Here is a 421490-nt window from a genome sequence, read left to right on the forward strand (position 1 = left end):
CTTTATTTTAAAGGCTGCTGCTGCTTCTTTTTTTTTTCTCCCCCATTTACTGGCCTGTATGTGCCACCTGTGTTAAAAGAAAAAGACTGGGCTTGGATCTTCCCAGCAAACTGACTTCATTTGAGAGATGCAGGCCACAACAGAGAGATGCATTTACTTAGAACCTGATCATTACAGCTATTACAGCAAGAGGATTTTCCTTCCTCATTTTCTTTCTAAGAGGGTGGGGAGATGCTGGTCTTTTCTCTTGTCTTTACTTAAAGAGGATGCATGATGTGATATAGCATACATGGACAATCTGAGCAAAATAAAGCCACAAGAAGGTCTGTCTCCTACTAGTGTAAGGGTAACATTAGGGGTTTTGACAAAATAACAGAGCAGCTTCCTTTTTACACTACCTAGTTTCCATACTGTGTCTTGTGATGTAATTTATGATGCCTTTTCCAGGACATGGTGTGGCAAGACTAAGGCTGATGCTGTCAGGGGGCACTGAGGCAATACAGTGACCTATGCTTAGTTTGTACTTCCTGCCCTCCTTCACAAGATCAGAAGGTTATGACTATGAGGTTAACAAATATACATATATATATATATTTACAATGTATGCACATCTAGTCTTATCATTTGATTCTCAGATTTATAGTAAATTTCAGTTATTCCATCGACTAATGATTGAGACTATTTCTATGAAAGCAGTTACAACTTAACCAGATTAATTAACAAGAATGATTAAAATCAAATAATTTTAATTTTTGTTTACACAAGAAGGGGACTAAATGATCGCCAAGACTCCTCTCAATTGTGATATTCTGTGATCTCTTAACGAAGCAAGTCAATTTCATCATGTATGAAATATTCTCCTCGGTACTTCCTACCATAAAATCTCAAGAGGCCTGTTCTCTGAAGGTTATACTTGGCTCCCATAGAGAGAGTATGTGTTTTCCTTTTATTTGTTTAGCAAAGATCGACCTTGATATTGTCACCATAGAGCTTGAGTGGAAAAAAAATAAACAGCCTAAAATAGAGCAGATGTACTGTGCATTGTATTGATTCCGGCACATTCAGGTGGTGGAAAAGGAGAAGGAAAGAAGGCAGGTAACCAACTTGTGGTACAGTGGCTTAGAATGCTTAGTGCTAAATTAAAAAGAAAGTCATAAAACAAATAAAACATATATAGTACAGCTACATCATTACAGGAGCAAAGGGTAATAATAATAAGTGATATATTGGACTGTATTTTTTGCACTTAATTACTCAGCTTTTTTTTTCCAAAACTGGAATCTTTATTTAATAAAAGGAGAAATCAAAATTTTGGAGACATGAAATTGCTAAGAGACAGACCCTGACGGCTGGTGATATAGTTTTCAACAGAAAACAAATGGTTGAGTTCTAATCCTAGCTGTGAAATACTGTAATAATCAGCATATAAATATGCTCCATAACAGGAGTATTCTTGTCTCATAGCCATCATATCTTCATGTTGGAATGGAAAGAAGAGCAATATTAAAAACAATTTATTTCAAATCCTAATTCTGACACTGCATATGTATGACTTTGAGCGAGTTATTTAACTTCTCTGGACCTCAGTTTCCTCATTTCTAAAAAATGAGGAATTGGGGTAGATTACCTATAAGTTCCTTCTCAACTCTAATTCTATGATTCATTTCAGAGAGAAAGAAAAATTATTAACATTCAAACTAAGAAGGAATTTTTATTGAAGTTTTAAACAGAACAAAAGCTAGATTCTTTTCTACCATTGTTAAATTGGGGGAATTGTCAATTATATGAGTATAGGTATATTTCATGACACATAACTACAGCCTTGGAGAATAGAGGATGAAATTAGATATTTACAATATATGGAGCAAGTACCTTGCTATAATTAGAGAATATGGTGATTCTGTTCAAAGTCAACTTTAGAGCACAAGCTTTCAAAAAAATTAATCAGGGAAACACTTTTTAACAATGAAGAAAAATGATCAATTAATGAGGAACCTTATTCTTAGATTAAGGGTTAATTCTTTCTTAAAGCTTTGTCAATATTACATTATTTGCTCTGGAGAAAAGCATAAGGATCTGATGTTAATCTGAGGTATTTGGGGTTCAGCTTACATTGAAGAGTTATAACTCTCCCTTTGTGTCCTAATATAATAAAAGGTCAGTTGTGATTTCAGCCCTCTGATTATATTTTCTTGCTAATGACCTCTCTTTGGAAAATAAGGGAGTCTTTCAAGTGTTGAACCAAATGGATCTGTTACTGAAATCATTTGGCTGTATTACTAACATTGTTCAAGTGAATTTTAAATTGCGAGTGTGAAAACAAATGAGCAATATGAGTTAATGAATGACTAATGAATACGCAGTCTTTAATTAACAGGTCACAGAACCAAACCTATGACTTCAAAACCTGGGAATTAAATAGGTAGGCATGAATATGACTGAACTTGCAACAGGACAGAAATATAATTTTCAACATTGCTCAAAATTAATTTCATGTCTCAGAGAGCTGAAAACAGAAGAAAAGAATGAAAACATTTATTAAGTTCTGACTACGTGACAGGCATTGTGCTCATATCTGGAAAAAAAAAAAAAGTAGTTTCAAGTCACTTAATCCAGACCCACAGTTTTGAACAGATGGAAAAAATGAGTTCCACAGAGGTTAGGTAACTTTCTTAAGGTCACACAGCTTGTAAGCAACAACACTGGGATTCAAAGACAGGTCCTGTGACAGAAAATTAATCATTCTTTCCTCTCCACCATACTATACTTAATTTTATATTTAATTTTTATGATATTCTATATGTTATGTCCTATCTACAAAGACATGACCATTCAGTTCTTCAAAAACATGTGTTGTGTTTACTATGTCAATTTACTAGGCTGTATGTTTATTATAATACAAAGAAGAATGATATATGGCCACTACTTGTTAGGATTTCATACTCCAAAATTAGTACTGGGTCATGTATTCCAATAATAATAAAATAAAGTCAAATATGAAACAAAATAAGAAATATAAAATGCTATGTTGAAAAAGGTAGAGGAATCAAAAGGCCTCAGCAAAGAAAGATTGACAATTGATTGACTATTTCAAATTTGGAGCAGGAGGTAGCCTGAACCACCTGAACAATGATTTTTTTTTTGAGTCTTTTCCCAGACATTAATCAATCAATATGAAGAACTAAACAAACCAACATTAAGCAATGTACCAGGCACTTTAAAACACTGGGGATATGAAAAGAGGCAAAACATTGTCTCTGCAACTTGCAATCTTATAAGGAAGACAATATGCAAATAAGTATATACAAAGCAAACTATATGCAAAATGAACAGGAAATAACAGCAGAAAGGCACTAGAAGATGGTTGAGAAGGGATTTCTGTAGAAGATGGATTTAGTTTGGACTTAAAGTAATCCTAAGAAATCAGTAAACGAAGTTAAAAAAAAAAGAGAGCATTCCAGAAATGGGGAATAAACAGAGAAAATGCCCAAATCTGAGAAGGGGAGTGTTTGTTTTTTCAAGGAACTGCCAGGAAGCCAGTCACATTGGATCAAAGAGGAGGAGGGGGACACAGGAGGAAATGTACTAGTTCATGAAAATCTGAATGCCAACCAGACCATTTTTTGTTTTTGATCATGGAGACAACAGGGAGCCATTGGTGTTTATTGAATAGTGTAATATTTTTTTGGGAACGATGGATGTATATGAAGAAAAGCAGATACGGAAGGTTTGTAGCAGAGAATGGAGAAGTTGAAGGGAGAGAGGGAATATGGCTGCTGGTGAGGCAAAGGAGAGAGATGCCCCCTGGCGAGAGGCGATTTTTGAACAAAATTGGATGTCCAAGAAATGAGCCACTTGTGATAGCCTGTGGGGATGTCTTCTCTATGGATTGATGCCAAAGATGCCCCAGAGTAGGTAAACATGGACCCTCCTGAGGGACAAGCCTTTTCCCAGACTTTGGTCACCCAGGAGGAGTCCGATAAGGACCATTTGTAGTTGGATGACTGAACTGAGGTTCATCTCCCTCTATGCCCCAGAAAAGGTAGTCCACTTATCTGACTGCGATATTCAAATAAGATAAAATTTAATAACCAGTTTGGATTGGAGAGGTATCAGGAAAAAGGGAAGAGGGATTTCTCTAGATAAGGTTTGAGTCTTTCTCAGCATTGGAGCTGAGGCCAGGCCTCACAGGCTGATGGAGGGTTTTCTATTATTCCTGTCTACGCTATATCTGTGCTAGTTTTCTTAATTTCAAAATCTTAGCAGTAGACAACAAGCAACAAGAAAAGTTCTGATTTTCAAAGCTGGTTGGGTCTGTCTCTTTGGGCTGAAGAAAATAGAGGCACTTCAAACCAGAGACTGGGAAGCCAAAGCACCTCCCACTTCCAACACCAGGAAGGAAGTGCTAGTCACAAGACCAACTGCCACTCCCAGTTGCCCCTTCCCCCACCAACTCTCAGTCTTGTCAATTTCTCCTCTCAATACTATTCCCACTGTTACTTGTCCCAACACAGTGGCAAAAAGTCCAGAACTTGTTTTTGTTTCCTTTTCACAGTAGTGGAATGTCATGGTCCAACCTGCCCTTTAGGAAAATCACTTTGGTGGCTAAATGGAAGATGGAATGGAGTAGGAAGAGGCTTGAAGCTGGCAGACCCACTAGCAAAGTATTGTAATAGTGAAGTGATGAGAGTCTGCGCTAGCCTGGTGACAGTATCAGAAGAGAAGGGGTGTATTATAGAGGTGATGAAAAGGTGAGATCTTTCCTTGATAGGCATTAAGCTAACTGGCAACATTCCAGGTAGTTTCCTTCCAGTATTTATATCCCATTAGAATCAGACTAATGCATAGAATTTTATATTTTGAATCAGGAAGTCTTGGATTAAAATCTTCCATTATCCTCCTCTCACCTATTATATGGCCTTGGGCAAATTATTAAATTTTTATATGCTTCAGGCAACTCTCAAAGAATTATCTATTTATTTTTATTGTTAATAAGATATTTTATTTTACCAATTTCATGTAATAAATTTCTATACAAGTTTTCCAATTATATGACTGAAATTATCTTCCTTCCTCTCTTTCCTGCCCCTTCATGAAGCTGGCAAATGATTTTATATGTATTATACATCTATTATCCTACAAAACATTTCCATATCTTCATTTTTGTAAGATTATAATCACATAAAACTAAAGCCCCAAAATAAAAAACCTGCATAAATTAAATTGAAAAATTATATATTTTGATCTGTATGACAACTCCAGCAGTTCTTACTAGAGAGCATTTTTCAACATAAGTCCCTCAGAATTGTCCTGGATCATTGTATTGCTGAGAGTAGCTAAGTCTATCACAGCGGATCAATCATAAGGAATTATCTATTTAGGCAAAATTGCAAAATTGCAGTCTGTGTAGGTTGAGACAGTTATACCAAGGAGTTCTCCACTCCACTTCTCTGCTTACATAAATTCTTCCCTTTGTCAAGATCTGCTCAAATCCCACCTTACCTATAAAACCTTTCCTGAACAATTTTAGCTTTATGTGATTTCTCCTGTCTAAGATTCTATAGTAAAGTAGGTTGGCGTGATTCATAAAACCACAGAATTTCTGATATCAGGAATGGACAGGATTTCAACTCTTATCTAGTACAGATCTAGAACACTTTGCAAAACACATTCCTAAAGGAATCATCCAGTCTTCTCTTGAAGACTTCCAGTCATGAGGAACTCACTTCATCCTAAGGCAGTCAATAATACTTTGGAACAGCAAAATAACATAATTGTCAGAAATTATTTTGCTTAGATTAATTCCCAAATCATTCTCTCAGTTCTTCCACTTTCACTACCACTGCCTTTCACTGGGGACAAGTAAAAACTACCTAATTCCTTTTCTATATAATATCTTCTTGAATAATTAAGATTACTGCCATTTCCCTGCCTAAGTCTTATCTTCTCTAATCTAAACAGTAATAGGTGATTCAGCAATTCTGCTCAGACATTCCCAGACAAGCAATAAATTTGTTTCTAACATGGGAGGTAGATAAATTTACATAAGTGGAGATACAATTTTCAATGCAAAAGTTGAGGTACTATTTATGAGATAAGAATTGTGGGACAAGTGAATTGAGCTTGCCTTAGTAAAGCTTGCCATGAAGGAGAATATTAAATATTAACATCAAATCTGGCTTCATTAAGACTTAACAAAGCAGAATTAAAAATTAATTTTCAATTTTATTTCATTTTGATTCTTGGTAGACCATGCTTCCTATGAAGTTATAAAACAAGGTTTAAACTGGAATTAACAAAATTGAATGTAAGAAAACCATTGAATTAATAAATAAAACTGAGAATTGGCTTTATAAAAAAACAATGAAATAGATAAAATATTATTAATACAATTTTTAGAAAAAAAAACAAATCACTGACATAAAAATGAAAAAAGGTGAATTTACCACTAATGAAGATGAAATAAAAACAAACACTAGGAGTTATTTTGCCCAATTATATGCCAAAAAATTAATAATTTAAGTGAAATGGATGAAAACTTATAAAAACCTAAATTGCCTAGAATAATAGAGTAAGAATTAGAATATTTACATTAAATTTTATTTTAGAAAAAGAAATTGAATAGGATATCTTAAAAAAAGCTTTCCAGCAAAAAAGCATCAAGACCAGATGAATTTACAAGTGAATTTTACCATATATTTAAAGATAATCTAATTTCATATTAGATAAATTATTTATAATAACTGGTAAAGAATGAATCTTACTAAATTCCTTTTATAAAACAAATATGGTGCTGATATCTAAACTAGGAAGAGCAAAAACAATGAAATAAATTTATAGACCAATGTCATGAATTAATTTGGATGCAAAAATTCTAAATAAAATATTAACTAGGTATCTACAATAATATATCCCAAAAATTATACATCATCATCAAACAGAATTTACACCCAATATTCAGGGGTGGTTTAGTGGAAGTAAAACTATTAACATGAACAGTTACATTAACACAAAGTTAACAAAAATCATATGATTATATCAACAGATGTAGAAAAAGCTTTTGACAAAATACAACACTTCATCCCATTAAAATACTTTAAAGCATAAGTATGAATGGATTTTTCCTTAGATTGAGAAGTATATATTTTAAACCATCAGCAAATATTTTCTGTAGTGGAGATAAGTTAGAGGGCTTCCTTATAATATTAAGAATCAAAATCAGAATTTCCTTTATCACAAATATTATTGAATAATGCACTAGAAATGCTAGCAATATCAATAAGAGAAGAAAAATAAATCAAAAGAATCAAAATAGGAAAACTGGTAGTAGAACACTCTCTTTTCCCAGAGGACAAGCAAAATGATCACACAAACACATAGAAACAAGGAAACTATACTGGAAATACTTAGGAATCTATCTGCCAAGACAAATACAGGAACTATGTGAACACAACTACAAAACACTATCCACACATACTCATCAAAACACTCTCCACACATACTCATCATAGAACTAGAAACTGAAGGAATGTGAATTGATAGGGTGATGACTGCACAAGTTGTGGTATATGAGATGGAATACTATGGTGCCATAAGAAATGACAAGCAAAATGATCACACAAACAAGCAAACAAAACTGGAAAAGGCCCATCTATTCTTATACTTTCTAGTGTTTTCAAGAGGAATGAGTGTTGCATTTTGTCAAAGAATTTTTCTGCATCTATTGAGATAATGATGTGATTTTTTTTGGTTTGCTTATTGATATGGTAAATGATATGGTTTTCCTAATAGTGAACCATCCTCACATTTCTGGTAATAATGAATAACCCTTGTGATCACTTGCAGGAGTCTTTTTGCTAGTATTCTATTTAAGATTTTTGCATCTATGTTCATTAAGAAGATTGGTCTATAGTTTTCTTTCTCTGTTTTTTATCTACCTGGCTTTGAAATCAGTACCATATTTGTGTCAGAAAAGGAATTTGGTAGAACTCCTTCTTGGCTTATTCTGTCAAATAGTTTGTATAATATTCTGATTAGTTGTTCTTAGAATATTTGACAGAATTCACTTGTGACTCCATCAGGCCCAGGGGATTTTTTTCTTAGGGAATTCTTTGATGGCTTATTCAATTTCTTTTTCCAATGTGAGGTTATTTAAGTATTCTATTTCTTCTTCTGTTAATCTAGGTAATTTATATTTTTGTAAATATTCATCCATATCACCTAGGTTGCCATATTTATTGCCATATAATTGGGAAAATTGTTTTTAATTATTGCTGTTATTTCCTCTTCATTAGAGGTGAGGTCTACCTTTTCGTCTTGGATGCTGTCAATTTGGTTTTCTTCTTTCCTTTTTTAAAATTAGGCTGATCAGTACTTTGTCTGTTTTATTGGTTTTTTCAAAGTACTACCTTTTAGTTTTATTTATTAATTCAATAGTTCTTTTATTTTCAATTTTATTAATTTCTCCTTTCATTTCTAGGATCTCTGATTTAGTTGTCATCTGGGGATTTTTAATTTGTTCACTTTCTAGTTTTTTAATTTGCATGCCCAATTCTTTGACTTCTGCTCTCTCTAATTTGTTAATATATGAACTTAAGGATATGAATTTCCCTCTTAGTACTGCTTTGGTTGCATCCCATAGATTTTGAAAGGATGTTTCATCATTGTCATTTTCTTCAATGAAATTATTCATTGTTTCTATAATTTGTTCTTTAACTGACTTTGGAGAATCATATTATTTAATTTCCAATAAATTTTTATTTGGTTCTCCATGTATCCTTACTAATTATGATTTTTATTGTATAATGATCTGAAAAGGGTGCATTTATTATTTCTGCTCTTTTGCACTTGTTTCCCATGTTTTTATTCCCTAGTACATGGTCAATCTTTGTGAATGTACCATGTATTGCTGAAAAGAAGGTGTATTCCTTTTTGCCCCTATTTATTTTTCTCCATATATCTATTAATTCTAACCTTTCTAAGATTTCATTTACATCTTTTACCTCTTTCTTATTTATTTTTTGGTTTGATTATTTTTTGGTTTGATTTATCTAGATCTAATAGAGGAAGGTTCAGGTCTCCTACTAGTATAGTTTTACTATCTATTTCACCTTCAACTCCTCTAATTTCTCCTTCAAAAATTTAGATGCTATACCATTTGGTGCAACATGTTGATTAGTGATATTTCCTCATTGTCTATACCGCATTTTATCAGAATATAATTACCTTCCCTATTCCTTCAATCAGATGTATTTTTACTTTGACTTTGTCAGATATCATGATTGCAACTCCTACCTTCTTTTTCTCCTTTGAAGTCCAATATATTTTGGTAGATTTTGCTCCAGCCTTTCACCCTTAAACTATGTGTGTCTCCCTGCCCCATGTGTGTTTCTTGTAAACAACATATGGTAGGATTTTGCTTTCTAATACACTCTATTTGCTTCCATTTTATGGGTGAATTCATCCCATTCACATTCAAATTTATGATTACTACCTGTGCATTCCCTAACATTTGATTTTCTCTTCTTATCCTGACCTTTCCTCTTTCACTATTTCCTTCTACACCAGTCTATTTTTAATCAGTCCCCCTAATACCCATCCTTATTATACTTTCTCTGCCCTCCCTTCTTATTCTTCCCTTATTTTTCTTTTGGGGTCTTCTTAAGCTACCACACACACTCTCCCTCCTTAGTATTGCTTCCCTCCCCACTCTCCCTTTCCTCCCCCTCCTTTTTTTCCCCTTTTATTTCTTTAGCATCTATCAAATTCCCTTCTCCCTCTCTTTCCCTCTGCCTTTTTTTAACTTCCTTCACTCTCCCCCTCTCAACTTCCCTAAAGGGTAAGTTAGAGTTCAAAACCCTAATGGATCTAGATGCTCTTCCCTCTCAGATCTGATTTCACTGAGAGTAAGGCTTGATTATTACCTTTTAGCACTCTCTTCCTCTCCTGCTTATAGTTGTATTCCCCCCCAAGTGCCTTATTATGTAGTATAGATTATGCTAATTTTATTATTCCTTCAAGTTTTCTTGGTGCCATCTTCTATCCTTTCTTTCTTCTTCTTAGTACCCCAATCTCTACCTATGGATAATGTTTCTGTCTACTATAATAGGGAATACAATTTTTGACAGTTACAAATAACATTTTTCCATATAGGAATATAAACAATTTGACCTTACTGAGGCCCTTAAAGAAAAAAAAAAAGACTTCATTCTTTCTCATTTACCTTTTCATGTTTCACTTGGTTTTTGGATTTTGATGTCAAATTTTCTGTTTAGTTCTGGTCTTTTCTTTACAAATATTTAGAAATCTTCTATTTTGTTGAATGCCCATACTTTCCCCTGGATGTATATAGTCAATTTTGATGGGTAGGTGATCCTTGGTTGTAGACCCATTTCTCTTGCCTTTCTGAATATCATATTCCAAGCCCTGTGGTCTTTTAGTGTGGAGGTTGCCAGATCCTGATTGGTGCTCCTTGATATCTGAATTGTCTCTTTATGGCTTCTTGTAATATTTTCTCCTTAGCTTGGAAGCTCTTGAATTTGACCATTACATTCCTGGGAGATGTCTTTTGAGGATTTAGTGTAGTGGATGATCTATGGATTCTTTCAATGTGTTTTGCCCTTTTGTTGCAGAACCTCAAGGCAGTTTTTTTCTTGGATAATTTCTCATATTGTGATGTCAAGGTTTCTGTTTGTTTCCAGGTTTCCAGGTAGGCCTATGATTCTCAAATTGTCTCTCTCAGATCGATTTTCAAGGTCAATGACCCTCTCAATGAGTTATTTTGTGTTGCCTTCTAATCTGTCATTCTTTTGACTTTACTTTATTAATTCTTGCTGTCTTGTGAGATCATTGGCTTGTACTTGCCCAATTTTAGTTTTTAATCACTGCTTTTCATCTAAGATCTTTTGATTTTCCTTTTTGCTTTGATCTATCCTGCTTTTCTTGACTTCCAGCAGGTCATTTCTGGTCTTCAGTTTGCTCATTATTTAATTTGATTTCTGGGATTCAATTTCCATGTTATTTTCTTTTTGAACCATTTCCCACTTTACTTGCCACATCTCTTCCATTTTTCTCACAATCTCAGATTTAAAGTCTTCAAGAACTTGTGACCAATTTCCATTTTTTGATGGTTTGGGTGTGTTTAATTGTTTGTCATCTTTTGCTGTCTCTTCTTTTGAATGGGTTTTTTCTACATAAAAATTATGAAGGGTTAAAGTTTTCTTCTTGGTTCTTTTTTTTTTTTTTTTGGTGTTTGTGGATTTTAGTTCCTGGGAGTTGGTGGGCATTTTCTTGTTCCTTCCTGGTCAGATGTCTAAGTGAGAAATGTGGGTGATCGATGTATTGTACTCTGGAGAGGTTTTTTCCCCTGAGGATATTTTCCCCAGTCCTCAGCAGTGTCCAGCTGCTCTTAGTGGCAGGTCCAGCCCCTAAGAACTCAAAGATTGCCTCACAGAGGTCTGGGTGTAGAGTGTAGGCAAATCTCTGTATTGAACTCTGAAGAGGTTTTTTTTTTACCCACAGGCTATTTTTCAGGTCTCTGTGGCATTTTGCTTTGAGCCACTTCTCTCTGCCCAAACTCTGCACCCTATCTCCATAATTCTTAAGCCTCCTGGGGTCCCTAATCTTGCTGTTCTTATGGGCCGGTCTAGCCCCTAAAAACTTAAAGATTGCCTGGAAGAAGTCTGGGTGTGGAGTGTCGCTGGAGAGGTCCTTGCCTGAGTGCTTTTTTTGGTTCTCTGTGGTGTTTTAGTGTGGGCTGCCCCCTTTCCCCAAGCTCTGCAACCTATCTCAATGTTTCCTCAGTCTCCCTGTGTTCCAAGTCTAGTTTCTCTTAGGAGTAAGTCTGTGTTGACCTCAGCCAGCCTCCCTCCTAGAATTTAGAAGTTTGTCCCATGCTCGCTGGGACTCTGGAAAGGTAGTTAAAGTGGGGTAGAGCTGATGAGCTCACCCCTTCGTGGGGGAAATTTTGCCCCCTTTTAGCGTGGAAATTCATTGTGTAGAGTAAGGCATTCATCCACAAAATCCCAAGATATAGCCAAAACTCCAAGATACAGAATTAGATATATATATTTTTTTAAAATCCATGATACAGTGAAGCCACAATAAGTCAACCATGATATAGTGAGGGACAACTGTATAAGCTAAGGAGCAACTATCTAAAGCAAGTGTTTGGAAGGAATATTAGTTAAATGCCTAATAGGTTCTACCTAGTAATAGAAATCCTCAGGAGGATTAGAACTCCCTACAGGAGTTCTGAGATAAGGGACATTATAGACAAGGGAAATGGAATTATAGGAATTTCCAAGGACAAAGAATGATCAAGGAATTATGAAATTGCAATAAAATTATACAAGATTTTGGTAGAAAAGAGTGATTTACTGACAGAGGATCAAAAGAGACCCTGGCAGTATATGGCAAGCAGAAAAACTTACAATACTCAGATGTTCTGATTTTAAGCAATATATTAACAAATTTAGCACTGGTACAAATAGGATCCATGGGTCACCTGCCTTGACTATAGAAACTTGCTCTGAAAAGAAAAAGGAGGAATATAGTTATGACAATATCAAGATTTCCCCCTTAAGGATACAAATTAATTGACATAAGCTATAACAGTGAAAAAATAGTGTTAGGTCTGTTCAATTCCTAGGCATGAGACATAATTTAACAGCTAATCATTTAGCAAAGTTCAACTTTCATTTACAGGGAATTATAGACAGACTCAGAATTAACCAGGGAATGTGGGGGGCGGGGGAGGGGGGAAGAGATATTTCCTGTTTAGAAAGGAAGTAGCATGATTAGGAAATTGAGTCAAGAGGGTCCTCTCCTTGCCCATGCCAAGGTCATTGGCTCAACTTTCTCCAGGGATGAATATCCACCTGTAGCAGTTCACAGAGTGCACTTCCTTTGAGCAGAATGCAAAATTCCCTTGAAATTGATTTCATGACAGTTCAGACAATCATACTTGAAATCAAAACTTCAAACAATATTGAATTAAAGTCTCATGAGATATAGCCTTAAATAGCAAAATTTCATAATGACAGCACAGCACTAGGATGGTTGCCTTTTTTAAAATCATAAATCATCATAAAGTTGCTTTTATATGTTAGGAAACACATGTGACTTCTCACCTAGCTTCTTGTAAAACCAATATAACATTTTAGAGCTAGGCTAGGGTGCAATTAATCTGAAGTTTCTTATAAACAAAATCTAATTAAGGCTAAAATGTACTCCTTAAAAGTGAACTGTAAATAGGAAGACAGCTTTCTTTATGTTCTTCTATCAGAATTTCTCCCATTTTTACTGAGGAATTAATAGGTTTAAATGCTAAATGTTATAAACAGCTACTTCTACAAATTAGCCAAGTTTATCTTATAATTTTAAATCTTAGCCAGTTACCTCTTATACAAAGAAATTAAAGTTTCATGACTCTTAGGGTGGTGTGGTATAAAGGGAAGAGATGTGAACTGAATCTCTCCTCTTTGCAATTTCTAGATAGACCTATGATTTTATGGGTTTGAAGAGCCTGAAAATGTATTAATACTTTTCATAAAAAAATTATCACACTAGCCTGGACATACAAGTAGTTCTTAAAATCTTAAGAAAATGAAGTTTTGCCCAGTTGCCAGTATTTTGCAAGATTCCAACTCCATTTTTGAAATTTATCATTTTAAATTGCTAGCAGAATTGTAAGATCTTAGTACTTTTCATTTAATAAATAAAGACATGTTAAGAGATCTTCATTATGTCAACTTTACAGATAATTATTACCATTAATTAAAATATTTCTAAATAACAGTTTTCAAATATGTTTACATCTTTCTTTTAATAATTTTGAATCTATAACCTAGGAGAATACAAATTAAAAGAGAATTTTACTTTTCTAAAAATATTTCTCATTCAATAATTTGCTAAATTTATGTTAGAAACTATGTCTGACACTTCACAATCATTATATTATTTGATACTTCCAATAAACCTGGGGATAGGGGAGGAGCTGCTATTTTTATCTACTCTATTGACTAATAAATTGAGATAATCAGAGATGAAATAACTTGCCTACAGTCACACAATCAATAATTATTTTTTATTCCAATGGCAATTGCCATTTACATTAAGTTCTTATCTACCAAAATTACCATAATAGGGGGAAACATCTCATCTTAAATTAGTTTTAAGATAAACTTTAATCAAGTAAAATCACTTCTAGTTTTACAATCACAAATGATATCCTTCAAAATTTCAATTTACACAGAGACATTAGATACCAGCAATTTAAAAATCTATTGTTAACCATTTGACTTATTTTCCCAGAATTCTGGTGGCATTTTTCATATTCCTACACACATTTTCTTAATTCTATTTTAAATTGCTCAAAGATATGGGCATATTTCTTCATATCTTTAAGGTAAACTTTCTGTTGAATACTTTTAGAGAATGGCTCCCCTCATTCAGAAGCATTTGCCATTCTGCAGTATTAACCTGGAGAAGGGAGGTTTTTTGAAGAACAGAGCTGTTCATCTAAATTTGCAAACAGGAAATTTTTTCTCAATTTTCTCTCACCTAATTTCCCAATCATATCCTAGGTTATCAATAAAATTAATTTTGTTGAACTTTTCCTTTGCATTTTAGTACATATGATAAATTACTTTAAAAAATTAGCATCTTATTCTAATATTCAAAATCAATTGTCTCATACAGTTAATAAAATAACATTATGCTTCAAATCTAAGTTACACAATTTTGTCCTAGTTAAATCAGTTGATCAAAAAAGTTCTGATCTAAATTGGTATACTGGCTTTTGTGAGTTTGAGGAAAATCAGAAGATGAACAGTAAGTGTAAAGTGCTATTGCAACAAATAGTGCTAGAGTGGCTAACACAGCATAACTTTGAAAACAGATTAACCCCTTGCCACCTATTCAATTCCTTCCAAATCCAGTAAAATATTTTATTCAAATAGATACCGCCTTTTGTTTTTATTCTTTAGTCATGTCTGATTCTTCATGACCCCATGGTCCATAGTATGCCAGACCTATCTGTCCTCCACCATCTCCCAAAGTCTGTCTGAGGCCATATTTATTGCTACCACGGCACTAACTATCCATCTCATCCTCTGCTATCCCCTTCTCCTTTGCATTCAGTCTTTCCCAACATCAAGACATTTTCCTGAGTCCTGTCTTCTCATTATGTGACTAAGGTATATAAGCTTCAGCTTTATTATTCAACATTCCAATGAATCGTACAAATTAATTTCTTCAAGTATTTACTTATTTGACCCCCTTGCTGTTTAAAGGACCAAAGTTTGGAGCATCAATTCTGCAGTGCCCAGCTTTCCTTAAGGACCAACTCTCACAGCCATACATTGCTTGTGGAAAAATCATAACTCTATGGACATTTGTTGGCAAGGTGATATCTCTTCTTTTTAATATGCTGTCCATATTTGACAAAACTTTCCATCCAAGGAGAAAGCATCTTCTAATTTCAAGACAACAGCCAACACTGGCAGTGGTTTTTGTGTTCAAGAATAAAAACTCTGACATTGTTTCCATTTCTTCTTCCTCTATTTGTCAGGAAATGATGGGACAAGTTGCTATGATCTTAGTTGTTTTATTTTTCAACATTAAGTTTCAAAACAGTTCTTACATTCACTTCTTTCAGTATCATCAAATGGCTTCCTAACTCTTCACTCTCTTCCATAAGATTGGTACTGTCTACATATCCAAGTTTGTTGCTATTCCTCCTAGCAAAATTAGTTATAACTTCTGATTTATCCAGTCTGGCATTTTGCATGGTGTACTATGAATATAAGTTAAATAAATAAGATGATAATATAAAGCCTTATTGCACTCATTTTCCAATCTTAAAACCAAGCAGTTATTTCACATTTGGTTCTTATGAATGCTTCTTGATTAACTTATAGGCTCCTCAGGAGACAAGTAAGATGATCTGGTACTTCCATCTCTAAGGACTAGCCACATTTTTTTGTGATCCACCCAACCAAAGTTTTTAGTGTAGACAATGAAACAGAAGTAGATTTTTATTTTCTGGAATTCCCTTGCTTTCTCCATAATCCAACCAATTCTGGCAATTTGGCTTCTAATTCCTCTGCCTCTTCAAAAACTAGCATGTTCAGATAATTTTCAGAGCATATGTTGCTGAAGCCTAGTTTGCAGAATCTTAAACATCTTTCTGGTATGTGAAATGAATACAATTGTTTGTGGTTATTTAAAAAATCATATCCTGAGTGAAAATAGATTAAAAAAAACAAGGGAAAGAGAAAAATTATAATCAACTGTTGGGGACTAAGGCAGAGAATAGATAAATATGTTTCTCATCTAGATTATATAAACAGTTCAGTGAGGTATTGGATTTCTTAAGAGTCACCCCTGTTCCTAGTCCTGACTGCTCATAGAGGATTACCTGGACACTATTTACAATGGTACCCCTGGTACACTTATTATAGGAGTAAACTATCTGATGACTCCACGACCCTCTGAATTCTTTTGAAAAAAAAAATCATACCTATTCATTATACTATTTCAGGCATGAGTTATATACTATCAAGTCTCAGTGATATTTATGAATTAAAATTTACCTCCTTGAGTTACGATATCTAGTTCATTTTATGTTTTACCAAATTCTTTCCATTAGTATTGTGTGAGAAAAACAACTCTACCCTCTCATGATACCCACAATGGCCTAGTGTCCCCAACATCCCTTGGCATGAGCCTGACCATCAGTATGCACCCTTGACCCCTTGACGATGGAGGGAGAAATGATTGGAACTTAAAATAGGAATGAAGGAAGGAAATTAGACTCCCTCTACTTCTGTGTTGGGATTGACTGAGGACTGCCGGCACTACTGATGTAGAATATAGGCCAGTGATTGCGAACCTATGGCATGGTGTGCCAAAGGTGGAATGTAGAGTACTCTCTGTGGGCACACAAGCCACCTTCCCCCCACCATCCCCAGTCCCTGAGTTCAATACTAGAAGGGCAAAGGGATTTGGGCAGAGCTGTTCCCCTCCCTGTCTCCACCATGCCTGACGAAATTTTTTCACATTAACAACCTCTGCCCAGCAGCCCAATGGGTACATACAAGGAGTAAGATGGACAGTTCACAGGAAACATAGCTGGAGGGGAGCTGAGCACTCAAGCCAGTTCCCTCCCCCTCTTCACCTGCACTCAGAACATTTCTAACTTCACCCGTCTAGCCTCCCAGCAGCCCAGTAAGAGTGCTTCCTCCCTCCTCTGTGTGGGATAAGAGGTAGATGGAGGTCTTTAAAAGGTTAGCCATCACTGGTATAGGCTGAAAGCCAGCTAAATGGAAGCTATATATTAACCTTTTCTTTCAGAATGATCTATTTCCTAGCTCTTCTCTTATCCTCTCCTTTTTATTAGTGATAAACCAATAACATCTATGGCCAGACACCCCATTTTTAATCCTAAGAGTATTATTATGGTTTCCTTTCTTTGTATATACTGTCTGTGAAGAATTAATGAGTTTTTTCCATTGTTTTTCTGCCTCCTGTTGTACCTGTTTGATACTCCCTAATGTATCAGGCTTACCAGATGCATATGACAAGCATTCCATCTCCCCCTCTATTTTCAAATTAAAACAGTTTTGAAAAGAATGGCAAGTCTCTATTCTTCCAGACCTTCATTAGAGGCACCATCCTTTGCCAAGAATATATTACCAAAGCCATGTCTGGAAATCCAAATCCTGTTTTCCAGCACCATCTAATTTACCATATGTTCCATGAATTAGTACAGAGAAGCAGGGAATTATGGAGAAGCTAAGATTTGAGGGCAAAAAGGTCTGAAGAATGACTGTTTCATGGGTTTTCTAAAGACTTATTGAGAAGTTGAAGGAATCAATAAGAAGTTATGTAGGACCACTGTTTTTTATCTCAAATTTAAAATTTTTTTTCTTTTAATCTCAATTTTTTAAATTTCTATTTCTTTTAGAAGTTGAACTTTTAGAAGTAGGTAGATTGTTGGCTATTAAGCAGGGGCAGTGTTTAGTCTTAGAGAGAAATGGAGGTGGGAGTATAAGTTTGGTACTGGTAAACTTGTTTTTATTTTTCTAAACCCTTACCTTCTGTTTTAGAATCAATACTAAGCATTGGTTCCAAGGCAGAAGAGAGTAAGGGCTAGTTAATTGGAATTAAGTGCCTTGCCCAGGGTCACATAGCTAGGAAAAGTCTGCCCCTAGAGCTTGCTCTTACAAACTGTTTTTAAGTGTATTTTTCCTATGGAGAGAAAAAGGATGCTTTTACAAGGATTTACTGGAGAATGGGAGGAGGTGGGGGGTGGAGGGTGGGCAGGGGAGGAATTGGAGTTGGAGGACCCCCATGGGCTAGAGGAATGTGGAGGCATCAAAGAAAAGGCTCAAAAATTTCAGAGGAAACACCTCCAATGTGCAGTGATCTTAATTACACAGGAAATGTGCTTGATAGCTCTGTACGTTCATGGTACAAACAAACAAATTAATTTGTTTAAAAATATATGAAATTCTTAAGAAGATTTAAAGGTTTCTGAGCTACTCTGAAGATTTAAAAATGCTTCTGGGCAAACTTAGAATTTCATTTAAATCAGATTCCTGGATGATTTGGGACTTACCCTAATAAAATCCTGTATTTACAAGTATGGGCCAGAATTGTACTTCTGGAAAATGTAACGTGAATTAAAATTCAGCAATTTTTTTCATTGTGTGGATATGGGACAGGAATGGGAACAAAGGGAGTATATATGTGATATAAAAACAGAAGCTGTGAATAAAACATTAAAAAAACAAAAAGAGCAACATCTCTGATGACCATGCTAACAATTGTGTAGTCCACCCTTACTTTTTCATGGTGTAATAAGAGAATTATAAGTATGCTTGCATTCACATCTATAGACTTGCCCAGATTCAATTATCTCTCTGCATGCTGTTTCATGCAAGAGTTGTACTAGATGGTCCCTCCCGCCCTGATTTTCCTATCTTGGAAATCAGATTTCTGCTATTAACCTGTCCCAGCCCATCCATCTATTACTTATAACCTGCTCAGAAAAGAACATCAACAAACTGAAAAGTTAACTGGAAGATAAGAACTTCATTTTAGAGCTCTGAGTGTCCATGAGGAACTTTAAATATTTGCATTGTTGATAATATGCAAGAGGAACATACATTTTCAGTGTTTGTGCTTGAACTCTGTGCTGATGCTTAACCCTCTCATTTCTGTCTCATAATGAAAAATTGAGGGAACAATACTAGTCTCAATTTATTTAGCACGAGGGTTTTGGCTTTTAATTAGAAAAAAATATGGATTTTTGCCTAATTCATAAAATTACTGTGAGATAGATTAAATAATAATTATTCAGAAATAGGAATCTTTCAAAACCTCTCATAACCCTGCCCTTCTTCAGTTTTCTTATACCTCACACCTTCTTATATCCCTTAATACAGTGACACCAGCCTCTTTTCTGTTCCTTAAACAAAACATTCCATTTCCTGACTCTAGGAATTTTCACAGGTTTCCTTCATCATCCTCATGCTTGGAATGGCCTCTTTCCTCATCTCTACCTCTAGGATTGCTTGACATACTTCAAATTTCAGGGGAAATCTTACTTTTTACAGGAAGCTTTATCTAACTCTTTTTAATTCAACTGCCTCACCTTTGTGGATTTTTTCTAATTTATCCACAAATTCAGTGATTTTATGACACTCTTTTTTACCCCTGAAATCTATATTTGGAACGTTACAGTAAAGCTAATCAACCTTTAGTTGTCAGTCACCTTCCAACTGACTTCTTAAAATTTACAGAAACTAGTTCCATGTTAAAAGTTCCAGAAGTATTTTAGTACACTGAGAAAAAAATTATTTAGAATCACTAAGTATTCTTACCTTCTTTTTTCCTATTTCTATTGTTCTGTGCACATTTGTCCTTTACTTTCTATAGTATTCATTATTCTTAAATAAAGTTGATGCAAAAAAATAGAAGTTTAGTAGACTTTTTTGGTTATCTCTTACTATTACATTACATGTTTTTTTAAAGTAGTGGGCTAAATATTGAATGAATTTTGAACGTACAAAACAGTAGGACAGTCCTTTCCTCAGTCATCATCTTCTATTTTCATCCTGTTGTTAACTCAGTTTTCATTTAATTCTAATCTTGGTTTATCATCCCATCAAATAAGATAGCATTTGGAAAGGGCTTAACACAATGCTTGCCAAATAGTAATTACTTAAGAAATGCTTACTCACTTCCCTTTCCCTTCTTGAAAAAAAAGTAATAAATTCTTAATTATTTCATTTAGCTTTTTTTTTTGCACCCATCAGCTCATTTTTGCTTTCTTGTTCTGAAAACTTTGCTTATAAATTCCTCTTAGTATTTTCTTATTTGTCTTTGGTTATATGTTCTTCCTTCCACCATTTGTACCTATCTCTTAGAATATGAGAATATCTAAGAATATGACAATGTCAGAGAACATCCTGCAGGACGCTTTTTTAAAATGCTTCCTGATTTTCTTTCTCATTGAGGCAACTCTGCCTTGCCCCAAAGACAGTATGTAAATACTTTCTCAGAACTAGATGCTTAATGATGTTAACCAATATTTGCAAAGAACACACAAAAAGTAAATCAAACAGACATTAAAGTTGATGCAAAAAAGCAAAAATACACAATAGACTTCCTAGTGACACAAGCAAATGAAAGACAAAGAAGTTGGGAATTGGTTGCCTTTAATATAGTATTTCATGCAGGTGTTGGTACTCAGAGAATTGTTATTATTACTTATTATTAGCCAATATTCTAATATACACAAGCCTTGTATGTAAAAAATTTTGGAAAGCAATTTAGTAGTGCATAAACAAGCAAATATGTGCGTGCATGTGTATTTAACATTGTGACTGCTTCTTAACAGTGTTTATTTAACACGTTAACTTTCTTAAGTTTTATGAAATGTTTTCCTAAAACATTTATTTCCAGCAAAACATTGATACCCATTTATATATATATAGATATAGATATATATATAGATATATATATGTTATGGTGGAGTATATGAGTAGAGATTTTCTGAATGAGTGGTGAGGAAGATATTCTAAACTAAAACCTACTTATTCAACAGAATGAGAGAAGAAAAGAAAGTTTTGAACCTGAATGAATTTTTTTTAATTTTTTATTCAGAACTCAAATTTATTTTTAAAATTTTATCTTTATTTTATTCCAATAACAAACTTATAATGTTTCCCAAGGTTGCATGATTCATGTTGTCTCCCTTCTCTCTTCCCTCCTCCCTCCCAGAGTAGACAAGGAATTGTGTTATCACTCAAAACACATTTCCATATTATTAATGTTTGTAAGAGAATAAGATCACAAAACCAAAACCTCACATCATATACGCAAACAAGCAAGTGATAAATCATATGTCAAAACTCAAATTTAAATAAAAAGATAATCTGTGTAAAAAAACCAAATCAGTGGCTTTATAGAAGTCAGTGAAGATTGTTTTTATTGTGCAAAGATAGGCAGTAAATGACTTAATGCACCTGTTAAAGGGGGATTTGGTGTCTGCTCTGAAAGGCCAGCAATTGAAATAAGGGTTTCCTGGGTTCGGGGAATATTTTGAAGAGTGGAGCAGATGTAAGAATAGCTTATCCTACTCATTTGAATATCTGTATTTGGCTTCACATGCTTCTTCAAGTGATATCAATATGATGACCCAAGCAAGAGTCTCCTCTGGCAGGCAAAAAAAGCCCAAGCACAAGATTCTCTTGACCAAAAGAAATTATTAAAGGATATTCTTCTTTTCCATTTTGAATTGTCATGCAGAACACACTTCCATTGACTGGTCACTGTTGTAAGAGCACACTCATACATCACCAAAAGCCCAATATAAAAACAAAAATATACTGATGGGAAAGTGACTCCAGCAGAGCTTTCTCTGGAGCTGGACAGAGTTTCCTGTCAAAAGTTAAAGGATATTCTTTACAGCAGCTAGGAGCAACAGTAGGATACAAAGATACGAGAGGTATCCACATTCTCATGCAGACTATGGCTATGCCTATGCATAGAAATATATATTATATATTCCTTTACATTCCTTGGAGCAAGGAAAGGCAGAGCTAACAATTACAAAATTCTAAGAAGTAAACATATACATATATATATATATATAGCTTATTTTAGATAAATGAAAACGAAATAGTGAGAAGTCTAAACTTTAAATCACACGGTGATTTAAAGTTTAGACTTCTCACTATTTCGTTTTCATTTATCTAAAATAAGCTACTCACAATGATGTCATCACTAAAAGCAATTTCCTAACTATAAGGCAAAATCAACAATAATAATACACCATAAGCCCTTATTTTATAGCAAACACAGGCATAGTCAGTGTTTCGTGTCAGCACCTAACCTGGGGGCACATTCCCCCACCCATGCATACAGCGTCTGTGGGGGGAGAGTGAACACATATTTAACAGAAAATTCCTAGCAATGAAGTGTCTGAGTGAGAAAACCTATGAGTTCAGAGTAATTTATACCTCTAAATTTTAGATGTCATTGGTCCATTTGTAAAGAGCAGCACCATAAGGAGCTGCTTCACCACCACATGAAGCAGTTAAATGATACAATGCCAGGAGTCAGAAAGACCTGAGTTCAAATCCAACCTCAGATATGTGGACTTTGAAATTAATATTCAATAACTAAGTATTATATTTAAAATTTTTATTAATAATAACTAAAACAAAAAAGCTACCTGAACTCAGCCAGGTCACAAGTTAAAAAAGAGGAAGAGGGAGGAGTTACAGTCACTTTTATAACAATAATGTTATCATGCATTAAAGAGATTAAAGAGAGATTAAAGGGAATTTTGGGAGATACTAAGGGACTTCTGGGGATGAAGTCCAAAGGTTCAAAATCTCCATTTATACAGATACCTACTAGATTTGTGACTCTACATTAGTCATTAACCTCAGTCAGTGTCAGTTTCATTTACTGTAAAATAAGGAAAATAATAGTCCCTCTTAAGGTGATTTTGAGGACCAAATGAGATAATAAGAGTAAAAGTTCTTAGTCCAGTATTTGCCACATAATGAATATTTATATCCTCCTTGCTCTCCAGGTCCATGGCCCTAATTTTCTGGGTGAATTCTATTCTTTTTTACTCTCTAATGAAGTATTGTCAAGCTCTTTAAACTCATAATCACCCTTAAAGGAGCTTTGAGAAAGTATACTACCATATTGACTAACAATTCCATTTTAAATTAAAGATTTGCAAAACTCTCTCTGGGCTATGAGGAGAACCTTTAGCCAGATCTCCAAGTACCAGAATTAGGCAGCATCTACTCACCACTAATTATCCATCAACAAATGAGTGACAAATTCAGTATTTCTCCTTTTGAACTAGAGAGTTCTGTGGAAAGCAACGCACCTCCAGGAGACTTTTTTTCTCTCACACACTGTAGGTGGCATTAGAGAGTAATCCATTTATCTTCCAATGAGCTTCATCCTTTATCCAGGTGAACAGAAACGATCTGCTGAAGAAGTCTTCTAAGTTGTATCTATTCTCCTGCTGGGTTCTTCACACAGCTGTCTATCAGAGATTGCTTGCCTGCCCCTAGTGAGTTCTCCTCTCGCCTGCTAAGTTCTTGGTTCTTTGCCAAGTCCTTAACCACCAGCTTGGTTCTTCAAACTTTGAAGGGCTCCTAATCCTTATCTGGCTGTATTCAGTGATACTTTTCCTCTATGAGGTAAAAACTCATTAACTCCTCATTTCTATTAAGTATTTAAAACCAGCAGGCTTTAATTCATTACTCTTGTATTTTAGTTTATATGACTTAATTGTATAAGTTTTAACCCTTATGCATAAAAAACATACAGAAAAAATGATCAAATGAGGAATCAAGATGGCTGTAACCAGCAATTTTCTGTTGGAAAACTGAAAAAACCTTATTTACATTTTATAAAGGTTTTTAATATAGAAAGAGTATTTTTCTGGCCCCTTCAACCACCAAACTCTTCCCAATTACAAGCAAAAAGATATAACCTTGCATCCCTTATAAGATAGTTAATCCTTTATTTAAATAGAAGTTAATTTTATGCACTTTTAGGCAAGCTAACTGTTCACTTCCTATCCCAAAACTATTTCTTTTCACATTAATTTTAGCAGTTTTTATTAGACAATATTTTTGAGAGAGAAACAAAAATGGTAGACTAGGAAGAAGTCAATAACCCACATAGCTACTTAAAAAAAAAAAAAGATTGAACAACACCGGACTGATCAGTTATCTGGAAATGTTAAGAAAAAACCTACCAGGTCTTTTTTTTTCTATTCTAAGAATGTAGATTCATTATAAAGTCAAATAACTACTTGATCTACAGAATAAGGGTAGACCTGTACTCCATGCTGAGTGAGTTTACAGATTCAGAGCCCACTCCCAAATCAGCAAAAGCTGTTCTAAATCTATTTTTTTAACTAATTGTTTTAAACCTACTGAACCTTCCAGCTCATTGACAGGGTTTGGGGTTAAGTCTACCTGAGGACCTCTGAATTTGTGTTGACTGGATGCAAACCAGTTTGTTCCCTAAGTCAGACTGTGTAGGGCCCACCAACTTTATAGCTCCCTGGTTCATGCTATCTTTGTGTTCCATAAAGGCCACAGAACTCAATATCTGAAGAAAATGGTAGCAGAACACCAACGAATATAAATTAGTACCCAAAAGAAAAATCTGACATTCTCTCCAGATGAGCACATAATTTCCCTTTAATACAAAGTCCCAAACTAAGAGAGAATGCTAGAAAAATGAATAAATTTTAAGAGATTCCCATGATAAAGAACTCTTATTGTACCAAGGATTCCTAATAACTAAACTCAGAATAAGATAAAAACTCCAAAATACCTACAAGCAAAGCATAAAAATTTTCAGATTGCTCACAAATCAATTAGAATTCTTAAAAGAAATTTTAAAATGAAATTGGAATGCTAAAATCCATGTGTAATGAATCTGAAAAGAAATACATTAAGGAAGAAAGGCTTAGAAGGAATATTAACATCTTAACACAAGAAACTTTATACAAGTAAAAATGTTCTTTAAAAATTAGAATGGACTAAACACACAAGAAATCTTCAAATAAAGGCAAAAAAAAATTTGTTCATATTTGTGTGTGTGTATGTAAGAAAAATTTAAGGCACATTTTACCAAAAAAAAAATGATCTGAAAAACCAATTGAAGAAAATGAACTTGAGAATCATAGAACTAGAGGTGTCTCAGAGGATAGAAAATCAGGTCTGGAATCAGAAGGTTCTGTGTTCAAATTTGACCTCAGATACTTCCTAGTTTATGTGACCCTGGTCAAGTCACTTAACCCCAGATGCTTAGCCCTGTCTGTTCTTATGCCTTGGAATAGATACTTAGAATCACCTCTAAAGCAGAAGGTAAGGCTTAAAAAAAAGAATAATGGAACTATGACAAGTGAAAATAGAAAGAAGGTGCCTCACAAAAAGAAACCCCAAAATAAGCATTTCCAGGAGTGTCATCCAGACACAATCCAGAGCTTTCTAAGTTAAAGTACTAAGGAACCACAATCAGGAATTATATAAGATTTTGAGGCTCCCACGGAAGGAATGGAGAACCTGGAATACAATATTGCAAAAAAAAAAAAAGCAAAGGATACAAGTTTCCAATGAGGAATAACTTAGCCAGAAAAACTAAGTGTAATCCTTGGGGTGAGAGTAGAATTGAAAAAGGATCTTGGATGAAGCAGAATACCTCCAAGAATCCATCTTATAAAGACCAGACATGAATAAAAAACTTTGAAATATAAACATAGAAGTGGAGAGAACAATAAAAAGGTAATTAAAGGCAAAAAAAAAATAAACCAGAGGAGATTAAAGAATGATGACATGCGTACATTCTAATAGGAAGAGATGGTGCAAAGGTCTTCTCAGAACCCTAATGCCATCAGAGGTCCATAGAGTAAAATAAGCCAGAAGGCTCAGGAATGATTTGTTGATATTTTGATGATCTCGAAGAAGGAAAGGGGAAGGGAAAAAAAGGATACACTAAGGAAGAAAGGACTCGAAAGGTAGAGGGACTCATCATCTCAAAAATTTTGGGCACATAAATGGACTATATGATTAAGGAAAGAGCAGACATGAAGTAAGTCTTACTATTATCTGAACTAATAAAGACAATTTCTGTTTCTGCTTCTTTTCGATAACAAAGGATTCAGCAATGGAAGAGACATTACCTTGTATTCTTTCCAAGTTGATTCTCTCTTTCTTGATTCAAAAGCACTTTTTGTTCCCCTTTCATCACCAGACAACAGTATTCATATCTTAAAGGGGCAATACTTTAAACATAAATACATAATAAGAAGGGATAAAGAACTACAAAGCCCAAATGTTATGGAAAGAATTTGAAAAATTATAATCTTATGGTCTCTCCTACAGGGTGTTGGGAAACTTCAGCTGGGCCAGATGTGAAAATAGAGGCAAATATAAACCTGCGCTGAGCTAAAAAGTCTCTTAGAAAGCCATGAGATGACTAAATATATTAGCAAAAAATAGAAGGCAAGAAAGAGTAAAAGAGAAGAGCCTGAGAGAGAATTGGACTGAAGAAAGAAAATGATATCCAGAATATTTCTTTCAGTGGGCCAGACAGAAGAATTAGGGAAGGAAATTACCCCTCCAGAAACTAAAAGGGAATATTTCTGTTCCATGTTTCAGGAAAGAAGCTCTTTTTGAATGGCCTGAATTTGGCAAAACAAGAAGTCAGTGCCAATTAGAGGATTCAACAGAAAAGAATGACAACAGCAATTATCTGGAAAAGATCAGTTAGCACTTCCACTTTTACAAAGCTAATACTCGAAATTATGCTTGAGTAATCTTAAATATAAGTGATTCATATTTCCAAGTTCTCTGTGGCCAAGTTTCCTGTGGAACCCAGATTGTGTGCACTGAACTAGACTGCAATGGTCTCAAAGTAGATGTAAAGAATGCTGCCTGTCAAAGGTTTCACAGAGAGGGAAAGAAAATCCACTGTAGCTAGCAAAGAGATTTGGGAATGTAATCACTTAATACATCCTTTTCATTCACTCATTTTATCATAGTTTCACCACCCAGGGATAGGTATTGCAAATTGGATTTGCTGAACTTAGTGGTTTCAGGTTATTGTTATTGTTTTATCAGTTGAATAGAAACACCTGTGGTTTTAATCTCTGTAACTTTATTAACAGGTCTTTTTTTCTTCACATATTTGGTTGTTTCAGAAATTTGGGGCATAGCTTTAAACAATATGACTTAGCTCAGATGAGGAAACAAAGATGACCAGCTAGCACCATACCCTTTCCAAACTGAGGGAAATGACAGGCAGGTCTCCAGAACACACATTTTAGCTATTTCTGAATGTGGCTTTACTGGGGATGAGGTTGGTGATCAAACTAATCACTTTGAATCCTAAGTGATTCAATTATCTTAACCAGCAGCTGAAAATAAGTGGAAGGATAAATAAATGTCTTGAAAGTGGAAGATGTGGGGGCAATTGGGTGGCTCAGAGGATTGAGAGTCAAGCCTAGAAATGAGAAGTTCTAGGTTCAAATTTGACCATAGACACTTCCTACCTGGAAGTGTGATATCCTGGGAAATTCACTTACACCTCCTCCTCCCCCCCCCCCATTGCCTTGCCCTTACCACTCTTCTGCCTTGGAAACAATGCACAGTTTTGATTCTGAGATGGAAGGTAAGGGTTAAAAAAAGAAAAGAAAACAGAAAGTGGAAGATGTGCCTCATGGGGAAGGGGTATTGAACCAGGCTAAAGGAAGGCAGAATTAACTTAGCAAGGTTCCACTGATTCCATCAAAAACAGTTCTAATACTGCAGGTCCTACTGTAGGTCAGGCCAGAAACTGGATCTTCTGTGTATATTCAGTACAAGGAGACTTTTTAACTTTGAGTCTCTATGCATATAAAGGTATCTAGACAGTAAGTCCAGAGCACCAATCTCTAAGACCAAGAATCCTGATGTGGTCCTTTGAGAGTTGTGAGTTCTGTGGGAAGATGTAACCACTGTACAACCCAGAAGGGACATTCTTTGTTTTCCCCTTATACTATCTTAAAGACCCTAGCATGGACAACTATTAGAGGTCAGATATTAGGAGAGAATAATAAACATACTTAAAAGAGACTAAGACCTGAGCATAGTAGCTTCAATGAATGACAAACTGGAACCAGGTAGCAGCCCCCCAAGCTCATTTCCTGAAAATGTTATGGAAGAAGATGTCTAGCGAATGGGAGATGTAAAATAAGCTCATATTTAAAATAGAAGTATCATTTTAATTTTTAAAAGGAATAAAACTTAATCAATAATATCGTGTAAAACTTTAAGTGCTTTACAAATAAATAGTATCAACTGTAATTATTCTTATTTGATCATTCAGGTATTTCAAAGTAAAAGCTGCCAAAAAGCTTATAGAAGAGGATTTGTTCAGGTGTACATTGGAACTGATGACCAACCTTTATAGAGGGTCCTTGCAAAGATGAGATCTTATGATTCTTACAAAAGCTACATAGGTAATACAAATATTATTTTCCAGACTTGGAGATAGGACAACTCAGACTCTGAAAGGTTCAATGTAAAATGAAAAAGTTTTGGTAGGTGATTTCTCAAGCCATTTTTCAGTTTCTTTGACTTTGGGTTTTAATTCCAAGTCTTCAAAATTCATTACTTTTTTCTCTAAAACATTTGTGACATATGTAAAGCACTTTATAAACATTAAAATGTTATTTAAACGTTGTCACCATCATGATCATCGCCCAGCCTTATGGGTCAAAGATTCCCAAGACACCAAAAGCCAGCAAGTTACATAATTTGCTGACTTCTCTCACATTTCTTCACTTTCATCTCCTTTGTTCTCTAATTCCTTTTCCATTAAATTCACCTTACTAATCCCAACAATATTCCTTTCATAGACTTCCCTCTCCTTTTGTGCTTAACTATCTTTCCATCTTTTCTTCTGTCATCTTTCTTTTCCTTTTTGCTCATTGGAAAACTATTCACTTCTACTTCAGAATTCTTGGTACATGCTATCTTCTTTCCCTCTCTGTGATGAGACACCACACCCAAATCCCAAATTAAGTAAAACAAGGATAATATTTTTTAAAAAAGGAAAAAAAAACCTAGAAGCTAGCCTTTTCATTTGTATCATTTGGGCTTTTGGGGGGAAATATTTTCAAATCTTTGAATTATCAAAAATTGGAAAACAAATCTAGTCATAAAGAAGACAAATATTGGAAAATTTTGGGAAAATGAGGCATATTAATTTATATTGTTAGTAGACCTAGGATTGGTCCAGACATTCTAGAAAGCAATTCAAAAATATGTACAAAAAGTTACTCAGTTGTGCATATCTATTGACCTAGTGATATGATACCTCTACCAGGACTCTCTCCTCAGAGATCAAAGAAGGAAAAGTCCCATGCACTTGAGTGTGTGCGTGTGTGTCTATGTGCATGTGTGTGTGTGAGGTAACAGTTCTTTTTGTAGTGACAAGCAATTGGATCCCAAACTGCCTATCATTTGAAGAATAACTTAACAAATTCTGGTACATGAATGTAATGGAACACTATTTTGGCATGAAAATGACAAAAGGAACAAATGAAACCGGAGAAGACTTTGGCCATCCCAGAGAGAAGTGAAAACTATGAGAACAAATGATACAATGGTAACATTTTAAAATCAAACAACTTTGAAAGCAATGACCAACCAGGATTTCAAGGGGTCAATCATATTGCATACTACTGAATTCTTGACAGAGAACATGTTTTTTTCCCTTTTTTTTCATAGAGGAAGGGGAGGATGAGAAAAGAAAGGCTTGTTAATTATTTTCAGAGTATATATATATATTTTTAAAGCAAGTCTAATCACCACAGAAAGCAATAAAGTTTAGTGATGATTGTTACATCAAAGATGAATTCACATGACAAAGATTTATTAAAAAGTAAAAATTCTATGCAAATATTCATAATCAGAATCCTCTAGGGAGAGTCAAACAGCCCAAATTGCAATTGTGTAGTAGACCACTGGATGTGGTAGCTTTCTCTGGCCAGAAGGGAAACTCTGTCTTTATGGTTTCCATAGTTTATATATATATATATATATATATATATATATATATGTATATATATATATATATATATATATATTCTTAAAGAGGAATTTCTCCCTCTTCCCTAATTTAATCACCTTAAAAAAAGAAAGAGGGGGCAGCTGGGTAGCTCCTCAGACACATCCTAGCTGTGTGACCCTGATCAAGTCCCTTCATCCTCATTGCCTAGCCCTTACCCACTCTTCTGCCTTGGAGCCAATACTTAGTATTGATTCTTAGCCAGAAGGTAAAGGAGAAACAAACAAAAAAAAAAAACTAGGAAAATTTGTTGTTATTCAATCATTTTCAGTCATGTCTGGTTCCCTGTGACTCCATTCAGAATTTTTCTTAGCAAAAAAACTGAAGTGTTTTGCTACTTCCTTCTCCAGTTTACTTGACAGACAAGGAAACTGAGGCCAAATAGTTAAGGGATTTGCTTAGAGCACATGGCTAGTAAGTGTTTGGGGCCAGATTTGAACTCAAGAAGATAAGTCTTCCTGACTCCTGGCCCATTATCTATCCATTGTACCATTCTGTCTTTAAGTTCTCTAGAGTTTATATTTATTCTTAGAAAGAAATTTCTCCTCCTCCAATTTTATCAATTAAAAAAAAAGAAGAATCATAGGACCATAGACTCTGAGAATTGTAAAGGATCTCATAGGTTTCCTAGTTGAATTTCCTCATTTTTCATATGATAAAACTGAGACACAGGAAGTTTAAATGACTAGTATAAGGTCAAATAGATGTGCGTAGAATTTAAACCCAGGTCCTCTGACTCCACAGTTAGCAGTCTTTCTACAATATTATATGCTTACCAATGCCTATAAAACACATATATGTATTTTTGCACATATATATATATGTTTATTTTCTAGTCACATGTAAAAGTAAGATGGTTATTTAGGCCAGGAAATAAGTCAAAATACCTGATGATTCTAGCCAAGGCTCTGTTCAATCAATATGTGTTACATAAAATAAGCAACCTGGGGGGAAAAAAAACTCAACTACAGTATGGCGCTGAATAAAGGGAGTGATTTACAAGCAACAGATAATGGCTGATGATTTATTTTTATTAATTTCAATGACAGTATGCTTTTACCCAAGCATTTTCATTTATCAATTCTGATTACCATTATGGATTTTTTATAAATAGCACAAACAAGGAGGCACTGCTATATGTATGTGATGAGTGCATTTCCCAGAATTTAAATTTCAAATTATTTTCTTGGAACAGATATGATAGCCAAAAGCCATTAGACTATACCCCTAGATTACACAGGTAGAAAGTTAAATTTGCTGCTCAATAACTCTATTTATAGGAGCACATGTCAAGAAATTCAGATTAATTGGAGAAAAGTACAGTTAGCAGCCTTCATTTTAGTCAACTTTTTAAAAACTTTCTGCCAAAGTATCATAAATATAGTTAAGTCAATTAACCTAATATTCTCCCAGACTATTGAGTAAAAGTGTATTATTTTTTTTTCTTTTTACTGTCTACACATCTAATAACAACTTTATCACATCAAGAAAAAAATGGCAATAAGTGAATAGGTAAAGATCAAAACCCTGCTGCTGCAATACCAAAGAGCTAAGTAAATTGTTTCCTGTCCTTTGTGCACTAGAGATAACTAAAGGTAGAGTGTTTGATTGAAATATTTGACACACTGGTACATTTTTTTTTTTGTTCAAAACCACAAATTTAGTCCAATACACACTTTTGAGCCTGGTATCTGACTAAATACTGTACTTAACAGTTTTTTGCTTTTTGGTTATTTATTGTTTTGTTTTCTCAGCTTGGATACAATCTCTTCTAAAGTCTAGGATTCAATGGAAGCAAAAAGTGATGAGGTAATCATGATATAATTTATTATATAAGTTGGTGATTGTAATATAATTTAGGGATAAGTATGAAAGAAACATATCAAGTTGAAAGCAATTATTGAAGTCTATTAGACTACTCACTACAAAACATATAACTCAAAAAGATCAAAGAAAGAGGGAAAGGACCCATATGTACAAAATTATCTAGATTAGCCCTGCTTGTCATATTAAAAAACCTTTAGGGTGGTTTACAACCCTAAACTTTAGAAGATATTCTCCCATATAAGAAAGAATATTCTTTTATTTTTTTTTAAGTTTGTTCTTTCTGTTTACACTTATAGACATTGTGTATATTCATTTCTTGGCTCTTCTTACTTTAGTATGTATCAGATCATGTAGATTTTTTTTTTGTTTCCCTGTGTTCATCACATTCATCATTCTTCAAAGAAAGTAGCAGAGTTTGTTTAGCCTTTACCAATTTGATGGACAATTACTTTGTTTCTAGTTTTTGGTTTCCAAAAAAGCGTTGAAATGAAAAGTTTGGAGTATTATGGGGATTTTCTTCTTATCAATGGTATAAACCTAGTAATGAAATCTCTGGATCAAATGGTGTTAATATTTTATTGGCTTTTTTGCATAATTCCAAATTGTTTTCTAGAATGGATATCAGTCAGTCAATAAGCGTTTATTAAGCACCATCTATGACCCAGGTATTGTGCTAAGTGCAGAGGATATAAAGAAAAGCAAAAGGCTGTTTCTGCCCTCAAGGAGCTCATAATTTGATTTACAATTCCACTTACAAGGAACAAGTATGCATATCTTCCCACAGCATCTTCACAACTGACTGTGCCCATCTTTCCTTGTGTTTGCTAATAGAGAATAAAGTGAAAAATCAGAGTTATGTTTGCATTTCTTAGTACTAGTGATTTGGAGTATTCTTAGGTATGGTTGTTAATAGCAATTCTACTTTTGAGAACTGTTTGCTTATATCCTCTGACTAAATATGATATGCCTTTCAGTTAATATGTGTATATGCATATAAATATGTACATGTATACATAAGTATATATTTCTCTTAGATTTCTTTCCAAATTTCTAGCATTACTTATTAAATAGCAAATTCTTTCCTCAATATTTTGGTTTTTTTTTAAATTTATCAAGCACTGGGTTATTGATTCCATTGATTCTGGTTCTTCCATATCTAATCTGTTCCACTAATCTACTTTTCTATTTTTAAGCAATTCTAGATGGTATTGGTGACTACTACATTGTAATATAGTTTGAGTTCTGAAAGTGGCATTCCCCTTTCATCTATACTTTTTATTATTTCTCTTATATTCTATTTTTAAATTTTTTATAGAGTTCTGTAAAAATATCTTTTTGATAATATCATTGGTATGGTATTAAAACTGTAAATTAACTTTGACAGTATTATCATTTGCATTACAATGCCATGACCCAGTCAGCCATAAACACTGAGTATTCCTCTAACTGTTTAATTTGTGTTTTTTATATTTCTTTAAGGAAATTTTTGTCATTTAATCTATACAAGTTTTTCTGACCTTTGGTAGAATGTATCTCCAGATATTTGATATATCTTGTAGATTTGAAATGTCATTTCCTTGTTTTTTTGTTTTTTCTTTTTTTGTTTGTTTAGAATTTATAGATTTTAGAATACAGATTTAGATAAAGAAATATTTCTGATTTTTGTGTGCTTGTTTTGAAGCTTTCAACTTTGCAGAATCCGGTATTTGTCTCAATATCTTTGCTGATTCCTAGGATTTTTTAAGTAAACAATCATGCTATCAGCAAAGGACAATTTTATCTCCTATTGACATATCTTTACAACTTGAATTTCTTTTTGTCTTATTTCTATTGATAAAATTTCAAGAATTATTTCAAATAAGGATATAAGGTACCTTGGTTCAGTGCTGTATATAGATATAGATATGAAATTAGAAAAAAGTTCTATGTATTACCATTGCATATGATGCTTTTGGTTTTATATGGATGATTTTTTAATATTAAAAAGGATCCTCTATGCCTATACTTTATAGAATGTTTTCCACAAATTAGTTGTATTTTGTCGAAGTTCTTTTTCCTATATTTGTCAATAGAATCATTACATATTAAATGTATATATTTGGTAGTTTGTTTTTAATATGATTATTAATGTTATTTTTGTAATGTTGAACCACTCATGCTTCCCTGATATAAACCTAATTTGGTCATGATGAATGATTTTTAGGATGAAATGTAATTTATTTTATTTTAAAATTTGAGTCATATTCTTTAATGATATTGGCCTACACACATCCTTCTGTCCTTTATCCTTCCCTGATTTGAATATTAGGAACCTATTTGTCTTATAAAAGCAATCTGATTGAATGCTTTATTTCTTAATTTTTGAAAATAATTTCTATAATATTGGCATTAATTATTCTTTAAACACTTGATTGAATTGCCTTGTAAATCTATCAGGATCAGGAATTTGTTTTCCACTCCTCCCTTGGAAGTTCCTTTATTACTAGTTCTATTTCCTTTTCTGAAATCAGATTATTTAATACTTTTATTTTGGTCTTCTATTGATTTGAGCATTTTATATTTTGAAAGTTTAATATTCATCTTTTTCTGTTTTACTTTTCATTATCATAGAACTATGCTTAAATTCTAAAAATTCTTTTTTATTTCTTCAGGTTTTATAGTGTATTTCATGTTGTTTACTTGCTAGTTGCTTTATTTGATTTTCTTCCTTCTATTAAAAATTAGCCTGACTAAAGGCAAAAATAATAGGGGATAAATATGGACAACCTGGGTTCTATATTAGGATGTGCCCATGAAATAATTAAAGAATATGGTAATGTCTTTTGAATAATGGCTAAAGCCTCTCTGGAAATAGACATTAAAAGACAAGAATCACCCTGGATGAGAAAGTATAAAGGGATTTCAAAGTATACTGGTGGAGGAAGTACCTATATCAACAAGATTACAGTCTTAAAATGATCAAAATAAATATCCTTTGTCTCATATTTCTCCAAAGAAACATTTCTTTTTAAATTAGAATAAGTTCATCATGTATTTAAAAAATTCTTGAGGAATAAAAATATTAGACATCCATCTTTTGATTCATGTTTCTAATCAATTCTGGTCTAGAGACGAGGAGACATATTATGACATAAAAAGAAAGAGGCAGGAAAAAAACTCTTGTCTCTTGCTATCTGCTACGAAAGAAATCCCACAGTTTCATTTGTACTCTTCAGAGATCAGCAATTCTGTTCAATTTACTTCGGTTTATCAATGTGATTCTTCCAAAGATTAATGTCTCTCCACATATCTTATTGGCCGATAGCAATAGGAGATATCTCTGAAAATTTAAGTTAGTTAATATGGTTCCTTTCATCAAGGAAATGTCCCTTAAAACCCTGAATAAGTATGGATGTGAGCATACATGCCAAGTGTTTGTGTATGTCTGTGCATATTGTTTATACACCTGCATAATGTATATAACACACTTGTGTACATATTTGTTATATATCTGTGAAAATGTTCATGTGTATGTATAAGGAGATCCAGAAGTCTTTGTTCAGTTTTGTGCTAGTACAATTTTAGCAGACTTGGTATATATAGACAGACAGATAGACAGAAGGAGACAGAGACAGAGGAAGATATATAAATAGACAGAGAGACGGAGATAGACAAATAGAGTGCGATTATATATCAGAGCTGTCATACCTGCCTCACAGGGATATTGGGAAGAATAAATGTGGTATCCATATAGAATACCTTGCAATCCTTGCCCATAGGTCTCTGGAAAATTCTATTCACTTTTAATTACTATATAAAATTCATAATTATTTGTTTGTATATACCAACATAGATATGAATATATGAAAATATTCCATTAGTCATGAGGAAGGTTTTTAATATCTAAATGGAAACTTATTCAGTGTCTGTATATCATAAATCTATCCAGTAAATATGAATAGTATCAGCAAAAGATTAATTCATGCACATTTTACTTTTCTACTTTTACAGCCACTCCCGTTCACTAGGTATGTGTAGTTACTTCCTCTTTGTTCTATAGGTATTCTTCACATTGTTTGTCATAGATCCCTTTATGTGAAAAAACAATGCAGAGGATTAAAAAGTAAGCCAAGTATAGTTATAAAAATACATCTAAAAAAGTTCATAGCTCTGGTTGTGGGATGAAGGATGTGCGATATCTGTGCCTCCACCGCCACCTAGTGGGAAATTTTAGTAAGATCACACAAATGACAAATCCCAAATTTGGACATGGGATGTTCCACTGGACAATCTTTCAGCCATACTGTTCTCAATCAATAGATGGAGAAGGGATATTTTGAATTGGGCTTTATTTTCCTCATTTGTATAAGTTCAGCCTCAGGGATACAGAACTTTGCAAAGAAAGGTTTAATTCTGACACTCTGCAGGAGCCGGTAGACTGTGGCATAAAAATATAATTGGGGAAAAATAAAAACAGGGCAGCTATGTGACTCAGTAGGTAGTGAACCAGGTGTGAGGATCAAAAAATTCTGGTTTCAAGTCTTGCCTTATGCATTTTCTAGTTGCGTGGCCCTCAAAAAGTCATATAACTCCAGTTGCCTATCCCTTACCATTCTTCTGCCTTGGATACAATACTTAAAATCAATTCTAAAACAAAAGATAAAGGGTTAAAAACAACATTTAAAAACTTCAATTTTAACCAAAAAAATTTATATGAATAGTTATCTGTGTTCAGATAAATAAGAAATTATGATATCTCAGTCTCAGAGTTGGGATGAATTTTAGCCATCATTTAGTTCAACCCATTCCTGACCAAGAATTCCCTCTGCAATATACTAAGAAGTCATCCTTCAAGCTTTCCTTGAAACGCTGAGTCTAGCATCTAGGGATGGGTGACTGTTAATAAACACTTTGTGAACTCTGGAACAATGTATTTGTGTGTATATATATATAGACAATGGATATTGCCTATATTAACTATTTTTATCTTTCTTTCAATGTGACTTCTCCATAGATTTTCACAGTAGTATAAACTATTTGTATTTTAGAAACAAAAAATGTCATTTTGTACATCAGTTTAATAATAATTTATAAAGTACTTTAAGCTTTATAATGTGCTTTACAGATGTTATTATAATTGATCCTCACAGTAGCTCTATAAGGCAAGTACTATGTAGTTCTAGTGGAAAAAAACCTATAAATAAGGAACAAATAATAAAAAATAATAGTTTAAACAGATTTTAAGTCAATGGATGAAACATGGATCTGGGCTTGGAGTCAAGGATTATCTGAGTTAAAATCCAACCTCAAAAATTTACGAGTTATATAATCCTGAGCAAATCACTTAATCTTTGTCAGGCTCACTTTCCTCAGCTAAATAATGAGGATAAGAAAAGCACCTACCTCTCAAGGTTGTTGAGAGGAACAAATGAGATAATATTTTTAAAGAGCTTAAGACAGTGTCTGGCAATCCACTAAGCTACCCAGTTGCCCCCATGAGCAACGCATTATTAACCACCTCTTTCATTCAGTCAAAATGTCTTTTGGAAAACAATTGATGTGATGAGTTGTATGCTTTGCTTCTCTATGTAGAGAAGTGATAAACTATATATGTTCAGAAGGATAGCTAGACTATCAGATATGATGACTGTATCAAGTTCTTTGACTTTATTGTGAATTTTTGTTGAAAAAGAGATGATTCAATTGAGTTTGCAATTCAAATGAATGGTAATGGTTCTGGGAAATAATAGGAATCTTTTTATGTAATCTATGGAACATTCAATGAATTGGAGAAAAAATGTTTTCAACCGTAAAAATTGTATATGTGTTAGAAAAACGTGTTCAAAGTTACCCATGAGTCAGTGGACTGTATTTCTTGTTTTTTTTAAGACAAGAATAACATATTCAGAAATAGATGTCTAATAAAGTTCAATTACAATCTGTTTCTCTTGACAGTTACAAAATGTCCTTCTCACACTCAAAAATCCCTTTTAGTAGAGAGTACACACAAATCAGTAGCTAGTTCAAATTCAGTGATATGGTAGTGCACTCTTAAAATTTAGATGGAGACAATTCACCAAATATTTATTAGGTACTTAACTGTACATTGATTTCTCTGCTAGGCACTGAAGAGAAAGACACTAAGTTTCAATATGTCTTTGCTCTCAGAAAACATACAATCTAGGAGTTATGACAGAAAAATTCATAAAACCATAAAACACTTCATTTTGTTTCATCATAAGCATATATATATATATGCATGAAACGTAAAACAAAGTGTTAAATAAGATCTGAATAAGGAGGTTATCAGTGGTTAGGGGTATGTGCTTTAGGATGGGTAGAGATTCATTAAAGGCAAAAGAAGGAGGAAATCATTCTAGGCAAGGGGACTAATAAGCAAAGGCAATAATTTTGGATGATTTCAAATAAATTAAACTGAAAAGGTTTGGGGAAGAAAAACACTAATGTAGCCAAGATTAGAAGTAAAGCAATAGGTTTGGAGAGGTGGGCTTATAGATAGTTTCTCAGATAGAGATTTCATATCTAAAATACATAGAGAACTTTGTCAAATATATAAAAATATGAGCTATACCACAATTGATAAATGGTCAAAAGATACAAATTGTTCAGCGATGAAGAAATCTAAGTTGTATATAACTATATTTTTAAATCCTCTAAATTATTATTGTTTAGAAAATCCATTTCAAAGCAACTCTGAGATAACGTCTTGTACCAATCATATTGCCTAAAATAACATAAAAAGGAAAAAATGGCAAATTTTTTAGGGGATATAGAAAAATAGTGACACTAATACATTGTGGGTAGAACTGTGACAGATCTAACCATTTTGGAGAGCAATCTGGAATTATACTCAAAGAGATATAAAAGTGTGTATACCTTCTGGCCTATAGCAATACTACTATTAAGTTTATTTCCTAAGATAATGAAGTAAAAAAGGAAAAAAAACCTCTATGTTCTAAAATATTTAAAGTAGTTCATTTTTTTGGTGGCAAAGAACAGGAAATTGGAGAGATGTTCATCACTTGAGGAATAGCTGAACAAATTGTGGTATAGAATTGTAAGAAAATACTATTGTGCCTTAAGAAATGACACTCACAGACCTTAAAATGAAAAGTAGTATATACTTATAACCTTCAGCAACTATCATCTGCAATAGGGTAAGAAGTTTTCCCATTAAGATCACAGGTGAAGCAAGGATACCCATTGTCACCATTTTTATTTAATATTGTATTAGAAATGCAAGCTTTAGTAATAAGAAAAGAAAAAGGAATTAAAGTGAGCAATGAGGAAACTAAATGATCACTCTTTGCAGATGATATGAAGGTATTAAGGTATACTTACAGAATCCTAGAGAATGAACTAAAAAACAAGTTGAAATAAAGAACTTTAATAAAATTTCAGGATAAAAAATGACTCCACATAAATGATCAGCATTTCTACATAGTACCAACAAAGTCCAGCAGCAAGAGTTAGAAAGAGAAATTTCATTTCAAATCACTTGAAACAATATAAAATACCAAGGAATCTACTTGCCAAGACAAATGCAGGAATTATATGAACACAATTACAAAACACTTTTCACACAAATCAAGTCAGATCTACACAATTGGAAAATATTAATTACTCATGGGTAGATTGAGCTAATAAAAATGACAATTCTACCTAAATTAATTCAGTGCCATACCAATCAAATGACCAAATAAGTATTTTATCGAACTAGAAAAAATAATAACAAAATTCATGTGGAAGAACAAGAGGTCAAAAATATCAATGGAACTAGTGAAAAAAAAATGAGGGAAGGAGGCCTAGCAGTAATGGAATTCAAACTATACTATAAATCAAAAATTATTAAAACAAGCTGGTATTGGCCAAAGAATAGAATAGTAGACGAATGGAGCCAATTAGATACACAATATTCAGGGGTAAATGACTTTAGCAATCTAGAGTTTTATAAACCCAAAGATTCCAGCTTTTGGAATAAGAACTCACTCTTTAACAAAAATGACTGGAAAAATTGGAAAATAGCATAGCAGAGGCTAAGTATAGAACAATATTGCACATCCTATACCAAGATAAGGTCAAAATGGATATATGATTTATAAAAAATATAGTGATACCATAACTAAATTAGGGGAACACAGAATAGTTTACCTGGCAGATCTTTGAAGAAGGGAAGAATTTATTAGATAGAGATAGATATATTTATCAACAAGAGAGAGTATTGTAATATGTAAAATGAATAATTTTGATTATATTAAATTTAAAACCTTTTGAATAAGCAGAATTAACCTAAGCAGAATTAGAAGTAAAACAACAAACTGGGAAAACATTTTTATAACAAACATAAAGGTCTCCAATAAAGGTCTAATTTCTCAAATTTATAAATAAAAAAAAACAACTATAAGAATATAAGCCATTCTCCAATTGACAAATGGTCGAAGGATATGAACAAGAAACTTACAAAAGAAGAAATCAAAGCCATTAATAATCATTTGAAAAAATGTTCTAAATCACTCTTGACTAGAGAAATGCAAATTTTCTCATACCTCATACCTATCAGATTGGCTAATATAACAGTAAAGTGGTAAATGTTGGAGGGACTGTGGCAAAATTGGGACACTAACACATTGTTGGTGGAGTTGTGAACTCATCCCTCCACTCGAGAGAATAATTTGGAACTATGCCCAAAGGACTATAAAACTGTGCATAATCCACTGGTAATGCCACTCCTGGAACTGTATACCAAAGAGATAATAAAAAAGAAGAAAGGACCTACTTGTACAAAAAAATATTTATAGCTTCCCATTTTTGTGGTGGCAAAGAATTAGAAATTGAGGGGATGTCCATCAATTGGGAACTGGTGGAATAAGCCATGGTACACATGGGTAATGGAATACTATTGTGGTATAAGAGATAATAAGCAAGATGATTTCAGAAAAAAGCTGGAAAGATCTGTGGGAACTGATGCAGAATGAAATAAGCAAAACTGGGATGACATTGTGCACAATAACAGCAATATTGGGTGATGATTATCTGTGAAAACTTGGCTACTCTCAGCAATTCAATGATCTGGGACAATACTGAAAGATTTGTGATGGGTGATGCTACTTGCCTCCAGAAAAATAGCTGTTGGAGTCATCTTTCACCTCAGTGTACCTTTGGTTTTATTGTGGTTATGTATGATTTTGTTCTTACAACAATGACTAATATGAAAGTGTGTTTTGCATGACAATAAAAAATTTTAAAAAGAAATGACAAAAAAATATGATAACATAAAAACCTGGAAAGGCTTATATGAAGTCATGCAAACAAATAGAACTGAGCAGAAGCAGGAGAACATTAAATACAGTAATAACAATGATGTATGATGATCAATTGTGAATGACTTAACTGGTCATATATATCATACTGTCTACCTTCTGGGGGAGAGGGAAGAAAAATAATAAGAGATTTTTATGACATTGCTAATTTGAGAATTTATTTCTCTTGGAATATGCATATTTATTATAATTCATTAAGTAGTAGTGGTCTCTCGGTAACCAAGGATGACGATTGTCTTTGTGCGATGAGTGTGCACAAAGACACTTGTGCGTGAAGGAGATTTAAGTGGAAAAGTCAATGCACAGAGACAGTCCCACTCTCTCGGTGTTGGAAGCCTGGGTCCAGTGGCACGAAAAATCGTTACACCTGGAGACTTCCTCAGCTGCATTGGATGGCCGTGTTGTCTTTTGTGCTCCAACACACCCTAAGCACTCCACAGTGCTTTGCTGCGTCGCCATCTCAGCCGTTGAAGCTTCTTATTGGTTTCTTCCGTCTGTACAGGCAAAGCAGTCTTCACATGCTGGGTAAGCAAAGCCTTGGTTCACCAGGGGTCTATGACCTGATGGCTACCCTCACAAGGTTTAGCTGGCTTGTCAAAGCCATTTCCTATTTAATATTCATTAAATATTTATAACAAATATATATTATATTTTGTTCTGTTACATACTATGCCACATATGTAATGAAAATAAAAACAAATTTATTTTTATTATTAAAATATTAATATATTAAAATATATTATTAAAATATATAAAAATAAACAAATAAACAAAGGCATGGAGACCAAAAGGTATGTAAACATTTTGGAAACAGAGACTAGTTTGTTTCATAAACAAAGGGGAGAAATATGAGCTATTACTAAAAATATAATGTGGTCTTAGATAACTTGAAAGTCAGTCAAAAGAGGATTAATTTTATTCAAGAGCAAATGGGAAAATCACTGAATATTTTCTGGTAGAAGCATAACTTGACCAGATACCTGAATATCCCAAAGCTTTTAAGGAAGGATTGGTAAAGGAAAGGTTGCTTTCTTAGATTTACTTTTATTTCTTAATCATGGCTTAGAACATAATTATATAGATTTCTCAACAAGTATGGAGTAAATGTAACTAAGAATTGGAAAGAAAAGAAGATGTAGAAAAAAGACTCAGTATATATACTCAGTTAGATACAATTAAGAGTAGCTTTAATGAGGGAAGAATCATAATTAGAACCCACTCCATACCCACAGAAAATGAAATCCAAGAAAGAAGGCAGTAATAAGTCCTTTGGACTCAGATGTCCATACATAAATGCACTAAATATGAGTAATAGCAAAATGAAAAAAAATCCATACAAAATCCAACAAATTGAACTAGTTGTTCAGTTTACAGAAGTGAAGATGAGCTAAAACTTCCCTTCATGGAATTTATATTCTGTGGATCAGAAAACTGAAGGGAGTGGAGGGAATATTAACAACCTAAGGGGTCTTGAAAGGTTTCCTATAGGAGGTGACATTTAAACTGAACCTCAAAGTTTGGTGAGGATTCCAAGAGACAGAGGAGAGACTGAGAGCATTGCAGGTTCTGAAGGAATCAAAACAGGAGATGGAATGTTCTATACAGGAAACAGAAAATAAGCCAGTTTTTTTTTTCTGATTCTTGTTGAAAACCCATGCTCCTAAGTGCAGAAAAGGACGGTAGAGAAAAAAAGAAGTGTGTATAAAATAGGAGGACCAAGGAAATATAATGCCTCTGATGCCAAAAGAGGATAAAGTATCCAGGGGGAAAAAAGGAAAAGTGATAAATTAAAAGCCTCTGAAAATTCAAGGAGTTTATAATAAAATGAAGGGATGTAGAAAAGGATATGTAATTTCTTGACTATAAAGTCAATTCATTAGTGTCCTTGGAGAGAACTTTATCTCTAAGTGTGTGTTAGAGGCAAGAACCAAATCTCAAAAAGTTAAGGGTTCTCTCAGTATTGCAGAGTAAACCATTATGAAAAATAAAAGACATTTTCTATTTATTCTTCATTGGTTCCTAAGGTAATTTAAGAAGAAATCTTTTTAAATGTTCAGAAATCCTGATATAGTTTCTCCTCTTTCTTTCACTTTTTTTTTCTTAGAGAGTTCCAGCAAGTGTGTTGGGTTCTGTCATTTATTTAATTTTTGGTGGGAGATCCTTATACATTGATCATGCTTCGGAAAAGATTGCCTCACCTTTTAAATTTCTCAGCACACTACATTTCCTTTATTATCTTTAAATTACTTTTTTATGAACCAATTCATTAGACTAAGGGTTTGTAACTGAATGTAGGTCTTTCTAAGACATAATAGATGCTAAAATACATTTAATAAGCATATCTGAAATAAAAAATCTAACCAATGTGAAAAGTACAAATGAGAAGTCCAGGAAAAATATTATGAGAATTTTGAGGATGGTGATATGTATTTCCACTTAATAATTGAAATAATCCTGTGGGGAAAGCATTGGATTTGAAATACCTGGACCTTAGTTTGACTCCAAGATCTGCTACTTACGATATGAATGAATTTGAGACAATCATTTCATATGCTGGATTTGGAGAGCAATCTGGAATGATGCCCAAAGAATTATACAACTGTGTAGACCTTTTTACCCAGCAATGCCAGCATTAAGTTTATTTCTTAAAGTGATCAAGGAAAATGGAATCGAAAATATTTCTAACATTTCTAAAATATTGATAACAATTCTCTGTGGTTTCAAAGATTTAGAAATTGGAAATGTTCATCAGTTGGGGAATGACTAAACAAGTTTTGGCATATTGTTGTGATGGAATTCTACTGTACTATCAGAAATGACAAGCAGGTTAAGTTTTTTTTAACATGTAATTAAAAAATAGGAAAGCCTATATGAAATTATAAAGAATAAAATGAACAGAAACAAGAGAACATATTGTGACAAGGAAATCACTTTAAAAGACTGAAATATATTAATTTAAGGTCGCCAAGGAATTCAGCTATGTAATTCCTAAATGAAAACTCAAGTCAGCAGTCAACCTTTTATAGAGTTTAATTACAAACAGGAGGAAGAAAGGAATTAGAGATAGAGAGAGAGAGGGAGAGAGAAAAGGGAGAGAAGGGAATAGGGCTTAAATACCCCTCCTGTTTAGGCTGGGCCAAAAGGCCCAAGCCCTTAGATAGCTGGGGCAAAGAAAGGAGATCAGTCCCTATTACTCACGTGACCAAAATGGAGAAACAGTCCCAGGGCCCCCACCTCCAGCTTCCTTCAGAGCAAGCTTCTCAGAGCACCTCTCCAACCACTCAGAGCCAAAACTCTCCAACCACCCACCCCTCAGTCCTCAGACCCCGCTATCTTTAAGGAAACCATCCACGTTCCCTCCCCTCAGTTCTCACATCTACCAATCACGGTCCATGTCTTTCCTGTGCCAATGGTGGCTCTAGCTTAACCCAGGACCGCCCAGAGGTCTGTGGCTTTGCACATGTCTGTTGAAGGTCATATTCTCAAATAATTAAATCTTTGATCCTTTGCTACAGCCCTTCCTAAATCCTGTTACCCTGAGTAGGGTAGAGATTGGAATAATTAAATTTTGATCTATGCTGCAGCCCTTCCTAAATCCTGTTAGGACTGAGTGGGGTGGAAATTGTATTTTCCCAGACCTGGTTCTGTCATTCCAAGTATCTCTATTGTATCAATTCTAAAATCAATCATGACTCAAAGAAATTCCTGTTCTGTGCTTAAGCATAGGTCAAAGCCCTTTCCATTGTTCAGCAAAAGGTTTCTGTCCTAAAGTAATCTTAAAAGGGAGGAGGAGGAACCTCCCTTGTCAATTGGGTTCACATTCCAATAGACTATCACTAAGAAATTTTCCAAGTATGAAATTTCCCAATGGTGAAATTTCCAACATTTATAAGTCTAAGAAATTTTGAGGTTTACAATATATAAGTATATATTATATATGTGGGCCACAGTTTCCTCATTTGTAAAAGACCAAGTCTGGACCTAAAGGATCTTGAAGGCCTTCAGTGTTGAATCAAGCAGGAGGGTCTTATTGTTGGATTTGATTTTCTGTTCTCCTTAAAGCACTTTGTTTTTGACTGAGGTGGAAGGGTTTTCACAGAAGAATGGATTTTTGCCACTTCCAAGCCACAATCTTGACTCTGTCCCTCCTAATGACTTCTTAAATGACTCTAATGACTCAAACCAAAATCTCCTGATAGTAACCCATATTTCTCTTTTTTATAATAATTATTATTTTATTTACAACTTTTATTTTCTATCTTAGGATCATTTCTAAGTAGCAGCTCCAAGGCATAAGAGTAGAAAGGGTTAGGCAATTAAGATTGTTATTTGCCTAGTCATACAGCTAAGAAGCGTCTGAGTTCAGATTGCTCTGAAACTCTATTGATTAGAGAAACAAATTGAAACAAATCTGAGGTATCACCTCATACCTATCAGACTAGCTATTATGACAGAAAAGGAAAATGACAAATGTTGAAGGGTGTGTGTGAAAATTGGGATATTAATACAGTGTCGATATAGTTGTAAACTGATCCAACCATTCAGGAAAGCAATTTGGAACTATACCCAAAGGGCAATAAAACTGTTTCCTTTGACACAGCAACACCATTACATCTGTAATCCAAAGAGAAGGGAAAAAAGAAAAACATCTATCAAAAATATTTATAGTCACTTTTTTGTGGTGACAAAAATTGGAAACTGAGGGGATGCTCATCAATTGGGGAATAGCCCAATAAATGATGCTATCTAATTGTGATGGGCTATTATTGTGCTATAAGAAAGGATGAGTAGGATGCTTAAAAAAAAACTGAAAAGTCTTACATGAAGTGATCAAAGTGAAGTGAGTAGGACCAAGAGAACAGTGCATGTAGTAATGGCAATTTTATACAATGATCAATTATGAATGACAGCTATTCTCAGTAATACAAAGATCCAAGTCAATTCCAAAGGACTTATGATGAAAAATGCTATCCATTTCCAGAGAAAGAACTAATGGAATCAATGCAGATGGAAGCAGACTGCTTTTTACTTTATTTTTTAGGAGTTTTTTTAGGTCTGTATTTTCTTTCACAACATGACTAATATGAAAATGTGGTTTGCATGACTGCACATGTATGTAACCTATATCAAATTACCAAAGTCTCAGAGAGGATGGAAGAAAGAGGTGGAGAGATTTGAAATTCAAAGTTTTAAAAAATAAATGTTAAAAGTTGTTTTTATATGTAATTGGAAAAATCCCAAATAATAAATAATAAAAGTTTAAAATAGGAAAAAAAGACTACATATAGAAGAAATATATAAAAGAAGTATTGGTATTTTAGAGATTTCTTTAAATTTTAAGTTATTTTATTGAGCATGTATGTGGCAATTCATATAAAAACTAATTCTCTGAAATGCAATGTAGAAAATTTTTGAGTAAAAAATGGTTTTAAGGAATTGGGAATAGCATATCTATCCAGACATATATAGCACCAAGGGCTATAGTCAGAGGTAGCTGAGGTACTACTCATTAGTTATCAGTAATGACTTCAGTGATTGAATCATATAGTCATGTCCCAACATAATTACGGCTAGGTATTGTGGTAGAGGCATGGGGAGAGAGAGAACTTGTAAACCAAGATGCAAGGCTGGAGACCCAGCTGTCAATCAAGAGAAGGTTCCAACGGAATGTTCCCAGGAGTGGCAGTTGGGGGTTTCTGGCCACACTGAGGGGAAGAAGCAGGATCTAAAAGGCTTTGGACTTTGTCTCTGGTTCTGAGCAGTTTCCCTCCCTTCTTCCCACACACACACCCCCCATAGCCAATGTTCAATTCCACTGGGTTTTACATATGTCATTGACCAAGACCTATTTCCATATTATTGATATTTGCACTAGGGTGATCGTTGAGTCTACATCCCCAATCATATCCCCTTTGACTTATGTGATCAAACAGTTGTTTTTCTTCTTTGTTTCTACTCCCACAGTTCTTTCTCTGGATGTGGATAGCATTCTTTCTCACAAGTTCCTCTGAATTTTTCTGGGTCATTGCATTGCTGCTAGTAGAAGTCTATTACATTCGATTGTGCCACAATGTATCTTTCTCTCTGTATATTATTCTCCTGATTCTGTTCCTTTCACTCTGCATTAATTCCTGGAGGTCATTCCAGTTCACATGGAATTTCTCCATTTCTTTATTCCTTTCAGCACAATAATATTCCATCACCATCAGATACCACAATTTGTTCAGCCATTCCCCAATTGAAGGGCATCCCCTCATTTTCCAATTTTCTGCCAACATAAAGATCACAGATATGAATATTCTTGTTCAAGTCTTTTTCCTTATCATCTCTTCGGGGTAAAAACCCAGCAGTGGTATGACTGGATCAAAGGGCAGACAGTCTTTTATCGCCCTTTGGGCATAGTTCCAAATTGCCCTCCAGAATAGTTGGATCAATTCACAACTCCACAAGCAATGCATTAATGTCCCAATTTTGCCACATCCCCTCTAACATTTATTATCTTCTTTTGCTGTCATATTGGCCAATCTGCTCATAATGAAGTGGTACCTCAGGGATATTTTGATTTGCATTTCTCTAATTATAAGAGATTTAGAACACTTTTTCATGTACTTATTGATAGTTTCGATTTCTTTATATGAAAATTGCCTATTTATGTCTCTTGTCCATTTATCAATTGGGGAATGGCTTGATTTTTTGCACAACTGATTTAGCTCCTTATACATTTGAGTAATTAGACCAAAGGGATTTTTCTTAGGAAACATTTTTAACCATGTCAGTCATAGTCATGTCAGCTCAATAGTCACCAGTGGCTCCCTTTGACCATGTGTCAATCCAGTCAGCAGATCCTTCTGTCCCTCTTTACCAGTCTCAACTTGAAAGCATGAAGAATTCCTTCTGTCTCCACTTCCAAAAATGAAGAACTGTCCTCTCACAGGAGGTTCCACTCCAAGTGTCTCATGTCGAACTCCCAGAAGAACCCTGTTGTCCCCATTTTAGCAGTGAAGAACTGAGGCTCAGAGACATGCAGTGCAATGCCAAGGGCTCCACAGCTAGGAATTATCAGAGACAGCATTGAAGCCCCCAAATCATGATTTCAGTCTATCATTGTCTACTATTTTCTACCATGATTAAAACTGGTCATTTATGTTTTTTTGGGTTTTTTCTTAAATTCTTAATATTTAAAATGTTTATTCTGGAGGTACATATTCTAAGAGACTTAGAAAATATAAATCAGTATCATGATAAGGGGTGCACACAATTTGTTTGTATTCATATAGTATAAAGTATTGGTATTTGTTTTCTGAAAAGGTTTCCAAAATGCGAAAAACTTAATTGGGAGCTTATAAGATCCCCATACCTCTAAAATTGTAAGCTGTAGACCCAGTGATAATCTCCACGAGTAAAGAAAGTTTATACTCCTTGTGCCCCCAAAACTCAAGACCTCTGTTTAACTCACTACTGAAAGGAATTAAATCATTTTGATCAAATCTGGTATCCTACTGAAGAATATATACTTGTTATTCAGGCATGTCCAACTCTTCACATCCCCATGGACCATAGCTATCCATACAGTTTTCTTGACAAGGATACTGGAATGGTTTGCCATTTCCTCCTTCAGTAGATCCTTTTGTAAGGCAATCAGAAGGAAGGAAGGAAAGAAATGAGTTCAAATCTAGCCTCAAAGTAAATTAACCTTTGTCTGCTTCAGTTTCCATAACTGTAAAATGAAGATAGTAATAAATACATGAGTGTTGTGGTGAGAATCAAATAAGATAATATTTATAAAATGTTCTGCCTAGAGCTTGGCACATAACAGATTCTTAATAAATGCTTATTCCTTCTTTTGTCCCCTCACTATTTCTACTCCTTAATTATCTTATATATCTTCTCTTCAAAAGGAAGATACCATCCCCAGCTCAACAAAGAAACTTCTAGTATGGTGGATTTGGAGTCAGTTGATCTGTGTTCAAATCCTATCTCAGCCAAGTATTACCAATGTGATTTTACTTCCCTGCATCTCGGTTTCTCCAATTATAAGATGGCTTGGACCAGCTGATTTCTAAGGTCCCTACTGGTTCTAAATTTATGATTAATTTTATAAAAATCTGAAAGTTGGCTTTGCATCACACAGGTAAATCCCAAACATATCAGAAAGGTAAGTATAAACCATACTTATAATGGATTTTGTTTTTCTTGTCTTTTCAATAGATGGGGGTAGAAAGAGAGAATTTGAAACAAAAAGTTAAATTAAATTTAAAAACTTTTAAGATAATTATAGGATAACCAGAAAATTTCAGTGGTACTACCCTGATATGTCTCTGACATGTCCTTTAGTTTTTCTCTGCTCTGATTCGGATAAAATTCCAGGCAAGCAGGAGTCTTGGGAAAGAATAGGTTTATAAGCATTTAAATAACTAAACCCAAGACCTTGATTAAGCAGAACGTACAGAAAATTGGCTTGTTTAATTAATTGGGATTTCTGATTAACTGAAGGTTATTTAAACTATTGTTTTGCTTTCCATGAGCATTTTAAAACTTTCTAAAATAGACTCACCTATTAAACACTCTAGTAAGAAGAATATACAGGAAAGAATCAATCAATTAACAAGTATTTATTATGTTCTTCCTTGGTATAGTTCATAGTGCTAGATGCTTAGTATAAAAGGACCAAGAAGAAATAATCCTTATTTTCAACAAGCTGACATTTTATCAATGGATGACTCTTTGAAGATGACATATTTGTCTCACAGATTTTTTTTCTATGTGCTCCTTATACAATATGTTATCAGTACAATATATGTCAAACACTTCTCTAATATATTACAGTTTTGTTTCATTGTGAATATTTTTCTTTTTTTCCAGTCCTGTTTCATTGTGAATATTCTTCTTTTTTTCCTAGAGGATGAATAAAGAAACAAAGAATGAAATCCAGTTAACTGAAAGTTCCTATGAATTTCTAGATATTTGACGGTTTACAATTTCATCTTTCTTCCTGGTACTTTGGGTCAGTTAGGCAGAACTTCCAGAGTCATGATTATATAACTATATTTTCTTGTTTAATTTGAAGAACTGAAGAGTCCTAGATAAGGAACTGGGAATAGTCCAGAGTCATCAAGAGGTCATTAACATCTTACTTAGAAGGAACAAGCTAATGAACACTAACAGAATTCAATGAACCTGTGTGCAAAATGGTACTGCTGCTCTGGAAGAATGCCCTGGGACCCAGAGCATACATTGAAAAGTAAGATCCTCCAAACAAAACCATTTGTACACTCAACAGAAGCCAGTTTAGTGGTACAGAGAGGACACATTATTAATATATATTAATATTACATATTAATAAAATACTAATAATAAATATTAATACCATTGTGTTTTAATATGTTATATTAACAAAATGAAAAATGAAGTAAGATGCAAACTTAAAGCACTTTTAAAAAGCTATTATCATCATTATCATTGTATTTTAGAGCCTGGTTATTCTCGGAGGTTTCACATTGGGAATTTTAGAGACCATTAAAATAGACACTGTCCTTGTCCTGCAAGAACTTAAATTTAAAAGATATGAGAATACAATTATGGAAACAATTCTAGACAGAATCTTTTAAAATAAATGTTCTTTTAAAAAATCTCACTATTCTCCCTATTTTTAAAATGTTTTACTTCTTGAGAGGAAGAGAGGGAAGTATTTATGTAAATATACATCTATCACTCCAGTTCTCTTGGTCTCTTGGACCAGGACCAGAGCGCAGGTGTAGACTCAGTTTTCTTCCCTTCTGTGCAAATGCCTACCAGCCTTGGATGTCATCAGGGTAGAAAATGGTACCTGAGAAGAGGTATACTTGAAACTACAGGGTAAACAGTCTGTCCTAGAATCAAATTGCCTTCAAAAAAATTACAGAATATGGAGTTGAAAGGGCCCAAGAAGGCTATCTAGTCCATTTATACAAGAATCCCTTCAACAACATACCAAATAATTGGTGTTGAAGGTTTTGTTTCAAAATCTCCAGAGAGCAAGAACCCTTGACCTCTCATGGACTAGTGTCCTACATTGTGTTAGCTATAATATTTAGGAATTAATTATATCAAGCCCCAATGCTTTTCCTATTGGTAAGAAAGAAAAGCCAAGTAATCAAGTCCAGATGTGTCCAACAGTATGGAAAGGATTAAGAATTATTTGTTGCTAGCACTATATTTAAATAAATCCACAGACAGCTAGGTGGTTCACTGAAGAGCCATGTGTGCAGAGGTAAGATCCTAGATTCAAATCTGACCTCTTACACTTCCTAGATGTGTAGCCCTGGACAAGTCACCTAATCCCAATTAGCTAGCCCTTACAGCTCTTCTGTCTTAGAACCAATACACAGTAATGATTCTAAGGTAGAAGGTAAGGATTTTAAAAAATACTTAACATCAATTCTAAAACAGTAGGTAAGGGTTCAAGAAATAACTAGCTAAATAAATAAATAAATCCCAAGAAGTGCCTTTTAAATAGCTGGTATGGACAAAGCACTGTCATAGACCTAAACTCACAAAGAAAATACATCAGAGTCTTTGCTCTTAAGGTCCAAAAGGTACAAAGTATGTCCATACTAGAAGGGAGTCAACATGTGTAAAAAGAAGAGCAAAGTCCAATTTTCCCACCTGGCTAAATTAGATTCTGGATCTTTACCTGAAGACACCTAGAACCTGATGACTCTTTTCTGGCTGCCACACCTTTAGCTTCCATGCTCTATGAGTAACTCTCTAGCCTTGCCAAATAAACTCCAGACTTTGGGCTTATTTCTTCTGCCCGCTAACACTGCTAAGGCTTTGAGCGTGACTAGCCTCCTTATATTAGATCTGGACACCTGCTTATCTCCTTTCAGGCCTCTGTCATCAACCAGTTCTAGTCTGCTTCTGCTTATACCCTGATGAGAAAGCCTAGAGCAGTAATAAAAAAGGAACCACTAGACCTTGCAGAAGTATGCTGGAGGGCAGCAAATTGACATAGAAAACCACATATTAACATTATGTATCCTTTATTATATTTGTACTTATTTTGTTAAATATTTCCTAATTACATTTTTCTGAATGACCTTTACTTTCTGCCTTAGGATGAATCATTATGTGTTGGTTCCAAAGCAGAAGAGGGGTAAGAGCTAGGCAATGGGGGGTGGGGGTTTTAAAATTAATAATCAATAACTAAATGTTGTATTTTATAAAGTTCCATTAATGATAACTAAAGCAAAAGAGCTGCCTGACTTCAGCCTTCGAAACTAGGAGTCCAGGATCAACTTTTAAAAATCTGCTCGAAAATGAGAAGATGTGGGGTTCTTTTCTCCATGCTTAAAAATGGCAGACTAGAAGCACATACATGGAGTGTGGAAAGGGATTGAGGCGGAAAGATTTTTATACGTCACCCTCTGTGGGAAAAAAATGGCGGCAGAGATTGGCAGGCTCTAGTGGCAGGTATGGTCTCTGGAAAAGGAGGCTCCAAGCTGGGTGGACAGAGGTGAGGAATGCTGGCCAAGCAGATGGACAGGAGAAACAGGTAACAGGGCGGGCACACCCCTCCACCAGAGCCTTGTGGTGGACCTGCAACCAGGCTGAAGTCAGGCAGTTCTTTTGTTTTACTTACTTTAATAAAATATAATATGTTTTATTTATACAATATTTTTCTAAATTTATTTTGATTTATATATTCATAAGATATATAATATATAAATAAAATAAATATTAAATAAAACCAAAATTATAGATATATTTATAAAATATATTTGGTTATTGAATATTAATTTTAAAACTCACAGGGGATTAAGTACCCTTGCCTAAGGTCACACAGCTGGCAAGTGTGAGGCCAGATGTGAACCCAGGATCTCTCATTTCTGGACCTGACTCTCAAACCACTGAACCACCTAACTTCCCCTTCCCAATTATATTTCAAACTTGTTTGGCTCGTACTTGAGACTGTTCTGAGCTATGTGCAGCCCTATAGACCCTTTTTGACACCTCTAATCTAAAAATAAATTTAGAATTCATTATTTTAGGGGGGGTGAATAAGGGAGGGCAGATGGAAAAATCTAATACTTAAATTTTTTTATAATTTTTGTTAGTTATAATTATTATTAAAATCACCTAGGTGGTACAATGGATAAAATGCTGGGCCTGAAATAAGGAAGACTTATTTTCCTGAGTTCAAATCTGGAAGACACTAATCCTGGGCAAATCCCTTAAATCTATTTGCCTCAGTTTTCCATATGTCCAATGAGTTGGAGAAGGAAATGGCTAACCACTCTCATATCTTGGCCAAGCAAAACCCAAAATGGGATCACAAGACACTACTGAGAAAAAGACTAAATGATAACTGAGTTTTTAAAACACAGAGAAAATCCATTGTAACTAGAAATGATATGTAAAAGAAGTGCGGTGATATAATGTTTATAAAACAATCATATATATATTATATCTTATATACTATGCTAGATTAATAACTCAAGCTTTTTAAAAATACTTACTATGAATCAGACACCGCTATGGGCAGAAGATAGAAAGTCAAAAATGAAACTCTCCTTGCCTTCAAAACTTTAGCATGCTATTTAAGGAACAAAAATAAATGCATTATATGCTACTGTCTATAAAAGGGACATGATCAATAATTTATTTACACAGTTTAATAATTGAGTTATTTACTCTATATTATTCATTGTTTTTTCTAAGTTTACTTAGTGTTTTGTTCTGAAATCCTTAACTTCTGTCTTAGAATTGATATTAATTATTGGTTCCATGGCGAAAGAACAATAAGGGTTAAGGGACTTGCCCACCATCACATATCTAGGAAATATCTAAGGTCAGATTTGAACCCCAGGATATCCTTTCTCTAGGTCTGGTTCTCTGGCCACTGAGCCACTTAGCTGCCCTTTGACTTAGTCTTAACTATTTTGTAAAATAACATCTAGATGAAGGAATACCAGAATCAAACCAAGTTGCAAACATTGAAAATGGCACTTCTGGGGGCAGCTGGGTAGCTCAGTGGATTGAGAGTCAGGCCTAGAGATGGGAGGTCCTGGGTTCAAATATGACCTCAGACACTTCCCAGCTGTGTGACCCTGGGCAAGTCACTTGACCCCCATGGCCTAGCCCTTACCACTCTTCTGCCTTGGAGCAATATTGATTCTGAAGTGGAAGGTAAGGGTTTAAAAAGAAAAAGAAAATGGCACTTCTATCTCCAGAATATAAGCACCTTGAGTTGAGATCAAGGACTATATTTGCATGTCATTATGGCTCTGTTACCTAGTAATGTAACTGGGATAAGATAGGCACTAATCGAAAGTTGATTTAATTGACTATATTTTAATATTGTTTTGCTTGTATTCTACTTAGTAATAGCAACAGACATATAAACATGTAAAATGAACTTGGTGTTTTCCCGAGTCTTCTCAGGTCATTTCTATATTCCAATCCTGTTCACCTCCAATATTCCAGAATGTAAAGGTCATTCTGAGCACATTCTGCCATACTTTGCCCAAAGTATTCATCAAATCAATATTTAGGGGAAGTCTAACTTGTCCAAGAACAAGGATGTGGCAGTTATTCATCTCAGCTAATGTGATAGCAAGTAAAGCAGTCAAAGAATGGAAGAGAAAATCCAGAAGAAAAGAAGCATACCCCATTTCAAAGGAAAAGGGGAATGATTCAGATGCAAAAGGATTCTCAAACAAGTCAAAGCAGGTAATATTCTTAATAATTAGTTGAGACATTTTTCTTAAGCCACTCTCCCAAAAAAAGTACGGTACTTAAAAAGGGAGAATCTAAAGATATTCTAGGAAGAAATAGTTGAAAACTATTGTTTGTAAGGTCTCTCTAATTAGACCCAAGCACCAATAACAGAATGAATTCACACAGTAAACCCATGGTTTGGGCACTTATATGGGTTTCATTATTTTTTGAAAGAAGAAAGAGCTTCAGGTGGGGTGGTCAAAAACAAATGAGCTTTTGCTGAATTGAATAATGACATACCTTTGTGCATGATGTAAATATCATATTGAAAATGGTGCTCGAGGCCACTTCAATCCCTTCAAAAATTCTCAAGGTAGGTTTATGGAGAACTTCAGACAACTAATTCCTTCTAATACTTCTAACATGTCTCTTCCTAAACCAAAAAGTTAGGCTTGTCATTATTAACAGGAAGGAGTTAGTACCACAGTTAGAAATTGTGTACATGAGCTGCTTACAAATCCAACAAGCCATCCACTCTACCATCCTGTTTACCATAGGAGGGGAAAAGAGTATATTCAATTAAATAAGTGTTTTATGAGCATCTAATATGTACACGACATTGTGGAGAATTAAAGAAAATTGTTGTGAAAAATACTCTAACAGAATGAAAAATTTAGAAAAGGAGATGGCATCACTTTTTCAAGAACTTAAGCCAATCTAGCCTCATTTTCTTTCTGATAGTCACCAAACAAAGTAAGCTGGGAGTTGGTACGAATGTTGTGTCATTTGACAAATCCTCTCAATATATTTATAGGCAAAGCTGAGATGTGAATCTATAAATGATTGAATACCCTCACAAATGAAGTATTCGGGATGATAGCATTGATGATTAGCATCAGTAATAACTTACATGAAGCCTTTAAAGCTGCATAATTTACCTTATACAAGCCTGTGAGGTAAGTATTAATGGGCCAATATAAACCCAAAGGAAAGTCTCTAATGGAGCACCACTGGTCTCTCTCTGTCTTAGCAATGATTCAAAATTTTTTATCAGTGAATTGTATGAGGGCTTAGAAATTTTTCATATAAATTTCTATTTGACATAAATCTGTAAAGGATAATTAATATAGCTGGCAGCATGATTTTTTTGTTTTTAATGCTGGTGGGAAAGAATTATAGAACTAAGTTAATAAGATGAACTTCAATGCATTTAAGGGGAAGGGTATAAGCATTTTTATAGTACCTACTATGTTTCAGAAACCATGTCAAGAACTTTTTGCAAATATCTCATTTGATCCTCATGACAATCATGCAAGGTATGTGCTATTTATTATCCCCATTTTACAGTTAAGAAAACTGAGGTAAACAGATGTTAAATGACATGCCCAACATCAAGCTAGAAAATGTTTGAGGCTGGATTTGAACTCATATCTTTCTGACTCCAGGTCTAGCTCTCCACCCACTAAGTCAAAAGTTGCCTTATGTTCAAAAACTCATCCTCACAATTATAAAATGTAGGGGAGTTGACATCTTAGTGATTCCTTTAAAAGCTTTAGATTAGGGCATGTCAGCACAGTTACATTCTTTTCTCTAGCAAGACCATATCCCAGTTGTAGGAGCAGAAAGAACAGATGGAGAAAAGAAGAATGAGTTAGGATTTACAAATGAAACCATGGACAGAAGAGAAAGTCAAAGGTTCCAGAGAATCTGGGATCTGAATTTAAGTGATAAATTAGATGAACTGGAAGGGAGGAAGGTAATCATTAAAATGAAACTTACATTAAATAAGAAAGAATAATTGAATAGTTGACTGAACACAAGTGGGGGGAAAATTTCTCAGATTCAAAAAAGGAATCCAGAGGAGACAGCTCAGTTGATTGAGAGGCAAACCTAAAGATGGAAAGTCTTGTAACTGAGGATTAAGTCTTTCAGTATAGAGAGAGAAAAAGAGTAGAGACCTCCCTCCTCAAAGCAGGATTCAGGGAAGACAGCAGATGTAATGGAGAAAAGGTTTGGGGATGGTAAAGGGAACAGGATCTAGGAAAGGACAGATGATGTTTAGGGTTAGCTCAGAGAAAGGAGAGGGGATTTGAAGATTTTCCCCCTTCTACCTTCTCTCCTTAACTATGGCTGCTCTCCCAGATTTGCTCTTGTCCCACTTGTCCCCTCTCCACTACTAGAGACCAAAGGATTTCTTCTTAGGAAGATGTTTCTCCCCTTGATCTGTTCACTCACACTTTATTCAAAGTTTGGGGAAAAGATAACTATTTTAATGTCAATTAACTCAAACAGGGTAATACAAAAGAATAACTGGCAGGGAAAGAATGGGAAAGGAAAGTGGGAAAAAGGGGGTCCCTGTATCTATCTAAAACCCCTTTCCTCCTTCTGTGAGTTTGGGGGATCTCAGTCCTTGGCAGCCTGCGCCCCCTGAGAGAAAGTCAGGTTGACTCACCCTGGGTTTGGCCCCTTCACCACAGTCAGACCCAGGGCAACAGGAGCTGAAGTAAAGTCTGACAAAGATTAAAAATGTCTTTTCTCAGGTTTCTCTTCTCTGAGTCTCTTTAATTGGGAAGTGTTGGGGGGGGGGGATGATTTCCAGTCACAAGCAGGAAAAAGGTGGGTAACCCTCAGGAGAAAGTCTTATTCAAGCTTCTCTCTTCCACTTCTCCAGACTGAGAGACCAACTGCTCTTCAAAAGGAACCTTCAGCTCCTCAAGATTCTAACCTCCTGGGGTCCCTCCCCCATGGAGTAGAAAACTCTTCTTTTAGTGCCAGCTTCTGTCACAGGTTCAAATCTGAACAAAGAGATCTCCTAATTATGTGACCATGGACAAGTCATTAAACTCCATTGCCTAGCCCTTAATGTTCTTCTGTCTTGGAACCAATACACAGAACTGATTCTAAGGCAGAAGGTAAGGGTTAAAAAAAAAAAAGAACTTGAAGTAACTGGTAACAGGATATGTTGGGAGAAGGGACATGGTAGATGAAAGGGGGGGAAAAAACGAAGAAAGTAAGTTTATATCTTCTATCCTTTTGTTCTTAGCTTCCTCTACTCTCACACTATACTTATGAATTCTCTTTTAAAGAAATGACAAACATTTACGAAGGGCAAGACAACAGAAATTTAGAGATGGATGGGAACAGTTTTGCTCATAAGGAAAATACAGATCCACAGAAATTAAGGGAGTTAGGTAATCTGAACAAAGGAAGCAGGTATTCCACTATGCCTCTGCTCCAGCTTTGTTTTGGAGCTAACTTAGACAATAGAGTTGATTGTTGATTTTCAGTGAATGCATTTGTACTTTAAAAAATTGTAAAGGATACAAATTAAAGCTTGATTCAGTGTTTTGCTGACTGTCTAAAAAGTAATGGAGAAGACTTTAATAATGTAGATTAAACTTTAAAATTTAAAAACATAGTTTTGATGGGGGTGAACTGGTGGCTAAACATTAACCAGCACATCCCTGATGGACTGGCCTCCATGGAAAGAAAAAGTTTATTGATAATCAATATTTCAAAACCTCTTTATATATATATATATATATATATATATATATATATAAATGGAACTGTGACTTTATTAGTGTGGGTACTCTCTCCAATGGTGCTAATTATAATCCATCTGTTTCTTCTTATTCTGTTTTATGCTTTTTGATAACCTCCCATTAATCCTCCATAGGGAAGCCACCAAATGTGCTACGTAAGAGCATAAGCATAAGATTCCAATGGATCTCTTCACCTTTTACATATACCAACAAGTCACACAAGTATGGTCATCTCATACCCTTACTAAATTATGTCTACTTTCCTTTTTGAGGCCTCTGTGATGCCCTCCTCTACCAACACTTACTTTGTAATAAGTTGGAGCTCACTCAAACCCACTATCGACCGCATTGCCCTTTGAGTGGCCAGCAACTTCAGACATCCATTTCTCTTCAGAGACTATGGTTTTCCATGACTCATAACCAGAAGGCATCACTGCAAGAAGATTATTCTTTTTTTTAAAAAATGGTCCTTTATTTCAAGAGCAGCTTGTAATCATTAAAAGCACTGTAGAGTTTCCCAAAGGCAATGTTCTTTGCTTCCCTCCTGCTGCTTAATCTGGGCTGAATTCAGTATCCATCAGAGATATATGTGCTGAAGAATGAGCAATATAATTGTCCATCCAACTCTGTGCCACCATGTGAGCATAAGAAATGCTTCCTCCTCTTCTCATTTTCCAACAGGCCTTGAGAATAGAATCTTTTAACATCCTAAGCCAAGGCAGATTCTAAGCCAGTATATGTAGATTTTTAAAAAATGGAGTATTTCTCAAAATATATGGGATACCAACAATTAGAAGGAGGAATGGGAAGGAAGTGATGTCTTCTTTTTCTATCAGTGTAACTGAATGGCTTAGTCAAATTAGCATAAAGAAAAGCAAGGATGATTCTAATTCTATTGATGGTGATTGACAGACAGTCATGAGTGGGAAAGGACTGCTGCTTCCATCTTTCTCCTTCCCATCATCTCAATAAATCTGGCAAGGAAAAAAGTCATTAATAGCCTTTGAGTATTGAAGGAAATGCTCCAGAAATCCTGGAGTAATTATGCATGCTGGCGAATCCTCAGACTAAAGTTAATCTCTCTCTCTTTTTCTCTCTCACTCCTACAGATGGTAGAAAGTAACTCTCAACTATGCAGTAGACACCCAAATGAGCTAGTGTCCATCAAAAGCATGGATGAGGTCTCAGCCCCAATTCTTACCTAATCATATCAGAGTCTTAAGAGTGCCATTTAAAAAAATGAACTTAGTTTGCTAGGTGGAAAAGTTTAAAGGTAATATCTAATTAGCAAAAAAAAAATTGAACAAGGTTGAAAATTATATTTTACAATCTCTTAAACCCTAAACAAATTTTGCAGCTCTTTATAATCACCTGAACAATATAAATATGGCAACATTTCCATTATTTGCTATCATATGCAACAGAAAATTGGATTATGTGGTAGAAAAATTAAAGTCCCCACATTGTTTATGTACCTGGTTTTTGTTGAGTGCCATTTCTATCGATTGGTTCTCATTTGTTAAAACTGGTCTGCAAAGTATTTCCTTTTTTTGCTGTGAAATTAACCCTGCAGAGCAGATGGGAGGTTTCTATTCCAGCAGATAATGACCACTTAGTACTTTTCTTGGTGATGCATAGCTTATGGCTAGCAGTCCTACAGAAAGATCTCTCATTTAAATGAAATGCCTACTGGCCTAATGCCCAAGCTAACATTAGAAAGGAACTAGACTAATCTATATCTTAAAATGGCTCTCATTATTGCTCACTATTTGAAAAATCCATAATGACTCTTTTACTCTTGCCGCATGCTCTCTCATTATTTGACATATTAGTTATTGCTTTTAACAACAACACAATATAATCCATTTTTTAATCTTCATTGGTTCATACTGTTCCTTAAGTTGTCAGTGCTTCTTTCTACATCATCATTATCATCATCATCATTATAGCTAACTTTTATATGTTGCCTATTATGTGCCAGACACTGTGCTAAGAGATTTATAATTATCATTTCATTTGATATTCACAGCAACTTTGGCTTTAGGTACTATTATTATCCCCATTTTACATATGAAGAAACTGATATAGCCAAAGGTTAAGTGACTTGCCAAGGGTGACATAGCTAGTAAATGTCGGAGGCCAGAACTCAGGAAGATGTGTCTTTGTGACTACAAGTCCAGCATTCTATGTATCATGCCATCGAACTGCCCTCTACATATGTTAATTTTTTATTTTTAAACCTTCAGGGTAAAATAGATGGGTTTAGCTTATGTTTTAGTTTATAGTGTCTCAAACCTTCATCACCACATGATGTAACTAGGTGAGTTCTGCCATTGCCCAAGTGACAGGAGAGATTCCTGCCACCAACATTTTCTCTTCTGCTGCCTCTCCTCATATGCTCCTCTCCATACAGTTTGCCACTCCTATTCCTGTATAAATGGAGATTTTGAACCTTTGACTACATTCCCCAGAAGTCCTTAGTATTTCCAAAATCCCCTATGATCTTTCTTGCATCTCCATGTTGGCGAGATCACGTTATTGGTATTTAGCTGGTGCTAATGTCTCCCAGATATTCTCTTTTTTGGCATGATAAAGAATCAGCAGTGATGATGGTAAGTGGAGATTTTTGAAAATGGCTAACCAGCCATAGGCACATGGTTTTTATTTTGTATCTTCTTTATTCCTTGATTTCTAGTAATTATTTAATAAACCTCCTAAACTATAATATTTTTTATTATTAGAGATATAATTTTAGATTTTACATTCCTCAGACCCTACGGTCTGCTTCTCTCTATCACATTCATGCCTTCTGGTTCTCCTATTATAAAGTTTCCCACTCATCCTATGTCTTTTCCATTCCCCCTCTCCTTATCTTATCTATCTTATTAATCATTAAAACTCAGCTTTCTCCTGTAGTCTTTTTTAAATTCTAAAGGTCCTTACCATAATTCCCACCTCTTGCAGATGAATCTTAAATGAATGAATGAATCCTAGATAAGAGTTTATCCATCCTTTATGGTTCTAAGTGATACCATGGAGTGAGGTGTCTTTCTCTACTCTCTTAACTTGAGCCCCTTTCCTTTTCTTCCCAATGTTAACCGCCAGTTACAATTAATATCTCCTTTATATCATTTAACCAATTAAAATACAATAGGCTATTGGAATATTCACTCAGAGGGATAGCAAAAAAAGAAAAGACAACTATTTTCATCAACAACCATGTTCTTCTCTATAGGTGGCTTTAAGGAAGCAAAAATGAAATACCCTATACCAGCAAACCTTTTAGAGGGGCAGGTGATATGAGAAATGTCTTCAGGAGCCTTTGGAAAGGGAGAGGGGAGCATCCCAGCCTCCATACCCCTCTGGCTTTCTAGAAAGGAACTCTGGTGAACTCTGTTGGGGTGGTATGCATGCACAGAGAGGGCTCCTCGTGCTCCCTCTGGCACCTATGCCATAGGTTCACCACCATGGCCCTATACTAAATGTGGTATGAGGAAGCTGAATTACAAAATTATCAAAAGTTGTTGTCATTACACCTTAATGCAGGCCATGATGCATTACATGCATAGCACCTTTGCTGCTATTTTCCAATAATTTCACATTGAGTGTTTCACTTTGGTTTCTTATTTCAAGGTTTTTGTAAAAAGGACATTGTTAGGCACAAAACACCAGAAAAGGGGGTGAGCCTTTTTTGAATGGGGTCAGAACAGGGGATGGTAAGTATAAGAGAAGGTTTGACATCCTGGAGAGAAATGAACAAGGAGAGAGCTGCAGAATTCGGGGGGTGGGGGGGGGGCAGGAAAAAGGAACTCAGAACTTTGGAAAGGGAAGAGAGCTGAGCTGTTCCAGCAGTTGGGGAACTGACTTCAGTCTGGCACCATAGACCAGATAAGTAGCTCCAACTGCTCCTTGATCCAGTGATCTTCTCTCTGTGATTCCTGATCCAGATCCCACCAGAAGACAAGCTAATTGGACAGGCCTTTGGAAAATAAGCTGTCTAGTAAAGGAGATTTTCCATCTACCTCCTTTGAATCTGAACTTGGACACTTATTGTGTAGCCAAGAACAAGAAGTCCTCATTATTCTGACTCCAAGTTGAACAAAACTTGATCTGCTTGACTTTGGAGGAAGGATATTAGCTAGTTAGGAACCCCTTCTCCCTCCTTCCTTCCTGCACACTAAATCATTACCCTCCATCTGCCCTGTACCCTTTTCTGTTTCCCTTCCATAAATTTTAATTAAGAAAGACTAAAGAACTGACTCAGCTATTACTGAAGGGAAACTTGAAAGTAAGGGGGAGAAAGGTGACTTTCCCCAAGAAGAGAACTTACCACCATAAGCCTCTTCAATAAAATCCTTCATAGAACCCAGCAGTCAAAGCTGAAGGCAGCCTTAGAGGAGAGATAGACACCATCCCTTTTATCTCCCTTTTCTCCTTGTCGCTTCAATCGAATTTTGATCTCATCCATCTGGGCAGTTTTTCCCATCAGGACAGATTTCAGTCTAGTGACAATTTTGTATCTTGTGCAATTCTGATCCAAGTCCTCTCATAGATTCTCTATAGACAACCATCCCAAAGTAGCATAGGCCTTCCTCGAAGTCTTTTGCTGACATGTACTAGTGTAACAGTTCAGGTTATTTTTCCATTTTCCCTGTGATCCAAATGGCCCTCATTTACTAATCATACATGGCCCCAACAATATGCCCAACTCTTTTTGTCACATATGTGCCATTACTGAAAATATGTGGTAGTTCACTTTGTCTCTGCCCTGGAGCCCTTACACAGATTAAAAAACCAAACTTGTTCCTTAAAATATTTTAAGTAATGATTGCTTGAATATTAAAAAAAAAAACTTTAAGCTGTTATTCTTTGGGTCACTTACAGCTTTGATTCCTCAAAGATTGTGGTAGTCTTAAGATTTGCAATCATATAGTATTATTGAATAAACATTTTTCATTAGATTAGTTTTTGTATCCAGGAATAACCTAGTTATTGAAAACACTGCACAATTTTCCACATATAATACACATTTCCTTTTTTCTTCTTTTCAATTCTGGACCCAATTCACTGTCCAACTGTGATGTCTTTAATTTTAATTAATTAATTAAATTTAGATTAATAAAATAAAATAAAAATAATATTAGTGTATTATTTAATTTGTATGTGGTTTATTTGCTATGCAGCTTTCCCCCCCCCCCTTCTACCTTGTTCTATGGGAGGGGAAGGATGTGCTAGAAATGATAATATTTAAAAATAAGATATTACTAAACATTTTTTAAAAAATATATGACAGGGAAAGGATTTGGGCCAGTCACATCATCAGGGCAAGGGGCAATTAATAGACAGTTCCATAGGGACTCCCCTATTCATAGGGGAGTCCTATATTCATAGGAAGATCCCCAGAATGTTGAATTGATTCCTTACAGCGAATCTAATGAAAGAGATGTTTGAATGTCAAGGAGGATGACAAAGTATAGATGGATTTTATTTATATAGTTGGAGGAAATATCTACATTGATGAAGATATTCAGTAAAATACATTCCATGATGGGCTTATGTTAAGACTTTCAGCAATTAAAATCTCAAGGTATTTGTCATAACTTTCAAGTTAGGACTCCTTATCTTTTTGGAGAGAGACTCTATGCCTTGTATTTGTGTGATTATTTTTTTTGTACCAAATTCAGAACTTTTTCATTTATACCTACCAAATGTCATCTTACATTTGGCCGAGATTGCTTTGAATCTTTTTTTCTGTAAGGATTACTATCCTTCTGATGAAGGAACTTATAATACTTATAAATGAAAGGTAGGTATGTGGTAGGGTGGGGTTCTTAAATGATTCTGAATTTGTTGTACTCTGTAGTGATTTTAAAGGATAATAGGCCATTTTATGCCTGGAATTTGGTGAGCATTTACTAAACAAAATGCTTGTTTCCTTGATTAATTACCAAGCAATGTAATTATTATGAAACTAATGATGGAAGGTTCATCATATCCATTAAGCATTAGCTAAGAATATAGTAAGTGTGCATGAATATGTGTTTTCTTTTTTGCCAATGCTTTGTCTCATTAAAAGAACTTAGTGGCAGCTTTTGCATTAATGACCCTGGAAATTAGAGGATATAGGAAAAGACTCCCTTTGGAGCCCTTACAGACAGGTTTAAAAAAAAAAGAAAAGAAAACTTGATCCTGAAAATATTTTAAGGAATGATTGCTGGAATATTCAAAAATACTTTAAACATATCCCACAACACTTCATTTCTTTTAAGAAGGAAGGAGAGAAGTAATGAGCTTTAATCTTGTGATTTTCTTTATCCCCAAATAATCTCAGTTGTAACTAAATGAAGTATTTCTTGTGAACTCAAATAGAAATATCTTTCATTTAATAAGATAGAACTCATAGACAGATGACATTCAAAATTACATTTAAAGTCTTTATTTACAGAGTAGGTTGGTTTATGAATAGAACCATTTGCATATTCTTTCTAATGTACATCTTTAAAACTAAAACAAACAATACTGCCAATATTAAAACTATAACAATGGGTTTAGCTATCTGTAAACACCAGGTACATTTCCTTAGGACAATGATCTGGACCAAAAAAAGATTTCTTTGATCATATGATTCATCCACAGAAACATCAAGGAACAAAACCCTGCAATTAAATATTTATTTTCTTTAAAATGTCAAACTACCTACAACTAAACCACTATCAGGTACAGTACAATTGGCTTCTATCAAATTGCCGAGAAAAGCAGCAGAAACTGGAAATTAGGAAATACAGAATAATTGTTTTCCTGCACAGTTATTTATTAGATTAATGCTAGAATGATGTGGAGAAAGATCTAATGCTGTGAACCACAAATATTAAAACTTTAAATTTTAGGAATGATGTAAGTTTATTCATATTTTTTAATATAACTACTATATCCAGGAGGAAGAATTGCATTTTATAATATCATATTTCCAAATAATATAGAAGACAATAATTTCCATTTTCTATTCATAGGTTCTAAAAAACTAGATGAATGGAAATACTTTGTTTGAATTAAATTTTGGGATATACAGATACAAGTCTACACAAATATGCCTGTCTTCATTGCAAATCAGAAATAAAGTTTTTGAATGAAATCTCTAACCAGCTAGGACACTCTTTTACTAAGTTTCTACTGGGTTTCTTAATTAACTATAACCTTATATTCAATAGTTAAACTAAATGCACATTTAGTCAGTGCTTACCAGAAACTAAATTTGTTCTCAATGAAATCAGTGCTTCTTTGGAAATGACCACTTAAGTTATTTTATAGAATTCAAACGAGTATTGACTTTTGATCTATTACTATATGTAAAGCTTATTGTTAACAATTTATAGATAATTTCCATTGATGACCACAGAAGTTAGTAGGTATGGAGAAGGAAGGAACTCAGAGAAGAATCATACACGTAGAGGGATATTGAAATAGCCTATAACTTTTTTTTATCAGCACTTTGCCACTGGCAATATTTCATGGTGATTCAACAGCTGACTATATAAATATTACTTCCCCAGCTAAACTTATTAATGCCATTGCAATGTGCTGTATTTTTATTTTATTTAAAGTCCTACCTATAACATGATTTGTTTTATTCTTTTTTAGGGGGAGAGGAGTAGTCAAAAATTGTATAACTGTCCTGATGTCCCACTTTTATACTTTGGGTTGGATGGACATCTTAAACATTCTATAGAACTGTTGCAAAATGTGACCTTTTTTCCATATTGATTTTTTACTTAAGTGAAAAACTTGGATCATATGAAGGTTGTTATGTGTTGTTGAGGGAGATGATGGGTCCTATCCGAAAAAAGGACTTCAAATCTGCACTTAATAGTGAGAGGCCATGTGGTATAGGAGATGGAGAAGTGGCCTTGAAGAGTCTGGAAAATGGGGGTTCAAGTTCTACCTCTGACACATCCTGGCTGTGTGACCCTTGCAAAGTCACTTCATTTCTTGGTGTTCAAGGCCAACAAACTCTATAAAGTCCATCAATCCACAAGCATTTATTTAGCACCTACTAAGTGCCAGGCACAATGCGCAAGTTACAGGTAAGTTGTACATCTGTATTGGTGGAAAGTTTCCTTAGCTGGGAGAATGCCGCCCCCACCCCCACCCCATGATAGTTTAGGTGTTTTGAACTGCCCAGAGGCCGTGACTATCCCTTTTATTCCAAGGATGTATTACCACAGTGCCTAATAGGATGCTCAACTCCTAATGGATACCCATAGAGTTACTGATTGCTTCCCAGGAGGAAGGAGGATCTACTAGATAACCATTCAAGGCTCCTTCGGTCTTTCTTTCAGACACAGGCACGGTATGTAAATGTGTTTATTGATTAGCTTTTAAAAATTTACTAGTTGTTTAATTTGTTCCGTTTGTAATGATTGTCTCCTTAACAACATTTTCTTGCTTTTGAACTCTTTGGGGAATGTAGGGACTGTTGGCATGATCATCTTTTGTCCACAAGAAAAGAGACTAGAAATCTTGTTGCTAACGCCGATATCCAGCAAAGGAGGATGGGAATTCACATTTAAGGGGGGAAGAAATCCTGGCCGGGTTTGGGAAGTGTGATCCAATGGGAAGGCCCCTGAACCCCGTCTTTCCAGCATCGCGTGATTTCGCCTGCTCAGGGGCCCAGGAGGCCCGTTCTCTGGCAATTCCTTGGACCCCGCCAGCCCTGGTGGCGATGGGGAGAGGATTTTTTTCTTTCCTGCAAACGTTTTTCCATCTTCCGCAGTTGCCGGAGTGAGACTGGTGGTGAGCTGCGAATCAGAACTATAGTGATTTGCCCCCGAGGTTCTCTTTTGGACGATATTTTTCAGGGTAGAAACAAACATAGTCTGGGCTGTTGACTCGGGGTCCTGGTCCACTAGGACGTCATTGCAAGGCTGGCTTCCTTCCGAAAAGAGGGGCTGCGAAAGGATTTCTTCGTAAGACAGCTTCCTGGACCCAACCTGTTCCAAGACCTTTAACAAATGGGCTGCGTCTTTCACGTCAATACTCTGATGGCGTGTGATGTACCGCTTGGATAAGGCTAGGCCATTAGTTTTCAGAGAGAATTCTTCCTCCGGGGTAATATCCTGGAGCTCTTCTTGAAAAGATGCCACTTTACCCAGGTGCAACAGTGAAGGAGAGCTCTTTACCCAAGGATCGGAATGCAGGTGTTGTGCCTGGCCCAGCTTAGGTCCACTGGGAACTGCGGTGGGTCTTCTAGTAGGGGAACCTGGTTCCGAAGCATCGTCACTGCTCCCTGAAAGATCCAGGTCTTTAAAGCCAAAAAGACCTTTCTCCATTTCAGAGGAGTTGGACCGGGGAGAGGAAGCCGTTTTAATCTCGATTTCCGATGGTGTGGTGCAGGAAGTGGGAGAATGAAATCCCTCCATGTCCCCAGGGGGCACATTCAAGTACTGCTTGGTGGTGTGTCTCCCGGAGGGAGACTTGGCGGTGGTGATTATGATGACTTCTTTCCCTTTAGCCTTGCACGCATTGAGAAGAACCTTCAAGGTGTCTCTGTCCTCCGAATTGATGGCATATACTAGAGCGGAGTAACCCGAGTGGTCTTGCAGACTCAAGTCGCCTCCGCTTTTGATCAGTAAGGAGACGATGTCCGGGCCCGCCTTTTCCAAGCAAGCGTGCATCAAGGCGGTTTTCCCAGTCTTGTCTTGGATGTTCGGGTCGGCATTATTTTCCAGCAGATACTTGACCATTTTGACTTTGCTGACACTCTGGTGGTCGATATGCTTGGTTTTACAGGCGATCATTAAAGGGGTTTCCCCGCGATCGTTACTCTCGTTGATGTAGGCTCCCCCTTCCAGCAAGAGCCGGGTCAGGCGCAGCCGGCTTTGATAGACCGCCTTGATCAGGGAGTTTCCATCAGTGGAAACCTCTACGGCTTCATCCATCCTAAAACTCTCCGCGGCAGACAGGGGGCGAGGACCTGCTTAGAGAAGAACGTGAACAATATTAGACAGATTCTACGCTGCCCCGATTTATAGTCACTGCTACTATTTAAAAAACAAGCAATCCTTATCTTCTGCCTTAGTGTCTGTATGTGATTCTAAGGCAGAAGAAAGGTAAAGGCTAGGCAATTGGAGTTGACTTGCTCAGGGTCACACAGTTAGGAAGTGTCCGAGATCAAATTTGAACCTGGGTCCTCCTCATTCCAAACCTGACCCTGCATTGCTAGTCTTTAATTTCGGACCAAAGTGTGGCAGACAGAAGCCATAAAGAGAATGATAAACAATTTTCATGAAAATGAGTTTTGTGCAAAATGCAATACAGAATCACATGCTACACAAATTTCATTATGTATTTCATATCAGTAAATTCCTTTAAGAAATAAAAACCCTATTTCCCCAATTTTATTATTTTATTTAAAAAATATTTTCCATGTTTCCATGATTCATTTTCTTTCCCTACCCTCTCCCAGAGCCCACAAGCAATTCCACTGGCTTTTACAAATGTCATCACTTGATAACTATTTCCATATTAACATTTTTGCAATAGAGCAATCTTTTGAAACCAAAACCCCACATCCTTTACCCATATAAAAAGTGGTAAGTCGTATGTTTTTGTTCTGTGTTTCTGCTCCCACAGTTCTTTCTCTGAATGTGGATGGCATTCTTTCTCATAAGTCCTCCTGGACTGTGCTGGATCAGTGCATTGCTGCTAGTAGAGAAGTCTATTACAATGAATCATTCCACAATGTTTCACTTTCTTTGTACACTGATCTCTTCAAATAACACTATTTTTTTTTCTGGACTACACCTTGAACTTTTATGGTACAACATGGGAGGCAATGTGTCATAATATCCCATATTAATACTAAACAATAATAATCAAGTTGCTGTAATGGAGAAGGCCTGTATCACAAAGATACGAGAGAAAGGGGGAAAGGACCTGTTTGTACAAAAATATTTATAGCTGCTCTTTTTGTAATGGCAACAAATTGGAAATTGAGGGGCTGCTCATTATAGCTAGGAACTCCCTGAACAAGTTATGATATATGATGGTGAAGGAATACTACAGTGCTATAAAATGATGAAGAGGATGTTTCCAGAAAAACTTGGGAAGACATATGAACTGATACAAAAGGAAGTGAACACAACCAGGAGAATACTGTACACAGTTATGGCAATATTGTAAGGATGATCAACTATGAAAGATTTAGCTACTCTGATGAAGACAATGATCAAAGACAATTCCAAAAGACCCTTGATAAAAAAAGAGACATCTCCACTTTTAGAGAGACAGCTGATGAACTCTGATTGCAGATTGAAATGTACTTTTTTTCAATTTTTATGTATTTCTTGCTTGTTGTTTAAAAAGTTTTCAACATGGCTAGTATGGACATATGTTCTGCATGATTTCCTATGTATAACTGATACCATATGGCTTACCATCTCATTGGATGGGGAATGGACAGAATGGAAAAAAGAACATTTAATACTCAAAATTAAAAAAAAATTAAACAAATGAATGAACTAAAAAAATAGATAATTTTTGCATCGAGGTAGAGTAGAGTGATTATTGGACTTCGAGTTAGGAAGACCTGTGTCAGGAAATCCTGCTTATGCTTATAAGCTATATCACCCTGGGTAAGTCACAGATGAGATTGTATCTGTATTTGGAGTATAAACTAGAGGGTTCTTTCTCATATATCTATATAGTAGCTTTGCAAATTTTCAAAGCTACTATATAGATACATGATATAGATATATGGCATTACTATTTGAGCATCAACTTCATGTTTTTATTGGAGATAAAGAAGAGAAGGGAGACCTACTGCATATGGTTAGTTAGATTGAACAAAAATCATTAAAATGTCATTTTTCAAACTAATTTGGAGTTTTAATAAATACTAACCAACATGCTAAAAGGCAACTTCATAGAACCAGAAAAGACATGAAAAATTCATATGTGAAAATAGATTGGCAAAAATAGCAAGTGGATCTATGTAACCGGCAGAGAAATTTGTTCTACTAGGTTCCAAAAAAGCATTCTGAGGCAGGAATTGTAAGAACAGTCTTTGACTGGGGGAAACAGAAGTAAGTCAGTGGATCACAATAGAGAAGCCAGAAGTCAAAACTGATATATGTGGGAAATGCGTGGTATCAATAATGATTAAAAAAAAAAACTGGCCTCTGATGTTTCCTAATTTCATGACCCTGGGCAAGTCACTTAACTCCTATTGCCTAGCCCTGTACTGTTCTTCTGCCTTGGAACCAATACACAAAAGCCCTTGCCCAAATAACAACAAACAAACACTGGGAAGGGTGGAATTCAAAGGTTAAATTAAAGACAGCAGCTAGGTGGCTCAATGGAGAGAGGGCCAAGACTGGGATCAGGAGGACCTGGGTTTAAATGTGACCCCAGATACTTCCTAGCTGTGTGAACCTGGACAAGTCACTTAACCCCAATTGCCTAGCCCTTACTGTTCTTCTGCCTTGGAATCAATTATTGATTCCAAGACAGAAGATAAGGGTTTAAAAATATTAAATTAAATAAAAGCTGTTGGGAAAATTAGATAGCTGCAGAGAGGAAAATGGGTTTAGATTCATGCTTTACATCATGTAAGAAGATTCTAAATCAATGAGCTAAATGTTTTTAAAGTACAGAAGAAACTGAATGATAGATTTGACTCAATTGCGGAGAGAAATAGAAGAAATTATTAGAAAAATTGATGTTTTAATTATACAAAGAAAAAGAATTTTATAAACAAAAGCAATATCTTAAAAAGAAAAAAGGGAAAACAGATGAGGAATATATTCCAAATATATCAGATAAAGATTGGACAAGGAGAATTTATAAGGAATGAATATTTGTCCTTCAAAATGACTTATACTCCTTTAGAGAGGAAGAATTTGAACAATTTTCGAAGAAGGAATTTTTGAAGGAAGGGAGATGGTTCAGACCTGAGATTTCATTAGATTTTATTTCTTCTGATGTGAATACTCCTGTGCTATAAGGAATGATAAACAGGAGGATTTCTATATGAACTGGAAGAACCTCCAGGAACTGACGCAGAGTGAAATGAGCAGAACCAAGAGAACAATATACATAGAAAATGAAACACTGTGGAAAATACAATGTACTGGACTTTGCTAATATAAGACAATCTCAAGGGACTTATGAGAAAGAATGTTATTTATATCAAGAGAAGAACTGTGGGAGTAGAAACAAAAGAAAAACATATGACTCCTCATTTGTTTATATGGGTATATGATTTGGGGTTTTAGGTTTAAAAGATTGCTTTATTCCAAAAATGAATATGGAAGTAGGTATAAATGATAACATTTGAATACCCAGTGGAAAGGCTTATTTCCTCTGTGAGGGAAGAGGGAAGAGGGGAGGGAAGAAAATGAATCATGTAAACATGAAAAAATATAAAAATAAAAATAATTTTTAAAAAATGACCTCAATATATTCAGCCCCTCACGGGAGACTTAGAGTTGCAATAAGCTGCCCGACTCTTAGAGGAGTTGTATTGCTCCTGGTAACATAGTTCACAGGTTTATAGATTCCTCATAGCTGGAAAGGCCCTTCAAATGCCATCAAATTCAAGCCCATCATTTTACAAAAGAGGAAGCTGAAGGATGTGTGATTTGTCTGGGGTTATATAACTATTCAATGACTGAGGCTGGATTCAAACTGGTGCTCTTGAGTTCAAGCCCAGTCCTTTATCTACCACCATTTAGCTAACTTAGTGTGTATCAAAAGGAAGACATGTAAACCTAGGTCTTCCTAATTTTAAAGCTGGTCCTCTAACCACTAAGTCACAATGTAGTTATTACTACAATACTATTGTCACATTGAAAGCTATTCAGCTTCTCTAACTATCAGAATGAAATATAAATCAAGACAACTACATAATAATAATCAAATTAAGGGGCATCTGGGGGCACAGTGGGATAGAGCACCAGGCCTGGAATTGGTAGAATGTGGGTTCAAATCTGGTCTCAGACACTTCCTAGCTATGTGACCCTGGGCAAGTCCCTTAACCTCATTTGCCAGGCCCTTGCCCTTCTCTTTTAAAGTTGTTACTAAGACAGGAAATAAGGATTTAAAAAATATTCAAATTGACATAAAATAACAAAAAAAAGTATTCTGTGTTGGCTATGATGTAAGGAGAGGGACACTATCTTATCGCTGCTGGAACTTTGGGTAAGAGCAAACTTTTTGGAACATAAACAACCATACTTTGGCCCAGCAATTCTATGGTTGGGGTTAGCTGTAAAGGAAGAAGAGAGGATATATCTGTTGAAAATATTAATATATAAATATTAAATATTAACAGCTCTTTTATTTGTAATATTGAAAAACTTAAAACAACAAATGTCCAGCCATGGGGGATGGCTCTCAATCCACTGAGCTACCCAGCTGCCCCCTTGCTTAACTTTTGAAAGGGAGATACTATAGGGATTGTTCATTGGGAAGTGACTGGTGTATATAACCCAAGGGGATCAATAAAGCATATTTTTAAAACCCAAGCTACTCATGGCTAGAGAAATCCTGTCAGGGAGAGTGACCCAGGATTTCTCTGATTGCTCGTCAATGAGACGGGTTTCTGTCGGGGGAGGCTCATGCTCAGGAAGAAGATGAAAATCTGGAAGGTCATTTTGGAGTTTGAAAGGCTTATGTGTCCAGTGAAAAAGTATTTAGCAGGTTATTAAGAACTGAATCATCGTGTGGAGTTTTCAAAGACTTGAATGCTGACTCTTCAACAAGCGAATGCTTGTCAAAGAATTCCCTCATACTGGCTTGGTTCCGGTACTCTTGTTAGAAACCTTCTCTCTTCCTATTGGCTTCATAAATAAATTCATAAATTCAAGTCTTTTCGGATTCAAATGTAACTACTGTTGAAATGTTAGACATATGTTAGAAACGTGCTAGATGTGACTCACTTTATACATGCAACCTGTTTCCAAAGCAGTCAGTCAATCAACAAGCATTTCCTAAACTCTTACAATGTGCCAGGCACTGTGCTAAACCCTGCTGATATAAAAAAGCAAAAACAGACCCTACCCTCAAAAAGCTTATATTCTAATCAGAGAGACCACACACACACACACACATATAGAGATACATAAGACAGCTGTAGGGACATAGGTATTATAAGTACAAGTGTGGTGTCTACATTGTAGATACATACAGTAGACACAAGGTAGCTTTAGAGGGGGGAAATGTTAACAATGGGGATGTCTGGGAAAGACCTCCTATTGGAAATAGTGCTTGACCTGAGTCTCCAAGGAAGCCAGATAACCTCCACAGCAGTTGTTCTTTGGTTTTTATTTTCTATGAACTCTCTGTAGGCAAGCTATTTCCTCTCAGGAGAATGTTAGCCCTTTTCATTTTCCTCTTTGTATCCCTAATGCTTGGCACAATGCCCAACACATAGCAGGTGCTCAATAGATGCTTCTGGCTTACTTATTTGCTGGTTAGACCATATCTGGGTGAAGTTTCCATTTTCAGAAAAGACACTGACAAACAAAAGCATGTGCAAAGAAAGGCAACCACGATAGGGAGAGAATTCAAAACTATCAAAGGATGACCCAGTGAAGGAAGCAGGAATGTTCATTTGGGAGAAGAGAACAGCTAGCCGGGCATGTTGACTATGTTTAAGTATTTGAAGAATTTTTATAAGATGAATTTTCATGTTTTTTTTACTTGGCCTAAGAGGGAAGAAACAGTTTCTGAAAGATGTAGAGAAACATATTTTAGCTCTATAACAAAGGGTAACTTTCTAACAACTAGAACAACACAAAATTGGAATGGGCTGCCTTATGTGGTAGGGCAGCTAGGTGATGCAGTGGAGAGAGTGTTAGGTCTGAAGTCAGGAAGATGATTCTTCCTGAATCCAGATCTAGTCTCAGACACTTACTAGCTATATGATCCTGGGCAAGTCACTTAATCCTGTTTGCCTCAGTTTCCTCATCTGTAAAACAAAATGGAGAGGAAAATGGCAAACCATTACAGTATCTTTACCAAGAAAACTCAAAGGGCGTCACAAAGAGTCTGATATGACTGAAAAGCAACTGAACAAAAACAAGAGCCTTGGGTTGCAATGGGTTTGCCCTCAATGGAAGTCTTTTTCAAGGAGAGTCTAGATGACTACTTGTTAGGGATCTTTTCAAGGGGATGCATGTTCAAGCTGAACTAGATTAACTTGAGAGGCCCTTTCTTTCAACACTAATATTCTAATGCACTGAATAATAAATTTACAAAAACTGCCAATCCCTTAGTATTCCAAATAAATGCCATGTCAAAAGGTTTCTAGTTAGCTAAGAGAGTAGCTAAATATTATGCTTTCCTTTCATTTTTATAGGGAATGGGTAGCTCAAAAGTTTATTTTACAAAGAATAAGGATAGTTCTTTTTTCTCGAGATATCAGAAAGTAGTTTTACTTAGATAGTAAGCATATATATATATATATAATGAGGCCAAATTTTTCTTCCATATTCAGCAGATTTAAAACAAAAGAGAAAATAAACAGTGAAAAAAATCTTTAGTGCTAAAAGGAATCTCAAAAACTATCTAGTCCAATCTCCTATTTTAGCAGAGAAAAATGAGGCCCTGGCTTGCCCACAGCTATTCATTGCCCAAGCTGGGACTAGAACCCAAATTTCCTGATTCTCAGGCCAGTGTTCATTCCAATAGCACAGTGGGATTCCATGGAATATGAAAATGTTTTCTACTACAGCAACACACAAATTCAATTTACTTTAGAAAAGTGTTAAATGATCCAGAAAAAAAAAATCAGTTCACTACCAGATCAGCCTAAGACTGCGATAATAAAACAAGATTAATTCACAATTTTAATAGGAAGCAATATATATGCTATGACATATGCTATTTATTTTCACAATATTTTCCAAAGCACTCATTCCTATTCTTTCTAGATAATAAATTACTCAAAGGCATTAATTGGTGTCATCTGTTTCTTCTATATCCCCCACAACAACAATGCTGCCCTATCTATTCACAAAGAAGCATTCAATAAAATCCCTACAGAATTCAGTCTCAATGGAATAACCAAATCTGTTGTTTTTTTGTGTACTGTGTGTGAGTATGTTCTGAAAAGCCCTTCTCACCTTGACCTACCTGCCACAGAGTAACGTACAAAATGGTGTCCTCTAGGATGTTTGTTGAACTATGTTGATTACCTGTTTGCCAGATGTAGGCTCTGAGAGCAATGCTTCTGAAAAGTGTTCTGTGACTGAAACTATAGGATGACAAAGCAAGAAAAGACCACCAACTTGTGAGCAGGATTGTGTACTGTTCTCGATATTGATGAGTTTACTATCGAGGTAAATGAATTATAGGACCTTACCCACAGATGCCTGGGAGGTCCTCCCTCCCTTGTTTTCTCTGCCTAATAAGAGTAATAAAAACAAAAATGATAACACTGGCATAATCTTTTAAACTCAAGAAGTATTGCACATGTATTGTTGCATTTGGGCCTTTCCATAAACTTGTAAATTAAGTACTTATTGAACCTATCCTTTATCTTTTATAAATCCTTATCTGCCCTTAAACCTATCCTTTAAAATCTGACTCAAAAGCTACTTTATCCATGAAAACTTCCCTTGTATCTCCCAGGTAGAAACTTTCTAATAGTACTTTTCCAGTAGAATAATAGTTTCACAGTGGGAAATAGGAGATGTGTATTAGTAATAATTATAACTAATATTCATATGGTGCTTTACATATATTACTTCATTTAATCCTCACAACAACTCTGTGAATTACATACCATTATTATCTCCACTTTACAGATGAGGACATCAAGTCTGAGGGGAGTTAAATAATTTGCCCTGAATCCTTTAAAATCCAACTCAAAAGACATCGCATCTATTAAGCCTTCCCTTATAAGTAACTTCCCAGTAGTACTTTCTCAATAGAATATGTTAGCAAGTCTCTGAGACAGGATTCAAACTCAGGTCTTCCTAAATCCAAGCCCAACATACTATCCATTAAGTCACCTAGCAGATGAAATCTATTTATTCTATAGCTCAGGGACCACAAGGAAACAAAGGGTTGTTTTCCTCTGCTGTGTGGGACTGATATTGACTGTAGTCTAAGACTGTTTTTGCAATTTTTCACCACACTTTTACCAAATTTGTTAGAGAGCTATTTACTGTTAATTTGAAGCTAAGGTGATTCGTAAACAACACATGGGATTTAACAAAGTGAAAATTTTCTAGAAGATGGGGAAGCATGAATATTTAACAATAGGTTCTCTAGAGGATATACTTTTATGTTTAATATGCATTATTAACTTTTTACCAATGAGTTTTTAAAGTCCAGTCAGTCAACAAAACAATCATCTAAACCCTGATTGTAGCATTTGTTTATTTCTAAGGTATAAATGCTCACACTGAACATTCATCAATTATGAAGAGAAGAGCTGACTCTAACATACTCCCTGCCACATTGCTCCCATTGCCTTAATGAGGACACCATTACACAATATATATCTAAAATGTAGAATAAGGAATTACAAAATGTAAAATAAATAATTTTGATTACATTAAATTAAAAATGACTTGTACAAACAAAACCAATGCAACCAAAATTAGAAGAGAAGCAACAAATTGGGGGAAAAGTTTTTATAACAAAAACCTCTAACAAGGTCTAATTACTCAAATATATAAGGAGCTAAATCAATTGTATAAAAAAATCAAGCCATTCTCCAATTGATAAATGGTCAAGGGACATGAATAGGCAATTTTCAGGTAAAGAAATCAAAACTATCAATAAGCACATGAATAAGTATTCTAAATCTCTTCTAATTAGAGAAATACAAATCAAAACAACTCTGAGATACCACTTCACACCTAGAAGATTAGCTAACATGACAGTAAAGTAATAAATGTTGGAAGGGGTGTGGCAAAATTGGGACATTAATGCATTGCTGGTGGAGTTGTGAATTGATCCAACTATTTTTCCTCAGATTAATCATCACCTAAGTGGGGAGTGATTACTAGTTGTGACAATTCTCTGAAGACTCTCCATTATGTCCTAGAAGCATGTATTCCCCAGGAAGGCTGCAGACCTCTGTCATGATGATATAGATGACCTCAGTATTCTGCAGTAGACAGAAAAAATTCACTACTTGTCTCTCCTTCCTCAGACTATTATTGAGCAATCTCTCATTTCATGGGATCTTTGCATTCACAGCATGATTTTGTGGGGGCACAACAAATTACTTCTTTCTTGGATGGTCTAGTCCCCCTCTTGACAGCAAGTATCTCATAGTCATTAGTTAGTTCCAAATTTTTGGCAGCTCTCTTAACTTTCCTTCTGAGTTATATCCACCTACATTTCAGCTTCTTGACACAGATTAGGATTCCCTTCTTCCTTCTTCACATCCCTTTCCTTTTTATTTCCTCTTTGAAGCATTTGATCCAACATTCTTTTTCTTTTTAAAACCCTTACCTTCTGTTTTAGAATTGATACTGAGTATTGGTTCCAAGGTAGAAGGGTGGTAAAGGCTAGGCATTAGGGTTAAGTAACTTGCCCAGGGTCACATAGTTAGGATGTCTCAGACTAGATTTGAACCCAGAACCTCCTGATTCCAGGACTGGCTCTCTATCCACTGAGTCATCCTTTGTGTGGACATGCCTGGATAGTATGCTGCCAAGGTACATGAACTTATCTAGAGCATTTAGAATTTCTCCAATTGCCATAACCAATGATTCCATGCACAGATGGTATGGCATTGGCTGGTGGAGAACCTCTATCTTCTTGGAAATTATTGTTAGGTCAAAATTAGCACAAGCCAGCAGAGAGTCAGTCCATGTTCTGTTGCATCTCAGTCTCAGAGGCTGCAATTGTATACCAACTGTCCCTCTCAAGTAGAGTTTGTAGCCTTTTCAAATTAAATAATTAGCTGTTCTCAATGCTGCTTTCATCTTTATTGAAAGCATCTGACAAGATCACTGAAAACATCATGCTCAAAAGCCTGGGAGCAAACACACAGCATTGCTTCCTTTTGCTGATGACTGGGAAAGCCCAAGAGCGCTGGCCAGTATTCAGAACCCTTGCAAGCATACCCTTATGGAGATGGCATACAGTGTATATAGAAGCAAACAGAAGCCAACTCACAAGAGAAATCTCATTATTTAATGAAATCTATCTACTTTGCGGCTGATCTCCAGATATCTCAGGGGTTTTCCCTGACTGCTCTCTTTTTGGAATTTTTATCCATTCCAGAGGGACTTCCAAACTGGTAGTTCAAAATTAAATATTCCTATTCACAGGCAAGAAGGTTCTTGGAGGTGATTCAACCACACAGTTATGCAATTTGAATTGATATTAGGACAATCTAATATTTCCTCTCAACTATGCATTTCCTCAAATACAAATCAGTCTAGTGTCCATCAGTGTGGGAACCCTTTCATTCCTTTGTCTTACTTCGCCATCACCCTAACCTCGGTTAGGAGAAATATGTGAATTAATCTTGTATTCAAAGTTATGGAATATTTATTCTAGGAGCACTCATCTCTTTTCCTTGTTCATCTCAACCTGTCAACATGGTTTAGTGACTTTTCAAACCAACTGCACCACTTGCAAAGCCAAGTCACTTTAGAAAATTGTTTGGAGGCATCTAGGTAGCACATAGAAAAGAGAACCAGGGTTCAAATATAGCCTCAGACACTTCCTAGCAGTATAACCCTGGAGAAGTCACTTAATCTTGTTTGCCTTGCCCTTGCCCTTCCATCTTCAGAGTTGTTACTAAGGCAGAAAATACGAGTTTTGAAAATAAAAAAGAAAAGAAAATTGTTTACAATCAGCATCTATTTTGGTAGTGCCCCTGAATTTCATGGGAAAACTTTTCTGTATTTCTCATTTTCAACTGATTTACAAAAGCTTTCCTAATCTTTTGTTTCACAGAAATGTTTTCCTGGAAATTGAACATAAATTAGATGCTTGGGAATCAACTCATTTTCCCATGAATATTATTAGCCTCATTTCTGATTGGTCTCCAAATTGACAACCATTCCTCTTTCAGATTTAAGTTTCTCTGCCTTTCAACTTTTCACCTCCATTAACTACTAGTAACCACTTTTCCTAAATACCTTCCATTTAACTGCCATGTGTTTATTCTTTTTATATTCCCTAGGACAATGCTTTGCACACAGTATATACTTAATAAATATTTATTGAGTTGAACTGGAGAATTTTAATGACCCAGACATTTTTTTAAAAGGGGCAACTAGAGTGAGCAGCTGGGTGGCTCAGTGAATTCAGATGGGGGGGTGGGGGATGGGGGAGTGTCCTAGGTTCAAATCTGACCTCAGACACTTCCTAGATGGGTGAACCTGGGTCCATTGCCTAGCCCTTACTGATCTTCTGCCTTGGAACCATTACATAGTATTGATTCTAAAACAGAAGGTAAGGATTAAAAAAAATTAAAAGAGGCAGCTAGAACAAGCTGTGGTATATGGTTATAATGCAATACTATTGTGACAAATGAAATGACAATCAGGATGAGTTCAGAAAAATTTGGAAAGACTTATATGAACTGATGCAAAGTGAAGTGAGCAGAACCAGGAGAACAGTGTATATATAGTAACAGAAGCATTGCATGATGATCAACTGTGAAGGACTAAACTACTCTCTGCAAAACAAGGTCCCAAGACAATGCAGGGATTTATGATTAAAAGACAAAAACAAAAAACATCCCCCCATCCACAGACAAAGAGGGAATTGTTGGACTCAGTGCAGATCAAAACATGTATGTCCTTCATTTTATTTCCTTTGTGAGTTTCTTATTGTTTATGTCATATGTATCTTCTGTCATTGCTTTGGGATATAGAAATACATATTGCATGAAAGCACTGATATTACCTATATCTGATTATTTACTGTCTCAAGAAGGTTGGGGGGGGGAGAGATGAAAGGAAAGAATTTTAATCACAAAATATCAGAAAACAATTTTCAAAAACTATTTCTATATGTGATTTTTAAAAAGTTTTTAAAAAGGGGACAGCTAGATGGCTCAGTGGATAGAGAGCCAGACCTAAAGATGAGAGGTCCTAGGTTCAAATCTAGCCTCAGACACTTCCTAGCTGTGTGACTCTGGGCGAGTCACTTAACCCTAATTACTTAGCCCTTACCACTCTTCTGTCTCTTAACCCTAATTACTTAGCCCTTACCACTCTTCTGTCTTGGAACCAAAACACTATATTGATTCTAAGATGGAAGGTAAGGGTTTTTTTAAAAAAGGGGAGTGGAGTTAAGGATCAGCTACGTAGTATAGTGGATAGAGTGCTGAAGTCAGGAAGACTCAACTTTGTAATTTCAAATCTAACCTCAGACATTTAATAGCTATATGACCCTGGGCAAGTCACTTAACCCTGTTGGCCTCAGTTTCCTCATCTGGAAAATGAGCTGAAGAAGGAAATGGCAAACCACTCTAGTGTCTCTGCCAAGAAAACCTCATTTGAAGGTCATGGGGAATTGGACATAACTGAAAAAATGACTCACCAACAATAACAAATTAGGATTCATGAAGGGGACAGAAGTAGGAATGATACTTTATCCACTTAGCCACCTAGCCGCCCCCTCACTATTCTTCTTAAAGCCATTTGAAACATCAATAGTCACCTTCTAACAACTATTATGTAATTCTACGTTTTTTCTGCTGGGTTTTCTAAACAGCGGGGCACACACACATTTTTTTTCCCTTTTTTAAACACAAAGTAACTCATCTTCAGGGACTAGTGACCAAGGTATCAAATGGCAAAGGAAACTGTTCCAATGAAAGCAAAATAAGATTAGAAAAGAAATGGAAATTGGGCAGTCAGCTTTGCCTCATCTAGCTTCCTGTTTCCATTGCTTTTCCTTGATATCTCCATCCTTGTCAATTATTTTTAAGATGAACGACTGGATTATTGCTACTTTAAGGGCTCATGTGTCCTCAGCAAGTGAAAGCTTTGGAGAGAAGGAAGCCCATCGTGTCACTGAGTGATCTTAGCTTAAATTTTCTCTGACAAACGTAGGGTTATGAAATGTGGATTTTTGACAGTGTGCCAATCAATGCCTTTCTCAGTTTTGTTTGCAGGTAGAAAAGCAATGCTAGAAACTCCTGAGGCATAGAATCCAATTGCATCCAGACTCAACCTACTACATACCGGTGAGCTGGGGGACAAGTTTTTGGCTTCTTTTTTAAAAATTGGAAGCTTCTGGTAAAACCTAGTGTGATAACGAGTTAAGGAACAAAGAATTTAAACTGGAAGCACCAGATAAAATATTTTAAAGTAATCCAAATAGATGATGGACTATCAGAACCCTGGAAAGGGAGGTGGGCTAGTCACATAGCAAGAGCAAGAGATTATAAATGGGCAGCCTGAGGTATGCACTGGTACTTAAGAAAAGTTTTGGGTTTTTTTTTTTAAGTCTAGAAGGAAGGACTCAAGGATAAAGCAGACAAGAATCACAGAAGATGCAAGAGTATCATGGATCTTGCCTTTCCTAGACTGTGAGCAAGTCATTTAACATTAGTGGACCTCAGTTTGCTTACCTATGAAATGGTGAAGGTTAGGAGAGGAGGAGGGAGAGGTAAAGCAGTGGGCAGAGGAACAGGTCTGGAGTCAGGAGGCCCTGGGTTCAAATATGACCTCAAATACTTCCTGAAAGTGTGACTTAGGGCAAGTCACCTAACTCCCCATTACTTAGTCCTGACAGCTCTTCTGTCTTAGAATTTATATTAAGATAGAAGGTAAGAGTTAAAAGAAAGAATGGGGGGTGTCTAATATGCCTTCCAACTCTAGCTCTATGTTTTATGATTGAGATACTCAGCAAGGGAGGGGATAACTATGTCAATGACAACTGAGATCTAGTATGGGATTTAAGTAGCCAAATGGTAGGGATTTTACTGTTTTCTTATTTCCCAGTTTTATGTCACTGGAAATAAAGAACTATTATGCTTCACCATTGTCTGTGCTTCATACTTCATCTGCAGAAGCTGAGGCACTGAATTGCAATCTCAGACAACCATTTATCCTTCCTTCTCAGCTTTTCTCTATTAGGATTTACAACGGAAGTGGATGATTTATGGGAGTTGAAGAATTGGGTTTGAATTTTGCAGCTTCTATTTCCGAGGTGAATGACAATGGGCAAGTCATCCAATCTCTTCCCTTGTTTTATGGCCAGGCTAAGAACTATAGTACCTACCTCAAAAGTCTGTTATGAGACTCCCAAGAAATAATCTGTGCAAAATACTTTGCAAACTTTAAAGCTCTCCAGGACTTGCAGTTTGTTGTTCTTGTTGCTATTATTGGTTTGAGAGAGGCAGGCAGCAAGCACAGTGGATAGAGAGCTGGCCTCAGAGTCAGAAAGAGCTGTGTTTAAATCCAGTTTCTGACATCCACAGGCACCTCCCAACACCTCTCAGTGCCCCCAGGTATGCTCTGAGGTGGTCAGTTGTCCAAGAATTGCTGATCTTCTTTGGAGGGAGTTTTCTCACTAGCAGTGCTTACACCGGTGAAACTATAGGAGCCAATTGTTCAGTGAATCTCTGTTTACAAATTTACAGAGGAGGGCACTGAAGGTGGTTTAGTGGATTGAGAGTCAGTCCAGAGACTGGAGGAAACTGAGGCAAACAGGTTGTTTGGGGTCACATAGTTAGTAATTGTCTGTCTGTCAGGCTGGATTTCAAGTCTTCCTGACTCCAAGTCCAACACTATCTACTTCAACACCTAGCTGTCCTATGGACTATGAACACATGAAATATAAGAACAGAATAGGCTAATGTAACAAACTGACCTGACACCGACTGGCCTCAGATACTTCCTACCTGTGTGACCTTGGGCAAGTCACTTAACTTTGCCTCAGTTTTCTTATTTGGAAAATGAATTGGAAAAGGAAATGGCAAACTGCTCCATTTTCTTTGCCAAGAAAACCTCAAATGGAGTCATAAAGAGTTAGATGCTGGGGGCAACTGGGTAGCTCAGTGGATTGAGAGCCAGGCCTAGAGATGGGAGGTCCTAGGTTCAAATCTGGCCTCAGACACTTCCCAGCTGTGTGAACCTGGGCAAGTCACTAAACCCCCATTGCCAAGCCCTTAGCACTCTTATTCCTTGGAACCAGTACCCAGTATTGATTCTAAGAAGGTAAGGGTTTAAAAAAAAGAAAGTCAGACACCAATGAAAATGATGAAAACTAATAATAATAGCTTGTATTTTTGTAGTATCTTAAAGTTTAGATAGCACTTTCCACACAACTCTGAGACTCAAAGAAATCATTATGGTAACACAGCTAGTGTCAGAGGTAGAGCTTGAATCTCTAGATTCCCAAGAATTCAATTGGACAAAAAGTTATTAAGAACCTACTAAGGGTATAGCTGTGTGACCCTGGGCAAGTCACTTAACTCATTGCCTAGCTCTTATCTCTCTTCTGCCTTGGAATCTATATACTTAGGACTGATTCTAAAACAGAAAGTAAGGGGTAAAAAAAAAAGACCCACCAAGTGCAAAGCACTGAGGATTCAAATTGTAAGATGAAAAATAGCACCTGTCCTCAAGGGGCTTTAATTCTACTAGAAGATGTATGAACATTCACACGATTATTTCTACTTTCATTTGGCCCTGTTTCAGAGCTACATGTTGTATGGTCATTTCAATTGTGTCCTATCCTTTGTTATTCCATTTGGGATTTTCTTGGTAGAGATTATTGGAATGATTTGGCATTTCCTTCTCCAACTCATCTGACAGAAGAGGAAACTGAGGCAAACATCATTCAGGGTCACACAGCTAGTAAGTGTCTGAGGCTGGATTTGAATTCAAATCTTCCTACCTCCAAGTCCAGCATTCTGTCTGCTTCAACACCTACCTGTCCCATGGGCTATGAACATTTAGGAAATATGAGACTAGAATAGGTTGATGCAACAAACTGATCTAACATTGATTGGTGAGAGCAAGCTCTCTCTTTTCATCACTCTCGGAGATGATTGGCTTATATGAACTTGCTCTCCAGCCCATGGGTGGGAGAACAGGGTTCATCAGTATTTTTCTTAGTATAATATGGACAAATAGGGCTTGAGATTTATTTATTTATTTCTATTCAATTTCACCATTTAGTCAGGAAGATCTAGGTCCAAATCCCACTTTGCCATTCTGTGATCCTGGGTAAGTTACTCTAAGACCAGAAGTTGCCAAGCAGTGGGAGATCTGCATTGGTTGAGAAAGTTCCTTACTAAGAGCTTCCTACATCATTCCAATCATGGAATCCCCACCCCACCCCCCCAAAAAAAGATAGGTTACCTTTAGGGTCATATGCAAGAATGTTGAACTGTTTAGAGCAACTAAGAGCCTTGGAGGATACAGTACTGGGCCTGGAGTCAGGAAGGCTCTTCTTCCTGAGTTCAAATCTCAGACACTTCCTAGCTGTGTGACCCGGGTCAAGTCATTTAACCCTGTTTGCCCCAATTCCTCATCCATAAAATGAGCTGGAGAAGGAAATGGCAAACCATTCCAGTATATTTTTCAACTGAAGAACAATGGCAAAAGGAATAGCTGTGAGAAAGATAAAAATATTGGGGGTGAGTCCTTTGGAGGTGGCAGGTGATTTCTGAAGAGCCACCATGGGGTTATGGTCCTGATTAGATGGACCAGAAACAATAACACACTCTACACCAGACACCAAATTCAAAAGGCAAATGACAAATGAGCCAAAGTAAATGCCACTTGGAGACATTTCTGGGATTTGTTTACCCACTGGAGCTCTAGTAAATCCCTGAACTTTGTGCACAGCTCCCCTAGGCAGCCTGTACCCCATTATGCCAGTTCACTATTCATAAGCTTTCTAGAACAATCAAATACAAGAAATAAAAATTTTCCCTTATTATGGAAATTTAACCTTTATGGAAATTTAGAAAGTAGTGACCATGAAAATGAGAAATGTTTGTCTATTCATTTCCAGCATTGCTACAGCGATTCAAAATTCTAAAACCTTAATATAGCCTTAGGTGGGTAAAGAGGGAAGTTATTTTATCTTGTTATCATCATTGGGGAGCATAGAGCATGGACTGGGTGTGCCAGCACATGCCAATGACCCTTAGAGAACTTCCCTGGTAGCACAGTGGATAGAGAGCCAGACTTTAAGATGGGAGGACACTTCAGAGATTTGTGACCTTTGGTAAATCACTTAATCCCATTGGCCTAACCTTTGCCCATCTGATTTATGAGTTGTTATTAGGATAGAAAGTAAGAGTCAAAAGAAAAAAAGCTCCCCTGCTTCCCTTTCCCCCCAAAATTGTATCTTGCTTATGCCAAAGTGTGTTGGCACTACTGGCACAGTTGGCACTCATTTTATGCTGGCCTATGCAAACAGTGTAGCTCCTACCTGAGTCAGGCTCTTGTAATAAATTTCTTTCCTAGGGAGGCTTGTTAACTCTTTCAGGCCAGGTGGTGATATTTTATGAAACGTTTTCAGCATTATTCTCGACAGTTAACAAGCCTTTCTAAATGTCTTCACCATGGAGGAGTGTAAAGCTCTTCCAAAAGAGAAATAGAGATGATTCTAGGACAAATTATACATGTATTGTATATATATACATATATATATATTCCCAATTATTTGATGCACAAATGTAACACATATAAAATTGATTACAAGAGATGGTGGGCTTGGAGTCTGAAGCCACAGGACCTTGTGCAAGTCACTGCTTAGATTCTCAGATCCCTCATCTGAGGAGGATCAAATGAGAGCAATGAAAATAAAAGCACTCCAGAAAGAAAACCTCTGTACTGCTAATATTCAGCACTATTTTCCCCATCCTCTTGTCTTTGCAGCAATGTCTGCCCCATTGCTGCAAAGTGCCCCAAGTGCACTTCATCTTTACTTCTCCCTTCCAGAATTCCAGCTGAGCTTCAAAGCTCAGCTCAAATATCATCTTCTACTTGAAGCCTTTCTTGACCCTCCTTGGCTGCTACTGCCAAGGCTACTGCCTCCCTTGGCCCCCATCTGCTCTCCCAATCACCTATAGAGTTGGGGGGAGGAAAGGACTCTTCTGGATAGACTGTGTTCATTTTCATCTTTGTATCCCCAGTGGTTAGTAGTGACCTGCTCTGACACAAAGTAGCCATTTAATAAATGCTTGTGGATTCATTGATTTGGGTATTTATATTTATATTTAGTGGTACTGAAAGTGATTAAAAAACAATGCAACTCAACGAAGTGTTTGACTATATAATGAAACCTGTCCCAGGAGAACATCTGTCAGTACAAAAGAGGGCGATAGATATCTTGATGCATAAGTGCCTCTTGGGCTGGATTGACTCGGACAGGTAAAAGGTTCTAGAAAAAAGCTTATTAGGCTCTATGAGACCATTTGCAATCCAAGTTTTAAGTACATATTATATATACATATATGTGATTGATAAAGATCGATACTAGATATAGACGGATGATTGATATAGAGAAATAAATTCAGGGATAGAGTGCATAGATAGGGAGGGAGGGAGATAGCAATATAGATACTTTGGGGGGCACTCACACTTATTAATTCGTTGATACAGATGAGGAAAAGTAATTTTATTGATCTGTATTCGTACTTTCTTTGCAGTTTAAAATAAGAACTATTCAGAGAGCTTGTGATCTATCTCCTTGATTGAACTGATTGATTGATTGATTGGTGGAGATTGGATCTCCCTCTCTCTCCTAGGTTGTAAAGGTAGTGACCACTCACAGAACTAACATCACTGTTTGCTGATTGACTGATATAGAAGTCTGACCTACTTTGTTTCTAATCTGGGTTGGTTTACCACATCTTTGACATTCTGGTGGCTTCCTACTCTCAGGGGGTCACATATTCAGACTAGAATTTGTGAATATCCAGTTGGCGTTACCTCTTCTCTAGCCCACAGCTCCCAGACTCACATCATCCATCAGTCTCAGCCTCACCAGTAGCAGGGAATATGGGTATGAATCCCATTACCCAGCATTGGGACTTTTCCAGGGGTCACACAAGGAGTGTGTGTCAGTGGTAGAAACTGAACTCACATCTTCCTGACACCAGGACTGGCTTCATCAAAGCTGCCATGTGGATTTGAATTTAAATCAGCATTTTATATACCAAAGCAGTAATATCAGAAGTAACATAATGTACTGGTTCTTTCTATACTATATGTCATCCCATATTGTCCTTCCTTTTATCACATATTTGTCCCTCTTTTATCTACTTTGACTTTGTACTTCTTTGCTCTTGTTGGGGGAACAATAATCAAATCAATATTCCTTTTGCTATTATAAGGGGATTAACAACCTTGTTGTTCTTCAGTCATTTTCAGTCACGACCAGCTTTTTGTGACCCCAATTGGGGTTTTCTCAGCAAAGATACTAGAATAGCTTGCCATTTCTTCCTTTAGCTTGTTTTACAGATGAGAAAACTGAGGAAAACAGAGTTAAGTGATTTATCTAGAATCTCAAAACTAGTAAATATCTAAGGCTAGATCTGAAGTTAGGAAGAGGAGATTTTCTGACTTCAGACCTGGTACTCTACCCATTGTACTGCCCTATTGCCCCCTGCCTCCACTCAACATCTCTGTGACTGCTCAGATAAAAAACTCCTTCCCTGGCTACCATTTTTGATATGTGTTGTATTCCTCCTAGGGTAGGAGTTCTTCATTTTTTTTAATCCATGAACCCCTTCAGTAGTCTGGGGAAGCCTATGGATGCCTTCTCATGATCACGCTTTTAAATGTAAAAACCAAGATTCATAAGATTAAAAAGGAAACTAATTATATTGAAGTATAATTATAAAAATTTAAGTCCCCTGCATAAGAACTCTTGCCTTAGGAAAATGAGCCAGGGACCCCCTCGCTTTTATATCCCAATGCTTATTTGAGTGACCAGCACATGTTAGGCACTCAATAAAAGCTTACTTCTTTGTTGTTCTTTTATCCCCAGTGCTTTATAAAGCACTTGGCACATATTTGGCATTTAATCAATGTTTGTTTAATTCAATTGTTGAATTAAAAAATAACGATAACCCACTAGATAGAGACATAAGAATTTGTGTTTGTTTCTTAGCTTGATCTGAGACCATGAACAAGTCTCTCAGCCATCTTGACCTTGGGATCATTGTCTTAGAGCTAGCTAGAAGGGACCTTGGAAGCCATCTCATCCAACACTACCATTAGCATCTTCACTTGTGAGAGGGGAATAGTAATGTTGTAAGGATTGTTATGAGGAAAATGGTTTGTAGATTGATTGCAATGTTCCCCTATTTATAACACTCAATGACACAGGGTAACACTTTCTTCAGGGGTATGCCAGATCCAACTGGAAACAGCCCACAAAACTAGATTGTGAAATTTTCAGTGGGAGCATTTATACTTCAAATCAAGAAACATTACAAATTTGGGCTTTATTTATTGTTTTGATGACTTTTCTAAACTTAAGAAAGTGGTGGGGAAATTTTAATAATGCAGATTAAACAAAGTTTGTCTTGTATATTTTTTTCAGAGCCAGTTGTAAAATACTTACCAGTATCCTCTGCTTTCTATTCACTAATAATAACATTTACCTGGGGGAGGCAGCATGAAGTAGTGGGAAGAGCATTGAATTGGGGTTCAGAGATCTAGAAGACTTTAGATAAGGTTTTTCTGGTCCCTCTTCCTCATTTGCATGAGGAGTGATCTCATTTCTCTCTTTGATTTTAAGTTGCTGTCCATGGTACCATGGACACCTGATAGATGAAAGCTGAGGTCATAGCATTTGTCAAAACTTCTGGTTCATTTGTGCTTGCTCACTCTAAAGTTGTCCTATTGGAGAAATTCAAAATGCCAGTGGTGGCAGGAAATCAGTGGTCATCTACTTAGAGGTAGGTAATGGCACAATGATAGATAGAGTGCTGGACCTGGAGTCAGGAAAACCTGAGTTCAAATCCAACCTCATACACTCATACTGAGTGGCCCTGGGTAAGTCACATCCTATGTTTGCCTCAATTCCCTCAACTATGAAATTGAAATAATAATAGAAATACTCCATAAGATTGTTGTGAGGACTCAATGAGATAATAGTCCCAAAGTGATTAAATCAGTGCCTGGAACATAGTAGGTGCTATATAAATATTTATTCCTTTCATTTCCCTAGTCTGATAGCATCTCAAATCACATAACCTGCCTGAAGAATTTCTGACAAATGAGCATTCAGCCTCCTCTTGAATAATAATTCTAGTGATAGAGAACTTTTCATATTTTGAGATAGACCTTTCAAATTCTGGATTAAGATATTTTCTCTCAGGTTGAGCCAAAAGTCTGTTCCTGTAATGTCTATATACATTCTATCTCTGCCCTAGAGAGCCAAGCAGAACATGCCCCAATTCACTTTCATAACCCTGGTTCCTACTATGTTCCATGTTTCCATTATATCTTTTCATCTGTAAGTCAGACACCCACATTTTATTGAACCTGTCTTTGTGTAGGCTGGTTTTGTTACCTTCCCATCCTTATCACTTCCTGCTTGTCCTCTTTTAAAGTTTAAATTTTTGAAAGTTTTTATTAAGCACCTACAGGCTCTGTGCTAAGGACCCTTATAGACATTATCTTACTTTATATCCTTATAGCAACTCTAAGAGATAAAGTATTTGGTGTACACCTTAAACTTATATGACTATGAGATAGCTAGTCTGAGTATATAGAGAGACAGGCTTAGATACTGGAAGTCCTGGGTTCAAATCTGCCCTCAGACATTTCCTAGTTGTGTGACCCTGGGCCAGTCACTTAATTCCAATTGACTAGCCCTTGCCACTCCTCTTCCTTGGAACCAATATTTAGTATCAGTTCTAATACAGAAGGTAAGGGTTTAAGAAAAACAAACAAACTTATATGAATTTCTAGTATTTAGGTAAAAATGGCCATGGGAAAAAAACAGCTAAAAAATCAGTTTCTATTATTAAAAAATAACAGTGTGATATCATAGTCATAAAAACTAATATAATAGAAATCATGGATTTCTTCCATAGATATGGAAGGGACCTTAGGGGTTATCTAGCCCCAAATCATTTTTTCTGCAAATTAGGAAATTGAGAGAGGTTAACTTTGAGCTACCCAAGATCACAAATATAGTAAATGATGGCCCCAGCATTCAAACTCAGGTCCTGTGAATCAAAGTTCATACTGTCTAGAACAAAGATCATAGGATTTAGAACTGAAAGTGGTCTCAGAGAGCATTTGCTCCATTATTAAATATGGGGAAACTGGAGCACTGGTTTCCAAAGTTCAGTGCCTTTTCCACCATTCAGCCTTCCCCAAATGTAGGGCTACTAAATTCCAACCTGTTATGTTTAGCCACCGTCATACTTTTTTTTTTCTTGGAGAGGGATGAGCCCTGGACCTATGATTTCATTGGTATAAAAACCCCCAAATGAGACAACTACCTCTAACCAACGTTGGTTAATGCCCTCTCTCCGCAAATTAAAGTTTTATGGAATTTATAGAACACTTAGAGGTTAAGTAGATTGTCCAGGATCACGCAGCTATAAATCCTTCTCCAGAGGGAGGACTTGGACTGGTCTTGCCAACTTTTGAGGTCAGCTCTCCATCAAATACACTGACTGCCATACTACCTGAAATTGATACACTGTCTCTACCCATTTTCCCTCTCTGTGTGTCTCTGTCCATCTCTTTTTGTTTCTACTCCATTCTCCCTCTTCTCTCTTCTTCCCTCTTCTCTCCCCCCTCCTCGCCTCAGTTTCTTCCTCCCTTTCTGTTTCTCTCTTCCTTCCTTCCTTCCTCCTTGCCTCCCTTCCTCCTTCCCTCACTTTGTGGGGGTGTCTCTCTCCCTCTCTGTCTCTTTCTTTCTCTCCCTTTCCTCCCCCACCAATTTCTCCTTTGTCCCTGCCTCCCTCTCTCTCTCTGAATCTCTGTCTCTCTGCATCTCCCTTTGTTGAAGCTGGATAAAATGAGTGTAGTGGTATAGTTAGAATTTTCTAGATGAAGCATCCCTAAAGAAGCCCACCCAGTGTCTGATAAAGGGGCAACTTTGGCCTCTGTGTATCTTTGAGCTCACTTGTTTCTGTTTAAGCTTATCAGTTTACATTCCCATTCTCTTAAGAGCATATGACTTACTTTTACTGTAGACAGCAGAGCATAGCACCAGTGCAGGCCTGGAAACCAATTTCTGGTTTGTGGTAGGAATAGGAATCTTTGTGGCAGCCTAGCACAATGCCAGAAGGTTCCCCACTTGGAGGCGGATGGATATTGGATCCCCAGTCAGTGGGGATTCGTGTCCCTAGAGGGAGAGAGTTCAGATCAATGCACTCAGGAATCTCTCAAAGGAGAGAATTAAAAGCAGACACAGACAAAAGTTAATCCTGTAGAGGAAGACCACCTGCCCAAGGAGCCCTTTGGGGCTCTCTTGAAGCTCAGACAACACAAGCAACCAGCATTAAGACAGTTTGCTCCATTGTCCAGGCATGATTTCCAACACCTGTTAAATTGGCCACTTAAAGAAAGGCAGTTTGAGAACGAAGTGCTCCACACATTAAAGATGCATGAGAACAGTTGTCTCTCTTCTTTCTTTGATTGAAGCTGTCTAACACCTGCACTTTGGGAACAAAAATTTGGGCCTCAGAGGTCTCATTGCCTCCTCTCTCCTAAAGCAAATTGTGTTCAAATCTGCACTTTAACGCTGGAATAATCTCCCTGCCTCTAGGACTGAGGCTCTACATCTCAGCCCTTTTCTTTTGTTCAGCTCCCTCCATCTGCCCATTATAAATGCTGGATTTCAGTTTAAGGCTTATTTACTTATCAAAGAAGCAAATTCAGTCCTTGATAAAAGCAGCCTGTAATTTACTTGTTCTGGCTAGAATAAAAAAAAAAAATAGCCTTTCTTATGAGGGCAGCGAAGGCCTGTCCTAAAGCACCATTTTCCAAACCATTTGTGATATGTCATGAATGTCTCCTAGAACAAGTCTGTGTTACAGTATAAGTGAACACATCTGCCTTGTTACAATAACACGCCTCCTGTAATTTGGCAGATTGGACTTGCCCTGAATTGTTAAGCACAAAAGAAATTAAAGTTGAAAAAGCCTCCATTGATTTATGTATGCATGTCTCTCCTTAGAAGAGCATAATAAGCTCCATGAGGGCAGGAAATATCTCACTTTGGGCTTTTTCTCTCCATCATCTGGTACAGAGCCTGATGCATAGTCTATTGGTTTGCCCAAGGCAGAGGTTCCTAATCTTTGGGGTGCCATGGTCTCCTTTTACAGTCTGATGAAACCTATGGACCCCTTCTCAGAATAATCCTTTTAAATACATTAAAAAACTAGATTGGATTATAAATGAAAGTGATCATATTTAAATATAGTAATCAATATGTATATATAAATATATATAGTTTAATAACTTCATAAACCTCATACTTAGAACCCATGTTCTAAGAGCAGAGAAAAAAATTAATTCAGGACTTAAAAGGAACAATAGATAATATGTGCTTTGAGTTTTAAAAATTCAATCACATTCTATTAGTTTCCCTTTTTTAGTAATTCAATGAATTTTTTGGTCATCTGATAAAGAACAGTCCATCAGCTAAATGGATTGCTATGGTGCAAATAGCAGCACCCAGGCCAGTGATGGCAAAACTTTTAGAGACTGTGTGCCAGGCTGCCCCCTCCCCAGTGCTGGGTGTGCCCCCCCCTTGCCCCACACAGGGGAGGGAGGAGGAGCTCCCACTGGGCTGCTGGGCAGAGGGGTGGGGATGTGAAAAATTGTTCTCAGGCATTGTGGAGAAGGGAAGGGAAGCAGCTCTGCCCCAGTCCCTCTGCCTTTCTAGTAAGGACTGGGTGGGGTGGGGGGGTGGGGAGAGGCCATGTGCCCATAGAGAGTGCTCTGTGTGCCATCTTTGGCACCTGTTGCATAGGTTCACCATCACTGATTTAGTTTGTAACACATACTCCTTTCATTGGTAGATAACATCAGAGTCTGGCTGGTTAGCACTTCTTCTTTGTTTCAGGCCCAGCTTCACACTGGCTAGTTCCAGTTTCTGAGATATACCTTGCCCTCATGGGTTCAATTTGCTAATCATCTATTGCTATAAAAAGCAATGAACTGATATTCTTATTTTAATAAAATTTATAGTTATCATGTTTCTCCTACAGAATTGTAATTTTCTCAAGGGCAGAGACCTTGTCTTATTAATCTTTTTATCCCCAGCACCTACAGTAGGGTCATATATATTAGGTTCTTAAATATTTGTTGAATTGAATTAAGTTGAGTCTCCAATTTTGTTGTATTAATTATTCATGAACAGGAAAAAAAAAGCAAAATGAAATTATTCTGAAGAATCATTTTGCCAAACTTGTCCCAAATATACATATATGAGAAAAAATGAGGAGAACATATATGTGTGTGCATGTTATATTTTCAAAATATATAGCCATTTTCAAGGCACCAAATTGTGATCTTCCCTGAAACTCTTTTAAATTATATTGGAACATTTTTTTAGATGAACAATCACTATTTGTATATAGCCCCAAATATATTGCTTGCTTTGTAGAAGTAAAATGGGATTTATAGTTGCTATAATTTTTTTTTTTTGAAAAAGTGATCTTGGGGCAGTTAGGTGACTCAATGGATAGAGTGCTAGGTCTAGAGAAAGAAGATCCTGGGTTCAAATCTGGATTCAAATACTTCCTATCTGGGGGCAGCTGGGTAGCTCAGTGGATTGAAAGCCAGGCCTAGAGATGGGAGATCCTGAGTTCAGATGTGACTTTAGACACTTTCTAGCTGTGTGACCCTGGGCAGGTCACTTAACCCCCATTGCCTAGCCCTTACCACTCTTCTGCCTTGGAACCAATACACAGTATTGATTCCAAGATGGAAGGTAAGGGTTTAAAATAAATACTTCCTAGCTGTGTGACCCTGAGCAAGTCACTGAAACTCAGTTGCCTAGCTCAGTGATGGTGAACATTTTAGAGATAGGCCCAACCCCATCCCACCACCCAGACCAAATGCCATGCCCCACTATCTTGTGCCCCCCTTACCCCAGTCAAGGAAGAGAGGAACTGCTTCCATTGGGCTGCTGAGCAAAGGAGTAAGGGGAGTAAGGAATGTCCTCAAGGGCATGGGAGAGGGGGAGGGAACAGCTCCACCCCAGTCCCTCTGGCTTTCTAGTAACAAACTGTGGCAGATGATTGCAGGCGTGCCCACAGAGAGGTCTCTGAGTGCCCTTTTGGGCACACATGCCATAGGTTTGCTATTATCGGTCTAGTCCTTACCTCTTTTCTGTCTTAGAACGGAGAGGTAAGGATTCTTTTTTAAAAAAAAATGATTGTTAAGTTTCTTTAGAGCAAGGATTACCTTTGTTTTCTTCTTATTTGTATCCCCAGTATTCAGCACATTGTCTGCTGCATAGCAAGTACTTAATAAATATTTATTGAATTGAGTTAAATCTTGCAAAAGTTGGAGAAAATCATGCAACCATTCTGACTGGGTCTTCTATAACAGGACCCTTGATGCTGCTAAGCAAACATACTATACCCCTCTTATCAACTCATTATTCCACTCTCCACTGAGGCTCTTTCAGTTCTCTTTATCCTTCCTCAACCTCCCATGTTTCCCCCTCCTCACATATTGCCTCATATTTTACTAAAAAAAAATTGAAGGCATTCATCACAAACTCTTTCTTCTCCCTTCTTCCCCATTTCCCATTACTCAGGTACAGAATGTCTGCCACCATCTCCTCCTTCACTCCTGTTTCACAGAATGAAGTGACCGTATACCTTATGAAGGCTAACCCTTACTCATTAACATGATGATTCCATCCTAATCTCTTCTACACATTTTCCCTTTTGTCATTCCTATTTTTCAACTTATTTTCAATCTTAATGTGTCTACTGGCTCATTTCCCATTGTTACAAACATGCCCGTGTCTCCCTTATCCTGAAAAAGATTTTTATTTTACTTGTCTATCCCCTGCTAACTCTAGTCCTACATCTCTTCTGCCCTTTATAGCTAAAATCTTCAAAAAGATTGTCTATGGTAAATGCCTCCACTTTCTCTCTTCTTAATCCCTTCCAATCTGGCTTCCAATCTTATTCCATTCTCTTTAATGTTACTAATGACCTCTTAGGGGCCAGTAAAAATGGCTTTTTCACAACTTCATTCTCCTTAACCACCTGGCAGCCTTTGACACTATTAATAACTCTTTGTTACTCTCCTGGCTCTAGATTTTCATGACACTCTCCTGGTTCTTCTCCTAGGCATCTGACCTCTATTTTCTTTGTTGAATTTTCATTTCAGATCACGTCCTTGAACCATAGATGTCGCTTAGGTCAAATTTGGGTCCTCTGCTCTTTTCACTCTATACTACTTCACTTGGTGAGTTCATCATATCCCATGGATTTAATTTATATTTAATTATCATCTCTATGCTGGTGATTCTTAAGAAGAGCAGTAAGGGACAGGCAGTTGGGATTAAGTAACTTGCCCAGGGTCATTCAGATAGACAGTGTCTGAGGCCAGATTTGAAATCAGGACTTCCTATCTGGCTCTCAATCCACTGAGTCACCTAGCTGCCCTCAATTACTATACCTTCTTGGATCATCATGAAATAATAATTACAAGGTGTCCAGATGAACTACCTTTTATTAAAAAATCTGAGAGTTCAATTATATTTATAAAATAAAAATATTCATTTAGGTCAGCAAGTCAGAGAATGAAACAGGATGAAATATCTAATTCCTACAGCAAAAGGAACAAGGTATATCAGAGAATGCCTTTGTGATTGATGGCTAGACAATTGATCATGGTCCAATATCCCAAGATGGGACAGTTGCCAAATTGGCAACCAGCTGTGAAAACCTTTAAGAATACAATTTAAATAACTTGTCTTTATTTTCTTGGCAGGTAAATAAATACTCAGATCTGAAAGTAGGAAGAAAAATATCCTTGAGAGTTAGTCTTCCTCTGTTTATAGTCTTTCTTTCATTGAATGCCCAACTATCAATTCAATAAACAATATTTTTAGCACATTTTATGTCAGGATCCAAAGTAGGTCTACAAAGGCAGACATGAAATGGTCACTGTCCTCAAGGAGTCTACATTCTCCTGGACATGATATTTACAAAAATAAAGCACAAAAAAATGAGAGAGAAAGAGAAAGAGAGAGACAGAGACAGAGACAAAGAGAGACAGAGAAAAGAATGAGGGATGGAAGGAGGAAAGAAGAGAAAGAAGGAGGGAGGAAGGGAAGAAGAGAGGAGAAGGGAGAAGATTAAAATATCAAGTGAAGATCAGGGAAAACTTCACAGAACAAATGTCCCCTGAGTTGAGCCTTGAAGAAAGACAAGACTTCTGATACACAAGGATAAGGAGTACATTTCTGACATAAGGAAATAGCTTATATGAAATCAAAAAAATGGAGAATTCACTCTGAGTAATTGAAGTTTGTTGGAATGTTGAGTTGGCCAAGGGAAATTGTATGAAATGAGGATTGGAAAGCAGTCAGATTAGGAAGGGCCAGCCTAGAGTTTTGTGTTTTATCCTAAAGGCAATGGGGAAGGCTTTTGAATAGGGGAGTGGCAGGGTCAGATTTGTGTCTTGGGACATTATTTTGATGGTAGAGTGGAGGATGGATTGAAGAGGGGACAGAGAGGCAACAGTGGAATCATTAAGAGGGTTATTACAGTAGTCCATGTGAGAAGTTACAAGGACGAGAATGAGGATGTGGGGCAAGAGCGCAGATTGGGGAAATGTTGCTGGGATAGAATCAATATGATTTAGCAATGATTGAATATGGGGTATGAGGGAGAGGAAAGCATCAAGCATGAATCTGAACATGAGTGAATGGAAGGTGATGTTCTTAAGGGAGCTAGGTAAGGCACTGGGCCTGGAGTCAGGAGTACTTGAGTTCAAATCTAGTCTGATATGCTTACTAACTGTGTGACTCTGGGAAGTCACTTGCTAAGTCTGGCAAGCCTGCTGTCTGCCTCGGTTTTCCCATTGGTAAAATGGGATTAGTAGTAGCACTTACCTCAAGCTATTAGGGGGTTCAAATGAGATAATATTTGTAAAGTGCTTAGCACAATGCCTGGCACAGAGAAGGTCCTTAAATGTCTCCTTCCTTCTCCCTCCCTTAACAGTAGGAGTTAGAAATGACCTTAGAAACTATCTCATTCAGGCTGAGCAGGAATTCTCAGATCAGTGGTCATCCAAACACCAACTGAATGCCCTAGTGAGGGGGCATTCTCCTGCCTCGAGGCAGCCTGTTTCCTTTCTCACCATTGACTTCTTTCTAGAACTCACAGAGTTCTAAGGGGACTAGGTAGGTGAAGCAGAAAGAGGTCAGGGAAAACTAGAGGATATTGTAAGTAAAGTATTCAGTATTAACTTGGGAAAAGGTCAGTTTGTGTGAAAAGGTATAGGGGTTGAGAGAACATCAGACCTCTGAAAGGGAAAACTAGTTGGGGAGAAACAGCAAGATAGAAGGCATGGGTTAAAAAATAGACCCAACTCAGATTTCAAAGAGAAAGGGAGGAAGATTAGAAATGGAAGGTTATTATAAATTTCAGGCATATATCAGAGACAGACAAGTGACATACAAGTGATAAGGATTAGAACTGGGAAGAGATATTCTATTTAGCCAGAGAATGACACAGCTGGGTAGGTGGGTAAATAGTTTTGGTTGCTGGGATAAACATTTTTTAAAAATCTATTTCAGGGGGCAGCTGGGTAGCTCAGTGTGTTGAGAGCTAGCCCTAGAGACGGGAGTTCCTAGGTTCAAATCTGGCCTCAGACACTTCCCAGCTGTGTGATCCTGGGCAAGTCACTTGACCCCCATTGCCTAGCCCTTACCACTCTTCTGCCTTGGAGCCAATACACAGTATTGACTCCAAGATGGAAGGTAAGGGTTTAAAAAAAAATCTATTTCAATCAACATTAAGGGAGCAAATTAAACCAAAATATCATCTCTTCTCCAAAACACCCATTTTAAACAGAAATTGAACGTTACCTGAAAGGGTTATTCAAAATTTCATACTTTCCTCATGGTTTTTTTTTTCCTTTTGGTGAATTTTCTCTGCCAAACAATTGTCAGCTCCTATAGAGGAAAATCAAGACTGTTTAGTGTGATAAAGCCCATGAGCTTGAATTTATGATTTCCTTCCCTCTTATTTTCTGTTTGGAGTCTCATTTTTAAATTCCTCTTGAAGACATCTCAAAAAAAAGGCAAATAGCCCCAAATACTGCTGCCAACAGTCTCTTATACAGGACTGCTACATCACGTGGTTTTCAATCATGTGCTTGCCCCTTGCTGGCTCTGCCTTTTCTGCATACATCTCTGAGGGTTGTCTGACTTGGATTAAGGACATGTCCGATTAGTTTGATTTGCAAAGACCCTAGCACCTGTGTTTATAGGGGCTTAATATCTTGGTAATGGTCCGTTGATATACTGTACAACTGGATCAGAGATTTAGAGCTGGAAGGGACTTTAGAGGTCATCTGGGCTAACTCCTTCGTTTTTCTAATGGCTTCCCCTTCCTCCCCAGTTTATTTTTAATTGGGAAGGGAAATGATTATATACTGGCTCCAAATGATATTGGTGCTATGTGGAACAGCAAATCTCACAGATGTTAAAAATGGAAGCAGAAAAGGGGTTTTAGGTTCCAAATCTATCTCTTTGTACCTTGCTCTGACCTTGTCCAATTTTGTCCTACCCGTGTCTGAGCCTTAATCAGTGTGATTAGTGTTTGCTTAGAGCAACACTTCTGAGCCACAGTGCATTGCAAAAAGCTCTGGATTTATAGACAGAAGACATAGGTTTGAATTCTGTCTCTTCTACTACTGTAACCCCTCCAGGTCAGTTTCCTTATTAGTAACATACAAGGGAGAGGTATTGGATTAGATGGCTTCTAAAATCCCTCACAGCTCTCAACTTGTGGTCTGGTAAACAAACCATTTAATGTCTGTGCTGACTTCTATTTTAGAAACGTACTTATTTGGATCCCTATAAACTGGGAAGGCTTTGACTAAGTCAAATGTAACCTGAATGGTTTCCCAGCATATTTGCCCCCTGGCCCAACCTAAGTTGGTTCTTCCCAAAACCTGATTCCAGGGATGTTCTACTATTTTACCACTTTTGGGTCCTGCTATCTCCCAGCACTCTCAATCTTATCACACATGTTCTGCTGCTCATTGCCTAAGCAACAGCACAACTTGCAATCAATACAGCAGTGGAGCAGTGGCATCGATAGTGACTGTGGGGCCAAAATTAAGATTCAACCAACATGGGGCATCTAAGTGGTAGGGTGGATAGAGTAGCAGGCCTGGAGTCTGGAGAACCTGAGTTCAAATCTGGCCTAAAATATGTCCTAGCTGTGTGAGCCTGGACAAGTCACTTAATCCTGTTTGCTTAACCCTTGCCCTTCTGTCTTAAAGTTGTTACTAAGAAAGTAAGGATTTTAAAGGGGAAAAAAAAGATTCAACCAATATGTATTACAGTGTTGGGGAAAGAAGAAAAATTAAATAACTCCCTCTGCCTTCATGTAGTTTACAATTTAGTAAGTTGAGAGAAACAGATAAAGGCACAAATAAATATAATGCAAAACCAAAACATGGTAAATGCATAACAGCATGCCAACAAAAGTACAATTAGTAACTAAGTGACTAAGGGGACCGAGGAAGGTTTCATGGAAGAGGTGAGATCTATACAGAGCCCTAGGTCAGTAAGTGAGGTTTGGATTCAAGGCCCCAAGTCTTCTTCTGCTCTTATAGGACAAGTGAGGCTAAGGAGTCTAGCCTTTGTGAACCTGACTCAAATGGTCAGTATAAATTGGGATTTATGCAGGATATGAAGCACCTAGAGAAGTTTTAATGAATCTGAAATGAGGCAGAAAACCTCATAATTTGTAAATGTAACATATCTGTGCCGCCTCCCCTCAAGGAAGGAAAGAGGATCAGCAAAGAATTCCCTACAGAAATGATTGCAAAATTACTTCCTAGTCTTCTTCCTTAATATTGAGAAATCTTCATATCTCCCTACTCCGCATTTTTCATCTTTGTTAGCAGTTTTCCCTAGCACCCAACTCTAACATCTTCATCCCTTTTACAGTTCTTTGTCATGTGTTGTCTTGCACTATTAGAATATAAGGTCCATGAGGGCAGGGAATGCCATTTTTTTAAAGCTTGCATTTGTGTCCCCAGTGCTTAGCACAGTGTAAGCACTTAATAAATGCTTTATTTATCTATACTTGCCTCTTGCTGCATCCCCTGTGAGAAACTAACCTATGAGGAGGCATAACTTTCATTTTGAGGATAAGGGGAGTGCCTCTGCCTGCCCCTTTCTCCCGATCCCTCCCTCCCCCACTTCTCTGTTAGTGCCTTTCTCTTTTGTCCTGTCTAAGACCTGTCAGGTCTCTTGAGCCAGGCTTCCTTCCTGTCCACCTCTGCACTTCTCTGAAGCTATATTTAGGGACACCACCTCTCTGTCTCTGTCTCTGTCTCTGTCTCTGTCTCTGTCTCTGTCTCTCCCCTTTCCATACCCACATCTCTTAGCTTTTGGGACAAAACGCGAGGCAGGATTCCAAGCTAGGGAGCAGGGGACCCCTAGAAGCGACTTTCCTTTTTCCTGTCTCCGAGTAGAGACTGGTTTCCAAGAAAGGTCAGAAGAGGAAGGTGACTGGGGCAGGGGCTGAGGGGAGAGGAGGCGATGCTAGTCCTGCTTTAAGAGAGGCGTGAAGAACAGGTGCTCAACCCGTTTTGTAGATGAACAGAGAAGAGGATGAGAGAAGGCAGCTCCTAGAACAGAAGTGATCTCTATCTAGGAAATTAGGTTTTGCCAAGCCCAGCGGCCCCCTTAGAACTCGCCGTTTGGAGACGTTCTGTTTGGAGCTCTGCTATGAGACCTTCAACATGCACTCTTCCAACCCCTCCTCCCTCAATCCCCGATTTCTCGGGGATTTATTTTCTAGGGGTGGCGTCCCCCTAATGAGAGAAAGAGCAGACTAGAGGTTCAGCTCTGCGCCTCCCGTCCTCCTGCCCCTCCCCCACCACCATCCCTCTCGGGTGCCAGAAGGGCCCAGAGGTTTTCTCACTCACTAGGGCGAGGCAGGACTTCTCTTAGAGGTGAGACAGCATTCTCAAGACCCCTCTAGTATCAAGAGGCAGAAACCAAGGAAGCAGGGGGTCCTCAAGCACAAGACCTTCAGACACCCCTTTCTCCATCGCTCCCCGCCTCCCAAATGCAAATCAGTGTGCTTTCCCTGGGTAAATCCTCTGCATCCCCACCCCAGCCCAGCTTCGAAAATGCTAATGGAGGAGGTAAGGAGCGAAGAGCGAGAAAGGAGGAAGGGGTCGATGTGACCTCCTAGGCTGGTCAGTACTTTACTGGTCAGATCTTCAAGTCCTACGACTGCCAAGGACTCCTCAGCCTCTCCAGAGACCCTACAAGATGCTCCCCTGACCCTTGCGCCGACCCCTCTGCTCTGCGCTCACGGACCTCAGCTGGCCGGGTTACCTGCAGAGAATTTTAGGAGTCAATAGCTCCAAAATGCCGACTGGCTCGTAGTTCCCCGGTTCCTCCGTAGCGGCTGAAAACCAGCAGTAGATCCAACCAAGCGCAGCTCGAGATCCCCTTCGCTCGTCTTCTCTGCCCCTCTCTCCCCTGCGACCACCCTTTTAGAGCCTGGGATTTCGCGCGGCAGGCGCAACAGCGGGAACCCAGCCACCGAGTCCCCCACCGGGCACGTTCCACTGCAACCTGCCGCGGCGCCGTCAAGATCCAGGCGATATTCAGCACCCGAACCCCGCGCGCCGCCGCAGAGCTAGGGAAAGGGGGGGGCGGTGGAGTGGGCTGTCAGGGGGGAGGCGAGGCAGAAGTGGACCCAAGAAGAGCGCTCTCTCTGGCCTTGAGGGCAAAAAAGAGCTAGAGAGGCCGTTCCCACCTTGCTCCTGGAGGGCTCCGGACTCCCTCCTAACCTCCCCAAAAGGATATCTCCCCTTCACTGGCCCAAAGGGAAGTAAACCCTTTACAAACAGTCATTCACCCTACTACTCCCTTTCTGTTGAAGTTTTTCCGCTTCGGGGAGCAGGACTGCACGGGTTTTATAAGGGGGCCTCAGCTAGATCCTCCCAGAGCACTGCAGTGTTAGAGGGCGCCAGGGCTCGGGGAGGGTCCCCCCCCCTCTTCAGACTGGCGGAGAGAGGAGGCGCAGGGCAGCTGGGCACCGACAGGCGCCTGACCCCTGAGCCTCCCCACATCCTTTTCCCTAAGAGCTTCCCCAAGAAATTCGCGCTGATGGGAGCTGACATTTTAAAAAGAACCGGTTTCCCCAAGTACAAGTCATAGCGAAAGAACCCATAGGTTTACTTGGGACCTGTGACTTTCAGTGCCTCTGCCTCCCGGAACAATGTCCCAGTTGCTGGTGCGGTAGCTTCAGACTGTCTCCCCTAAGTGCTTCCCCCGCCCCCCTACCCCCCCCCCCCCAGCTCTCTCATGCATCTGTCCCACTCTGGCCGGGTGCTAAAACCTGAGTTTGGCAGCTGTGCCTACCTCTGGTGCTACCGTCTCCCGCACCAGCCTCTCTCTCCTCCCCCCACGGCACAAGCTGGGACCCTGGGCTCCTTTTCGGTTCTCCTTCGCCTCCTCGGTTCCGGATTCTTCTCCAGGACCTCCTCCTTGGAGAAGAGAACTCAGATGCAAGACAGAAAGTAGGTGTTGGGGAGAGAAGAATGAGAGAACGATCAGACAGGCAACCGCTAACTAGATGCCGTGGTGAAAGTCTTATGTGGGGATGTGATAGCTAGCTAGCGTCTCTGAACAGCTCTGGTGGAAGATGGTAGGCGGCCCCTTAACCGAAGGTTCTTTCCTAGAGCTTAGTGTCAGGAGTTCTGGAGCTCCGCCTCCTCTTCCCTTGGTCCCTTCGACTTGTATCTTCACAAAAGCACTGTGTGCTAAGCATCCTGGAAACTTGGCTCTCCCCATAGACTTCAGGGCCACCATATTCCAGGCCACTACAGATGACCAGTTCCAGTCGTAATTCCTCTCTCTTCTCTTTCCAAATAAGGATCATATGGCAGAACTGGAAACCAGAGGACCCCCCTGACTCCTGTCTGGACCGATAGAACCAATAGAATATTAGAATTGGAAGAACCTTGAGATACATGATCTGGAAGAGATTGTATAGTTCTGGGGTTCTCTGCTCCAAAAAGGACGTCTAGTCCAAACCCCTGCCTGAATTAAGATGCCCTCTACAACATTCTTGAAAACTAACAAGTCTTCCAGTCTCAACTTGAGGATTTCCATTGATGGGGGAATTCACTACCTCTTAAGCAAGACATTTTCAGGATTGAACAACTCTAATTCGAATATTTTCCCCTTACACTAGGCTTAAGTCTGCTGCTGGAATTCCTGCTGATCTTTGTTCCTACTTTGCCCTCTGGGACTATGGAGAGCAAATAAGATCCCTCTTCCACATGACATTCCTTTAAATGCTGAAAACACTTGTTATGTTTAGTCTGGAGAAGGGGATACCTAGTAAGTCTCAACTGTCTCCCTGTCCTACCCACTCTACTCTAGGCTTGACAGATCAGTTCCCAAAATCTCAGAGGTGAATTGGTCCAAATCCTACATGGCCAAGAGTCCCTTCTACAATGCATTGTCATACACAGATTGAAGACCTCCAATGAGAAGGTCCCCCCAAGATATCCATTATGCTATTAAACAACTCTGTTGTCAACTTTCCTTATATCAAGCTTAAACCTGTCTCTTTGAAGTTCTCAGACCTTTGTCTTAGCAATCAATAGGTCCAATTCTCTGACCCCCCTCTCTATCTTACAGATGAGAGGTAATATGGTAAAGTGGATAATATGTTTATGCTAAAAGGATGAGAATACCTACCCCACCTAGACACTTAGCTATATGTACTGGGGCAAGTTCTGATTCTCACTTTTTCATCAGTAAAATGGGAAGAATAATGATAATTAAGTTAAAAGGTTAGGGCAGCTAGGTGGTACACTGAATAGAATGCCTGGCCTAGACTCATTTTCTGAGTTCAAATCTGGCCTCAGACAGATCTTATCTATGTTAGCCTGGGCAAGACGTTTAACCTTATTTGCCTCAGTTTCTTTATCTGTAAAATGAACTAGAGAAGGAAATGGCAAGCCCCTCTAGTATCTTTGCTAAGAAAACCCCAAATGGAGTCACTAAGCATCAAATGTGACTGAACAACTTACAGCATGGTGAGAATCAAGTGAGACGATGTATATAGAGTGCTTTGTGGAACCTGAAAGCATTCTATATGTCAATTACTACTACTGCTGCTGCTGCTGCTGCTGTTACCCACTACCACCACTACTACTACTACTACTACTAGTGGTAGTCTCTCGGTGACCGAGAATGACTATTGTCTTTGTGCAGTTTCATCTACGGTGTACCCTCATGTGGCTTTGGAGTCCAAAGGCTGAGGCGCACAGTTTGTGGCACATGGGGCACGGGACGCCAGTTGTTACGGGAGGTGCGGGTGTGGCCTGGTGTTGGCGTTCACGTGCAGCGGCAAGAAGTCGACGTCGCTCATCTTCAAAGGTGGCGGCGGCATGGTGAATGTGGGTTCACCAGCTGCTTCTGTCAGAGGCAGCGAGTTCTAGTTGCTTTGGTGTCATGCCAGCCCACTTCAAGTTGGACTTTAGCTGATCCTTGAATCTTTTCTTTGGTTGTTCTTCTTTCCTGAGTCCAGCTGACAGTTCACCATAGAATACCTGTCTTGGTATTCGCTGTGGGTCCATGCAGATGATGTGCCCAAACCATCATAGCTGGGTTTTGAGGACCATGACTTCGATGCTGGTGGAGTTGGCTCTGTCGAGGACTTCCTGGTTGGTGATTCGGTCCTGCCATCGGATCCTCATGATTGACCGGAGGGAGCATTGGTGGAATTGCTCCAGCTGCTTCATGTGCTTCCGGTACAGTGTCCATGTCTCACACCGTACAGGAGCGAGCTGAGGACCACTGCGTTGTACACTTTGAGCTTCGTCACAGTGCTTACTCCGCTGTGTTGGAGGACTTTGCAGCGCAGCCGCCCAAGTGCCTGGCTGGCCTTTTGGATCCTGGCATTAATCTCGTGGTCTAGGGACCCGTCGTTGGTGATGGTGCTGCCCAGATACTTGAAAGTGCTGACGTTAGAAAGCTGCGTGCCATCAATTGTAATGCACGGCTGGTTCGTTGGCCTCCCTGGTGCAGGTTGGAACAGCATCTCTATTTTGCTGAGGCTGATAGTCAGGCCAAACAGTTTTGTTGCGGTAGAGAACCTGTCCACAATGGTTTGGAGATGATTTTCTTGGTGGGCCATGAGAGCACAGTCATCTGCGAAGAGAGCTTCCAGGATGAGTCTCTCTGTTGTCTTTGTTTTTGCAGTCAGGCGTCGAAGGTCAAATAGTGAGCCATCTAGTCAGTATTTGTACTACTGATGATGATAATGAGAAAACAAAAATGTGGAGAGGAAAATGATTTGTTATATGGTTGATTTATTGCAGATCTCCCAGTTCTGAGTCTATTTTTTTCACTATACCACACTACATACTATATTGTTTAGTTTATTGGCTTAATTTTTAGAGGGAGGGAGAACAGATGGTATTCCCATTTGACACATGGAGTGGTTGGACATTTCCTTCTCCAGCTCATTTTCCTCATGAGGAAACTGAGGCTAATATGGTTAAATGATTTGCTCCGTGTCACACAGCTAGGAAATGTCTGAAGCCAGATTTGAACTTAGGAAGATGGATCTTCCTGACTCCAAGTCCAACATGCTAGCCACTGTGCTAAGTAGCTGTCCCTAGTCCCCTTATTTTGGTGAGGAAATGAGTGACAAGGGAGGATAAGTGACCACTTAGTTATGCCAGGAGTAAGTGACCAGAATTGTGACCCAGCTCATCTGATTCCAAATCAAACAATTTGTTTGCCTTGCCTTTGATACATTTTACCATGCTGTACTTCTTCAGGAAGTCATGAATGCCTTGGAGAACCTCACTCTTAAAATCTATAGCTTATTATATGGGAGAAACAACCTTGGGGCAGGTAGGTGGCACAGTGGATAGAGCACTGAATGACTGTGAGTAGTGCATCTCATTAAACAACTTACTATAATATTGATATTTTTAAAAACAAGCATACCATTTGTAGGTGAATAAGAGGGGTAGTATCTCTGGTAGGGAGGGCTTGTCATGCCCTCCTAGGGCAGCTCTCCAGCCTCTGATCCCACCTGACACCCAGCTCTCACTTGTGGCTCCCAGTAGCTGCTAGCATGTGGCAGCGGCCACATACCGGGCAACAGCTTCGACAGGCCGGCTAAACCTTGTGAGGTAGCCATCGGGTCATCAACCCCTGGTGAACCAGGGCTTTGCTCACCCAGCATGTGAAGACTGTTTTGGTGGAACAGGCGGAGGAAACCAATAAGAAGGTTCAACGGCTGAGAGGGCAACGCAGCAAAGCACTGTGGAGTGCTTAGGATGTGTTGGAGCACAAAGGACAACACGGCCATCCAATGCAGCTGAGGAAGTCTCCAGGTGTAACGATTTTTCGTGCCACTGGATCCAGACTTCCAACGCCGAGAGAGTGAGACTGTCTCTGTGCATTGACTTTTCCACTTAAATCTCCTTCACGCACAAGTGTCTTTGTGCACACTCATCTACATCATAGATGAAACCGCACAAAGACAATCGTCATCCTCGGTTACTGAGAGACAACTACTAAATGATCACTTGTGCATAAATGTATTACTATTTCCCCTCATATGTATGTAGATGCAGTAACGGTTTAAAAAATGCATTTGAAGTCATGAAATCACAGCTTTTGTCATTATGTACAATCTAACTTAGTGAATGTTACAGCTACTATCATGTGGGAGTTAGAGGTTGGGTTATCTAATGTCAGTAATCATTATTAGTAGTGGTATAGGAGGGAAATATTTGTGTAAATTTACGTTAACAAATTTAGAGCAATAGATGCTCCCTGTTCCAAATATTGAAGTTAGCTGAATAGTTCTTGATTCCCTGCCCCCCACCCTACCCCAGGTCCTAAATAATGTTGTTGTTTTTTTAATTTAATTAATTTAGAATATTTTTCCATTGTTTTTTTTTTAACCCTTACCTTCCATCTTGGAGTCAATACTGTGTATTGGCTCCAAAGCAGAAGAGTGGTAAGGACTAGTCAATGGGGGTCAAGTGACTTGCCCAGGGTCACACAGCTGGGAAGTGTCTGAGGTCACATTTGAACCTAGGACCTCCCATCTCTAGGCCTGGCTCTCAATCCACTGAGCTACCCAGCTTCCCCCTAATATTCCATTGTTACAAAATTCATGTTCTTTCTCTTCCCCAACCCCCCTCCTGTAGCTGACAGCAATTCCTCTGGGTTTTACATGCTAAATAATGTTAAATGAATAATTTTAAGAGATGATCTGTCATAGAGCTCTAATCTAATCTAATTATCTAATCAGAAAATTTTAAACCCAGAAGAGACCTTAGTGTTCATCTTGTTCTACCCCTTTAGTTTTAGATAAGGAAAGTGAAACCCATAGAGGTGGGACCATTTCCAAGATCTCACAGCTGAAGTTGATCAACAAACATTTAATGAGTGCCTATTATGTGGTCAACCCCATGCTCAGTGCTGTGGATGACACAAGAACTCATGTGGCTTTTATTGCCCACTGAAAAACCTAGATTTTAGGGATTATCAAAGGCATGGTTGTATAGTGAGTGATTAGAGAGCTGTTCTCAGAGTCTGGAAGAATTGTGTTCAAGATCAGTCCCTTAAAAATACGATGGCTGTCATTTAACCTCTCCATGATCCAAACAGCTCCAAGACTCTATGTGACAAAGAAAGTACTGCCCTACACTGGTAGAACTTTTCTCATCCAGGGAGTTCCTTATACCAAACAAATCACAGTCTGGTCCAAATTAGGAATAACAGACAAAATGGAGGAAGGTACAATTATCTACAGTTCATTTAGAAGGCATAACTAAATATCAGCTTGAAATCTGGGAGTTTTACTCAGTAAGTCAACAAATACTTATTAAATGGTAGGCGTTATGCTGGGGATACAAAGAGTCAATAGACAATCCCAGCCCTCAAAGAGTTTACTATCTAGTAGAATGTGATGTGGCAGTAAAAAAAAAAAAATCTTTTCCATTCTTAAGCTTTTTAAAGGTACACAATGTCGAGAAAGGAGCATATGAACCTCCTTAAAACTTTTTAAAAATTACATGTAGAAACAACTTTTAATATTTCTTTTCTGATATTTTTCAATCCAAATTCTCTCCCTCCCTCCCTGTTTCTTCTCTCCCCTTCCTGATACAATATATAATCTGACATAGATTACACAAGTGCTGCCATATAATACATATTTCCATATTCCTCATACCATGAAAGAAGATGCATATTGTACATAGAAGAAAAAACTCATGAGGAAATAAAGTGAAAATGGTATGCTTCCATCTGTGTTCAGGCCCTGACAGTTTCATCTATGGCTGTGGATAACATTTCTCATCATGAGCCCTTTGGGAGTTGCATTATTGATAATAGTGAAGTCCTTTACAGTTGATCATTGTATAATGTTTCTGTTACTGTATATATATTGATCCCTTGGTTCTGCTCAATTCACTTTGCATCAGTTCATATAAATCTTTCTAGGTTTTTCTGAACACATGCTGCTCATCATTTCTTATGGCACAATAATATTCCATTATAACCAGATAGCACAATTTGTTCAGCCATTTTCCAATTGATGAACATCCCCTCAGTTTCCAGTTCTTTGACAATACAAAAAGCTGCTATCAATATTTTTGTACATATATGTCCTTTTCCTTTTTCTCTTTTCTCTTTGGGATACAGATACTTTCAGTATAATTACTGGATCAGAGAGTATGCATGCAAGGTTTTATGGACCTTGGGGCATGGTTCCAGATTTCTCTTCAGAATGGTTGTCAGTTAACAGCTCCACCAACAGTGCACTAGTATCTTAATCTTCTCACATCCCCTCCAACATTTATCATTTTTCTTTTTTGTCATATTAGCCAATCAAGACATCAAATATGAAAAGTAAAATAGATGGTTTTGATTATATTAAATTTAAAAGGGTTTGTATGAACCCCTTTTTAAGGTAATAAATTTAACAAACTCTTACAAAAATACATTAATGACTTCAAAGTGCCATGGATATATTATCTCATTCTATCATGACAAAAACCCTGCAATGATAGTACATATTGCATCCAGTGACTCAACTTTGTTGAGAATGTTAACCCATTTTTTTTATTTTAGAAATTTCAAAAACTCCTTACAGCTGAGTTGTAACCCAGTTAGCATCCAAATTAATTAGTGATTGTTGATTCATTAATTAATGCCCAATAATTAAGAAAAAAGCACTCTTTCTTACAAATAGAGCTACCCCAGAGTGGAATGAAGTACCTTGGTGTGTTCTCTGTCTCAGGAAAACTTCAAGCATAATGACCTCCTTCAAGCAAGTGAATGATCACTTCCTTGTTGGGTCTCTTACAGAAGAGGTTCTTGCAGCTTGGGTCTGGTTTGGATTAAAAGGTCTCAGATGAATTCTGAGATTTGGGGATCCTAGGTGAAAATTTGCACACCAGGGTTGCATTTATTTAACTGGACACAAAACATAAACTTGAAGAATCTATTCTGGAAGAAACAGTAATTCCTGTAAAGAAATCAATAAGGCTGTAGGAAGAAGTCTCTGGTTAAGGTCTTTCTGATAATCAGATGAGAAAATGGGAGTGGAAATGCTATGAAATATGAGCTCCCACTATCATTAAGAGAGGCAGTGAGATGAAATGGAAATTGTTCTAAATTGTTCTTACCAAGGAACCAGTACTGGATCCATGTCCTAGCTCTGAGATTTTAGCTGGGGATTTCAATCAGGTTGCATAATCTCTCTTAATCTTCCTGCAAAACAGGAAAATAATACTCGTTTTTCTGACCTCATAGTAGTTGTAAGACTGATCATTTGGTCTGTCATTGAGCCTTTTTTAGTTACCTACTCTGTGTCAGGTACTGTGCTGAGCACCATGATTACAAAGACAAAATGAAAGTCTCTGTCCTCAAGTTTACATCCTATAGAAAGAATAACATAATTATACTTACCCTATCTTATAGGGTTGTATGTAAAGTAGTTCTATATTTTATAAAAATGTGTGCTATTAGTGAGGAAGATTAGAAACCTCCATAACCTATTTCCTTACTCCTATTCTTCTTCCAAAATAGTCTATGTTTTTACTGAATATTTAACATTTTTAACATGTACATTAAGTGGCACATGTGGATTTGGGCTTTTTAGAGTAAAGATTCTATGGAAAGATTATTAAGGGGAAAGAATTGGGTGGGAGGTGAGGAGGTAGCAAAATTCAATGTTTCTGAGATGGGCATTTAATAATACTGCCTTCTGGAAACCTTGAGTTCTAATTTCAGTCACAGGGAACCATTATGCTGCCTCTTGCTTATGATGGGAGACATCCTGCAGTTTCCTGGTTTTTAATTGGTCTCCTTACATTGAGAACCTTTGGGAAATGTTCTCAATATATATTACCTTCCCACTCTTCAAAGTCAAAGGCTTGTTCAGAGCTATTCTTTGTGAAGGATGCCTTTGTGAAGGATGGGGGTGGTGGTACACGTGTGTGGCTCATTTGGGCAGTGGCTACTTCTTTAGCTGTTTGAAAGCATTGACTTTGTCCTTCACCTCTGCTGCAGTTAGATTTCGTCACAAGGTATTATTTTTGTTGTTGCCTTTCCTTAGCTGTCTGTGGCCCTTGAACTATTTCTCTTTTAGAATGAAACAGAAATAGTTGATTTAGCATTTCATAAGATATTTCAGGGATCTTTTTCTTTCTCTCTTCCTCCCTCTCTTCCTTCCTTCCCCCTCTCTTTTTCTCTCTCTTTTTCTCTGTCTCTCTTTCTTCCTTCCTTCCTTCCTCTTCCTTCCTTCCTTCCTTCCTTTCTCTTCCTTCCTTCCTTCCTTCCTTCCTTCCTTCCTTCCTTCCTTCCTTCCTTCCTTCCTTCCTTCCTTCCTTCCTTCCTTCCTTCCTTCCTTCCTAGATTTTCCATAGACCCTGGTCCATCTCACAAGCAGAGGCCAGAGGGCTCAACTACCCACATGGTTGGACCAGACAAATTAAGGCCAGCCAAGGAATGGGCTTGAGTCAGGGAAGGGACCAGAGTATGAGATTGAGTTCTCAGATTCCCACCTGGCATGGTTCAGGCTGGCTGCTGCTTGCCAGAGATGGCTTACATAGATAAGTACCATGATGACTGAGAGAGCTCCTTTTACAAACTCAAATAATGAGAGAGAGAGAGACAGGCAGATAGACAGACAGACAGAGACAGACAGACAGAGGCAAAGAGAGAGACAAAGAGAGAAATACCCATAGAGTTAGAGAGATAGAGACAGACAGAGAAAGACTGCTTCATGTGCTGGCTTTTCAAGCTCAGTTGAAACCCTTCCTCAAGATCCTCTAACTGGCCAGAATTTTACCTCAGTCCTTGTATGTCACATCCCTTGACTTCCATCAGTTCAGAATTCTGCCTACCACAATGGCAAATCAAGACACATGACTCTGTGATTCCCATGGATTAAGACTTCCAGGATTTAATGGTGTCCTAGATATTTAATTTACACAAACCCACATAAACTAAAGTGAAAAACTGTATATTTTGATCTACATTCTGACTCCAACTGTTCTTTCTCTGGAGGTAGATAGCATTCTTTGTCATACGCAAGATTTTTTTTCTTTTTAAGTTGAATGTAGTATCATCTTCTTTTCAATTCTTTGCCATAAAAAATGGTTCCCATATACTACTTCGTGCTCTTCTTTGTGCTTTATCGATATCTGAATCTAGTTTTAGAAAACTAGATACAACTAGTACAAGACTGAAACTTAGTAACGCCTTCAGCAGTAGAAAAGTTATTAGCTGTGGAGTTGCAAGCTGGGAGCTAAAGTGGTAGAATAAGAGATACTAGGCTCACCCAAATCCTCCAAATATAAAAATTGGAAATAAAACTCATCGACTGTTAAGGGTAAATTTAGGGTTGAGACTGAATATACATTTAGTTGATCGCCAGGGATTTAATTTCTAAATCCCAATGAAACACTCAAGTCAGAATGGAATTTATGGTAGTTTATTTACAATAGAAGGAAGAAATTGAGAGAGAGAGAGAGAGAGAGAGAGAGAGAGAGAGAGAGAGAGAGAGAGAGAGAGAGAAAGAGAGAGAGAGAGAGAGAGAGAAGAGAGAGAGAGAGAGAGAGAGAGAGAGAGAGAGAGAGAGAGAAAGAGAGAAAAAAGAGAGAGAGAGAGAGAGAGAGAGAGAGAGAGAGAGAGAGAGAGAGAGAGAGGAGAGAGAGAGAGAGAGAGAGAGAGAGAGAGAGAGAGAGAGGAAAGAGAATTTAAACTGCTCCAGCCATGGCTGAGTCAGGCAGGAGTTCAGAGGCCTTGGCCAAGGGAAAGGGGAGTCAGTCTTATCACTCACCATGTGACTGTCTAAAGGAAGCAGTCTGAGGAGCTCCTCCAGGCTCAAGTCCTTTTGTATTGGCTTAGGAGTGCATCAATCTTACCTGGATTAGTTTCTTTCTTTTTTGACCTGTGTGCTCTTTTTGGCCCTATTCAGGTTAAGTCTGTGCTCCTTTTTGATCCCATTTCCTAGAATCAGACACAAACATTAATCACAGTCCCATAACAATTATCAATAAATGGCAGATTCCCACAGTCTAAAGCTGCTTGGGTATACATTAATATTATAGCAAATATATATATATATATATACACATATATATATATATTTTTAAACATATTACTACAGAATAAAAATTTATATTGATTGTATATACCTTAAGTACAAGAAATGAGAAAAGAGAAAAAATCAAATATTCTAATCAAAATAAAAGAAAAGCAATAATAAGAATTAGGAAAAAGAGAAAAAAATTCAGGAATTCAATGTGTTCCCAAAAAACAGCATCCACTTGTCAATAGATTATTATCTCCAATGCATGCGATAGGATACAGTCAATCAGTTTCAATAGAAGATGCTCTCTTTACATGTGAGCAATGAATCCAAGAGTCCTTCTCTCCAATTTTTATAGATGTTGGAGTAGTTAATAATATTTGGAATGACCCTTCCCATGAAGGATGAGTTGCTCCAGTATGCTGGAAGTTTTATATACACCTTGTCTCCTGGGTTCAGGTCATGAAGTGAAAAGTCTAGTGGTCTAGCTTGTACTGCAGCTCTGGATTCATGGAGTTCACGTGGTTTGTGCTGTAATTCCTGTATATAGGAAGCAATAGAAGTATCTCCCCCTAATAGTGATGTATATGCAGAGGAGAAAGGCTTAACCTGAATAGGTAGATGTCCAAAAAGCATCTCAAATGGGGAGATGTGTAGGTCTCCCCTGGGCCTACTTCTAAAATAAAATACAGCCAGAGGGGAGAATTTCAGGCCATTTTAAATGTGTCTCAGTGCATAATTTGCTAATCATAGGTTTAAGTTCTCTGTTCATTCTTTCAACTTGGCCTGAGCTCTGGGGATGATATGGAACATGGGATTTTGGAGTTATCCCCAAGCAAGAATATATATGATTTAGAACAGAATCAGTAAAATGAATTCCTCTATCTGAATCAATATGTGCTGGCAGGCCAAAGCAAGGAATAATCTCTTTTAAAAGCACATTAGCAACAAAAGATGCTGTGGCTCAGGCTGTAGGAAATGCTTCCAGCCATCTGGTAAGTTGGTCTACGATGACTAGACAAAATTTATAATGTCCAGCCTTTGGCATTGTTATGAAATCTATCTGTGGGTGCTCAAAAGGTGTGTAAGCCAGAGGACGACCACCAAAGTCTTTGCCTTGAAAGGTGTGTTGGTTATATGCTTGGCAGGTAGAGCAGGCTGTACACACTTTAGAGGCTATAGTAGTTATAGCAAGGGCTATCCATACTCTCTTAACAGAGTCCACGATGCTCTGGGTACCAAAGTGACCATTTTTATGAATAGATTGGCAAATTTGGTGATAGAAACTTCTAGGGGTTTTCCTTCAGATGACACCCATACTCCATTAATCTGTTTTGCTTTGATTTTTTGCTTCCATTTTCCCACTTCCTTTTCATTATAGAAAAGTGATAAATTTAAATCATCAGTGGTTGTTAATGTTAAAATTAATCCAGGCCCTTCTATGGCTACTAGCTTTGCAGCAGTATCTGCCTGGTCATTTCCCCTAGAGACAGGGTCAGTGCCACCTGTATGTGCTGAGCAATAAACTGTAGCTAGGGCTCCAGGCAGCTAGAGAGCAAAAAGAACTTCATTAATAATTTCTGCATTAGCTATGGATTTTCCAGCTGAGGTTAAAAATCCTCTTTGGAGCCATAGTATCCTGATGGACTGAGAAATGCCAAAAGCATATCTAGAATCCATATAAATTGTTGTCTTTTTATCCTTGGCAATTATACAGGCATGTTTCAGAGCTATGAGTTCTGCACCTTGAGCACTAATATTAAAGGGCAGTGAAGCTGACCACTCAGTGCCAAATTCTGTGACTATAGCAGCTCCACTGTAGCATATGCCATCCCTCATAAAAGAAGAACTATCAGTAAATAAGGCCAGATCTGGATTATCTCAAGAGATTATCTCAAGGTTTTTCTGCTGTGTACACAAGTATTTCACAACTGTGTAATGGTTCTCCTGAAGGTGGTAAATCTGGAAGCAAGTTGGCAGGGCCAAGGGTTGTACAGCATTTTAAAGTGATATTTGCATTTTTTAACAAGGTTATTTCATACCTTGTAATTCACTAATCAGAAAATGCCTGTGTTCTATGCCTTAGTAACAATGCTTCTACCTCATGTGGGAACATAATTGTTAATGGGCATCCCAATACGAGGTCAACAGTTTTTGTCACTAGTAAAGCTGTAGTAGCTATGCCTCTAAGACATGGTGGTGCTCCTGAAGCTACTGGGTCCAGCTGGGCTGAATAATAAGCAACTGGGAGCTGATCATTTCCCAAAATTTGAGTTAAAATTAAAAATTAAAGCTATCTATAGTCACATGAGGAAATGTTCCAAATCACTACTGATTATAGTAATGCAAACTAAGACACTTTTGAGATACCACATCACATGTATCAGATTGACTAATATGACCAAAAAGGTCACGTTGGAGAGCATATGGGAAAATTGGGGCATTAATGCGCTATTGGTGCATACAACTATTCTGGCAAGAAATATGGAACCACATTGAAGGGGTCATTAAACTATGCACATCCTTTGACTCAATAATACAACTATTGTATCCCAAAGAGATCAGAGATGGGGTAAAAGAACCTACCTGTAAAAAATATTTATAGCAATTCTTTTTGTAGTGGCAAAATTTGAAACTGAAGAGTTGTCTACCACTTGGGAAACAGATGAACAAGTTGTAATGAAATATTATAGTACTATAAGAAATGAACAGAGAGATGCAAATCAAAACAACTCTGAGATAGCAAAGGAAAGTAATGAATGCTGGAGGGGATGTGGCAAAGTAGGGACATTAATACATTGCTGGTGGAGTTTTGAATTGATCCAACCATTCTGGAGGGCAATTTGGAACTATGCCCAAAGGGCGATAAAAGACTGTCTTCCCTTTGATCCAGCCATAGCACTGCTGGGTTTGTACCCCAAAGAGATAATAAGGAAAAAAGACTTGTGCAAGAATATTCATAGCTGCACTCTTTGTGGTAGCCAAAAATTGGAAAATGAGGGGATGCCCTTCAATTGGAGAATGGCTGAACAAATTGTGGTATATGTTGGTGATGGAATACTATTGTGCTCAAAGGAATAATAAAGTGGAGGAATTCCACGGAGACTGGAACAACCTCCAAGAATTGATGCAGAGTGAGAGGAGCAGAACCAGGACAACATTGTACACAGAGACTGACACATTGTGGTACAAGAGAACGTAATGGACTTCTCCAGTAATGGCTTTACAATGTCCCTGAACAACCTGCAGTGAGTGATCTACGAGAAAAAAAAAAACTATCCTCAAGCAGAGGACAAACTGAGGGAGTAAAAACACTGAGGAAAAGCAACTGCTTGACTACAGAGGTTGAGGGGACATGATTGAGGAGAGACACCAAATGAGTGCCCTAATGCAAATACCAACAATAAGGAAATGGGTTCAGAACAAGGACACATGTGATACCCAGAGGAATCGCTGTCAGCTAGGGAAGGGATGGGGGTGGGGGTTGGGGGGGAGGAAAAGAAAATGATCTGTTTCCAATGAACAATGTATGAAAATGACCAAATAAAATAATGTTTAAAAAAAAAGCCTTTGGTTGTGAAAAATAGTACTGGGGAAATAGTTTTTGGTTCTTGCTTAGCAAATCCTGATGTCAGATTTTCCAGTTATATTTGAATGAGCTTCTTAAACATTCCTGTACAATAGGAATGGTTGCTCTGTAGATCTTATGAGAAATGAAGTAAACATCAGTGGTTTTTAAAAGACTTTAGAAACTATTATTAAGTTAAAAAATTGAAAACATCCATGAGGATATAATGGTTGAAGATAGTAAGAGAGAGTAACTAGCAAAAACTGGTCTAGGATTCTCTTTTTTTCTGCCAAAACCTTTTCTCTATGCTTAAAATTTTCAAATAGAGAGATGTTCCCACTTGCTACCTTACAGTTTTACAAATATTCCATCAGCACCAAAAGAGCTGATTTATACTGAATGTTGCTTTGAGATCTTTAGATTAAATAACCCCTCCTGGTAAGTTAAATACTTTTTAAAAAGTTCTAGTACTCTAGACAATCTGTTCTTAAAAACAAAGATTATACTTCTGTTATGTTACAATTATAATTTGTCTGTGTTCTCATTGATGTGGGCCCTACCTCCAAAAATACACATTATAGTCCATCCACGTCCCTTCATCTTGTGTAATTCTTGTCCAGGTCCTCTTCTGAAGACTCCACCTAGACAGCTGGTAGGGCAGTGGAGAGGGTATTAGGGTTGGAGGAAGGGAGAACCTAAATTCAAATCCAGTCTCAAAAACTTACTAACTGTGGGACCCTGGGCAAGTCATTTAACCTCTGACTGCCTGAGTGCCCTCCAATCTCCCAGAATTATGGAGAATCTTAAATGAGATAATATATGCAAAGGACCTGACATATAGTAGGCAATAAATGCTTATTTCCTTTCTTCCTTCTTTCTTCCCTAGGGAATCTATGAGTCAGCCTTCCTCTAGGTCGTTTTAAAAAATTCAATTTTATTTTGGTTCACTCTGACTGCTGTGACCTTCACTACCTGGAAGACCAAGTAGGTTAGATTCCCAGAGTTCTCTTAAGGAGTGTGGGGTATCTAGGCTCTTTGTAATGACTCCTGCCCCCACCAATGTGATTTCTCATGTGTTTGGGGGTCTCCTATACCTCAGTTCCACTAGACACTACCTATTGTATAAACTTATGTATAGAATTATTTGCTTCAAAAGATAATTGTAAATATGCATATTTACTCCCCAAATACATGGGACACATAATCTGTTCCTCTCCACTTCAGCCTCTGAGGGGGTTTTCAGTTCATAGTTTAACTCTGTTCCTAACCCCCAGGCCAACTCCCCACTGGGCTTTTGTCTCAGGTACCCTGACTTTCGACAGCTTCCCTTATGGGCTGACTGACTGCACCAATCCTGTTTGACTCCATCATGACTTGAACACCTGGTTCCATTTGGCTTCATCATCTGCGCTTGGAACTGGGAAGGATGAACTACACCAAATCAAAACAAATACTGCAAGGATAATTTATCTAGGGTCAGGGTAAAAAGAAGGAACAGTGGAAGGAGGTCCTTCCCTTCTCACTGGTTTTAATAGCCTATCTGCTATGGGTGAACTTTCATCTTTGTCTTCCAAAAACTGCCAATAAGAAAGCAGAAGAAAGAAAGCAAATAGCTCACAGAAGATTAAGGAAGCCACCTGTACCCATCTAGTAGGAGATCAAGAAGCTTCCATGTTAGGCAACCTAGACATGTTTCAAGGACCATTCCATATTAAACTGAGTATGTCCAGACATGACTTTTTGGACTATTTATTAAACAGTTAAAATATTTTTTCCCAATTATTTTCAGTTTCAAATTCTCCTTTTCCCCAATCCCCCACCCTAACCCATTCAGACAGTATGAAAAACAAAACCCAACATAAATCTTTATAATCTGACTATCTTTATAACATGATTGTTACTATGTAGATTATTCTCTTGATTTGACTTTCTTCATTTAGCTTCAGTTCATACAAGTCTTTCTAGGCTTTCTGAAACTCTCCTTGCCAACACTTCTTATAGCACAGTAGTATTTTATCACATCATATGCTATCATTTTTTCAGCCATTCCCCAATCAATAGGCATCCTGTCAGTTTCCAATTCTTTCCCATCCCCCCAAAACAAAACAAAACACCCAACCCTGCTATATTTTTGGACTATAAGTCTTTTTCCTCTTTCTTTAATCTCTTTGAAGTATAGACCTAGTAGGGGTATTGTTGAGTCAAAGGATATGCAGTTTACTGTGCTTTTGGGGTATAGTTTCAAATTGCTTTCTAGAATGATCAGGCTAGTTCACCAACAATGTATTAGGGTATTTGTTTTCCTGCAGTCCTTTCTAGCATTTGTCATTTTCCTTTTGTGTAACCGCATTGTTTTAACTTGCATTTTCTAATTATTAGTGACTTTTAGAATTTTTTCATATGACTTGATAGCTTTGACTTCTTCTTCTGAACACTGTCTATTCATATCATTGACCACTTACCAATCAATGAATGGCTTTTTCTTGTATATTTGGCTCAGTTTCCCAAATATTTGAGAAACAAAACCTTTATCAGAGAAACTTGTTGCAAAGATTTTTTTTCTAGTCTCCTAGTTTTCTTCTCGTTTTAGTTATATTACATTCGTTTGTGCAAAAACTTTTTTATGTAATCAAAATGATCTATTTTACTTTCTGGGAACCTTTCTATCTCTTGTTTGGTCATGAACTTTTCCCCTATCCATTGAGATCAATAATAATTTCCTTAGTGCTAATACTACTTACTCTGTGTTAACTAAAACTAATAGATTATTTACAGAAATTATTTACATATAATACAACAATACGCATTGTTCCACATTATGATGTCAGTCAAATAGAAATATCTATTGATCTTTCTATTTGCCAAAAATCTTATGGAACTAACTATATACATATTTACATTTTGCATAAATACAATTTCAGACACTTGTTTATATAAACAAGTTCTTTCAATATGTCAGTTTGTGATTTTGTGTTTTGTGTCTAGTAGTGTTGTGTTGAATTAATACTTATTAAGTTTCTTCAGATTTCCACTTCTCATGTTGACTGATGGATCTCTTCTTTCTTCCATGTTATGTAGTGATGCATGCTATTTCCCTAATATGTGAAATTACTTTTGTTTTATTATTTCAACACACTCAGTCTTACACATAAGTCTCATTTTCAATCTGTCCTCTTTTTATATAAGCAAATTTACAAAGCTCAAAGTCTTAGCTGTCCATTTTAGCTTTTCCTCTTTGTTTCTTGTCTATAGCACCTTTTCTTGATGCTTTTCCTCTGGGCTGGTTTAAAATCTTTTCCTCTGGGATGCTTTTCCTTTGGGATTCTTTTCCTCTGGGTTGCTTTTCCTCTGGGTTGCTTTTCCTCTGGGTTGTTTTTCCTCTCGGTTGTTTTTCCTCTCGGTTGCTTTTCCTCTCGGTTGCTTTTCCTCTCGGATGCTTTTCCTCTCGGTTGCTTTTCCTCTGGGCTGGAAAGTTGTCTCAAACATTATGTGTCACCATTATTTCTTTGTGGTGTACTTTTTATGTTAATCAGTTCTTGTTTTCATTTCTCAGCCCTATTTGTTGTCTAATTATCTTCAATGTCTGTTACAGTGGTGTTGAACTTTTTCTGGTTTCACGTGGGAACAGTGAAACCATGAGTCTTTCCCTGCAACTTTTATAGCTGTTGGGGTAGTAAGCAATACTTCATGTGGTCCAGTCCATTTTATGTCTGTGGCCAATTTTCTATTGAATTTTTTAAGTATACCATATCTCCTGGTTTGATGTTGTGCAAATTGTTATCCAGGGGTACTGTTTGTTGTATCAAGCCCATTTCATGCAATTCTGCTATTCTTGTCTGTAAAGCTTATATATATTTTGTTAATTGACAATCTCCACCTATCGTGGCAATGTAAGCTTGTTTACAAGTCCTTCCTTGCCAAATTGCATGTCCATATAGCATCTCAAATGGAGAGATGTGCAAATCTCTGCTGGGTCGTGTTCTAAGATGGAACAGAACTAATGGCAGAATGTTTGTCCATTTTTGGTGTGTTTCGGCACAAAATTTTCCTATCAATGTTTTAATGTCTTTATTTAATCTTTCCATTTGCCCTGAACTTTGGGGATGATATGGTGTGTGGTATGTTGCTTGTATTCCTAGATTTTTATAAATTTCATTTAATATTGACTGAGTAAAGTGACTTCCACGGTCTGAGTCCAATTTTGAGGGAATCCCAAATTTGGGTATGATTTCTTTTAATAGGATTTTGATCACAAATGCTGTGTTGTTCTTTTTGGAAGGAAAAACTTCTGGCCATCTAGTCAGTCTGTCTCTGATGACAAGGCAATACTTAAACCCTTTGTCTTTTGGCATATTGATAAAATTTATCTGTATGCATTCAAATGGAGTATATGCTAAGGAACGACCTCCTAAGCCTTTGGTCTTATAAACTCCCTAATTGAATTGCATACAAATTTTACATTTTTGACAAATTCTTATGGCATATGAGGATATTCCTGGTGCAGTCCAAAATCGTCTCACTGAATCTATCACAGCTTGGGTTCCACAGTGTCCTTGTGCATGTATTGCATTGCACACATGATAAAATAAATTTTTAGGCAGGATGGGCTTGCCTTGTTGTGAAAACCATATTCCTCTTATTTGTTTTGCTCCTAAGTTCTTTATCCACGATTGAATTTCCTTCTCATTATAGGCATCAGTTAGATTGTCCTGTTCAACTATTGAGAAATTCAATACATGAAAAGGTCCTTCTCTAGCTCCAAATTTTGCTGTAATGTCAGCTCTATGGTTTCCTAAAGACACATGATAATTAGCTCCTGTGTGTGATCTACAGTAGATTATTGCCACTTCCTTGGGAAGTTGTACAGCCTCAAGAAGTTGCATTATTACTTTGGCATATGTGATCTCTTTACCTGCACTTGTCAAAAATCCTCTATGTTTCCAAATTTCTGCAGTGGCATGAATTACTGAAAATGCATACTGGGAATCGGTGTAAATATTGACCCGTTTATCTTTACCGATTTGCAAAGCATTTAATAAAGCAACTAGCTCTGCCCCTTGAGCGCTCACGTGCTTTGGTAAAGACGCATACCATAATGTCTCTGTTAGTGTTACTACTGCTGCTCCAGTATACCTTTCTCCATTAACTATCCTGCTCGAACCATCGGAATACATTTCAATGTCGGGTTGTTCCAGGGTAGTGTCTTTTAAATCATTTCTTGGCTTTTCTACTACTGATATTGTTTCTTGGCAATTATGTATGGGTTCCCCTTCTAACAGCAGATCTGGAATCAAGGATGCCGGATTCAATGGTTGGCAACGTTTCAAAGTGATGTTTTCGTTGCTTAGCAACACAATTTCATATTGAGAAAGTCTTTGCTGTGTGAAAGCTTGTAAATGACATTTCTTCAATATGGATTCTAGTTGGTGTGCAGAGTAGACATTAAGTTTTGATCCTAATACCAAATCAGATGACTTTTGGATCATGGTTGCTGTAGCTGTGATTGCTCTCAAACAGGGAATCATTCCTTTCTCAATTATATCTAGCTGTGTACTATAATATGTCACTGGCCTAAAATTGGGTCCTAAAGTTTGGACTAACACTCCAGAAGCTATGCCTCTTGCTTCATGTAAAAAGGGATGGAATTCTTTGTTGTAGTCTGGAATACCTAAGGCTGGAGCTGTTATGATTGCTTCTTTGAGCTATGCCAAGGCTTGGAGATACTCTTTCATTAGTTTCAAAGGTTCTGTGACTGTGTTTTTGGTTAAGTCTGTAAGGCATTTTGTTATTTGGCTATAGCCTGGGATTCATTGTCTACAGAAACCTGTCACTCCTAAAAAGGCTCTCAGTTGTTTCTTAGTCTTTGGCACACTGAGCTTCAGTATGTCTTCTTCTCTTTTCTTGGAAATTTTTCTCATCCCCTTTTCCAAGATAAATCCTAGGTATTCCACTTTAGGCATGACCCATTGTAGTTTTGATTTGGAAACTTTGTGACCTTTCTTATATAGCTCTAGGAGGAGATTTTTACTGTCCTGGTAACAAACTTTAGCAGATGGGGATGCAAGAAGAATGTCATCCACATAGTGCACAATTTTGCTTTCCTTGAATCAGATGTTCTGTAAATCTTGTTGCAAGATTTGGCAAAATGCGATTGGACTATCACAGAATCCCATTGGTAATCTTCCCCATGTCAACTGAGTCCCATTCCAAGTGAAAGCAAAGATTTTTTGGCTTTCCTTTGCAATTGGAATGCTAAAATAAGCACTACACAGATCAACAACAGTATAATATCTAGAGTTACTTGGGATTTCTGAAATTATTTTAGATGGGCTTGGAATGACTGCATGGGACTTTTTCACAAAGTTATTTACTGCCCTTAAATCTTGGACCAGTCTCCACTGAACCTTTTCTTCAGAGTCACATTTTGTTTTCTTTATAGGTATTATTGGTGTATTATATTCTGAAATTGTTGGGATTAAATTTTTCTGATCCAACAAGCTTTGGATAATTGGGTTGATTCCCTTGATGGCTTCTTTACTTAGTTTGTATTGTGGTATCCTTGGTGGTGTCCCTTCTTTAACTTCTACTTTTACTGGTGTTGCTGACTTTAGAATCCCTACATCTGAAGAATGTGTAGTCCAAAGTCCTTCGGATATATCACTTGGTATTTCAAATATCGTACCTTCATTCCGAACTTGTTCATCATCCACTTGCCCCATGAACAGCAATGGATAATGTTTTAAAGAGTCTTTGGGAAGATGTAGAAAAAATTTTCCCAATTTATCACATTGAATAGTTGCTCCAATTTTACACAAAAAGTCTCTCCCAAGAAGGTTAATTGGGCATTCTAGGATTAACAAGAATGTGTGTTCTGTTGTTAGGGGTCCTAGTGTTACCATTTTTTATTTTAGTTTTGGTACTCTGTTTTTTCCCTGAAGCCCCCATTATTTGTACGTAACTTGTGATTTGGCTGTCTTCGGGAGATGATTTTAAAACAGATCTTGTTGCTCCTATATCGATAAGAGCTGGGTAGATCTCATTACCCACTTTTATCATGACCCTTGGTTCTGTGTTCTCATTTTGTTGGCACACTTGGACCATAGGTGCCTCTATTTCTATTTTGTTCAAATCCCAGTTTTGTTCTTCATCTACAGACTTTTCTTGTTGCTTTGAACATTCATTTTGCAATTCATCATCAGTTTGCAATAGAATTGCATTATCATGGAGACTTAAGGATGGCATAACAATGTTTGTGTTTGCTTTTTCTTGTGCACTTACTATTGGTTGGAATTCTTCTGCATAAGGATTTAAGGTTAACTTTTCTATTATGTCATTGGTATTTTCTTGTATAATAGCATTCTTGCTTTCAGAGACATTGTCTCCAGGAGGTCTGTTAATTTGAATGTTCTCTGTTATTGCATTTTCCCCCTCATTGGACCCTTCTGTTGTTTGCTCATGTGCTTCAACAAATTCATTTACAGTTTGTGTATTACAGACTCTTGCCAGTTCTGTTTCTTCCTCTTTCTTTGTAGCTTGTTCCACTGTTCCAAAAATGTTCTCTTTAATCTCTGTTACATCATTATCTAATTGGATTTCTTCTTCTATCTGTCCTTTAGTTTTATTTTGTGCTTTTGGCACCCCAGGTTCTATCTGCATGCAGTCTCCTTCCTTTTCATTTTTCCTTTTTCCTTTCCCATTTTTCCCTTTTGATGTTACCCCATGTACCTGGCTTCATAACTGACTTTGTTTTGCAGCACCTGAGACTACTTGCGAATAACGTGGTTTTGCTCCTTGTTGGATGTATCTCTCCATGGTTTCTAAATTTGGTACTTGCAATGATTTCTTGCAATTACAATCACAACATTTTACATTTGTTTGTGTATTATTGCTGCTATACTTTACATTGCTTTTCCAAGATCTCGGTTTGTTATTAGCTTGGAATAATTGTGCCTTTAAATAACAGTCTCGAACTATGTGACCTATTTTTCCACAGAGGAAACATCTGGGTAAATTTCTCCTTTGATTACTTTGTGTGTAATTTCTTGTGGGTTTGTACAATTGCAGAGTGGCTAGATTTTTTATTTCTTCAATTTCTTTACATTTACTTGTGCTATTTGCCTCCTTGAGCTTGGCTTTAAGCTCTTTTATTATTTCATCCTTTTCCTCTAGCATTTCTTTATGACCTGAAAATATGTAAGTTGCAGTTTTTCTTAAATCTTCCAAACTTAGTGTTTCCCAAGCTGGGCACTGAAGTTTAAAATATCATCTAATAGGTGTGTTACTGCCTTTCACAAATTGTCTCCTTGTGTGTTGGAGATTTTGTTCAGTTAAATTTTCAAATCCAAGCACATCCTCTGCTACTTCAATCATTCTATCGAGTAACTTTGATGGATGTTCCCCACTCTCCTGTCTCAATCTCTCAAATTTTCCCCAAGTATCTGGTCTTTTTGGAAAACTTTTCATTGCCTCTACTATATCTTCTCTGGCCTTTCTTAGGTAACATAGATTTTCATTATTAGATAACTCTAAGTCTGTTCCTTCCTCTGGCCATGATGTTAAATTTGGATTTTTTCTTGTTTCATCAATGAATTGTTGTTTTTCCCTTTTTGAAAATAATTCTGAGAGAAGAATTTCAGTGTCCTGGAAATCTGGATCATAAAGCCTAGTTGCTCTTTTAAATTCTTTTAAACATCTCATCGGTTCTGAAAACCAGGAAGGCATCCGTCTTTTCAGACTTTCAAGGTCAGCTGTTGTAAATGGTTTATGTGTTTTAATATGAATTATGCTGCTATCTGGTTGTAGGCTTGTTTGATCTCTTAGTGGCAATATTGGTATTCCACCTTCAGCCCCATCTGTATTTTCTTGCTGAACTACATTGTTATTTTTAAGTATGTCTTGTTGTGTGTTAATACCTTTGCCACATTGTTTCTCTTCAGTCAATTGCTTCATCATTTCCTTTATTTGCATTATCTACTCCTTCATGGCTAAAATTGTCACAGCCATTTCATTATCTTTTGCTTTTCCCCCCAAAATTAGATGCACACCTATTTTTAGGGCATAGTATAATTTGGTTAAGAAGAATAATGCTCCAGCATATATGGGAATGAATGAAATCAAGCGATACATATATTCAGCCATTGCAAAGTTTCATAGATGCTAAGCAGAAAATAAATATAATCCAGAATCGTGACAAACAATAAGTCGTAAAACATATACAAGAAATATGCAATCCAGGCTAGATAACCTATGGCAAGTAATAGTTTCTTTGCCGTCTTGTATCTTGAAAAGCCTTTTGCAACAGAAAAAAAAATTTAAGTCTGGCCCTTTAAGAGTCGCCTCCTCCCTTCTGGAGGAGTGGTTTCTTTTGGGCGTGGTATCACTAGGCAGATTAGTTGCACTCAGCACTACTCTCAAAATGGTTACTTTTCACAGTCACACAGGCTTTTGAAATGTATGCAGGCCCAACTTCTCTGAAACCTCCAGTTGTTTCCTTTTCCCAAATTCTTAACTGTAGCAGTCCACTCCTAACTAGGGGCAAGGGGAAAACAGTATGTGCAGATTGCTCAGTCTTGGGCATGCTCAGTAGTGCTCATGGCTGGGAAGGCCCATGACCCTTGACCCCAGCTTCTCCCAGGTTAGGCGGGAAAACAGGTTTCTTTGTTCTCACCTGGTTAAGAGAAACCACACCTGCGCCTTGTCATTGACCAATGAGAATCATCCCTATGTACTGTGTATATTTGCATATCAAAAACTATATCTAGCCCAGCAGGCTCCGCCTTCGCTCTCTCTGCTCTCTGCTCTCTGCCCTCTGCTCTCTGCTCGCTCCTTCTCTTTCAGGCTACCTGATGGCTGTCCTTGCAGGAGCTTGGCCTCTGGCCGAGCTCCATCTTTAATCTTTCTCTATTCACCTCTCTGACCTGCGTGGTATGGATCTCAGGACTGGAATAGCCTACTGAATTGGTCCTTTGATCAGAGCTTAGCTGTGGCTCATTGATAATTAATAAAGACTCATTCTGAACACCTCATATCTCTACTAGGACTCCGTCACTTCCCTCGTGGTATCAAAACTTCTATCCTGTCTCTATCTTCCTACCTTGTGGCTTCTCTCACCTCTGAGAGAGCTACAGATGGCGCCCAACTTTCTCGTGGCATTCCACTCTTTTATTTCACACAGCGAATGGGAGAACGCGTTCGAGGACACGAGGCTAATAGTAGGCGGGTGCCGGAGTTCCAGGAAGGTTGCCGATCCTCTGGCCAAGGACGGTAAGTCCTCCTCTGCTTGAGGTGGGTCTCCCCTCTGAACCCTGCTCGACTCTTGATGTCGTAGCTTGATGGGGGAGAAATGGAAGTCTCAAGAGCTTAATTGCCTGAGTCTGAATCAGGATGAGGGAAGCACACGATCGGTCAGAGAGGGATTCTTAAACTATCTCTGTCAGGGAGGTGCAGTTTCCCTCCCCCACCTGGGTCTGCTAGTCGGAGGCCTCCTCTCTCGGACCTGGATCTCCGGAGGTTAAGAAACACCTGAGGAGTGGTCTGAGGGGGAGGGGAAGAAAAAGGACATTTGACCCAGGGAAACCCTCACTAGGGGCGATTGAGAACTTGAAAAATCTCAGTCTGAAACAAACAGTTGCTAGAGCCTAGTGAATTTCAAAAGGAGCAACTGGGAAAAGAAAAAGCAGGAGTTAAAATTTCATCAGGAAAGCAAAGTCAAATTTACCTGCTATTCATACGCAAAAGCGGGAAAGGCTAGCGAAGACGCAAGGCAGAAACTGCTGCAGAATGCTAAGGAGTTCTTTTTTAAGCACTTCTTATTTCAAAAGTTCTGCAAGCTAATCTTTACAAGAAACTCCCTGTGCCTTTTCAGGAGAGGTCGGACTCAGATGCATTTGAAAGGCCTATCAGGAAGTGGTTGCTTTCAGGGCATTTAAAGGATCTTGCAATTACTTGGAAAAAGGGATAAGAAACAAAAAATTTTTTTTCTAATAAAATCGTAGGTCTCAGCACAATTAAGGAATCAAGGTAATAATCCTGAATTAGGTTAAATTCGGAACAGCCTAAGTTGTAAAAAGATATTGCCATTCTGTAACCAAAGGCAGAAGATTTTTTTTTAAGGGGGCAAGCCTCCGAACTCATTTAGCATTTGAAAAAAGGTCCTAGGAACTCTTTTGTTTGAGGTCCAGCCAGGTAAAGGCAGGCTTTACCTGGGTGCTGGGAATTTGAATTTTAATTTAGTTTTAATTTAGATTGGATTTAGGCAAAATTATAAAGGAATGTCTGCTTATATTTTTTGATAAAGGAAGTTAAAAAAGGAGAATTAAAAAATCTTTCTCTGACTTTTGTTATATGCCACAGAATATCAGGACTAGAAATGTTTTATCAGTAGAGAAATTTTGGTATGAATCACGAGGTAATTAAAGTGCAAACAGAAAACTTTTAAGGTTTGGGCTTAGATCTGAAGCAGCTTGAAATGTTTTCTCTCTACCGGCCACGTGGCTGGAGCCACATGGAAGATAGCATCAGAGCAACTGAGGTTGCAAGTTGTATCACTAAGGCTGTAATTGGCTAGAAGAAAAAATTTAATACTAAGATATAATAAGCATGAATTGGAATATGATTTAAAGGAATTTCTAAAGCTTTCTAATTTTAACTATGGAGGAATTATTAACACTTTTCTAAACAGGACATAAAGCAACAGGATGAATCTTGAGCAGAGCTTATTCAAACAGCCTGTATGCAGTTCAGAAACTTTTACTGGGCATATTAACATACCTGTATCCAGAAAGCAAATGATTTATAACTAGAATAGCTTTTACTATGGAAAATTAAGACACATGCTCAGCAGAGTAAAAGCATGGTTAGAAGGATTCAATCTGTTTACCAGTGGTTAATTATTAAGGTGATCAGGAACTCTGTTACTCAGTACAGTAATTTATTAAGGATTTGAAAGAGGCAATACTATCATGTATTAAAATTGCAGATATTGAAGCTGATCATGATATTGAAAAGAGACCTATGATAATAATGCAAATTCAAAGGTTACTGGCATGATTTGATTTATTTCTGCAGTGAAGATTTGCAGATTTAGCAGATGAAAGTAATGATTTTATTCACAGTATTAAGATCTTTTCAGTTATGAAGCTAAGGGAAGTAGTTCAGAAATAACAACTTCTATGCAATTGTTTGATAATTCTATGCATATTTGTACAGCATAAGACAATGCTATAATTTTAATAACTGCACAAGGTGGAAATTTTTCAAAAAGCAAAAATTGTGTGCAGGCAGACAAAGACTTAAGATCCCAGCACACATGGGTCAATTCATAAGTGATTTATAGAATGATATTTTTATGATTATGGGTTTGAAAAAGCAAATATTTAAGCATCTATACATGCTGCTTTGCAAAATCTATTGTACATCTATATCCTGAACAAGCAGGTGATATGGCTTATCAATGCAAACTGTTGTGGATTAATTTCACCCCTGATAAATATCCACTGTATATTTTGGAGCAAAGGATGCATTTCAGTTTGCTCCTGGCACAAAGGTTGAACTGTGAAAAATGATGGGAGATATTTACTCTCCTGGTTTATGGGTTCAAGCTCAAATGAAGAAGTGAGCAAAGTGATTGCAGATTTTATGAATAACTGTGCACAACTGTCTATTCCAAACAGCTTGGAATAGCAGGGCTTTTAACAGCAATGCAAAGGCTAAATTACATAGCTCATGGCTCACATGCAAGCTATGGTAAATAGAGCTCAAAGGAATTCATGAGCCCCAAGGTTCAAAAACTGAAGGTATATAATGTTCTGTCACTTTCTAACTTTCTAAGACCCAATGAGGCTTTCATTTGGGGTCGAGGTTTTCTGTTTATTTTCTCAGATACATGAAGTCCATGGAAGAGGATCAAGAGCATCTGGTGGCAAGAAAATCTGCCCGGAAGAAGGACAGAAGGCAGAGGTGTCTGGCACAGGACACCAGAAAAGCAGCACATGGACTGTAAAGACTGCCCTATAGGCAGGTTTAACACACTACGCACACACATGCAATTGTATGAGAAACAATGTACATGCAGAAGAGTATCATTAAGTCGCTAACAGATATTCTGTTCTAGGAATATATGGGTATTTGGTAAAAGATCTAACTTTATTACATGCCTGACAATTTTGAATGGTATTGGTACAATGTGTAACTTGAAATCATATTATTGGAATTGTTCCATGTTAGCCAAATTTGATCAAATATCAAAAGGGCATAATTGGGAATGTTATGACAGTATAAGGAATGCTGTCCACTTGCAGCACAAAAGGGTATTACTATCCAAAATGTAATGATGATTATTGTCTTAAAGGGTACATTATATTTGCAAACAATATGTTTTTGCTAGAATCAGACTTATCTAGAAGTCAATATTGTTAAGCTGTGACTGTTCCACTTTCATAAGGAAAGAGGTGGATATGGTATCGCTAATCATCTATCTTTTCTACACCCCAGAAAGAATATAAGTTAAAGCTTTGTAACAATCAATATTGAATGTAATGATAAAGATCACATTGTGTGAGATACCTGAATTGGGTTAAATATATCAAGATATTAAGACTGTAAGGGACCCAAGGGGATGATAATGTTGGGTCGAGGTCTTGTTTATATGTTCACAGATAATGAAAACATCTGGTCTCCCACGTCATGCTTCATGCCAGCTGATACAGACCAGGAAGAGAAGCAGACGGAAGGTGATGGCATCAGCTATCTACATGCCAGCCACAATCCAGACTCGCTGGAAGGACACTTCTTTGGTGACTAATATCACTCTAGAACAATGACATTACACTATTAGAGACATTGGCTATTAGGCCACTGATGGACACTTGTCATGCTGACATCCATTGAGATGGGGTACCCAGAGCAACATCAAGTATGCTAACTCAGAAGGACTAAATCACACTTGTGTCTGTACAAGACACCAGATATGTCCCACACTCCAAAGACTTTGCGATGGGATTGAGATGAAATAGCTACAAATTGTCTAGCTACTAAAGTATACCTTGTATTTTGTATATGATACTGTCAAAGGGAATTTTGTATGCATTATGAATTGTATGCATTGTAAATCCACCACTTGTATTGTAAGAAATGCTGTTAACAAGGGTATAGACCTTGGTATGACTCTCCAAAGAGCAGGAGATAGAAAACTCTCATTCATAGGATAGATCTGATACCTCTGACATCAAAAATGAGGTGCTAAGCAGAAAATGCTGCACAGCCATGTCTAATGGACAGATGACACTGATGTTACTCTCAAGAAAGAATGAGAGATCAGGAAAAAGACACTAGAAAATCTTTAATCAGGAACTTGAGTTATTGTAAGAGATCATTGACATCCAGGCAAAGATTATGTTCCTGACATTACATTAAGGGCTGACTACCAGAGATGTAGTTAAGTGTTAATACCATTGCTAACCATTACTCCTGATACCCTGTCTTTGTGGGTAATATCTTGATAGGAAAAATGTCTTGCTCTCCCCCAACAGTCCCAGAATTCAGACGGCCGCTGGATTCGGGATCTATTGGCTTCCCTTTCATATACTGGAAGACGTTCTGGTATATGGAAGTAAGACCTCATGAAAAACTGAGGGCTCTAGGTTTGACAATTTCTGTGGACGCGCAGTCATTGTCTCTCCTAGATGGAAAAAATTATTATTGCACAAAAACATGGAGCAAGGGCAAAGTATAATCTAAGTTTTACTGTTTTGGAGTATGGATTAAAAACATGACACAATAGGCACAGATAAGCTTGCAGAAAAAGCACATTGAATATTATTCACTGACGATTAGGAATGAAAAAGCTATGTTCAATGCTGTAGGTACAAGAAACTGTAGAAATTGTTTCTACATGGGAAACAACTTAAGCTTCTATTTACCCAAACATTGGTTTGGTGGAAGGAATTTTGCAAATATTGGTAATGGTATAGGCTTGGTTACCATATTGATGGGTTTATTTATACAAGCAGAGATTTAAAATAAGGAAGACATTAGGAATATGCAGTCAGAACTTGAAATATTACTTCATTATCACCATCATGGTTATTTAAGCTACAATTGAGAATGTAAAATGGATGGGAATATTGGTATTTGTTAAAAATTGCACTGTGATTGATGTATTGATGTTTTTGCAAAGCCTGTAATGGTGCAAAATTATGTTCATATACAAGGCGAATTTTGATCTATTTAGATCAGGAATTAGAAATCATTGGGAAAATAAGTTCTGATATTTTACATTGGCTCAGTTTCAAAGATACCACATAGACTGTGAGCCAAGAGCCAAGAGAATCTTGTATTAATTTTGGGATCAGGTTCCCAGGATCAATTTTCTGAGATCATTTGACATGTGATAACATGATCCTCCAGAAATGTTTAGAGAGGATGTTTTTCTTTGAAGGGATCTCTCCCAACACACAAACAAAAAGAAAAGGGAGAGGAATCTTATAGAGATCAGTATTTATATTTTTAGAGGAAACTTTTTAAAGTCACTCTTGATTGATCAACCTTGATTTTTTTCTTTTACACTATTAAGGCCAGAATTTTTAAGTGCAAGGAAAGTACTGTTAATGCTCTGATCCAGAATTATGAAGGTGCAAAGATTTCTAGAATTACAGTCACCTAACAGTCGGTGAACATGAGAACATGACAGCAATTGTTAATTTTCAGATGACCATACTGGAGAGTGATGTCTGATTGCATGTAAGGGGAATCATAATGAATCTTTCATTATGGACCAGACAGCCTCAGCCACGGTTACATTTTCCATGTGAAATGGATGTTTGAGGTTGGGAAATGCAGAGACATGGCGTACTGACACCCTCAGTCGCTGGATGTCCTGGCGTCGAGCTACCAACCAGTTTCCTATGTGGCAGGCATCTGGCAGTGAGCACGGAAAGATCCCCCAGATGCAGTACCAGGACGAGAGAAAGGAAGGACTTATCCTTCATCTCCAGGGATAGTATTTTGCTAACTGTTGAAAAGGCTGACAACTTCTGATAGTCCAGACTGTGAATGGTGGCATGTTTGGTTATTGCACCTGTCATGTGAACCATGGAGTTCTACCTCATTAGATCAGGATCAGTAGCGTAGAAATTATTTTCTTAACATTTTTATATCTACTAAGACTGTTGCATTGATCTTGAAATGCAGACAGGCAGATAGAAAGATCAGTTTGGGAATTTTTAAGATTGATCACTGAATCAGTTTATGCTGATGTTCATTCTTGGTTGGGATATCTAAGTTATACAATCAGGATAGGTTTTTCATCTCTGTATCAGAATATGATTATGCACCAGAGTGTTTGTATTTGTTAATGCTGTAATGTTGCTACATTTTGATATTACACTATTCATTTGTGTGTAAAACAAAAAGGGGGAGATGTAGCAGTCCACTCCTAACTAGGGGCAAGGGGAAAACAGTATGTGCAGATTGCTCAGTCTTGGGCATGCTCAGTAGTGCTCATGGCTGGGAAGGCCCATGACCCTTGACCCCAGCTTCTCCCAGGTTAGGCGGGAAAACAGGTTTCTTTGTTCTCACCTGGTTAAGAGAAACCACACCTGCGCCTTGTCATTAACCAATGAGAATCATCCCTATGTACTGTGTATATTTGCATATCAAAAACTATATCTAGCCCAGCAGGCTCCGCCTTCGCTCTCTCTGCTCTCTGCTCTCTGCCCTCTGCTCTCTGCTCGCTCCTTCTCTTTCAGGCTACCTGATGGCTGTCCTTGCAGGAGCTTGGCCTCTGGCCGAGCTCCATCTTTAATCTTTCTCTATTCACCTCTCTGACCTGCGTGGTATGGATCTCAGGACTGGAATAGCCTACTGAATTGGTCCTTTGATCAGAGCTTAGCTGTGGCTCATTGATAATTAATAAAGACTCATTCTGAACACCTCATATCTCTACTAGGACTCCGTCACTTCCCTCGTGGTATCAAAACTTCTATCCTGTCTCTATCTTCCTACCTTGTGGCTTCTCTCACCTCTGAGAGAGCTACATTAACAAAAATAGGTTGGAAAATCTAGCTGGCTCTGCCAAAAACTGTAATATTTATTGGGAAAGGAAATAGGAAGATTGGAAAACAGGGGATAAATGGGGAATAATGGGAGGTTTCTATGGAGTAAGGAGGAGTTAAAGGGAGAGAGGGAATATTGCTTGGTGAGACAAGGGAGGGAGATGCCCCCTGCTGAGAGGAAACAGCAGGGGTCCAATAAGGATGGTTTGTCTTTGAATGACTGAAACTGAAGTTCAGCTCCCTCTATGACCAGAAAAGATAGTCCACTTATCTGACTGCGAATTCAAATAGCATAAAGTTTAACTAGTTGGGATTGGAGTTTTTCTCAGTTTCAGACCTGAGGCCAGGCCCCAGAGGCTGGCGGAGAGTTTGTCCCACTCCCGTCTACTCTCGTTGTTCTAATTCAGAATCTTAGCAATAGACAGAAAGCTAACAAGAACAATTCTAACCTTTAGAAGCCTGTGTCTTTGGGCTGAACCAAGAAGAGCATGCCACTCCAGACCGGGCTGAACAAGCTCCTCTCTCCTCCAACCCCAAGACGCAAGACCTCTCCCAGCAGGAAGGAAGTGCTAGTCACAAGACCCAACTGCCACGCCCAGTTGGCCCTCCCCCACACAAACTGTCAGTCTTGTTTCCTTTCTACAATAATAATTTCTCCCATGCTCCACCATTTATTGATGATATTGCCCTTTATATCTAAATAATGTACCCATTTTGAGCTTGATCTCATTGATGGTGTGAGATGTTGGTCTATTCCTATTTATTGCCAGATGACCTCTCAGTTTTCCTAGTAATTTTTGTCAATAGTGAGTTCTTGCTTCTAAAGTTTGGATTGTTGGGCTTATCAAATACTAGTTTATAGTGCTCATTTGTTTCTATATATTGTATACCTCATCTGTTCCACAGATCAAGTACTCTCTTACTCAGAAACAAATTGTTTTAACAATTACGCCTTTATAATATAGTTTGAGATCTTTTACTACCAGGCTTCCTTCCTTCCAATTTTTTTTTCATCAACTCATTTGAAGCTCTTAATCTTTTGTTCCTCTAGATGAATTTTATTATTTTTTCCTAACTTTATAAAGTAATTTTTTGGTAGTTTAGTTGGTGTGACACTGAATGAATTAATTTAAATAGTATTGTCATTTTGGGGGTTTGGGGCTCACCCTACCCATAAGTAATAACTAGTTTCCCAATTATTTAGATCTCTCTATTTTTTTGGAGTGCTTTATGATTGTGATCAGATAGTTCCCATGTATGTATTGACAGGTAGATTCCCAATATTTTATAGTTACTTTAAATGATACTTTTCTATCTCTTCCAGCTGCATTTTATTGGTCATATATAGAAATGCTAATAATTTGTGCCAATTTGCTAAAATTGTGAACTGTTTTGATTAGCTTTTAGTTGACTCTTTAGGGTTCTCTAATAATCTCTATTCTATTCTCTATTCTCTGTTCTATATCTCTATTCTAATTCTTTAATAATAAATTATCATATCATTTGCAAAAAGGAATTACTTTATTTCCTTTTTGCCCATGATTATTTTTTCAGTTTCTTTTTCTTAACTTATTGCTATGGCTAGTATTTGAGCACAATATTAAATAGTAATGGTAATAATAGTCTTCTTTGTTTCACCTCTGATTTTATAGGAATAGTTTCTAGTTTATTCCTGAAATCTGACATTTGATCATGTTTCATTTGCCTAATATGGCAGGGGTTTCAGGGTTTCATGCTGAGAGAGTTGGCTGCTGCATTCACTCTATGCTGAAATCCTGAGATGACTATGGCTTGAACTCCAAGTCTAGAAGGATCACCTCCAGCTCTGGAAAATAAGGAGGTCAAATAACCCAGAACAGAGACAAATACTCCCACACCCATTTCTTAGAACCAGAGCAAAAGACAGGGAGCAAGGGAAGAACAAGTTCCTTCCCATTCTTCCCATTCTGGTTTTGTTCATGACATCCATGCAGGGTACAACAGCTAAAAGCACAGCTGAAAAGAAAAAGAGAGTCAGTAGTTTGGTCATACTACTTTTAAAGATGCAGGCAGCCAATCAAATACACTACCCCTGCCCACCTGCTTAGGCAATTGAGCCTGCTCAAAATTTAGGTTACATCGACATTACTGAGGATGTTTGCTTGCTCTTGATTTTTAGATAGATGCTACTTATTTTGAGAAAAGCTCCATTCATTCCTGTGCTTTCTGGTGTTTTTAATTGGCATGGGTGTTGCATTTTGTCAAAAGCTTTTTCTGAATCTATAAAAATAATCATATGCTTTTTTAATTTTGTTATTAATATGGTCAATTATGCTTATGATTTCCCCAGTATTGAACCAACTTTGTATTCCTATTATAACTCCAGCCTGCTGATAGTATATGATCATTGAAATATATTGCTATCATCTCTTTGTTAATATAATATTTAAAATTTTGCATCAATATTCATGAGGGAAATTGGCCTATAGTTTTATTTTTCTGTTTTGATCCTTTCTGGCTCAGATATCAAGATCATAATTATGTCAGAAATAATTTGGTAGGATCCTTGCTTCACCTATTTTTTCAAACAGTTTATATAATACTGGTATCAATTGTATTTTTAAATGTTTGGTGGAATTTACTTGTAAATCCATCTAGGCCTGAGGTTTTTTTCCTTTGGTAGTTCTGTGGAAAGGAAACAAGACTGACAGTTTGTGAGGGAAGGGGCCAACTGGGAGTGGCAGTTGGGTCTTGTGACTAGCACTTCCTTCCTGCTGGGTGTGGCAGTTGGGTCTTGTGACTAGCACTTCCTTCCTGCTGGGTGTGGCAGTTGGGTCTTGTGACTAGCACTTCCTTCCTGTTGGGTGTGGCAGTTGGGTCTTGTGACTAGCACTTCCTTCCTGCCGGGTGGGACTTGCTTCCGGGTGTTGGAGGAGGTAGGAGCTTGTTCAGCCCAGTCTGGTGTGTTGTGCCGCCTCTTTCTTGGTTCAGCTGAAGATTCAAGCCCAATCTCTTCTGAACGTTAGAACTGTTCTTGTTTGCTTTCTGTCTACTGCTAAGATTCTAAAAAAAGACAAAACTGGACTGATATAGAGTAGAAGGGAGTGGGAGAACCCTCTGCCAGCCTCTGGCCTGGCCTCAACTCTGAAGCTGAGGAAAGAGCTCCAATTCCAACTGGTTATTAATAACCAACTGGTTATTAAACTTTATATTATTTGAATTCGCAGTCAGATAAGTGGACTATCTTTTCTGGTCATAGAGGGAGCTGAACTTCAGTTCAGTCATTCTAGGACAAACAGGCCTTATTGGACCCCTGCTGCTTCCTCTCAGCAGGGGGCATGTCCCTCCCTTGCCTCACCAAGCAATATTCCCTCTCTCCCCTCTCTCCTCTATACCCCATACAAACCTCCCTATTATCCCCCTGTTTTCCAAATCCTATTTCCTTTCCCAATAAATATTACAGTTCATATATGGCTTGTTCAGTTTCTTTTTCTAACATCAGACTATTTGAATATTTTATTTCCTAGTAAGTTGATTTGGGCAATTTATATTTTTGTAAATATTTATCAATTTTATTTAGATTGTTGGTTTTATTGGCACATAGTTGGGCAAAATTGCTCCTAATAACTGCTTTTACATCTTCCTCATTGGTTGTAAAGTGTCTTTTTTCCATTTTTCTATGTTTAATTTGCTTTTCCTTTTTCTTAACAAATTAATCACTTACCTATAGATTTTTTTAAAAGACTGCTCCTACTTTTACTATTAATTCAATTTTTTCCTTTCAATTTTTTTAATCTTTGATTTTCAGGATTTTTAACTTTGATGTTTAAATGGATGTTTTTAATTTATAAGTTTTTTAGTTTTCTTAGTTGATTACCCAGTTCTTTCATCTGCTCTTTCACTCATTCATTGATGAATTTATGGATTTAAAATTTTCTCCTAGTTACTGGCTTAGGTATATCCCATAAATATTTGTACTCTTTTTCATTTCTATTAATTTCTTAAATGAAATTATTTATTTTTTCTAGTATATGTTCTTTGACATAACCATTCTTTAGAAGTAAATTATTTAATTTCCAATTAATTTTTAATCTTTTCTTCAAAGGTCCTTTATTGAATGTAATCTTATGATATTATGATTGGTAAAAGTTGCATTTAGTATTTCTGCTTTTCTACATTTGTTTATGAGGCTTGTATACATGGTCAATTTTTGTGAAGGTGACATGCATAGCTGAGAAATAGATTTTTCTATTTCTTTTTTCTATTTCTATTCAATACTTTTCAGAGGTCTAATGTATATATATATATATATATATATATATATATAATATACATATGTTTATATAAATTTTCTCAGATTTTATTAATCTTCTTTACTTCTTTCTTGTTTTATTTTCTGGTTCAATTCAATCTAGATCCAAGAGATTTATTTTGCTGTCTCCAACATTATATTTTTATTGTCTATTTCTTCCTGTAACAAGTTTAAATTGTCCTTTAGGAAATTAGGTGCTAAGCTATTTGATGCATTTTTATTTAGTACTGATTTAAATTCATTGGCTATGGTGCCTTTTAGCAAAATGTAGTTTTTCCGCTCTTCTCGTTTAACTAGGTCTCTTTTTGATTTTGTTTTGTCCAAGATCATGATTGCTATTCCTGCCTTTTGTTATTTCACCTGCAGCATAATCAATTTTGCTCCAGACCTGTATTTCAATTTTGTATCTTTCTGTTTTAAGGATGTTTTTTGTAAAAAGACTATTGATAGATTCTGGTTTTGAATTCATTATGCTATTCCCTGCATTTTGTAGGTGTGTTTATCTGGTTGACATTGTTATTAACTGTGTTTCCCTTCATCCTACCCCTACTTAAGAGTCTATTTTGCTTCTCATGTCTCCCTAATCTATCTTCCTTCTTATTCCCTCATATTCCCTTGGTCCCTTTCCTTCTTTGCCTGTTACGTTAGATATATTTCTGTACTGTGAGATTTAAAATGGTTGAGGTCTTAAACTGTAGTGAGCTAAAATGGTGGAAGATATAAATTGTGATAGATATGAGAGGATAAGTAAATTTGACCACAGAAATATGTTTCACTACAGTGTCTTGGTTTTTAAATCAAATATAAGGTGGTTGCCAGGGAAATATTCCCAATTATTCAAATACCCAAGTCAATTGGGTTTTATAGAGATTTTAATTAACAATACAATGAGTAATCAAAGAAAGAGAGAGAGTAGGAAAGGAATAAGTATGAAGGGCCTCAAGCCAATGTGGCTTAGACCTGAGTCTTAAGAGAGAAATCAGTCAGTTTTTTAACACTCACCACAAGGTCTGTCTAAACAAGAATTCTAGTGACATCAGGCCAGCTCCATCTCAGCTGACTTCACCAGAGAGCCTTCCAGCCAGAAACTGTTCCAAAAGGCCTCTCTCCAGAGCCTCCAGAGGGACAGAGTCCCCTTAGAGGAGCTCCAGCGAGACCTCCTTAGAGATTGTCCTCCAAAAGCTTCCCTTCTCCAGAGCCTCTCTCAAGAGATTCTTCCCAAGCAGTCCTCATCAGAGATCCCCCAAAAGGCTTTCTCCAAAAGGATTCCATCAAGAGATTCTGCTTTTTCTTATATAGGGGTTTTTCTCCCATGTCACCTCCCCTAAGTCCCTACATCTACCAATCACTATAGACGCTTTCCAAAGGACTGCCCATCTGAATCCCTGCTAAGTCGACAAATCTCCTCAGTAAGTCTGAACCAGAAAAAATGCTGCTGTGTTGACCAAGATCCTCAATAAGTCTGAATGAGAGAAAACACAGCTGAGTCAACTAATCTCATTAAGACAAAACTTGCCCGACCCTTTTAGGTACCTAGCATCCCATTGTATCAATTCTAAAAACAGGCCTGGCTCAAAGAACTCCTTGCCCCACCATAAGCATGGATCTAAGTACTTTCTTTGTTTAGCAAGGAATTTTTTTTCCCCTAAAGCAGTCTTAAGTATGGGTGGAATAGAGGTCCTCCCATTTCTGATCACATCAAAATGGGGAATGTTTCTCAGTAGGGAATTTGTTCCAATTAAGAATTCCCTGATGGGAAAATTTTTAACATTCACAATTCTGAGAGATTTCAAGATTTACAGTACCCACCTATAAGTGTATATGTATTCTTTCCTCCTTTAACCAGTTCAGATGAGGGTGAAGTCCAAGTATTGTCTGCTTTTATTCCAAGTTCCTCTCATTGTATAAAAGACTCCTTTTGGTGCATCTCATTCATGTGAGATAATTTCTCCCATTCTTATTCCTCCTCCCCCTTCTCCTAGTGCATCCCTTCCCCCTCCCCCGCCCCCATATTTTATTCTTCTTTAGAGATCATTCAAACATGATAGAATCACACTAAGGCCTTATGTCTAATTAGACTTTCTCTGACTCCAGGTGTGGATAAAGTTCCCAAGAGGCTATATTTATCTCTTTCCCATATAAGAATGTAAACAATGTTACCTTGTTTAATACCTTAAGTTTTCTTACTCATATTTACCTTTTTAAACTTCTCTTTAATCTCATATTTGTATGTCAGATTTTCTACTCAGCTTTGCTATTTTCATAAGGAATTGTTGGAAGTTCTTTATTTTGTTTAAAAAAATTTTTTTTCCTCTGTAGGATTATACTGAATTTTAATGGTTATGTTATTCTTGATTTGTAAACCTAGATCCTTTGCCTTTTGGAATATCATGTTCTGAGCTCACAGCTTTTTTAATAGTGGTGGCCACTAAGTATTGTGTGATTCTGATTGTGACTCCTTGGTACTTGAATGTTTTCGTCTGCTTAAAGCATTTTTTCCTTGACCTGGGAGCTCTGGATTTTGGCTACAGTATTCCTGAGTTTTCATTTTTAGAGTTTTCTTACAAGATGAGTAGCGAGAGAACTTTCAACTTCTATTTTATCCTCTAATTCTAATATATTTATTCTTTATGATTTCCTTTATGATTTGATTTGTAGACTCTTCTTTGTTTACAAGTTTCATACAGTCCAATGATTTTTAAATGATCCTTCCTTGATCTATTTTTCAGTTTCTGTTTTTTTTTTTCTCTATAGATGTTTCACATTTTTCCAATGTTTTTATTTATTTATTTTTTACTTTTTATATCTTGATGTCTTATGGAACCAGTAGTTTCCACTTGGCCAATTCTGAACACCTTTCTAAGTTTATTTCAGCTGGAAAATGACTCCAGCCTCTGGAGGCTCTCAATGGCCTCTGATTTACTTTTTGTACCTTGACTCTCAAATTGTCTTCTCCTAGATGGGCACAAGAAAATTTGAAGATTTCATGAGAGTGTTGATATTTTTTAACCCTTACCTTCCATCTTAGAACTAATACTGTGTATGGTTCCAAGGCAAAGGAGTGGGAAGGGCTAGGCAATGGAGGTTAAGTGATTTGCTCAGGGTCACACAGCTGGGAAGTGTCTGAGTTCAAATTTGAACCCAGGACCTCCCATCTCTGGGCCTGGATCTCAATCTACTGAGCCACCCAGCTACCCCCAGTGTGTTGGTTTTTAATCAAAAATAGCTCACTAGGTCTAGTTATTAGTTATCTCCTATTTTCATAATTGCTTTGTATTTATATTTTGTGCTAAATGCCTACTCTGTGCAAGAGAAGAAGAAATTAATGTATAGAACAGAAGGCCAGCTTCAGAGTTGGGAAGACTCAAGGCCTGCCTTGGGTACAACCTGGCTGTGTAATCCCTGGCAAATTTCTTAAACTCTCAGTGAAGCCAGGCAACTCTAAAACTCTATGTTACCAAGCAGCTGATCTCCTGGTTGGTCCCCTGGAACTTATGAACTGCCTCTTTGATTGCCTGTAAGAATTGGGGAAATGCTCTAATAATCTCTTTTCCAGGCTACCCTCTCTTGGGACAGATCCAATGCCAAGCCCCACTTTGGTCTCTCTGCAAGCTGGGGAGGGAATTTCACTTTTCCTCCACTCCCAGCAACAATGCCAGCTATAATTCCATATCAGAGCAGGGACAACATGTGCTTGTCTAGGTGAGGGACTGACTGGAACCCCTATCCTTGACCACTCCTTTTTTGTTTGTTTATTTCCTTCTCGGAGCCCTAGTCACCAAATAGTGATTCTAAGAAATGAACATTTCCTGCCCTGATGACACCTTTTTTTTTTTAACCCTTACTTTCCATCTTAGAATTAATACTGTATATTGATTCCAAGTTAGAAGAGCAGTGAGGGCTAGGTGATGGGGATTAAGTGACTTGCCCAGGGTCACACAGGTAGGAAGGGTCTGAGGTCAGATTTGAACTAAGGATCTGGGTTCTGCTCCCTAGATGCCTTCAGTGGCATCCTTTTGAGTTTAAGGATTTGGAAGTCCCAAGTTGGTGTAGGATGCTCAGAGTGGGGTGCTTCCAACTACAGCCAAGCACTTTGAGGAAGAAATGACCACCAGTAGGATAATCTCAAACTGCTGTTCCTGGTTGATCAGAAGATCTAGGAATTGTAAGTTACTCAGAAAGTATAAATCCAAGGGGAATGGGAAATGTGTTCCACAGGCCTACACAGTTGTCTTTACCTCTGGGAAGAAAATAGTGGGCTAGAGTTTCTTATCCAAGGCATGCCCATGAGGCTTTTGTGGTGTTAAGCATTTCTTTTATGGTAGAAGAAATTAATTCTAGGTCTATATCTGATCTCTATTTTGTACGTGAAATAACTTTTCTCTAAGGGTCTCTGGAGAGACTAAACTCAAGCCATACTTAATTGTACGTCAATGCAGTTCTACTTTGGGGTTTGGACATAAGGAGCCACAGAATGGGAGAAAAGTCTGATTTTCACCTTTTGGGCAGCTAAAAGTGGCACCTTTTGGGCAGCTAAAAGTAGCACAGTGAAGAGAGCACTGGACCTGGAGTCTGGAAGACTGAGATCAAACCCATCCTCAGACACTTACTTAGCTGTATGACCCTGGACAAGTCACTTAACCCTGTTTGGCTCAATTTCCTCAACTTTACAATGACCTGGAGAAGGAAATGGCAAACTATTCTAGTATCTTTGCCAAGAAAATTCCAAATGGGGTCATGAAAAGTCAAATGTGACCATACGACAACAGGACAGAGCCTGGCCCTTGCAAGTCCAGAGTGAGAACCCCTTGTGGGAGGTAGTCCCCCTTGGAATGCAGGTAGCAAAGAAAAAAAAAATTGTGAGGCAGCTTGGAGCACTGAAGAAAAACACCCAATATTCTTGTTTTCTAGAATCCATTGACAGCCTGGGCTCAGGCTAAAGATATGTTTTTTCTTGCAAGTGAGTCATTATTCTCTCCAAGTACTCAATGTCATGTGGAGGAGCTTCATAAAAATGAAAAGCCTGCTCAATAAATTAGTATGCTGATGAATACATTGTTATTGAAGGGACTGACTCCTGATTCATCTCTTTGGAGGGAAGATGAAAGATGAAGTAATGTGGAAATAATTGCTTAAGTGTACACATCTTTCCGGCAGAACTGTGACTGTTATTTGGGCCTCATGTATGTTCTGGGTTTATAATAGATGAAGGAGCAGTATGGCAGAATAACACATACATCCCCTCCTAAGCAAGAAGAGAATTGATTTCTGACCTTGATGGCAAAATGGGCGCAGATAAGTTGACTTAGAACTTTTGAGGCTGCATTTGAGAAACCATGACTTTTGACAGCAACTCAAAAATTTTGGGTAGCTGGGGAGACAGTGGAGAGAACATTGGGCTTGGAATCAGAAAGATGCATCTTCCTGAGTTTAAATCTGGACTTGGACACTTCCTACTTGTATGATCCTAAGCAAACCACTTAACCCTGTTTGCCTCCATTTCCTCATCTATAAAATGAGCTAGAGGAGGAAATGGAAAACCACTCCAGTATCTTTGCCAAGACAACCCCAAAGGAGGTCACAAAGAGTCAGAATTGAAGAGAATCATTGAACAACAAGAACAAAGAGATTAAGTGACTTGCCAAGAGTAATAAATGACAGACAGGTTTGAACTGAAGTCTTCTGATCCCCAATCTAGTATCCTTTTCCACTGTACCCCACATTGCTTGTGTAGAATGGACCCCAGGAGCATTTGGATCAGTATTTTAAATAAGGGTACAAATGACATATTTATCAAATTTCTAGATAACACAAATCTGGGAGGAAAAGCCAACATACCGGATGGCAGAATTAGAGTTTTTTCTAAATCTAATAAGATGAAATTGGATGGGGATAAATAGTCTTATCCTTAGGACTGAAAAACAATTTCTTAAGTATACAATGGAGGACACATGGTTCCCAAACAGAGTATCTGAAAAAGATCAAGGGGTTTTAGGAATTTGGAAGCTCAATATGAGTTAGCAATATTACATGGCAACCAAACAAGTTAATGTGATTTGGGGCTGCAGTAAGAGAGGTTTACCTACCAGGAATAAGGAGGTTGGATAATCCTTTTGTATTCTGTATTTGATGAGACCTCATCTGGAGTATTCCCTTCAGTTGTGAGCACCAATGCAGGAAATGACTAAATTGAAGAGAATCTAGAAGGAGACAACCAGGATGGTGAAAAGCCTTAAATTCATGGCATAAGTTAAGAAGAAAGAAATGAGGATATTTAGCTGGTAGGAGAGAAGTGGGACATGATAATAGTAACTATTTGAAAGGCTATCATGAGGAAGACAAATTAAATTTGCTCTACTTGACTCCAGAGGGCAGAACTAGGAGCAATAAGTAGAAAGGGAAAGAGGCAAAAAATATTCAAACAACCAGGGCTGTCCAAAAGTGGAATGGGTTGCTTCAGGAGAAGATGGGTTCTCTTTCACTATAGAACTCCAAACAGAGGTAAATCAGATACATTCTACAGGTTATTCATTTTGGAGAATGGGTTAGCCTAGTTGTCTTGAGAACTCTTTCAACTCTAATATTCTGTGATTGAAGAAGAGGAACCCAATATCTGACTTTAAACATTTGAAGGTCTGTTATCTAGAAAATAAAATAAAGACTGCATCACTTTAGAAAACATATGAAGGGTCAATGGGTAGGAGTTAAAGGAAAGCAACGTTAGTCTTCTATTTGCTGTTGCTATTCAGTCATTTTCATTCATGTCTGACGCTTTGATCCCATTTGGGGTTTTCTTGGCAGATACTGGAGTGGTTTGCCATTTCCTTCTCCAACTCATTTTATAGATGAAGAACCTAAGACAAAGAGGAGGCCCAGGTTCCCATAGCTAATAAGTGTCTGAGGCCAGATTTGAACTCAAAAAGATGAGTTTTCCTGATTCCAGTCTTGACACTATCCATTGAGCCACTGAGCTACCTAGTTTTTTGTTTAGAGCTACCCAAATAGAAAGTGGACTGATGATCATTTTTAGGGTTTTTGTTTTTCATTTTTTCCCATCAATGGAAGTGTTCTACCAGAGGCTAGATACTTACCTGTCAGGGATATGATAGTGAGGACTTGTGCAGGAGGTTGGATGATTCTTGGAGTCCTTTCCAATTCTTGGTTCTCCTCCTGTCTATATAATTTCTCAGTTTCTTTTGTGAGCTAATTGTCCAAGTCCTCCACCATATGCATGGTTTTACCTCATACTTCTGCCTTGGTTCTCTTCATTTTTCACTCTACACTCTCTAATGCTGATCTAATCAGATAGACTGAATGATCATTTCTAGGCAACTGATTCCCAAATCTTCATATCAAATCTGTGGAAAATAAATATTGAATTAGTAAATAATTTTCTTTTTTGCCTCTCCACCCCTTAAAAAATAGTTTGATTTTAAGGCTGAAACAGTTTTCTCCCCCCAGGCTATGAAACTTGGTTTGATCTCCCTCCTATTATTGAGATCTTTGTAAAGAATAACAGGATTTATTCTGGTGGGCAATTTGGAGCTATGCCCAAAGGGCTATAAAACTATCCTTACTCTTTGATCTGGTAATACCACTACTGGGTATCCCAAAGAGATTATAAAAAAGAGGAAAGGACTTACTTGGACAAAAATATTTATAGCAGTTCTTTTTGTGGCGGCAAAAAATTGGAAATTGAGGAGATGTTGGTCAATTGGTGAATGGTTCAACAAATTTACATGTTGGTGATGTAATACTATTGTGCTATAAGCAATGATAACAAGATGATTTCAGAAAAAGCTGGAAAGATCTGCAGGAACTGATACAGAACGAAATGCAGAACTGTTATTGTACACAATAACAGAAATATTGGATGATGGTGTTATCAGTGAAAACTTAGGTACTCTCAGCAATGCAGTGATCTAGAACAATCCTGAAAGACTTAAGAGGAGGAATGCTCTCCACCTCCAGAGAAAGAACTGCTGGAGTCATCTTTCACATCAGTTTATCTTTGGTTTTATTTTGTGGTTTTGGTTATATATGAGTTTGCGCTTACAACAATGACTAATTTGGAGGTGTGTTTTGCATGACAATAAAATAATATTTTTTTAAAAAAGGAAGGAATCTTGAGTGAATGAATTGTATAAATTGAGAAGGATTTGATAATCTAAAAAAAAAAAAAGAATAACAGGATTTAGGGCAGGACTGAGGAACTGCCTGACCCACTTGAGAGTTTAGGTAAAGAAATCAGCAAATTCCTATATCACCAACTATTTACTGGACATCTCCTTCACTTAGGTACTCTATGTCAGGGGTCCCCAAACTTTTTACACAGGGGGCCAATTCACTGTCCCTCAGACTGTTGGAGGGAAGGACCTAACCTTAACCCTAACCCTAACCCTAACCCTAAATTTGTGCAGTATACACTGGGCGGAATCCCCTCCCCCAGATCACCACTCACCATGCTGACATCTTCCATAGTGCAGCCACATAATCCTTTGCACTGTGCTTGTTCAGAACAAGGCACCACCCAAAGGATGATGCCACTGGAAGTAGTACTGTATGTGAGCGACGCCACACTGTGCGGCTCTGCCACATACAGGGCTCCTCTCACTCACCACCAATGAAAGAGGTGCCCCTTCCAGAAGTGTGTTGGGGGCTGGATACGCGGCCTCAGAGGGCCACATGTGGCCTGTGGGCCTTAATTTGGGGACCCCTGCTCTATGTGTATTTCAAACTTGACAAATCCAAAATGGAATTCATCTTTCCCTTTACATTTATCCCCCTTCCCACTTTCCCTTTGTCTGTTAAGGAGACTACCCTTCATCTAATCACTCAGATTTTCAACCTCAGAGTTATTCTTGCTTTTTCCTCCTCCCTCATGTCTGGTTAGTCAATTATAATTCCACACCTTTCTCATCTGTTCCCTTCTCTTCATCACACTAACACCATACTCATTCAGGCCCTCATTACTTCTCATCCACATTACTGCAACAAGTCTCCCAGAGTCTACTCTCTCCTCTTTCCCATCCATCCTTTGCTGTTGTCAAATCAAAGGTTTATCCATGCAACTTCCTTCTCTAGAATTTCCAGTGCCTCTACAACTAAAATACAAACTCCTCAATTGGCCCTTAAAGCCTTTCATAACTGAGCTACAACCTATAGTTCCTATTCCTCCTCTTAAACACATTCTGTTTTCCAATCAAATTAGTCTACTTGTGTGATTCCTTGTACATGGCATTCTATTTCCTGACTAAGAATACTTTCTTCCTTATTTCTGACTCTTAAAGCTCCCAGTTTCCTTTTAAAGTTCAATCCAGGTGTTCCCTAGACAGTCTTTCCTAATTCCCTAATTTCTTAATGCTCCCCTCAATTACCTTGCATATTTATCTTTCTTCCTTCCTCCCTCTCTCCTGCCCTCTCTTCCTCCTCCTCCTCCTCCTCCTCCTTTGATTTTTTATGGGCAGGCTATTTGTTTCTGCATTTGTTCATGGGCTCCTGTGAGCCCTTTGTGTCTTATGTATTTTCCTTGATAGAAGAAATGAAGGCTGTTCTATGCCTAATATCTAATTATTTTTTTGTCTCTGTGGGAATTTTACCTATTTGGGGGGGAAGTCTAGATACCAACTACATCTAAACTTTATTCAAGAGATTTTCCTGGAATTTCTGGGCTTCGAACATAAGCTAAGGAAAGAGAATGGACCCTATAGGGTCAGTTCTCAGGATAGCTAGCTAACATTTATATGCACTCTTGGTGCTGTTCACTAAGCACTTTACAATTATTATATCCTTTCATCCGCATCAAAATTCTATTTGTGGGTTTCTTGGTAGAGATTCTAGAGTGGTTTGCCTTTTCCTTCTCCAGCTCTAGCTTTTCAGATGAGGAAACCAAGGCAAACAGGATTAAGTGATTGGCCTAGAGTCACAAAGCTAGTAAGACTCAGAGGTCAAATTGAAGTCATGAAGATGCATCTTCCTGACTCCAGGCCCAGCACTTTATCCACTGTGCTATCTACCTGCCAGCGACTTTGGGAGGTAGGTGCCATTATTATTCCTATTTTACAGATGAAAAAACTAAGGCAAAACAGGTTAAATAACTTGCTCAAGGTCATAGTTAATTAGTGTTTGAGGCCATATATAAGCTGAAGTCTTCCTGACTCCAGGCCCTTCTCTCCATTCACCTACTTGCTGATGAGATCTGATCTCTGTGAGACCAGGTTCCCCAGGTTGGCAGGTTGATCTGCGTCATGGGTTACTTTATAATCAAGGTTTTATAGACAAGGTATTTTCCGGTAAAGTTATTCATGTTTCTATCTTGTCAATGATGAACTCAAGGGATATTTCTTTTAATTGATTTAGTCAAAGACTTGATCTGATCATTACCCCAAGTCTGGAAAAGGGAGGGAAAAGAAGGCACTGCTCTTGATGAAGCTATTCCTTTCCCTATCCTCTTCTTGTATATTCACTCCCTAATTGTGTCTTCAGATTTTCTCCCTGAATTTTAACTTAATTTTCCTTTATAAATTGGTTGGGCCTTTGATAAAGAGGGAGAAGAGTTTACTACAGAGCATTTTTTCCCTAGAAATTTATGTATTTATGTAATGATTTCATTCAAGTAAGTCTACGAAGAATTGTAGACTGGAAAAGTATTTATTTCTTCATAATTAAAAGAATGAGAAAGTTTATTTTGCTTCCATAAAATTATACTGCTGACTATGATGCTTCAATATTGACAGATGGAGAAATGTTGAAAGCACTGATACATTCAAAAGATAACTCATTTATCATCTGGGCAATTGCCATTTAGAATTGATTTTTTTCATTTGTCATTTGATCTGTGCCCAATATAGATGTTCTTACTATTTTTATTTAATGATACAATGTTGGGTGAGCAATGGTTCCCTAGAAAACCTGGTGGCTGGAGATGAGACTCTTGGTATTGCAGGGAGAAATATTAAAACAACAAAAAGGCATAGACTAAGGCATTAAGAGGAAAGTCTGGTACAAATTGCCCATTAGATAAACCCAGCAGGTACAAAAGTTTACATGGTAAAATCGAGAATTAAGAGAACTGGATGAAGAAGGAGGTTGAAGACATATTAAAAAGATTTATGAATGTGCCTCAATATACTTTAGGCAGAACAGTATGATAAGAATAATCAAACACTATTTTTAAAAGAATATAGAATAATATGCAATGCTTGCTAATTTAAGAGTCAAGACCACCCATCATCGGAGGCCTGTTTCTCACAGGGCATTTGTGAATTGTTCATCAATTTTTATTTCTCTTTCTCTTCCTTCCTTCCCTCCTTCCTTCCTTCCTTACTTCCTTCCTTCCTTCCTTCCTTCCTTCCTTCCTTCCTTCCTTCCTTCCTTCCTTCCTTCCTTCCTTTCTTCTTTTCTTTTCTACCTACAGAGATGATTTTGAATATTCATTTTCTGACATTTTGTCATAAAAATTCTTCCCTCCCTCTTCCCCTTCTCCTCTCCCAGGGGTGGCAAGCAATATCATACAGATTAGTTATATACATGTTCTAGCCCTGTTTCTATTCCTTGGATTCCTGTTTTAGGGCTGCACTGGTCTGTGTATAGGGAAAAATTCACTGATCACATCATTTAGGTCAGCCCTATCCCACTTAACACCTTCACTCTGCCTCTTCCCTTTCATAAGTCTTATTGAATCATTTTTGTCAATGTCATTATTTTAAAAACAATAAAAATTTTAAAAAGTAATATTTTAAAAGGTATGTTAAAATCAAAAGTATTTCTTACATATAGCACATATAGCCTGTGTATTCCATTCAATCTCAGGTCCCAGCCACCCAATAGGAAAAAGCCTATTTAGTATCTGATCATTTATATCCCATCTCTCAGCAGTAGGACACATAAAGAAAGGGTTCTCAGAAATGTCCCAAGTTTCAGCAGTGGCTTAGAAACTTCCTTTTGTTTTCAGTGGGGTCCTTGTCCACTAGTGAATTAAATGCTCTTTTAAAATATTGCCAAGACTTAATTCATACCACATGCTTCCATGGTTTAACCATTTATCTGTCCTTGATGTCCTTTGTTGGGAAAAGTCACATTTAAAGGAAGGTTCTGTGGTAGAGATATGACAGAGGGAAGATTTTGCAGGACTTATGGACTGAGATGCATCTAGCTCTAAAATGTAAAACCCAGGATTCCATCGGAATGTCCCCGGGTTGTGGGCAGTTGGAGCGGAGTTCGGGTTTTGCTGGCCACAAGGTGGGAGAGGAGAAACTTGGTTTTTGAACTTACTCTCTGACTCTCTCTGGCTCTGGACAGTTGGAGCTGAGGGAGGGGTTTGGTCTCTGTGTGAGGGACTGAAGTCACCTTTTCCCTGGAGGGTTTTGCTGGCCACACTGAGAGGAGAAACTTGGCTCTCTCTGGCTCTGAGCAGTTGGAGTTGACCAGGGGGCTTTTTGGTCTCTGGGTCTCTGACTGGGGGACACACAGTTGCTCTATGGAGTTTGAAGTGGCTGAGAGACTTTTGTGAAGCTGCCTTGGCTTTTGGACTCTGAAGGGACTGATTTGGTTATTGACTTTGGACAGTTGAAATTGACAAGAAGGAGAAATGTAACTAAAGAAGAAGAAAGAAGATCTTGAAAAGCCATTGTCCTCCATCTCCCTGTCTCATAGTCATAGTTTGTGACTGGACTACTTTCTCAATTTTAACTCCGTTAGACTAGGGACTTTCTCACCCCTTTACCTCAGTTTCCCATCCTGTTATCCCAATAAACCCCTTACCTGAGAAAGAAACTTAGAGTATTTTATAATTCACTCAGGGGGCAGGGAAAATAGGCAAATTCCCCCAGAGCAGTGTCCCCTGTGTACCAGTATTCCTGTGTGTGCAGCATCCCCCAGCAGCATTTCTCTGTCCTCCATTACCAATAAGCAGCCTCAGGTTCCCTCAACAGTTTAGATTCATGCAGCAGTCCTCTCTCTAGTCAAAGCCAGAGAATAGCAGCCATTGTGAAGAAACAGGTTTCTCTTCAGTCCATCCTCTCTAATCTCAATAAGTAAAAGTTTTTTCTCAGCTTACATTTCTTTATTACAGTTCTTAGACCAGAGCAGCAGTATGAGGGAGATCAGTAGGGCTGTTGGCATTGATTCTCCACCTCTACCTTGCGGTGTATGGGGTGCTCAGGAAGGAGTAATATCTTTGGTATGGAGGGCTTGTCGAGCCCTCCTAGGGCAGCTCTCCAGCCTCTGACCCTCACCTGACCCCCAGCTCTCACTTGTGGCTCCCAGTAGCTGCTAGCATGTGGCAGCGGCCACACCCTGGGCAACGGCTTCGACAGGCTGGCTAAACCTTGTGAGGGTAGCCATCGGGTCGTTGTGGACCCCTGGTGAACTAGGGCTTTGCTCACCCAGCATGTGAAGACTGCTTCGGCGAAACAGGCGGAAGAAACCAATAAGAAGGTTCAACGGCTGAGAGGGCGACGCAGCAAAGCACTGTGGAGTGCTTAGGGTGTGTTGGAGCACAAAGGACAACAAGGCCATCCAATGCAGCTGAGGAAGTCTCCAGGTGTAACAACTTTTCGTGCCACTGGACCCAGGCTTCCAACGCCGAGAGAGTGGGACTGTCTCTGTGCATCGACTTTTCCACTTAAATCTTCATGCACAAAAACGCACAAAGACAATTGTCATCCTCCGTTACCGAGAGACTACTACTACCTTCAAAAGTCTGTGGATAGCGGGGGCAGCTACCTGGCTCAGTGGATTGAGTGTCAGGCCCATAGATGGGAGGTCCTGGGTTCAAATCTAATCTCAAACATTTCCTAGCTGTGTGACCCTGGGCAAGTTACTTAACCCCCATTCTCCAGCCCTTACCACTCTTCTGCCTTGAAACCAATACATAGTATTGATTCCAAGATGGAAGGTAAGGATTTAAAAACAAAACAAAACAAAAAGTCTGTGGGTAGGGTTATGTGCCTGCCCTCAGATCACTACCCTCTGCCCTCCATCTAAGTGTTAGGCATCTCAGGAAGCAAGCTACACACATGAAAGCATGTCAGAATTTCAGGGTTCTAGCAAGTGTAGAATGCTCCTGTTACAACAGTTTCAATCAGCAACCACTATAATAATGGAAATATGATGACTCAAAGCACAAGGAGATTGCTTCTTGTGTAATCCAGAGTTGGAAAGACATAATTTTGAGCCTTTTAGATGAACAGCCTGTTCTGAAGAGGCAAGAGGGCTAGGATTAGTGTCAAACACTTCTCTAGAAAAAGACTCATTTATGTAAACTTCCATTTGGAAAATGGATTTGTCCATTGTATGTCTTCTCAGTCAAGAATTCTACATTTGTATTAATTCTTGATCCTGTATTTTATATTTTATTTTACTCTGCAAGTGATTTTATTCTGTAATCATAGTCTGTTCTATAGAAGAACTCTAAACCTCTTTCTTCTTTGTCTCTAAGTGAAGAAACTCATGCATTCAAAGGTTCAATCTTCCTGTCTCTGTAGATATCTGACTTTCCCATAATCAATGTTAATTGAAGAAATACTCTGTTCTCAATATTCTCATAATATATCTTGGAATTTCCTCTAAGATGTGAGTGTTATCCTTGAGAAGTTAGCCAACTGACCTTGTCCCATCTTTAGCAATTAAGGCGGTCTTATCTAATTCCCCAGGTGTCAATGAATCTACATTCCAAGGTCCCTGGTATGCAACTGGAACCCATAAATTCACAAAAGTATTTCTTAAAGATAGAAAGAGCTCCATCCCATGTATAATCTATGCTACTTTCTTTAATGTAACCCATGATTCCACAACCCCATGATGTTGGCCAGTCACAAAACCAATGATATGATTTCTATTCTGTTCTTTGTCCTATGCTTATAAAAATGATCTTCATCTTCAACATGGGGTGTTTGGCATAAAAGAGGCAAGCCATTGTCCTTTTATTATCTGATAGTGTGCTTCTGTTAATGATATCTCACTTGGAGAAGCTTCCCTCAGTTTAACTTTTGGTTAAATTTCACATGTGACAGATGTTGGATCATTGATTTATTTGGACTATGTGTCTTCATGACACCAAACAACTAAACAATTTGGTCAACATAGTGAAAAAATCAAGTAAACAAATTAGTGTGGTATAGATAAAGCAACTGGTTGATTGTTTGAAAATTTCATTTTGCAAGTAGTTGCTTTGGATCATAGTATTTGGAACTAGTAGACACTTTAAAGAGAAAAAATCCAAAGCCTTCCTTTAGCAAATAAGAAAACGGAGTCTCATGGAAGTGAAGAGACTTTGCTAAAGTTACATTAAGAATAAGTAATACAGTTAAAATATGAGCTCATGAAAGGCCTAATCATGCTTTGGGGGCCTCTCACTTTGTCTTTTCTTGTCAGCCCTAATTCCCATCTGGTAATGTCAATATATCTGGTATTCTCCAAAAGATAGCTATCAGTTTACCTTATAAGCACTCAAGCTTACAAAGCATCAGACATGGAGTTGGTTTTACTTACTAGTAAATACAGAAGTAACTTGCATTGAAGCCTATTATAGATAGTCAAGAAATGTTTTCCATTTTCTGGCAAACCTCAGTTTCCTTCCCAGATTTATGTTGTCTTCTCAATTTAGAATTTTACTTGCCCCCATAAGGAGAAATGACTCGGGATTTCCTGTAGAATAAAAAACGTCTGTACCCTTAGGTGCTTCTGACCAGGTTCCTACACAATCTTAGAAACTTCTAGACCAAATGTGAATGGGTCTCCAAGCAAAGGGATAGAGCTTAGAGCCAATATAGAGGCAAGAGGCTTCCCATATAATACAGCGAGCCAATATTCCCTAGAAACCTGCTTAGTCCATTGTACAGTGCTATACTGAATTAGGCCCTAGCAAGGAGCAAGTTTGTGGTTTGGGCTTCCTGGTTACTCATTCCCATAATTGTGCATGATCATCATTTCTAGCTCCTCTTCTTGATGTTCCAGTGCTTCACTGCAGCTAACCTCAGTTTAGTCTTCTGTCTTCTATTCCCTGTGTCCCCAGCTCACTTCCCCATTGGTACACTCCATCTCCATTGCTCCACTGCTTATGTGACGATTTCCTAAACACTTACTGCTATGACTCTGACTTAGTTCCTCTATAGTCCTGCTTAGCATTATGGTTCTTTTCTTTTTTAAACCTTTACATTTTGTTTTAGAATAGATACTAAGGATCCATTCCAAGGCAGAAAAGCAATAAGGGCTACACAAATGGGCTTAAGAGACTTGCCCAGGGTCACAAAGGTAGGAAATATCTGAGGCCAAATTTGAACCCTGGACTTCCCATCTCCAGGCTTGGCTCTCTATCCACTGAGCCTCCTACCTGTGTACTATGGATTTTTTTCACATTGTCATCACTTAGGTTTTGTTGCTCTGAACCCTCTCAACAAGAGGATGTTGAAGTTCTTTCAAGGATGACATTGTTAGATATGTTGATTGGTTTTGCTTGACTGTACTTAATTGTGATTACGTTTCCCAAAAATAGCATCAGTAACATATTTAAGAAATACACCAAAGAAACAAGAAAAAGAGTAAAAGAGGACACAAATAGGGCAATTAAATTAACCATTTAATGCTAACAATTTCTTATATTTATTTTTTCCTAACAACTTCTTAGATAAAAAATTCAATGTTTCACATCCAATACTATGTCGAATATGTGTGAGTTGTTGTTTTTAAAAAGATAATTATCAGATTAAAATTAAAAGAAGAAATTCTTTAAAAAACAATCCCCAAACCTCTTCTGCAAGCCATATATCTGAAAGGCAATTTCTTCTTTTGCTCCTCTAATTCATTGACAAATTCAGACCTTTTATGTCTAATTCATGTACTCATTTGGAACTTATCTGAGTGTATCTTGTAAAATATTGGTCTTTACTAATTTCTGACAGATTGCCATCCACATTCCCCAGCATTTTTGACAAATAGCGAGTCCAGTAATTGGGGGTCTTTGGGTTTATTAAACACTAAGCTCTAAATTTATTTGTTTCTGTGTTGCGTACCTAATTTGTTCCACTATCTATTTTGTTGTTGTTGAGTTTTTCTCTAGTTCTGTAAAGTAATTCTTTTGTATCTTCCTGGATATAGGGGTTTTGAGGATTTCCCTCACTTCTCCCCACTTCTTTTTCCATTCTTCTAAGGAGATAGGTGAGATAACTTCATGCATCTGAGATTATCTCAAGAAAGCACTAGAAACACAGAAATATTGTCATGGTGGTTCAGAGCTGGAGGCTATCATTAACAGATGCATCAATGATAGGGGTTACATGATTTATCTAGGGTCACACAGCTAGGGAGGGTTTGAGGCCTCACTTGAACTCAGGACCTCCTGTCTCTCAATCCACTGAGACACCCAACTGCCCCCTACTCTCTAGTTTCTTATTCATATATTAGGTTGGTCTGTGAATGCCTTATTTCATCTCCCCTGGTCCAAGTTCCTTATCTTTCAGCTGAAAAGTGTTCTTTCTACCATCTGGACGTGGACCATGGTCCCAGATCCATCAACTCTTAAAGGCAAAGAATGGTTTTTAATCCACTTCATAGAGTCAAAGTGAGAAATAACCAAATAACAAAAGAGTAGCACATTCTACATTGCAAGGGCTTGTTAGGGTTGCTAGAATGGAGTAGCTGAAAGAATCTTCATCTGCACAGTCAGGAGCCCCCAGTTTGTTTTCTGGTTCTGTTACATACAAGCTGGGTGACTGCAGGTAAGTCATTTAACTTCCATGATCCATAAAGCATAAATACAATCCCCATCCTATTCTTTTATTGGGCTATTGTAAGAAAATGTTTGGAAACCATCAAAGTACTATGAAAGTGTCCCCTATTCTATTAAGTAAGGTACATTATTTTTCATCTGCTCTAGGACATTTTGCAAAAGAAAGCATGATATAAATGGTAGCTATTTTTTTATTATCATATTGACTATAAATTGATTCTGCTTACTAGATTTTTTGAATGAATAAATGGATCAATCAATCAACCATTTTTCTATACTATATTCTTACTATATTCTATATTACTATATTCTTACTATATTCTAGGCACCAAACAAATGCTGGGGATACAAAAAAAAAAGAAAAAAGAAAAAGAAAAGAAAGAAAAATGAGTCTGTGCCTTCAAAGTTTACAATCTATGGAAGACACAATATTTTTATAAATAGCTACAAAGTATATATGCATAAACACATCTGAGCAACTAAGTAGCACACCAGGTGGAGTACTGAACTTGGAAAGAGGAAGATTCATTTCCCTGAGTTCAAATCAACCTCAGACACTTACTAGCTGTGCAACCCTGGGCAAGTCACTTACCCCTGTTTGCTTCAGTTTCTCATCTGTATAATGAACTGGTGAAGGAAATGAGAAACCACTCCAGTATCTCTGACCAAGAAAAATTGTGATTATGAAGAATCAGACATGACTGAAATGACTGACCAACATTACACATTTATCACAAAAGATAAATATCCCTACCCCTTAGCATGTGTGTGTGAGTGAGTGTGTGTGTGTAGATTGAAGGTAACTGAGGGAAAGGCACTAGTTGTTGGGGAATTGGGAAATGCTTCCTCTAGAAGATGGTGTTTGAGTGGAGTGTAGAAGGAAGCCAGGGATCCTAAGAAACTGAGGTAAGGAAAGAGAGCACTCCAGGCAATACAAAAGTCGTGGATTTGGAAGATGGGATGTTGTATGGAAGGAAGAACAAGTAAGCCAATATGGTGGAATTATAAAGTATGAAGTGGGGCGAGTAGTAATGTAAGAAGACTAGAAAGGTAGGATAGGATCAGATAAGAACTTTGAATATCCTCAGAGTAGATCCCAGATGGAGCTACGATCTACTGAGCAATGCCCAGTGTGTAGAGTGGCACATAGGGCTGGGAATCAGAAAGACTCATCTTCCTGAGTTCAAATGCAGCTTTAGGCACTTACTAAGCTATGTGACTCTGGACAAATCATCTCACCCTGTTTGCCTCGGTTTCCTCATCTGTAAAATGAGCTGGAGAAGGAAATGGAAAACCACTCTAGTATCTCTGGCAAGAAAACACCAAAATAAAGTCATGAAGAGGATATGATTGATCAACAATTTCTGTGCCCTAGAGGGTGATAAGGTTAGATTTATACTTTGGGAAAATCACCTTTAATATCACATAATAGTTGGTATGAGAAGACACTTGAGGTAGGGAGACCAATTTGGATGCTATTGCAACAGTCCAGATGAGATGTGGATTGTTCCTATGTTTCTCTCTCTCTCTCTCTCAAAAAATCTTTACCTTCTGTCTTAGAATAAATACTGTGTATTGGTATAAGGTAGAAGAGTGGTAAGGGCTAGGAAATGGGGGGGGGGTAAGTGACTTGCCCAAGGTCACACAACTAGGAAGTGTCTAAATCCAAATTTGAACCCAGGACCTCTCTTCTCTAGGCCTGGCTCTCAATCCATTGAGCCCCCATTCCTATGTCTCTTATTTGCCTCTCTTTATGTCCCAATAAATGCTCCATATTCAGCACTTTGTTGTTAAATGATTCTAGTACAGAGGTCAGAATACTACATCTAGAGAACAGAAGCCCTGGGTTCAAATGCTACCTTTTAACATTTACTACCTGTATGACCTTGAAAAGTTAAAACTTTATCTCTAAGGGCATTAGTTTCTTCATGTATGAAGATGGCTTTGGAGGTTCTTTCCAACTCCAGATCAATGATCTTATTCATTTCCTATGATCATATGTTCATTTCTCTTAGAACATTGAAATAGTTTTCCCAAGCAATCCTTATGACAGTATAGAGTGATTCATTTCTGTTAGCTCTCAGATTTAACATCACTTTTCACATTTGCTTCCAACTCAAAGGAAAAGCATTGTGAATATTGACATTTAAAAATGAATGCATGAGAATTTTTTTGCATAATAGAGACAAATGCTTGTCTCCAAGTCCTTTAGAAAAATACAGAAAGTGGTATATGTCCTTGGCAAGCATTTCTGATCACTGTGATCATAAACACTTCATGGTGGCTGATTGTTAGGCTGCCCTTTGATCTCACTTTGAGAACAGCCTCTCTTCCTACAGAAGCCCATTAGAACTTACCCATGAGTTTACTGAAACCATATTCCATGAGGAGAATTTCCCAATTCACATGCAAAGGCTAAGTGACAGCTAAGGAGACAAACATTTTCAAATTCTAAATAAATTTTAAATGTCTAGTCTAAATAGCATCTCAGGAATAAGATCATCAGTATAGCGTAAGCTACTGCCTCCATATTGATTTGCACATTTTTCACCAGAGCCATAATGCGCCTCCAGACCTTCCTGGCTATGCAAATACCCTCCTCTGTTCTGCTTTTCTCTATCTCATCCCTTCCTCAAACTCCACCCGAACCCTGAATTTTTTTAGCATTTAATGTGGGTATCCTAATTTGGCACATTTTATCTGCTACCTGGTGTTGTTATTTCCTTTTCAGAATATATTTGTTGCATCCTCAATTAGATTGTAAGCTTCCTGCGGGCAAGTACCATGCTTTATATAGTGGTTAGTAAGAGAACACCTGACAAGGCAGCATGTAATGGTGAAAATTTCACCTTTTTAAGATTGTTGTAATATTGAACAATGGCCGCCAAGGAATTTACTTATGAAATTCCTAAAATGAAACATTCAAGTCAGAATGGAGTTGATGAAGGTTTAATCACAATGGGAGTAGGGAAAAGGAGAGGGAAAGAAGGAGAGAGGAGAAAAGGGAAAGGGGTTACTCAACCTCTGACCAAGGCAGAGGGAGTTTAGGCCCAAAGGCCAAGGTGGAAGGAATCAGTCCTTGACTCACGTGACCGATCTGAAGGAAAGCTGTCTGCGGGGTGTTCTCCCAGTCCAAACTTCTAACCCGAACTACCATCTCGCTCTCTCCACAGGAAGTCAGCAAATTCCAGAGGCTGTTCCCTACCTCACTTCCTGTGCCTCACAAGTGCCAATGGTTGGCTCTAGCTTGGCTTAGGACAGCCCAGGTGGGCAGTTAGTTATTTCTGATTTGTCATTGACTAGCACATGCCCGTGTAGTGTGGGTGTGCACAATTTTTGGGTGCTAGACCAAGATGGAGACTTTTAAAATTCACAAGCAGGAGACCTAGGTTCCTGGCTCTGTCACTATCAGGCTAGCTATGTGACCTTTGATATAACAGTTTGTCTCTCTGGGCCTCAGTTTTCTTATTTGTAAAATGAGGAGAAGAGATGGGAGGTCCTAGGTTCAAATCTGACCTCAGAAACTTCTAACTGTATGATCCAATCCAGGGCAAGTCACTTAACCCCCATTGCCTAGCCCTTACTTCTTTTCTGCCTTAGAACCAATACATTGATTCCAAGATAGAAAGTAAGGGTTTAAAAAGTAAGGAGGATAGATTAGATATCTCTAGCCCTTCTAGCTTAGAAATTCTGATTCTATACTGTATTTTTTTGTATTCTCCACAGGAGAATGTGCCTTTCAACAAGCCTTGATTAACTAACTGATAGATACCTTTTGCAGATATATCATAGTCTGACACAGATAAAACTTTAGAAATAGTTCATATTAATTACTTTAGGAATTTATTTAGTAAAAATTAGTCCTAGTTGTTGTCCAGGCCTAGCAGCTAAGTTAAACTAAAATTCAAAGGGAAGATGACTACCAAAACATTTAGGAGATTACAAACCTCTCTAAATAAATATTGTAAGGTAAAAGAAATTAACCCAACATCTGAGGAAACCCAGAATCCTATGGATTCCCAAGAGAGCATAGGAAATGAGAATCTTGAAAGAAATTAGAAGGGAAAAAATGGTAGGGTTCATCAGCATAATAGAAAAACTTACTCTAAAGTGGCTAGTTTTTCTAAAGAAGCTAACTGAAGAATAACATCTTGTTCTCCACTTCAGTATTTTTGTATTCCCAATCTGAAAGATGAAAAGGAAACATCACTAATGTTAAGAAAACACACGGTGTCTATAGAAGCAAAGTAAACTGACCTCAAAGGTAAGATAGAAAAAAAATTAAGGATCATGGGGCTCACTAAAGAACAAAAGTCAAAAAACTTGTATTCCACAATGTAAGAAATAATATTTTAATATATATATAATATATTTTAAAACAGTCCAGAATTTCTGAGATAACAAGATCCCAATTATTTTTATCACTTATTAAGTTGTTTGATTTGATAGATACTTCTTTTGATAAGCTGTTTCAGCCACTTTAACTCTAATCCTTCAATCATACATCAAAATTATTCACAATTTCTTGAAAGTTATAACAATAGAAACAATCTTATTTGATGATTCTATGAGACTTAATGTCAGGCAAGGCATAAATCGGGGAGGTCTTTACCATTGTAATGGCAGAAATTCAATGGAGAATTCAAATTGAAGAATCCTTGTATATAGTGAAGATTTCAGTATGCCCCTTTGACATTATTCTGGTTGCATTATCACTGAAACATAGAATTTCCTGGTAGAGCTGTATAAACATTCACAAAGGAGAAAAGCAAGTGAACGAAGAATGTTTGTTGCCCAGATTATGACATACAATTGGATAGACAGTCTATAGAGCTCTCTGCATTTGTATCTAGGAAAGACATTACAAATCGACAGAGTTGAGGCCATAATTAAATAGGAAGAAGAGAGAGTGCTAGATTGCCTTCTGGACACTGAAAAGTTCCTTTAATGACTCCACACTTCTCTTTAAAAAAAGGTAATTGTTTTCAGTCAATGAAAAACCACCTTCTCTCCGGCCTGTGTTGAGAAAGAATAACAAAACCCACTTTGCAAACATATATAGTTACATCATAGTGAATTTCCACCCTGGGCATGTCCAAAACAAAAAGTTCATCTCAACCTGCATTCTGGGTCCATCACCTCTCTGTCCAGATACACATAGCATTACTTCATCATGTCACTCCAAACTTCTCCCAGAAACAAAAGATCATCTTTTTGGTACCGCTTTTCTATTGGTATTATTCCAATGTTGCAATTTTATGCAACATTACAATCTCTGAACCACTCAAAATGAGTTTCACACAGAAGTCAAATATGAAAAGGATGAAGTTGTATCCATGCACACAATTTTATCTTCTAAACAATCCTATGAAATTATCTCTATAGGTATTATTATCCCCATTGAAGCCACAGGTCACTACATTATTATTATCTCCATTATCATCTCAATTGAAGCTACAAGTCACTATAGATATTATTGTCTCCAGATGAAGCTCAGAAAAATGAAGTGACTTGTTCAAGGTCACCCAGATGTTAAGGGGGAGAGGAAGAACTCTGACCCAGGTCTTTTGCTACTGTGGTTTTGATGACACTATTCCCTCTGTGTTAAAAGTTATTCTAAATAGCTAATGATACTTTCCAAATCTGCTCTTATGGACAAAGTTACCCAGTTGTATAATTTACTTAATATTGATACATAAATTGCTAGAATATTTTGAATATTTATCACTGGTTTTGTTAATAATATAAGAATATGATATTACATTTTCCATACATTTTGGGTATTCATTTTCAATTCATTTTTAGTTCCTACACATTATTGTTCTGCACTTTGTTCCCAAACTACTGTCTTTTTCTTGCTACCTTGATCTTCCTTTTTTTTTTTAACCCCTTACTTTCTGACTTAGTAAGAACTCTAAGAAAGAAGGGCAAGGGCTAGGCATGTGGGGTTAAGTGACTTGTCCAGGGTCACAGTTAGGAAGTTGTCTGGTCAGGTTTGAGCCCAGGTTTTCACATCTCCGTGCCTGGAGCTCTCTCTATCCGCTATGCAACCTCGCTGCTCCAGATACTGTCATTCTTGAGAACCTATATCCTTTCTCCCATTCTCAATTGAAATCCTTAAAACAGTTGTCTACCCAATACTTCCATTTCTTTTATCACTCTCTTCTAAACCATTTTCAATCTAACTTCTGACCAACTGAAAGACAGTTCAGTGGAAACAATTCTCTCCAAAGTCATTAATTATCTAATATCTTTTTCTCAATCCTCTTAAGAACTTGACTCCTTTGCTGCCTTTGACACTGGTAATTACCATTCCATCATAAATAGTTTCTTCACTCTGAGTTTTTGTGACTTCTCCTCTTTTTCTCATTATGATTTTATCAGCTCCCTTAAGTCTAGTCTTCTTCTCTGCAGATGTTTCCTCAATTCATATAGCTAGTTCTAGTCTCTCTCTTGAGCTCTAGTTCTCCATCATCATGTGTTTCATACTCATATTCAATATGTCTGAATAAGAATTCAGTACTTTTGCCCAAACCCACATCTCTTCCAAACTTCCGTTCTAATTTTGAAGGGACCAAATTCTCCCAGTCACCAAGATTCTGTGAGAATTTAGCACTAGCCCAGATCCCTTTTCTTTTTCTTGGCACTCTAAAATTAGCCTTGGATTTTAAAAGGAAAGTTTCATATTGAGTTTGAAAATAGCCCATTCTCTGAACCCCCACCTTTGAATTAAGAACAAGGGCTGATACTGATATGTCAAAAAAACTATTTAAGATAAGGGAGACCCATATGCACTCTGGTGGGGGATGCCAGAGGTCTTATGGCTCCCTAGCCCCCAGAAGATGCTTATCTCTTGTTCCATGTGTTTCCAGGTGTCCATAAGACCATCCTATGATCTAGGCTAAGGTCAGAGTCTGCCAAATCAGAACTCAAAAAAGTGACATCACTGAAAGTGTAAGTTTGGGTAAGTAGGGCTCTTTGGCTAGGATTTTCAGAGCAAGATGGTGTTCTTGGGGATGGTTCTAGACCTTGGTGCTGGTTTGGAGGTTTGGTAAGGGAATGGTCAGCCACAGGTGATGAGAAGCCTTTTCTTTCTCTGACCCATTCTTTCTTTCTTTGTAAGTGGATCACTTACTAGTTAATTATAGGAATCCTTGAATACCACCAGTCTCAGGAAGTTTGTCTTTATTCGTTAGCTAATGAGTAAGCATTTGAGCAAGGAGTATGGCAGGATTACATCCAGGTTACATGATATATGGCATAATCATGTATCTGGCCTAATAAGCACTTAATAATGGTACCATAACTAGGAATATTTTAACTTAGGGTAAAAAGTAGCTGTGGATAGATGGAGCAAGGAAGGACAGAAAGCAATCCCACTAGAGTTTGGTTATGTCAGAAAAGGGGACCATCTGACTTTTACCCCTGTGTGGCTGAATGGGGTAGTAAGGCAGGTCACAGAGGTCCATCATGGTGATGAAAAAGGATCAGAGTGGCATGGGCATCGTACCCCCCCAAACTCAGGCAAACTATAAGCAGGGAAATTCCTTTGTTCCCTTCTGTCCTTGTGACTTCTAACCCAAGAACATCTGATAACTTCTATAAGACCCTGATATTATTATCATCCTTGGATTATCCTTTAGATTTGAGATGAACATAGAGATGCACCTCCAGGCTACACCTCAATACCATCAGACTGTATCTCAGATATTCATCTGTCCCCTAAACTATGAGGGTCTTCAGGCAGACTCCAGTCAGATGACCAAGCCCCCTCCCCCAATGCCTGAGTGTTTACCACTCTAGAATCATGTCCTCACCATGACACAGCATCATGTCCCTACTGTTGTAAAGAGTATATAATTCCCAGAATTTGTGGGTTCTGGAAGCAGTCTTCCATCTTGCTGTTCCACCTGTACTATCCTCCTGGCCATTCTCAACATTACTCTCTAAATTAATACATTTCTCTTTTTATTTTTAAGCTAAGTTTCAGAGTCTTACATTCTTGCAAAAGGTATCCTTTCTGAACCACTGGGGTTCACCTCTAGTACCCCCACAACAAGAGCAGTTAACACTGTAGTGAACAGGGAACTGGGAAAAAGAGGACCATGTAGTGAGGGGTGATCATTCTGGGGAGGAAGTATCCCCAACTCCAGAGGTCAGCACTCTGGAACAGAGTTCCTTTGGTCTGGTGTTGGTTATAGCTCTGATTAAAAAATGCATAATGAATTGATTTGACTTGGATTGAGCACATATATGGCTAGAAAGGGTCAGGGCTGGAACAAGAAACTCTTTGGTCTAAATTGGATGCTTTGTTTATTTGCTGTTTCCTGAAAATCCTTGTCTCTGCACTACAGAAGAGACCAAACCAAAGCATTCATGTCATATACATCCTAGACTTTCTTTCCAAGGGTGTTAAATGTCGGAATTATAAACGCTCCTTGGATGGAGAGCCTTCTCTACAGTTATGATTCAGTCTCATAATCCACTAATCTCTCTGAGTTTTGCCTTCTCTCTTTCTTTCTCTAGCTTTCCTCCTTTCTAGCTACTGTCTCAGAAATCAACCAACCCAAACAAAACATTCACAGTCAATTAACCAGGGCTAAGATGTGATAAGAAAGTATCTACGTCTTAGAGTTAGGAGGCATCTGAAGCATCATTGAGAGGCTCTTAGGTGCATTACCGCACAGCCCTAGCAATTTCTCTAAGTGCTTTCCTATTTCCCATCAACCTTTTATTATCTGTAGAATATTGTTGTTCACTTGTTTCAGTCATGTCCTTCTCTTTGTGACCCCATTCCAGGGTTTTCTTGGCAAAGATACTAGTGTGCTCTGTCGTTTCCTTCTCTAGCCCATTCTTCAGATGAGGCAACTAAGACAAACAGGGTTAAGTGACTTGCCTGGGGTTACACTACTAGTAAGTATTTGAGGCTGGATTGGAACTCAGGTCTTCCTGATTCTGATCCAGTGCTCTATCTACTGTGCAACCCAGCTTTCCCTTTAGAATATTGAGCTTTATTATTATAAATCCAATGGCCATCCCTAATGCCAGCCCGGGGACCTCCTTGTGGAGGAGTCATGAACCCAAGGAGCCCAATGAGACATGGTGTGAGAATTCATTTTGCTGTATTATGTATTATGTGTAGTTTTGAAAGCATTTCCTTAGTACTTATAGCTGTCCACCAGTTATATGATATTGATTCGTGGGTGCCCAACCTGAAAAGGAGAATGGGGGACTGAGGAAATATGGGTTGAGGGGATTAAAGCTCAAGGTAGGGAAAACCTAAAGAGAGAACAGAGACGCAGAGACACAAAGTTTCAGCATAGCATAAGCCTGGCAGGGGGACAGCTCTGGTGGAGTGGGAGCTTCCTCTTAGTCAGGAATACTCCATTTTATTGGGATTACAAAAGAAAAGGGGCAAGAGAGATGTTAATTAAAGGAGCAGCCAGCCAGCCAAATTAACATTATGAGGGAACAAGGTTCGATTCCTGATTCAACTCTAGGGTATAGGGATTAATCATTAGAAATACCTCCATGAGTCTGGTCCTTGAGCAGATTGCTCATAAGAGTCAGCTTTTGAGTGCCTCTATAATATTTTCAAGATTCATCCATATCTTGACTCCTACAATTACGTTTTTATTTGAAAAAAAAATTGTAACTCAACTTCTATGTATCAGCTCCAATGCAGAAGGGGAGAAAGGTTTAGGCAATTGGGGCTAAGTGACTTGCTTAGAGTCACCCAGCTAGGAAGTGGCTAAGGTTAGATTTGAACCCAGGACCTCCTTCACCAGGCCTGACTAGCTGTCCCAAGATTAATTATTATTATTATTATTATTATTATTTTTAAGTTGGGCAGGGCAGTCAAGGAAAGGGAGTAAGAACCCTTTTAACTGATAGATGATTTGCAGACAAGGAAAGGGACAGAAGGAGCTACTCTAGAACAGAGATGATTAACATTTCCTCCCATTTTAAAGAAACAACCATTCATAGGAAAACATTCTCTTCCAAGAATATTCTGATCCCAGCAGGAAGAATCACAAGCAGTAGAGTGGAGGTGAGTAGAGGTGAAGTGGCAAATTTAGGCTTGGTGTTGGGAAAAATGCCCTAACTAGTAGCAATGTCCCAAGGCAGAATGGAGCACCTCAGGAGGTAATGAGTCTACTGTCTGTGCAAAGATCCCTTTCAGGTGTGGGTTGGCCTGGGAAGCTTAAGAGGCCATTTCCAACCTGAGCTTCTGTGATTTTAGGGTCCCTATTCATCACACAAATATAAAAGGGAGAGATAGAGGACTTGAATTTACAGAAAACCTATTGGAAATGGACTTGTCCAAGATTTATTATTTAACAAGTATTTTCATTGAGCCTTTTTCTCTACAAGGCTCTGTTCTGTGCATTGGTGGCAGACAAAGATGAATAAGGCACATCTTTCCCTGTCCTCATGTCCTTCTTGTCTACTAGGAATGGGACAAGGACTGTAGCACCTATTTGCGTGAGTCTCTCTTTATGGGTGGACATTGATTACTCGGTGCTTTGCCCATCATGTATGTGTAGAGCATTCAGTAAACAACCTCAAGCAGTGAGGAAAGTTGGGTGTAAATGGCCTTTGAGCTCCTGGTTATGATTATAGAAAGAGCTAGGAATAATACCTTTAGGGGCAGTTAGGTAGCTCAGTACATAGAGCATCAAGCTGGAAGTCAGGAAGGCTCATCTTTCCGAGTTCAGAACCTTAAACACTTACCAAATGTATGACCCTGGGCAGGTCATTTAACTCTGTTGGCCTCTGTTTCATCATCTGGAAAATGAGTTGGAGAAGGAAATAGCAAACCATCCCATTCTTTTTGCCAAGAAAACCCTGAATTGGAGTCATGAAGAGTCAGACACAATTGGAACAATGGAACAACAACAATAATAACTTTAAAGAATGTGAAAGGCAATAGCAGAGATATGATTAGGATGTATAAGTGAGAGCTAGGAGGAGGGTAACTCTTGGTGGCGAATCAGGGATCGTTTTCATGGAAGATAGGGCATGGGAGTTGAATCTTAAAGAACTTGGAATTAGCCACATAGGGCTGGAGGGGAAGGACATTTAAATGGAGGAAGGAAAAAGTAAAGTGAAGGGAATTCTAGGGAACAGCAAGTAGTCTAGTTTGGCTGGAGTGATACAATGATCATTTTCTTCCATGCTAGAGTTGTAGGCTGGAAGATAACTGAAAAATTGGAATTGACACTCCAAGAAAGGATGTGCAAACATTTTCTCTGGTGCCTTTTTGTTAATACTTACCTTCTGTCTTTGAATCGATACTAAGTATTGGTTCCAAGGCAGAAGAGAAGTAAGGAATAGGCAAGGGAATTAAGTGACTTGCCCAGAGCCACAGAGCTACAGAGCTACAAAGCATCCGAAGGCAGATTTAAACTCAGACTTCCTCTCTCTAGCCCTGGCTGTCTATCCACTGAGCCACTTACCTGTCCATTCTCTGGTGAGGAGGTTAAGGAACAAAGTATCAAGCGATTTGGCACTGGAAAGGACTTTAGATCATAGAACCCAATGATTCTCAAACTTTTTGATCTTAGGAACTTCTTTACAACTCTTAAATATTATAGCAGACTGTAAAGAGCTTTTGTTTATTTGGATTATAGCAATCAATATTTGAACTATTAGAAATTAAAACTGGTAAGACATTTTAAAACATTATTAATTCATTTTAAATAATAGTAATAATAAATAATAGTAATAAACCCGTTAACATAACATTGTTATGAAAAATAACTTTTCCAAAACAAAAATAATTTAGTGAGAAAAGTAGTATTATTTTACATATATTTGCAAATCTCTTTATTGTCTGACTTAATTGAAGATAGCTGGATTTTCCTGCTTTTGCATTTAATTTGTTATAATATGTTTTTCTTTATATATGTGTATGTATGTATATGTATAGTGTATATATATGAAAACACATATATGTAATCTCACTAAATATATAGCTAGAAAAGTGCAGAGTACTGTAAGAGGCAAATAATATCTTAGTATCATTGTAAAAATAATTTTGACCTGGTGGTTGCTATACTAAGGTGTCAAGGACCACCCAGGGTTCATGTACAACATTTTGAGAACCTCTCATCTGCCCCAACTGCCTCATTTTACACATAAGGAAAATGAGGCTCAAGGTGACTAAGTGATTTGACCAAGGCCATACATGTAGTACTTAGGGCACATCCAATGAATTTTCTACCACATCCAGTTGCCTGTAGTAGACATAACAAAGACATTCTTTAAATTTTTTAAATTAATTTCATTAAATATTTCTCAATTACATATATAATTTTGACAATGATTTAAAAATTATTTAAATATAATTAAATGTTTATATTTAAATAAATAGATAAAAATAAATATAATTTTAAATAATTTTAAAATAAAATTATAAAAATAATTTTAAAAATTTGAATCCCAAATTCTTTTTCTCCCTTTCCCCCTCCTTAAAAAGACAAGCAATTTGATATTAAGTATATATGTGAAAACATGCAAAACATATTTCCATATCAGGCATGTTGCAAAAGAAAACACACACAAATAAAAGAAAAATAAAGTTTAAGAAGTATACTTCACTCTGTATTCAAAGTTCATCAGTTCTCTGGAAGTGAATAGCTTTTTTTATCATGGGTCTTTGGAAATTGTCTTGGATCATTGTCTGATTAGAGTAGCTAAATCACCATCGATCATGATACAATATTGCTGTAACTGTGTACAATGTTCTCTTGATTCTACTCATTTCACTTTGCATCAGTTCATATAAGAAAGGCATCTTTTTGAATGCAAAAATTTAGGTCCCATCTTATCCAAGATCAAAGGACATACAAGATGAGTTAACAAGAATTTACTGAACAGCTTATTATATGCCTAACTTTGTTTAGGCACTTGGCAGAGGGTGATATACCAAAGAGGGGTGTGGATGGAAGAAAGATACAAGGTAGGATCCTTATCTTCAAGGACCTGACAATTTAGATGAAGGGACAGAACCTACACAAATGGAAAAGTTAAGTAACAATTCAAGGTAAGATATGATTAAATCTCAAAAGTGAGTGGTACATTTGATTGTAGCTTTTTTTAATAAAAGGTTTTCATTTATCAGTATGCAATTTTAAAAATACTTTTTTCCAATTCTGATAACCCTAGCTAGAAAGCTTTGGTTCTTTCTCCCTCTTGACATTATTAAGGTTATATCTGTTTGGAACACTTTGTTCCTAGTAAAGCATGAATAGATGGGATTAGATTCCATTTGCACGATATTCTCAATGATTTCTAATCACCTTGCTATTCTATGTAATTTCATAGCACTTACACATACATTTCGATTTTACTTTTAATTCAATCTAAATGTAATAGTTAGAGCATCTGAAGCAGTTTGAGGAACACAGCCAAGAATAAATAAATAAAATAATATGCTCACATTTTATTCTGTTTGGGGAAATTAAAGGTAAAAATAATTTTTTGAGAAGAATTTTAAAGTGATCTATTGTGATATGTCTGAGAACCATGACTACCTTATGTCAGTTGTCTGCTTCAATTATATTCTATGCTATTCTGCTGCTTATGTTAGTATTACAGTATGCACTTTCACCTATGTGCTACCTCAGATCCAAGACAATCACTGACTCAAAATTATGTCTCATGAACCCCTACTGGCATGTTATCTTTCTTGGACATCTGGAAGACACATTAGCACAGAAGACATTTCCAATGACAAGAAAAGATTCCCTGCCATCTGTGTATATGTAAGACATATACCTTATTGCACTACTATTGGGGTAGGGCACACGCGCATAGAATATCCGTGACCAAGAAACATATGTGAAGGGCATTCAAAAGGGATACACAGGACAGGAACATATTCAGAAAGAGAATCCATGTGACTCAGGAATATTCATGAAGGACACAATTTAGAAGACACGTAGGCAGGTAAATTCATATCTTAGAGGTTGCTGGACTGCTGTAGTACAGTGGATGGAATGCTGGGCTTGGAGACGGGAAGACTCAAGTTCAAATTTGACTTCAGACATTGACCAGTTTTGTAACCTTGGCAGCTAGGTGGCAGAATGGATAGAGTCCTGAGTCAGGAGGCAGGAAGATTCATCTTCCTCAGTTCAAATCTCACCTCAGATACTTACTAGCTATGTGACCCTGGGCAGGTCACATAACCCTGTTGGCCTCAGTTTCCTCATCTGGAAAATAAGCTAGACAAGGTTATTTCTGCCAAGAAAATCCCAAATAGTCATGGATAGTAGGGCATGAATGAATAACAACAATAACCATGGCAAATCAGTTAACTTCTATTTGCCTCGATTTCCTCATCTGTAAATTGGAAAGAATAACATATGTCTCCCAGAGTTGTGAGAATTAAATGATTGTAGAATACAGTGCCTGGGCATCGTATATGCCTGGTCCATAAAAGTGCTATATAAATGTTGTTGTTGTTATCTCTACTGCTCTCTGTTGAGTATTGCATCCTGCTCTCCTCTAAACATATTATCTCTGCTAAGCATTGTTCTATTGATCTCACTCAGGTCTGCAATACTTTTAATACCAACAGCTGCTAGGTTGAATTTCTTCATAATCATCTGCTGGCTGGCTTAGCTGGCATCTGCTAAGGTAAATGATTAGAAAGACTCCTTCAATCAATGTAATGTTGAATGGTGATTTTAAAAAATCTATGTTGCCACCTTCTGAGGTCATGTGACTCGATAGATCAAGAACTAGCCTCAAAGCCAGGAAGCCTTCATTCAAGTTCTACCTGACACAGATTGGCTGTGTGAAGGCTGCCTTAACTAGGAAGTGGTTTAGGCAACTTGGATTATAAATGGCAAAGTAGATATGACTTAAGTTGGCAGAAATATTCCTTACTTAAGAGTTTCCTAAATCAATACAATCACAAGTCTTGTTCAGATGCCTTTCCTTTAATTGCTATGTGAATCAGGACAAGTCATTGCTTACAGTAAAGATTATAATTACTGGCTTTGAGTTTTTCCTCCACTATATCTTGTTTTGTTAACTGTCTTATCAGGTCTAGAACAATCGGCCTATTTCATTGGTGCCTCTTGCCTCCTCCCCACCAATAATATGGGCCCATACTTTTACTGAGATAAACCTTTCAAAACTTCCATGTCAGCTCCAGTTCTGGATAAGAGTGTGATTTAGGGATCCTCCTTTCCCTCTCACCTACCAGTTCACTTTCTTTTTTGTTCAGTTGTATCCAATTCTTTGTTATCCCACTTGGGGTTTTCTTGGCAAGGACACTGGTGTAGTTTGCTATTTCCTTTTCTAGTTCATTTCGCAGATGAAGGAACTGATGCAAATACAGTTAAGTGACTTGACTAGGGTCACACAGCTAGTAAGTGTCTGAGGCCAGATTTGAACTCATGAAGATTTGAGTCTCTCATTCTAAACCCAAGGCACTCTCCAGTGCACTAACGAGCTGCCCTTCTAGCTCATTATTTTCTTTGTCTCATTTGGGTAATTCCTCAGTCCAGAAACTAGTTATCAAAATGAGTAGGTCCAGTGTAGGTAAGCCATCATTAATAAGTAACATTAGAACTTTTGTCAGCCTCAATGGTAACTCCTAGGTATGGATGTGCTGGTAAATGTTTAACAAATGATTGTTAAGGAAAAAAGTACCTGTAGCATAATTTGCACTTTAATCTGCATTATTAGCATTTTCTCCATCACTGTCTTAAGTCTAGACAATCAAAAGAAGAATTCAAACCTTGATTTGTGACAGACATTTGCTCATTTCCAAGGTGTCCATGATCACACTGAAATTGTAATAATCAGCTCTTTTTCTTTTTTCCCCTTTTTACTTTCGGTCTTAGTAACAACTCTAAGACAGAGGAGCAACTCTAAATTTGAACAGAAGATTTCCTCACTCGAGTCCTGACTTTCTATTCACAAGTGGATAAAGAGAAATGCTAATATTGCTATAGCTACCATAACCATTTGGCTGCCCCATATGCCTGGAAGTCCTCTTCATCTGTTCTCTCCCTTCTTTTACCTAGATTCCCCAAACAGGTGGTATTTCCTTGGTTCAGGAGATCTCCAAATGCCTGAAGTATCTTCCAAATGAAGGCATTCTTTTACCACCACCTCCTTTCCACATGAATCAGTTTTGACTGACTCTCAACCAAATTGTCAGCGCTTTGAAATTCTACCTAGGAATGCTTCTACCAAGGATCCAAAGAGAAGTGCTTATTTCCCCTGGCCCAGTACCTTTGCATTGGCATTTAGAAATCCTCTGATATTCTTTTCAATCTTACTGCCCTTCCCTCCACTCCAGAGGGTACAACACATGATCTTAATAGTTCTGGCATAAGTCCTTCAAAACCTAACCCTAACCCCGATTTCCAGCTTTAGTGTGCACTTGTCCCCTTCCACTTCCCTAGCCCTAACCCTAACTCCTTAGAATCCCTTCAAGTCTCAGCTGAAGCCCCAGCTTCTTAGCAAGGCCTTTCCTAACCCCTGCACTTGTTAGCACTTCCCCATCACCCCTTGTCCATGCTGTAGACATCTGTGTATTTATGTACTGGTTTCACCGATAAAATTTAGCTTTTTGAGGGCAGCCAGTATTTCATATCTATTTTTGTATGTCCAACACATAGCATATTGCTTGCCATATAGTATCTAACTGTCTTAATGAAGATATAGAAAGGTTCAGGATATCTGAAGTACCTAGGTAGATCAGTGGATAGTGCGCTGGACTGGAGTCTGGAAGATAGCTCAGATCCAGCCTCATATAGTTACTAGCTGTGTGACTTTGGACAAGTCACTTAATCTGTTTGTCTTAATCCACTGGAGAAGGAAATGGCAAACTACTCCAATATCTTTGCCAAGAAAACTCCATACAAAGTCATGAAGAGTTGGACCTAACTGAATGACTGAACAACAAATCAATAGTCTAATACAAAGAAATATGGCGCATACAAGAAGAGAGTAAAGCAAACCTGCTTGGTTGAAGGGACTCGCCCACTTAAACGATATGAAGGACAGTCAAGGACTATGATGAAAACACATCTTGTTGTCTAAGACCCCTAGCACTTTGCTAGGGACCGCAGGGCAAAAGGGCACTTGGAGTTTTGCAAAATTCTTATTTGGGTTTAGCAAGACTAGGCTTTGGGGGAAAGGAGGAGCTTGGACCTGGGGAATGGGGCTGATAATTCATACTAGTTATAGTCAATAAACATTTATTAAGCACCTATTATATGCCAGGCACAGTGAAAAGTGCTGTCGTGGAGAGGAGGGGATTCGAATTGGCAGCTAGTTGATATTTACTGGAGGTCTTTCTGACTGAGAGACTCAGGGCGTTTGATTTTCCTTGTGGCTTTTTTATTTAGCCGATTGGAGACACTCCTGTATTCCTTACAGGGATTCATAAATATTTGAGGGTTTAATTATTAATAAATATACCACCAGGGCCTTTTAGCTGCTTTTCTGCATGCCATCTATACCCTTGTCTACATTAGGGTTGTTTATCTTAGTAAATTCCTTTGGATCAGAAACCTTGACTCTCTGCAATAGCGATGACTGAATCTTGCTCAAAGTTTTTTTTTTTTTTTTAATTAAGGAATTTTGGAGGTAATAAAGAAATTGTGGTTTTGTATACAGTAGGTACCAATGGCACATGGGGTTGGTTAAATCTTCTCTCAAGTTAAATCCATCCAAGGCCAATTGTGGAAAATTAATATTGAATTGGGATATTTTTTGTGAAATAAATTTCTCTTTAGCTCCCCTGAAAAAGTCTGATTCTAAGCTATAGTTTCTCCTCCAGACTATGAAACTGGCCTGGGTGCTCCCTTTTGTTGAGATCTTTGTTGAGGATAACAGGATTTGGGGCAGGGCTGAGCACTTAACCCACTTGAGAGATTAGGTAATACAGTTAGCAAGCTCTAGCCGCCATGTTGACTCAGCCACTTAGAGGGGAGGAAAGGGGTTCTTGGTGTCCTTAAGACCTGCCTCTGAAGTAATGAGGGAGGAGTTGGGTTCTCGAAGTCTACTTTATTAATTAGAAGCCTCTTAGGATGCCCAGGAGGACTGAGTGATAACATCCTAAGGGATATATATATATATATATATATGTATATATATATATATATATATATATATATGTTGTCTTAATCCACTGGAGAAGGAAACGGCAAACTACTCCAATATCTTTGCCAAGAAAGTCCCATACAAAGTCATGAAGAGTTGGACCCAACTGAATGACCAAACAACAAATCAATAGTCTAATACAAAGAAATGTGGCGCATACAAGAAGAGAGTAAAGCAAACCTGCTTGGTTGAAGGAACTCATCCACTTAAACGATATGAAGGACAGTCAAGGACTATGATGAAAACACATCTTGTTGTCTAAGACCCCTAGCACTTTGCTAGGGATCTCAAGGCAAAAGGGCATGTATATATATATATATATATATATATATATATATTGGCCTGTCCTACAAGAAATCACTCTGTCCCCACTGGCTTGTTTGCCCACCTCCTTGTCCATGCTGCTCTTGGGCCCCCCTTGAGCTCCTTGGCTCTGTTTGCATTATGGAGGGAATCAGTTGGCTAGTTTAGATGAAAAATTAACTTAAATTTCATGGAATATATACTGCCTCTTGAGAATTTTCTCTTTCACTTGGTGGGCTCAGGAGATGATGCCATCTCTGCTATGCTTTGCATACAGGCATACATTTGGCCCAAGACATCTGGGTAAGCAAAGTTTTTAAAAATTTCAAATTTGAAGACTGCCCTAGAGAAGCGATTATGAACAGAGGCTTTCTCCCCACTGGTACCTTTAAACACATGCAACGGTAAACACTCCAAGCACAAATTGTTCTTGTTCTCTCTCCTGAGCTGCTTACGTGGGCCGCAGATGGGCACATTAGCACCTAGCCACACTTAGCAGTGCTGCTCAAGGCCAGTTCTAGGGGCTCGTCGTGCTTAATTGATTGGCACCTTCCTTTCTATCTTTTTGCCCTTCTCACTTGATTCAGATTTTGCATTGAAAATTGAAAATGCCAGACTGCTGCAGGCTCCCCCCTACTTTGCAGTGGGAGAGAGCAACTTCCATAAATACTAATAGCAGGTACTTAGAGCTTTTCATAGGATGAATGGACATGTGCTTGAAAGGCCCAGGAACACAGTGGCAGGGAACAGAATGGCTCACTCACCCCCACAGTTCTCTGAAAAGATGCCTCTGCTCTAGGATTACCTTGCTGGGGGGTCACTTTTTTGAAACTGAGTGAATTTATTGGAAATCAACATTTCCCTGAAATCACTAACCAGCAAAGGTGAGAGAAAGAAATGGATTTTTTTTGGACAAACCACATCTGATTTCTTGTCAAAAGTTCCAGTGCTGAAGATCAGCCACCTGATTTTTTTTTTGAACATTTGGGTTTCCAGAAAAGTACTCTCCAAGCTAATCAAGAGTAGAGAAAGGACAGGAAGGTGCTGTCCCAATTGAGATTCCTGAAATGGCACACACACAAAAAACAACCTTGGTGTCTAATTGCTCCTTGGCTACTGAAGGGGGTGGGAGAACATGAATCATGTGACCATGGAAAAATATTCTCAATTAATTAAATAAATAAATAAACTAAGGGAAAAACCCAACCAACCTTGGTGTCTTCTCTCCAAGTTTATTTTGGTTTGAAATAGCATTAGACCATTCAAAAGGAAATGCTAGGGAGAGCACAATCACAAATTCAAAAGGAAAACATTGTGCTGTCTTTCTAACTGGGATGAAGTCTTCTTGGGGAAAAATAATCACCCTCAGAACCAACAGATGTGACCTCACAGGGAACTTGTACAAATTGAAAGACCTTCCTTAAGGTCTTAAACAGAAGCATCTTAGGGAAGCCATGTATTTTGGGGGTTATTGATTATTGAGAAAGCTAGAAATTTCCATTCAGATTCCTGAGTGAGGTTTGAAGAAAAGATTTCTAGGCTGGCAATTTAAAATCCACACACCTACAAAAACCAGTCAGGAATGTTTCTTTCTGTCCATATGTAGGTTTTTACTAAGGTATTCTAGCAGAATCTCTGCTTAAGCCTATCCAAACACCACAAAGAGCTCTAGAGAGAAAGAATTCCTTCAAATTAACCAACAAGCATGAATTAAGTGCCCATGATGTGCCAGGCACTAGGTTAGACACTGGGGATGTAAAGACAAAACTGAATCAGTCCTGCCCTCAATGAGCTTACCTTCTACGAAGGGAGACAACATGTACTATAAAATTATAAAGAAAATATATGCTTTTCCCCAAGATGGCTCTAAAGGCGAAGGAAGCAGTTGTCGGAGCCAAGTGCAAGGCATTGAAGACCAAGAAGGAGGTGCCAAAGAGTGTCTATAACCTCAACACCCCCAAGCTTCTGGTGACCCAAGACACTAAGACTTCAAAGGCAGCCCAAATTCTCTTGAAAAAGTACTCCTGGTAGAAACCAACTTGATCATTTTGCCATCATTAAGTTTCTTTTGACTACTGAGTCTGCTATGAAGAAGACTGAGGACAACATCATTCTCATTTTCAAGGCCAACAAACTTCAGATCAAGCAAGCAGTAATGAGCTTTTATACACTGATGTAGCCAAGGTCAAACACTGATCCAGCCTGATCCAACATATTTGTTCCTGACTGACACTCTGGATGTTTTTGCCTACAAAGTTGGTATCTAAATTATACCCATCTAGCCCATTTCGCCTACAATAAAAATTTTCAACAACAACAGCAACAAAGATAATAGATGAAAAATTAAATACCATTTTATACCTTCACCCAAGGGATACCTTCCCTTCCAACTTGCAGTTGGGTGTCCTAGAAGGCACCTACCCTGGATTTAGAGAACTCTGTGGAATTTTATTTTATGTTTATAGGTACTATCAGCTCATCCATTATTTTTTTTTTAGCCTTCTGTTACTACAGGCCCAAATGCCTTCCATCATCTTGATATCTTCCAGATACTTCCCTGGATGCTGCATTATATAGCCCAATGACTGACACATAGCAGATACTTAATAAATATGTACTGAGTGAAAATCTCTGCTGGGCATATCTCTCTGCTGAGCACCCTGAGCCTACTCTTTTCTGAAGCTTAATTCAACTCTATTGCCAGATTCTCTGAGCCTGCTTTCTGTTATTCATGGCATGTACTGCTGGAGGATGCATGCTATGGATGGATATCATTGCCCCTTGAGTGATGGGGGGTGGTGATAAAGAGTGAGAAATATCCTCTTCCCTCTACTGCATTTGGGAAGAGATACAAGAGGACATGAGGGTTTCTCTCTCCAGAACCGTGTTCTTCCCTCATAACTTGCTCTCGTCAGGATTTCTAGAAATGACTTCTTAGACAGTGTCTGTAGAGTTGGTTAGCTTGCTTTTTAAAGGCCACAAAGGTTGTGGCTTATCCTGCAGTTAGGCTTTGTTTGGTTGTGACCCCATTGGGATTTTCTTAGCAAAGAAATTGGAGTGCTTTGCCATTTCCTTCCCCAGCTCATTTTGAAGGTAAGAAAAATGAGGCAAACAGGCTTACATGTCTTGCCCAACTAGGAAGTATCTGAGGTTAGATGTGAAAATAGGTCTTCTTGACTCCAGGTCCAGCACTCTATCCATTGTGCTGCCTTGCTGCTCTAGCTAGAGAATGTTTAGCCACCCTAAAATCCCATTTAGTTGATTATAGGACTTCTTCATACTTCCTTAAAGTAGCGGTGAAGTATAAACTTTTCCCCAAAATTCCTTTACATACTATAAATATATCATTTCCAGATTCCAACTGTGCAATTTGGGAATGGAAATTACTCCATCAAGAGGGAAAAACCTTAATTTCTTATTAATTCTGTTATTGACTGATTACATTCTGTAATTCAATTGACCAGCAATCACCTGCCATGGAGGGGAAAAGCAATGCATCAAAACTAACCAACATATTGCAAAAGCCTGGTGTTATCTGCAGTGCTGTTCACTCATAGACTCCCATCTCTGCAAAAAAAATTGGAGGAGGTGCCTTCTTGTTGCTCCTTTGGGGCTGTTTGGTCTTTATACATATATTTGTGTGTGTATATATATATGTGTGTGTGTGTGTGTGTGTGTGTGTGTGTGTATAATATAATACATAATATAAATTATTTTCCCAGCATTGCTTCAATTATTTGGTTATTTCCATGTACATTTTTATAATCATTGTATAGTTTCTTCTGGCTCATTTTAATAGTCTGCTGGTGGGTCTTCCTACCTTTTCCCCCCTACTCCAATATATTCTTCATTGTCACTAAAATGGTTTCCCTACCATATCATAATCTTCTGCCTTATTCAGCAAGTCCAGTAACTCTCTATTGCCTCTAGGAACAAAAACAAAATCTTGTTTGACATTCAAAGCCCTTCATAACTTATTTCCCTCCTACCTTTTTAGGCTACCTAAGACCTTCTAAGGACACTTTTTCTGGGTTATACATGTATTATCATTTTCATGTTGTTCATTGGTATAATATATTCATAAACCCTCAAATAAAATGAAAAATTGTATGCTTTGATCTCTTTGTCAATAAGTTAAAGACTATCCTTTGGGCTCTCCTGTCCTTCCCTTTCCTTGCCAAAATTAGGGGTGATTTGGTCTCCAAGGGGGAGAAAGCTGGAGGTGGGAAATCTTAATTTCTGGTGGTTCTGGTTTTCTGGCCAAGATGACTGGAGTGGGCTGAGACCCTAAAGCAATAACCATTTCTTTTTTTTTTCCCACGTCACTTATTGGCTTTTGTTTAAATCCCCAATCGATTAATCAATCAAGTAACATATTAAGCAAGTATTATCTGCCAGACATTACATAAGTCACTGACATATATATGCAAAGAATGAAACAATCAATATTCTCCAAGAGCAAAATAACTATTTCTTAATTATCAGAAAACTATATCTGAAGGCCCACCCACTTTTCCCAATTCTGTATTCATTTTGTTGTCTGAAGATTATTCCTACTCCCAATGAATGTGTGCCAGGGAGGACCTGAGATTATTCTTAACCCACCTCCTTATTACTACTAATAGGGATTGCCTTACGTTTGCCAGGAGAGGTCCAAATGTCCTGCAGACAGCAGGAAGATACACCTGTTGGTCCTCCCTGGGATCTTTGTCATTGACCCCATTTATTGGTTATTACTAGCCTAATAAATGGATCAAGTTTAAGTCCCTCCCTGATTTTGCTAAAGTAGATGGATTCAGCTGTTATCTATCTCACCCAGAAAACTTGCCTTAGTTTATCTTCATTACTGTAGGGCAGGGATTGTCTTTTGACTCTTTGTATCCTCAGTACCTAGGATAGTGCTTGACACATACTAATCACTTAAAGGTTACTGACTCACTGTAATACTTGAAGGTAATTATAACTTTTTTTTTTAAACCCTTCCTTCTGTCTTAAAATTAATACTGTGTACTGGTTCTGAGTGCTAAGGGCTAGGCAGTGGGGGTTACATGACTTGCCCAGGGTCACACAGCTAGGAAGTATCTGAGATTAGATTTGAACCTAGGACTTTTTTTTAAAAACCCTCACTTTCTATCTTAGTATTAGTTCTAAGGCAGAAAAGTGGTAAAGGCCAGACAATGGAGGTTAAATGACTTGCCCAGGATCATACAGCTGGATCACAAGTGTCTGAGGTCACATTTGAATCCAGGACATCCCAATTCTAGGCCTGTCTTCCCCCCCCCCCCTTTTTTTAAACATTATTTTATTTGGTTATTTTCATACATTGTTCATTGGAAACAGATCATTCTCTTTTCCTCCCCCCCAAACCCCCCCACCCCTTCCCTAGCCGACACGCGATTCGTCTGGGTATCACATGTGTCCTTGCTCTGAACCCATTTCCTTGTTGTTGGTATTTGCATTAGGGCGCTCATTTAGCATCTCTCCTCGATCATGGGCTTTTCCTCGGTGTTTTTACTCCCTCAGTTTGTCCTCTGCTTGAGGATAGTTGTTTTTTTTTTCTCATAGATCTCTCCAGGTTGTTCATGATCACTACATTGCCACTAATGGAGAAGTCCATTACCTTCGATTGTACCACAGTGTATCAGTCTCTGTGTATAATGTTTTCCTGGTTCTGCTCCTCTCACTATGCATCACTTCCTGGAAGTCGTTCCAGTCTCCATGGAATTCCTCCGCTTTATTATTTCTTTGAGCACAATAGTATTCCATCACCAACACATACCACAATTTGTTCAGCCATTCCCCAATTGATGGGCATCTCTAGGCCTGTCTTGAGCCACCTGGCTTCCCTCAAGTGCTCCTTCTTCAAGATAGATATTTTCAGTGATCTTCATATGGAGTGATATCAAGTCCCTTCCCCTTTGTGGTTACTGGTTTTAGGTTATGATCTTTAGAAAGGTCAACAGCCTTCCTCAAATGTGGCACTCCAAACTGAACCCAGTATTCCAGATGTGATCAGATCAGGACAGAGTTCTGACCTCTTTTACGTGGTCACTCTGGCTTGTATGACACAACCTAAAATAATAGCTTTTTTGTTGCCATGTCACATTATTGTAATTACAGTTCCTTGTCATCCTCCCGTTGTTTCTGTGGAAGTGATTTATGGAACCCAAGTAGAGGACTTTATATATTTATTCCTTTTAAATCTCAACTTACTGAATTCACCCACAGAAGGCATAAGAATGTCATCTGTCCCTTCATTTATCATCATTAAAAACATTGAGCAGAACACAAGTGAGGACAGATTAAGAGTCCTCCAATAGAGAGAAGTCTTCTAGGTTGACATCATCTTATTTTGTGTTGGGTCACACCACTGAGCTGCTCAAGTACTTGGTATAATAAATCAGTGTTATAGTTATTGTCATTTTTACTATCTTGAGGCAATTCACCCATGATCAACTGAATGTCTCTCCAATTTACATCTTCCTTTTTATTCAGTCATTTCAGTTCGGTAATTTGTCTTTCTATAGATCATGGGTATTCCCAAGGCTAATCCCCAAAGAAGTTATTTTTATTGCAGTCCTAGGTCTAGGAACCTCGTTCAAAAAAATGAAAATGGTGGCCTGTTAGGACTCTAGTGAATCTATTCAGGCTCCCTGTTATGACCACTCTTTTCCCAAGTGCACACAAACCAGCTGTTTAATAATTCAGTCTAGAATTATGTTGAAGGTGGCTTTAACTAACTCATTAGATGGTGGAGGCAACTGGTTAGTACAGTGGAGTGTTGCATATATTCAAGTATTGGGCTTCAGGTCCTGGAGGGTTTAAACTAGAAGATATACCCTGAGCCTTTGACATTTGTTGTGAAATTAAAATGGGATATTTATAAGGTGTTTTGCAAACTTTAAAGTGTCATTTAAATGTTAGCTATTATTAGTAGAGATGATCCCCAAGTCGATAGAATCCACATTTTTGTGGAGCTTGGAAGGTTCTAGTCCTTTCTTTTTTGTAGATCAGGAAAAATGGTTTAGAGAGAAGTAACTTATTTAGGGTTTCTGCACTAAAAATAAAGCAACTTGAAAGGTACCCAGGATCCTTTCTGTCGTTCATCAGAAAGGTTCTTCTTCTTCTTTAGAAACAAAGAAACAAGGATAAGCTAGGTGGCTCACTGGCTAGAAAGCCAGGCCTGGGGACAGGAAAGTCCTAGGTTCAAATCTGGCCTTTGTGCCCCTGGGCAAGTCATTTAGCCCCCATTGCCTAGTCCTCACTGCTCTTCTGTCTTGGAGCCAATTCTTAGTATCGATTCTAAGAAGGTATAGATTTAAACATCCCCTCCCCCCTGCCCCCCCATCTAAGAAAAAAAAAATCACTATCTGTCTCTCAAATGATCAAAGTCACATCTCTAAGTAAAAGGAATTGTTCTTTTAAGAGATGTTTATAACGACAAAATAACTGGAAGTAACACAACTGCAATGATTGGGAGAAATGGCTGAATAGCTTGTGATATTTGAGAAAAAAGTATTCAAGTAAAACAAATCCAAAGAGAACTCAAAAGCAAAGGATGTTTATATTATTACACATATATGGTGTTTGTAGCTTCGCACATAATTTTTAATGCATTGTTTGTTTAAATGTTTTTGTTGGTGGTTACCAAGTATCAAATAAAAAAAAGAAAATCCTGTTCCCAGAATAACCTAGTGGTGTTGTTAAGCTGTTTCAGTCATGTCTGACTCTCCAAGACCCCTTTTAGTGTTTTCTTGGCAAAGAAACCAATGGTTTGCCATTTTCCTTCTGCAGCTCATTTTAATGGGGCAGTGTTAAGTGACTTGCTCAGGGTCACATAGCTAGTTAGTGTCGGAGGCTGGATTTGAACTTAAATCTGAACTCCCAGTCCTGTGTTCTATGCTTGTGCCACCTAGCTAGCCCCATAACCTTGTAGGCTGTGAACTGTAGTAACAGATAAATCTATAAGCAGAATCACAATTGTGAGAGAAAACAAAAAATAGATGATTTAAAAAAAAGTTATGGAAAAAGGTTTTTTTTAATTTTTTTATTTTAAAAACACAAAATATTGTTGGGTATTTAAAGCCCTTCACAATCTAGCACCTTCCTAACTTTCCAGTCTTCTTATACCTTAGTCCCCAACTTGTAAGCTTCAATTGAGACGTTGGCCTCCTGGCTGTTCTATGAACGAGACTCTCCATCTCTTGGCTTCAGGCACTCTCTCTAACTTTCGCCTTTCCTGTTCCCTTTAAGTCACAGTTAAGAAATCTTATCTTCTATAGGACGCCCTCGCCAACTCCTCTTAATTCCAGGGCCTCTTCTCTGTTTTTTTCTTATTTCTCCTGTCTATAGCTTAAAAAAAATACATACATACATATATATATTTTTTACACATTTGCATGCACATTGTCTTCCCTATTTCACTGTGAACTTCTTGAGGGCAAGGCCTGACTTTTGCTTCTTTTTATATCCCAAGAGTTTAGTACAATGACTGGCAATAATTGGTACTAATAAATGTTTATTGACTGAAAAAATTAAAAAGAACAAACACAAACATTTTTATACTAACATGATACAAACTTCACTTTTGGTGGAGAAATTGGTTGGAAATAAAAGCCTTCAAAGGTTTTCATATTACTCATGTTTTTCATACACTTCAAATTTATACTGAATGCCTTTTTCTTCTTGGACATCAGGACTAACACCCGGATAGCTGAAAAAGAAAGATTTATGTTATTACTAAATAATGACCCAGAAGAAAATATAACCATTAACAACTCTAATCAAGAAACCCTGTTAAAATGAATATTTGTCTTTTTTGGTCAAGTATTTTTGTTTATTCTGAATTTTATATCATAGAGGTCAGGTCTTGAAATATCTCCTTTGGTATTACTGTCAAAGAACACATTCAGGGCTGGATGGATGTTTAGGTTTTATTCTGCATTACACTTCTGTCTCCTTTAATAGCAAACAAATATTTAAAAACCTAAACGGTCCAAAACATCATTTTAGTGACCATTTATAATAACTTGGGCTTAAATATAAAATTTCATTCCTAAGATTGTATCTAGTTAATGTTGAGCAAAATGACTGACATCGTGTGCTAAAATTCCAAATTTAAAACTGATTGGAATTTTTTTCCTCAGAATTACTTTTCCCTGGGGGTGGCTGGGTGACTCAGTAGATAGAGAGCCAGACCTAGAGATGGGAGGTCCTGGGTTCAAATCTGGCCTCAGACACTTCCCAGCTGGGTGACCCTGGGCAAGTCACTTGACCCCCATTGCCTAGCTCTTACCACTCTTCTGTCTTAGAAGCAATACTAAGACAGAAGAGGAGGGTTAAAAAAATAACTTTTCCTTTGGAGATCTCTCCAGTCTTCTAATCCTCATCTGGGTTCTTATTCTTGAGCTGTTCTCCCCATGTTTCCATGAGGCCATTCTAGTTCATGGTGAGTTAGGATCCATCTCTATGGAGCCATCTACTTTGATGCGTCCCGATTCCTCCCTGTTTGCACCAGGCACAATACGATGTGGCCCCCGCCATTCCCTAATGGCCTCATCTCTACCTATTTTGTCTCCTAAGACAAAAGAGCAGGCGGGGCCTTTAGGCCTCTGGGCATGCCTCGGCGATGCAGCACAGTGCAGGGTACTCCTGCCATTTCACAATGAATCAGAGCAAAGGCATGCCGCAACAGTTCTATCTGCGGGAAGGATATTCACTTTTGAAATGTATACATTAGAAAATATGCTCGGCTAACTTATTTATCTCCGTTTGGGCTGCTCTGATCATTAGCACAACAGTAATGGGGGTGCCTTCCGTTATAAATTTCCTTTCAACAGTAGACGTGGAGAGGAATTCTGCCCCCCCCCCCCCAGAAGTGTTTTACTGACAGCTTTTCAGTTTTAGTTTCTTTGGGATGAGTCACCCGAAACTTCATTTATATCCTCATGAGATTTCAAGAGTGTGTGTGAGTGAAAACTAGACATGAATTTTAAAAACATGAACGATAACTCTTAGAAACAAACACTGTTAGTGGATCAAAATGGTGAAAAAACCCAAGATAAATAACGTAGCTCAAAGTAAAGACAAAACTTACTTTGGCTTCAAAACCATTTTTACCCCTCCCTCCCTCTCCTTGCTTTTCCAATACAATGTGCTCATTCTAGTTCTTCTTGAACTTCTCATAGCACTTTTGTAAATACCTGTTCACTAAATTCATCACACTAGCCACACCTTTACTTGAGTACTTATCATCTTCTGGGCCAAACAGTAAATTCCTTTGGAGTAGGATTAGGGACTGTCTTTTTTTTTTCCTTTTTCTTAAACCCTCACCTTCCGTCTTGGAGTCAATACTATGTATTGATTTCAAGGTGAGCGCAATAAGGGCTAGGCAATGGGGGTTAAGTGACTTAAGTCACACAGCTAGGGAGTGTCTGAGGTCAGATTTGAACCCAAGACCTCCTGTTTCTAGGCCTGGATCTCAATCCACTAAGCCACCCAGGTGCCACCTCAATGCACTACTTTATTTTATTTCATTTTTTTAAACCCCTACCTTCTGTCTTGGAGTCAATACTGTGTATTGGCTCCAAGGAAGAAGAGTGGTAATGGCTAGGCCATGGGGGTCAAGTGACTTGCCCAGGGTCACACAACTGGGATGTGTCTGAGCCCACATTTGAACCCAGGACCTCCCGTCTCTAGGCCTGACTCTCAATCCACTGAGCCACCCAGGTGCCCCTTGTCCCCTCAATGCACTACTTTAAAATAAAAACAAAAAAATGGTCATTTACCTTTAATCACCAGACTTGACTGCAAATAACTGACTGAAATCTCCACCCACATCCAATCTCTTGTCTACTGAAGGCCTTCTTGAAAGAATTTCAAACTTGGGTTTCCACTTTATTTGCTGAAGTCCTTTGTGACTATTCTCTAATCCCCAAAACATTTGAATGATCATCTTCTAAAAAATTTTCACGGTGCCTTTCCTGCACCTATCCTTTGTAACGTTTAAAATCTTCTCCTCATGTTACATTATAAACAGCTTGAAAGCAAGATCTGTATAATCTTTACTTGGCTCAGAACCAAGGACAGTGTCTTGTATACAATTAGTATTTTGTGGTTTAATAAACTGAAATAAATGGAGGTTCCCTGAGGATATATATGAGAAACCTAACATATATTAGATATACACAAATAATATAGATTAGAGTAATATGTATCCCACATATATATTAGAAAACTGTTTTAAGGCTACAGAATAAAGGATACAATTTCATGTAATTGTTCTTAGTAGCTTGAAAATATAATAGAATCATTATTCATCTGAGTTACATTAGGATCAATTATTTAAGAGCATAAACTTATCAGGAATTGTTTATGTTTTTAATGAGCTTCTTAGTGACCTACACATATTAAATGCTAAATAAATATTTGGTGACTTGAACAGAATAAACAACAAAATGTTAACATTTGCATGTTATAAATTTACTTCAAAGTCAAAAATCAAAGAAAACATAATTCAAATGAAACAAAGTTTTCAGTTATCCCTTAGGGTAAAGCTCAAGGAAACACTTCAGTTGATTTAAGTATACTACTTACTCTTGGAGTTGTTTATATTTCTTTAGATCAATTTCTGGGAAAAATGTGTCACTCTCAAACTCTTGCAAAATTCTTGTTATAAACAGTCGCTGATGACCAGGTTTATTCATTGCTTCCTTTGAAAAGAACACAAAAGGAATGAAATGGATTAACTGACTAATACAACCTGAAGAGGTGGGACCAGGTATAATGTGGTGGTATCTAACTAAAGACACCAAAGAATATAGTCTTTTGGAGGTGAGCAGAAGTTTAATATGACTCATGTTTGTAAGCTACAGTCTGTCCCATTTAAACATCTTAATTATGACCTCATACATTGTAATTTATGTTTTTTAGGTTGGTGCAATGCTAGCACTGGCTTTGGCTAAAGTGGTATTAATGATGACAATAGGAAGCCAATAGCTACCTAAACTTTTGGGCAGCCCGATGCTTTGTAAACACTTCTGTGTGGTAGAGGAAGAAAAGGTTATTCAAATGAACCCATTTTTCTATTTGCTTTCAAAGGAAGGAAGGAGAAATCAAGTTAACAAAGATTCACAGGCTTTTTATGCCTCTGCTTATAACATTTATATCCCTGTTTAAAGCGTATAAAGCACTTTACGAATATTATTATAGCTCCATGTCCAACAATCTATCTTTAAGTTAAATGTTGTTATATTGAAGGAACAGCAAAGTTCTACAACTGCATTTCAGAGTTCTTTATTTTTATGTTTAAGTAACAATTCTAATCCTTTCTAATTCTAATTCTGATCCTTTCAGGCATTTAAACCAGACATTTCAGACTTCTTTGAATGTGGCACAAATACCATTTCTGTAGAAATTCCAGCTCACTTGACAAGTATTTACCAAGCCTACTGCACCAAAGATACTGTGTTAAGCAAACTGTGTAAAAATGGCAAAGAACATATACTTTTTTGGTTTATGTTTCTAGTATATGGCACAGTGCTAGAAGGATATTAGCTGCTTGTTTAACTGAAGACATTTTGTCTTCAAGTAATATGTTCTATGAGTTACTTGGTCAGAACTTTGAACACATTTTCTCATACATAGAAACTACAGTATAAATGTGAGTTAGATCCAAAGCCCACAAAGGCCTGTTTTAACCTATTTACTATTACAACGGAATATTATGAATCAGCTGCAAAACTAGCAATCAAACAAATAAAAGAAAGGAAAAAATTAGGATCTTAAAAATAAATTCTGAATGTTAATGGCATTGTTTTTTCTTCTTTAGCATGCCTAATTTCTTCTCCACACCTATATAGCTTTCCTTTACCTTGACATAGCTCTATACCATCACTACTCTTAAGCTTATTAGTCACAACAGATTAATTTTCTAGCTCACAATTAAAAGAAAGAGATGAACAAATTAGATAAGAATACCGGAAAGATAATTTTTCTGAGCTAACCGGGCCATGACTGTAGGATCACAGATTTATAGTTAGAAGGGATTTCAGAACTCACCTAATCTAACTGTAGGGTCCCAAGTATAAACAAATCATACAAGTATTAGAAGACAGTCAAAAGCTGACTCTTATGAACAATGCACGCATGCATCAGACTTATGGAGATATTTTAATATATCTTGGAATCCTTGCATTGCATTGGGACTCACACCTGGTGGTATTCTGAGCCCACCCCAAGCCTGCAGTCCAAAGGTCAAATGAACCTTTGGGCTGAGCCTTGGTTACTACATTGTCTTAGCCCTCTTCTCTACTCTTTTGTGGTTGTTTGCCAAATTCTCTACCAAGTCACATGTTTGATTATCTACCTCCCATTCCCCATTCCTTGAAACTTCAATAAAAACTGCATTCAAGTGTGGATCCCTCTCATTCCATCAGAGGAATGTCCATAGGCTGAATGCCATGCTGTTAAATCCTATACCCGTTTTCCTTTGGTTTTGCTTTATGTTCTCTCTATCTTACTCTTTAAATGCTTCCACCCATTTTCCCTCAGGCATCAGCTTCCCTTTTAGGTGGTCACCCAGGAGAGAATATTTCGTAACTGCTGGTCAGCTACACTAACTTTCCATTCTAAAGTTAAGGAAAGAGAGATCCAGAGAGCTTAAAAGACTTGATTGTGACAACAGCAAAAGAACAAGATTGGAATCCAAGTCTTGACTCTAAATTCAGCACACACTTACTTACCCACTATACCACAGGGAGGTTAAAGAGGATGCAAATGTGGGTATATGTTAAAAAGACCACTTGAGGTATAATGTTCCAAGGAAAACGGAGAGCTGTTTGTCAGGTGATGTCTTGACATTCATGTGAACTGGATGGAAGTAAAGCAGAATTGGTGGGGAGCAGGTGGGCATCAAAGAAGTTAAGCAGCCCTGGAAAGGGCTTGGCAAACTCTTATTTCAGAGCTGCTCGTCCTCACTGAACCGCCCCCAGGGGACAGGACATTACTTAGGAAGTTATTACAAGTGAAGAGTGGCAGTGGCAATGGGAATGGAAGAAAATGCTCAAATTTGGAGAAATTGATCAAAGAAGAAACATTAAAAGTAGGTGACAGTATAGATGTATACAAGAGGGAGGAATGATGGTTTCTAGATAAGGCTGAAAAAATGGCAGTACTACTAATCTGGAAGGAAGTTAAGAAGTTGAGTACCCAAAGGAAGAGGAATCGGTTTATGATGGTGAGTGATGAGATAAGGAAATACACACAGAGATGTCCTACAGAGAGGCATTTGGAGAATGTAGGAGAAATGTGAACTGCAGACAAAGATTTAATGAGTCCCTTTCATTAATAGCTAGCAAAGTGGCTAAAGCACTAGATTTGGGAGTCAGGAAGACCGGAGTTTAAATTTCCTTACATCTAATTACAGACCAGAGGTAGAAAGAATTGCTTCTTCTTTAAGCCAGTCTACTATCTCTTAATGGCTCTTTCACTTTCATGGGTTTAAATGATCACCTCTAAGTAAAATAATGTATGGAAAATTCTTTCCAAACCTTAATGTTTATATAAATGTATAAACAGCCAGAGCCATTATATTGACATAATACTGTATTAAATGTTTTTGATATATTATATAATAACTCACATATCAGTTTTTAAAGTTTACAAGCAACTGGATCCTCACAAAAACTCTGAGTTAAGTGCTACTGTTAACCTCATTTTTTTAGGTAGGTAAACTGAAAAATTAAAGAACTTGCCCAGAATCATAGCCATTACGGGTTTGAGGCAGAATACTGCCATGGTTGTATCACTTTTGATTTATCATTGGGCTTAATAACTACAGCTAGCATTTCTATAGTCTGCTATTGGGCCACAGCTACTAAATATCTGAGATCATATTTGAACTCAGAGATTCTTGACTCCAGAATGAGAGCTCTTTCCACTGAGCCACAAAGGTAAATAAAAATTGGTCTTTGTTCAGTTATTTCAGGTGCATCTGACTTTTTGTGACCCTGTTTGGAGTTTACTTGGCAAAGATAAGGGAAGGGTTTGCCATTTCCTTCTCCAGCTCATTTTATATATGAGGAAACTGAGATAAGCAGAATCAAATGACTTCCCAGGCTCACACAACTAAGTAAATGTCTGAGACTGGATTTGAAATTAGGAAGAGGAATCTCCCTGCCTAGTACTCTAGCCACTGTGCCACCTAAGGTAGTCCTTATCCTCAGGTAAAAATGAGCATTTTGGAAATGCTACAAATAGGGCCTTGTTTTATTATTTTGCTCATTACCTAGATTTAAGAAAGTATATATTTACTAGTATATCCTGTTTTCAAGGCTAGAATAATACTCTTTTAAATCAAACTTTAAGAAAAATAAGTTAATGTCTCTGGTTTATAAAGAAAATTTCTACTAAAAATCTTTTGAAATTAATTGCATAGCCTATGTTGGCTGGATCAGAGAATGGAGGATAAAAGTCAAGACAAGCTGGATTCCTTAGGGAGAAGTTTAGGATGGCTTTAAAAATTGGAACATCAAAAAATTGATAATATGAGAAAGAGAATAAAGAAGTATTCAAATTAAAACATTTTCATAAAAACCACATAACACTATTTAAAATTCTACTCTTTAAAGTGTAAATGGCCAAAATAAACATATGGTCTGGTTCTAGTGTGAGGAGTGATTCATTTGAAAGAAAACATTTTAAAAACAAGCTAGCAGAGAAAGATATTACTTTTCCAAAGAAAGCCTCCAAGTCGAAACAATGGTTGAGATTAAGGACAGTGGTGGAGTTTCTGATTTAGAAATGGGTTTTAGTTTTCTTCATACTTTTCATTCAGATATGCAAAGGGAAACTAAAGGACAAAAATTGTCAGTATTTTGTACTTAGGAGATTAAAAAATGTTTAAAAAGCACTTGTTCCTCATTCTTAACAGAGCAAAACACAACCAACCCCTCCCCCCCCATCAGAAATGGATCTTTTATTTTGTTAAAAGCTTTTTCTGTGTCTATTGATAGAATGAAATGATTTTTTTGCTATTCTTGTTACTTTGTTACTAATATGGTCAATTGCATCCACAATTTTCCTAATAAGTCCCATATTCCTGCTCTAAATACAATCTGGCCATAGTATAATCTTTGTGATATTGCTGTAACTCCTTCCCCTCTCCCATCTTAGTTTTACTTCGGTGGTTATTTTCCTTAAATTTCATTAATTTCTAGGATTTTTATTTTGGTTTTTAATTATAGTTTTAAAATTTGTTAGTTTTCTAGAGCTTTTTAATTGTCAGCCTAATTTGCTGATCTGTTATTTTTTTTTTGCTAATTGAAGTGTTTAGAGATATAATTTCTCTCCCTACCGATTCTCTTAATTCTTTTTAAAACAAAAACACAACAAAAATCTGTATAATATGTTACTGAGGGTAAATAGTGGGGAGTATTTCCAAGATTTTAAGGACAAGATTATTCCAAACATACACTAAGTGAAGCAAATTACATTCATGTTCAAATGTACTACGAAATTGTAATACCTTATAAACAGAGCTGCCTCCAACTATCCAAACCATGTCCACTTTATCTGCTAGTTCTGGAAGTTCGAGAAGGTTCAATGCATTGTCTAGACTGCTGGCCAGATAATGAGCTCCCTGAGGAGGTTCCCTATGTTGGAGGAGAAAAAAAGGCATCACCACATGATTTATATCAAGCAATTTAAAGAGTCAGTTACTCAACTTCATTTATTAGGTACCTACTATGTGCCAGGCATTGGGGATATAGATAAAAGCAAAAAACAGTCCCTGATCTTTATGAGTTCACAGATTAATATGCACAAGAGTACACACAAACAAGCTATGTACAGGATATACCAGAGATAATCTTAAAGGAATGGCACCATTATTAGGGAGAACTAAAAAGTTTTCTTGCAGAAGGTAGGACTTTAGCTAAGGCTTGAATGCAGGGAAGTCCAGAGAGGGAGATGAAGAAGAAAGTTCACTTATGGAAGATAACTAGGGAACCATTCAGGGTTGGGAAATGGAGGGTTGTGTTTCAGAGAAGTAAGGGGTCCAGTGTTACTGGATCTTAGTGTATGTGGAGGGAAGTAAGGTATGAGAAAACCAGGAAGTCAGAATGGGCTTTTAGAAGCTAAAGAAAGGCTCCAGTATTTCAAATCCCGGAGGTACTAGGGAACCAAGAGTTTACTGGCATGGTCAAACCTTCACTTTTATAAACACAAATCATATTAATACAAAGTAACATTGATATGGGACTTTAGTAAGAAAGAGGAATGATTCTGAAGCATAAACTTCCTAAATTGCAATTCTTTTCCTATTTGTTTCCTTCTCCTTTCTTTAGCCAAAGATTTTTATTTCAATTCAATTTAACAAACAAATAACCAATTGCAATTAAAAGTGGTCTCTGAAGCTGTCGTGATTCCTTTTTATAAAAGGAGGAACTCAAAGGCAACAAGGATAAATCATTGGCCTTTGTTCATATGGTTATTAGAAACAAAACACAAAGTAGAACTTAAAGTGTTAATTTCTTGGCCTGGTATTTGCATATCCAATCTCATTTTCTTTGCTGTATAAGAGAAAAAATATCAACACAAGAAGTAATGGAATTCTTTAAGAGCTGATTGTTATTTGCCTTTACACACATTGATTTCTCACCCTTTGCTTATTTCTTTGGTAGTTGGTCCTTTAGAGCTATAAGGGTAGAGGAGGAGAAACTCCTCTAACTAAAACACTGTTTAAAACTGTTTGGTAACAGGAAAATTTGGTGAGAAAGGTTGACAGAAACAGCTCTAATTTTCTAATCATTTCTAATACTTCAGTTGATTTGATCTCAGCAATTAATTTCCTTCCACTGATGAAGATGCCAAACTCATTCATGACTGCCCATAAGGGAAGATAAAGAGAAAGGGAATAACCACTTATTAAGTGCCTACTGTGTATATCAAGCACTGGGATAAACACTTTACAAATATTATTTCATTTGATCCTTGTGATAACTAGGGGGCTATTATCACCCCCATTTTGCAGCTGAAGAAACTGAGGCAGAAGTGAAGTGATTCGCCCAGAGCCATTCTGCTATTAAGTGTCTGAGCATAACTGAACCCAGATCTTTCTGGCTCTAGGCTCTGTCCATAAGCTAGGCACAGGGGGCCCACCCAACTTTCTCTTTGTCTCCTCAGCATTGGGAGGATGCCAAGCAAGAATATGATCTCATTATTTGTAGGATGAAATGATTCACTTAAAATATATTTGGACGCCTACTTAGATCAAGAGTCGATGTAATGAATGAGTTTTGGGGGGTTGAATGAGAAGAGAATGGCTCTCGTGGGCTGGGGATCCAAAGTTGTGTGATATTTGCAAATAAAGTGTCCATAATTTCCTTCTACTCTAACGACTTGACAAACAATCAGATCTAGGCTCCTATCTATTTTAATATTTACAATATTCACTCGTTCAACTAACATGTTGATAAATTCTTTGGGAACAATCAAGTAGGGGAATTAGGTGAAGAATCTAGGAGCAGCTGGGTGGCTCGGTGGATAGAAAGCCAAGTCTGAAGATGGGTGGTCCTGGGTTCAAATGTGACCTCAGATACTTCCTGGCTGTATGACCCTGGGCAAGTCACTGAACCCCCATTGCCTAGGTCCTATTGTTCTTGGATATTTAGTATTGATTCTAAGTTCCAGGAAGCTGGAAGAATGATGGTATCCGTGAAAGAGATGTGAAAGGGATTATAGTTCAGTTTTGTATATTCTGAGTTTAAGATGAGAAAGTCACAGCTAAATAGCAATATTTTGTCAATATTTAAAAATAAGATATTTGATCGAGATGAGAGGACTGGCCTAGAAGTCTGGGAATGAAAGAGCTCAATAAAGAGGCACAGAAGAACATAGAGGATAATTGATAATGGTTTTTGTGTGCACATCCATAGGTAGAGAAATTCAATAAAGACACATTCAAGAAATCAGAAAATAGTTACTAATGGGAGACAGGCCCCCACATCTCCATCGTCAGGAAGGGTCTTTCAAGCCCTGACTGTGGAGATCCAACAAGCCTGACTAGGACCATCATTGCACATGGCCTGAGCCTGACAACCCCTGGGTCTGCTCCAGAGTGTCATGGCCTTTTGGGAATGTAGAACCCACTATTTCACTTTCTGGGGCACTTTTATCAGCTCCAGAAAGGCGACAAGGTTCTTTTGATGTTTGCACCCAAGAAAAGATCATTGTTAAGGAAAAACAAAGATCTTTTGGGGTTTGGGTGCAAGGAAGGGATTTAAAACTTTTTTTTCTTCTTTTTTAAAAAGACCATTACCACCGGTCTTAGGATCAATACTATGTATTGGTTCTAAGGCAGAAAAGCAATAAGGGCTAGGCAATGGGATTAAATGACTTACTCAGGGTCACACAGCTAGGAAGTATCCGAGGCTAGACTGGAATCCGGGACCCCTGTCCCTGGCTCTCTATCCACGCAATCATTTAGCTGCCCATAGAAGGGACAATTTTTGAGATGAAAATCCTCTTTTACTGAGACTGGAAGAAAGACTAAGATGCCATTGTATGGACAGGCACATGTTGAGCTAAAGATTAAAGGCACTCACAAGACACAGCCTTACTTTTCTCAATAGGGAGTCATATATAAGGATAAACTGGGGCCTGGTTGGGAACAGGAATTGATGGTTTAGGGAAAAAAAATAAAAAGCCTGGAATAATTCTTGGCCATATTAGGGAGACAAAGAGAAAAGAATGAATAAAAGAAAAAATCTTCCTTGTGTCTAATTATACCACAAAATAATTTTTAAAAAGTTTCCACGTCATATGAAAATGCCATATATTAAGAACAATTTTATCTTTTAACTTCAAAGCTTTTAAAAATCTTTTGAAGGGAAGCACTTATGAAAGTACTACAGATCTAGAAGGAGGAAGGACCTTAGAAGTCACCTTCACTCACAGCATCCCCTTCAATGAAGAAATTGAAATCAGGAAGTTAAATGCCTTGTTTGAAGTCACAGATAGGTGGTATGGCAAACTGTGGATTTCAGCCCCAGTCCTCTGACTCCAAATCCAGTTCTGTTTTTCAGTCTACCAGGCTGATACAGAATCAAATTAGCATTATTATTTGCCAGGTTATAAAACCAGAAAGCTCTAGAAATATACTTCTGGTGTGGTTCCACATTTTTTTCTTTTTAAAATATAGCTGCCCAAACTAATCAGTCTCTTCATGCTAGGGTTAGCTATGTTATTATTTACTTATTATTTTTCTAGTGAGTGGGGAAGGGTGATAGGAGGGAAATAAAGAGAGAAACAAGTTAGATGTCTGCAGTATACAGGACTTTCACAAAGAGTAGTGATTTATATATGTAAATCTCTACCCTTCCAATCCATTTCAAGGATGATTTATTTTTCTTTCTCCATTTATTTTAAGAGTAAAAAAAAATCTTAGGACAACATGAAATAACTCTTAGTTAATAATTATTCAAATTATCTGGCACCCGACCAAATCCCTAACTCACTAACAAAGCTTTAAAATAAAATAACAGTATCTACATGCCTTTTAAATTTTTAATAAAGAGGCAAATAAGAACTATTACATATAAATAAATAAGAAGTATCCAAAACCAATTATCTGCACCACTGGGGGCACATAAAGAATAAATTGTCCTATCACTTTGGAATGGCTGACCTGAAATTGCACAATCCCCAGAAAAATCTTAATGGTTTGTTTTGGCTCATTTTAACTATAAGTAACCTCTAGTATCTGGCAATGTTTTATTAAAGAGTTCCCAGAAAAGGTGATATTGCTTACTGATTTGAGATTTACCAAGATAAAAGAATGAATCAGATAAATATTCCAGCAACAAGGGGGAAAAAAGGGCACCAGGAAAGTTAGCTAATTGCAGGATGCACCTGCATTTATTAAGTTATAATTAAATAGTTATACTTTCCCCACTGTTATTTGGAAGTCACCTTCAACTTTATGAAAAGCTCCCTCAAGTCTATTTAACCTTATACATAAGTAGCCTATTGACTTTAAGGGAAACTAAAATTTTTCATAGTAAAAACATCACAAAATAGGGAATAATAAAAGGTTGGGACCAACTATCATGAATTGTTTCATTTTTGTATTTGTATTCCTATTGCCTAGCACACAGAAGGTGCTTAATGCTTGCTGATTGCATTTGTTGAATTATTATTGAACTCATTAATAAGCAGTTATACATAAAAAGGAAAAAACATTTCTTTATATTTTCTATGTTATTCAATTAAAAAAGGGAGGAAATTTATTGTGTATAATTATTTTTTAAAATAAGCTTTTTGCTTCCACTGGTCAAAAAAAAAAGAAAAGAGTAAAAAAAATCAGCTAGGTTAGAACTTGCCATGTAAATATTTTAACTGCATTTTATAGGTCTCGCATTCAATCCAACTGAAAGGTACCAAGAGAGAAAACTTTGGTTCCAATCTTATTGACATTTATGATCTTGAACAAGTCTGTAAACTATGTTTTCAATCCTACAAACATTTATTAGGCACTTACTATGTACAAGGCTGTGACAGGTAATGGGGAAAGTGTCATTTGTAGTAACCAACCTACTCTGTTCCTTTTGAAGGAATGACTTCACCAGGGTCAACCCTATCTTAAATTTGTGAAGGCCAAGAATTTTATCTTGGGAGCCCTCCTCTTCCCCACAACTTGCCCAATGCTCTAGCAAATGTATATTTGTAGTTGGCTTCCTTAGGAAAAAGATGCTTTAGATATAGGCATTCATCCAATATTCATTTATCAAAAGCCCCCCATGTATACACTCTTGGAACTAGAACTGGGAAAGAGGTGAGCTACAGAGATGATTCCAACATGGTTCCTGCCCTTACGAAGGTCACAAAAGCCCAAGGCCATCTATTTGTCTTACGTAGTCATGGGTTTGTGTGAGGATCAAAAGATAATCTGAGAAGCCGGGCACAAACCAAGTTGTGTGTGTAAAAGGAGGAAAACAATGTTCTAGTTCAGAGCCATTGATACAAGTGTGGCAGGCCTGGCAGTGCTACAAGATGTTCTTGCTTGGATTGAACACCTGAAAAGGCAGGCAGGAACTGGGGGAATGTGGGTGGAAGGGTTAAACATTGAGGGAGGAAGGACATAGAGAGGAAACAGACAAGGAGACTTGGAAATCTTCTGCATCACTTTCAGCCTGCCAGCTCCTCCCCTCCAGTCGAACTGATTTTTATTGAGGCTTCAAGGAATGGGGGTTGCAGGGATTGTCCATCAAACAGGTGGCATTACAGAAATATTAGCACCATATTGGCAATCAATTACTATTGTCTGCAGTCTGGAAGGCTGGCATGCCATTTCATTAGCTTCTTTGTAATGTCAAAGATACATTCTACATCTGAATGAGATGGTGCCATCCATGGGTCAGGAGGAAGAATAAGCTCAAATCAGCTTCTTTTTCTGGGTACTGGCTATACTATTGTCTTGTAATTCATTGCCAATATGATGCTAATATTTCTGTAATGCCACCTGTTTGATGGACAATCCCCACAATGCCCATTCCTCTCCAGTGATCATGGGTATTGCTACCACAATATATTTTTAATAAACTCCTTTTAATTTTTTTATTTGTCCTGAATTTTGCCTCGTTAAGAGTAAAAGTTCAAATGGAAAGAATTTTTGTTTCAGAGGCACTGATATGGAAAGTTTCCCCAAGAAATTTAGCTGAGAAGAGGAGGAGCTAATGGGGGTGGTAGAATAGTTGTGGGGGGGCTTGAGGTGAATTCCCGAGGTTTGGGAAGGATACCTTTTGGATGCAAGACTCCGAAACTTAGCTTAAAAAAAAAAATACAGAGAAATTAATTAATTTAGAAGGTCATATTGAATCTGGCCAGCAGGACAGCATAGATGGAAAGCTGTTCCCAGATGACATAAATTCTGGGGTCTTTATACTTTTCACAATAGTGAAGACATGACTGCCACAGAAAGGCCATGACTAGAGTGGTAAGCAATGAGGCATGGTCAGGGGAGAAGTTTGCCTGACAACATAGGAGGATGTTTTGAGATACATCAAGGAGATGATCTCTCTGTCCATCTCAAATCTAAAGGATGAGCCAAGGAGGATATAGGAGATATCAGATGTTTTGGGTTAGGAGTCACAAGGATAGACATAAGCAAAGGAATTTATAGCTTATAGTCTGCCTGAAACATTTCTATAGTTTTGGGGGTATGATGCCCATGCCATAATGAAATAAGGGGGTGGGAGAGACATGAGTGTTTGTAGGTAGCAAAGAAGAAGCCTCTGGTAGAAAGGGAGATAATAAAGATTACAGAAAGTGGCACCATCAGGGCAATCTACTAGAGAACATGGTAGGAATGGGCAAGGAGACTATACAAATTAATTCACTTAATCTACAACTGCCCCTTGGCAGAAGATCATGTTTCAGTTTTACAATCTATCCATCCCAGCCATAGCATCATTGGCTGCTTGGCCTATTGTTTCTGCTCCTCAGCCCTTTCCACCTCAGTACAACCATTCCTTCCTGGTCACCTCTCCCCTATTGGCTGTCTTCATCTATTAGAATAGGAGCTCCTTGAGGAGCTTTTTTTCATTTATTCATCCTTTTTTGGGTGACATAGCCAACTGGTCATAGACAATGACAATGACATAATATCAAAATGGCCAAAACAGAATTCATTATCTTTGTTCCTAAATCCACCTCTCTTCCAATTTGCCCCACTATTGTCAGGGATACCACCATCTTTCCAATCACCTAGGGCCATGATCTCTGCGTCACTCTGTATAATTGAAAATCTGTTACCCTAAAAAAAGAACTACATTTCCTAGGAGCCTACTGACTTCCTGTCATTATGTGCTTCCTGTAGATAGGGGATATTAGGCGGGGACATGGAAGGTCCCAGTTCCTTACTTCTGGTACCGAGCTTAGTGGTGGTAAGGCGGGTGTTTGAACTGGTTGATCAGCCATGGACACATGGTCTTTATTTTGTATCTTCTTTATTCCTTGATTTCTAATGATATGCATTAGCCTCCCTCCCCATTGATCTTTCTGCTTCCTGTTTTTCCTCTTTGATCCACCTTTCATGCCACTGATACTCTTGGAATCCCTATGTTCCCCTCTGGTTGTCAAAGCCTCCCTTCCACTGAAATTACTTTGTTTATATTTTGTCTTTTTTTTTCTTCATGTATTTGGTGGCTCTTCCTACTAGAATGGAAGTTCCTTGAAGGCAGCAAGTTTTTTTTTTTTATGGAACAACAAAAATAAATAATATTTTATATTTGTATATATCTTTGTAAAGCCCTTATCATGGTGTCTTAGACACCATGATAAGGGCTTTACAAATTTTATCTCCTTTAATCCTTATAATAACCCTGGGAAGTAGGTGCTATTATTCTTCTCATTTACAGAAGAGGAAACTGAGGCAAACAAAGGATAGGTGACTTGCCCATGGCCACAGAACCTACACGTTTCTCTTGCATAAAAGGTGTTTTTAAATACTTGTCCAAAATGAATTCTTCCCTCCCAGGAATACTTTTGATTTAGCAATTAAAAAAAAATCATAGGATCTTGATTTGGAAGTAGGTGAGAACACAACAAGTCTGATTTCATTTCATGATGAAGAAAGAGCTGCATAGTCAGGTTAAGTGATATGCTTAGGGTCATAGTTAATAAATGGATAATAACTTAATAAAAATTAGGAAATGAAATTTGAGTCACTTTTCAGTCATGTCCAATTCTTTATGACCACATTTAGAGTTTTGTTGGCAAAGGTAGAGACGTGGGTCTCCATTCTTTACCCAGCTCATTTAATAGATGAGGCAAACAAGTGAAGTGACTTGCCCAGGGCCACTAAGTGTCTGAGGCTATATTTGGACTTGAGTTTTCCTGACTCCAGGTCTGACACTCTATCCATTGTGACACTAACCTGTTCCAAGTTCAGTCCCTTCAACCATTTCTCCATCTTTTGGTCCAGACATTAGATTAAACCATAAATATTTTTAATAGTAAAATACCAACTAAGGGTTTTTTTTTTAACAGTCACATATTTAATTGAGCTTCTTAAAGCTGTGAAATGACCAATTCGAAGTTTTAGACAACAAAGGCAATAAAAAAAGTTAAAAGATGTAAATTGTTAATGTTCATCCCCATTTGTTTCCCAATTTATCTTGTTTCACAGGTTACTAAGTTTCTTGATGATTATAGTCTAACAATTCTTTTTCATTAGCCACATTCTATCTTATTATAAACTAACCTTCAGGAGAAGAGTTTAATAGAACAGAAGAGTAGTACTTACTTCAGTTCTCTGCTAAGAACTACATTAATTCTGTCTTTTAATGGTCGACACTTCTCAGGAATGGAGAACCAGGTCTTTTTCCCCATTATCACCAGATTCTGTTTGCCTGTAAAATCAAAATGAAATTTAAGAGTCCATTGTGATAATCTGATGTACAATGTTATTAGTGACATCTAGTGGATCCTTTTTTCTCACATCACTTTTGTTACTAAATACTTTAAAACAAAGCTAAAATTGCCCTCTTTATCTTTATTATACGTATGTAAACACACATACATTATATTTATGGTATATTCATTTTCATGCATACCTGTTGTTTCCCCTATTAAAATGTAAGGTCATTTGGAGTAGGAATTTTTCATTTTCTGTCTTTTTATTCTCAGTGCCCCGCACCATGAATAGCATATAATAAGTGTTCATTCCTTTTGCATCACGTGTGACTTTTCTTGGCCCCATTTGGGGTTTTCTTGGCAGAGATGCTGGAGTGGTTTGCCATTTTCCTTCTCCAGTTCATTTTACAGATGAGGAAACTGAGGCAAACAGTGAAGTTACTTGCTCAGGGTCATACGGTTACTAAGTTCCTGAGACCAGATTTGAACTCAGGAAGATGATTCTTCCTGACTTCAGGACTGGCATTCTCTCCCCTGTGTCATCTAGCTGCCTAGAAGCTTAATACTCGTTGAATGATTTTTAAAATCCTCTTAAATTTGGGATAATAATTATGATTTCATAGATATTTTAATAGTTTTGAGTATTTCTAATAAGGAATGACATAACCAGATTTGGGGAGAAAAATGCCTAGATGAAACGTGTCTCTTTTCTTTAGCCAGATCTTTTGGGGGCAAAAAACAATCCAGTGATGTATTATGTTGTTCAATCAATAAACATTTATTGTTTTCTAGATTCTCTGCACTGTGGTAGATAGAGGCTATCTATCTATGAAATATTTTCTTCTCAAAGAGCTTATGTTTCACCATAATAGGGTCTTGAAAGTCCCTAAGTCTTTCACATTACCTACTGTCTAGTCTTACCTGTGCTACCTATATTGTGTGGTTTACTAAAAAAATTGTTAGTTTTGTTGTTTACCTCATCTAAACTCTTCCTGTGTTTTAGTTCAGAGAACCATTTTTTAATAACAAATTTTAAAAAAAGGAGAGGGAAAAAACGAGACATATTTAATATGCCATGCCCATGGAAATTCTATTATCTGATATAGTCATTGTGTATGTTGTTTTTCTGGCCTTGTGGCTTTTACTTTTCATGATTATTTCCACACACTATTTCTTACAGGACAATATATTTCATTATATTGGTATGCTGCACATTATTTAGCACTCCCTCATCAACAGATACCTATTGTTTCTTATTCTTTGCCCCTACAAAAAAGTGCTGCTATATATTGGTATATATGGAGCCTCTCTGTTTTATCAATGACTTTCTTAGGGTATTTGTATAACAGTCCAATCTCTGGTCAAAAGATATGGACATCGATTTCAGATTGCTTTCTAGAACCATTGCATCAATTCCCAGCTCCACCAACAATGCTTGGTATACCTGCCTTTCCCAGTGTTTTATAATTTTTGTCAATTTTCTGGGTTTGAGGTGAAGCTGAAGGGCTGTTTTGATTTGCCTTTCTCTTTTATTACTGATTTGGAGCATCTTTTCATGTGACTGTTAATAGCTTGTAGTTCTTTTGAGGAGTGTTCATGGCCATTGATAGCTTATCATTTGAGGATTGGTTTTTGGTCTTGCATATTTGATACCAAACTCTTTATCAGAGAAACTTGGCAATTACTATCCTTTCTTAATCTAAGTGAGATTGTTTTATTTATGCAAAAGTTTTTCACTTCTTTTGATCAAAATTATCTCTTTGGTAACTGCCTCTGTCCCTTTGGTCAAGAATTCATTTCTTATCTGTATCAGAATAGTAGATGATCTGTTTCTTTGCTAATTCTCCTATGGAATCATCAATTTTGAATATATTATAGAATATGGCCTAATATGTTGGTTCATACTTAATTTCTGCCAGACTGTCTTCAAATTTCCTTAGCAGTTCTCATTAATTAAATAGACAGTTCTTTTAGAAGCAATTTATGCTTTTGGGTTTATCAAACACAGGATTATAGTTCCATTATTTCTGATTCTCCCCTGTCTATTTGGTTCTTTTAATCTTCTAAGATTACTTCCTATTTACACAGTGTTTCTTGTATGCAGGCACTCAGGTGGGCAGTGGAGTTTGGAGTTAGGAAGACTCATTTTCATGAGTTTAAATCTGGCCTCAGACACTTACTAGTCCTGTAACCCTAAGAGAGTCACTTAACCGGTTTGTCTCAGTTTCTCATCTGTAATGAGTTGGAGAAGGGGAAATAGCAAACCACTCTAGTATCTTTGCCAAGAAAACCCAAATAGGGCCATTCAGATGCAACCGAAAAACTAAATTATCTGTCCTTTAAATCTTAGCTAAAATTCCATTTTCTTATCTTAAAAATCTCATTTGAGGGCCAAGTTAATTTTCAGTTGGAATCAGAAGTCTTGACACTAATCTTTCACTCTAATCTGAACATTTTTGTCCCTGAAAACCTTTAATGATCCCACATTTTCTTCATAACAATTTCCGAATTTCTTACCTTGATATTTTTAACTGGGAAAAAAACACATTAGTATTAGACAGACAGAAAAACCACTCTAATTAAGGAAAGGGGTTCAGGGCTTTCCTTAAGGCCTCTACACAGAGCTGCATGCCACACAATCATGCAGAGTCCCAAGACTCTGGTTGCTTGGGGTCACTGATCCCCGGGAGAGCCAACTGGGCTGGATTGACAACACCAAAGAGTCATCAAGGTGGGAAGCTTTAATACCTTTCTAGGGGAATGTGGGGATTGAGGAAGAGAAGGATAGTTGATTGGCTTTACAATGGTAACAAAGGAAAATGAGAAGTCCTTGACAGGAATAACAGTGAGGGACTGATGCTTTACAATGGACACAAAAAGGGGGAAGATACAGCCTAGGCCTAGCCTACCTCCCTAAAGGACTTTGGCCTAGAGGGAGAAACCATTGGACAAAAGAGATACTAAAATCAGATTAGCTGTACCCACCTAAAATACTTTAAGACCTATGGTTAGTCTGAGACAATGAAGTTGGACTTTCCCCTCAGGGAAAAACCCTCAAGGGACAAGGTGAGAACTAGCAGCTTTTCACCTTTAAGCTAACTAAACTGGGGGTCATTGAAACTTACTGGGCTACAAGTTTGGGGGCTACTAGATTTTGCATTGACAATATTCAAAGGTCTTTTATAATTGTCCCAAATTAACTTTACTGCCTCATCTAAATCCCTTTACTTGCTTTATGGCCACATTGGACTTCTTGCTTTTTCCTAGCACTTGTTCCCAAAGTCCATACCTTTGCAGATGAGTTTTTGTTTCTGAGCAAAAGCAAAGAACCAGTATTTGAAATGTTTTTATTCATGGAACAATGTGCACAATCATTCTTCAAGGGCCTAGTCCAGCTCAAGAAGAACCACATCCTTTAATTAAGAAGAGATCTCACCTCAAAACCTTCCTTTCCTTTTAAGCTAAAAGATAAATGATAAGGCATTCTATCTGGAGGTCTAGGCATTTTTCACCAGCTGTTTCCTCATGACTAGAATGATCTCCATCCTCTCCTCTACCTCTTGGTTTCCTTCAAATCTTAGCTAAAATTCCATTTTCTTTTCTTAAAAAATAAATAAATAAACTTAACTTTGGGGTTTTGGTTATTTATGCATGTGATCTTACAACAATGACCAAAATGGAGGTGTGTTTTACATGATAATAAAACATAAAAAAAAATTTTTTTAATCCTTACCTTCTGTCTTAGGTTTAATACTATGTATTGGTTCCAAGGCAGGAGTGGTAAGGGTTAGGCAATGGGGGTTAAATGATTTGCCCAAGGCCACACAGCTAGGAAGTGTCTGAGGTCAAATTTGAACCCAGGACTTTAGACTCACCCTCATTTTCTATAAGAAACTCTCTCAATCTTTTAGAATTCTAATATCTAGCCTCTATTGATTACTTTCAATTTATTCTGTATGTATCTTGCTTGTATGTAGATGTTTGCGAGTTACCCCTTCCCCATCATTAGTCTGTGAGCACCTAGACAGAAAGGCTGGTTTTTTCTCTTTCTGGATCCTGTGCTATTATTGGCACAGTAACAGGAACACTTTAGGCACTTAATAAATGTTTCCTGACTGATTGGACCACCAAACTCTCTGTTCCCTCTTAGGTTATAAGCCTCATTATATGGCCTAACACCTTGCAACCATTAGGAGTTAGATAATCTATGTTTTGTTCAAAGAAATGAAAACATATGAAAGTCAATTTGTCAAGGAGAAACTGATTATTATAGCAGCCAATTTACTTTTGTAGCAATTGAAATAAAACACATACTTATTAATCTAATAACTGATGTTGCTAATTGTCTAGAAGAAAAAGATGGAACATATGAAAAAATATAGTAAGATAAGCAGTAAAGATAAAATCTTAAAAATTAAGTAAAGAATAAGTCACCTTTTTTAATGTTCCCATGCTTCTTAAAATGAAAAAAGATTGCTCTATTAAAAAACTTTATCCCACAATACGGAGAGAGGGAATATTTTCTAAGAGCTTCACTGAATACTTTCTTAATGTGAGGTATGTAGAGTCAACAAAAAAAAATCTATTTTCTTTTGCTCCTTAAGCAATTTTGCTGTACCTAATGTGACCTATTTATTTATTTACCCTCTGTTTCAGTATCAATTCTAAGACACAAGAATGGCAAGGGCTAAGCAAATGGGGTTAAGTGACTTGCCCAGGGTCACACAGGCAAGAAGCATCTGAGGACACATTTGAACCCAGGTCCTCCAGTCCCCAGGCCTATTGTGCTACCCAGCTTCCCTAACCTATTTATTTTTATGAACTATGAATCTTTCATTTATAGTTAGGGCCAGGGAGATTTATTACCACTTCTAATGATGGGAGAATATGTACAGATGGTTGGGAAGGATAGTCAGGGCAGTTTTGGCTTTTGCAAGTTGCTAAGGCACCATTATCTTGGCTCCAAGGTGGCTTATCCCCTCCCCCAATATGTCCAAACCAAAGTATCCATAAAAAAATTCCTAATGTATAAATCTGGTCTTTGCTCTTGCGTACATTAATGTAGCTTCCGTTGTGTAGTATATTAGAATAAAAATGCGCGGTTACCTTCTACTGAAGGAGTTGTGGTCATTTTCTGGAAGTACTTGAATTCATTCCTAAAAACAGAAGAGACAGCATTAGAGGACATCCACAGGCCAGAGTTTATGCCAACGGAATTAGCCCAGGAGACTACGATTGGTTCTTTTACTACCCAGCCCCCTAGAACTCTGTTCAGGCCAGATGGCCTGCTTTGGTAAAGGGACCTTGCACTTCACCCCCGGTACACCGGTAACCGCCCCGCCACGGCAACAACAGGCCAGCCCAAGGGGCGGCGGGAACCAGCCCCCTTTACAATGCCTGTTTCGCTATCTTTTTTAGGCCCCAGCTTAAGGGATACCAAGGGCTGCAGGACAGGACCCGCCTAGCCCGCCGGGCGCCTTCCTCCGACCCTACCGCAAACTCCTCAGGAGATGAATGACTATAGGCAAAAGGCCTTAGCTCCCGGCTCCCAGTTCCCGGCTCCCGGCTCGGTCCTAGCGGGGTGGGCGAGGTACCTGAGCAAGGGCCAGGGCAGGTCCCCGTCCTTCCCAATGCCCATGTTTTTGGACACGGCGGCGATACAATTGAGCTGACGGACCATGTCTGCAAGAAATCAGATTTCGGAGAGCTAGCTGTAAAACAACTCGTTCGCGGGAAGATATAGAGAAGCAAGCCGCGCTACGTGTTTATTGGAGGAGAAGCATGCGGGGCCCCGCCTCTGGCCCGCTGGCGGGTCGTGACGTCTTCGTTGCGCGGGCCTAGGCCTGGGAGCTAGGACCTCGCGTGTTCTCTAATACGCGTGCGCCGGGGCCTGGGAGGGCTTGCGCCTGGCTGCTCTACTCCCGCCTTCAGTTCACCTGGCGGTAATGTCGCGGCGGAAGCCGGTCTCTGGATCGGGTACCCGCATCCCTGCCCCAGCCGCGGCCAGGCAGGCAGTGTTGAGTCGATTCTTTAAGCCAGCGGGACACCTGAAGTCCTGCTCCCTAACGGGAACATCTGGGAGACCCAGCAGTGACTCTGCAGCGCTCCTGGAGCAGCAACAGCCACCGGTGCGCTCTGGCCTGGGAGCGGGGCGGGCCGGGGCAGTATGCAGAAGGAGTGGTCTAGGCTTGGCAAAATCCGGGATGCAGTCTGAAGAGTTGGTGGAGGAAACTATTAAGGCCATGGGGTAGGGGAGGTGGAGGAGGAGGTGGAGACGGCGGGGCTGTGTGGGAGAGGAGGTGGAGTAGAGGCTTGTGGAAGAGTGGGGCAAAGTAGTGATGGGGAGGGAGTCAGCAGTCCCTGGATACCCAAGTTTAAGGAGGATTATTCTAATGGTTTGGATTTGTGAATCTCATCAGTTTGACTCCTCCCTCTGGCAAGGTTTATCACAACCCGTACCTCTCCTTATTATTAAATTTGATTCTTTTCTTTGTCTTCCCAAAAGTTTATTCTTCATGGGAAACTTGGAGTGGAGGGGGGAGTAAGATGCACCCAATGTGCTGGGGGAGAGGGGAGCTTCTTAGTATTAATAAATTATTATAATAGCTAACATTTATATAGCACTTAATAATAGATGTTAAAAATGATGACAGCACATAATAATAATTGAAGATGATAATAGCTAACATTTACTTTATGTTTAATGATAATAATGCTGTGTAATATTTATATAGGAATATAATTGGTGATACTTAACATTTGTGTATTGAATACTTAAAATGATTAGATAGCAAACATAATAATAGGTAACAGTTGCATAGCACCTACTATGTATATGTTATATACCCATCAAGCAGTGCTTTACAATTATAATCTCTTGATTCTCACTTGACCACCCTAAGAGGTAGGTATTATGATTCCCATTTACAGATGAGGAAACTGAGGCAGGGAGCAGTTAAATGACCTTCCCAGTCACAAGATCTGACCTTCCCAGTCACAAGATCTCTTGAGATTGAATGTCAGTGGAGCATGTCAACTGTTAAGTGGTTAGCTCTATCAATATGACTGGCATGTCTTCTTCTGATCTTTCATGTTGATATTATCCTCTATGCCAACTTATCCTGTGCCATTTGTTGGTAGTGTGCTGAAACCTACCTATGACCACTGTGTGACTCACACCACAGTCCTTTAAGTGACATGAAACTTTTAATTTCTTAGAGACTATGGTGGTATTCCATGTTTTATATTCATATGTGGTAATTTGAAGAATATTAATATTGAAAAGACTGGCCTTTGCCTTTGGGAAAAGCTTAAGATAGTCATAAGCTTGTATAATTTCCCAGATGCATTCTGGCTCACTTTGTAGGTCTGTACAGTTAGTGGCCTCTGCTCCTCTTATAGTCAAGGATACTCTTTCTATTTGTGTATATTACTTATAAAGATTATATAGAAAGCGTAGCTAGATGGTTCAGTGGATAGAGAACTAGGTCTAGGAATGGTACCACTATTTTGCCTTGGAACTGATACTTATTAATTCTAAGTCTACAGGTAGGAGTCTTTTTTTTTAAAAGATTATCTAGAAAGGTACAGTAGGTATATAGATTGATAATTATTGACATTATCTCAATATTTTTTGGGTGTAAGCATTTGGTATCCTCTCAGATAGTTTGAGAATCTATCTGTTAACATCTTCAAAATGGTATTACTGCCAGCATAGACATTCTTTGTTATTTAGGTATATTCTGTCTATTTTTTCCTTTTTTTTCTTTTTTTAGGTTTTGTGTATAATCCATCTATTTCCCCCTTTTTTAAAACAAAAAACATTTCTTCATACTTATCTAGGATGTCCCTTAGGAAGCAGTCACAAACTTCTGCCAGGATTATATCCCAGACATTTCTTGCATGGTAAAAATATTCAGAACTTGTGTTCAGATGTCATGGTCTTCAGTTGATCAGTCAACAAGCAATGCTTGCTATGTGTCAGGTATTATACTGGGAATACAAAGACTAGAATGAAATAGGCCCAAGAAAAACCCTTTTTGGTTCTTTTTAGAGAGAGTGCTTTCAGTCATTTGGTGGGCATGGAAATCATTGCAGTCAAATGTGGAATGAGTGAGTGTCAATAAAATATAAGTTAACTCAAACATTTATTATGCATCTGCTATGTTTCAAGACATTGTGAGCCTATTGCAATATGCCATAGATATGAATGCAACCATAATGGTGGAGCACTGTGGTCCCATTTGAAGTAAAATTGTGTGTTTGTATTGTACCAGTTGATATGTAAGCAGTAAGTATACACCACTATTTCTGGGAACTTAGGGGTAAAGGGTGGGAGACATTTAAGATGGTAACTTGAGGGTAAACTAGGGTCAAAGAAATTTTTTTTTTTAACCCAGGGGAGATCTCTGCATGTCTGTTGGTAGATGGAGTAGATTTGGCGGGGAAGGAGAAATTGAAGATGGGAGAGACAGGAATTGATAGAATAGACCGTAAGCAAGCTCCTTGAGAGAAGGGATTATATAGCACCAAGTACAGTGTCTGGAATGAGATAGTTACTTAGTAAATGCTTATTGGTTGATTTAGTCAGGTCTAGGAAGGGTTAGAATCAAGGTCTCCAAGGACAAGTTAGTACCTTGACTTGGAGGAAGGCCATTTTGTCCTCTGAAATTGGAAATGAGGAGAGAAAGGATGAAGAATTAGCCCCTCTTTGTTATTTATTTATTTATTTTTTAAGCTCTTCTCTTCCCTCTTAGAATCAATATTGTGTATTAGTTCCAAGACAGAAGAGCTGTAAGGGCTAGGCAATGGGGGTTAAGTGACTTGCCCAGGGTTATACAGCTAAGAAATGTCTGAGACTAGATTTGAACCTAGGACTCCCATCTCTAGACCTGGTTCTTAATCCACTGAGCTACCCAGCTGTCCCCTAGCTCCTCTTTAAGGAGGGGGGTATATTGGATAAAGTGTTGGACCTGAAGTCAGAACTTCTCATTTTCCTTAGTTCAAATATGGCCTCAGATACTAACTATGTGACTCTGAACAAGTCATTTAGTTGTGTTTGTCCCAGTTTCCTCATCTGTAAAATGATCTGGAGAAGGAAATGGCAACCACTCCATTATCTTTGCCAATAAAACCCCAAATTGAGTCATGAAGAGTTGAACATGGTTGAAAAAAGATTGAACAAGGGGAAAAAAAAAACTTCAAGAAGCCTCAGAACAAACAGCTTCAGTTTTTCTGAGTAAAGTAGGGTAATAGGATGAGAGGGGCTGCTTGAGGAAAAAGCTTTGATTATCTTCTGTAGGTTGTGAATTGGCAAATCAGTGAGAAATAAATGCAACCATTATGGTGGAGCAATGAGGTCTCATTTCAAATTAAATTGTGTAAGTTGGTATATGTTTCTTGTGTTTTCCTTTTAACAGAAATTTTCCAACAGAGTTGTCTCAGAGTGGAATGATCTGCTTTAGGAGGTAATAGTTTCCTCCTAATTGGAGGTTTTCGAGGGGAGGGAGATGAGATATGACCACATGGTAGTCAAGTTGTAGAAAGGCTGGGTTGGACTAGATGCCCTTGGAGCCCTTTCCAACTCGATTGTTCTTTGGTTCCGTTTCATGAGTAAGTTAAAGAAAGTGATGGACATGACCTGGTGCTATAGATTAATAGAACAGGTACAGAAGAATGAGGAGGCAAAGGATTGAAGAGTAGACAGCACACTATTGAAATGTTGGCTTCAATGACCAGCCTGAGAGGAAGAAATGAAACCAGATAAACAATGGATTAGGAGAAAGGGGAAGGAACCAGGGACTGGAGGTCCTGATCAAGGTGAAAACCAGGTTTGTAAGGAGCAAATTTTTGGGAAAAGGTGGAAACAGAAGATTGTGGTTACTCACCCTTCATAACTTCCCTGTTTGTGAAAAGGGCACCCTCAGCCTTCCATTTATCTAGTTCTTCAGCCTTGGAGCTACTCATGACTATCCTATTGCTTCATTACCAATCAGTGCCAATTCTTGTTGATTCTGATTCCACAGAATATACTCTATCCATCCCTTTCTCAATACCCACATAGCCAATACTCTAGTTCAGATCTTTATCACCTCTTATTTGGGTTATTGCAATTGGTATCCTGACTTGTGATCTCCTTTCTAAAACTGGGTCTTTCCACTTAGTAGTCACTAACAGATCTCATCTCCCCTCTTCATTAGCATAGAAGTTTTGAATTACTAGGTTTTCAGCCTGGATTGGTTCACCCTTCCAAGAGGCTATCTAGTAGTAGCCCCTTGATCCCAAGGACTCATTATATTGGTGCCGGTACCTACTTTAGATAGGCTTTAGCTCTACTGTAGCAAAGAATTAAAAGAAGTCCATTGGCCTGAGCCTCTCCAGCCTTTTTTGTGATTTTGCTAATCTTGATGCATGGCTGTCTTTGTGTCCTTCAGTGTGTACTTGGAGAGGGCAGCCTGGCTGCCTTGCATTGGGAATGGGCTCGCAGCTGTTTTGGCCAGTGCTGGATTGAATGGGATATTGCTCCTTCTGCTGCCTGTTCCCTGGGTGCTGAGTGGGCTGGGTTGCTCACCCCTTACTCCAGTGAGATGGATCATTCCTGCTATCCTTCTGTTGTGTCTTGGACAAGATCTCAGTCTTTTGTTGGTTCTGCCACTCCAGAATTCATTTTGGGGTGTTTTTCTTATGGTTGTTTGGAGGTGGGTTTGGGCAAGCTTGGAGCATTTCTTATTCTGCCATCTTATCTTCCTGGAAGTGGAAGTCCTGGCTCCTTGATTCTTAATCTTACATCTATGCTGTTCTATTTTGTTCTTCTTTAGTTCTGCCTTATATGAATTGATAGACAATCATGCCAACTTTGGCAAATTGGTTAGGGGCTACCTAATTATGTATTAGCCTCAGAAGATAAGTGTAGAACATAGGTAAATAGGTAGAAAGGTGGTACAGTGGATAGAGAACAGAATCTGTTGCTAAGAATATCTCAGTTCAAATCCAGCGTCAGACACTTTTTGGCTGTGTGATTTTGGGTGAGCCATTTAAACTACATTTGCTTCAATTTCCTCATCTGTCAAATGGGGATAATTAATTGCACCTATCTCTCAGGGTATGTTGATGTGTGGATGAAATGAGAATAATTGTAAAGGATTTAGCACAGTGTCTAGTACATAGTAGGTACTATATAAATGCTAGCTATTATATTATTTTTAAAAAAATTATTTAGTCAATTTAGAATATTTTTCCATGGTTACAAGAATCGTGTTCTTTCCCTAACCCTCCCTCCACCCCCTCCTGTAGCCGACGTGCACTTCCATTGGGTTTTACATGTGTCTGATCAAAAACCATTTCTATGTTGTCGATGTTTGCACTAGGATGTTCCTTTAGTGTCTACATCCCCAGCCATTTCCCTTAGACCCATGTAATCGAGCAGTTGTTTTTCTTCTGTGTTTCTACTCCCACAGTTTTTCCTCTGAATGTGGATAGTGTTCTTTCTCATAGATCCCTCTGGGTTGTTCAGGATCACTGCATTGCCACTAATGGAGAAGTCCATTACATTCGATTGTACCACAGTCTATCGGTCTCTGTGTACAATGATTTCCTGGTTCTGCTCCTTTCGCTCCGCATCACTTCCTGGAGGTTGTTCCAGTCCCCATGGAATTTCTCCACTTTATTATTCCTTTGAGCACAAGAGTATTACATCACCAACATATACCACAATTTGTTTAGCCATTTCCCAATTGGAGGGCATCCCCTTATTTTCCAGTTTTTTACCACAACAAAGTACCTGTTATATTATTAACTGTAGTTAAAGGCGGGGGGGGGGGGCAGATTGAGATTCATAAGCCTTAATAATAGCTGGTAATTATATTAAGCTATAAAGTTTGCAAAATACTTTAAATATATTATCTCTTTTAAACCATAAAATATCCATATGAGGTAAGTTCTACTATTAACCTAATTTTATAGATGAGGAGATTCAGGTTAAATAATTTGTCCAGGGACACACAATCAGAAAGTGTCCCAGCACGATTTGAACTCAGATACCCAGATCTCCATTGCTCTACTACCTACCTCATTTGCAGTGACGCTGGAATATTGATTGCCTTGCTTCTAGATGACTTAGTACTTAAAAGGAATGAGGTTTTCTTAAATGATGAAGGCAAGAATATGAAGGACATTCTGAGTGTAGGGGATACCTGTTTCAGAAGTAAGACTTAAATTGCTCAGTGGTATTCAGATTTCTCCAGGTTCTACAAATGGAATAATGATGAATCTTATCTTAAATTTTCATGTTTTAGACCTCTGAACTTAATGGATGTAAGAAAAGGACCCTGGAATATGATGAACCTGTTAAGAAGAGAGCAAAACAAGCTAATGGAAATGAAGAAGAAGAAAGTGATACTGAAAAGATTGGGAACTGTGGTTAGTATTGGATTAATAGATCTTTAATTTAACCAGCCATGATCCTGACTCTCTTACTTCCTATTCAAGTTGTTAGGAAGCTTTATGCATTCTTCTTTTGCTTTCAAATGTTTTTATTGATATCTTTGTTAAATTATGTTCATTTTCAATTATATTCCTTCTACATCTCTTATTCAGAGCCTTCCCTTATAACAAAGAGTAAAAAATATAGGGAGGGGAAAAAAACAAACCAGATTCAGCCAAGCCAATTAACACACCCACCAAATGTGACAGTAAATTGAATGTACCTTTTCTCTGCAGAGAAGGGAGAAAGTTTACATTTTCTTATCTCTTATTCAGGACCAAGACAGGAGTTATCAGTGGAAGGAGTTAGAAGCAAAATGTGTCATTTCATTGCTTTGAGGTGGTGTACTCCCCATGTTCAGAATCATTTCTTCTTTCCCTTCCAGGGGGACATTTTTACTGAAAAATTCATAAGCCTCCAAAAGAGGTATCCAGAAATAGAGTTAGAGCTAAAGAAAAAGCAGATCAGATTGTGGCATGGTGGTGGTGATACTTTTATGTAGAATTCTTTTGCTTTTTGTTTTTAGTCTTGCCTCCTCTTTTTTTTGAGGGGGGCGGGGAGGAGTTCCTAATGAACTCATTACTTATTCTTTTCTCTTTACAACTAATACTCTATTTTTCTTTCCAAAAGTAATTTTAAAATTTCAGTAGTGTTTGTCTTTTGGAGTCTTGATGTGCTTTTGTAGTTAGGGCAAGTATTATCTATAGCAGATCTCTGCTTTCCTATGTGAAGTTGAAGTTCTGTGTATGTTGTATGTGTTTTTTTTTCTGTCTTTCTGTTGTCTAAAATAGCCAAATTGCAATTAATTTTTATTTTTTTATTAATTTTTTTTTTTATTTTTAAAATGATTCATGATCCCCTGACACCCACTTTCTCCTCCCCCTCCAAAAGCTGACAATCAGTTTCACTGGGTTATACATGAATCATTGTTCAAAAATTATTTCCATGCAGTAGAGTGATCTTTTAATCTCAAAACCTTAATCACATCCTTATCGCACTACATGATTAATCATATGTTTTTCTTCTGCATTTCTGTTCTCACAGTTCTTTCTCTGGATGTGGATAGCTTTCTTTCTCCTAGGTTCCTCTGGATTGACCTGGGTCATTGCATTGCTGCTAGTAGAGAAGTCTATTACATTCAATTGTGTTATAATGTATCAGTCTCTGTATACAATGTTCTGGTTCTGCTCCTTTCACTGCATCAAATCCTAGAGGTCTTTCCAGTTCACATGGAATTTCTCCATTTCTTTATTCCTTTTAGCACAATTCCTTCAATCACCATCAGATACCACAATTTGTTCAGCCATTTCCCAATCAATGGATACCCCCTCATTTTCCAATTTTGCCACCACAAAGAGCGGGGGGCTATAAATATTTTTGTACAAGTCTTTTTCCTTATTTTATCTCATTGAGGTACAAACCCCATAGTGGTATGACTGGGTCAAAGGATCAACTTGCAATTTAATTGCAGTACAGTTGTTTTTCTTTGTGTTACACATCTGATTGCCATTGGTTTCATTTTTAAGAGATGATGAACCTTAAGTAAAGAAATGTTTTGAGGTATAATTTCCAGAAACTTATTATTATTAATTTTGAATAACCTATTTACTTATAATAATGGCCAGAATTAACTTACATCCTTGTACAAATAGATCTGTTTCTTGGAGAAGAACCTACATTTAAAAAAGTCTCCTTATCTTTTCTCTTCAATACTGATATCCTAAAGTCATAATTTCTTTTATTTTAAAAAATAAACTTCTGCTGGTTATTAATTACTATCTGATACTAACATTCTATAGTTATATTTTCTTTTAATTTAAAAAATAAACATATTTATTAATTGGTATTTTTATCCTAAAATTCTAAAGTGATATCAATTTTCTTCTAATTTCAAATTTAAGAGCCACGGAAATGTCTGAGGCCTAGGATGGTTTTAAAGTCTTTGGAAAAATTAAAAGAATTCTGCTGTGATTCTGAGCCTCCTTATATTAGAGCTCCAACTGAACCACAAAGGAGACTGGCGATTTTGCCAAAATGTACTGATTTTGAAGACATCAGCATACATGCAAAGCATACTGTTCCCTCTGAAGATTCCAGTTCTCGAATGAGTCAGAAGGTATGTATGAGAAAGGTTTAGATTTTGTTTCCTACATAGGATCCATAAGGATTCATGGAAGGCGCTCAGAAGTAAATGTTTTCTTTCTTTCTCCAAATAATTACATTGTGGTATGTCTGAGCAGTGGGTTGCAGTTGGGTTTTAGCAGCCAAGAATAGCCCATTTCACTTTTGGATAGTTCTATTAGGAAGTTTTTCTTATATCAAGCCTACATTTGCCTTTTGTAGCCTCTTCATTAAAACCAATTCTGTTCTTGGGTCAAATAGAGTAAATCTAATTCTATTCCTGCAGATGGTAGGATTTCTAAACTCTGGTACCTAGAATTGAACATTCCAGATGCACATGAACAGTAGGACTCCCTTATAAGATCCTGGAAGCTATGCCTCTCAGTGCAACCAAGATTGAATTAACTTTTTGGCCGACATATCATACCATCAACTTATAGTGAGCTTCTGATCTTGTAAAACCCCCATTTTTTAAATAGAAAAACTGCTTTGCAACTGTTTTTCCATTTTGTCCTGGAGAAGTTGTTCAGTTGAACTGAAGTGTAATACTTTACATTTTTTCTTATTAAATTTCACGTTATATTTTGGTCTATTTTCCTAGTTTATTGAGACTTGTTGAATATTGACTCTCATAATGTGAATCAGCTTTGTGTAATCTGAAGGTATGATAAGGAAGCCATTTTTTTTTCAAATCATTGACAAAAGTGTTAAAATAGCAGAAGACCAAGTACAGGTTTTATGTATAGGAACACTCCTCCACAAGATACTTCTCTCCAGGCTTATAGGGAACCAGTAATGACCACCAGCTTTTCAACCAGTTCTGAATTTACCAGTTGTTCTGAGATCTCGCCCCCTTCACTATCTTCTCTAAGTAAAGATATAAAAATATATATCTTATATCATAAGATAGAGTATCAGAAACACCTAGAATTAATATCTGTGTTTCACATATCCTCTTGGATACGGGTTTGCTAAAACCTACACAATCTCCCTTTAGAAAGGAGTCTAGCAAGCTTAGTTTTATGGCTTCCTATCCCCTAACAGAATAACAGCGATGTGGGGGAGACAGGGTGGAAGAGTACACCTTAGTACAGAGTTGCATTGACAGCTGATAGCAGGATAGCAAAGGAAGAAGGTAAAAAGTTACTTGGGTTGACCAGCTACAGTGTGGCTGGCTCTTTCCTTTCCCAAGCTTCCTTAGCTAGCCAGCCCTCTCATGAGCTTGGCACAAGGTATCCCTATAGACATACCTCTGTTCCCTGTGGTTCCCTCCATGATGTCACCTTTCTGGGGCTCTCTGATTGGTGGGACTTGACCTCAGTCCAGATCAGAGGCCAGTCTTCCAAGAGTCACATGGGACAAGAGGCAAGCATCATCTGGGTACCAGGGAGCCTCATGGATCATCCATGGGCATCATCCCTTATACAGACAAGCCTCAGGGATTATTCTTAGTCCAATCAAGGAGGGGTGGGCTGAACCCCCCCCTCCCCTTTCACTAGACAATGGGTTTTAAAATTCATTATGAAACTTTACTTTTAAAACTCTAAGATTGATCTTAAGATAACAAGAAAAATGAGGCACAAACTGGTGTTAAATTCTCATATCATCTTCTGTCTAGAATGTACTAAATATTGGTTCTAAGGCAGAAGAGCAGTAAGGGCTAGGCAATGGGGGTTACCCAGCTAGGAAATGTATGAGATTAGATTTGAATCCAGGATCTCCAAGTCTCTAGGACTGGATCACTATCCACTGAATCACCTAGCTGTCCCCCATATTCATTATTTCTTAAAGCACAGTAATATTCCATTGCCTTCTTTAGAGGTTGTTGGCATCTACTTTGTTTCCTGTTCGTTGCTACTTTGAAAGGATCTTGGCCATTTTTAAACCCCACTTACTTCCTTTGTATCTCTTTCATCTACCCCCATTGGTCCACTGTATCATCTGGTAATCTTTGTAACAAGGGGACTTTCTTGACAAATTGTTTCAACTTCTTTAGATCTCAAAATTAGTCTCCTGTCTTCGAAGAAAATCAGTTTGAGATTGTAGTTCTATTTTTCTTAAATTTGTATAGCTATTTCCCCCCAAAGCTCTTTTTATCTAAAGCCTGAAGTCCAAAATAATCCTCTACTCCTGTAGTGAAATTTTCACTACAACACCCCCTGCCCCCTGTCTTTCTCTTTTCTTCTTGACAACTTGTAAAATTGTATCTTTGCCTAGGGTGGATTTGTATTTCAGTGTGTGCTATATTCTCATCCATACCAAACTTATCTAGACATTTTCTTTTCATTCTTTAGAACCCTTCCTTCCTTCCTTCCTTCCTTCCTTCCTTCCTTCCTTCCTTCCTTCCTTCCTTCCTTCCTTCCTTCCTTCCTTCCTCCATCCCTTCTTCCCTCCCTTCCTCCATCCCTTCTTTCTTCCCTCCCTCCCTCCCTTCCTTCCTTTTTTCCTTCCTTTCTCTCTCCCTGCCTTCCTCCTTCTCTTCCTTCCCTCCTTCCCTCCCTGCTTCCCTCCCCTCTCTCCCTCCTTCCTTCCCTCCCTTCCTCCTCCACTCCCTCCTTCCCTCCCCTTGCCTTTTTAATCGCTTTATCTCGAGCTTTGTTATATTCCTGTGATAGAAAGTCAGCTTCTTTATGTTTATTTTTTGGCTCAGAGAGAGTCAGCATATTTGAAATGTAGGTAACTTTACCTCTTGTCCCATTGGTGAATGTTGTTCATAGAATTGTAGAATCTAGGAGTCGGAGGAAAACTGAGAAGTCATCTATTTCAACCTGTGTCTGAACAGGAATCATTTTTACAATATTGCTAATAATTAGTTGTCTAGCTGCTTCTTGAATACCTGCAGTAATGTAGAACTCACTCAGATAACCCATTCCACTTTTAAATGTTCTTTTTTTTCCCTCTCAAACCCTTACCTTCTGTTGTAGAATCAACACCAAGTATCAGTTCCAAAGAAGAAGAGTGGTAAGGGCTAGGCAAATGGGGTTGTGACTTGTCCAGGGTCAGACAGCAAGGAAGTGTCTGAGGTTAGATTTGAAACCAAGACCTTCCATCTCCAGCCTATCTGCTGAACCACATTGTTGCCCCTTTGAAGAATTCTTTTTATAAGTTTCGCCTGGTATTTAGATAGAATCATTTGTTTCTACAACTTTTAGCTCTTAGTGCAGAGCTTCCCACCTAACAGATGCCTGTAAATGTTTGTCGATTTTGAGTTATTATATTCTCCCCACTGTTCCTAGTTTTTATATCTGGAGTTAAATAAGTCTAAATCCTTGCCTGGGGCTGAGCAAAACATCTATTCCATATCCATTCACATACTAGAAGGGTAGCTTCTCACGTACATGCTCTCCCTTCTCTCCCTGCCCCTCTCCTCTTTAGGACTTCCCTCATCCCATCCTTTATGACCCACCCGCCATCCTCGTTTGCCTCCCCTTTGGATGCCCACCAGCCTGTGATGCCTATATTCTGACATAGGGCCTCACTGGGACGCCCTCCCACACTCCCTAGCTTCTTTCAAGTGCCACCAGCTTTAGGAATCCAGATTCCTTTCACCTCCAGTGTTAGAGCTCTCCACATCCTGAAGATTACTTCGCGTCTTTTTTATATTTATTTTTCTGTGCACAGGTTATTTCCCCCATGTCTGCCCACACTAGACAGAAAGATATTGAAGACAGAGTGGGTTGCATTTCCCCCTTGTTATATATTCCCTAGCCCCTAGCACATTGCCTGATAGTGGCTTCTTAACATGTACTCTTTTAAATGAATGAAAAATTCCCTTATTTTGGACATTAACTTTATGGAACAGTGGCCTGAGGTGATCTTAGTGCTTTGGCTGTCTCTTCCCATACACTGTTGTGTATGGGCGTCTCCTATGGAGATTGCCGGCTATTCAGTTTGAGATCTTTCTCATGAACTCCTTCCATATTGATATTTTAAAAAGTCATCTGTTGGATTGAACCTTTTGACAACCAGAGTGGGGAAGGGCTTTGAGTCCATGACACCTGAGACTACTGAAGGAACAAGGTTGGTTACGTGGAAGAAGAGAGGACTTGGGACAGACAGTGGCTGTCCTCAAGTATTTAAAGAGCTTTCTTGTAGCAAAAGGATTTATTTGTCGTTTGGTCCCAGGTGGCAGAGCTGGAAGTTGTCAAAAGGCAAAGTTAATTTTGACTCAAGGAAACTTTCTTTCTTTCTTTCTTTCTTTTTTAAATCCTTACTTTGCATCTTGGATTCACTACTATTGGTTCTAAGGCAGAAGAGTGTGAGGGCTAGGCAAAGGGGCTAAGTGGTTTGCCCAGGATCACACAGGTAGGAAGTATCTGAGGCCAGATTTTGACCCAGGTCCTCCTATCATGGCTCTCAGTTCACTGAACCACCCGGCTGCCCCCGAAAATGTTTCTTAACGATTAGGGCAGACCTAAGTGGAATGGGATGTCTTAGGAAGTTTCCTTTGGCTGCACATGTTCAACTAGAGGCTAGATTGTAGGGCGTTGTGAGTGAAATTTAATAGAGGTAGACATTTTTCTCCAAGGATTATTATCAGGGCATGGACCTGATAATAAAGTTATTAGTGGCTTGCTTTAGTTTCAGCCCCAAACCTTGAGATGGATACTTTATTCCGTTTTGTAAGATTAGAGCAAAGAACTGAACAGGATTGGGTGGAAAAAATACAGTTGGTTACAGGGTTGGTGATAGCATGGACTTGTTCAACATGATTGGTTCGATAGCTGAGGCATGGGGAACAATATGATTTTTTGGAAATTGGCAACAACTCTCTCCTTCCTTCCTGTGACTAAGAGGAGTTCCTTGTTTGAGTCTACCTGCAAGGTTAAAGATAGTGAGTCAGATTTCTTTGGATAGGAATCCAGGCATCCTTGAAGATTAGCTTGGTGGTGTAAAGTTATTAAATCAGACTCCTCTGTATTCCTCAGGGATAACAGATTTCCTGTGATGAGCAGGAGAACTGAATTTCTAAACTTTACTCATTACAAACCAGCTGAATTTCAAAGAATCATGGCTTAGGTACTTATAGGACAAAATCAATGAACTATAAATAGGATCGATAAAAATGATACAGAATCAATTTAATCTTCTCAGTGTGTTATAGTGGAGATTCTTTTTCAGGGCTAAGTTGGATTACTTGGCTCCTTAGGTCTCTTTTAGCTTTGAAATTCTATGATTTTTAGCAAGTATCATCTTATTGGACTGGGCCCATTGCATTAGCTTGTTGAAATGTTTTGGAGTCTTGATTGCATCATTTGCTTTCTAACTATTCTGCAAATTGGGTTTGACTTTTGAACATCTGATATGCCTGCAGTCTGCCTTTTATCTGTTCCTTGGAAAGACTGTTGAGCAGGAATAGGACAAGTATGGCCCTTTGGCATTCTATTATGCTTTTTTATAAACTGAGGTTTTCTTGTAGGTAGTCTCTTTTAGGAAGTGTTTGATAGAAAAATCTAATGTAAGCCAATAATCCTTTGAAGTGAAGAAGTAGATGAATTTGATGGAAGAATTAAAGATGATTTATTTATGGTTATATACTTTAATTCCTCTCAAGAGTCTTCTCTTGACAGGGAGGATCACTCCTTGGATTTGCCCATTTTACATCATCATATAAAAGTCATGAAAGTGTACAGAGTACCTCTGAAGCGAAACCTCCTAACAGAAGAACCAAAAGCATTTATACTCCATTAGAACTACAGTACCTAGAAATGAAAGAGCAACATAAAGATGCCATCTTGTGTATTGAATGCGGATACAAATATAGGTTCTTTGGAGAAGATGCAGAGGTAAGTTACTTCTTTCAAATGTTTCAGACTACTTTGTTTATGTGATGGCATATAAATCATAGCATGTAGCATTTTCTAAAATTATTGTTTCATTTTCTGGGTTGGTGAAATCATTTTCAACAAGCTAGGAAAAATGAATTTTATCAACCCTTTCAAATGTACTTATTTACTTTTCCTTTTTATGTTAATTCAAAAATAAAATAAAAGGTTTGTTTTTTATTCATGCTATGCATTTAACCTGTAGCAAATTTGTTTCCATCTCTGACCTTGTGCATTCTGTGTTGAAGAGTAATTCTGTAGGGCAAATGTAGCACTGTTAGCTTTTGACAGACTTGGGGAAGGTAAAGAAAATCCTGTAGTGTATTTTTATAAAAAGCTTTCAGATTCATCCTCTGGTTCTTGAGGTTTAGAAGTTAAATTTTGCAGAGAGGGAGTAAAACATAAGATTATACCTTGGAAAATGACATTGTGAATTTAGTGAATTTTTATATTTGTATTTTGTAGATCGCAGCTCGAGAACTCAACATATATTGCCATTTAGATCATAACTTTATGACAGCAAGTATTCCCACTCACAGACTTTTTGTTCATGTACGCCGCCTTGTGGCAAAAGGACATAAGGTCAGTTCTGGCTTTTGTTGGTTGGTAAATGAAAGTGGAATTTCTTCTAGACATTAGAACAAAAGAGACTTTGTAAGGAAATGGCTTTGAAAAGACCTTAGATTTATATTTTGGCATTTGGGAGAAATTTGTTTTTCCTAGTCTTTCATCTTGGCACTCTGTCCTCATTGTTCTGAAAAGTATATTTGGGTTAAATTTTTCTCAAATTTTTTTTTTGGAAGCTTAATATGGCAAAAAGGCAGCTAAGTGGTGGAGTAGATAGAGAGTGGGGCCTAGAAAACTCCAAATGGGGTCATGAGGAGTCAGATATGAGTGAAATGACCAAACAGCAACAACAATATATGTAGTAGATGAATTCTAAGTAATTTGTCTGGATAAATTCTTAAGCTATTTTCATGTAGTACTATCATAGAATCTGGTCTCTCCACACTAATAACATGTTTTGTTCACCTATTGCATGAATTATCCTTTCTTAGGTTTAAAATGTAAGTATTTTAAAATCTGCCACTTGATTTTACATTTTTTATGGCTTATTCTTTTACAGGTAGGAGTAGTCAAGCAAACTGAAACTGCAGCTTTGAAGGCTCTTGGAGAGAATAAAAGTTCTCTGTTTACCAGAAAATTGACTGCTCTTTATACTAAATCTACACTTATTGGAGAAGATATCCTTTTGGAGTTGATCATTTAATGTTTTAAGTTGATAATGGTTTTTGTGGATTTTTTAAAAAAAGGAGATAGCTTTATATATAATCTCTTTTCTTTTGAATTGATAGCTTTTTGACATAGCAAGAAGACATTAAAACGTGGGCATGTGCTATAATGATATTTGATGAAAGATGTTACTTTAAAAGTGGGGGGAAACAGTGAATTGAGTTAGGATTGAGAAAGTAGATTTTTAGAAATGGCTCGCTAGAAGACAATAATAGTTCATGAATATCTTTCATTTTTTGGTCAGGATGTGATTATGTGATGATACATCTATTATTGTAGAGACTTTTCCAGGGAAAGATCTTCATTTTCATACGTAGAGATAATATGAGATTCACAGGATTCTGTTCCAGGGATTAGGTTTCCTCCTTTTGCCATATCTCTTCAGGGCACATCTCTTTTTTGGTGAATTAAATATTAATTTAACAGTTTTCTTTGCCTGCTTAGTTATACTGTTGTCAATCCTAGGATTAATTTTGGTGTCAGGGAGACTGTATAAGGATTCCTTGACCTCCTGTCCCCCAGCAGACACACATATGTAGTCTGAGTGACACAATCTCTCAGGAGGCCATTCATCTTTCTCAGCTGCTGAACCTGGGCTCTAGTTCATTCATGAGGTTCTTGTGCAAGAGAGAGTGTAGCATTTCCTACTCATCTGTGTCTTAGAATTAAAACTGTGTATTGGCTCCAAGGCAGAAAATCAGTAAGAACTAGGCACTGGGGATTAAATGACTTGCTCAGGGTCACAAAGCTAGAAAGTGTCTGTGTCTGAGGCCAGATTTGAACCTAGGACCTCCTGTCTCTAGGTCTGGCTCTCAATCCACTGAGCCACCCAGATATGCCCCCTGGCATCAATTTTAGGATGAGGATTTAAATCTGTGTTAATGTAATTCACAAAAAGACCAATGGTTACTACAAGGATCTACAGGTTATTATGCACTTATTGATTTACTTTTTGTAGATTCTTTGGAAGCAGAAAGATAGACTAGTTTAAAGACATGGTATTTGTGCCTGTAGGCTATAGATAAGCCAAGACCTAGAATCCTAGATTATTTGAGCTGGAAGGCACTTAGTTCAAACTTCTTTAGTGTGGTTTGCTGGGGAAAAACAAAACAAAACAAAACACTGCATTTGGAGTTCAAGGATTTTGGTGCAAATTCTTGTTCAACTGCTTACCAGTTGCTTGGTTGACTTTGTACTTATTTGCATTTCCTAACTGATAAAAATGAGGTGTAAGTCCCTAATGTCCCTCAGGTTCTGTTTAGCTCTAATTCTATGATCCTGTGGAAGTTAGAGTAAAAGTAAAGGAGACTAGTTATTAATTATATATGAGATACAAAGTTCTACGGAAACTAGGCATCTCCTATGAGAACACGGACAACTGATCAGTTTTCTCAATGGACATAATAGATGATAGATTTGCTGCCATTTATGGGAGTAGGACATATTAATTGAATTTTCCTTAATAACGATTAAATGTGAATCCTTTGATCAAATTAGATGACCCTGTAAATGTTGAAGAAATAGCAAGTGATACATCTAACAATTACCTCCTGTGTATTTGTGAAAATAAAGAAAATCTTAAAGATAAACAAAAGAGGAATGTTACAATCGGCATTGTGGTAAGTAACATTTGGGGAAAGTGATTGTAGGTCTGATGAAGATTTTCTATAAAAACTTATCATAGTGTCCACAACTGATATGGTGCCAAATATTTTTCTGATACATCCTTAGCATAAAGATGGCTTTATTGGATGCTTTGTTGTGACTGCCATTTATTTTAGGAACTTCCCTGAGTCAGGCTTTATCTTCTACAACTTTACAATTGAAGATGGATGTGCTAATGTGGACGCAGGTGTGGTATTTTAGAATAAGAGAATGAAAACATTTACCAGTGACTCAGAGTAAACCATTTTACAAATTAGAAGTTCATCATCCGGTATTGGGAGCATGTAAAATACTTGTGTGTTAATCGCTGAGGATAGCATGTGTTATATGTGGATGTATCTCTAGATAGCATAGCTTTATAGAATGTCTAGACTTGCAAAGATAGGTGAAGAGGAAAAATATTAAAGGATTAATATTAAGGAAAGTTATCTTCCTTATACATATAATTTGTATAGCTCGGTTTTCTTAATCTTCTCCAGCCAGGTTTAGTGTATGTCATCCACTAAAGTTCTGTTCTGCTGTCTCCTTCGTGCCCAGGGCTAGAGGAACTGAGATAGAGCCATATAGATGTTCTTGCTGTCAATAAAATTGATACTAGCTTTGTTATATCACACCTTGTGGACTTTCCTTTAAAATGTGAATCCAGAGATTGGCAGAAATAACTTTGTTATGTAAGCCCAAAGCAAAAGAAACATTCCATAGAATACTTGGTCATCTTGTCAAGCAGTGCTCGAGATGAATATAAATGGACAAATGATTCTGAAAATAATCCACTGCAGAGTGAAGAAGTTGAGAAACCCTGAGAAGAAATTAACTTCTGTTCAACATGTGCTTTGATAGTCACTGATTTCCTTGAGAAGTGAAAACTATGTTGGAAAACTTAGAATTAGGATCCTGACAGGCAGGAACCCAACACATACATTTCTTTATTATGAATTTTTTTTTTAGAAGAGAGTTGGAAGGCAAGCACTGAATAATGCCCTTTTTAAATAACCAAATTGACTATCAGAATAGATAGAAAACAATTGGTTCCCATAACAATTGGTTATTTTATTTTTATGAACCCTTACTTTCTGTTTTAGAATCAATACTGTGTATTGCTATCAAGGCAGAAGAGCAGTAAGGGCTAGGCAATTGGGGTTAAGTGATTTGCCCAGGGTCACACAGCTAGGAAGTTTCAGAGGCCAGATTTGAACCTAGGACTTCTCACCTCTAGGCCTGACTCTCAATCTACTGAGCTACCTAGCTGCCCCCTCAATATTTTCTTTATGTGAAAGTTTTAAAATTTTATTTCAAATTCCATGTGAAAGCAATTTTTAACTTTCATTAAAAATTTTTTTGAGTTCCAAATTATTTTCTTTTCACCCTCTCCTCCCAGCTCCTTGAGAAGGCAAGCAATTAGATATAGCTTATACATATGCCATCATGTGAAATGTATTTTCATATTATATTACAAAAGAAAACAGACCAAAAGACCCTCCAAAAGAAATAAAGTATGTTTCTTTCTGCATTCATACTCCCATCAGTTCTTTCTCTGGAGGTGGATAGCATTTTTTATTAAAAGTCCTTTGGAATCATCTTCATTGTGAATATCTAGGTCTATTCACAGTTCATCATCATGCAGTATTGCTGTTCTGGTATACAATGTTCTCTTGGGTCTGCTCACTTCATTTTATAGCCATTCATGTAAATCTTTTTAGGTTTTTCCTGCTTGCCATTTTTTAATAGCATAATAATATTTCCCCACAGTCAACTTGTTTAGCCATCCCCATTTGATGAGCATCCCTTCAATTTCCAGTTCTTTAACACCACAAAAAAAGCTGCTAGAAATATTTTTGTAAAAATGGGTCCTCCCCCCTTTAAAAAAATCTCTTTGGGATATAGACCTAATAGTGGTATTGGTATATCAACAGGTATGCCCAGTTCTATAGCCTTTTAGGTATAGTTCCAAATTGCTCTCCAGGATGTCTGCATCAGTTCACAACTCCACCAACAATGCATTACATTCCCAATTTTTCCACATCCCCTCCAACATTTGCCATTTTCCTTTCCTGTCATGGTAGCCAATCTGATAGATGCGAGGTAGTATCTCAGAGTTGTTTTCATTTGTATTCCTCTCCATAATCATTTCAGAATCAAGTGTATTCATGTAGTTGAATCATTGCCCAATTAGGCAAAGTTCAAAGTAAGCAAAATTTGATACACACCAGGCTAGATTTGTTAGAACAAGATATATTCAGGAATTGGAAATGAAAAAAAGTAAAGGCATTAACTCTATAACCATTATTTAGAGAGAACACTGAAAAATCATTGTCATAATAAGACTAAGAGGACTTCAAATGTTCCCATTCCACAAGTATTTAATAAAATATGAATCGGAGGGGGCATCACGATTAATTTATTCCAACCCATAACAAAATAGAAATTCTACATCTCTAATGATATGATCTTGTTATACTCAAGGATTTGCATTTAATCTTCTTGCCAAGGAGAGCACACATTAGTTTGCCCTGTGTAGAGGATGGTCAAAGACCAAACAGCATTGTCTCATAAAACAGTGAAAAGTCAGTTGTAGTTTTAATAAACTATAGAGTGCTTGGCATGAGAATCAAGTCAGATAACCATTAGTGCGTTTTAAGGTGAAATAGTGCATGATGAACATGAGTAGGTTGTGATCTTTTGCCAATGCAACATTGTCTAGGAAAATCAATGTGATAGTCCTATGTCTGAAAAAAGGATAGAAATCCTAATAGACAGCTAGGGTACTACCTTGGTATTCAGGGAGCAGCAAAAGGTTTTCAGGAGGAGCACAGAAGATCTGTTGGAACCCTCCCTCTTACTGTGATCGTTATAGAACAGCTATGGACTTGAATTAGTAAAGGGAGTTTCCTTAATTGAGAATTCTTCTATACCAAAGAAATCTGATGTCCAGTCTATCCCCATACTCTATCCACTCACGTTATCCATCTGTTGTCTCTTGCTCAGTGGCTCACCTTCTTTTCTGGTCTCTTTTATGCCACTTCTCACATGTAGTAATTCTTGCTCTTTTGAGGTCACAGCATTGGGAGAATACTGCAGTTCAAAACATGAAGCAGGAGCTCATGTGGTGGCTCAGTGCATAGAGAGCCAGGTCTGGAGTCAGGAGGACCAGGGTTCAAATCTGGCCTCAGACACTTCCCTGCTGTGTGGCCCTGGGCAAGTCACTTAATCCCATTTACCTAGACCTTGCCCTTCTGTCTTAGAGGTGTTACTAGGACAAAAACTGAAGATTAAAAAAAAATGGAGCAGTCCCTTTTAGAGTCTATTATTCACTATGTCCTGAACTGTTCTGGCTCTAGTTTAATGTTACATTTAATACTTGGAATATCCACCCATGCTGATGAAATCACAGACCTGCCTAAGTGCTATAATACATGACCTGGCTCATTCATGGAAATCTGCCCACTTAGGGTCATTTGTAAGTATTAGAGCCATTAACTCCGGGATGAATGACATCCTTTGACCAGGCAAGGACTTCTGGTCAGATTCCATTTTCTTTGCCAGTTAAAGTTTTCAGAATAGTCCTCAAAATTTAATTCTATTCTGAATTCATTCTTTAGTCTGCTTATGTCAAATCAGGGGTAACTTGATGTCTGCTTTACTGTTAGGTCATTTCTTTTTTTTTTAAAGCCATACCTTCCGTCTTGGAGTCAATTCTGTGTATTGGTTCCAAGGCAGAAGAGTGGTAAGGGCTAGGCAATGGGGGTCAAGTGACTTGCCCAGGGTCACACAGCTGGGAAGTTTCTGAACCTAGATTTGAACCCAGGACCTCCCATCTTTAGGCCTGGCTCTCTACTCAGCTGCCCCCTATGCCATTTCTTAAATGGCTTAACATAACGTTTGTTTTTGAATAGCTCAGAATGACATTCCTAATGAATTAGGACCGATATGTCAGCTTATAAATAGATGTACTTGTTTGTTCATGTGAGTAATAAAATAATAATGATGACTGATATTTTTATAATGCTTTAGGTTTGCAAAAATCCTATATGTTTATTGGAAATTGACCCTAAAGAGAAGACTAGAGGGCAACATATGCTTGCTGCTTAGTATGAGGAGGCAGTGAGGTAGTATGTTAATGTGGAAAAAGCAGTGCAGTTGAAGTCAAAAGAGCTGTGTTCATGTCCTGAGTCCATAAAAATAGGGCAGGGGAGACTGGAACGAATGGACTTGAGCAATAAATCTCTGTTCTGTGTGTGTGTAAACAATTAGAAGAGATCTACAATAGTTTTCCCCTCATAAAGATTGTAGGAATTCCAACAAAAAGTCTCTAATTTGTGGTTATGAGACTTTTTGTTAACAATGACATTGTGAGAACTCAGTTGCTTAATTTTAGAAAAATACAGTTTATTTTGATTTAGCAAGCCTACAATATTCATTCATAAGACAATAAGATATTACTAAGGACATAATATCGCTAGAGTTACTTCCTGGTTTGGCTGATGCTCAGGCCAGCTAATATTAATGTGTAGGCACTCCATCCTTCAAAGATTCCAGATTTACAGGTGAAGAATCTTTAAAGGATAAACTTGGATTTTTAAAGCTAAGAACAGACACTAAAAAACAAAAATTAATTAAGGTCTGAAATGCTGAGATGTACTTTTTATTGTTGTTAATCCTTTGTTATTATTGTGTCTCCTTCTAGCCCACCATTCTCTCTAACTTCAGTTTTATTTTCTGATTTTATATTATTTCCTCTTTCACTAAAAAGCATACAAAGAGGGTTTTACGGTATTAAACAGTATAAAGTCTGTATTTTGCTGGTCCAGCATAAATGTTCTTGGCTCCAGGCAGTTGGCTAATTGCAAAGCAAAGCTGTTTTTAGTTTTGAAATTTAAGTGTTTATTTCCAAACATTAATATTTCATTTTTGAGTAAAGCTATTTGTTTCTCTTGACTGCCTTTCTTTTGCTCTAGTCAGCATCATATGACTGCAAGGCTTTCTTTTTTCAGAATAGATGGTTGATCTACTTGAGATAAAGGGGAAACTAAAATGGATTACAGCTGTGTTTATGAGTTTTAAGAAATGTGTTTTCTTTAAAATTCATTTATTAAGTGAAGTTTAGTGTGCTACTGTTCTGGATTATAGTTCCTTGTTTAAAAAAAAAAAGAAATCATGTTTTCCATTGAGTGGTGAAGAAAAGGATTTTTTAGCCTTGAAAATAGTGGTTGGGTTCAAATAGTGATTCTTTTCATAAATGCAAGCTTTTTCTATCATGATGGTGATGATCAGTGACATACTGATTTTTTTGAACATCTCTTGTGCCTTCATAAAATATTTGAGCTGTTAGATTTATATAACCTATTATGTGTACAGGCCTTAGCACATAGTGCTTGATAAATTATTGTTTTCTTTCTTAAATGGAGCAAAACACTTATTTTTCATATGACATGGCATGATTGTTTTGCAGGGAGTACAGCCTGCTACTGGTGAAGTTGTTTTTGATAGTTTCCAGGACTCAATATCCCGTTCAGAATTAGAGACCCGCATTTTAAAATTGCAGCCTGTGGAACTTCTGCTCCCATCAGAGATGTCTGATCACACAGAGAAGTTCATCAAGAGTGTAACTTCTGTCAGGTATATTTTTACGTTTTTTATAGGGAAAATAAAATAGATTTGATCATGGTAGTGGCCATTCCTATTAGAGCCTTGTTGTCTTAAAAGCTAAGTTTCTTTAATAGTAGCCATTTAATTTATGAAAGCAATCTAGATTTCATTACTGAAAAAGATTTGTTTAATTTTGGAAATGCCTTTTCAAGGTGTCAAGTTTTATATTACATAACTCCATTAGTTTTTTTCTACATGTAAATTCATATCAATTTGAAGTCATTTTGTACAGGAAGTTCCATGCTGGTTGATTGTCATTCTTGTTAGCACTTTTTGTTTTATTGCCTTAGTGTAACTTCATTATTGCACAATGAAAGCTTCAGTTTATAAAGGTTCTCATTTAAAAGAATCTAAAAATACATTAAAATATTTTTTAAAATGTTGCCACAAGAGGTCCCCATAGCATTTCCTATTTCATGAGTTTCCAGGCCAATTCTTGAAAGGATTCAGAAGTCCTTTGCTTTAATTTCCCAAGCTGCAAAACTATTTTTGGGTTTATTTTTTTCATTTAGTAATGTGAGTGTTCATGCAAATGTTAATCTAGGATGAAATTAAGTTGTAATTATTTCCATCCATATGTAAGACTCTCAATTCTTTTTAGGCACTTGTTCTTTTATGTTTTACCTAGTGTAAACATGAAAATTGAACACTTTGTTGGTATTGCCAAGAGCAAGGGCATGATCATCCCTTTGTGTGTTCGAAGTGGAGTGGAGGAATAGGGTATGGGAGCTGAGCAGAATGAAGAACTGGGAAATCGGGGTATTTGAGGCAGCCTTGACATCGATGCTGAAGTTCTCAAGTGTTAGACAAAGAGTTGGGCTGGAGAGAATGAGAATGAGTTAGGTACTGAATTCACTGGGGAAGAAAGGAGGATCTCTTAGTGGCGATAGATATTGGCCACCAGAATCTAGATTTGGTGTTAAGTTAGAATAATAGAAATCTCAAAGGAAGAGAATTTATGGAGTGATGGAGGGAGAGTAAGAAAGGGTTTGGAAGTGAAAATGGAGACTGTGGGCTGTTCTGACTTTCCCAGCATGACCAATGAATTGGGGAATGAGAGAAAGGACAGCCATTGCTAGAAATGATGGCAGCAGTGCAATGTTATCAGAAGGGAGCAGAAGATGGAGAAACAGGTTAACAGGGGAAATGTTCAAGGTGAAAGCAAGTTTGTTAATTATGGCATAGATATTCTAGAGAACCCAGCAGAATGGGTAGAGTTGAAGGGGATGGGAGTCAGGGAGTGGGCAGACACAGATGGGGAATGGGGTTTGCATGTTATTAGCCTGAAACTCAGAATAAGTAAAATAGTGGGAATGTGCTAACCACTGGGGAGTAACTCGGGCTTATCTTTGTTTATCATTGGTTGAAGGGGAAATCTGTTGAGGGAGGCAGATGGTTATACTTTTCAAGGTTTTACTTTAGTCCCATCCTTATGCAAGGGGATCATGTTGTGTCCTTCGAGGCCCAGAAAGCTCATCTCACCACAAGGAGAAACAGGTTTGGGAATGGTTTCTTCGAAGGCAGAAAGTGGACATGCTCACTGGGAGGTGGTCTTCAGAGCACTGGGGTGAAGAAAGAGGTCAATGGAAGTGAGTGACCAGAGCAGGAATGACACATTGCTTACTGGGAAGGCCTCTCTCCATTGTTTTAATTTCATATCATTCCAGCCAACTCAGAAAAGGTAGAGGACAGGAAATTGCTAGATTCCCAGATCAATTGATTTGGGGCTTCCTGGGTGGAAGAAGGAAAAATGGGTTTGAGAGTCCACTAGAAAGGCCCTAGAGAAAAGATGGTCTACTAGAGAAAGGTGACTGGATCCAGGACTGACACTAGGGCCATTGAGAGACGCCTTTTAATCTTATATTGTCATACTGCTCTTTACATAATCTACTTTCTATTTCTATTCTAATTTTCTCTCATTCTCTTCTCTCCAGTATCTATGCTTACAAGATTTTTTTTCCACCTGAAAAGTGTTTTGAATTCACATAGTTCTCATTTGTATGTTGGTAGGTGAACCCCCTGATATTGCTTTAATTCTGTGGTTATTTTGAATGAAATTTCTGTTTCTTTGTTCTTCCTTTTTTTCTTTTAAAATACTTACCTTCCTTCTTAGAATCAAAACTGTGTATTCGTTCCAAGGCAGAAGAGTGGTAAAGGCTAAGCAATTGAAGTTAAGTGACTTGCTCAGGGTCACACAGCTGGGAAGTGTCTGAGGTCAGATTTGAACCCAGGACCTCCCATCTCTAGGACTGGCTTTCAATCCACTGAGCCACCCAGCTGCCCTCTGTTTTGTTTAAGATTTGTTTTGTTTTGTTTGGCAATATGTAAAAAGATTGATTTTTATAGGTTCATTTTATATCTTCCTAGTTTGCTGAAGTTATCATGTCTATTAATGTTTTGATTATCTAGTGTTCTCTATACAAACCATCATATAATATGGAAAAAGTGATAATTTTGTTTCTTTGTGCTTACTTCTGTGATTTCTTTTTCTTGGGTATTATTAAAGTTGGCATTTCTAGAACCGTATCAAAGAATAATGGAGATAATGGAAATCCTTGCTTTCTGCTTGATCTTATTGGAGAAGAATCAGGAGTTTATTAGAGATAATAGTCTTTGTTTTAGATAGATACTGTTCATCATGTCAGGAAAGGTCCCATTCAAATATGTGCTCAATTCTTCTTTGTCCAGTCCTGATTTGAATCATGGTCCCTCACATGTTCCCCAATCTACCATACTCTTGACTCCTTTTTCCATGTTTGTATGCTCTTTTTCTTAGACCATTTAGGGAGCAATGTAAGTTCCACCCTTTTTATCCTCATTTCTTCCTCCCTATTCCTTTTTTTCCCCATCTTTTCATTGTTCTCAGATTATCAAAAGAGAAAAAAACCACCCCACGTCCCTCTGTTTTTCTTAATTACTTCTGCACATTAGAATTTTGCAGGAACATTTGTTTCTTCTCCCACCATTAGAAGATAAGCATTTGCACATCATTTAGTTCCAGATGCTCAAATATATTTACTGTTTTAGTTCTTTCTTGACTCCTGGTTTTGTAGTTCTTAGTTTTTACTCAGTTCTGTGTTTTTTGTTTTCATTTAAAATGTTTGCATATTCTTTATTACATTAAAAATCCATTAAAAAAACCAACTTGTAAGATTATTCTTCCTCTTGCAGCATAAGTTATTCTTGATTATAAACTTTTTTTCTTGTTCTTTTTGGAATATCATGTTCTAAGGTTTTTATCTCCTTTATAATAATTGCTGCCATATCTTGTACGATCCTTTCTGGTCTCCTAGTACTTAAGTTGTTTATGCTGATTGCTAATTTTTTTTTGTTTTTAAACTTGGAAGCTCTGTATTTCAGCCACTACATTACTGGGAGATTTTATTCTGGATTTTTTTTAAGGAGGTGATCAAAGGATTCTTTCTGTTTTTGTTTTTGTTTTTAACTTTGCCTTTAGGCTCTTGTAGAATCTGGAAAGTTTTCCTTTATTGTTTCTTGAAATATGATATCTCAGATTTTTTTTTTGACCAATTTTCTAGGTGATGAGAGAGAGACAGAGACAGAGAGAGAGAGAGAGACAGAGAGAGAGAGAGAGAGACAGAGAGAGAGAGAGACAGAGAGAGAGACAGAGAGAGACAGAGAGAGAGAGAGAGAGAGACAGAGACAGAGACAGAGACAGAGAGAGAGAGAGAGAGAGAGAGAGACAGAGAGAGAGAGAGAGACAGAGACAGAGACAGAGACAGAGAGAGACAGAGACAGAGAGAGAGAGACAGAGAGAGAGAGACAGAGAGACAGAGAGAGACAGAGACAGAGAGAGAGAGAGACAGAGAGAGAGAGAGAGAGAGAGAGACAGAGAGAGAGAGAGAGAGACAGAGAGAGAGAGAGACAGAGAGAGAGAGAGACAGAGAGAATGAGAAAGTATTAAGGCCAAGTTTTTTCTTGGCCTTTGGTAGACTTTATTGTCCCAGATTGAAAGACAGATTGGCATGTTTATAGGTAGAGGGGAAGGAAGAAACCAGTTCAGAAAAAGAAATTAAAGATACTATAGTGGGGGTGATGGATGAAGCATGGGTCCAGAAGATATGAGGGGCAAATAGAGGAGGATTAGTCTTAGCAAGAGGGAAAAGGCATCTTAGCCTCTCAGACCAGAGAGGAAAATATAGATAAAGGAGGAAGAAATTTTGTAGTATGGGGGAGGGGAGGGGAAGGATCTTACAATCTTAATCTTATCAATAAAATTAGAGGTGAGGCCATCAGTGAAGAAAATAGATGAACTACAGGTGGAGTTTGATGGTAAAGGAAAAGGGAGAGGAAGCTTGAAATAACGTGTGTGGGGACATACATAGGCCAGAGATCAATACAGATTGCCATGTAAAGGTGCCATTCAGTCAGCAGGACTAGACTTCCTTTAGTGAAAGGTAAAGAATTGAAAGGGCAGCTAGATGGTACAAGGGATAGTGTGCTGGGCTAGATTCAAATCTTGCCTTAGATACATTGTAGCTGTGTGACCCTGGGCAAGTCACTTAGCTTTGTTTATCTCAGTTTCCTCATCTGTGTAATGAGCTAGAGAAGGAAATGACAAACTACTAGTATCTTGGCTAAGAAAGCCCTAAATGGAGTCACAAAGAATCTGAAATGATTGAAGAAAACTATTCTAGGGATAATGAAGGGTTGATAAGGAAATGGAAAAGCACTTAGAGGAAAAGAACATCTATTTGTAATTTGAAAAAGGTAAGCACAGGAAAAATGGATGGCTTGGGATGCGTTCAGTTTGTTTGTTCATTCGTTCATTCTTTCTTTTTCAATAACACTTTCTGTCTTAGATTTGATATCAGTGTCAGTTCCAAGGTGGAACCACAATAAGGGCTAAGCAGTTGTGGCTAAGTGACTTGCTCAGGGTCACACAACTACAAAGTATCTGAGGTCATATTTGAACCCAGGACCTCCTGTCTCCAGGCCTGACACTCTATCTTCTGATCTACCTAGCTGCCCTTGCTATTAGTTCTACCAGATATGGGTATAAAAGGTATGGGCTCAAATAGGACTGTTATTTCACATTGTGAATCAGAAGCGCGGTGCCCTTTAATTTTTTTCTCCTTGCCCTGTCCCTTTTTGTTTCCTGCCTAACTAGAGAGGCCTCCATCCTATTTGAATAGTTCTCTGAGAATTTGCCTTCCCAGCTTTGGCCCAGTGCTTTTTGAAAACTCAGAGAAGTCTTTTAAATGAACCATGTGTATTTTCAGAAAGGTGGGTCTGGCGTTGTTGAAAAAGACATTACATTAAAAATCTATGGGTTGGGGGCAGCTGGGTGGCTCAGTGGATGGAGAGCCAGGCCTAGAGACAGGAGGTCCTGGGTTCAAATCTGGCCTCAGATACTTCCTAGCTGTGTGACCCTGGGCAAGTCACTTACTCCCCATTGCCCAGCCCTTACCACTCTTCTGCCTTGGAGCCAATACACAGTATTGATAAGGGTTGCTAAAAAGTCAGAAAATCACGTTTGAAAAGAACACCACGGCCTTTCCAAAGCACTTGGTCTTGAGTCTACATCCTGAACTGTTTCGCCTTTTGGAGGAAACTAGCCTCTTCTGACATTCCTTGGCAATTTCTCCTTGGCAGGTGCCAGTAAATCAAACCCGCTTGGGTTTAACTAGAATAGAGGCAGTTTAAACTATTCTCTCATGTCCTAATGCCTCAGGCTTATGGGGGAAAAAGAGCTTTCTGAGATTGGAAAACTTCACTGTCTTAGGATTTTCAAAGATGTCATGCATTATTTTTAAACTGTTTTATCATACAAGCTAATGTACGATTGGACAAAGACATGTTTTCTGGCTCCTGCCATATTTTTACAATTTGGATGAGAGATCACTTCAGGACCAAAAGCATACTTGAGGCTATTTTTACCACGTTCCCTACCCCACAGTATACTGCACTGAGCTAAAATGTTATCCAGAATGTGAAATGCACTTGCAGAAGGGATTTTAGAAGATGGACGATTTGTCAGGCAGGTCTGACATACAGGCAGGACTTTCGGTTGCATTATGATTTTTAGGGTTACTTGGAATTCTGGTCAGGGTCAAATACTAAGCAGTACTTGGATGCAATCATTACCTGCTGTCATGCCACTCTGATGGAGTGGAAAGATCACTGAATTTACAGTCAGAAGAGATGCAGGTTCCAATTCTGTGTTTGGCACTAACTGTAAGTCAGTATCTGCATCCTTATTTGTAAAATGTTACTAATATCACCTATCTCACTGTTATTGTTAGGAGCAAATGAGACTGAGACTCTTTTTCCTTAAACTCTAAAAAATCATTAGTGTGCATTGGTTCCAAGGCAGAAGAGGGTATGGACTAGGCAATGGGGGTTAAGTGACTTGCCCAGGGTCACACAGCTGGGAAGAGTCTGAGGCCAGGTTTGTATTCAGGACCTCCTTTAGACCTGGTTCTCAATCCACTGAATGACCCAGCTGCCCCGGCCTTTATTAAGAAACAGACAAACACTTATTTTGTTGCTGTAGCCACGGGCAGAAGTTTATTCCTTTTGTCTCCAAGAACCAGATTAGGAAAAAAGGAGAAAAACAAATGAATATAATAAATCTGTATGAGAGGGAGGTAGAAATCCTTATGATTTTGTATTGACAAATCAGAGGATGTTCATTGATGGTAGTGATTAAAATGATCCTTTTCTGGAAGGCAAAGAAAACCACTCGAGAAGGCTGCTTCAATTTTTCAAGCATTAAGTTCATTTTAAAGAAAGGCGGCCATACTATACTAACCAGAAGTTACATGATGGCCCTTATACTGGTTCTTGTTCTGAAGAAGAGTCAAAGGAATAAAGAGCAAGTGAACAGGAATAATTTATAGGAAAAAAAGTTGTAAGACTACTGCTGACGACGGTGTCCATTCTGTACCTTGCCCTCCACCATCTGCATCTTGTAATAGAAAATGCCAGAGAGATGAAGGAAGAGTATTTTTCTTCTTTTCTTCTTTCTTTAGTCAGATAATCTCTGCTTGAGTAATTCAAGTCCAGACTTTGTCAAAAGACCACAAAGGCCTCTCTCTCTCTGCCTAAGTCAGGAAAAACCAGTCTCTCTTGATCAGGAACCCAGAGAAGAGATTTCTCCTTTGGTCAGGAACCCCAGAGAGAGCCAAAGTCCCCATTTCTCTCCTCTGGTCAGGTTCCCAACTGCCTCCTCCTGGGAACATTCCGTTTGGAATCTTCACCTTGATCTTGCAGATCAGGTCGCCAGCTTGGTCTGCATGCTTGGCTTGTCCTGCAAATCCTCTCTTTCTTCATGTCTCTTCCACAGTCTACAACTGTGTTTTCAATGTACCGCGATTACTGATGCTGAAAAGGAAAATCCTGAGTCTATCCATTTGTCAATCAAGTCAGGACAGGGACTGTTTGCTTTTTATATTTGTCTGTGCCCAGGATCAGGCCTTACATGAGAGAGAGGTAGCACCATGGTTCCCAGAATGCTGGGTTCAGAGTCAGGAAGTTGTGATTTTCTTGGCAAAGATAACTGGACTCGTTTGCCATTTCCTTTTCCAGCTCAGTTTACAGATGAGGAAACTGAGACAAACATGCTTAAATGATTTGCTCAGGGTCATACAGATAGTAAATTTTTGAAGGCAAATTTGAACTGATGAAGATGTGTCTTCCTCATTCTATCCTCAATGCTCTATACTCTCTATTACCTAGGTAGCTGCCCTTGAAGTCAGGAAGATCTGAGATCAAAGTTGCTTAAATTCTGTCTGCCTCAGTTTCCTTAGATAGAGAATGAGGATTGTGGCGTTCTGTTTACATGAAGCTAATTTTAAAATTAAGAAGCTTATTTTTATTATAATTACTCATTAAATAAAACTGATCATAATATTCCCCAGATAGCAGTTTTCTTTGAATACTTTCAGTGAAAAGATCTACAATACATTTGGAATTTTCTGATCACTTTTTAGCTATGAATTTGTCCTTGAAATAGTAAGATAAAAATAATTTTCTCTTGGAAAAAAAAGGAGAGTTGCTGTGAGACTCAAATAAGATAATATAATATTGAAATTATTAAGCAATAGTAGATATTTACATTTCATTATTTATTTATTTGATTTTTTTAAGCCCTTACTTTCCATCTTGGAATCAGTACTGTGTATTGGTTCCAAGGCAGAAGAGTGGTAAGGGCTAGGCAATGGGGGTTAAGTGACTTGCTCAGGATCACACAGCTGGGAGGTGTCTGAGGCCACATTTGAACCCAGGACCTCCTGTCTCTAGGCCTGGCTCTCAATCCACAGAGCTGACCCCCAATAGTAGATATTTTTAATGCATTTAGCATAGTGTCTGGCACATAATAGGTGCTTAATAAATGCTTATTTCCTTCCTCATAGAGAATGGGAAATCAATAGATGTTAAGAAGCTATTAAGGTGTTTGGCACATTTAAAAAAGATTTCCATTAGAGCCTATTTATAAAAAGTATTTTAAAGTGAACTCTAGAGAGTTAATCCTAAAATATCTTGCAATTTGCTTATTCAAAGTGATCGGCAAGGTAATAAGATTGGATGTGATGTTAGAATTAGTCTAATTGAATTCCTTCATTTCACAGATGAGGAGACTGCAAACCAGAGGGTGTCCAGTGGTTTGTCCAGTCAAGGTTACATGGGTAGTAAATGGCAAAGAAGAGATTTAAACTTAGAACTTCTGGATGCAAATCTAGTTTCATTTCTCTTCTACTATTTCTTTACAGATAGCTGAAATTTTGCTGTATCTTGAATCAATGAAGTATTTTTCTTCATATTTAGAAATATGAACTTCATCGTCAAGCTTTAAGACTCATTACTTTTAATGTTTCCTTGTTCAAGAAAAAGTAATAATGTACAATTACAAGAGGTAACTGCAGCAAAATTATGATTGTTCCTTAGAATCTTGATTTAAATCAAGTTTATTAATAGTCCTAAAAAGTGCCTCGCTGAAGAGGAAATAAGGAAGCCACTTGGGATATTTGTGGTCTTGAGATGATTAGTGATCAGATTTCCTGCTTAACATTTCAGATCCCATTAGTTTTCCACATGCATCAGAAGTTCTTCTTAACAGGTCAGAACTCAAATTCTTGACTTCAGGTCAGTTATTTCTAGAATTCCCAGTTCCTCCTGATCATTTCAGAATTGAGAGTGGGATCTTAAGTATCTAAATAGCATTGTTCTATGGAGTCCTTGATTTGCTTAGGAGATTCCTAATTATTAAAACAAATACAAGGGCAACTGGGTAGCTCAATGGATTGAGAGCCAGGCCTAGAGACAAGAGGTCCTGGGTTCAAATGTGACTTCAGACACTTCCCAGCTGTGTGACCCTGGGCAAGTCACTTAACCCCTATGGCCTAGCCCTTACTACTCTTCTGCCTTTGGACCAATACACAGTACTGATTCTAAGATGGAAGGTAAGGGTTTTAAAAAAAAACAAAATAACCCAAAACCAACAACAAATATGATAAGGGCTCCTAGGAATATTCTAAGTGAAATATTTTGATAGGAAGGACATTTGATTGAGTCAGTCATATGCTTCCATCTTTCCCTTAGAATTCCTTTAATATCAGAAACAATGTGATTTGAATATTATTTTTAAAAACTCTTACCTTCCGTTTTAGAATCAATACTTTGTATTGGTTCCAAGGCAGAAGATTGGTAAGGGCTAGTCAATGGTGGGTAAGTGACTTGTCCAGGGTCACTCAACTGGGAAGTGTCTGAGGCCAGATTTGAACCTTGGACCTCCTATCTTTAGGTGTGGCTCTCAATCCCCTAAGCCACCCAGCTGCCCCATGAATATTTGTTTTTGTTTTTGTTTTTTAAAGCAGATTACTATAATACTTACCAGTAATCACATGCCTCAGTTTTTTTGTAAAATAAATTCAGTGTCAGGCAACATATACATATTAAATTTCATCTGAAGTGTCTTTAAAATGAGGTGACTGTTAACCTACTATTTCAAAAGGAGAATCTTTCTCCCGATAATGAGACATTAAGGATTTGGTAATACATCTTAGACTTTTTTTCCCATGAGGTAGTGATTTATTTTCTTGATGCTTCAGTGAAATTTTTCATCATAAATTCTTTGGGATTTTTTTAGATCACTGGATTGATTAGAATAACTTGTCAGAGTTGATCATCTTTCAGCTTTGTTGTTACTGTGTTCTGTGTTCTACTACTGTGCAGTGTTCTCCTGGTTCTGCTCACTTCATTTTGCTTTAGTACATGGAAGTCTTTCTAGGTTTTTCTGAAAGTATCTTGCTTGCCATTTTTTTTTAATAGCACAAACTATTCCATCAGAATCATATACTTCATTGTTCAGCCATTCCCCAACTGATAGGCATCTTTTCAATTTCCATTTTTTTTGCCATTACAGAAAGTTACTATAAATATTTTTGCACATATAGGTTCTCCCCTCCTCCCCATAAAAATTAAAATTAATGTCAATAATAATAATGTTATATTGTAGGAGATTTATTAATGATCACTAGAAATCAAGGGATAAAGAAGATACAAAATAAAGATCACGTGGATTATTAGCCCATTTAAAAAATCCCTACACTTAGCTTACCACTGCCACCATGCTGGCTGCAAGCCCAAGAAAGAGCCCTAAGAGGACCGCCTACTTGCTAATATCCTCTGTCTACAGGAAGTACATAATGACAGGAAGTTCTTTTTTAGGGTAACAGATTTTCAATTATACACTGCCTCCCCCCAGCCACCCCCCAGTTTTAAAAATCTCTTTGGGATATAGGCCTAGTACTGGTATTGCTGGGTCAAAGAGTTTACATAGTTTTATAGCCCTTTGGGTATAACTCCAATTTGCTGTCCAGAATGGTTGGATCTGTTCACAGATCAATGTCCCAATTTTTCCACATTCCTTCTGACATTTGCCATTTTCCTTTTCTATGTATTAGGCAATCTGCTATATGTGAAATGGTACCTCAGAGTTGTTTTAATTAGCATTTCTTTAATCAATAGTGACTTAAGAGTATTTTTTCATGTAATTAGACAGCTTTGATTTCCTTTCTAAAAACTAACTGTTCATAGCCTTTGACCATTTATCAATTTGAAAATGACTTGCAGTCTTATAAATATGACTCAGTTCTCTCTATATAAGAAATGAGGCCTTCATCAGGGAAACTTGGTGTGAAATTTTCCCTCCAGTTTTCTGCTTTCCTCCTCTCCCTCCTCCTCCACCTCTTTCATCTTAGAATCAATACTGTGTATTGGTTTCAAGGCAGAAGGGTATTAATGGCAAGGCAATGGAGGTTAAGTGACTTGTCCAGGGTCACATAGCTAGGAAGTGTGTGAGGTCAGATTTGAACTCAAGACTTCCTGTTTTGCTTTCCCTTGAATCCTGATTTTGTTTGTGTAAATCCTTGTAATGCTTTCTATCTCTTTTTGATTATAAATTCATACCCCATCTGTAGATCTGGTAGGTAAAGTATTGCCCTTTATGCCTAAGTCAAGTACCCATTTTGACCTTATTTCAGTATATGATGTGAGATATAGGTCTCTACCTAGTTTTGGCCAACTGCTTTCCAGTTTTCCCAGCAGTTTTTGTCAGGTAGTGAGTTCTTGTCCCAGAAGCTATGATCTTTGGGTTTACCAAACACTAGAACATTATGGTTTCTTACTACTGTGTGCTGTGTATCTAATCTATTTTACTGATATAACATTCTTATTTCTTAGTCATTACCGCATTGATTTCATGATTAATGCTTTGTAACATAGTTTGAGATATGGTATGACTAGACAACATTCTTTTACTTTTTTTTTTCATTGATTCCCATTATATTGGCTTTTTTTATTCTTCCAGATGAATTTCATTATTGTTTTTTCTATCTCCATAAAATTAATTTTTTGGTAATTTGATTGGTGTGGCACTGAATAAGTAAATGAATTTATATAGTTTACTTTTTTAGGGATAAATGTTCCATTGTGGATTAACTGGGTCAATGTGAGCAGTTGAAGATGTGTCTAGGTTGTGAGACTGGATGACTGGAAAGATGATGGTTATCTTTAAGGGTAATAGGTAGATACTACTTATCATTTTAAGGAAAGCTCCATTTATTCCTAAGCTCTCTAGTGATTTTAATATGAATGGATGTTGTATTTTGTTCAAAACTGTTTTGTACTTATTGAGATGATCATATGATTTCTGTTTGTTTTGTTACTGATATGTTGGATATGTTACTGACATCAATTATAATGATAGTTTTCCTAACATTGAACCAGTGCTGCAATCCTGGTATAAAACCCACCTGGTTATAGTGAATGATCCTTGTTATATACTACTTTAATCTCCTTGCTCGTGTAAAGGGTGAGGTTTATTATTATTATGGTTGAGACTGAAAAAAATCTAAATTTAAATGGTCGCCAAGGGAAATCCCAAATAATAAAATACCCAAGTCAGCTGCCAAATTTTTATCGTGATTTAATTACAACAGGAGGAAGAAAATATTAGAGGGAGAGAGAGAGAGAAGGAGAGAAGGAAAGAGGGAGAGAATGAAAGGAGTTTAACTCAGAACCACTCTGGCTCAGTCTGAGCCAAAGCGGGTCTTAAGGCCTTGGGAAGCCAAGGCAAAGAAACGGGGCAGTCCTTATCACTCGCATGACTGGTCTGAAGGAAAGCTGTCTGCGGGGCTCCACCAAGCTCGAGCTCCAGGATCGAACTGAACTCTAGCCCTTTCCACAGGAAGTCATGAGAACTCCAGAGGCTGTTCTCTACCTCACTTCCTGCGTCTCACATGTGCCAATGGTGGCTCAAGTTTGACTTAGGACCGCCCAGAGGTCTGTCCTTTTTTTTGCACATGTCTGTTGAAGGCCATCTCCTCAGATAATTAAATCTTGAGTTTAATGCAGACCTTCCTAATCTTGTTAAACTAAGAAGGGAGGAGAAATGTAGTTTCCAAGACCTGATTCTGTTATTCCAAGTATCTCTATTGTTATTGATAAGGAAATAGCTAAATCAGATCTAAAGAATGGTCTGATTAGGGTGGAATAGTTTTGAAATTCACACTAGTATTTTATTTAAAGTTTTGCATAAATGTTCACTTGGGAGATTGGTCTGTGGTTTTCTTCTTCTGTTTTTTATCTTCCTGATTTAGATATTGGTGCTATATTTGTGTCATGAAATGAATCTGTTGGATTCCTTCTTTACCAGTTTTTCCAGATAGTTAATGATATTGGGAGTAATTGTTCTTTAAATGTTTGATAGAATTCACTTATAAATTCATCTGGCCCAGGAGGTTTTTTCTTGGGGAGTTTATTGATGGCTTATTCAATTTCTTTTTCTAAGATGGGATTGAGTTTTCTGTTTCCTCTTTTGTTAACTTGAACAGTTTATATTTTTGTAAATATTAATCCATTTCATTTAGTTATCAAATGTATTGGCATATAGTTGGGAAAAATAATTCTAAATAATTGTTTTATTTTGCTTCATTAGTGGTGAATTTACCCAGTGTTTTTGATACTGGTAATTTGATTTTCTTTCATTTTTAAATTAAATTAACCAGTGTTTTATCTATTTTATGTTTTTTTTCTCCATAAAGCCAGCTTTTAGTTTTGGTTAATGGTTTTCTTACTTTGTTTTATTGATTTCACCTTTGATTTTCAAGGTTTACAATTTGGTATTTAATAGGATGTTTTTCTTTTCTTTTTCTTACTTTGTAGTTGCATGTCCAATTCATTGATTATTCTTTCTCTAATTTATTGATATAACCCTTTAGATATATAAATTTTCCCCAACTACTGATTTGGTTGTATTTTCTAAATCCTTAATGGTAATAGAGAAATTAGGAAAAGGGGAAGAATTTTTTTGAGAAAGATAATAAGTTCCTTTTGGACCCATAATTTTAAAATTCTTTGGCGGCATCTAGTTTGAAATATTCAGTAAGTAGCTGAAGATGTGAAACTGGAGGTCAGCAGAATGGTAAGGTCTTGATAAATAGTTTTAAGAATCATCAGTAAAGAGATGATAATTGAATCCTTGGGAGTTGATGAAATCACCAAATGAAATAGCATAGAGAAGAGAAGAGGGTCCTGGATAGATTCTTGTGGGATAGTTTTATTTAGTAGATTGTGATCTGGATAATGATCCATCAGAGAATACGGAGAAGGAATGGTCAGGAATCTAGGAGAGAACAGTGTCATGATAACTAGGAGAGAAGAGTGTCTCATGTGGATGATTGAGAGTATCATAGACTGCAGAGAGATCAAGAGGATTGAGGAGTGAGAAAAGGTTATTAGATTGTACAATTAAGAGAACAAGATTGTTAGTAACTGGTAAGAGCAGTTTCAGTAGTATGATGAAGTTCTAAGCTAGGATTGCTGAGAGTTAAGAAGATAGTCAGGGAAAAGGAATTAGAGACACCTATTGCAGCCAGCCTTCTTGAGGAGTTTAGCCACAAAAGCAAGCAGTTCATCTTTCAAAACCTTGATATCCTTTAGCATTATCTATTTATGTCAGTTCCCCATATAATGTAACATCAATTTTTCTCTTACTCTGTTCTTATTGATTTTGTTTGTGGAAAATCTTTTTTATTGCACGTAATACAGATTCTTTTATTTTGTATGTACATACCCTCATAGGATCTTTTTTCAAACCCCTTATTTGATTAAGAATTCTTCTCCTAGCCCTGGCTGTAACATGTACCTTCTGTCATTCATGTCTTATTCTTTTATGATGTGACATTTTATTTTGAGGTCACTTATCTATTTGGTGCTCATCATGAATTCTAGTGTATTATTGACTTAAACTTAATTTTTGCCAAACTGCTTTCCATATTCTCCCACATTTCTTGTCAGAAAGGGAGTTAGTTATTTCCCCTCAGTAATTTATATTTTTGGGCTTATCAAATGATGAACTACTGCTTTCATTTACTTTTGCCATTTACAATGACAATGATTTCTTTCTTTTTTTTTTAATTAAAAACTTTTAAAGGTGTTAAAAATTTTTCATGGTTACATGACTCCTTTTCTCTCCCTCCCCTCTTCCTTCTCCACTCTTTGGACTGACAAGTAATTCCCCTGGGTTACATGAGTATTATTATTTGATACCTATTTCTGTATTATTCATTTTTGTAATAGAATATTCTTTAAAAACCAAACCCCAAATACCCATAGAAACAAGTGATAAGTCATATGTTTTTCTTTTGCATTTCTACTCCCATGTTCTTTCTCTTAAGTCCCTCAGGATTGTCCTAGATCATTGCATTGCTATTACTAGCAAAGTTGATTACATTTGATTGTTCCAAAATGTTTAACTTTCTGTGTATAATGTTCTCCTGGTTCTGCTCATTTCACTCTGCATCAGTTTATGGAGGTCTTTCCAGTTCCCATAGAAATCAAGCAATTCATCATTCCTTATAGCACAGTACTATTCCATCTCCGTCAGATAGCACAATTTGTTCAGCCATTCCCCACTCAAGGGACCAATGCTTTCTTTAAAAAGGTATTTCAAAAGATTTTTGGGGGGGAACAAATTAGACTTCCATAGAAATCTACTTAAGCAGCCTGGTCACTTTCTATTCAAATGTTGTCATTCTGACTACTATATTAAAGTTAATTTTCCCCTTGAAAAGTAACTACTCTAGAAAAATTGTATGTAAATGAATCATATTTTGATTGACATAGAAATCAAAGAAATCCTAATAACCCTTTCCTAACATGAATAATTACATGTGAGTTTATCTATTTGGCAAATCTAATTTTTCCCATATTTATTTTATTTAATATTTAGAGATTCATAACCAGTGGTTGGCCACCAGGATATAAAAATTTTTGGTAAAATGTCCATCTCACTACTAATATGAAATTATAATCTTTATCTATGTCATGCAAAGTAAAGAAGATAATCTTACATGACCTGCTATTAGTGGTCCTTTGCAGAATACTAATCATTGCATTTGTTTCTTATGAGCTCATAAATAGTCCCGGAATTTTTATTATGGTCACTACCTTATAGCTTTTGGAATCTACTTTATTTCTTCCCCCTTTAGAAAACTGGGACATTTGCTAATCTCCAGTCTTCAGTCACCTCTGTAAATGGCCAAAGAAAGGCATATAGTTTGGCTTCCCTTAGGCTCTACTGGCCAAATTCTCCTGTGGCCTAAGCCTAGGCTGTGTTTCAGGGTTCCAATTCTGAAAAATTCCTTTATACTTTATCTCTTAGCAACTTATCTAACTTAGAAGCTCAGTTTTTTCCCAGTGAAATTGTTTAGTGAAGTAAAGATGGTTTTATGAAGGACTTAAGAATTTGGATCTAATTATCTACATTGTGATAATAATACTTTTCTTTATGTCACATTGACAATTTACAATTCACTTTACTCTCTGCAGTCATGTGAAGTAAGTAGCAGTTGAAATAGAATTGATTTTATAGCAGCTCAAGTAAAACTTTAGTTGAGGAAACTGAGGCTCAGGTCATGACTTATCCAGAATTACATAGCTAATAATTGTCAGACTATAACCCAAATATTCTTCTGTTGTACCAGTTGGATTTGTTGAGAGCCTTGAGTGTTCATTGGATGTGAAAAAATTTTCTCGCTCCAAGATAAGGAGTTATTATCTCTCAATTATGCATTTTTAGATATACCAAAAAAACCCAAGACCTATCACCTTGCACTTGATCAGCTGGAAGAAAACTAGCAGATCTGACATCCTCCAATTCAAATCTTCAATTGAATAACCAGACTGTTAACTTCAGCATAAATACAGTTTGAACGAATCCTCATAAAAGTACCTTAAACTTCTTTCTAACGACTTTTAGCCAAGTGAAATAGAATTAGGAGTTAAAATGAAACCTAAGTTTCTTACAAGTTGGAAGCAAATCTTTTCAGAAGTCTCTGAGAAATGGGAGCACACTTCCTTAAGGGAGAGGTTCACATAGTATGTAGAGTGGTCCATAAGTCAGGAACACCTTTGCCATTATTCCTCTGACACTTGGCTGTCCTCCCTGAGTCAGAGTTTCTTCATTTAGTAAATAGGAATAATAATAATAATAGTAATACCTCTAATATCTGCCTCCAAGAGTTGTGGTGATCAGATGAGATAATGCATATTCAAAGTATTTTGCAAACTTTATAGAATGCCATAATAGTATCAATTACTATTATTATTCCCTTTTTGGAAAGCTAACCTTTTGATATTCTTTTTCGGGTCAGGGTTGGGTTAGATGTAGACCCTTCTAGATTAGAACTCTTATGATTCTGAAACTTTTCCTGAAATGGAATTGAAATTTATATATCTGATCTTCTACCCATTCCTGCTCTATGAAGTCCTATAATAATAAGTCTAATCCAATTTTTACTTGACAGTCTTTCATATTTCTGAGGATAGCTGTTAGCAAGAATTTATTTATTTTAATACTTTTACCTTTTGTCTTAGAACCCATACTGTGTATTGGTTCTAACAGAGGAGTGGTAAGGGCTAGGCAGAGAGTGTTAAGTGACTTGCCCAGAGTTGCAGAACTAGGAAGTGTCTGAGGCCACATTTGAACTCAGAACCTCCCATCTCCAGGGCTGACTCTCTATCCACTGAACCACCCAGCTGCCCTTGAACATTTATTTAAGTAGCTATTATGTGCCAGGCAATGCTGGATGTGTAGAGCAAGATAAAATTGTCCTCAAGGACCTTATAGCCTGCCTTATCTCCCCCAAGTTTTCCCTTTTATAGGCTAAACATGCCAAACAGGATTCCTTCAATGAGTTTTTGTCTGACATGATGTTAAGTTCTAAGTTCTCTCATTATCTCAGTTGCTTTTCTTTCTGGGATTACTTGAACCTGTCAAAAAATGGTGCTCAGAACTGAACATAATTCGAGTGCGGTCTGAGCAGGACAAGAATTCAGTGAAAAACTGTTACCCACCTAGTTCTGGATGCTGTTTCTATTAATGCAGTTTACAGTTTTATTTATAATTTTCACTTGTTTTGTCTCCCTTTTGACTCACATTGAATTTGTAGTCTGTCAAACCAAATATCATTTGCATGAACTGCGGCTTGCCACATCTCATCCAACTTATGATCATGAGTTGATTTTGTTAATACTAAAATAGCAGATCTTACTTTTATTCCTCCTATTCAGTTTCATCCCGTTTGATTTCACCTATTGTTACACTCTAGTAAGATCTTTTTATTTGCCAGTTATTTAGAGTAGAAATGTAAATGGTGTAGTAGGTAGAGTACTGGACTGTGTTTGAAACCTGCTTCAGACATTTGTTAGCTCATGTGATCCTGGACAAGACATCTTAACCTCTTTGGACCTTAGTTTCCTCATCTGTAGAATGAGAGGGTTAGTTTTGGTGTCTTGAATGTCCTTTCTGGCTCCAAATCTATATTCTGTGAAACTAAGAGGTGATTTGGCAAGTTTAGTATAGTGCCTAGCACATAATAGATTCTTAATCAATGTTTACTGATTAATTGATTAATTCTAGATAAAAAGTAGGGAAACTGGAAAATACTTGTTAAAAGTTTTCAACATACTATAAAGAATACTTGGAAGAAGTTGACTCAGTATTAGATAGCCAGACCTGGAGACTGGAGGTCTAGGATTCAAACTTGACCTTAGGCACTTCCTAGCTTTGTGACCCTGGGCAAGTCACTTAACTCCCATTGCCTAGTTTTGCCTAAGCTGGAGGGTAAGGGTTTAAAAAAAAATTCAAAAAGGCCTTTTATGTCAAAAACTTTGTTACTCTGTTATAATCTTTTCTAATTTTAGCACCATATGCAAGTATAACTTTTCTATAAGCTGCCTTGATATACCCTAAATAATAAAGTTTACTTGTTATAGGTAATGAATTGATTAAGACAAGAAGAGGTTCTCTATCTTTGCTTTCAGGATGAAATCTTGTGTGTGCTTCCTTTGCTAGTGTCATGGAAACAACTTAACTTGTAGGTTGGCTGTTATTTCCTTAGGGTAGTGGTTCCAAACTGCTTTTATTTTGAAAATCCCTTTCAAGAACACACAAAAAAAAAAACCAAAAAAAACACCCCATGTCTTGAATCCCCTGGGTAACTTGATATACTACTGATAATAATCTTTTAGATTTTTTTCATTAAGTTCTTATAATAACTACAATGATCTCTCCTGCCCCCAAAAGCTCCAAATTAAAATTTATGTCACATAATAATAGCATAAACTTTTATTCTACAAATAATTATGAACACTCTAAATATAAAATTATAATAGTAATTATAAAATAAATATGAATATTTTATGAGTTCTATAAGAATCTTAAATAATCCAGCAGGACTTCATATTAAATGTATTCCTTTTGAATGTTGAATATATATAACATTTTGAATGAAATAAGTTACAGTTTGTAAGATACTAAATATAATAATCATATGTAAAGTTAATTTTTATGATGGGCTTTTTTTTTTATCAAAATTTGCCTTATATGGCTAAACACCAGAGAAACACAGCTTTAAATTTGGTTTTCCATCAAGTTTATTCCTGTATTTTGATTTAAAACAACAATAAAGTAAAAATACTGTCATACACAAGTGTGTGGTAGAAAATAATGGGAGAATTTTACAAGCTTTCTTACTGAGAGATGAAAATTCACTAAAATTTTTTTAGCCCTCTAAACAATTAACATACTTTTCAATTGACTAATGATAAGCACTATATTAAATGATAAACATCCTTAAAGTCAATTGCATTTGATATTAAACAATGTTTTAAACAATATTTGTAAATAAACTAACCTTTAAAGTAAAGAACTCATCAGATGGGACTCTCTTCCCTTCTACCATTGGCACACTGGCCACATTCTGACCGAAACGCTACAGATTGACTGACCAATGTTGCCAACTAATACATTTGAAAATCTGCCATGTAGAAGAACAACAACATAAGCAGAGGATGTATTTAAATGAGAACCCTGCCTTAATAATCTAGTGAGAAGCAATGTAAAATTTGTTTCATTCGGACATCTGTGATGTTTTCAAGAGGACTTGTTAATGCCCAGCAATTGTAATTTGTTGCAAACCATTTGTAAATTGTTTTTAAGCCATCTGACATTTATAGCAAAAGAAACAAAGATTCATAACATTTTGATCTTGTGATTACTCAGCTGATGAGGTGCTATTATGGGGTAAAAGAGGGGAGCAAGGAAGCTTCTTTGGTGTTAACTCAGGAAATAAACAAGAGTAGATGCATGCATCTACCATCTATTGGCAATCAGTTCATGAGTTCATGCTTTCATGTTGAGCCCTTGTGGCAATTTGAAAACAACTTGATGACAGGTTGAGAAATTGTAAGAACCTGCTTCCAGCTTAGTCAAATGTGTTCAAAGTTTGCTATAATCACTACATGTACACCAAAATTGTGTTCATGAATATTATGTTGTTGTTTTTTTAAATCCTTACTTTCTGTCTTAGAATCAATACCAATACTTAGTTGGTTCCAAGGCAGAAGAGCAATAAGTGTTAGGCATTGACTTGTCCAGGGTCACACAGGGAGGAAGTGTTTGAACCCAGGACTTCCTATCTCCTGATTCTATCCATTGAGCCACCTAGTTTTCCCAATTGTTGTTGTCTTGAATCCCTGCAGTAATAAAACTATAAAGCTCCAAACATGCACATAATTGTTAAAGAAGGACATATCTGTAACATAACATATGCTCCTTAAAGACACCCACCCTTAAAGCATTTTTAGTGCAACCCCCCTTGTACTGTTATTGTGAATCCACTAGGGATTCTTGAACCACTGCCTTAGGTTATTTGATGAGAAGGTTGGACTAATTGATCTCCAAGTTCTATTCCAACTTAAAAATGTGTTTAAAAAAATAGGAAGGCTGCCATTTGCCTGTGTAAAATTCTACTTAATTCTTCATCATACATGGAGAGTATAGAGTTTGGGGAATAAGAGGAATGGAGAAGGCATGTTACTACTGCCATCTTATTGTGTTGGGGAGTATCTCTCCTTCTGTTTCTGAGCTGATTCATTCTAACCCACATTCATACTGGTAAGCCTAGAGTGTTTTCTAGGGAGAGCAGTCAGCCATGGGTGACAAGATTCTGTGAGTTACCTGGTGTGGGAGAAATCTATGTTTACTCTTACAAATGTAGATCCTCAGCCTCTGTGCTTCTTCTTTACACAAATCAGTCAGAATGACAGAATAAGCTATTTTCTTTTGAATATTTTGGTTTTTTAACCAGTCAAGCTCTAATTTCTTTTGTCTATCTACCCTACCCTGACTTCCTCACTCCATTTGAGGACATTAGAAAATAGGACCCATTACAAACATGTAAAGTCAGTCAATACAAATTTCCATATTGGTCATATCTAAAAAAATTTTTTTTTTCTCATTCTGCATTTGAAATTCTTCACCTTTTTATCATGAGATAGATAGCTGGTTTCATCATTAATCCTCTGAAATCCTGGCTGGTCATTTCACTTTGAAAAGTTCACCACAGGGGCAGCTAGATGGCACAGTGGATAGAGTACCAGGCCTGGTGTTGGGAGGATCTGGGTTCAAATATGACCTCAGATCCTTACTTGCTTTGTGGCCCTGAGCAAATCACTTAACCCCTAACCCTTGCCCTTCTGTCTTAGAGCAGTTAAGACAGAAAGTAAGGGTTAAAAAAAAAAGTTCAGCACAATAATGTTCTGCCACATTTATATGCCATAATTTGCTTATTCATTTCCCAGTTGATGGCTACCCTTTTAGACTTCTACCTTTTGCCAACTCAAAAAGAGTTATAAATATTTTAGAGTTTGTTTTGCTTATGTGGAAAAGATACTTGTAAAAGGCAACCTAGACAAGCCTTTGAAGATTTCTACATACCTCCAGGCTGTAAATTGTGCTGGAGCCCCAAAAAGCCTTTCACTGAGTTAGCTAGCCCTTCACTTTAGAGCCCTGGAGTTTCCTTTTCTCTATTCAGCTTACACCTCACTCCTCACCTTGTTCTCTTCCTTTCAGAGACACCAGCCTCCTTCCTATTCCAAAAAATACTCCCATTTTACCCCTCCTGGTATTTTCTCTGGCTGTCCCTCATGCCTGGAACACATTCTCTCTCCTTATCCTCACCTACAGCCATCCCTGGTTTCCTTGAAGTCTCAGTTATAATCTCTTCTTGGATTGGAAGGAGCCAACCTTCCCTCATCTCTCTTAACTTTAGTATCTTTCCTCTTCATCATTTCCTATTCAACTTATTCCTAGCTTGTTTACATATTTCTTTGCTTATTGTCTCCTATATAAGACTATGGACTCCTTGAGGTCTTTTGTCTCTCTCTCTTTTTTTTTTTTTGTATCTCCAGCCCTTAGGAGAGTTTCTGGCTTACTGATTTTCTGTCTGGTAGAGCTTTTATTTAATCACATCAGCTTTCCTCATCAATAGCACCATCATCTGGTCTCTGCTTCCTTCAATCTATTAGTTCCAGTGGTTTCTTGGCACCACAGGCTGCTGGGTTCTGTCTTATAATGCCTTAGTATCTATAAACAACTTTTCTTGTTGACCTCTAACCGTTCTTGGGCTCAACTTTTTACTAATCTTCTGATCCAACTGTTAATGCCTCAAATCAGGACTTCCCTATTGGTCACGACTATATTAACCTAAGTCAAGGAAACCTTAAGTCTACATTTCTGTCAGATATGACGTGGACAAGTCCATATACAGTATGGCTACTGTATATGGTCTACATAGTCTACAAACAGTTCTTTGATTCAGAATATCTCAGCAATAACTTTCAATATTCTGAATACCATCATATTCACAGTAGTTGCTTGGAAACAACGCATAGCCATGATTTCTACTATCAATCAGCGTAGCATCTTTCTCCAACAAACGGCTGCTCTCTCTCAGGTCCATTTAAAACATTTATCTGAGGGGCTACTTTTCTTTCAGGTTCTCTCAGCACAGTCTCTGTTTCTCTGTGTTTTGCATAAAATTTCCCTCTTATACCCCTTTTAGCAAATGAAATATCCACATAAGAAAGGGCAGTGCCTTACAGCATTGTTTCAGTAGGCTCTCTGTGGTAGTATGAAGCATTCTTGTGCTACTAATGGACCTAATCTATGTTTGAGTGTTAGTTTGGATTTTCTTAGTACACACACACACACACACACACACACACACACACTGTTACAAGGTTTACAACACACACACGCAAAGTCTTGTGAACATGTACAAAGAAAGGTTTAATGTAATAGTTCAGTGTTGGGGATTATGTAACATCATAGAGTGCTCAGGGAAGAGTGGTGGCTGCTGTTTTTCCTCAAGGGAAGTTAGAATGTTACATAACGATTCTGTGGCTTTGTCACTTAAGAATATATCTCATGATCTGCAAGAAAGGTTCACTAGGTTTTTGATGTAGAGTATATTAAAATAATCTTTTCATCGAGTCTTTATAAGATAATAGCTAGTAAAATTAACCTATTACTCAATCGGCATGCAAATAGAAGGTATGTTTTAGAATATTATAGCCCCTACACAGTGCCTAAGGGGACACAGTAGGAGCTTAAAAAATATTTGTTAACTATCCTTTTGCCCCACACATTCCCTTTAGTCACTAAATAATAATAAGAACCTTTCCTTAAAGATGCATGTTTTCCAGAACAGTTTGCACAAGAATTTGTGTCAAATGCATTTGCTCAGAAAATTATGAGCTATCAAGTTGACATGAAATATTTCCACTTATTTGAATTGACAGTTAAAAATTTATTTGTATTTTTATGATATACCATTGTCTTTGGAAGGATTCTTTATATATTAGCTTCTTTATAAAACAAAACAAAACCCTTACCTTTGGTCTTAGAATCAATACTGTGTATTGGTTCCAAGGCAGAAGATCAGTAAGGGCTAGGCATTGGGGATTAAATAACTTGCCCAGGGTCACACAGCTAGGAAGTGTCTGTGTCTGAGGCCAGATTTGAACCTAGGACCTCCTATCTCTAGGTCTGGCTCTCAATCGACTGAGTCACCCAGCTGCCCCCATATTAAAATTCTTAAAGAAAACAAACCAGAAAAACAACTCTTACTTTCTGTCTTAGAATCAGCACTGTGAAAATAAATGAAAACTGTAAACATAATACAGCGATGAATTGATTATTGATTATAAGCTCATTTTAGATGCTCTGCTTTTTGTGCTTGCAAAGTATCTTCAGTTTATATCAGTGAAGTGAAGCTCATAAATGAACTGCTCTTTAGGGCCAGGCACAAGGAAGCTAAGGAGATGCTTGTTATAAAAAAATAAAATATTTATTGAAAATATAAAGATAAAAAGAATTTCTAACTCTTAAGGGATTCTAACTCCACCCAAATAAAACTCCCTGGTTCTGCAAGGAATCATTTCTCCTGTTTTCACAGGCTACACTAATCCTTCCTGATCTGACTAACCCAAATTTCTATTATTCTAAATAAACTAACACTATTATCCATATAATTCTTAACTTCATTTCCAAGTTATAAAAGTAACTAAGGCTAGCTGGCTGAGCCTTAGCAAGAACCAAATTAGGAGTGAGAGAGAGAGAGAGAGAGAGAGAGAGAGAGAGAGAGAGAGAGAGAGAAAGAGAGAGAGAGAGAGAGAGAGAGAAGAGAGAGAGAGAGAGAGAGAGAGAGAGAGAGAGAGAGAGAGAGAGAGAGAGAGAGAGAGAGAGAGAGAGAAGAGCGAGAGCACCCAGAGCACCCAGAGTGTGTAACTGTCACAGAAAAACCATTAAACTGTCAACATTTGAAACTGTCTTAGATCTGCTTCAAACTCAAATTCTTTCTTAAGCCAGCTTCTCTACTTCTTATCTTTAAACTAGTATAACAAGACTTAATTTCTAATAGCATCCTTACACTGCTAAGTATCAGTTCCACAGCAAAAGAGTGGTAAGGGCCAGGGTTAAGTGACTTGTTTGCCCAGGGTCACACAGCTAGGTGTCTTGGAACAGATTTACACCCAGGCTTCTGACTCTCTATCCACTGAGCCACCTAGCTACCCCTTTTTATTAACTTCTTAAGGTCTCAAAAAAAAAAAACACCAACTCATTTATTTTCAGATTTTTGATATATATGTTTAGTCAACCAAATTTCCTAATATTCTCTCTCCCTTTTCCTGCACCAAGAGCCACCTCTTAAAACAAAGAATAAAAAATAAAGAATAAACTAGATGGGGGAGGGGACCCACTTCAGAAAAAAGTAAGATATTGAAAAAAATTTGACACTAAATACAGTGTTCCGTGCTCATAATCTACCCTCTCTATAGGCGACTAAGTGGAGATGCCATCTCATTCTCCTTTTGGGGGCCAACTTTGGTCATTGTAATTTTGCAGAAAATATCTTTTTCTCTTGGTCTTTGTTCTGCTTTCCATTTTCATGATGGTAGTTATTGTGTATATTGTTTTCCTGGTTCCACTTTACTTTTTATCAGTTTATATAAATTAGTGTGTTTATGTAAGTCATTAATAAGCACTTATTAGATGTTAAACATTGTGGTAAGTGCTGGGGATAAAAATATGTGCAAAAAAGGAGGATAATCTCTTCTCAAGTTTTGGTTCTAATGGGGTATCACACTACATAAAAGGAACCTGAAAAGAGGGAGAGGGAGAAATGCCCATATAGAGACATGGTAGTGAAGTTAGGATAGGTGTCCTTGGTCTTTCCTCAAAATGGAGGGTTGGGGAGGGACTTGTCAGTGACATAAGAGAAAGGGACCATCAGAATGAAGGGATGCTTCAGGGTTGAAGGCAGCATGGGAGAAGATAACAGTCTTCCTATGCACTTTGGTATTTTTCATATTTATTATTTCTCACAGGACTGTAAATATTTAGTTATTTTTCCATAGCACAATTTCTTTAGCCAGTTGGTAGTATCTACCCAGTTGGTAGATAGATATCTTTGTTTCTAGTTCTTTGTTACTTAAAAAAAAATACCACTAGAAATATTTTGGTGTATGTGGGACCCTTGACTTTATCATTGACCTCTTTGGAGGTATATTTGGCTTGCTAACCACCAAAAAACGTTATTTTGTTTTTGTTATTATATTGCATAATCATAGGAACCCTTGACTAGATGGGACCTTGATGTAGTCTGTAACTGGTATTATAAAGGAGCTTTGCAGAAAGATTAAATCAGCAGTCTAAAGCTTAAAAACAATAAACCCTTTCATTCAGAAGACCATGTAGCTTAATTGGAAACACCCAAGGCTGAGAGTGAATGGGAGAGGAAGAAGCAATAAAGAGAAGGACACTAGGGAAGTATTTCTTCCCTAACTTAGGGGAGCATCTGATATCCAAAACAGAATATGAAAAGTTAGGTAAGAGATACAAGCAAAGAGGTTTCTAGAGCCTGCACCAGACAGTTTTCAGGCTTTGGCAAGAAAAGGAGGAAACCCTCATCCTTTTTTTTTTTAAACCCTTAACTTCCTTCTTGGAATCAATACTGTGCCTTGGTTCCAAGGCAAAAGAGTGGTTAGGGCTAGGCAATGGGGGTCAAATGACTTGCTCAGGGTCACACAGCTGGGAAGTGTCTGAGGCCACATTTGAACCTAGGACCTCTCATCTCTAGGCCTGGCTCTCAATCCACTGAGCCACCCAGCTGCCCCCCTTGGAAACCCTCATTGTTGAACTCCAGTTTTCACTCAGTGCATAGAGGAAGGTCAGAGTTGCTGAAGAGGACCAGGAAGAAAGTGTCATCTTTCTTTTGTCTGATTGGTTTTTCCCCTTTGAGTCAAGGAGTTGCTAATAGAGTTTGCTTCTAGATTGGAATGTGCCAAAATTCCACAAGAGGAAGAGTCCTAGGTAGAGGGAATGAGTAGATTAGAGGTAGTCTAGGCCAACTACAATCTTTTCCTAAAAGACTTTTATATCTTCATTCTTATTACCTGATATAACCTTTCTAATAGCCTGTAGATGCAGTTTATTATTTTTGAGTATTATATGACAGATGCTAATGTCTTTTTTTCAGAAATTTCTGGGGAAAAATTTAAAGATTTCATAATCACTAGGATTTTAAGGAACCCATTTCAAAGTTTTATCATCCTTTATGATCAAACATTTCTTTATATCAGACAAATAACTCCCTCTGCATTTTAGGCTGCTTCTTTCTGTGTTTCCTTTAGGTAGGGATGGCTAAAGATTTTTTCTTCCCTTCCCTCTCTTTATGTTTGAATGGCCATGATTAAATGACCTTAGTGTTAGCTCCCAACTAGATGATCCTAGTTCTTTTAGCCTTTCTCCTCTGGTCTTATTTTACAGTGATAGAGGTTTTCATGAAATTTGTTTTCTTCACCATTGGCATATCAAAACATTCTAAGTAGGAAGTCACGGAACTTAGCAAAATGGTTCTGTATTAAAAACATTTTTAATTGCATGTTTATAGTGGGCAAGATACAACATACAGTAAGTGATGCACACTGAAAAGTACCATGAGAGGACAAAATCTAAGGACAATCTGTCTTAATCTTCATCATCTTGCTGGAGAAGGAAGACCATGAATATGAATGAAGCAACTAGACACTGCTTCTGTGTCTAGTGATATAGTGTGAGGATTTGTTGATAAACAAGCCTCTTGGAATTACTTTGGAATTAGGTCCAGGTTTAAGAAATAAACACTCCCAACTTTCTAATATGGTGTGTGAAACAGAGCCGAATGCAGTCTTAGATATATGTCATGATAGTACCTCTGCTTAGGTTCCCTTTGCTCTCATTAGGGTAGGAGATTAACAGGGCTCACTCTAAAGAAAACTGTTAAAAATAAAATAAAAGTTTGTCTTCTGTATCCTCTCCCACCTCTGTTCTTTTTTCTCTTTGAATGTTCCCTACTTCCCCACTGGACACCATTGTGAATATTCTGCAGTCATCACTTTCTGAAAGCTTTTTCTTCTCTTTTTTCCCTCCATTTTTCTGACATCATCCATATGCAAAATCCTCTCCTTCAGGCTCTGTTTATGAGGTAGCTCTTTTCCTGGTTAAGGCCAACCCTTTGCCACATCTCCTTGATACCATCCCCTCCCTTCTCCTTTAACAGAATTCTCCTATCATTCTCACTCCCTGAATATTCCATCTGTCCCTCCCAATCTGCTGGCTTCTTTCCTACTGCCTTCCCTCATTCTTAATCCTTCCCTTGATTCTACCAACCTCACTCTTCTTTTTTCAGCTAAACTCTGAAAAAGTAGCTTCTGTTTCCTGTCTTCTCACTCCAAGTCCTCTGCAAGCTGGCTTTGAGCCTCACGCAGCCACCTGAAACAGTTCTCTCCAGAAAGTTATCAGGGATCTTGTATTTTCCATTTTTAGGATGTTTTCTCAATCTTCATCCTTTCTGTCATCTGCATGTTGTTATCCACATTTTACAGATGAGAAAACTGGGCTCTCAGAGAGGAAGTGAGTTGCCTTCAGTCTCTCATCTTATATGTGTCTAGAGCGGGATATCCACTTGAATTTCTTGACTCTTGAGTTCTGTTCTTTTCCCACGCTCACAGCTAGCTATCTATGGAATGCCAGATGTTTCTTCACTCTCTAGTTCCAAGAGCACTAAAAATTTCGGGTAATTTTTCTTAATGTTTCAGAGTTGAAGTTTTCATTGCCTCTCTTTATCTTGATCTCTAGAGCAACCAATAAATAAAAAGTATCAATCACCTTTATCTATTTGACTGAAATTGCCCTCTCAGGCTACATTTTCAAGCTGTGAATTTCTTTTCTAGGGCTGCCAAAACTGGGCCTGCAAACAGTTGGCCATTCCTTTTTAAAAAATGCAGGAATGCTAAGTTCTTGTTGGATAAAATTGCTGGCAGGATATTGTTCATTATAACTCCAATGTTGCTAAATAGACTTTCATTTGAAAGATATGTAGATTTAAATTTACCACACAGACCTCCTTAATTAAGAATTACAGGGAAATAACAGATATGAGATTTCATAACCGTGAATGTTTAATATACAAATTGCAAAACTGTGAATTTAACATTCTTGCAAGGCTTCCATGAAAGCCTAAAAGAATTAGTTGGAAAACTGACAAGTCCATTTTCATCAAATTTAATGGGTTTCTAAATCCTTATCTGCTTATCAAACAAAACATTAATTAGAACAGTAATTGAGGAACCCAGCTGTCTCCTGGATTCTCTTTAGGAATTTGTATTAAAAACATTGTGGAGCTCATGTAAGGTCATTGTTTTTTGAGTTGCTAAATAATTTCACTCATTTTTTGGAAATTGAGGTATTAAGGATAATTCATAGGAAAAGGAAATTAGTGGAAAGCTTTACAGTAGTTTTATGTGCCTGCCTCTTTCCAACTACACAGAGAAAATCCTCCCTTTAATATCTTCTCACATTTTCCTCTTAAATCAGTTTACACCCATTTGGAGGTGAGAATTGCTTCCAGAAGTGCAGCCTTTGCTCTCAGCGCAGCAAACTCAACAGAGAGCCTCCAGCTCTGATTAGTGGAAAGACGCAGAAGTGTCCCTAAATTGGACAACAGATTTGGGTTTATGTGGGGAGGGGGCCAGGGGGAGCATAGTATTATCCACACCTTTTTTTAAACAATGTTTATTAACTTAATTTTTTTCAATTATATGTAGAACCAATTTTTGAATATTCTCATCCTACATTTTGTGATTCAGTTTCTCTCTCCTACCTGTCTGAGGCAGTAAATAAATAGTCTGATATAGGCTGTACCAGTGCTGTCATGCAATACAGATTTCCTTTTAATTCATCTCATGAAAGAAGACACATATTGTACGTACAAGAAAAAATTAATGAAAGAAATAAGTGAAAAAGGAAATGGAATGATTTGTAATCAAGTTCCAGTGGTTACTTTGGCTGTGGGTAGGATATTTCATCATGAGTCATAGGATAATTCTTTTTTTTTCCCCTAAACCTTTAACTTATGTCTTAGAATCAATACTAAATATCAGTTCCAAGGCAGAAGAGCAGTAAGGGGTAGGCAATGTGGGTTAAGTGACTTGCCCAGGGTCACACATCTAGGAAGTGTCTTAGGTCAGATTTGAATCCAGGACCTCATGTCTCCAGGCCTTTCTCTATCCACTGAGCCTCCTAAGCTGCCCCTCAGAAAAATTCTTTATAAGTTTGATAAAGTATAAATCAGTCAGAAAATTATATAGCATGAATAAACTAAAATACTCTCTCTGGCCACTTCCATAGTATGCCTTATGCTCTTAGGCCATCCTCATTTCTCTCTCATTGGATCCTTGAACCCTACATCTGAATCATCCTGCTCTGATAGAGCAGATTTCGCCTTATCTTGTCAGGTCCAACCCCCTACCTCTTTTTCCAACCAGATAATTAAGGGCAAGACTTGGATCTTCTTCCACTGATTCTGATCTACTTGAAGAAAAATATTCATAGCAGAACTTTTTGCGATGGCAAAGAATTGGAAACTAAAGGAATGTCCCTCAATTGGGGAATGGCTGAACAAATTGTGGTATACAATGGTGATGTAATACTATTGTGCTATGACAAATGATGAACGGAATGATTTCAGAAAGAGCTGGAAAGACTTTTGAACTGATGCAGAATGAAATAAGCAGAACCAGGAGAACACTGTGCACAGTGACAGCAATGTCATGGAATGATCAACTGTGGCTCTTCTCAGCAATACAATGATTCAGGACAATTCTGAAGGACTTTTCACAAAGAATGCCATCCAAGTCCAGAGAAAGAACTTTTGAAGTTAGAATCCAGATAAAAACATGCTATTTTTCACATTAGTTTATTTATGGTTTAATTTGGGGTTTGGGTTTTTTAAGACTTTTTAAGACTATTCCCTTATAATAATGACCAGTATGGAAGTATGTAACACATGTATAACTAAGATCAAATTGCTTACCATCTCCAGGAGGGGAGAGGGGAGAGAAGAAGGGAGACAATCTGGATCTTATAATTTTGGAAAACCTATGTTGAAAATTATTATTACATGTAATTGGAAAAATAAATATCTTTGAATTTTAGAAAAAGCCTCATCTTCCTGAGTTCAAATCTGACCTTGGGTACTTAATAGTTGTGTGACCCTAGGCAAGTCACTTCACCCTGTTTGTCTTGGTTTCCTCATCTGATAAATGAGCTAGTAAAGGAAATCATGAACCATTCCAGTGTCTTCACCAAGAAAACTCCAGGATTTTCTACATACAAACTGCACCATGGTGCTGCCAAGTCCCTAAATATATTACAGAGGAACAAGATAAAAGAGGTTCAAAAGGATAACTCCAAGAAGTTAAAATGTTCGATGTATATTGCTTAAGAAGGCAGAAGGACGTGCTGAGAATATCTAACAATCCTTTCAGAATAAAGTTAGACTTAAATGGCTGCTGAAACTCACTCCAATTCTCTGATTCTTTGGAAGTTTCAAAAGGCTTGAAAGAATAAGCTTCACTTATCCAGACAATAAATAAACTTGTATAGAATGCTTCATTCCCCAACAATGCCAGATGAATGGGGCACTGGTATATTCTATTTGTAAAATGTGAATACTAAGAAAGGAAATAAAATCATGAGTGTTTTGTGTCTTGACAGAGTAAATTCAGAAAAGTCTTAGTGGTAAGAACAGAATTTCAGAAGCCATTTCAGTAATTCAGTAATAACTATTCCAAGACAAAGTAAAATTCCAACTAGCAAAAATACTGGGCATAAAGAAGATTATGTATTCTTTGAAAACAGTGAAGATGTAGTGCTAATATAATCAAGTATTTCAGATCTCTTAAACCAAAGAAACCATCAAACTAAGGTTTTAACAACAGATTTAAGGATTAGTTCAGGAGTAATCCAATGAATAATAACACATAATTCAAGATGACTAGAAGTTTCTCTTAATTTCTAATTAATTGGATTAACTAAGAAAACAACTTATGATTGAATTTGTCATTTAATTTTTTTCAGTGTACGGGATGACAGAATTCGAATAGAAAGGATGGATAATCTTTATTTTGAATACTCTCATGCTTTCCAGCTAATCACTGAGTTTTATGCAGAAGTACTTGATGTCAAAGGTATGTTTTATTCTTTCTAGGGGAAATTCTAGTATTTTGTTGATTTGAATTTTTTTCATTTGCTTAATGATTGATCTACAATAAATAAAAACTATGTGGGATTCAGAGGTCAGTTACTTTCACTCTAAGAGCTTCCTACTCTATTGCTAAGACTTTTAATACATGCATACCATAACTGTTTACCATTTTGTGAGATAGATTCTTGTGGGAGTAAATGGTATACATGTTCTAATCAACTTTCTGCCTCTCCCTGAAGAAGGCACAATGACTATTAGTGTTTCTACTATGATTATGGTTCAGAGTAGATTATCATTCATTCATTTATTCATGAAGCATTTATTCAACTGGAATGTCTTCATAATGCAACTTTTGAAAAGTTTTAGCACCAGCATCTAATTTTAGTAATATGGCCATCACTAAATATGCTAATATATAATAATTCTGGCAACAGACATTGCCAAGCTTTTTCATCTTGAGTGGCAGAGGAGCAACAGACTCTGGTGATAAAATCATTAATTTTGAGTCAGAAAACTTGAGATATGTTTTTGGATTCAATATTGATTTTCTATATGACCTTTGGTTCCTTTCTCACTTACTCATTACATAAAAAGAGATTGATCATTTTTGATAACAGAATAAATTGAGATTTAGATTGAAAGGGAACTGGGATTGTTAAAATGTTGATTTTTGTTTATACTCATAAAAACTTGAAGTTGGAATCATGCTGTTCTAACTTGGAAGCTTTTCCAAGATGGCTGTTATTGATTTGTAAAAAACATTTTAGCAGATTTGAAATAATTTATTACTGGATAATTATAAAATAAATGACATTTGATAGCATGTATTTTAATTGTGGCACATAATAGTTTTTAATGGAAAGAAATAATTTTTTTTTTAGCTTCCCAGAGTTTTTCTGGGATATTAAACTTGGATAAGCTCGTGATTAGCTCTTTGGCAGCAATTATTAGATACCTTAAGGAATTTAATTTGGAGAAAATGCTCTACAATCCTAGGTAAGACTTTTTTTTTAATCCAATATTTTTAAAAGGAGGATATTTGTTCTTTTTGCTTAAGGAAATTTCTGTTCTCCTAAAAGTTTATTTCACTTTTTAAAAAGTACGTTCTAAGGAGAATTCTTTAGTTTTGCTATATAAACATATCATCCCTAAATGGAGGTCTTTGGAAACACAAGTGATTTTGTCCGTACAACCCAAATTCATTGTTTTGTACTTAAAACTGAAGGCAATTACAGGATAATAGGGATTAGAGCTGAAAGAAGTCTTAGATATTCACCTCTTAATTTACTAGAGAAGGAAACCAAGTCCCCCAAAGGTAAGATGACTTCCTCAGGATTACACAGCCAAAGTGGGCTCTGAATCCACAGGTCTCCTTGTTGCATTATTTAGTTGAAAACAGAATTGAGGAGAACATGATTGAAAGACACTAAAAAATTTACTTGTTACAGTTCTGTATCCTACTTATTCTTGTTTCAGTTTTTTTTGTCATAAAGATCATCAAAAGAGTAGTAATTTGACAAGTTTTTTATTAGTTTTTCCCCTAGTCATGCATCCTTATTGCCTTTTCTTTTGAATTAACTTGGGAAAATGTAGAATTTAAAATTTAATTTTTTATGCCAATATGAGAATTCTATAGTAATATTGTGGTCAGTGATTTAAAGATATTATAACTTAAATCAAAATGACTTTTTAGTAGCTTTATTTACAAAGAGGTGGAGAGAGTGAAAGTGGGAAAATGTAAGAAGAAGGTAGAGAATTATCTAGCCTATCACCCTAAGTGCTGTTCTAATGGGGGCTCAACCCCCGGCAGGGCTCAGTAATATTCAGCCAGAGGACCAGTTGGTGTCTTCAGCAAGGATTCCACCAACGCAGTCTCCTCCAGGAAGGGAAGGTCTCTCTGGAACCAGTCTGTCCAGAAGCCAGGAAAGAAAGGCCCACTACTCACCCAGCTCACCTGATGAAGGATCCAGGGAGAAGTCCCAAGGAGAAAGTCTTAAGTCGAAAATCCAAGCTGAAGACCCAAGCCGAAGGTTGAAGCCAAAGATTCAAGTTGAAGATCTAAGCCAAAGAGCCGAGCCGAAGGTTCAAACTGAAGATCCCTTGGACAGGGAGTTCAGAACTTTTCATAGTCCTTTTTACATGTCACTTTCTGTCCCTTCCTCCACTTTATGGGAACCAGTTGCAGTCTTTCAATTTGCCTAGCACTGCCCAAAGGGGATGGGCAGTGGTCTCTGGAGTTGTCACTCACTCTAACAAGTGACTTGTGAACTCTCTTAATGTTAAGTAGGGGAGTTTAAGTTTTTGATTGATTAATTTAAAAGTTGCTGATTGATAGGCAAGAAAAGTTTGATTCACTCTTCACAGAATACTTAAATTTGAGTGTAGTCTAATGCTTAAAACCAGATAATTATAGTAAATGTGACAACTCTTATGCAAAGAAACTATCAGTGCAATGCTTTCTACTTGGAAAAAGACATTGAGTTGATTCTTTGTCCCTTCTCACTCTTGTCCTCAGCACCATCATTAATTATCTTCTCTTGTCCTTAATTATAGAAATCGTTCCTGAGACTATGACTTAGTTAATATCTTCCCCTAGTTGGGAAGTGTGAACCTTAAAAATTCCCAGACCCTACTTCATAAGATTGGATTAAGACCATTCTCCATTTGGGCAGTGAACTCTACTTCTATCAAAAATGTGAAGACCTCTACTCCACCCGAACTTAAGCCTGCTTTAGGGGAGAAAACTCCTTGCTGAACAATGAAAAGTACTTAAACCCATACTTATAATAAGGCAAAACATTCTTGAGATAAGTACCTATAAAGGTCAAGCAACTTGTGAATTTACAAGGAACAAAGAGCTGAGAAACTTACTCAGAGCTTTCCTGGTGTGAATTACTCAAAAATTTACACCTTCTTAGGTGTGAACTAAGAATGGTCTGTCCTTTGAAAAACGTCTACTGTGATTGGTAGATATAAGGACTTAGGGGAGGTGACATAGGAGAAAATACCCTTTAAATAGGAGCTCAGATTCATTCAGAGAGAACAGTCTCTAAGGAGGCTGTTGGGAGAGAGCTCTGGAAACAGGCTCTTGGGACAGTCAGCTGGGAAAGGCTGCCTTGAAGGGTATCTCTCGAGATTCTCTCAGGGACATTCAGATGGAGGATTGAGCTAGTGAAGGCAGCTGAGATGACGCTGGCCTGGTGTCACTAGAATCCTTGCTTGGACAGATCTTGTGGTGAGTGATTAAGGACTGACTGATCTTTTCTCTTAGGGCTTAGGCCTGGGTTGGCCAGGACTGGCCAGGGCCGGCTTATCCCTTTCTCATTATTTCCTTTTTTCTCTCTTTCTCTCCTTTTCATTAATTCCTCATTGTATTAATTAAAATCTCTATAAAACCCAGTTAACTTGGGTATATTTGAATAATTGGGAATATTTCCCTTACATTTGATTTAAAAACAAAACACTGTAGTGAAAACATATTTCCTGCGGTCACAACTTACTCATCCACTCTTTTATCTATCACAATTTAAGTCTTCCACTATTTTACTCACTACAGTTTATGACCTCAACCATTTTAATTATTACAGTTTATGGCTCCCACTATTTTAAATCTTACAGAAGGAATTCTGAAGGAGAATCAGAAGTAGTAGACTTGTGTGTAGGAGAAGAAACTTTTTAAAGATAGTTTTAGAAGGTTTAAGGTATAGGAGATAGAGATGGTTTTTCCCTGCATTAGGGGTGCTGATCTAAGAATGTAGGGGTAGATTTTCCCATTAGTGGAGAAAGGCATAGTAATAATCCAGCTTCAGCTCAAAGACCACCAATGAGAGGGAACCCACTTCTTCCTTATTCTCTTTTTTGGATTATTTTGACTGGAACTTTTCCTAATGTCAAAATCAATTTTCCTCTTTGCTGCTTCTGTGTTGCTTCTATATCTTTCCTCTGGGACTGAATAGAATAAGTCTAATCCTTTTTCTACGTGATAGTCCTTCAGATATGCAAAAGCATTTATCATATTCATATTTTTTGTTATTCCTAATAAATATTTACTAATTCTTTACACATGGCATGTTCTCTAGACCTTTCGCTGGCCTACTCTCCATTTTTTAAACATGCTGTTTAAAAAAAAAACATTTTTGTCTTGCATAAAATGTAGTATCTTGAAATAACATAGTTCTTTGTTGGTAGCCCAATTTTTAAGTACAGTGTAGTAGAATATTTTCTCCTCCATTCTAAATGTTATAGTTCCTTATGTAAACTAGGGGAACGTTAATTTTTGGGGCTTCCGTGTCACTTAGATTGATTTTTCAGTACAGGAAAACACCCAGATGTTTTCCACAGAAACTGTTGTCTAGAAGCCACATCTCCCCATCAAGTATTTGTGAAGTTGATTTTTTTGAATACAAGTAACATTTCTCTCTTTTTAAACTTTATCTTATTTGATTGGACCCATTGTTTAGCTGTTTCTTTTTGGATCTAGATTTTATTGTCCAGTGTTATAGGCTAACTCTTTTTTTTTTCTGTTTTTAATTTTTTTTTAAATATATTTTATTTGATCATTTCCAAGCATTATTCGTTAAAGACATAGATCATTTTCTTTTCCTCCCCCCCACCCCCCATAGCCGACGCGTAAGTCCACTGGGCATTAGATGTTTTCTTGATTTGAACCCATTGCTTTGTTGATAGTATTTGCATTAGAGTGTTCATTTAGAGTCTATCCTCTGTCATGTCCCCTCAACCTCTGTATTCAGGCAGTTGCTTTTTCTCGGTGTTTCCGCTCCCATAGTTTATCCTTTGCTTATGAATGGTGTTTTTTTTCTCCTGGATCCCTGAAAGTTGTTCAGGGACATTACACCGCTCCTAATGGAGAAGTCCATTACGTTCGATTATACCACAGTGTATTAGTCTCTGTGTACAATGTTCTCCTGGTTCTGCTCCTCTCGCTCTGCATCACTTCCTGGAGGTTGTTCCAGTCTCCATGGAACTTCTCCACTTTATTATTCCTTTGAGCACAATAGTATTCCATCACCAACATATACCACAGTTTGTTCAGCCATTCCCCAATTGATGGGCATCCCCTCGTTTTCTAGTTTTGGGCCACCACAAAGAGCGCAGCTATGAATATTTTTGTACAAGTCTTTGTGTCCATTATCTCTTTGGGGTACAGACCCAGCAGTGCTATGGCTGGGTCAAAGGGTAGATATTCTTTTGTCGCCCTTTGGGCATAGTTCCAAATTGCCCTCCAGAATGGTTGGATCAGTTCACAGCTCCACCAGCAATGAATTAATGTCCCTACTTTGCCACATCCCCTCCAGCATTCATTACTTTCCTTTGCTGTTATGTTAGCCAATCTGCTAGGTGTGAGGTGATACCTCAGAGTTGTTTTGATTTGCATCTCTCTGATTATAAGAGATGTAGAACACTTCTTCATGTGCTTGTTAATAGTTTTGATTTCTTTATCTGAGAACTGCCTATCCATTTCCCTTGCCCATTTATCAATTGGAGAATGGCTTGATTTTTTGTACAATTGATTTAGCTCATTATAAATATGAGTAATTAAACCTTTGTCAGAGGTTTCTATGAAGATTTTTTCCCAATTTGTTGTTTCCCTTCTGATTTTAGTTATATTGGTTTTGTTTGTACAAAAGCTTTTTAGTTTGATGTAGTCAAAATTATTTATTTTACATTTTGTGATTCTTTCTATATCTTGCTTGGTTTTAAAGCCTTTCCCCTCCCAAAGGTCTGACATGTATACTATTCTGTGTTTACCCAATTTACTTATGGTTTCCTTCTTTATGTTTAAGTCACTCACCCATTTTGAATTTATCTTGGTGTAGGGTGTGAGGTGTTGATCTATTCCTAGTCTCTCCCACACTGTCTTCCAATTTTCCCAGCAGTTTTTATCGAATAGTGGATTTTTGTCCCAAAAGCTGGGATCTTTGGGTTTATCGTATACTGTCTTGCTGAGGTCGTTTTCCCCCAGTCTATTCCACTGATCTTCCTTTCTGTTTCTTAGCCAGTACCAAATTGTTTTGATGACTGCTGCTTTGTAATATAGTTTGAGGTCTGGGACTGCAAGGCCCCCATCATATGTGTTTTTTTTTCATTATTTCCCTGGATATCCTTGATCTTTTGTTCTTCCAAATGAACTTTGTTATGGTTTTTTCTAAATCAGTGAAGAAGTATTTTGGTAGTTCAATGGGTATGGCACTAAATAGATAAATAAGTTTGGGTAGGATGGTCATTTTTATTATATTGGCTCGTCCTATCCATGAGCAGTTAATGTTTTTCCAATTGTTCAAGTCTAGTTTTAGTTGTGTGGCGAGTGTTTTGTAGTTGTGTTCATATAGTTCCTGTGTTTGTCTTGGGAGATAGATTCCTAGGTATTTTATTTTGTCTAAGGTGATTTTGAATGGGATTTCTCTTTCTAGTTCTTGCTGCTGAGCTGTGTTGGAGATATATAGAAAAGCTGATGATTTATGTGGGTTTATTTTGTATCCTGCAACTTTGCTAAAGTTGTTGATTATTTCAATTAGCTTTTTGGTTGAATCTCTAGGATTCTTTAAGTAGACCATCATGTCATCTGCAAAGAGTGATAACTTGGTCTCCTCCTTGCCTATTCTGATGCCTTCAATTTCTTTATCTTCTCTAATTGCTACTGCTAGTGTTTCTAGTACAATGTCAAATAGTAGAGGTGATAATGGGCATCCTTGTTTCACTCCTGATCTTATTGGGAATGCATCTAGTTTATCCCCATTGCAGATGATATTAGCTGTTGGTTTTAGATATATACTGTTTATTATTTTTAGGAATGACCCTTCTATTCCTATGCTTTCTAGGGTTTTTAATAGGAATGGGTGTTGTATTTTATCAAAGGCTTTTTCTGCATCTATTGAGATAATCATGTGGTTCTTGCTAGTTTGCTTGTTGATGTGGTCAATTATGTGGATGGTTTTCCTAATGTTGAACCAGCCCTGCATCCCTGGTATGAATCCTACTTGATCATGGTGAATGATCCTTCTGATCACTTGCTGGAGTCTTTTTGCTAGTATCCTATTTAAAATTTTTGCATCTATATTCATTAGGGAGATTGGTCTATAGTTTTCTTTCTCTGTTTTTGACCTGCCTGGTTTTGGAATCAGTACCATGTTTGTGTCGTAAAAGGAGTTTGGTAGAACTCCCTCTTTGCTTATTATGTCAAATAGTTTGTATAGTATTGGGGTTAACTGTTCTCTGAATGTTTGATAGAATTCACAGGTGAATCCATCAGGCCCTGGGGATTTTTTCTTAGGAAGTTCTTTGATGGCTTGATGGATTTCAATTTCTGATATGGGATTATTTAAGAATTCTATTTCCTCTTCTGTTAGTCTAGGCAGTTTGTATTTTTGTATATATTCATCCATTTCTCCTAAATTGGTGTATTTATTGCCATATAATTGGGCAAAGTAATTTCTAATGATTGCCTTAATTTCCTCCTCATTGGAGGTGCTGTCCCCCTTTTCATCTTTAATGCTGTGAATTTGCTTTTCTTCCTTCCTTTTTTTAATTAGATTGACCAGTACTTTGTCTATTTTGTTTGTTTTTTCAAAGTGCCAGCTTCTTGTCTTATTTATTAAATCAATAGTTCTATCACTTTCGATTTTATTAATTTCTCCCTTAATTTTTAGGATTTCTAATTTGGTTTTCTGCTGGGGGTTTTTAATTTGATCGCTTTCGAGTTTTTTCAATTGCATTTCCAATTGATTGATCTCTGCTCTCCCTTGTTTGTTGATATGAGCTTTCAGGGATATGAATTTGCCTCTGATTACCGCTTTGGCTGCATCCCAAAAGGTTTGAAAGGATGTTTCGCCATTGTCATTTTCCTTGATGAAATTATTAATTGTTTCTATGATTTCTTCTTTAGCTAAAAGGTTTTGGAGTATCATATTGTTTAATTTCCAATTGGTTTTAGATTTGGTTTTCCATGTACCATTACTAATCATTATTTTTATTGCCTTGTGATCTGAGAAGGCTGCATTCATTATTTCTGCTTTTTTGCATTTGTGTGCTATGTTTCTGTGACCTAATGTATGGTCAATTTTTGTGAATGTGCCATGTGGTGCTGAGAAGAAGGTGTATTCCTTTTTATCCCTATTTATTTTTCTCCATATGTCTATTAATTCTAATTTTTCTAAGATTTCATTCACTTCTTTTACCTCTTTCTTATTTATTTTTTGATTTGATTTATCTAAATTTGATAATGGTTGGTTTAAGTCTCCCACTAGTATGGTTTTATTGTCTATTTCTTCCTTCAATTCTCCTAGTTTCTCCATTAGAAATTTGGGTGCTATATTATTTGGTGCATACATGTTGATTAATGATATTTCCTCATTGTCTAGAGTCCCTTTTAACAAAATATAATTACCTTCCCTATCCCTTTTGATCAGGTCTATTTTTGCATTGGCTTTATCAGATATCATGATTACCACTCCTGCCTTCTTTCTATCAGTTGAGGCCCAGAAGGTCTTACTCCATCCTTTAATTCTGACCTTGTGGGTGTCAACCCGCCTCATGTGTGTTTCTTGAAGACAACATATGGTAGGGTTTTGGATTCTAATCCATTCTGCTATTCGTCTACGTTTTATGGGTGAGTTCATCCCATTCACGTTCAAAGTTATGATTGTCATTTGTGGACTCCCTGGCATTTTGATTGCCTTCCCTAATTCTAACCTTTTCTTCTTCGGCTCTACCTTTTAGTCCAGTGATTTACTTTGAATCAGTCCCCCTTGTCCCCTCCCTTGATGTTTCCCTTTTTAGTCCCTCCCTTTTTGTTCCCTCCCCCTCCCCCCTCTCTTTCCCTCCCTTTTTGTTCTCCCTCTCCCCCTCCCCCCCTTGGTTTTCCCTTCTCCTTACCCTTGTTGGGTAAGATAGAATTCAAGATCCCAATGGATCTGGGTGTTTTTCCCTCTCAGAGTTGATTTCCCTGAGATTGAAGTTTAAGTAACCCCCCCCCCCCTCTCTTCCTCTCCTTCTTATAGGAGTTTTCTTCCCCTCCCCTTCCCCTGTGAATCTTTGTGTGAGAACCATTATTCTATTTGGTCTTTCTTTACCCCCTATTTATACATTACATTTTCCCCACATATTAGTATACATAGGTTGATATAAATGTAGTCCTTATAGAAGAGAGTTTGAGTAAAAGAAGATAACATTTTTCCCCTTTCCTTAATATTTACCTTTTCAGGTATTCCTTGCTCTTTGATTTTCGGTATCAAACTTTCCACAGAGCTCTGGTCTTTTCTTTGCAAAAAGTTGGAAGTCTTCTATTTTGTTGAATGCCCATACTTTCCCTTGGAAGTATATAGTCAGTTTTGCTGGGTAGCTGATTCTTGGTTGGAGACCCAGCTCTCTTGCCTTTCTGAAGATCATGTTCCATGCCTTACGATCATTCAGCGTAGAACTTGCAAGGTCTTGTGTGACCCTGATTGGCATTCCTTTATATCTAAATTGTCTTTTTCTGGCTTCCTGTAGGATTTTTTCTTTTGTTTGATAGCTTTGGAATTTGGCAATTACATTCCTGGGAGTTGTCTTTTGGGGGTTTAGTGTAGAAGGTGTTCTGTGAGCTCTGTCAGTGGATGTATTGCCCCCTTGTTCTAGAATCTCTGGGCAATTTTCTTTGATTATATCTTGTATCACCATGTCCAGTTTGGTGTTTATTTCTGGCTTTTCTGGGAGTCCAATTATTCTTAAATTTTCTCTTCTCCCCCTGTTTTCCAGATCTATCACCTTGTCGGTGAGATATTTTATGTTCTCTTCTAATTTCTTGGTGTTTTGGCTTTGCTTTATTAGTTCTTGCTTTAAAGCCTGGTTTTCTTTTACAGTTTGGTCAAACTGGTTTTGTAGATGCGTGAATTTCTTTTGCATCATTTCCCACTTTTCCTCCCAGAGGGCTTCCATCTTTTTGGTCCTTTCTGATTCAAATTCTTCATGGGTTTGTGGAGAGTTTCTATTTCCTTTGGAAGATTTTGGAGAATTTTCTTGTATATCTTCTTCTATCTGCTCTGTATTTTGTATTTTGGCTCCATAGAATGTGTCCAGAGTCGCCCCTTTCTTCTTATTTTTCTTGGTATTTTGGGGCTTCTGTGCTTCTGTGGAGTTTGTCATCTCTGAACGTGGAGGATTGGCTTTTCTTGTCTTTGTCTGGTGATCAGAGGCTTTAGTCCTGGGCAGATGTTGGTTCTATGAGCGTTCCCTGGGTTAAACTGAATATGCCTCACTGGAACTGGAATGGAAGGGTCGGACCACGAGGCCACACTCTCCCCCTGGCTCGATTTCCGGAAGTTGCCTTCAGAATCCCTGGCCGTGAGGCTGTTTCGTCGGCCTGCGGGGGGGATGGGTTGCCACTTCCCCAAGCTCCGAGAGCACAGACTTTCACTGAGACTTGGATAGCAGGATCCAGCCCGTGAGGCTGTCTTGCCCGCCCTGAGGGTTGCTGTTGTTTTGACCAGCTCTCTGCAGCGGAGGCCCCAGGCAGTAACTTTCACCCGGACCAACCAGCTCTTTGCAGCGGAGGCCCCAGGCAGTAACTTTCACCCGGACCAACCGGCTCTCTGCAGCGGAAGCCCCAGGCAGTAACTTTCACCCGGACTGGGACTTGGGTAGAAGACCCTGAGGGTTATTGTTCCTCAGACCCTGCTCTCTGAGCCCAGCGGGGCTGCCGCTTCCGGGAGCCTTGGACTCTGCGCTCCTACCCCTGAGGTCCGAGGGATCTCGGGTTCTGGCTTTTAAGGGGAGCCGTACCTTTTGAACCGGGTCCAGGTCCAGGAGGAGGGTTCCCAGGGTCTGTGCTGTTGATCGTTTTGAATTTCAGCGCCTTAGGAGCTTCTAGTTTGAGATCGGTCGGGAAGGGTTTTCCGGAGATCTGAACTTCAGCTTTCTCTAAGCCGCCATCTTAACCGGAAGTCTTTTATAGGCTAACTCTTAAAATTGTTTGTCATCAGAAAATTTGACAATGATATCATATTTTCCTCCTTCCAAGTCATTCCTTCAGCAGCACAGAGACTAAGACAAATCACTGAGTTATTCCATAAAAATCTTCTTCCATTTGACTATAGCTCATCAATAACTACTTTTTGAGAATGGTCGTTGAATTAGTTCTAGACCACCTAAAAGTATTATCATCTTGTCTTTATCTAGCACAAATGCACCTTCAAGTGCTTTGCTGAAATCTTAAGTACAGTATGGAGTACTGTATTATTAATAAGTCTTGTCCAAAATGGAAATGTATCAAGTGTGCTGGGAACTGTTATTTTATTTTATTTTTTAATTTAATTAAAAAAAATTTTTATTTAGTCAATTTAGAACATTATTCCTTGGTTACAAGAATCATATTTTATTTCTCCCTCCCCTCACCCCACCCTTTCCGCAGCCGACACACTATTTCATTGGGTATTACATGTGTCCTTGATCAGAACCTATTTCCATGTTGTTGGTGTTTGCACTAGGATGATCATTTAGAGTTTACATCCCCAATCATATCCCCATGGACCCATGTGATCATGCAGTTGTTTTTCTTTAGTGTTTCTACACCCACAGTTTTTCCTCTGAATGTGGATAGTGTTCTTTCTCATAGATCCCTCCAGGTTGTTCAGGATCACTGCATTGCCACTAATGGAGAAGACCATGACATTCAATTTTACCACAGTGTATCAGTCTCTGTGTACAATGTTATCCTGGTTCTGCTCCTTTTGCTCTGCATCAATTCCTGGAGGTCGTTCTAGTTCCCATGGAATTCCTCCACTTTATTATTCCTTTGAGCACAAGAGTATTCCATTGCCAACAGATACCACAATTTGTTCAGCCATTCCCCCATCAAAGGTCATCCCCTCATTTTCCAATTCTTTGCCACCACAAAGAGTGCAGCTATGAATATTCTTGTACGTGTCTTTTTCCTTAATATCTCTTTGGGGTACAAACCCAGCAATGGTATGGCTGGGTCAAAAGGCAGACAGTCTTTTATGCCCTTTGGGCATAGGGGAACTGTTATTTTAAATATGTGCATTCATTAACATATTTTGTCTTTTTTTCCCTTTCCCCTTAATTTTCTTCTGGCAGATTACCCTCATGATTATTGCTTCTCTCTTCATTCCCTTCTTATTTACTAGTTCCCTCCTTTTTGCCTACAAACCTGGCCACATCTCCCCAATCCATATAACTATTCCTATTCTCTGTCTTAAGTTCGCTAGTCCTAAATCACCTGCTAGACATTTTCAATTGGATATCCTGTTGGCATTTTAAACTCAGTATGTCCAGAACACAAAACTCATTTTATTTCTTCCCCAAATCAACCATCCTAAATATCCTTAAATTTTGTTAATGGTACCACTATTCTTCCTCTCCCTTATCCCCAGGACGTATTCATTTGTCAATTATGTTAACAAGGAGTCTTCTACAACATCACAACAAAACTCTCTTTGCCCTCCATACTTGTTTTAGGCAAGCTCCAGAACTGGTAAACATGGAGTCTTTTGTTTTCTTTTTTGTAGTTCTCTGAGCTAACTCAGTTCACCCTTTCAAAAGACCGATACAACTCAGTTATACAAAATACTATTGTAACTGTGAAAATGTGGTTTGCCAAAATTGTGAATGTTAAAAACTTGCAATGCTACAACTGTAAAGGGTTTCAGCCAAACTGTAAAGATAAATTTTAGTGTCTTGACTTGACATTTAAAATTAAGTGGTCGCCATGGGAAAATTCCCAAATATGAAAATACCCAAGTCAGCTGGATTTTATGGAGATTTTAATTAATACAAATGAAGGAATTAAGGGAAGGAGAGAGAGAGAGAGAGAGAGAGAGAGAGAGAGAGAGAGAGAGAGAGAGAGAGAGAGAGAGAAAAGTTTATTTCTATAGTCATTATAATTTCTAAAATTTATAAAATTCTGGTTTCTATGATCATTATCATCATTTCTATAGTTATTATTTCTAAAGTTGTTATTAAACTGCGTATTCCTTCCGATAATCGTGAGAAAGTTCTACATTCTATCATTCTGTGGCCCTTCTTCCCACAGAAGTGGCAGGTTACTGATTTATCCAAAGGGGCTATGGTTTCTCTCTTATTTTTCAATTGTCTCCTTAACATTTCAATTTCTTTCTTTAAGTCTTCCACTAATGTATTGTGTTCCTCAGATCTTTTTACATGACCCTTATAAACATAGGTTGCTACTCTCCTCAATTCTTCAAGGTCGTAGAGTCCCAATTAGGACAGCTAGTTTTAAAGTAGTCTTTTACCACTGAACAACAATTCTCAACGAATTGCCTATGTATTTGCCTAATGTCCCTTTCTCTGGAAATCAAGGTCTATATATGTATTTCCTATGTTAATAAGTCTGTCCATAAACTGGGAGGGGGTCTCATCAATTTCTTGTCAGGTTCTTTCAAATTTTGACCATTTTTTCAGGTCTATCAGAGCATGCTCTCATGGCTGTCAACAATGCTTCTCTGGCCTGGTTTAGTTTCGTATAATCTGGTTCTACATTGGGGTTCCAATGTGGATCTTCAGTTTGCCAATAATGTCTTCTTCTACCTTGTTTCTGATTAGCCAGAGAGATGATATTATTTTTCTCTCTCTTTGTTAGAAATGTTTCTAATAAATTTTCAACATTCATCCAAGTGGGGTCAAAAGTTCTGAATATGTTCTCTAATTGTTTTTTTATAATTAATATTGGTTCTTCCTCAAATGATGGAAGATCTTCCTTAAATTTACTTAAATCTTCAGGGTTAAAAGGTGTACGATGTCTTACAGATACCAAGTTTCCATTTTTATTAAAAGTGGGTACTTCCCTTAAAGGGAATAACCGGTCTGAATTATTTGCTACTCCTGTTTCTGTTTCTAGGCTTCTTGATTCATTCTCAATGGGGTAGATATGAGAAAGGGAAGGGTTGGGCACACTGAGGGAGAGAGTTTGTTGTTGTCCCATAGTGCCAGAAGGATCAGAGGTAGGAAGGATCTGAGAATTGAACTGGACAAGGTGGGAAGGAGGGGCAAAGGAAGAAGGGTCATTAGTTGGGGGAAAGGATACACAGATGTTAGGGTTGGATGAATGAGTAGGGTGTGAACTTAAGGTGGAGGCATTAGGATGGTCAGTATGGATGGGGTGTGAACTTAGAGTGGAGAGTGTGGGATAGGAAGCCTGGGCAGGGTGTGAAACTGGGGCTGAGCAGGTTGGGCAGGGGGCATGGGCAGGGGGAGTGGTGGGTTGGTTAGGAGTGTTAGTGTTTTTCATAAAAACTATGAGCTCCCCCACACTTTTGTCTAAAAACTCAAGCCAAATATTTAGTTCTGCATTTTGTTGAATATTAGAAGGAGCAATTAGTTTTTTAAGGAAATACAATATTACAGCTATGACAATCAAAATCTTAAGGGAAAGTAGTGTGTCAATTAGACTTTGCCATAAATTCTAAGGGATGATCCATTTCAGAGAGACAAGAAATTCTATATTTACAAGTTTGGTCATGGAGCTGATGAGCCAGTTGTTAAGTAAGTTGAAGAACAAAATGTTTGTACTGTAAAAAAAACCAATGTATATACTGAAAAGCCAGTTGTTAACTAAGTTGTGAACTGGCTGTAACCCCATATTTCTAAAATAAACATGGGGAGCATGACAAGGCCAAAAGCTTTCTCCAGATTTCCCTTAATCCTAATCTAGGCAGTTGTTCCCTAAAGGAAACGATATTTAGAAACAGCTCTCCTAGCCAGGACCTTAGGGCCCTGTTGCTAAGATTTAAAACAGCTGTGTTCTATTTAATTTAAGGAGAAATCAAAATGTTTTTTACTCACCTGTTCTTGCAGCTTTGAAGCCGAGTTAGCAAGTTTAAAAAGACTGACTGATTTGAGCAAGTAATAAAGAGAGAAAGGAAAGAGCTTTCACAGAACTTGGAGGGTTTTCGTCACAACCTTCATGGTCAGCCAAAACTATATATGTTCATCTTACTAATAGATGAAAGAGCTATGATGGGAATTATTTCTTTCTTTCTTTTTATTTAGAATATTTTTCCATAATTCCTCACCCTTCTCCCCCTCCTCCTCCCTCCTGAAGTCAGCAAGTAGTTCTACTGGGTTATACATGTATCATTGTTCAAAACCTGTTTTCATGTTATTCATATCTGCAGTAAAGTGATCTTTTAACATCAAAACCCCCAATCATATCCCTATTGAACCACAGCTTCATCATATGTTTTTCTTCTGTGTTTCTGCTCCCACAGTTCTTTCTCCAGATGTGGATAACGTTCTTTCTCATAAATTCCTCTGGATTGTCCTGGGTCATTGCATTGCTGCTAATAGAAAAGTCTGTTACTTTTGATTGTGCCATAATGTATCAGTCTCTGTACAATGTTCTCCTGGTTCTGCTCCTTTCACTCTGCATCAATTCCTGGAGGTCATTCCAATTCCCATGGAATTCCTCCACTTTATTATTCTTTTGAGCACAATAGTATTCCATCACCAACAGATACCACAATTTGTTCAGCCATTCCCCAATCGAAGAGTATCCCCTTATTTTCCAATTTTTTTGCCACCACAAGGAGCATGGCTATAAATGTTTTTGTACTAGTATTTTTCCCTATTATCTCTTTGGAATATAAACCCAGTAGTGGTGTGACTGGATCAAAGGGTAGGCAGTCTTTTAAAGCCCTTTGCGCATAGTTCCAAATTGCCTTCCAGAATGGTTGGACCAATTCACAACTCCACCAACTGTGTATTAGAATATGATGGGAATTTTTAATTCTTTTTTTCCAATGTCTGTATTTTACCTGGATATTCAGAGGAATTGTGATTTGACACATCTTTTGGAATTGTAATATTAGACATTTTCTTTTTATTTATATAATAAAGTACATAATTCATTTATATTTTTCATCATAAATATATTGACAGTCAAGTAGTTTTTTAAAGAAAATTTCAGATTTTTTGATAAGATCTTAGTAAAAGAATTTACTCTTCAAAATTTTGCATCTTGGAATCCTTTTTCTATCACAGATAATGAAGATATTCCATGCTATTTTTATTGTTTAACATCTCAATGAAATATTACAAAAGTCTCCTTATAAAATTGCTACTCAAGAAAAATTTCATCTAGAAAACCTTACTTTAGCCTTATACCATTCATTTTGAAACACAGAAAACTTATCCTCTTTCTCTAAATGGGTAGATCATTTTGAATTGCTTGCTTATTTCAAGCTGTGAACATTTACTTATGTGTCATTGAGCATGTTGGGAGATACAACTTTTAGACAGGGAGAAGTTTATAGATCTTGATGTTATTAGGCACTGGCACAAAGGTATTACCTTTGTATCAGGAAGGAGAACTGAAAATTGCTAAATGCTTATCAACCATATCTAGTAGGAGAAGAAGGCATTAGCTCTGTTATTGTCTTGATAATAATTGTTTAATACCATAATTTATGTAAAATTATCCTTATAGTGTCTCTTCTTAGTAGAATTTTTATCAATATCAATAACTGTTACATTTGTTTATTGCAAAAGTTGTATGGTTTCCATGGAAACCAATTTGAAATATAGATAACAATATAGGCAAAGAAAAAAGTTGATTAATAATAATTTTCAAAAATTATGAAAGTTATTTATAATAACTTAGGAAGTCTGGCAATAAGCATGTTTACATTTGTAAACATGTATAAACATGTATCATCCAAGATGATATCTTCAAGTTTAAAAAATGAGCAATACAGCCTCTCTTTGTTCATATAATTTGACTTTCCCATTATCTTTTCTGTCTCTGAATCAATGAGAGTGCCCATTAGCCATCTAGATATCCTCATGTAAAAATTAAATTTATAGCTCTAATAATGGAAATATTATATTTTTTGGAGGTTTATTAATGATCATTAGAAATCAAGGAAAAGAGGATACAAAATAAAACCCATGTGTCCATGGCTGGTTAGCCATCCCCACTCACCACCATCACTGCTGATTCTACATCAGAGAGAAGAGAGGACGTGGGAGGCGTTACTGCCAGTTAAATAGCAATGATGTTTTCTTGCCAATGTTGAGACATAGGAGAGATTATAGGGAATTCTGGGAAATACCAAGCTCTTCTGGGGAATGAAGTCTAGGGTTCAAAATCTTCATTTATACACTCATGTATCTTATGGGTATTGTGTTCTTCTCAACTATAGATTATTTCTTTTTTATTATCTTTTTTCAATTTTTATTTTCATTTCCAAATTGTCTCCCTCCCTCCACTCCCTCCTACACCCATTGAAAAGGAAAAAATATGCTCAAGAAACATACAAAGTCATGCAAAGCATTTCCAGATCTACCATTTTTCCAAAAGGAAAGAAAGAAGGTAAAAACTTATGCTTCAGTCTTCATTCTAAACCTCCATCCATTCTTTATCTAGAGGTAGATAATATTTTTCATGATTAATCCTTTGGAATTTTGGTGGATAATTCTATTTGATCAGAGTTACAAAGTTTTTCACCAACTATGGATTCTTTCAAATCATTATTTACCTTCTAGAGAAATCAGGGAGATTTTTAAAAATATCCTTCAGGTTTGGAAACTTGAAAAGAAAAGAAGACCAATGAACTGAAGTAACAATTTGGGTTCTTTTACCCATAGTTAGTTGTATTTAATCTAGTGATTAGTTATTCTGATTCATATGAACCCTATCACCTAATGATAAATAGTATCTGTGAGAGAGCTTATTGAAATTAGAGTTGGAGTCTATGATTGATTATTTTTCTCTGCCATCCGCTGAAGATTTGTCTTAACACCAGATTCTCACCCAGATACGAACCAACATAGGTGCCCAGCCTTCTGGACTTTTTAACTGTAAATAGTCTCTTAGATATTAGATTGTAACATCATGATCTCCCCTAATGCTATTTATAACAATATATTTCTTTTAATCTGATTTCTTAAGGACTTGCTATTATAATAAAATCTCCAAAATATCATTAGGAAACAATATAGAATAATGGGCCAATTTTTTCAGTTACTTTTTATTAAACTAGAGCCTCAATTTAGTTGGTGATGATTGATCAGATGAGACATGATGCCAGGTTCAATAAGAGTTTTTAAAGCAAAGGGGAAAACAAGGTATCCATTTTTCTTTACCCAGAAAATTCTTGAATCATTGACTCCTTTACTTATTTTTTTAAAGGCATTTTGACCTCGAGTCATAGACTGAGAGAACAAAATCTTTTATTTAACTTATTTTACAACAATATCTAATTATCTTTAAATTCTGGATGTTTTAGGCTTCCTCATTCTCTTTCTCAGCTCCTTGCTCTTTCACCTCTTATATCCAGTTAATTTGTTGATTCTACCTCTGCAGTATCTCTCAGAGCCATCTTTTTCTTTCTACTCACATTCTGTAGCACTCTTTTTCCTGGACTATTTAGGTGATTAGTAGTCACCTAATCTTCTTATAGTCAGTCTCTGCCTTCCTCATTTCAACCTTCACTTAGATGCCAAAGTAATATTCTAAAAATCAGGTTGGGTCATGTCACCCTCGCTGAATAAACTCCAGTGGCTCCTTGTTACCTTTAAGATCAAGTAGAAACCCCATTGTTTGTCATTTAAAACCCTTTATAATGTGTTTTCATATTCCTAGCCCTGTTACAATATGCATATCCTAGTCCAAACAAAATGACTTTGTTGCTGTTCTGTACACATAGCACAAGCTGTCTCCCATCTAGAATGAACATTCTCCTCACTTCTGCCTCTTAACAATTTCAATTTTTTAAAAAAGTGTAACTTAAGCATCACTTCCTGAATGAAATCTTTCTGGATCCTCACTAGCTGTTAGTGCTTATTCTAAAAATATTCACCTTCTCTTTATTTATCTCTTCATCTATTTGTTTATTAATATGAATGTATGTTTTTGCAGCCCTCAGCTTCAATAGTCCCTCTCTGAGTATACTGTTACTATATTTTTAATAGGGGAAAAAAATCTTGTAAGAGAGGCAGTTTAAATGTCTTTTGGATAAATAATAATCTTGACTGGAAAACAATTCTTTGGTGGTAAAAGTCTAGGAAAATTTCCAAGACACTGATTGAGTTAACTGTCAAGGTGAAAGAACTAGAAAAATGATTTAAGTAGTAGTTTGAGGGTAAGAATTATTATGGTAATATGCCATAAGGCCAATTTTGCCTAGACTACTCATGGTAGTATCATCCCTAATCTCAGCTATCTATCTATCTATCTATCTATCTATCTATCTATCTGTCTGTCTGTCTGTCTGTCTGTCTATATCTGCTCATCTGTCCATCCATTCATCCATCCATCCATCCATCCATCCATCTCCATCCATCTCTCCATCTCTATTTGCTGTTGCCTTCAGCACTATCCTGGTCTTTTTTGTCTTTCCTTTATGTTGTTTCCCTTGATCTTATCCTCCTCCAGTGGATTCTTTGATCATGTTTAGATGATTTCAGCTCTACTTATCTAGCCCTAAGTTGTCTTCTAATCTCCAGATTTATATCTCTAACTGACTGATAGACATCTCAGACTGGATGTCCAATAGATATCTTACAGTCTACATATCCCAAACTGAATTTATGTTTCCCTCAATCCCTCTCCCTTTCCAAACTTCCCTGTTACTGTCAAGGACTTCACCATCTCCTAATCTTTTGGGCTTGCAATCTAGGTATTATCCTCAGTCTCGTTCTTTCTTTTACCATCCACATCTAATCTACTGCTATGTCTTATTGATTTTATCCTTATAACATTTCTTGTCTGTGCCTTCTTCTCTCCTCTCACATTGCCATCACCATAGTACAGACCCATATCACCTCATGCTTGTATTATTGCAATAACCTGCCTGGTTGGTCTTTTCCTCAAGTCTCTCTCCTCTTCAGCTCATCCTCCACTCAGTTGTCAAAATAAACTTCTTAAAGAACAGATCTGAACCTATCCTCTCCTCATTAAAAAAAAAAAAAAAACTTCAGTGTAAATTCTTATCACCCCTGTGATCAAATAGAAAATCCTCTGCTTGGTACTCCAAGCCCTTTGTAATTTGGTCCCCTCCTACCTTCCCTTTTCAGGCCTTATACTCACTTATGTACACTCTGATCTGGCAACACTGTTCCCCTTGCTTTTCCTCACACAAAACACATTTCCAGATCCTGGGCATTTTCACTGTCCTAGAATACTCTTTTCTCCCTATCTCTACTTTTCTGGCTTACTTTAAGTCCCACATACAATTCTAGCTTTTATAAATTCTGATCCCCCCTAATGCTCCTTCTGTTGATTATTTCCACGTTATCTTGTACATATCTCATTTGTTTGTAGCTCTTTGCCTGTTTCCCCCATTAGGCTGTGAGTCTTTTGAGCGAGTTGGGCACTTCATTAATGAATGTTGACTGTTTCTCCTGATAGAATACAAGCTCTGTTATGATATAAAGAAGACACTTAATAAGAGATTGCTTGACTGACATGCCACGAATAATTTTGTCATGCTAAATTCTGGGTCTTTTGAAAGGTAAAACTGTGGCATATATATGATATCGCCTGGTTCTCTACAGAGGTATCCTAACTAGTACAGAGTGTATAACTTGGAAGACCTGGATTCAGATTCTGCCTATTAGCCATATGACCTTGCAGACAAATTGTTTAACCATCTCTAAATCTTAATTTTCTTATCCTTAAAATGGGGATAATGATAATACAGATTTATTGTGAGGATCAAATGACAATGTATATAATAAAAATAAATTTTGCAAACCTTAAAAGGAAATGGTAGGTATTATTATTTATAGCTTTCTTGAGTGTATTTTTCTTTAATTCACTAAACCCAAATGTTGACATTTTAGTGGTGGTTGGTCCATTACAGTTAAAAAAAAAAAAGAAACACTATGTAGCTAGGTGGCACATGGGTTAGAAATGCTAAACTTTGGGTCAAGAAGTTCCAAGTTCAAGTCACACCTCAGATATTTACTAGCTGTTTGACCTTGGGCAAATCACCTACCTTCTTCCAGTATCAGTTTCCTTATCTATTAAACGGGGGTTTTGATAGTCTGGTCCGGAGGGTTGTTGTAATGATCAAATGAGATAATATATGTAAAATGCTTTGTAAACCTTAAAATCATATGCAAATTCTAACTATTATTTTTTTTATCATTATTAATAAACCACTTGGCTGTATTACAATCCTTAATTAGAACTAAAATCCAAGTTTTATCAAAATGATCACTTGTTAGATTCAAGAATAAGGAGGCTAGTGTAAAGTATCTGGACATTCTCTTTCCTAGGTAATTTTATAACTTGTCCTGATTTGTTTGCTAAGTAAGTGTCAAAAGATTATGGTTTCTTCTATTTTTTTAAATGAAAAAAGGGCATCTGTACATTCCCTTATTGTTTAACTGTTGCTGTGGTTTGTTTAATTTTTTAATTTCTCTTTTTCTTCTTCTCCCATCAAGACATACAACAATGCAAGAATTCTTTGCAGTTTATTTTCCCTTATTGTTTTGACTGAGGCTTGATTATTCTACCAAATGGCTGACTTTCATTAGTCTTGCTATGGAGGATTTTACCTGCTGTCTAAATTTAAAAAAAAAAATTCTGCCCTTATGGTATGCATGACTGCATTTCCTTTCCTTTCAGAAATTTTAAAAAGTTTTCAAGTGAAATGGAATTTATGACAATTAATGGAACAGCACTGAAGAATCTGGAAATCTTACAGAATCAGGTCTGGAAAATATAACTAGTTGATTACAAATTTTTGTTGGTGGATGGGAGGGTTTTAGATAGCCAGTACTAATGAATGCTTTTGAAACAGAAGATTAATCCTTGTGGTTTCTTATCTGATTGTTACTTGGAAGTAGCAGTTTAAGGATATTAACTTCAAGGAACACATTGAAAATCAGACAATGATAAAGATTTCTTTTTTTTTTAGTAAGACATTTTGAAAAGTATAAAGAAAACCACTTTATAGTTAATTTATTCCTGGGCTCTTTTAAGTTTTCACTATCAAATGGAAACAACACAATAACAAAATTTAACACTATAAGCAATATAGCATTTTATTTCTAAAACATTAGTTTTTGTTTTGGTTAATTGATAATATTTTTAAAGTAAGATAGATGTGAAATATTCTTTCCATTTACTAAACTTCAGCTTGCAAACAAAGTATTTTACACACATGTACACACACATACAGACATAAATACACACACACACATATCCTCACCTTCTTTCTGTCTTAGTGTTGATTCTAAGGCAGAAGAGGTGTAAGAACTAGGAATTTGGGGATGAGTGACTTGCCCAGGGTCACCTAGCTAGGAAGTATCTGAGACTGGATTTGAATGCAGGTCCTCCTGACTCCAGACATGGTTCTCTATTCATTGTGCTATCTAGGTGCCCCTGAAGTATTATATTTTGAAGATAATTTTACAAAATCATAGGGCTAAAGGGACCTCAAAATTACCTGATATAACACTCGAATATTTAAGCTGCCCTATATTTTTCATATTTTAAAAGATCTCCATAAAAATAATGATAGTGACTGGACCTGTGATTTTACTGTTGTAGGGAACTCCCATTTCGGAAACTGCCTCTACTTATTCAAGTTGGCACTTTTTCTGCAACTTACAGCCTTAGCTAGCTCACTTAGAAGTTGAGTGATTGAGGTCACACAGTCGGGACTTAACCCCTGTTCTTACTGACTTTGAATCCGATTTCCATCTGCTCTGCCCTGCTGCTTCTCAGAGTACATTAAAGCAGATTTTGCACTCATGCACATTGAGTGCTTACCAGGTGCCAACCACTGTGCTAAGCACTGGCAATACAAATTCAAGTAGAAAGAAAGACAGCTTCTGCTCTCAAGGAGTTTATATTCTAATGGAGTAATATAGCTCGTAACAGAAAGTTGAAAAGCAGAAGCTGGGATGGGCTGGAGTGGGGAGAAGAGCTATATAGCACAGCACAAGAAGCCTGGACTCCAGTCAGTACATCACTGACTGGTCTTTTTTGCTGCCAGACAAATCTACAGACAATTCTTTGATTAATTTAATTTCTTTACTTAAAATCCCATAATGGTTCTCTTTTGCCTACCACCTAGAGACTAAAGGCAGCAGGAAGGAAGGAAGGAAGGAAGGAAGGAAGGAAGGAAGGAAGGAAGGAAGGAAGGAAGGAAGGAAGGAAGGAAGGAAGGAAGGAAGGAAGGAGGGAAGGAGGGAGGGAGGGAAGAGAGGGAGGAAAGAAGGAAGGAAGAGAGGGAGGAAAGAAGGAAGGAAGGAAGGAATGAGGGACGGAGGGAGGGAGGGAAAGAAGGGAGGGAGGGAGGCAGGGAAAGAAGGGAGGGAGGGAGGCAGGGAAAGAAGGGAGGGAGGGAGGAAGGAAAGGAGGGAGGGAGGGAGGGAGGAAGGAAGCAAGGAAGGATGGAAGGATGGATGGATGGATGGATCTCATGTTTCTTTCATTAGAATAGGAACTCCTTGAGGGCAGATTCTATTTTTTCTTTTTCTTTGTACTTTCAGTATAGTGGACTAGCACGTGGTAAACACAATATACTGACTGATCAAATGACTACTTTAGCTAATCTTAATCAATTTTATTTGCTTTTGGAGCTCCTTTAGTACTTAATATATAGGTTAGCATTGGACTATATGCTTTCCTGTACTGTTGGGTAATTGTTTTGTATTTGTTCAGAGTGTAAATTCCTTAAAGAGTAAGGGCTCCCTCTTATGGATATCTTTATACCCTCCCTAGGCACAGGCACAGTCAGTTATTAATGACTGATCTGAAGAAAGAGACAGCTTTTAAAAATGAATCCTTAAAAAAATCTTAATTAAAAAAACAACAAACTTTTCTCCATTTTATTTGTGAAAGGCAGCTTGTAGATAAACAAGTTCTCATTAGAGAATTAGTTGAAAATGAAAAGTATTTTCTGCCACATCTTACCCTCCCACCTTCCAAATACCCAAACACACCAACATCTATCTTCCAAGGCATCGCTAAGCATTCAGTGACTTTCAGCCTTGTTCTTTTTACTTCTATACCCATAGTTCTATCTAGTGACAAGTAGATATCTTAGTGATTATCAGTTACTGTAGATCTTGAATGTCAGAAAAAATATTTAATTACATTCAGTGTTCTGTATTCCCTAAGACTGCAGAGCACTAATATGTCTTTGAAGAATTTTAGATAAGGATTGAATAAAATCAAATTTTCTGATTAGCCTTTAGTTAAAAAGAAATTCACTTAACCAGAATATATTTTTTCTTGAACACTAAAGTAATGATTTTATTTTATATGGTAAAAAGAATTAAAATTCAGTGATGTCTAAGTAGTCACGATTAAAATGATTAGTTTACGTAAATAAACAAACATCTGATTCATTTTTTTAAAATGTCTTGTTGGTTCTTCATAGGTGGATTCAAAATTCAGAGGCAGTTTGCTGTGGGTCTTGGATCACACCAAAACTCCTTTTGGGCGACGGAAACTGAAGAAGTGGGTGACCCAGCCACTCCTGAAATCAAAGTAAAAATAATTATTTTTGGTTTATTCTTAGTTTTTAAAGAACTTAAAACAATATGGTAAATATCAGACTCTTGTAAGCCATAATCTAAGGTTTGTGTACAATTAGTGGTTGCACTATCTAGTTAAAGTTTGGAAAGATATCCTTTGGGATATGATAATACAAGTTTAAAAGCTGACTTGAAGCTTAACATTAAAAAACAAAACAAAACTAAGATTATGGTATGTAGTCCATTACTTCCTGGCAAACAGAGAAAGAAGAAATGGAAGCAGTGCCAGATTTTATATTTTTGGGCTCTAAGAGATCACTACCAACAAGACAATTAATTAGACAAGAAATTAAAAGATGCTGGTTCCTTGGCAGGAAAGCTATTGGGAATCTGGACAACATATTAAAAAGCAGAGCTGACAAAGGTCTAGACAGTCAAAGCTATGGTTTTTTCAGTGGTTATTTATGGCTCACCTTACAATAAGGTGAAAGTTGTATTGTAAGGAAAATTGAAGCTCATGGAATCAACGCTTTCGAATTATGTGCCCGATAATATTTTTGAGAGTCTACTGGAGAGCAGGGAGATCAAATCAGTCCATACTTGAAATTAACTCTGACTATTCTTTGGAATGACAAATTCCGAAACCAAAGTTTAAATACTTTGGCCATATGAGAAGACAGGATTCATTGGAAAAGACTGATCCTGGGAAAGATAGAAGACAAAAAGTCAAGGGGATGCCACAAAGTGAGATGGAGAGATAGTATAATGGAGACAATGCACATGAGCTTAGTAGACTTCAGGTGTGCTCTGGTCCATGGGATCACAAAGATTGGGACATGATGAATGACTGAACAATAACAATAAAGTCAGTCTGCTGTTCTGCTTTTTATAGTTCGTTTCTTTCTTTTCACTGAGAATGAAATGGAGCCTACTTTTGAAGAACTTTTAGAATCTTTAATGAAGATTAATCTTACTGTAGGATTTGGTAAAAAGTAGCTGAGGAGAGATCTTTATTGGTAGGTCCAAGAGGGATTGGCAAGAAATAAAGTAATTGGGGCTGTTGGTTTTTGAATATCCTCCTCTGACTGCCAGAGCCTGAATGAGGCTTACATTCTCTTGTTCTTTGTTCTGGTTATGGGCAGTAATAACAGTAAAGCAAACGTACCTTGACCTAGACAGCAGAGAGTTATATGTATCTTTTGTGCATATTTTCCCATTAGCAGAAATCATCTTCTTGTGGAATTAGAGGCATCTGTTCATGTATCTTCGTCTGTTTTTCTGGGTCTTATTCTTTCTTATCATAGACTTGCTCCTATCCAGAGCCTTAAACAAATTTGGACTTCAATTTTATTACTTAATCATTTTGGGGGGGTGACTAGGCACCCAAACAGAACATCAAATTTCTAGAGTAAGAAAGACTCATTTTTCTGGTTGACTCAACTGATGAGTATAACTTTGAGCCATCTGTGGTATGTATCTGTTATAATTATCAGATTTTAAAATTCTCTTTAAATCAGTATTTTTGGATTGCTATTAATTTGTATACTTGTATACTATTTTGTTTATTACATTGGGCCAGATGGCATTGTAAACACCTTTGTTGAGACTGTTGGAGAAGGGGGTAACCTGCACCTTCTATCAGCTGTTGTGTCTCATATTTGTTGGGGAGCAAGATATTTTAGGAAGACTATTAGCTTAGTAATAAACATATGAATGTATCAAAAATTATGAAAATGAGAGACAGTATGGAGTATTGCAGCAGTTTCCAATTTTTTTTAGTCCTCGAATCTATTTCAACCCCCCCAAAAAATGTGTTGTAGGTCTCCAGGGTAATTTTATATCCTACTCAAAATATTCTTTTCAGATTTGTGCTCTAAGTGCTTACAATAACTATGATGATAACTTACCCCCAAAACTCTAAAATAAAAGTTACATGATTTAATATTTATTATAAATTATAAAATTTTATTCTGCCTGTATAATTATGGAAGATCCATAAAATTATAAGACTAACTATAAATTGTTACAAATATTTTATGTAGGACATTCTGTAAGAATTAAAAGACATCAAATAATCTATGACATTAAATTTCCTTTTTTCTTATTTTTCTAAATTTTGTAGAATATAAATAACATTTTTAGTGAAATTACTTCTTTGAAGAAATTTTATAATTGTATGTAAACTTAATTTTGATATTGAGTTTTTTGAATGAAGGATTATAAAATTAGCTCAATACTAGGCAGATAAATGTAATTTTAATTTGTTTTCACATTGAGTTTATTTCTTTATTTTGATTTAAAAGAAGAATAAGGAGGTAACACCTACTTGTACTGTTAAGATTAAAATTTGCCAACCATGGCAAGTAAAAATTAGTTTCTTGCTAAAAGAATTATATTTTATGAGGTTTATTAAAGATTAAGAATTTGAGAAAGTACAAGTAAGAAAGCACGTGGCTAGAAGGGCCGAGAGGCCCATTCAATTTCACTTATATCATGAGAGATGCGTCTGCTTAGAGGTGGATGTTGGAAGAGCCCCAGCCGTAGGCGGAGACTCTTTAAATAATAATTTGTTCTCAGCCCAGGTGAGAATTCTGGTGAGGTTACAAAGCATCTTGGAAACTAGAGCAAGGACTTCTGGGGATTGAAGTCCAGGGTTCAAGTCTCCATTTTTACATTTTCCTGTATGATCGTTTGGGAAGAAGAACTTCCCCAAAGGATCATGAAAACACAATCAATTTAAAGATTACAATAATTTGAGGATAAGAGGAAAGAAAAAAAAACCCAATAATTGCTGGACGCATTGACAAAAAGCCAGTTAGGGGGCAGTCCCCTTTGGCATGAAACTATACATACAAATAAATGTTCAGCCAGAACAACCAAAGTTCATTCTTGATCTTCTTGTGCAGCTTCTCCACTAGAACTAGAGCAAGGACTTCTGGGAATTGAAGTCTGGGGTTCAAGTCTCCATTTTTACAGTACAAATATGTGGTAGAATTTCACAGGCTCTCTTGATGAAAGATGGAAATTCAATTATTTTTAGCCACCTAACTAGTCAATGAACATGAATTGCTAATAATTATGATATAAATATTTACTTTTCTACTGGCCAGCAACAAGTGCCACATGAAATCATAACTTTTTCATATATAAAAACCAAGTTTTGTAAGGAAAGAATGTTTTCCTGTGGGACTGTTTTCTTTTCTGCCACTGGCTGTACTCTCACAAGAACTCCACTAAATGCCTAACCAGGTTCCCTACCAGTTCATTAAAAAATCTGTCAGATAGAAGGATACTAAAATAAATAGAGGTATAAACTCAATGATTTGAACATAAAGAAGGAAACTATAAGTAAATTAGGTGAACACAGAATAGTATACATGTCAGACCTTTGGGAAGGGAAAGATTTTAAAACCAAGCAAGACATAGAGTCACAAAATGTAAAATAAATTATTTTGACTACATCAAATTAAAAAGGTTTTGTACAAACAAAACCAATGTAACCAAAATTAGAAGGGAAGCAACAAATTGGGAAACAATCTTCATAACAAAAACCTCTGACAAAGGTCTAATCACTCAAATTTATAAAGAGCTAAATCAATTGTACAAAAAATAGAGCCATTTTCCAATTGATTAATGGGCAAGGGACATGAATAGGCAGTTTTCAGCCAAGGAAATCAAAACTACTAATAAGCACATGAAAAAGTGTTCTAAATCTCTTATAATCATAGAGATGCAAATCAAAACAACTCTGAGGTATCACCTCACACCCAGCACACTGGCTAACATGACAGCAAAGGAAAGTAATGAATGCTGAAGGGGATGTGGCAAAGTTGGGACATTAATTCATTGCTGGTGGAGTTGTGAATTGATCCAACCATTCTGGAGGGCAATTTGGAACTATGCCCAAAGGGTGATAAAAGACTGTCTGCCCTTTGATCTAGCCACAGCACTGCTGGGTTTGTAACCCAAAGAGATAATAAGGAAAAAGACTTGTACAAGAATATTCATAGCTGCACTCTTTGTGGTGGCCAAAAATGGGAAAATGAGAGGATACCCATCAATTGGGGAATGGCTGAACAAATTGTGGTATATGTTGGTGATGGAATACTATTGTGCTAAAAGGAATAATAAAGTGGAGGAGTTCCGTGGAAACTGGAACAACCTCCAGGAAGTGATGCAGAGCAAAAAGAGCAGAGCCAGGAGAATATTGTACACAGAGACTGACACACTGTGGTACAATCGAAGGTAATGGACTTTTCCATTAGTGTCAATGCAGTGATCCTGAACAACCTGCAGGGATCAGGGAGAAAAAAACACTACTCACAGGCAGAGGACAAATGGTGGGAGTAAAAACATCGAGGAAAGGCAACAGCTTGACTACAGGGATGGAGGGGATATGATTTAGGAAAGACTCTAAATGAACACTCTAATGCAAAAACCAATAACATGGAAATGAGTTCTGATCGAGGACACATTTGATACACAGAGGAATAACGCATCGCCAATGGGAGGGGGGAAGGAGGGGGAAGGAAGAAAAGAAAATGATCTTTGTTTCTAATGAATAATGTTTGAAAACAACCAAATAAAATAATGTTTAATAGGAAAAAAATAAAATAAATAGAGGTTAAGCTTAAAAGTGGAAAGTGATCTTAATACTGCTGTGAGAGACCATCTAAGGTTTGTTTCTGCAGAGTGTTTGTGATGGTCTGTGATGATCTTAAGATGTGCATGCCTAGGGATTGTGTTTTACAGACAGTCTTTCCATTTGTGCCAAAAGAATATAGATACTCCTTAGCTTCTTGGTCATGTAATTATGCAGCTGATGCAGTATCATTATGAGGTGACAAAAGGGGGTGCAGGAGCTACTGTGGCGTAGTATATACCTGTCTCTGCATGGATGCCAAAATCATTGTTTACAAGATCACAGCAGATTTGAACTTCTGCAAAGATGGATCTGTGATGCTTCAAACATGCACATGCTTGTCATAGAGGAAAAATAGATTTGTAACACAACTGGGCAATTATTGACTCTTTAAGGCACATTTTTATTACAAATCCCTTGGACGGTTATAGCAAACTCCCAATTCATTCACAAACCACTAAATGGGAACTGCTTGTTTAGTGAATAGAAAGAGGAAGAGGTTCATATGATAATAGTAATGACAGTAACTAACATTTATTGAGTGCTTATCATATTCCAGGCACTGTGCTAACGTGCTTTATAGTTATTTAATTTAATCCTCACAATAATCCCAAGAGGCAGGTGCCATTATTATCCACATTTTACAGGTGAGGAGGCATCAGTGGCTGTGCAGTCCTGGGCAGATCACTTAACTTTTTAGTACCTCAGGAAAATCCTTGAGAGTTTAAATTGTTGGACAGTTGATAAAAGGAGTTTCTTTACAAAGAGTTCCCTAACCAATAAAATCATAGGTTTGGACTAAGATAATTATATTCTTGAAAGAAGATCAATGCCGTCATCTTGTTGGAGTCAGGGTACAGTGTCTACAGCTGTGACTAATCAGCCTAGTGTGAGTTTGAATGGCTCTGCCCTGGATCGAGTACAAGTCTTTTAGGAATTTGGGCCGTGTGGCCAGCCCATCAGAGTTGCACTCTCCACAGAAGAGTTTGAATGCTTGGTACTTGAGTTTGAGTGAGAATAAGAGAGAATATATCTATAATTATCAGCAATAATCCTAAAACTATAATGCAGTCTCTATGTTAAGCATTTTCTCATGTTATCCTTTGAGGTAAGTGCTCTTATTATCCCTTAATAACAGATGAGGAAGATGAGGCAATCAGAGAGTGAATAACTTCCCTGGGGCCACACAGAAAGTACCCCCTCCACACCCACACCCTTCCCCATCTTGACTTTCCCCAGCGTGGTTTTGCTATATCGTGGGTCAGGATAAGAAATTAAAAGGGATTTTTTTTTATTTTAGAATTTTGCAGAAGCCACAGATGACACATGAAGGCCAGCAGACAAAGTTTAGAAACTTAGAAATACATACTTAACTAAAAATTTACAAAAAGGCATTGTAAACAATTCATCAAAGAGAAAGAAAAAAAATTCAGACTTCTTCCCTGGAGGCCCCAAAATTTTTAGATGAGTTTTTCAGACTGTGGAGGTACCATGCCCTTCACCTCCATAATGTGGAAGGGACAACTTTCTATGAAGCCAGATTTGACCTCAGTCTACCTGACTCCAGGCCCATCTACTCTTCTACCTACCTAGTCTTCTCAAAGCATTCAGCCACAAAAAGCAAGAGATATGGGAGGATAGTGAGCGGAACGTAAGGAGTGAGCGAGAGCTTTTTGAAGATGAGAATGTCATGGACGTGTTTGAAGGCAGTAGAGAAGCAACTACAGGCAGAAGAGAATAAGAAGCTCTGAGGCGTCATCGACTATGGCACCAGCAAAGAAGGCAGAGCTGAAAACTCCAGAATACTGTAGTGAACTCACTTAAACTTAAATAATTCAGTGGGTCTGTGATTTCTTTGGTGTGAGTGTTCTTCCCACGAGTATAGCCTATAACCCATGTATAGCTTCTCATCTTGTGAGGTTCTTGTCCTTGGCTTTCCATATATCCTAGAGGTGGGACAGTTCAGGTTGGAGCAAGATTATAAAGGACTGTTAAAACTCATTATGGGAATTTGTATTTTTCTCCTAAAGGCAAGAGCATCCTAGAGCTTCTTAAGCAGAGAAGTGACATAGTCGGATGTGTGCTTTGGGAAAATCACTTTGGCTGTTAAGTAAAGGATGGATTGGAGATGGGAGAAGCTAGAGAGGCTGGGAGACCAATTAAGAGGTTATTGCAATAATTTAGGTGAGAGGTGATGGAAGTCTGAATGAGACTAGTGATTGATAATTGGTTTAGAGCCTTCATTTGAAAACCTCCAGCTTGTTGCCTTCTTAGATAGTTTATTCTTTTTTAAAAAAAAGATTTTCCTTCTATTAAGTCAAGATCTGTTGCCTTCTATCTTGATGTCTTTGTTGTACTTTTGTCCTGTGGGACCAAGGAGAGCTATTCTAGAAAGTGTCCTGGACTTAATACCAGTAGCTTTGGTTTTGAGTTCCAAGTCTTCCACTTACTGCCTTTTGACCTATGCGATTCAGTTTTCTCTGGGCCTCAGTTTCCATTTCAGTAAAATGAGGATGTTTTTAAAATTTAAATTTATTTGTTTCCTTGTCACATTAAAATACCCAGGTAACTCCCTCCTTCCTTCCCTTCCCCCATTGAAGAAGGTATCATTTGACAAAAAGATATATGTACGTATAAAACTGTCTTGCTTCTTTCTGTTTATCCGTTCTTTCTCCTGAGGTGGACATACATAAGTTATTTTTCAAACATATTTCTACTTTTGTATAGAGATGATTTTTAATTCCCTCCTTACTTTTAACATTTTGTGATTCTTTAATCCCTTTTCCACACTTCACATATTTGAAGGATTTGTCTTAAGGCTCTATAATACCAGCTGTGAGACAAACCCAGGACTTACTTGGCCTAGTCTGCACAGAGGAGTGACTGTTTATGATGTATTTTTTTTTAAACCCCTACCTTCCATCTTGGAGTAATACTATGTATTGGTTCCAAGGCAAAAGAGTGGTAAGGGAAGATTAAAATTTAGGGGAGACTGAGGCAGGTAGAAATTACTTTCTCTCTGCAAGGAGTATTATATTTTATGAGGTTTATTAAAGGTTGAGAATTTAAGAATATACAAGTAAGAAAAGGCAAGTGCCAGGTGGGCCATAAAGCCCACCCAAAATTTCACTCACATCATGAGGCGCATCTGTTTGCCAGTGGAGACAGGAAGTAAAGATTAAAGAAAATACAGAATAAGATAAAACACATGCCTAGGCCAGAGGCCTAGACAAGATAACCTACATTATGGAAAGAGCCACATCTGCCCCAAAACGGAAGTCCAAGAGAGAGCTCAAAAACCTTTGCAATCAGCTTAAATACCTTCTCGATCTCGCCCACCTCAGAATTCCATGAGATTACAAAGCATTTTGGGGAAGTGGAGCAAGGGCTTGTGGGGATTGAAGTCCAGAGTTCAAATCTCAATTTTACAGGGCTAAGCTATAGGGGTTAAGTGGCTTGCCCAGGGTCACACAGCTGGGAAGTGTCTGAGGCCAGATTCGAACCCAGGACCTCCTGTCTCTAGGCCTGGCTCTCCATCCACTGAGCTACCCAGCTGCCCCCTTACAGTGATGACTGAATCTCTTAGCCTACCTCAAGCAGCTCAGTTTTATTTCCTGAATATAACCATACAGTACAAGGAATTTGAGATATTGTGCCACTGAGAGGGTAGAAAAGATGTGAGTCAGGCCCTTCTGCGGAAGGATTCCTCCCCCATTTCTGTTCATTGCTTCCATGGCCAATCTTAATTCCCTAGGGGAATCCATTGTGGTCAAGAAGAAGCTAGAGTGCTGGTGCTTTTGGGGTTGGCTCGAGTATGCTAGTATGGGACAAGAGGCCAGGGCCTAGGGCTCCGAGTGTGCGAGTGGGATGGGTATGGTACGTATGCAGTGAGAGTGACTTCAGGACATCACATGAGAAAAAAGCAGCACTGGGGAATTGGAGGTGGTCAAGACCTCGAGATCCCCTTAATTATTCAGGATGGGGTGAGTGCAGTCTGGGAGTCCTCAGCGTCGGGGTTGCCATGGATCTTGCAGCCCTTTTCCCTTATATGAGCCGGATGTCAGAAGTACAAACGTGGGATTCTTGGTCTGGCTGCTAGGACCTCCCTACCACAAGTATCATTGCAGAGCAAGAGATGGCGAAAGGCTCGAAGATCAGATTGTATGTAGTGTGATTTATCTGAATTTTGGAGAGTGAATTCTCCCCTAGATTCTTATTTTAGAAGGAGATTGTCTGAGGAAAGGGGGGCCTTCTTGAGTAAGGGGACGCTAATGATTTCTGCAATTCACTCATGTGATACCGTAGCATAATTCAACAAGACAACTGCATGCAAACATAACTACATATAATAAGATTAAGTAATTAGGTCATCATCACAGATATATGAATAAATCCACTAGGAAATTTTTTATTATTTAATTTATTTTATTAGAACACCCAGAGAGAAATATGTCATCAGAACACTGTTATGAGATTTAATTTTTCATTTTTAGTGTTATTTCATGTTCTTTCCTGTTTTTAATGTATTTTTGTGTTGAGTTTAGTTGACTATGTTCATGTGGTATTCCTCTGCAGAAGCATGTTTCTCCTGAGTTCCCATTTTTCAGGTAGGGTGGACAGAAAATATGATATGAATTTTGTATACTCTATGTTTATCATAAATCATAGATCTACTTAAAATACAGTGTGACCCAGAAAAGTCTTCCTTAATGGAGTTTTAAGATTTAATAGTTTCAGCTGCACCAAGACTTTTGAGAGAACCTGTATTCAAATTAGCCCAAACTTATTTTATCACCCGTGTTCCATCCTTTAGACTTCTTACTCCTTGTGCTCTGCCAAGCTTTTAAATTAGTTTCCTTAATTTCTTTATAGTGCTAATGTTTGTTTTCTCAGTCCATTAAAATCCTCTGGAAAGTCATTAATTTAAGATTTATTGGTTCTTATAGCATATCTAAAGCAAGTATCTAAGAAATCATTTGTCTATAATTAAGGATAGCACTGTGTTAGGGAAAAAAAAAAGTTGAGATACCTTTAAAGTATTTGTAAGTGTCTAGAGAACAACGACAAAATTAGTCAGTGACTCAGATACCTGTTTATTGGTGGTTTGTTTTTGTTTTTGTTTTTAGAGATAGCATAAAAAGAAATAGCTTACTGGAGCCAACCCCAGGGTTCTGCTAGGGAGTGGAAGCCAAAGGATGTTTTATGGGAGAGTAAAATGATCTACTTCATGAGTCAAATATGCCATGATGTTTGCTGAGAGGAATTTCTGTTTTGACAGATCAAAAGGTGATGGATATATCCTCCAGATCTTTTGTGTTTCTGCTCTCTTTTTTGATTTCATGTAGTTCAGTTATAATTCTTCTTATCTTTTATTTTTCAACTAAATCCCTAAAATTTTAGTTTGCCTTCATATAGAAAAAAAACCCTTTCATCCTCTTTGTCTTTGATTCTTAAAAACTCTATCTTCATTGGAATATGACAACCAGAACACTTCACTCCAAATATCAGTCTTAATATCAATGTTTTATGTAAGGATAACATTATCATTTTTGTCTCATTTCTGATAATGTCCAGAAATTTGACCACAGTGGACTTTTGCCTGTGGGAAATGGTCTATAATAATCCATTGATCCTTTTTTCCAAGGAATATAGAATCATGTACTCAGCATAGTATCATAGAATTTTTGAGTTCAAAGGGAGCTTAGCTTTCCTCTGATTTTCTAAATGAGGATCCTGAGATCCAGAGAAGTTGTATAAATGTATAATATTATGATAAACAAACATGCCTAAGGCCATGCAGCTGATACTAGAACCCAGATCTCCTAATTCCCAATGTGGAGCTCTTTCAGCAACATCTGAGAAGAGGCAACTTATGAAGATTGTTTGGATCTTTATTTCAGCTTATTTTTTAAAAAATCCCTCACCTTCTGTCTTAGAGTGAATACTGTGTGTTGGTTCCAAGGCAGAAGAATGGTAAGGGCTAGGCAGTGGGGGTCAAGTGATTTGCCCAGAGTCACACAGGTAAGAAGTATTTGAGTCCACATTTGAACCCAGGATCTCCCATCTCTGTGCCTGGTTCTCAATCTTCTGAACCACCAAGTTGCGCCCCCCCCCCCCCCATATAAACTTATTTTTTTTAAATGTATGCTTTCACATAACTTATGCAGCTTTGCACAATCTTACTTATTTCTGGTAATTGGCATTTCAGTGTCAAGCAAAATGGAGTGTCATATGCAGACTTGGTAATGCTTTTGTTTTCCTCAGTCATTTATGAAACTATTGAACAAGATTGGTCCTAGCACTGATCTTTAGAGAACTGTATACATTGGAGTTATTTAATTAGAAAAAGCCTCATTTAATTCTATTTTCAATTCCCAAGTGTAAGTAAAGCTTCAGTCTAGGATTAGATATTTTTCTTAATTTTGTGAAAACTTAAAAGTTTAAAAACATTTTGCAAGCTATTATTATTGTATGTGAAGTAAATGATTTTTTTGTTTATTTAATTAATTTAGAATATTTTCAATGGTTACATGATTCATGCTCTTTCCCTCTTCTCTTCCCCTTGCCTACCATAGCCAACAAGCAATTCCACTGGGTTTTACATGTATCATTGATCAAGTCCTATTTCCATATTTTCACTAGGGTGATTGTTTAGAGTCTACATCCCCAATCATATCCCCATCTACCCATGTGATCAAGCAGTTGTTTTTCTTTGTGTTTTTACTCCCACAGTTTTTCCTCTGAATGTGGATAGTGGTTTTTCTTGTAGATCCCTCCAAGTTGTTCAGGATCACTGCATTGCCACCAATGGAGAAGTCCTTTACGTTTGATTGTACCACAGTGTGTCAGTCTCTGTGCACAATGTTCTCCTGGTTCTGCTCCTCTCACTCTGCATCACTTCCTGGAGGCTGTTCTCATGGAATTCCTCCACTTCATTATTCCTTTGAAAACAATAGTATTCCATCACCAACAGATACCACAATTTGTTCAGCCATTCCTCAATTCAGGAGCATCCCCTCATTTTCCAATTTTTTGCCACCACAAAGAATCATGGCTATAAATATTTTTGTAGAAGTCTTTTTCCTTGTTATCTCTTTGAGGTATGACCCCAGCAGTGCTATGGCTGGATCAAAGGGCAGGCAGTCTTTTATCGCCCTTTGGGCATAGCTCCAAATTGCCCTCCAGAATGGTTGGATCAATTCACAACTCCACCAGCAATGCTTTAATGTCCTGCCTTTGCCACATCCCCTCCAGCATTTTTTACTTTCCTTTGCTGTCATGTTAGCCAATCTGCTAGGCTTGAAAGTGAGGTGGTACCTCAGAGTTGTTTTGATTTGCTATCTCTGTGATTAGCAGAGATTTAGAACACTTTTTCATATGCTTATTAATAGTTTTGATTTCTTTATCTGAAAATTGCCTATTCATGTCCCTTGCCCATTTATCAATTGGAGAATGGCTTGATTTTTTTTTGTACAATTGATTTAGCTCTTTAAAATGAGTAATTAGACTTTTGTTAGAGGTTTTTGTTATAAAGATTTTCCCACAATTTATTCAACAGTTATTATTAAAGAATCTTATCATAAACTTTTTGAAAATACTTTCATTATTTTTTCACATTTTTATTCCCCCCTACAAGAATTCCTGTAGTTGATTGTGATGTGATTTCACTTTACTAAAAATTATTTGAAGACTATGAGCAAATTATAGATTTTCTTTGACATAACAGATTTTGTTAGGTATGTTTTATCTGCCAGGTATTGTGCTAAGGGCTGGGCTGAAGCTATACCAAGACAACAACCTGAAACATTCCATATCCTCTAAGAGCTTACTTTCTAGAAGACAATTGTGGGGTGGTGGTGGTTGAATGTTATCTGAGCAAGGAAAGAATACTAAGTGGATGTGGGAGTCAATAAGAATGGCTTTTCTTAAGCCTTTTGAAATGCCTTAAAGGAGGCTTTGGATTCCAAGAATTTTGAGGGAAGGAAGGAAATATATTTCAGGAATAGTAGAGGGGACAGTTTGTGCAAAGGGATGGCAATGGAGATGTAATGTTGTTAGGGGGTATGTTTTAGTAAGCTAGACAAGATAGAGTAATGATAAAGAATAGGAACTATTGAGAGAGAGAGAGAGAGAGAGAGAGAGAGAGAGAGAGAGAGAGAGAGAGAGAGAGAGAGAGAGAGAGAGAGAGAGAGAGATTGGAACCAAATTGTGGAGGTCTTTAATTTCCAGAATAAGACATTCTTATTCTATCCTAGGGGGAATAGGAGCTATTGGGGTGTGGGTAGGGGCAGATGATCAGGCTTGTGTTTTAGGAAAGTTATTTTTAGCATCTCTCTGATAGCTGATAGAATCACAGTTTTAGAGCAGGGAAGGAGTTGAGAGACCATCTGATTCCACTCTTATTCCATAGATAAGGAAGTAGAGGCCAAGTAATGTTTAAGTGACTTCCTGAAAGGTCACACAGGTAGGAAGATGTATTTTCCCTTGTGGATCCTTTGGAAAATGAACTCAGTGACTGATTTGTAGCCTATTGTCATAGTTCAGATAAGCCATGAAAAGAAAAAGATCTTTGTGAGAAATTTAAAGATAAAATGTGTGTGGAATGGAATTCTGAGGGGGCTTGCTCCCCCATGAATCACTCTAAGGAGCAGACAGGAGACTTGATAAGATGCTGATAGAGAAAAAACCTGCTTTATTTGGAGAACACAGCAGAGAGCAGGGAAGGGGTTAAGGGGGAGAAGAAGGGGAGGAAAAGGGATTCTCCACAGACAAGCAATTTGCTTGTGGCAAAAATGTCCTCTCTTCTTCTAGGTACAATCACAAACTTTTATAATAATCCTGATGTAAGATTTTCCTCCTTCCCTCTGTCCATCCCACAGAAGGGGGGGTTTGTGACATTCACAGTCTTGAGTGTGTGATTTTTAACATTATGTACCCATAAAGACCCCAGAAAAACCCATGCCTATCATGGGATTCCCAGCTTGGGACCATAAAGGATACAATTGAAACTGCCTATTCTTTCTTATCTTACTCCTCTTCCTAGAGTTGGCAAGTTTCCCAGGCTATGGATAAACTCTTCTCAAGGTTTTTGAAAATAGGTCAGGAAAACTAAAAGTTTTATGGTTATTGGGGGGGGGGGGTATGTGAGCAGTTTTAGTCCAAGGAAATTGGGATTACAACAAGCCAGACACTACTTTGAGAATTACTCGCTGAATCTCATCTCACACAAATGTGTTGTATGTTTGTGTGCTGGGAGGACAGAGTTCTATTGAATGATAGATAAGAGGGAAGAATGAAGAGGAAAGTCCAAGATTTTGGAACTGAAATGGATGGCAAGGATGTTGTGCCTTTAAGAGAAATAGGGAAGTGGGGAAGGAGGAGCATTTTTAGGGATGAAGGGTTCCACCTGAACATATTGAGCAAGAGTAACTTGTTTGCTAGAATTGTGTCCTGAAAGGGATGAATTTTATAGGCACAGATGCTCATAAGACTTTTCTTTTTAAATGTAAAGAGGGGCTAAAATCTGTATCTGTTGAGGGAGACCCATACTGGCAAAGTCATTGATCCTAGAAGTATCTGAATTTTTTTCCTTTTCTATACTTTTCTATTTTATTAACTATGTAGGAGTAGTTTATGACTCCCCCCGGTGGTCTTTGCCTGTCTTATTAGAAGATGACAATTAAGAACTTGTGCAACTGTGGGATGGGATAGAGTGTTAAAGTTTAGAATTGTAATGGGAGAAAGGTAGGTGTGGTTGTGCTGGAAACATGCCCCACAATTACTGTCTCAGGAAGCGTGGGTTGCAACCCACCTTCACATACCTTATTGGGCTCAAAACTGAGATCGCCTTGTGCTCCGATGTCCCCCTGTTCTCCAGTTGAAGACCACTGCCTTATAGGAGGAATCTTTTCTTCCTATCTGTGATCTGAGTTTCTATGACCAGGAGAAAAATGTTTCCCAACAACTTGAATTCTTGGCAGAAATCTTGTGGAAGTGGTGATGAGTCAGATAAAGTCATATTATTATATTACATTAAGGGAGATATATTAGATCTTGTCTTCCCAGTTTAAAACATGGTTAAAGGACTCTTTAGAGGCACAATTAAAACAGCTGAGTGCTTAAACTTAGATACTCACAAGGATCTATGATACCATCAATGCAGATGGAAACCCATCTGTGCCTGCCTCGTGGAACTCTTGTTCATGCCCTTCTTTGACCTTTTTCATGTCTTCTGTAAGCCCAGAGGGAGGTCACTCAGTGTCCTGGGGCCATTCCTCAATTTCTCTGGATATGAAAAAGCTATCAGTGGAGCTTGTGGTTTGGAAATTCATTGTCCATCTCCTTTATTGTTTGCAAATTTCTTCAGTGACCTTGACTTCATAGTTCCTCATTGCATTTGACATAAATGTGTGTCTCTGCTGCCCTCTGGGAGATACTAATTTTTAATTCTTTTAGAGGCCATAGTGTTCCTTGATACAGTCATAGAACAACTCCACTGGTATGATATTAATGTAATTAAACTTTTATTAAACTTGTCTCATTAGGAAAGGTGTTTGGTAGCATTGTGACTTTCCTGAAGCTATTCAAGGTCACCTAGTGGAAAGCATTGTAATATGTGAATTAAATAATTGTTGATTTCCATTGATCTTGTTCTTTGAAAACTCCTTTTCTTTTGGCAGAAGTAGATAACATGTATCCATCTGTTGAACAGAAACAAGTATTTTGATTACCATTTAAATGCTTTGCACATTTTCTTAACATCTGATGTGATATTGAGAAAAGCCTTTGCATTTTGTCAGTTATCAACATTAAAACAATTTCATGCCTCTCATACACTTTCTGGGAAAATGATCCATCCCTCTTATCCTTGAAAACTGTTATTGGCTATAGCTATAGTTTCTGTGCTGCTGGTAAGCTGTTTATGGGGCATAGGTGGTATTTCTGTGTGTGGGGGGGAAAGCTTGAATGATTTATAAGCCAGGAAAAAGAAACAGAGAGAGAGACTGGGGAGGAGTGATGAACCCAATCTTGAGAGCTGACAGAAGAAAACTAGAGACCAGGTGAGATTATAGCAGAAGAAAAAGGTCTAAAATAAAGGAAAAACTATTCCCTAAGTAATTGAACACTTGGAGAGACAGGATTAGGGGAAAGGGAAGAGACATCTATGTGCATATTATGTGTGCTGGACACTGTACACTTTACAGATATGATCTTATTTGATTCTCACAGTAACCCTTCTAGGAGTTGGTGTGGTTTTGTGGTTGAGGAAACCGAGATAATCAGAGATTAAGTGATTTTTCTCAGGGTTACCCAACTAGTAAGTGTCTGAGGCTGTATTGAATTTAGGTTTTTCTGCTTCTGGGGTCAGTGCACTATTGTACTGTTTAACTGCCTCAGACTGTAGAAGAATCAGGGATGATGACACACGTATTTGTGGAGAAAGGTGCCGTGTTTAGGTGATCATTTGCCTAGAACCTTGTGAGTTAGTTCTTGTGCTGGGCTTAATCTGTTTTCTTTTATTTTTGTCCTTTCCTTTCTGAGATCTCTTGCTTCTAAAAGCTGTGCATAGAGAACTTACAGGTGCTACTGGTAATCAACTGGATTTGAGTGTGTATGTAGAGGAGAGTTGTTATATTTGGTAATGATTAGCCCCATAGTGCCATCCTTTCAGGGGATGACAAGGAAACAGCTGACATGGAACAAAAAGATGCCTAAGAATGTGAATGATGAGACTTTGGACATATCAATCAATCATTTATTATCAAAATAGATATCAGGCATTGTGTAGAGGTACTAAGATAGAAAGACCAAAAAGAAAGTTTTTGTCCCTAGAAGGCTTGCAGTATTATCAGAGGAAACAAATATATACACAGAAATAGATATCAAGTGAAAAAAGGTAATTTTGAAGGGGAGAGGAAAAGAAGGAGGAGGCATCCATAGTTGGGGAAAGGTCTCAGGTGGCTTTGAGCTGATTATTGCAGGAAGTATGAGAAATCTAAATGATAGAGGGGCAAAGGACAGTGGCTTCAAAAGAAACAAGTCAACCCAGTTAAAAAGAGAAGGATTTAGTCACCAGACACTATATGAGTAGAATTCCTCTGCAAGTGTATCTGTTGTGGTGAAAATTTCACCTTTTTAAGATTGTTGTAATATTGAACAATGGCCGCCAAGGAATTTACTTATGAAATTCCTAAAATGAAACACTCAAGTCAGAATGGAGTTTATGGAGGTTTAATCACAATGGGAGTAGGGAAAAGGAGAGGGAGAGAAGGAGAGAGGAGAAAAGGGAAAGGGGTTACTCAACCTCTGACCAAGGCAGAGGGAGTTTAGGCCCAAAGGCCAAGGTGGAAGGAATCAGTCCTTGACTCACGTGACCGATCTGAAGGGAAGCTGTCTGCGGGCCTCCTCTCTGTTCAAGCTTCTAACCCGAACTGCCCCTATCCCTCTCTACAGGAAGTCAGTGAATTCCAGAGGCTGTTCCCTACCTCACTTCCTGCGCCTCACAAGTGCCAATGGTGGCTCTAGCTTGGCTTATGACAGCCCAGGTGGGCAGTTAGTTATTTCTGATTTGTCATTGACTAGCACATGCCCGTGTAGTGTGGGTGTCCACAATTTTTGGGTGCTAGACCAAGATGGAGACTATTAAAATTCATATATCCCTAGCATTGTCTGCCTCAGAAGTGTAACTCTGCAGATAGCTCCTCAGGAGGGCTGGAAAGCAGCCAATTTTGAATTAGTTTGGGAAGGTGCTACGTGTCATTTTTCTATGGTTGTTGGTACACAGCTACCTTTGTGGAATGCCTCCCCTTTAACTTGGTTGCAGGTGTGGATATTGGTCAGTTTGGAGGCTGCTTTTAAGGACAAGTCTTTTTTAATTAAAAAATGGGAATCTTTGCTCTAAGTCATTGTCCCCATTAATAGGAAGGCTTTAAGGAAGAAGGTAGGTTTTGGGGACTTGTTGAATGAAGGCCAGGTGAAAACTTGGGAAGATCTTGTGTATGGGCTTAAAAATCTCACAGTTATGGGAGAAACCATATAGTACAGCGGTTCTCAACCTCTCAATTTGTAGCAATGAGAATACATAATGCATATCAGGTAATTACATTCCAAATCATAACGGTAGCAAAATTACAGTTTTGAAGTAGCCACCAAAATAATTTTTTGGTTTGGGGTCACCGCAATATGAGGAACTGTATTGCAGGGTCACGGCATTAGAAAGGTTGAGAACCACTGATATAGAATAAGTGTAAAATATGAAAGTTGAATGATTGTATTAACCACAGGGATATATCTATTTGTGAGGTTTAGCAAATAGATGGTTTGTTACATTATTTTCCCAACAAAGTAAGTCTATATTTGTCAAATTGCTCAATTTAAGATTTTTATGCCACAATAAATGCAAACCTGGAATTCCCATACCCCACCACCCCATCTCATGTACTCTTCTCAGGTACCAATTTTCTTTTGATCGTAGTAGAGTTGGAAGGAACCTTAAAGGCTATCAACTCCAGCACCCTCATTTTATAGTTCACAAAACTGATGTTAAATGACTTGCTCAGTGTCACACAGCTACCTAGTATCTGAGGCTAGATTTGAACATACTTCTTCCTGACTTCAAGTATCAGTGATCCCTCACCTATTGTGGGTGTTACATTCCAGAGACCCCTGCAATAGGTGAAAATCTGCCAAGTAGCTGCATTATATTTATTTTATTATATATATATATATATATATTTTTTAAGGCTTTTATTATAAACCCTTCCCCTTCCCACTCTCCTATAAATCTTTTCTATCTACCCTCTTATTAACCTTTCCCACACTCTTATAAACAATGAGCCAATCAGTGCCCAGGTTACAGAACACAGCACTGTGGTTGGTCACCTTTCATTCCATCAGCCAATCGTGTGCCATGTACAATCTCACATTGGCAAACTTATGTAAGTCGTAGTGGCATCCTGCATATCCATTGTGTACAGTATGGTATTCATCCACAAAATCCCACAATACAGTGAAAACTCCTTGATACAGAATTAAGATATATGTTTTTTTAAAACCCACAATACAGTGAAGTCATGATGTCAGCCATGATATAGCACAGGATGACTGTTTTCCCATCTGTCTTATACCTAATTGCTTCCATTTTAAGGCATTTGGCCTATTACCATCCCATTGGATGGGTTTACCAACTTCCATATCATCCTCAGGCATCTTGCATTGTTAAATTATGGAATGGAGTATTAAAGCAACAGCTTTGACATCATAACGCTGATTATTAGAGTTGGATATCATAGCTCTCAAAAGCTGTGTTTGTGATTAATCAGTATTACCCTGAGAAAGGAAAGGCCTCTTCCATATAGTTGTTTAGGGGGTCTACCTTCCAGGCAAAATGACTTAATAAGAATGGATTGCTTTAAATTTAGTCCCAGTGACCCTCTGGGTCTTTATTACACCTCCTATTTAGAGTCTTGAGATCTTCTTTCTCCAAAAGTTCTAAACCTCCTAAAAAAATGCTTCAGGTAACCCTTCATAGATAAGTCTCCTTTTCTACAGGATGGAAGTTGTTCCCTTTTTTAAGCTAAAATTGCCTCTCTGCCTCTCATACAATTTCCTGAACTTAGAATGCCATCATTTCTTCCCCCCACCTCCCTTTGAAGTTCTTTCCTTCCTTTAAGGCCCAAATAAAGTAATATCTTTTCTAATAAATCTTTCTCAAATATTTCTCTTCTCCCTTCCCCCTTGAACTGAAAATACTTTTGCATTTCTCACAATATTTTTTCCAGACTTATCAAGCATTATACGATATGATGTTAGTTGTGTAAATATCCTTCCTCCTTCTACCTGCCCATTAGCATGTAAGATCTTTGAAAGGGTCTGTGTCTTATCAGTCTTTATACCAATAGCACTCTATCCATTATGCTATGCTGTTTCCTTAGCTCTTTGCAGCAAATTGACTTAAAGGTAGAAATGCTTGACAATTTGAATCTTAACTTAAGGAGAGGTATAAGTGCTCCCATACATGCATATTTTTTATTTGAGGTAGAGGTTTCTATAACAAAGCTGCCTCATTGAAATTATGGAAGTATTGCAGAATCAGCATAAAAAAAAAGTCATGGGGGGCAGCTGGGTAGCTCAGTGGATTGAGAGCCAGGCCTAGAGACGGGAGGTCCTAGGTTCAAATCTGGCCTCAGACACTTCCCAGCTGTGTGACCCTGGGCAAGTCACTTAACCCCCATTGCCTAGCCCTTACCTTCTGCCTTGGAGCCAATACACAGTATTGACTCCAAGACAGAAGGTAAGGGTTTAAAAAAAAAAGTCATGAAAAATGGCACAGACATGGTTACTGATGAAAGAATGAGCTAAACATCTCCTTAGTGTGAAAAAGGCTAAATATGGAACCTTTGAAGCATAGTCACTCATGGACCGCAAGGATTACTGTCCATTGCATCTTTGTCTCCAAATGTGAAGGATGGTGGAGGTATTCATATGTAGTCAGCTTGTCTTGAATGATCCAGAATAATCACTGTCACGTCTGAAACCTCCACTCAGTTGTTTTCTGCTTTTGGAATGAAAACGACAAGTGTCTACATTTCATGCCCTGAGAATCTGCAATGCTCTCAGAACATCCTCAAGTGCCTCACTCCACCACTCCGCAGTAATGTCTTTATTGTCATCCTCTGTTTCTAAATGACAATGCTGTTTCCTGTTTAGATGGAAGTGGGGATCTGTCTCTCCCACATGATTATACCAAAAGACTACTTCCTTTGTCTTCCTGGCCATTGTGCTATTCTCAATATAGTGATTGTCATAAAATCTTAAGACTTAGCTACAGGACACATAACTATACCTATGCTCATTTCATTTGTCTTCACATAGGTGCTTATATAATGAATGTGGTTGCATGTATGGCCTTGACTTACGACTAAGTGGTTTACCATCTAGTTCTACCTTTGATCTCTAGACAGAGTTGGCAGGCTACTTTCTTTATATTTTCCCAAAGCCCAGACCTACTCAACACAGTTGTTTTTTTCTCTACAAAGCCTTATCCCTAAACATCTGTAAGGTTTGGTTTTGTTTTTTAATTTTTTACCAAAAGAATTTCCTCTACCACATTTATTACATCTTTCACTAATCATTGAGCATACTTTTTGAAAATATATTCCTTCTGGGATTTATTTGGAATTAGAAAAGTACAAGGAGACTTTTCCTCCTTTGTCTTGATACCCACCATATTTACCCTTCAGTTTGATTTATCTCAAATGTTATCAATTCTCAGCTGTTCAGGAGTAGGTAATTATCATAATGAGTCACAGGATAGACACACACAACAGTGATATCATTCTGCCTTTAACAAATCTTCCAAGAGACACGTCATTGGAGAGGTGAAAAGCCAGGAGTTGGGGCAGGAGAAAAACTGTTTTTCCTTTCTTGCTGGCAGTTTCTTTGTTATCTAAAAAAAAAAAAATAGAGATTTAGGACCAGATAATGACAGTATTGAACACTGCTAGTTAAGAAAATCCCATCACGTTGGCTTTAGAGGACTTACCATTTGATGAAAATGCTCTAATGACAGATCTGTATATATGCCAGTCAATAAGCAAGCATTTGGTAAGCATCTGCTCTATGCTAGATTCTGAGATTACAGATACAAAGAGTGAAATAATCCTAATTCTCAATGAGTTTACATTCTAAAGGGAAGACTAGGAATATATTCTATAGCTCTTTTCCTTAAGAATGTGTGTGTACGTATATGCATGTGTGTTGTGTGTGTGTGTGTGTGTGTGTGTGTGTGTGTGTGTATATATAATGTTATTTATTGTATTATATATTATTGTTATACACATATTATATATAAAATCAAACAAAAAATACAATACAAAGTAGTTATGAGGGAGACCATTATTAGCATTTTGCATTAGGAAAAACTTCATGGAGAGGGAAATCTTGGTACTGTATCTTGAAAGAAGGGAAGGATTCTTGGTATGGGAGGCAGTCATTGCAAATTGTGGAGATGGGATGGGGTGTGCCTTTTGTGGTGCAAAGAGAAGGCCAGATTGTACAAAATGCAGAATACTGAAGGGGACTAATATTTAAGGAATCTAGAAAGATTGTGGCCAGACTGCGAAGGACTTTCAAAAGATTATATATTTTATCTTAGAGGCAATGAGAAGCTACTGGACTTAATTATGCAGACAGTATAGTTCAAGAGGGCCTTTTGATTATAAAACATAAAAGTTTCAGGCTTCAAGGAAATAATTTATTCCAGCATAGGAATAAAACTCAAATTAAGTAGTGATTTATAAACTAAAGATTATTAAGAAAGGTAATATAACATTTCTTTTAAAAAAGAAAGGAAATAAATAATAGTAATAGCTAACATTTGTATATATGTAATATATGCATATATATATATATATATATATATAGAGAGAGAGAGAGAGAGAGAGAGAGAGAGAGAGTACTTTTAAGATGTGCAAAGGACATTACAAATATTATTTTATCCTTATAACAACCCAGGAAGGTAAATACTGTCATCATTCCCATTTTACAGATGAAGAAACTGAGGCAGACAAAGATTAAGTGATTTGCCTGGAGTCACACAACTAGTAAATATCTGAGACTGAATTGCTTTTGTGTTTGTTTTCTTTAGCGACTTGCTTTTTAGGACTATCAGCTTCATACACTAATGTTTGGGTCATTTAATAAAAAATTCTATTTCTGGTTTAAAAAAAAATCACAATTCAGTGAGAAATGTCTATTTGAGGTGAGGCTATTTGGAACATGAAGACCAAGACACCAACCCTCATGGCATAACAGATCCTAATTGTGGGCTAAACACTACTCTAAGGAAATTAATATTGTTGAAACTGCAGACCTGGAGAGCTTGAGCCCATTTTTATAAAACTCAAGATCTCCTGTGTGGAAGCTGTGGGCACTTCTCCTTTCTTCCCTTGTGATGTGGGTTTCATGTGACCAGCTCAGGGCAAGGAACTTCAGTCTATTTTTATCTTCCATGTTCCCTGGTGAGCTGAGTCCTGTTGTGCTACCTTGCTAGTCTGTTTGCTCTTGGGGCTCGTGAGTTTTCAAGAGGGATAGTCTTCTTAGCAAAAGCTACTGGAAGTGACGGGGCACAACTCTAAAACTCTCGTATGAGATAAAATGATATTAGACTCTTTGACCTGAGAGGAGATGAGAACAGAATAGATGACACAGCTGATTATAAAAGAAAGCCTCTTGAATGCTGTAGATATATATGTTTGTTCACATTTATGAAAATGATAAAAATTTTGTAGGAATGACCAAAATAAAAAAGGTCACTGGCTAGTAAGGAGCATTATTAGGTTGTTAGTGCTACATAAATCTTATGTAGTGGTATTACATAGTGGTAACCTTGGTTGTATTGTGCCCCCCTCACAGCAGGACTATATTCTTTATCTTCTCCTCTCCTTAAATCACATTACTCAGTATTAATTTTTATTTTTAAACCCTTAGCTAGGAAGTATCTGAGGCTAGATTTGAATCCAGGACCTCCCATCTCTAGGACTGGTCCTCAATCCATTGAGTCACCTGGCTTCCCCCAGGATTAACTTTTGAGATCTATAACTGGTTCCAATTCTGTTTTCCCCTTAGGAATATGAAGGGGTTGGACTGAATGGTCTCTCACCTTAATCTTCCAGCTTTTTTTCCTTTCTTTTTTCCTCTTTTTTCAAATTTGGAATATTTTTCCATGGTTAAGTGATTTATTATCCCCCTCATTCCCTCCCCACTCCCAGAGCTGACAAGCAATTCCACTGGGTTATACATTATCTTTGTTCAAAACCTATTTCCATGCTTTTCATATTTGCAAAAGAGTGATCTTATTACATCAAAACCCTAATCATATCTCCATCGAACTACATGATCGATCATATGTTTTTCTTCTGCGTTTCTACTCCCATAGCTTTCTCTGGATGTTGACAGCATCCTTTCACTTAAGTTCCTCTTATCCTGGATCATTGCATTGCTGCTAGTAGAAAAGTTGGTTATGTAAAATTGTGCCATAATGTATCAGTCTCTGTGTACAATGTTCTCCTAGTTCTGCTCCTCTCACTCTGCATCACTTCCTGGAGGTTGTTCCAGTCTCCATGGAATTCCTCCACTTTATTATTCGTTTGAGCACAATAGTATTCCATCACCAACACATACCACAATTTGCTCAGCCATTCCCCAATTGAAGGGCATCCCCTCATTTTCCAATTTTTGGTCACCACAAAGAGAGCAGCTATGAATATTCTTGTACATATATTTTTCCTTATTATCTCTTTGGGGTACAAACCCAGCAGTGCTATGGCTGGATCAAAGGGCAGACAGTCTTTTATCGCCCTTTGGGCATAGTTCCAAATTGCCCTCCAGAATGGTTGGATCAATTCACAACTCCACCATCAGTGTATTAGTGTCCCAATTTTACCACACCCCCTCCAGCATTTATCACTTTCTTTTGTTGTCATGTTGGCCAGTCTGCTAGGTGTAAGGTGGTATCTCAGAGTTGTTTTAATTTGCATTTCTTGAATCAGGAGGGAATCTTCCAGCTTTTAGACCTATGGCTCAACTTTTAAGACTTAAATCCTCAAAGTTTTGCACCATTTAATCGTTTATACCCATACCTAAAAAGTTGATTACTCAGTGGTCAACCTTTTTGGTGACAAGCTTTGGCATACTTGGCCAGACTGGTCCTTCAGCAAATACAGTCAGTTTATTACCCATGCTTCCTTTGATATACCCTCTCTTTTCAGTATTTACAAGTCTTGACATTGATTTCAGCCTATCTTTTTTTAGTCTGTTTATACATTAATCTCTCCCATGAAGTCTTCCTTCACGAATGTCCAATTATTCTTGGCACAATATATTCCATCCCCTATTCCATGCTTTTGCCTTGATTTTCTGTTCCCCTATTAAATTGTTCTCCCTTCTCCTCTCCAGTTCTCTTATCTCCCCTTATGGCTCTACTCAGATGCCACCTCCAAAGTAAAGCTTTTCTCGATTCTCCCTCTTCCCCTTCCTCCAAATTTCTTTACATAATCTTTATATTATGTTAAATTTAAGTATGTACATGTTGTCCCTCTGTCTGGTCCCACCCCACCCCAGGAGGGTTGTAAATTCCTTGAGAATATAGATTATTTTGTTATTTCCATGACCTAGCACATTGCTCTATACATAGTAGAGTTTAGTAAATTTAGTGAATTGTGAATTGGGTATACAGAATAAAATCATAGAATGTTAAAATTGGGAAATTCTGAAATCCTCTAGTTCAGCTTCCTGAATTTGCACAAAAAGAAACCAAGCTTCAAAGGTGAACCAACATGCCCAGAATTATTTATTCATTTAGCAGATATTTATTAATTACCATATTCCTTATTCTTGAGGAACTTAAATTCTAAAAGGAGAGGGAAGATAGGCACAAAAACCACTTTGAGGCAGGAAAAGTAAGATAACCTGTATCTCCTGTGTTCAGCCAATCCCAGTGGCTTATCTTCTTATCTTTCCAGCCTGTATTTCCCCTCCTGATTCCTGTGGTCCAGCCAAACTAGGACTTCCTCCCTCCCTCTCTTCCTTCCTTCCTTCCTTCCTTCCTTCCTTCCTTCCTTCCTTCCTTCCTTCCTTCCTTCCTTCCTTCTTTCCTTCCTTCCTTCCTTCCTTCCTTCCTTCCTTCCTTCCTTCCTTCCTTCCTTCCTTCCTTCCTTCCTTCCTTCCTTCTTTTCCTCCCTCCCTCCCTCCTTTCCTCCCTCCCTTCCTCCTGGAGTCACACAGCTAGGAAGTGTCTCAAGCCAGATTTTAACCCAGGACCTTTCTCTCCCATCTCTAGGTTTGGCTTTCTATCCACTGAGCCACCTACCTGTCCCCGCCCCTTACCTTCTTCTTAACACATGACAGTACACTGCATCTCTGGTCTCCAGTAGTAGCTGGCTCTCTCCCATTATTGGAATGTACTTTCTCCTTATCTCTACCTAACAGAGCCCCTCCCTTCCTCTAAGATGCAACTCAAGACACCATCTCCCACTTGAACTTTTTATTGATCTGAACTGCTAGTGTCCTTCCTTCCAAACTCCTTTTTACTAAATAACTAAGTATCTTTGTTCACATTTGCATTTATTAACTTACTACTTTTGCTAAGTATGTTTTTAATACATATATTCTCTAATAGAGTATAAGCTCCTTATTAGTAGGATTATTTTCTAGCACAGTGTCTTGCACATATTAGGTATTTAATAATACCTAATTAAATTAAATTAAATTAGGTATTTAATAATAATGTCTTGATAGAAGGAGACATCCTGGAAAACTGTTTTGAGAAAGACGAGGAAGGCATGTTTACTTTCACCTGGTGTTCAGAGGTTTTTGAAGAAGGGAAGGAATTTATGAGTTAGAGTTGTCCAAATGAGATAATGGATTTAATGTGCCATATAAATGCCTTCTCTGAGCTTTCTACTGAGTTTCTGTTGAGCTGAAGCAATGTTTATAGAGCAATACCAGGATGAGCTTGTAAATGTTTGATAGCTGAATTCTTTACAACCACTTTTAAGTTTAATCGACATTATTAACACTTTCTTAAATGTAGACAGTCAACAAAACATGACATCAACCCCTGATTGTTAGCGATTTTGAGATGTAAGTGTTCCCCCTGAAAATTGACCAGGAAGGCATCCTGAAAGATGCAACACTTGGGTTTGTTTGAGAGTTTAAGGGAGTCTGCAATAGGTGAAAAATGGTAGAGAATCTGTTGTAGGTGTGTGAACAAAGATATGGAAGTAGAAGAGGTCAGGGCATGAATGAGAGTAAAGAGGTTTCCAATTTGGTTGGAAAAAATAACATATGAAAAGGAACAGCATGAGCTAAGTCCAAGCTGCTAGGTTGAAGGTTACTTAGTGAAGGAGTTTGTGGAAGACATCTTTGATGGTGTCTTAGGATTCAATCACTTCTATTTCCTGCATAAATTAAAAAAGCTACCAAAGTCAACATGTAGCCTTGTTCTGGGAACTTAGCCAGAATATGTTATACCCAGTGGTTGCTCCATAAATATTTATTAAATGAATGCTTAAAGGTACAAGGAGAATCAAGGAACAAGATCAGCATGGCACTTGGCTCATCAGAAAGAGTCCTGGATCCCTGGGAGTTACAAGATCTGCTTCTAGTCCCAGCTGTGCCACTAACAAGCTGTATGACTTTGGATAAATCACTTACCTTTCAGACTTTCACTTTTTCTCTTTTGGCAGCCATGGGCTGAAGTGATAGAGCACTAGGCCTGGATTCAGGAAGTTCCAAGTTCACGTCTGGCCTCAGACACATTCTAACTTTGTCCCATGGCAAGTCACTTACTTGAGTGCTATCTGCCTCAGTTTCCTCAACTGAAAAATTAGGACAATGGCACCTATCTTGAAATGTTATGAGGATCAAATGAGAAAATCTTTGTAAAGTAGGCACTTTATAAATCCTTCCTTCCTTCGTTCCTTCGTTCCTTCCTTCCTTTTTTCCTTCTTTCCTTCCCTTCCTTCCCTTCCCTTCCTTCCTCCCTCCCTCCCCCCCTTCCTCCCTTTATAGTTTGGGTTATATTATAGTTAAGGACCCTCTTTTAGGCTTTAAAATTCTTCTGTTTTTAAGAGATTTAGTCAAACAATCTAGAAAATGAATTAAATTATTTTTTGATGGTTCCATGGTTATTGTGCAGTTACTTCAATCAGGATAATCAGTACCATAGCTCTATGCAGATACAACCTTTGGATTTTCTAGAATGTTAATTAATTGGAAAGTAAGAGGGTTAATGATCCTTGTCCCTAACAAAATAAATGACCTGTGTGGTCTCTCATACTCACTGCAAGATGTATTTTATGTCTTTTTTTAAAGGTTTCTTTATGCAAGATGTTTTCATCTATGGAATTTCTAAAAGTCCCAGCTGTACAACATTGGAAAGAATTTATATTCTGAAGGATCAAGGCTCCTAAATTTCAGGAGGTTTTTTGATAACTACAGTTGTTCTTCTCTAACAGGGAAATAAATGCTCGACTTGATGCAGTGTCTGAGGTTCTCCTTTCTGAGTCCAGTGTGTTGGCTCACATACAAAATCATCTGTGCAAATTGCCTGATTTAGAGAGAGGACTCTGTAGTATTTATCACAAAAAGGTAAGCTGGTGAAAATTATACTAAAGAGATTCCAAGGATGATGAGGAAGATACCTCAATTCTTTGGCATCTTAGGTTTATCACACACAATCTTGCGCAAAACAAAAGAAAATGTTCAATATAAATCATGCAGATTAATATCTGAATTTCTCTATTGTAAGAAATGTAAAGTTGACATACTTCAACATGCAAACATATATAATGGAGTCTTAATTTTCTCCCTTCTATCCTCAAATAATAGCCCACTAGAAAAGCTAGATGGGATTATTTAAATTAACCTTGCCTCTTATATCCTCATTTGATCATCTGGTTAGGTTTCTACTTGGACCTATGCAGATCTATAATAATAAATAATAATTTTAACATTGGCATTCAATATACAATCCTATTTATTTTTCCAGGGAAATACATAGTATGTATTTTTAATTTTACTTTATCTTAATAAATCACTTTTGGGACTATAATAAAACATAAAGAGAACAGCAGTTACAGGCAGACAGTTCTTTTCAATGACTTATTTTAATTCAGGGTTTGCTAAAACAAAAAAGTCATGATGAGGTACCAGCAAACAAATTACACTCTCATAGATGCATTCTGACCTGGGAGATTTATACAAATTCAGGGAAAGAGAACTAAATTCATTTCCTAAGTTACTAATTTGAAGAGTAAGTTCATCCTTGATTATAAATTTTGTTTTTTTTTTATGAAAATGGTTTTTCTGGGAAGTTTGTAATTTGTTTTGCCTTTTTAATGCCTCTGTAAAGACATACCTCAAGTTTGGTTTGATTGATATTGCAAAGTGGAAGGGAGAGAAAATTCAGAGACAAATCAGATTTGGAAAATATAAACATTTTATACTCATTTCATTGTTACCGTGATCTCTGAGGTTCCTTCCAGTTTTAAATCTATGTTCCTATGTACTTATCTATGCCTATTTTTGGTAAGTTTGTTAGTTGACTCTTGGAACACATCATTAACACATGTCTGTTCTTTAACATCAGCATACCCTAAATAAGCTTCTCCTTTGTACACCAACTGGTGAGTGATGCTTTGGGTACAAACTGTGCCAGTGGTCTGAAATTTATAAAACTGTAAGGAATTCTGAAGTGCTTTATTTGGATGTTGTGAAAATGGTTAGGTTGGGCCATATGGCTGTGCAGAAAATGCTGGGCAGCAAATACAAATAGGTACTTTTGGGGATGATAATAATAGTGCATACCAAGTGGCACAAGGACGGAGTTTTAAAAATAGTTGTGTCTTTTGGTAGCCAGAATTGTAAATTCAAATCTTGGGGAACAGTCTTACTTAGTCACCAAAGCCAGGGAGACTTGGCTGAAAAATTTAGTCTTTTACTAAAGTGATTTCATAAGTCATTTTAAAATGGAGGTTCTCAATTTTTTTGTGACATGGATCTCTTTGGCAGTCTGGTGAAGCCTTTGAACACTTTTTCAGAATAATCTTTTAAAAGATACAAAGTAAAAGTACATAGAATAGGAACAGCTAGGTGGCTTTTTGGATAGAGAGCTAGGCCTGAAGATGGCAGATTCTGGGTTCAAATTTGGTCTCATGCACTTAGCTGTGTGACCCTGGGCAAGTCACTTAACCCCAATTGCCTAGACCTCTTCTGCTTTGGAACCAATACTTAGTATCAATTATAATATAGAAGATGAGGGTTTTTAATTTTTAAAAAGGGTGATAAGGGATACAAATGATAGTATTATAATCTATATATATACATATATAATATATATGACATATAATTATAGTAATGCCCTTGTGCAGTTTCCCTGTCATCTCTCCTCCTCCTCACCTTTGGAACAGCCCATCTTCTCTCTTCCGTTCATCTCATTTCTTTTTCTTTCTTTCTTTTTAAACCCTTACTTCTTGTCTTAATATACTAAGTATCTAACGTTACTATATAATATACTATACAATACTAAGTATTACTACCAAAGCAGAAGAGTGGTTAAGAGCTGGGCAGTGGGGATTAAGTGACTTGTTCAGGGTCACACAGTGAAGAAGTGTCTGAGACTAGATTTGATCTCCCATCTCCAGGCCTGGCTCTCTATCCACTGAGCTACCTCCCTGCCCCTAAAATAAAAGCTATCCTACTCTTCTGTTTCCTGTTAGCCTTTTTTTTTCTGTTTTCTTCTGTGCATTTCATCAAAATTTTCAATGGCTCTTTCCTCCCTTCCTTCCTTCCTTCCCTCCTTCCTTCCTTCCATTCCTTACTTCTTTCCATTCATTCCTTCCTTCCTTCCTTCCCTCCTTCCCTCCTTCCTTCCTTACTTCTTTCCATTCCTTCCTTCCTTCCTTCCTTCCTTCCTTCCTTCCTTCCTTCCTTCCTTCCTTCCTTCCTTCCTTCCTTTCATTTCTTTCTTTCCTTTCTTTCCTTTCTTTCCTCTTACTAGATCTCACCTCTCACTAGGTCCTACCCTCCTGCAACTGGGGGGAAAAATGCCTTTTAACCAATACATGTAACGAAGCAAAATACATCACCAGATTTTCTATTTCCAAAAATACCTGGCTTATTCTGCACCTTGAGGCCATCACTTCTTTGTCAGGAAACTAGCAGTGTACCTCATTTTTGGTCCTTTGAAATTGTAGTTGGCCCATTGATCTGAGTTCTTAAGACTTTAAAAGTTATTTTTCTTTATGTTGTTGATATTTTTGTATTATTGTTTTTTGGGTTCTGTTCACTTTACTCAGCATCAGTTTATACAAGTCTTTTCCAGATTTCTCTGAAGCTCCTTTTTATCATTTCTTGTATAATAATATTTAGTAAAATGTGTATAGCACAGTTTGTTCAGCTATCCCCCAACTGATGGGTACCTTCCTAGTTTCAGTTCTTTCCTATAATTAAAAAAAAAAGATATCATAAATCTTTTTGTACCTCTTAACCCCCCCCCCTTTTGTCTCTGAGGAATAATAAAAAAAATTCCATGTATCATTTTCATCCTCTAACACAATTCCTGTCACGTAATAGTGGGTGCCTAATAAATTATTACAGTTTGATTAATTGAATCATCTCTTTAGTTAGTCCTATGTGGATTAGGCACTTATTTAGATTTTGGTTCTCCCCCTTTCTCACCCAGTCTAGAAGCATGGGAGCTGCTCACCACATATGTGCCCCTCTTATAAATATATGCATTTTGACCTATTCTATTTCAGTTCTTGGACAGTTCACTCCTCCCTAAGTCACTTGGTTCTTTTTTTTCTTATTTGGTATTCTAGAAGCTCACCATATTAGTGCATCTTCAATTCAGCATGTTCACAACAGAATTCATCCCCTTTTCCTTATAAAGTCATCCTTCCTAATTTCCCCATATTACTTAAATAAGCCCTTGGTTTTGTTCTGTTTTGGTTTTTTGAAGCTACCTAGCCAACTACTGTTATTCAGCTATTTCTTTGAGGTAGACATCTTACTGTTCAGATTTTCAGTGAAATAAACCTTTTCCTAGTCTCTTACCCAAGTGAGTTTTTACATCTCTTATGGTTAAGAACAGATATGGTGGTTTATATATTTTGTACATGTTATAGAGAAGGGAGAGAAAGAGAAAGAAAGACAGGAGTTAAAGAACCAAACATCCTTTGGGAAGACAATGGCTCAACATCCATATTTATAAACATGCAGTGGAGCATGATTCGGAGGATATAGGTATATCTTAGACTGCATCTTAACTACAAGTTCCATCAGGTGGAAGATAGAGGGCAAACCTTGCAATAATAAAGACCTGGATTCAAGTCTTGCTTCTGGTGTTTTTTTTTCTGATATTGGTACTAAGCAAGAATGTCCAAATCATTTAGTCACCTAGTGCCCCAAGCTTCCAACTGCTCATTTATCTTTCCTGGCTCTGACCTAGTCTACAGCAAATGTGTGGAACTCTTTGTATATGCCTTACATTATAATGAGCTGTGAGATGACTGTGTAGAAGGAAAAAAGTGGCAATTTGTAAGAACAAGAACAAATGGACTTTGTTATATAACAAAAGCAGATACAGCTTTAGCAGATTTAAAGTTGCAAAATTATTTTTCTTGCTGCCTTCCTTGGCTCTTGATCTTTAAAATTGTTTTCCTCTTCTAGAAAGTCTAATAAGTAGATAGATTAATATTCAGAGCATAGTAGAAGACTTGCCCTTTTGTTATTTTCTATGAATATAAATAGGAACTGTAGTATTTCATGTACAGTAAGTAACTGATGGTAAAAGTGGTGAATTACTAATAAGATCATTAAAAAAAATTGTCAATGACTGTTTATCATGCCTTAGTTTATTTTGTTAGGAAAAATAGAATAAGTGTAGGAGTGAGCAGAAACATAAGATTCAAAGAGACTACAATGAGATTCAATATATTGTTTGAATTTATTTTTCCCCCCATTCCTGGTGTTTCTGATGTGTTTTTCAAAATGCCTTTTGAAAAATGAAAAAAATTCTGGATTTAAATCACTTAACTTAATTCCTTAAAACATTCCTCATATGGAAATTTACTACATAAACGTTTGTTGAGTTCTTTATTTTAATTGGATAACCTTTTTATGTGGCAAGATACACTCATAAGAAAGGTAATCTGAAATGTATTCACCCTTAAAATGATTGGTTAATCATTACATTTCATTTTCAAGTGTTTTACATTCTTTAGGTTAAAACTGTTTCCATTTTCAGTGTTCCACCCAAGAGTTCTTCATAATTGTTAAAGCCCTATGTCACCTGAAGATAGAAATTCAAGCATTAATTCCTGCTATCAATTCTCAAGTTAAATCAGACTTGCTCAAGAAATTCCTTCTGGAAATTCCTGAACTTCTCGACCCAGTGGAGCATTATTTCAATATACTCAGTGAACAAGCTGCCAAGTAAGTATCAGACCTTTCATTATTTTTTTTTAAGTTCAGTTGATGGTTGGAGTCATCTTTCATATCACTGTATTTTTTATTTTATTTTGGGGTTTTGGTTATGCATGACTGCTGTTAAAAAATGAACAATATGGAAGTGTGTTTCGCATGACAATAAAAAGAAAAAAATGTTGATCAGGCCTCATTGATTGGGGACTGACCCAACAAATTAGAGTATATGAATATAATAGAATTATTCTACCCTAAGAAAAAGGACTAAGAATTTGAAGAAACAAAAGAAGACTCTTCTATGTGAACTAATTAGGGTAAAGTAGGCAGAACTAGGAAAATAGTATGTATAATTCAATTATTCAGTCAATAAGCTTTTATTAAGTTCTTGTTTTGTTAGAGACATTATATCAAATGCTAGAAATAAAGAAAAAACAGGCAAAAATAGGCCTTGTCCTCAAGGAGCATATGTTCTAATCAAGAAGACATCATGTAAATAACTTGGTATATGTGACATATATACAAAATAGGTGGAAGACCAGCTGAGAAGGAAGGCATCAACAGCTGTTTGGCTGAGAAGGACCTGCTGCAGAAGGCAAAACTCCAGCTTAGTCTTTTTTTTTTTTAACCCTTACCTTCCATCTTAGAATCAATACTGTGTATTGGCTCCAAGGCAGAAAAGTGGTAAGGGTTAGGCAGTGGGGGTTAAATGACTTGTCCACAGTCACATAGCTAGGAAGTTTCTGAGACCAGATTTAAACCCAGGACCTCCATTCTCCAGACCCAATGCTCTGTCCATTGAACCATTGAACCAGCTGCCACCTCAAGCTTAGTGTTGAAGGGTGCTAAGAAGTACTTTCACAGTGAGGGGAAAGAGCATTCCAGGTATTGGGAGCAGCTAGTACCAGGACGGTGAGACAGTTTTCTTTTTTTAAATTAATTTTTTAATTTAATTTTAACTTAATTTTTTTTAATTTTTTAAAATTAAAAAAAATTTATTTTATTTTATTTTTTGAAAAATTTATTTAATTAGTCAATTTAGAATATTTTTCCTTGGTTACAAGAGTCATGTTCTTTCCCTCCCTTACCCCCACCCCCGCCTGTAGGGGATGTGCAATTCCACTGGGTTTTACCTGTGTTTTTGATCAAAACCTATTTCCATGTTGATGTTTGCACTAGGATGTTCCTTTAGAGTCTACATCCCCAGCCATATCCCCCTTGACCCATGTAATCAAGCAGTTGTTTTTCTTCTGTGTTTCTACTCCCACAGATCTTCCTTTGAATGTGGATAGTGTTATTTCTCATAGATCCCTCCAGGTTGTTCAGGATCATGGCATTGCCACTAATGGAGAAGTCCATTACCTTCAATTGTACACAGTGTATCAGTCTCTGTGTACATTGTTTTCCTGGTTCTGCTCTTCTTCCTGGAGGTCGTTCCAGTCTCCATGGAATTCCTCCACTTTATTATTCCTTTTAGCACAATAGTATTCCATCACCAACACAAAGCACAATTTGTTCAGCCATTCCCCAATTAATGGGCATCCCCTCATTTTTCAATTTTTGGCCACCACAAAGAGTGCAGCTATGAATATTCTTGTACAAGTCTTTTTCCTTATTATCTCTTTGGGGTACAAGCCCAGCAGTGCTATGGCTGGGTCAAAGGGCAGACAGTCTTTTATCGCCCTTTGGACATAGTACCAAATTGCCCTCCAGAATGGCTGGATCAATTCACAACTCCACCAGCAATGAGTTAATGTCCCCACTTTGCCACATCCCCTCCAACACTCATTACTTTCCTTTGCTGTCTTGTTAGCCCATCTGCTAGGTGTGAGGTGATACCTCAGAGTTTTGATTTGCATCTCTCTGATTATCAGAGATTTAGAACACTGTTATTTCCATTATATCACACTGCCTGGGAATGGTGCTATTTCAACCACTCTATGTCTACATTTATCCTCATACTTTTTGTTTTTTAGAATTGGAGATAAAACCGAGTTATTCAAGGACCTCTCAGATTTCCCTTCAATAAGTACGAGAAAAGAGGAAATACAAATGGTTACTGCAAAAGTCAACTTACATTTGCAAGAAATACGAAGATTACTAAAAAATCCTTCAGTACATTACAAAACAGTGTTGGGACAGGAGGTAATGTAAATCTATGCTTGATTAAATTTTTTTTTCTGTGAAAGCCATTTGCCAAATGAAATAGAAATTTGTTAAGAGAGAAATAATCTTGTTATTTACATTTGAATTTGTTTTGCCACCTTATAGTTTTGAAATGAATGGTTCTGATAGCACTACCTTTTGTACAGCTGGTAAGACAGTCTGACTACTGAAAATAATTCTGTATACAGAATGGGTTTTCCTCCTAAGTAACTGATGTATATTTCATAGATTCCTAAAATGAAGAGCTGGAAGGGCCATAAGAAATTACCTAGGCCAACTTCTTCAATTTACATATTTAGAGAGAAATCACAAGAATTTATAATTTCCCATTTTATTGGGTCATATTTTTATAACATAGCCTATCTTGTCTTGTGTTGCGGTGGATTTGAAATGCACTTTCAGGGGACTCAGGGATATAGAAAGTTTTTATCGTTGTGGCAGATGTTTAGCGGTCATTTTGTGTTTATTATCTTGACCTATGTTAATAGCCACTTCCTGTGAATGCTTGCAAAATTAGGATAAATTTATAAAATCATGAAATTTTAAAAATTGGCTAGAACAATTAAAAAATAACTAAGAATCCTGTTCTAATTTATCAGTTACTTTTCAATAAGTACTTATTCATAGAATCATCATGCTACCTTGGAAAGAATGGGGCATTTGAAGTCAAAGGAGATAGTAGGTTCAAATTACCATTTGGCTACTTTCTTCTTTATCTTCTAGTATCCTCCTTTTTAGAAAAAGGGAGTTGAACTAGATTCTGCTCCCTAATCTAAGGCTCTACAGGGAAATATTTCAGTACTTCCTCAATATGAGATGCGTGTTTGGGAGTTTCCATGATAACCCTTATAGTGAAGTTTGATTTTTATAAGTATTAACACGAAGCATGATTTTAACTTGAAAGAATTGTTATAATCAGTGCTTGTCAACTGATTTCCTTTCTGTATTGGGGTAGTGTTTCTTATATTCCTGAATTATGACTTCACTAAGTTTGATTATAATATTAGAGAGTCTTGGATTAATTTGTTTTAATAATAATAATAACAATAGCATATATATAGTTATACATATATATATGTATATAGTTTTAAGGTTTGCAAAGTGCTTTGCAAATATAGTCTCAGTTTCTCCTTACAACAGTCCTGGGAGGTATTATTATGCTATTATCTGTTTTGCAGTTGAGAGACTAAAACAGTCAAAAGTTAAGTGACTTGCCCAGTGTCTCATGGCTAGACCCATGGCTGGATTTGAATTTATCTTTCTGGCTCCAGGGCCAGTGCTCAGTCCACTGCTCCATGGACTTACTTATTTTATTGGAAATAAAATCTGAAATGCTTTTTTATGCAGTACAAATGCCGCAAGTGTGAGTGACTCTTTAGATCTTGCATGCTTTAACCTAATGTGGAACTTCTCATCCATACAAATCTTTTTTGAACAGCGCGTGTTCATTGTGTTTGGTGATGCTGTGCATCTCTGAATGTTGTCAGAACATGAATTGAGGACAGTCAGCATTTTGCAAGCTGTGTGGTATGGAAGGGTTAATCCTTTATGTAACAGCTCATTCCTACAACATTCTTGAAAGAGGTAGAGCTTTTGGGGGGGTTCATTTTGCAGGTGACGAAATTTAATAGAAAGACCTCCTTGTGTAGTGAAGGTCACACCCTAGCAGCCCTCCTACATAAGTTCAGATACAGCTATGCTTACTGCACAACCTGCAAAATGCTGATTGTGATCATTCCGTATTCTGATTTGTAAATTAAAAAGAATTGAAAGGGAACTCTTCTTTTAAAGCTAGTTATAGAGCCTTTTTGTACTGTTCAGAGTCCATGAACCATGATGTTTTTTCATCCCTTTTATTTAGGAAAAATTTGAAGATTATGAATGGAGGCTTTAAAAATATACAACCTTGTGATTTAATAATAAGCTGGGTAATTTGAAAACAGATTTTTACCATTTAAGAGCATCATTGTAAATCAAATTTCAAGACTTCATCATTTTTCTTTTTGGGGAGAGAAGAGACCAAGGGAATTAGAATATAATTATTATATTAATTTTTGTTTTACTTTCTTTTTTTTCAGACTAGATGGGGGACATAGATAATCATTTAAGATTTCAAGCTTTTAATAAGTGACAATCTTCAAGGAAAATTTGCATGAATCTTGTGCTCTCTTTTATGCTTTAAACCATCTTGTTTATTGCCAACTTCTCTAAGAGTTAAAATTATTTATTTATTCCATTTAAGTTTCTCTTTAAAAAATCCTTATCTTCTGCCTTAGACTCAATACCAACTATTAGTTTTAAGGCGGAAAAGTGGTAAGGGCTAGACAACTGAGGTTAAGTGATTTGCCAAAAATTTAAAAAATTAGAATGTGTTTGAGGTAAGATTTTAACCCAGGTCCTTCCATCTCCAAAACTGGTTCTCTGCTCACTGTGCTATCTAGCTGCCCCACTCTTAATACATTTTCTTTTTCTTCTTTTTCTTTTTTTTTAAAGATCCTTTCCTTCCCTCTTAGAATCAATTCTCTGTATTGGTTTCAAGGTAGAAGAGTGGTAAGGGCTTAGGCAATGGGGGTTAAGTGACTTGCCCAGGGTCACACAGTTAGAAAGTAGCTGAGGCCAGATTTGAACCCAAGACTTCCCATCTCTAGATCTGGCTCTCAATCTATTGAGCTACCCAGCTGGCCCCCTCTTCATCCATTTTTCAGAAGAGCATTGTCATCAAAATTCCCTCAACTTATACATATGATAGATAAGAGTTATATTGATAAATGAAAAAAAAATAGCAGGAAGAAAAGATATATAGGTCACAGTAGAGAAAAATAAATTACCCCCATGTTGTCATTTTGGTACTTCCATTTTAAAAGCAGGCACAACCCTGAGATCAAGTGGTAGAGTTATGTGAGTTAAACAGACAAAGTTACCTTCATCTTATACTTAGCACTCTGAGTATCCTACAGTCTGAGCATTGAAGCAAAAGTCAGATATGAAGAAACTAGAAAGGATTTAGGAAAGGCACCAGCAAAGTATATCAAGGACTGATAACTAAGATTGATGAAAAAAGGGTATTGGTAATAGAGGATTTTTCATCTTGGTGATGAGTAAGCAGTTTGATAAAGGTTCTTAAAAAGACAATGGTAAATCTGTTCTCAATCTTTTAAGGCCAGAACAAAGTGAAATAAATAATGTAGCCTAAAAGATTTAGATGAGATATAAAGAACTGCCTAATAATTATTGTAGAGTGAATTACCAAGAGTTCTTATGGATTCTCTTTCTCCAAAAATGCCAGTCAATTAAGGTGTGACCCTTTCTAAAGGATCACTAAAGAAGACTGTAAAGAGGAATGAATTAATTTACATTCAAAGATGGTTTCTATGCTGCATGTTTTATTGCAGTGATTGAATATGTTAATTTGCAAAATATTTTTCTTTTTAATTCAAAGATATTTTATTTTTCCAGTTACATGTAATAATGATTATCAACGTATGTTTTCCAAAATTAAAAGATTCAAACCATCTCCTTCCCTTTCTTCCCTCCCTCAGTTCAGAGACAGTAAGCAATTTGATCTGGGCCACACATGTATTTTCATGCAAATCATACTTCCATATTGGTCATCGTTGTAAAAGCACACTCACACAAAACCAGAACCCCAAAATAAAACTGAATACCCTGATGGGAAAGTTAGTGTGCTTTGATCTGCATCCACCCAACTCCAACAGTTCTTTCTGTGGAGGTGGATATGATTCACTGTCTTAAGTTTTTCAGAATTGTCCCAGATCATTGCATTGCTGAGAGTTGCCAAGTTTTTTCACATTGCTATTACTCTGCATATTTCACTCTGTATCAAGTCATTCCAGATCTTTTACAGCTCTTTCTGAAATCATCTTGCTTATCATTTCTTACATCACACTAGTATTCCATCATCATTATGTACCACAGTTTGTTCAGCCATTCCCCAATGTTGGACCATCCCTTCAATTTTCAATTCTTTACCAATACAGAAAGTGCTGCTATAAACATTTTTGTGCAAATAGGTTTTTTCCCCTTTTTTATGATCTTTTTTGGGATAGAGAGTGGTATTAAAAAATCAAACGGTATGCACAGTGTGGAAAGGAAACAAGACTCATTATCCCCCATTTTTCCAATCCTATTTCCTTTCCCAATAAATATTACAACAGTTATAAAACTATGCATTTTGGACATAGTTCCAAATTGCCTTCTAGAATGACTGGATCAGGTCACAACTCCACCCACAATGCATTAGTGTTCAGATTTTGCCACATCTCTTCCAACATTTATCACTTTCCTTTACTGTCATATTGACCAATCAGTGATACCTCAGCATTGTTTTAATATGCATTTCTTTCATCAAGAATGATTTAGAACATTTTCCATATGATTGTATTTCTTCATCTGAAAATTGCTTGTTCATATCCTTTGCTCATTTGTAAATTGGGGAATGGCTTGTATTCATATAAAGTTGACTTAACTGTCTAAAAATCTGGGAAATTAGATCATTATCAGAGAAATCTGTTATAAAAAATTTTCCCAGTTGTTTTCATTCTAATCTTGGTTTTGTTTCTACAAACCCTTTTTAATTTAATATAATCAAAATTATTCATTTTATGTCTTAATGTTCTCTGTCTCTTGTTTATACATTTTTCATAAATTCTTCCCTTCTCCATTGATCTGCCAGGCAAACTATTCTGTGTTCCCCTAATTTAGTTATGGTATCACTCTTTATATCTAAATCACATACTGACTTTGACCTTATCTTCATATAGGTTGGGAACTATTGGCCCACAGTGTTTTCCAATTTTCCTATGAGTTTTTGTTCAGTTCCACATTCTAGATACCACTAAACCTTGAAGGTGATAGTCCCATGACAGTAGTTTCTATAACTTGGCCCCTTCCCCAGGTGCATTGCTCCATCTCCTCATAGCGTCTCCTTTCCTGCCACAAATACTTAGTGGCAGGGTCATGTACCTCTAAGTATCGGCTCAGACACACCTCCTTGTTTCTTTTGCTTCTTTACAAATGTAGACAGAATAAGAAAAGGAGTGTGTCCTAGGCACTGCTCTCTCGGGGATTAATAATGACTTTCCAGAATGCTGCATTCTAGAAAAAAATTTTTTTTTTTACCCAGGACTAATTATAAATTAAGTTCAGTCATATACAGTTATCAGCTATTTAAATAACCAAATAATCTTTAGGATTTAAAAAGTCATCTTAAATTTGTGAGCATTTTTTTTAATCATTCCTTAAATAGTCAATATTTATTTTTTATTTATTTTAGTTTCTGATAGAAGTAAAGAACTCTCTTACATCTTCTATACCATCTGACTGGGTTAAGATTGGAAGGTAGGTTTGAAAATATTTTTTTTCTTTTAATCTTATGATGTCATTATGGTTTCTATGGATAATTGGAACATAAACAAATTTTCAAGTTAAAAACAAAGCCTTTATTTTAGTTTTGATGGGGGATATTTAAATAAAGGAGATTGTTGTTCTGGCCATTCTAAGTACTATTTTTAAAGATGATCTTCTTTTCCTTTTAGTATATATACTTTACTAGATATTTTGCTCATCAGTATTTCATATTTTCTATCAGATTAGTGAGCCCAGCATATCACTGGAGACCTGTGGGAAATGTAGTGGGGATCTTCATATTTGCCTGCTTGAACTTTTTGAGTATCTTTATGCTTCTTTAAGTAAAGTGTATACCTTATTTAATTTAATTAATTAGGTTCAGAAGTTAACCTCAAAAATAGTATCCTTCACAAAAATGAATGATCTTAACCTTAATTACAGTTACTATACTGATCTTTTATGGATTCACAGTGAAATGGCATTTGTCTTTTTAAGACAGATTTGATAAGATCACTTAAAAGGAAGAGTAAAGTTGGTGATAGTATTAAAGGAGATGGAAAAGAGATTGTAAAGACCATTTTCACTTAAAATTCTCAGTGTCAGAAATAAATCAGAGCCTATGTCACAACAAAAATGTATGAATTATTTATCATTTTAATTGCCATATTAATGATTTGTTATTTATTGCTAGTAGCACAAGAGATCTCCAAAGTGCCCAGGCTTGCCTTCTATCTGCCTAACACTATGCTTTTCTTTCTTTTTTATCTTTTGTGTCTGAATGTTTGGGACATCAGAATCAGATATTGTAGCTTCATTTCTTTCTCTCAAATCTCTTTTTCCTCCTCCCTGCCTTTTCAGGCATGCTTCCTTTTGTCTTCCTTTCCTTTTACTCCTCTTTTATCTTAGCCTCCAGCTTATAAAAGGAAATCTGATTTTCAGAGAAATTACTTGATATTGAATCACATCAGTCTCTTCAGAGTTACAACTGGAATGCCATTAAATCATTTATACCAAAAGAGAGAACTAGGACAAAACATACTTGCATAGAGATTTAGACCACAGTCAGTATGATGGAAACAAGTACAGGATAATATGGCATCAAACATTTTCTGAGCATTTAGTAAGGTAGTTGAGTGAATGAATAACATAACTTTTTCTTAATTTAAATTAATTTATTTAGTCAATTTATAACATTATTTCTTGGTTACAAGAATCATATTATTTCCTTCCCTCCTCACCCCCACCCTTCCCGTAGCTGACGCGCAATTTCACTGGGTATTACAAATAACATAACTTTTAAAGAAGTTTATTCCAAGTTTTTTTTTTTTTAAATCATTGTTTGACTACTGAGACTATATTGGTGACTGGTTAGTACATCACAAGCCAGACTTTTAAAGTGATATGAGAGAGGAGATAAATCCATTCTCTCTGTACAGCAACTTGCCATGTTAAAACAGATTGATGCCCTTTGCACTGTGGGAAAGGGAACAGAAGACAGGTCATAACTCCTCTCATCAGATGTTATTTTCCTAATATCAAAATTGATGGGAATATGTGGAGATTATGTATAAAAAGACTAGTGAAATTACAACTGTTCATTTTTCTAAATGGGAAATTAGAAAATATAGTTCATTTTCCAAAGATTTCTTTCACCTTCATTCTCCTGTGAATTAATGTACTGAGTTTTGTTATGTCATATATATTTCTACCAATCAAACAGGTCTTCCATTAGCAAATGTTAAAGAAAGAACCTTTTATTACTAAAGATGAACATTTGAAATACCAACTGACTTTACCATACATACTTTATATTAAAGAATAACTTTCAGAAGCTTTATGTCCAGGCCTTTCTATAGAATCCAAGAACCGATCTTTATGGTAAAGATTACTGAAATGAATAGATTTGAATAGCATAATGACAGAATGCTCACTCTTTACATGTATTTTCAAGGTTCATCAGAGAATAATGAAGAACTACTCTAATTTTCTAAAGTGATGGCATTACTGATTTCTAAGTAACCTTGATTTCCTATTTATGTTTTCCTTCTCTTCTAGCACAAAAGCTGTCAGCCGCTTTCATTCTCCTTTTATTGTAGAAAATTACAGACATCTGAATCAGCTCCGGGAGCAGCTAGTCCTTGACTGCAACACTGAATGGCTAAATTTTTTAGAGTGAGTTTACAATGAAATGTATAATCTGACTCTTGTTATGAGAAATAGACCGGAAAATCTTTCCATCAAAAGGAAAAGTAGAAATTACTGCTTTGATTTTTTTTTTTCTGGCCTGCCATAAAATAGTTGAATACATGTGCTCTTTGATTTTATTTTTAATCCATTGAAATGTAAGCTCATCTTAAAGTCTTTGCTTGCAGAATAAACATTTATTTTTGTTATAGTACTATACATTTTGGCTGAGGTTTTGGAATAATCAGTGAGTAAGCCATTGCCTTCGGTTATTACTTAACCCCATTATATTCTCATCCTCTCTTCTAAAGCTGAGAAAATTTGAATCAATATTTGGGCTTAATTTCCTTATAAGGAATAAAGGAAGTTTATTTTTTTTTCTCTACATCAGTCTTAATTGCTGAACACCAGAGTATATAGTTGCTTATTCTTCTTTGTGTATGTGTGTATGTGTATAGATATAGATATAGATATAGATATAGATATAGATTTTTTAAATAAATAAAAACTCAATAAAAATAATGTGGTCCTACTAATCAATTTTCCAGATTATATGGAACAATATTTTCTATGTTGTCCAAATTGTGTTTTAGAGAAAAGTTGTCTTTGGCAACTCTTACTTTAAGGTGACAATATTCCTACTCTTTAGTGTACAACACCTGCCAAGTACAATATATCTTTGAATAAACCTTCTTTGTTGTAAATAACTGGTATTTCCTATGCCCTTTTACATTGGCTTTTGCCAATATTGGTCACATTTTTATGTTAATGCTAAGCTTAAATGAAAGAGGTGTTTTTTTTCATATTTGTAGTCATACCCTCCATAAGATTGCCTAAAAGTAACTTAATTCTTGTGAACCCCTGTCAATATTTTGATGTTTTTCAACAAGTCACTTTTAAGATGAATGATAATGGTTGCTAACCTTCCCTTTTCATCCTTTTTCACCCAAATTTTGTTTTTAAAAAGCTAATTAACTATTTTAGGTAGGACATCCCTAGATTTTTAAGAGTTCTTTTCTTAATTTATATCTTTGATTTTTACATCACTTGCATTTCCATATATATCCATTTAACCTCCCTGCTCAATAAATCATCTTATATAATGAATCACACCTTTTAACATAGAATGAAAAAGAAAGAATGGGGGGGGGGGGTTAAGTTCAGCAAAACGAATGAACATACACTAATGATCTAACACTATTTGCAGTGTTCCTTACCCAGAATCCTTCTCCTCTGCAAAAATGAGGGAGGTTAGAATTTTATAATTTCTTTTTCACAGTCAGTCATGGCCATTATAATTACTTATGTAGTATTTGTTTTCAGTTCTTTAGTCTTTCCTGTGACAGTTTTGTTGTTCTTGTTGTTGACTTGTTTTAGTTGTGTCCAATTCATCATGATGTCATTTTGGTTTTTTTTTTTTTGGTAAAGATACTACAGTGGTTTGCCCTTTTCTTCTCTAGCTCATTTTACAGATGAGAAACTGAGGCAGACAGAATTGAATGACTTGCACAGGGTCACACAGCCAGTAAGTGTCTGAGACGACATTTGATCTCAGGAAAATGAGTCTTCCTGATTCCAAGCCCAGTGCTCTGACTGAGCCACCTATTGTCTGCTATGTGTGTAGAACCACGCTATTGACTTGTTTGAAAATTTATAAAACAAATACAAAGCTAGGACAAACAATAGAAATGAGAAAAGGGATGTGGTGTGTTAAAAAAAAAAACAACCCACAAGTCCAAACTGACCTATTTAAATGTTTTTTAGCATCTAAAAATGGCTAATGGAAAATAATTGAAAATGGGAATTAAGTACAGAGAGTGAGTACAAATAATAATTGTGTTTGTTACATTTAACCAACATAAAACAATCGAGAACCTAAAACCAACAGTTGGACCACTTTCATGGATCTGTGTATAGATAGGAAATTTAATTTCTTAATGCTGGCAGTGTGTAGTTACTCTTTTTTGGCATTAGTAACACAAATAGCTGTTTCCATCAAGTCTTAAGTGAACCTTTGATCTTTTCCTGTTCAACATTGAACATCAAATACAGTTTTTTTTTTATTTCTCCCCAAATGTATTATCCATATTGAAGCTTATCTGCCAATTTCCTGTGTGCTCACACCACCTTTATGCAGACCTCTGGTTTGCCTTCCAATTTGCTGTATCTCTGTATGGAAGAGCTTAGGGGTCCTTTTCATCTTGCGTTCATCATGTTAGATGGTTTTGATCCAGAAGGGCTAGCTGTACAGGGTGTTATTGATTAGTTAGGTCTAAACCAAAGCCTTTGACAGCAATTCTGGTCATGGATTTTTCCATGCTGCTTCAGAGAACTGTGCTTCATTAGTTTTTCTGATTCTGATCCTTTCTACTGCACTCTTGACTTGATGAATACTTATCTCAAGTCTCAAAGAACTAACCCATCATCTCCTTGCCCCTGTGGTAGTACCCAACTCAGTTTGCCTAACAGTAACCTTACCTTATGTTTAACCTAGTCAGATGATCTTGTGTAACACTCAGCTGGCACTACTTCCAACTAAAGAAAGTATTCTCTTCCTTAGTTTGACAAACTTTTCAATTAAAAAGAAACACATTTTACTCTTTTTACTAATAATTCCAATCGTTATTAGGCCGAGTTGGGGTTGGAGCAAAGAAGGCTGGAATTAACTTATTTGGCTACTTGTTAGTTTCTCTGAAAAAAAACATTTGATAGGAAAGTATGTTAAAATTAATAGGTAGGATGAAGAAAGCTTAAAACATATCACCTTATTCAGTTATCCATACCTCTATTCCTGTTGCCTCACATCACAGATAATTAAGCATTGGCTGAGATTTAAAACCAGAGCTCTTGCAGTGAGAACTCCCAAGAGAAAAAAGCACTGTACTGTACTGAGTACTGTTTAATGAGATGCCATATGGTCTGAGTTTTTAAATTAAATTAAAATTTTTAACTAACCCAACACTAAAGAATTAAATGCTAGTCTTGCAACAAGTGTATTTACTTTTTCTTGGATGAACGCATTTGTATCATTAGCATTATTTTCAGTCAGAATGTTACAGGAAATAAAGGATGTCAAAACTCAGTGAGTAAAAAAGAAATGAATTTCCTGCTTGCATTCTGAAAAGAAGGTTAAGTACTAGACTGTGCTCGGTTGGAATCAGAACCCTTTTTATTTGAAAATTCTTTAAAAATTGAATTATAGTAGCTCTTAAGCAAAGTTCAAACATGTTAGAAATGTATTCACAAACAAGTAGGAAAATATTTCCCTTTCTCAGTTAAATTCATATTCATGGAACAAAGTCTAATACAAAACTAAACGAGTCATCATTATAGCTGTAGGAAATTCTAGAATGGATTTTTATGTTTGCCAAAGACCGAGCAATATTTATCTATGGCATATAGATGCAGGCAATGCTGAAAACATTGTGTACAGTCTTCCTCCTCTTTTTGATTTATAAATTAATAATATCATTGGCTTTTATTAAGAGTTTAATCAAGAGCCATAAGTTCCTTGAAAACAGATACTTCTTTTACCCTTTCTTTTTGTCCCCCCAGCACTTAGCATGGTAAGTACTTGATAAATGCTAGTTAATTGCCTGAAAACTCACAAATCATAAACAAGTTTGTATCCTTCACTCATTTCAAATTTTATTAATCCTTAGCTGTGTGACCCTGGGCAAGTCACTTGACCCCCATTGCCTAGCCCTTACCACTCCACTGCTTTGGAGCCAATACACAATATTAATTCTACGATGGAAGGTAAGGGTTTAAAAAAAATTATTAATCCTTCACCTTAAGTAAATTTTTAAAAACATTTTTGAACAAACCTCTTTGCAGATTGCAGAAGTTACATGAGTCTTAAAAGGGAAATAGGAAGGTCTTTTTTTAGGAATGTGCTGTTTCTTAAGGTTTTATCATCCGTTTTACCAACAAGGTCCTGTAAATTGAATGTTGATCTAGAATATTAGTTTCCATAGTAAGATAAGTTTAAACATACTAGGAAGGCATTACTTCTGAGGGGTTCATTATATGACAATTTGGGAGAGGGTAGGGGTAGCTAAGTGGCTCAGTGGGTGTAGTGCCAAGTCTGGAGTTACCTTCCTGAATTCAAATGTGACCTCAGACACTTATTAGTGTTGTGACCCTGAGCAAGTCATGTAATGCAATTTGCCTCAGTTTTCTCATCTGTCTAATGAATTGGAGATGACAAACACTCTAGTATCTTTACCAAGAAAATCCCAAATGGGGTCATGGAGAGTTGGACATACCTAAAATGAATCAACAGCAGTGGAATTTTAGTTCCTACTTGCGATTTCATTGGGGTAGGAAACTCCCTTAAGCAGTCTTCCTCCAGGTTAGAATTCTAGAAAGTTGTCTGGGACACTGAGAGGTAAATTGATTTTCCTAGTCTCACATAGCCATTATGTATCAGAGAAAGGACTTAAACCAACTTTTCCTGATTGTGAAGCCAACTTTTTATTCAATGCATTGCCTGTCACAACAGTATAACTTAATAGTTAACATTTTCATGATAATTATATATGTCTTTACTGAAGCAGGGAAGTATGTAATACATACTTAATCCCTGTCTTCCTCAGTTTCCTCATCTGCAAAATAGGAGTAATAGTAGCATCTATTTCCCAGAGTTTTGTGAGAATCAAATGAGATAAGACTTATTAGGCCACATTTGAACCCAGATCCTTCCAACTCCAGTTCTGGCTCTCTATCCAGTGTGCTACCTAGCTGCCTCTATCTATTCATTAAAACTTTTTTTTTAAGACTCTTTTAATCTAAACCTGTGATTTCATTAGTGTGAGGAATTTCTTTTGCTAAGGCAAATTGACTCTGTAACCTATATATTTTTCTTTTTAAAAAATTTTCTTTAATTTATTTAGAATGTTTTTCCATCATTACATGATTCATATTCTTTCCCTCCCCTCCTCCCTCCCATACTTCTGTAGCCGACAATCAGTTCCAGAGTTTTACATGTATCACTGATCAAGACTTATTTCCATATTATTAATATTTTCTACAGAGTAATCATTTAGAGTCTACATCTCCAATCATTTCCCCTTCAAACCATGTGACCAAGTAAATGTTTTTCTGTGTTTCTACTCCCACAGTTCTTTCTCTGGGTGTGGATAGTGTTCTTTCTCATAAGTCCCTCATAATTGTCCTAGGTCATTGCATTGTTTCTAGTAGAGAAGTCCATTATATTCAATTATACCACAGTGTATTAGTCTCTGTGTACAATGTTCTCCTGGTTCTGCTCCTCTCGCTCTGCATCACTTCCTGGAGGTTGTTCCAGTCTCCATGGAATTCCTCCACTTTATTATTCCTTTGAGCATAATAGTATTCCATCACCAACACATACCACAATCTGTTCAGCCATTCCCCAATTGAAGGGCATCCCCTCGTTTTCCAATTTTTTGCCACCACAAAGAGTGCGGCTATGATGTAACCTATATTCTTAAAGAATAGTCTGAAGACAACTGAGAAGTTCCATTGGCTCTTTATTGCCTCTAGGATAAAATATAAACTTCAGTGTTTAGCCTTTAAAGCCCTTCCCACCTTGGTTTTAATGAGGGGTTTCGTCAGGATGGCCTTAGACATCCATTGCAGCTTGAAATTGATGATCCTGTGAAGCTATCTTTCCAGCTTCATTTTACATCCTTTCCCTTCACAGCCCTATTTTCTTGCCTTTGCATTGGCCATCTCCCTTGCCTGGAAGGCATTCCCTCATCCCCATGCCTTTGAGCATCCCTCCCTTTTTTTCAGGGACCAGCTCCAGCATGCCCTTGTACAAGCAGCCAGAGCCCGACGGCCATGGTCCCTCCTTCCTTAACAAGCACCTTGTCATGCCATGCCTACGCTGTCTAGCTCTCCCCTGCTAGAATGTAAGTTTCTTGACCACAAGGATTGCTTTTTTGTATTCCTGACTAGCCCAGTGCTTGGCATATATATGTTAGGTACTTGCAGTACTTGCTTGCTTGATGGACTCGTCCTTGGTCACAGCTGTCATGTGTCAGGAGCAGGCTTTGAACTCAAGTTCTCCCTCTTCTCCAGCCTCCAGGACATTTAGTTTCTAGAAACTGGACACTTCTCAGTGATCTGGGATAGCGACTTCCAGAGTAAGTAAGGACGGGGCCTGCTGCAGCCTGGCTTGCCTTGTGGGGTATATGGTCAGAGGCTGGTAAGACTGGCCACTGTGGAAGCTGATCGTGGTCTCTAACACAGCCCCCCTGTACCCATTGCGTTACAGGTATAGTTGTCTGCTTTCCCCGCGTCCGTCGCTGCGGGCCTGCCCTGTCTTCTACAGGGTGTGCTTAGCATCCGAGTTAGGGCTAGAAGGAACTCAGCGGCCCCTGAGTCTAAGCTACCATTCTGTAGATGGAGACACGAAGAGTAGGACGTTTTATGAAATCATCCGTTTGATTCCATCTCGGAAAAAGCTAGTGCTTTGACTCTGAGCACGCGACTTCATCCATTAACCTCAGGTTCTCCTCTATAAAACGAGAGACCACGCTTGCGGCTCTCTCAAGTCCTTTTGAGCTCTAAATCTCTGTCTTCTGATCCTCGGCGACTTGTCTGGGTTCCCAGGTCTAAGGCAGGATCTCAGCCCCGGCCACTTAGCTCTGACGTCATCTCCCTCCCCACAGGAAAGTGTGTGCACTTCCAGACACACGTGTGGGTGCTCACCCAGACAGAAGGGATGCTGTGCCGGGGCTAGGATGTGGGTCAGGGCCTAGAATAAAAAGGGGGACGCTGAGCCCCAGAGTAGATACAGCAGACAGAGACATGATGGAATACGACAGGCAGGTTCCAGCTCTCCAGACATTTGATGGAGCATTCTCTTTTTGTTCTGCTTTTTGTCACTTTGCCTAATAAATACTTCCTATTTGGGAAAAGGAAAAACCCGTGAAGATAACTTATTTTGTAACGGATTCTGTCCAGCACCAAATAAGTACTCGGGACCAATAAGGCTATTGAAATAGAAATGATAGGAACTTGAGGAGGAAGATAATATACCATGTTATGTAGTTTATGACAACTAACAAGGCAGTGCTGGGCATAGTCTCATATATGTCATAGATATTGGTAGAATGTTTTTCAGGGTTTAGGAAAAGGACAAGTAGGATTTAGAGTCCCAACTGGCAAATTTGGCTGGAGAAGTATAAGCTATTTCAAAAACGACATCCTTATAACACAAATGACAATGATACAGGGGGCAGTCAGACCTGGAGTCTGGAGGACTTGGATTCCACTATGACTGCAGACACTTCCTAGCTCTGTAACCCTGAGCAAGTCATCTAACCCCAATTGCCTGGCCCTTGGTGCTCTTCTGCCTTGGAATTGATACTAAGACAGAAGGTAAAAGTTTCAAAAACAAATCAGTAACAGATGAAAAAGAAAAGGAAACTGCCCAGAGACATTATTCATGATATTTTCAGAATGATAAATTGCGTATTTAAAAAATATTTGTATAATATCACTATAATTTTTGTTAATATATTACATCATTAAAAATCTCAGTCTACTTTCTCCTTTCCAGCTCTAAATCTAGTACCATCCAGTATAAAGCTTAGGGATAATGAGTAATAGGGGTAAATGGAATAATATACCATTAGACCCTCAGTTTATTAATTGATTTTGCTGAACTATTTTTTTCCATTTTCTTTTTGAATGTTTGCCAACCAGAGAAGGCCCTTCATTTGGGTAGGAGAAAAATAAAGGATATATATTGAAATGAATGTGATTTTAAAAGTAGAAAACAAATGAAGAGTTAAATTGCTTTTTAAAATAAAGTTCCTAGGGGCAGCTGGGTAGTGCAGTGGATTGAGAGCCAGGCCTAGAGAAGGGAGGTCCTGGGTTCAAATTTGACCTCAGACACTTGCCAGCTTTTTGACCCTGGGCAAGTCACTTGATCCCCATTGCCCAGCCCTTAACACTCTTCTGCCTTGGAGCCAATACACAGTATTGACTCCAAGACAGAAGGTAAGGGTTTAAAAAAAAAAAGTTCCTAACTAGATCAAGGAATTATAATATCGGTGGGTGTGGTGTAAAAATGGAAACATGATCTGCTTGTGTACATGGTGTTTTATTAATTTTATATGTATGAATATGTATCATTCCACCCCCAAAAATACCAAAAAGGAAACTACATGTTCCAGTGGTTGCCTTGCTACAGAAAATAAGCTGAGAGATTCAGGGGCTGCGTCTCCTGTGCCTCTTGATCATGCCCGAGTGAGATAATCTGAGTTTGTGCCTAAAAAGGTTAAATAAAGATACTTTGACATGACTAGTTTAGTTCTCAGAAGCCAGTGTGCTCACTTTTCTCATTTGTTTTTTGTATCTCTGCAGTCATTTCAGCGAACACTATCACTCTTTGTGTAAAGCAGTTCATCACTTAGCAACCATCGACTGCATTTTCTCACTGGCCAAGGTCGCTAAGCAAGGAGATTATTGCAGGTAATCTACTTTATTTATATCTTTCTTATTATTTCCATCAGTCCGTCATTCTCTCTCTCTCTCTCTCTCTCTCTCTCTCTCTCTCTCTCTCTCTCTCTCTCTCTCTCTCTCTCTCTCTCTCTCTCTCTCTCTCTCTCTCTTTCTCTCTCTCTCTCTCTCTTTGAATTCTATTTAGAAAAGCAAAGCTACTCCTTTCGTGGTTCTGCGGTAAGGTTAGATATGATGTGTGTAGAATACAGTTGACATCATTTACCAGTAAGGATGCATGGCTCATGCCACCATCATTTCACCAATTGGCTCAGAACTCAAGCTTGGACCTTTTTCAAGGCTGCATCCCCCAGTCTTACCCACGCTATAAGCAGAGTAGCCTTTCATAGGCCTCATCCCACCGGTGATTAGCATGGAAGCTTTGACCTGTTCCAGTTCCAACCTGGGCTGGTTCCCTTCTCCTTAGACAGCCTGGGGACCCAGGCCTCCCCCACCCCTCAGCCACCCCTGGGGAGCTCCCCAGTAATAGGGGGTTGCCACCACACCTGGCTCAAGGCAGATTGTTGTTACTTGGGCAAGGCACCGACTTGAAGCAATTTGAATGATTCTTATTCTGTGCGATGACATATTAAAAATGCTTTGCCCTTTCCTCCCTTTGTTAGTATCGTGTTAAGGGAAATGGTCAGAGCCGAGACGTAAATATTGTTTATGATGAAGGCTGTGATTTTTTAGAGTTTGAGGAGGCAGCGTGGAAGGTAGATGATGTGCTACCCTAGTGCTGCCACCGAGGCCCAAGTCCCCGCCTAGAATGATGATTCTGAAAGAGACCTTGGCGATGTACATCCCAAAGGAAAGAGAGAGGCCCCAGGTCACAGGGCTAGTGCAGAGCTGAATCCAGCTCTACTGGTGCCGTGACTGGGCCTCTCTCTCCACTGGCTGCTTTTATCAGGTTAAATTCCTGAACCATGTTTGCCCAGTGATAAGTCCTGGAGATGAAATTTGAACCCCAGCCTTTTCTTCTTCAAAGCTAGCTCTCTCCCCACTAAACCAGGCTGCCACTGACTACCTGTCCACTCCATACAGATGTTTCCTCCCAGGAGAGCTGGGGTGTACCAGATACGAGTATCAGAAGATAGAGTGCATCCGAGGCTCTTTTCAAGCCAAGGACAGGGAGAGAGTGCCTAATGTATGGGAAAAGATGGACAAGGGCTGGAGGGGCAGAGTACCAAAGCAGAAAACCTTTGATAGTCCAGAGTACTGGATAAAAAGGAATAGTGGACAGTGCCTATCTGGGCATTCTAAGGAGGGAAAGGCTGCTGCTTCTGCCATGTATGTAGGTCCTTGGCCAGCTTGGTGATGCATTGGATAGAGTCCCAGGTCCAGAGACTGGAAGACTCATCTTCCTGAGTTCAAATCTAGCCGCAGACACTGACTATCTGTGTGACCCTGAGGCAAGTCACTTAACCCTGTTTGCCTCAGCTTTCTCATCTATAAAATGAACTGGAGAAGGAAATGGTAAACCCCTCCAGGATCTTTGTCCAAAAACCTCCAAATGGGATGAGGAAGAGTCAAGAGACATGACTGAAATGATTGATCAGCAAGAGTTCTTGATCTCCTTAAGACATCTTGGGCCCTCTGCTAAGTTGAGAAGAAAAATCTACCTCATAATTTATAATGAATGATACATGTGCAAACTGCAATAATTCATTATTATAAAGCCTTTCTAGACCACATTTTTTACCACAGTGAAAATGTATCTCATGCCATTTTGCTATCTAAGATATAACTTAATTGTTGACTTTTCAATCAACTAAGAAATAATTACCCTGTTATAAAACTGAGTAGTTAAAAGGAATTTTGCAGGTTTTCTTTCAGCCTCTTCATTTTACAGATGAGGGAAGTGAGGTTAGTGAGGTCATGTGTCTAATATTCTGATTCCAATTCTAATGCTTTATTTACACCACCCTGATTATCCATCTAATGTTTGCAAGGTCTGATCTTTTCATTTTGAAGTTCCTTGGACAGCAAAATTTTTTTATTATATATATATGTATATATATACAGGCAAAAGAAAATAAAATCTCATTCACTATTGAAAAATTAAGTAATTCACAGCTCCACATGGTTTTGACCTTTTATATTGATAAAGAACACATTTATCAACTAAACTTAATAGAAATGATCATATATTTTCCCAGAATAAAAATGTCAGTAATTCATTTTTAAAGAAAGGCTGCTTAAAAGAAGAGTCCTATTTGTATTTCTGTATTAATTTAAAATGTTGGCAGTGTTATGGCGGGTATTTGGGGAGATGGGATTGGATGGGATAAGTGAACTCCTTTGGGCCAGTAACAAAGGTTTTACACTGTGGGAGAAAGGGCAGGCTTGTCCAGGCCAGAGCCTGGTCTAGGGTCATACACACAGACCAATCAGTCACAGATTAGACAAAAGTCACTGGAAATTGTAATTTATTCTTTAAGAGACATTTGGAGGGGAAAGGGAATTACTATTACTATGTTTTCTAGCTAATGACCCCAGAAACTACGCCTTCATGAGAAGGGCCTTCATAGAGTTATATCACCCTCTCCTCTCTCACCTAAAAATCCCAAACCCTAGATCTAGCTTTCCTAGCCTACCCCAAACCTCTTTTGATTGTTACTTGAAGTATTGGTCTGTGGCAGATTAGACAGGGACCCGAGGGGAAAGATCCCAAGTCCAGATGGACTCAGTCCTCCCACTCACTGACAGCTGTTGTTCCAGGCTAGCTTCAGGTTCAAAGATCTTCTTCCAAGGGAAACACAGGACAGGTACAGGAACTCCACCAAGGGTTTGGCAGCAAATCCTTCCAGGTGCTTGCAGTCAGCAAAGCCCCAGAGAGACTCCGAGCTCCTGAGTTCTGAGCTCAACCCTCCCCTGCAGCATTCCAGAATCTTTCCCTGTTGGTCTCATGCCTCTGTCCTCTGCCAACCTTCCTTTTCCTTTTAACAGTAGGTAAAATGATTTCTCTGTTGTGCTTATATATAATAATAATGTAATATTAATAAAATAAATAAGAGAAACTTAAGTACTAGCAACCATCCTAAATCTTCATTAATTCTCTATATAATATGGTAGGAAAATGTCTTTTTTAAAAATCACTACTGTTACAGTTAAGTAATTACAATCTTTTGTATTGTTAGATAGAAAATGAATACAAGATGACTTCAGAAACATTTCATTTCAACTTGAGAATCATGAGATCAAGATGATTTTTTAAATAGTTTCCCCCAGTCCACACTAATTAAGAGGAATTGTATGTTGTTATAGAACAATTGCTGCTGCACCCACAAGTCAAAGAAAGGCTTAAGGCAATCACTGCCAGCAGCTTTGGCCACCACTTCCTCCCAGCCCCTCTGGGACCGGGCTAAGAAACTTTGAACCCACCAGTTCTGAGGTTAGCATTGTTTCCCAGAGGATCAGGCCTCAAAATCATGGAGGGGAGCCCTTATTTGTAGAAGGGTTGCCCTCTCCTCACAACCACCAGTCACCAGTTACCCCTGATGATGACTGGTGAGCCCAGCAGTCTTGGGAATTCCATTACCTTCAAGAGCACCGAGTCTTGTCTCTGTTCCCCGCTCCTCTCCCCACCCCTGGCCTTATCCACAGAAGCAGCCTGTGGAGATGGGGCCTGGCAACTGTTTCTGCTGATGCTGCAGCCCATGACTTCCCAACAGCCATAGATACGGAAAACCTAATGGAGGAAAAGTTCTTGACATCAAAAAAGTCTTAGCCTGGTCCAGTGGTTAAAAATCAGAAAGAGATACAGTTTCATTGGTAATAATAGCACGTATGTTAGTGTCATTTAAAAAAAGCTCCAAAGAAGAAGATGCATTACTAACCTTTTCAATCTTACTTGCAATTGAAGCCTCCTATCTCTATTGCCTCTCTACTTGGATCAGGGATTCTCCACTGTTCTATTTGTGTCCTTAGTACTTAGCTCAGTGAATTGCACTGTGAAATTTATAATTTTTGTTATGTTATATTATATCACATCATATTATATTATATTATATTTATATTTAATAATTTCATAGTAATGCTTTATCATTGATGTATATATGTGCAGATATTAATCAATTTAATATGTCAATATATATCACTGATAAAGCATTATAAACACATATAATGATTTGTCTTTCATTTGTTCATAGACTGCCCAGCAAAGTAAAATCTTTATGAATTAACATAAGAGAATCCTAATGCATTAAATGCACATAGTATCCCTTCCCCCAAAAAAGCATTTTGCTCCCAGAAGAGAGGCATGAACTGATAGGCTTGTGCTCAGGCCCTATTTTAGGATCCCCTCCTACTTGCTGCTGTTTCCTCCGGCAAGAAGCAGAAGATATTATTGAGTCTTCCATATGAGGAGTAGAGACAGAAGTGTACTACAGTTAAGCATCCCTGAGGTTGCAGAAACTCTTCCTAGAACATTCTTCCCACCCTCCTTCCTCCTGCAAAAAATTGCAGATATTCATTTGCTGTAATCGGAGAAGGAGAGGGAGAGAGCCAAGGCAGGAATAGGGGCAAGCATGAGTAGCTACTTTGGGTCTGAAGAAAGGGGAACTGAAATCCAGCTGGGGACAGTCTTTTCTCTCCAAAACTACTTGAGTTTGGGTGAAGATTGGTAAAACCTACATCTAAAAGAAATCATGAGAGGAACAGCTTTGCAGTCCAGCTCAGATGGTGTCTGCAAAATGGAGAGGAATCAGAAAGTTTAAGGAATATAATGGGAAATGCCAAAACAGCAAGAATTTCAAGAGCAATAAAACTTAACGAAATCCTAGAACATAATAATAATTATAGCAAACATTTATAGGGTGCTTACTATGTATCAGACACTGTATAAAATGCTTTAGAATTTTTAATCTCATTTGATCCTTAAAATAGCCCTGAGAGATAGGTGCTATTATTATCCCCATTTGACAGTTGAGGTAATTTAGATGGATATTAAGGAACTTGCTCAGAGCCATTTAGTTAGTCTGTGTCTAAGGATGGATTTGAACTTGGATCTTCCTGACACCAGGTCCAAATCACTATCTATTATGCTATTAAGCCACCTCATAAGCACAAGCAAATAAATCACCAGAAAGGATTCTATAACAAGGAAAAACTTAGTATTAAATCCTTAGAGATTACAAAACTGTTAAATATTACAAGACAAAAGTGATCTAATTTACATATCTGTAGAATTCCTAAAGATCATGGAAAAACAAGAAGAAATTATAGAATGAATCCAGAAAAAAAATGAAATATATGAGAAGAAACTTGGAATGAATATGCCACAATTTTTATTTCTAAAGGCAAAAAAAAAAACCCATCAATTAGGAAACTAGAAAAAAATTTAATTCATTGTGGGGAGTTTCTCTAAGGAATAAAAAAAATTAATAGATTTGGTATGTGACATATCAAAGGGAGGAAAATCTGTCAAAAGAGAAACTAACAATGAAAGAAGACACATGACATTCACCTTGAAGGCAGAATTTGAAGATGCAACTGTAAGGAAGATAGGTTTCCCAGAATATGATTAATTTTTTAAGAATCTGAAGCCTTGATAGAAGAAATGATATTTAAAAAACTGTAGAGAACTTCTGAATTCAAATAGCAGAGTACTAATTGAAAGAACCCTCTAGATTCTGAGCAAAAGTGAACCTCCAAAAAAGACTATATGTCAAACTCCAAGATTCGGTAGTTAAATGTAACAGTTTCAGTGACCAAGTTCTGCAGTCTGCCAGGATGAATTATTTTAAATAAAAAGGAAAGTAAATTCAAGTAACAAAATAATTTCAAACCCACTAAATCGTAGAAGAAGAAGAAGAAGAAGAAGAAGAAGAAGAAGAAGAAGAAGAAGAAGAAGAAGAAGAAGAAGAAGAAGAAGAAGAAGAAGAAGAAGAAGAAGAAGAAGAAGAAGAAGAAGAAGAAGAAGAAGAAGAAGAAGAAGAAGAAGAAGAAGAAGAAGAAGAAGAAGAAGAAGAAGAAGAAGAAGAAGAAGAAGAAGAAGAAGAAGAAGAAGAAGAAGAGGAGGAGGAGGAGGAGGAGGAGGAGGAGGAGGAGGAGGAGGAGGAGGAGGAGGAGGAGGAGGAGGAGGAGGAGGAGGAGGAGGAGGAGGAGGAGGAGGAGGAGGAGGAGGAGGAGGAGGAGGAGGAGGGAGGAAGGAAGGAAGGAAGGAAGGAAGGAAGGAAGGAAGGAAGGAAGGAAGGAAGGAAGGAAGGAAGGAAGGAAGAAGATTAGTATATTCTGGAAAGCAGAGGAACTCAATCTAAAACTTAGAATGAAATGGTGATATTCAACAGACCAGACATTCATTCCCTTCCCCCAAAAAAGATATGAATGAATACTTGACTTGAAACATGCCACAGCAGTGGCTCAAGAATCTAGACACAAGAAAGCAAAAAAAGTATAATTTCTAAGGAAAAAATAAATAATGAAACTACCCCATATTTGGAGATTATTTTAAAAGAGAGGAAGAAAGGGCATCCAGGTGGCTCAGTAGATAGGCAGGAGTTCAATTCTGGCCTCAGACACTTTCTAGCTATGTTAACCTGGGTAAAACTTACTGCTCTTCTGGCCTGGAACCAATATTTAGTATCATTTTTAAAATAGAAGGGGGAGGGGGGAGGGAGAGAGAGAGAGAGAGAGAAAGAGTTAGTTGAAACCTAACCTGCACAGTTTTAAAAAAATGCAGAGTAAAGTGTTAGAGAAATCATCAAGATTTTGAAAAGCACCCAAGGGAATATGGATATATCGTAGAAATGAAAGAAATAGGAAAGATGAAAGTGGAAGGGAACTAACGTACTAAGGCCTAAACTCTACAACTTCATCATAGGTGAATCAGTGTATTTTGTGGGATAAAATTAAAGAGTGGGAGAATCCATAAATGAGTAAAGGGAAAGTAGAGAATAACAGCAAATGTATGATGTACCCATATTATATCCAATGGAATGATGACGAATTTCATCAAGAAGAAGAGTCACAGGGATAGCTAAATGGCACAGTGGGGTTAACAAATCCAGCCTCAGGCACATCCTAGCTGTGTGACCCTGGGCAAGTTAACAGGGTTAACCCTGTTTGCTTAGCTCTTACTCTTCTGTCTTAAAGTTGTTTCTAAGACAGAAAGTAAGAGTTAGCAAGAAAAAAAAGAAGAGGGTCCATAGAAGAATGGGAAAGGGTAGAAAGGAGGGATTGAAACTGGGAATGAAAGGGGAGGATCTTAGCCTAATGGGACTGAGGGATCCCATTAAAGACCCCTTCCGTGGCCGAAAGAGCCACACTAGAAGATTCAGACCTCACATTAATTAATTAAATTCTAACTCTTGGGGAAGTTGGTCCCTTCAGTAACCTGAGTGTTGGGCTTCCTTGGAAACAATATCTTGGCTCCAAAAAAGGGATATGAAAGTTCCTAACCACGCAGGCAGCACATATGGGAGATAGAGTGAGGTGATATGATCACTGGGAAAGTATTATGGGGCCAGGATATTGGTAGAACTGGGGCAGTGCCAATTACTCCTGTCCTTTCTCATTCTCACTCTCCCTTCATTTACTACCCTCATCACTCCCCTACTAGCACACACTACTACAACACCAATCAGGACTGTTGCAAACAAGTAAGTTGTGATGTAGCCCTACTTAAGTAAAAAGACAAAAAGATAATTCTTAACTAAAAAAGGAGGGAAATGTAAAATAAGTAAAATCATAAAAGTAAAGAAAAGTTTGATAAACTGGAATGGAAGTGGATAAAGTAGGGAAAACAATGTGTGAATAAAGTCACAACATTGTAGTTTACACAAAACGAATTGCACAGACAACGTATTGCCTTAAAGAAAAAAAAAAGGTATTTTTTAAAATAGTTTTTAAAATGCTGAAGACACCAGAGGAAATAAAATAAAATAGCTTAGAGGAAAACCACAAGTCAAACTCTCATAATTCTAAATGTGAATGTACTAAACAATACAATAAAACAGAGTTATAGCTCTCTAGACCTCCAGGTGACTTACCCCAGGACTCAAATTGGGGTCTTTTGGACAAAAGAATATTAATGTAGTTTTTGAGATTTTTTTTAGAAAGTTCTTGAGATTTCTGGGAAACCTGCTTGTTGAAAGATTTTTTTAACCTTCCTACTGGCAGTTTTTTATATGTTTTAAACCTTGGGACTGATTTTACTCCTCCTTGAGAATTGCTTCTTTCTGAGGGTATTGGAATACTTTTAGTCAAAGGCCTGATTAGTTAAACCCTTTGGCTCTGAGAGATCCATTACAGGAATGTCGGTTAGAGATTGTGATAGAAGTAAATGATCACAGATAGGGCATGGGGCAATGCCACACTACATAATTTTGGACACAGTCATTTCTACCATGGAGCACCATTTTTATCCATATTGCATAGCTTTCAAATTGATATTTCTAAGAATAAGATGACAGAAAAAAGGTACAGTGGGGTGAGATTTATAAAAGCATTAGGATAAAACTTAAAAGAGGGAGCTAAAACCTAGTACTTAAAAACCATTTCTAAAAGGAACAAAAGAAATTAAAGAAGAAATAAATAAAAATTTAGACCATTAATCAAAAAATAAAATTTCAGAATAGACTGGAAAGGAAAAGTAGTGACACAAATAAAACCTTCAAAAAAGACCAGAAAAAGAAAATGATTAAACAGAAACAGTTCCAGGAGGAAGAGTTTAACTACTTAAATGAATTGGGGAAACAATATAACATTAAATTAAAGAAAGGGAAAGTCAAGTAAGTAAAATCCCAAATTAAGAAAAGGATTGACAAATGAGGGGGGCAAGGAAAGCTGGGAAGAGGGTCTAAGGGAATGGGGTCAAAATGCATTAGCTTGAACAAAACTAATTGTAGGGACATCATACTGACTTAAAAAAAGACAGGGATTTAAGAAACTTTTAAAAACTATTGAAGGGAAACCTTCCAAAAAGCAAAATAAAGCAATACTTGGAAGAAAACCATAAGCCTAACTCTCATCATTTTAAATGTAAATGTACTAAACAATATAATTGAGTAAATGTTACAAAATAGAAAAGAAAACCCCACAGTATTTTTTCTTACAAGAACTATATCTAAAAAAGCAAAGATTCTCAAAATCAAAATGAGAGAACAGAACTAAATTTACTATGTACTAAGTGAATCCAAAAGATTATGAATGCAGTAATGCTATCAGACAAAAATTTCATTTAAACTTAAAGGGACCATAAGCAATGAATTAATATTAACATTAAACCTATGCTCCAAGTGGCAGAGTATTTAAATACCTGAAAATGAGGCACAAAGAAAAATGGCAGAAATTAGGTACAAATCCTTTAACTGAGTAAACCCAAAGGTATGTGGAGCAGTAAGCCTATTGCTTGCCTGACTATCTGAGGGAACCTTAAGCCTTATACATGATTTGGGGGTAATGCATTATTGGAGCCTGTGGGGATTGGATCATTTGGATAGAAATTCGAGAAACAGAGGGTGGAGGAAAGTCCTTTGGAGATCTCAAGGCAGGAAGCAGAGACTCAGGGGGTCCCTCAGGATTGCTTTGCATCAACGTATCCAGCTGTGTGAGGGTCCCTGACTTGCTAGTAGCAGAAAGGAGAAGATGCCATCATTATGTTAAACTTGAACTGGGGTCACTTGTGGACTCTGATCTCTTCTGTTTCCCAGGTTATTTCATCATTCTCTGGTTGAAAAAGGAATTTGGATGATTAGACATACTCTTAATAATTCCAGTTTTACATTCATCATGTAACAATTAGCTGAATTTGAAAAAGAACAAATTGTAGTACAATTACAGTAGGAAATATTAATCTTCCTCTCTAAGAAATGGACAAATCTAAGAAAAAAGTAAGCATAAAAGAAAATATAGAATTGAGCAAATTTTGGGAAAATTTAGAACTAAAGATTTATGTTGTTTTTTAGAGTTTTTGTTGCTTTGTGGAGGACCTGCCAGGAGTGACATGATGAAGAATCTGAATAGAACTTTATGTTCCTTCATTCACTTTGCTTCAATCTTTTTTTTTTTTAATGGGGCCTTTTTCCTCCTGACTCTCTTCATCTCACCCTGATTCTCTCCTCTCCGATCCAGTAAACATATAAATAAAAATATTTATTATTAAACATTAGCATGTGCCAGGCACTGTGCTAAGAGCTAGGGTTGCCATTAATAAAAAGAAAGCCAATCTCTACCCTCAGAGATGCCACAGTCTAATGGGGAGGGACAACACACAAGAGGATGCCCAACAAGAAAGGGGGTAATAGACCATGGGGCATCTTGTTGTTCGGACCCAGGCAGATTAGCAGAGGCAGAGTAGATATTACCTGTTTCCCTTGGGGGTTTTATTGTTCCTTTTCTCATCTGCTTTTATCTAGTTATATAATCCTCTTGCGCCATTCTGCCTTTTTTTTTTTCCTGCCAATACAATACATTCTCCCTTTTTCTTCTCTCCTTCAACCAGTCTTAATCATTAGTTTTCTGAATTTCATTTTTTTGGTGCCCTTTCCCAAAAAAGGGCTCTTCTCTCTATGTTCATTATCCTTTTCTTTTTATTTGTCTCTTGTAGACTCTCATTCTGATTCATGATCTCTATAATTTTCTAAGTCTCTTTTCTTTATATTCTTCATACAATCAAAACTTCCAATTACCCATCCGAGGGTCTCCTCTCTAGATGGTTTCTGCCACTGCCTGGTAGGACTCAATTCATGAATTTCCCCCTTTTCTGTTGTGCTTCACTCCCAGAACAATGACAATTTTCACAGAGGTTAAAGAGAACACTTCCCTCACCTACTTTGTCCCTGATTATGCAACTCACCTCTCATACCTTTCTCTGGTGTCTTTTTTCTCCATTGGCCTCTAAATCTCTTCCTGATGTCTCACGTCCTCAGGGACCAGTTGTTCCCAGAGGTTCCAACCCCAACTTTGGATAAGTAGACTTTTCAAGCACCAAAACTCCTGAACCACACCTGGGTAAGGTCCCTTTCTCCCTTCATAGACCATCTCTCATTACTCATAGGGGCGTATCAGTAGAACCCCCTCTTACTCCCAGAGTTAAAGCCTCCTTCCTTTCCTCTCCTTTTCAGTCCTCCCACCTTCCTCAGCCATCTCACTGTGGGCTCTTTTCTTTTTGAGACCGCAAGAGGTCTCCTTCCCCTCTTTGCTAACCCTTGATTTGGCCCTTCTCACAGATTCCTTTCTCTCCTTTTGTTTCCCTCTCTTTCTTTTATGAACCCATCCATGTTATAATGTAGTCCCCTCCCCCCCAATCCAAACCAAACCATTGATTCACCTGTAGGCAAGTTGTTGACATTTCTGTCCATAATGCTCCCTGTCCTCTTCAGTGTTGTCTCTCCCACATCTATCTTCGTGTTTCCTTGTGTTTATTTAGAAAGAAGCTCTTAACTGATATCTCTCTTACCATTCTCTTGCTATCCTCACTTTCTGCTTTATATATATTCACTCCTTCTGCATTTCTTTTGTTTGGGGTGTGGAAAAAAAAACAAAGCATCTCTTCATTTCTGGTTTCCTTTTTTAAAATGTTAAAAATTCTTATTCAACATCCAACCTTTTTTTCTGTAAGACGAAGCTTAATTTGTAGACTTGCTTAACCTGGGCTAACCCCTAAGATCCACTGTTCTTAGCAACATATTATTCCATTCTCTTCTACATTTTCTAGTGAGTGCACAATAGTCTTGCCTGTGTACGAATGTCCTTTTTTGAAAGTTATTCCCTTGATTATTTGGAAAACTGGTTTCTGAATTAAATTATTAAATTTTACCACCATGTGTTTTGGAGTTTGCAGCCTTCTCTATTTTTTATCTTTTGTTTGTTTGGGGGGGGGTGATCGTGAATTTTTTCAATTATAATTTTATTTTATTTTATTTTTTGTTTAAGAAGGTCTGGAAAGTTCTCTTTTATTTCTTTCATTAGGGTGTTAAGATTTTTTGTCTCATCAATTCTCCTGGGAGTCCTTTGATCCTGAGATTTGCTCTGTGTGTACTGCCTTCAAACTCAGTATGTCTTACTTGTGTGGTGACTATATTTTCTTTTAATGCTACTGTTTTTTGCTTCTCTTCTTTTAGATTATCCTTTATTTCTATGTATTTGCATTCCCAATCTATTGTTTTCTCTTTTGTTTCCCTGGCGAAGCTTGCCATTGCAAATTCAAATTTTTCTTTTCCTTTTTTTTGTTGTTCATAATTTTTGCTGTGCTGTCATAATGCTGACAGCATTAATTCTGCTGTCATACTTCTCGTGGCTCTTTTTGAACTACTAAGGAACAATGTCTTATGGTTCCATGTTTTCCTCAAATTCTACAGGGTCCTCTGTCTCATAAAGTATTGGATCATTTTCCTTAGTTTTACAGTATTTATTCATAGATGCCTGAATTCATTTTCTAGATCTAGAGATCATATTTCCTTCTATGATGATTTTTCCTATTTACTTAGCTGTTTATGTTCCAGGTGTTTTCATTTTCTTCTTTCTTCCTAAAATCTTTGTTAATTTCAGCCTTTTTCCCTCCTAATTTTTCTTTTATCTTTCATTTATTTATCTTTTATCATTCATTTTCTGTACCTTCTTCTCTGATGTGATTTCCTTGGGAGCTAGATCTCAAAGCATCTCAGCTTCCTTACACACTGTGCAAGTCACAGTTCACCATCCTAGGCCTCTGCCCCAACTGGCTTTTAGAAGATCAGAACAGCTAGATGCTCTTTCCTTCGGGCTTGTTAAGGGGTTCACAGTGGCTGCACACACACACTCTACTATCTTTATGTCCTGCCCTGCTCCCTCTTTCTCATAGTTCTTTGCCCCAGCATGGGCAGGCGAAGAGCTCTTACAGGGCTGGGGCTAAAGGGTTGTCCATGGTTCCAGGCTCTGCTGGTATTCTGGGTTGTTGGCTCTGTTCCAGGCTCTGCTCATGAAAGAGAATTTTTGGTGTAACTCCATGCTTTGCTGGTGCCACAGATTGTCAGCTTTGCAGCACTGATGCTATAGGGTTATGACCCCTGATAGGTTTTTACTCCTGGAGGGAGTATGGGAGTAGCATGGGAGGTAGGAGACGAGTAGTAATTGAGCCCCAGGTCAGGAAGTATAAATTTGGGGTATTTTGTTTCTTGTTTGTTTGTTTTTGTTTTGTTTTGTTTTGTTTTGTTTTTATAAAAACCCTTACCTTCCATCTTGGAACCAATACTGTATATTGGTTCCAAGGCAGAAGAGTGGTAAGGGCTAGGCAATAGGGTTAAGTGACTTGCCCAGGGTCACACAGCTGGGAAGTGTCTGAGGCCAGATTTGAGCCCAGGATCTCCCATCTCTAGGCCTGGCTCTCCATCCACTGAGCCACCTAGCTGCCTCCTTGTGTCTTATTTTTAATCTTCTTTTGGCTTCCAGATGTCCTAGACCGTGGAGAAAGCTGAAGTTGCTTTATATTTGACCCATAATTTCTCTTTAGAATAGATTTGAAAGGTCCCGGGAATCAGAGAAAACTGTCCATTCAGTCCTTCATCTTGTTGCTCATGTGATCCTTAGAATACCCCAGACATAACCTAACAAAACATCAACCTTGCTTTCAGTTTTAAAAGTGAAAAATTTGTGTGTGGATTGCCTACAGTTGGTAAAATACTTAGGATTTAATTTAAAATGAAAACATGCTTCGAAATGTTTTTATTCTTCTTATGCCATCAAATTATGTAAAAGCCATTATAAAGGAGCGACCAAACTCAATCCAAGCATTCTACATGTTTTACCATTTTAATAGTGTCTGTCTTGAAGGCATTTCTCCAAACTCATGACTCAAAAAGCTCAATTATACAGCTTCTCTGAGAAGTAAAAGGGTGTATTCTAATGTGTATGTGTAGAATTTTTTGGCTTGAAAGGAGTTTGGGAATCATCTAGTCCAAATCTTTCATATTTTAGATTACTCAGCCCCTCAACAAGCATGTGTTAAATACCAACTGTGAGCTAGGCACAGGGGGACCCAGCAGTGAGAATGAAATAATCCCTGCCCTATGGAAGCTCACGTGCTACCAGGGGAAACAACAGACAAGCCATATCAATGTATACAAAATATGTACCAGCCAGTTTGTTTGGGAGCATTCAGAAACATCTTCTTATACAAGGTGACATTTGAGGCAAGTTTTAAAGAAAAAAGAGTATTCTCTAAGCTAGAGGGGATCAAGGAGGGAGTGCATCCTGGCTCAGAGCTGGAGAGCTCAGTTTTAAAGAAAAGAATCCTAGATGGTACAGTGGATAGAGCACTGGGCTTGGAATCAGGAAGACTCCTCTTCACGAGTTCATATCTGGCCTCAGACACTTATTAGATGGGCGACTCTGGGCAAGTCACTTCACCCTGTTTGCCTCAGTTCCTTATCCATCAAATGAAATGGCAAATAAGTATCTTTGCTAAGAAAATCCCAAATGGAGTCATGGAGTCAGACATGGCCGAAATGATACTACAACAATAAAAAAATAATCCTAAAAGGCAGAAGGAATTATGGAAGGAATGAATGCATTCTAGGCCACTACAAAGGTATATGAGATGAAATACTGTGTAAAAGGAACAGCAAGAAAGCCAATTTTCCTGGACAGTAAAGTTATATCACAGTAGTGTATAAAGCTGGAAAAATTAGTTAGGCCAGGTTGTGAAGGGCTCCAAATGCCAAACAGAGTAGTTCATATTTGATTTTTTTTTTTAACCCTCACCTTCTGTCTTGGAATCAATACTGTGTATTGGTTCCAACGCAAAAGAGTGGTAAGGACTAGGCAATGGGGGTTAAGTGACTTGCCCAGGGTCACACAGCTGGGAAGTGTCTGAGGCCAGATTTTAACCTAGGACCTGGCTTTCAATCCACTGAGCTACTCAACTGCCTTCTATTATTTTTCTTAAAACCTTATTTATTAATTTAATTAATTTAGAATATTTTTCCATGTTTACATGATTCATGATCTTTTCCTCCCCTTCTCCCACCCCCCTCCCATAGTCAATGAGCAATTCCACTGGGTTTTACATGTGTCATTGATCAAGACTAAATTTCCACCTTACTGATATTTGCACTAGGGTCATTGTTTAGAGTCTACATCCCCAATCATATTCCCATCAACCCATGTGATCAAGCTGTTGTTTTTCTTCTGTGTTTCTGCTCCCCCAGTTCTTTCTCTGGATATGGATAGTATCTTTCTCATGAGTCCCTCAGAATTGTCCTGGATCACTGCATTGTTGCTAGTAAAGAAGTCCATTACATTTGATTGTACCACAGTATATCAGTCTCTGTGTATAATGTTCTCCTGGTTCTGCTTCTCTCACTCTGCATCAGGAGGTTGTTCCGGTCTCCATGGAATTCCTCCACTTTATTATTCCTAATATGTGCTAAATGTCCTAAAATGTGCTAAAGGGTTAGCACAATAGTATTCCATCACCAACAGATAACACAATTTGTTCAGCCATTCCCCAATTGAAGGGCATCTCCTCATTTTCCAATTTTTCACCACCACAAAGAGCACGGCTATAAATATATATGTGTATGTTTTTATTCATCCTTCATTTTTTTATTTGAAAATTTTTATTTAATTAATTAATTTAGAGTATTTTTCCATGGTTACATGATTCATGTTCTTTCCCTCCCCTCTTACCACACCTCTCGCATAGCCAACAAACAACTCCACTGGATTTTACATGTGTCATTGGTCATGACCTATTTCCATATTATTAATATTTGCATTAGGGTGATTGCTTAGAGTCTACAGCTCCAATTATATCCCCATTGAACCATGTGATTAGGCAGTTGTTCTTCTGTGTTTCTACTCCCACAGTTCTTTCTCTGGATGTGGATAGCATTCTTTTTCATAAGTCCCTCAGAATTGTCCTGGATCATTGTATTGCTGCTAGTAGAGAAGTCCATTACAATCAATTATACCATAGTGTATCCTTCTCTGTGTACAATGTTCTCCTATTCACTCTGCATCAATTCCTGGAGGTCAGTCCAGTTCCCATGGAATTCCTCCAGTTCATTATTCCTTTTAGTACAATATTTTCCATTACCAACAGATACCACAATTTGTTGAGCCATTCCCCAATGGAAGTAGCTTCCCCTCATTTTCCAATTTTTTACCACCACAAAGATCCTTATAGCTGGTACCTCAGAGTTGTTTTGATTTATATTTCTTTAATTTTAAGATATTTAGAACACTTTTTATGTGCATATTGATAGTTTTTATTTCTTTATCTGAAAATTGCCTATTCATGTCCCTTGCCCATTTATCAATTGGGGAATGGCTTGATTTTTTTTGTACAATTGATTTAGCTCTTTATAAATTTGAGTAATTAGACCTTTGTTTTTGTTATAAAGATTTTTTCCCAGTTTGTTGCTTCTCCTCTAATTCTGGTTGCATTGGTTTTGTTTATACAAAACCTTTTTAAATTTAATGTAATAAAAATTATTCATTTTACATTTTGTAAATATTTTCTCTCTCTTGCTTGGTCTCAAAATCTTTCCTTTCCCAAAGATCTGACAGGTATACTATTCTATGTTTACCTAATTTACTTATAGTTTCCTTCTTTATGTTTAAGTCATCCCCCAGTTTGAATTTATCTTGGTATAGGGTGTGAGATGTTGATCTAAACCCAATCTCTCCCATACTGTTTTCCAATTTTCCCAGCAGTTTTTGTCAAATTCTTAGTTTTTGTCCCCAAAACTGGGATCTTTGGGTTTATTGTACACTATCTTGCTGAGGTCATTTATCCCAAGTCTATTCCATTGATCATATTTAATTCTTAACAAGAATAGGGAGCTATAGAATTTATCAACTAGTGGAGTGATATCATCGGACTTGTGAAAAAAAATCATAAATCCCTTTTTGTAGCTATGAGGTGTGGAGATGCAGAGAGAGACTTGAGGCATGATGAATTAATTAGGAGTCTTCTCTTCAGGTAATGAAGTTCATGAAGGCCTTAACTAGAGTGGTTGTTTTGTGAGTGGAGAGAATGGGACAGATGCAAGAGATATTAATAAATGAGAAATGAAAAGATCTGGCAAATGATTGATTGACTCTGGGAAGGGGCGGGGGGAAGAGGGGTTGTTGAGTGAGAGGTAGAATATTCTGAATCTGGCTGACCAGAAAAATAGAGACACTTGACAGAAAGGAAAGTTTAGAAGAAGATTAGGTTTGGGAAGACAGTTTCAGGCTAGTTGACTTTGAGATACCCAGTGGTTATTCAGATTGAACTATCCATTGGGCACTCTGGAGAGATTTAATTTAAGGTTAGATGTATCAATCTGAGAACCAGCTACAAAGAAAAAGCTAAGTAAATTCATGGGAGATGAGGGAAGGAAGGCCTTGAAAGGTGACACAGGGAACAGAATGGGGACTAAAATCTGTTTGACTCTCAGACTAGTGCTTTTTTCATCAATCCATTGCTTAACTTCAGATTTTATTTTTATATCCTATCCTTTTTTATAACCAAAGTTATCTTTACACTTAATGTCATGTTCTTGTTCTTTAAGAGGTTTGAAATTTCTATTTTTATTGCACTTATTATTTTCTACTATTCTAAAACGTTTTCTATAACATTATTTCAAATACACTGACTCAGTGCATTTCTTTTTGCAGACCAGTTTTGCAAGAAGAGAGAAAAATAGTGATAAAAAATGGTCGACATCCGGTGATTGATATGTTATTGGGAGAGCAGGATCAATATGTTCCCAATAGCACATATTTGTCAGTAAGTATTATGTTATGATGAAAATCAACTAGCCTTGGTTAACTTTTGACCCTGATTATATAAATGCCAAATGCATAATTAATAATTTACCAGAATCTTCACTTTAATTTTAAAAGGACTAACACTAAAATGATGTTTTCTCTGTGATAGTGTGCTCTTATCAGTGCTAATGCTAGTAAAGAATCATATGCTGACTATATTTGGCAAATAAAGAATTTTATTTATTGATTCTTGTTAACTCAGTTTTTTAAATCTCATATTCATATAAATGCCCAAATGAACAGATGGCATTAGAGTCATACCACAGTGATTTGCAAATTTCATTAACTCTCAATGCCTCATTGTCTATCCTTGATCCTTTCTCTCTTTCAATATACACCACTTTCCTAATTCTTTTCTCCTATGCAGTTTTGTTCTCTTAATATAGTAAGGACCTAATCGCTTTTGTACTAACAATAAATCTCATAGTTTTTTGAGAATTATATTTTAATTTTGTTCAAAGGCTTGTTGAGCTTTCATAACATGATATCTAATTTCAGTAACTTTAGTTCTTATTAGGAAAATGTGTAAATGGCCTCATTTATTTGAGTAATCTAATAAACTTTAATGTATTTTAAAGTTTTAAAAAATTCTATGTAAATATACATTTCTTTTCATTTCCCACAGCACCAACAGGTACTGTTAATTGGAAAAAATGCTACAATTGGACCAATTACAGTTTCTATAATTCAGTTTCTGTTTTGTTTACAAATTATTTTAATCATCATTTGCTATCTCAGCTTTTAAATAATTTATTTTGGCTATTTTTTGGCTTTGAAAAAGCTTATGCTATTTAATAAGATGTCCTTTGAGAAGATGAAACATTATTTCTACTAAATTACAAGAAAGTTTTCATAAATACTGAACCTCCATATTGAAATTTTTGTAAAATAAGTATTCTGCTTTACTTCAGCAGAATACACTGCTGGATGCTTTTGAAATATCATTTGCTTTTATAGACCTTTTTTCCAACATTAGTGTAGGAGTTGATGTAGAATTGTTGCTATGGTGAAACGTATTCTTTGTATGGCATGAATTTATATGGGGATGAAGTTAAGAAAAAAATTAAGAAAAACTTGATTTAAAATATTTTATGGTAGGTAATTATAAAACTGTACTGTGAAAAAAATCTTTTCTAGCAGAGAGGATAGCTAATTTTGATAGTGTTGTAATTTTTATAACCAGCTTTTTTGGAACATACACAATTAAGGTAGGATGTTTGAGATTCTGTGTTATATGAAATTTTTTATATATTCCTTCTGATACGGCCAATTCTCCAGTGATCCCCTCCAAGTTTTCTTAAGTACTTTCTCAAATTCTGGGTCAAAAAAAATGGAAAAACTCTCTAATCCTTCTTTACTTTATCTCCTTGATTTTCTCCATAATCCTAAGACTTGTATACCTGCACATTAATTATAACTCAAGAACTGTCTAATTTATCTCCCAAAAACGTTCTTTAAAATACTGAGGACTCTGATTTAGGTACACTTATACTGTCAGCAACATATTATAAAGATTACTTGAAAGAGAGCAGCCAGGTGGCTTAGTAGATCTCTTCTTAGTAGTCTCTTCTAGACTTTAAAGGAGGAGGAAGAACCTCCTTGCTTCTGAGGCAACTCATTCCACTCTTGAATTATCTACATGCTATTAGGAGATTTTTCCTTATCTTATGTCTAAATCTGATTCTCTGCAACTTCCACTCATTACTTCTGTTTCTTCCATTTGGGTCAAACAAAACAAATGTGATCCCTCTTCCATGTGACAACCATCCAAATTGTTGAAAACAATTCTAGACAAAACATTGCCAGTTTTTTCAATCAATCATATGGCATGATCCCAAAGCCTATCTTGGTCACCCTCAAAATGAGGTGTTCTTCCTAATTGTGATAAGCAAAATTGAACATGGCACTCTAGATGTGGTTTGACCAGAATATTAACTGAATAATTCAGTGAGATTCTAACTTCCCTTTTCTTTACACTAGCAATAGATATTTTTCACTGCCATATTGGGTTCTTCATCCATCTTGGGCTTCAATTCCACTAAACCCCACATCCTGCAAATCTTAATCATAAAATTTGATTTTTAGTCTTTCTTTGTACTTGCAAAGTTAATTAAAAAAAAAAAACCTCAAACCTAAGTATTGTAAGACTCTTGGGAGTTCAAAATCAAGGAAAGAATGGTCAGTTATATTCCATGTAGTTTATCTCATCCATTTTTTCTTTTCTCCAGTCTTGTTCTTACTTCTATTGTGCATAAGTTAAACTTTGCTAGTGAGTTTGCAGAATTTGATGACTATTTTCCTCAGTCTCCATTCCATCACCCAGCATGGTCAACAAATACCCCAAGCTCCTATTTTTTCCCAAATGGGTGAAGAATTGGTTATTTTAGTTTCATATTGTAGTTAACAGAGTTGGATTACTGGATGAGGAAGAGTGGGGAGGGGAGGAAATTTTCTCTGCTGATGCTCATCAGCTATTTACCTGCAACTTCTTTTAGAGTGTGAGCCAGTAAGAAATTAAGTCATTTGCTTATAGTCATACAGTGTACCCTTGGGTCAGAGACATGACTTGATATTGAGTTTTTCCAAATCTTGGTCTTTTGGCAGGGGGAGAGGAGGGGGTTACTTCATGGCTACTCATCAATGAATTTCCAATATTAAAATAATTAGAATTGTTCAACTCTACACATTAAGCCATAAAGTAGATATAATTTAGTCTTTGATTATAAAGTAAAGAAATCAGTGGATCTTCATGTTACAATTATGAAGCCCTATAAATATACAATTATAGCCCTATAAAATCTGGAAGCAGAGTATAGTTCTGGTTATTTGGGTGTGATTGCTGAGTTTACCTGATGCTGATTCTTGACTTAGCTCTTCTCTGGGTTGGTGCAGAAGAATCCACATTTTCTTGCTTATCTTCCTTTAGGTATAAATATAGAAAAAGTCATTGACACAGCAATTTCTGAGTGACTGTTTCAAGGACTTTGGATGGTTCTAGGATTTAGTCTACTGAGCTGGAAGAATTTCCCCAGAGCATTGGCAGTAAAGTCTGATACTGAGTTTGTAAAGCAAGACTGAGTAAACAGTGGTACATTTTAGACATTTTTTTGGTGTGTGTTTTAAAAAGCAGATACTTTTGGTCGTGAATGTCTGGTGTTAACAAATTAACCAGTTGTAGGGAGGTTTGACTAGTCAAGAATTGGTTAAGTAGTATAATTCTCAGGTCGCTGCTTTTGTGTAAGCCTTTGAGAGGTAGGGGCATCCTATGAAACACTACCGTTGTCACCCCACAGCACCTCAGTCCTGCCAGCTTGCCCTTTCTTGCAGTTCATGATTCCATATAGGGACAGTCAGGAATCTGAGAAGAGATCAGTGAGATCTTCCTTGGCCAGCCCACTGAGTTCTTTGACGCCATTCCATCTCCCTTTCTGAGGTCCACATTGACCTCCTTCTACCGGTCTTGAGACACCATCACTATTTCCCTTCATCCCTCTTTTCTGGCCTCCAGGAGCTTAGCATGCTCATATTTTCATTGGGTGTCCCAAATCCTCTACTGTTTTCATACTACTTCACTACTGGTTCACCCTTCTTCCCTTGGGCTTACTTTGTCAAGGTGTGCTCCATGATCCAAAATTCTCTCTCATTCTTCTCTTTCCCAGTCAAAACTTTGCCATGGTGATAAGTTATCTGAAAAAAAGTGTATTAAGCGAAAGGGAACTTTATCATAATTTTGTGATTTACGTGTAGACATTTACGATGGACAATTCCTCCATCCATTAGCCACATGGCTTTTAAAAAATAAATCTTTATGGATCTCTTTTGTTTCTTTGTCATACTTTTTTCAAACTTTGTCTCTTCTATATTGAACTCTCCGTTGTAATAAGGAAGAACAGTTAAACAAAAGTGTTCCACGTAGTGTCCACTTTGACATATGTGTACCACATTTTGTTCCCAGTAGTCTCCTACCTCTCTACCAAGATAGAGTTTTGCTTTATTCTTTGTTCTCTGAGCTCCTTACTGTTGTTTCCATTACGCCATTATTTTTAGTGATCTGTTCATTTACATGGTTGTGGTCATTTTATATATGATTCTTTTGGTTCTACTTAGTTAGTTCCATGTTATTTCTTACAAACTTTGCCTTATTTTCCAAAATTGTTTGTTTGTTTTTGTCATTTTTTACTCATGATAACTTTCCATTACATCCTATACTGTTGTGTTTGTTTTCATCTACTCCTCAAACATTGGCTACTCATTTTATTCCTAGGTGTTTGCTACCCCAAAAATTATAGCTTTAAATATTTTGGTAAACATTAAACCTTTGTTTATGTCTTTGACCTTTTGAGTGCATTTTTAAATGAATGAGTATAGACTTTTCTGGCCTCATACCCAAATCATAATCCCAAATAACTGGGCCACTTCAGCTACACAAACAATGTATCAGTGTGCTGCTCTTCATACAGTGGCTTTTTTTTTTTTTAACTACAGTTTTCTGATGCCTTTTATTCTCACTGTAGAATATGCTAGGCATTTAATTCAGTTGAACTAACCTCTGTTAAGAGCCTATTATGTTGATGGTGCACTGCTAGAAATACTGAGGATGCAAACATAAAAAAAAAAAAACTCAACAATCCTTGAACATCATTTAATGCTTAGGCTTGTTTATTCTCTAGTCTCCTAGCTTCTAGTTCTAGCAGCTCCAAGTTGTTTAAAAAAAATCAACAACCATTTAGGTAGTTTTTTCTCCTATTGCTAATTTTTTAGCATAAATTTCATCTGGCTAGTAATAGAATATTAACATTAACCTATTAACAGAGAAATCATGTGGCCTTGGGATCCTTAAGGCTTTTATTGTGTCTTCAACCCCTTTGGAAGTCTGATAAAGACTAGAGACCTTTGCTCAGAACGTTATTAAATACAACAGATAAAATATATAGAATTTATAAGGGAATCAATTACATTGGAATCGTCATCCAAAAAAATTTTTTTAAACCCTTATCTTTCATGTTAGAATCAATACTGTGTATTGGTTCCAACGCAGAAAAATGTTAAGGTCTAGGCAATGGAGGTTAAGAGACTTGCCTAGGGTCACACAGCTAGGGAGTGTCTGAGGGCAGATTTGAACCTTGGACCAAGTTCTGGCTTTTAATTCACTAAACCATCTCTCTGCCCCCATGAAAATATTTTTAAAAACAAGTTCACAGCCCCCATGATAAAAGAATTCCTGATCCAGTCTATTCTCCTCATCTTATAGATGAGGAAGCCAGAGATAAATTTGTATAGCTTATTAGTAGCTGAATCAGAGCTAGATGCACTGGTCCAAAGCCCTTTCTATCATACCATACCACCCTCGAGTTTACTTTGTCCTCTGTGGAAGTGGCCCGAGCATTTTGATATGCTAACAGAATTACAAAATGGTTATGCAACAGTACTGCCACTCAAAACTTCTTTGACAGGTGATCTCATCTGTACAAATAACCGAAAGAAGCCTTAAGCTTATCTTATTAATATTAATGACACCTCTCTCCAGTGCTTCCTAATGAGCCCTAGAATCTGCTTTCCAAGAACCAAATAGTCCTCCCCCATCTGTCTAGCTCTTCCTTGAGGCTCAAACTATGCTAAAAAAAATCCTCTGCAAAGCAGAAAGAATTGAGAACAGACTTAAGTTTGTCTATCAGCAGCAGAAAACTGTTTGACACCATCTTACTCATTTGGGACATGGTTTTGCTGACATAAAATTATTTTGCTTTAAGTTACCTATTAACTGGAATGTTTTCGATTCTTCCAGATTTTGCCTTAAAAGTATTGCTGTTGTCTCCTTTTTGGCCTTCTTGATTACAAGTTCATTATCAGGTGATATCTCCATGTAAAGAAGTTGAGTTATGATGCTAGAAAGGACTTCAAAAATCTAGTTCAGCCTTTCCAAAAACATGTTCCATTTGTCCATGTGGGTTCCAAGATAATAAATGTGTATTAGTGAAGGCAGATATGAGCAAGGAGTGAAGTAATTAAATAAAACTACATGTGAGACTTCCATTTTATAGAAAAACCATGTTTTTTAGTCATTTCAGTCATGTCTACTCTTCCTGACCCCATTTGGAGTTTTCTTTGCAAAGATATTAGTTTGCCTTTTCCTTCTCCAGCTCCTTTTACAGATGAGGAAACTGAGGCAAAGATGACTTGCTTGTGGTCTCTCAGCTAGTAAGTGTCTAAAGTGAGTTTTGAACTCAGGAAGATGAATTTTCCCTATTCCAAAACCAGTGCCATATCCACCATGCCACCTAGCTAACCCTTATAGAACCAACAGCGTTGGGATGGCCTCATCCTAAATTCAGATTACCACCAAAGCTTTAGTTGCACAGTTTAGCCCCATTTTGTACCCTGTGTTACCCTTCCCTGATGTCTTCCTTCACACTTTGCCCACATCCTCCCAGACTACAGATTTACTTCTCATTATATCTCTCACACATACCCCATTACTGCCCACTTCCATTTCTGCCCACCTCCAACCCTTTGCCTTGCCCACACACAGCATCAAAGACCTCTAGTCCAAACTGTATGTACCCAAGAATCCATTCTGCAGCTTTGCTAGCAAACGAGCAGCCTCATTGGAAGGAATCTACCCAGGAACATCCCTGATTACTGGGGACATTTTCCTGATATTGAACCAAAAAATGCCTCTCTGGAACTTCTACCTTCCTTTCCTCATTCTGTCCTGTGGTCCCCAGCAAAACTACAGAGCGCACCTTCTAAATTAAAAACCTTCATGTCCTTGCTGAGTCTTCTGCTCTCCAGGTCAAATATCCCCCATTCTTTCCTTTGGGGTTCCTACCCAATGTTTGCAATTTGTTCACCATCCTCATCGCAGTCTTCTGGACATGGTTTGTTTGGTTTGTATCCTCCTCTTCAGAGCTGAATAACGTGCTGTAGTATCATTTGACTAGAGTACAGAGAAACTGCCATCTTCTTCATTCTGGACACCCTGCCTTTATTGAGAGAGCCTTAATAAGAATTAGCTTTCTGGTTATCTTGTCATATTTTTGACTCATACTGAGTAGTCCAATAAAGCCTCTGGATCTTTTATCACCCATATCAAATCATTCCTCTGCCATCTTGTATTTGTGTCATTTTTAAAAATTCCAGTAAAGAATTTTATATTTATACCTTCTTGCACTGCATTAGATTTAGCCCATCTTTATAGTCTGTTGAAATGTTTTTGAATACAAACTTCATCCAATATTTATTAATGTTTCTCCTAGCTTTCCTGTCATCTGCACATTTTGATAAGTGTGTCATCTATGCCATTGTTGAAGCTATTAATAAAAGGGTTGAATAGCCAAGGACAGATCCCTGGAGCACTCCACTAGACTCTTCTTCAAGCTGACATACAGAATTAGTGAATCCACTCTAGGTCCAGTCATTCAACTAGTTACAGATCTACTTAACTGTACTGCCTGTGAGCTTATATCTTATTCTTGTTTATAAGGGTTTAATGAGAAACTCTGTCAAATAACTTGTCACAACTTTGCCATACTATATACTCTCTTTTCAGAATTCTCCTGATCAGTTTCTTGGGCAGAGAAGGAAAAGGCACTATTTTAAAATGTATGACCAATTCTTGATGAAATCATACCAGTTCTTGGGATCACCATTTCCCTTCTGAGCATCTTTTACCACCTTCCCATTAATATTAAATTCTATTTATAGTAGCTCTCTTTGTGGTGGCAAAGAATTGGAAATTGAAAGGATACCCATCAATTAAGGAATGGCTAAACAAATTGCAGCATATGATTGTGATGGAATAACACTTCCTTAAGAAATGACGAGCAGGTGAACTTTGGAAAAATGTGGAAAGACGTAAATGAAATTATAAAGAGTGAAACAAGCAGAACGAAGAGAACATCATATATAGCAACAGAAGTAGTGTTTGATGAATGACTTGTGTATGTCCACCTCAAGAGAAAGAAGTAATAAATAGATACAAGCAAGGCATAGTTTTATCTATACATATATCTTTTTTTGTCAAATGGTACTTTCTCTAATGCAGAGAGGGAGTTATTTGAGTATTTTAATGTAGAAAACAAATTAATTAATTTAAAAATAAGTTCTAGAATTTTGATAGCATTTGAAGTCATTTGCCAGCTTCTCGGGTACAGAATCTACCTTCTTTGCTTTTTTGGAAGTCAGGAAAGCGTTTTCCTTTTGTCAGGGCTGTTGGTACCACTTCCTGTTGTCCAGGAACTCTCAGAGAGCTGTAATTGTAGCTCATCTGTCAAGTTTTTCAGTACCCTAGGAATGGAGGCCATGCAAACCTGGCGTCTTGTACTTTGCATTCTCTCTTCCCACTGGAAGGACGACATTATAATGTTTGTCTTTCACAAATCCATATTACAGTATTACAGTCTTTCCAGATATTCTGCCTCTGACACCCATGTATCTTCCTTCCCAATGTTTCTCACACATTCCCTCTTTGACTCCTTAGTTTCTCCAATCTTTCTCCTAGGGCTATATCAGTCTTTGATTGACCACAAAGCTTATATCAGACCATAATTTACAGATTCCATCAGTACATTTCAAATCAAAAAGTGTTTTATGGCCAAGTTAGCTTGGAAAAAATCCTAATTTAGATTACCCACCTGTTTTTATAGTTGCAAAAACTGAGAAACTTGTCACTCAGGGTGACAAAGCTATTGAATAACTCAATGAGATGTGCAATACTTTCCCTCATAAATGGTAAGGGTATCCTATAATCTTATCTAAACTTTGAATGACTAACCTCCTAACTTTCATATTAGTATTATTTTCTCATTAAAATAAATTAATCACTAATTGGTAGAATTCTAAGTAGCTCTGCAGGACTTTTTTTTTTAAGGGAGCTTAATTTTTAAAAATCATTAACCCTTATCTTGCTACACCTAATTATTATAGCCTGTCCTTGGTTTGGGGGAAACAAGAAAAAGATGACTGTCAAATCAACATTTTTAAAGAACTATGTGCCAGACACTATGCCAAGCATGATGGATGCAAAAATAGGCCAAAAAAAAACAGTTCTTGCTCTCATGGAGCTCACAGTCTAATGGAGGAGACAACATAAAAGGCATTATGTATAAATAAGACATATGCAGGAGAAATTGGCACTAATCTTTGGGAAAAGGCACTATGTCCTCTTGCCAGCATTGAGTAGGAAGAAGAGGAGGAATTAGTCAGAGTGGGCAGCTACTTAAGACTGACTTTCAAGAACCCTGAATCTATAACCCGGAGGACCCAGCAAACTGGACCGCTTCACTTCTGGCATGGAGCTATCCATGGTCTTGTGTTCTAAGATCACATCAACCATGGGATCCTAGAGATGACTGACTTAGGATGTCAGTACTTTCCTTAACATTAGAAAGGGCAACTCAGACTAGTCTCCTAAACTGGTATATAGTTGGGTTTTTTTCTGGGTTCTCACCATTCGATTTAATTTAACAACTGGTTATGGATCACCCACTTGTATATTAGGTAAAGGAAGACCAAGGTCAAGAAATGGGCCTTGCCCTTAAGGAACTTACATTCTTCTGGAAGAAAACGAGAGTCAGTCATGCAGTACGATTGCACGTGGCAGCCAGATTCAGGAATTTGGGGATCACATCAGCTAGGGTGTGTGGGACAGAAGTAGTATATAGGGTGCCTCTTTCCTGCCTCATCTCTCTCATCTCTCTTCCCATCTCTTTCTGGCAAGTTCCTGAAATCTGGCTACGAGACTATTTGCAGTCATTTACATATACTACTTGGGGTGTTTCCATAGTGAATAGAGAACAGGCTTGGAGCCTGGAACAACTGGATTCAGATCCTGTCTCAGGCACATGCTAGCTGTGTGAGCATAGATAGGTCACTTAACCCATACTATGCCACCATCCAACTGTCTCAGCCTATGTAACTTACAGACACGTTGTTGGTTCGTCTAAGTGGAAGGGATGTCCTTAAGACAATGAAATCACAGGTCTGGTCTTACCTTCCCCTCTCTCAAAATAAAATGCAAATGACTGGCTGTCTCTGCTTCTGGATGATCTACTAATGACATACTACTAATATACACTGAATTAAAACTTATCAGCCATGTGTAAAATACCTGTCCTATGCCAGGCAATGGGGATACTTCTTTATTTCATTCAATTCCTCATTAGTCTGAGTGGTGCATACCAAAACCCATCTATATCCTCTCTGCCCAGCAAGCTGGGCTCCTTCCTCTACTTCTCTTGGTATGGAGTACCAGTGCAGGCCTCCAGATGCCCATCTGTCACTTCTCTTATGTTTAGGGTATGCAGAAATTTTCCAATCACACACCTCTTGGATTATATCCTTTATGTCACTTTTTCTTTGTTGTTGGCAATATCCTTATGGCAGCCACATGCCTCGTGTGCTAGGCTCTAGGGGATGATGTCAGCCCAAGCATCATGCCTTTTTTATGACAGGCAGCTGTAGTCCCTTTTTCCCAACACTGCTTTCCTACCTCTTACTGGTAAGGCGATAAAACCCAACAAAAGAAGATACTCTTTTGCCAATAATTAAGCGAGCATTTATCAGGTGCCTACTATATGCTAAGCATTGTTTGAGATACTGGGAATAAAAATATAAAATTGACACCATTGCTGTCCTTAAACCGTGATTAGATGGGCTGTTTCTGCTGGCTTGGCATGGAAGGTATTTTGTCATATAATTGCTATGTTCATGGAAACACAAACTGAGGAACAAAATGGGGAAATGTATGTACTCCTCCAAAATGAAATCTGATGCTTTTCAAAATCATTCTACCATCCATTCCCCCTCTTTGATTTAGAATCCCTACCTGTCCCCAGGCTGTAATTACATCTTTCAAGTCCCAGTTCAAGTGGTCTCTTTCATGAACCTTGATTATACCTCTTATGCAACTAATCCCTTAATGCTGTGGTTTCTATACTTTTATTTCAGCTAAATTGTCAGCTCCTTACAGAACAATCTTATACTTTTGTATATGGACATCTTTCCTCTCTTCACTCTCTAATCAAAACTTTCCTTTTTCCTCTCCATCTCTACCATCTAACACTATGTCTAATATAATGCCTAGGGGTTCAATAAGTATTTGTCAAAAAAAAATTTAACATTTAAATGAAAACACACTTGCAGAATGAAGATTTTTTCTAAAGTATGCTATAAGGAAATGAGCAAGAAGAAAGTGTTTCTCTTTTTTTCCCTCTAATAGAAACGAAGAACCATTGATTCATTCTTTCAGTACCTATTTCAAGAAGAAATCAGATCTATGAATTCAAAAAATATTTACTTAGAATCTACGACCTACATAGTTTTTGGAGAATGACCATGTGACATTTCTCACTCCCCACTCCAGAGGTTGTTGAACCATATCCCCTAACTTCTGATATACAACCTGGGCAGCCCCCTCAGCTCAGTCATGCCCTTCTGTTTTCAGGCTGACAGCATGTCTGGAGGAGGCTGTTGCTATTCATTCTGTTGAAGAACATTGTCACTGACTGACATTATCAGTGCACAAAAGGCTTTGAAACCACAGTGCTTTTCAACAGTTTGCAGCTGTTTTAAAATAGTTCTACCATGATGGGTTTTAAAATCTATATGTATGTCAATATGTATACTCAAATTAAAATTATTTTCTACAGTCAACTTATAGTCATTTCTTGTCAGCAAATTTAGGACCACCTTAGTGGGCTGTTTTCTCCTTTTTATGTTTTACATTGTGAAATTATGAATTTTTGTGGTCACTTTTATAATTTTATTATCAATTTCTCTTCTCTCCCTCTTAAAAGATATATTAAAACTTTTCAAAGGTTGAACTGAAGCTAAGGGGAAGTCATCCATTTATAATAATTCCCAGTAATTTAGTTTCCTAGTCACCATATAAAGTATTAATAATAAACATCAGAATATTAATAGGGGACAGCTGTGTGACTCAGTGCATTGAGTGACAGGAGGTCCTAGCTTCAAATCTGGCCTCAGACACTTCCTAGCTCTGTGACCCTGGGCAAGAACCCATGGCCTAGCTCTTACCACTGTTTGGTCTTGGAACTAATACACAGTATTGATTCTAAGATGGAAGGTAAGGGTTTAAAAAAAAAGGATTAATATTTTCATTGGTTTTGCTTATCATCAGTGGTTTTCTTATGGTATTTTGGAGTTTACTTTAGCCAGCAAACTTTTGATCTGTCTCCACAGTCCATGCTGCCCCTAAAAATGCCTTCAGAAATGAAAGTTTCTTGGTCATCCAAACAGACATGGATGTTTTACTTAAATAAAGCTGTGACAATAATTGCTCTGCTTACTTTGTTCCTATAGGATTCCGATGAAATCATTCTTCACTCGTCTGTCAAGCATTTATTAAATAATGACTGTGTCAGGTGCCATGCTAGATGGGAGAGATGCAGATAAAAATGAAATATCTCTGCCCTGGAGGACCTTACGTTCTATTGGGAGAAAACAATATACATACTGACAAATGAGGTCAAAAAAGATGTAAAATCAGTAAAAGATCATTTCAGAGACTGAAAACACTACCAATAGGTCTTGAAGGAGGCTAAGAATTCTTAGAGGTAAGAAGGAAGTGTATTCCCCATTATGGGGAAAGTCTATTCAAAGGCATAGTGAAGGAAGTGAGGGCTCCAATACAGAGAGCAGTAGAGTTTTCCTGGATTATAGAGTATTTAAAAAAGACTGACAGACAGTAATGCAGGAGACTGGAACCAGATTGTGAAGGGCTTTAAATGTCAAACAGAAGAGTTTGTATTTGATTCTCAAAACTTTTGGGAGCCACTTGAAGTTCTTGGGCAAAGGAGTAACAAAGAAAGACCTGTGTTTTAGGTGTCGAAGGGAGAGACCCAAAACCACGTGAACAGTGAGGAGACTATTGAAACAGTTTATCTGAGAGATGGCAAAATCCTATACTAGGGGATGGCTCTAGGAATGGGGATAAAGGGTTCAGATGTTGTGGAAATAAAAATGGTAAGCACATTTGAGGTAAGAGGGAATGAAAAGTTGAAGATGATTCCTAGACTGGGAACTTCAGTAAACAGAAAATTACCTATTTTCTGCTATCATTAAAACTCCATGAGGACAGGCATCATGCTTTCTCTGAACTTTGCTTATCTTCTAGTTCCTAGAATAGTGCTCTACACTTAGTAAGTACAGTTACTGAATGTAATTAAATATTTTAATTAATTATAATGATTTTAGAGAAATATTATGGTAATATAATGATTACTGTTGTTCAGCTGTGTCTGAGTCTTTGTGACCCTCCCCAGACCATAGTATGCTGCCATCCATGAGCTTTCCTTGGCAAAGATGCTGGAGGGTTTGCCATTTCCTTTTCCAGTGGATTAAGGTAAACAGAAAGAGGGTCAAAATTCTAGTAAGTGCCTGAGGCCACATCTGAACTCAGGTCTTTCTGACTCCAGGCTCAGTGCTCTATCCTCTGAGCTACCTAGCTACCTCCAATAATGATTACTAGAACTTTTATTTTATGTTATTCCAGTTTCTTAGAACTAAATGTCCAATGAACAAATTTTGGGTCACTATCATCGATTATTATAACTTATGAGTTTCATCACAGAAGAATCAATTTTTGCTGTTTCTAAGCTGCCATCTTGACTCCACCCCCAACTTATGAGTTTCTTGAAGGCTACCATTGCTCTTCTGGTATATAGGAACCATTCTGGGCATTATTGTTTTCTTGGGAGTCATTAGAATGCCAATTATAGTCAGAAATATATTTGTTAACTTATATGTTTTTGAAGTTTTTCATGTATACAGAATATATTAAATCCCAAGCATAAGTAATACCATAATACGTAATACCATAGTAATGTCTGATGAAGGAAATTTTGGTCATCCTTCAGTTTCTTTGGTTCTGTCCATTGAAAACTTATTTTCTAAGTGAAACCACTCTTTTTTGTTAACCTTCATAAATCTGATTTTATTGATGTAATTACTTTACAAATGCCCATCATCTTCTTTTGGGGTTTCTGTCTATGTCTTTACATAGAAAACTCACCAACGCTTTGAAGAACTTCTTGCAGTTTTTAACTTCTTTAGTAACTTTTTGTTGTTCAGTTGTGTCTGATTCTTTGTGACCCCATTTGGAGTTTTCTTGGCAAAGGTACTGGAGTGGTTTACTATTTCCTTCTCCATCTCATTTTACAGATAAAGCAACAGAGCAAACAGGATTAAGTAGTTTGCCCAGGGTCACACAGCTAGGAAGAGTCTGAGATTAAATTTGAACTCAGAAAAATGAGTCTGACACCAGGCCCAGGGCTCTCTCCACTGTGCCATCTGGCTCCCCATCTTTAGTAACTAAGACTGTTCGTTTGTGGTTTCTCATTCTCTACGTCACTGCATTGTGTAATGTTGGTGTTTTCCAGCAGTAAAGAGTTAAATCACAGTGTTACCCCAACCTCTTGCTGATGTCAGTGTTGATTTTAAAGAAGTGATTCTGTGGTTAAGGCTTTCTTTAATTTTTTTATTTTTTTTATTATATTTGTTTATTAAATTTGTCATTCAACCATGAAGAGTTTATGATCCTTGATATAAGAATACCTAAAGATTAGCTATGGATTGAACTTTATGTTTTGCATAGTTTATATTTTCATAGGAACCATGATGAAGACTTGTACACCCTTTCCCTCTGCACTTCAGCATTCCCAGTTAATTCTAGAGAGAGTGCGAAATATTATCTTCTAACTTTAAAAAAGAATACTTTTTGGCCAGGCACATAAATCTCAAAATGTTCTCTGAGAATTGGCAGGCCATCTTTCATGGGGAAGCAGCATGATATGGAAGAAATAACACTGTGTCTAGAGCCAAAGAAGCAAAGTTCAAATCCCACTTCTGATGACTGATAAACCTGAACCAAGTCACTTGGACCTTGGTTTCTTCTTCTATAAAGCGAAAGTTTGGATTTCATAACCTCTGTTCTGAATCTATGATCTTATGTTCTTCACATAGACATTTTGACAGAGAATGAAATTGAAGTGTTTTCCTGCCTGTTTCCTTTTGAAATTTAGTATCTGGAAAAAAAACAAACAAACCCTGAAAAATATAAAGATTTGCTTCTGTTAGGAGGGAAGTTTTTAGAGACAGATTTTGTATGGAATTGCATGAATACCAGGAAGTCCCACTGAGGAATCTCTGTCTACCAGTGGAAACTGGAATTTTTCTGAATCTTATGATTGCCAGAATAATAGCTGAGCTTAAGTCTTAACCCTAGCATATACTATCTCTGCCTCCCTAGATAAGTCATTTAAATTCTTAGTACCCCAGGCAACTCTCTATGGCAACCGCAGAGCAGATATTAGGGTTTATTTGGAGAGACAGTATTTTGTTACATACAGAAAATAACACCTAGTTCTATTCAGTTCCCTCCATGGTTGTAACCAAGCCCTGGCTGAATTGAGTATCCTCTAGGCATCTCAAATTCAACATTTAGTTGCTAAGTCTTGTCATTCTACCTTCATAATATCTCCCGTATATGCTCCCTCCTCTCTAATTACATAGCTACCACGCTGGACCAAGCCCTTATCCCCTCATGCCTGGGTTTAGTAAGCCCTTAATAGATGCTTGTTGATGTGACTTACTGAAGACTTCTTTTCCTCTCTGGACTAGTCCAGCCTGCTGTAAATCTGAGGAGTAACCTTCTGTCAGCAAGGGTTTGAGCAGACACTGTTCCCAGAATTCTCATGGAAATGAGTTCCAAAGGTTCTCCTCCTGTTGTATTTAATCCAAGGAAAGTTTGGTTCTGAATTGTCTCTGTCCTGTGCTAATAAAATTCATCTCTGTGATATGAGTAGAGCCATTCCAGCTTTGGATCCGTATTTTTAGTCTCTTAGCCATAGGACTTAAAATCTAGAATTCATCTCATCCAACCTCTATTTGTAGTGGAAGAAAGTGAGACTCAGAGGTCAATTGTCTTACCCAAAGTCATAGAGCTAGTTAGTGACAGAACTAAGACTAGAACCATCCACTTAAGCCTCTTTTATTCTCTGAACTAGAATAAATGGCTAGGCATTGGGGGTTAAATGACTTGACCAGGGGCTCATAGTTAGGAAGTGCCTGAGGCCAGATTTGAACCTCTGGTCTCTAGGCTTGGCTCTCTGTCCACTGAGCTACCTAGTTGCCCATCTTCTTCCCTCACACCCCCCCCAATTATTTTCTATATTATATGAAATTAAGATAGGACCTCATATTTTGGATGAACTAATTTCTAAGATGTAGTTTATCTGTACTCCTTTAAATTCATTTGAAAATATTTGGGTTTTCTTCCCAGATTTTCCACTCTTCATGTGTTTTTTAAAGTGTTTTCTGTGTATTTCAGTATTTTTATTGTTAGTGACCTCGTCATGTTTTGAAGTTGTATTATGTATATGAATAGATAGAAATGTTGTCTGTCAGCTTCCAACAATGAGCCCCATCACCTGGAGAGAACACAGAATTATTTATACTGTAATGTTTGTTTTCTGATGCATTGGGCTAAAAGATCACTATTGACCCATCTATCTTCCCTACAGAGCTCAATGGTTTTGGGGGTTTTTTTGGAGGTTTTTGTTTGTTTTTTTATTCCAATGTGTTTCCTCTTAAATTTTGTATAAAGCATGTAGAAAATTTTGATATTTAGATGTCCCTATTTCCCTGATCAAAGGCTCTTAATATTAGAGAGTTTTTAATTAACATTAGCAAAAATAGTCAAGGCGGTATGTATAGGCCTATTATCTTAGTATATTAAGGGGTAGGCATGACAGATAGGTTCATTTCAGAACAAGATGTTACAAACAGTCATGCCCTTTTGGTTGCACTTTTGAGTCTTACAGTTTTTCTTTTTCAGTTTCTGTGGTTATTTTAAAGTATATTATAAAAAATTAGAAATTAGTCCTTTTTCCTTCTTTCAAAAAATTGAGATCTAGTCTACTACTAGGTAGTCACATGCCACCTATATTTCAGATGGTCAGCAATCATAGAATCTTAGGGGTCATTCTATTCAGCAACTCATTCCCATAAATTAATGTGAGATGGCAGTCCAGAAAGCTACCTTTCTTTTTTTTAACAAAACTTTTCCATTTAATGTACTCATTATCCCTTTTACATTTCACTATGCTCTCTGTCTCTTATTGACTCACAAATTCTTTCCTATCTTTATATATGATAGGTTATATGTTCCCCGTTCTTCTAACTTGCTTATATCTCCCTTTATATCTATAAATGTCTTTTTTTCCATTTTGATCTTAGTGAATAGTATAAGATATTGGTCTATACTTCATTTCTGCCAAACTACTTTCCAGTTGTCGCAACAAAGCTATTCATTCTTAAATTGCCTTAGGGAATAGGATGTCCTGCCTTAAATTTCCTTCGTCCTCCCAATTTATACCCAATCTGGAACAATATCTTCAGTTCTGGATGCCACATTTTGAAGAAATAGTGATAAGCAGCAGAGAGTGTATAGACTAGGGCAGTCGGGACGGTGATGTACCTTTAGTTTTTGCTGGGAGGATCTGTAAAAAGGATTGACAGTGGCTAGTTTGATCAAAGGGAAATTGTCTTATCACAGACTCAGAAAGGTTCAGAAAATGCAGAAGTCTAGTCCAATAAAACAAGGAGCTCCCAATAGTTCAGTAAAGCAAGACAGCTTTATTGAGGGGAGATACTCACAGAATGTAGGGCAGTCTGGGAGAATAATAGAGACAGTTCCCCAGAGGAAATAAGGCATTTTTAAACCAGCCCCCACCCCCCAGCAATGAAGTCTGCTGGCACTATATACAGTTCTTATCTGGGTCTACACTAGGAAAAGTGCGTGGAGAGCCTGGACCTAGGGCTGCTTCAGAGGCTGTTTGCGAGTGTGATCAGAAGAAGACTGCTGAGGACTTTGTAGCTAGTTGATGCTCAGACTCCCACCATTGGGAAGAGGGCCTTTGGACCATTACTGCTGCTCTTGCTCTGAGTGATGCAGGGCCCTTTGAACAGCCCCTGTATTTTTCTTGCTTCAGCTTTTTGGAGAAACTGCTGTATTATTTAGTGTAGAGAAGGTAACTCTTGGAGTCACTGACCTGCACCAAATCTTGAAAGAAGATAAAGATTCTTGGGAAGCTAAGGTGAAACAGAAAGGCATTGCGGGCATGGGGAGAGTTCATACAAATTCATGGAAGCAAGAGATGGAATGTCAAGAACTGAGAAAAGTTTGGCTAGAGCATAGTGTGTGAAAAATGATGGGTAATAAAGCTGGCAAGGTAAATGGAGTCCCATTGTGGAAGTCATTAAATCAAAGTCTGAGGAATAAAGAAAATTGCTGAATATTTTTGACCAGAGGATCAAACTGGTCAAATCTCTACCCCAGGACATCCTTAGAAATTAATAGTTTCTAGAATTAAAAATGAAAATAATATTTCATTGAACTTGAAAGTATATGTGACTTGTAGGGCAGGATATTTGCTGTGGGCAGGTCTCTTATCCTTATTTCTTCTCTTGCCTATGACATAAAATTAAAATTCAGAAAATAGTAGCTTTTCTATTCATGCCAATATCATATACAAGCACTGCAGATGATTTTTATGTTAATATTAACATTCTGCTTGTACACTTTTTTTTGGATTTCATTTACTGTAATTCCTCAGTTTTCTGAGCTCTTTTTATTGTGAACTTTTCCCAGATGATGCTGAAGTTGGCATTCGAGATGCTTTTTTAAAAATGGAAGTCAGTTTATTTCAACCTTTTTTTTCTTCCTGATGTTATTTTTTGGGGAAACCAATATAAGAACAAATGAATTTATTACAATTTTCCTTTCCACACTGAAATGTTTTCTTGTGACATGAGCTAGAAATGAATGGTCAGGAATTTGTATGTACCAGGGCTGCCTCTCTTCTTCCAGTCACCCAAGCTCTCTTCTTTGATTCCTCTCACCCTGCACATCCAATATTTTGCCAAGGCCTATTCATTTTTCCTTTGTAATATTGTTGTATATGCACCCTCTGTCCATAGCACTGCAGCTGCCCTGGCCTAGGCCTTAGAACCTTATACCTGAATGATTGCAACAGACTTCTGGTTGATCTCCCCACCTTGAAGCTTTCCCCACTCCAGTCCATCTCCCTTTCAGCTATTAAATTAATAATCTTCCCAAAGCAGGGGATGTGTCATCTCACCCCCAACCCTTCCCAACCATAATATTCAATAAACTACAGGTAGCACGGTGGCTCAGTGAATGGAGTGGTGGGCCTAGAAATCTGGAAGCCTTGAATTAAAATCCCATCTCAGACACTTACTAGTTGTGTGACTTAGGGAAGTCCCTTAATTCCTGTTTGCCTTGGCTTTCTCAACTGTAAAATGGGGGAAATAATAGCAACTCTCTTCCAGGCCAATTGTGAGATTCTGATGAAATATTTATTAAATGCCTTGTGCATGGTAGGTACAATACAATGATATTTGTTATTATTTCATCATCATCATTATCATTATTATTATTACTACTACTATTACCACTACCTTCAGTATCAAATGTAAAATTCTCTGTTTGGTATTTAAAGCCCTTCATAACCCGACCCCTTCCTATCTTTCTAGTCTTGTTTCACCTTACTCATGCTTACATATTCTCTGATTCAGTGAGATGGCCTTTCTTGCTGTTTCTTGTACAAGACTCTCCATATCTGGACTCCCAGATACAATTTTCATTAACTTTCTGCTAGGTCTGGAATTCTCTCTCTCTCTCTCCCTCTCCCAATCTCTCTCTCTCTCTCTCTCTCTCTCTCTCTCTCTCTCTCTCTCTCTCTCTCTCTCTCTCTCTCTCTCTCTCTCTCTCTCTCTCTTTCTCTCTCCCCATCCCTCTCTCTCTCTCTCTCTCTCTCTCTCTCTCTCTCTCTCTCTCTCTCTCTCTCTCCCCATCCCTCCCTCTCTCTCTCTCTCTCTCTCTCTCTCTCTCTCTCTTTCTCTCTCCCCATCCCTCTCTCTCTCTCTCTCTCTCTCTCTCTCTCTCTCTCTCTCTCTCTCTCTCCCCATCCCTCCCTCTCTCTCTCTCTCTCTCTCTCTCTCTCTCTCTCTCTCTCTCTCTCCCCATCCCTCTCTCTCTCTCTCTCTCCCCCCCCCTCTCTCCCCCCTCCTCTCTCTGTCTCTCCCCCTTCCCTCTCTCTCCCCCTCTCTTCTCTCTCCCCCCCTCTCTCTGTCCCTCCCTCCTTCCCTCTCTCTCTCTCTCTCTCTCTCTCTCTCTCTCTCTCTCTTTCTCTCTCTCTCTCTCTCTCTCTCTCTCTCTCTCTCTCTCTCTCTCTCCCCTCTCTTCACCTCCTGACTTCCTTCAAATCCCAACTAAAATCTTGCCTTTTATAAGAACCCTTTTTTGATTCTACATAATGTTGGTGTTTGCCTTCTTGATTATCTCTAGTTTATCCTATATATGTCTCATTTGTACATAGCTGTTTGCATGTTGTCTCCCCCATTTGAGTATGAGCTCTTGACTCTTGAGAACAGTGATTGTCTTTTTCAGACTTATCCTTGTTTTCTGCCTTTTCCTCACTTGTAGGCCTGCTTTTTTGCTAACAGAAAAGAAGGGATGGTAGGAGGCATGATTGTAGAGGTTTGGAAATTTGGTGTGGTGTACATATTTCCAGCACTTATTTATTTGTGAAATGGGAGGGATACAGGCATAGCTTAGGTAAATGTTGGTCAATCTGAGTGTCTCTTTTGCCTGACCCAGATTCCCTTAAAGAACTGATTTTGTTTTTTTGTATCATTCCTCAAATACTTGCTTCACCTTCCAGTCTACTCACCTGAACATTGGATCCAGTGCTCAGTGAACTTCATCCTAAGTTTGAGTTGTCGCTTTTCTGTATGTGGTATTCTGCCTTATGTTATGCTGCTTCATTTTTTTATGCCTCTTTCTTCTGTTGATCTGTTTTTAGGTGGTGTGCTAGAAAGCCAGAATGCTAGTGACTTTTGGCAGGCATTTTTATTTTAATCAAAAGTATTTGTATAGAATGCTTTTGATTATTCATGAAGTGGGAAACAGCATACAATTCTTTATTTTTAAAGGAAATTCATCCCAAATTTAGCCATTATGCTTTGCATGCCCCTTTACTAACCCTTTTATCAAGAAGAAATTGAAGTGATTGACCAGGATTTTATTCAGTAGTTATTATAGAGGAAACACTGTGGAACATAATGATAAGTAAGCAAAAACACCTGCCCTCAAGGAGCTTTCTCCATTCTCCAGCAGTTCTCTTACTCTTTTTCCTAGAGTTGGAAACAGGAAAGTGGAATGGAGGTTGAATTTGATCTAAGATTGTCACTTCTTTCAATGTTCCCATAAAGTGGATTTGCATTGTTGTTGTTGTTATTGTTTGTCCTGTGTTTTCAAAGGGAACCCATGATGTCATGAGGTGGTATTTTGACTTGTATTCTTTGAATATAACAGGCTAAAAGCCCTTTAGTGCCTTGCTAGCACATCCATCTCCTTTCCTCCTGCATGTCTCCTAGTCTCCTGTAAGATTGGAGAAGAGTTTTAGATAATTGGGCGATTCAATCTGTTCCCTTTCCTCTTTCCCAGCCATCCATAGTTAAGAAAGTTTATCTCTGTCCAAGGTTTGGGAAATTTTATTTATAATCTCCTGTAATGTTGCCTGGATTAGAATTATGAACAGAGATTAAAATAAACAAATGAGGACTGGGTAGTTTTGGTCTGTGCTTTTTAATTTAATTTATGTTTTATTTTATAAATATATATTTATATATATAAATAAAATATAAATAAATATATATAAAATAAATTTAATTTAATTTACTGTGGTGAGGATATGGTGATAGTTACCCAGTTAGGCTAAGTTATTTCATATTCTTCTGTCAAATTTTGCCTTATAATGAAGGACCTCACAAGAGACTGAGTGGCATAGTCAACAGAAAGCTAGCCCCAACGCCAAAAAGACCTGGGTTCAAATTCTCTGAATACATCCTAGCTGTGTGACCCTGGGCGATTTACTAAACCTCTCATTGCTCTAGGTGGCGCACTAAGACTATGGATGGTTGAGGGAGTTTCCTCACCAGAGAGTTCTTGTCTTAATGAAATTACAGATAAAGTCCCTATCTCATAAAGTCTCTACCCCAATCCAGACATAGCCCTTTGGCAATTCTAGCAAACATAGCTTTCCTGAGATTCTTTAACTGCTCCTTACTCTACTGTTAGACAAGGAAGCTAGGGATCTTCACAACATAATCTCAGACATGGATTTTTATGGTATGCCCAAAGGGAAAGAAGTAAATGGAATTTAAAGAACTTGCTATATTTTTGTTCACAATAAGTAGAGCTCAAGAGGAAAATCACTCAATGATTTCTTTGTGACTTTTTTACCATGGAAAGGAGAGAAGGAAGGAAAGAGGGAGGAAGGAAAGAAGAAAGAAAGAAGGGAAGGAAAAGGGAAAGAAGAAGGGAAGGGATAGAGGGAGAAAGGAAGGGAGGAGGGAAGGAAGGAAAGATAGAGATTATGGTAGAGGTGGAGCAATGGTTAGAAAAAATGCTTTGTTAATTTAGAAAATAAAAAGTAAAGTAAAATAAAGCTCTCATTTGAAGCTACTAAATACAAATTATAAATTGATCAACTCAGAATATGCTTTTTTGTTCCCACTACACGTACAGATATAACAAAGATCTATAAAGGAGTTCCATTTTTCCCCAGGGACACCAGATGCCAGACTTCTTTTCCCAGGATCAAAATCTAAGATTCAGACCCAGAAAGAAATATATAGTCTTAGAACATAGTAGAACAGAGCGGTTTGGCTGTTATGAGGTATACTGGCCTCTGCAGCCCTTTAAAGCGTCACAGTCCTTTAATGCTCATATATTGTGGCATTTTCATGAGTCAGAAGAGCTAAAAAGACTTGTCTGACAGTTTATTTCAGAGGTCATTACCTGCTAGCATATTCTAGTAGGAAGAGTATTTCTGATCTGGAGTTAGAAGAGCCAATTTTTCATCCAGCTAGTTTGTCCTAGTCTAGTTGATGCAACTAGATGCAGTTTCCTCTATGTGAAGGACCAGGTTCTTTGTAACCAGCCCCCAAAGCTGCTTTATGCTAAGTCTTCTCTTTAGTGCAAGACCTCCCTTCTTGGATAGGAAAGGGATAGCTTCCCCACCACAGCAGCAGGCAAGAGCTTCTAGACTGTGGCTCCTGTGAAGTTTCACGTGATTCTTCTAGCAGTTGAGTGGGAGCCCTTCATAGCCTGGAACAGCTCCAGGTCACACTGTCCATTATCCTCACTCTAAGCATGTGGAGTGGAGTGGAGAGAAGAACCATTTTGATAATGAATTCAATTTATGGAATAAATTGTACCTGTTAAATAAGAATGCCTCTGGAATGCTATGTTAAATTGCTATTAAATTTTCTAGGGGGACTCTGAAAGAGTAATGATAATTACTGGACCAAACATGGGTGGAAAGAGCTCCTACATAAAACAAGTTGCATTGATTACCATCATGGCACAAATTGGTTCCTATGTTCCTGCAGAAGAAGCTACAATTGGGATTGTGGATGGTATTTTCACAAGGTAAAATTATTGGTTCCATTTTAATATATTCCTGTAAATGAATCATATTGAATTTTCTTTCCATTTAAGCATTTAAACTGATATATTTTTCTTAAATGTTTTAGTTCTTTTAGAAAGTATTTCATCATGAATCATAGAGCTGCAGGGTGTCTTAATGCTCATATATTGCAGCATTTTCATTTTTCTCAGCTGGGAGAGCTAAAAAGACTTGTCTGATATAGTTTATTTCATAGTTCATTATCTGCTAGCAAGTTCTAGTAGGAAGAGCACTTCTTGGAGTTAGAATAACTAGTTTTCATTCTAGCTAGTTTGTCCCAGTCTAGGTGGCACAACTAGGAAATGGCAGAGTTGGGATAAAAACCAGATCTTCAGCATCTCTTCAAAGTTATTCCACCTCTTTGGTCTTTAGTTCCCTCATTGTAAATGAGGGGAAAGGTCTGTAAAAAGAGGAAATGTCTACAATAATAATATTCATAAGGATCATATGAAATTGTGCATGTTCTTTAGTTTCCCAAAGCCCCATATAAATACCAGCTGTGACTCTGGTAACTATAATTTTGCTTTTTGTTATAATCTGTAAATTTAATCGCCTTTGACAAACTATAAGCAATTATATATGTAAACTGACATAGGAAGATGAGAAAAATATGAATGCAAGGTTATTTTTTGGATAAAAAACTGGCTTGTGACCTAACTTAATTTTCATGGTATGTGAAGATTATGGGAAAAATAATAATTTTATTGAACCATGGCAACTTTAAATTTAACTTTGCTTAATTATATATCTCTGACCTATTGTCTCACTTAATCCTACCAATGTGCTGTGGTACATTTCTGATTTTTAATTCGGATTTGTATTTACATAATAATTTATCACCTGGAATTTTTTTCTTAAATTGCTATGTGATATTCTCTTTCAGAGGACATTAAACTATCACAGTTCAAAACTGACTTAATTATGATTGCTATGTAAATGGCTCCCAGATCTCTGTATCCTTCTCTAATATCACTTCTTAACTTCTGTCACACATCTCTAACTGCCATTTGGATATTTCATACTAGATATCCTACCAGCATCAAAATCAGCCTATCTGAAACAGAATCCATTTCCTCCCAAACCTCACCTCATTCCAACACTTCCCAGTTTTGCTCAAGGGCACTATTTCCCATCCAGTCTTCCTGGTTCACAGCTAAGGCATTCATTATGCCTGACTCCTCCCTTTTTCTCACTCCATATATCCAAATAATTGCCAAATCTTGATCTTTCTGTCTGCAAAACTTTTCTTGCACCTATCACCTTCTCTCTACAACATAACCATCCCTCTGTTTCAGGATCTCATCAACCCTTACCAGTCCCAAGATATAAAGCCAATACACAAAAAAGTAGCACAACTTTAAAAAAAGAAAGTTTTAAAGGAAAAGGGTTATTTTCTGATAACATCATAACACACCAAAGCCTCACAATATTACTATTTATTATGGGCCAGCACTGAGCATAAGGAAGGCTTTTCTTGGATACTGTGTGAGTGATTTTCGTTTCTAACATACTAAAAAAAGGGCCTTATTATAAGCTAGTTTTGCAGTAAGGCCGACCCACAGAATAGCATCTGAAAATATATAAATGTGAAAATGAGGTTCCTGTGTAATAATTAGAATGTCACAAAATACAGATACTTCATTGAAAAATAAGATACAGCATCAGGAATTTCTTTTTTTTTGTTTTTACATGCTCAATGGTATGCTTTGTATCATCATCTTTAGAAAATAGTACATATTTCCTGAATTTTACACTGAGGGGTCATAGATATATTGCTAGATGTTAGATTTCTGAAATCTGGTTACTGAAACCTAAAGAGGTAAAATAATTTGTCAAGTGCCATACTACTAAGTAAAATGCAGGTCTGGGATTTGAGTTTTAAACTCTCCCAGCTTCAAATCCAGTGCTCCTTTCATCATACCATTACCATTTTTAGATCTTTGTGGATTCCTCATACTTTGTTTTGGTTTTGAATTTTGAATAGACAATTTATTAATATTCATAATTACTTGAGTGTTTTTTAATAGTACTATTCTTTAAAGTCATCTAGGTGGTGCAGTGGAGAGGAGTCAGGAATACCCATGTTTAAATCTTGCCTCATAAACTAACTTAGTGGTATGACCCTGGAAAAGTCACTCAACATCAGTTTCCTCTTGTAAAAATGGGGATAATAATAGTACCCAACCTCTCAGGGTTGTTGTGAGGATTAGATGAAATAGCATTTTCCTTTCCATAAGGAATATGTTGAAACAGCTATTTGTATAATTCTACATCATTGGTTTCTTTTGAGAGAATCTACCTGTATTCTTATCAAGAAACATGTCACTGTTTTGTAGATCATGGAGAATACCTTGTTTCATATGAGCCTTTACAAGTTTAGCATTTTCCTAGATTTCCCATCTTGTTTTTAAATGATGTTTCCATGGAAATGGAAAGGTTGCTACAGCGGTTTTCCCTCTGGTTATATTTGACAATTTTTTATTATAGCTTTTCTAAATTGACTTTAAATACTGATCTGACTCTAACACTTATGAGGGAGGGTGGCCTCAAAGAAAGAAAGAAACACTTTTTTTTATTGTAGCATGTAATAATTTTGATTCTAGTGAAATATTTCACTGTTAGAGGGTGAAAACATGCTATCTATCCTAGTAATTATGTACAATCCACACTAGGCTAATATAATGAAGTAGGATTGTATGGTGTACTTAAATTTGTCGTTTCCCATTTCTTACCTTTTCTGCGAAATAGTAAACTCTGCACTCAACACCATAGTTTTTATGTTTATTTCATCACTGTTTATTGCCTATTCTGACAAATAGCTTCCTCATTTGTCATTTCCAAATTTCTTCCCCTTTCAACCTATAACTCTTGGCCCCTTCTTTTCTTTCATCTTGCAGCTCTTTTACAAGTTTGAGTAATTTCTGGAAGGATTTACCTTTTCTCTGGGGAATTCTTTTCATTTTTTGAAGATGTCAGTGTGTCATGATATTGCCATGCACAGTAGAATGCAATTGGAATAATACCTTTGTTGCAAAACTATATTTAAACAGGAAAATAGGACTTTACCTTCTTCTGCCAGTAAATGGGTATATAACAGTGCCTTCTGTTAGCTTCAAACAGAATCTCCTCTTCTACAAATTGTACCTGGACTGGCCTCCACTAACTTTACAATGTTTTAGCCATGAATGACTTAGCCTGGGAAGATATTTGTCTAAACTCTTATGGTAGGTTAATGGAGCCTACAGAAGATTGCACATTTATTTTGGTGGTTGGTTTCATGGAGTATGCAGAGATCAACAAAACAATTCTCCCCACAAGAAGCTCATAGTCCAGTTAAAAGGATAAAATCAATCATAGCAACTAGGTGGCTTAGTGGACAAGAACCAGACCTATAAACAGGAGGTCATGGGTTACATGAAGCCTTTGGGAAGAGTTCTTTGTTCTGCTCTCCAGCCCTCTAGAGAATACTGAGGAGATGTACCAGAGCTGATGCAGTCTTGGAAGATGATATGGTTTCCTGGGGCCATGATGGAGTCCAGTCCCAAGAAATGTATGTAGTGGAAAATGGTGTTGCTGTTTCTTTACAGTCATGTTCTTAACTCCATTTGGGTTTGCCCATTCCTTCTCCAGCACTTTTTACAAATGAGGAAATTGAAGCAGACAGGTTAAAGGAATTGCCTGTGATCACACAGCTACTAAGTGCCTGAGGCTAGATTTGAACTCAGGAAAGTGAATCTTCTTGACTCCAGACCTGGCACTCTAGCCACTGTACCACCTAGCTGCTCCCAGCTGGGAAGTGGTGCACAGCTATTGAGTGACTGAGGCTAGTCTGAGTGAGCTAGACTGAGTGAATTCATCTTGCTGACTCCAAGTCCAGCACTCTTATCTCACAACCACACAGTGTAAAAATGGAGATTTGAACCCCGGACTTCAATTCCCAGAAGTCCTTGGTAGTTCCCAAAATTCCCTAAAATCTCACTGGAGATCCCCACCTGGGCCGAGAACAAAATGGGTATTTAAACTGACTGTACCCCCTACTTGGTCTCTCTGCTTCCACTTCTAAGCACACGTGGCTCTCTACCTAGCAGGTAAGATGTAGAGTAAGTGGTTGTGAATGGGCTCTGTGCCTAGGGACATGCTTTCTTATTTTGTATTTTCTTTATTTCTTAATCTTTAATAAATCTCATAAAAATATATACTTTTAGCAGAGAAACTAATTTAAATTTAATTGTTACAACAGATAACTACAGGGTCTTCCAAAAGTCCTAGTGCAGTTTTAAACTATCAAATCACAACATTATAAGTCCCACCAGACTTCATAAATCTTTACTACCCTGAGCAGGGGTTGTTCCAAAGGGTAATAAATATTCAGTGGCATTATTATAAATCATATTATTGCTGATGATAATATATGCTCAGCATTTTCTTTTTGGCCCAGGACTGTGATTTTATTATTGCAGAGAACAAACTTCTGGGAGAAAACTCCCCTTTATCAAATGCCAATCAGTCACTATTCTATAACTTGGTTTTTGGTTTTGTTTTTAAATATATTTTTCCATACTTTCTGTCCTAGTAACAACTTTTTAAAGATAGAAAAGTAGCAAGGCTTAGGCAATCAGAGTTAAGTGACTTGCACAGGGTCACACAGCTAGGAAGTGTCAGAGTCCTCCCAATTTCAGGCCTGACACTCTATCCACTGAACTACCTAATTGCCCCCTATAATTTAGTTTTGAGGGTTGCCTGGGCCACTAGGAATCCCTTTGATTTGTTGAGAGTCTCAGAGCCTCTGTATTTCGGAAAAGACAGTTGAACCAAGTTTTTTTCAGCTTTAGTGCAGGCTCTCTCTCTAGTTCTGTTTAATTATGACGAGCTTTGTCTCCTGGAGTGCACTTAGAAAGAAATTGTGAAGATTAAATGAACTCTCCCCTGCCCATTTTTAGATTTAATCACCAGAAGCTTATATACCCCACTTACACTTGAGCAGGGGAGGTCTGTGACCCACGTGTGCGATCGTAGGTGATGAACGAGAATCAACTGACTGCCCTCTGGACAGTCCTAAGCAAAGCTTTAGCTGTAATTGGTACATGTAAAATGGAAGGAAATCATGGGAAGTGATGAAAAAGAAGGTCTTTAAAAATGCCAAGAACTTCCTGTGAAGAGGTCTTTTGTCTTCAACTTGACCTTGGAGGAGCTCTGACTGAGGATCTCAGACTGCTTCTACTTTCCTTAAACTACCATGTGGGGTGAGTGAAAAAGGCTGACTCCTTTCCTGGATTTTCTGTAGGAACTAGCCTCAGGAGAGACCTACCCTCTTGAGAGAGGCTTCCTGCATCCCCAGGTCCTCGGCTCAAGACCGAGGTCCCTCTGATCAAGGACTAATTAACCCTGCCTGGGTTGAGCCAGGGGTCAGAGCAAAATAATTAGTGTGTAGGTAGGTATCTTACCCTATCCTCTCTCTGATTTTCTTACTTTCACTCTTTCTATATTTTATAAATAAATTGTTACACAAAAATAATTTTGGAATTGATTAAAATTCCTTGTGATCCTGCTCTTAAATAATCCAGTCCAACCTTTTATAATAACCTCCTTACCTTCTGTCCCTTACAAAATCTCTCTGAAAAAAAAAAAGGAGGAAGAAGTCTCTCTGGTTTCTTTTGTTTTCTTCTTCTTATTGTTAGTTTTAGTTGCTGTATTTGTTTACCTTTCTTGCATTTTTTTTGTTTGGAATGTTTCAGAGACAAATAATCTCTACAACTTTGGTTTTCTTCCTAGGAATGTTTTTGATACTTTCTTTTTCTTGAATCATTTCCTGCATTATGGTGTTCAGGTTTTTTTTTTGTTTTTTGCTTTTTAACGTCGTGCTCTTTTGGGAGTTCTATAATCCTTAAATTGTTTATGCCCCTCCTATCTTAGAGATCATTACATTTTGCTTCTACAGAAATCATCCTTTCTTTTAGTATTATTGCTTTTTGCTTCTCTTTTTTCAGATTATCTTTTACTTTGTTTTTCTTTTAATTCTTAATCAGTTATTCTCTTTTTGTTTCTTTGGTAAGACTTGCCACCATGGATTCAACTTTTTATGTTATGCCAATTATTTTTGCTAATGCAAGCCATGAATTCTGTTCTGAAAATTCTTATTCCTCTTTTAAGTCCTTTTGCTTCTCTAGATGCTCAGTATCCTATTTAAATTATCTTTCCACTTAATACTTTCTTGCTGTTTGCAACATTTCCCATGCCACCTCTGACCTGATCAAAGTATCTGAATATACATCAAACATGTAATCATTATTCCACAGATAACATTGCTAAAGCATAATGATCATTACTTGGATAATCTGAACCATAACTTAAATATAGACTTCATAATTTTTCTTTATAATGTATATACTTTGGGAACAGCTCTCTGCCTGACATTATGAGGGATATTGTTTCCCAAGTCAGCTAGTATGGCATTTCCAAGGGGATTCTGAATTCTTGGAACCCCATGGATAATTTACCTGGGGATTAAGCGAATCTGCTATCCAGAGCTGCCCAGATCTCATCTCTCTTGCCTGGTTTACTTCCTAGAACCCCATGCACCCATCCCCCATCACTTCCTTGCTCACAGCTACCTTCTTTCTTCCCTTTCCCTAAGGCTCAGAGATGGCGATTTAAAGGGAGGAGAAGGGCATCCCTAAAGTTGTAATTAGGAATTTAGGAGCCCCTATTTTAGGATACCATTTTAAAACTCAACAGGAACAGATTTCTTTGGTCAAGTTGTCAATGAAATGTTCTTAACTGTATAAAGCAGCTCATAAATTAATAAATTCCTTGGCTCCATTAATGCATTATTAACTGTTCCTGACCTATATAAGGGTTAGAAAGGAGGATTAGAAGGATTAAGTCTGCCTGTCACTCCTAAAAATACCCTGGAGGTTTTTTTCCCCACTTAATCACATAACTACAACCTTCTGTGTTGCCTGAGCTGGCCAACTTTTCAGTACCTTTACTGTGAAACCTAAGAAATTTCATCTAGATTTTCTATTACATTTGGGCGGAAATATATAAAAGGTGATAACAAAAATTAGGTATCTATTCATTTCATGCCAAGATGTTCTAGACTTCCCTTTATTTAAAAAAAAATTCAAAATTTCAAATTCCACCATCTAGTATAGTATCTTGTGTGTAGTATTTGCTCAAGTAATTTATGAATAAATGAAAATTAAAAATTAAAAAAGCATTATGTTGACTCAATTTATTGGAAACATTGAGCACAGTTCCCTAACATCCATAGTAAATTCTCATTGGTGAGTCATCAGCACCACTGTGTGCAGGGCATTTTCATGAAGTGCTACTGAAAGAAATAAATTTAATCATTTAGATTCTATCCCTAGGGACCTGGAGGCAGGACCGATATACATTTAAAAAGACAATACTTACAAAATTCAACTTACACAGAAGCAATAGAGAAATAGAAGGGAGACTAGGGCTGTCAGATGTAGATTCCAGTTCCAAATGTTTTCATTGATGTGTTTTGAGAACTTTGTCAGGTTGCCAGTTCTTTATCCATTAAAAGTCCTTCCTGTGTTTAATGAGTGGCTAGACTAGATGACCATGACTGTCCCTTCCAACTTTAATGTTCTGGAATTCACAAAGATTCTGAGAAGAAATTAATAGTCATATAAAGTTATACGCATCAGTGCTCCAAGGGTGCTAATAAAGTTCATGGAGATAAATTCAATGAAAATGTAAAAGGAAAAGAATATAGCAAGGAGAGAAAGAAGAGATGGAGATTGTAGTACACCAAGATTTAAATGAGTATCAGCCCTTTGGGCTTTCAGCTTCCTCATCTGTAAAAGAGACTGGTTGGATTCCTAGATCCCTTCCAGCTCTAAATCTGAGATCCCAGTCAGGGTCAGCAAGGACTGCAGAGGAATTTGCAATAGATGTGAGAGGTGATCAGAAAACTCCGGATCAGATGAACAAAATGATCCTTATGCATTTGGCCTTATTAAGAAGTTGAATGGAGGTACCAAGGGCTATTACTTTTTTTCCCCCCCTTAAAAAGACCTGCAGAAACCCAGTCTAGCACCATCGACCCTACCATTGATTGAGGTCTCCCAACAATATAACAAGGAGGGCAGGGCTGGTTGTTTTAGTAGTGATTTTGGAACTGTGTTATCTTGAGTCAGATATAGCCTCTCTCAGCCTCAGTTTTCCCCATGAGACAATACAATTACAGATTTAGAGCTGAAAGGGACCTCAGAGGTCCCTGAACCTAACTCCTTATTTTTTACAGTTGAAGAAATTGAGACTGGAGAGGTTAGATGACCTGACCAGCGTCACATAGTCCAAGATGAGATTTACACCTAATTCTTCCTGATTTCTGCCCTACCTCCTTTGTAAAGCACTTTGCACTGATGTCGCTTGGGGAACTATGTAAATGTTTATGATGATTGATGTTGTTGTTGTTAGGCAGTTAAGTGTCACAGTGGATAGAGTGCATGCCTGGAGTCAGGGAGACTTATCTTCCTGAGTTCAAATGTGACCTCAGACACTTAGTCCTAGACTGGACAAGTCACTTAATCCTGTTTATTTATAAAATGAGCTGGAAAAGGAAGTGGCAAATCTCTCAAGTAGCTTTGCCCCCACAAAAAGCCAAATGAGGTCATGAAGAGTCAGGCATGACTAAAAAATGACAAAACAATAATAATAATAATAATAAATATTATTATTCTTTTCATAATTCCAGGTCTAGTGTTCCAATGCCACATGATTCTAGCATTGAAGAGGGCCCAAGGGACACTGATAAGGGTAGTTCCAAAAAAGAGGAAGGTATAAAATCAGAGATTTTACTAATAGCTAGCATTTATATAATGCTTCAGATATGCAAAGTTTATCTTATCTGATCCTCCCAACTAGCCAGTAAAGTAGGTAATAAAATCATTCCCATTGTATAGATGAGGAAAGTAAGGTTAAGAAAGGGTGAGTGGTCCAGTGTCACACTACTATGTATCAGTGGCTGGATTTGAACTCAAATCTTTCGGAGTCCAAGTCTTGCTCTTGTTAGCACTAAAAGTATTGTTGAAACCAATTCTGAAACCTTTCTTAGGAGAAAGTAACCTATTTCAAACATACCATTTAATCATGTTTTAAATGAAGTGATATCCTATATAACAATAACGATAATAACATCTTTATACATAATTGTTGTTTAAGCTAAAGAATATGAAACATTAAGTTTGAGGTTATATGTATAATTCTTAATTTATTTCAGATACTGTTTTATTGTAATGTTAAACTTTCAGAGTAGAAGATTAAAAGATAATTTAGGGACCATAAAAAAAATTTAAGACACTATTGACTCCCTTTCCCTTTCCTGTTTATTTTAATTTTATGATTTGAGGAGACATAATCTTAGAAATATGCACAATGTCCAAATGTATATGGAAGAATAATGGAACATTTCAGTCCTAATCCTGCTTTCAATGCTTGCAACTTTTCTTTCAAATGACCTATTAGTACATGCAGGTACTTTTTTTTTTCTCCCACAGCAGTTTTAGTTTATTTGATCCGATTATGCAGAGCAGCATTTGTAGCCAATGTACAAATAAAATAATAATGAATTTACATCAGAATTATAAAATTATGCTCATTATTCTCAAGTTATGAAAAACAGCATGAATAGCTAATGTACAAATGAAAAATTTACATCATGCTCCTATGAAGCCCCTTCACAGTAACAGTTCTGAGATATGGGTATGTTAGGTGTAGCTGACCAGATATGTTACAAATGAGGAAATTCACACACAGTTCAGTGACTTACACATTGCCATTAATCTCAGATTAAAACCCAGAACCACCAACTCCTCATATGCTATGACTCTGGAATTCTAATCAGTGCACATCTGAAGCTGTTATGCTGTTTTTTAATTAAAATTTTCAATCAGTGAAAATCTGCCTTTTCTCTCATCCCTTCCCTCCACCATTAAGAAAGAAAAACAAAACTCCATTTATAAATCTATAGAATCACTCCAACTATATTATCTTCTGTGACTTAGACAAGACAAGCCATCTTTATTCTTCTTCCTTTTCCCTTTCTTCTTTCCTTTTTCCATTGTCTTGGCTCAATAGAAGAGAGAAGGCCATGGTGATAATGGGTTGTAGTAGACCCAGAAGAAGAGGATTTCTGCTGTGGGAGGGACGTGGTAGGGAGCTGTATCAAGTGAAGGAGAGGACAGAAGGACAATGGGAAGGGAAGGGATGTCTCGGATCAGGCTGGCCGTTATGGAGTCAGGAGCAAAGTATGTCATAAAAGCCAGTGGCATGAATGTAGGGAAGAAACTAGTTGAAACTGGGAAGAAAAATCTAACAGTAACCTAAGAGTGTTTTGATTACTTTTCCAAACACAAATATGCACTCTTTATCTCAATTTACTAATCCTACTAAGCTTTTCCTAAGCTTGTATGTGGCTACAGTACTCGTCGTAGTGTGCTGTGGGAATCATCGTGATGGACGCTGGGAGCAGAGAAGGGTGTGCAGCACAGGGTCCCACCAGGAAGAACCCTGTGTCCTCGAGGGGATTTTTAGGCACATAGAGAGTGGGCTCTTTCGGGCAAACTTCCTTTCACTGGCTTCTGAGTTTTCCCAGATCCAGCCTCCTGTGTGACCAGCAAAGGGAGTGAAGAATGCACTAACTCATGAGACCTTCTAACAGTTTATCCTGCATTTCTATTTCTATATCTGTTTTTTAGGTGAAGTATATATTTCAGGAATGAATATAACTTGTAAAATCTCTCGCATATGCTCTCTTCTCTGAAACTACCACCACCCTGGTGCAGATCTGCATTGCCTCATGCCTGAATGATGCAGTAGTCTAGTTTGGGGTCTCCTTACCTCAGGTTTCTCCCAGCTATCGTTCCTTCTCCACTTTGCTGCCAAATTGCTCTTCCTCCCACCCCTCATTCATTAAACTTCAGTGGCTCCCTAGATCAGGCATTTTCACTGGCCATCTCCCATGCCTGTGGAATTCTCTTCCACCTTATCTCTGCCTCCTCGATTCCTTCAAGTACCATCCCACCATCTACAAGAAGCCTTCTTTTCCCCTTAATGCTAGTGCCTTTGGTCTGCTGGTTACTTCCAGTTTGTCCTGTTTATTTCTTGTTTATACATAGTTGCTTGCGTGTTGTCTCCTTCTAGACTGTGAGCTCCATGAGAGCAGGAACTACTTTTTGCCTTTCTTTGTATTTGTGGGACTTAGCATGGTGCTTGGGACATGATAGGTGCTTAATAATTGTTTATTGATAGGTTAATTCTTCTGTTGACTAAAATAATCTTGGATAACAATTTAGCCAGTTTGAAATATGAGTGAATTCTCTCAATCTATTTATTCACTGTAGGATGTCTTGGCTGTTTTCAATTTTCTAATGGGCTGCATAGGTTAAAACTCTGCCCTGACATACTCTCTGTATTTTTAAAGTTCCATGTGGTTTAAAGTTCCATTCATTTGGCAAATTCCATTCATAGAAAGGTCTGGAGTTCGTTTAGCTGAAGAATGATGATTAAGAGTATTTGTGTTCTTTGATTCTCTTATATGGAAACAAGCAGGACTTCTGTCTTTGTTTTTAATATAATATTGGGAAATGCCTTAATTAAAAAAGAAATGCCTGACTAAGCTCAACTTCAGTGAATGTCTGATTAAAATCCTGTTGAATATTTGGCTATTATCCTAATTTTTAATAAGTATGTATAGATATACACCTGTTATGATTAAATTTCTCCACAGACCCTATCCTAATTTTACAATTATTTATTAAATAGCAGAAGATTGACCAGAGAAAGAACGTGAGAAAAGCACAAGAGCTGCATGGCTAGCTGCCTCCTCTGTCAGCAGGCTGAGTCATCCCAGAATCAAACTGTGCCCCCCTGAAGCCCTGGGAGGCCCACAGAAAAAGACAGACTTCCTGTCCTCAGTTTTTCTGATGTCCCTCTCCAGAGCCTCTCTGATTGGAGGACAAAGACCTCAATCAGGACAAGAGGCCAGTCTTCCAGATGCTAGAAGCCTCTCTTCCCCCATGCCACTTTACCCAACATGGTGCTAGATGGCTGACTTCATTACCTCAGAGAATCTTTGTTTACATATAGAACAAAGAACTGGTCTCTGATCTCCCATTCCTTACCAAAAAACAAAAAAACAAAAAAAAAACAAAAAATCTAGAAAAAAAGAAGAGAGGATTCCTTCCACTCATGGCCGAAGCCAGTCCATAGCTTCACTCTAAAATTAAACTGACCTTTAAAATCAAAAGCATGTTTGTGGGGGACCAAAAATGGGTACAAATTAATATTAACTTTCCACATATCTATAATTATGTACACGCTATAGTGCATTAGGTTGGATATGGGTGTTATAGATTGGATAATTCTTCTGCATCAGCCAATAGCCTGGAAAATATAAAGGGAAACCAGTGTGAAAAGTTAAATAAGTGTTGGACATCATTATTCTAAAGATTTGAAAGTAACATTAAAGATTAAAAAGCTATTTTTCATATTGAAACAAGACTTTAAAAAACATAACCTTGAGGTTACAGATTCTAAAGCTGAAAAGAACCTCAGAGATATCTCATTTAGTCCAACATCCCTTCATTTTACAGATGAGGAAAATAACCATAGGTGAAAAGATAAAGTACCTAAACTTCACAGAGGATTCAAGGTTTTCATCATATCATGAGATAGTGTGAGGTGTCTGTGCTGTGGCAATGATGAAGAAGCATTCCTTCAACAAACATTTGTTATACTGTAGTGACTGCTTCCTCTCCATTCAAAATCACAGTGAAAGGCTCTGTCTGATTTATTTCAGAAAAAAAGAACTCCTTAAAGAAACAGTTATCACATGATAAGGTTTCTAGATATTCTTAATATTTTCTGGCATCTTCTCATTCCACTGGAGTCCAGATGCCCTAATATTCCAGGAGTATTCCTGTTGGGATGACCTCTTCCCAGTGGAAGATGATCTTCGGGTTTATTGTATGCCCCTTTTCAGGGTAAAGTTGTAAAAAAAAAAAAAGTTTAAGTACAATTACCTCCTAAGTAAATTACAGTATTCTAGCTAAGTTGATGAGGTTGGTTTGTGAATAAACTAGCAGTAAGTAGTTAGTAGAAAATTTCATAGTATACAAGTTGTTTTTCCCCCCTTTCAATTATAGCTCCTGAGAGCTATGGGCCACAAAATAAATGGATATTTGTGGGGTAACCAGCTTATAACAGGAAACATCCAAGTCGAGGTTTCTGCCACCATGCGTTTCTCTCGTTACCTTTCCTCACCTTCTTGAGGTGGTATTCATGGTTAGTCATCCTTAACACTCTCCCTATATTGCTTGTGATACTTGGAAACGATGGTTGAAAGAATAAAGACTTGGGATTCTGGTGAAAAGCTGAATGGACTTCTCACTAAGATGAAAACGAGCTGTAATTCCTGTCCCCTTGCCCCAGAGGTTAAGTCTTGTGCTCAGCACCATGTCTGTGAAGGAGAAAAGGAGGCAGTCTCTTGATGGCTATGGCGTTTGGAGGCGATGCATCTCAGAAGCTTTGAATTAGCTCCCTCAGCTAGTGCACGCAGTCTTCACACATTCTAACAGTGAAAAGTTGCCCATTTTAGAATGAAAGGGCACCCCTGATATGCCCTGTTTAGGAGATCGAAGACACAGTAAAGAGACATCCTTTGAACTATAGATTTGGTTCAGTATTTTCTCAAAGGATACACTTTGGATGTGCAGTTATCTTGATGCTAAGCACACAGTTTATTTTTTACTAATTTCTTGTTAATAGCTCAATACTTACAAACTTTGGGAGAAATTATTTTAGATCTATCACTTAAGAACTGCTCTAGCTCAGTTCAAAGAGGTTCGCCACCAGGTTGACTACAGAGTGATTTTTCAGCCACATTAATTTGTGTTGCTCAGGGGCAGAGAAGTTGCATTCTATCAGTGGTACAGGGGCCTAAATCAACTTGACCGTACATCTCCTGAAATGAAGTTCTCCCAAATAGGGCACTTTGCTTTCACGTGAGGAAAAGAAATTCATATAAATTCTTACTTCTCTTCTGAGATCCAGACCTGCATATCCAACTACTCATAGGACATCTGGCTTACAATTCAAATTCAACATGACTCAGAAGCAAAGATGATTATTTTTCCCCCCATAAACCTATACAGTCTTCCATCATTAGCATCTCTGATTACCTTGTCTTCCATATTCAAGCCTGTGGTCTTTTAATTCTTCCTACTCTGTCACTCTCAAGTCCTGCCAATTTTTACTGTACAGTTCCCCACAATTATCACTTCCTCTGGGGCATCATCTCAGTATAGACATTCATTACCTCTAGTATTATCAGTAACTTTCCATTTTTCTTTCCTCAATTTTCTATGAAAATAATTATTCATAGATCTAATTTTGACCCCACTAATAAATCTTCAGTGACTTTTAACTAAAGTTCACCCACCTTTCTTTGATTGGCATTCAAGACCCTTTCCATCTTGTTTTATCTCATTAAAAAAAATTTTTTTTTTCAATGAAGAGAAATCCATTTTTTCTCCCTCTTGCCTCCTCATACTCCCAGTGGTTGGGGGTGGCAGGGTAAGAAAATTCAAATCTTTTTAACAAATATGCATAGTCAGGCAAAACAAATTTCCATATTGGACATATTCAAAAAAATGTATACTTCATTCTGTATCCTAAGTTTATCACTTCCTGGTTAGGTGATGGGTAAAATGCTTCATTTTATCATTACTCCTTTGGAACTGTAGTTGGTTATTGCATTTATCAGAGTTAGATCTGTTAATTTATAATATTGTTATTGAATGAATTGTTCACCTGGTTCTGTTCACTTCACTCGGCATCATTTTGTATATGTTTTCCTAAGTTTCTCTGAAAGTGCCATTTATTATAGCATAATAGTATTCTGTTATATTCGTATGCCAAAATTTGCTTGGCAGTTTCCCAACCGATTGTGTCCCAACTGATCTTTGTTTCCAGTTTTCCCCAAAAACATATAGGAGCTGGTATTCATATTTTCGTACACATGGGTCCTTTTTTTCTTTCCTTGATATCTCCAGGACATAAGTCTAATAATGGTTTTGCTGGTGAACTGGCATTCAGTTTAGTAATGTGTGGTGTATAGTACCAAATTTCTTTCCGGAATGAATGGACCAAACTCTATTAGCAGTATCTTTATATCCCTATTTTCCCCAGGTCTTCTAACATTTGTTATTTTTGCCAACTTTACTAATCCGTTGGGTGTAAGAACCTCAGACTTGTTTTAATTTCTACTTCCCCCTTCATACTTTGCAGCATTTTTTCATATGAATTTTGATAGCCTTGGATTTCTTCCTTTGAAATTGCCTTTTCATGTCTTTTGACAATTTTATCACTTAGGGAATGGCTCTAATTCTTTTAAATATGAATTGGTTTCTTATTTATCTTAGAAATAAGACCCTTATCCAAGAAATGTGCTGTAAAAATCCACACACATCTTTTCATATTTCTTTTCTAATTTTGTGTTGGCTTTTTTTGTATGTGTGCAAAAGCTTTCTAGTTTCATGTAACCAAAATTATCCAGCATATCTTCCGCATCCTTTTCTGTGCCATAGATTTGAAAAGTAATTTCCTTTTTGCCCATTTAGGTCTAAGTAATGTATTTATTTGGAGCTTATCTTGCTATATGGTGTGAGGTGTTAAGCTAAACCTAATTTATGTAAGACTATAATTTTTGTCAAACAGTGAACTCTCACCACAGTAGACAGGTTTAGGTTACTGTGCTCACTTGCTTTTTATAGATTATGTCCCTATTCTTCTCTGTTCCTTTTGCCCAATACACAATTGTTTTGATGATTAGTGTTTTGGAGGATAGTTTGAGATCTGCTACTGCTTGGTCCTTTTCCTTCCTAGTTTTTTCCATATATCCCTTAAAAATCTGTACATTTTGTTCCTCCAGATGAATTGTTATTTTTCCCCTAGATCTATAAAGTATTTCTTTGGGAGTTTGATTGTCCTGGCACTGAATAGGTAAATTAGTATCATAATTATTATACATCTGCTTGGCCTACCCATAAGCAAATAATATTTCTGTAGTTACTTAAGTCTGTCTTCATTTCTGTAAAGAATACTTTGGAGTTAGCATTTATTCATATAGTTCCTGTGTTTATGTCTTGGCAGGTAGACTCACAAGTTTTTTTTAATCACTTGGCAATTATTTTAAAAGGAATTTATCTCTCCTATCTGGATTTTGTTGGTAATATACAGAAATGCTAATGGTTTATATCGATTTATTTTATATCCTACAACTTCACTGAAGTTATTTCAGTTAATGCTTAATTGATTCTCTTTCTCTAGGGTTCTCTAAGTCATCTCAGATCATTTGATTTTTTTTCCCTCTTTTTCCATATGTATTCCCATAACTTCTTTTTTGTTGTTGTTATATTGCTTTACTTAGCATTTCTAGTAGTATATCACAGTAGTGGATAGAAAAGCTAATGGATCTTTGTTTTACCCTGGAAACTCCTTGTTGATCTCTACTATATATTACACTGTCTCTTTGTTTTAGATAGATACTACTAACATATTAAGGAAAACTCTTTCATTTCTGTGTTTTCTAATATTTTTAACAGGAGTGAGTGTTGTATCTCGTCACAAATTTTTCCTGCATCTACTCATATAGTTCTGTTATTATTAATATGGCCACTCTCATAAAAGATAAAAAAGGTATCGGCAACAGGTGGAAAGAACACTTCAGCCAGCTCTTCAACCTACCCTCCTCAGTCGACCAAAGCGCCCTTGACCAGATCCCCCAAAACCGCTCCATTGAACAACTTGATGTCCCTCCTTCAATAGAGGAAGTCCAAAAAGCTATTAAACAAATGAGTGCAGGCAAGGCACCCGGTAAAGACGGGATCCCAACCGAGGTGTACAAGGCCTTAAATGGAAAGGTGCTCCAGGCATTCCACATAGTACTAACCAGCATATGGGAAGAGGAAGACATGCCCCCAGAACTCAGAGATGCCTCCATCATAGCCTTATATAAGAACAAAGGCTCACGAGCAGCCTATGACAACTACAGAGGCATCTCACTACTCTCCACTGCTGGAAAGATCCTCGCCCGTGTTATACTCAACAGACTCCTGTCATCTGTTTCAGAGTAGAACCTGCCTGAATCACAATGTGGCTTCCGACCAGATCGTAGCACCATCAACATGGTCTTCACGGTGAGGCAAATGCAGGAAAAATGCCTTGAGCAGAACCTGAGTCTCTACATTGTCTTCATAGACCTGACAAAGGCATTCAACACAGTGAACAGGGACGCATTGTGGGTGATCCTCAGCAAGCTCGGTTGCCCAGCAAAATTTATCAAACTGATCCAACTCTTTCATGTCAACATGACAGGGGAAGTCCTATCTGGTGGAGAGACTTCCGATCACTTCAACATCTCCAATGGCGTGAAACAAGGCTGTGTCCTCGCTCTGGTACTCTTCAACCTATCCTTCACCCAAGTTTTACGACATGCTGTGATGGATCTAGACCTGGACGTCTACATCAAATGCCGACTGGATGGCTCACTATTCGACCTTCGCCTCCTGACTGCAAAAACAAAGACAACAGAGAGACTCATCCTGGAAGCTCTCTTTGCAGATGACTGTGCTCTCATGGCCCACCAAGAAAATCACCTTCAAACCATTGTGGACAGGTTCTCCACCGCAACAAAACTGTTTGGCCTGACTATCAGCCTCAGCAAAACAGAGGTGCTGTTCCAACCTGCACCAGGGAGGCCAACGAACCAGCCGTGCATTACAATCGACGGCACGCAGCTTTCTAACATCAACACTTTCAAGTACCTGGGCAGCACCATCGCCAACGACGGGTCCCTAGACCACGAGATTAATGCCAGGATCCAAAAGGCCAGCCAGGCACTCGGGCGGCTGCGCTGCAAAGTCCTCCAACACAGAGGTGTAAGCACTGCGACGAAGCTCAAAGTGTACAATGCAGTGGTCCTCAGCTCGCTCCTGTACGGTGTGAGACATGGACACTGTACCGGAAGCACATGAAGCAGCTGGAGCAATTCCACCAACGCTCCCTCCGGTCAATCATGAGGATCCGATGTGTAATAGTTAAAATAGTTGGTTGTCATAAACTGAAGTGAGTTAAAATAGTGGAGGATATAAACTGTAGTAGACTAGAATCTCTGAGTAAGTTTTCACCTCTTTGCTCCTTGTAAGTTCACAAGTTGCCTAACCTTTATAGGTACTTATCTTAAGAACGTTTTGCCTTATTATAAGTATGGGTTTAAGTACTTTTCATTGTTCAGCAAAGAGTTTACAACTATCTTCCCCTATGGCATGCATAAGTATGGGTGAAGTAGAGTTCTCACATTCCTGATCAAGTACCTTCACTGCCCAAATGGGGAATGGTCTTAACCCAACCTTATGAAGTAGGTTCTGAGAAATTTTAAGGTTCACAGATGGCAGGACTGAATCACCAACCAGGAAGTCCTCGACAGAGCCAACTCCACCAGCATCGAAGTCCTGGTCCTCAAAACCCATACGATGGTCTGGACACGCCATCCGCATAGACCCACAGCGAATACCAAGACAGGTATTCTATGGTGAACTGTCAGCTGGACTCAGGAAACAAGGCCGACCAGAGAAAAGATACAAGGATCAGCTAAAGTCCAACTTGAAGTGGGCTGGCATCACACCAAAGCAACTAGAACTCGCTGCCTCTGACAGAAGCAGCTGGCGAACCCACATTCACCAGGCAGCCACCACCTTTGAAGATGAGCCACGTCGATGTCTTGCCGCTGCGCATGAATGCCGACACCCGGCCACAATCACACCTCCCGTAACAACTGGCGTCCTAGGCCCCGTGTGCCACAAACTCTGTGCCTCAGTCTTTGGACTTCAAAGCCACATGAGGGTACATCAATAGATGATAATGCACAAAGACAATTGTCATTCTCGGCTTCCGAGAGACTACTACTATTAATATGGCCTTCTGTGTTGATAATTTTCTTCCTATTGAGTTAGTCCTGCCTTCCTATCATAAACTGGGCTGGTCAAAGTATATAATCTTTGTGATATGTTGATATAGTTGCCTTGCAAATATTTTATTTAAAATTGTTACAGCAGTGTTCATTAAGGATATTGGTCTCCAGTTTTCTGTTTTGACTCCCTGGATTAGGTATCAAGATCATATTTGTACCACGGAAGGTATTTGTTTGGACTTCTCTTATTTTTTCTTCAAACCCCACCCCCACCCCCCAAAAAAAAGAAAACCCCAGACAACTCTTATCTTCTCTCTTTGTATCAGTTCTAAGACAGAATAGGCTTTAGGGTTAGGCAATTGGGGTTATGTGACTTGCCCCCAAGGTCACACAGCTAGGAAGTGTCACAGGCCAGTTTTGAACGCAGGACCTCCTGATCCCAGGCCTGACTCTCTATCCACTGTACTATCTAGCTTCCCTCTTTCCTATTTTTTCAAAGAATTCATGTAATTTTAGAACCCACCTTGTCTGTTACTACTCTCTTTCCTGTGTTATATGCTTTCTCCCAACTAGGATGCTTTATCTAGCCTAACTGCCATGATGTTCACTCATGGTGTTGTACTCTTTTCTCCTTTTCAGGTCTTGACTTCCTGTTGTTACTTATCAATATTTTAAAATTAAATTAATGAGTTAATTTGTTTATTACATTAAAGTTACCAGGTATCTCCCTCACATCTTCCCTCCCTGCACTAGAGAAGGCATCATTTGACAAAAAAAAGAAATATGTTTATATAATATTTTGTCTTGCTCATTTTCATTTATCAGTTCTTTCTCTGGAGGTGGATATGCACAAGTTATTCTTCAAATAATATTTTTGTTCCTGCATATAATGTTCTCTTGGTTCTGCTCATTCGCTCTTCATAATTTCATGTAGGTCTTTCTATGTTTCTTTTTTAAATTATCCTCACTATTTCTTTTGTCACTGTCCTATACCACTACTTATTTATGTGACTTAATCAGTTTAATGGAGTATTATTATACTCTATATATGATATAAAGACTACAAAAGGGGAAGGGTTAACATGACTGATACAACAATAAAGAAAACAGAATCAGAACAGAAGTAAATATTATTTTAAAAGCTTATATATATTTTTTTCTTTGCAACATGTTAGTGGTTTGAAATTCATAATATTAAAGTTTTATTCTTAATTTTTGTTTACTTGGTTGATACTTATTGCATTTTATTTTTATTTTTTTAACCCTTACCTTCCATCTTGGAATCAATACTGTGTATTGGTTCCGAGGCAGAAGAGTGGTAAGGGCTAGGCAATGGGGGTTAAGTGACCTGCCCAGGGTCACACAGCTGGGAAGTGTCTGATGCCAGATTTGAACCTAGCACCTCCCATCTCTGGCTCTCAATCCACTGAGCTACCCAGCTGCCCCCACTTATTGCATTTTAATTGAAATTTTTACTTAATTAGGAATATTTTTCCATGGTTACATGATTTATGTTCTACCTCCCCCCCCCCATAGCCAATGCTCAATTCCACTGGGTTTTACATGTGTCATTGATCAAGACTGTGTGTGCACATTGATATTTGCACTAGAATGACCATTTAGAGTCTACATCCCCAATCATATCCCCATTGAACCATGTGATCAAACAGTTGTTTTTCTTCTGCGTTTCTGCTCCTACAGTTCTTCCTCTGGATGTTGATAGTGTTCTTTCTCATAAGTCCCTCAGAATTGTCCTGGATGCAATAATCCATTATAATAATGCAATAATAATTATTGCATTTTTAAAATAAAGTTTTAATTAAATAATAATTAAAAAACTATTTTTCTCCCTGGCCTTTATAGTCTAGTTTAAATGCCTCTTTATGTATCTTTCCCTTAACCTCTCCACTGTTAGCAACCTTTTCTCTCAGATCTCACAAAACAACCTCTTGTTTATCCTCTAAATATCCTCATTTCATGTTATTTTGCATTGATTAGTGTCTATGTTAAATCGGTAGAGGAACCATAAAAACTATCTGTCCCCTTTGCCTCTAGCCCAGGAAACTATGTGTGCAGGCCCAGAAACAAACACGGAGCTACTTACTTAATATTTGTTGAATTTAATTGGAGTCCAAAGTAAAAACAGTCCATTCTTCTTACTTACAGGATGGGAGCTGCAGATAACATCTACAAGGGACAGAGTACCTTTATGGAAGAATTGGCAGACACAGCAGAGATCATAAGAAAAGCCACGTCACAATCCCTAGTGATCTTGGATGAACTGGGAAGAGGAACGAGCACCCATGATGGGATTGCCATTGCTTATGCTACCTTGGAGCATTTTATTCGAGATGTCAGTATAGTGCTTTTTCTTCATAAAATGTGTGTCTCGTCTCAGCATTGTAGATGGAACTCCCTGTGCTTAGTCCCCAAACCTTCTAAAATAACAGCTACCCCTTATAATTGATTTTAAAAAATAATTGATTGTGTAGTGCATGCTCCTAGGATAATCAACCTAGAGCTCTAAGGAGGTACTGAGGCCTTCTATCTACTACACGCCTTTCCTATGGGGGAAACTAAGGCTTTAAAGCAGCGGTTCTCAACCTCTCAATTTGTAGCCATGAGAATACATAATGCCAAAAACTTAACTGTAGCAAAATTACAGTTTGGAAGTAGCCACCAAAATAATTTTTTGGTTTGGGATCACCCCAACATGAGGAACTGTATTGCGGGCTCACGGCATCAGAAAGGTTGAGAACCACTGCTTTAAAGAGATTGTGTTTGTCACTAAAATGGCTATGTTCAGTGTCACAGGCTATGGCTTCCTTTATGTGGTTGGAGGAGGTTCCGTTTGGTTTTTTGGTAGGTTTTCTTCAGTTTCCTTTAGCGTTCTCAGATGTTCCCCACAGGAGGATTCCATCCATATTTCCATCCATGTTGGCTTAAGTGTGGCTTTCTCCTCTCGGGTTCTTCTTCCACCCTTGCAGATTGTCATTCCCTTGTAACTTAGTAGCTATCTTCAAGAATTATGATTGAGGCAGATAAACAGCAGCATAGCGGATGGAGAACCAGACCCCGAGTCAGGAGTAACTGGGTTCCAGTGTGGCCTCAGCTACTTCCTAGCTGTGTGACCTTGAGTAAGTCACTAAACGTCCTTTGCTCAGCCATTGCCCTTCTGTCCTAGAATTGTTCCTAGGATGGAAAGTCAAGGCTTAAAAAGAAGAGGATCGTTATGACCCAAAAAATTCAGCCCACCTAGTTAGCTAGGGCATAAGCTTTTCCAGACCTAGAGTATTCCTTGTTAAACAGGGTCACTGAGATCATTCTCTAAGCCCTTTTGCCTTGGTGGACTAGGCCATAACCCACACCAGAGGTTTCAAATATTCAGCCCAAACAAGATTAAAATGTAATTGTATTAAAATGTAAATATGATATTTAACAAGATAAATAAAATTTATAGATATTTATATGCAAATATAAGTATTTCTAGATATAAATAAAATATTTAACAGTATAAATAAATTTAGTAAAGTATAATATTACATTTAAAAACTAAGTCAATATGTGGCCCCCACAGATGCTTATGAATACATTAATGCCTTTTGTATCTACCGCTGGCTTTTAAGAATCCAGAATTATCTCTGTTCCATCATGAGGCATCAGAGTAAGATTTAAGTGGAAGGTTTCTGTCTTTATTCATATCTAGATGTTGTTTGGTACTGGGCAACCTCAAAATTAGAATCAGAAAGTCTTGAAAGAATTGTATCAGGAGCTAAAGCTCAGAGTGAACATGAATAGCAAAAATAGGGGGTTTTCGCTATATTGGGATAAAGAGGAGGCTCGGGGATAGAAGCACTGTTCAAGGTAACCGGTACCATTATGTCAGGTGATAGAAGGTACAAGTACTTAACTTTTGTCTCTACTTCATTTTGTTTCTGTTTTCTGTTCCAAGGAAAATAGCTCTTAGATAGGAAAGAATAGAACGAAAATTGTTAAAAGCCAATCAGAGTAAAATACCATCTGCCCTGGGGGAGTTGAAGTCACCCTCTCATACAAGTGCACACATGCCAGGGTACTTAGAAGCTTGCTCATCTGCCTGCTGAGCCACTGTCACGGGGAAGGACAAATATTAGCTGGGTTCAAAATGGGCAGTGGAATGGACTCTCCAAACGTTAGGCCCGTCTGCTTGATTTCATTTAGTCTGATTCAGAACTTACTGAACAACTAGACCTCCACAATTAGTGTTTAAAGCTTCATGGTCAGCAGCTTCTCTACTGGAGTGCCCCGGAGACCTGAGCTGTTTAATACCTTTTTCAATGACTTCACAAAGTTGTGCTTATCACATTTTCAAGCAACACAGAGGTGATAGGAAGCTAATATGTTAGCAAACAATTGGAAATTTAAAAGATTCTGATTTCCTTAAGGTGAATTTTTTAAAACCCTTACCTTCCATCTTAGAATCAATGTGATAAGGAGTGATAAGGGCTAGGCAATTGGAATTAAGTGACTTGCCCAGGGTCACACAGCTAGGAGGTATCTAGGAAGTAGGCCAGTTTTAACCCAGGACCTCACTTGTCTAGGCATGGCTGTCTGTCCTTTGAGCCACCTTCCTGCTTCTGTTTCAATATCTTAAAATTTTTCATTTTGTTATTTGTTACATTTTTGGCAAGTTTCTTTATTGGTTCTGGGATTGAATCTGTGTTTATTTTTTTTTATTGTCTAGTCCTTCTTTCCCCCCAAGTCTTCCTGCTTTTTCTATATTTTTCTTTTTGTGTATTTCTCTCCTTATAATTTTTTCCCTTTTCATGTCTTATTTCTCTCCTCTGCATCACTTTTCCTTAGCCCTCAGATAAATAATAGAGATTGAAGTTTATATTTCTTTCTTTATCACTAATAAGAACTTAATTAATTTGCTTTTTTATATGATTTTTTATCATGACTCAATGACTTTTATTCCAAATTGGGGGTTTTTTAACTTGAGGTACTTGTTCTTTTTAAAAAATATATTTTGTTAACTACCTTTCAATATAATGATTTTCTTTGTTATCTTTTCTATTTTATTTTATGCATTTAAGAACATTATTCTGAAAAGGTATCCATAAATTTTCTAGTCACAGGGATTTATGACACTCAAAAAGGTTAAGAATCCCTGCTGTAAAGGTCATGATGGCATAGTAAAAGCAAGGATTTGCCTGAGCTCTCCCAGATTCCCTTTCACTAAAATAGCTTCTCTAAATGAATTCCAGAATGTTAGAATCAACAAAAGGATGAGGTGAAACACTTTTCCAACCCAAGACAACTTAGAAAGTCAGCAGGAAAGATCTGTCACTGGGATGAAGGTGGAGTGCAGGCTATGCCCAGAAAGCCTGCAGCCCTTCTTGGGGATAACTAAATTGGCAGCAGCGGCTTCTGAAGTCCTCAACCTATAGATGGTAAGGGGATCACACAACTGGTCTGAAGGAGATTACCAGGGAAAACTCTGTGGTCCATATGCAGTTCCAGGTTGCAGTCTCAGGAGGAAGGAAAGCACCAGCACACTATATCATGGTTGCAGGAGAGCGGAGACTCTGCTCACAGTTACAAAGCAGGAAAGAGTTCCTGTGGTCTCTAACTGACCAGATTACAGACCAGGAGAGCAATGACCCCCTACTTCTTTAGAACATACCATTTTGGAAGAACTGAAAACTTATAGACCAGACATAACTAGCTCTGAAAACAGCTGCTTGAAAAATCTGAAGCTTGAGACAGAGCTCCCTCCACTCTTGATACAGATCTCAGCTTTAACAATGAAATTAAAAGTCAAGAAATTGGCTGGAAAAACAAACAACAAAAAAAGAACCTGACCATAAAAAGAGGGAAGATCAAAACACAAACTCACAAAGCACACAAAAAAGTCAACAACTACTTCCAAAGCCTCAAAGAAAATGTGAATTGATCTCAGCCCCACCATCACCACTTAAAAGATTTTCCCAGATGAAAAATCCCAGGAATCATTGCCAAATTCCAGAACCCCCAGGTCAAGAAGAAAATATTACAAGCAGCTAGAAAAAAAAAATTCACATATTGTGGAGCCTTAGTCGGATCACATAAGATTTAGTAGCATCTACATTCAAAAAAAAAAAAAGATCTACCCAGCAAAACTAAGTATAACTCCTTTAGGGGGAAACATAAATTGTTAATAAAATACAAAACTTTAAAACATTTCTGGCAAAAAGACCAAGGGTAAATAGAAATTTTGACTTTCAAGTAAAAGACTCAAGAAGCATAAAAAGCTGTAAAAAGGAAAGAGAAATTATAAGGGATTTCTATTTGGAAAAATGATTCTTGTAACTCCTAAGAACTTTGTCATTAGGACAGTTAGAAGGGGTATACATAGGCAGAGGGCACAGATCTGAATTGATTATGATGATGGGATAATATCTAAAAAAGTAAAAGTAAGGGATAAGAAAGAATGCTGCACTTGAAGAAGGAAGAAGGGAGAGGCTGAATGATGTACATTGTTACATAAAAGGCATGAAAGAAAGCTCTTAATGGAGGGGACAAAGGAATGATAGCAATGTTTATACCTTAGTCTCCTTGGAATTGGCTCAAATAGGGAATGACATTCACATTCATTTAGGTCTAGAAATCCTTCTTACTTCACAAGGAAATAGGGGAAGGAGACAAGAAAAAGGGAAGAGGATGATAGAAGAGAAGGCAAACTAGAGGAAGTTGTGATCAGAAGCAAAACATTTTTGAGGTGAGACAGAGTGAACAAAGAAAGAGAAGGATAAACAGGAAATATAAGATGGAGTTATGTTATTACATAGTAATCATAATTGAAAAAAATTTTACAGTAAATTTCTCTGATAAAAGGCCTCATTTCTCAAATATGTCGAGAACTAAGTCAAATTTACAGGAATTCAAATCCTTCCCCTGTTGATAAATGTCTAAAGGACAGTGAACAGGCAGTTTTCAGATGAAGACATCAAAGCTACCTATAATCATATGAAAAAAATGCTCTAAATCACTATTGATTAGAGAAATGCAAATAAAACCAACTCCCTATACCTATTAGATTGCTAAAGTTGACAGAAAAGGAAAATGAGAAATGTTAAAGGAGATGTGAGAAAATTGGGACACTAAAGCATCGTCAGTAAAATTGTGAACTCAACCAACCATTCTGGAGGGCAATTTGGAACTCTGCTATGGAATCGTGCATACCCTTTGACCTTGAAATGCCACTACTAACTCTATGTCCCAAGGATATTTTTAAAAAGGAGAAATACGGACTTATTTGTCCAAAAACACTTATAGCAGCTCTTCTTGTGTTGGCATAGGACTGGAAATTTTGAGGATGACCATTATTGGGGAATGGCTGAACCAGTCATGGTATATGATTGTGATAGAATCCTATTGTCCTATAAGAAAGGTTGGGCAGGATTTTTTTTTCTTCAAAAAACTTGGAAAGATTTACATGAACTGTTGCAGAGTGAAGTGACAGTGATGTTGTGGGGTGAGCAGCTTTCTCACCAATACATACAACGACCCAAGACAATTCTGATGGCCTTATGATGAAAAATGCTGTCCACCTCCAGAGAAAGAACGGATGGAGTCTGAATACTGATTGAAGCATATTTTTTTTAACTTCCTTTTTTTTTGGTCTTGTTTTCTTTCACAACATGACTAATATGGAGCTATGTTTTTCAGGCCTGCACATGTATAACCTGTATCAGATTGAGGGAAAGATAAGAAGAAAAGAGATTTCAGGACTCAATTTTTTAAAAAACAAATATTAAAAAGTGTTTTTATCTGTAATTGGAATATAAATTATTTTTTTTAAAACCCTTACTACAAATGAAGGATGTAGTCAACATGGCTAACAGATAAGGAATATTCTACAAGAAAAATTACTTGTTAAAGATCAAAAACATTTAGCTCATGTATCTTTGTATCTGGAATTTACCTGCCTTGAGCTCTACAAGTCTGTCATTTAAAATTTTATTTTTAATGAGTCTTCCCCATCTTTTTAAAGATGCAGATCAAGAACATTATCCTAACTGTGATAAAGGCCATACCTGTCATGGCCCACTTGCCATGGTTTTTATTATCCTAACATGATACAAAACAAACAAGTTTCAACTAATAATTGAATAATGCAATATGATACTGAATTGAACATGCTACTTTTAAATTTAGTTTTTCAGAATTACTAGGTTAACAAAATTCTTAAAAAAAATTCTTTTGCTACTAAAAGCAATGCAGTGATCCAGGACTATCCCAAGGGACTGAGAGAAAGAATGCTATCCATATCAAGAGAAAGAACTATGGGAGTAGAAATCCAGAAGAAAACATGTGATTTATCACTTGTTTATATGGGTATATGATTTGGAGTTTTGGTTTTAAAAGATTGCACTGTTACAAATATGAATAATATAGAAATAGGGTTTGAGTGATAATATATGTATAACCCAGTAGAATTATTTGTCAACTCCAGGAATGGGGAGGGAAGAGAGGAGGGAGACAACAAGAATCATGTAACTGTGGGGGAAATTTTTTTTTAATTAAATTAAATTTAAAAAATTAAATATAATGAAGGATAACTAGTTTGAAGCTCTATGTGTGTATCTCAATTTTCTATCTAGATAATGTGAGATATCCATATCTAGATCTGTTTATAAATCTATGTATATAGTTATCATACATATTTGTGTGTTCCCACACACCACAAAAAATCTTCCCCAAATCCATTTTACAAATTCTGATGGAAGGCCCATAGTGTGCACAGGCACGGTGGCCCTTCTTGTTATGGGTACTCGTGAATGAGGACGGTGTGGGTGGCTACCATTTACATTACTGGCCGTTCCAGATTTCCAGAAGCCCTGGATTGCCTGGCCGCCATGTTCTCATTTCATTCTGTACCATAAATGGCATTCTAACTACTGTCGGTCCTTGGTTGAGTTTGATTATTTCTAGTCCTACCCATATTATCACTTTCTACAAGAAAGCATTTCAAAATAAATTTACAAAATTTAAAACATGTCTTTAAACAATGTTTATTTTATTATTTTAGGTGCAGTCATTGACCCTGTTTGTCACACATTATCCTCCTGTGTGTGAATTAGAAAAAATATATTCACGATGGGTAGGGAACTACCACATGGGATTCCTTGTTAATGAAGAAGAAAGTACACAGGAGCCAGGTATGAAACATTCTCGGCAAAAGAGTAAGAGGTCTCCACTTACGTTTCAGTTTGATTGGAACATTCATAGGAATATGAACTTTATTTTTTTTATTAAGATTCATTCTTATTTATTAGTATGTAAAAATATTGGCCTCCTCTAAATTCAGTTTATGGAGTAACTAGATGGCACAATGGATAGAGTATCAGGTTTGGAGTTCAAATCCAGCCTTAGATATTTACTAGCTATGTGGCTCTAGGCAAGTTACTTAACAAATTTGCCTCAGTTTCCTCAATTATAAAATGAACTGGAAAAGGAAATGTCAAATCACTCCAGTCTTTGCTAAGAAAATCCTCAAAGGGGGTCATGAATAGTTGGACAAGATTAAAAAGTGCTGAACAACAGCCAAAGTTGTGATGCCCAATTTGGGCATTTAGGAGGCTTTGAGTGCTTGTATGCAAACCTCACCATGCATAAGCTGTGCTGGTTCCCACCCTTGCTTTGTGTACAGTAGCATCTATGGACTAAATTTATCTCCTTTGAGTATTGCATAGTTAAATCTGGAAAATCTCTTTGCCAGATTGTCCACAGGGTAATGTTTTTCAGCAATTGCAATTTTGAAAGGCCATCTACTAAGATGTACAGAGGTTGAGATCTATGTTAATGGAGGCAGAACCTGTAATATAAAATCATGGATAGCTTGTCCTGTGCTTACATGGCCTCATTCTTGGGCAGGGATAGGGACCTGAAAGCAAAACCAAAAATGAATATAATAAAAAAATGAGAGAAACAAGAAACAGGATGCTGCTACTGGTAGTATTTATAGTTAGTAAAGCTCATTTCCAGCAAATGCTCCAAGGAGGAGAAAAGGGACACTGAATTTATTGATAGTGTTTAGGTCCTATCTTTTTGTGCTCAGCAATGAACTGTATTATTGAAATAATTATATAAAACATTATTAGTCTCTTTGAAAATAACTTCATTTAAGTGATCAGGTAGCTTGAAGCATTAATGTTTTATTACTACAGTCCATCTGGAAGATAATATATACATAAACGCAGATGCACCCACACATTTAACAAGATAAACAAAAAGAAAGCAGCCCCATTGCAAATGAAGTGGACAGCTGGTATAATTCCAAGGAAGAGCTGTACACATACACACACAAAACATTTCTTCTTCATTTTTTAAAACACCTTCTATCTTGGTATCAGTCCCAAGAATGAAGAGCAGCAAGGACTTGGCAATGGGGGTTAAGTGACTTGCCTAGGATCACATAGCTAGGAAGTAACTGAAGCCATATTTGAACCTAGGACCTCCTGATTCCAAACCTGTCAGTCTTTCCACTATGCCACCTCTCTGGTAGCCCTACACAGCATTTCTAAATAAGTTTTCTTTGGCCTTGGAAACCTAACAAGATTTATTTTCATGTGTGTTACCTTTCATCCTCCTCTAAGCTTCCATGTCTCATCTTCATCCATCAGTAGGCTATTGTCTTAGCATCCAAGACCCAATGGAACATTGGCCAACAGAATCTTTTAGGACCCACTTGCAGAAGTTATCCCGCCACCAGACTGTGTACTATGTTGTTGTTCATCCTTAAAAAGGGAGTAAGACTTCTTTCAAAGACCAATCCACCTAAAAACCTTTTTTCTGTCTTTACCTTCCATTTCACGAAAATGAGTCTCAGTAGACCATAGAAATACAGCACAAATACAACTACAGCTAAGCATCCTTCCATCATTTCTGCTGTGAAGGTATGCGACTGCTGACAGAGAACACAGTTCTTTCATGGGTTAATACAGTGATGGTGAGCCTATGGAACGGGTGCCAAAGATGGCACATAGAGTGCTCTCTGTGGGCACGTGGCTACCCTTCCCTCCCTTCCCCAGTTCCTTACTAGAAAGGCAAAGGGGCTCAGGTAGAGCTGCTCCCCTCCCCCTCTCCACCATTCCTGATGACATTTTTTTACATTCCTCACCCCTCTGTCCAGCCTCCCAATGGGAGCACACACTCCCCTCCTTCTCTCTACATTTGCTGAGAACATTCATCACTTCACCTGCCCCTATGCCCAGCAGCCCAGTGGGAGCACTTTCTCCCTCCCCTGTGTGTGTGTGTGGGGACATACTCAGCATGTGGGGGGCGTATGGCATACAGTCTGGGGGGCTAGGATGGGGGCAAGGCCTGGCACTGTCTCTGAAAGGTTTGCTTTCACTGGTTTAATCTGTTTCTATGACCAAATTTCCTTCCCTTTCCCTACTTCCCCTCTTGTCCCCCAATAAAAGAGCCTTGAAATAATAAGCTTCTCTGAATTCAGCTAGACTGGTCTTCTGTTGCTGCACTCACAGTCAAAGCTTTATCCCCTAGATAAGACCTGCTGGCTCTCTTAGCATGCCATTTGAGCATCCAGAGTCATCTCCATCCCTCAAAGAAACACTGAAATCAGACTTTTATGTTTTATTTATACTGTATTATCAAATATATATATATAGATAGATAGATACACATGCAAAATATATGATTATAGCATAATATTTATTATCTATGCAGTTCATTTACATTTTAACTCAACCATATAATAATTTCTTTAGGTCCTTAGGTCTCTTGCAGTGCTCCTATAAATAGTCGATATATTATATTGAGAAATTCCTTCTTTCCTAGGACATTGCAGAGCTCATGAGGCAAGCATAGATTTACCAAAATGTAAAAATATTGACACATCTAAGTGGAAAAAATTTAGGATGTAGTACTAAGTCAAGTAAAGAAATGGGCCTGCAAGGATATTTAAAGATAGTCCCTGATTTTTGCCACAGTGCATCATAGGAACACGTCCTAAAGCAATAGTGGTATCTCTTGATAGAAACATGCATTGTTTAAATAGTATTGTCTGTTTACTTTTCAAAGGACTTTAACTTATTTACATGTTAGTAATGTTCAGAAGGCAAAAGCCAAAAGATCCATCAAACAGGAGAAGAAGGAATAGAAGCTACCATATAGCCAGGAAGTTCCGTGGATAGAGAATCTTGGACTTGGTGTGGCGTCAGGAAGACTTGAATTAAGATTCTGCCTCAGACATTTCCCAGCTGTAGAACCCTGGGCAAATCACTTAACCTGTCCCAAACTCAGTTTCTTCGTTTATAAAATAAAGGTAATAGTATCACCTGCCTCACACGCTTCTTGTGAACATCAAACAGGACAATTCAGATAAATCACTTTGCAAACCTTTAAAGTACCTCATAAATGATGAGCTCAATTGATTGCAACAGTTTGGTACTGAATTAGGCTCTTAAGTTTTCCCATAGAAAAAGCAAAACTGGAAAGTGTTACATAACTGGAAGATAAGGGCTCGGTATTAAATAAATGAAGACTATGACCACTAACATGTCATAAAGGTGAGAAAATTCTATCAGCATTCAAAATAACAAAATTATTCTCCATCTACTTTTGTTGTGGTGCCCTAAAGACATGGGCTTTCTTCCTTATAGGAAGTTCCCTTGAAAAACTCCATTTAATCTCACCAATCTGCAGCAGCCCTAAAAAGTTAAAGGACTCATCCAGAGTGTTGGAGTTGGGACTTGAACCTGGCCCAGGTTTTTACTTCAAGACTGGTTTTCTGTTACTAGGCCAGGCTTCCACCTAGGAAGCAAAAGTCATCATAGCACAAAACCTTTCACTTTCATTCATCAAGTGACCTCTTCCTCACTCAAACCACCCGCCTGCTGAGCAGTTATTCTATCTTCTTGGATTTCATCTACTGTCTTTGTCAGCCTCTGCCCAGTTGTCAGGAGGAACTTCAAAAGAGGTTCATTTGAATATCAAAAGATAAATAGAGGCCTTTGGGAAAATTGATGAAGCTCTCAATCCTTATAAACAAAGTCCCTCTTCAGGAGTGTATAATGAAACTTGGCGAACATCATATGGTGCTACAATATTATTTTGGTGGAAAAATTCTGCCCCTCCTACCCAATTTTTTGCTCTAAAAATTAGCACCCAAATACAGTCATGACCTACTTATTATCTATAATATAAGATAAATTTGTTTTAATCATTTTCATTTCATTTCTCAAAAGAAAATGATATTCAAAAACCAACTAAAAATGTGGGGAATGAATTATTTTTTAATGGCCTTTTCCCACACCAGTTATCCTGAGATAGTCCAAAGCCTGAGGCGCAGAGTCTATGGCACATGGGGCATGGGACGCCAGTTGTTAAGGGAGGGGCGGTTGTGGCCTGGTGTCGGCGTTCACGCGCAGCGGCAAGACGTCGACGTCGCTCATCTTCAAAGGTGGTGGCAGCATGGTGAATGTGGGTTCGCCAGCTGCTTCTGTCAGAGGCAGCGAGTTCTAGTTGCTTTGGTGTAAGGCCAGCCCACTTCAAGTTGGACTTTAGCTGATCCTTGAATTGTTTCTTTGGTCGGCCTTGTTTCCTGAGTCCAGCTGACAGTTCACCATAGAATACCTGTCTTGGTATTCGCTGTGGGTCCATGCGGATGGCGTGTCCAGACCATCGTAGCTGGGTTTTGAGGACCAGGACTTCGATGCTGGTGGAGTTGGCTCTGTCGAGGACTTCCTGGTTGGTGATTCAGTCCTGCCATTGGATCCTCATGATTAACCGGAGGGAGCGTTGGTGGAATTGCTCCAGCTGTTTCATGTGCTTCCAGTACAGTGTCCATGTCTCACTACCTTACAGGAGCGAGCTGAGGACCACTGCGTTGTACACTTTGAGCTTCGTCGCAGTGCTTACACCTCTGTGTTGGAGGACTTTGCAGCGCAGCCGCCCGAGTGCCTGGCTGGCCTTTTGGATCCTGGCATTAATCTCGTGGTCTAGGGACCCGTCGTTGGCGATGGTGCTGCCCAGGTACTTGAAAGTGTTGACGTTAGAAAGCTGCGTGCCATCGATTGTAATGCACGGCTGGTTCGTTGGCCTCCCTGGTGCAGGTTGGAACAGCACCTCTGTTTTGCTGAGGCTGATAGTCAGGCCAAACAGTTTTGTTGCAGTGGAGAACCTGTCCACAATGGTTTGGAGATGATTTTCTTGGTGGGCCATGAGAGCACAGTCATCTGCGAAGAGAGCTTCCAGGATGAGTCTCTCTGTTGTCTTTGTTTTTGCAGTCAGGTGGCGAAGGTTGAATAGTGAGCCATCCAGTGGGTATTTGATGTAGACGCCCAGGTCTAGATCCATCACAGCATGTCGTAATACTTGGGTGAAGGATAGGTTGAAGAGTACCGGAGCGAGGACACAGACTTGTTTCACGCCATTGGAGATGTTGAAGCGATCAGAAGTCTCTCCACCAGTTATAGATGATAATGCACAAAGACAATTGTCATTCTCGGTCACCAAGAGACTACCACTATCCTGAGATAATAAAGACAAGATATGAAAAATAACACTACAGCAGAAACTTTCCTAGAAGAATTAAAAAGTCATTCCTCCACTTTCAAGGGGGTCATGTTCCTAGGAAATGTCAGAAAGCAAAAATATGAATGTTGGCACATTGAACCCATGGGGAAAAGAGGGGTTAGGCTCTTGCAACCACCCAAAACTGTCCTTGTTAGCGAGAGATTGTGTGAATCTTAAAAACTACTCAGACTGTACTTTAGAAGATTTGATTTTAGCTATTTCCTTATTGTAACAATGGAGATACTTGGTCTAACAAGAATCAGGAATGTCTTGGGAACTTTACATTACTCCACCCATACTTAGACATACTTTAGGGGAAGATAAAGTTGTAGACTCCTGATTGAACAATGAAGGTACTTAACTCATACCTTATAGTGAAGCTAGAACCTTAAGCTAAGTCTATTTTTAGATCTAATACAAAAAGGTGTTAAGTACCTATAAAGGTTAAATTAATCACAAAAAGGTCAAGTAACTCATAAGAGGTAAGCTTAACAAAGAAGTGTGAAGTACCTCAGAAGATATCTAACCAGAGAAGGTGAGAACTAAAGAGTGGTGAGAACTAAGAATGGGCAGTCCTGGAAAAAAGCATCTACTGTGATTGGTAGACAAGAAAATTTAGGGGAGGTGACATGAGGAAATTTCTTTAAAAGGAAGGTGTAAAAAGTCAGTTCAGGCAATTTAATTCAGTTTGGTGTGGAGGTCTCTGAACACAGTTCAGGAGATTGAGTTCAGTGGAGGACTGGAACCCAGTTTGGAGACGGTCTTGTGGTAAGTGATAAGACTGACTCCCTTACCCTTAGGCTCAGGGAGGCCACTTTGGCCAAGGCCTTTAACTACTGCCTGGCTCAGTGTGAGCCAGAGCAGTTTAAATTAATTAATTCATTCTCTCTCTCTCTCTCTCTCTCTCTCTCTCTCTCTCTCTCTCTCTCTCTCTCTCTCTCTCTCTCTCTCTCTCTCTCTCTCCTTATTTCCTTCTCTATTAATTAAAATCTTCATAATTCCCAGCTGACTTGGGAATTTTCCCTGGTGACCAATCATTTAGATTTTAAGTCAAAACACTAAAATTAACCTTACAGTTTCAGAAGACTCACTTTTCTGCATGCAATTCTTTATAATAAGCATGAACTCTGATAATATCCATTTTCCTAACATTGTAACCAAGAAATAACCCACAAAATGCTGAGGAGAAGAGTAGCAACATGGACAGGACAGAGAGCACTTGAGAAGCTACTTTAACTTTCTTGAATGAACTTTTTATTAGGAACACTTTCCTCTTTTTTGCAGGTGTAAATGTGCTCATCACACCTCTCATTTTCTTCTATACTAGGATTGTGTGTGGGCTGCCAACACAAAAGTGAGGACTGACTAAAATTGTAGGCCCATTGGTCCTTTATGCAAGTCAGTGACCAGTATCTTTTGGGCACCTACGATGCACCAGGCATGTGCTAAGACAATATTTGTTCCGGCACTCTGTACAGTGCCTGGCACATAGTAGGTAGTTGAATTTTGTTGCCTTCTGTTATATTCAAAGCCCTTTCAGATGTCAAAGTCTTCATCATTTCAGTTGTTTGAGGATAAAAGGATTCCTCACAGGTATTTCATTGTGCCTAGAACTCATCATGACAGTACAAACATTTTCCTTTTTGCTATACAGATCCTGGATAGAATCCATCTCTTTTCTGAGTGAGGACTTTTTAAAAATTGTCTACATTCTTCACTCTTTTTCCAGGGATAGAATTATTTCCAAGATTGGGGAAAAGAGGACATGGATTAGTTAGCAGTGGTTTCTCCATTCTTTGGCTTCCGTCTGTTCCCACCTCCATTCTCACCTGTTCTTTGTAGTCGTTTTTTGTTTTAATTTAAAAAAATGTTCTCAGCTCTTTGTAATGGAGAACTTTTGAGTTTCTGTATTCCTCAGTGTCAGCATTCTTTTCACCTCCCACTCCTGGCAGCCACCATTAGAAAGGTATTATTTGCCTCTTATAAATAGTGAGAGAAAATAATGACAGAAAATTCCATTGTACTTTTCTCTGTCAAGCTAAATTCTGTTCGTTTTTTTGGACTGTTTTGGTTTTTACCTGTTAAAAAGGGCAAAACATGCATTTATAAATGAAGTACACAAGATTCTCAGATTTTGTTTTGGACCTTTTTTTTTTATCTTGAGTCTGATCTACGGGGATTTAGTTAGTGAAAGGCCACAAGGAATTTGTTATAAGGTGGTGCCAGCAAAGACCTGAAGGCTTGCAGGGCTCCAGTGTTTTTGTTAAAGTAGGTTGTTAACAGGATTCTGGGTAGGAAAATAAAACTGGACAGATTAATAATAACATTTAAATTTTTTAAAGTTATTTAAAAACCAAAAAATTGGTTAATAAAAGCTGCTCATTTTTTAAATTAAAAATCAAATTTGAATTATGATGATTATAATTTGAAATACATTACTGAGTAATTTAGCTTAGCAAACTTGTCACTTATCCAGAATGCAAGCAACTAAAGTGGTCAAATACCTTGGAATTTTTTCCCCGTTTTGGACATATTGTATGGTGTATTTATATTCATGAGACCTTTTAGAAGGATAAGATACTAATGTGTTTTCTGAGTTTTTTTTTTCTTAAACCCTTACCTTCCGTCTTACCAAGGCAGAAGAGTGATGAACCCCTAAACAATGGGGGTTGAGTAAGTGACTTGCCCAGGGTCACACAGCTGGGAAGTGTCTGATATCAGATTTGAACCCAGGACCTCCCATCTCTAGGTCTGGCTTTCAATCCACTGAGCTACCTAGATGCTCCCTTCTGAATCATTTTTTAAAGGTTAAATTATACTTATCATGGATTTTTGAGCACTATGTAAAATTTCTTATGTTATAATCTTTGAAAGATGATAATATATGATTAATCTGTTAGCTCTCAGTTAAATGGACTTTTTAAGTAACCAGAAAGCCTCATTCCTATATATTAAAATTGCACAGGTTGTTTTAAAAAAAATAAAAGAGTATTCCATTGTGCTTATGAGCATTATCCCTCAAGAAAGACTCTACAACCTCTAAAAGTATTTAACAGCAAATTGCCCAAAACTGAAGTCTTTTTTTCCCCCCTATACTAAATTGTTATAAATCTGATGCAAACATGTTTTATGTGGCTACAACTCAATTTCCTCATCTGGAAAATTAAATAGTAAAGTTAGGTTTTGTTTCCAAGGTACTTTCTAACCCATTCTGGGAGTCAAGATGTCCTCGTGCAAAAATATTATCACAACAAAATTAATCCATTTTACAGAGTCATGGGGGGAAGGTAAAATGATATATGGTGAACAAATATGAGTTTTAAAACATTTTAAATATATCTTATTAATCCAATTATTTCTTTCCATTTCCTAATGTTTTGTTTTTCCCAATCTACTTTTCTTAATTTTTTTTCTCTTTTCTGCTGTAGGTCAGGAGGATGAGGAAATCCCTGACTTTGTTACTTTTCTTTATCAAATAACCAGAGGAGTTGCTTCAAGGAGCTATGGACTAAATGTAGCCAAACTAGCAGATGTCCCTGGAGAAATCTTAAAGAAAGCAGCTTACAAATCAAAGGAACTTGAGAGATTAGTCAATGTGAAAAGGTCAGAATAATCCCACTGCACTTTTGAATTTATAATGAAACTATCAAATGGTAACGAGAGGAAAGGGATTGTCCAATAAATGAGCATCCAGTGTAGCTTCAAGTGCTTCCCTGGATACCCTGAAACATATTAAGATGAAATGAAAAATAGCCTTTGTAAAAGCTCACATGAAACCATCTTGCACCCTTTAATCACATCTTTTTTTTTTTGAAACTTAAAAAAGGGTTTTTTTTTTCAATACATATTAAATAATTTTTGACAGTTGTTTTCTGATATTTTGTATTTCAAGTTACCTCCCTCCTTCTCCTCTTTTTTACCAGTGCTTTCATGCAATACATTTCCATTTTCTCCATGCTGTGACAGAAGATACATGTCACATAGACAATTAAAAAACTCATGAAGGAAAATTAAGTGGAAGATGGTGTGCTTTGATCTGCAATCAGACTCAAACAGTTCCTTCTTTAACTGTGAATAGCATTTTTCATTATGAGTCCCTTGTGGATATCTTGGAAACTTGCTTTGCTGATAAGAGTTTAGTCATTCACAATTGACCACTGCACAGTATTTCTGTTACTGTATATTTTGTTCTCCTGGTTCTGCTCACTACTTTGCATCAGTTCAGATAAGTCCTTCCAAGTTTTTCTGAACTCCAGTTATCATTTCTTATGTCTCAGTAGTATTCCATTACAGCCACAAGCCACAACTTGTTCAACCATTGATTGGTTTCCAATTCTATGCCAATACAAAAAAAGGTACTAAAAATATTTGTACAAATTGGTATACAAACCCAGTAGTGGTATTGCTGGATTAAAGAGTGTGCATAGTTTTATGGCTAATAACATCTTTAAAAATTAGATTTTTTTAGTCATTCCTGTAAAGATTGAAGCTAATCTCTCAAAGCATGCAAATGGAAGTATGTAAGAAATTATTGAAGGTAGAAACTATTTCAAATCTATAACTTGCTTTAGTCATTTAAAAAAATTAAGATTATGTGAAGAAATTTGCCAAAATAATTATATAATCTACCCCGAATTAGCCCTGAGTAAATTACCCATTTTGTAAATTAACTCCTTGTCCATTTAATTATTCTTCTAAAGTTAAAATTGGGTTTTTTAACCTTTATACAAACAAAGCAGCACTTCACAGTGTTGTATAAACAAATTTTGAAAAAAATTGTTTTTATTCCCTATATACCATGGACACCAGACTTGCACTTTCCTCGACCCCTTTGGCATGAGTTTCCACGTCTATAAAAATAATTGGGTGACATCTAATATCCCTTTGCTTTCAATCTATGACACAATGAACAACTCTTACTCCAGTCCCACTGTTGCAAGGTCAACACTGACTCTCTCCTTTTTTTTTTGCCCTTATCTTCCATCTTAGAATCAATACTGTATATTGGTTCCAAGGCAGAAGAGCAGTCAGGGCAATGAAGACTAAATGCCTGGGCCCAGGGTCACACAGCTAGGAAGTTTCCAAGGCCAGATTTGAACCCTGGTCCTCCCACCTCTAGCCTTTGCTCTCAATCCACTGAGCCACCCCGCTCTTCATTCCATCTTAGTACTATTGCCAGGTCATTAACAGTGGAATACCTTTTACCTCGCCCAAGAAACCATTGCACCTCCACTCAGTTTCCTACATGATTTATGCAAAGTTAATTTACCGTAGAACTGTAAGCTGGCTCACAGCTGCATAATGACAGAGCCCCTTCCCAGCACTCACAAGCCATCTTGACAGAGCATGTTCCAGGGAGAAATATATAGCAACTAATTATAAGTCTGGGTTCTAAAAGATTATTTTAGAATTGTGTACTGCAAAGTTCAGAGATAAATTTTAAGTCTCTTGAGTGTTTTATGGAGTCTCTCCCACCCCCAAGGAACTGCAACAGTAAAATCTTGGTAGAAGATGTAGAACAGGTTGCAGAGAATAGGATAGCTTACTCGTGCTCTTATTTATAGCTTACCACTTGCAAGTAATGAAGCCCACAGATTACTGATAACCATTTTAACTCTTCCACCTGGGATATAAAGATTTGAACTCTATAAAATTGCTTTCATGAGAGATGAGCCCGGAGTTGAAAAACTGGCCTTGTGTTTCTATCTGATAAATTGTGACATAAAACAAATATTTGGCATTCTCTCTCTCTAGCCAGCATACTCGTCTCAGCAACCTTTGTTTTCATGCCATTCCATATTTTCACCCATATCATTCTCGAGATTCTAAATGACGTGTTTTGTTATTTCTTTCCCCTTTCCTAGAAAAAGACTGAAATCTTTTGCAAAACTGTGGAATGCAGCTGATGCTACAGAATTACAAGAATGGACAAGCATGGTTGAGATTTGAATGAACATCAGCCTCTTTTTGCTGTCTGAAATGGAGAATAACATCACTGAAAAGACAGTTCATCCAGAACAGAGTAGCAGCCTGACCCGATAGTTGTTCAGACTGTTTTAAGACAAGTGAAAGAAAGAAGCCACAAAATTATGTTCAATGTGGTTCGGGGGCTCAAATGCAGATACGTTTTATGCAGACAGTCTTCTCTCAGGTTCTCAGCTCCTGATCTTTTAAATAAAAATAGAAGCCATAATTTTGCCTATGAAAGATATTAGCTATGCAACTAGACAACTGATTGGCTCAGAAATTTCTGCAGAAAAAATGTCTATATACATTAATAAATAGTATCCGTGATGTTCTTGTACTTTGTTATTGGTAGGTAGAACTGTTCATTCATATTTTTTGGTTTGCATTCAAGAGAACTGCCCGAAGAGCTGAACAATGACAGGCAGCATCTAGACTGCCCTTTTAAATCAGTTGCTTTGGAGACATCCATCACTTTTATGACCTCGAAAATAAAAAAGTGTAATTGTGAGCCTATTAGGGAAGGAAAAATTAGATACCGAGAAAAAAATAACCCAGAAAGGAAAAGATAAATCGTAGTATTAAAAAACTTAATTATGAACACAAGGTGAAAGTAATTTTAAGATAATAATTTATTGGTTCTGTGTGGCATGGCCCGGTGGCTGGAGAGCTAGCTTTGGAGTCAAGAGGTGCTCTGGACACACACTGGATGTGGGACCTTGGGCAGATCACATCACCTCTGTGCTTCAGCGCCGGTAAGAGGAAGGAAGTTTGCTTTCTGTGCCTGGAATCCCCTGTGCTGACAGTGAAATCACAGTAGGTCTTTGCCTCCCCTCCCCATCCCCAACCCACCCCCCCAAAACAAGCACAGATCTATTCAACACTTACTAGAGGGGAAGCCTGAAACCAAAGGGGATTTTCTTCTATAGATGATGATACATTTTTTAATTTTAGGGCATTTTCAGATAAAAGAGGACTTACATTTGTGTTTAATGCACTCAGGACTGTTATTATTTTAACAGAGCCACCTATTACATACATAGATATGTGTGATTCATTAATTATGTGACTTTTTTCCCCATAGGCTACATGGAATGGATTATTCCTCATTCTTACACGTTTTAGACTTCTTAATTATCCCTTGAGCATTTTAGATTTCATAAATAAAAGCCCTTCTTTGAAGATCTTTAGCTTATGCTTCACTAGAAACTGCAGGTCTTTTTTATATTTCTTTAACACTTATACCTTACTTCCTATCTCTGTTTTTATTGTAATAGATAGTATCATGCCCTTGTCTTAAGGAATTCCCTTCCATTTTCTATTGTGCTCGCCCAATTTAGATGAATGTCTTTATCCATATTCGTAAAATAGACTGTGGGAACATAGCAGTTCCTGGGCCTTCCCAAGTCATGGGATCACAGCATAAGTGTTGGAAGGGACTTTTGAGGCCATCTAGTTCAATTTTTCTGTCTACTGACTGGAAAACTGAAGCCTGTAGAGATGTGTTGTACTCAAAGTCACAAAGGTAGGCACTAAGTGTCAGTGCTGTTATTTCAATCCTGACCTTTCTGCTCCAGCTGGTGTGTTTAATATTATTAATAATAATTATTATTAATTCATTATTAATAACATATTTGATTCTATTACCTCTCCAGGTACCTTTGGGCAACAGCTAAAATTTAGGGCATCTGAACTCTTTGGATTGTTATTATCTTTTGTGTTTTCTTTTGGTAACTATTTCAGTAAAATTATATTTTTTAATAATTTCATTATTTTATTATTTTTCTACATTTCTAATGATCCATAGGCTTTACTCTTGTCACCCTCAAAAGTGAAGAATTCTTCTCTTACGATGTGATGGAATCCTAACCACCTCCCAAAAAAATCCTTCAAAATTGGTTAATGCTCAACATGATTCTTTTTTTGTTTGGTTTTTTTAAACCCTTACCTTCAGTCTTAGAATTTACACTTTTAGTTCCAAAGCAGAAGAGCAGGAAGGGCTAGGCAATTAGGGTTAGGTGACTTGCCCAGGGTCACACAGCTAGGAAGTGTTTGAGATCAGATTTAAACTCAGAACCTCCCATCTCTAGGCTTGGCTCTATCCACTGAATTATCTAGCTGTCCCCAGTGTAATTCTTTAAAAAAAAACAAAAACAAAAAAAAGAACCCTATGCCATATGATACTTTAAGAGGGGCAAGTTGATTTTTTTGTTCCTTGTTGAAAATATGTTCTGCCTCAATATTAGTTGACCAATAAAACAACTAAAATCACCTTTTAAAAAGAATGTTTATCTTTTAGTATTATTTTTAAACCCTTCCCTTCCATCTTAGAAGTAATTAATATTCTGTGTGTTGGCACCAAGGCAGCAGAGCAATTAGGGCTAGGCAATTGGGTTTAAGTGACTTGCTCAGGGTCATGTAATTAGGAAGTGTCTGAGATTTGAACCCAGGACCTTCCATCTCTAGGCCTGGCTCTCAGTCCAATGAGCCACCGTGCTGTCCTTTAATCTTTTAGAAAAAAAAAAGATAATATCCTTTCTTCTGATTTTTATTTTCATGTAGTAATGACAGCTCCATTCTTAAATACCTTTGAACATAGTCATTGTCTGCCAATTTGAATATATTCTACTCTTTAAAAATTCTAAATTACTTTATTTCTTATTTTAGATTAATTCTTCTATTTTTTCACCCTTCATATTGTCATTCCCCTATCTCATCACTAATTGACAATCATGCTGGTTAATCAAAATTTGATATTTTCATAAACTAATTTTAAAAATCAGAAGTATCCCCATTTTACCAAAGATGCTAAATATGCTCTGTGTTTAAACCCCTGGTCTGAAAAGACTTTTTAACAAAAAAAAATGTAATAATAACATCCTTCTGACACATAGACCCCCACCCCCCTATTTAAGCTTTTGGTGGTGGTTCTAATAAGGAAATGACATGTTTTCCTTTTTTATTTTATCATTTTTAATATAACAAGCATATTCTGTATGTTCTTGAGTTGAAACTAGGTTAGATTTGTTTTAGGCCATTCCTTTTAAAGGAATGAACTGCATCAATTTCTAAGATTAGGGTGAGCAACTTCCTTGCCTTTTATATAATTATTAAAAATTTTTTTAGTTTGTAGCAGTACCGAGGTTATGTAGGTGAGTGAGAAAAGGAACGAGTGAATTATTACTAGCTCTGATTTTTACCATTATTGTTAAGTTCAATTCTTAGAATGGCTGAAAAAACAATGGTATAGTAATATATGAAATACTATTGTCTTATATAATAATGAGGCAAGGATGATTTCCTAGGAATCTGGGAAGACTCGTATGGACTGATGCAGAATCAGGTGAAATAATCAGAACCAGGAGAACAATTTATGCAGTAACATTGTAAAGACAATGTGAGCTGAAAAACCTAAGTACTCTCATCCTTGCAGTGATTCCATGATTCCAGATGTCCAGTGAAATAGAATGCTTTCCATTTCCTGACACAGAAGGAGATAAGCATTTTATATGGCAAATGTGGGAGTTTTGCTTGACTACAATATATGCCTTTTAAAATTATTCCATTAGGAAGTGGAAGAGAGAGAATAAATGTATGAATTTTAAAAATAATTGTAAAATTCTTACCTGGTTGAAGGAAACATATACTATATATAATCAACATCATCTTAGTGTACTTTCGTTTTCCAGAAAGTACTAGAAATATGAGGTGGTTTTTGGTGTAAAAAAAATCTAATGAATTTTCAAATATTTTTAAATGTCTTGAGATTTCTTTTTAAGCTGTGAAAGACTTGTACCTAGAAAAGATAATTCTTACCTGTTATTTGGTAGTCAAGCAGCAAAACACTACTGATTGACTCATTATTTATCTTTTACAATCAATCTCTAATGATTGTTTATCATTTTCCATTTTTTTTCTGTAAGTGTATAGAAAGTTGTACAATTACATGACCTCCTAGGCTAAAGTGTTATGAATATCCTCAGTGCCTGGAACAGTACATGGGCACTAAATAATTAGATATGTTTGCTCTCGTGATTATTAAATTAAAGGAATAAATTATTTTTCCTTTTTCTTTCATGGACTTTTTAGTTGTCCTTGTATTTTTTTTAAGCATTTGAAGTCATCTCTTTTGAGACCTTTATGGTAGAGATGATATAAGCGGTCTTGAATTCAGAGATATCAAATTCAATTTCTGCAGCATTAGATGTTCTTTTCCAGCCACTTTTTAACACTCTTCTTCCTTCACTTTCATAACATCACTGCTTCCTTGTTCTTTTTCTTAATGTTCTTCCTCTATCTCTTTTTCTTTTGTCTTCTTCCTCCTAAGTATGGGTTTTCTTTAAGATCCATTTCTCTCTCTCTCTCTCTCTCTCTCTCTCTCTCTCTCTATATATATATATATATATATATATATATATATATAATATGTATATGTATATGTATAAAGATACATATATTCACTCTGTGATCTTAACCATCTAAAGGCCTTAATTAATGGTCTTTATTCTTTTTTTTTTTAAACCTCACCTTCCAT

General features: G+C 37.4%; 3 protein-coding genes, 1 long non-coding RNA gene and 1 other non-coding gene across 10 annotated transcripts; 1 reads left to right on the plus strand and 4 right to left on the minus strand.

The window, feature by feature from the left end:
* Positions 1-49933: 49933 nt before the first annotated feature.
* On the minus strand, positions 49934-57705 carry LOC103101157 (uncharacterized). The gene is made up of 4 exons (XR_464616.2): positions 57472-57705; positions 55320-55452; positions 53819-53895; positions 49934-50216 (listed from the first exon to the last, which is right to left on the minus strand). It is a non-coding gene; the product is annotated as an uncharacterized LOC103101157 (long non-coding RNA).
* A 7267-nt stretch (positions 57706-64972) lies between these two features.
* ANKRD34B (ankyrin repeat domain 34B) lies at positions 64973-103384 on the minus strand. 6 transcript variants are annotated; one of them, XM_056824600.1, is made up of 4 exons: positions 103097-103384; positions 98561-98647; positions 91675-91837; positions 64973-68534 (listed from the first exon to the last, which is right to left on the minus strand). In XM_056824600.1, exon 4 carries the CDS (start codon positions 68497-68499, stop codon positions 66940-66942), a length of 1560 nt encoding a protein of 519 aa, XP_056680578.1. In that variant the 5' UTR covers positions 68500-68534; positions 91675-91837; positions 98561-98647; positions 103097-103384; the 3' UTR covers positions 64973-66939. The 6 variants fall into 6 exon arrangements, with proteins under 6 accessions (XP_056680578.1, XP_007487444.1, XP_007487445.1 ...); XM_007487382.2 differs by having other exon boundaries at positions 64973-68537; positions 103097-103378; XM_007487383.2 differs by lacking the exon at positions 103097-103384 and adding an exon at positions 102062-102835.
* Positions 103385-182895: 79511 nt separating this feature from the next.
* DHFR (dihydrofolate reductase) lies at positions 182896-205538 on the minus strand. Its single transcript, XM_001363581.4, has 6 exons — positions 205402-205538; positions 204914-204963; positions 199698-199803; positions 190920-191046; positions 185990-186105; positions 182896-183107 (listed from the first exon to the last, which is right to left on the minus strand). Exons 1-6 carry the CDS (start codon positions 205485-205487, stop codon positions 183029-183031), a joined length of 564 nt encoding a protein of 187 aa, XP_001363618.1. The 5' UTR covers positions 205488-205538; the 3' UTR covers positions 182896-183028.
* On the minus strand, positions 193529-193665 carry LOC130458651 (small nucleolar RNA SNORA68). Its single transcript, XR_008918059.1, has one exon. It is a non-coding gene; the product is annotated as a small nucleolar RNA SNORA68 (small nucleolar RNA).
* A 214-nt stretch (positions 205539-205752) lies between the features above and the next one.
* MSH3 (mutS homolog 3) lies at positions 205753-421037 on the plus strand. The gene is made up of 24 exons (XM_007487380.3): positions 205753-205935; positions 212101-212224; positions 214190-214404; positions 219980-220195; positions 220700-220816; positions 221361-221478; positions 223001-223146; positions 228642-228808; positions 260673-260782; positions 261681-261795; positions 282404-282488; positions 285171-285280; positions 312928-313060; positions 317721-317908; positions 319873-320041; positions 325356-325420; positions 327485-327601; positions 335975-336082; positions 353696-353807; positions 377230-377387; positions 398597-398783; positions 405483-405612; positions 414421-414595; positions 416857-421037. The coding sequence occupies exons 1-24, from the start codon at positions 205753-205755 to the stop codon at positions 416939-416941; spliced, it is 3333 nt and encodes a 1110-aa protein (XP_007487442.1). The 3' UTR covers positions 416942-421037.
* The last annotated feature ends 453 nt before the right edge of the window (positions 421038-421490 follow it).

Source organism: Monodelphis domestica, chromosome 3 (genome assembly GCF_027887165.1).
Source record: "Monodelphis domestica isolate mMonDom1 chromosome 3, mMonDom1.pri, whole genome shotgun sequence".
Lineage (NCBI taxonomy): Eukaryota > Metazoa > Chordata > Mammalia > Didelphimorphia > Didelphidae > Monodelphis > Monodelphis domestica.

What these genes read in the sequence shown, in the direction of transcription:
- DHFR (XM_001363581.4), bottom strand. Translation starts at nt 205,487, where the DNA reads ATGGTCCGTCAGCTCAATTGTATCGCCGCCGTGTCCAAAAACATGGGC. An exon ending in GTTCTTAGCAGAGAACTGAA is followed by an intron (nt 191,047 to 199,697) that starts GTAAGTACTACT and finishes CCTCCAACATAG; the next exon opens with GGAACCTCCTCAGGGAGCTC. An exon ending in AAATATAAACAACTCCAAGA is followed by an intron (nt 183,108 to 185,989) that starts GTAAGTAGTATA and finishes TTTCTTTTTCAG; the next exon opens with CTATCCGGGTGTTAGTCCTG.
- ANKRD34B (XM_056824602.1), bottom strand. Translation starts at nt 68,499, where the DNA reads ATGGATGAAGCCGTAGAGGTTTCCACTGATGGAAACTCCCTGATCAAG.
- MSH3 (XM_007487380.3), top strand. Translation starts at nt 205,753, where the DNA reads ATGTCGCGGCGGAAGCCGGTCTCTGGATCGGGTACCCGCATCCCTGCC. An exon ending in ATCTACACTTATTGGAGAAG is followed by an intron (nt 221,479 to 223,000) that starts ATATCCTTTTGG and finishes AATAACGATTAA; the next exon opens with ATGTGAATCCTTTGATCAAA. An exon ending in AAGAGTGTAACTTCTGTCAG is followed by an intron (nt 228,809 to 260,672) that starts GTATATTTTTAC and finishes AATTTTTTTCAG; the next exon opens with TGTACGGGATGACAGAATTC.